Genomic DNA, 465,009 nt, shown 5'->3' with positions numbered 1-465,009 from the left:
GTCCCAGCACTGTGTTTGACACTTTAAATATCCAAAGTATCCTAAGCATCATAGTCACCTGTGAGACAAATCGAACTATTCCATGTCATGTAGAAAACTAGGCCTCAGAGGGGTCAGGTGGCTTCTCGCAGCCGTGCCACTGGGGTCAGACCAAGATTCACAGCCAGGCTGCCTGATTCCAAAATCCAAGTTCTTTTCAGGGAAGATATTTTATTCCTTTCAACAAGCCACACTAACTGGAAAACAGCACTTCATTCTTTTCACAAATGCTTGTGGAGCACCTCCCGTGTGGATTTGTCAGTGAAAAAAAGAGGAAAATATCCCTATGGTCATAGCGTTTATATTCTAACAAAACACAATGAATGATGAATGTAATAAGTGATCAAATTAAATGGTATATTCAAGGGTAATAAGGACAAAGGGGACTAGGGTAAGGGGATAGGGTCACAGTATTCAAAGCAGGGTGGTCACACAGGGTGGGCCTGTGAGAAACCCTCAGGAGGCACAGAAGATGAGCTCAATGAATATTTGTTGCATTGAATTCGTGCTCATCTCTTTCCTTCTGAAGATGGGGAAGCAGCAGTCCAGAGGAGGCTGGGGATCGTCCCAGGCACCACAGCAACCAGGCAGGAGATTCTGATGAAAATCCAGGCTGCATACTCCTCTGCAGTGTGGCATGACTGTCTGTTCTCCAGAAGGAGAGACACACCTTGCAGGTTCTTCCTCACTGAGCCTGCTATGACCTGTATGCTCTCAAAACAGCTGGCTACACAGCCCAGTCCTTCCCCATTCTCAGCTTGCCCCACCCAAGCTGGTCTTCCCACCATGCCTTGCCTAAGCCCAGAAAATCCGAGAGCTCCTTGTGGGCTGTCCTCATCGGTCTCCTTCTAAGATTCTCACTTCTCTTTTCATTTAAAAATCAGTGTTGAGCACCTCCCCACTTATGCTCAGCACTACGTGAGTGAAACAACCACACTCCCTGCCTCCATGCAGCCTCTGTGCCCCAGAGAGGTCAGTGACAAACACATGATCAGACAAGCAAATGTGTGATTACAAACTGAGGGCTGTGCTTTGAAAGCAAATATAAAAAGCTATGAAGACATCTAAAGGGGATCTGAGGGGGAAGACTCTCTGAGGAACAGGCATTTGAACCAAGATCCAAAGAGCAAGTAGGAGTTAACCAGGTGAAGGAAGCAGGAGAGGCAGAAGGCAAAAGGCAGGTATCTCTATAGTCCTGTGGCTGTCACGCTGTGCACAGAGAAAGCCAGAGGCATAGGTGCAAAAGATGCATCGTGGAAGATGAGGTTTCAGGAGTCAGCAGGAACCCAGCCATGCAGATCTTCCTGGTCCAGAATAAAAATTTTGCTTTTTTTCTTCAATTCAATGGAAAGCTACTGAGAAGTTTTCAGCAGGAGAGCATTGTGATCACATCTGTTTTTTTAAGCCATCTTTTTTGTTGCATTTGGATTTTGGCTGGGAGGTGCAAAGTGGGAAGAGGCCTTTGAGGAGGCTACTGTAGGAATCCAGGTGAAAGGTGATAGAGCCTGGCTAAGTGTGGTGTCGTGGAGACAGAGCTATGGTTCTAAGAGATATTTAGAAAGTAAAATTCATGGGGCTTAGGGTCCCAGAGAGTTCTCTATGTCCCCACCCTTGTTCCTGAGCAGCCCTCAACTCCTATAGTGGATTTTTCCTGGATGTGGGCATCAGTTTTAATTAAGGCAGGCTAGTTAGGGATATGGGAGACTGGATTCAGGGGCCCATTAACTCCTGGAGCACTAGGTTAGGGTGGGGAAGGAATCAGGAAAGTTCCCTCAAGGTGACTGCAGCTAGAAATGAAGACCAGTGGTAAGGCCAAGGGGAGGCTTGTGGATGGACACAAGGGATGACAGTGTGGGGAGCAGAGGTGAGGATGGAGGTAGACCCTTGCCTTGAAGGCTTGGCGTCCTGGAGCCCAGCTGAGAGTTGCCAAGGGTTTTCAGCCCCAGATGGCATCATCAACAGTGCTCTTTAGAAAGCCTGCTTCCTCACTAGAGATGCATGTGTCCCCGGCCACCTGTGCCCCCCAGCCTCAGTGGGGTACCCTTGAATATACCATTTAATTTGATCATTTATTACATTCATCATTCATTGTGTTTTGTTAGAATATAAACGCTATGACCATAGGGATATTTTCCTCTTTTTTTCACTGACAAATCCACACGGGAGGTGCTCCACAAGCATTTGTGAAAAGAATGAAGTGCTGTTTTCCAGTTAGTGTGGCTTGTTGAAAGGAATAAGATATCTTCGCTGAAAAGAACTTGGATTTTGGAATCAGGCAGCCTGGCTGTGAATCTTGGTCTGACCCCAGTGGCATGGCTGCGAGAAGCCACCTGACCCCTCTGAGGCCTAGTTTTCTACATGACATGCTGCCCAGGTTTGGGCTGGCAGGACATATAAGCAACCAGCAGAGGGCTCACTCCCCTCATCCTCCTCCCTCCCTAGGGAACTCCCAGAGGAATTACAATCTCTGTAAAGGAAGTAGAAAAAGGCTTTCTTGAGAATTGTTTCAATCCCACCAGGATGTAACATGGATTTCAACATTTTACAGGAAAATAAAACCACACACATGCAGTCAAAATAAGCAGCTCCGACTGGGCGCAGTACCTCACGCCTATAATCCCAGCACTTTGGGAGGCCGGGGTGGGTGGATCATTTGAGGTCAGGAGTTCGAGACCAGTCTGGCCAACATGGTGAAACCCCATCTCTACTAAAAATACAAAAATTAGCTGGGCATGGTGGCGCATGCCTGTAATCCCAGCTACTCAGGAGGGTGAGGCAGGAGAATCGCTTGAACCCAAGAGGCAGAGGTTGCAGTGAGCTCAGATAGCACCACTGCACTCCAACCTGGGCAACAGAACGAGACTCTGTCAAGAAAAAAAAAAAAAAAACAGCTCCCACATTTGCCTAGCACATTTGCCCAGCACATTTGCAATTACAGGTTAAGAAATTGTTTCTCAGAGTAGTGAAATGACTTCCCCCAAGTTCACTCAGCCTCCAAGTGTCAAAGCTGGGTTCTCTGACTCCTTGAGTCACAATGCCTTGAGGAACATCCTTCTGCACAATTATTCTTTCATTCACTCTTCCAATTAGGACACTCGGAGCACCTGCCATTTACTGGTTCCCTCATAACACTTTACAGTTTGCAAAGCCAACGTGTTTATAACAATTTCTTTACAGTCACCATCTTTTTAGTGAGAGCTGAGCTCAAATCCCATGTTTTCCAATTACTGAATCATCTTGGTCTAATTGCTTAATTCTTCTGAGCATCCATTAAAATGATCATGAAGTGTACCTACCCTGATGAGAATCTGCGATAGTTTAAAAGAGAAAACCGACAGCATCTTGCCTGGAGAAAATGCTGTCAACACAGGTTTCTCTCACTAAAAATTGAAAGGCAAACTAAACATTTGGGTAAAAATCCTCAAGTCAACCAGCAGATGGCAGCCTCCACCTGGCTTCGGGAGGGCACTAACCGGGCACTCCTGGTAGATGTGTTGAAGTGGATGGGGCTGATGTCTACTGGACTTCTTAGGCTCATAGACATCTTTAGGTAAACAACTTTGCCTTCATGCTAATCCTTCTCTCAATAAGAGGCTAGAACCCTTCCCAGAAGTGGGAAAGAACTTGGCAGGCCTCCCTTTATGTTCTTGACTCCCCATCTGCTACACAAAAACGAGCACCCTCACCCTACCACCTCACTGATCACCTCTTGCAGGTGTACACTGGGGTGGGGAGACAGTAACATGAGACACAGGGAGTTTCTGGCCTTCGTCCAGTCTCCATTCAGGTTTGGCAAGGACCACCAACCGTTGTCTAACATGTTTAATGCCTCCATTGTATCCATGTCCCATCACTCATTCACCTGATTTGACAGCCCCATATTGTTGGTTATGAAGGCCCAACATGCACATTTTTTGTTGTTCTGTGCTTGTCCCTTTGGCTTGTTTCTGGCCCCTTAGCAAGAAGGCTTTGATCCTCCTTCCCTGACACTTAACTCACTAGCACAGGGTGAGGCACATCTAAAAATGTGGACTTGTTCCTGTTGTTGTTGCTGTTGTTTTCCTTTACATCTCTGAAGCCTGGTTTAGGTGATGATCCCTGTGGATTATTCTAAGCAGCTTGGGCAATGTTGAGAATAAAGTCAAGGGCCTTGTGTCCCCAGCACTTGCCTCCTAGAGCCAGTCTATGACCCCAAAGAGCTGTAGAGCGATCCTGTAGGAACACTGAGCTGTGGTCTACTACTCTGCTGCTGAACCCCTCCAATGCCGGCCTTATGGCTCAGAGGAAAGTAGCCTGAGACATCACAGTAGCCTTCAAGGCCTATATTCCCTGACCTCAACCCCTCTCCCATGATACTCTAGACACGCTGCCTCCCTGCTGTTTCAAATCCAGCAAGCACACTCCCACAGCAAACCCTTCTCCTGGAATGCTCTTTCCTCTAACACATGCATGGCTCACTCATTTCTTTCAGGCATCTCCAATGTCATCTTCTCAGCGAGACCATCCTCATCATCCTACATAAACACACACACATCACACCTATATGTGCAAAATCACACATGCACACACAAACAACCCTCCCCATTCCCAGTACTCATAGTGCGTTTTCCACCTGACACACTACTGGCTTACCTATGTATGTGCATGCTTTCTAGGAGTCAAGCTCCATGACAGCAGGCACTTTGTATGTTTCCCCCTGTCGTGGCCCTAGCACCCAGAACAGAGCCTGTTCTATTATTTCTCAATCATTACGTGTTGACTGAATATATGACCTAAGAGGAGAATGCAGCCATCTGTAGCCTCACTTATTGTCTATTCAATTTGTTGAGTGCCAACTATATTCCCAGATCATCGTTTTAAAGCTGACACAAACTCAGAAAGGAAGTGATTTTCCTGAAGCCACCAGGTAATCATTGTAGATTTGAATTCAGTTCTCACTCACCCCACACCATGACCTCAACAGATAGGAACCTAAGAATGTAATTTAAAGAAACAGCAAAGGAATAGTTCTACTAAGAACTAACAGAGGCAGCCTCTCCTAAGGAAGGGCGAGTTAATGGGCAGAGATTGTTTGACAATTGAGAGATCCAGCAGGATATTTAGAGAAAAAAAAAAAAAACCATAAATATCGGTCATTTCAAAAACAGAACCTGTTATATTTCCAACCAGAATAACTTCTCCAGAGACTTCATACGTGGTCTCTTGGAGAGCATTCTCTCAATTTAGGACAGAGGTCCTACCAGCCAGCTACACTGAGAATCACCATTTCTCATGGATCAGTGGGAAAGGGGGCAAAATTAATTGACCTTTCAAGCCTTTGATTTACCATCTTTAACTAAAATAGATTACTCAGATGATGGGGGCAGAGAGCAAGGGGGAATTTCCCAGGTATGGTAGGAGCGTAGCTACACTGGATTCACTTGATTGTGTTCTCAACAGCTTCTCCAATAAAGGCCTCTGTTTCCCAGTGTAAAATGAAGCTTTGATTATCCCCAGAGGCATCGGCTTTTCATGTATTTTTCTGCCACCAGGGCTTTCTGAGTAGCCAGCAAAGAACAAGGCAGAGCAGATCTTCTGGGTGTGAAAGTGGTTTGCGAAAGAGACACGGTAGACCCAGCTCAGCAGGAGCTGAGGATCACTCTCCACCTGGACACCCTTCAGGTGAGCATCAGAGTCAGATTTGAAAATGTGTCTCCACCAAAAAGCCACATTCAAAGGTATCAAAGAGCCTTCAGCTCAGTGCTCATCTTTCTTTTGCAAGTCTCGGTTAGCTCCAGAGCAGGCTGCGGTGTTCAGCACTCCATCTCCAATGCATAGCACTTGAACATAGTAGTTGCACAATTAAGATCTCTTTATTAAGAAATAAATTTATAATAGCTGCCTGGAAGTTATTGGAAAGGATTCAGAGGTCACAACCAGGCTACCAGGAAAGAAGTTTCCATTCAATTAATAGATGTGTCTTACTAATATATTTATCATCCTTAGAATGGAACATATTTAGACCACCAGGATAGTGAGACAACCAGAAACTCCACCTCTTTAGAAAAAAAATGGAATAATAAGCAGGGACATAGTCTCTGTCTTAAAATCTCTGCACATCTGTCATGGAGAGGAGAGAACAGACATACTCTATTGTGTGACAGAGAAGAACTAGAATCTGACGGTGAAATCTGTAAGGGAACAAACTGCACTCCAAGAAGAAAAGAACTTTGAATAACCAAAGCCATCCAAAGAACAAACAAGCTGTTATAGAAGTGATACTGGAAGATACTGGAAGAACTCTGGGTCTTGGGGGTGGTTCAGACATTCAATAAAGTGGTATTGTAATGTTCCCTCCAGCCCTAAAGTGTGCTTACCTCTAGTCGAGTTAGTTGTTGCATGCAAGCTGTCAAAAAACGTTTCTATTCCAGGTTTTCAGTCTCCAGCCTGAGTTTCAAATGCAACAAAAGGAAGGACAATCATGAAAGAGTCAAGACATCACAAAACACAGATGTTATTCTTAAGAAGATGACTCCTGGGGGAGACAGAAAGGAGAACAAACACAGAAGTGCTGACTGTTCCCCTGCACAGGCAGAGTCCTTCCCTCAGCGAACATGCTGGGAAGGATCCATAATTGCAAGTTGACAAAACCCTAAGCCTTCTAAAAATTCCGGGTTTAATTAGTTTCTCCAAAGCAAGCTCCTTACTGGAAAAGAAATCTGCAGCCTTGGCCATGTTACATTGCAGGAGAATCTCACTGCCTCCTGGATCAGGATAATTTCTGCAAGAGATTGCTCCAGGCAAAACTTCACTTTTAGGTGAGACTGTCTAAACTTTACTCAGAAAGTTACAAGAGTCTTGCTCAAAGACTTCATCCCTGTAAAGGAGACCTTTAGTGTAAAAAGAGATATGATGTTTTAATAGCATTCAGCCTCCAGCCTCAGTCACCACTGAATCCTTTTCTTTTTTCCCACATAATTCCCAAGGGCATTCAATTGACATTTAAATAGCTGGATGTATATCATGTAACACATGTCTTCAAAACCAAGGCTTGAGATTGGGTTATACCTAAGACTTCCGGGCATGGAGTCAGGAAATTGCCTCTTTGACCAGATTGAGGGTGTGTTGGAGGCAGGAATCATTCCTTAGCATTTTTTGTATCAGCAGTACATGGCAAAGATGATAGCAATATGCAAAATCAATGAATGAATCAATTGATGGGTGGTTTGAAGTCGTCCCAGTCTGTGTCTGGCATATAATTGGTGCCCAGTAAATGGTATCTCCCTTGACTCTCTACAAACATCCTTCACACAAAGTAAATGATCAATAACCATTTGACTGGCTGCTTAACAAGTGGAACTAATACGAATGCTCTCAGTTAATTTAGGAGGAAGAGCAGACAGATAGATCAAGTGCCTTGGGTCATGCAGTTGCTTTATGGAGGAGTTTGAGGACAGAGGGAAGGAAGCAAATGTAAGACTTAAGTACATCCCTGCTAAGTATGAGATAGCACTCTGCAGCCAACACTTGTATTTGTCTTTCATTTATACCATGATTTCTACTTTGGTTATTTGCATTCCATAAGGTAAAGTCCTTGATCTTCCAGAGGTTCACATCTTTAACAGCTATTCATAGTAAAGCTAAACAAGCAGATACAATAAAATGTATTCAAAGTCATTTATACTTAAAGGAACCACGTGGTAGATTCCTACAGCATCTGCCCCACCAAGCCCCAAAAGAATTTATTTCTGAAAATGAATGTATTTGATGCTGTAATCAGGAAATGAAATATGTGTCAACCAGCTTCCTTAGCTGCAGGGAAAGTAAGGATGAACTCATTGGGCACTTATTCCAATCATCACATTTATGTCTATGGCATAATTTGTTCTAGTTTCTTCCACTGGTTTCTGTTCTCTTTTTCTTCCCAATGATTGAATACTGCTTTCTCTTTAATCCATAAACCATTGCAAATCCTTCTGCAAAAATGTACTATAGAAGAATATTAAAAACATGAAATTGCTTACAGATTACCACTTTTAAAAAGATATGTGACTTCTTTTCCTCAGATTCACCGTCTTTAAATGCATGCTGATGCTAAAAATAATAACATCAAACACTTATCACAGTTTCTGGCATATGCCAGCACTTTTATAAGTGTTTCTCATGTAAAAACTCACTTAATCCTCACAAAAATCATATCAGGCAAGTAGTATTATAATCTCCATTATACAAAGAAGGAAACTGTGACACAGAGAGGTTAGTTAATTTTATAACTACATCATTGAGGACGTGCACCACTTAATACAATTAGGATTAAAATGGAGCACTTTCATTTAGAACCCCATCATCTTGGAGCTGTGAAGATGGCTATGAGCATAATCAATACACTGTTAATGGTGCAAAAAGTCAGCCCACACAGTCTGGATGCCTATAGTAATGATAAGGAGTAAATCCCATTTTCCTTCTATCATGGAAATTCCACCATCGGAAACTGCCGAACCTGACCGCAGCAAGAAAAAAAGCTGAGAAGAGAGATCATTTCATGTTGCAATTCTGCTTGAAGGAGAAACAAACCTACAGGATGAAAGGACAAGCAACCTAATGTCTTCTCTGCCTACAAGCCAGGCACATCATTCTGCAGACTTCTCCTGAAGAATGGAGATTTTTTTTGTTTTCTGCAGCATGGGGGAATTGAGACAGGGATTATGAGGTCACTGTAAAGGGAAACCTGCAGCCTCAGCTCCTGACCACAGTCTGGAGAGTGACTCACACTGTATTCAGCCGAGTAGGTCTTGCTGAGCTGGCCTGTTGGAGAAAAGGCTCTCTCACTAGCAGCTTGGAAACTAGTCCACAGAAGGCATACCCTGCTGTTCTCCAGTCTGGAGTCTCCCGAATCCCAGGGGCCACTGAAAGCTGCATACGAAGTGTCTACAGAAGCCATTTTTCTTTGCCGCAAGACTCAGAAGGGCCTATTTCCAGGTCCGAGAATCTTGCTGCCTTCAGAGTTTGGAAACAAACTGCAACCAAATGGACATATATCTTCATTGAGGTGTGTAAGGAAGTGGTCACTTCTCCCATCCTTCCATGGTCACACTGAGGGAGCAAAACCCCATACAGAGAAGCGCTGTTACATAGGCCTAAACCAGGACCAGAAGATGCATCTTTTCCATTCCCAAGAGAGCTTCCTATCAGCCCAACATTGTCTGCAAATAACACTGAGCTGTCTGGTAGTCTCATGATTTGCTCCCCTCACCTCTTGACATCTTCTACTCTAACATCTGATAATCAACCAAAGCTTTAGCACTCCTTTTACACCTGCTAACTGGACTGGCATTGGCATCTTATACCTCTTTTTTCTTTTTCTTTTTTTTTTTTTTTTTTTTTTTTTTGAGATGGAGTTTCGCTCTGTCACCCAGGCTGGAGTGCAATGGTGCAATCTCGGCTCACTGCAACCTCCGCCTCCCAGGTTCAAGCAATTCTCCTGCCTCAGCCTCCAGAGTAGCTGGGATTACAGGGGCCCACCACCACATCTGGCTAATATTTTTTGGATTTTTAGTAGAGACAGGGTTTCACCATGTTGGCCAGGCTAGTCTTGAACTCCTGACCTCAGGTGATCCACCCACCTTGGCCTCCCAAAGTGCTGGGATTACAAGAATGAGCCACCGCACCCGGTTCCTCTTTTTACATAATGACCCCAGCCCAAGTCTGGTGTGTGTCTTGTTTAAACCTATCCCAAGACCTAGATACACATGTGGGCTGGTAGATTTTAAGCATCACTAGCTAGGATGCTAGAAAAGGGTCACAGGAATGAAATTGCTTGGGATGGAGTAACCACAGGTAGGCACCTTCAAATAGGAGGTCAAGAAAGACCTCTCTGAAAAGGCAACAGGAACCTAGACCTTCAATGTGGTCCGTGGCATAGTTCATGCACAAAGCCTGGGGAGGAAGCAGCTTGCTGAGTAAAATGGCTTCTGCTGACATTTTTGTGTTCATATCATCTCTGGTTTCAGAGCTGATGCAGTGGTCAGGTTCTCCTGCAAGCATGTGCCTCTAAGACTCTCCACTTCTCTGCCTTAGGGCTTTCTCAAGAGTATGGGAAGCCCACTCAGATCTGAGCCAGAAATATTTTCAAAGTGGAACGTCAGCTAGTGAGGGAGAAGACCAGTGGATAAACGTCCCAGGCTCCTACAGGACAATTTAGAAGGGACCTCATGGGGATCCACGGTTGCCCAGAGCAGGAACTAATTAAGTATAGCACATATTGGCTTTTCCTCCCTCCCTGTCTTACCCTCACTCCTGGTCCCTGACCCCTATATCCTGGGGGCACCTCCCAAGCCCTTGTCTCAGGCTCTTCTTTAGGCCTGACGAGCTGAGGCAGAAGCTTACTGTGGTTACACAGTGAGAACCAGGAAATCCATAGGAGACCAAATCAGTTAGGTCTATGTGGGCCAAACAGTGAACAGCCTCAGGAAAAGCTTTACATTTCAGTCCTCAGTACCCAGGCAGTCAGAGTGATGGAGCCTACCATGGGAAGCCAGCAGACGGGGTTGGGGAGTGCTGGAGGCGGGCATAGGTTCTGGCCTCACCAGGGCTACATAGTCTTTAGACCTCAACTAAGATGACTAAGGCTCAGGGCAGGAATTGGGACTGGCAGGAAAGGGACACTGAGCCAGAAGGCTGCTCATAGAAACAGGGCCAACAGGGAAGCCACAAGATGCAGGTCTGACTCAACCATTATGCAAGCACCCAGAACTCATCTCTAGCACATTGGATATGGCATGAAAATAACCGCAACTTTCCTGAATGCTGTCTATTTACAGTCAGTCTGCTAAGCAGTTTTCATAATGAGCTCACTTAGACTTCAAAACTACCTTATAAGTTATTCTCCCCATTTATAGATGAGGAAAGTGAGGCCACTAAACACTAGAATGAAGGTTTAATCCAGAGTTACTGGATTCCAAATTCCATGCTCAAGACAACCAACTACCCTGCCAGGGTCTGATGGTGCTGCAGCCAAGGTTCAAGGTCAATAACTGACCCCCAAGATATAAGCTTGATGGCTGAAGGTGGGAGGGCCTGGGAAAGGTAGGAACTGACCCTCAGTGTCAAAGTGCACACACAACATGGGTCCACCGGCACCGCCTGAAAGGAGATATTTCCTGTGCCACAGACTAAGTCCTGACAGGACACATTACAGCTGTCTTCCCATTTATGAGGAATGTTTCTCAAATTTGTCTTCTACTTTCAAAGCTGTAAGGGAAAGGACCCCAGGTAGGGGCAAGCAGGATGCTTGGCTACATGTCAAGTAAAAAAGAAACCACAGCCATCCTTATATTTGCACAGTATGCACCCATTTACAAAAACAATTCTAGCACCTGAACTCACAACCCTAGGGGTGGGCAGAGCAGGCTATATAATTCCCACTTCAGAGAGGAGCAACCTGAGGAGCAGAGATGTTGAAAGGCAGGACGGTGTGGTAGAAATACCAGTCACTGGACATGAAACCAGGAATGCCTGCTCTAGTCTAAGCTCTGCCCCAGACTCACCTGGACTAACCATGGGCTTCCTATACCCGCTGGTGCTGACTTTATGTACTGGGTGTTGGAGAGGGAAGAGTCCAAAGATGGAAAGAGCATTCCTGAACAACTGCATAGAGCAGAGATCAAACACAACAGAAGCAATGAGCAAACAATACATTTTTATAGTGATACGCCATTGAGCTTATGGAGCTGTTTGCTACAGCAGTAAGCCTACCCTGACTAATATATTCCTTCTGCAGTCAAGCCTGCTTTCTCCTCTGACTTTAGTCCAGCAAATTCAGAATCTCCTTTGGAGATTATATCCAATGCTTTCCAAGCTGGATTTCACTGATAGAATGTTCCTTGGTTCCCGGGCCCTGATCCTTGTTCAGTCTCTTCTCTATTACTCTGAATATCAGTGAGAAGGCAAACCCATACATTACCTAGTTCTCCTCCCTGTCGGAGGAGAGCCACTTCCATCAGATAATCTAAAAGACTGATCACAGGGCACCAGACCCAGTCCCAGGAGACCCGCGGCTGACTCGGCTTCTAATGCAATTTGTCTCCTTATCTATGTGCCATCCACTCCATCTCTAAAATGAAGAGGTTGGCCTCACTTATACCAAAGCATCCTGCTAACATTTTAGGATTCTAACACATAGATTCAAAGCACAAGAGAGAAGGATGTGAGTTAATTAGTCAAAGCTGTGGGATAATTAATGAAGGTAATTTCCCCAGACTCTGAGGGGAAAAAAATTATATCGAAGGGGAGAGAATTGTTCAAGCTGACGTCATGTTTATGAAGGCAAAAGATCAGAATGTTTCCACAGCACAAGTCCGATGGTTTGAGAGGGAGCAAATGAGAATGGAGAGGCCATAGGTGCTGGATTTGGGCAGGTCTGGGTTCATTTCTCACCCTTACTCCTTACTGGCCGTGTCTTACTCTGTCACCTAGGCTGGAGTGCAGTGGCATGATCTTGGCTCACTGCAACCTCCGCCTCCTGGGTTCAAGTGATTCCCCTGGCTCAGCCTCCTGAGTAGCTGGAACTATAGGCGCACACCACCATGCCCGCTTAATTTTTTTTTTTTTTTTTTTTTTTTTTTTTTTTGTATTTTTAGTAGAGACAACGTTTCACCATGTTGGCCAGGCTGGTCTCGACCTCCTGACCTCGAGTGATCTGTCTGCCTCAGCTTCCCAAATGTTTCACCTTTCTAAGCCTCAGTTTCATCACTTGTAAAGTGGTACATCTCAGAAACTTGTGGTCTTTAATTGCAATCCTGTGAGTAATGCACATGGTAAGTTGCAGAAGGGAATTCCCTTTACTCTCATCATGTCAGGGTGAGGATGAATCTATTTTGTGAAACAGAGGGAGGGATGCAGGCATCTCATTTTTGCTTGTATTTATTCATTTACTTCAAAATCATATGTCAGACACTGGTAATACAGAGATCAATAAAACATGGCCCCTGATCTCAAGGAACTCAGTGTCTAGGTGGACAGACAGGGGCACACACAAATTATTGAGCTCCTAGTGTGATAACTACCTCATACGAGTATGAGAAAGCCAGGCTTTCCCATTCCAGAAGCATACCAAAGGTAGACACATACAGATGTTCATAGAAACATATACAGAGATGTCCACAAGAATTCCAGCTATAAATTACAAGCAATTGAAAAAAATCAAATGTCCATCAAAAGGAGAGCAAATAAAATGTAGCAGATGAATAACTAGAATCATTAACATGTAGTCTTTAAAGCTAAGATTAAGTGAAAATGCAGTGATCAAATTACATACAGTTGGATACCATTTAATTAAATTTGAAACACACAAAATGTTTTGTATTTTTCATAGATGCATGCATTATTGTGATTTGTGTGCATAAAACTATATATTTTTAATGGACTAGAATCCACATCAAATTATGAACCTGGTTGTTTCTGGGAAAGGTAAAAGGAAAATGAGTCCAGGGATCATAGTCAAAGGAAACAGTATTTTCATCTGCAATGTTTTCCTGATGTTTTTAAACATCAGAAGAAAATACAATAAGGCTAGAAGGAAATATGATAAGATCCTAGCATTTGTTAGTTTGGATAGTGGCAATATGTGTGATTGATCGTATTATGAATGCTTTTCCGTATTTTTTATAAGTTTCTCAAAATAAAAGTTAGAAAGTATAGCAGTGGGTCATACAAAGAAGTGAAAGTGTCCTTCATCTGTTAGCCTAAGTTGACCTTAAGGAAACCTCAGAAGGCCCTGGCTAGAGAACAGGATCGAGGCAGGTTAGCCAGTGGTGATGAGGGCTCTTGGGGACTGTCAGTTCACCGCAATGACACTGTACAGGAGACAGCACAAAGAGTTTGAAGTTACACAGACCTGATTTTCAAACTTCTGTATTTACCACTTACCACTGCGACAAGTTCACAAATGTACCCACACTTCAACTCTGAGATATATTGCTTTGTCTAATGAATCTAAGTCTTCATTTCAGTTAGCAGATAAAGTGTAGACTTTAAATTCTATACGGTTTGGCCAGGTGCGATGGCTCACGCCTATAATCCCAGCACTTTGGGAGTCCAAGTTGGAAGGATTGTTCAAGCCCAGGAGTTTGAGAGCAGCCTGGGCAAGACCTCCTCTCTACTGAAAATAAAAAAATAAAAAATAACTGGACTTGGTGGCATGCATCTGTAGTCCCAGCTACTTGGGAGGCTGAGGTAGGAGGATCACTTGAGCCCAATAGATCAAGGCTTGTAGTGAGCTGTGATAATCCATTGCACTCCAGCCTGGGTGAAAGAGTGAGATCCTGTCTCAAAAATAAAAATAAAAATGAATTCTGTGTAGTTTATTCTTAGTTTGAGCCAATAATTTTAAATAGTCCCTTTAGGAACTTTTTAGTCTCTCTAGAAAAAAAAAAAAAAGTCCAGTCTTTATGGTTTTTCTTCCGGCCGTCACCAGCTCCTCTCCTTGGTGCCTTTTGTGTGTTGGAGCCCTGAGTCACAGAGCCTGTTGAATGCTGGTGTCAGAAGGAACACTGTTGACCTATTTGCATCTGCCCTGCTAGTGTTTGCGTGTTTGCAACCGAACTCTTTGGCAGATGAAACTTGGAGTCTGCTGTCTCTTTTTGGGCAAAGTCCAGGTGCTCCCTGGCTAACTCAGCCACACTACTTCCAGACTTTTCTGGGGACTTTCCATGAATCCATTCAGCCTCAGGTCAGATGGTTTGTTGTCTGTGCAGCCCTCACTACAGAGCCACTTTGGCCCTGCTATGGTGAGACCCTCTAATGAGCATCATACCCCCTAGAAGCTCTCAGCTGCTTCTAGGTCTTGTCCATGGCACACAGGAACCAAGAACAGTTTGAGAAAGCTAAACTTCTGAGACTTTCTTGGCCTGGCAGACACTACACCGCCATGTTCTTTGGGGGAGCTGCCTGATGTTACTGCAGCGTCCTGTGAAGTGGCTTTTCCTGGCAGCTCCCCAAGCAGAGTAGAAGCAAGAATCACCCTCTGTTCTGGATACCTGCTTCATTTACCTTAAGCACTTCTCTTTTGTTGTTCAAGTGCCCAGGCAGTTACAAACTAGAATACGGGACGGTTCCATCCTCTCTCTTTCCTCCTGCTCTGCCTTCTCCTTTCCATAAAATCCTAGGCTGCTATGATGGCTAATTTTATGTGTTAACGTAACTAGGCCACAGTACCCAGATATTTGGTCAAACATGTCTGGATGTTGCCGTGAAGCTATTTTATAGATAAGATTGACATTAAATCAGTAGATTTTTGAGTAAAGCAGATGACCCTCCATAATGTGGGTGATCCAATCAGTTGAAGGCCTTAAGAAAAAGATTGCCTTCTCTTGAGGAAGTAGGAATTCTACCAGTAAATCGCCTCCAGACTGGAGGTACACCATCAACTCTTCTCTGGTTCTCTAGTGGGCTGGCCCACCTTGCAGATTTGGGATTTGCCAGCCTTCATAATCATGCAAGCCAGTTATTAAACAGCTCCTCCACCCAACTCTCCCTCTCTCGCTCTCTCCCTCTCTCTCTGAATATTCTCTGAATATTCAATGCATTCTGTTTCATTCATATATATATCTCCCACTGGTTCTGTTTCTCTGGAGAACCCTGACTAATACCACTTGAGCCAACCTCATGCTGAGCCTTAATGGTATACAGAGGTAAATGTTGAGGAGTCTTCTGTGCTTAGTATGTGATATGATAAATGAGAGATAAATGAATTCAGCAAATTATTTTCTTCTCTATAAGAACCAGTTTGCAAGGATATGGTTTTACTAAGGAGGTCAGGTACCTGTTCTCTGGAATAATGAATTTGAAGGAGGTAGGAGGTTGCCAGGAAACTATGACTAAAAGAGAAAAATTCTAATTTATTATTACAATTTTTATCACCATTGCATTATGTTATCTTGGACACATCTTTTCATCTCTGAGCCTCTATTTGTTTCACACAGTTGTGAGAATGTGCTTATAAAAGAGGTGGCTTCCCCAAAGATCTAGAACCAGAAATACCATTTGACCCAGCAATTCCATTACTGGGTATATACCCAAAGGAATATAAATCATTATATTACAAATTACATACATATGTATGTTCATTGCAGCACTATTCACAAAAGCAAAGACATGGAATCTACCCAAATGCCCATCAGTGATAGACTAAAGAATATGTGGCACATATACACCATGGAATACTATGCAGCCATAAAAAGGAACAAGATTATGTCCTTTGCAGGGACATGGATGGAGCTGGAAGCCATTATCCTCAGCAAACTAACACAGGAACAGAAAACCAGACGCTGCATGTTCTCATTCATAAGTGGGAGCTGAACAATGAGAACACATGGGCACAGGGAGTGGAACAACATACACTGGGGCCTGTCGGGGGGTGGGGTGGGTGAGGAAGAGCATTAGGAAAAATATCTAATGCATGCTGGACTTAATACCTAGGTGATGGGTTGATAGGTGCAGCAAACCACCGTGTCACATGTTTACCTACGCAACAAACCTGCACATCCTGCACATTTACCCCAGAACTAAAAATAAAATCTTTTTAAAAAGAGGTGGCATACTGCCTGATGCACAATTAGAGGTATAATTAGTGCTCAGTTAATCAGAGGTATAATTATAACCACTAGCATTAATACTTATTTTTGGATATTTTGCCATGTGCCAGTCATGATGCTAAGTTTAATTGAGATCATGGGTCTGGGGTCTAAGGTTTGGAAGGGGTGATGTGGTCAGAGTTCAGGGGCCACAGGTAAGGTCATATGGGGTGCATATGCACAAAGATACGTTTTAGACAGCCAGATCTTGGCTGAGTTATAAGATCCAGGTAAGGGGTGAAGTAGGGATTAGCATGTAGTCAACTATGATGGGACAGGTGATTTGGGGTCACTGGAATCAGAGTTGAGAGATGGAGAGTAATGACTACTACTCCTTCCCACATCTCTTGTCTCGAATTATGTGACTCTGCTAAGCTTGTCTTTGATCCCAAAAGACATCTGTGCTGGCACCGGCTTTGCCGTCTGCACTGCTGAGTAAGGAGCGAATGTTCAAGCAGCTTCACCCATGGAGTCCAAGGAGTATGGGAAATTCCCCTGGAAGTCCAAAGTGAACCGAGGCCAAACTCTGGGCTTTTTCTGAGCAAACATTTTGAGAGAAACCAAAGTGATGATGATAGAGAAGAACAACCGGGGCTGTCCCCTTGCACCGAAGCAAGACTGATGAAAACACAGGGATTAGTACAGATGATTCATTGCCAGTCCTTTCCCTGAGAGTGTTTGCTAGTGGCGACCCAATAAATACCGGATCTCCAAAAGCGCTGACAATTTGCAGACCGGGCCTGGGAGTTATAGAAATCACTTCCGAAATTGGTGGGAGGAAAAAGCGAGGTATGGAGACACGGGGGCGTATCCCTCTTCCAGAATTCATGTTCCTTCCTTTGGTAAGATATGTTCCTCCTCTTAAGTGTGGGTGACTCTAGAATCTAGATGAATGGTGCCTGAGATCCCAAACTTACATCCCTCCTGTGTGGGTGAGAATTCATGTTTCTCTGTGAGTTCTGCCTCTGACACCGATGAGGAGGGGTGGGAAGCTGTGGAGGCAAGTGGGGGAGCTGCCTCACGTCTGATTATTAATAGTGAGGGAAAACTAAAGGTCTCTGGAGTGCTGCTTCAAACAGAACCTACAGTGAACAGAGCTTTAAAACAGGCAGTACTCTGTTCAGTATCTTGACTGTGATGGTGGATCCACAAATCTACATTTGTGATAAAATGTATAGAAGTAAACACAGAAAGAGAGAGATAGAGGAAAGAGAACGAGCTAAACAGGGGACATCTACATGAGACCAGTGGATTGCATCAATCTCAATATCCTTGTCTTAATTTCCTATTGTGCTATAGTTTGGAAAGATACTACCATTGGGGGAAACTGGGTAAGGAGTACACAGATTTTTTCTGTATTATTTCTATTTTTAAAAACAGTTTGTTTTTTTATTGATTCAAATACCATACAATTCACTCGTTCAAATTCTACAATTCAATGACTGTTAGTGTATTCACAGAGTTTTGTGTCTATCACCCCAATCAATTGTAGAGAATTTTCATTATCCCAAAAAGAAACCCCTCACTCCTTAACCATTACTTTCTGACCCCACCATTTCCCAAGCCATAGGCCACTGCTAATCTACTTTCTGTCTCTGCAGATTTGCCTATTGTGTAAATTTCATATAAGAAGAGTCATAAAATTATGTGGTCCTTTATAACTGACTTATTTTACTGAACATTTATTGTAGCATGTGTCAATATTTCATTTTTTATTACTAAATTATTATCCATTGTATTTATTTATTCCTCATTTGACAGACATTATTTGGGTTTTTCCGATTTTTGGCTACTATGGATAATGTTACTATGAATATTCATGTACAGGTGTTTGAGTGGACATATGTTTTCAGTTGTCTTGAGTACATACTTAGGAATGAAATTGCTGAATCTATGGTAACTAACTCTACAATTAACCTTTTGACAAACTATCAGACTGTTTTCCAAAACATCTGCATCATTTTACATACCCATCATTGGAATGAGGATTCCAATTTCTCCATATTCTCATCAACGGTTGTTATTATTAGTCTTTTTTTATTATAACCTCCTAATGGGTGTGAAGTGATATCTTATTGTGGTTTTAATTTGCATTTCCCTGATGGCTAATGAGGTTGAGCGTCTTTTCATGTGCTTATTGGCCATTTGTGTATTTTCTTTGGAAAAATGTCTATTCCAACTCTTTGCCCACCTTTTAATTAGGTTATTCATCTTCTTATTATTGATCTCTATTATTTCTCATAATTGCATGTGAATTTATAATTATCTCAATAAAAATTTCCATTTTAAAAAAAGGATGTTGGGGAAAAATGGAAGGGAATTCAGAGGAAAAAAGTACAGTCATGCATCACACTCAATTCTGAAAAATCCATCATTAGGCAATTTTGTTGTTGTACAAACATCATAGAGTTCACTTACACTAACCTAGATGATACAGCCTACTACAAACCTAGGCTATATGGTATAGCCTATTGCTCCTAGGCTACAAACCTGTATAGCATGTTACTGAGCTGAATACTGTAGATCATTGTAACACGACGGTAAGTACTTATGTATCTAAGCATAGAAAAAGTACAGTAAAAATAAACTATAAAAGATTTAAAAATGGTACACTTGTATAGGGTGCTTACTATGAATGGAGCTTGCAGGACTAGGAGTTGCTCTTTTGGTGAATGAGGGGTGAGCAAACATGAATGTCTAGCACATTACCGTATATTACTGCAGATTTTATAAACACTGTACACTTAGGCTATGCTAAATTTATTTTTTAAATTTTTTCTTTCTTCGGTAAGTTAACCTTAACTTACTATAACATTTTCACATTATAAACTTTGTAATTTTTTAAAACTTTTTGAGTCTTTTGTAAAATACTTAGTGTAAAACAAACACATTGTACAGTTGTACAAAAATAGTTGATTTCTCTATATCCTTATTCTGTAAGCTTTTTCTATTTTTTTTATTTTTTTACTTTTAAAACTTTTTGTTAAAAACTAAATACAAATACGCACATTAGGTTAGGCCTACACAGGGTCAGGATAATTAATATCACTGTCTTCCGCCTCCACACTTTGTCCCACTGGAAGGTCTTCAGGGGTGATAACATACCTGAAGCTGTCTCTCCTATGATAACAATGCCTCATTCTGGAATACCTCCTGAAGGACCTGCCTGAGGCTGTTTTACAGTTAATGTTTTTTAAGAGAAGAGGAGTATACTCTAAAATAATGATAAAAACGTTAGTAAATGTATCAACCAGCTACACAGTTGTTTATTATAATTATCGCATATCAAGTGTTACATATATACCTAATATTTTTATACAGTTGGCAGTGAAGTGGGTTTGTTTATACCAGCATCACCACAAACACATAAGTAATGCATTCTGCTGCAAGGTTACAATGGCTAAGACATCACTAGGGAATAGAAATTTTTCAGCTCCATTGTAATCTTGTGGGACCATCATGTATGTGGTCCGTCATTGATGGAAACATCATTAGGTGGTGCATGACTATATTTCACCAGAGAAGATAAATAGATGACAACTCAGCACATGAAAAGATGCTCAACATCATTAGCCATCAGGGAAATGTAAATTCAAACCACGGTGAGGTCTAGCAACACACCTATCAAAATGCCTAAAATAAAAAGTAGTGAAAGGAAACAAATGTTGGTGAGGTTGCAGAGGAACTGTGTCACTCATGACTGCTGGTGGAGGTGTAAAATAGTACGGCCATTCTTGAAACAGTCTGGAAGTTTCTTATAAAACAAAATATGGACTGCCATACAACCCAGTAATTGTACCCTTAGGCATTCATCCCAGAGAAATGAAAAGTTATATTCACACAAAAACCTGTCCATGATTGTTCACAGCAGCTTTATTCATGATAGCCAAAAACTAGAAACAAACCAGAAGTCCTTCAACAGGTAACTGGTTAAACAAACTGTGATTTATTCATACCAGGGAATGGTACTTAGCAAGAAAAAGGGGCAAACCTTGCATCAATCTCCAGAGAATTAAGCTGAGTGAGAAAAGGCCAATCTCAAAAGGTTACATACTGTATGATTCCATTTATGTAACACATTTGAAATGACAAAATGATAGAAATGAAGAATAGATTCATCGTTGCCAGGAGTCAGGGTGGGAGGGGTTCAGGAGACAGAGGCCAGGTGGCAAGAAAAGGGCAACATCAGATGACAGATCTAGTAAAATGTTCTGTATCTTGGTTGCATCAATACCAGTACCTGGTTATGCTATTGTACTGTATTTGTAAGATGTTACAACTTGGAGAAACTGGTAAAGCCAGTACTACACCAGCTCTCTCAGATCTCTCTGATATATTTCTTACAACGGCATGTGAATCTACAATTATCTCCGAATAAAAAGTTTAATTTTTGAAAAAGGAAGAGGCAATGCCTTCTTAGCTCCACTTACAACTCTACTAATTAGTAACTGTGTGATTTGGGGCAAGTTAGTATTGTCAATTTTTACATCTGTGAAATGTGAATAATGCCTACTCACGTAAATGTGATAAAGATCAATAAAAATATAAGTGAAAGAGCGTGTAACTAGCTGTGTACAGTGGCTCGCACCTGTAGTTCCAGTGCTTTGGGAGGCCGAGGCAGGTGGATCACTTGAGGCCAGGAGCAGGAGTTCAAGACCGGCCTGGCCAACATGGCAAAACCCTGCCTCTATTAAAAATACAAAAATTAGCCGGGTGTGGTGGCACATGCCTGTAATCCCAGCTACTCAGGAGGCTGTGGCACAAGAATCACTTGAGCCCGGAAGTCAGAGGTTGCAGTGAACTGAGGTTGTGCCACTGTGCTCTAGCCTGGGAGACAGAAGGAACCTCTCGAAAAAAAAAAAAAAAGAAAAAAAAAAAAAGGAAGAGACTGTAACTAACAAAGAAATCACTACAACTATTACTATTCTCTGTCGCAATCCCTTAGTGCAGTCCACAGTGGAGAAACGTCCATTCATCATCATTTGACTTCCCCACTTGATAATAATGTAGCCACTGTGAGAAAGGTATCCGAACACAAACACACTAAGTCACACTTGAGTGGGAGTGATAAGAGGTTGCCAACATGGGAGCATTCAGGTGCCTTGAAGGGCTCGGGATTAAAGGGAAAGGGGCCAGGCTTTGAGCACTTGTCAGCGCCTCTCAGAGAGAAGGTGCAGGAGACAGGCCACGCTGGAATTGGGTCACAAGGCTTACGGACTTTGGTACCTAGAAGTGGGCCTTCTGACCTCCCTGCCTGAGTTTAAATTTCCTCTTAACCTTGTGGCCTTGAGAAGGCCACTTCTCTCTGCCCCAGTTTTTCCTTGCCTGTTAAACAGAAATAACAATACCTCCCTTACGTGGCTGATGAGATGATCATCCCCAGGACATAATGTCCTTTCTCAGACTCCAGACATTCCTCTGCCAGTGTCATCATTCCTGCCAAATTCAATTAATGCCCAAATTGTCATTTATTATTATTTTGTATTAAGCCAATCTTTTTCTTTTTACTTAAATAACTTTTTTTGTCAAAGAAAACAGAAACAGATGTACATTTATACACATTTTAACCTCTCTGAAAACAGCATGATTCTTACAGGCAATGGTATATGATGGTTTAATTAATAGAATAATTCTTCTTTCCTAATGGAATATATAATAGTAATTTTTATAATCAGTGGCATTTTAGATTCTATTGAATATGAAGTGTCACTTCTTTAAATAAAAAATCAGCTTTGCTTATTAAAATAAACCATTTAAATAAATACATTTGTTAAATTACATTTTAATTAGATTTCCAACATGATTAAATTTCAGCTAAAGTGTGCTGCCTGAAAATAATTTAGCCTGAGGCCTGTTTCTGATCTATTAAAAAAGGGAAGTTTAGCAAGCAAAGAGAGGTAGTCATAACTTACTAATATAGAACTGATAGGATCTCCACAGTGCAAATAGAATATATTTCCATGTTACTAATAGCCACACTATGTAGCACCTGAAACTATCTCTGTTAGTAGCAAGTGGCTGTCTTTAAAGAACAGTAGGAGGAAGGAAGAAGTTCATGTAGGACATACACAGAGCAGTTCTGCATCTCTGCTTCTGATCACTGGGAGCTGGAGGCAATGTACACACCATTCCCAGGAGAAGGAAAACATGCAAGGTAGTGGCTGCACACTGGGAGATATTATGTACCAGTTAGAAATGTCAGATAAAAGTGTATCCATTGATGTGGATAGAGTCTTAAAATGTTAAGTGAAGGAATAAGAAACTGAATAAGATCCATATCACACCATCATATATGTACATTAAGACATGATACATCCACCATAAACACTGCATGTTTTAAAAAATATGCATATCCTTAGGATGGGCTCGAAGAGGGTAGGAAAGGTGATCAAGGGTATGGGGAAGAAAATAATATTAATAAAATAAAAATAAATCAAGAGATGTTATTTGTACCAATGATGATGCTGTGCCCTGACATAAAGTATGTGAGTAAACCAACTATCCATATGAAAAATATAAATACAAACGTAAAGCTCCTAACAACCACATGAGTATACAACAGATACTCAGTGAATGCTAATTACATGCCTTTAAGAAAATATACAGAGGCTGCCCGCAATGTCTTCAAGAATTCCAAGTAGTACTGAATTCTCAGTGACTGTCTCAAGAGAACGATCACATATCCCCTTGTCAGAAACCTGCATCAGTCCAATTCTCCTCTACCACTACCCACACACACATTCCAGACTCGTATAGTTCAGGCTGACCTGCCACCAACAACCACCCCTCCTCCAACACCACAGGGCATCAGAAGCCAAGCTGACTCCCCTGAAACAGACTCATAGACCCTAATAAGTTGATCCAGGTGGAAGCTGCTTACAGATTGAGTCACAGCAACCCATTATACAGATGAGAAACTGAGGCTACAGAGGGGCAGAGACTTGATGGGATCTCACAGTGAGTTAAAGCTAATTCCATAACTAGGACTAGGTTGTTTTTCTTCCACACATACATTCATCCCTCCCACTCCACGCAAGGTTTGTGGACCTACCAATAAAAAAACCAGTAGCAAAGCCATTGAAATAGAATTCCTATCCTCAATGGAGCAGATATTCATATCTAGGGTGCTGCCCACCAGCTACAGAGGGAATGGGACATAGGAAATTGCTGTCAGGGCAATAAGCACCCTAGCAGATGAGACAGAAGCGATACAGCCAAGGGAGTCATTTTCCAATGTTCTTATCACTGAAGATGATCTGTTCCCTGGCAGATACAGGATAGAAAGTCAGGCCTGTGGGCTGCCTAGCATCTTTGCCTCAGAAAAATGGTGGGTGGCAGATGTAAGAAAAACAGTGTCAGGGTCAGGGCAGAGGTATGAGCCATCCTGTTAGAATCATGTCATATTCCCAAAGTATGTCCTTTTCACAGCTCGTAAGAGACTTAGAAAGGCTAAGTAACTTGCCAACATTCACGAAGCTAGCAAGGGGTTGAAGAGGGATTTTAGCAGAGTGCATGTGTCTGTAAAGCCTTAGTCCCTTCCCTGCATGGCTTCCTGAGACCACAAAAAGAAAATCAGAAGTGCCATGGAGCTTTAGAGAAGAGAGAGCTAAGGTTTGAAAATGGGGAGGTGGGCCTGAATCCAGGAGGATTTCATGTACCTCCGTCATTGACATAGGTCTTAAATGAAGGGTACAATTTCCCCAGGTGGGTTGGGGAAGAGAGTTTCAGGTGGACAGAATGCGTTGTAAAGGCATCCGGCCAGGCAAGCACAGAGCATGCTGGTGTGACCAGCAGGTTGATTCTGTTAGAACCTGGGGCATGTGAAGTTGAACAGAAAACAAACGGCATGAAAGGCAGCTTGCTGCATATGGAGGAAAGCAGGGGCCATCAGGCCAGCAGTTGTGCACACCACAGTGGGCACTGCAGACCATGGAAGGAGTTCAAGCAGAGGTGGACATGGCCAGAGAGGTTCTCCATCCTCCCCAGAGTTCCCTGTCAGTACCTGTGACTAAGGGGGTGGGGGGTCAAGAACACAGATTTTGAGCCAAACTTACTAAAGTTTGAGTCCAAACCCTGCCATAAATTAGCTGTAATCTTGGGCAAGGGGCTTATCCTCTTCGGTAATCCTTCGAACATGCCTGACACATAGTAAGCACGGTATTTGGTATGGGTTAACAGTGGTGATGATGAAGATTATAACAGCAAAGGAAGAGGAGGGGGTAGAAAGAGGATAATGAAAAGAAAAAGGCCAGGCGCAGTGGCTCACGCCTGTAATTCCAGCATTTTGGGAGGCCGAGGCGGGCCGATCACCTGAGGTCGGGAGTTTGAGACCAGGCTGACCAACATGGAGAAACCCCATCTCTACTAAAAATACAAAATTAGCTGGGCATAGTGGCACATCCCTGTAATCCCAGCTACTCAGGAGGCTGAGGCAGGAGAATCACTTGAACCTGGGAGGCGGACGGAAGTCGCAGTGAGCCGAGATCACATCATTGCACTCCAGCCTGGGCAACAAGAGTGAAACTCCATCTCAAAAAAAAAAAAAGAGAGAAAATAAAAAAGAAGAGGCAGAGGAAGAAGAGGAGAGGAGAAGAGGAGGAAGGGGGGGAGGAGGAGGAGGAGGAGGAAGAAGAAGAAGAATGCAGCAGCAGCATTTGTTGTAATATAGAGGGAAAGGTGGCTCCAGGAGTCAAAACTTCCTGAAAAATAAGAAGTCACTAACTCCATCAGCTAGTAGGATTCTAAGAGGTCTAGAGACATGGTCAGGAGCCCCTCCACGGCCAAGACCCGCTTCTGCTTTTCTGTCTTATAATAGTGCCAGCACCCTGCTGGGCCTGCCAAAACCAACAACAATAAACATGTATTTAGAAACCACATGTGCTAATCACCATACTAGTTGCTAGAGACTTTAAAATGAATTAGACCCAGCCTCTGCTTTCAAGGATCTTACAGTCTAGTAGATGGGGGTGGGACGGGGGGACAGACTCATAGGCGACCACGGAGAAGGGAAAAGCCAACCGACCTGAGCACCAGGTTGAGCTTTGAGTGAAGAGCTGGGTGCTCAGGGGTAAAGAAGGTACTTCTGACTGGAGGCGTCTAGGAAGAGGGAACAGAGGCTTCAGCTCCTTGGATCTGAAAGAAAGCTCAAAAAAAAACAAAAACAAAAACAAACAAACAAACAAACAAAAAACACAGAGTCTGCATCTGAAAAGAACAGGAATCAAGCAGTTCCAGGGTTCTAAGAAGCAGAAAATGAAGGCATAATTCTGACCATTCCTTGAAATGAATGTACTCCCACTGTTTTGCTAGCTTTGTCTCTTCTGCTTAGGATTCAAAATCCCGAAGGTTCATTCTTTGGGTTCGAGAAGGTAAACCATCAGGAATTTCCATCTGGGAGCACGTTCATTTCCCAAAAGTAATTTCAGTCGGTGTTGCCAAGAGTAGGAAAAAGATAAAGGTGATGAAAAGGAAATAAATGTCAACTAGAGCCTTGGCAGACAGAGCTGGTTTCTACCCAGTCTCCTCTGATTTGGTTCAAAAAGGCAAAATACTCGATTTAAAATTCCTCCTACCAACCCTGCACACACACACACACACACGCACACAAAACATGCACGTGCACACGCCAACATCCTTGAAAATAGAAGTAGTTGTAAGATCCAGTTCTGCCCAGTGAGTTGTAGGTAATATTCAATGAGTAGAGGTCATGGTTAACTTCTCTGAAACGAAATGTCCCCTCTGGCTTTTGGTCCTGCCCTTCTTTGCACCGGAAAATAATTGTGATGGCTGGAGGAGCAGCACCCATCTTATGACCTGAGGCTGAAGGATATACTCTAGGGTTGGGGTTGGATGACTTTGTAAAAGGAGGGAGACTAAGTCCTCAATGACTTTGTAAAATTATTTACTTTTCAGTAGAAACACTGAAACTCAAGCAGCCTAATTCCAGAACCCACATTACAATTAGTTTGATGAGTGTTGGTAGCAGGAGGTTTGGGGGTCTCCTTCCATTGATACTCAGCTCAAATGGCCCTATGCAGGAAACCTTGCCTAATTCCCAGGATAAATCAGGATTCCTTCATTTTATAGGTTCATGGCTCACCATCATTTTCCCTCTGGCAAGTTACCACAGTTATTTGTGTCGCTATTTGTATGATGCCTGCATCTGCTACCAGACTCTAAGCCTTGCAAGATATAGATATGGATCTAAAACTAGATCCATATCTCCATCTCCATTGATCTATCTATCTATCCCTGTCTATCTACCAACCTACCTATATAAAGCCTTTGTATTCCTGATGCCCAGCACAGTGCCTTGCATAACACAGGTCCTCCAATGTTTGCCAAGAAAATGAATGAATGAATGAATGAAAGCCATGAGTTGAAACCACATCTTCAGAATCCTCCATCACCTTTATTTCTACCAAGAAAAACAAGATGTGAACAAACAAATTTAGGATTTCTCAGTTTTTTATAAGAACACAGACACCCTTGAAGATTCAAGGGCTGATTGTTCAATACGATGGCCCTTCAGGGACTTCCTCTGGGCATCGCATGGCTTCTCAGGATGCACAAAGATTACAAGGGCAGGTCTGGTTTCCTCTTTAGGAGAGATTGAGTGAAAGAAGAATCTGGTCCTACCTGAAGTCTGGGGATCATGTGTGTGTGATTATCAAGATTCATGCTCTGTGCCACTCCCCTGAGAGACCCCCAGGCTGTCCCCCCAGCACCCTAACCTCTGATCAGTCTCCAGGGTCAGTGACAGAAAGCAACAAGCCTTTCCACAGTTCTGAATTTGAGCTGCTTGTGCATTGAGCACTGTCAGAGCCACATCAAAGGCTAAGGTTGGGTTGCCAGGTCTACATTGAAAGTCCTCAGGAGCCACAGCTCAGGAGGCAGGGGCTCTGGAGGCGCCCCCAGCTCCCTGGGGGACCAGGTACTTTCCTGAAGAGAACACATCACTCAGCTCTTCCTGTGCTTTTACTGTAAACTCTTGGTTTATGATGCACCTAAGAGGAAGGACAGAGGGGAAAGAGAGAGACAGAGACAGAAAGACAGGGGAGGTTGACTTGAAAGAAGCACAGCAAACAGCAACTGATTCTTACATGTTCAGAGCTGGGAGTGGCAGGCCCCACTGAGAGGCAGAGACTGAGGCCCAGAGAGGGAAAAGTGGCTTGCTCATGCCCAGGAAGCTGAGAGAGGAGAGAGGCAAACTCAGGCCTCTTTAGCCAGTTCTCTTTCCACCACATCTACATAGTCACTCTTCCTGAGAACCCTCTAGGATCCAGAAATGAATTGAGCTCTCTTTGATAAGAGAGGACCCCAAGAAGGAGCAGGGGAATGGCAATTATAGGTACCAAGAGCCAAGTATGCTCATGGCACAATGGCGGACTCAAGTATCATCCCTTCCAGCATGTGATAGTCACTGCATCTCAGAAAATACGTAAATGAAAAAAGCCAAGGCCTCTGCCCTCACTGAACTCCCAGTCTACTGGGAGAGTCAGACATGTGCCCAGCTCCATCCAATACCTGGCAGCCTTGGAGAAGGGTTAGCAGTGCACAGAGGAAGGATTTGATGGTCAAGATGGGAGAGGTGCAATGGGAATCAGCAAAGGCGTTCTGGCCTTCGGGGTGAGTATGTGTTCATTGGTGGAAGAAAGGTCACCACAAGCAGAGGGACATGGGTAGCAAAGGCCTCAAAGTGGGGAAATACGTGGTGTAATCCTGGTGAGTCACCCTGTGGCTGAGGCTTAGCTTTTTCGTTAAGGGACAGTTGCAGAGAGCTGACTAGGAAGGTAATTTAAACCATTGATGAAAACCCCAAAGCCAGAAGCCTGGCTTTGTGAATGTCTTAGTGCCCAGTGCAGGGCTAAGCACCAGAGACCCATGCTCTGGATGAATGATAGTGGGGCCTGATCATTGCCTACCTGGGGGCGTAATGAAGTGTAAAACCATGTTCACATCTCCCACCACCTGGGAGTTTGTGCCAAAAAAAAACCCTAAAGACCACTTACAAAGCAGTACCTATCAAATACTGGATATTCTGAAGCACAGAAATCCTGTGGTAGACATGAGGATGAGTGGTCAACATAACCCCATCACCCATCTAAAAGCATTATGAAATGGCTTACAATTAATTCTTCCAGAGAATAAAGAGACAAGAGACCTGAGACACAGTGACAAGCACATGGCAAAATGGATGACATCTAAGTCTACCATCGTGCCTATGTATGTTTGGCTTTATTTATTTATTTATTTGAGACGGAGTCTCCCTCTGTTGCCCAGGCTGGAGTGCAGTGGCGTGATCTCAGCTCACTGCAACCTCCACCTCCCGGGTTCAAGTGATTCCCTTGCCTCAGACTCGGAGGAGCTGGGACTACAGGTGCCTGCACCACCTGTACCGGCTAATTTTTGTATTTTCAGTAGAGACAGGGTTTTGCCATGTTGGCCAGGCTGGTCTTGAACTCCCGACCTCAAGTGACCCACCCGCCTCAGCTTCCCAAAGTGCTGGGATTACAGGCGTGAGCCAGCACATCTGGCCTGGCTTTCTCTTTTAAAAGAAAGAATTTTCTGGGGTGCTCTGCTTTTCCTCATCCTCATCCCATCATAGGAGGGGATGCCCTTTTTTCACCTCAATCCACATTAAGGGCCCTTTAAGAGGGTACACAGAGAGTTAGACCAGAGGATCCCAGAGTGAGACAGTTTTGAACTCTGGCAAGTAAAGGGAATACTATCTACTGGACCTTTGAAACCTGGAGTCTTATTTTACTCTTTTGTACGCCCAAAACTGAACATATATTGAATATTAGTAACCCACCTGCAACATGCTCTTCTCAGTCCTTGCAATGATTTGGAGATGTACCTTCACTACTGCATATAAAGACGTACTTCATTCATCTTAACTGCTGTAAGGTGTACCCTCACATTTTACTTACCCATTCTCATGCTTAGCCTTTTTATAAATGTAAAAGAAATGCATGGTCAATACTGTGGAGTCCTAATTAGGGAAAGGAAGTCAGGCTGGTGGGACCAGGGGAAAGAAAAGAGAAGAAAGCAGATCAGCTATAAGTCTGCCTCTCTCCATGGTCCAGCACATATAGCCCTCCTGCACCTAACTTATCACCAGACACCGGCAAGTTAGCTCACTGCAACCTTGGCGTTATCAGCACTGCACAAAGCCCTCCTCAGCATACAGCATGAACACCATTTTATAAAATCTCCAGCAAGCCTTTGTTTTCTTGCAGTCGGCTCCTCTCTTACCAGCTGCCTGTTGCAAACTCGCAACTTATTTTCATATTTTCTTTAATAAATCTGCCTTTCTTCATCTACAGCTGTCTTGGTAAATTCTTTTACCCCCATGCCACCAGCCCAGATAGTCACTGCTCACCCGTGACAAATCCAGAAAACTTGGAATATACAAAAGGGGAATATTTCAAAGCCTGTTACACAGAGGGATGATTTAGACAAATCACTCTGGCTGCAGTATGGAGGTTAGGTAAGTGAAGGTGAAACAGGAGGCAAGGAGAGACACATCCTTTTCTGAGAGAACAATGGCCTGGTCCCAAGTGATGACTACAACCCAGACTTCAAAGTCCAAGTTGCTCTGGCTTCAAACCCCAACCTTTTTTTTTCCCATGATGACATATAATATATTCATAGTAGGGTGCCTGTCAAGACATCAAACAGGTTATCTGTTGAGATGAATTTAAAATTTAAGTTAGCCATTCTTCTATTTAGATATATACATATAAAAAAAAGACATCACAGAAAAAAAAACACTTCTGTGGGCTCCTCGAGTTACATAAATGTAGGTGATACTTGCAGTGGGGCAAGAGGAGCCCAAGACAGGATCATGTATTATTGCATTAGAGCTGTCACTTCGGGAGATCAGGCAGGGGTACACAAAGCAAGGGGGTATACCCAGAGAGGGACCAACTTACATAAGGAGTATGGGTAATGTTTGCTTACTTTTGTGAAATGGTATGCATGCATTCTTAAGTTAACATTGTTTTATGACATTGTGGGGAAACAAAATGTGGATAGTTGCAGAGAAAACCAACCGAAAGCATTAATCCCTGGGAAGTAATTGATATTAATGTCACTCACTTCCATGATGTTTTGTATAGTTAAGCACTTTGCATAGTCAAGCATAAATTTACTCTGCCTGGGGGGAATGAATAAGACCACTAAATATTAACATTCCTATTTCTTTTTGCCTCCTTTGTCCTCTGCCCTCTGGCCACCTGTAGTTGATATAAAGAATAGAGTAGAAAATCTACTACTTAATGTTGTGCTACTCCACTGTGGCGAATATACAAATCCCAAATGTCAGATAGGGTAAGGCAGTATGGAATTTACGCAGTTGGGTGTGAATTCTTGCTCTGCTATTGATGAGCTCTGTGACCTAGGTCACATTCATGGAGCTTGTAAATGGCTACAATCACATAGACATTACACTTGTGTTGCTCTGAGTATTAGTAAATGAGATAACATCTAGTAAATGAGATAATATTTACTAGAAAATGGTGTGCACCCAATAAATAAATAATGGATGGAAGCAGGAGATGTGCTTATCTGTCTATCTGCTGCTCCTCATTCCTTTAATTCCTTGACTCCACCCTGGAAAATTCAATTTGAGGTTTACACACTAGGCATGAAATGTTAATGAGAGATGGTGGGCAGCTGTGGCAGGCATTCCTAAACATTCCTCCTAGGTATTGCACTCAGCCCTGGGGGAACCAGGCTGTAAGCTAAGGGCCTCCAGCTAGGTCTCTGGTGCCATGCCAGGGCAGGGTGCCCCAAGATAAGGTGGAGATCCCCAAATACCTACACCTCTGCCTCAAGCACTCCATAGAGCTAAACAGCCCCAGCATTTAAATTGGATGTGGGCTGTTTATCATAGTCTATGTTAATATCAGAGAGGTGCTTGAAAAATTGAGAGGTATTCCCATAATGCCATGCATTTGAACTACTTCCTAAGCATGTATATATGGATCATCTCTTTTGGTCTTTGTAACAAACTCATGGGGTTCACTGAGCAGGTACAAGTCTCTTACCTTTGCAGGTGAAGAAACTGCAGTCAAAAGGTGATGCATTTTGCTCATGGTCACAAAATTAGCATGTGGTAGTGTCAAGGTGAAACCCAGAGGGTTCATCACTAGACTGACCTATTGTATCAAGGACATAGTCAGCTTAGACATCCATCGATGCCTGTGAGCATACAACTGCACGACTAATTTTGCTGCCTGGACATCATTTCCTGTCATATACACCTTAGCTTATCCATCCCATCTCACTGCTGAGTGTATTTCTTAGTAATCATGAGATTATTAAAGAAAACATAAGTTTAAAAGGACAGGTAATTATAATCTTTTCCATTCACACTTCAAATTAACACTTGGTACAAATGATACACTCCCAGCTCTGTAGCGGAGTTTGCTACCGGTCTCCTGAGCCATGTAGAAAAAAGGAAGATCCCAAGGACTCAGCCTTCCACATCTTTGGCACTTCCTCAAAGCCAATATACTGGACCTCCCGATATATTCCAAGATAGGATTATATTAACATATTATTTCATCTAAGATTAGAACAGTAATTATTAACAGGAAGACATGTTCATTAAGAAAAAATTTTAAATATGGAAAAATATAAAAATGAAATCACCCATAATTCCACCTTATGTGTATGTGTGTATATATCTATGTTTATATATGTATGTATGTGTGTATTTGCGTGGGTGTGTTTCTGTGCTTTTCTTCTTCCTGTGCTTATGAAGCTTGTGGTCCTAACCCTCTTCCACACATCCTCACACTCCGTGGGCAGGAGGAACACAAATCCTCATGTGGCTTCCTTTCTACTTATAGAGTGCAGTGTGGGGACACCATGCCTAGGAATCTTATGTGGCCTTAGATGCAGAAAAGTGGCTGTTTCAAAATTTCTTCCTGGTTTTTGTGGGCATCATGGGTTGAGGGCTTTATAATTGCGTCCCCTTCTTTAAAAGTGGAAAGGCTGTCGGGCGCGGTGGCTCACGCCTGCAATCCCAGCACTTTGGGAGGTGGAGGCGGGCAGATCACAAGATCAGGAGTTCAAGACCAGCCTGGCCAGCATGGTGAAACCCTGTCTCTACCAAAAATACAAAATTTACCTGGGCTTGGTGGCGGGCACCTGTAATCCCAGTTACTTGGGAGGCTGAGGCAGGAGAATTGCTTGAACCCGGGAGGCGGAGGTTGCAGTGAGCCGAGATCGTGCCATTGCACTCCAGCCTGAGTGACAAGAGCAAGACTCCATCTCAAAAAAAATAAAAAAATAAATAAATAAAGGGGAAAGGCTCTGGGGGACTGCCAACTCCCCAGATAGACCACTGTTTATCAGCAAAGACCAGTTTTTACTGACCAAATATGGGAGAGTACTGCCTTGAACAAGTTTTAGTTTGTCTTAGAAAGAGGAGGTCCAGGGTTGGGGGTCTGGATTCCAGTGTTGCAGGCAGGTTTTGTCATCTGATATCTTAGGATTGGTGGACACTGAGAGGCTAGAGGCTTGGAGGTAGTCTTCCTAAGTAAATGGATGTTTGATAAGCAAGAGGGTTTTTCCAGCTGGGCAACCTGTTGTCTTAAGAGAGATGATGTCTACCCAGAAGAGCATCCAATTGGCCTGGGCAGAATAAATGGGTTTTCATGAAGTGCCTGAGGTTAACAATGAAGTTATTTACTGGTTTACAGCTTTATCTTCCTGGGCAAGAATTTTCTGGAACAAATGGTAAAGTCATTCTGGACCTTGGTTCCTAGTCCCTGATCACCAAATTTAAACAACCACCAAACTCAGTAGCAGCGTGGAGGAGTGACTGAGCCCCAAGAAAACATTTGGCAATGTCTGGGGACATTTTTGGTTATCTTCACCGGGAAAAGGTGCTTCTGACATCTAATTCACATAGCTTAGGAGTGCTGTTCAACATCTTACATAGCACAGGACAGACCACCACCCCTGCAACATAGAATTATCCAGGCTAAAATATCAAAAAAATCAAGGTAAGAGACTCTGACCTGTAAGAAAATGAAGATTCACTCTGATGACATTTGAAGAGGGAAAGGAGAAACAGGGACCAGAGGGCAAGAAAGCAAAGTTAGGAACCATGAGGGGACCCCCTGGGAAGGGGCCAACTTAAAAAGAAGTCTGGGACCGACCATATGACTGAGTACATCATATTATTAGTGATGTTTTATGGTCAACATTGTAGTAAAGCATTTGCCTACATCATTAAATATTTTTTGAAAACATGGCTTTTAATGGTTTAATAATATCTTCATGTATGCCTGTACCATAACTTTTTAACTAAGTCCTTATTTTTGAAGGCAGAGTGTTTCTGATTTTCTGATGTTGTCAGCCATAGAGCAATGAACACTTATCAATACATCTTTGTGAACATCAGGTTGTTTCCTTAAATTCTTAAACATAAAATCGTTACATGAAAGGACATATATGTTTTCTATCTTTTGTTATATGTTGCCAAATCAGTTTTCAGAAAGACTGCCCAATATACATTTCCAACAGAATTGATAGAGGGTTCTTGGGATTTTTTTTTCAATGTTTATGCTAAGGGACCAGTCACTACCATAAAAGATTTTTCTACCTGATCCTTCCCACTCTTTCTTCCAACGAATGCATCAATTCAGAAATATTGTGCTACTATGGCTGCCTCAGGCTTCCATTCCAATTCTCCCTTTTATGGAATTATTAAGAGTAGTTGAAAGTTGAGAAAGCAATTACCTCCCTAATGATATCCTAGAAATCTGAAACTTTTAGTATAACGTCAAGTGATTCCATTTGAAAAGAGGGAAGAGGAATTGATAAGCACCTAACATACCACCCCACCTTTCAAAATGGAAAAAGTAAGATCTAAAGAGAAGATGCTGCTAGTTTCACAGAACCAGGGGAAAGTTGAACCTAAAATCCAAATTCTTTATTCTTTATCCAGTGCTGTTTCTGCTGAGTCCAGCTTCCAAAAAATACAGATAAAAAATACTTTAACATGTGACATTTTCATAGGTAAAGAAAATTGGGCTCAGAAGAGTTAGGCAGCTTACTTTTGATGACAGAGCTGGTAAGTGGCAGAGCTGGACTCCAACAGCTTCTATCCAATTTGACTAGTTGGATAGATCATCTGACTTGACTAGTTGGATCTGATGATCCAGAAAGCGAATAGTCCATAGTTAACTTATTCATAGGAAAGCCTCAGGTGAAAAGATGATGCTCTCTTTCATATTAATGAATATTATAATATGGAGTTAAATCTAAATTAATTAACTAGTGGATTCCCTTTATAATAGAAAAATTTATGGTGTACACTGTGGTGCTATCATTCTAGCCAACACAGTCTACAAATTTACTGTCTTACAGGGTGGTCACTAGACATGTGGAGTTACTGAACACTGAAAATGCAGCTAGTTCAAGTTGAGATGTGCTGTAATGTACACTACAAAATAAACTTCAAGGACTCAGTATGAAAAAATAAATGTAAAATAACTTATTAATAGTGTTTACATGATTAGATGAAATAAAATTGTTAAAATTCATTTTAGCTGCTCCTTTTTCCTTTATTTACTGTGGCTACTAGAATATTTTTTTAATTTCTGTGTGGCTTATATTATGTTTCTATTGGACAGCACTGGTCTAAACTACTTGCTAATTCTGTGATCAAGTCATCTCAACCATCACCCAGCAGAAAGGGCCCTAAAGATGGAGAGTAATTTGACATCTGATCATCAAAACTGTTGACAACACCTAGAATCTTAAACTGTTAGTTCTGGAAGGAACCTGCGGCAGAGACTTCTAATTGTTCTACAATACCCATTATCCTCTTCTCTCGGAATCATGGAACCCCAGTTTTTAGCTGGCAACGTATATCAGCTAAGAATATAGACTCTATTTCTGTATTTCCTAATCTACCTTGCAGGTTGGGTGAGCCTATGTGACAAACTTCAGGCAAAGGGAATGTGAGCTGAAGTACTATGTGCAGCTTCCAGGTTACATATTTAATCATTAGATATTTTGCTTGGCTTTGTATGTTTTCCTGCTTTAGGAAAAATATAAAGGATCCTGGACCCTGGAGGATTTCTTGGAGTAGAGACACCTATAGCCTATCTTGAGCCCTCTACATGAGGAAGAAGGATGTTTCCATCTTCCTTTAATACAACTAATTTAGTCTTAATTAATACAGATCCTGGAGGTCATTTTTGTTTAACACTCCAACATTACAGGATAATTATATATCAGAGAGGACTATAATTACCTAAATTCACACAGCAACTTAGCATGAGCTGGGTCTTGAACCTAAAGCTTCTTATTATTTATGCTTCTCAACCATGCATTGCACTCAGCTATCTTATCCAATTTACAGTCTATAAAAATACATTCCAGAAGATGTGATGCATAAATGAACTATTATCCTTTGGATATTAGAGATAAGAATTTCGGCTTGCTCATATATTTTTGTTTTGAACTGCATCCTTAAAACAATGATTTGTGTAAACTACCCATGATGCAATATTAGCTTACTTAAGCGAGAGACACACAGTCATAAAATAAACTTATTCATGACATCTCGCTGGAGGCACTAAAACAATAAAATGTAATCCTGATGTCACTTGCTACCTCCCTGCCCTTTAAAATCCAGATAAGGCTGGCTCAAACGATCAACTCCATGCTTCATGGAAGACCAAAGCCTGCAGATTTCTGGGAAAGAAAAAAGGGAGACGGGAGCATGGGGGATTTGTATTCTGATGTCTCCAAATCTAGGTTTCTGATTCTGCAAATGCTGTTTTGTCCACATGGCTACAATGCAGATGAGAAACCCCGCCCTTCTTCAATTTCTACACACCCATACACTCATTTTGCACAAAGAGCTAATAAGTATAGTGCACTTACTTGAAGATTTATTTAGTAGCTAGAAAAAGGATTATTATATCACAACAACTTCAAATTGGACATTAGGCATCCCCCTTGTGAAGCCCTCCTTTGGCCACTGTCTTAGTTTGGGCTGCCATAGCAAATTACTATAGACTGGATGGCATAAACAGCAAACACTCATTTTCTTACAGTTATGGAAGCTAGGAAGTCCAAAATCAAGGTACCAGCAAAGCTGGTATCTGATGAGGACACTCTTCCTGGTTTGCAGACAGCTACTTTCTCATTGTATCTTCACATGCAGAGACTGACAGAGATCTTGTGTTCCCCCCTTATTTTATAAGGGCACTCATCCCATCATAAGGGCCCCATCTTCATGACCTCATCTAACCTTCTCTACCCCTCAAAGGTCCCGCCACCAAATACCATCACATTGGGAATTAGTATTTCAATATGTGAATTTGAGGTGGACACAAATATTCAATCCATAACAACCACCTTATCATAAGGCAATTCCATAAGATGCTTTTCCCAGGGTCACTACTAGGCCATAGGGACACCTCCTTAAAGTGCAGACCCAGAAAATATGACTTAGGGATCAGGACCCTGGTTTAATTACAAACCCAGCCAGCTGCCTCAGCCAGCCAGTTGAGCAAAGGCAACTTGCACAACAATGCATATTGTTGTAAAGCTCTACCTCTGTTTATCCTGTGGAGTCCTCAGCCATAGACCATCTTTCTAGTCCCTCCTTTTCTCATCCCCTTATAAACCACTGATCTCTCCTATTCCCCAGTAATACAGAGATGAGATATATCTCTTAACTCCTCTTATATTCTCAGGTTGGACAGCTTAGCTATAGCTTTCCTTTTGCTTGAACTCCTGACAACCCCTTTGGGGTCTTACCTGCTACTCAGAGAGGCTTCACATATGATCTTTCAAATAAGAAGGACTCCTTCTACTACATCCTAATGTCAGTAGATGTTAGTGCCCCCTCCCCAAATTCATATGTTGAACCAAAATCTGCAGTGTGATAGTATTTGCATGTAGGGCCTTTAGAAGGTGATTATTAGATCATTAGGGTAGAACCCTCATGCATGAGAGTAGTGTCCTTATAAAAGAGACCCCAGTGAACTCCCTTGCCACATCCACCATGTGAGGATGCAGTGAGAAGACAGCAGTCCATGAATGAGGAAGCAGGCCCTCACCAGACACCAAATCTTCCAGCAACTTGATCCTGGGCTTCTTAGCCTCCAAAACTGTGAGAAATCACTGTTCGTTGTTTATGAGCTACCAGTCTGTGATATTCTGTGATAACAGCCCAGGCAGACTTAGATACCCTTCATAGATGAATTCTGGTATAAGCTGTCAAGATATTAAAAAGTTCTCTAACTTAGAAAGCAAAAATATATAGTACCTCCAGGCTCTGTCTTTCACAGAGGGAAATACACAAATATACCTCCTGAAAAGCTAAGTCTGGGACATTTCCCAGAGGGTGGGTGAGATCACAAAGTCCAGACAAATGCCCTGTTATGTGGTTGTTTCTCTTCAGCCTATACTCAACAAAGGGCTTACTGGCCTCTGTTTGATGGACAGTCATTCTCTCCCAAGGCAATTGCTGTATCGTCTATCATTGGACCTAGTTCCATCACAAGATGGATACTTTCTATAGAATATGTCCATAGCATAGGTCCAAATGTTTTAACATGGAATTCAAGACTCTTTACACTTTGGAGACCACCAAATCTCCAGCCTTGTCTGCATCTTCTGCCCTTTGTAACCTCCTTTTCATGCCTCTCACTTTTGTATACATTGCTGTTTCTGCCCTGCCTAGAATTCTTTGTCACCTTTCTAAAACTAGAAAAATTCTGTTATACCATAAAATGTACTGCAACTTCCCCAGGCAGAGTAGTTCATTTGCCCCTTTGTTTTCCTAGAGCTCCTCCTCCAAATCTTCATTATAGCCCACACTAGACCACATTGGAATGCTTCCTTAAATCCTCTGTTGCAGAAGAACTGCATCACCTATTTCTCCAGCTCTCAGAACACAGCCTAAAATACAGTGCCTAAGATACACTGGTTTGGATTGTTACACAACGGCTGTATCCCCTCTTCTCCAAGACAGTCCTCAAACACACAAAAACAATGACCTTGCCCATTTTTAGTCATCTCTTCTCTGGCCAGCCCTTAGTACCTTCCACTGGTCTTTATGTAGCATGGACTCCATCCTTGTCTTCTTTACCTGGATATGTTTCTATTTCCTAACTCACTCTGATAAGTGGGATTCAATGTCATGTTCCAGAGAGAGCTCTGCAGAGCCCCAAGGACCATACCTCAAAGAGATAAATTATTGTGCTTAATTAATTGTTCAAGATTTCATTCCCCTACTGGAGCAGAGACAGGGTAGCTCAGATCAGGACGAGCTAGACCTCTAGACCTACCTCCACAGGTGTACCCTATAGGGCCCTTGGGTACACCTGCCCTGCACCTGGCTTCCTCCAGAGTCCTCACAGCTCTGAGCTGTCCTGTACACCCTACTTTCACAACTGCCAACTTTTTTCAACTGTTTCTCAGATTTTTGAAATTGACTATTTAAAATTATTGCACAAATTAATGCACAATTATTATAGAACCTATAAAATACAAATAGAGCTTAAGAAGAAAATAAATATCATCCAAAAATCTCACCCTTAAAGATAACACTACTGGCATTTTGATATTCTTCCAGATTCATTTTCTGCATAGATAGAAAGATATTTACATTTTTAATCAAATTCTATCATCCCATATATGCCATTTTGTAAACTGTATTTTTGTGGAAAAATTATGTTGTCACAAACACCTGTCCAAGTCATTAAAAATATATCTTACATGGGTATTCTTAGCATAGTGTCCCATGGACTGGCTTCAGGAAAATTGAAGGACCTTCTGAAATTGTAAGCTGACATTTGTGTGTATGTGCATAACTTTTTCTGGGGACAAGTTCTATGGCTCTTGAAGCCTGAAAAGGTTCCATGTGGCCGGGTGCAGTGGCTCATGCCTGTAATCCCAAAACTTTGTAAGCACGAGGCAGTAGGATCACTTGAGGCCTGAAGTTTGAGACCAGCCTAGAAAGTACAGCCAGAGCTCATCTCTATGATAAAAAAAGTTTAATTAGCTGGGCATGGTGGTGTGCACCTGTAGTCCTAGCTACTGGGGAGGCTGAGGTGGGAAGATCTCTTAAGCCCAGGAATTCGAGGTTTCAGTGAGCTATGATTGCACTACTATATTCCAGCATGAGTGACAGAGCAAGACCCTGTCTCTAAAAGGGGTGGGGGGGGGGGGTGTCTATGAACCAAAAATTATTAAGAACAAATGACCCATCATCATTTTTATTGACTATATAATATTCTATTTTGTAGCTGCGTCATACTTTCTTTTTTAATTTCCTATTAGACATTTAAGGTGTTTCCACTGCATCAAACTCACAAGCAATTCTGCTATGGCTATTCCCAGAAATACATGTGCTCAGACCTATTAAGATCTCCTTCAGATTAAGCCCCAGACTAGGATTTACTTGCCTAATAGACATTAATCTTTTTAAGGTACTTCTCTGGTTCTTATTTGGTTTTATTTGGAGATTCTATTCTTTAGTTTTCTAAGTGTAACTCTGTAACCAATTATTCCAAGTAGTCCCAAAAGCCAATTTTTTCCTATCTTGCTTTCAGCCTTGAAACATATTTTGAAGCTCTTTGTTTCTCCCTTTTCCCCCGGGTACATTCGTGAACAGTACTCACTTACCTAATTCTGTTCTTGCTTAGAAATTCCACAGGCCAATTTTGAAACAAACCAGGCAGAAAGACCCAGCTATAGAATCCTCCTGCTTAAGGGGAGTTACAAACATTTAGCCCATCACTACCGGGCTGAAGTCAGGGTGACTCAAACCAGACCTCCAGATGGGCAATTACTGAAGACAGCCATTGGAACAAGACGTGCAAACCTGCACCTGCACCCTAGTGCACCACTCCCGCATGTTCCACACACATTTTCCTTCTTTTTTTTTTACTACTATACTTTAAGTTCCAGGGTACATGTGCACAATGTGCAGGTTTGTTACATATGCATACATGTGCCATGTTGGTGTGCTGCACCCATTAACTGGTCATTTAACATTAGGTATATCTCCTAATGCTCTCTCCCCCCTCCCCCCACCCCACGACAGGCCCCGGAGTGTGACGTTCCCCTTCCTGTGTCCAACTGTTCTCATTGTTCAATTCCCACCTATGAGTGAGAACATGTGGTGTTTGGTTTTTTGTCCTTGCAATAGTTTGCTGAGAATGATGGTTTACAGCTTCATCCATGGCCCTACAAAGGACATGAACTCATCATTTTTTTATGGCTGCAAAGTATTCCATGGTGTATATGTGCCACACTTTCTTAATCCAGTCTATCATTGATGGACATTTGGGTTGGCTCCAAGTCTTTGCTATCGTGAATAGTGCCACAATAAACATACGTGTGCATGTCTTTATAGCAGCATGATTTATAATCCTTTGGGTATATACCCAGTAATGGGATGGCTGAGTCAAATGGTATTTCTAGTTCTAGATCCTTGAGGAATCACCACACTGTCTTCCACAATGGTTGAACGAGTTTACAGTCCTACCAACAGTGTAGTGTTCCTATTTCTCCACATCCTCTCCAGCACCTGTTGTTTCCTGACTTTTTAATGATTGCCATTCTAACTGGTGTGAGATGGCATCTCACTGTGGTTTTGATTTGCATTTCTCTGATGGCCAGTGATGATGAGCATTTTTTCATGTGTCTGTTGGCTGCATAAATGTCTTCTTTTGAGAAGTGTCTGTTCATATCCTTCACCCAATTTTTGATGGGGTTGTTTGTTTTTTTCTTGTAAGTTTGTTGGAGTTCATTGTAGATTCTGGATATTAGCCCTTTGTCAGATGAGTAGATTGCAAAAATTTTCTCCCATTCTGTAGGTTGCCTGTTCACTCTGATGGTAGTTTCTTTTGCTGTGCAGAAGCTCGTTAGTTTAGTTAGATCCCATTTGTCAATTTTGGCTTTTGTTGCCATTGCTTTTGGTATTTTAGACATGAAGTCCTTGCCCATGCCTATGTCCTGAATGGTATTGCCTAGGTTTTCTTCTAGGGTTTTCATGGTTTTAGGTCTAATATTTAAGTCTTTAATCCATCTTGAATTAATTTTTGTATAAGGTGTAATGAAGGGATCCAGTTTCAGCTTTCTACATATGGCTAGCCAGTTTTCCCAGAACCATTTATTAAATAGGGAATCCTTTCCCCATTTCTTGTTTTTGTCAGGTTTGTCAAAGATCATATGGTTGTAGATGTGTGGTATTATTTCTGAGGGCTGTGTTCTGTTCCATTGGTCTATATCTCTGTTTTGGTACCAGTACCATGCTGTTTTGGTTACTGCAGCCTTGTAATATAGTTTGAAGTCAGGTAGCGTGATGCCTCCAGCTTTGTTCTTTTGACTTAGGATTGACTTGGCAATGCGGGCTCTTTTTTGGTTCCGTATGAACTTTAAAGTAGTTTTTTCCAATTCTGAGAAGAAAGTCATTGGTAGCTTGATGGGGATGGCATTGAATCTATAAATTACCTTGGGCAGTATGGCTGTTTTCATGATATTGATTCTTCCTATCCATGAGCATGGAATGTTCTTCCATTTGTTTGTGTCCTCGTTTATTTCATTGAGCAGTGGTTTCTAGTTCTCCTCGAAGAGTCCTTCAAGACTAAACCAGGAAGAAGTTGAATCCCTGAATAGACCAACAACAGGCTCTGAAACTGAGGCAATAATTTATAGCCTACCAACCAAAAAAAGTCCAGGACCAGACAGATTCACAGCTGAATTCTACCAGAGGTACAAGGAGGAGCTGGTATCTCTGAAAATATTCCAATCAATAGAAAAAGAGGGAATCCTCCCTAACTCATTTTATGAGGCCAGCATCATCCTGATACCAAAGCCTGGCAGAGACACAACAAGAAAAGAGAATTTTAGACCAATATCCCTGATGAACATCGATGCAAAAATCCTCAATAAAATACTGGCAAACCGAATCCAGCAGCACATCAAAAAGCTTATCCACCATGATCAAGTGGGTTTCATCCCTGGGATGCAAGGCTAGTTCAACATATGCAAATCAATAAGCATAATCCAGCATATAAACAGAATCAAAGACAAAAACCACATGATTACCTTAATAGATGCAGAAAAAGGCCTTTGACAAAATTTAACAGCCCTTCATGCTAAAAACTCTCAATAAATTAGGTATTGATGGGACATATCTCAAAATAATAAGAGCTATTTATGACAAACCCACAGCCTACATCATACTGAATGGGCAAAAACTGGAAGCATTTCCTTTGAAAACTGGCACAAGACAGGGATGCCCTCTCTCACCACTCCTATTCAACACAGTGTTGGAAGTTCTGGCCAGGGCAATCAGGCAGAAGAAAGAAATAAAGGGTATTCAATTAGGAAAAGAGGAAGTCAAATTGTCCCTGTTTGCAGATGACATGATTGTATATTTAGAAAACCCCATTGTCGCAGCCCAAAATCTCCTTAAGCTGATAAGCCACTTCAGCAAAGTCTCAGGATACAAAATCAATGTGCAAAATCACAAGCATTCTTATACACCAATAACAAACAAACAGAGAGCCAAATCATGCGTGAACTCCCATTCACAATTGCTTCAAAGAAAATAAAATACCTAGAAACACCTTTTCCTTCTTAAACCCCTTCACTCAGCCGAAAATGTTGGAATGGTCTTTCAAAGGCATGAGCCTGGCCATCCCTCAACTGCTAGCATTTGGTTAATAAAACTCCTTTCCTTTCACCACACCTCACTTCATGTCTTTGGTCTCTGACCAGCAAGCAGCCAGACTTAAGCAACAACTCTGGACCATTTGGGGCTCTGCTCAGAAGCCCCTCCTAAACTCAGCAGCGTGTCATCCCATCAAGTCTGCTTTCACCCAATCACCTTCCACTGAACACTCAAATTAACAGATTTCATAGCACGCTCCTTCTGGTTTCTTTCAGCTGTAGGCAGCTTAATTGAATGGAACTGAGACAGAGCATTGGACTTCGTCTCAAAACATTGAGACATTGTCTCAAAACAGTGAGAGGGCTTTCTCTCACTGCTGTTTCTGCTGGGTGAGGGTATAATGCAGTTGTTGTCCATCTTAGCTTGCTTCTGTGTACCAAGCCACTCATCATTAAAGCAAGCTGAGGTTTTTACTTCTTTCCTGAGCTTATCATAAGAGACTTCCTCATCACCATCCACCTGCCCTTATGCATCCATGGGTGTAAACTAAGGGAGAGATGCTAACGCAATGAAGGTACATGGCATGGGGATCTGAGTCACATGTTTGTGTAGCTTATGTGTAGGTAGACTCAGGCCTTAGTACTTATCATCCCACACTACTACTTCTGCCTTACAATGGATTGCTACTGGGTCCACACAACCTTATAACTTGATGAGTCTGACAGAAATCAGGACCTCATTTCATGATGACAGTGCTGGCCACAAGGTCACTTGACCCACGGTAAAGTGTACTATCTCTACATGGGCTTCCAAGTAGAAAAACAGGAACTGTCTTTCTAGGAGTGTAATTCTCCATTGCAAATGGCATAGTTGTGGGAGTTTATGGTCCAAGCATCAGGGCCTTTTGCACCAAAATCTAGACCTGCTGTACAGCACTTTCTAGCTGCAAGCTCCCCTCAAACCCGGAAGCCTTTTGTATCAGTCAATAGTAATATTCCCAGTGTGGAATACACTGCCTCCAAAACCCAAAGAGGGCAGATATGCTTCCTTCTTTGTGGTGGGAAGTATGAGATGCAATCATTCTAACTACATTTTGGAGGGAAAGTCTGAGCATACTCAATAAATTAGACCTCTAAGAATTTTTTTGATGGAGTAGGCCTATGAATCCTCATAGGATTTATCTCCTACTCCCTGGAGTGCATGTCTAATCAGTCCCTCTAGTGTACTTAACAGTTATTGCTTATATTGCCCAATTATCACGACATCGCAAATACACCAGTGTGATATTTTTTCTAATGTCCAGATGGTTCAGATTTCCTCAGACTTACATTATGACAGAGGTCAAAAGAGTTAACATAGCCCTGGGGCAAGACTAAACATATACTGCTGTATGTTCCAAGTGAATACAAACTGCATTTCATTCCCTTTTCTAACAGGAATGGAAAAGAACACGTTTGTCATACCAGTGGCTACACGCCATATATCAGACCTTGTTAATTTATTCTATAAAACATGCAACATCTTGTAAAACAGCTGAAATAAAGTTTCCTGCTATGCTGAGTTTGTAGTACTGTGTGTCAGTCTCCCGAAACCACCTGGATTTTATAGGGAACCACCTGATGAATTAATGCAGATATGATGGAGACCACCAAACCTGTGTCCTTTAGGTCTTTAAGGGTGACATTGATCTCTGTCACTCCCCACAACACGCAATATCAACTGAAACTAGAAAGCATTTTGAATGAAATGATAATGAAACACAACATATCAAAATTTGAGGGAAGCAGCTATCACAGTGCTTAAAGGTAGAAGCTTAATTTTTAATTCTTTTCTAATGTTAACATTTATAGATAAAATTCTAAGTTACAGTTCAAAATATTTTCTAGTTTCCTTTGTGTCATCTTTTTGGACCCATGGATTGTTTAGAAGTGTGTCATTTTTTGGACAAAAAAATGATAATTTGGGTATTATCATTTTGTTTTTCATTTCTAATTTAATTCTACTATTGATACATAATATGCTCTTACACTGCCTGATTTTAGTTCCTTTAAATTTATTGAGAATTATTTCATGATCCAATGTACAGTCTACCTTAGTAAATGTTCCATGAGCTCTTCGAAGAATGTGAATTCTACAGTTGTTGGGTGGAGAGTTCTATTATTAATGTCAATTAGATTAATTTGGTTGATATTGTTCAATTCTTCTATATTTGGTGATTTTCTGTCTTTTTTTGTCGACTACTTGAAAAGGAATGTTGGAGACTACAAAAATAATTGTGAATTTGTCTAATTCTTCTTCGAGTTGTGTTCATTTTTGTTTCATGTATTTTAAAGCTCTGTTAATTGGGTACAAATTAGGATGGTTATGTTTTCTTGATGTTCACATCATTATAAAGTATCCCTCTTTAGTCCTGATAATATTCCTTCCTTTGAATTCTACTTTATCTGATATTAATATATCCAGTCCACCTTTCTTATGATTGGTATATGCATATTGTATCTTTTTCAGTACTTTTCATTTTAACTTATCTGTATATTTATAAATAGTTTCCTTATAAGCAGCATATAGTTGGCCTTGCATTTTATCCAGTCTGAAATCTCTGCCTTTTAATGGGAGCATTTAGACTATTTATACTCAATATAATTATTGACATAATTGGGTTTAAATTTATCTTTTTGTTATGTGTTCTGAATTTATCCATATGCTCTTTCTTCCCCTTTTTCTTCTTTCCTACCTCCTTTTGGATTAATTGCGTATTTTCTATCATTCTATTTTAAATCCACTATTGACTTATAAGCTATACTTTTTTATTTCTTTGTTCACTAAGGTTCATAACATGCATCTTAATTTTATCACAGTCTACTTTCAATTAACATTATATCACTTCACATATAAGTTCAAAATCTTGCAACAGTATTCACTTCCTAATATACTTTGAGTTATTTTATTATAAAATTTATTCTTACACAACTTAAAATTCTCAATACATTGGTATGATTTTTGCTTTAAACAATCAATTATTTTTAAGAGCTACATAAATTTAACAAATAAAAAAGTATTTTATATTTACCATGTCTGGAGCTTTTTATTTTTGTGTGTAGATCCAAGTTTTCATCACTTATTTTTCTTCCATTTAAGGACTTACATTTTTAAAAAACATTTCTTGTTATGCAGGTCTCCTAGCCACAAATTTTCTGGGTTTTTTTTTCCAGAAAAAAAAATTTGTTTTCCCTTTAATTTTGAATAATGTTTTGGTCAGATATACAATTTTAAGTTTATAATTTCTTTCAGCACTTTAAAGATGTTTTTCCATTCTTCTGAAATACATAGTTTCTGACGGGAAATTAAATTTGTATATTTGTTTCTTTATACATATTTTTTCTATTTTTAAGGTTTTTCTCTTCACTTGTTTTCAGGAATTTAATTAATATGGGTTTTCTGTGTGGCTTTCTTTGTGTTATTTCAGCTTGAGGTTTATTGAGTATCTTGGATCTGTGAATTTATATTTTTTATGAAATTCATAAAATTCCTAGTCATTGTCCTACAAATATAAATGTTGATATAAGTAGTTAACATTTGATAAATGTACATTTTAAATCAGCAGCAAAAATATGCATATAAATGCTATAAATTAAGTGGTTTGGAATAATGAGCTATCTCTTTTTTCAAAAAAAAATAGATCTTTTCCTCACTTCATTCACAAAAATAAATTGGTTTTATATTAACAACCTCATGTAAAAAATGGAAATGTAACAGTTTTCAGTGAAAATAAAAGGATTAGTTTAGACACTTAGTATAAAATATTCAAGTTGTTGATCAAGCAAACCCTGTATTTATACAAAAATTAACTAGTGGCCAACTAGGTAGGCACTCCCTGATCATCACCCAAAATCAAATCTACCATACATGATTGTGAAGTTTATGGTAAGCAAGCTCAAAATATTTTTATTAGCTGTTCTTGAAAGAAAAATTATGAAATTATGAAAGTTGTGTACTCTTTTCTTTTTTTTTTTTTTTTTTTGAGACTTTTTCACTCTGTCACCCTGGCTGGCATGCAGTGGTGAAATAATAGCTCACTGCAGCCTCAACCTCTTGGGCTCAAGTGATCCGTCTGCTTCAGCCTCCCAAGTAGCTGGGTCTACAGGCATATGCAACCATGCCCAGCTAATTTTTAAATCTTTTACAGAGACAGGATTTCACTATGTTGCCCAAGTTGGCCTCAAACTCCTGGCCTCAAACAATCCTCCCAACTCTGCCTCCCAATGCTGGAATTACAGGAGTGAGCCACTGTGCCCAGCCCTCTTTTGAAAATGTTCCCATGTATTAAGTTCAGCTACAACAATTTGTAAACCAAAAATAAGAGTGTTTTAAACAAAATAGAAATATATCTGTCTCTCATGCTTATGTAAACATACACAGGTAAAAGCCTGCATAGAGGCTTGACTATTGTCAGATAACCTAGACACCATGCTTCTCAATGCACTGCAATTCTCAACATGTAACTCCATTTTATGATCCAAGTTCCAAATATCTTACCCATTTATCCATTTTATCTTAGTCAGCCAGAAAGAGACATTGGAAGGAGAAAATTATGTCCTCCCACTCTAAGATTTCCTGGAAAAAAAAAAAAAGTGAACATTAATTCTATTTCCATCCCATTGGTCAGAATTGAGCACATCTAGCTGCAGGGAAGTCTGGGAAATGTAGTTTGTTCTGGGCTTCTGTATCCAGGTGATTCTTGGTGGTGCATTATTAAGGAAGAAGTGAAGAACAAATACTGGGGGACAAGCAGCCTTTCTGCATTATTTGTTCTTTCTTTCAACAAAATTGTTTGGCTCCCTCTCTACAAGACACTAGTGATGGCCCCTAAGATGTAGGATGAACAAGCATACAGCCCACCCCCACCTGAATCTTACAGTCTAGTGAATGCATAAAACTTGAGTAACTAAGAACTCATATCTTCTGTACCATTTCTGCAGCCTATTTTCAACCAGTTCTTTGTGGACATTCTGTTTAATCCCTATAAATGAGTAACGCTATCATTAAACCTCTACCTAGAACTTCACATTACATTAGGCACTCAGTATTATCCTTGAGTCTTAAAACAAAAGAAAGCTTCAGAGATCATTTAATTGTTTGTGGTTAAGAAAACTGAGGTCCAGGGACAAAGGGATTTACCCAAGGTCCCTCCTTTAATCTCTTTGTTGTCAACGACTCAGATCTCTGTCTGCAATCACCACAGAGTGTCACGACCTTAAATTTCAAGAAGTAAAAGCTGAGCTTTCCTCAGGATTCCCCAACTGTATATGAGTCATAGGGAAAAATCCCTGGGGACAGCCATCAACCAATCTGCTGTTTCAACAATGCAGCTTGCTAAATATTCTATTATAATTTCTTATTATGCAATGGGAACAGAGCCCACCCAGACTGCTGAAATACCTCTTGAGCCAACCTCTGTGCCTGGAAAGAAACCAGTTAGTTGGACATGCTAGATTCAATTCTCTACTCTAACACTTATTAGCTGTGTGTCCTTGAGCACATTGCTTAACCCAGCCAAGTTTTAAATTTCTTATCTCTAACTTGGGGATTGTGGATGAAAAGAGTCAAACTCTGTAAAACACTTGAAGAGATTTATTCTGAGCCAAATATGAGTGACCACGGCCTATGACACAGCCCTCAGGAGGTCCTGAGAATATGTGCCCCAGGTGGGTAGGGTGCAGTTTGGTTTTATATATTTTAGGGAGGCATGAGACAGCAATCAAATACGTTTCAGAAATACATTGGTTTGGTTCAGAAAGGTGGGACAGACAAATCAAAGGACAGGGGAGGCGGGGCTTCCAGGCTACAGGTAAATTTAAACATTTTCTGATTGACAATTGGTTGAGCTTGTCTAAAGACCTGGGATCAATAGAAAGGAAATGTTCAGGTTAAGATAAAAGATTGTGGAGACCAAGGTTCTTTTGAAGTCATATAGTAGCTGCCCTTAGAGACAATAGATGACAAATGTTTTTTATTCAGACCTTTAAAAGGTGCTAGAGTCTTACTTAATCTCTTCAGGATTGGGAGGGCCTGGAAGAAAAATATCTGGCTTTGTTAATAGAGATTCTTTACAGATGCACATTTTCCCCTACAAAGGACAGCTTTGCAGGACCATTTCAAAAAACGGCAAACAAACGAAGTAAAATATGCGTACTTCCTTCTTTGTCACATAATGTTATGCCAGAGTCATATTGGAAAGTAAGTCACAATATATAGGGTTAAATAAAACCCATTTGATGAGAATTTATGGTTTGTCGGGCATGACTCCACAGACCCCTTAGATACGAATTTGGGCAAGATAAAAAAAACCAGAGCCTAGTCCTTAGGATGATTACCTCTATGCTATAGTACCAGAAGGATCAAGTAAAATATCATAAATAATAAGTTTAGTACAATAGCATACCTGTAAATGTTGTTTTCATTCACTTACATTCATGCATCATTCTTCCAGGGAAACTTCCTTCTCAAAAACTATTTTGATTTATTCAACTACTTGTAATTAATCCTTCAATGGCTCCCAATCACTTACAGGAGAAACTCCAAACCCACTGGCATAATTTTCAATTTCTTCTCTCTTTTTCTACAAAAAAAAAAAAAAAATGTTGGGCCGGGCGCAGTGGCTCACGCCTGTAATCCCAGCACTTTGAGAGGCTGAGGCAGGCAGATCATGAGGTCAAGAGATTGAAACTATCCTGGCCAACATGGTAAAACCCCGTCTCTACTAAAAATACAAAAATTAACTGGGCATGGTGGTGCGCACCTGTAGTACCAGCTACTTGGGAGGCTGAGGTAGGAGAATCACTTGAACCTGGGAGGCAGACGTTGCAGTGAGCCGAGATTGTGCTGCTGCACTCCAGCCTGGTGACAGAGGGAGACTCCATCTCAAAAAAAAAAAAAAAAGGAGATTTGGCAAATCGAAGATGGAACTAAAACATAAGTCAATTGACTCCTGTTCTACTAATCCCTGAAAAATAACTATAGTAAAATGTAGAAAGTTCTACAAGAGAGATTAATACAGAACACTGAGGTAAAAATGGGAGTGTTGTTTGTCATAAGGTTGCTTACATTTTCCTAGCCATTCAGTTTCAGAGACTGAAATACATCCTGAAAGATTTACTGTAGTTATTTCTAGGTGCAGAGTTGTAAGTGATTTTTAATAATTTTGTTGTCATTTTGAGTATTTTCCAATTTTTCTCTTTCTTTTTTTTTATTTTTTTATTTTTATAGAGATAGGGTCTTGCTATGTTGCCCAGGCTTGTCTCAAACTCCTGGCTTCAAGCAATCCTCCCACCTTGGCCTCCCAAAGTGCTATGGTTACAGGCATGAGCCATCACATTCAGCCCCAATTTTTCAACAGTAAAACACTTCTTACTCATCTAATAAAATAAAATATAATAATAGTAATAACGTGTGCTTATAACTGAAGATTATCCCCAGCAGAGGAAATAATTAAGGGTGGGGTTTGTGAATGAAGTCAGGGAGATTTAATGACAAGATAACCCTAGTGGTCCGTGGGGCCATAAGTGAGCATATATGACACAGAGACTCACCACCAGGTTATGCCGTCTCAAGTCTCAAGGTCATTTTTCTTTTCCTGAGACTCGGTGGCTACATCTTGAGGCAGGACCTGCAATTGAAAGGCAGTCATCAGCTCTGATATAATCAGTCATGCTCCAGCCAAATATGTCTCATTTAAACTGCAGTAGACCAATAATTGTTTGTTTTGTTTTGTTTTTGTCTGTTTGCTTGTTTTCTTAAGAGCTTTATGGAAACATAATTCACATACCATGCAATTCACCCATTTATCCTTACATTTCATATAAATGGATTCATACAATATGTGGTACTTTGTGACTGGCTTCTTTCACTTAGCATAATATAATGTTTTTAACATTTGTTAAACATTAACATTATGTTTGGCCATTATAGAAAATGCTGCTAGGAACATTTATGTACAATTGCTTTTGTTGGATATATGTTTTCATTTCATTAAGAATACACCTAGTTATGTATCTCCCCTCTTTTTCCTTTCCAATGGGAAGAGTTATTTTGGTTTTGTGGTCTCTGTATATTAGGTGTGTGAGAAGGGGAGCATAGAAAACCCCTCCTTTTAGTTTACAAATTACCAGAGTGAGAGAAGGCACATCCAGATCTAGTAAAGAGGCCACCTAGCATCCCTTAGTCTACTTTGGACTTTTAGCTGATTCCAGAGACTGTATGAACTGTTGTGTTTTCTCTCTGTCTTGGGGTGGCATGATTGTCTTTTGCATGTAAGAAGGTCAGTGAACTAAATATTTGCTGACCAGAATAGCAGACTTTGGTCACTATTAATCTTTTCCACCAATGATTTCCAATTCTCCTACCAGAAACATTGCACTTCCTCATCCTCTTGAAATTGAGTGTGACTATGTGACTTACTATGACTAGAAATGTGAGTGAAAGTGACCCTTCTCACTTCCGAGACAGTATACTATTTATATTTCTTTTTTCTTCTGCTGCTACATACATAAGACTTCCATGAGGAAAACTTTAAAATAATAATAGACACAGAAGAGCTGAAAAATGGAAATATTCTAAAAACTTACATAGAGGAATAAAGGTCCATGAATATTTAAGTCGACTTAAAAAAAGAGGAGTAAAGAAAGGGGATTTCCCCTACTAGATACGACATGCTATAAAGCCATAGTAATTAAAAGAAAATAGAATTGGCATGAGAACAGATAAATAGACAAATCAAACAGAATAGAGAGTTTAGAAATAGACTCTAATTTAGAGTCTACATATTAAGTCTTCAAATATACATGAAGTCTATTTAGAATCTAGTCTATATTTACAGATAGATTCTCAATAGACTTCATGTACATTTGAAGGCTTAATATATAACAAAGGTGACACCATACATCAATGGGAAAGAGTAGTTTCTAGCAGATGATGTTGGGAAATATCAGCCCACTGTGCTGACCCTGGGCCTGTTTGACCCCAAATACAGTTCTTGCCCTCCTCTGCTTTATATCACAGGCTGCAGGCTGCAGGCTACATTCCTAGTCTCTCCTGTCACCTGCCCTTCATCCAGTGAGGCCAACGGGAGGCAATGGAGAAGACTGCAGAGAAAGAGGAAGAAATAATCCAGGGTATTCTCTCCTACTTTTCATGCATTTGATGACATTTATGGCAGCAGTGGCATCCCTTTGTTCATTCCCATTCCCTCCAAAAACTCCTTCATGAATTCCAATTCTACCAAGTAGTCCCAAGTTCCAGTAACATTGGCTCCTCCTGTTCTTTACTATTAAGCCTAAGAGTGATAGTGGCTTCTTGCTGTTGCTAAGGTCTGGGTTACCTCAGCATCTCCTGGTTAACTCACCAGATCTACCATCATTCATGTAACGAAGTCCTTGCATTAAATTTCTTTTGTTGTAAACACTAAAAATGACATGCATTTTTCTGAATAGGTCTGACTGATATACTTACTATGTGGAGAAAAATACATCTGAATCCCCACCTAACATCACATGCAAAAGGTGGACTCTAAAAGAATTGAAAATCTAAATATGAAGGCTAAAACTATAGTTAGTAGGAGAAAATATGGAAAAATGTCTTTGTAACCTAGGTATGCAAAAGCTAAAATTCCAAAAGCACAAACCACAAAAAATTGACAAATTTGATTATATTGTAACTAAGGATTTTTGTTTAATGAAGAAGATAATTAAAGTTGAAGAAGACAACGTTAACAAATAGATGAGTGATTGAAAAAGTACATCTTTAAGCTCTAAAGTCAACAAGTGCTTAATATCTAAAATATATAAGAAAATTTTGCAAATCAGGAAGAAATAGATAGCTGCCCCAATATTAATAGAAATATGGTAACAGGATATAAACAGTCAATTTACAGATGAGAAAGCCTCAAAAGCTAACAAGTTTATGAAGAGATGTTCAAAATCGTTAGCAATTAGAGAAGTGCAAATGATATTTTGGACCCAGAGAAAATGACATTTGCACTAGCCAAAAATCTAAAACTGTGTGAAAAAAAACTAGATCAGCAGCAATGGGGAATATCATGGCCACCATTTCCATGGTGGACCACCCAGAAGGCAGCCATCCTAGAGGACAAACTGTTAATATTTAGCCTCATTCCATATGCACACAGCAGCAGTCTTTCTCCATGGTATATAACACAAGGAATTCTCATATAGTTTTATCAGAGGACATTCCTGGGGATGTCCATTGCTACATTTCTTTTTTTGGAGCTAGTGCTGGGGAGTCAGGGGAGAGATGGAAAATAACTTTGACAACCATGCCTGGAAGAATGAGTAGGTAAAAATCAGTAAAGCCACATCATAAAATACCATAAAATATCAGGCATGAGTTCAAAGAAATGGCTTAGATTACTTTCATAGCAACACAAATGGATCTTTAAAAAAAAAAAATTTCCCTTGGCCAGGCATGGTGGCTCATGCCTGTAATCCCAGCACTTTGGGAGGCCAAGGCAAGCAGATCAATTGAGGTCAGGAGTTCAAGACCAGCCTGGCTGACATGACAAAACCCCATCTCTTTGTATTTAACCAAAAATTTAAAAAAAATTAGCCAGGCATGGTGGCAGACACCTGTTGCAGGAAGTCAGGGACCCCGAACGGAGGGACCGGCTAGAGCCGCAGCAGAGGAACATAAATTGTGAAGATTTCATGGACATTTAGCAGTTCCTGAATAATACTTATAATTTCTTATGCCTGTCTTACTTTAATCTCTTAATCCTGTTACCTTCATAAGCTGAGGAGGTACGTCACCTCAGGACCACTATGATAATTGTGTTAACTGTACAAATTGATTGTAAAACATGTGTGTTTGAACAATATGAAATCAGTGCACCTTGAAAAAGAACAGAATAACAATGATTTTTAGGGAATAGGGGAAGACAACCATGAGGTCTGACTGACTGTGGGGTTGGGCAAAAAGAGCCGTATTTTTCTTCTTGCAGAGAGCCTGTAAACATATATGCAAGTAGGGAAGATATCGCTAAATTATTTTCCTAGCAAGGGATATTAATATTAATACTCTGGGAAAGGAATTCATTCCTGGGGGGGAGGTCTATAAACGGCCGCTCTGGGAATGTCTGTCCTATGCGGTCTAGATAAGGACTGAGATACGCCCTGGTCTCCTGCAGTACCCTCAGGCTTACTAGGATTGGGAAACTCCATCCTGGTAAACTTTTGATCAGACCGATTCTCTGCCCTCGAATCCTGTTTTCTATTAAGATGTTTATCAAGACAATATGCGCACCACTGAACCTAGACCCTTATCAGAAGTTCTGCCTTTTACCCTTTGTCCTGTTTCCTCAGAAGCATGTGATCTTTGTTCTGCTTTTTGCCCTTTGAAGCATGTGATCTACTCCCTGTTCTTACACCCCCTCCCCTTTTAAAACCCTTAATAAAAACTTGCTTGTTTAAGGCTCAGGTGGGCATCACAGTCCTACTGATATGTGATGTCACCCCCAGCGGCCCAGCTATAAAATTCCTCTCTTTGTACTCTTACTCTTTATTTCTCAGCCAGCCGACACTTATGGAAAATAGAAAGAACCTACGTTGAAATATTGAGGGTGGGTTCCCCCAATAGGCACCTGTAATCCCAGCTACTGGGGAGGCTGAGGTGGGAGAATCGCTTGAACCCGGGAGGCAGATGTTGCAGTGAACCAAGAATGTGTCACTGCACTCCAGCCTGGGTGACAAGAGTGAAACTCCATCGAAAAAAAAAAAATGCCGTTGATGAAAAAAGTTAAAAATGAGAATGGATTACATTTATGAAGATTCAAAATAGATGCATATAAAATAATATGCATTGTGACAGAACACATACAAAGAAAGAGAGGGACATAAGCAAAGCAGCATCTTTTAGGCCTCTCTCCCTCCCTCCCATACTCCCTACACATCTATACTTTCCATGCCAACAATACTGAACTGTTTGTTGTTCCACAAACTCAGCATGTCTTTTCTCCACCATCTCCCTCTGTATGCACTGTTCCTTCCTCCAACCTTCCCATCTAATTCAATGAGGGATGGGCACACTGAATCTTTCTTATTGGGGAATCATCTGAGCTCACAGCTTGTTATTTGGAACAGAATAGTTGCTCAGTAAATATTGCTGACTTTAAACTCAACTTGGACACCCTCTGCAGGCCTCTCTTGCACCACAAACCCCTTCCATTCTCCCTCAGTCTTTTTGTGAAAATAGCTACAGATTGTTAGAAGATTGTACCTTCTAAAATCTCAGCATTATGCTACTAATCTGGAAGGCACACACTTGGAGGCCAACATTCTCAGAGCTCAAGTTGGGAAGAAGACTAAAGTGTAAAGTTTCCATATGTTGACTTTCATTTAATCCCCCAACCATTTTCTATAAAGTACCCCTTCTTCCAACTGTGCCTGGTGTCCACCAGTCCAGAGCTCTTCTGATTCACTGCCTTCTGAGAGTAAACCTCCAGCTACATGCCAGGGCAAAGGAGAAGACATCACCTGATGTAGTGGGTAGGGTGGACCTAGAAGTTCTCTTGCTCTTTATACAGATTCTCAGTCACTCCTCCTTTTAGGCCCAATTTTACCTCATTCAGAAGTTTCAGAATCCAGAACTTTTCTGGGGCTCTGGTGTGCAAATCCCCTCGCTCTCCAGCTTCTGCTGCTTACAGCTCAGAATTCCCAGGTCTACAGAAGCCAGTTGGAACAGTTGCCTATCTGCTTTCTTATTTTCAATATTCTTATCATCCCTTCTACCCTTCTTTTTGTCCTTGAGGGTTTATGCTGCACACTATGCCAAAAGTTTAGTTGCTAGCATTGTGTTGTTTTTTAAGAAGGGGCAAGGATAAATGAATTTGTTTAATATATCATCTCTAACCAAAAGCTGCCTATTTTCAGACATTTAAAAATTGTTAAAAATGTCTTCCTTTGAGGGAGGGAAAATTGGCAGGTTGAAAAGATCTACCTCCTATTCTTGTTTTGACACACAGATTTATGACGTTAGAGAACACCTTGATGTCCCCCTCACACTTTGATTCCCTTTCTTCTCCAGGCTGTAGACAAGCTCCCCTCCAGTACGTATTAAAATTATTGTATTTGTAACCAATGGAAAATATACCTGGAAAACATGTGAAAAGTGGGGTTGGGATGAGGATGGAAGGTGGTGGGTGCATTGGAAGAACACAGAGAGCTCAGTTACCTTCTTCTAGGTCAGTGGTTCTCAAGGCTCACTCCCTAGATAAGCAGCATCAGCATTACCTGGGAACTTATTGAAATGAAACTTCTCAAGCTCCACCCTAGACCTGCTGGGTCAGACACACTGGTGATGGGATCCAGAACTCTATTTTAACAAGGAGATTCTGATGCACACTCCTGTTTGAGAACAACTGCCTTAGAATCAACTGTGGCCATGGGCACAAGGATAACGAGGAAATCTGGCCACTGCATTACAGGGGCCATTACATGAGAAGAAACAACTATAAACTGGAGAGCCAATGAGTTGATATGAATTACACTTCTATCCCCTAGTGATTAATGTTATTCCTATGGAAGAAACTGCTAACTTCAGAGTGGTCTTTGTTAAAAAATGATTACTTTCCATTTCTATTTTAATCTTAGGGTTTTACTTGCTGTCTACATCCTGTATATAAGGGTCTGTGCTAAGAGAGTGAAACCAGATCTAGAATATCGTCACCATTTGGTACCCTTGGTGCTACTCATAATTACAGGCTTGACAACAGCTTTGTGCTGCAGGTGTTGCTGATGGCCTTCCAAAGAGCTTTGGAAGTTAATGCTTTAGAGTTAATCTCGGGAGTTAATGCTTTAGGGTCTTTTAACCAAGAGGTAATCTACAATAAAGATAGTCAATCTCCCACCCTTGGTTTGATTTCTTCCAACCTTAGGAAATACAGAGGGGAATGCACCCCAAAGCAAAGTTTCAACATTGATACTTAAGCTACTGTGATTCAGAAAAGTTTTTGAAAAGTTTCAACAGAAGGGTTGAAAAGTCAGCAATAGTACATAACCCATTCTTTTCCACAGAGACACGTTCTCTCAACCCCATCCAACTTTCCCAGAGTGCCTCTAAGACTCTAATAAACTAAAGATCCAGTACCTTGAAATGAAAATCATGGTTTCAATTTTAGGGTCTATCGTGTGCCCAGCAACATACAAAGCTTTTACGTGTATTATCACAATTCGCCTAAACTTTATGTTTCTGTGTTTTATCCTCCTTTTAAATATGAAGTGAGGACTCAGGTTAAACAGCTTGACCAAGGCCACACAACTAGTAAATCAGGATTAAACCCATATCTATCTGCCTGTAACATCCGTGCTCTTAACTACCCACCACACTGTCTTAGCTTAGAATTGCCTCCTCTATGAAGCCTTTCCACCACCCCAAATCCAAGTCAGTCACTTATTATTCTCTGCTGCTATTTGTTTACTTGTCTGTCTCTCCTGCAAGACTATGAGCTCTGGGAAAGCAAGGTTGGCTTGATTTCTTGCCTTGCTAGCACCTAGGAAAGGGCCAAACACAAAGGATATATTGAGTAGTTGTTTATTAAATCAAACAGTAATGAAAGGGGGGCAGATAAATGAATGGATGAATAGATGGGTTTCGAAGAGAAGTTATAGCAGCAAATACATAACTCTAGTACCCATAGATCAAGTGTTAATTAGGTGAAAACCAAAAATATTTGTCTGCAAACAATGGCACCTACATCCACTGTCTCTTACCTTTGCCATGTCTTTCATATCTCTGCCAATTTTGTGTGTTTGCTACCTCCCCTTTTTTCCTTCCCTTCCTTTTCCCTCTCTCCCTTCCCTTTAAATACCTGTAATATAGAACTGAAATCATACGTGTAATATTTTCGTTTGTTGTAATTTATGATTCAGATATAAATAATGTTTCCTCATTCTTAATTTCAAAATCCAGTGCATGGAACATTTTTGTAATGTCTAAAAATAAGATCCAAAACACAAACACCCACAATTGTCTCTCTTGATTTAACAACATACAGTAAATTGATTTTTTTTCTTTTTTCTTTGGTGAGTCAGTGACCGCCAAAAGGAAAAAAAAATATTATCCAATCTTGTTCAATGATAGGAAGTAAGAAGATTTCAGCACCTACTAAGTGCCAGTTGTGTGTGTGTGTGTGTGTGTGTGTGTGTGTGTCGTCCATCTTATTTGCATTTATACGGAGACAACTAAGGCTCAGAGGTTATGTAACTGTCCCACTGTTACCCAGGAAGGAAGAGGAGAAGGTAGGATTCAAACTCAGGATCCACGATTAGTTCTCTCGCATGAAATTAAAGACATCATATGGTAGAACAAACAAAGAGAAAATTTGCCTAGTTGAAAACAAAAACCTAGGATTAAGGAACGCTTTTTCAAGGAGAGCACCAAGGTTACTAGAACACGGTTTTGTAATCATGGGTGTAGAGCTTGCATGCTGAATTTCCTATGATTCAGCTCTGCCGTCCTACTCGGCTCTTTACGAAATTAAACCACATTTTAGAAAAGGAAACAATATCAGACCGATAATAATTTCTGTTTAAAATCAGATAATTTAAAACAAAGGTGAAAACCAGTGGAATGACATAGATTTTTATCTCACCTGCTAGTCACAGAAATGTTGAGTGTGAAAAACTTTGAATTCCAAATTCCAAAAATAAAACTTTCTTTGCTGGCTCTGGAGGTTTCTCATATTGTTTCACAACCTACATGCCCACGCCCCCACTCTCATGGCGTCTGCTTCCTCTTCCTCCCCCAGCCCATGCCATGAACCCGAAGGCATGCGACAGGGAGGGGTTCTAGGGGAGAGAAGAGCCCAGGAGCCCTTCCCTGCAAGGGCACTTCTGAAAATCCCCAAACACCACTTCACCAAAAATTCTCTCAGGCTGCTCTGGGCTGAGCAAGAGTGGAAGAAACCAGGCAGGATGTCAGCCGTGCTTATGTTCTCAGAATTGCTACTTGGCCACAGTTTTCTCTGGCTTGAACCATAGCAGTGGGCAGAATGGAAAGTGTATGAAAAGAAAGTGCAACTGATGGTCTTGGAGAAGTCCTCAGAGTGAAAGCAGGAGGCGCCTGTGGGAGACTTCAGTCCTCGCTAAAGCCAAATGTGCCTAGCCAATCTGCCTGGCTCAAGGTACCAGGTCCTACCCTCCTGTCCAGATTTTAGGGCATTCTTGGAGCATCAGTATTCTCCCCTCATACCTCATTAGCTTTCGATTGCATTTTGCACCTTCATTCTTAAGAAGTCATTTGCCATCGAGACCATCCTGGCTAACACGGTGAAACCCCGTCTCTACTAAAAATACAAAAAAAAAAATTAGCCGGGCGTGGTGGCGGGCGCCTGTAGTCCCAGCTACTCGGGAGGCTGAGGCAGGAGAATGGCGTGAACCTGGGAGGCGGAGCTTGCAGTGAGCTGAGATTGCGCCACTGCACTCCAGCCTGGGCGACAGAGCCAGACTCCGTCTCAAAAAAAAAAAAAAAAAAAAGAAGTCATTTGCCTTGTTAAATGTGAGTATTCCCCAAGGCCAGTGCTAAGTCTCTGTTCTTCTGGCTGCATCTCAACAAAGTTGTAGAGTCAGAACACTATTGTGGTTGAACATGAGGCATGAGTTTAGCCAGATCTGACTTCCAGTGTGGTCCCTGCCAATTATCAGCTTTATGACCTTAAGCAAGTAATCATCTTTCTTCACGTCATTCTCTTCTTGAATTTCTCTGCAAGAACACCTCTCTAACCTGTTTTCATTTGCCACCTCTAATATAGCCAACTGCCTGCTAAACATTTCCACTTGGACGTTCCTTTATTGCCTCAAGTATGACAAATGAAAACCATTATCTATTCTCCCCCATCCCCCCAAAATCTTTCACATTCTTTCTTTCTGCTAAGACAACCATCATGTTTTGTTCTATTTTGCTTTTGAGATGGGGTTTCACTCTGCTGTCCAGGCTGGAGTGCAGTGGTGTGATCACTGCTCACTGCAGCCTCCACCTCCCCAGGCTCAAGTGACTCTGCCACCTCAGCCTCCCAAGTAGCTGGGACTACAGGCACGTGCCACCATGTCCTTAACCAGTATTTTTTGTAGAGATAGGATTTCACCATGTTGCCCAGGCTGGTCTCTAACTCCTGGGCTCAGGCAATCTGCCCACCTTGGCCTCCCAAAGAGCTGGGAATACAGGTGTCAGCCACCATGCCCGGATGGAAGCGTTTTTGAGAATCACCTTTAACCTCCTATATTAAATCAGAACCAAAGTCCTATTGATTTTTCTTCTCTAAACTCTCTGCAATCCCACTCTTCCTTTCTCAAAAGCTCTCGTCGGTTCATAGCATCTTATTTCCTACATGTATACCCTTTTCAAACTAGCCTTCATACCACAACCAGAAAAATTATTTCTGAAATTGCTTTGATCAAAATACCCTACCATCACCACCTCTCCCACCACTGAAAAAATACTAACAAGCTCCCAACCAGGAAAAAATTCACTCTCCTTGCCCTGAGTACTCAAGGCTCTTCATAAAACAGGATCAGTGTCTCCCAGCATCGTCTCCTTGGGCTCCCACCTGAGGCCTCTTCCTCAAACCATTTCACTCAATATGTAGTCCCTTATTTATCAAATATTTGTAGAATACCCACTTGGAGCCAGGTGTGACGGATACAGTGGGTGAATAAACAGACACAGCCTCTTCCTAGCAGGAAAGCAGACAGGCTTTAGATCACTAAACACATACATAGGCTGGGTGTGGTTGCTTATGCCTGTAATCCCAGCTTTCTGGGAGGCCGAGGCAGGCCAGATTACTTTAGGTCAGGAGTTCGAGACAGCCTGGCCAACATGGCAAAGTCCCGTTTCTACTAAAAATACAAAAATTATTCAGGTGTGGTGGTGGGTGCCTGTAGTCTCAGCTACTTGGGAGGTTGAGGCATGAGAACTGCTTGAACCTGGGAACTGGACGTTGCAGTGAGCCAAGATTGCACTACTGCACTCCAGCCAGGGTGACAGAGTGAGACTTCATTTCAAAAAAAAAGAAAAAACACATACATATAGACAAATTGTGAACTTTGGTTAAACACAACAGATAGGTCACAAGCAGTTATATCTTTTTCTTCTCCCAATAAAATGAACCAAAAAATTATTTTAAGGTATAAATGACAAATTTTAATCAAATTTTGAAAGACAGGGAATGAGTAATAATCAACTTTATTGAAAAGTTGAGAAAACTTCAACTTAACGAGCCTGGAGAGGAGAATGTTGAACATAATCATTCTCATGCACCCTACACATACCTGCAAAGTGTGGCTGTTAGAGACCTGATGCCCACAGAGGCAAGGAGCAAGATACGAGGCCGCACATTTGAACGCAGGAAGAGTTAAATCAGTAGATTCCCTCCTTTGGCCCCACAGAGCCTGATGGCAACCCCACAGACAGAAGATAGGAAAGCTAGCATCTGGAGAAATCTTTTGAAGAAATTCCAGACTCACGTACATCAGACACAGACTGGGACACAAGTGAGACATGAGATTGAAAATGATCACGCCAGGGTACATGATCATGCATTCCAGAACTCCAGGGATAAAGACATGTTCCTAAAACCTCTCAGACAAAGTGTTGGGGGCAAGGAGAGAAGAAGATCAAGATCATATACAAACAGGAATCAGAATGGCCATCAGTCATCTGCCAGAAATGCTAGAAGTCAGAAAATAACTGAAGAAAGCCTTCAAAATTCTGACAAAATAATTTATCTGGAATACATTACTTAGCTAAGCTATCAAAAGACATAAGAGGAACATATAGACATTTCCAGACATAGAGAGACTCAGAAAATTTACCTCCCTTTTACACCCTCTTTTTTAGGAAGTTACTTGAGAATATCCTCCAGCTAAACCAAGGAATGAAACAAGAAAGAGGAAGTGCGGAGGCCCAAAAGACAAGGGGTCTAAAACAGGAAAACAGTGGGGGAAGTTCCAGGATGCCAGCAGGGTAGGACACAAAGAGAACCACCAGTACAGACAGCAACGCAGGCAAGGGCTCTAGGACAGGGTTTTGGGAAAGTAAAGCATTACAAAACAATAATATCTGGTCTATTTTATCATTTTGATTAGGAGTTGGCAAACTGCAGTCCGTGGACCAAATCCTGCCTACCACCTGCTTTTGTAAATAAAGGTTTTGTGGAACATGGCCAGCCGCCCCCATTCATTTACATATTGTCTGCAGCTCAGTTGCATATTGCCCATGACTTTAACAGCTGAGTTGAGTAGTTGCAACAGAGGCTGTCTGGACCAAAAAGTCTAAAAATATTTACTATATGATCTTTTATAGAAAGAGTTTGCCAACGCCTGATTTAAAAGAAAAAACTAAGTAGTGATCTGATGGAATGGGTGAAAAAAAGATAAAAATAAATGTAGAACGAACACCACCAACTGGAGGTAAACAGGCAATTTCAGGAAGTATAAAGTTGGACAAGAAAATCTATGATCCTAGTATACTACTTGGACTCTGCAAATAATTTCTGTGTAATCATAAAAACATAAACACTGATTTGGATTTATCCAAAAATTTTGAAATGAATATTAAAGCAAGAGGAGAAATGAAGAGATGTATAGAAGATCTAAATTTTCCTTTTATAGCAGAAAATCAGTAGAAGTCTAATATTAATAAATCAATATATAACAATATAAGCATATTTGCTAGAAATACTGAGGCATGTATTAGAAGAGATAGCTAACACAGTTCCAAGTGATTTCTCTGGAGAGCAGGACCAAGTGAGGTAGAGATTCATAGGCAGAGCACTGCTGTTTTCATTATAAACCTTCAGCATGTTTTTTAACTTGATAAAGTGGCAGTTAATTTCCAAAAATACTCAATCTCAAAAATTATAAAATATGATAGGTACTATGAAGCCCCAAAACAAGGTACCATGAGAGAGAATAATGGAGGTAGATAAACTATAAGCTTACTTTAGTCTGCAGGGAAGGTGGTTCTAAGAAGATGACATTTAAACTGAGAACTTGAAAGCTAGCCAGTCAGCCAGTTTAGGGGAATGGGCCTCCAGGTAGAAAGACCAGCATGTGCAAAGGCTTGGGTGTGAGAGCGAGCTCCGTTGGAACTTAAAGGATCTGAAGTGGTTACAATCAGCTGAAGGGGAGAGTGTGCCTGCAGAAGCCCTCAGGAGCAAACTTGCAAAGACAGCAGGAAAGAGACCATGAAGCATTTGTACCCTATCCAAAAAGCAACGCTGAGTCACTGGATGATGCCATAAACACAAGAATGTGTCGCAAGACTGAGACCAACATTTGGCATATGTTTCTTCCATTTAAGATTTTTGCCTATAAACAGATTCCAGTCCATAACCTAACAAAAGAAGTTACCGTACTGTCAGAAAGTGGAGCCGGACTGTATGTGTTTCCTGTAGGATGACAAGTCAAGCTTAGACATAAGCCAGCAAGGGGACCTCCCCAATGTCCTTGCTGGATTTGGAAGTGGCCATGTGCTACTCAGGGATTGCCTGCTCTCATCAACTATGTGACAGCTTCTTCTTCTCAAGTAAACTCCTACTTTGCTCCTTATACATACCCACTACTTTCCCTTAATCCCTCCTGGAATTTTGGATGCAAGATTTCCTACAATCTCTCCTTGGGCTCCTATGGGCCTCTCTTTGACTAAATCCAAAGTCTTGGTCTTGGCCATCACTGCATTGGCTTCCTAAATGCCCTCTTTATCCGCTCCTCATTCTGTTTCAGATGTGTCAATACAGATGAGTCTCTCAAGGAAGGACCCAAGAGATACTCTCTCCCTACCTCCATGAGGAAAATGGAACCCAGGGAGAGCAGCAAGCTGATAGCAGAATCAGGATCACAATGCAGGTTGCATTGCTTTGCTTGTGAGGAGACCCCTTCAAGACTGCTGAAAAGAAGCCATCACATGCCCTTGGCCAGAAGCCTGGCATAGTGAAATTCCGAGAGGTGGAGTTCCTTTTTTATTTTTTTCTATTAATATATGATTTTCCTCTATTAAAGAAATAGCAATTAATATTTGAGAAAATGTGCTCTAATTACATTTTGCAATCCATGCCCTTGGGTTAAAGTGTACCCAGATGTAATTATTTTTGTGAAATAGCTCTTAACTCTCTGCATATTAAGTCTTGCTTCCTTTAAAAGCAGCAGGATGCCTTCACATCATTGCTGTTGGCATTTTCTTGTCAGAATTACTAAGGATTAATTACAAATTACTTTTATTGCACTGGGAGTAGGCAGCACGGAATCAACAATGTGTCCAAAACGTTAACGTAGTCAGTAGTTTTCAGTCATTTTGGTCTCAAAACTCCGTAGCCTTTTAAAAATTGAGGACTCCAAAAAACTTGTGTGCATACGGCTTTATCTATGAATATTATTAGAAATAAAAACTGAGAAACTTAAAAAATCTGTACTTATTAATTTATTTTAAAACAACAGCAATAATCCTGTTGCAGTGGGATTAATGGGTTATTATTTTAAAATAAATTAATAGGTAAAGAGTTACAGAAATAGTTTAACATATTTTTATGAAAAAATAACATTTAAAAAAATGCTAAGAGCAGCATTGGTTTTAGAGTTTTGTAAATCTCTTCTATCTCTGGCTTAATATGAGACAGCTGGATTCTCATACCTGCTTCTTCCTTGAGTCCGTTGCAGATATCATACATCATGCAACCTCAGAAAAGCTCCACTTACAGGAGAGAATGAGTCTGAAAAAGAACCATAACATGCTGGTATTGCGGTGAAAATAGTTTTGACCTCGTGAGCTCATTCGAAATGTTTCAAGGATACTTAAGGGTCTCTGGACCACATTTTGAGAACCACTGGCTAAGTTAAAATAATAAAGCAAAATTCATTTATGTATCCAAACATTATATTTCCATATGAGTGCTTTCATTTAGTCCTGCCAATGAACCAAGGAGGTGATATGTTATATCCAATTACATATGACAAAGTGTTCACAGTAAATTAGTGAAGCAGCTCTTAAACATCTGAATGCATAAGCCAGGATTTGGGTGTGGAACTTTTTGTGTGACATCCAGTGGCCAAAGTGATGTCACTCAAAGACGACAGATTTACCTTAGTATTTCACTCTGTCCTTGAATATTCATTTGTAGGTAATTCATTTGGATCCATCATCCAATAGCTTATCTCAATTCTATTTCATCTTCCTATAGTGTAGATGCCTATTTCATGATGCAGGATGTCTTATTTTGTTGTTTCCTATTCCTTATTTGTATGACTTTTAGGGGAGGTGATGTCCTAAACCTGCCATCTGCTGACCAAAATAATAATCATAGCAATAATCCGCTGAGCAAATACCAATTTGCACTTTGCTGAGTGTTGGAGTTGAGGAGGAAGAGGGGGACTGGAAGAAGCAATGAGTGTGGTATAAAGAGACTGGGGTTGTACAATAAAATGGAATTAGCTTCCAACTCATTTCTTCTACTCACTAACTGTATGACTTGGGCAAGTCAAGGAACTCCATGAACTTCAGTATCCTTATCAGTAAAACAAAGATAACAATGCCATTCTCCCAGGGCTGTTGGGAAGTTCCTATAAAATAATGCATGGAAGGTGCCTACCACTGTGCCTGATACATAGTGAGAGCTCTATGGACAAGTGCTGTGATCATGCAGATTATAGTAGTGATGATGAAACAATACCCCTGACATTGGCACAGTCAGGTTGATTCAAGGACCCACAGAGGGTCCAGAATCACAGCCAGAAACTACAGCCTCTCCTTTCCTTCTCTATCTGTATTCCAGCCACAAGAGCCACCTTTCAGACCCTCAATCATGCCAGGCTCCTTCCAGCCTCAGGGTTTTTCTAAATGCTATTCCCTCTGACTGAAAGCACCTAAAACCCTCCATACTCACAGTCACCCAGCTGTTTGCCCTTCAGAGCTAGTAAAAATCACCTCCTCTGAGATGCCTTCCTGGACTACCCAGATCAGTCACACTCCTGGACTACCCAGATCAGTCACACTCCTATCTCCCTCCATAGGTTTACAGAAAACCCAGTGTTTCTTCATAATATTGTCAGTTAATGAAGCAATTGTATAATTGCTTGTTAAATGTCTGCTTTCTCCTTTCTCTCTAACTTCTATATAGTTGCAAAGGAAAAGAACGTGATAACAGCCTCTGAGGCTGTCACCTCTACTTCAGGCCACACATATTTAGATTTGCTGAAAGCACAGATCCCAGGCATAAACTTCCCAAATAACTAACAGCCCAAAGCCTTTTAAGGATAATAATAGCTGCTACTTTTCGAGATGTTCCTTTGTGCTAATCATTGTATGCACATGATCTGTTTAATTTTCTCAGGACCAAAATTTGCAGATGAAATAACAGATTCAGAGAGGTGAAGAAATTTGCCTAAGGTCAAAGTTGGCAAAGAGCAAAGTTCAAATCTAGGTCAGTTGACTGACCGTTCTGGCTTGCCCAAGACTCTGAAAGTTCACAATTGCTGAAACCCCTCAGTTCTGGGCAAATCAGAATGGTTGGTCACCTTACTAACCCACTTAGCTGTCTGCCTCTAGAAAGCTACATAATCTTCCCAAGTGCAGGCTTCTTCATCTGTAAAATGACAATAACAGCCCTATCTGTAGAATGGCTTCAAGTCATGAATGGAATAATATATTTAATAATAAAGGGCCAGGCGTGGTGGCTCACGCCTGTAATCCCAGCACTTTAGGGGGCCAAGGCAGGCAGATCACCTAAGGTCAAGAGTTCAAGACCGGCCTGGTCAACATGGCAAAACCCCATCTCTACTAAAAATACAAATATTAGCCAGGCATGGTGGTGGGCGCTGGTAATCCCAGCTACTCGGAAGGCTGATGCAGGAAAATTGCTTGAACCCAGGGGCACGGAGTCAGCAATGAGCCGAGACTGTGCCACTGCTCTCCAGCCTGGGCGAGAAAGTGAGACTCTGTCTCAAAAAAATGACAATAATAAAGGCACTTAGTAAACATTCATTAAATAACAGAGTAGGCTTTCAAGAAATGTTTACTGAATGAATTGACAAAAGTAATAAATATATAGGAGATGTGTTGGTAAATTTATTAAGAAGCATTTAGAGAAGGGAGACTGTTGTGAACGGAGGGAATAAGAAATGGCTTCAAGAAGTGACTTCAGAATGATTTTGGAGTCTGGCCTTACAGAAAATATACTAAGGCCAGGCGTAGTGGCTCACACCTGTAATCCCAGCACTTTGGGACGCCAAGGCGGGCAGATCACCTGCGATCAGGAGTTCGAGACCAGCCTGGCCAACACGGTGAAACCCCATCTCTACTAAAAATACAAAAATTAGCCAGGCACGGTGAAGGGTGGCTGTAATCCCAGCTACTCGGGAGGCTGAGGCAGGAGAATCACTTGAACCCGGGAGGTGGAGGTTGCAGTAAGCTGAGATCATGCCACTGCACTCCAGCCTGGGCAATAGAGCAAGACTCTGTCTCAAAAAAAAAAGAAGAAAGAAAGAGAAAGAAAGAAAGAAAGAAAGAAAGAAAGAAAGAAAGAAAGAAAGAAAGAAAGAAAGAAAGAAAGAAAGAAAGAAAGAAAAAAAGAAAGAAAGAAAGAAAGAAAGAAAGAGAAAGAGAAAGAAAGAAAAAGAGAAAGAAAGAAATTATAGTAATTATGTATGCAGGCTTAAGATAGGAGAGTATTCTATGAAAAAGGTCCAAAATGTTCACATCACAGAACACGTAAAGTACAGATCCCATCGACAGGTTATTAACGGCAGATGTGAGCGAAGCATGGATGTATATTCTAGAGGAATCACACACAAAGCTGGGAGGGAAAGAGCCTGGAGCATCAGGTCTGATGATAACTCTATTCCCTTAACTAAAGCCAGTCACCAAACAGAACCGTCTACAGCAGAGGTGTCCAATCTTTTGGCTTCCCTGGAAGAAGAAGAATTGTCTTGGGCCACACATAAAATACACTAACTTATGATAGCTGATGAGCTTAAAAAGGAAATCACAACAAAATCTCATAAAATTTTAAGAAAGTTTACAAATTGGTGTTGGGCCACATTCAAAGCCGTCCTGGGCCATATGCAGCCTGCGGGCTGTAGGTTGGACATGCTTGCTCTACAGGCTTCTTTGACGTGTGACTAGGCATTTGTCACCACTCCAATTTGTGTGTGCCCATAAGTGCATGTGTTTTAAAGAGCATTATTGAGCACCTACACTATGCTCAGGACTATGTTACTCCCATCACTTTGATAACATCAGTTTGATAGCTGAGAAGTTCTGATGAAGAAAGTGGTGAAGGTACTGCGGCAAGGACACAGGAAGACAGAGAAGAAGCCCATCACATGTGTGCCTCAGCCAGACTCTCCAGGCTTTCCAGAGAATCCATAAACAATGGGAACGGTTCCCCTTGACATCTCTAGCCTGTCTTCTCAAAGAAATACTGTCCACCCTGAAATATTTACTTGATACCAGCTAATCAGTTTACCCAGAATATGTGCACATGAGATTCACTTTTTCCCTAGACTGCCTGCAGTTGTTTTCTTCTTCTCCACCTCACCCCTTTCTCTTCTATAAATCTTATTTGCAGCCTTTATAGTAAAAGTAATTGCTGTGGTGTTTCTTTTTTGTTGTTTTTTTTTGTTTTTTGTTTTTTGTTTTTTTGAGATGGAGTCTCACTCTGTAGCCCAGGAGGCTGGAGTGCAGTGGTGCAATCTCAGCTCACTGTAGCCTCCGCCTCCCAGGTTCAAGCAATTCTCCTGCCTCAGCCTCCCGAGTAGCTGGGACTACAGGCGTGCGGCACCATGCCCGGCTGATTTTTTTTTTTGGATTTTTTAGAGAGACGGGGCTTCACCATGTTGGCCGGGATGATCTTAATCTCCTGACCTCGTGATCCGCCTGCCTCAGCCTCCCAAAGTGCTGGGATTGCAGGCATGAGCCACACCGCGCCCAGCCTGCTGTCTTTTATCTACAACTAACCTGCTGATAATTCACCAAATTTCTCTGCGTGATCCTTTTGACATTATTCTGAAAGTGATAGGTCTGTGTAAAATTTCATATTTTGCCCAAGTCAACATTTACAGAATAGACACTCTCCTCACTTCCAAAAATAAATAAATAAATATGCTAAAAATTAGAAGACCACAACTGACTTTTGTTCTCAAGACTTCTGTTTTATTTTATTGAAGACTCCTGGCTTTGTTCATCAAAAGTCAGCATCATCACCAAAAATTAGCATGGGAAGATGACAATAAATAATAGCACATTTTAGGCCACAGCCATCATTTCAAAGATAAAACAAATCTTGTTAAATTAATGAAACCACAAAAGAGAGACCTGAACTTCCACAGTGTTTCTGATCACTGCCCCACACTTTCCTCCCTTGGATCTACCCAGCCGTGACATCATGCTAGATTATCTTTCTAACTATAGTTCTAATCTTGCCATTCTTCTAAAAAGAAAATTCAATATCCCACAATTGCCCACAGCATAAAGTCCCAACTCCTTATCCTACTATTTGTACCCTTCTGTGATCTGGTTTGACTGCACCTGCTTTACCAAATTTCTCTTTCTCTCTCTTCTTCTCTACCTCCTACCTATGAATGCCAGGTGGCCCACTGCAAGGCTGCCTTGATGAAGAAGTAATGTATTGATTTACATTCAAGCACAGGTATTTTTTATCTCAGAACAGCTATTTTGAATACCACAGCCTAATACAGTTCTATCTGTCCATTAAAGTCCAACTCAAAGTCCACCACCTCCAGAAAGTCTTCCCTATTCTTTTCAGCTCAGCTAAACACAGTGTCATTGATTATCCTGCTTATACTCCCTAACAGCATCTACGAAGCTGGGTGTGGCTGTGCTTATTCACTTGTCCAGCCTCATCCAGCACCACCTGCCCTTTGTCCCTATATATAGGTCCCTCCTCTGTATGTTCCTTGAACATACAAAGTTCTTTCCGTCCTGGGGGCCTTCATACATATTCTTCCTTTCTTCTAAAACCCACTTCCTCCCATTAATTGTCTGGTCCACAATTTCCGACATTTCAGGCTTCAACTTAAAAGCCACATCCTCAAAAATACCCTTTTGGATATACATCAGTCAGGGCCTCAGCAGGAAACAGGTGTCATATTCCAAATGGGGTAAAATGTTCACAAAGAAGCCATATACAAAGTTATGGACAGGGTTTAGGGACACCAACAAGAGATAGTGTGGTACCCTATGGCTACCATCAGCTGGGGAGGCCGGAAGCAGGAGGGAAGAGAATGTACCAGAACCTGGAGAGTGTAAGTGTAAGGGCCACCTTAAAGAATTGAGAATTGATGGCCTTCAGTGGAGAGTTTCAATCAAATAGAGATATGGCGTGGAGAGAGCCAGGAAAGTAAATAACCCAGGCTCATTCTTCACCCACCATCTCAATGGCCAATCCCCACTGGACGCAGAGGAACTCTTTAAAGCAGTCGATGCAGAAAGGCTCCCAGGAAGGGTGAGGAAGGGTGGGAAAAGGGGCTGCTGGGACAAACAGAAGCTACCAAACACACCACTCATTCTTAGGTAGACACTCTGATTATTCTGCCTCATACATACCAACCTATTGTTTTTCTTCTTAGTAGTCAATAACATTTTTAATTCTACATTTATCTTTTTGCTTATGTCTATAAGCACCTTCAGATTGTGAACTCCATGGCCATGAAACAGGAACCTTATTTAGTGAGCTCACTGAAGCATTCACAGAATGTAGCATATAACAGATGTTAAATAAATACTTGCTAAGAAATGAGTGAACACATGGATCCATCAGATATGTAGACATGTGTCAATATGTGTGTGACACATATAATTATGCACACATACATCTCAGCTTCAAAGAAACAAACCTCCTCTGCAGAATGAAGAAATGCCAGAACATTTCACATCTAAATCAATGAAATGAAAACAAAATGCTGCCTAGCATAGAGACTCAAATTCTAACTTCAAAGAGAGCTGATCATTTTCTGAGATGAGAAAGTCTTTCCCATTAACCTCCTGTGAAACACGCTGAGCCAGACTAGATAAGCTATCACTGTATTATACAAAATTGTTATCTTCCCCAATACACATTGCAGATTTAAATGAGGTTGAGTGGGAGTATTCTCCTTAAACTCTGTTCTTTAAAAATCCTCAGTAGCTCCCATACCCAACTTTTTAGCTTCAAAAGATGGAAAATACTAGCAAAATCTGAGTCCCCTTCTCTTGGAATTGGGGTTTTACACATCTTCCAAAAGCCTACATTTCTCTGAGATCTTGCAGTACCATTGCAAGGAATCCAGACACAACCTCTTTAAATCAAATTTTCCATAAGTTCATATTACATGGAAGTATAATTTATAGACCATTACATTTAACACCGAAACACAAACTTCCACATTTCCTTCTCTCCTCCCTCCCCAACACATTGTCACTTTGATGGGAAAGGAGGAAGTCTTTTTCCTTTAGCATCGCACACAGCATAATTCCAAATACTTTCCTTCAGTTCCTCAAATGTGTCATATGCCATGTTCTCTCCAACCACAGGGTCTTTGTACTTGTTCCTTTTTGGTAGGAAATGCAACTCTCTTTTCTCCAGCTAGTTTTGTCTTTAAACAACAACAACAACAACAAAACAGAAAGGGGGTAATATTAATAACTAGATTGTAGAATGACTGTAAGGCAAACTTGTCCAACTCGTGGCCCGCAGACCAGGATGGCTTTGAATGCAGCCCAACACAAATTTGTAAACTTTCTTAAAACATTACGAGGTATTTTGCAATTTTTTTAGCTCATCAGCAATCGCTAGTGTTAGCATATTTTATGTGTGGCCCAAGACAATTCTTCTTCCAGTGTGGCCCAGGGAAGCCAAAAGATTGGACACCCCTGCTGTATGAAATAATCAAGATAATACATGCAAGGCACATAAAACAGAGCCTGACACATAGTAAGGTCTCAATAAATGCCATCATCATTATCATCATCGACCACATCATCAATTACTACTCTACTTCCAAATTATCTTTCAGATCTCTAATCTAATATTACTAGCTCCAGGAAGTTTTTACATACCCCAAATTGGATTGGATGCCCCGATCGTGCCCATTCATATGACTAGTACCTTTTCTTCATAGCACTAATTATAACCCATAATTAGATATTATTCGAATAAACACAAAAATAATGTATATGTTGCCAACTAAGAGAAAAAAATCCTTGAGGATGTTTTTCTCAAACATGCAGCAAGCATGTTTATTATTGTCCACCCTTGTGTCTCTACTTCTATAATAATGTCTTGCATTTAGTGCTCAAAAAATGTGTTAAACAAATGAACAGACAACCTCTCTCCCTTTGTGCCATAGTAATCACTTTTCATAAATTTCACACCCCTCTTCATAAATTTCCTTCATCCTCCTTATTTCAAGAGCTCTAAAGGAAGGCATTTCAAGAAGCTGATGCATCAAGAAGACACATGACCAGAGATCCCAGCTCCCAGATTCACAGGTGGGCCACAACCCAAATGTGCATAGTTCCAATTGCAGAGTATCCTGGGCATAGGAAGGAAATGAAAGAAGCTATCTGTTGTGGACTGAATGCTTGTGTCCCCCCAAAATTTGTATGTTGAAGCCCTAACCTCCAATGTGATGATATTTGGAGGTAGGGCCTTTAGGGGTAATTAGATTTACATGAGGTTATAAGGGGAAGGATCTTGTGATGGCCTTAGTTCCCTTATAAGAAGAGACCAGAGAGCTTGCTCCCTGTCTTTCCACCATGTAGGATGCAGCAAGAAGGCAGCCATCTGCAAGCCATGAAGGGGGCCCTCATCAGAACTTGACCCTGCTGGCACTCTGATCTCTGACTTCCCAGCCCCCAAAACTGTGAGAAATAAATGTCTGTTGTTCAAGCCACCCAGTCTAAGGTATTTTATTATAGCAGCCCAAGAAGACTAATGCAGTCTCCTGCAATGGATGGGAGTGGGGGTGGGGGACACTTTGCTGCACTCATGGATACTTCAATCTTACTTATATAGTTTCTTACACAATTGTTAAAGCATAGTTCTGAAAAAGTGTGCAAAGAAAACGCTTTATGTCCACCACATTATTTCCTCTTCCTGGACACACAGAAGGAGCACATTTCCCTTACTTGTACTTGGATGCAGGTCACATGACTGAGTCCTGGTTAATCGAAAGCAGACAGCAGTGCTAGAGAGAGAAAGATTTTATATATATAGATATATAGATATAGATATAGATATATAGATATATATATACATATGTCATTCCCATGCTTGACCCAAAAAATATCCCATGTGCAATATTCCACAGTCTTCCCCTCCATTACCACCTTGTAGGTTAAAAGGGCTACTTGTCACCTATTATACTTCAAACAAGTGAGAAATACATTTTTATTTTATTAAATCCCCGATGTTTCAGGGCTTATTTGTCACTGCTGCATATCCTGGTATTTTCCTGACTAATGCAAAGAGGCAGAGTGGAACAGTGGAAAAAGAAAGAAAGAGATCAAGGGTTTGAGGCCTGGTTCAACCATCAGCCTGTGATGTGACACTGGAACATCATCTCCTCTGTAGCCCTGAATTTTCTCATTCATGCTACTCAAATGTGAATAGATCACCATGAACGGTCTCTGATTTTGCCCCATATCTACCTGGAAGCCAGATTCAATGCTTCATTATATCCCTCCCTCCCACACATACACACAGTCCTAAACGCAGTGATAAATCACATTGTTTTTCACTGACGAATTTCTTGGATGATAACAACAGGGATTATAGCCAGAATGACCTTATATGTCATGGTTTGGCTAGGAAAATCTCCATTTATGCCTGTTGTCTCAGTGTAATTCATTATGGTTATTAATAAAAGAGCCCCCCATTTGCCTCTTAGGCATTCTGGTTTAAACAATAAATTATGGGGTTAAGGTAGTTATATCATACACAGTTCTTACCAGACACCTCTCTGCCCATTCTATTGTTTTCCCTCCACCTTGAGGCTTCATCATCCCCAAAAGTCTTCCCTGGAGTCCTTTACTAAGTAAAGTTTACTGGATCATCTGCCTGCAGCCATCTAGCTAGCTGAGAAATTGCTCAGAGAAATATCTAACTCACAGTCATATTCCATGGCCTCAAACTGGCCACATGGCCTCACTCTAATTGCAAGGCAAACAGGTTATTGTAGACTTCCTGGTGGCCTTGTATGCTCATGAACTTAAAACAAATTGGTATATGTAAAGTTTTTGTTTTGTTGTGTTATTCTCATTATATTTTATTTTCTTGCTATAAAGACAGAGGTATATGTCAAGTTTTAATAAAATGCCTTTGCTTTCTATGTAGGAAAATGACTATGGGGTAACCTTATAGCACTATTCCCTGGAAGCTATTCCCTGATAAAGGTGGAATGGCATTGTTAATGAGGAAAATGACATCTGATTGATAAACTGATTCTACACTGGGCAAACTGTGAATGAATATGAATACCTGGAGGGAAGGCATAGATTTGAGCTTCCCACAGTGCAACACCTGGGTGCTGTTATAACAGATATTGGTTCCTATGGAGCTTTGAGTTTTTAAGCTAGGATGGTTCCCATACTTAATCTTGTAGTCTCTACAACAACAACACCACCTGTGTTTTTGGTGGGAGGAGGAGCCTGGCCCTTGGACTGCCGTGAAGACTCACACCAAAAAGATGATGTGCTTGATGCTGCCCTCTTGGCCTGCTGTGTTTCCTCTGGAACACTCTTCTGAGTGAAATTGACCACTGTGGTCATGTGACTTTGATTACTTTTCCTTGCTATTCAAAGTATTCATCTTGGAGAAGCAGTATCAGCATTTTCCCAGGACTTGTGAGAAATGCAGTCAACCTCCTCCCCTACAGACCTACTAAATTAGAATCTACAGTTTAACAAGGTCTCCCCATGACTCTTACGCACAGTTTAAAGTTTGAGAGGCAGCGGTATGAATGAACCAGGACTACGGCTAATCAAATAGCCTCCAGTCCCAACACAGCCTAGACAACAATTTCCCTCAATGTTTTAAGTGTATTAACAGTTAGGCTTTATTACCTTCCCTCAGAAATGTTTACCAAGCTCCATCACATGAAAGCAAGAGAAAAAGACAATAAGAGAAAATCCATGTAGACTACAACACAAGGCTCCCCTGGTCCCATGAAGTCCAGGAGAGCTGGGCCAGTTTCACTCAGCCTGGACCCTCCAATAAACATCTACAGGGAAATTAAAGGCAGGAGTTCATGGGAGAAGCTCAAGGCCAAGAGAGTCCTTCCTGCTTTTCCAGCCATGCATGGGTTCCAGCTCTCTGACAGCAGAGGAATTGTCTTCTATAGTGTTGCCAAATTGGCACAGTGAGGCCCTTAGACTGATACTTTATTCTCTCCCAGTTCCCATTCTGTCCAGCTGTTCATCAGCTACACTAACATCTTCTGAAGTGAAGAACAGAATGGGCTACCCCGGAAAGCAACTTTTTGGAGAACAAAGAAAAGGGCACACAGGGCTGGGTCAACTACTCTGTGGGCTGGCTTCAGAGGCAGAAATTTAATTTTATTTTTATATATTCCACATTCCCTGGAAAGAGGTAGTGAGAAGTCATGCCTGGTGTTTAGATAAGGAAATACTAGATTTTCCTATGAGAAATAGGAAACCACATGTATTAAAAATGAAAACAACCATATAACACATATTCCATATGGTCCCAAGATATTACTTACAGTCTTCTCTATGGGTAAGGATTATGAGTTGTTTCCAGTACCTTCTTTATAAAAAATAACACATAATATAATATAATGCATTGTATTATAAAAATAATACAATCATACATTTTTCATTTGAAATGAAAATACATAAAATGTGAAAACAAAAGAGATAAATACAAGAGGTCTTCAAAAAACTTTATGAAAAATGCATATTGTGAACAAACTCCATGAAGTTCAAAAATGTTTTGCACCAAAATAAACTCATACTAACTTGTTATAACATGTCTGAAACAGATTTAATTTGAGGCACTAAAAAGGAAATATAGTTTGAAAAGCTCCCATATCAGAATGAAGTGAATTCTGCTAGAATGGAAGCAAGAACAAACATCAAATTTTTGGTGAAGCTTGAGTGGAAGAATAGTGAAATCAATGACGCTTTACAAAAAGTTTATGGGGACAATGCCCGCAAAGAAATCAGCAGCTTACAAATGGATAACTGGGAGTGTGGAAGATGGGAGAAAAGTGAAAAGATTGTCTTGGGTGATTTGAAAAGAAAGAAGGGAGAGTTGTTCTCGTCTGGAGATGTAGCCCAGTGATTTATTTGGCTAGCTTGGAGTCTCACACTTCAAGTCAACATAAGAAAGGCTCACCCCTGGCCAGGTGTGGTGGCTTACATCTGTAATACTAGCACTTTGGGAGGCCAAGGCAGGAGGATTGCTTTAGCCTAGGTGTTCAAGACCAGACTGGGCAATATAGCGAGACCTCCACTCTACAAAAATTTATTTTTAATTAGCCAGGCATAGTGGCACATGCCTGCAATCCTAGCTACTTAGGGGACTGAGCTGGTATACGTAAAGTTTTTGTTTTGTTTTGTTACTATTATTATATTTTATTTTCTTGCTATAAAGACATAGGTATACGTCAAGTTTTAATAAAATGCCTTTGCTTTCTCTTTAGGAAAATGACTATGGAGTAACCTTACAGCACTATTCCCTGGAAGCTATTCCCCGATAAAGGTGGAATGGCATTGTTAATGAGGAAAATGACATCTGATTGATAAACTGAGGTGGGAGGATGGCTTGAGCCCCAGAGGTCAAGGCTGCAGTGAGCAGCATGCAGTGATCATGCCACTGTACTCCAGTCTGGGCAACAGAGCAAGACCCTACCTCAGAAAAAAAAAAAAGAAAAGAAAAATGAAAGAAAAGGCTCAGATCCTTTCAACAAATGTAAATTAAGTGCCCACTATGTATTATACAAGGAGATTTAGGTGTTTTAAATCACACAATATCCATCCTTTAACCACTCTAAAAGTGAAAATGATTATTATCACGCTATCAGTGGAAACAACTGAGACTTGGGGTGACTGAGTGGCCCCCCTAAAGGCTGCAAGCACCTACCTTATTGCAGGGCTTCATAAATGTTTGTTTTGGAGTAGAAGAAAGCGGAAGGGGAGTTGAAGCCAGATCTGCATTTCCTAGACACCTCTTTGAACTATTCTTCAAATATTCAGTCTTCTATGGCTTCACTGAGGACAGATTTCCCAGAGAAATTTGCTCCACTCAGTCTTTCCATTTTCAACACCTTTTGCATCCCCCACATTGACTATCCCCTCTCTGGCCCCTCTGCCCATAGCATCAAGCAAACACCCACCCTTGGGCAATTACTGTCTTCCAATCCTCCCTTTCTTTGCACAGCTGAAAGTTCAATGTTAAGGAGGCAAAGTAATTAAAAGTATAAAAGGAAAAAAAATCACTGAAAAATGAATTGGTGCTCTATGCTGTGGTTCACCTGTTTCTCTTTTGCTTGTCTTTTCACAACTGAATATATGCACCACTGCACAGCTAATGTACCTGTCCAATCTGATATAGCTTACTCAATTGCCCTATCCATGCAGAGATACATTGATTTTTACTTCAAAACCAACACCACCAAGCTTCCTATTTCATAGAAATTGAAAAAAAAAGAAAAAGTTAGCCCACTTTAAAGAGAAAAGGTCACTTCCTGATTTTGCTAACATCAGGAAACAAAGCTTTAGATCTTTCAGTACCTGCCTCCATCCCCAACAAAGCCCATAAATCTAGCATAACCAGAGGACAGATGCTTGATTGATTGTACATGTGAAAAGTTTGGGTAACTCGGAAATCAGCCATTCTTCTTTTCAAAAAACTTCAGATCTTGAACTTCTAAAATGTACTCAGATCCAGATCTCTCTCTTTCTCTTTCTTTCTTTCTTGAAATAGCGTTTGTTCATCCAAACTTTTTGCACACCAATTATGTTCCAGGAACCATTCCAAGAAGGCACCAGTCCCCTGAGACATCTATGTGCAACATTTTCTGTCTACTTCTGTTTCGAAAACATGTGTGAGTACATGCACTTAGAGGCAAAAGGCAGAGTGGGGAGAGACAGATATTTGGAGGATGGAAGTCAGCAAGAGGGAACCAGAGAAAAAGCCAGGCCTGAGCTGAGATCTCTTTTCTGGGATGGTCCTATGGTTTTGGATCTCTGTAAAATGAAAAAAAAAAAAAAGCCTTAAAACAAATCGTGTTTTTCCTGATATTTTGTATTTAAAAGTACTAGGTAAATGTACAGTTTAAACATTAGGAGCCTGCTAGGCATGAACATGTACAAACCACATGCTGTATTCTCAAGTTGCTTACACTGCATTTGGGGAGAGCCCTACATAGCTACCTAGAATACAGGTAATATAATTACATAGTGGTTACAGCAACTTTCTCTGGAATCAGGCAGACCTGTGCAACAATGCTTTGAGAAGAAAGAAGTGAGAGTTGTTCTTGTCTGGAGATGTAGCCCAATGATTTATTTGGCTAGCTTGGAGTCTCACACTTCAAGTCAACATAAGAAAGGCTCACCCCTGGCCAGGTGTGGTGGCTTACATCTGTAATACTAGCACTTTGGGAGGCCAAGGCAGGAGGATTGCTTTAGCCTAGGTGTTCAGGACCAGACTGGGCAATATAGCGAGACCTCCACTCTACAAAAATTTATTTTTAATTAGCCAGGCATAGTGGCACATGCCTGCAATCCTAGCTACTTAGGGGACTGAGTTGGTATATGTAAAGTTTTTGTTTTGTTTTGTTACTTTCTCCGTCAATTAGTAGCAGTAAAAACTTGGAAAAGCCATTTTGCCACTCCAAGTCTCAGTTTCTTTATCTGCCAAATGCGAATAACAGCATCAGTGGGATTATTGTAAAACTAAGTGAAATTATGAGCATCATGTGCTTAGCACATAAAATCGTAATATGAGCTCACTAAAGGTAGGCAGTTGTTGTGACGGTAAAATAATAATTAGTACTCTCGTCATTATTGATTGCAGGTAGGAGCATGATATGAAACCCTACAGAGGAAAGAAGGATTTCTTTCTTACTGGAAGTTGAGGGAGGAAGCACAGAAATGAGGCAATATATGAGCAGTAACTTTTTTTTTTTTTTTAATGAAAGATGTATGAAAGGGTATTCGACGTCACAATGAGGATGCCGCCTGCACAAAAATGGAGTCAGGCACTGGGGTTGGAATAAAGAAGTGTGCCTGGAGTCAAGGGAGTGGAATCAGAGGCTGAAAACAAAGCTAAGGGGAAGGCCAGGGAGGCCTTCCAAGGAAACATGACCAGGATTTTGCAGGCACGGGGAGATGTTGAAAGATTTTAAACTGGAAGAGGAAGGGAGTGAAATGAACTAGAAAGAGTTTGGGTTGGAGCCTTACTCGTCAAGCTAGTGTAGACGAAGAAGAGTTAACCTCAGTGAAGTCCCCTAGAGAATGACAGATCAGCTTAAGATTTCCCTACTCTGTACACGTAACACCATGAATTGTCTGTTATTAATATAAATTAGGTTATATAATAATTACTTATTTAACTTCTTGTCTTACCCACCTTACTGTAAGTTTCATGAAAGCAGAGATAATGTTTGACTTGCTCATTGTTACATGGGCAGCGCCTAGCACATATTAAGCTCTCAAATACCCAATGGATGTCTCTTCCTTTATCCATTATTAATCGATACAGAAGGACTTTCCCCAGCTTTGCAAAGAATGCAGACTCATCTCTCTTCTTTGAATGACAATGGAGTTATTAAGGACCATGTAACTAATAGAGTTTTCTAGCCATTCAGCTATACTAGAAGCCCCCAGAAGCCAGAAAAGTGATGTTCTTTTTTATTTTTTATTTCCTTGAATCTCCTACTTCCCTAGTATTAGTTTATCATTAGTTCTGCATCACTAAAAATCATAAAACTACATTAAAAAAAGTTTCAGTATTTCCACTTGGTAAAATCTGCCATTATCCTAATTCATTGCAATGGCATGCTTTAAATTCATAGATTACATTCATCTGGTATTTTGGAATATGTTGCATATCTCAAAACACTAATATAACCAGCAATATATCCATTTCTCCTTTTAAGCTCATCTGCTTTTTATGACCAAAGAGAGTTATGCAATCCAATGTATCTGCTTCTTTTCCCTGGTTACCAGGAAGCTCATAAATATACATGTTATGCTTAACTATTAAAACTGTTATCAGACAGGATTTCTTAATACATTCACTTTACTCTCTACTTTTATATCTTGACTCCTACCTTTTACCTTGTGTTAATGGCTTCAGTATATACCTGTGCATTTATTTTACATTCTCTCAAAACCTTTTTAAGGTTGACAGGAAGATGATAGATAGATAGATAGATAGATAGATAGATAGATAGATAGATAATAGATCAATAGATAAATATATGATTTAAATACACACATATATATATCACCAATACTGGAAGTATATCTATCTAACTCCCAGATGGCTTCTGTCCCACCTTTCTATCAGCTCTGTCTTCTTCAGTAATCTATTTTTGTCATCCACCAACCAGAACACATAGCTTCTCTACAATTAGTGAATTCCAAAAAGAATCTTCTCACATGAAGCATGAGTTAACAATTTAGACATTAGGGAAGATTTTATAGAGTTGTCATTTTTTTTTTGTACCAATTTATGGGCCACATGTGAAATTTTGTTACATGTGTATAATGTACAGTGATCAAATCACGGTATTTAGGGTGTCCAGCTCCTGAGTAAAGTACATTTTTGTTTAAATATAGCCATACTACTCTACTATCAATCAGTGAATTTATTTTTTCTATCCTCTGTATATTCATACCCTTTAACCCACTTCTGTTTGTCTTCCCACTCCCCCTGCACTCACCCTTCCCAGTTTATATGCTCCATCTTTCTACTCTCTACCTCCACGTGACCCAATTTTTTAGCTGCCACTTGTAAATGAGAACATGTGATATTTGTCTTTTTGTGCCTGCTTATTTCACTTAAGATAATGATCTCTAGTTTCATCCATGTTGTTGCAAATGACATGATTTTAGTCTTTGTTATGGCCAAATAGTATTTCATTGTGCATATATACCACATTTTCTGTATCCATTCATCTGTTTATGAACACTTAAGTTGATTCCACATCTTTGCTATTTTGAATAGTGCTGCAGTAAATATATGAGTGCAGGTATCTCTTTGATATACTGATTGTTTTCCTTTGGGTAGAGACCCAGTAGTGGGATTGCTGGATCAAATGGTAGTTCTATTTTCAGCTTTATGAGGACTCTTCGTATGATTTTTCATGGTGGCTGTACTGGTTTACATTCCTACCAATAGGGAATTGAGTTCCTTTTTCTCTGCATCGAAGTGTATTAGGAAATGCATTTCTGTTCTTTTTCCCAGATCTCTTTCGGTTACCCTGCCTTGGGTCTATTTTAATACTGTAAACCAAGGGTCAGCAAGCTTTCTCTGTAAAGGTCTAAATAGCAAATATTTTAGACCTGTTGAGGTCTAAAATATTGACCTCAGAGACCTGAGGTCTCTGTTGAAACCACTCAGATTTGCTGTTGTAGTGGAATTGAAGCCATAGATGTATACACAAATGGATATGATTACATTTCAATACAACTTCAATTACAAAAATAGGTGCCTGCCAGATTTGGCCTATGGTTCAGTTTGCTAGCCCTGTTCCAAATCTTCCTCCCACTGCCCCTGTCCTCACTGGGCCCTCTCAATGAAGTGTCACTGTGGCTCGACTCCAACGTCCAATCTCTTCAAGTTAGCCCCAGCAAGACAAAGAGCTCTAAAGTTAAAGGGACAGGACCCTCCCTCCTCAAAAGGCCATTTAGTTACATGTGTTATTGCTTGAATATACCCTGGGTGAGTCTGTCCTTGTCTCACATATACCCATAGTTTAAAAAAATATATTTCTACCATGTACAGTGATCATCAAAAGATAACCTTAAATGAATAAAATTATTAAGTTACTTTTAATGGCAAAAACCGCAATCACTTTTGCACCAACCTAATGATTTTAAATGGAGTAAAATGTCTCCATTCTATTCCAAATATATCTGCATTCCAGAAAGGTTCTGAAGGTATTTCTAGAGCCTGCAGCCGTAGTCAAGGTTAGAAAGAGGGCTCAATCAAGGGAGCAGAAAAACTAGTCTGTAAACCAACATGACCCAGCTACATGGCCCCAGACAATAACTTTATTATGCCTCAGTTTCCCTACCTACACAATGGAGGTGGTAGTTTACCTGTCCAAAGGCTAAATTTTGGACCAGATGATCTCTTGGAGATTGTTTCCCTAAATCAGTGTTTTTCAAATGGTCTCAGGCATCTGCATTCCCTGGGGTGCTTTGTTAAAACAGACTACCAGACCCCAGCCTGAGTTTCTGAATTAGAGTAGGTCTAGAGGGTCTTAAAGTGGCACCAAGTTCCCAGGTGCTACTGCTGCCACTGCTGGTGTGGGCTTACACCTGAAGGCCTCTAGTCTCTACAACAGAGATCTCCCAGTCCCTTATACAGGAAAGCAATGTTAGAGGAATGGCTACTGCTGGCTTCCCTTTATTTTTCAAAATGGCTTTCCTTCTTGAAGGGATGAGAGGTTAGTTCTATTTGCCCACTGAGTCTCAGGCACTGCAGCCACATCTCAGCAGCCAATTCCAGGCTGAAAGGAGGCTGGGGTGGTCACTCTCATGGGGCCATTCTCTGGAGAAAGATAGAGACACGGAGTACAGTTGAGAAGAGAGAGGCAAGAATGCCACCACACAATTCCTTTACATAAGCCACTCTTCTAGAACTTTCTCTTTCCATAAACATGAAGCATAGATTGAAGGTCAACCCTACATATATGACCAGCAGCAAGAAACGCAAGGTGGGATGCAAGGACTTAGAAGACTAGGAAAGTGCAGACCGTCCTCAGGGACTCTCATCTTATGAGCAAGGCAACATTTACATGTGTTTACACACTTGGGTTCCACATCAAGAGAAGTAGATAATTAGACAATTAGGTTATGTGGCATGAAAATAGAGGCATTCCAGAGAGGGTATTGGTGGACTTGAGAGATCTGGGCAAGCATTCCTGGAGATGGTGAGGCGGGTTGGCAAAGGCTGGAAGGGAGAGGAAGAACAGGAGCAGTGGAAAGCCAAGTAAAACGCGAGAGGAAGCCTGGATGCACCTGGAATATTAGCAGAGCCGACATGAGAATGAGCAGAGAGGGCCGGGCAAGCAGAGGGGGTTGGGTGCGGTAGCTCATGCCTGTAATCCCAGCACTTTGGGAGGCCGAGACAGGCGGATCACGAGGTCGGGAGTTCAAGACCAGCCTGGCCAATATGGTGAAACCCTATCTCTACAAAAGATTAAAAAAAAAAAAAAATTAGCCAGGCCTGGGGGTGTGTGCCTGTAATCCCAGCAACTCAGGAGGCTGAGGCAGGAGAATCACTTGAACCTAGGAGGCAGAGGTTGCAGTGAGCCGAGATTGCGCCATTACACTCCAGCCTGGGTGACAGGGCGAGACTCAGTCAAAAAAAAAGAAAAAAAAAAAAAAAAAGGAGAGAGAATGAGCAGAAGGAACTCTTACACCTGTCTCTCTCCCTGATGGTATGTACTTCCTTTAGTTGTTCCCATTTCTGTGTCCCAGTTTCCTCCTTTTGTGGAACAAAGGATTCAAGCCAAATTTTCTGAAGTTTCTAAATTTTGTTCACCTTGGAGAGACCCCATGCCAGAAAAGGGCAAATGAGCAGGTGAAGCTTAGCCCTTCTCTCTGTCCCACCTGTGCTTCAGCCAAAGCAGCCCTGTTTTCTTATGTTTTTATACTCCTTATACAGCTTTGCTTCCAGAAAGGATTTAAAACTTACTCAACAAGAAATTCTATAAAGGCTCCTTCAATCTGCATGCACATCATACGGCTTGAGTAGAAGACAGAAAGAAGCCAGTTAGCACAGGTCATGGATTTCTATGCTGGCCAGGCTAGATTCTAGAACAGCTGGAAAGCAGAGAGGGGCTTAGAGCAATGGGGGTGGGAAATAGGGAGCCACTGAAGGTTTGTGAGTAGAGGAGTGTCACAGCAAAAGAATGAATTGAGCCCACAAACTACTGTACTAGGAACTGATCTGAAAATCTCAACTGCTCAGAAAGTTGAGTAAAAACAAAGGGTGATTTTTCCCCCTTGTCAGCCTTCCCTCCCAGGACATTGTATTGTATGCAAAACGGGTAACTGTAAGACAAACATTTTTTTCCACTGCCCTTCTCAGCCCCACAGGCCTTCAGGAAGACCCGAACTTCAAGCAAAGCCTTTTTATTTTTCAACACCCACAGCTTCCATTCAACAATCAGAAGTTTTCCACTTTGATCAAAGAGGCTGAACAAGAGGGCCAAGGGAGCAGCTGGTTCTCAGCAACTCTGGGCAGACCACAGAGCCCTTGCTACCCACTCACTGTCCGTGCCCACCAGAGGACACGGCCTTCTCCCCAAATCAGTCAGGTACATGCCCCAGAAAACACTGGCTTGCCTCGTTCCCACCTTAATTACTGGACCAAACGAATGTGAACACACTGTTTTCAAAACCAAACTCAATTGGGATCACGGGGGCCTCGGTTTCCTTGATTGTAAAATGGGTATATCGCCCCCCACTCTATTTAGCCCAAGAAAACAATTTATCTCTTGATGTCTCTTTCGTCTCCAGGATCTATGCTTTTACAGACTCACTGGGAGGAAATATCCAGACCAACTCCTAAAGCCTGATCTAATTTGGGAGATGCTCAGAAGTTTTGGTTCTATGCAAGAACAGCAGTGGTAATAATCCAAGCTTGGCTTTAGACACAGGACATTTCCTTAGGGGCATCTGGGATCTCTGCTGGCTCAAAGTGATGCGCTGCAGACAAAAAGTGAGCAGAAAGGAAAGGAGGTGCTACGCGGAATGAGCTTCTTCCAGGGTGATACCAAATGGAGCTTTCAAAGGCCCACATCCGGAGGCAGCAGCTATGCAGTGATTAACATTTTAAATGGTATTTTGAAATGGAGATCATTAGTAACCACAGATGTGATCTAACTCTGTTCCCCAGGTAATCTGTCTATTGTATCTAAATTCCAGACTTGGCCCAGTAGACCGCTTGGGATGTTTAACAGGAATTGTCCAACACCATCCCCAAATCTATTTTTATTCATGGAGTACTCTGACATAATCTCGCTTGGTCTTCCTGATGACTGTAATGCAGATTGGGAACAGAGAAAGCCATAAAGACTTGTATGATGGCCCAAGGCTAAGAAGGGAAAGGGCTGAGACCACACTTCAGGTTTTAGCTTTCAGGTGCAGTGAAGATTGAATGACTTAGCACGAGCTTTCAGCCAGGCAGGCTGCAAAGTGCACCCAAGTTCTTTCCGTGATCGACACTTGCGACTTAGGTTGAGATAGTTTTCATCCTCCCTGAGCCTCAGTTTTCCCATCTGTAAAAAATAAACATTGCCTGCCTCGAAGGGTGGAGGTGGAAGTGGAGTGAAGCCACATGTAACTCCTAGCGCTGTGCCTGAGACAGTAGAGGTTCAATTATAGTAGTCATATACACACACAACACATACATACACAAGACACAACACACCACACACAACGCATACATACACACCACACACAACACATACATACACACCACACTCGGCATGCATTGCAGATCACAAATGCACACCACACACACACTGCATACATATACCATACAGAACACACAACACCTACACATACCCCCATACCACAAATACACACACACTACATAATACACCACGCAGAACACACACAGCCCCCATATTCCACACCACACCACCTCACTGCCAATTCCTTCCCCTCTTCATGAGTTTTATGGCGGGTCCAGGTTCATCTGCCAGTTTAACAGATCCCAAAACTTCTGCAGGAGTGTTTGTTCAAAAGATTGATATTTCCAGATTCCTGCTTTCTGACAGTATCTTTGAACCCCAAATTTCATACTGCCATGAGCCAGTCCCCCTTTGGAGAAATATCTCCATTTATGCTCCCTTTTTCCCCCAGGGAACCTGCAGCATGTCCCTTTTTCAGCAGTAGCCAATCAAACCGAACCCTTTGGAGTTATTCCACTGCAGTCCGAGGGATCCGGCCTCCCTGAGACCCAGCAAGGACTCATTATCTAGGGAGGTCTTCTGAGCCACAGGCCTCACTGAAAGAAGGTGCAGCTTCTTGAACAGGAAGGCGTTTTGTGGCAGAGTCTAAACGAAACAGAAGTTGCTTTGTGTGTGCGCACGCATGCACACACACACACACATACACACACAGAGTCGGGGAACCGTCATTTTCCTACGCGCCCTCTGACATCAGCCACCTTCTCTGTAGCTAGTTTCTCTGCACACAACTTAATCCCTGGCAATGAAAAATGAACCTCTCCCCCACCCTTGCTGCCGCCTCTCGCCTCACGCCCCCAGAGAAGAGTTTCTCCGCCAGGCAGCAGGTGAAGGTTTTTTTCCAAGTCACATGATTCAGGATTCAGGGGGAGAATCCTTCTTGGAACAGAGACGGGCCCAGAACTGAATCAGATGAAGAGAGATAAGGTGTGATGTGGGGAAGACTATATAAAGAATGGACCCAGGGCTGCAGCAAGCACTCAACGGAATGGCCCCTCCTGGAGACACAGCCATGCATGTGCCGGCGGGCTCCGTGGCCAGCCACCTGGGGACCACGAGCCGCAGCTATTTCTATTTGACCACAGCCACGCTGGCTCTGTGCCTTGTCTTCACGGTGGCCACTATTATGGTGTTGGTAGTTCAGAGGACGGTAAGTGGACTCCTCTTCCTCCCTTTCCTTTTCTTCTTGTTTTCCCTAGAGAAAGAGCCCTGGGAACAAATGATATTCGTTTGTTGGTTAACAGCACAAAATAAAATTAAATAAATAAACTCTCTCTGTCTCTCTCTCTATATATATATACTATAGCATATACTGTATAACGTAATACACTTATGTTACATAATATATATTATGTTATACAGTATATATTTTATTTCTATATATATATATATATATATGAGAAAGGGAGAAAAGAAAGAGGAACTTAACTCTCTAAAATAATTTGGCTTGTTGAGAAAAATATTGTTAGACCATCATCTTAAAACTTTACAGATCTGTCTGAACAAAGCAGTGGAGGGGAGCTATTAGCCTTTTAAAGTTAAGATTTAAATCTTAATGAGCCAGAGACCCATATCAAGGAAGGAAGCAATAGAGAAACCTGATAACACATTTGCACAAGTTGTTATCATGTCTTCAAGGACTTCAGACTGGATTCTGAGGTTCTATATCCTAAGTCCGAGTGTCCTGGAGGTTTCTGAGGCCTCACCCATTGCCAAGAGTTTTGTTTTTGCTTTTGTTTTATACAAGGAGCTAAGTTTCAGAGGCCAAGGTCTAGAAGGAAAGGAGGCGAAAGAGAAGACCATGGCTTCTTAGAGCTTTGGATATTTTGGTGTTAAAACCAGCAAGACAAATCGAAAGCTTCCTCTTAAGCCACAGCTTTGAAGAAGTTAGGGCGTCACAAAAAAAAAAAAAAAAAAAGAAAGAAAAGAAACAGCACATAGAAGCAGAAAGTTGAAAGGTTTTTAGCATCTGTTCTCTCTGAGGTTCCTCACAATTCTAAGCAATTGTTGGGTACACACTGTACAGGGTCAGACTGTCTTCGGAGATTTACTTTGAAGTAAATGGTAAGATTTGTTTCTGAAAACAGAAGAGGAGGAGAAAGAGGACGCTTCTTCATATTTTAGAAAATTGGTGTTTACAGAGAATCTACCAGTATATATTATATAGAAAATGCTGTAGTAATAGCATGTATTGCTCATGAATTTTTTTGATGAAGTTGTTAATGGGTAATTTAAGAACTGCACCCACCCACTTGACCTGCCAAAGTGAGAATATTTCTGTTTCTTACTTCATAGCGCCTACTTTTCGTGGTATTATAATCCTGCAGAACTTATTCTGGTTTTTCTTCAGTTTTCTTAGGCCAAATACTCTATAGCTTATCAATTGCTGGAAAGAACTAGGCTTTAAAAGGCTTTGATATCTATTTCTCAAGTGTCATCAAGCTTTGAAATTAAATGGAAGCTTTGAAGCTCATATCTCTATAAAAGTGAAAAGAAGGAGTCACAAATATTTGATTTAGATAGTGGAATTCTTAAAACTCATAATTTAATGGCTTATCTACATCTACTAAGTATAATAATCTCGAAAACACTTTAGGACATCTTTTCTTCTGTAGGGGCTCTGCAATTTCTGTAATTCTAATTTGGAGTAAACCAAGGGTATGTCATTTTATAGCAATGGCCAAAGAAAAGAAATTGAAGTATCCTTTAAGAAGTTCTTTAGTTAAAGGATCCAACTAGAACTGCTGAGAGAGAGAGAGAGAGAGATGGTGGAAAAATGGGTGGCGATGGTGATATATAAAGCTAGAGAGAGCTTCAGAGCTCATTCATATCCAACTTTTAGTTGAATTGATTTCTTCTATAAAAGAACCAGAGCAGATCTTTCTGCCTCATTTTTGTAAATGTGGAAAATGAGGAGCAGAGAGGGAGCAGGGCTTGAACTACGTCACCCTGAGAAAGTGGTAGAGCCAATACTGCTTGATTGCTTGATGCAAGCAGCATCCCCTTTGCCAATACAGACAGCCACAGAAGCACTAAGAAACATTGCACCCACTCTTCTCTTGGGAGCTTTATCTTCTTGTGCATCCACTTCCTTGACTTACCCCTCATGTTTGGATATGAAAAGATTCACTGTGCAATCTGATTGTACAGTTTGGTGTGCTGTGATTTCTTAGCCCAGGAAATATCAGTTGCTTCCTTAAAACTAAGGCTTGCCATGTTAATAGTAGCTGTGGTATATAAAGTGTCAAATGCATTGCACATATCATCTTCAATAAATTCCTCAGAACTTAACTGTTGTAAGACCTAACAAGAAAAAAAAAAGCATCATTTTCCCATTAACTTGAGTTATCAGGAAGGGTTTCCTATAGGAAGATGGAATGTAGACTGACTTGAAAACAGGAAGAACTCAGACAAGTGAAGAGACTCTAAAAGAAACTCTAGGAAAGAAATCAATGGGAGAAAGCCAAGGAGCTTAGACTCACATCGCCATTATTAAAAATGGAATGAGTTAATGGTCAATTAGCACTCTGTATGTGATGGGAACAGGGGTGGAGAACCATAAGAATGGTTTTACTGGCATAAGAAGTCACACAATTCTTACCCCAAGGCACATGTATAGACAAAATTTAAAACAGCTAAGTCATAACATATAATGAGTGATTAAAGGGATACCATGACACCACAAGTTAAGGAGAGAATATATTTTTCCAGACAGGTTTAAGAAAAACTCCTGGGGATTAGTTTCAGGTTGGCTTGAGAAATGTGAACAATTTCAAACAGGCAGGGAAGGGAAAGCAGAGGAGAGGCACTCCTAGCCAATGGAACAGCATGAGCAAAGAGACAGAGGAGAGAAGACATAGAAAGTGTACGGAAATCAACAAAGCTTGCCTTGAGGTTTGACTTGAAGATCAGATAACTCCAAGCTTAAACTCCTTGGGAGAGACAAAGGAGGAACTTAGGTTTCTATCTCAAATATTTATTAAATATCTACTGTGTGCAGGACATTGTTTTAAAGCCTTGAAAAAAAAACAACAAAATCTCTGTCTTTGAGTTACTATGGAACTTACTTCTTTCCCGTGATATTTTTAAAGTCTCAGTGATGGTTGTATTTTGTTTTATTTACATTTAAGCCAGCATATTTATAAAATAAATATTATTTTATATAATAATATTACTTTATATTATAAAATAAACATTTTATATTATAAATATTATATTATAAAATAAACATTTTATATTATAAATATATTATAAAATAAACATTTTATATTATAAATATATTATAAAATAAACATTTTATATTATAAATATATTATAAAATAAACATTTTATATTATAAATATATTATAAAATAAACATTTTATATTATAAATATATTATAAAATAAACATTTTATATTATAAATATATTATAAAATAAACATTTTATATTATAAATATATTATAAAATAAACATTTTATATTATAAATATATTATAAAATAAACATTTTATATTATAAATATATTATAAAATAAACATTTTATATTATAAATATATTATAAAATAAACATTTTATATTATAAATATTATATTATAAAATAAACATTTTATATTATAAATATTATATTATAAAATAAACATTTTATATTATAAATATTATAAAATAATATTTATTTTATGTTATTTAATATTTTATAATATATTGATATATTTTATAATATTTATATTAGGAAATACTATACTTACATGGTTTAAGAAAAGTAACTAGCAAATAAGAGAAAAGAAAGTAAAAATCTTCACACTTTCCCCACCCAACCACTAATCCCTCTTCACGGAGATAACCACCATTGACAGATTCTTGTGTGTCCTTCCAAAAATCTGTGCATCTACAAATACACAGTACACATTATAATATATAATAAACCCATGGGTCATTATAATAAACCCATAATTTTGCATCTTGCTTTATTTACTTGACAACACACTGTATATCTTAGAGATCCTTCCATGTCAGTACATAGAAGTTCATTTCATTCTTTTGAAGAGTCGCATAGTACGAAGTGTAAATGCTTCATAATTTATCTGTGCATGGTGAGAGACATCAATGTTTTCTCTAGAATTTGTGCCCTCTGTGCGTGTCTGCAAGTATATCTGGGGAATAAATTTTTAGTGATAGGAATGGAATGTGCATTTTCTTTTTTTCTTTTTTTCTTTTTTTCTTTTTTTGGAGACAGTCTCTCTCTGTCGCCCAGGCTGGAGTGCAGTGGCGCGATCTCTGCTCACTGCAAGCTCCGCCTCCCGGGTTCCCGCCATTCTCCTGCCTCAGTCTCCCGAGTAGCTGGAACTACAGGCGCCCGCCACCATGCCTGGCTAATTTTTTTGTATTTTTAGTAGAGACGGGGTTTCACCGTGTTAGCCAGGAGGAATGTGCATTTTCGCTTCAATAAGTGTCAGTCTGTCTCCGAAGAGATTGTACTAGTTTACCCCTGAGGAATTAAAAGTCCTACCAACAGACACCTCTTTACATCAATATGGAAAGAAAAAAATGATTTACTGTTGAGCAAGCACAAGTGTACATGCAAATAGGCAGCCTGCAACAGACTACAAAGTCAGGATGAAATTTCACAAAATTAATCTAGCAAAGCAAAAGAAGAAAAAATAAAACTTCTCTTATCTCCTCAAGAGACAGGGGAATACATAAAGAGATAGACAATGAGATAGACTCCTAGGTTAACACCACAGGTAGGTGTTTACGTTTCAAAAAGGCTCTGAAGCCCTCAACCTTTGAGACGTCTTTGTTTTGTAAACCAGGAGACTGGGCTTCTCTAGCCCCAGGGGAGAATGTAAAGGGTTACATTCCAAAAGGTTAGAGTATAGGGTTCACAATCGGTAGGCTTTCAAGAAAGAAGCTGCCTCTTTTCCCTTTATAAGCAAAAAAAATTCTTTTTTTAAAATAATAATAATAATACTCTTTTTAAATTATCTCCACACCAACAGTGGAGCTGAGCACCTGTTTAAGGGTAGTAATTATTGGTGGTGGTGATGGTGGTGTGGTATTTTGGGTTTATTTTTAAGCTCAGATACAAAATAGAAGTGTAGGGTAAACACACCTGATATAGCAATAACTGAAGCATACCCTTAGAATAACCACATATGGCAGACATGTCTGAATCGGTGTTCCAAGCTAGAGAGTCCAAGAGTGGTCAACCTGGAGACTCATTCCTTGTCTGTGAGGAACATCTGAGCCCCCAGCCCATCCCGTGGAACATGGGCCATACAGGAGATTGAGGCCTGAGTTTTTGGTTACATGAAGGCTGCCAGGTGGAGGCCATTAAGGGGAGGCTGTTAAGTGAGCATGCTATAGAAACTGCATGCTATTTGCAAGTGGTTGTGGTTTTCCTGCCCAGCCCACCACCACTGGACTGTATATAAGGTGAATATGTTGTCCGGCCTGCTGCCATGAGATCATTTCTGTCCGTAAAGCAGTTTTCCTGTTCAGCTCACTGCCACTGGACTCTCTCCCCTGTATGTAAGCCCCCAATAAAACCCCACATCTTGTTTGCTGACTCTACACCTCTTCTTTAGCCTCTTGAACATGGTGCCTTCCATGTTGAGGCTAATAGGAGTTCGGCACAAGAAGAAGTTATTTGGAATGCCCCATGACACTTCCCACTACCCAAGGTACTCCCTCCACCTGACATTCATTCCATTTAGCAATCCAGAAAAATCCACTGTAAATCTTCCCAGGAGCGAGCCCTGTGTGAGGTTATGTGGGGAGGTCCCAAGTGGAAGGGGCAAGACCCTGTCTTCTGGGAACTCTGTTAAATTGAGCAGATGAAGCCCAAACACCAAGTTCTTGGGTTCCGGGCAGAATGGCACAGAATGCCACAGAGCAAAGGAGAAGTCATTTCTGCTTGGGATGAAGGAGGAGTTTGTAGAAGAGCTAGAACAAAAGCCAGGCTTCCAAGAATTACAACAGTCATGGCTTATTCCCAAAGTCTTATTTTGAAAATGTTCAAACCTACAGAAAAGTGGAATGGCAAATGCTAATATAACCTTGGCACCTAGACTGCTGTGTCAATATCTTGCTGTATTTTTGCTCTCTCTATATAAGGATATGAAAGTAAGCTGTAGGCAGCATGACCTTTCACTCACATGTACTTCAGTACCCATCTCTTAACTAACTGCAATGCCATTATCATAGCCAAGAGAGTTAATATTAATTCAATAATATCATCTAATAATAATATATGGTCCATATTTTAATTTCTTTACTTGTTCAAAAATGTCTTATAGGTATGGCTGTTGTGTTTTTGTTTGTTTGAACCAATCTAGGGTCACATACTGTGTTATGATAATATCTGTTTTAATCTAGAACTTTGCTTTTTAAAGTGTGGTCCTGGGCCTTGTTAGAAATTCAAAATCTCAGGGCTCACCCCAGATCTCCTGAATCCGAATCTGCATTTTAACAAGCTCCCCAGGTGATCTGTATGCACATTAACGTTTGAGAAGCACCAAGCTAAAATCTCCTTTGCCCTTTGGTGTTTGTTTTAAATAACATTGACCTTTTTTTAAAGGGTCCAGGCCAATTCTGTTGTAGAAATCCATTCATAGCCTGGATTTGTCTTAGTATTAACTCACGGTTATACTCAGATGAAACATTTTTGGTAAGAATAGTATATAGGTAATTCTATATACGTCTTATTGTAGCAAAGCTAGAGACATATGTCAGGTTGTCCCTTTTTTTTTGACTATAGGTTTAGTCACTTGATTAAAGCGGTGACCACCAACTATCGCCTTTGTAAAACATTTTTTCTTTCTCATTAACAAGTACTCTGGCCAGGAGCAGTGGCTCATGCCTGTAATCCCAACACTTTGGGAGGCAAAGGCGGGTGGATCACTTGAGGCCAGGATTTCAAGACCAGCCTGGCCAACATGGTGAAATCCTGTCTCTACAAAGAATACTAAAATTAGCCGGATGTGGTGGCACACACCTGTAGTCCCAGCTACTGGGGAGGCTGAGGCAGGAGAATCTCTTGAACCCAGGAGGCCAAGGTTGCAGTGAACAGAGATGGCACCACTGCACTCCAGCCTGAGTGACAGAGTGAGATTTCATCTCAAAAAAGAAAGAAAGAAAAAGAAAGAAAAGTAATCTATGTATGGGATAATACTCTGAAGACATAAATACCCTTCACTTGGTGGTTTTGCCATTTCTTAATGATCCTTGTCTGAATCAGCTAATGCACTGAGGGTTGAAAAAGAGGAAATGCCTAAGTCTGTCACTCCTTCCAAATTTATTAGCTGTCATTCTTCCGTAGAGAAGAGCTCCCCATTGGAAAGATGGTGGCAGGAGGAGGAGGAGCAGGATATTCCAGGTGAGGCAAAAGAGAAAGCAGTGGCACAGCCCATAGGAAGGCAAGCCCAGGTGTGAGGAGAGGAATGGTAGGGCCAGAAGTCAGTCCAGATTGTACAGAGGAGAAGAAACGGAACTAGATGACAAAAAGATTTGATAGAAGAGACTGAGAGGACAGGGTGTCACTGCCATCTTCAAACTAGAAAGATTTCCTAAGCCCATATCTGAGCCCAAATCTATACTCAGCCTCCTACAGCCATCTCTCAAGACCTCAGGTGTTCTGATTGCCTACTGAGTAGTGTATTTAAGACTTTGCTACTCAAGGTGTGGTCCATGGCCTGGCAACATTGGCATCACCTGGACGCTCATCAAAAATGCAAAACCTAAGGGCCCCTCCCTACTGAGTCAGAATCTGCTTTTACCAAAATCCCCAGATGCTGGTCAGTCTTTTAAAGTGGGAGAAGCACTGCTTTAAGCCACTGTGGTCCACTTCTCACTTTGGCAGACCATGTGCTCCCAGTAAAAATAGTCTTCCCCTGAGGATTTTCTATGACTTCTATTCACTTTTCCATGAAATTTCAGGAGATTTTTCTGCTCAGCTTTATCCTGCCCTCATCTAGAGAGGCAATGTAGCAGGACATTGAAGAGCAGTGCCTTCAAAGTCAAACACCTAAGTTTGAATCCCTTCTGTGCTATTCGCCATCTGTGGGACCTTCTATAAACATTATCACATTACGAAATCACTTCTCTAAGTCTTGATGAATCCGTAACTCTTGGGGTCAAGTTAAAGGCCAAATGAAACAGTGCATGTAGAGTAACCCTCATTAAGTGCCCAATGAATTAGCTTGAAAATAAGAGGTATCCTTGGCAAAAGTCTCTTTGGGCCATGAGCCAGAGCCCACCTTACAAGACTATGTGAGGGCAACAAGGAAAGGAATGTGGACTTCCCCTGGCATATTCCAAACAGATCTGCCTTTGATCATTTTTGGTCCACGAGAGCATTTTGTGTCCAAAGCAAATTCAGGAGCTGATTGCATCTGCTGATCATTCCTCTGTGAAAAGAAACAAGCCTTTCAAGGTATTGAGGCAAATTAAGCACATCATTAACACCAAGGCAGTGCTCAAAATAGCTATGCTTTTCAAATACTTGCTAACACTTTATAATATCTTATGATGTCCACAATAACCCAGTGGAAAGATGGATTATTAGCCATCTAACCACTGATTAAAGGAGAAGAAAACACTCCAAGGCAAGGAAGATGGTTGGGATGGGGTCATTTTACCTGGAGACAAACAGGTTAAACATGAGCATTCCTCCCTCCATACATGAAAATAACTTTATTACTGTTGGGAATATTCATCAGACATCTACAGAGGCCAAAAACAGAGGAAGTACACTTAAGGAAGTATAACTCGTTGATAACCATGGAGACAAAGTTTCCTGAGCTACTCAGTGGAGCTGAGAATGAAAACCTGGGAGAGTCCATTTGTTTGTGCCTGCGTTCAGCCTAGGCACTACCTTACACAAAGCCAAGTCACTGAGCAAGATAGTTCACATTTCCTGAGCTAGGACCCAGATCCCCAGACAAGATTAGGGAGAGAATTCTAGGACTGGGGGACATCTTGCCAAAGAGGAGTTGGTGAACAACACTTAGTATAATACCTGTTTATGAACAGTCTTCACTGAATTTCAACAGCCATCGTCTCCTTAGACATTGCTTCTCCACCTCCAAATGCAGGGACTGCTTATGGGAGAGGGGAGGAGGGAGGAATGAGCTCTTCCACCCTTTGTTTCTGGAAACAGCATCTCTCCTAGGGCAGTGGAAAGTACACCAGAGAATTTCAGTCCAAGATCTGCCTCTGACTCATGAGTGCCTTGGTTTCCTCCTCCAAAAAATTAGTTTGATGGACTGAAAGATGTCTCAATCTCCCTCTGGCTTTGATTGTCTAATCTTGACTACCATGGGTAGCTAGGAGAAGCTGTAAAGACCTCATCCCAAGAGCTCTTCAAAATAGGAATAGTCACGCTTCTGTCATGGATTTCCTGGGCCCTGGGTGAAGGTTTAAACGACAGGTTTCTTTCCTGTTTGAGATGCTCTGCTTTTGACATCCCGTGTCTGAAATTAGGAAACCAGAAAGCATTCAAGTGACAGAGAGAAAAGAGGATTTCCTTGACCCCCATATAAATTAGGTCCTCCTCTCTGATATTACTTCTCACAGCTGTGCTATTCAAAGTGTGTTCTGTGGGCCAGGAATATCAGTATTACTTGAAAGCTGCCAGAAATACAGAATGTTGGCCAGGTGCGGTGGCTCACACTTGTAATCCCAGCACTTTGGGAGGCCCAGGCGGGCAGATCACAAGAGGTCAGGAGTTCAAGAGCAGCCTGGTCAACATGGCGAAATCCCGTCTCTACCAAAAATACAAAAATTAGCCGGGGGTGGTGGTGGGCCCCTGTAGTACCAGCTACTGGGGAGGCTGAGGTAGGGGAATTGCTCGAACCCAGGAGATGGAGGCTACAGTGAGCCGAGATTGTGCCACTGCACTCCAGCCTGGGTGACAGAGTGAGGCTCCATCTCAAAAAGAAAAAAATGCAGAACATGAAACTCCCCCCAAATCTGCAGAATCAGAATTTGCATTTTAACGAGACTCCCAGGTGATTCATATGCACATTGAAGTTCTAACGGCGCTACCTTAAAGCACTATGATTCTTTTCCTCCATAGCTCTTGCCACAACCTGCAATTCTAATTACACATTTATTTATATTTTTTAAATGGCTGCATTAATGACTAAAGCATAAAATCCATAGGATGTCTTTTAATGACTAATGTAGTTCCTACCACAGACCAGGTGCTCATTCAAGGTGTGCTGTATGAATGATTCTCTAGGACTTCCTGAACTGCTAGCAGCCTCTGCAATGATGGCTCTACCAGGTTTGCTATTCTAGCCTCTCTCACTGTCCCTATATATGTCCCTGGGCAGCTTGATGAATTTGATGATTGTGGTAAGACATTTCAATGCAGATATTTTTCTTAGTGCATTTGCACATCATGCTAATCAATGGTCACACTTGGCAGTAAGTTGTAAGTTGTTTATTAAATTTTAAAATGTTGTGTGTTGTCTCACAAGGGCAACATAAAGGGGAATTTTGTGATATCAAGTTTTCCTGCAAACTGCGTGCATAACTGAAAGACTACAAAAACTTAGCTTTGTTAGGTTAAAAGCTTTCAACTAAGGCAACAAAGTCGTAGACTATTACAGTAGGAAGGGCCTTCCAGGACAAGTTTGCCTCTCTTCCCCTGAGAAGGTAGGGCCCAAATGTTTAAGCTGACTTCCCCCATCTCCAGATTGGTGCTGTGCCAGGGCTTTGCCTTCAGGAGACCTCCTTGACTCACTACCATCCTCTTGCACTAGAGAAGAGATCCATTCATAAGAAAACAAGCTTTCAGCGGAAGGCAAAGGACAGAGCTCCCAGGGAAATGTTACAATAATAGGGGAACTCCAGATGGTCCTAGTGTTCATACAGAACACTAAGAAAATAAGCTGTGGGCGGCTGCTAATTTCTTGCTTTGGTTAGGAAGTTGGTTTTTTCGCATACACATGCTCACACCTCTCTAGGTCTTTACTAATATTTTAATTCAATGCAATACAGGAGATTCCAACCTGGGCAGGTCAAAAGATGAATAAAATACTTCATTCCTTATTGGCAGAATATTGTATAGGTGTCTCCATGGCTGGAGAGAAAGGGGAGGGACAATCAGGGTGTGAAACTTAGTGTCTGAAGAATTTATGAGGGGAAAAGAACTGTGCCTCTCTGCTTCTGTTAACTCCTTGTTGAGAGTCCTTGAACTAGAACCTCCCTTTAGTCACCTTCAATCCCCAGCCCAGGATTCCCTCCTTCAAAAGACAGTCTGTTTCTATCAACCTCTTATTTGTGTAAATATTTATGTATATATTTGTTACGGAATAAATAATATATAATACTATGCAAATGTTTAAATATATAATATGCATTTGTATGTATATTACATGTGTATACATATTTGTATATTTAAATATAAACTTGTAATAAATCCATAAGGGTGGGGACCCAATTTAATTATGTATGGTGTCCTCACAATGCTTGGCATATAAACACACAATTAATTCAGAATTTCCAACCACAGGAGAGATAGAGATGTACCTTCCCAGGTATGTTTACAACATACGTTCACAGATGAATCAAACATGGAAAAAGAAAACCACATATACTTTTATAATATACTTGATTATTCTCATGTTGACCAAAAGGAAAAAAAAAGGAAAAAAACACCCAAACATGTGGAAGGGGGAAAAGCACCAGATTGGGAGTTGAGTCCTGGCTCTAGACGAGTGCGATAGCTCACACCTGTAATCCCAGCACTTTGGGAGGCTGAGGTGGGTGGATCACAAGGTCAGGAGTTCGAGACCAACCTGGCCAATATGGTGAAACCCTGTGTCTACTAAAAATACAAAACTTAGCTGGGTGTGGTGGTGGGTGCCTGTAGTCCCAGCTACTCTGGAGACTGAGGCAGGAGAATCACCTGAACCGGGAGGCGGAGGTTGCACTGAGCCAAGATAGTGCCACTGCACTCCAGCCTGGCAACAGAGCAAGACTCCTTTTTTTAATTAGCTGAGTGTAGTGGTATGCACCTGTACTCCCAGCTACTCAGGAAGCTGAGGCAAGAGGATCGCTTGAACTCAGGAGGATGAAGATGCAGTGACCCATGATCATACCACTGCACTCCAGCATGGGTGACAGAGTAAAACTTTGTCTAAAAAAAAAAAAAAAGTCCCAGCTCTGGTCCCTGATCTTCTATAAATTAACTATGTGGCCCTAGGCAAGTCATTTTATCTCACTCAACCCCGTGTCTCTTGCCTGTGGAACGGGGACAGTAATCCTCATCTTGCATTTCTAATAGATTGTCAAACAAATGGATAGAAAGCCCATTGGAAACTACATCGGTGAATTAATTTTTAAAATTCAAGAGGCAGGTGGAGGATGAATTGTAAATTGCACAGTACTTTAAGGACAACAAAATGAAAAAGAAAAAAAAAAGTTGTTTCAACTGAATGTCACACCTCATGCTGCTTTTTTCTTTCTTCTCTTCCAGGACTCCATTCCCAACTCACCTGACAACGTCCCCCTCAAAGGAGGTAAGATCTTGGAATTAGGTGTAAATGTGTAGTAAGTCATCTAGATAAATGCCATAAAGTGTGAAACCTGATTATCAACCAGAAACAACACTATGACATGACCCAACAGTAAAGTGGGTTGGGGTGGAGGCAAGGGCTGTTCAGGACTGAGCTGATGCACCTGAATTCATCTTAGCAGCTCCTGAACTCAACCCCACAAGTCTCCCACCAGCTCTTGACACTCCCACTAATGAAAATTCTACCTCTGGCATAGGCAGGACTACAAGGCAGTGTTGTGTTAAATGCTTGAAACCTGAAATCAGATAAATGGGGGAATGAATCTTGGCTTGACTTCCCATCGAGGAGCCTCAACTCCTCATCTGTTAAATGGAAATAATAATAATACTCACCTCATCAAGGTATTGGAGAAGCCATTCAGATCTCATCTGTAAATTGCTTGGCATGGCAACCAGCACATAGTAATCATTAAATAACTAGTAATAGCTAAAATGCATAATGAAGTCAAGGACTTGCGAAAACAGACTTCCTCCTCACGCCTATATTTCCAATCATTGAAGTCACTAATTAACACGTCGTCTCTACTAGCCTCAGAGAGATGATATGCCGAGTTCAGTTAACATCGATGATGAGAAATTTTCAGATGACCTGATTAATGTTTTTATTGCTCAGAGAAGGAAAAGGAAGACCCAGACAGGGAAAGTGAAGTATCTTGTCCAAGGTCATACAAAGCCAAGCCTAGAACCCAGAAAGATGTCCTCATCTCTAATACAGTGTCTTTTCTGCCCAAGAACACCAACTCCCATCTCAGTCCTGTAACCTTTAGAACCTAGATGGCAAACACAGCTGGATAGCCAGAAAGCTCAGAGCAAAAAAGTAAGGAAGTGAGTTAATGTAGGCACCAGGCTAGGGGCACAAGAGTGTCCTTGAGACCAGAGGACACAGATGACTGGACACAGCTCCTCACACTCACAGCATCACACTTGGAGTGTCCTTCAAGTTTCCCTTGGCCATGCCTTTCCTGTGGTTTATCACCCAGAGACTTCAAAAATAGGGGCAAAAGTCTCCAAAAGACAGGGATTCTGGATCTTTCAAGGCAGACTAATAATCACAGCCTTGTCAACAATATCTCATTTTGGCTGGAATTACTTAGCATGTGACCTCAGTTCCTACCATGTCTATGTAAACAGTCACATTAATATTAAAAGGAGCATGGTAGAATGCAGGGGTAAGCAAACTATTTCTACGAAGGGCCAGATAGTAAACGTTTAGGCTTTGGGGGCCACTATGTCTCTGTTGCAATTAGTCAGCTCTGCTGTTGTAGTGCTGAGCCAGGCTGACAACACGCAAATAAGTAACCAAGGTTGCATTTCCATAAAACGTTATTTATCAAATGAGGTTGTGGGCTGGATTTGGCTTATGAATTGGAGGAGTCACTGCAGGCTTTGGAGACAGATGTTTCAGTTAAACATGTAATGCACGTTCATACGGAGCTTTGGAAAAACCAAAAGGCTCTGAGTGAATATAACTTGCCCCTCCCCACTCCCACTGTTCCACCACGACCTCCACCCAGACTTTCCAAGGAAGATGGAAACTTTTCATTTTTTGACAGGGAGAAGGGATTTTTAACATGAACACGGTCTCAGTGATGAGGATAGTTTTGATTAGGTAATAAGACCTTAGCCATTCTGGATCTCAGTTTCCTCGCCTAAAGAACACTTCAATGCAAAGTCGCCAAGCATAGGGGCTCTAACTAGTATTCTGGTACCATAATAAAGTTGATAAAGTTTTCATCAGTCCAAAGTGAAGTACAAAAAATAAGGACACTGTAGCCCCCTTTTCACAGGGCCAACTATATCTAATGTAAGAGGCACTCTTCCTCTGAGACGGTCCTTCATTTTTGTGTGTCAAAATGTCCTTTTTTTACAACATGAAGTTGATATAGACAGGAGTTAAGTTGGCTTGTTTTTTGCCACAGTTATTTTGTTTTGATTTAATCATCACAATAGGCAAAATAAAAAGCTGTCCACTTCATATTGGTCTCTGAATTTTCATTCTGGGGAGAAATTTCCTGGGTCTATAAAGTCCAAACTTTTCAGAACCATGGATGAAATCACTTATCATATTTCTTCTTATCTGGACCGTGAATGGGAATATCAGAACACAAAGTAATCAAAACCAACCTCAGTTTACAATTCAATGTTTCCACAACCAGATTTTTTTAAATGCTAGTAATATTCGGTTGGTGTAAAAGACATTGCAGCTTTTGCCATTATGTTCAATGGCAAAAACCATGATTACTTTTGCACCAACTCAATAATCCCCACTGGGACTGTGAAACTTTTGTTAAAGACCTTCCCATACCTCCTTTGGGTTCATTCTCACCTCAACCCTGTGAGCAAGCCACAGCAACATGGGGAATAGTCTTCCCATTTTGCAGATGAGGAGCTGAGGCCTAAAGAAGCCAGGTGATTTGCCCAAGGTCATGCAAGGAGTTAATGGCCAAGTGAGAATCCGGGGCTCCTCCCTCTTCTCCCTGCATGACCGGCTTCCACCATGAGATGCCAGTGACCTGCTGGAGGCAGTACCTGACTTTCTCTTGCTTTCAATGCAAGTCAACATCCCCTTAATTCAGCAATCTGCAGAGACACTGTAGTAGGGTGAGGTAGAAAAAATATTCCTGGGCTCCAGAACTGACCACATCAACAAGTCTTTTCTCCTCTCTGAGCCTCATCTGTAATATAACAGCAATGTACTAAATGCCCTGGAGGAGTCTCTCCAGCTTTGACCCTTTATGAGACTATAATTCTTTTGTACAATATGTAAAAATAGAAGAAAAAAACCTAACAAAAATCTCAAGGAAATCTGAAGTCACAGCTTCCTTCCCCAACGAACCCAGCTTAAACAGGCACAGAAGCAGTAAATTGTCCCTTTTGAAAAAAGCCATTGCAAGACATTCCAGGCAGAGGGGAACCATTTTCAGGTACTCTTGGGAGGAAGCTTCAGGGGCAGCATGTGGTTTGTCACTAGAAAGGAAAAGGGCAGAAGCCAGACACCTTCTAGGGAGCCGTTTGTCACTGGCTGTTGAAAATCTTCCACCATCAGCAGAAAATCAGCAGTGGCTCAGAGCCTGGGATATAGAGCTATGTGCACATGCTACAGAAAAAACACAGGATACACTTCGCTACAGAGGAAACACCGAAAATCAAACCCCTTTGGGTAATGAAAGGATTTCTGAGTCCTATTCCTGGCCAGGATAGCCCCCAGCCAACTGACACCTCACAGGCAGTAAGCCAGGAAGAGCGCCTGGGAGGAGAACCTTTCCCCCACACCCTTCTCCCTTCTGGGTTTTAGTTTTCTCACCCAGAAGACAGAGTTAATAATGATTTTTGCATGAAGCCACCATGAGGATGAAATGGGACAGCAAATGTGACCCTCATCTGATACCTGGTTGAACCTATGTCCTTTGGGCATAGGATCCACTGTTCTTTCATATCCAGATAAAATGTTCCCATCTCACTTCACAAATGGCATGGAACCAAGGAGAATGGTGTAAAGAGAGTGAAGCTCATCCTTCTCCTCATCACTCTTTGTTTCACTTTTCTGCTTCCACCAAATTTTGAATCTCATGTCTGCACATGGTTTCTGGCTTATTTGCCCAAATCAGAGAAGACAGCCACTTTTGCCTTGATTTCCAAGTTTGAATAGTAACCCACATTTATGAATAGCGACATCTACAGAAGGATTTGGGGTATGCAGAGAAGCTGGTAGGGCAGTGTAGCACATCCCAGTGCAGCCCAGCAGATGACACAGAATTGAATATTAGGTCCCTCTGTTCTTGCAAGGCCTCGGCTATTCCAGCCACTGGGAATTTCTCAAGGGACAGCTATCCTCCCTGGGGTTCAGCCCTCTGACACCTGAACTGACTCACTCTCCTTCCTGTCTGTTTTAATGTCCTTCTCCCATTTCCCCTCCACTTTCCACTTCCCTCATAAACTCTGCAGAAATTCAAATTGTTCTGACTTTGATTTGCAGAATGATTCTGGTCCTTTGGTCTCACCTCTGGGCCTTCTCAATATACCCTGGCCCTTGTTATAACAAATCACCCCACCAAATGATAGCTCTTACCTGCACTAGAAGAATTCTGTAGACAGTGTTCTTTCTTGTACTCCCTCATTGCATCCGTATGAGGCCACGGCAGAGTGAGAATAATGAACGTTGACAGGCATCACTATGTGCCAAGAATTGGCTGAGTACTTAGTAATTCACTCATGCAGTTCTCACAATAAGCCCCCAGGAATCATAATTAGCCCCATTTTATAGGTAAGGAAACTGGAGCACAGACAGGCTCGTTGCCTTGCCTAAAATTTCAGAGCTGGTTAGGAGGGGTGAGACCTCAAATCCAGCGTATCCACCTTGCAGCCCTTGTGCTTAGCTGGGATTGTATTGTAGACCATCTGGGAAAACTCAGTACTGCAAATCCTTCCAGTGCCCCTACCTGCTGGCCAAGTCTACATATCCCCTTCCAGGGCTCTATCAGCTCTATCACTTCTTCGGCACCTGCGGCCCCCAGCTCTTGGCTTTCATGTCTCAGAAGTGCACTCTCTGTTACCAAGCTCAGGGTCACAGAGGGCCACATGCATGGGTTTGAATGAGGTGAAGTGCTGAGGGGAAACATGGTCCATGGCGAGGGTTCTAGAGGCTGAATTTCAGCTCTGGCTTTGCAGCTGAAGGGTCATGTGCCTTGGGACAATTCCTTCCCCACTGCCTACCAGTTAAGACAGATTTGTCTTTCCTACAAATGTAATGTAGCCTCCAGCACCCAAAGGTTCCTGGAGGCCCTAAGGAAGTTGGAACAGTGGATAGACCTCATGTGGGTCCTGACAACTCCACCCTCGCCTGAATTCAGTCTCCAGCCGAAGCTGGGGTATGAAATGCAGAGGACTGGCCAGGAATTTGGAATGCTGACATTCAAGTCTTGGGACTTGAAGCAATTCACTTTCCCTCTCAGGGCCTTGGGTTTCCTGTTTTCTAAAATATCAGAAGCGAGGGGAACAAGCCAGATGTCCTAACCCTGAGATGGATTTTGCTTTGATTATAGCGTTCTATGAATCAAACAAATATCTTAGGATTCTTTGACCACTTTAACATTCTAACATTTGCAATTTTATAAGGCGTGGCAGCTACCCTCCTTGCCCCTCCACTTGCTAAAAAGAAAATGGCATTAAAGAAGACGAAGTGAGGTTGGCTCTCTAATTTTACCAAATGAACCCACCCCAAAGAAACAATAAAAGCTGCACCTTGAAGGCAGTGACATTAAGCCAAGACTAGATTCTCACTAAGACCCAACTATCCCTCATGTCCCATGGTCACAATCAGATGACAGCAGCCCTAGCGGAACACCCCACTGGAAGCAGTCAAGAGGCAACGTGCACTTTGGGAGGCCGAGGCGGGTGGATCACAAGGTCAAGAGATCGAGACCATTCTGGCCAACATGGTGAAACCCCGTCTTCAAAAAAAAAATACAAAAATTAGCTGGGCATGGTGGCACACGCCTGTAGTCCCAGCTACTCAAGAGGCTGAGGCAGGAGAATCGCTTGAACCCCAGAGGCGGAGATTGCAGTGAGCCAAGATCGCACTACTGCACTCCAGCCTGGCAACAGAGTGAGGGAGGGTAAGGGAGAGAAAGCAGGCCCATTCCTTGAAATTGTTTTGTTATGTATTTCATTCAAACTATCTAGACACAACGTGTGTTGGCTTAAGTTTCTACATTTCAAGCAGCACAAACCATGGACTAGGGCACAGGACTCAACCACTGTTTGGTATAGTTTGGGTGGTAGACACCAGGCTCATTTTTATGCATTATCTCATTTAATCCTCCCTACAACTCTCCATGATAGTTATTTTATTATTCTCACTTTTAAGAAGAAAAAAGGACAATTCAAAGAGGCTGCATGATTTTTGCAAAGCCACACAGCTAGTAATGGTAGAGGTGGAATTTGAACATAAGTCTGTCTAACTTTCTAAAATTGATTTGAACCCAAAACGAACTTTCTAAAATTGCTGCCATACTTTCGCATTTTGAACAGGTAGGGAGTGGTTTTTTTTTAAGGTTATTAAAATGTTAGCAGATTTTACCCTATGTCTCCAGACTCACCTTTCCTTTTAAATTATAGGCTTTAAAGATGCTTCTTACTTACCCACAGTAATGTCAATTCAACCTGTGTTTAGTATAAATGAATTCCAAGGAAATGCCCATAGTGTCAGACAGGTTTACTAACTGTTGCAGATACACTGCAACAAGTCAGGACTGAAAAGACCTTAATATCCCAAGGAAAGTAGGTGGGGCAGGGGGCGGGGGGAGGCAGGATTTAAATTATTTAAATGAATTCCAACTTGACCTTAATTTATAGTTACTGATCACTTCCTATGTGCTCAGTCAGCACTAAGTGTGTTCATATGGGCATTCTCCAAATCCTTTTGGAAATCAGGGTCACCTAGTGGTCATTTGTTTAACAAATGATTCATCCTGCAGTTTATCTCTCTATTACTAGTTGGCTTAGTGATATCAAGGAATTGGTCAAAAGCCTCAATTACTTTTGCACCAACCTAATAGTTGAAATGACCCTTGCTCAGGTTAAGGACTCATTTTGAATCCAAATTTTATCCAGAGGGGAGAGACTGTCCTCTAGGTGTCACTGTTGGGACTCTCCTGGATATTCTCCCTGAAGCCTGGAATGAAGAAGCCAGGGCACGGCAGATGCAGAGTCATTAGGATAATCCCTTTCCTTCTTGGAAGGATTAAAACATTTTTCAACAAATGTAAAGAGGATTCGGCACACATTCCTGGAAGCATCAGATAGCCTTAAACACTTAGGTACTTAATTAAGAAGCTCCCGTCCATCAAATAATGTCATGCGCTTCATTTTAATGAGCATTTCATCTGCCAATTCACTCTGCTAAGTGGCATTGCTAAACTGTGCCACTATAACAACAAAGAAAAGAGGAGTAAGGCAGAAAGAATCTACTTTACTGAGTGTCTCCTCTAGCCACAGGCCGCACTGATCACTTGACATCCACGGTCTCATTGCATCTTCATGACATCCATACATTTAGGTTGATTGTTTTAATTCTCACTTAATGGATGTGGCAGCTGAGGCTCAGTAAGGGGAAATGACAGATCCAGAGCTAAAAGCTCTGACCAGAATTCAGGTGCTCTTTTTGCGATGCATCTTGTCTTCCTTGTTCTTATATCAAAGGTGCTGTACATCTGGAAGGTACATGGCACTCAAACCACATACCATCTGGCCGGGATAGTTGGCTTGGTTTGTTTTGCCATGGTAGAGCTGCCTTGAGCATATTTGCATCTTTATGTGCCCATGACTTGTAACTTGGCAGTGTTCAGCACATGGGCCTGAAGTCATCTGCTGGCATTCTCCCACAAGATGGAACCCAGGAGCTCATTAGTGCTTGTTTTCCCAGCACCTCCAGCTGTCTTGTCAGTTTTCAGTTCCAGTGTCTGTAGTGGCTGCAAACCCACTTCTTCCTGCATTTAACCCTTCCTATTCCACAGGAATACTGAAAGTCAGAGAAGAGCCCTGGATTAGGAGTCAGAAGCCCTGTGTTCTGAACCCAGCTCCACCATTCACCTACTGTGGGGTCTTGGGCCAGACCCTAGTCTCTCTGGGTAGTCTCGCCACTCCTAAAACTGGGATCTCTGTTAGCATGGCATTTAATGACCCTTTCTGTCCAACACTGTGAAATCTCAAGGTGAAAGCTAGTCTTAAGGTTTCCATAATCTTGACCTTCTAGAATATGCTCCTTTCACCACCTCGAGCAACCTCTCTTTCTATCTCTCTCCTCTGTGTGAAACTGACCAGGAGGGTTTTGTTGGCACATCTTTCTCTTCAGCCTCTCAAACAAAACCACAGAAAGTCCCATGATCCTTCTAGAAGAGGCTAAAGCTTGGAAAGATGATTTACAAAGCTGATGCATCTGAAGGCTTTGGTCCTCAGGGAAGTTCAGGCAGTGCTAGCGTTGTCTGAAAGATAGACTGCCCTACAGAAAGAGTAAGGAGCCCTGGTCTCTGGTCTTGTCTCTCTCACTAACTCTCTGGATGACCTAGGACCAGCCTGCCATAGGGGCAACATTGAGGAGCACATGAGTTATGTGTTCACCAAGCCTGAACCAGGCCATCTCAGGGAACTTTCATTTCTCCAAACTATGCAAATCCTTACAGAACCAGACTATTCATAACTTAGATTGTCCTCAGAGCTAAAATGTTCTGTTCTACTACTGCAGGTGTCTGAAAACCTGAATGTGTGAAGACACAGTCTCCTACCTTGGGTAATGCAACATGCCCATAAAGATAGACAGGTGCAGCTGGGACTGACTCCCCATCCCAAACCTTCCCACCCCCACCACCAGCAGGTCTGGTAGGGGATGGCTGAGTCTATACAGCCTGCTGAAATAAGCTAGGTAGGCCCTTTTAGATAGATCATCAAATCCACACTGCTTTTCATCTATTATGTTGGTGCAGAAGTAATTGCAGTTTTTGTTATTGCTTTTAATGCCAAAACCACAATTACTTTTGCATAAACCTAATAGGGACACTAGAGCCCAGAGAGGAGAAATCCCAGGATTCTAACTCCCAGGTCATCAACTCAGCCGTGACTTGCAGACAGTTCTCATTTCCCCCACTCTGATGCTCTGTTCTTCAAACTAAACCTCTCCAGGCATCACTTTTTGCTCCCTCTGCTCCCAGCCTTCAGAATTCCAGGGACATTGCAGAATTTCAGCTGCATGTAATGCCACTATTTATAAGTCACGTTTTTCTGTCTTCATAACCAAAAAAGAAAGTTATATCATAGACTCACAGGGTGATGAGAAGACTCAGGCCACATGGCTGATGACCCATGAAATATTCATCTAGCTCTTGACAAGAGCCTCATGACCTCCAAAGCAGCCCACCTCTTTTTTGAGCAGCACTGACTGGTCAACTCTGTGAGCTGCCAGCACTGTGACTCACAGTGTGACATAGGTGTTTTTAGTGTACGTCTTTCCATGGCTGCATCTGAGAAATGGGGATTAGAGCAGTGTTAGCTCTTAGCTGAGGGCTTCATCTCCTTCCTCTTCCACTTGGAGGTTTAGTGCTTGGGCCCCACGGTGTGCCGACAGCCTCATCAAGCATTAAAGGACAGAGGCTGTGCCCTTCTCTGGGGTCTTCTCCAAGTTTAACAGCCCATTCCCTCAATAGCTCCTCTAGTGTCCTGCTTTTAGCCCCTTTCTGAACCAGCTCTGGCAACATCATTCCTAAAAGGGCTGCCTGTGTTTTTCCCTTTAGCTAGAAACCATCTCAATGATTTTTAAAGAAAAACTAAAATATACCATGCCATTTGACTTCAGGAAATGCAAATGTTTCAAAATAAGGTGTTTTTTTTTTTCCATCCTCGGGTTTCTCAGAATTACAACTGAGGTCAACCCAAAGGGGAAAAAACAACAAAAGAACCAGAACGTGTGAGAGGCAAGCCTGGGCTTGCACTTCTCCAGCCACCTGTTTACAGAGGCTCACCTGCCATAAGGGGTAAGGAGAACAGTGTGAGGGGGCTTTTGGCCAATGAGCAGAGCCTGTTCTTGATGTTTTGTGCTGGCCTCAGCCCAAGGCATGAATCTTATCTTCCCATCTAATCTAGCCTGACCTGCAAAGCCAGTGGGAGAATGAGGCCCTGTGTTATTCTAGCCCTCAGGCAAAAGGCAAGCCAAGCGTCCTGATTCACCTCACTGTTGTCCTAAGTACTTACTCTGTATCCACAGAGGGAAACAAGAAAGATGAACTAGGTGATTCAATTCAACAAATATTTACAGAGCATCTGCTAGACTGGGCAGTGGGGGTTTATAAACAGGAGTCTCTGCCCTGAGGGTTCACTGTCTGATAGAAGGGGCAAATAGGCAAAGGAAGTATCCTGGAGGAGCTGACTGCTAGGCTGTGTTTCAAACAAGGAAAAACTTGCCTGGTGAAGGAGGCAGTCCAGGTAGAGACCCCAGCAAGTGCCAAGGTGTAATGATAAATCAACATTCGTAAATGGTATGTTTAGGGGGACTGCAAAGCCCCAAACTCCAAGACAGCAGTCAGGAATCCATTCGGGCAGCGGTCAGGCAGCCTGAGTTTGGATCTCTACTCCACCCCTGACTACCTGTGTGAATGTGAACAAGTCAGTTAACCTTTAAAAGGGTCCATTTCCTTATGTACAAGATAGACTTAATTATGGTACCTCTCTCATCATGTTATTGTGAGAATTAAGTGAAATAATGCATGTAGCATACTTAGAGTACCTGGAAAATGGCTGTCACTCAACATGTATTAGTTATGATCATTCATATTATTATCACTGTTCCTCCTCATTATTATTACTATTGGAACATAAAGGGAAAGGGGAGGAGGGAAGGTGAGGGGTGAGACCAGAGAGTTCAGTAGGAGTCAGAACAATGGGGACCATGAAAGCCATGCTGAGGAGCTTGGGCCTGATCCTGCAGGCGAAAGGAGTCAGAAAGGGCTTCCATGCAAACAGCCAGCCGGGTCTGTCTCCCTGGCTTGATGTTCTGCAGCTTAGAGTAGGAGGCTAGGCCAGGAGGACTCTCTAACCATAGTCACAGTCCATTAGGAGCATAAGCAGCCATTAGTGTTGGGGTTCTGACTACAAACCCCAAGAGTGTGGGCTGTGGGCTGCAACAGGCAGGACCAGAGCACTGATCAGAGGATGCATGAGGATGAAACCAAGGGAATGACAGCTGACCCACTGGCCCTCACCACCAAGAGAGCTTTGGACCAGAAGCTCTATGTGGATGCAGCAGATAAGGAGGAAAACTGCCCCTGCTTCTGCCCGGAGTGCCTCTCGCAGTGAGCTTGTTCAGACAGCAGAGGGAACTCTTCATTTAACTTTCAACCACTCCAAAGCCCCCATGAAGCTATGAGGATGGCCAGGAGGGGCTTTCTCAGGGCTGGGCAGAGATTGCAATGGGAAAGGTTGTGAGCCCAGCAGGTACTACTCGTCAATGCAGTGAGCAAACATCCCAGGGTGTGGCTGCTCCATTGAATGGGCCTTTGGCTGCCTACTGTCTGATGGATGGACTACATGGTCATCTCTGGTGACATCTTTGAAAAGATGTCCATGTCAGGTCAAAGATTGTCCAGTTTTACACATGGGGAAACCAAGGATCAAAGAAGAGATTCGCTCTGAATAAGTTGAATTCAAGTGTCATTGCAGGAAATGTATAACTTGAATCTTTGCATACAAAATATTAAGTAGTTACTGTAATAAAAAAAAGCTAAGCCACCATCACTAGTGAATATATGAAAAATATTTTTATTTCTTAAATACCATAATAACATAATATTATGTTTGCCTCTGCCAAGGAAGCTCCAAATAGCAGGACTTCTGCTAAGATTTCCTTAACCCCGTGTCCTCTTAAAATTGAACACCAAGATGTTTTTATCTTTGTTGTCTAGCAAAATAGCCTAGAACAGGAAACCCGGCCTCTGGAATTAGCCATGGGCAATTCCAGCATTTACACAAACTTGTCTGAACTTAGGCGATGGTATTGACCACCTCTAGGCATCAGAGTTAACCCTGCAGGATTAGTCTGAGAACTAGATTAGCTGATATATTACCCAGCTGTAAAAGTACCCAGACTAGTTTCTGGTGTGTGGTAGATAAGTTGACAGTATTTACTATCAGTATTATCATTCTCACTACCACTGCCTGGGAAGGCACCACGAAACAATGTATTTCACCTGCGTGGCCCCCAGATTTTTTTCCCATCTGTAAAAGGGGCTTAATAATACCCCTCTCATAGAGTTGCTGCAAAGATTAAGGAGATGAAATATGTATAGTGCCAAAAAATGGCACCTGACACATTATAGGAATGGATGTCGTATTTGTTTCCTTCCCTGATTTCCACAGTCTTCCATAAAACTCCAAGTAGAAGCAATCAATAAAAATAAATTTAAAAAATTAAAATCCTAAAATACCTGATGGCAAAATGAGAAATAAAGAGCTTTTCTCCTTATTCTGAAAATGGAAAACAGAATGGTAATTGTCTCCATCAAAGTGTTGTAGAAAAAGATCAGGTATCTCCAGATCCCAGAACGGCAAAAGACATTTTAATGCATCATCTCCTTATTTTTAGGAAATTGCTCAGAAGACCTCTTATGTATCCTGAAAAGGGCTCCATTCAAGAAGTCATGGGCCTACCTCCAAGGTCAGTAACCAAACCCAGGAAACCTAAACATATGAAAACCGCTTCTGTGGCTTTTCAGCAACTTTTAAGCCAGAAGTCACAATTAGAGTCCCATGGCCAAATGTGACCTGCAGATGTGTACTGTTTAGTCTGCAGGATATTTTTTTGTAATTTGAATTTGAATGTCTTAGCGGGGAAAGCGTTATTCTCCAAAGCTACAAGGCTTCTCTTTCCTCAGCCCCATTCACTCCTTTATGTTGCCTACCTGGCCTCTGTGGGCATTCATGGTCCCCACCACCACTGCCACTACCAGCCCCACCCCTCACCCCTCACCCCTCCTTATTCAGCTACCTACCAGTTTCAGCAAAGTACACAGTCCTTTTCCTAATGCAAGGGAGGCAGGCACTTAATCTCTGCCTCTATGAAGTTATTCACAAGGGAACCATAAAATTGCCTTGTCCCCAGATTGACAGCTTAATGAACATGTCAGCACAGGGCCGATTTGCATATTGCAGTGTGCTTCAGGTAAGAGGCCCCTTACAAATGAAGCAACAAGAGGCACTTTAGACTGCAGAATGAGAGAGAGATGGCCAAGATTCTCTGAATAGCCATCCTGCTCATTTTAAAAATTCAATTTTGCAGTTAGATTAGTTCTCACTCTTCAGTTGAATTGCAACGAGGTTTAAAGGGAAAGCATGGAAGCAATTAAAACTAGCATGCCAGCTTCCTGGCCCTGAAAGTCACCCTTACCAGTCAGTGCTAATTTTCACGTGTTAGGACTTAGAGACTCACCTTCCAACACAAACTTGTCAGCTTAGAGGGTCTGCTAATTCTCTGCTTTTCAATAAATCCCAGATGGCAAGAGCCCCTTAATAAGCACATGGGGGACCTACACAATTATTTTTGGCTGCCCTTTGAAGGGAAAAAGTCATTCAAAAATTCAGACAATGAACTGTTAGAGGATACATCTTAATGTGAAAATTAATGGTGATTCTCCTGGACATCTTCAAACCAAAATTGGATATTAACTGAATAATATTATTGAATGTCCTACCTTGTACTTTCTGCAATGCCTATCAAACTCAATATTATTGAATTTCCTATCTCTGATACCTTTTGCAATGACCATTCATGATAAATGAACATAATAGTTCCAATCTTGTGGAGAACAGAGTCCAGGAGCTTATAGTCTGAAAAGGGAAAGATCATCATATTCCTCATAGAATAATACAATATGATAATGATTCAGTGGAAAACCATTCTATAGGAGGTAGAAGTAAAGTACCATGTGTGTTCTGAACCTCCAGCTTTGAGCATTGAAGAAAAGGAAGAGGGGTGGTTTTATACCTGTGCCTTGAGTAATAAGTAGACTCTAGAGGGAGTAACATGGAAGATATTCAGATGATTGGAACATTACAGAAAACATGGGTCTTGAGTGGGAAACTTTGAATAAAGACTTAGAATTTTGCAATGCGTACCTACAATCTTCTCAATAATTCTGTTTTCTATACTTCTCTTTCTAGTGGCAAAGCATCTAAACAAAACCAAGTTGTCTTGGAACAAAGATGGCATTCTCCATGGAGTCAGATATCAGGATGGGAATCTGGTGATCCAATTCCCTGGTTTGTACTTCATCATTTGCCAACTGCAGTTTCTCGTACAATGCCCAAATAATTCTGTCGATCTGAAGTTGGAGCTTCTCATCAACAAGCATATCAAAAAACAGGCCCTGGTGACAGTGTGTGAGTCTGGAATGCAAATGAAACACGTATACCAGAATCTCTCTCAATTCTTGCTGGATTACCTGCAGGTCAACACCACGATATCAGTCAATGTGGATACATTCCAGTACATAGATACAAGCACCTTTCCTCTTGAGAATGTGTTGTCCATCTTCTTATACAGTAATTCAGACTGAACAGTTTCTCTTGGCCTTCAGGAAGAAAGCGCCTCTCTACCATACAGTATTTCATCCCTCCAAACACTTGGGCAAAAAGAAAACTTTAGACCAAGACAAACTACACAGGGTATTAAATAGTATACTTCTCCTTCTGTCTCTTGGAAAGATACAGCTCCAGGGTTAAAAAGAGAGTTTTTAGTGAAGTATCTTTCAGATAGCAGGCAGGGAAGCAATGTAGTGTGGTGGGCAGAGCCCCACACGGGAATCAGAAGGGGTGAATGGATGTCCCAGCCCAACCACTAATTCACTGTATGGTCTTGATCTATTTCTTCTGTTTTGAGAGCCTCCAGTTAAAATGGGGCTCCAGTACCAGAGCAGCTAGCAACTCTGCCCTAATGGGAAATGAAGGGGAGCTGGGTGTGAGTGTTTACACTGTGCCCTTCACAGGATACTTCTTTTATCTGCAGATGGCCTAATGCTTAGTTGTCCAAGTCATGATCAAGGACTCTCTCACACAGGAAACTTCCCTATACTGGCAGATACACTTGTGACTGAACCATGCCCAGTTTATGCCTGTCTGACTATCACTCTGGCACTGGGAGGCTGATCTTGTGCTCCATATGACCCCACTCCTAGGAACCCCCAGGGAAAACCAGGCTGGGACAGCCCCTTGTTCCTGAGATGGAAAGCACAAATTTAATACACCACCACAATGGAAAACAAGTTCAAAGACTTTTACTTACAGATCCTGGACAGAAAGGGCATAATGAGTCTGAAGGGCAGTCCTCCTTCTCCAGGTTACAGGAGGCAGGAATGAGAAGTCAGACAGAGACAGCAAGGCAGTTAACAATGTAGGTAAATAAATAGGGTGTGGTCACTCTCAATTCACTGGCAAATGCCCGAATGGTCTGTCTGAAGGAAGCAACAGAGAAGTGGGGAATCCAGTCTGCTAGGCAGGAAAGATGCCTCTAAGTTCTTGTCTCTGGCCAGAGGTGTGGTATAGAACCGGAAACCCGTATCAAGGGTGACTAAGCCCGGCTTCTGGTATGAGAAATTAAACTTGTATACAAAATGGTTGCCAAGGCAACATAAAATTATAAGAATTCACTATACCTTCCCCTCGCTGGAACTCAGGATCCAAGTCTAGAAAATGAAAGGACTAGATTTGAATTGCTTCAAAACCTCTTCCATCTCAGAAGACCAGATTCTGGGAACTGAGATTCCAGACACAATTTTGGAAGCTCTCCAACCAAAATAAGGCCCTCCTACCCCAGTATACAATTGAAGACACTAGTAGCACCTGACTGCATCTCATCTCAGCAGAGCCAGAATATGGAGACAAGGTTCAGGGTGCCCTGCTGAATGGTGTGAACAGTAGGATCTCAAGGATGTAATGGAAAGAACTACCACACTGACCATCCAGAATCTAAGAGACCATCTGGATGTTTGGGAAACCATCTGACGAGGCCTGACTCTATTCCAGTTAGATTGACAATAATTGAGCAGCAGGCATTTTTCATTTCTGGTCAGGAAAGCATTGTGCCTTTAGCAAACAATCAGTGTGCAACAGTGATGTGGTCATCTAGCCAGAGAATGGCTGCTCCATCCCCTGCATAATATATTCCTGCTTCAAACACCTCTCAGAAAACCAGTTCCGTGAGGGTTTTTAAATCCCCACAAAGTTGTTGAGAGACAATGATGACCCTGGAAGTGGGGAGGAGGACTTCTGAGAAACAGCAACCTCTCTCCTGATTGGGGTAGCCATGAGATTTCTCTAGCTATATCCAACTTGGCATCTGTACATCATCTTTGGAGGAACATCTTATTTGTGGAAGGACCTTGACAAGCCTTTTGAGATGGAATGTAGGCCCTGATGTTATGCTTCAGTAAAAAAAAGATGGAAGCTTCCCTGCTATACCAAAACATGGAGCAAAATTTGCATTTTTCTCAAGAAGGAGAGAAAAGGAGTAGGACTCCAGCAAAGTTTGTCAGAAGAAAAGCTAGAAAAGATTTAAAAGAAAAAAAGAAAGAACAAATCAGCAGTGGTGGTATGGATGAGAGGGACTTGAGAGAACAAAAATGGCTAAGGGAAAATTTTAAGTCATCTGCTGAGCAGTGTGCTGTGTCAACCTCCTCCTAGGTCTCTTCTATGAAATATTTAGTAAAGTCTACATTTCTCTTTAACTCTTTCTGTGAGTAGATTCTTTGGGAGAAGCAGGCATTGGAAGAGGTGTTGAATTCAGCAAGCCAAGTGGTCTGTGGTAAAAAACAGACTTTGAGACTCAAGGCTAAAAAAACAGGGAAATGGCTGGCATTTGAGTCACACACTAACTGCATAGGACAAATGAATCTTGCTTAAACCAACTCATGCATTCTTGAAAAGGTATATGCAACCCAACTGTGTGTTAACTAAGCAATTTTTTTGCCATCTCACATTCTAACTCGAGAAAGATTCCATTTTCATTTTTCACCAACTATTCTCTGAGCAGAGGTACCTGACTTTTGCACTGTGAGTGGTTTCTAATCTCAGTCTCTGTCAAGCAATGCTAAGAAAGCCAACACCTAAAGACACAAGGGGTACGTCATTTAAATGAATAATGTAACCAAACAAACAAAAAAAGAGAATAATCATTAATAACTCATCTGATAGATATGTAGGGAGTAGGCAACCCAGGAAGTTTAAAACTAAATTCTGTTACTCTTGAGGGTTAACCAGCCCCTGGGAATGTTATGAGCAAATGATACTCCGTGAGTAAAATGATATCTATGCAAGTAAAATAAATAATTTATCTAACTGGGAACCCAGGCTACCTAAAACATATGCCTCTTTGGTAAAAACTCAACTTGAGCTCCTTCCCTTCCTCCTACCCTCTGAACCCTACCTCCCCACCACACACACACACACACACACACACACACACACACACACACTCAGTGTACTTGCAGAACTTGTAGAGGAAGATGGTAAGTGAGCTGATAAAAACATAACAAGTCAATGTAGAGTCATCCAAACTGGAGTGGAGTGGTGCGATCTCGGCTCACTGCAGCCTCCCCTTCCTGGGTTCAAGTGATCCTCCTACCTCAGCCTCCTGAGTAGCTGGGACTACAGGCACGCACCACCACACCCAGCTGATTTTTGCGTTTTTAGTAGAGACGGGGTTTCACCATGTTGGCCAGGCTGATCTCGAACTCCTGACCTCAAGCAATCTGCCCACCATGGCCTCTCAAAGAGCTAGGATTACAGGCGTAAGCAACCACACCTGGCCTCTAACCCTTTTCTGAATCATATATTGACCATGTACTGAGTCTATAGAGGATAGAGACCACCTGTGTCTCACATTCAAATCACCATCCCAGAGTGACCAGGGCGAGAGCAGGGAAGAGCAGAGGAAACCTCCAAATGTGGGGACTGTCCAAAGTAAGGTTGGAAAGACGTGACCTGAGGAATTGCAAAAAGGCTATAGGAGGCCCTATCAAGGCTGGTGGGAAATAATGGAGATTGGAATATGAGACTGGGCTCAAATGCCAGCTCTCTCACTAACCACACTCGAGGACTTTGCAAGGGTCTGCTCCCTGCTGGGCTTCCAACCAATGGGACTTCCATCAAGCCTGGCAGATCTCTCAGGAGTGTTCTAGAGATGATACAGGCTGACTTCTCCATCCTCTTAATTTAAGGGTTTGTCCCTTCTGCCCCAGAATAAGTGGTATTCCTGGAATTGTGGGAGGCTCCCTTGTCTGACAGATTCTGCCAGCTTCCCTCAGCACTTCCTCCTTTTAGTTCTTGTCCACATCAAAACCTCTTAGGGCACTAGGCTATTCTCTGAGCCATCCTTTATGTGACTGGAGATTCTGAGAAGGAATTAGATAGTAGAGTTATTGTAGAGTAACTACTATATATTTAATTGTTTGAATATACCATAGTTTGTCCATTCTTCTATGCAAGAACATTTAATTTGCTTTTAGGTTTTTCCTGTTACACACAAAGCTACAATAAGCACATCTTCTTCTTGCACACCTCCCACCCCTAGCTGCCATTTTTCTATACAGCAAAAATACTCTTGGAAAATTATAAATGGTGTCACAAAGACACTGAGTTAACCATGGCTAGCGAGGGTTTAGACACCTCTGTGATCAGAGCTCATGACCTGGAGCTTAGTCTCTGGAATCTGAGTGGCTCCTTCCATACTTTCTAAGTACTTCTCTGCTCTGTACATTCATTCAACACACATATCCCAAGTGCCAGTGAGTGCCAGGTCAGTTTACAATCCAACATGGTGTGTGCTACAGCTCTGCCAAGCCACTGCAAAATCAGCCCTCATTAGCATAGGTTTGAAACATGCCTTTCAATGCACTCTGGGGCTTCCTTGGATCTAGCTCTCTTCCTGGAGAGTAAACAAATACCAGAAAGCGTGAAGGACAAGCACAGCTCCAGAAGATTTCTCCCCCAAGATCAAATGTCTGTATTCCTCATGAGCTCTTCTCACAGTTCTCTCCTGAAACTCTGCAATGGAAGATTGTCACTCAATGTATAGTATAATGACTTTCCAGGTTTTTTTTCTACCATGACCCAGAAGAAGAAATGTCATGTTGCCAACGAGGACTAAGAAAAAAAAAAAAACAAAAAAAAAAACTTACTGTGACCACCTGAATTGATTTTATGATGCTCTCTTAAGTCACAACCCACATTTCCAAAATACTATTCTAGTGTGCCTTCTCCTGCTCCACATATTGGAATGCTAAAAATATACTTTCCTTATTCTTTTTCAGCTCAGGCTCTAGTATTATTTAGTCTGAAATGGACAGAATTTTGGAATGTTTGTCCATCCAGCTAGCAAGGACAGCTGTGGAGGTGTTTGGTTTTTCTGCAGCTTCGTTTGCAGAGGTTTTCATGTTCAAATACGAGCTTAGTAGTTGGGGTGAGCCTAGGTGGTGGGAGAGAAGCATCCTTTCTGCTGATGTAGTCTGTTGCAGATGTACACTGGTTCTGGAGCCCGGCAGCAGTAGCGGCTTCCTGATTGTAGTGGTTTCCTGTTCGCGGCAGCAGTTTTGTGGTTCTAGAGGGGCAGGCTTCCTGATTGCAAGATTATTCAAGAGACAGCAGCTACTATAGCAGCCCAGTTCCTAGGAGTCGCATTATAGGTTTCTCCTGAAAGCTCAACCTCGATTCTGTTTCCTCAGCCCTCCTGACAATTCTACAAGCCATTTAACACCCTGTGATAAACCCCTTCCCGCCAAACAAGCTAATGTGAAGTCTGTTCTCTGCAACTGATTCCTCATGAATATAATAACAACATGTACACACTGACCTCACCATTATGTACAAACCAACCCCACCATACTCATCCTGAACTTAACACTATTCCTACTTTCCAAATCTCAAGGACTATCTCAGTCTCTGAATATCCTTCTTCTCACTTCCTACTCAATTAACACCCAACTAATTCCTCCAGTTTCCTAGTTCCAGCCACCACTCTCAATACCTCCTAACTCACAGCACTGCCTCCAGTCTTACTCCTTATAAATCCCATCTCCAGACAGCAATAGCATCTCCCGATTGTTCTTGGAATTGATAGTGATAATAACCATTTATCAAGCTCTTACATGTTATGACTTTTCCTGCACTCACTTATTTAATCTTCAAAGCAATCCAACGAAATAGGCATCATTGAGCCGGGCACGGTGGCTCACGCCTGTAATCCCAGCACTTTGGGAGATCGAGGCGGGCGGATCATGAGGTCAGGAGTTCGAGGCCAGTCTGGCCAACATAGTGAAACCTTGTCTCTACTAAAAATACAAAAAATTAGCTGGGCATAGTGGTGTGCACCTGTAATCACAGCTACTTGGGAGGCTGAGGCAGGAGAATTGTGTGAACCCAGGAGGCAGAGGTTGCAGTGAGCTGAGATCATGTCACTGCACTCCAGCCTGGGCAACAGAACAAGACTCTTCCTCAAAAAAAAAAAAAAAAATAGGCATCATTATCCCCATTCTTCATATAAGGACATTGAGAGTCTGCGATGTTGAGGAGCATGGCCAATGTCACACAGTCAATGGACGGTAGAGTTGGGATTTAAGACCAAGTTTGCCTAACTCCACATTCCACGCTCCAGTCACTATGAACATAGCCTTCCTAAACTCTAAGCTCTTTCCACCAGGTCTCTCCCTATCTATCTCGTGAATGTCTCTCTAGTCTTGTGCTCAGCCCCACCTCCCTGTGCTCTATGATCAAATCACATTGCTCTCCTTCCAGTTCCTCCAATCTTCCATGCTCTACCTAGCCACCAGAAGCTTGCAGATAATTTTCCTTCTGCCTAGGATACTCCTGTCACACTCTTTTGCCTGATTAACTCCTATCATTGTTCTGATTTCCATTTCAATGTCACCTCCTCAGAGAAGTCTTCCTGACTCTGCTGGCTTCACTTAATGCCTTGCTGTCACCTTCCATGCTTCCCCATCGTTAATTGCATGACACTTTACCCTTCACTCCTGGTTCTCTCTATCATTCCTCTCCAACATTCAAATTCCCAGAAGGCAGGAACCCTACCAATCTTATTTAGCACTGGGTAATCACAGCCCAGCCCAATTCCTAGGACATAGTAGATGGCCATTCAGTACATATTTCTTAAATGAATAATCAAAGAAAACCACTTTAAACATAAGTCCATTTTAAGGAAAAGATATCAAATAAGCCATACCAAAACAAAAGAAAAAAAAACAGTTCTTTTCAAAATATGGAAATGTTAATTGAAAGCCTCTATTTTTCTTAGAAATAATTTTCAGGCCGGGGACAGTGGCTTATGCCTGTAATGCCAGCACTTTGGGAGGCAAGGTGGGTGGATCACTTGAGGTCAGGGGTTCGAGACCAGCCTGACCAACATGGAGAAACCCCGTCTCTACTAAAAATCAAAATTAGCCAGGCGTGGTAGCACATGCCTGTAATCCCAGCTACTCGGGAGGCTGAGGCAGGAGAATTGCTTGAACCCAGGGGGAGGAGGTTGCAGTGAGCCAAGATTGCACCACTGCAACTCCAGCCTGGGCAACAAGAGTGAAACTCAATCTCAAAAAAAAGAAAGAAAAAAAGAATTTTCAGCGCTCAGGAGATAAGAATGCCTATTAGAGAAAGGTGAAATTTTTAGAAAGCAGAATCTACCTGTGCCATCTGAGAACATGGAAGGAAAAAAAATAAATCTTTGCTTACTTTATTGAACCCCTTTTCTGAGCAACGTGTGGTATATTTGCTGTAGAATCTATCGCCCTTCCTATCTCTGAGATATCTATATGCTATTCTAGTCATTTTGTGATTAGAAATAGTGAGATTAACCTTAGAAAGTTTTTTAAGTTTTATTTTATTTTTGATTGACACAAAAATAGTGTACATATTTAGGTAGCACAATGTGATATTTCAATACATGTATACATTGTGCAATAGTGAACATATCCCTTACTTTAAACAGTTATTTCTTTGAGGTGAGAACATTCAAAATCCTCTCTTCTAGATATTTTGAAATACACTAGAAAGTTTAAATCAAACCTTGGTGTACCTTAGACTCCTGAAATCCCAGGCCACTTCCTAGAGCAATTAAATTAGAATCTCTGGATTTAGAACCCAGGCATCAGGATTATTTTAAGCTCCCAAATTTAAGCCAAGTATTAAGAGTCAGTGGTTTAAATCTTTGCTGTCTAAGTTATGTCCTGGTGCCTGGTATCACCAGAGAGCTTGTTAAAAATGCGGGCATCTCATACATACCTAAAAACTGGAACAGAATCTGCATTTTAATATGATCCAAGAGATTCAGGTGCACCTTACAATCTGAAGAACACTAGTTGGTTGACTTTTTCTGGTAAGTGGAGAAGATTGCTGGTAATCCGTTATGTTTCTCTGTTTCCCCCAAGTGGACTTTCATGAATTGGCTTTGTCTTCCTTGTCTGCTGCTTATGCAAATGTGAGGGTCTAAACACTACAAAACCATCAAGTCAACGTGTTCGTATTCATTTGTAATGATCACCACTGAATTTTTAACAACTGCTTTTGACCCAACTGTCTCCCTTGGGAATATTGGGCAAGCACTAGGAATAATCTGGACAATATGTTGAAAGCTTTGGATGCAGTTTAGAAACTTCTATGGGGGCTGTACTCTCCCTATAGCCAAGGAAAGAGAAAAAAACAAGTCTGAGGGTGGCAGATGGGAAAGAATAGTGGCCTTGGCAACTGGAAGCCAGTTTGAATCTGAGCTGAAGCAATTACTAACTCTATGACCTTGGCAAGTCACAGGGACTTTGTAAACTTAAATTTTCTCAGCTGTACAATGGGAAGCTGTTGGGAGAACAAACACATAGAATAAGCTTGAAAAGTGTACAACTCTTGGGGTATTTTATCATATTCAGTGTCTGTGAAGGAGTTAGACCTTGGGGAGAGGAGTAGGAAAAAATGAATCAATGCAAGTTTGAGAAAAGTGAAAGTTCCTCAAATCCACTGAAGCCTATTCCCATCTGCATTCAGAAAAGCCAGCCATTGGATCAACAAAGGTCTCTGTCAGGCCAACTCTCAAAGGATGGTTTCATCCTGCAGGGAAAACTGGACTAGATAACCAACTGACTGTTTGGGAGATGCAGTATCAAGGTCCTCTCCCTGTGCCTCTCTAGAAGCAGCACTGATTGCACTGGAAATGAACACTTTTCTCACTTAGAAATGAGTACTTAGAAGACAAGAAGAATCCATCTCCAAATGCCAGCACCCAAATCAGTGTCCTACACAAAGTCAGCACTCAGGAAATGTTTAGATTTCACTTGCAACAGGAAGAGGGAATTACCAGGCAGGGATATCAGCTAAACTAGTCAGGAACAAGCTGATTTGAAGGCTGATTCTCCTTCACAACCAGGAGGCTCCAAACAAAAACCAGCTGAAGTATTTCATCATTTCCTTTCCATTGCTAGGGACGCAGATGACCTAACCTCCTTGACATTCTGACTATGCCTTCCGTTCTCACAATGAGTCTCATTTTACCAGCTGGCCTGATGCAGTCAGCACATGGCACAGTACTCAAGGGAAGAAAGGTCACAATCCATCACAGGATCAATACAATGGGATGAGTAAACAGCAAGAAAACACTGAAGGAGGCTTCATTTCTACCACCAACATTACATTCATACACTCACACAGTCCTCAATTGCATCTGGTCTTTTCATCCTCCTCATTCATTACTTTGATGTGTTTACTTAAACCGCTTTATGTTACTTAAATAGATATAATTACTAACACTTACTGAACTCTTGCTTGCCAGGTTTCAGGCACTGCATGGAAGCCTTCAAATACTGTAGTCTACTGCATTTCACCCTTATGAGATAGAGATGACCATTCCCATGTTGCAGATGAGGAAACAGAGGCTCAAAGAAATGCTTAAGTATGTCTAAGTTTCAGCAGCTCATGAGCTGAAGAGCTAAGATGTAACCACTGCAGTTTGGCTCCAGAGCTATATTTCTAACCACACTACACTGCACTACCCTGAGGCTACTTGACACGGTGCCTGCTGATTCCTTTGTCCACAAGGTCCTTGCCCTTCATTCACATCTTGTTAATTTGACCTCATTCATAAAATTTCAACTCAGACATTATTGCTCAAGAACCATTCCCAGGCTAAATTAGACATCCAACCTGGACCTTGATATCCTCACTTCTGTTTAAAAACTTACTACACTGACTATGACAGCATGATTGTACATTTGCCTCCCTGCTAAACTGTGGGCTTCTGAGTAACAACAACGTCAAAATGTATCACATCTCTCCTGCCGATATCTACAAAGTAAAGTTATTCTTTCTTCCAGATTACTGTGGCATGATCCTCCACCATTCACACTCTACCCTGGACTCTGGGAAGGGACACTGCTGCCTTGAAACTCTACAACCCTGAACCTTGATGCTGGTTGCTGCAGACAAGAACTGCTTCTACCCTGGGTCACTGTCACTGCTAAGTGGAAAGTCATGAACTTGATGGTACCAGTCACTCTGGGCCTAAACCGACATAGCCAGGAAACGGTTCACCCCCCACAAACAGAATCATCTAGACCTGTCCATGATTTGGAATTGTGGCCCAACACTGCCTGGCCCCAGAGAGAGAAAAAAGTCTGACCACCCCCTACTCAAAGTGCCAACTCATTTCCTTCCCAGAATTAATCACTTCCCAAAATGTATGACTGTGTGAACATCAATTCCCTTCAGGGGAAAACCCCACTCCCACCTCTCAGGCTGTCATCTTACCCTATGACCCCAACCTGACAATCATGCAACAGCCCATTATTGGTACCTTTTCCAATGTTTAGGTGACTCATTCTTATCTACAATCACTTTGTTGTTCTAGGAAAGTTTTTGACACAGCAGGTATTTGATATATATTTCTTGATTAAATGAAAGATTAAATGAATACCATCTTAGATGTCTGCATAGTGCTTTAAAGTTTACACCACTATTCTTTCAAATAGTACAAGAGAGAACTAAGCTGTGTACTCAACTGGGAAGAAGCAGAACTGAGAGTGGGAGCACCTGGTATTCTGATTTCTTGTCTAGAACTATACTATATTCTGAGATCACTAAACTACAACCTCAGGCGACTCTGCCTACTTTTGTAAATAAAGTTTTATTGGAACACAGCCACATTCATTCATTTATGTACAGTCTATGGCTGGTTTTATGCTGTGATGGCAGAGTTGAGTAGCTGCCCCAGAGTCCAGGAGCTGTTTACAGAAAATGTCTGATGGACCTGCTATATATTGCTGGTGACTCCAGGTATGTTTAGATATACACTTACAACACACACACACACACACACACACATACATCATAAATTTTCCCACAAAGAGAACCATATGATCACTGTCTATCTGACCTTTTCAATATTGTCAGCTGTGAGAGGGGAGTACCAACTTTGTTGGAATCATGTATAGAACATGCCTCTGAGTGCTAAGGGATTCCATGGGCTAATGCATGATTTTTGACCATGGACTTGATAATATCTATCCAACAATATGAAGAAGTAGTAAACTTAAAAAAGAAAAGGCCTCAGAGGCAAATCCACCAAAAGCAGTGAGAAAGGAATAGCTTCCAAAAAGATCATGTTTTAAAATAAGGAGGTTAGAGATGTGAGGATTTTTTTCTTTCCAACCAGTAAACCAGAGACATGTGAGGATTTGAATGTCTTCATAATAATGAAAATAATTTTAATCAAAATGTCTCTAAAATATAGATTTAGAATGTACTGTTCCAAGAAAATTATTTGTTCTTAGATGTTTTTCTTCAATCAACCACTCAAGGGAGTTTAGAAGAGACCAGATGGTGCCTTAAAAGGATATGAGGCCGGGCACGGTGGCTCACATCTGTAATCCCAGCACTTTAGGAGGCCGAGGCAGGTGGATCACTTGAGGTCAGGAGTTTGAGACTAGCCTGACCAACATGGTGAAACCTCATCTCTACTAAAAAAAAAAAAAAAAATACAAAATTAGCAAAGCATGGTGGTGCATGCCTGTAATCCCAGCTACTTGGGAGGCTGAGGCAGGAGAATCACTTGAACCCAGGAGGCAGAGATTGCAGTGAAGTGAGGCGAGATTGCGCCATTGCACTCCAGCCCAGACAACAAGAGCGAAACTCCATCTAAAATAAAAAATAAAAATAAAAAAAGAAGGATATGAAAAAAGGGAACTTAAGTGGATTCTAATAAATCACAAAACCTCATATATAGCTATTCTCTAGACTGAATTACCCAGACTTCTGAAAATATACTATCAGACATAATTTTAATATTCACAGGTATCCTATGAGTTTGCTCTCTGCTCAAACACAGGGCCAAACCACAACAATGTGGGTGGATAAGTATGGGATATGCCTGATAAAGGCAAGGTATCATTATTATTCATCTAACATGGTAGATACTTATGAAATATTTACTTTTTAACAGTAGATTTCATTTATATGTTTATTTTCTCTTTTTAAAATTTTTAGTTGTTGTGGGTACATAGTAGGTGTATGTATTTATGAAGTACGTGAGAAGTTTTGATACAGGCATGCAATGTGAAATAAGCTTATCATAGGAAATGGGGTATCCATCCCCTCAAGCATATATCCTTTGAGTTACAAACAATTCAATTATACTGTTTATTTTTAAATGTACAGGTAAGTTATTACTGACTAAAGTCACCTTGTTGTACTATCAAATAGTAGTTCTTATTCATTCTTTCTATTTTTTCTTTTTTTTACTCATTAACTATTCCCCACCTCCCTTTCAGCCCCTCACTACCCTTCCCAGCAGCTGGTAACCATCCTTCTACTCTCTATGTCTGTGAATTCAATTGTCTTGAATTTTAGACCCCACAAATAAGTGATAACATGTGATGTGTGTCTTTCTGTGCCTGTCTTATTTCATTTAACATAATGATCTTCAGTTCCATCCATGTTGTTACAAATGACAGAATCTCGTTCTTTTTTATTGCTGAATAGTACTCCATTGTGTATATATACCACATTTTCTTTATCTATTCATCTGTTGATGGACACTTAGGTTGCTTTCAAATCTTAGCTATTGTAAACAGTGCTGTGTCTATGATTTCTTTCTGCAGTGTTTTGTAGTTTTCCGTGTAGAGGTCTTTCACTTCCTTGGTGACGTATATTCCTAAGTTGTTGTTTTTTTGTTTGTTTGTTTGTTTGCAGCTATTATAAAAGGTGTTGATTTCTTGATTTGATTCTCAGTTTTGTCATTGTTGGTGTATAGCAGGACTACTGATTTGTGTACATTAATTAATTTTGTATCCTGAAACTTTGCTGAATTCATTTACCAATTCTAGGAGCTTTTTGGATGAGTCTTTGTGGTTTTCTAGGTACACAACCACGTCATCAGCAAATAGCAATAGTTTGACTTCCTCTGTTAATATCTCTTTTAATAAACTTTCTACCCGTATCTCTTTCTCTAACTCCTCTTTAAGGCCAATAACTCTTAGATTTGTTCTTTTGAAGCTACTTTCTAAATCTTGTAGGCATGTGTCATTGTTTTTTATTCTTTTTTCTTTTGTCTCATCTGTGTATTATATTTTCCAATCGCCTATCTTCAAGCTTGCTAATTCTTTCTTCTTCTTGATAAGATCTGCTATTAAGGGACTCTGATGCATTCTTCAGTATGCCAATTGCATTTTTTCAGCTCCAGAATTTCTACTTGATTCTTTTTAATTATTTTAATCTTTTCGTTAAATTTATCTGATAGAATTCTGAATTCCTTCTTTGCATTATTTTGAATCTCTTTGAGTTTCCTCTACACAGCTATTTTGAATTCTCTGTCTGAAAGGTTACATATCTCTGTTTCTCCAGGATTGGTCCCTGGTGACTTATTAGTTCATTTGGTGAGGTCATGTTTTCCTGGATGGTGTTGATGCTAGCAGATATTCTGTAGTGTCTGGGCACTAAAGAATTAGGTATTTATTGTAGTCTTCACTGTCTGTGCTTATTTGTACATATCTTCTTGGGAAGGTTTTCAGATATTTGAAAGGACTTGGGTGTTATAATCTAAGCCGTATCTGCTTTAGGGGGCACCCCAAGCCCAGTAACACTGTGGTTCTTCCATACTCCTAAAGGTACTGCCTTGATGGTCTTGGACAAGATCCAGGAGAATTCTGTAGATTACCAGGCAGAGACTCTTGTTCTCTTCCTTTACTTTTTCCCAAATAAACAGGGTTTCTCTGTTCTGAGCCACCTAAAGCTGGGGCTGGAGTGACACAAGCACCCCTGAGGCCACCACCACTATGACTGCACTAGGTCAGACCTGAAGGCAGCACAGCACTGGGTCTTGCCCCAGGCCTGCTGAAACCACTCCCTGGTTACTGCCTATGTTTGCTCAAGGACTTGAAGCTCTACAAGCAGCTGGTGGCAAAGCCAGCCAGGCCTGCATCCTTCCCTTCAGGGTGGTGAGGTCCCCCAAGCCCCAGATGAGTGCAGAGGTGCCGTCCAGGAATCAGAGTCAAAAACCACAGATGTCTGTCTGGTGTTCTATTGTACTGTAGCTGAGCTGACACTCAAACCACAAGACACAGTACTTTCCATGCTTCCCTCTCCTTTCCAAAGATAGGGGAGCCCCAACCAGTAGCCACCACCACCCCAGGCCACGAGGAGTACTACCAGACTACTGCCAAAGTTTTCTTAAGTCAGCTTGTGGTGCATGCTGCCTGGCCTGGGACTCACTCATCAGGGCAGTGGGCTCTCCTCTGACCCAGGGCAGGTCCATAAACACCATCCAAGAATCAAGTCCTGGAATCGGGGACCCCAGGAGCCCACTTGGTGCTCTACCCAACTGCTGGTATCTAAGGTGCAAGACAAGTCCCCTTTACTTTTCCCTCTGCTTTTCTCAAGCAGAAGGAGTTTTGCCCCATATCCACCTCAGCTGGTAATGTGCTGAGTCTCACCTGAACCCAGCAAGTCCCAGAGGCTTACCCTAGGCCCTCAAAGTAGTACCTGGACATCACCGATGTTTATTCAGGGCTCAAGAGCTCTTCAGTTAGCAGATGATGAATTCTGCCAGGACTGTGTCCTTTCCTTCAAGGCACTGGGTTCCCTTCTGGCCCAGGGTATGCCTATAAATGTCATCTGAGAGCTAGGGCCTGGGACAAGGACCTCACAACTCTGTCTGGTGCCCTCTCCTGCTGTGGCTAAGCTGCTATCCAATATGCAAGACAAAGTCCCTCTTATTCTTTCCTCTCCTCTCATCAAGCAGAAGGAAGGGATGTCTTCTGGAGCCAGGAGGTGTGCAACCTGGGTCTAGGGGAAGGGTGATACCAGCACTCCCTTGACTGATGCAGCTGGTGTCTCTATGTCACATGCCACCCAGTCCGCTGTCTCTGGCCCCAGTTTGGCACTAGGACTCACCTAAGAGTTGCAGGCCTTATGGCCTAGACTGCCTTTCAAGTTCACTTGGAGACACAGAGCACTGTAGCCCTCAGTGGTGAGGTTTGCAGGAACTCAAGTTTGGACTGCTAGGATTCATGATTCCACTCTGGCTAGGGCTGGTTTAAATGCTTCCTCGGTGGTGGGCATCAGCTGATTTTTGTCCAGTTTTCCTTTCTGCTCTAACAAGACAGCACTGAGTTCAATTGCCTCACAACTGCTGTGCTCTCCCTCCCCCAGCACCCAGAGAAACTCTCTACACCACAGCTGCTGGAGGGTGGGGGAGGGGTGACATCAGCAATTCAGAGCTGTTTTTTCTATCTCCTGAGTGCCTCTTTCAGCAATTTGAAGTTAGAACCAGGTACTGTGAGTGCTCACCTGATTTTTGGTTCTAACAAAGGTATTTTTTGGTGTGTAGATAGTTGTTAAATTGGCGTCCTTGTGGGAAGGACAATCATTGGAGTCTCCTATTCTGCCATCTTGCTCCACATCCCTTGATTTGAATAGAAGCTGCAATTACCTTTAAAAAAATTTCTATCTGAAATTTTGTCCTCTTGGTTCAAGCTCTTTTCCAAGCAAAAATATTATACCCAAATACTCCTTAAATGAGCTACATAGGCATATATTTTTAAATAATTAACTCAAGCCCTCTTTTAAATAAAGGATTAATAAGAATTGTGTTCTATTTGAGTAAACATGTAGTATAGGGAAAAATTGTGAGACTTTGAAATTTAGTGAGAGTACTGACTAGCTCATTAATTTTGGTTATTTTATGCTTTCGTTGGCTCTGGGATTTGTTTTACAGCCCTGAAAGTTGCAGAAAATAGATAGTAATGCAAATAATTCTTGTCCGTAAATATGCAAGTTGTGTCCCATGTGATGCAACTGATTACCACTCTGTAAATATTGACCAGTTTTGCAAGTTTCTGTCTATTTGTAACCCCTATTCCACCCAGCAGCACCTATTACTATCTATAGAGAACCTTCTTTTGGTCCACACTCTGTTGTGCAGTTACTAACTCAACAATGTCATATACGCACACATATACAAGCACATACACACCAGTGATTACAAAGTCAATTTATAGTATAATAGTGGTTTGACTATTTTTAAATAGTATTTTTATTAAGTAAATACAATTGTTTTGGTATTTTTAATCTGAATATTGAAATGCAGGAGAAAACTAAATGCTGCATTTAAAATGAGGCATCATTGTTTCCATTTCATTGACGTAGGGAAACAGAATCAGAAATGAAAATCACCCACCTGATAAATAAATGCAGTAACCAGGACACTAACCCAGATTTTCAGAGACCAAATTAGTTACATTCTATTTTTTTGAGGGAAGCTTTCTTTATCTCTTTCTCCAAATACTCAAAGAAGTAAAATCTCTGTATGATAAAGATAGATCTATTATATCTAGAATATCAACACTTCAAAAAGCATCAGACTAATAGTATTTCAGAAACACAGGTAAAAAAAAACACTGAAATTTCAATATTATTGTTTTGCTGTGGCATTTCAGGTAGCAAATTCAACTAGCACAAAGGAAATGCAAGAAAAGCACAAGACCCAGATGTGTTTTTAATGAAGCTTAAAAACTAAGTTGGAAAATAAGTCACATTTTATCACAAAACATCCTGATAAAAGTATAAAATAACATATTTAAAAGCCCAATAAATGCAATAATATAAGCTAATAAGAATAGTGAACATGTGATAGGAGTTTACTGAGAGCCAGGCACTCACTGGTCTAAGTGCTTTTACATTCAAATAACTCTTTCAATATTCACGGGTATTCTATGAGATTGATCCTATGATTATTCCCAATGCAAAGATAAGATAAAGAGGACTTGAGGGGCTAATTTAATTCAAGGAATGTTATGGGAATGTCGAAGTGGTAGAACTCCTGTGGTAAGTCCAGGGAGCAATCCTGTGGGGTTTGGCTTTGGAGGGCTTCACCCTTGGCCAGCCAGGGAAGAAAGATCTACAGGAGAAATTAGCTGTGCAGATCTGATGGTGCTGAGAAAAAAGTCTAGGACTTCAAAGAGGGAAGGGTACTGTGTAGCTTTCTGTCAGGGATGAAGCTTGGCTAAGGTACAGAAGGAAGAACATGGAGAAGGAAAGGGTAATGGAAAGAGAGCTGGATAAGCAGAAGAGGAAGGAGGCTTAAATGGCCCATGAAGATCATACTTTAAAAATATATTTCTTTGACAGATGTTAAAACTTCTTTGTGACTAGTTTATTTAAAATTTGTTTTATTTTAAAATACTGAATATAATGCAACTAATAAAGGTAAAAGTATCTCTTAATACTGCTATTAAAGTTTCAGAAGTGGTGAGAGCTACCTCTTTCTGCATTCAGGCTCTTGAACAAACTGAAGAGTAAAACAAATATTAAGGCAGATAGGAAATTAAAATATCAACTTCATGACTATGAAAGGTTAAGTTGGAGGATGCAGCTTAGCTTCAGAGCCAGAAAGACCAGCTCTGCTAGCTGAATCTCAGATCTAGGTAGGCTTGCCTGTCATAGCATCACTGAATCCTGGGCAAGTACAGGAGATTCCTAAGAGAAAGATAAAGAGAGCAGTTGAAAGGAACATGCCTGCTCTTTTCCTCCCAGATTTATGAAGCAGATAAGTTATTCCACCATCCCTGTGACAAAGTGAACAAAAGCAAAGAAAGACATGGAGTTAAACTAACTGAGCTTCCTTCATGTGAAAGAAACTGCCAGAAAACAGAGGAAGTGTTTCTCATCAACAGTCATCCCTCTTTAAATATTTTATACTAAGAAACAAAAGAACCATATATGTTAAAAACTTACACTAAAATCATACTCAGTGGTGAAATATAGAAGGTTTTCCCTCTGGTTAGGAACAAGACAAAAATGTCCGTTAGCATCAATCCTATTCAACATTGAACTGGAGGTCCTAGCCAGAGAAATAAAGAAAAAGAAATAAATTATATAAAGATAAATGAAGTGACACTTGTATATTAACAGATGGTACAAATATTATAGTTAAAAAATTATAATACAAAAGATTTATAAACAAATGAATTTAGCAAAGTTGCTAGGTATGAAGTAAATATACAAAAATCAATTCTGTTTCTTTTTTCACTTTTATTTTAGTTTCAGAGGTACATGTGCAGGTTTTTTATGTAGGTAAATTGCATGTCATGAGGGTTTGGTGGAAAGATCGTTTTATCACCCAGGTACTAGGCAAAGGTAGTTTTTAGATCCTTACTCTCCTCCCACCCTCCACCTTCAAGTAGGCCCCAGTGCCCGTTGTTCCCTTTTTTTGTGTCAATGTGGACTCAATGTTTAGCTCCTACTTATAAGTGAAAATTTGTGGTATTTCGTTTTCTGTTCCTGTGTTATTTGCTTAATTCTATTTCTTATACTATCAACAAACAACTAGAAAATAAAATTTAGAAAAATAAACCATTTACAATAGCACTCAAAAATATCACATACCTAGGAATATATCTGATGAAAAATGTAAAACCCTCTACACTGGAAATTATACAATATTGCTGAGAGAAAGTAGAGACCTAGTGGAGAGAGATGGCACACACATGAGTTGGAAGATTAAATATAAAATAATGTAAATCCTCCCCAAATTGATCCATGGAATCAATGGTATCACAGTTAAAATCACTACAGGTTTTTTTGTATGGAAAATGACAAAATGTTTGTAAAATCTATTTGGAAATACAAAGAACCTAGGATAGCCAAAATAGGTTTGAAGAAAATGAGCAAATTGCAAGTCTTACTGTTATAGTAGGTAGCTCATCAGGCATAAGCAGGGTAGAAGAGGGCTCTCCCTGACTTCACACTCCCCCCCACCTCCTGCCACACACAACAGGAATGTCAGGTGACAATCAGGTAATGGTCAGTAATGGTCAGGCCGTTGTTAACTGTCTCTCTAAAATAATAATTGGTCACAGCCAGTGCCAGGGAAAGGCCATCTCCTGCTACATAGAAAACACCTGAAACTAGTGATCAGCAGCTTCCTGGAGTTGGGAAAGTGGACTCAAGCATGTGCATGCAGACAGCCCAACCCAAGGGAAGAATCAAAGGAGAAGTGACGCAAGACCCCGGAAGTATGCCAACATATAAAGTCAAAGTTAAACATAAAACCAAAGTATGCCAAAGTAAAACAACGTCAAAAAGTCAAACCGCACACTTGTCTTTCAAGTCGCCCGCTTGGTCCTCTTCCAAGTGTACTTTCTTTCCTTCCTTTCATTCCTGCTCTAAAGTTTCTTAATAAACTTTTACTCTTGCTCTAAAACTTGCCTCAGTCTCTCCTGCCTTGTGCTCCTCTGTTGAATTCTTTCTTCTGAGGAGGCAAGAATTGAGGATTCTATAGACCTACATGGGTTCACTGCCAGTAACATTACTATCAGATGTCAACTTAACTATATAGCAAAGGTAATCAAAATACTGTGGGTGTTAGCATAAGAATAGAAAATATAGTCAATGGAATAAATCAACACAGGTATTATCATCTGAATTGTGACAAAAGTCTCAGTGTAGAAAAAATGCCCTTTTTAATAAATGCTGTTGGAATAATTATATCTGTAAAACAAATCAACTTTGACTCCCCCACCTTACACCATACATAAAAATTAATTTGAGATAGATTACAGATATAAATGCAAACGGCATGACAATAAAGCTTCTGAGATAAAGTATAGGAGAGTACTTTCATAATATTGAAATAGATAAAATATTTTATACAGAATATGAAAGACACAAACCATAAAAGTAATGAAATGCTATTCACTACAATTAAGACCTTCTGCTCATCAAAGGACACCATTATGAAAGTGAGTAGAAAAGCTACAGGTTGGAAAAAACTTTGCTCTGTGACAAAGGAGTCATATTCACAATACTATGTATAAAAATTCCTATAAATCAATTAAAAAGACAAAGCAACCTAATTTTAAAATGAGCAAAACAATCGAATAGGACTTCAAAAAACACACTATCCATATGTCCAGTAGCTAATGATTCCCTGATGGTATCATTAGTCATCAGGGAAATGCAAATTAAAGCCATATAACCACCAAATTAAAACTACTACACACCCACCAAGTTACTAAAATTGAGATGACTGACAATATCAAGTGTTGGTGAGGAAGTGAAGCAACTGGAAACCTCATATATTGCTGGAGGAAGTGAAAGTGTTACAATCATTTTGGAAACCTGTTTGGCAATACCTACTAAAGCTAAACATATGCTTGCCTTATGATCCAACCATGCTATTCCGAGGCATATTTGTAGAAGTGAGGTCATATGTCAACAAAAAAGATGGGTAGAATAATATTTGTAGCTTCTGAGCAAAACAACTGTCTCTGAATATTACCTTACTTTGGAAGGTATTGGCATACATTTGAATTAAAGTCAGAATTTTTCAAAATAGCCCTAATTTAAAAGACTATTCTATATTCAAAGTAAAACAATATTAATAGAACTTTCCTTTGCAAACACAATAAAGGAAACAAGGCATTTTGTAAAATGTGGTCCTGAACAAGTCACAGTAAAAAATAAATGTATACTTAACTTCCACCTCTTCAAAACAGAGGCTACTTTCTGTTCCTCAGCCTTGGAAACAAGATGAAGAACAGCCTGTACGCAACTTCAGACAGGGGGTTACCAAAACAAAGCTGAAGCAGTTGACCATGGACACCTCAAAAGAATTTCGGAGAACCTGACCGAAGGATCCAAATTCTATGTTTTTTGTTTTTGTTTCTGTTTTTGTTTTTTTGAGACGGAGTCTCATCCTGTTGCCCAGGCTGGGGTGCAGTGGCGTGATCTGGGCTCACTGCAACCTCTGCCTCCCGGGGTTCAAGCTATTCTCCTGCCTCAGCCTCGCAAGTAGCTGGGATTACAGGCACGTGCCACCAGGCCCGGCTAATTTTGTTGTATTTTTAGTAGAGATGGGGTTTCACCATATTGGCCAGGGTGGTCTCAAACTCCTGACCTCAAGTGATCCGCCCGCCTCAGACTCCCAAAGTGCTGGGATTACACGTTTGAGCCACCGTGCCAGGCCTAAATTCTATTTTTAATAACTAATACAAAAGTGAAGTGGCTCCTCCCAAGTAGCAGTGCTGCCGGGGCCTGGCCCAGGCCTAGCCCTGAGCTCGACTCTCATGCTCCCAAGCAAACCCTGATGCTCCTGCTCCAAGGTAAACCTTTTCCCTTTAGAGGTTCAGTGTCCAGGGAGCTCTATGATTGTGTGAATGAGGTGAGCGCCAACTCCATGTGAGTATTTTAAGGCTTGGAGTCAAAGTATTTTCCTAACACTCCTAGGCAGAGTCCATGGCCCATCTCCAGTTTGTTCTAATTTCTTACCATGCATCTGCAGCTCTAGGACTACAGACCTTCATCATAATCATATGTAATGTCCATCCTAAATTTTTTTTTTTTTTTCGAGACAGAGTCTTGCTCTGTCGCCCAGGCTGGAGTGCAGTGGCACCATCTCGGCTTACTGCAAGCTCCATCTCCCAGGTTCATGCCATTCTCCTGCCTCAGCCTCCTGAGTAGCTGGTACTACAGGTGCCCGCCACCATGCCTGGCTAATTTTTTCATATTTTTAATAGAGATGAGGTTTCACCATGTTAGCCAGGATGGTCTCAATCTCCTGACTTCGTGATACGCCCGCCTCAGCCTCCCAAAGTGCTGGGATTACAGGAGTGAGCCACCGTGCCTGGCCCATCCAAACTTATGATTCATATTCTGTACCTGGAAACAGTCCCTGTATTTAACAATAGCATCTACACATGAAAACAATCCACTGTTACAGCTTATATAGTCACAAAACATTAATGATCTTCTGTAGAACAAGTAAATTTTTTTACCATAATTGTCGTGCATCAAATTCTTGGCTGTCTAGCATTTCTTGGTAAAGACATAATTCTAAAACCATTCCTCCATTGATAGACAAGCAGGCTATTCTCAATTTTTTGCTATTTCAACAGTACTACAATCAGCATTCCCCAAAATATAACTTTATGCACCTAAAATACAATGAGAATTTTTTGCAGATTAGATTTCTCAAAGTGGAATTCAGTGTCAGTGGATATGGGCATTTGAAATTGTAACAGATGTCACAAATTATTATCCACAATTTTGAAACAATTCACTACCCATCCAGTAGTATATAGTGGAATCCATTTCCCACACCTTCACCAGCAATGGATGCTACCAATCTTTATTACTTTTGCTAATCTAAAGGGAGAAATGGTGTTTTATTGACATTTTATATGGCCTTTTTAAGATAACATAATAATACATTTATGCTGATAATTGCCAACACTAATATGAACTAGACTCTACTAATAATGTCACATTAATTAAATATGTTTAAACACAAGATACTGACCATGCTATAGAGAAAAATTCTGCTTTGAAAAGGGGTTGGAATTGGTTACATTTTGCACAGGAATTCATTTGCCCTAGGAGTAGCTGCCCTGTCCACAACCCTTGCTGAGGGAAATAGTTCTGGGTAACTTCCTAAGCATAGAAAGCCACACTCTATATTCACATCATCACGGCCTGACTTTTAGAGAATTTGACCAGAAACAGATTACTCCTAACCAATCCTACAGAGTGGCCAGTTTCCCATGAGTTAGTCTAGTTTGTAAGCTTGGTTCCACAGTGAAAATATTGAGTAAGTGGACTCACATCTTCATGGTGCTTTGTAACATCCTCTAACCTAACTCTAACCTAACCCAATTCCTGCCCCACAGATCCTTTCACTGTAACCCTCTGGATGCCTGCTCTGGGATCAGCAAACACCCTAAATTTCCAACCTTTTCTTAGTAAGTTCTTTTTACATATTTTGCCTTAGTTGAAATCTGGCTGTTCTCTGAGACAGCATTTCTCCTGTAGCCCTCTCAAAAGGAAGGTGGTTTGTTATCTCATAACTCACAACCTCATAGTCTTGAGATGGGGTAGCTGTCTGTGCTCTCCATTTCTTCTTCCGTATATACTATCTCTCCCCCTTGCTCTTATAAAACACTCAAGCTCTTGCAAACTCACAGCCTCTCTTTGTTGCTATAAACTACTGACCTCCCGACCACAACCCCTAATCCTGACAACCTGAACTCTTGGCTCAGTTTTCTGTCCACCCCAACTCCTGTCATTATCATCACTGGTCTCAACATCAAGCACCCTGGTGTTGCCATTCCCATTCCACCTTTTCCTCCACTCTATCTCATCTGCCCACTCCGACAGTCACACCTTTAATCTTCTCATCAGCAGAAACAATATCACCTGTGAAATGTCAGCTTAAACATCCCACTCCCTGAACACCACCTTCCATCAGTCCAGATCACATGCTCCAGAACAGCCCCACCACTCCCACCACAAGTCTTTGACGTCATCCTCCCACCCCCACAATTTTCTCATGGCTCTCCTGACTTCCCTTCCCTCTTGTCCAACCCAGATTTCATGAATAATCATTTCAGTTACTTCCTGGCAAATCCTACCAACTCATTCACTCATATCCTCCTTCATCATACTTTCCTGCAAACACCAGACATCTTCCTCCTTGAGGCTGTCCCCAAGCAGCTGTATGTTGCTAGAGGAAACAATTGCACAATTGAGATGATGGGTTTCTTGTTAATGTGGTGATCCCAAGAATTAGTAGGGCTTTACCACTGCCCAGAGAGCTGATCTTCTTTCTCTGACAGGATCACCTTCCCACTCCCTAAGGTGAATAACTTCTCTCTCCCACACCTCCTCCTACATATATCATTTCTTTCTTCATACTTAAGAAAAAACAGAAGTCACCAGAAGCAAACTCTGAGCTTCTCACCACCCATGCTCAAGCTTACAATATCTGTACTCACCTTCTCTTCTTTTTAACCTGTTATGGTGGAGGAAGTGTCCCCAGGCCTAATGAAGGCCAACTCTCCTCTTGGGCTCTGAATTCCATCCCATGAATTCATCCCTGCCTTCTAAAAGACTGTACCTCCTTAGTTATGTTCTCTCCTGGAATAGAGTCAGTCCTTCCTTTCTCCCTACGAAACCACTCCCATCAGCAAGCAAACATGCTCTACTGCCTACCTCTTTGAAAAGGCAAATCTTCACCCCTCCAGTTTCTGTACCATCTCTCTATCCCTTACTCACAGCCAAACTCACCAAGAAATATATCTACACAATATGTGTAAATTCTCACTCCACCTTATGCCTCTTTCACTTACTAGGTTATTCTAGAAAATTAAAAAATAGAGAAGGAATTGGATATTTACCTGTGTATTTTTTGATAAATTTTAAAAAGACACACACAAAATGCACAACAGAAGTTGCCACTATGGTGGGCGCAGCAGAATAAAACTAGAAGCATAACACAGAAGAGAACTTCAGCATCATCCTTTTATTCTCAGTGATGTTCTCTGCTCTGCCTTCCACCTCCACATCCAGTGGAAACTGATCTTGTTACAATCATCCATCAACAAACCTCATGTTTTCAAATCCAATGGACATCACTTGGTCTTTGTTTTACTCAGCCTCCCAGTGTCTTTCACAGTGCCTAGCACATGCTTTTCTCTGGGCTTCCATATACCACCTCGCTGGGACATCTTTCTCAGTTACCTGGACATTTCCTCCTCATCTACCTGAACTTAGCGTTCTTGGGAGGATTTTTTCTTCCATTATCTCTTCTATGATCATGGCTTCCAGTGCCATCTATCGGCTATAACTGCTGCATTAGTCCATTATCACACTGCTAATAAAGACATATCTGTGACTGGGTAATTTATAAAGGACAGACATTTGATTGACTCGCAGTTCAGCATGGCTGGGGAGGCCTCAAGAAACTTACAACCATGGTGGAAGGGAAAGGAAACACATCTTTCTTCACATGGCGGCGGGAAGAGAAGAATGAGCAAAAGAGGGGAAAGCCCCTTATAAAACCACCACATCTGGTGAGAATTCACACACTATCATGAGAACAGCAGTGTGGGGGTAAACACCCCCATGATTCAATTAGCTCCCACCAGGTCCCTCCCGTGACATGTAGGGACTATGGGAACTACAATTCAAGATGAGATTTGGGAAGGGACACATAGCCTAACCATATCAACTGCCAAACTTACATCTCCAGTCCAGATAACTCGTCTGAGCTCCAATCTTCCTAATTCAACTATTTAACACTTTCTGGCAGGGCACAGTGGCTTGTGCCTGTAATCCCAGCACTTTGGGAGGCTGAGGTGGGAGGACCACTTGAGGTGAGGAGTTCGAGACCAGCCTAGCCAACATAGTGAAACCTCGTCTCTATTAAAAATACAAAAATTAGCCAGGTATGTTGGTGTGAACCTGTAGTCCCAGTTATTCAGGAGGCAAAGTCATGAGGATTGCTTGAACCCAGGGGGCAGAGGTTGCAGTGAGCCAAGTTTGCACCACTGCACTCCAGCCTGGGCAACAGAGCAAGACTCTGTCAAAAAAAAAAAACTAGTTAACATTTTTTTCTGATATTGCCAATTTTAAATGCCCAAAACTCATTATTTTAACATCTTCCCCCACTTACCTCGCTTCTTCTGGGTTTCTGCAGTAACTTTTATCACCATCGATTCAGTTGATCAAACCAGAAATCTCCCTTTCACTAATATCCAGCATCTAGGCAACCAGTAAGTGGCTTGTACTACCTAATATGTTGTCTCATTTTTCCTCTCTTGAATCATCTCTACTGCTAACACTGTAATCCACACCATCATTCTCACCTGCATTGCTGGAATAGGCTCCCATCTGTTCTTATCTCTTTCTTGCTGCCTCCTCCCTCACCCCTGGTGTATTTTTCACACACCAAGAAGAATCTTCTTAAAATAAAAAACTGGATTATGTTGGTTTATTGGTTGGTCTTGCTTTCTCTCCCTCTCTCTCTCTCTTCTCCTCTCTTCTCTATTCTCTCTTACATACTCTAGGACCCACAACTCTCTCACTATATCTGGAATCCCCAGAACCTAGCTCAACATTGACACTTAAGATGAGGACTTTAAATATTAGTTAAATGAATCATTGAAGTGGACAAATTAGGGTATCCTACGATCATTTAAAATCCAGAAACAAAGGGCTAACAAATCAGTAAGAGAGCCAGAAACCAATGCACATGAGTAAAGAAAGCTAAAATAACAACCAAGGAGGAGTAGACAATATGAAAAATAGAGAAAATTATTAGAATTGAAAAGTGTTTGACTTAGTATCTGAGACTTAAAGAGAAATTGTTGCTGATAGCTGAGACAGTTGCAGTACTCATGTAGTGTTCTGGAAAGGCCTTGAAGCTTCCAGTGCCCCCATATGATCCAGTCTTTTGAGGTATATTTTATTGATATTATATTCCTCCTTATTGCTATGTTTATCTTTACAGCAGGCTGAAGGATCTTCTGAGTTCCTTGGTATATCAGTTGTCTACCCAAACAACACTATAATGTTGATTATCTCCTGAGTTGACTGGGAGGGTCTCTATTCTTACAACTGGAAAAATGACAGATTAGGAGTCTGTATGATCCCTCCCAGGGCTGGTATTCTGTCTTGTTCATCATAGCTCTGTTTCTGGTGCTGGCACACAATAGGAACCTGAAAAATGTGTGTTGAAATGAATTCAACAGATCAGAACTCTCCAATGAATTGAAATTTTTCTGGACTTTTTATGGCTGTCCCCTTTCTTTTAGCAGAAAAAGAGAATCAATTCTAGTGAAGTCCATTTCACGGCTAATGAAGCTTTAGCTGCAATGTGTCCAACTGTGAAGACAGTATTAGAATATGATATGGTTTGGCGGTGTCCCCACCCAAATCTGATCTTGAATTGTCGTTCCCATCATCCCCATGTGTCATGGGAGAGACCAGAGATAATTGAATCATGGGGGCAGTTTTCCTCATCCTGATCTCATGATAGTTACTTCTCAAAAGATCTGATGGTTTTATACGGGGCTTTCCCCTTCTCTGGGCACTCACTTTTCTCTCCTGCTGCCATGTGAAGAAGGACTTGTTTGCTTCCCCTTCCACCATGATTGTAAGTTTCCTGAGGTCTCCCTAGCCTTGTAGAACTGTAAGTCAATTAAACCTCTTTCCTTTATAAATTACCCAGTCTCGGGCAGCTCTTTATAGCAGCATGAGGAATGAACTAATACAGTAAATTGGTACTGGGTAATGGTGCACTGCTGTAAAGATACCCAAAAATGCAGAAGCGGCTTTGGAACTGGGTACCAGGTAGAGAGTGGAACAGTTTGGAGGGCTCAGAAGAAGACAGGAAAATGTGAGAAAGTTTGGAACTTCCTAGAGACTTGGAGGGCTCAGAAGACAGGAAGATGTGGGAAAGTTTGGGACTCCTAGAGACTTGTTGAGTGGCTTTGACCAAAATGCTGATAACGATATATACAATGAAGTCCAGGCTGAGGTGGTCTCATAGAGAGATAAGAAACTTGTTGGGAACTGGAGTAAATGTCACTCTTGCTATACAAAGAGGCTGCTGGCATTTTGCCTCTGCCCTAAAAATCTGTGAAACTTTGATCTTGAGATAAATGACTTCAGGTATCTGGCAGAAGAAAGTTTTAAGCAGCAAAGCATTCAAGAGGAAGCAGAGAATAAAAGTTTGGAAAATTTGCAGCCTGACAATGCAATAGAAAAGTAAACCCCATTTTCTGGTGATAAATTCAAGCCTGCCGCAGAAATTTGCATAAGTAACAAGGAGACGAATGTTAATCACCAAGACAGTGGGGAAAATGTCTCCTGGCCATGTCAGAGGCCTTCACGGCAACCCCTACCATTCACAGACCCAGAGGTCTAGGAGGAAAAAATGGTTCTGTGGGCCAGGCCCAGCGCCCCACTCTTGTGTGCAGCCTAGGGACGTGGTGCCCTGTGTCCTAGACGCTACAGCCATAGTCAAAAGGAGCCACAGTACAGCTCAGACCATGGCTTCAGAGGGTGCAAGCCCCAAGCCTTGGCTGCTTCTATGTGGTGTTGATCCTGCAGGTGCACAGAAGTCAAGAATTGAGATTTTTGGAACCTCCACCTAGATTTCAGAGGATGTATGGAAGTACTTGGATGTCCAGACAGAAGTTTGATGCAGGGGCAGAGCCCTCATGGAGAACCTCTGCTAGGGCAGTGTAAAAGGGAAATATGGGGTCAGAGCCCCTACACAGAGTCCCCACTGGGGCACTGCTTGGTGGAGTTATAAGAAGGCGGCCACCATCCTCAAGACCCCAGAATGGTAGATCCACTGATAGCTTGCAACATATACCTAGAAAAGCCACAGACACTCAATGCTAGCCTATGAAAGCAGCTGAGATGGGGGCGGTACCCTGCAAAGACACAGGGGTGGAGCTGCCCAAGGCCATGGGAGCTTACCTCTTGCATCAGCGTAACCTTGATGTGAAACATGAAGTCAAAGGAGATCATTTTGGAACTTTAAGGTTTAGTGATGGCCCTATTGGATTTTGGACTTGTATAGGGCCTGTGGCTCCCTTTTTTGGCTAATTTCTCCCATTTGGAATGTGTGTATTTACTCAATGCCTGTACCCCCATAGTATCTGGGAAGTAACTAACTTGCTTTTGATTTTACAGTCTCATAGGTGGAAGGGACTTGCATTGTCTCAGATGAGACTTTGGACTTGGACTTTTGAGTTAATGCCAGAATGAGTTAAGACTTTGGGGGACTGTTTGAAGAGCATGATTGTGTTTTTAATAGTGAGGACATGGGATTTGGGAAGAGTCAGATGTAGAATGATATAGTTTGGCTGTGTCCCCACCCAAATCTCATCTTGAATTATAGTTTCCATCATCCCCACGTGTCGTGGGAGGGACCAGGTAGAAATAATTGAATCATCGGGGTTGTTTCCCCCATTCTGTTCTCATGACAGTGAGTGAGTTCTCACAAGATCTAGTAGTTTTATAAGGGGCTTCCCCCTTCACTGGGCACTCACTTTTCTATCCTGCTGCCATGTGAAGAAGGACATGTTTGCTTCCCCTTCCACCATGATTGTAAGTTTTCTGAGACCACCCCAGCCCTACAGAACTATGAGTCAATTAAACCTCTTTCCTTTATAAATTACCCTGTCTTGGGTAGTTCTTTATAGCAGCATGAGAATGAACTAATACAGAGTATTACTTGGATAAACAACCCAAATTCCAGAGATCTCTTAATGGGACATGTCCCCAGAGTGCCCTATGCACATCAGTGCAACCGTACCATGATGGGAGGAGGCCTTTTCTACCAGAAACAAGTAACAACTGTCATACACCAGGAAAGCTCACCTGTCCAAAGCACCTCTCAATGCTACTTTCCAAAAAGGGTCTTAAACAATCACCTATTGCTGTTCCCTTGTCTTATAAAGAAGGGGACTAGCATTCCTAAAACTAAACCAAGTGATGCCAATCAAATCAAGTCAAATGTAATTGTTAAGGCTTTTCCATTCTTTCATTCCTATTCTATAACCCATGGACTCTCAGTCCTATAGCTGAATATTTTATGGCACCAGTGTGATGAACTGGAAATCCCACGAGCATGAGAGCTAAAATTCTAATCACACATCTTTCATTTTTTTTAAGGTCTTGAACAAGTCACTTCACCTTGCTGTGTCTGTTTTCCCATCTGTAAAATGGGAGTAAGTAGGCAATAATGTGCAACTTTGTATTTTATTTGGAAAGATTAATGATAATAAGGGTAATCCTGCTGCTTGGCTCACAGTAGATGCTTGGTACTGAGACAGTTGGGAATCCATTTTATACTGGAGACTACTTTCCTAAACTTGGCTATAAGACCTCTGAGAATAATACACGTTTTGTTTTTCTGATTTCTTGGGTAGACTCTAGTTTACTCAGGTTTAGTATATTTATTTCTGTTATTCTGAGATACGTTCCATCAATACCTAGTTTAATAGAGAGTTTTTAGTATGAAGAGGTGTTGAATTTTGTCAAAGGCATTTTCTGCATCTATTGAGGTGATAGTGTGGTTCTTGTCATTGGTTCTGTTTATATAATGGATTATGTTTATTGATTTGCATATGTTGAACCAGTCTTGCATCCCAGGGATGAAGCTGACTTGATTGTGGTGGATAAGCTTTTTGACATGCTGCTGGATTCAGTTTGCCAGTATTTTATTGAGGATTTTTGCATCAGTGTTCATCAGGGATATTGGCCTGAAATTTTCTTTTTTTTGTTGTGTCTCTGCCAGGTTTTGGTATCAGGATGATGCTGGCCTCACAAAATGAGTTCCTTTTCTATTGTTTGGAATAGTTTCAGAAGGAATGGTACCAGCTCCTCTTTGTACCTCTGGTAGAATTCGGCTGTGAATCCATCTGGTCCTGGACTTATTTTGGTTGGTAGGCTATTAATTACAGCCTCAATTTCAGAACTTGTTATTAGTCTATTCAGGGATTCGACTTCTTCCTGGTTTAGACTTGAGTGAGTGTATGTGTCCAGGAATTTATGCATTTCTTCTAGATTTTCCAGTTAATTTGTGTAGAGGTGCTTATAGTATTCTCTGAAGGTAGTTTGTATTTCTGTGGGATCAGTGGTGATATCCCCTTTATCATTTTTCATTACATCTATTTGATTCTTCTCTCCTTTCTTCTTTATCAGTCTGGCTAGTGGTCTATTTTGTTGATCTTTTCAAAAAAACAGCTCCTGGATTCATTGATTTTTTGAAGGGTTTTTTGTGTCTCTGTCTCCTCAGTTCTGCTCTGATATTAGTTATTTCTTGTCTTCTGCTAGGTTTTGATTTTGTTTCCTCTTGTTCTCTAGTTCTTTTAATTTTGATGTTCGGGTATCAATTTTACATCTTTTCTGCTTTCTCTTGTGGGCATTTAGTGCCACAAATTTCTCTCTACACATTGCTTTAAATGTGTCCCAGAAATTCTGGTACATTGTGTCTTTGTTCTCATTGGTTTCAAAGAACAGCTATATTTCTGCCTTCATTTCGTTATTTACTCAGTAGTCATTCAGGAGCAGGTTGTTCAGTTTCCATGTAGTTGTGTGGTTTTGAGTGAGTTTCTTAATCCTCAGTTCTAATTTGATTGCACTGTGGTCTGAGAGACTGTTATGATTTTCTTTCTTTTGCATTTGCTGAGGAGTGCCTTACTTCCAATTATGTGGTCAATTTTAGTATAAGTGCAATGAGGTGCTGAGAAGAATGTATATTCTGCTGATTTGGGGTGGAGAGTTCTGTAGATATCTATTAGGTCTGCTTGGTCCACAGCTGAGTTCAAGACCTGAATATCCTTGTTAATTTTCTGTCTTGTTGATCTAATATTGACAGTGGAGTGTTAAAGTCTCCCATTATTAATGTGTGGGAGTCTAAGTCTCTTTGTAGGTCTCTAAGAACTTGTTTTATGAATCTGGGTGCTCCTGTGTTGGGTGCATATATATTTAGGATAGTTAGGTCTTCTTGTTGCATTGATCCCCTTACCATTATGTAATGGCCTTCTTTGTCTCTTTTGATCTTTGTTGGTTTAAAATCTGTTTTATCAGAAATTAGGATTGCAACTCCTGCTTTTTTTTTGCTTTCTATTTTCTTGGTAAATATTCCTCCATCCCTTTATTTTGAGCCTATGTGTGTCTTTGCATGTGAGATGGATCTCCTGAATACAGCACACTGATGGGTCTTGACTCTTTATCCAATTTGCCAGTCTGTGTCTTTTTTTTTTATATACTTTAAGTTTTAGGGTACATGTGCACAATGTGCAGGTTTGTTACATATGTATACATGTGCCATGTAGGTGTGCTGCACCCATTAACTCATCATTTAGCATTAGGTATACCTCCTAATGCTATCCCTCCCCCCTCTCCCCACCCTACAACAGTGCCCGGAGTGTGATGTTCCCCTTCCTGTGTCCAAGTGTTCTCATTGTTCAATTCCCACCTATGAGTGAGAACATGCAGTGTTTGTTTTTTGTCCTTGCGATAGTTTGCTGAGAATGATGGTTTCCAGTTTCATCCATGTCCCTACAAAGGACATGAACTCGTCATTTTTTATGGCTGCATAATATTCCATGGTGTATATGTGCCACATTTTCTTAATCCAGTCTATCATTGATGGACATTTGGGTTGGCTCCAAGTCTTTGCTATTGTGAATAGTGCCACAACAAACATACGTGTGCATGTGTTTTTATAGCAGCATGGTTTATAAGCCTTTGGATATATACCCAGTCTGTGTCTTTTAATTGGAGCATTTAGTCCATTTACATTTATGGTTAATATTCTTATGTGTGAATTTGATCCTGTCATTATGATGCTAGCTGGTTATTTTGCCCATTAGTTGATGCAGTTTCTTCATAGTGTCGATGGTCTTTACAATTTTGTATGTTTTTGCAGTGGCTAGTACCAGTTGTTCCTTTTCATGTTTAGTGCTTCCTTCAGGAGCTCTTGTAGGGCAGGCCTGGTGGTGACAAAATCTCTCAGCATTTGCTTGTCTGTAAAGGATTTTATTTCTCCTTCACTTACGAAGCTTAATTTGGCTGGATATGAAATTCTGGGTTGAAAATTCTTTTCTTTAAGAATGTTGAATATCGGCCCCCACTCTCTTCTAGCTTGTAGTTTCTGCTGAGAGATCCACTGTTTGTCTGACGGGCTTCCCTTTGTGGGTAACCTGACCTTTCTCTCTGGCTGCCCTTAACATTTTTTCCTTCATTTCAACCTTGATGAATCTGATGATTATGTGTCTTGGAGCTGTTCTTCTCGAGGAGTCTTTGTAGTGTCCTCTGTATTTCCTGAATTTGAATGTTGCCTGTCTTGCTAGGTTGGGGAAGTTCTCCTGGATAATATCCTGAAGAGTGTTTTCCGAGTTGCTTCCATTCTCCCCATCACTTTCAGGTACACCAATGAAATATAGATTTGGGCTTTTCACATAGTCCCATATTTCTTGGAGGCTTTGTTCACTCCTTTCATTCTTTTTTCTCTAATCTTGTCTTCTCGCTTTATTTCATTAAGTTGATCTTCAATCTCTGATATCCTTTCTTCCTCTTGATTGATTTGGCTATTGATACTTGCGTATGCTTCACGAAGTTCTGGTGCTGTGTTTTGCAGCTCCATCAGGTCATTTAGGTTCTTCTCTAAACTGGTTATTCTAGTTAGCAATTTGTCTAACCTTTTTTCAAGGTTCTTAGCTTCCTTGCATTGTGTTAGAACATGCTCCTTTAGCTTGGAGGAGTTTATCATCCACCTTCTGAATCCTACTTCTGTCAATTTGTCAAACTCATTCTCTGTCCAGTTTTGTTTCCTTGCTGGCGAGGAGTTGTGATCCTTTGGAGGAGAAGAGGCATTCTGGTTTTTGGAATTTTCAGCCTTTTTGTGCTGGTTTCTCCCCATCTTCATAGATTTTGGTCTTCGATGTTGGTGACCTTCGAATGGGGTCTCTGAGCGGACGTGCTTTTCCTTTCTGTTTGTTAGTTTTTCTTCTAACAGTCAGGTCCCTCTGCTGCAGGTGTGCTGGAGTTTGCTGGAGGCCCACTCCAGACCCTGTTTGCCTGGGTATCACCAGCTGAGGCTGCAGAACAGCAAAGATTGCTGCCTGTTCTTTCCTCTGGAAGCTTTGTCCCAGAGGGGCACCTGCCAGATGCCAGCCAGAGCTGTCCTCTATGAGGTGCCTGTTGGCCCCTACTGGGAGATGTCTCCCAGTCAGGATACATGGGGCTCAAGGACCCACTTGAGGAGGCAGTCTGACCCTTAGCAGAGCTCAAATGCTGTGCTGGGAGGTTGGCTGCTCTCTTCAAAGCCATCAGGAAGGGATGTTTAAGTCTGCTGAAGCTGCACCCACAGCTGCCTCTACCCCCAGGGGCTCTGTCCCAGGGAGGTGGGGGTTTTATCTATAAGTCCCACTGAGGCTGCTGCCTTTTTTTCAGAGATGCCCTGCCCAGAGAGGAGAAATCTAGAGAGGCAGTCTGGCAACAGTGGCCTTGCTGAGCTGCCGTGGGCTCCACCCAGTTCAAACTTCCTGGAGGCTTTGTTTACACTGTGAGGGTAAAACCACCTACTCAAACCTCAGCAACGGTGGATGTCCCTCCCCCAGCCAAGCTCGAGCATCCCAGGTCAATCTCAGACTGCTGCTTTCCTGGCAACAAGAATTTCAAGCCAGTGGATCTTAGTTTGCTGGGCTCCATAAGGGTAAGACCGGCCAAGCTAGATCACTTGGCTCCCTGGCTTCAGCCCCCTTTGCAGGAGAGTGAATGGTTCTGTTTTGCTGCCACTCCAGGCACCACTGAGGTATGGGGGAAAAAAAAAAAAAAAACCACAACAAAACAAAAAACTCCTGCAGCTAGTTCAGTGTCTGCCCAAACGGTTGCCCAATTTTTGTGCTTGAAACCCAGGGCCCTGGTGGCATAGGCACTAGAGGGAATCTCCTGGTGTGTGGGTTGTGAAGATAGTGGGAAAAGCACAGTATCTGGGCCAGAGTGCACAGTTCCCCAGGCTCAGTCCCTCATGGCTTCCCTTGGGCAGGGGAGAGAATTCCCCAACCTCTTGCACTTCCCGGGTGAGGCAACACCAACCCTGCTTCAGCTCGCCCTCCGTAGGTTGCACCCACTGTCCAACCAGTCCAAATGAGATGAACTGGGCACCTCAGTTGGAAATACAGAAATCACCAGCCTTCTGTGTCAATCTCACTGGGAGCTGCTGACCAGAGCTGTTCCTATTTGGCCACCTTGCCAGCAATCTCTGCACAAGTTTTTGAAATATGTTGTGTATTTGACACTTACCTCTCATCTCAATTCACACAAGCCACATTTCAAGTGCTCCACAGCCAGATGTGAATTGTGGCAACAATATTGAACGGCCCACATCAGTAGTATTTTTTCTTTGGAAAAATTATTAGGGCATTGCTAGGCCTAAGATATGATAAAGTTTTGTCCCATGAGCACTTTATCAAAAGTTTATTCTCTGTTTTTAGGGTTCAATTTATTTCTATAAAAATATCTTCTAAATTATTTTCACTTTCTCTTTATCTTGGTATCCACTGGATTTGCCAAAGTTCCAAAAAGGTATAATAAATGTTTCCACTACGATATTGATTCTGTCAAATTTTTCTTATATTTTCTGAAGATTTTACTTCTAATATTTTTGTGCTATGTTCATTGGTGCATAACTATTCATGACAGTTATATTCCATTATGAGTCACAAGCTCTATCATACAGCATTTCTTTTTGACCTATTCAACAACTTTTGCCTTGAATTTTACTTTCCTGATATTAATACTGTGATCTTTCTGTATTCTCTTGGGTTGTTTTAGCCAGTATGCCTCTGCCTCATCTTATAATTTCAACTTCCCATGTTTCTTTATTTTAAAGAATTCCATGTCTCTGAATCACTTTACTGAACTCAGTATTGAATCTGTGAGTATAAAGAATCTGACTAAAGAATATTCTCTCGGCTGGGCACTGTGGCTCACTCCTATAGGAGGCCAAGGCAAGCAAATCACCTGAGGTCAGGAGTTCAAGAACAGCCTGGCCAACATGGTGAAACCCTGTCTCTACTAAAAATACAAAAATTAGCCAGGTGTGGTGGCATGCACCTGTAATCCCACCTACTTGGGAGGCTGAGGCAGGAGAATTGCTGGAACATGGGACTTGGAGGTTGCAGTGAGCTGAGATCATGCCATTGCACTTCAGCCTGGGCTAACAACAGCGAGACTCCATCTAAAAAAAAAAAAAAAAAAAAAAAAATTCTCTCTTCAACAGTCACAATATAATTGAGTCTTAGAGAACTACAAGTTTACTTAGTGTATATTCCTTTTTAATAACATTAATTCCCTATATATTTATAGCATTCTGTAGCCTGAAAATCACTTTTTTTTTTTTTTTTGAGATGGAGTCTCGCCCTGTCACCCAGGCTGGAGTGCAATGGTGTGATCTCGGCTCACTGCAACCTCCGCCTCCTGGGTTCAAGCAATTCTCCTGCCTCCCTCCCAAGTAGCTGGGATTACAGGCATGTGCCTCCACACTCAGCTAATTTTTGTATTTTTTGTAGAGACGGGGTTTCACCATGCTGGCCAGGCTAGTCTCGATCTCCTGACCTCGTGATCCACCTGCCTTGGCCTCCCAAAGTGCTGGGATTACAGGCATGAGCCACCACGCTCAGTGAGAATCACTTTCTTACCTATTGTCTCCTTAATTTTCGCAGCCATCTTTGAAGTAGAAAGGGCAAAGATTGTCATTCATCCTGATTGTAAGCATAAGGTAGTGTAAACTGCTCAAGTATTATATTCGTGGGTATAAATTAGCTCAGGTACTTAAGTGACAAGCCAACAATTCAATGTAAAGAAGGTGGTTCAAGACAAATATGCAGTTTCGGAGAGTGGAGCAACTCCTGGAGTGCTGTAACTTTCTTCTGTTTTTCTAAGTAACGAGATTTGCCCTTTTATTTTAAAATAAAAAAGCACTCATTGATTACACTATATACTAAACTGTGTTAGCCAGTGAGAATACCAAGTTGAATAAGGCATAATCCCTGTTTCATAGCACAGAATAGTTTAATTGTTCTCAAATCTGGCTGATCATCAAAATTGACTAGATTTTTTTTAATTATGATTCCTTTTGGTCCCCTTCCAAGTACACTCAACAATCTTGGGACTAGAATGCAAAAAATTGTATATTTTATTTTATTTTTTTATTTATTTAATTTTTTTTTTATTATTATACTTTAAGTTTCAGGGTACATGTGCACATTGTGCAGGTTAGTTACATAGGTATACATGTGCCATGCTGGTGTGCTGCACCCAGTAACTTGTCATCTAGCATTAGGTATATCTCCCAATGCTATCCCTCCCCCTTCCCCCCACCCCACAACAGTCCCCAGAGTGTGATGTTCCCCTTCCTGTGTCCATGTGTTCTCATTGTTCAATTCCCACCTATGAGTGAGAATATGTGGTGTTTGGTTTTTTGTTCTTGCGATAGTTTACTGAGAATGATGGTTTCCAATTTCATCCATGTCGCTACAAAGGACACGAACTCATCATTTTTTATGGCTGCATAGTATTCCATGGTGTATATGTGCCACATTTTCTTAATCCAGTCTATCATTGTTGGACATTTGGGTTGGCTCCAAGTCTTTGCTATTGTGAATAATGCCGCAATAAACATACGTGTGCATGTGTCTTTATAGCAGCATGATTTATAGTCCTTTGGGTATATACCCAGTAATGGGATGGCTGGGTCAAATGGTATTTCTAGTTCTAGATCCCTGAGGAATCGCCACACTGACTTCCACAATGGTTGAACTAGTTTACAGTCCCACCAACAGTGTAAAAGTGTTCCTATTTCTCCACATCCTCTCCAGCACCTGTTGTTTCCTGACTTTTGAATGATTGCCATTCTAACTGGTGTGAGATGGTATCTCATTGTGGTTTTGATTTGCATTTCTCTGATGGCCAGTGATGGTGAGCATTTTTTCATGTGTTTTTTGGCTGCATAAATGTCTTCTTTTGAGAAGTGTCTGTTCATGTCCTTCGCCCACTTTTTGATGGGTAAAAAATTGTATATTTTAAAACTCCACAGGCCCAGACAGAATTGAGAGCACTGACATTCTATTATGTTGGTGAAAAATTAATTGTGGTTTTCACCACTGAAAGTAATGGTAAAACCACAATTACTTTTGTACCAGCCTAATACTAAAACAAAATTTTTAGCATATGTATCAATTTTTATAATATTTTGCTTATATCACCTTATTTAATTCTCATAGCAACACAGTGAAGCAAGATTAGATTATATTCACTTTATAAATGTGAGAATTCAAAAGCAAAGTGGTTTCCCAAATCACAACCAGTGGTTGGTAAAGTACAGCCAAGAATTGCAATTCATTTCTCCAAGTCCTATGCTCCTTCCTCTTCACCTCCACTTCATAAAATCAAAGGAAGGAAAGCAGTTCATAGATAAAGAGTAGAAGAGGAAAAAGAGAGAGTCCTATTCTTATTACTGAGAGCTTGGCCAAGAGCCTAGCACAGTGGCTGGCTTCTATAGGAGCTCAATGAATTTTTCCATTTAACTAAGCTCCTATGTGTACTGCCAATGGAAAAAGGCCAAGATAGGCTGATGTTATCACTCCTAAGTCCAGAACCCCAGCCGTGGGTTGATGTAAACGGTCAACCAGTTAAACAGTGCTCACCAAATTTCAGACACTACTAGTGTGACATCAAATGTATATATAATCACATGCACACACACACACACACACACACACAATTTAGTCCTCACAACAACTTTATGAAGTGGGAACAATTATCAACCCCAATTTATTGTCTAGGTGAGGAAGCTGAGAGACAGAAAAGTTAGTTAACTTGCTCAAAGTCACAAATATAACAAGTGTTGGAGACAGGATTTGGGCTTTTACAAGAGACCATGTTTTTAACAATTTCACCATAGAGCCACTTTGTTCCATACTGGATTTCCAGCCTTTGGCTCTGTCTAGAATTAAATTATGACACTTTGTGTCCATAATTTTTCTGCAGTTACACCATATTCTCTACAGCCCTAGAATAATTACTAAGCTGGGAAAATCATACCTTGCCACAGCCCCTGGGCATTGCCCTGATTTCAGCACATACTAGGCTGTTTCACTCATGTGGACAGGTTCTTGCCTATGTGTGTCATGATGCCTCTGCTTTTCTGCCTCAAGGATTTCTCCAAAACCATGGAAGTCTGCTAAGCCCTAATGCAAGTGCAGCCTGGCAGTTTGAAAATAGTGACATTTGCAGAGTCAAGCCTGACCCAGAGATGGATGGCAGTTGATAGATAAATGCTCCAGGCTCATCGTTCTTCAGAGAGACAGTTCTGAGGCATGGGCTACAGTTTTCTCAACCTTGGAAACATTGATATTTGGAGCTGGATAATTTTTTTGTTGTAGGGGTGGCGGCTGTCCTGTGCATCATAGGATGTTTAGCAGTATCCCTGGATGCTGTAGCATCTCCCAGTTATGATAACCAAAAATGCCCCCACGCATTGCCAATGCTGTGAGGAAAGAAAAACCACTTCCAGTTAAGAGCCACTGAACAACATGGATTGACAGAGGGTCCCCAAAGGGATTGAGCTCCGGCTTCTCGTAATAGTGATCAATTCAATGACATACTCTTAATATTGGAGGTAAGGCCCGGTGAGTGGTGTTTCTTTGAGTCATTGGGGCAGATTCCTCATGAACAGCATGGTGCCTGGTGCCATTTCCACAGAAATGAGGGAGTTCTCATTCTATTCATTCCCATGAGGTCTGATTGTTAAAAAGTCCCTCCCCTCCTCTCCCCTCCCCTTCCCTTCCCTTCCATTTGTCTCTTGCTGTATAATGCTGGCTCCACTTTCCCTTCTGCCATGAGTGACGGCTTCCTGAGGTCCTCACCAGAAGGAGATGCTGGTGCCATGCTTCTTGTACAACCATGAGCCAAACAAGCTTCTTTTCTTTATAAGTTTCCCAGCCTATGGTATTCCTTTATAGCAATGCAAAACGGAGTAAGACATCCTTTATTGGCTTTTCCCTTCCCCCTCTTCTACTCCCTGGGTTACCTCCCAAGGAAATATCTCATCTAAGTCCTTGCCTTAGGCTTTGTTTCCAGGTGACCCTAAATTCAGATAGTAGATATTAGCAAGCAGCTCTTAATCACATGCAAATATACCAATTACCATTTGATGGAAATGGATGTCATTAACCTCCTAACAGTGAAGAAAGAGCTCACTTTTGGTTCCATCTGAGGCCTTCAGGCAGATCTTCATGGCCCATTGGAGATCTATAGGCATACTTTCAGAACCGTGGGCCTGGACAACAGTTCCACGCAAGAGGAAACTTGCTTAAATCCTCTCATGCTCCAATAGGTGGGTGAATGGTGCCACACAGCACATATGGAAGCCATCTAGAATTATCTGTGCAGTTGCCTCAGGTCAAGAACAGTGATTCACAACTTGTCTCAGATTTATCTGACCCAGAATCTCTGACAGTGAGGTCTGGACCTGTATATTTTTCATAAAATATCCTTAAGAAGTCCTAATGTATGGAACTGCATATCCATTCTAACCTGCTGACTCAAAGGTCTGGGTTTGATGAGGCAAGTGACCCACTCGAGGACCCAGGGAGAATAAGAGACTGAAGAACAAGGGCCAGACCCCAAGCCCTTACTCCCAGGCCTGACATATGGCAGCTGTGTGGCAGCTCTGGACTCCTCACTGTCACTGCTCAATTCCAAGGGACCGGGGCTGGGAAGATGGAGGAATAAGGAAGAAGAGGCCCAGCTGTTGCCTGCTCTGGGAAGCTTGCCTCAGAGAAAACCCAAATGTTCTTGAACCTGAATGATTCAGGCCAAGGGTTTGCACAAAATGTTCTTGCTCAGGAAATGCAGGTCACAAAGCATAGCACTGGGGGGTGGGGGAGTATAATCCCTCATCCAGGGACCTGGATAAAGAAAATGATCTTAGAGAATATTTCACGAACCCAAGACCATACCATCCAGCAGGGAGCTGAATCAGGCATTCCCACATTCACTGCAGCATTACTCACAATAGCCAAAATACAAAAACAACCGACTGGGCACGGTGGTTCACGCCTGTAATCCCAGCACTTTGGGAGGCTGAGGCGGGTGGATCACCTGAGGTCAGGAGTCCGAGACCAGCCTGCTCAACACGGAGAAACCCCGTCGCTACTAAAAATACAAAAATTAGGTGGGCGTGGCGGCACACACCTGTAACCCCAGCTACTTGGGAGGCTGAGGCGGGAGAATCACTGGAACCCAGGAGTTGGAGGTAGAGCTTGCGGTGAGCTGACATCACGCCATTTTACTCCAACCTGGCAACAAGAGTGAAACTCATCTCAAAAAAAAAAAAAACTAAGTGTGCATCAATGAAGGAATAAAGAAATTAAGAAATTGTGATATATATATATATATATATATATATATTCACGTAATGGAATATTTTTAACCTAAAAAAAAAGAAAGAAATCCTGCCATTTGCCACAACATGAATGTACCTTGAGGATATTATAAGTGAAGTAAGCCAGACACAGAAAGACAAATGCTTCATGATCTCACTTATATGTGAAATCTAACAAAAAAAAACAAAACAGCAAACTCATAGTAACAAAGAGTAAAATGGTGGTTACTAGGGCCTGGGAGATGGGAGAAAAAGGGAAACACTGGTCAAAACATACAAACTTTCAGTTTTAAGATGAATAAATTCTGGAAACCTAATGTACAGCACGGCAACTATAGTTAATAATACTGTATTGTATACTTGAAATTTGCTACGAGATCAGATCTTAAGGGTTCTCACCATACCAAAAATAAAATGGTAACCATGTGAAATGATGTATGTTAATTGGCTTGATTATGGTAATCATTTCGCAATGTATTCATATATCAAAACATCAGCCGGGTGCAGTGGCTTATGCTTGTAATCCCAGCACTTTGGGAGGCTGAGACAGGTGGATCACCTGAGGCCAGGAGTTCAAGACCAGCCTGGCCAACATGGCGAAACCCCATCTCTACTAAAAACACAAAAAAATTAGCCAGGCACTGTGGCAGGCACCTGTAATCCCAGCTACTCGGGAGGCTGAGGCAGGAAAATTGCTTGAACCCAGGAGGCGAAGGTTGCAGTGAGCCAAGATCAAGCCATTGCCCTCTAGCCTGGGTGAAAGATGGAGACTCCATCTCAAAAAAAAAAAAAAAAAAGAAAAAGAAAAAAAGAAGGAAGGAAGGAAGGATGGATCATATAAACAACGTTTGTCTATCGTACCTCAATAAAGTTGGGAAAAAATATTTCAAATTTTAAAAAGTAAACACTTAAACACGCAAATACATAAACAAAGATCAAGCTTCAGACCCTTCCTCTTTTTCAGTATATAAGTTATGTTTTCCTGAATGCTAAGGGCTGTTTTCTAGGTCCCTGAGCAGATCCTGTTCAGTTTGGCCACATAAGTATAGTTTGTTCTTTTTCTTTTTTTTTTTTTTTTTTTTTAGCTGGAGTTCAACCATTCCCTCTTATACACTAGGTGTCCTTTGTCTAGGAAGATGCCAGAACAATGTTATGACAGAGTCTTGTATTTTTGCAATGATCTAGGTGGAAAGGGCTCAACAGACTAAAATATGCCTTTCTTGAAACAGATAGGGAAGCTGAGGCCCAGAGAGGGCAGGTGACTTGTGCATGGATCACACAGCCAGTCAGTGACAGAGGCAGCCCAAATTTCACATCTCCTAGTGCCTGGTCCAGATCGCATCAGGAAGAATAAAGAGAAAGAGACAGAGAACGCAGGCAGTAGAGCCAACTGACCTCTCAAATGTCTTCTGGCTCTGTCACCTCCCCAAAGTTGGAGTCCATGATTTCATAAATGGAAAAACACAAATACTTTCTTCAGTAAAAATTTAGCTGATGGCCAGGCGCAGTGGCTCACTCCTGTAATCCTAGCACTTTGGGAGGCTAAGGCAGGTGGATCACCTGAGGTCGGGAGTTCGAGACCAGCCTGACCAAGATGGTAAAACCTCATCTTTACTAAAAGTACAAAATTAGCCAGGTGCAGTGGCGCATGCCTGTAATCCCAGCTACTCGAGAGGCTGAGGCAAGAAAATGGCTTGAACCCCGGAGGTTGAGGTTGTGGTGATCCGAGATTGCACCATTGCACCCCAACCTGGACAATAAGAGTGAAACTCCATCTCAAAAAAAAATAATTTAGTTGATTTTACTGTGGGATCAAACAGTACATACTTTGCATTTACTCAGAAAGTTATCTGGAGCAATGAAAGCCCTGATGTGATTTTGTTTCTCTGCTTCCTCTCCAGGTTTCCAGTTCAGTGGATCCATGAGGGCTACTTCCCACTTGTCCTTTGTGGGCTATTCTTAGCCTTTGCTGTAACCTGGACACACATTTACAGCCCAAAGCAACTATGAATGTTTCCTGTTTTATTTCCAAAGCAAGTGGTTACTCTGCTGCTTCCCCCACCACTAGTAATCACAGCCCTAGTTCACAATGCTGTATTCTTGGCATCTAAAAACTAGAAAAACACCATTAACGAGGCCAGATATGATTTTCCTAGCTAAGTAATGATTCTGGGGGTATGGAGAACATAGGGCCACTAAAGGAACAATTATAGATCAAAAACTCTTATAATTTAATTTTGATTATTGAGAGTTTATCTTCATTTTTATCATTCTGTTGTTGTTAAATTAGGTCACTGCGGGTAGAGCCTAAGCAATGGTATTTTTTAAAGTTTCCCAGAGTGCAGCCTCAGGGCTGGCAATGGGTTGCAATAGTATTTCCCAACCTTGCCTGTAATTTTTAAAAAAGAAAATTACCTAGAGTACTTGATAAATATACAGAAACCCAGGCCTCTCCCCTGATCACTGTTTCTGGAATCTGGGGCCCTGGAATCTGTGTCTTTAAGAAATACTTCCAGATAATTCTTGTTATTTGGGAAAGTTGAGGATCTGGCAAGTTCGGGAAACACTGGGTGATAGCATAGACTTCCAAGCACACCCAAGAGAGCTGCTTTCCGGTAGCTTAGAAGACGTAATGAAGGTTTCATCAGCTACAGAAGAAAACTCAGCCTTAGACTAGGAGTTCCTCACCGGAATCCTCCTTCTCCATTCAGGCAGGCCCCTAGATCCCTACACAGTGAGAAAAGATCTCATTTCTACCAGCTTTCTCATCTCTTCCCACACCCAGCCTGGCCTCTTCTACTCAACTCAACTCTCTTAAACTTGTCTGTCCTTCTGAGTTTAATTCCAGTCCCAGAAACCCTTATCATACTGGCCTATGCTGATTTCTCCATCCTCTGAGCTCCTTCATCCTGAGAGCTGTGCATAGTAACCTCTGAGCTGTATTCATTCTTCTGATTTGCTTAAAGATTCCACACCAGTGTCTTGCCTCTCTAGATTCAGAACTCCTTGGGGCAATACAACCACTGAAGGGAGAGCCGCAGGAGTGAATGCCACAGCCAAGCTCCATGAGAGCAGACTTTCTTCCCATGGTACTTCCAATGCTTAGCCCAGCATCTGGTGCACAAGTGTTCAACAAATATCCATCAAGTACATGAATAAAATGTCAAGCTATATGAGCTAACAAGGTAAAATACATCTCAAGCTATAAATATTTGAGCACATATACAGAATTGAAATTATGATTTCAGAAACTAATCTAGATACAACTCATGACTTGGGTTTGTCCTAGTTTCTCTGCACATGCAGTTCTCAAACTTTTTGGCTCCTTCACACTCTTGCAAATTATTGAGCATCTTAAAGAACTTTGTTTATGGGGGTTATGTCTATCAATATTGACTATATTAAGAACTGAAAATTCCAATTTTAAATAACTATAGTAAACTCATCATACGTTGATGGATTAATGCAAACAATGTACTTTTATGAAGAATAACTATTTTTCCAAAACAAAAATAATTTAATAAGGAAAGTGGCACTGTTTTACATTTTTGCAAACCTCTTTAATGTTCGGCTTCACAGAAGTCAGCTGGATTCTTAGATCTGCTCCAGCATTTAACATGTTACTATATTATGCCTTAGGTGGCCTCTGGGAAACTCCACTGTATACTTGTGAAAGAATGAGAGTGAAAAAGCCAGATAACATCTTTGTGTCATTACGAAAGTAGTCTTGGCCACATGGACTCCCTAAATGGGTCTTAGGGATCCCCAGGGATGCACAGACACACTTTGAGAACTGTTTTTCCACACATTTCAGAATACAAGTTCTAGATGGGGTAGGTAAAATTAATCAAAGGCTTTGATTTCCTGCTTTGAAAGAGATATATAAGGGTTTATCAGACTAGGATAAATCCTTGGATGTTAGAATGTTACAGCAGAGAAATTAGAATGCACATCCTCATTAAATGACATCATAGATGCTAAAATTCACAAATCATTTATCTTCATGCAACAGAATATTTATAGTAGCAGCACAAATCCTTAAACTCTGTAATGTTCCTTCTAATTTATATGTTATCATTTTTCTGGGTTTTTGACTGTGCCTTTCAGATCAGCAGGTATTCTAGCAAAGAGACTACGAGTGGCATAAGATGGTAGAAAATGATCATTGTTCCTATCTCTTAGAGGTGTTATGAGGATTAAATAAATGCATATAAAGTGTTTAGAATAGTACCTGACACAGAGCTAGTTGTCTTGGTTATTATATGTCTTTTAAAGTTTCTTAAAAGCAACTAGAAAAGTAAATTTCTATGTTTGACTTCATTCCCCATAATTTAGCATGATTTATACAGATTTGTTTGTAGTAGTAATTTAAAGGCTGAATTCACTTAAATAGCCCTTCCACAAAAGGATCGATTAATTGAAATATCATTACAGAGGTGTCTTCTAACAAATCGAAACTAAGGTTTGAAAATCCATACTACAAACAGATGGTGGAAAACACCTCTTTCCCCCAAAGCTTTTGTGCATATAGTGGCAATCAGCCTTGCTCTAGAAACTGCTAAATGGCAATTAAATTTAAGTTGCCCCCTGGGTTAATTGTACACCAAGAGGAATTGTTAATGTCAAACATTTACTGAGCACTAATAGATTCAACAAGCACACACTGAACATTCACTACAATATGAACCCCAGGAGGGAGGAGGACACAAGCATAGACAGAAGTCCTGCCCTCAGGGCATGACAGAGAGCTCCACACATATGGAACAGTGATACAGGCAAGATGTCTCAAATACATAAACCCTAACCGGAAAAAGGTTGACTGAAGGTAAAAAGAAGGTCATTCTCACTTGGGGCATCTAGGAAGACTTTGCCAACATGGTAGCTTTTGAACTGACCGCTGAAAAATGAGTGAGATTTCACCAAGGGGACTTGGGAGGAAGGAAAATGGAACTAGCAGAAAGCAGGATTGGGCATGGTCACTTGATATAATGAAAACAAAAGGCAACAGTGAAAAGAGTAGTTTGGAAATGAATGAAATGGGCTTAATGATAGGATAAGAAGTCCAGACTTTATATAGCAAGAGGGCAGCCTGAGCAACAATGGGTACAAAGCTGTGTCATCTACATCTTGGTGTTTTGGTAACATTAACATCACCTAGGGTCTGCAGGAAGAATGAAAAGGAAGGCGCTAAGGTGAGAAAACCAATGAGGAGGCCATGGCAACAGTCCAAAGGGAGAAACGATGGGGGCATTTGCAACGGAGATAGGAAAAAGAATGAGACATTTATTTTAAAAGAATAATCCAGAACCCCGTCTCCACTAAAAATACTAAAAATTAGCCGGGCGTGGTGGCGGGCGCCTGTAGTCCCAGCTACTCGGGAGGCTGAGGCAGGAGAATGGCGTGAACCCAGGAGGCGGAGCTTGCAGTGAGCCGAGATCGCGCCACTGCACTCCAGCCTGGGTGACAGAGCGAGACTCCGCCTCAAAAAAAAAAAAAAAAAAAAAAAGAATAATCCAGAAGAGTGGAGGATGACTAGTCAGTGAATAACTATTCTGTGTTGGACCAAGGCTGTGCGTGTTTTTAAAGAAAGTTTTTGAGACATGTCCAAGAAGGTAAATTTGGAAGGTAGGTGTGAGAAAAATAGAGAACCCAGGATTACCGTATTCAGAGTAAAGGAACGAAGAAAGAAAAAATAATCCCACTAGAAAAATAATAAGGGCTCTTGCAAACCAATAAGAAAAATGAGCATACCAATTGACAAGTAAGCCATGGACATGAGCTGCCAACTCATAAAAGAAGAACTAGAAATGGCCAAGCAACATGGGAGAAAATGCCCAGCTGAATAAAAAAGCAAAGAAACAAATAAAAATATATGATCTCACTTTTGCCTGTAAGATTGGCAAAAAATAGATAAAGATTGGTGAGGCAGACAATGTCAATTGCCTACCCATCAGTGTCCTTCCTTGCCAACAAAGCCCTAAATTTGGTTATCCAGGCTTTTTCAGTTTGCTTTGTTTTTCTAGGTACCAGCCTAGCCCCAGCCCAGTAGGGAAGAATCTTGATTAGTCTGAACCAAAGTTGGTGATTCTATTCTGCTTATCAGTGATTGACTTGAGAAAGCGCATATGTTCCAATTCTGGCTAAGATATGTAAGAGAATGCCTCCATGGAGAAAGATGAAGAAAGTTTGAAGAACAGTTCTTAGATTTTATAAGAAGAACTCTAGGTATTGCAATACCCACTTTATTTGACCCTAGATATTGATGCATGAGGGTGCAAGGCCTGGAGCTGCTGCAGCTCTATTGAGAACATGAGGATACCCAACTGCTGAAAATGACAGAAAAGAAAAGTAGAAAGAATCTGGTATTTTATATGATTCACTAGCTGAATTAACCTATTCTGGAATCTCCCTATCTTGGGATAACTTGTTATATAAGGATTTTTTAAAGTCTTATTATTTAAGCTACTTTTTTATTTCGGTTCTTAGTTCTTTTCTTATTATTTTAGGATCAGGGAGTATATGCATGGGTTTGTTACATGGGTAAACTGCATGTTGCTGAGGTTTGGTGTACAAATGATTTCATCACCCAGGTGGTGAGCATAGTACCTGACAGGAGGTATCTCCCCTAAAGTAGGCCCCAGTGTCTGTTGTTCCCTTCTTTGTGTCCACGTATATTCAATGCTTAGCTCCCACTTATAAATGACAACATGCAGTATTTGGTTTTCTGGTTCCGTATTAATTCGCTTAGGATATTAGCCTTGAACTGCATCCATGTTGCTGCAAAAAACATGATTTTGTTTATTTTTATGGCTGCGTAGTATTCCATGGTATGTATGTACTACATTTTCTTTGTCCAGTCTGCCACTGATAGGCATCTAGATTGAGTCCACATCTTTGCTATTGTGAAAAGTGCTGCAATGAACATATGGGTGCATATGTCTTTTTAGTAGAACTATTTATATTTCTTCGGGTATATACCCAGTAATGGGTTTGCTGTGTCAAATGGTAGTTTTGTTTTAAGTTCTTTGAGAAATCTCCAAACTGCTTCCCTGAACTAACTTACATTCCTACCAGCAGTGTATAAGTGTTCCCTTTTCTCCGCAACCTTGCCAGCACCTGCTATTTTTTGACTTTTTAATAATAGCCATTCTGACCAGTTTAAATTGGTGTCTCATTGTGGTTTTGGTTTGCATTTCTCCAGTGATTAGTGATGCGGAGCATGTGGACTAGTTGTGAGAACAATTTCTATCTACACAGAACTGCTCAATAAATATTTGTTGAATTAATGAATAAATTTAAATTGAAGAATGAATAGCTGAGGCCTAAGAGGACGACAATGCCTAGAAGGATTATAGACTTTGGGTTGGAAAGGATCTTGGGGATACTACAGAGTTGGAGTATATTCAAGTTTACCAAAGGAAACAATGAGAAAATGGAAACTTGAGCAGATTTTGGACTTCCCCGGACTGGTCTCCACAAACTCCCCACCCTACTTTCCTCCAAGTTAGTTGCTCCAGAGGTCCTAGTTTTTTGGCACCAGTTGAGCTACACAAAGTTGCAGAGTCATGATCTTTCCCCATGGGTCCCAAGATTGGCGACTTGCCTCAAAGACACTGAAGAGCAAATGGACCTCCACCCAAGAAAATTGAGCAGGTCCTCAAGAGAATCTCCTGCTTTGTTCTTCCCTGATTGTTGCAGCAGAATCAGGTGAGAGAAATCCAGCTGGGGGTGTCTGGTGGAAGTGGCCCTGAGGGTTTCTTCTTTCGTTGTATAAGTTATTTGTTCAAACCGATTTGTTAAAACTTGTGGATTCCACTGGTGAGATCATGAGCACATTCATTTTCTCCTCCCAGAAGCAATTTTTTCTTGTGTCATCCTCAGCATTCTCTCCAGATGAAGCATCTTTTCTGTTTTTATTACTGCATAATTACTCCTCTTGGATTCTGCAACTTGACATGAAATATTATCTGTCTTACTGCCAAATTTAAAATTCATGTGTTAGCTAACTACTGAGAAAAAAAAGGATCTTAACCTTGTGTCATAAGTCAATATAAATCCTATGAGATTAGAAAGTATGGGTTAAAAAATAAGCCACAAAAGCAGTAAGAAACATATAAATGAATATTCATAGCACCTTATAGTAGTGCTATAACTTCTAAATATGGCACTAAAGGTAGAAGCCACACAGGAAAAATAATGAATGGATTCAGCTATAAAAAAAAAAATTAAACTTCTGGAGTGAAAAACTGAAGACTAGGGGTCAAAAGTGAGGAGGTGATCAACTTGTCATTATGTGCCTTTTTGTACTGCTTTTGTGCCTATGGATTTCAAATCCATAGTTTTTAAAATTTGAAATTATTTTCAAATGAAATAATCATGTAAAAAATGTAAACTTCCATAGTCAAAACAATAAAGGACAAATAATAGAGTAAAAAGGAAAATGCAACATCTTTCATAGACATAGGTTACTACATTTAATATGTGAGGAGCTAATAAATATTAATAATGCCATGTAACCTTGTGTTCAGAAATGGTCTTGGCAGACAGACAAATCGAGTCAGCCCCAGTGCTCCTTCTTGCCAACTGTATGACTTGGGCCACGTTCTTTCCTTGCCTTCTTCCTTCTCTGCAAAATGAGGAAAATGCCCTCTATGGTATAAGAAAAATAACTGGTCTTTGTCTCATTTCCTGGCACAGAGATCCTTAGAATCCTGGGAATTTTCTTAGTGATGGGTGGTAGGAGCAGTTTCTGTTCTATAAGGTGACCCTTGGTGGGCTCCTAGATAGCTTCAGGATGGGGGATGTTCACCAGGGAGACCCTTCCTTGATTAAAAGCTTGAAATTTTCAACCCAACCTCCAGGGAGGGGAGAGGAGCTGGAGATGGAATCAACTGCCAATGCGTAATGATTTAATCAATCATGCCTACATAATAAAAACCTCCATAAAAACTCCTAAACAGTGGGGTTCTGAGAGCTTCCGAATTGGTGAACACATCCACATTTCAGGGAAGTGGCACCCCGCAACTCACATGGGCAGAGGCTCCTGCCATCTGGACCCTTCCAGACCTCATTCTATAAAGGTTTGGCTGTTGATTTGTATCCTTTAAAATAAACCAGTAACAGGCCGGGCACGGTGGCTCATGCCTCTAATCCTAGCACTTTGGGAGGCCAAGGCAGGTGGATCGCTTGAGCTCAGGAGTTGGACACCAGCCTGGACAACATGGCAAAGCCCCATCTCTACAAAAAATTAGCTGGGCATAGTGGTATGCACCGATAGTTCCAGCTACCTGGGGAGCTGAAATGGGAGGATCACTTGATCCTCCTTGAGCCCAGGAGGTTGAGGCTGCAGTGAGCCGTGATTACGTCACTGCACTCCAGCCTGGGTGACAAAGTGAGACCCTGTCTCAAAAAAAAAAAAAATTAAAATTAAATAAACCAGTAACAGTAAATAATGTGTTTTCTTAGGGGGAATAGAGAAGAAAGAAAAAAGCTACGATACACTATTACAAAAGTACAGGAGAGCAAAAAAAAAAAAAGTTTAAAAATAATAAAGTGCTTTCCTAAGTTCTGTCAGTCATTCTAGCAGATAATCAAACCTGAGGAGAGGGGTCATGGGAACCCCAGTTTATAGCCATTGGTCAGAAGTACAGATGACCCAGTACTTACAACTGCCATCTAAAATGGAGGCAGTCTTATGGGACTGAGCCCTTAAACCTTAGAGTCTGACACTAACTTCAGGTAGTTAGTGTCAGAATTGAATAGAATTATAGGACTCCCAGGTGGTGTCAGAGAGTAGAAGTGGCGTTGGAAAAGACACCACATACATGGTGTCAGGAAGAAGTAAGACCTCCTACTTTTTCACACAGTTACTATAAGGATAAGATGACAGAATTTAGCAAACAGTGAGCCACAGTATTAGTATTATCATTGCTACTAGAAAAAAAAATAACCCACCAATTGGAACATGAACAAAGATAATTAATAGGTAATTCACAAAAGAAGAAAAGCAAATGATCAAACAGCAGACAGGATGTTCAATGTCATCAATCATTAAAGAACTGCATCTTAAAATTAGATACCAGTTTCTACTCGTCTAATAATTGCCAAATATTAAAAATAATGGCAATGCCAGGTGTCGACAAGGAGTCACTTCAATGGGAGTGTAAATGGTATAGTTTCCTTAATGGCAAGGAGGCCGCTTGTGTCAAAAGTCGTGAAAATTATATGTATGTCCTTTGACCTCACTATTTTATTTCTTCTCCAAAAAAGGAGAAGAAAAACATAAATTTGCACAAATATTAGCTGCAAAGATGCTCCTTATGGCGTTACTCATAACAACAAAAAGAAAAAAAATGGAAGCCATCTAAAAACCCTATATCCAGGGAAATCATTAAATAAATTATGTCTTTAGTTGAATATCATGCAGCTATGAAAACAAAAACATTTAATGACAGGAAAGATTTTCATGATATAATAGGTGATTAAGGGGGGTTATAAAATAGTTTATACAATATTTGAAATTGCATATATTCATATTTGTTTGATGAAATGTAAGCATATATGTCAAAACATTCAGTGTAGGTTGTCTCTAGGTGCAAAACTACAGGAGACTGTACTTTGCTCCTTACTTATCTGTAAATTCTAAAGTATCTACAGTAAACATTCATTACATGTGACATGATTGTTTAAACAATAAACTTTTTAATGCAATTTTTATTACCCTATTATGAAGATTGAAAATCTATCAAGAAAATTTTCTCTAAAGTGTTCTAAGAAACTAAAAAAAAAAATTATTCTAGTGGGTCTTCTCAGCCTACTCTCAGTTATTTTATTCACTAATTCATTTATTTATTCTTCCAATCTCTACACAACCATAGTGACTGGATTACAGACACAAGTCCAGTGGGATTTCTGTCCCAATGAGCTCCCAGGTTAATGCTAATCTGAGAACTCAGGACAATAGAGGAAGAATCGAAGAAAGTCATCTGCTGCGAGGGAAAAGGTGAACATATGGGGAAGATCACAGAGAAAAGGCCAGCCTGAGACTATTACAAGGAGCAGCCAGTGTAGGAGTCAGCCTGGTGGAGAAGAGCAAGTAGCAGAGGGCAGTCCAGGCAGAGGGCCCAGCCTGGGCAAAAGCAAGAAGACATGAAAGTACAGGCACATGTTAATTGACATGGCCAGGACGTGGGGTGACTTTAAGGGAATAGCTAAAGAAAGCTGGTTTTGTCAAGATTTGGTTTGGCATTTTTCTTAATTTGTAAAAAGAAGTAAGGAAGCCATGCAGCATTCTTGCCACCCCATTCATGTTTGATGATAGGGTGACCCTGATAGTTCTTTTTGGTTTTTTTTGTTTGTTTGTTTTGTTTTTTGTTTTTTGTTTTTGAGACAGAGTCTCGCTCGTTGCCCAGGCTGGAGTGCAGTGGCACAATCTCGGCTCACTGCAAGCTCCGCCTCCTGGGTTCATGCCATTCTCCTGCCTCAGCCTCCCAAGTAGCTGGGACTACAGGCATCCGCCACCACGCCCAGCTAATTTTTTGTATTTTTAGTAGAGACGGGGTTTCACCGTATTAGCCAGGTTGGTCTCGACCTCCTGACCTGGTGATCTGCCTGCCTCGGTCTCCCAAAGTGCTGGGATTACAGGCGTGAGCCACCGCACCCAGCGTGATAGTTCTAAATATAGTAGACTGGCCCCTCTGCCCTGAGCTGATGGCCACAATGACTTTCAGAAAAGAGCCAAGGAACCCTAAGAGGTCTGAGCTTCAGTAGAAACTGGATGGGCCGGTTGCCCCTGGGGGTTCCTTCTTTCTTGTAAAGGTTAAAGGCATAAAACTTTCTCTCTTGTTAAACATTGTACACACCCCAGTGTCAGCCACTCAGCTGAAAAGATAAATACCACAAATAGAATTTTTGGCAGAGCAGTACTGCATTGAAGGAAGAACTGTTGCACAACACTCCTTCCTTACCCTCCTTCCTTACACAACATACACATTTTTACTTTGAGTGGGGAGAAGGTTGGGGGGAGGGGGGAGATTAAAATTGGAACAAGAAATGAAAGCGGGCTGCAAGAAGAAATGTCTGAAATTTCTCAATCAAGAGGGAGAAGCATCTCCCAATAAGGACCAAATATCTGCAGAGCCTTCCCGTCTATTTCTTTTGAGGTTCATCCCTGTGGTCAGAACCCAAAGAATAACCTCCCTTGCCCTTCTGCATCTATCCTTTGACTGTCAAAGATGTGCCAGGCACTGTGTCCAGCCAAGGATCTCTCCAGTAAGGACTCTGGGAAAATTCAGAGAAGAATTTCCAAAACCTCCAGCTGCAAACAGTGGTTAGGTTACTAACCAGCACATTAACAATTCAAAAGTGATGAATGATAATCAAATCTACCCTTTACTCAGCTCTTACTATATACCAAGCACGGTGCTGGGTGGTCTACAAGTTTATCTCATTTAATCCTCAAAACAATGCATGCATCAGGGTCTATTATTATTGTCCCCACTTTAAGATTTAAAAAAACTTGAGGCTGGGAAATGTTAACCCCAGTTTATTCAAGGCTAGTGAGTGGCAGAGCTAGGATAGTTATCGCCTCCCCACCTCTGCTGCCTCCCCTCTCCTCCTCCGTTCCAACCTGTTTTCTGGTCTGACTGAGCAATTTGTATTTTCCTGAAGGGACCAGGCATCCACTTCCTCTGCGCCTTTGTTCAAGATATGGTTCTCACTCAGAGAGCCCTGCCCTTCTTCCCCTTGATTAGCTGGCGGTCTCCACAATCTCTTACCCATCAGCTCAACTGTAACTTCCTCCAGGAAACCCTCCTAGACCTCGAAGGCTTCAGATCACATTACATTCAACACAGGGATCCCCTTGTCCTTCTGTGAATGTAACACAACCATGCTTATCTCTAGGCTTTTTGGACATGGTTCCCCTTCCACTTAAAATGGTCTTCATTCACATGTACACACATGTACACACATATATACATGCTTGTTCACATGCATGCACATAAACACCTCTTTCCTCTGATCCCACTCATCCTTCAGGTAGCATAGAAGTCAACAACTCTGAGAATCCTGGTCTGAACCATTCCCACAGCCCACCCCCTCAAGAGGGAGGTGCCTCTGCTCCTCAGCCCTGCAAGACACAATGCTTCCTGCGAATCATACTCTTCACACTGTTTTGTCATTGTTTCCACATCACAATTAAACTTCTTCAGGGGAGCAAATGCCTCTTGCCTCAGAGCCAAGCACATAATAAGTACTCAGTAACTATTTTTTGAATAAATGAATACTTACCCTGCCTACTTCCTTCTTGTCTGTGCCACTCAAATGTGGAAATAATTATGTGCCCCAAAGTCTTGACTAGGCTTTTGTTGATATTTTCATTGTAACCAGAGATCCCATGCTTCTATGACAAGAAATGAAGAATCCTGGAAGAATAAAAACAAATCCTTGCCGTAAGTGTTTTTGAGAACAAACCGCATTGGGGTACATAATATCATTTTTCCAAAGGTAAGAAGTAACTTGGGGTTGAGGAGGGGAAGCATTAGTTAAGAGGAGGAAAGATTTTACTGAAAGTCAAGGCTCTGGTCGTATATCCAAACATTATGAAAATGAGTCATTTATTTGTAAGGAACTCTCACATTAGATACTTTCTTTTTTAAAAGTGACTTTTATTTATTTAATTTAAAAGGTCTATACTCAGATAGGTCATTCCTACCTCTATTCTTACCTACTCCATTCCTTTCCCAAAGCCTCATATTGGTAAAAACTTATATAACTTCCTTTAGCGTCTGTACAGTGTTTCTTTAATGTAAATATAAGCATAAATTTATTTGTTGGTCCCCACCCAAACCTTTTTTGTTTATTTTCTCAACTTTTATTTTAGGTTCAGGGGCTACATGTACAGATGTATTATGGGTAAATTGTGTGTCACTGGGGTTTGGTATACAAATGATTTCATCACCCACGTAGTACGCATGGTACCCAATAGGTAGTGTCCCTCCTCAAGTAGGTCCCTGTGTCTATTGTGCCCTTCTTTTTTTTTCTTTGTTCACAAAAGACTTTATTATCTAGTGGTACATACTGAGAACATACAGAAATCTGCATGGCCCACTTCACATGCAGTAGAACAATCTTCACTTTACAACGACTGTCAACTGTTTTATGCAATAGACAACACTTTAAAGTCACATTCTTAAAGAAAAGCTTTATTTACAAAAGAAATAAAAAGTAAAGCAGCAATTACTACTTTTAAAAAGCAGCTGCTTTGTTCAAGAGCAGAAGGTTTATGCCTGTATTGAAAGACAACATGATCACAGATGATGAAAACAATGAGCAAATGAAAACACTTTTACCATAAAGCAGTACACTTTCAAAATGACATACACATACTTAAAAATATCATTACCCTGTCTGTCTAACCTTTAAATATGAGGACTTTCAGAATTAGGCCTCAACATTTGTAATTAGTAAATGAAAACTATGCAGTGTTGCTATGTCACTAGGAACTGTATTTAACAAAATGTATATACAGTCTATAGCAAGTTGATTTTTTAAAAGTAAAGTTAATAAGAAACAGTACACTGAAGGCACTCTATCCATCAAGTGTGTTCTCTTCCAATTTTAAATGTGACGAATAGAACAGAAACTGTAACTATGCCACAGTTGCAATGCCAAAAAAGAAAAACAAGATCAATTATCACACATGCTAGGAATTCTGCCACAAAACTAACATTCCTCATTTGTCAGTTGTTCCAATAAAATGACATCTTAAAACACCAGAGATGTTGATGGTTTAGCTTACCTTCAGTGTAGTGAATGCTGTACACAACCTGCTTTTTTTTTTTAATTTTATTTTACTTCAAGTCTGGGATATATGTGCAGAACGTGCAGGTTTGTTACATAGGTATACATGTGCCACGGTGGTTTGCTGCACCTATCAACCTATCATCTAGGTTTTAAGCCCCACATGCATTAGGTATTTGTCCTAGTGCTCTCCCTCCCCTTGCCCCCCACCCCCCGATAGGCCCCGGTCTGTAATGTTCCCCTCCCTGTGTCCATGTGTTCTCATTGTTTAACTCCCACTTATGAGTGAGAACATGCAGTGTTTGGTTTTCTGTTCCTGTGTTATTTTGCTGAGAATGATGGCTTCCAGCTTCATCCATGTCCCTGCAAAGGACAAGAACTCATTCTTTTTTATGGCTGCATAGTATTCTATGGTGTATATGTGCCACATTTTCTGTAAGGAGATCATCCCTGCAGGCAGGCTCAAGAAGAAACAGACCCCTCTTGGCACAGACTACATCAACGGCATGCTGCTGTGGCCTGCACACACACACGTAGGAAAACGGGAATATAAACAGCATTTATGATGGCCATTTTATCTGAAGACCAAAATGAAGCCAAGTCTGCTAAAAACAAATCAACCACTTAATATTACTACTCATTTTATAACAGATGCTTTTGTCTTTAATGTGAACTGCAACCATATACATTAGCACTGTAATTTTGTGCAGTCTTGGCAATTTAAAACAGTTCTATGGTGAAATTTCACACAAGACACGAAACAGATTAACATTTCTAAAAGAAATTCAAATATATCATGCTTCCTCAAATTTGCTGGAGAAATATTTATAAGTTTACATTCATTAATAAAGTGCTGTGAAATTTCTTCAGTCTCTGTATTTACTCAAACCCTTAGAGTTTCTTCATCTTGCTTAAATTTTTTCCTGGATGAAGGCATGCTGCAGGGCCTGGTTGATGCTAATTCATTTAGCTAGACCCAACATTAGAATCTGGTCCAACAAGTCCTTTAGCTAGCATACTTTTTTACGTTGGTCTTCAGGAAGTGTCTGGCACCCAATCAAGTTGGCCAATAGGTCCTTAGTTGGATTAATTGTGCTCATAACAGTAACTATCTCCCTGTCTGTTACTTTATCAACTTCTATGTACATGAAGTTGAGATTTTGATCAAAATGCTGATCTTTGAATACACCTTTTGAATCATCTCATTTGGCATCTGTCCTTTGAGATTCATCACAAGCTTCAACATATGGTTATTGGTTTTGCCAGGAAATAAAATTTTTCCAGTATAGAGTTTAAGGTGCAACCTACTGACCACATATCTATACCATAGTCACAGCATTTACCTATAATGATTTCAAGAGCACGATAAACTGTACTGACAAGATAAGGTGTAATGTCATTATCCGCAACATGTGAAGCCAACCCAAAATTGCAAAGCTTTAAAATAGTTTTTGATGATTAACCAGGATGTTGTCTGGCTTGTTGTCTGCATGTAGGATATCACATGTTTTAAGGAGTTTCAATGCCAGGATAAACTGCTGACTATGGGATCTTACAGCTTTAATATGAAAACCAATATATTTATCATATTTTTTTAACATGTCTCATAAGTTCATACTGAGAGGCTCAAATATGAGACACAGATGCTGTTTGTGATAGAAGCGCCTGAAGAGTCGCAGACAATGAAGTTTGTCATCAGGATCAGCATCAAATTCTTTCAAGAAATCTAGTTCTTTTAAACCAGTCTTTTGCATGAGCTCATTGTTTCTGATGACCTTTACAGCCACTTCTTGGTTGGCTCTTGCATTATCTCTGGCTCATAAAACATTACTGAATACACCTTGCCCAGTGTAGCCATACACATTGTAACATTTATCTAGGACTTCACCTATGTTCACATGATAATAGCCTTCTGCATCAGTCCAGTTATCTCTGAGGTTGGGATTCTCTTTGAATCTTACCCATTGCCAGCAACCCAAAGGCAAGCACTATCAAAATAGTCAGCAAACATCATCAGATTCTGTAAAACTTATCAAGTGCCAACAACTTCTTCTGCGATGAACTATTATTCTGTTCAACTGTCATTAGATTATGCTTGGCTTTCACTGAGGCCTGAAATGTATCAACATTTTCCCGTTCATACTCTTTAACATCAGCAGCTACTCATTCCAGAATGTCATCTGGAGAAGGTGATCATGTTTTCATACTGCTCTGGGGGATGCTTGGTTCAGATGACATGGACGTATTGCTATCTTCAGCAAGATATTTATATTTCTGAACAATTGCCTGCCTTTGGATTCTTCTCTGTTCTATTAGGGCTTCTTCATCTTCTTCCTCCACATCAAAATCTTCAAGCTTATCATCAGACGAAGATTCCTGCTCAACTTTCATTCCTTCAGAAACACTTCCTTTAAATTTATCTTCCTTTACTTTGCTTCTGCTCCTTCATATACGACCACCCCATGATCGAGGCCACCTTCTCAAGCATGATCTGCTCCTCCAACCTCTGTCCCTTTTCTGAGGAGACCTGCTTCTTCTTGGAGACCTGATTTTTGTGCTACGCCTGAGTGGGGAATGAGACCTCCTTTTAATGGGAGATCTACTACTTCTTCGGGTTGGAGACCACCTATTAATGGGGCTGGCATCTTTTAATCTTTCACATCTATTGAGGATATCATCTTGAGGTTGTGTTCTTGAAGAAGAAAGTCGTCTTCTCTCTGGTTCTCTTCGTTTTCCTTCTAAGGATTGGCTCAGCTCTTCTACCAGGAAACAGTGTTTGAGAGGGAGATTTGCTCTGCTTAGATCTTCTATCATTTAAAAGTGGAGACCTACTTCTTGATTTACCATGTGGTTTTGAAGACAAACTTCTTTTAGGACTACAACCAGGTCTTCCACTGGGTGACCTATTTTCTTTCCCAGATGAAGTATCTTTAGAGGGAGATCTAATTGGGTTCTTTTCTTTATCAGCTTCAGACTGTGTTGATTTTCTCTTTTTGGACTGTGAACTTCTGTCTTTGGATTTACCTCTTAAAACAACAGGGGATCTGGATTTTTTTACCTTGATCGTGACTTCTACCTTCATTTATAATTCGGGATTTGTCTTGTTTTTTGATTTACTTTTATCTTCAGTTTTAACCTTATCATCAGTAGGAGATCTGGCCTTACTAATTTTCTCTTAAGATCACCTTCTAAGGGTAGGGGATTTTAATTCTCTTGCTTGATCTTGAAACTTACTTCTTTTGATGGCCTTTTAGACTTTTTCGTCTCCTTTGACTTGCTCCTAGTTGTTTTCTCTTTAACAATTTCAATACCCCCCTTACTTTTCTTCTTATCAGACCTATGTCTACTCCGTTCTTTGGATCTGCTTTTACATCGTTTTTTGTAGTATTTTTATTGTCCACAAGTTCAAGTTTCCCCTTTGTACGTGAAGATCTAGTACTAGATCTATTTCCATTTCTTAAATTTCATAAATCTCCCCTTCTTCTTCAGAGCCAGACTCATAATCTTGTAAAATGAACCCCGTACCAGAATGGACCTTTCCTTCCATTAACTCATTATCAAGTTCAGCCTTAATCAAGGCTCTCTGTTTTTGCAAGTGTTCCAGCAAAGCTAAATCAAGTTTAGTTCTTTTTGCTGGAGACATTCCCTCTTTATCAGAAGCATCCATAACCTCTTTTCTTTTGTGTTTCTTATGTTTATGCTTATGTTTATGTTTTTTATCCTTGTCTTCTGAGGAATGTTTATGTTTCTTATGTTTACTTCTGTGTTTATACTTTTTTTTAACTTATTTTGTTCTTATTTTGAAATTGGTCTTCTGATACTTCTCCATTTTCTTCATGTATACTCTTTTCAGAATTATCAGCATCTTCCATCTCTGGCTGTTCCCGCAGCAACTGGGTCTCGGTGGCGGCCATCTTGAACTTCCTGACTCCGCTGCCGCTGTGGTGGTGGCTCCCTGGACCGTGGAAGGCAGTGGTAGTGGAAGAAGAAGGAAAAGAGCTGCCGTACATGTGCCTATTGTTCCCTCCTTTGTGTTCATGTGTACTCAATGTTTAGCTCCTACTTACGAATGAGAACAGGCAGTATTTGGTTTTCTGTTGTGCATTAATTCACTTAGGATCATAGCTTCCAGCTGCATCCATGTTGCTGCAAAGACCATGATTTTGTTTTTTCTGGCTTCATAGTGTTCCATGGTGTATATGTACTACATTTTCTTTATCCAATCTAGGTTGAGTCCATATCTTTGCTATTGTAAATAGTATTGCAATAAATATATGGGTGCATGTGTCTTTTTGGTAGAATGATTTATTTTCCTTTGGGTATATACCCAGTAATAGGATTGCCGGGTCAAACGGTAGTTCTTAGTTCTTTGAGACTTCTCCAAACTGCTTTCCACAGTGGCTAAATTAATTTACATTCCCACCAGCAGTGTATAATTGTTCCCTTTTCTCTGCAACCTTGCTAACATCTGTTGTTTCTTGACTTTTTAATACTCGTCATTCTGACTGGTGTGAGACGGTATCTCGTTGTGGTTTTGATTTGCATTTCTCTAATGATCAATGTTGTTGAGCATTTTTTCATATACTTGTTGCCACATGTATGTCTTCTTTTGAAAAGTGTATGTTCATGTCCTTTGCCCATTTTTTTAAAGAGGTTGCTTGTTCTTCACTTGTTGATTTAAGTTCCTTATAGATTCTGGATATTAGACCTTTGTCAAATGCATACTTTGTGAATGTTTTCTCCCATTCTGTAGGTTGACTGTTTATTCTGTTGATAGTTTCTTTTGCTGTGCAGAAGCTCTTTAGTTTAATTTGATCTCACTTGTCTGTATTTGTATTTGTTGCAATTGCCTTTGGAGGCTTCATCATGAAATCTTTGTCAAGGCCTATGTCCAGAATGGTAATTTTTAGGTTTTCTTTTACGATCTTTATAATTTTTGATCTTACATTTAAGTCTCTAATCTATTTTGAGTTGATTTATATATACATATATGGTAAAAGGAAGGGGCTTAGTTTCAATCTTCTGCATATGGCTAGCCAGTTATCACAGAACCATTTAATCAATAGAGAGTTCTATACCCATTGCTTGTTATTGTCAGCTTTGTCAAAGATCAGATGGTTGTAGATGTGTGGCTTTATTTCTGGGTTCTCTAACCTGTTTTATTCGTCTATGTGTCTGTTTTTGTACCAGTTCTATGCTGTTTTGCTTACTGTAACCTTGTAGTATAAAGTCGGGTAGTGTGATGCCTCCAGCTTTGTTTTTTTGTTGTTGTTGTTGTTGTTGTTTTTTTTTTTTTTTTTTTTTTGCTTAGGATTGCATTGACTATTCAGGCTTTTTTTTTAATCCATATAAATCTTAGAATCGCTTTTTCTAATTCTGTGAAAAATGATTTGGTAGTTTGACACAAATAGCATTAAATCTGTACATTGCTTTAGGATGTATGGCCAATTTTTTTTTTTTTTTTTTTTTTGAGACAGAGTCTCGCTCTACCACCCAGGCTGGAGTGCAGAGGCACAACCTCGGCTCACTGCAACCTCCGCCTCCTGAGTTCAAGAGATTCTTCTGCCTCAGCCTCTCAAGTAGCTGGGATTACAGGCATGTGCTACCACCCCCAGCTAACTTTTTGTATTTTTAGTAGCGAGGGGGTTTCACCATGTTAGCCAGGATGGTCTCGATCTCCTGACCTCATGATCTGCCCACCTCTGCCTCCCAAAGTGCTGGGATTACAGGCGTGTGCCACCCCGCCCAGCCAGCTATTTTAACAATATTGATTCTTCCTATCTATGAGCACAAACCATTTCTTCATTTGTTTGTGTCATCTCTGATTTCTTTCAGCGGTGTTATGTAATTCTTGTTGTAGGATATTTCACCTCCTTCTTTTAGCTGTATTCCTAGCTATTTTATTCTTTTGTGGCTATTGTGAATGGGACTGCATTTTTGATATGACTCTCAGGTTGGACATTATTTGTGTATAGAAATGCTACTAATTTTTGTGCATTGATTTTGTATCCTGAAACTTCAGTGAAGTTGTTTATCCGTTCCAAGAGGCTTTGGGCAGAGGCTATAGGGTTTTATAGGTATAATGGCGGTCTGTGAAGAGAAATAGTTTGACTTCCTCTCTTCCTATTTGGATGACTTTTATTTCTTTCTCTTGCCTGATATCTCTGGCTGGGACTTCTAGTACTATGTAAATAGGAATGGTGAAAGTGGGCATCCTTGTCTTGTTCTAGTTCTCAAGGAGAATGCTGCCAGTTTTTGCCGATTCAGTAGGATGTTGGCTGTGGGTTTGTCATAGATGGCTTTTATTCTTTTGAGGTATGTTTCTTCCATTTTTAGTTTGTTGAGGAATTTTAGTATGAAGAGATGTTGAATTTTATCAAAAGCCTTTTTATTTTTAGCCTTGTTTATATAATGAATCACATTTAGTGATTTGCATATGTTAAACCAACCTTGCATCCCAGGAATAAAGCCTACTTGTTTGTGGCGGATTAGCTTTTTGATGTGCTTGTAGATTTGGTTTGCTAGTATTTTGTTGAGGATTGCTGCATCTATGATCATCAGGAATACTGGCCTGAAGGTTTCTTTTTTTGTCTTGTCTCTGCCAGGTTTTGGTATCAGAATGATGCTGGCCTCAGAGAATGAGTTATGGAGGAGTCCCTCCACTTCAACTTTTTTGGAATAATTTCAGTAGGGTTTACAACAGTTCTCTGTACATCTGGTATTTGGCTGTGAATCCATCTAGTCCAAGGCTTTTTCTGGCTGATAGGATTTTTTTTAAATTACTCATTCCATTTCAGAACTCATTATTGGTCTGTTCAGGATTTCAATTTCCTCCTGGTTCTATCTTGGGAGGCTGTGTGTTTCCAGGAATTCACCCATTTCTTCTAGATTTTCTGGTGTGTGTACATAGTAGTGTTCCTAGTCTCTGAAGGATTTGTTTTTTTTATGTATTTCTGTGGGGTCAATGGTAATATCACATTTGTCATTTCTGATTGTGTTTATTTGAATCTTCTCTTATTCTTTATTAATCTAATTAGCTATCTATCAATCTTATTTATTCTTTTGAAGAATTTTGGTTTCATTGATCTTTTGTATGGATTTCACATCTCAATTTCATTCAGTTTATTTCTGATTTTGTTTATTTCATTTCTTCTGCTAGCTTTGGGGTTGGTTTGTTTTTGTTTTTCTAGTTCCTCTAGTTGTAATGTTAGGTTGTTAATTTGACATCTTTCTAACTAATTGATGTAGGCATTTAGTGCTATAAACTTTCCACTTAACTCTGCTTTAGCTATGTCCCAGAAATTCTGGTATGTTGTGTCTTTGTTTTCATTAGTTTCAAATAACTTTTTTATTTTTGCCTTAATTTCATTCTTTGCCCAAAAGTCATTCAGGAGCAGATTATTTAATTTCCATGTAATTATGTGGTCTTGAGAGATCTTCTTGGTACTGATTTCTATTTTTATTGCATTGTGGTCCAAGAGTATGGTTGGTATAATTTTGGTTGTTTTGAATTTGTTGAGAATTGCTTTATGGCCGAGTATATGGTCATTTGTAGAGTATGTGCCATGAGCAGATGAGAAGAGTTTATACTCTATTGTTGTTAGGTGGCGTATTCTGTAGATGTCTGTTAGGTCCATTTGGTCAATTGTCAAATTTAGGTCCCAAATATGTTTGTTAATTTTCTGTCTCAATGATCTGCCTAACACTGTCAGTGGGATATTGAAGTCTTCCTCTTTTATTTTATGCTTAAGTCTCTTCGTAGGCCTCTAAAAACTGGTTTGATGAAGAACTGGGTGCTCCATTTTGGGGCACATATATATTTAGGATAGTTAGGTCTTCTTGTTAAATTGAACCCTTTGTCATTATATAATGCCCTTATTTGTCCTTTTGGATCCTTGTTGGTTTAAAATCTGTTTTATCTGAAATAAGATTAGTACCCCCTGCTCCTTTCTGTTTTCCTTTTGCTTGATAGATCTTTCTCCATCCCTTTACTTTGAGCCTATGGGTGTCATTGCATGTGAGATGGGTCTCTTGAAGACAGTGTTCAGTTGGGTGTTGGTTCTTTACCCAACTTGTTACTCTGGGGGACATTTAGCCCATTTACTTTCAAGGTTAATATTGATATGTGATAATTTGATCTTGTCATCATATTGTTAGCGGCTTGTTGTATAGACTTGATTGTGTAATTAAGTTGTAGTGTCAGTGGGCTATGTACTTAAGTATGTTATTATAGTGGCAGATAATGGTCTTTTGTTCATGTTTAGCACTCTCTTAAGGACCTCTTATCAGGCAGGCCTGATGGTAATAAATTCCTTTAGCATTTGCTTGTCTGAAAGGATTTTATTTCTCCTTCACTTGTGAAGCTTAGTTTGGCTAGGTATGAAATCTTTGGTTGGAATGTCTTTTCCTTAAGGATGCTAAATAGTCTCCCAATCTATTCTGACTTGTGAGGTTTCTGCTGAAAGGTCTGCTGTTAGCCTGATGGGGTTTCCTTTGTATGTGATCTGCCCCCTCTCCAGCTGCCTTTAAGGTTTTTTTCTTTCACATTGACCTTACAGAATCTGATAACTATGTGTCTTGGGGATGATTGTCTTGCATAGTATCTTGCAGGCATTCTGTGAATTTCCTGAGGTGTGTTGACCTCTCTAGCAACTTTGGGGACATTTTCATGGACAATATTCTCAAATGTACTTTCTAAGTTGCTTGTTCTCTCTCCATCTCTTTCAGGAATGTCAATGAGTTGTAGATTTGCTCTTTCCATAATCCCATATTTCTCAGAGGTTTTGATCTTTTTTTTAATCTTTTTTCTTTATTTTTGTCTGCCTGCATTGATTCAAAGGAACAGTCTTTGAGCTCTGAGGTTATTTCCTCAGCTTGCTCTATTCTGTTATTAATGCTTCCAATTGCATTATGAAATTCCTGTAATGAATTTTTAATTTTCAGAAATTCAATTTGGTTCTTTCTTCAAGTGGCTATGTCATGTTTCAACTGTTGGATTGTTTTACTTGGATTCGGTTTCAACCTTCTCCCCTATCTCATTGAGCTTCCTTGTTATCCAGATTCTGAATTATATATCTGTCATTTAGCCATTCCACTTTGGTTAAGAACCATTGATGGGGAGCCAGTGCAGTCATCTGGAGGTAAGAAGACACTGGCTTTTAGAATTTCCATAATTCTTGCACTAGTTCTTTCTCATCTGTATGGGCTGATGTTCCTTTAATCTTTGAAGTTGTTGAATGGGTCTTTTTGCTTATATATTCTTTGATGTCCTTAAGGGTTTCATTGTGGCATAAGTTGGGTCTAAACAATTGGCTTCATTTCTGGATCCTTTCAGGAGGCCAAGGCTCTGCTCAACACTCCTGAGCTTCATGCTCTAATCCTGAGGAGCTGGCACCAAGCCTACAGCTTTGCTCTCTGGCCCCTCTAGGTCAAGCACCTATTGCATTGGAGAAACTGAGGCGTTCCCAGGGTGCTAGTGACAACATTCAGATGGGGGCTGCCAACAAAAGTGCTGTGACAGGGTGGTGGTGGGTACACAAGACAGTACACTGTGGCAGGGGAGCCATGGGTGACAGGGGAGCCATGAGCAGCAGGGCAGCAGGGAGCTGCCAGCGAGTGCACACCAACAGGGCACACCAACAGGGTAGCAGGAGGCCATGGGTGAGTGCACACCAACAGTGCAGCAGGGGGACTACATATGTGTGCATGCTGGCTGGGCAGCAGTAGGGCTGTGGCAACATGGCTGGGAAGAGTCTACAGGCAGGTGTGTACTAGTGGGAGTCTCTGCAAAAGTACTCCAGTGGGAAGGTGGGGGCTGCCAGTGAACGAGTGAAGTGGTGGCTGCTGGCAAGCATTTCAGTGGGGCAGCTAAAGCTGTGCTGCAAGTGGGTGTGGCCAGGCAGGGACCCTGGGAGAGGCTGGCAGATGGGACATTCATTTGAGACTGGCCCCATCCCACAGGAAAGATAACCCTGCTCTCTCCAGATCCAGCAGCTAGCAAAGGCTAAAGCCACCTAGAGGAGTATGGGTGCCCATGGGATGGGTGCCCATGGCTTGGGATGGGTGCTCATGGCTATGTGCTCCACTGCAGCCATTCCCATGCCAAACCCTCTGGCCTCCACACAGACAGGAGTTCTGTCTCTGCTAACTCTCTGGACAGTTCTCCCTGCCAACTCAAATGTCTATAAGAGTTGTGGGGTCCCTTGTAGCTAAGATCCCGAGGTCTGTGGCAAGAGTGGGCCTCTTCATGCCTATTTCATTTACTGTTTCCCTAGGAGCCCCTCAGGGCCAAGAACAAGTTCTAGTGCTCAGCAACCCTGTGCAGGTTTCCCAGCTTCCTCCCCTTTCAGCCCCAGGGCTTGCATCTTCCTTGTATTCACTCTCAATTCCTTCTTTTCAAAGATCTGTTTGGAGTATGCCAGTCTGCTTGATGGTCTGGTTGCTCTTGGTGGGAGAAGCTCTTCCTGGCTGTGTCTAGCTGGCCATCTTGGCTCTTCTCCCTGAAATACTCTTTCAACACTAATGGTTCATATTTGATATAATCTTTACCTTGAAATGAAGATGTTGTGTTTGCATTGGGAAATTGTATTTACTGCCTGCTGTGGTTTGAATGGGCTCTCCAAAGTTCATGTGTGGGAAACTTTGTTCCTAAATCAATCTTATTAAGAGGTGGGACATTTAAGAGGTGATTAGGTCATGAGGGCTCTGCCTTATTAATGGATTAGGGCTGTTATCATGGGAGTGATTCCTTATAAAAAGATGTGTTCAGCCCCCTTCCCTCTCTCTCGTCTTCCATCACATGATGCTACAAGAAGGCCCTTACCAGATGCCAGCTCCTTGATCTTAGACCTTCCAGCCTCAAGAAATGTGAGGAAATAAATTTCTTTCCTTGAAAAATTACTCAGTTTTGAGTATTCTACACATAATAGCAGCATAAAACGGACTAAGAACTCACCTTATATTTGTTATGAGAAATTAAACTTATTTATCATGCTTATAATAGTTAACCCATTGACTTAAAATCTCATACATCTTCGTGCATTTAATCCAAGTAACAACTAAAATGGTACAGGGTCCCTTGGGATTAGGAGAATATATTTGTAAGTTTATCCTCCATTATATAGTTTATACAATTAAAAATAGAGTTTTATATAAGATTCATTTTAAAATCCAATGCAAGTGAAAATCAACAATGATAAGTCATGTTAATAGCATGTACCCTTGACATGATATGCTAAAAAGGAACCTCTGCAGTCTTAACCCCCAAATCTAATAACTCCAGTCTAATAATGAGAAAAACATCAAACTCCAATTTAGGGAATTTTACAAATTACCTGAATACTATGCCTCAAAATTGTCAAAGTCATCAGAAAAAAAAAAAAAAGTCTGAGAAACAGTCACAACCAAGAGGAGCCTACAGGACATGACAACTAAGTGTAATGTGATATCCTGGATGAGATCCTGGAACAGAAAAAGGGTATTAGGTTAAAACTATGGGAATCTGAATATAATTTAGGTCTTCCCCACCATCCTAGTTGAACCAGCCTAGTTCAACCAATAGTCAGCCTACTCCTAGATACGTGACAAAGTTTATCCAAGATGAACATAGCTACCTGACTCATAGCTGTCCACAAACACATGAGCGAACCCAGCCAAGACTAAGTCCAGTCCAGATCATCCGAATCCCACTGAATCCTAAGTTAAATAAATATTTTTACACAGTACTTGTTACACAGTATTTTTGTGGCAATCTACAGTGTGTACAATACCCAACTAGAACATAATTATTGGTACATCCTAACAGGAAAAAGATATTTTGGTGAAGAAGAAAGATGAGGGGGAAAATTCCAGGAGATATGGAGGTTTATGTACTCCAAAAATCTAGTATACTCACTAAACCCTAGTATAGTGATTAAGCACGTTGAGCTCTGGCATAAGACTACTTGGGTTCAACTCACTATCAACTACTTGGTTCTGTGACCTTGAGCAAGTGACCTAAACAACTCCTTTATATGTAAAATGGTGATAACAATAGTACATATCTCCTATGTACAGAATTGTAAAGTTCAAAAGAGTTGTAAGTATAAATTTATTACAACAGCATCTGGTACATATAGTACATACTCATTAATGTTATCTAGCAGTAGTGATACTAGTAGTAGTAATAAAGTAGTAGTGGTATTCTCAAGCAAATCTCTCTACCCAGAATGTCCTTCCCACACTTCCTTACCTGAATAATTTCTAATCCTTATTTAAGACTCTTGTTATCTCCCCCAAGGAGACTTTCCTTTATATCTTTCCTTTGGATTTGCATAGAACCCAGTACTTTTCCCTTTCCCTGTAGCTTGGGACATAATTTTGAAATTTTCTTTCTATGTAGTTGCCTTTCCCTCTAGACTTTAAGTTTCTTGAGGGTACATTCTATACCTTGTTGTTCTCTTTGTAACCCAAATATGAGTTTCATGCTACAAGCATATGTCCCTTAAGATCGAGACAAGATAAAAAATGAACAGCTAAATAAAATGTGATCAAGGGGCCCAGATGGCCAATTAGAAGCAGCTGCAGTACATGGCACTAACGGAGAGGAATAAAGCAGCAAGTGAATTCAGCATAGCCAATTGAGATATCCAGGTTCTTGTACTGGGACTGACTAAGCAGACAACTCAACCCACAGAGAATGAAGAAAACCAGGGTGGGGCAATGGCTCACTCAGGAGCTGCATGGAGCCAAAGGAAACCCCACCCCCATCCAAGAGAAGCAGTGAGTAATTTTGTGACCCTGCCTGGTAAACCACGATTCTCACACAGAACTTTGCAATCCATGAATCAGGAGATTCCCTCATGAGCCCATGCCACCAGGGCCTTTGGTCTGATACACAGAGTTGTGAGAAGTCTCGGCAAAGCAGCTGCTCAGGCATGCACAGAGACCTAGGAGTTTTACATACTCCAGCCCTGGGATCCCCAGCAAGGCAGGATACCTGTTTGTACCCCTAGGAAGGGGGCTGAATCCAGGGAGCCAACCAGCATCATTCTGCAGGTCCCACTTCCACGGCACCTCATACTGGCTTGGAATTCCAGCCAGCCAACAGCAACAGGCTGGAGTCTGCCTGAGACAGGACCAAGTTCCTGGGGAATGGTCAGCCCTTCTCTGTGGTTTAGTGCAATCAAATTAGATCTTAAGAAATTCACTCAAAACCACACAATTACAGGGAAATTGAACAACCTGCTTCTGAATGACTCTTGAGTAAATAACGAAATTAAGACAGAAATCAAGAAGTTATTTGAAACTAATGAGAACAGAAAGGTAATGTATCAGAATCTCTGGGATGCAGCTAAAGCAGTGTTAGGAGGGAAATTTATAGCACTGAATGCCCACATCAAAAAGCTAGAAAGATCTTAGGTTAACAACCTAACATCACAACTAAAAGAACAAGAGAACTAAGAGCAACTAAAAGAACAAGAGAACCAAGAGCAAATAAATCCCAAAGCTAGCAGAAGACAATAACCAAGAGCAGAGGGAAACTAAAGGAGACAGAGATACGAAAAACTCTTAAACAAAATTAATGAACACAGGAGCTGGGTTTCTTTTAATTAATAAAATAGATGGACCGCTATCTAGACTAATAAAGGTGAAAAGAGAGAAGAATCAAATAAACACAATCAAAAATGATAAGGGAATATTACCATTGACCCCACAGAAATACAAACAACTGTTGGTGAATTGTATAAATACCTCTATGCATATAAACTAGAAAATCTAAAAGAACTGAATAAACTCCTGGACACGTTTACCTTCCCAAGACTGAACCAGGAAGAAAATTGAATCCTTGAATAGACCAATAACAAGTTCTGAAATTGAGGCAGTGATAAATAACACACAAACCCCCCACCCCCCCAAAAAAAAACAACCCAGGATCAGAGAGATTCACAGCTGAACTCTACCAGAGGTACAAAGAAGAACTGGTACCATTTCTACTGAAACTATTCTAAAAAATTAAAGAGAAGGGACTCCTCCCTAACTCATTCTATGAGACCAACATCATCCTGATACCCAATCCTGATAGAGATACAACAAAAAAGAAAACTTCAGGCCAATATCCCTGATGAACATCGATGCAAAAATCCTCAGTAAAATGCTGGCAAACCAAATCCAGCAGCACCTCAAAAAGCTTATTCACCACAATCAAGTTGGCTTCATCCCCAGGATGCAAGGTTAGTTCAACATATGCCAGTCAATAAATGTGATTCATCACATAAACAGAACTAAAGACAAAAACCACATGATTATCTCAATAGATGCAGAAAAGGCCTTCAGTAAATTCGACATCCTTTCATGTTAAAAACTCCCAATAGGTATTTAAGGAACATACCTCAAAATAATAAGGGTCATATATGACAAACCCACAGCCAATATCATACTGAATGGGCAAAAGCTTGAAGCATTCCCCTTGAAAGCCAGCACAAGACAAGGATGCCCTCTCTCATCACTCCTTTTCAACATAGTATTGGAAGTTCTGGCCAGAGCAATTAGGCAAGAGAAAGAAAGAAAGTGTATTCAAATAGGAATAGAGGAAGTCAAATTATCTTTGCTCGCAAATGATATAATCCTACATCTAGAAAACCCCATCATCTCAGCCCAAAAGTTTCTTAAGCTGATATGCAACTTCAGCAAAGTCTCAGGATACAAAGTCAATGTGCAAAAATTGCTAGCATTCCTATACACCAAGCAACAGGCAAGCAGAGAGCCAAATAATGAATGAACTCCCATTCACAATTGCTACAAAGAGAATAAAATACCTAGGAATACAGCTAACATGGGAAGTAAAAGACATCCTCAAGGAGAACTACAAACCACTGCTCAAAGAAATCAGAGAGGACACAAACAAATGGAAAAAAAAATTCATGCTCATGGATAGGAAGAATCAATATTGTGACAATGGCCATACTCCCCAAAGTAATTTATAGATTCAATGCTATTCCCATTAAACTACCATGGATATTCTTCACAGAATTAGAAGAAAGTGTTTTAAAATTCATGTGGAACCAAAAAACAGCCCAAATAACCAAGACAATCCTAAGCAAAAAGAACACTGCTGGAGGCATCATGCTACCTGACTTCAAACTATACTGCAAGGCTACAGTAACCAAAACAGCATGGTACTGGTATACAAACAGACACACAGACAAATGGAACAAAATAGAGAACTCAGAAGTAAGGCTGCACACTTACAACCATCTGATGTTTGACAAATCTGACAAGATAAGCAATGGGAAAATGATTCCCTATTTAATTAATAGTGCTGGGAGAACTGCCTAGCCATATGCAGAAAATTGAAACTTGACCCCTTCCTTTCTTCATATACAAAAATTAACTCAAGATGGTTTAAAGACTTAAATGTAAAACCCAAAAGGATAAAAACCCTACAAGAAAATCTAGGCAATACCATTCAGGACATAAACATAGGTAGAGATTTCATGACAAAAATGCATAAAGCAATTGCAACAAAAGCAAAAATTGACAAATAGGATCTAATTAAACTAAAGAACTTCTGTACAGCAAAAGACACTATCATCAGACAACCTACAGAATGGGAGAAAAAATGTTGCAATCTATCCATCTGACAAAGGTTTAATATCCAGAATCTACCAGGAACTTCAACAAGTCTACAAGGAAAAAACAAACAACCCCATTAAAAAAATGGGCAAAAGACATGAACAGACGCCCCTCAAAAGAAGACATAAATGTGGCCAACAAGCATATGAAAAAAAGCTGAACATCACTGATCATTACAGAAATGCACATCAAAACCACAATGAGACACCATCTCACGCCAGTCAGAGGCTACTACGAAAAAGTCAAAAAACAACAGATGCTGGTGAGGTTGCAGAGAAAAAGGAATACTTTTACAATGGTGGTGGGAGTGTAAATTAGTTCAACCATTGTGGAAGACAGTGTGGAAATTCCTCAAAGACCTAGAGGCAGAAATACCATTTGACCCAGCAATCCTATTACTGGTATATACCCAAAGGAATGTAAATCATTCTATTATAAAGATATTTAATACATGCACATGTATGTTCATTGCAGCACTATTCACAATAGCAAAGACATGGAATCAGCCCAAATGCCCATTAATGATAGAATGGATAAAGAAAATGTGATACATACACACCATGAAATACTATGCAGCCACAAAAAGGAGATCATGTTCCTTTGCAGAGACATGGATGGAGCTGGAAGCCATTATTCTCAGCAAACTAATGTAGGAACAGAAAACCAAATTCTGCATGTTCTCACTTATAAGTGGGAGCTGAATGTTGAGAACACATGTACACATGGTTGGGAACAACACACCCTGCGGCCTGTCAGAGGTGAGGAATGTGGGGAGGCAGACTATCAGGAAGAATAGCTAATGAATGCTGGGCTTAATACCTAGGTGATAGGATGATCTGTGCAGCTAACCACCATGGCACACATTTACCTGTGTAACAAACCTGTACATCCTGCACATGTATCCCTGAACTTAAAATAAAAGTTGAAGGAAAAATCAATATAAAAAATATGAGGTATATATATACAATGTAATACTCTTCAGCCATAAAAAATCCTGCCATTTGCAACAACATGCATGAATCTTGAGGGCATTATAAGTGAAATGAATCAGGCACAAAGAGACAAATACTGCATGATCTCACTCACAGGTAGAATCTTTAAAAGTTGACCACATAGAAATAGAGTAGAATGGTGGTTACCAGAGGATGCAGTGGCTAGAGGGGGACAGGAATTTGAGGAGATGTTGGTCAAATGACACATAATTACAGTTAGACAGGAGGAATAAATTTCAAGAGATTTATCATACAGCAAGGTAACCATAGTTAATGTTGCTATATTGTAATCTTCAGAAATGGAGAGTGGATGACATGTGCTCTTTCCACAAAAATGATAACTATGTGAGGTAATGCATTTGTTAATTAGCCAGATTTAACATTTCTACTATATATATATACCACAAAACATCACGTTGTACTTGATAAAAACATACAATATTAGCTGTTAATTTTTAAAAAATCGTTTCAAAAAGTATTTATTCAGCATCTAAAAACAAAAAGATCTACAAATAGATGAGATTCTCTTGAATCTCCGTCACTCATCTTGGGAAGATGACATTTCCCAGGGAACTGACATTGTCGTGATACCCTCTGACTCCAAGTTCCTACCAAGTGAATCAGTTCACTTTATACCTTGTCCTTCTTTACAGTATACACTGTTTATTTTTCTTAAAAGTTGATGCAGATCTGGAATTTGATTCAATGCCTTACTTGCAGTACATGAGCTCATAGGACCTTGATACATACAGCAGAATTTACAAAAAGTTTAGGGAGGTGGTAGGAATAAAGGTGACATTACATTATAACAGCCCAAGCAAGTGAAAATTTTATGGTAGACAACTCTGGACTTCAAAAATTCCTCAGCTACTGCTTTGCTACTGATATGCAGTTCTTATCCCTCTCTTGTCTTCCTACCCCTCCACACCCAAATTCCTGATGATTTCTTATACAGAAGCCTCTAGCTACCTCGTTGTCCTCATCTCTCACCAGGCCCCTTAAGGGGGGCTCACTCACAATGCCGATGATACGAGTACCTTCCCTAAGAGGAATTCTTGGAATGGTTTCTAATTATTTTATTCCATCACCCAGCATAGTGCCCAGTTCATGATATGTACTTACAATAATTGATTTAAGTCAATTTTTTCAAGAGATATCTGGACAGACTCAGGTAAGAGAGGACTCAGAGAAGAGATATGAGAGAACCAATAAAGGCCAAACAAAAGACTGAGTTTGTTCATGATTCTTATAAACCTTAGTGTTATAAAACCTGTCATCATCAAAAAGGAATAACTGGAATTCATACCAACCAATAGGCAATATAAGTTAAAAGCAAGGTCTTTGGAGTCTAAATGACCTGGGATCAAATTCTTGTTCTGCAACTATCATCATCACCAAATTATTTAAATTATCTGAGCCCCCGTCTCCTTTGCCACAAAATTCAAATAACAGTACACAGGTCATGAACTTATTGGAAAGATAACATGAGTTGCATGTTAAAAGTCTCAACAGTCCTCGCCCATACTAAGTACTGCATCAGTGGTATCTCTCATCTAATAAGATGGGATCTTCATATATAGGAATCCTGGGAAAGAATGAAAGCCCAAGAGATAGACTAGAGGGGCCCTAAGGTATCCATTAAACATTATTCATTAACTTCATTAACTTCTCTTCTCTGCATCCACAATGGTCCTAGTTATGTACCACCTGTAGGGGAAATGACAAAATAATCACTCAAATTATTTTCTGTGTCCTGTGGCTCAGATGAGGCTCCAAGCTGAAAAAGACTGGAATAGATTGAGGCAGGTCTGAGGACGTGGAGTCTGGGTTCTTAGAAATATGATATGAGAAGGAGGGTTTCTTGGCTATTTCAGGCCTGGGAGGAAAAGAATGACCCACAACTTTAAATATCAGAAGACTTTTTTGATCTCCTTACCTGGCCTTCTCCTATGGTTTCTCTTTTCTCAGAAAACCACATCAAGGTCCCAACAAGAGGGGCCTCATGTCCATGGAAGACTCAACATTTAGATGTTTTTACCTTAATTCTAATTATGGTTATACATCACAGTCTTGTGATGTCAGGACTGAAAGAAGCATTCATCATACACCTTTAAGCTTGTGTCCATAACCAAATCACATCTCCTAGAAAGCCCAATGAATGATACGTATGCCCAAATGTAAGCCAACCCTATATGTAGGAAGAAGTCCCATTTTTCCTATCAGAATACCAATTTTAAGAAAAATTATTGGCCAAGCCAAATATTAAAGCTTTTAGGAGTACACAAAAACTAGTCATATTTTTATTCATAATATTTAATATGGCCATTAATTTATATAAACACATCTAAAATAACCTAATATAAAAACTATATTATACAGAAATACTTCTTTTTCCCATTCTCATGTATATTGCAATAAGTTTATTCAAAATCTTTATTGTGTATCTTCAACATCTTTATAATCATTAAATCAGTTTTCCAGAGTGTATCATCTATACTTCTGTGTAAGTTAACCCATGAATTGTACTGATACTGCACATGTAATCTCAAGCAACAGGTGCCCATTTTTACACAAAGATTTTGTTTTCATTTGTCTTCTGGTGTATATTTGTGATCTTCAAAGAGTAACCACTTAAATTTATCATTTTATAAAGCCGTCTGTTAAAAACTTATTTACACTCCCACCTACCACTTATATTTGGGAAGCTGTGCCTACCCCAAGAAAAAGATTGAATCTGGGTTAAAGACCTTTGCTGCATTCTGACTATATCATGTTATTTCTGTAAGCATCTAAAACTAGTATTGCTTGAGATCATTTCAGGCTAATTGTCTTCCTCCAACATTATACTGATGATAAAAAACAGTTATTAGATAGCACATAATCTGAGACATTCCACAAGGATTTGAGTACAAAGAAACTCCCTCTTCTCTTAGAAGTAATAGCAAAGTGAATTGAGTGAAGAACTTGCCTTATATTTGGACATGGAGAATAATACTTTTTATTATGTTTCAGCCTATGAATATCACAAATATACTGCAATATATTTTTAGTGTTAAAAGTTTTAAATTGTTTTTCATTTAAAATAATACATATAAATGCTATATTTTATTTTGTTGATTTTTACATAAAATGTAAGGCTCTCGAAATATACATGAAGCCTGCTTACATTAGTTCCTCTCTCCATATATAGAGATCTCCATCCTTCTTGTCTTGCCTTTTAGCTTTCTCATTCACCATCCTGAAATACATTTATTTACTCAAGGAACACTTTGTAAGCCACTGCAATCATCAGGTTCTATTAGTTCCTGAACATCAAAGGACACAGAATGATCTCAAGTTGTCAAAAGCCAATGGTGTAGAACACAAATTCATTTCAAAATATTTGTTATTTTCCTTAAATTTACATTTTTTGTTTTAATTTAAGAAGAGTTGAGTAGTTTCTTTGCTTTCTTAACTGAGTTTAATTTAAGTTCCTTTATTAGTCTCTTGACTTTTCAAATAGCTCTCACCATGACCAAAAATATGAAGGCTTGAAAGAATCAAATATTGAAGGGGATTCCAGGAGTCTGACCTGGCCTGAGCAGCAAGTTCATTCTAGAAAATGGTGAGAAAGAATGTGCAACAGGAGAACTTGACCAGGTATTTCCTTTTAGACAATGGAGAGTCACTGAATATTTTTTAGCTAACGGCTGATGCTATGGTTTGAATGTTTGTGTCTCTTCCAAAATTCATGTTGAAACTGAATCCCCAATATATCAGTATTAAGAGGTGAGGCCTTTAGAAGGTGATTATGCCCTGAGGGCTCCACCCTTCTTGATGGAATTAGTGCCTTACAAGAGAATTTGAGAGGGCTTGAGAGGGTGACTTCAGAACTTCTCTTTTTCCATGTGAAGACACAGTACAAAGGCACCAACTATGAATCAGAGAGTAACCCCTTATGAAACATCTAATTTGCTAGCACCTTGATCTCAAACTTACCAGCCTCTAGAACTGTGAGAAATGAATTTCTTTTGTTTATAACTTTATGCTATTTTGATGCACTTTAAGGAACTAGAAAAATAAGAAACAAAGCCCCAAATTGGCAGGAGGAAGGAAATAATAAAGCTCAGAGCAAAAGTAAACAAAATAGAGATTTTTTAAAAATCCAAAAGATCAATAAATTGAAAGTTGTTTTTTTGAAAAGATAAACAAAACAAACCTTTAGACAGACTAAGAAAAAAGGAGAGAAGATTCAAATAAAATCACAGATGAAAAAGATGTAACAACACAGAAATACAAAGAATCCTAAGAGACTATTATGAAAACTATATGCCCACAAGTTTAATAACATGGAAGAAGTGGATAAATTTCTGAAGACATATAGCCTACATTAACTTATGAAGAAATAGAAAATCTAAGCAGATTGATAGCAAAGGAGAAAATTGAATCAATAATTTAAAAGTCTTCCATCAAAGAAAAGCTCAGAACATGATGGTTTCACTGCTGAATTCTACCAAACATAAAGAATTGATACCAATTCTCAGCAAACTATTCCAGAAAATTGGAGAGGGGGGAATTCTTTCAAACTCATTTGATTAATGTGACATTACTCTAATCCCCAAACCAGAAAAGGACTCACCAATAAAGGAAACTACAGACCAGTGTTCCTGATGAACATAGGTACAAAAATTATCAAAAAGATACTAACAGACTGAATCCAACCACATGTTAAAAAATCATCCCAGGGATGCAAAGTGGGATTCATCCCAGGGATGCAAGATAGTTTAGCATAGACAAAACAATAAATGTGATACACCACATTAACAGAAAGAAAGACTAAAATTATATGATCATTTTAATATACACATAAAAAGCATTTGACAAAATTCAACATCCCTTCATGATAAAAACTCTCCACAAATTGGATCGAGAACATATGTACCTCAACATCATAAACCCGTATTTGAAAAGCCCACAGCTAATATACTGAATGAAGAAAAACTGAAAGTTTTTCTGTAAGATCAGAAACAAGACAAGGATGTTCACCTTCACCACTTATATTCCACCTTATATCAGAAGTCTTAACCAGAGAAATTAGGCAAGAGAATGAACGTAAAGGCATCCAAATTGAAAAGGAGAAAGTCATATTGTCCTTGTTTGCAGATGACATAATCTTATGAATAGAAAACTCTAAAGGCTCCACCAAAAAACTGTTAGAACTAACTTAAAAATTCAATAAAGTTGCAGGATACAAAATCAATATATAAAAATCCATAACATGTCTATATGCTAATAGTGAAATGTCTGAAAAATAAATCAACAAATCCGTCCCATAGTATAATAATTTAAAAAATAAAAATAAAATATCTAGGAATAAACTAAACTAAGAAGGTGAAATATCTCTACACTGACAACTATAAACTTGGAAAAAAATTGAAGAGGACACAAATAGAAATATATCCTATGTTTATGAATTGGAAGAGTTAATATTGTTAAAATGGCCATAATACCCAAAGTGATCTGCAGAATTAATATTATCCCTATCAAAATAACAATGGCATTCTTCACAGAAATAGAAAAAAATATGTAAAATTTATAAGGAACCACAAAAGACCCCAAATAGCTAAAGCAATACCGAACAACAACAGCAAAGCAGGAGGCATCACATGACCTGACTTTAAAATATACTACAAAGCTACAGTAACCAAAACAGCATGACGCTAGCATAAAAACTGACACACAGACCAATGAAACAGAATTAAAAGCCCAGAAATAAATTCACACACTCATAGCCAACTGATTTGACAAAGATGTCAAGAACACACATTGGGGGAAAAATAATCTCTTTAATAAATGGTTCTGGGCATGAGCATAAGGAAGTGAACAATAGACACTGGGGACTACAAGTCGGGGAGTGAGTTGGGGGAGCAAGAACTGAAAAACTACCTATTGGGTACTATGCTCACTATTCGGGTGATGGGTTCGATTGTACTCCAAACTTCAGCACCACACAATAAATGCTTATAACAAACCTAAACATGTACACCCTGAATCTAAAATAAAAGTCGAAAGTAGAAATAAATAAATAGTAAATGGTGCTGGAAAAATTGGGTATGCACATTCAGAAGAATGAGGCTAGACCCTTACCTCTCACCGTATATAGAAATCAACTCAAAATGGATTAAAAACTTAAATGGAAAACCTAAAACCAAACTACTAAAGGAAAACATGAGGGAAACACTTTATGACATTGGGTTGGGCAAGGATTTTTTTATGTAAGACGTCAAAAGCACAGGTAACAACAACAACAAAATACACAAACGGAATTACATTAAACTAAAAGGCCTCTTTGCAGCAAAGGAAACTGTTAATAGAGGGAAGAGACAACCTACAGAATAGGAGAAAATATTTGCAAAATATACATCTGGCAAGTGGTCAGTATTTGGAATACATAAGGAACTTAAATAATTCAACAGCAATACATAAATAAAATTAAATAACCCAATTAAAAAATAGGTGAAAGGCCCAAATAGACATTCCTCAAAAGAATACATACAAAAAGCCAAAAAGTCTTTGAAAAAATGCTCAAAATCATTAATCATCAGGGAAATACAAATCAAAATCACAATGAGATACAACTCCACTCCAGTTACAATTACTATTATCCGGAAAAAAAAGAAAAGAAAAGGAAGAAAACAAATGTTGGCAAGGAAAGTGGAGAAAAGGGAACAGTTACACACTGTTAGTGGGATTGTAAACTAGCACAGCCATTATGGAAAACAGTATGGAGATTCTTCAAAAATTAAAAATAGAACAACCATACAACCCAGCAATCCCACTACCGAGTATATATCAAAAAAATAAAATAAAATCATTATGTCAAAGAGTTATCTTCACTCCCATGTTTACTGCAGCACTATATACAATACCTAAGATATGGAATCAACCTAAATGTCTAGCAGTGGATGAATGGATAAAGAATATGTAGTATATAAACACAATGGAATACTCTTTAGCCATAAAAAAAAAGAATGAAATGCTATCATTTGCAACAACATGGATGAACCTGGAGAACATCATGTTAAGTGAAATAAGCCAGACACAGAAAGATAAATGACATGTGATTGCACTGATATGTGGAATCTAAATATATATATATTGGTATCATAGAATCACACAGTAGAACAATGGTTACCAGAGAATGGGGATGAAAAGGAGGATGAGACAATGGGGAGAAGTTTGTCAATGGGTACAAAGTTACAATTAGATAGGAGGGATAAATTCTGGTGTTCTATTGCACAGCTATGGGAGACTATGGTTAACAGTAAAATATTGTATAATATGAAATAGCTAAAAGAAAAGCTTTTCAATATCCTCACCACAAATGATAAATGCATGAGGAGATGGATACACTAACTACTCTGATTGGATCATTATACAACATAGATATGTGTCAAAGCATCAAATGGCATTTCTATAAATGTGTTCAATTACAATGTGTCAAATAAATAAGTAAATATGCTGAGTTTTGTTGGGCAGTAGAATTGTATAATATTAATAGTAAAACTCTCTCTGATGGAGAAGAGTTGGGATCTGCTTGTGGAAGCCAAGGGAAGAGGGATTTCCAAAGTTGTGGATGCAGTCAAGAGCAACAAAAAGGTTAAGAAGTCTGCAGAACACAAGCACTGCCACTCTCTGCATGTAGTTCTAGCTTGAGGAAACAGCTTAATTGGCCTAGATTACTAAAACAGGACCTCTTTTAGGGGCTCTTATCAGGGAGGATCTAGCCATGTCCCTAATGGAAGGGAGAAGGCAGACTGAGGAGGAAAACCAGGTTGGCTCAGATCACATCTGCTTCTGCAGCCCTTCCCTGCCAGGTGGGGACTCTCCATACTCACACCTCAGCAGCTCTGCAGGGTGCTTTCCTTTGTTTCATTTCTAGATTCCCAGCCTGGCATTTTCTAGTGCCAATGTGTCATTCTCTCGCCATCCCACTGGAATGAACGCCATCTTCTGGGCATACTTTTCAAGTACAATCAATACCTACCTCCCTTACAAACATCAAGAGCAAGAAAGAAGGCAGACATGGAAAGCCCAAATCTTCCGATAACTGAAAAACATCCATATTTGAATAAGCTTATGGTCAGACACATTCAACAATCAGGTTTCCCAAGGGACTTTCCTCTGTAGGCTTCCAGCCTTTTCAAGAGGTTTCTACTACCATCACAATATGGGGAATAACTCCAGCTAGCCTCAGGAAATCAATCTTACATAGATTGAAATAACTGCACCCCTTCCATCTGCCAAAAGAGTTCTACTGTCTGTTTCCCAGGCAAAATATAGGCTTCAGGAAATACTGCCATTAGGCAATCTGAGTGTGGCTGCAATGAAGCATTCTAGAATGGCCTGAGATTGCCCTTAAAAAAAAAAAAAAAAAAAAAAACTACTACTAGCTTTGCTTCCCCTCCCCGGAGACGAGGATGAAACAATAAACCAGACACCCCCACCCCTCTAACATCAAAATATATTTCACAGAGTATGGAATGAACCCACCTGCATGGATTGGATGGTCTGTGGCAGAGATGATTGCCAAAATTAGGGATTTAAACCACAAACCCAAACAGAAAACCACAAATTGAGAAAAGCATGTGCGTACCCCTCTCCCAATCCTCTTGCCCAGAGGAGGAAACAATCTGTGGACAGTGTCCAGCACCACTTTTCCTTCTCTGCAGAAGTAACAACTTTGACAACTGATAATCACTCTTGTTTGAAAGAGGGGAGCATAAGGGAGTTTTGCTAACCCCAGAGGCAGAGTTTGCCAGGCCCAGACAAGGTCTGCTGACAGCAGAACACATGATTCTTACCCAGTTTGCTGGGTATTCCAGTCATTCTAGAATACTTTACTGCAACCACACTCAGATTGTCTAACGGCAATATTTCCCAAAGCACATATATTGCCTGGGAAACAGACAATAGAACTCTTTTGGCAGATGGAAGGGGTGCAATTATTTTTACCTATGTAAGGTTGCTTTTCTTAGGCTAGCCAGAGTTATTCCCCACACAGTGATGGTAGTAGATTAATTTTAACAAAAGACGTCTGGTATATCAGCAACGAAAGCACTTCTGGAGAAGGTAACAAATGTGCAGAGTTGGTCTATAGAGTTCTGATGACTTCCTTTTGCATCAGCATTTCAGAAAGAGCACTGATTTTGGATCAGACAGATCTGGCCTCAAAGCCTGACTGGTAAATTTGTTCTGGTAAACATTCTGGTAAATCCCACATTCCAGTAAATTCAGGCAACTCATTCCACCTCTCAGAGCTTCAGATTTCCACCTGTAAAATGGGAACAATAATGTCTTATATGGTTTGTGTGAGACTTTAACAGACAGCGTAAGTAAGATGCCTAATACATCACCTGGTCCATAATGGTCTTAAGTGTCCTATGTCATTGCTGGTACTTTCATCACTACCAAGGTGGAGGAAGAGAGGACAAGTAGTGAGTTACCTCCTGATTTCTATTATCTCCATTCTCTAAACACCATTCTGCCTTCTGCCCAAGTTCATGCTGGCACGAAGGAGAACCAGCCTTGGCATTCAGGAGTCTAGAGGCCCAATTACCATAAACCTTGATGTATCTTAGCCCGTGGTTGGCTGGTAAATGTTTAATGAAGGAGAAAGAGGACCTTGATCTGTAACTTTTGCTGATTTCCATGGTGTAAATATTCTCTCTGTGGCAAATTTCAAGCTGCCAATATGATGTCACTAAACACAGAGTGGGAAAGAGATGAGCAACAGCAGAGCAACATGGCATTTTCCTCTTTCGGATACAATACATGGGAATAACTTCAAGAGTACATTAATTACAGTAATAGTAAAGTCTAGCAAAATGAGAAGTAATGAGTTTTGAATATCCCTTACCTTTGTTTTCAATATAATTCACTTGATTATAAGCTTAAATAATTTTCAGTAATGGTTGTGTTTAACAGCCAGCTCAAAAAATTCCTGAAAATTTAACCAGCAAGCCAGTATATGTGGGCTCCAGCTCGCTGCTGATTCTAGCCTGCTGATTTGTACCCACAGTATCAGTATCATCAGAATGGAGTTTGAACATAGGCAACGGGCTTGGGCATTAAAAGATTCCAATGACTTAGGATGGGACTTCCCCAGAATTCAAGACAACGTTCAGGGAGACAAATCCTCTTTTGACTCTAAAAATCCCTCCTAGAGAAAGTAGCCACCTTGGGGTCCTTAAAGGAGGGGATCACTTGATTTTCAACATTCAGGGCAAATCTAGTGCAAGTCAGCACACTGGAATGCCAGGGACTTAATCTGTAAAGTTGGAGAGGTGAATGGAGAAAAAACCTTGGGCCATCATTGTGCCTCTGCCCCCACATGGCTATGTGACTTTAGGCCAGTGACTTCATCTCCCTTAGGCTCGTTTTCATCATCTGCAGAATGGGGACAGCACCTACCTACAAGTGAGGTTATGAGGTTGATGAGCTAATGTATTCCAGCTGGCATTGTGAACTGCCAACCATTATAAAAATGTAAGGCATGGCTTCCATGGGGAGAATGAGACAGAAACCTGGAGTGAGGAAGATCTAAGTGGGGAAGGAAGGAGGAAGGAGGTAGTCAGTTTAGATAAAGGACAATGGAAGAAACTGGGAAGAAGAGGTTTGGAGTAGGAGGAGGATAAGGGAAGTAGAGGTAACAGAGGGTAGTACACAGCCCATTGCATTTAAAGTCATTGCCTCAATGTTTTTCCAACCCTCTGGTCACACTCACTGCAGCAGTTTCTTCCTTATTTCTTAACAGCTCCCATGTACATCCTAGTGACTGTGATCATACATTCTAATGATCATGAGTTTATGCTTGTATTCATGCTTTGACATCATCCCCACCGCCAAGAATAGATTCCAGTTTTCTCAGACTCCACCTTGTGCCCCTCCTCCCCACTATGGGCTCCTCCATGAATGGAGCTATCTCACTGTACTGTTGGCATTGGATTTACCTGGCTACCAGAGCTCCATTTTGACAAAAATCCTTCTTGAGCTCTACCACGTTTCTGTCTCTGTTTGACATGCAGCTTGAAATACTATTGGGCCTCAAATGAGAAACACTGAAAATCAGTTTCAATCAACGTGATGGCTTGCCTTTTTCATGCCTTCATTTACTGGGTATTTTTGTGCAAGGATTCTTAACACAATCTCTTTCAAAGACAGTCTATCCTCTGGCCAAGGCAGAGTAAAAATGGGACGAATGTGTTGATATGCAACTTGAAACTTCTCAGCAGTGGAACATGCTATCCAGGAGGCAAAAGTGTTCTCATTACAGAAGAGATCCAAAAAGAGACTGGACAATCTCTTGGTGAGCAGGTCGTAGAGGTGCTGAGAGCACCCAACAAGTTGGCTTCTAAAGCTCTTCCAACTCTTGCCACCATTCAAATATACCCAGCCTTAGAACCCATCATTCAAGGTCCATAGCATTTTCTTCACCATTTAGGAGGACTATTATAAATATTGAAACACTCACTGCACCCTCCCCCCATGAAATACATCTAGCCAATAAAACAATAGGGAATCTACAAAATCTTATTCCAGGAGTCCACTCATTTCCCAGGGCATCCCAAATCCTAGTTGTAGTTACACTCTATTCTAGTCTTTGAAGCCATCATAGAAACTTTGGTCCTGAAATATTCAACTACAGATGGGGAATCTGAGGCCTTGATGGATCATATCTCTTAATGTTAGTTTCATCTATTCCTCCACCCCATCTATCTGGCCCCTGTCTTAAGCATCTCTCACCTGGACAAAGGCAACTTCCTTCCATGGAGGGCCTTGACTCCAGCCTCTCTTATCGCCAACTCACCCTTCACACAGCTGCCAGAATGATTATTCTAACATGCAGACGTGATCAAGTCTCTCTTCTGCCTACAATCTACAATCACAGGTACAAAGTCCCAGTAAGCCTGCTTTACCGGGTCTTCATTATCTTTGTGCCCTCCTTTCCTCCCGTGTTTCTTCTCCAGGCAGCCTGTACTCTAGCTGTGCCGAGTGGGTTACTACACAGGTGCTTACTCCTCTTGAATGCTTTAGCCCTTTTCATCCTCTGCTTGGTTCCACTCTTGCCAGTCACTGAGGAGCAAGAGAATTGGGCTCGATTCAGTTCTGACTGGCCACACCAAGTCAGCCTTTGTCAACCAATCACCATGGTGATACCAGGTTATAGATAATACTATATACCAGGTAACCTAAAATACCTGCTGCCAAGTCTCTGTGTGAAACTGGGGAGTCCTTTCCCTTCCTTGGGCCTCAGTTTCTCTTTCTGAGGCTAGATGGGTATCAGTCCAAGTGAGTTTTATGCACTCTAATAGGCTAAATATTTCTGGACCCATATTCATTTTTCCAGTAGTTATATGCTGAACACTGGATATCACCTGTCACCATGTCAAGTGATGAGGACACAGCTGTGACTGAGACAAATACAATCCCTACCTTCACAAACTGATTCTCATGCATTTCTCCTTGAAGCACAATAGAGTTCTTTTTCTCCCAAAGGTTGTTTATTCTATCCAAGAAGAGCAACTTACGGTTCTGCTATGATTTAGTAACCGTCCGCTTAGACCAAACTCAGCAATGCTACATGCTTTCATAGGTAAGACATCCTTAAATCTTCACAACAATCACATTACTGTCCCCCATTTACCAATAAGGAAACTGAGGCTAAGAGAGGTTCAGAATAATATCTTGGTATAACCTAAGATCAAAGAACTAATAAGTGCTGAGATTCACACCCAGGTCTGTCTGCCTCCATAGCCCCTGCTTTTATGCCATAGGCAGTTTTCTGTTTTGTTTCGTTTTGTTTTGTTTTTTTAACCAGGCATTTATCAGGGCCTACAGCTTGGGGCACTATATTGGGCTCTTATCGAGACAAAGAAAATGAGCTTTCAGTCTGATAACTTTGGTCTGAAATATGTGACTCTGACTTCACCCAGCTTTCCCATATTTGCAGACATAGCTTCAGAGAGAAGAAATATTTGAATCAGATGGAGACAGGGCTGGACCGGATTTGGAAATGCCAAGCAGAGGAGCAGGGGCCTGCCTGGCTAAAGGCTTCAGAGGGTCCAGGAAGCTGTGAGTCACAGGGGGCTTGAAGAGGAGAGGGTATGCTGAAAAATGAGATTGGCTAGGTGTTTTAGGGCCAGACCATGAACAACTTTAATTAGATCTCACTCCAGTTCAGCTGAAGATTAGTCAGTCTGAAGTCCCTGAGGAGGTATTGGGTACACTGGAAGAGGGATGGAAACAAGTCTAAATTAGAAATTCACTAGGAATAAGCAAGAAATGACTCCAGCATCCTCAAGGCTTAATAGAACTCAGATGGTTCTCAAGGTACCAGCCTCCTGAACAGGAAAAGATCTACTACTTAAAATGAGAACTGGGTTTATTTTAGTTTGTAAAGGTGCAAAGCATGCTAATGGGATAACTTAGGGCAGCTGAGATTTTCTGAAGGTTTGAGTAGTTAGAGGAGGTGAGCATGGCCCAGGGCCAAGAGTGTAGCTTTGGAGTTAGCCAGGTGTGAATGCAAAAATCCTCAGTCTACCATCTCCTCCCTGTTTGAACTTGCGCAGTTTCCTTCCAGCTCTCTGTGCGTCCATATCTTCAGTGAGAATATGGAGTAAATAATACGAACTTCATGTTATTTTTGTGAAATTATAAATGTAAGCTCCTTAGCAATGTGCCTGCACCAAGCTAGCAGTTGTTAAATCATAACTGACAATTAGCTAACTTTAACAACTTCTACTAAAGAGAGGAAGACTAGGTATCTATTAAACAGACACTTGGTGCCACGTGCTGTGAAGGCATTACTTTATTTAATCCTCAGAGCAGTTTTTCTAAGGAGGTATTATCCTCCCAACTTAGCCTTCTAAGTAACTGAAGTTCGAGAAAGCTATGCTATACCTAATCATTTTTTAAAATCTGATTTTAATCATTTATAATCCTGAGCCAGATTGTCTTGGGTTCAACTCCTGGCTCTGACACTTTTAACTTTGTTCCTTAATGTAGTAACTTTGTGTCTTAAACTATCTGCCACTTTGTATTCTCTTTTATAAACTGTAAACCCTTCTTCTCACAGTCCTTGTAAAGTATATTAAAGTAATATATAATTTAACCAGCCCACAGTGACCATTCAAAAACATGGTGTTACCCTTGTGGTAAATTCACATAGCTGTGAGATGATGGAGCTGGAATCTGAACCCATGTCCAAAGCCCAGGCTCTTCCCTCCAAATCACATGATGGGAAATAACCCCAGTGTGTAACCCTACAATGGTAGACTAGATGGCTTCCAAGAATGGGGGAGTTTCCCAAAAGGGCCTAGCTGCTCCAAAAGTCTTTCTAAACCTAGCTAAGTCCCTCAAAGTCTTACCATTAGTTTTGCTTCATTGGATTAAAGCTCAATTAAAAACCAAATGTTGCACTAGGGATGTAAAGTAAGCCCATTATTTCTTGCTGAAGTGTTACAGTCCTACTTTCATGTAAGATGGCTATCACCAAGCAGAAAGCAAGATGCAAGTAGTGTAAAACTAAAGACATGTGAGTTTCAATGAAATGAAAAGTCTACAATTAAGAGTTCCACCAAGATATGGGAGTGGGCTCCCACAGTTAGGTAGCACAGAGTAAGAGAAAGAATACCACGCTATGAATTTTAAAACTTGGACAAATAAGGGGACTTACTCTAGCTCACTATATGACCTCAGCCAAATCTCTTCCCTCCTCTGAGCCTCAGTTTACCCTTCTGTAGCAAAGGGCTGATATCGAATGTTTCTAAGCACATTTCAGCCCTGACAGCCTGAGCTGTTAGGAAAAAAAGGGAAGCCCAGAAATGAATGGGTGAGACAGAGTCCTCCCTGGGACATCTGGAAAAGCCCAAGGAAGAGAGCAGAGCTAGCCTGTGGAGACAAACCATCTGGAGCCAGCAGGGGCCTGAATCTTATCATCTGACTGTGGTTGCCAGGCCACCAATTCCCATCCTGAGGTCTGAGCTCACCCATCCCCCAGATCACCTAAGACCAAAGCTGAGCTCAGAAGTATCAACAATATTCTGGACTTGCATTATTCTATTACCTGAGATGAGAAGGCTGCTATCCAGCAGGTCAAGCTGTTTATCCAGAGTCAAACAGCCTGACCTTGAATTCAGATAGAACTTAAAGAAAACATCTTCACTAAATGGCAGAGTTGGCAATGGACTTCAAACTCAACTCTCATCCAGTGCTTCTTTGGTTCCATTAGATGGGCTCCAATTCCTCCAGGACAGTAATTCTTAACCAGGGCTGACTTTGTCCCCACAGGGCAATGTCTGAAGGCATTTTCAGTTGTCACAATAGGAGCGGAGGGAGTTCTACTGACATCTAATGGGTAGAAGCCAGGGATGATGCTATGCATCCTACAATGCACAAGAACAAGTCCCCACAACGAAGAATTATCTGGTCCAAAATGTCAATGGTGTCAAGGGTGGGAAATCCTGCTCTAAGCATACCAAAAGCTCATCCGGTTTTTCAAGTTACCTCAACAGATAGTCTTGTTAATAAATTATTTAACATCCCAGCTAAGAATGAATCACAGGTCCTATAGCTCCTGGTTCTTGAACCTCCCCATCTGACATTTAGATCACACAAAAGGAGCACAGCTTTCTTGTCAGGTGCAAAGACGTTTTGGTTTTGGTTTCTATTTTCCTTTTTCAACTTTTATTTTAGAATCAGAGGGTACCTGTGCAGGTTTGTTACAAAGGTATACTGCATGATGCTAAGGTGTGAGGTACAACTAAACCCATCACCTAGGAAGTGAACATAGTACCTAATAAGTGGTTTTTCAGCCCTTGCTTCCCTTCTCTCTCCCCTTTAGCAGTCCCCATTGTCTACTGTTCTCATCTTTCTGTCCATGTGTACCCAATGTTTAGCTCCCACTTGTAAGTGAGAACATGTGATGTTTGATTTTCTGTTTCTGCATTAGTTTTTTTTTATTTCTCTTAATGTCAAAGATAAAGTTGCCTTGAGTCACATTTCCACAAATAGGATAATTTACCAGTTGAATTCCTGGAGATTTCAAAATGGGATGAGGGGATGCTGAGCCAGTTTCAAAACTGGTCATGACTGCTTGTTTGTCAGAGTCCATAGCTCCCTGCCTTCATTTCTTCCCACCTCCTTATGCTACTCTTTAAGTCATGCAACACCACCTATCATTCATTTGTGCTACCAACAATGATCATAGCAATGCCTGTTCTGGGGTCTAGGGTTATAGAAAAAGACATACTTGCTTCTCTCAAAAAAAAAAAATTCTCAGTCTGGTGGGGGAGACAGACATGTCAATGGATGGTTATGGCATACAAGAGTAACTACCTTAGTGGGGAAGCCCTAAGTAGATACAGTCACATGCCACATAAGGACATTTTGGTTAATGACAGACCACATGTATGATGGTGGCCCCACAAGATTATAATGGAGCTGAAAAATTTCGATTATAATGGAGCTGAAAAATTTCTATCACCTAGTGACATCATAGCCATCATAACGTTGTAGCACAATGCATTACTCCCATGTTTATGATGATGCTGGTGTAAACGAACCTACTGTGCTGGTAGTCATATAGCACATGCAGTTATGTGCAGTACATAATACTTGATAATGATAAGAAATGACTATGTTATTAGACTATGTGTTTACTATATTATACTTTTTATCATTATTTTCACACGTACTCCCTCTACTGAATTTAAATTAACTGCAAAACAGCCTCAGGAGGTTTTCCAGAAGAAAGCATTAGTATCATAGGAGATGACAGCTCCATGCATGGTATTGTCCCCATAGACCTTCCAATGGGACAGCATGTGAAAATGAAAAACAGTGATATTAATGATTCTGACCCTGTGTAGGCCTAGGCTAATGTGTGTATTTGTGTCTTTAAACAAAAATGTTTTAAAAATAAGAAATTTTAAAAATATTTTAAAATAGAAAAAAGCTTATAGATCAACGATAGAAAGAAATAAAATATTTTTATACAGCTGTACAATGTGTTTGTGTTTTAAGCTAGGTGTTACAAGAGTCAAAAATTTTAAAAATAAAGTTAATAAGTTAACTTTGTAACTCAGTTAAAAAGTTAAAGTTCATAAAGTTAAAAAGTTACTGTTCACTAAGGTTATTATTGAAGAAAGAAAATGTTTATGTCAATTTAGTGTAGCCTAAATGTAGAGTGTTTATAAAGTACAGTAGTGTACAGTAATGTCCTAGGCCTTCACATTCACTCACCACTCACACATTGACTCACTCGGAGCAACTTCCACTTCTGCAAACTCCATTCATAGTAAGTGTCCTATACAGCTTTTCCATTTTTAAAATCTTTTATACCATATTTTTACTGGACATTTTCTATGTTTAGATAGACAAAACTTACCACTGCGTTACAACTGCCTAAGTATTCAGTACAGTAGCATGCTGTACAGTGATGTAGCCTAGGAGCAGTAGGCTCTACCATATAGCCTGGGTGTGCCGTAGCTGTGCCATCTGGGTTTGTGTTAAGTACACTCTATGATGTTCACACAACAACGAAATTGCCTAACAACACATTTCTCAGAATGTATTTCCGTCATTAAGGATGCATGACTGTACTTGACCCATGTTGAGGGATCAGAGAAGGCTCCCAAGAGGAGGTGAACTCTAAGCTGAAGCTTAAAAGAGTCATCTAGGCCAAAGCAAAAGTGACAGAGAAGAGCTCTAGGCTGGACAAAAGTATATTCCGATGGCTGAAGAGAAGAGAGAGCATGGTGCCTTCGAGAAACTGAATGGTCCCCTAGGACTGAAACTGAGAAAATTAAGGTGAGAGAGGCCGAAGAGGAGGGTGAAGAGAAGACAGAGCCAGAATGAGAGGGGTTTTATGTGCCAGTTAAGGAGCTAGGCTTTATCTCAGGACAAGGAGCCAGAGACCTGCTCTGATTTCCAGAGGAGAAGGATTGTTCTGGAGGCACGGTCAGGATAGATGGTGAGGGCACTGTCAGGATAGATGGTGAGGGCAAGAGGGGAGGCAGGGAGCCTAGTTAGAAGGCGTTTTCAGCAGTCCAGCTGAGGGGTATGGCAGCCTGGCCCAGGGAAAAGGCAGCAGGGATGAGACATGCAAACAAATGCCAGTGGGGCTGAGTAAGTATGGCGGACGGTGCCTGGCTACTGCTTGGCTGTGGAAGTGAGGTGCTGGGAGAAGTCAAGTATGACTCCCAGAGTCCTGCCTTGGGACCACTCTGGTGGTCACTGAGATAGGAGACACAGGGAAGTTGCAGATTGGGGCAACGTGCCTATTTCTGTTCTGGTTATATTGAGTATGAATTTTCCAGCAGCCCACTGTCTATACTGGTATGGGGCTCGGAAGAAAGGCCTCAACACCCAAGGGACAGTGGTACCAAAATGGGGGTAAAACACTGTGTCGTGAGGTCTTCATCTACCCCAGGAGAGCTGACACCAAATGGGGGATGGTGGGGAAGGAACAAAAGCAACGTTCACAGAGCTCTCCATTGTCGTTAAGCATATGGTTTAGCGGGAAAAGGACCTGATATGTCCGGTGTCCTGCAGCCTTATTCTATCCTCCAACAGTCTGCATGGCTGGAGTTACTCCCAATTTAACAATGGCAGAAGTGGGGGTCAGCATGGAGACAGTGATAAGCTCATCAGCATGGAGTTGAGATTCCAAGTCAGGTCCACCTGGTCCCAAATCCTGTGCTTTTACTACTTCAACCATTTTGCCTTGGTCTTCAAAAGACCACCCCTGTATTTCAAAATTTTCACAGTGGTGAAGCTTACAGGCTCTGAAGTCAGGAAAACACGGGTACAAATCCCAGCTTCGTGATTTATCAGCAGCTCAACACCCTCGTTTGCAAAGCGAAAGATAATTACTGACTTCACAAGGATGTCGTGAGGATTGATTAAGATTAGGACATGGAAATCTCTTAGCACAGTAGCTGGAATAAAGAAGCACTCAATAAAGGTGTTCAGCATTGCTATGTTTAAGTACTCTTAAATCATAGTTTTCAACCAGGGCCATTTTGCCCCCAGGGGATATTTGGCAATCTCTTGCCAAATTTGTGGTTGTCACAACTCAGGAGAAGGTTGCTACTGGCTTCTAGTAGGCAGAGGCAGGGATGCTGCTAAACGTCCTACAGTGCACAGATCAACAAAGAATTACTTGGTCTAAAATGCCAGTAGTGCCAAGATTAGATGAGAGGCACACATTTTTTTTTCCCTTTATTGACACAGGGCCTCACTATGTTGCCTGGCCTGGTCTCAAACCCCTGGGCTCAAGCAATCCTCCTGCCTCAGCCTCCCAAGTAGCTGGGATTACAGGCACATGCCACTGCACCCAGATAGATTAGGAACGATCTAATCTAATTTATTCATTTTACAGAGGAGAAAATGGAAACCCAGAAAGGAAAAGAGGCTTGTGTCTCGAGGAACATTTGGATGGAGAGGAAGAAGACCCTGCAAATTGCAAGCTGGCTGTCTGGAACCTTAACAGTAAAGATGTTTCTGTATCCTTCTTGCTCTTTGTTCAGGGAGAGTTGCTGGGGCAACTATTTTCTAACCTCTTTCAAGGGGAAAGAGGCCAGTCAGTGGTGCCCTGGGTGAGGGCATCCTGGCCCAGTCCTCCTGGTGGTCATACCCCAACCCAGCCACATCTGACCCAATGAAGGGCAGTAATCAAGAACGTGAATTACAGAATGTGCCCAGGACTTTATGAGCATCATGTCACTTATTCTTCATAACAAGTAGTTCTGTCATCCTGTTGTAGTCCATGAGGACTCTGAGGCCTAAGGAGGCTCCATGATTTGCCTGGGGTTACACAACAGAGGGACACGTGGAAACTAACATGCTCCAGAGTTCACATTCACTCCCACCTCTCAAGACTGTCCAGTGAGACCCCAGCCTGGGCCTCCAAAACCCTCATTTCTTCTACGCTTATAGGAGAAATCTGAGCAGGCTTCATCTGAGCACAGGGTTTGAGTCACTAAAGTCCCACTTAGCCATGATCATCAAAACGCACATTTCACTGGAATAGCCCACTCCCCAGATACACAAAAACCATGGATCTGGGTGGATTCTCAGCCCTCTTGTTTTCCTCGAGACCAGAGACAGGGGTGTGAACAGCCTGAAGTCACATAGCAAGTTCATGATGGGTCTCCTGACTCCTTGTCTGTTTCATATTTGGAAATAGAAAAGCAAAACTAAAAATGCCAACTCTGAATTATGCCTCTTCAGGAGTGGAGAGGGGGCTGACCTTCAGACAGTTTCTTTCTGATACAAAGACATTTGCATGAAGTGATTCCCCAAAAGATCTTGGAGAAAAGACCTTGGTTTCTTGTCTCCTCCCTTGCTCAGCTAAAGCAAATGAGACTCTGGATTGTTAAAATAGCAACTTAACATGGGTAAGTAAAACTACAGAATGCAAAAAGAAAAGCTGTTTGAAGATCCCAACCCCAAAATGTTTCAATTCTGTAAATCTTTAAGCCAGGACTCAAAGCTCCACTTTCCTTTTTAAAAAAGGAAAGAGGCACAAAGTGGTTCCCTGATTTCTCTTTCACAGCAGCCATGTGCCAGCAAGAATGTTTTTGCTTCATTCATTAGTTTATAGCTTATCTCATCCCAAAGGTATTTTGACAGTAGTGGGTAGCAGGCAGGAGAAGAAATCAGAGTAATGGGGAAATGAATGTCAGATAATACGAAAAGCCAGGAAACAGTAAACAGCAAGAAACAGTTGTTATAATGAGCTGCCTAGTAGCCAAATCAGTGAGGAAAATCAATCCATTACCAGGCTTACACTGCCCATAAGAGAAAAAATATATATCTGATGATCAGAAGAAAAACAGATTTTCTTTGACATGATGTGAAAAATAAACCTTTATTGTTTAAGACACTGAGTGAGATTTGGGGGGCTTGTCTATTGCAGCAACCAGCACTAATTACCCTGACCAATCCCCACTGCTTTACCTCCCCCAGCCTTCCACAGATACCCAGTGTCTGTTGAATGAAGAACTGAGCACCAACTCCACATCAGGCTCTCTGATTGCCAGGTGACGTCCTATAATCTTGCTATGAGATTGGGATGTTGTGCCTTTTATTCCCTAGACAAGGGAATAAATGCCTTGGTCATGTAGATATTTTACAGTAGATAACTCATTGTCGTGGGGGGACTGTCCCCTGCATTGTAGATTGTTTCACGGCAATCCTGCCTTCAGCCCACTAGTTGTCAATATCACCACCACCTTTAGTTGTGACAACCAAAAACGCCCTCTGCTATTAACAAAAGTTCCTGCGGCCAAAAGTGCCCCCAGTTGAGAGTCACTGCCCTAGGCCTATGATCTGTAAGGACATTTTCTACATCCTTCTCTGCCAACAACCCCTACACCCTACTACACACACTACATATCCAAGATACAAAGATGGAACAGGACGGGACAGCCACAATAAACACACCTGCTGGAAAGAATGGGACACACACAGGAGTCACAGATCCAGAGCTGCTCTGAAATCCTGCCGGGCAGATGTCCTGAAGGCTCCAGCTCTAGGTGAGGGGCTGTGAATCTTCTCTCAGGGAAGCTCAGCCTTGTCCGTTGTTCTCATGACCACTGGCTCCACTCTTTGGTTGGGGGTTGGGGGGGTTTCTCTTCCCACAACACTCCTTGGAGTTTAAATAGTTTCCTTAATCCACTTTCTGTTCATGGGAGGCTGGCATCCCAGGGATTGCTTTAAATCTCAAAGATTGTCCAGCCCAGACTTGAGGCTTCTTTGGTGTTGCATTTCACTCAATAACTTAATAGGCTTCTGATGTATTTGCCAGTGAACACAGGCAAAGTTCTTTTTAAGATACACTTCCTAAATCTGCCTTTTCCTTTTCTTTTTCATCACCTTGTTTCTCTCTCTCTTCACCTAATAGCAGCTACCTTGAGGCTACATGGAAAAATCAATGAGAAGACCACACTTCTAATTTGATCTTTGACCTGAGTCATTTCCCAAACAGGAGATTTTACTGGGCCCTTGCCACATAAATCCCTTTTAAATTCCATCTCATATTGTGTGGAACCTAGAAATAGTCTGCTGTTTCAACTCCAAGGCCCCATCTTTCTGGGCTCTATTATTCTGAATTTCTGCTTGCAACTCATCTAACAATTTCTTGAGCTTGTGTAATACTCCTAATACCTTGCCAAATACAGCTATGCTACCATAACACTATTTTCCTACTTCTTGCTCTGAAATGATGAGTTCAATGAGCACTGTTTGCCCGTCTAGTCATCACGGGTGACAACTTTCCAAAACTTTGCCCCTGCATAACCTGATCTCCATCTTTCCAGTCTACAGTTCAGTTTCCAATCAACTGTCTCTTGACCACTAAGCTAAAATCATTTCTATTATCCTTTTTTTTAATGAAGCACCCTCACTACCAGTATCAATTTCTGCATTAGACTAATTGGCACTAGCTGCTAAAACAGACAAATCCTGAAAATTTCAGTGGATTAATACAATAAAAGTTTATTACTCACTCATTCAAAATCCAATGAAGGTAGGGAAGACCTTTTTCATCTTGGAGCTACAGAAAAGAAAATTGCTTCTAGAACTTAAGCAATAAAGGATGAGATTGTTTAAAAGGCTTCGAGGGATAAAGGCCCACTTAACCTGGGTAGAGAGATCAGATTAAAGGTGTGCTTCTTCTCTCTTCATGGCATTGGCAAACTCGGTGGACACGTATTGTATATGGTGCAGCTCTAAGACAGAGGAGGACCATTCATGAGTATGGTCACCTGGTGCCCCATGAGCATCACCTCCCTCCAAGTGGCTTGTTCTGTACTGGCTCCCAAATATCAAGAGAAACATCAATAAGCTTGGGAGCCTCCATGAACAGGGGATCAGTTTCTATAGAGAGCTAGAAACTGTGGGATGGGAGAAGCCAATTGTAGTAGACTATTATTGTTCACAAATATTTGCTGTCTTTCCTAAGAGCAAATTTCCCTTCCCCACCTCATTGGCATGGCCAATGTCACATGAGTGAAGGTGATATGTTTCAGTTCTGGTAGAAACTTTCAGAAACAGGGTATGAAGACTCGTGTTCTCTTTTTCTTCAATCACCATGATCAGCAATGTTTTAGATAGAGTCTACTTGATCAACATGAGTCCTGGGGTGAATATGGGTTAGAGCAGAGTAAAGCTGTTTTAGCCTGTGATGAATACATAGTGTGAGCAGGAAATTAACCTTTGCTCCTGAGAGCTCCTGAGATCTTGGAGTTGTTTGTTTCTACAGCAGAACCTAGCTTGTCCTGACTAATAACACCAGTGAAGGAAATGCAGGAGATTGACCCAAAGAAGAAAGAACATAGTTGGGAACAAGGTTGTTGTTGTCATCAACAACCTGAAAAGCCAAGAGAAAAACCAACACTAGATTTGCACATGTGTTGCTCCCAAACTGTGGAAATCACAGGGAGGTAGCTCAGTTTAAGGAATGATGTTCTGGAAGAGTAATGAGCAACTGGTGATTGGAGTTAATTGCAGAGGAGCAAGCAGCAGTCTGAGATAAGAGAATGGGAGATGGCTCCAAGGCCTCTCTCTTCCAGTGCTAAGATGCTGTCATTACATGTAAAATCTGTATTAAAGGTAGCCTTTGGCCCAGGAGTTTCCACATGTCAGGGAGTGCTATGGTCTGAAGGTCTGTGGCCCCCACCAAAAAAAAAAAAAAAATGATATCTTGAGGCTTAATCCCAAATGCAGTAGTATTAAAAGGTGGGGCCTTCTAGAGGTGATTAGGTCATGAGGGCAGAACCTTTGGGATTAGTGTTTTTATAAAAGAGTCCTGAGGGAGCTGGTTTGTCCCTTCCCCCGTGTAAGGATGCAACAAGAAGTCACCATCTTTGAAACAGAGAGTGAGCCTTCACCAGACACTGAATCTGCTGGTGCCTTGATCTTGGACTTCCCAGCCTCCAGAACTAAGACCAATAAATTTCTATTATTTATAAATTACCCAGTTTAAGGTATTTTGCTATAGCAACCGTAACAGACTAAGACAGTGAGGAAGGCACAGAGACTTAGGACCATTCAGTATCTCAGCTAAGCCAAAAGACCCATCCTCCTGGGGAGGCCCCAAGGCCCAGGATGCAGTCCTTCTCAGGAAGTTTCACTGTGTTTTCTCCATTAAACACAGCTATGCATTGGGCATTTGTGTCATTAGACCCCTTCCTCTTTCTATCTCTGTCCTTTTCTCCCTGTCTCTGATTCTGTCTATCCCAGTTTCCTTTTGTCCCTGGACCTCTGGCTTGTTATCCTCCTCTGTGTCTCTGGGTTACTGTATTTGTATTTCTTTTGCCTTTGTATATTCCTGCCTCCATCTCAGTCTGTCTTTCTGTTTCTGTGTGTCTTTTCACCTCTTTCGCAACCCTCCCTCTCTCCCTTATACATGTTGCCTCCATCAATAAATCAGTCAGACACTTTTTTATGAAAAATGCACCCTTAGGAAACTGGTCCTTGAGCGTTTCTCTCTCACCGTAGCTGGTACTAAAACCATTTACTTGTTCAACTGCATCTTCAGTTTCCAACTTTTTGCCGTTTTATTTTTAAAATCACTTTCTTTTCATCCCTCTAATGAAGTTTCTCCCCTAACTAGGCAGGCATTACTCATCTCCAGCCCCAGTGACTGAAGCCTTGTGCTCAACCTCTCCACTCTCACTTCCAAAATTGTTGTCTCTGGCCCTGATTCCAGAGCAGCACTTTTCCTTCCATTGACCCTGAACTCTGTGTCCAGTTCCAGAAACATTCTGCAGCAAGGCCATGCCAAGGGTGTGAGCTTCCTTGGATATGAAGGAAGAGAATGTTCCTGAACACAGATGCCTGAATAGGGTGCTTTATCCACTCCAGCCCTAAACACCCTGCTAGCCCTCTTCTAAAGCCATATCTCCTGCTCTTCCCCCACATTTGCCCCTGGACCTATCTCATGGCTCCTGCTCAAGACCCGGTAGGCATCTTGGCTCTGACCCCTGCTGTCTACACCTTCCAGAGAGAACAGAGCACAGTCCCAGCAACTAGGAACCTGGGCTCAACTTCAGCACCAGCCCTGCCACTTGTGTCACCCTTCTGGGTCTGTTTCAAAATTGAAGGTAATAGTGCCCACCTGTCAAGGTTGTATGAGAATCAGCAAAGGTCATATACATAAAGGTCCTGATACAGAGCTGGAATAAAGGTGGTGATGCTGAAACGTTTATTCCCCTTCTACCACAGCACCATCATGGCCCCACGCCCCTCATTATCTTCAGGGCTGACCTGCAGCTAGGAGGCACAGGAGTGGCAATGCTGACTATTTACAGCCAGAATCCACTCTGGTGGGTCAGCAGGGATGCAGTTCTGGTTATTACTTTGAATATCCCCATACCACCACCAGCAATACCAAAACTCCCTCATCACCGCCTTCACTCTCCCTATCATCTCCATCCATAAAATTCACTCAAAGCCCAAGCCAAACCACCCCCTCCTCCTCTCTAAATTCCCCTTGGATCCCTCCTAACCAGTGATCATCTGTCCACACCTTGAATTTCACTCACCAGGCATCAGCCACAAAGTGCAATATATGGTGTCCCCTCAAACACTTATTTAGCACCTACACTGCACCCTGGACTTGGGAGACTTGGCAATGAAAAAGACATAGTCTCTACCCTTGAGATGTTCACAAGCTAGTCGGTGGCAGCCACGGGTAAATAAATCATAACAACGCAATGTGATAAGAATACAGTAATGGAGATGTGAGCTGGACACACACTCAAAAGAGGGAGCTCTAACTTTGCCTGGGGCTGCCGCTGTAAACACAGTCTATAGCTAATCCCTTTGCTCCTTAATAGCAAGATCCACTAACTCAGCTCAGCACTGAAAGCTAGTACTTTCTTCCTGAGAAGTATGGCTACAACCATGGAAAAATAATAACAATCTCCAACTTCAGATCTGGGTTGCCTCTGTATCTCCAGGTTCTGATAGACTCTGGGCCACAGAGTCGGTATCCAAGGAATGAGAGATTGTCCACATCTTCAGCCAGGCCTCACAATTTAGCAGCATTCTTAGTTAAAACTGAGTAATCTCAAAGCTAGAGAAGGGATAAAGGGTCCAACGAAATTGTCTGGTTGGCCAAGACTCCCTGGGCTCCACCCGGCTGGCTCAGAATTGCAGACGCTCTGTCACTACCAGGTGCATCTCTCTACCTCGGTGCTGGCTGTTCTCTATTTCTGAACCTCTGCCAATCCTCTCTCCACATGGGCCCTACTCTCTCAACCAGAGCTTGTCACCTACCCAGAGACAGGTCTACTCCTATACTCTAACTGGAACCAAATGGCCATCAAATACAAAGTCGTAACTCCAGGCTTTTTCAAGGAAGTACTTATTAGCTTTAAGAGTGGGACCAGGTTCTGCAAGATCTCATGTGTCTGGCAACATCACCTGCCTGGACCAGTGCCAAGAACTATGAAAAAAATTTTTAAAATGTTTTTCTGTGAAGCCAAAATAGACACTGTGAAATCTGTGCACTAATGCTCATCCCATGATTCATGGAAAGTTTACTAGGACCTCATACAGTGCCCACTGACTCCCATTTCTTTTCTGTTTTTGGATCTCAGATACACAGAATTGGAATAATCATCATCCTCAGATTATGTCACATTGTCATCAAGGTTCGTGCCTGGACTTCTTTTATTAAGTCAGTTAGTTAATTGGTTGCAATGTTATAAGTACCTAGTAACCCATGACATAAAATGAAAGCTAGGGCCTGGATGCGGCATCGAATGACACCATATGAAACCCCTTGCCAATCCACCCTCTGATCCCCCTGCTCAGGGTATCCATCACCCAGAGTCCTGTATTCATCATTGCTTTGCTCTCCATTTCAATGAGTGGTATGTATATATGTCCATATGTGTGTGCGTACCACAAATGCACACATGTTATTTTTAACTTTATGTAAGCTTTGTTGTATAAAATCTTTGGAAATTTGCATCTTCACTTAATATTATTGTGTTAAGATTCATCCGCATTGAGGCATGTTGCTGTTGATCCTTTATCTGGATGGCTGAACAATGCCCTATTGTGTGGCTCACCACAGTTTATTTGCTGCCTGCCTGATGACAGGCATCTGGTGTGCATCCAGGTTTGTGCCACTGTGATGACGGTGCTACGGTTAAGCTCCTTGTTCCTCATACATACCTCCTGTTGAACATATGTGAGGGTTTCTTTTGGGTATATGCCTGTAAGTGAAATAGTTGGCTCTCACCCTCTTGAGAATTTTTATTAATCCAAAGGGAAGCTAGATTTAAGCAAAGCAGGAAGAAAGAAAATGATTAAGAAGAAAGGAAAAGAAGAAAGATTTCTCAAAGCCTGATTTTCAGGGCATATTCCGCATAGGAATAACATTGCTCTTTGTGATTCAATAAGTGCAGAAGACTCAATTGCCTTCCATTTCTTTAGTTTTCTAAAGTTAAAATGTTACTTTTATAATCATAAAAAAACTGTTTTAAAAGTTTAAACTGTATTTTAGAAAAGTCTCTATTCAAAATGTTTGCACTTTTTCTGTTGCCACTTAGAAGACAGTGAGTTAGCCACTGAAAATTTCTATTTCATCAAATAGCTCTTTTCCCAAGAGAACCAGACGGGGGGAGGTCTTGCCAACCATCGATGCCAGTCCAGGAAAGTAGGGCTATGCGCAAATAAGCACCCTTGCAGAAAGGCTGTGGATATTGCTCAAGTCCAAAACCTATCTAGAAGTAATTGCTGAAAAATGAGCTTTTTTTACTAACTCAAGCAACAGAGAAAACATCTGCTGACCCAACTCAGCTTCCCATGCTAATCCCTCATTTGCACATCATGAGGAAATTGCTATGGGACATTCTGAAAAACGTATTTCTTAGCAAACAAGGATGTAAGCAAAGATGTGCAGAGATGGGTGGAAGGAACAACCAACAAGCAAAGAGAAGACACAGGGAATCACGAGACCCTGAAAACGTTAATGGTAGAAGCATCCTTAGCAATCACAAAGCTCCCTGTCCCCATTTAACACATGGAGAGAAGAAGGCCTGAAAAGCAGAAAAAATTTAGAGTCATCTTGTCTCAGTAAGAGCAAAAGCTGTAAAACACATCAACTCCAATCATTTCTCCAATAATCAAATTTCCTCTAAAATATTCTCAATAAGTGGCCATTCAGGTCCTGTCCTTATCGTTGAAACAGAGAGCTCCCACCTCTGGAAGCAACATGACTTATCTTTGGACAGTATTGACAAAGTCTTCAAATTGAGCCAAAGTTTGCCTTTCAGTAACTTCTACTTATTGCCTAGTTCAACGCCCTGAATGCCATACAGAATGGTAACAATAATAACAGCAACAGTGATAATAATACCAGTCCATAAACAAAATCCAAAAATATCTAAAAACTGAAAGCATTTGGCAGCAAAAGCTGACCTGAAAGGGCATGTGTTGTTGGGAATTGTTACCTATCACATTCAGTATGAGCATGTTGGGCTGCAGAATTCTTTCTGTATTTGATTATTAGGTGTTGTTTCAGACCCCACCAAAAGTGTTATGAAATATAAGGTATGTGTAATAGGTTACTCAGGACAACCATATAAAACTATTATTATTGCAGGTCAAAAATGACCAGATATATGCAATTTCAGATGGTTCAACTTAATGCTTTTTGAAACCTGGCTCCAAGGACTTGAGATACAGGATTTGAGGGCCTGTAACCTTATGGAGACCCTCCACTTTGACTATTAACTGTGTGGTAGGTGCTGTGTCAAGCATGACTCTCAAATTAGTATCTCCATGCAAGCCTCTGCCTGGAAGCCCCAAATAACCATCCATCTACCTATTAATTGCCTCCGCTTGGTCATCTAAAAGTCCCCTTACTTTGTTTATCTCAATCTCTGCTCTCAAGTATCTAGCCAAAGCCTGCCCTGCCTCCATTAAAGATGTCTTTACGCACCCCACGCTCAAACCAAAAGCCCTTGACTCAGACTTTTCTCTTCTCTTTCTCTCTCACTCCACATCTAGCATAATAAGAAATTATGTCTGCTCTAGTTTAAAATATTAATATATCCAGGATCCACTATTTCTTGTGACCCTCATTGTCATCACCTCATCCAAGCCACCATCCAGCCTCTCCTGGATGATTGCAGTGGTCTCCAAATGGGTCTCCCAGACTCCACACTTCCTGCTTCAGGCTGTTCTCAACACAGCAAACAGGATGATCTTTTCAAAGTAAAATCAGAGCCTGCCACCTCTCCACCCATCACCTTCCAAAGAACCCCTACTCCACTCACCACCACCCCTCTTCCCATCAAACTCAGTGAAGAAGAAGCCAAGTCCTACCTGGACCCAGGAGGACACACACGGTCAGCCTCCTCCATCACTCTGACCTTGTGGCCCCCCCACTCCCCCTCACCCACTTCCCCAGCTGACCTGGCCACCTTGCTGCTCTGTAAATACACCATGTACACTGGCTTCAATGCCAGGCTCTCTTCCTCCAGACACCTCCACGTCCTCCCCCACCCTCTTCAAGTCTTCATTCATATGTCTCCTCTCAGTGAGGTCTAGTCTGACAACTCTATTTTCAATTGCAATTAAGATCATTTTCTATCTCTTTTTTTTTCTAAATCACTTAAGGCCATCTAATGTACTATAAATTAACTTATTTGTTTTAATTACTGGCCGTCTCCCCCCACCAGAATATAAGCTTCATGAAAGCAGGAGGTTTTGTCTGTTCTCTTCACTGTTTTATCCCCAGTACCTAGAACACTATCTTGCACATACTCAAGTGCGATAACTCATCATTCATCTGTAAGTGATTTACCTTTTGCCTTTGAATCCACTAAGATTCAAGAAGGAAAAAGAAGTACCTCCTGGCAGCCAAAATAGATCTCTGTATTATCAAAGAAGTTATACAGATGGCAAATAAGTATGTGAAAAGATGTTCAACATGATTAGCCATTAGGGGAATGCAAATTAAAACCACAGTGAGATACGACCACACACTTATCAGAACGGCGAAAGCAAAATATAGTAAAGGCACCAAATGCTGGAGGGAGGATACAGAGAGGATGCTGGACCTTTCACATATTACTTGTGGGAAGCAAAATGATACAACCACTCTGGTTGTAGGTAACTGCCATACAGTTACCTACAGAATTAATTGTAGATAACTGCCATATTTAGGCAACTGCTTAAATTTTATAGGTAACTGCCATGGTAAAAACATACCATGGTAAAAAACATGGTATGTTTTTACCATGGCAGTTAATTTTACCATGGGAAATTAAACATTTGTTTACCATACAGCCAACAATTTCACTTTGGGCATTTATACCAGAAAAAGTGAAAACATGTTCACACAAAATAATCTGTACACAAATATTCACAACAGCATTATTCATAATAACTCAAAACTGGAAATAACCCAAATGTCCTTCAGTGGGCAAATGATTAGACAAACTGTTGTATATCCGTACCATAGAATGCTACTCAGTCATCAAAAGAAAGGTTAAGTTACAATAGCAAAGATTTAGGTTAATCTCAAAGATATTTCTTAATAGATTTGTTCAACCCAGAATGAGTAACCATGGGACATGAAAATCATCCTTTGCTAGAATTCTTTGAAAATACGTTAGATGCTTATTTTAGTAGATGGTAATGAGTCTATTGAATAACAGTTAGGAGCAATAGTCATGGGGAAGGGTTATGACTTAGTACCTGCTCTCCCAGACCTGATGGTCTAATTGGGGAGACAGAAGGAATGGTCAAACATAGTCTAGTAGGAGGTATTCAATGATAGGGAAGAAAGGGAAGCTATAGGAACATAGAATATGATCATCTTACCCAATCTTGGAGGCAGGCGGATACAAAAATGGTTTCTACACACAATTAAGGAATAGGAGCACAGAAAAGAAAGGTTAAGTTACAATAGCAGAGATTTAGGTTAGTCTCAAAGACATTTTTTAATAGATTTGTTAAACCAAGAATGAGTAGCCATGGGACATGAAAATCATCCTTTGCTAGAATGAGCATAGGAGCATAGTGATATGAAGGAAGAGGACTGGACACTTCCATTTTGCAACAGTACAGCTAGTCAATAGTGTATCCAGGGAACTGCAGCTTGGGAAAGTAGTAAAAGTTGAGGCTGGACACTGGGGACGGGTGACAGTGAGCAGGGACTAAGCTATGAAAGGCCTTTCCAAGTAGCCTGAAGAGTCCAGGCTGTGACATAACCAGAAGTAGCAACTGGATGGAGGCGCTAGTAAAACTGGTTTCTGCCATACATCACAGGCCATTCCTTAAACTTTCCTATTTCTAGAACCCATCTTTTCCCAGGGTCCTTTACTTTCCTCTGAGATCAACCCTCCCTGAGCCCTAAGGCCGAGTTCCAACACCACCTCTTTCTCCAGGAAGCCCCCTCAACCCCCTCACTGCAGGGTCTTACCCCCTCCTGGGTAAAGACAGTGCAGGTATTTATGAACATGCATGATCCAGCAGTACCTACGGTGAAGTGTGATGGTGAAGAAGCCAGCAGCCAGCCTGCCTGAGTCCCAATCCTGGCTCTACCACTTGCCCTCTGTGCTTTATTTTCTTATGTGTAAAATGAGAATGATAGCTTTATTGTCACAAAACTTATCTCAGGATTGAATAATTTTATTGATATATGTAACTTAGAGCAGTGATTGGCACAAAGTAAGCACTTAATAAATATAATCTTTTATTACATGTTGTGGCCCCTACACCCAACTGCAGGCAAAGCACATCACATGATCAATTAACTTTAGACTAATCAGGGAGTAGTGGTTAATGTTCTACCCTCACAGACAGTCACCTCGATCTGTGACCTCGTACTCTGATTAAACAATGGTCAATGCAGGCTGGAAATACACTTTCCTTTCATGGGCAGTCATGTGCTACAGGTTACAACTCCAAGCCGTGATTTAGAACTAGGTCATCTTCCTAGCTCCTCTGTCTTCATCCTTGGATGACCTAGGACAAGTGCCTTCACCTTTTAGAACTTTGCTATTCCCATCTGTACACTGAGAATGAATTTCTATGAGGTTCAAAATGACAGAGGGCTAGGCAGCACTTTGCAAAGGGCTGATGCAAATGTGATTTCCGTTTCCCAACCTGCAAACCACACACCTCTCATCCCTCACTTTCACTTCCAGAAGCACACTCCCCAGACTGGCACAGCTGGTAAGCCTCCAGTGCAGGGAACAGGTATATTTTAATTTGCCCCACCCACTGACTTGATGAATTCTTTCTCTCCTCCTTCAGGGACTTTCCTAACTTCCTTCTGTAAACGAAGGAAGGAGCACATGAGCATACTGTATATAAATATGCTTGGGAAAGCTTTCTTCTTCTCCTTCTTCTTCTTTTTTTTTTTTTTTTTTTTTTTTTCTCTCAAACCAAACTTGGTTTCTGTTGTAGGCGGTGCATTCTCTAGCAGGGTAGGGCCACAGTGTGTTCTTGAAGAGGGGAGGGGAGAGGAAAAGGGAAGGAGGAGACTGAGTGATTAAGTCACCCACTGTGAGAGCTGCTCTTCTATTTAATGGGGGCTCTCTCTGCCCAGGAGTCAGAGGTGCCTCCAGGAGCAGCAGGAGCATGGCCGAGGATCTGGGACTGAGCTTTGGGGAAACAGCCAGTGTGGAAATGCTGCCAGAGCACGGCAGCTGCAGGCCCAAGGCCAGGAGCAGCAGCGCACGCTGGGCCCTCACCTGCTGCCTGGTGTTGCTCCCCTTCCTTGCAGGACTCACCACATACCTGCTTGTCAGCCAGCTCCGGGCCCAGGGAGAGGCCTGTGTGCAGTTCCAGGTAAGCCACATGCCACTCTGACCTTGGGGAGGATCAGTGGGCTCTCTGCAGTGAGTGGCAACTATTTCAGCTCTGGACAGAGGACAGAGTTTCTTGATGTATCACATTTCTTGTTTCTACATGCAGAGGAAATGTAGAGTGGGAGGGGTGGAGAGGTTCAATTTGGTGTTTAGTCTCAATATTTCTAGGGAATGAACAGTCCCTTCTTTTACTATGGGAATAACCTTCAGCCTCATATTTTTTAGATAATTATAATCATAGTATACTGGTAACTTGGGAACATTCTTTTTATTTAAGAAAAAACTTAAAATTACATAACTAACACGGTCATTGAAAAAAGTTAGAAAATACATATAAGGAGAGGAAGAAAGTCATCATTACCCATAACTCTTATAGCTGACCACTGTTAACAGTTTGGGATATATAATTCTGTACAGAATTATATGGCAGATATAAAATGGATTTTTTAATGAGACGAGATTATTCTGAGTCTGCTAATATATTATGATTTTATTTATATGCTAATGAATTCACAACAACATGATGCTATAGATACACATTCCTATATGTGGATGCTATAATTTCTTTACCCACTCTTTTTCTTGGGTTTAGAACTTTTTCTCTTTTTAGAGCTTAAGAAAGAACCTCCTGCCTGGTTGTCTATCTCTAAGGTCTTGCTGAGGCCTGGGAGAAGCCTAGTCAGAAAAAGAATATGAAGTCTAGGGAGAACAATGGTAGGGGCAGCGATAGGTGTCAAGAAGAAAACATAATTCTTGGCTGGGAACAACAAAGATGTACCTCAAAACCTAAGGAATGTGTCTTTCCAGTAATATCCTTTTTAAAAATGTCCCTTCATAATCTATGGTGACTGATTTCATTTCAGTTCAAAGTATTAAATTGCAAAGGGAAAAAAATGGGTTTTCAATGGGTTTAACTGGAAACCTGGCCTCTAAGCAATCCTGGCCAGTTTCAAAGCATCGACACCACAAGTAAGCCATGGAAAATCTGTAATTCTCGCTGCCCCATCAGGGTCAACAAACAGACTGTGATTCAGGCAGCAGCGTTCATGGCCAGATGCCATTGCTCATAAAATGTAGAAATATGCAGACAAACCGGAAATGCTGTTTATGTTGAAGGAGAACCGCAGGTCATGGGAAGTCAGACTTTGACCCTTTGACCACCAAGGGGCCAGTTTCTGCTGGAAGTCAAACTGCAGCGCCCAGTTGGTGCTCTGGGACTCTGTCCCTCTTTAGCCAGAAGGAGATAGCTGTCCTTGAATGAGACACTGAGTGGCCTTCAGAAACCTGCACTGGGGTCTGAAGGAAGCCCAGAGGCATGACAGGTTCCCACGATCAAGATGATGTCTGAGAGCCCTTGGTCAGCAGAAGGCAAGGAATGCCTTTGTCTATCTAGAAGACCAGCAAGCAGAACGTTACAGTCCAGGGAGGATCCATGACTTGCCCAGCCAGAAGGTGAGATGGAGACATGCACTGTCACTAGACAGGAAGCTCGGTGAAGGAAGGCACGGGGTCTTTTTTACTCACTGCTACTCCCCCTACCTGAATCTATCACTGTGCCTATCCAATTGCAGATGCTCAAGAAATGAATAAGGCTGACACCATCCATTCCATTATCATTAAACTCATCTTCCTGGAGAGCAGATGTGTGGGGATGATTGCAGCTCTGGTTTGCCCAGGCTCTGTAACTTCTTAGTGTGTCAGAAGAAAAGGAGAGGGAAATGGGGGTGAGGCTGGGCTCATGTAGCAATCAGGGTCCTGAAAAGAAACAGCTGGCTCACTCAAGAAAGTGCGTTTGTAGAAGAATATTTAAAGAGTTTGAAGGGATTTAAAGGGCCTCTTTGCTGAGATGCAGACGGATTGAAGGGAACTGAAAGGGCTGGAGCATCCAGGACTAGCAACAGTGGGAAACCAGCAACTATGCCTTGGTGTGAAGGGCACATGGAGGGAGAAGTGTTAGAGAAACCCAGAGAGAACTAAAGCCTAGGAGAGGGCCTGCCTGGAAGACCTAAGGGCTCTGGGGAGAAAGGCAGTCACTGCCAAAACAGCAGCAAGAGCGCAGAAGGAAGGAGGGAATGCTGACTGCTCCCCTATCCCCCACCCTGCCTCCAATCCAATCCCATTGACCAGGCTCAGGAGGAAGCCAGAGCTCAAAGGTACAGGGGCAACTGAGCCAGGAGTCAGCTTCACAGGACAGAGCAGGGTGAGGAAGGGCTGAGAGAGGATCTGGAGGGACTGATGGAGAAGAAATGGCTCAGAGGAGATGGGAAAAGACTGGATTCAAGGAGGGAAAACCAGAGCACCAAGGAGAACTTGGGTAAACATACAGTGAAATGTGGCTCACTTCCAGCTATGAAAATAGGCATGTGGCTTCATTTCTTTGAGCCTTTTTCCTTTTCTCTGAAGGGGGTATTAATATCAATACTCTGACAGCACCAATAAGGCGTGTGCAGAAGGAGCATTGTGTATGTTAGAAATGTGGGGTGAGCCGCATGCACATGGTGGCTGTGACGTGATCATCACTCTACCCCAAGCACCAGGCAACTACAGAGAAAATTTGATGTTGGCCTCAGGAAATAGGCTATTTCAACAGAGAGGTGCTATGGAATTCCAGATGCTCTCCTGGCCCAGCCACAGAGACAGGGGTGGTTCAGGAAAACCTTTCTGGAGGAGGGAAGGAAGGCACCTGGGCTAGAAGCTGTGGCTGAGGTCCAGATCACAGATGCCATTATGGATAAAAACCAGTCAGATGATCGCAGGTCATTGGAGATAACAAGGCCTTTGAAGGTCAGCTAGCCTAAAGTGCCTAATTTTGCAGATAGGGACACTGAGGCCCAGGGGATTGAAGAGGTTTGCCCAATCCCATACCTCTAGTCGGTGACAGAGCCACAATTTGAAACTGGACCACCTGGCCTCCTTCCCTGTGCATTCAGGCAGCCATATTTGTGCTGTTCCAAGTGCCAGGTGGCCACACCATGGATCAAAGGAAGAAGGAGATCAGTAATACCATGGAGAAAACTATTACCACAACTATACCAGTTACTGAGCCTCACCCCTCTCCCAGTGAGGAACTTCACATGGCGAATCTTATGCCACCCACAGAGTCACCCATCTAGAACTACTGGCCCAGCAGAGAGTAAGGCTAGCTGTATTTTTCCAAAGAGAATTAAGAATCAGAGAGCTAGCACAGCATGCTTACGTTACAGAAATACAATTAAAAACAAAATCTGGCCGGGCACAGTGGCTTATGCCTGTAATCCCAGCACTTTGGGAAGCTGAGGCAGGCGGATCACGAGGTCAGGAGATCGAGACCACCCTGGCTAACATGGTGAAACCCTCTCTCTACTAAAAATACAAAAATCAGCTGGGCGTGGTGGCACGCGCCTGTAGTCCCAGCTACTCAGGAGGCTGAGTCAGGATAATCACTTGAACCCGGGAGGCGGAGGTTGCAGTGAGCTGAGATCGCGCCAGCTCACTCCAGCCTGGGTGACAGAGCAAGACTCCGTCTCAAAAACAAAAACAAAAACAAAAAAAACAAAGTCTTCTCCCAACCTAGAAATCCTCTCCACAAAGGTAGTAGAGAAAGAAAACAGTTTTATTGTTGAATAAGCATTAAACCAGAATGTGATGCACATCACAGGCAATCTACCAAGAGATGGCAAAGATAAATATCTCACCCTCTTATGCAGCCAAGCAAATACAACTCATTGCACACAAGTTAACTGAAAAAAAAGCCAAGTGCATTAACAGCATATATAATATGGTACATTCATTTTATGAAAATATTTATCTATATGAACATATTTGGAAATGCATGTTATATCTCAGGAAGAGCACAAAAGAAAGTAGTAATTCTGCTAGCATCCTGGTAGAAAACTGGGTGGCTTGTCAGCAAGGGAAGGAGGGACTCATTTATAAACCTAGCCTCTTCCATACAAAATGTGTATGCTACCTATACAAAAAAGTATAGAAATAATAAAACTGTTAGGTCCTTTAGATTTCTGCAGAATATTAGACAGACGTATCTTGGAAGAGTTTAGGGTTGAAAGTTAAAATCCAGCTTGAATTCTGGCCTAGACACTTCTTAACCATGTTACCTAACCCTTTCGGGCCTCGGCTTCTTTATGTATAAAATGGGAATAATTAGAAATAAAGTATTTGAAGCGTCTGTCAAGGAGTGAGGGATTAGTAAATGTTAACAATTATTATTATTATGACCAGGGAATTTCCCCGCTCAGGGAAATTACATCATAGAAGACAACTTCTTCACCTGCCCTGGAATTTGCCATCTCCTGGCCAGAGAGTAGGTGTTGATACTAGAGGGATTTTCTTGGTCCATGTTTATGAGCTCTCTCTGTGTTTCATTCCCCACCCAGGTCTTGCCTCCCAACCCCCACTAATTCCTCAATCCATTTTTTACCCAGCTGCACTTGACAGCCCTGTAGGCTGGGCATTCTTTGGGCCCTACAGTATCTTCCACTGCCCTCAGATTGGGTCCACAGGCCTTACTCTGGGCCCAGGTGCCCTGAGACCAGGCCTCCATCCTCTCTGGGCACAGCTCTGGCACACAAAGTCTGTGCAGGCAAAGCAGAATGCACCAAGGTGACTCAGCCCAAGCCCAGCAGTGGCACTCAGTACCTCACAACGAATCCTCAGGGATGCCATAGGAGGCATTCCTGCCCAGGGTTTAACCACTGCCCAACCTGCCCTTCCCTTTTCAGTCCTACTTCCAGCATCATCTGCACACTGTCCCCACATTCTCCTTGGTTCCCTCCAACCTCACTTCACGCCTCCCTGAAAATCTCTACAATGCTCCTGGCTTTTATTCCTGAACCATTCTTCCCCGCTGAGGCCTCCTGGTCTCCAGTCAGACCAATAGGGTCTTGTAGTGATGGCTTGGGCTTCAGAGTCACACAGACTTGAGGAAAAGCCATGGCTCCACCGCATCACAGCTGCGACCTCTTAATAACTTATTATATAGCAGAAACCACACTAAATATTTTCATATTAAAGGTTTTGAGACAAGTACATGAGATCACACCTATAAAGCATCTAGCATGGTATCTGGTAGGTAAACATGTGCAATACTTGTTTGCTATCATTACTACATGCATCATCTCAGTTAATAATGGAAATCACACAGTGAGGAAACTACTATTATTATCCACATTTTAGAGATGATGAAGCTGAGGTTTGGAAAGGCTAAACAATGTGCCCAGTCACACAGTTAAAGAATGTGACACGGATTTAAATCCACTGTATATATTTCTCCTAATCACTATGTTGTCTGCCTTTGGGAATAAGTCCAACAAAGTATTCACCTCCTGGGATAGGCAGGAGGATTTAACTATGAAAAGCTCCTACCCCATAGTAAGTGCTCAATAAATGCCAGTCCTCTTCCTCCCCTGAGGGCACCTATCTGTACCTGGCACACAGAAGGCACTCACTAAGTGTTTTCTGGATGGAGGGAGGGTTGGAGGGGCGGGAAATGTACTAGATCTCCCTGGGCCATAGACTCACTGTCTATAAAATGAGGAGATTAATACACTTTCTATATAGCACTATGGTGAGAATTCTGCAAAATGTCCAGAAAGCTGCTGCCATAGAATAGATGCTCAGCAGACATGATTCCCTCCCCCTCCCCCTCCCCACTCCACCTGGGATGAGCCCTCTTATCTCACTCAAGTTGTTTCCTCTTTCGGAAGGATTAGGGATCATGATAATCTCTTTCAGTGCTATCTAGAGAAAACAAACAGATAGTTGAGATAAAAGTACTTTGTAAATTGCAGACCCCTTATCCCTCAGTGAAGATGCCCTTGCTATAACCTCAGGAAGCACCAGCATACCTGGAAGATATTCACTCCAAAGATCAGGTTGTGGGCAAAGGGAAGTGAAACCAGAGGCAGTGAAGGTGCACTGAGGAAGTGCAGAGGCAGGAAGGGCAAGCAAGCCTGGCTGTGAATCTCAGACATTCAGGCAGCTTGCAGCTTGTAACGGCAGAATCCACTCAACCGCCAGGTAAAGTGAACATATCGCTGAGTGCCAGGCCAGCTTGCAGAGCTCCTGCATCCGCACCCAATGGAGCATACACTGCAGACCACACACTGGCTACAAGAGGTCATCTCCCAGCCTGACCCCTCCTTGTTGCTGACAGCAGCAACAAGCTGGGGATGTGAAGTGGGTGGGGCATAAATTCCATTCCCTCAACCTGTTTGCACTCTGAAAGGGCAGAAGTTCAAAAGCCTGAGGAAGTCTAGTGAATGTCTGTCCTTGGGGAAAAGCAGATGCCTCCCAGAGCTCCTAAAGTATCCAAATCTACTCCTTGTGATAAAGAGATACAAGGGTGGCTTCTGTGTACAACTGAAGTCCTAAGACCAAAAAGAGAATGTGCAGAACCAACAATACAGCCTACAATCATATATTGAGCCCAAAGAAATGACGAAAATGAACATTTCTGAGCCTTTCTGAGCCATCACAATAGACCTGGGAGGTAAGAATTATTGTCTGCTTTTATTGACGAGGAAACAGTTCCATTGAGGTCAAGTGACATGCCACAATCAGAGCACCAGGAAATAATGGAGCTGGGATTTCCAAATTTGCTCACCTGCAAACACCAGCATCTTTGCTTTGTACTGTGCTGAATGTTGCACATAAAGCCCTATCCAGGGCACCTTGGAGGATGATGAAATGAAATGACCTCAGAATAAAACATTTCCAGGTTGGCGTTATCCTTGGGCAAGTATAAACAGGCAGAAGCAGAAGGAAGAGACAAAGAGGCAAACGTCTGCATATTTCTCCTGGAAGTGCTGGGAGGATGTTTTGGATCATAAAACATTTATGCCTTTGCAATTACAGCATTTATGACAGCAAGAGATGAATATCTCTCCGTGTTTATGAATACAGATAGAGAGTGACTATAGTACATGAGAGGAAAGGCTACGTGGATCATTAATTAAAATATACTTAGGGGATTTTTATGGGGAAATGCCAGGAAATCTCAAAGATTATCTTGCTTCAGGCTTGTTCATCTATTGTACACTCAGCTGATGTTTATGAAGCTCCTAATATGTGCCAGGGTCTGTACTTGGTCTAAAGGTTCAGATCCCAAGCTCTCCGTGCACTCTTTGACCTTGGACAGTTGCTTGACCTCTTTTCGTGCCATTCTAAGCCATGAAAAGGTGATGCTGACCCCTCCTTTAAAAGTAGCTGGAGTATTAGATGAGGCAGACACATAAATGCCCAATACAGGACCTGGCACCTGGGGAGCATTCAACTAAACTTCAATCTCCTCTTTATGCTTTCTTCTGCCCAATTTAAATAATTAAAGTAATTCCAAAAATACCTATAGTAACAGACCATGGTTAGTTTGAGTCAGGGATTACCAGTCAACATACAAAAAAAAAAAAAAAAAATCAAATGAGAGGAAAAATTCCCTGACCTACAAGAACTAAGGAGGGTAGGGGAAGGGAAGCACCAGCTGTTTTTTGCTAGGGCTAACATATGCTGGTGGGAGCAAGCATCCCATCTCCCTCTAAGATGCATGCTTATGGACATACACATTTGGTTTTCTGACTCTGGCTCCTGGCTAAGCCTTGCCACTTACAACAAATCTTTCTAGAGCCACAGCTATGCTCCACACAGAGCCTGATGAAGACCTTTAGAGGCCCTAGTACTAAATGACAAACATTTTTAATAGGAACAAAAAGTTGTCTTTCCTAGATTTTTGGATTATAAAACTCTGGCTGAAGTCACTGCATCCTCATCCCCTCTCTGACTCTCTTTGTCTGCCTCTGTCTTCCTGATGCCTGAGAATCTGTGCATTTTGCCAGTTGGATAATCTGGCAAAAGTGCCAGGCACTGACTGAGGCACTAGGAATATAGGTCCCCACCTGTAGGCAGGTTGAATTTTCAGAGCGAGAAAAGTCATAAGCACACAAATAAATAATAAAATTCGATCCTGGATTTCAGCCAGTGGTTTGAAAAGATATGTATGGAGGAATAATCTCATTATCAGACACCATGTCTATTCAATTGGAGGCTAATGTTGCCATGACCAGCACCTCTTAGGAGCCAACACCTCTTTGGTGCCCCCAGAATAACAAGAAGTGATGGAGATGAGTCAGGGCTGGAACACAGAAGACATTGCATTGGCCTGGTGTTCCCAGGAACCATCCTGAGAGCAGGCACTGGGACAGCTGTAATGCATAAACCTTTTCTCAAATAAGCTATTATTCCATCCTCTCAAATTTCTTCCTCATTCATTACTGCTTCCTATCACAATAATTTTCCTCCTGTGATAGACAGAGTTGTTATTAAGAGAAGCAGCAATGGAAGGTTTAGATGTTGTTCTTGGAGAAAGAGTCTCAAATGACGTCCTTCTTGTGGACTCTTGGAATGTTGTAGTCTTCAATATCTGCCAACAGGCTTGGTCACCACCTCCAGATGTTCAGTGGCACACTGGACCATACTTGTCCATCCATATATGAAAATAAAATGTGTGCCCAAGTTACAGAAGTCCAGCAGAGCAAACAGGGACATGTGTCCACAGCTCAGATACATGCTAATGACAATGGGATTCTGAGTCAAAAAGGAATGTTGTAAACTCTTAGCCGAGTGTCATCTTAGCCAAAGACAAGCAGGATGTTCAAAATTTCTCAGCAGATAATTAAATAAATGAAAAGAGGCCAACCAGGGCAGGTACCTTTCCTACACCAGAGGATGCAATCAAGATCTCTCTGATTCTCTTTGAGAACTCCAGCTTCAGTTTTCTGCCTTGCCAAAGGATCAATTCCTTCAGCTCTGTCAATATCAAGGAAGGCAATAGACTACAGAATAAGTTCATTTCTGGGCTGCTTCTTCACTCCCTCAAGACCATCCAAGTTATTGATTCTGGATAAGTGATCACAGAAATTGGGTTTAGGTTTTCAAAAACTGCTGTACTCATGACTCTGTGCCAAATGCACATAATGTATTCATTTCCCAGCAGAAAGCCTTGATGTTTTCCAACTACTCCCATGTCCTGTTGAGCCTCCTTACATGTCGTATCCATACATACGACATCACATCACAGATGCAGGGTATTGAGGTATTTGCTGTTGTGCAAGCTGTTGGCCTTGTCTGGAATAGTCATTACCTCTTTTATCACCTGGCTAGTACCTGCAGGACCTGTAAGACTCTGTTCAGGAGCAATTTCTTCTGATTCTCCCATTTCTGGGCCAGGTCTCTGTGTCCCTACTAATTCAATAAAGTAACTACACTTAACTCTGTTTCTTCAGATACCTTGAATCAATTCACAGTGGTTGCCTCTCATGGCTGGGAACACAGAGGGCTTAGAGAGAAGTAAATAATGGATAGCAAGACTGGGATAAGTTAGGACTTTGAATGCCAAGACAAAATGAGATTGGACTGGGTCTTAAGAGCCATGAGGAGTCATTGAAGGTTAATAAGCAGTGTAGTATCTAGATAAAGTGATCCTTTAGAAAAAGCCCTCTGAAGGCAGGCGAGGAAATAGATCAAGGAAAAGGAGAAAACTGAAGTACAAAGACCCTGCCAGGGGCTGATAAAAGAATCCAGGAGAGCAGCATGCCAAGGCCTGGAATTGAAACACCATGAGAAAAGTTGCAAAATAGAAATGACAGCCCTTGGTTTTGCAGAAGAAGAAAAAAAGAAAATTTCAGGTCTGGTAATCGAGAGAAAGCAGTAATAGTGGCTTTAACAGAATTGAGAAGTGGACGGAAGGGGGCTGGACAGACTGTAAAGTCAGTTAGTCATTCAAAGACAAGATTTCTGCCCTCAAGGGGCTTCTAGTAGAGGTTAGGTAGCATGACCTGGGAGTGAAAAAAAGGCTGGATGTCCCGGCTCTTACCAAATCACTGACATCACACACCTGCTCACAGACCTAGACTCAGCAACGACACAATTACATCCACATGACTACGCAGGCAGATGGCAAGACATCCATACATATGACGCCACATCACAGACACGTGTACAGATGCTAAAACACGTCAATTTAGTCTCCCCACTGATGGAGCTGTATTCTCTTACACTCACACAGACACACAATTCCTCATTCATGAGACAGTCCTCCCTCGGTATCCACAGGGATTGATTTCAAGACCACCATGGACACCAAAATCTGCAGATGCTGAATTCCTTGATATAAAATGGCATAGTATTTGCACATAACCTAGTCACATCCTCCTATATACTTTAAATCATGCATAGATTGCTTATGATACCTAATACAGTGTAAATGCTAATACATGTAAGTGCTTATGATACCTAATACAGTGTAAATTGTTGCTGTGCTATATTGTTTGTTATTTGCATTATTTTCATGGTTGTAATTTTCTTCAAATATTTTTGATCCACAGTTGGTTGAATCTGCAGATATGGAAATCATAGAACCTGACTATACACTCACAACACACACATTTTGTGATGTAAAATAGATCAAGTGTTCATATAATAAGAGGATCACTCTATTAGTGGAGACTGTGTAGCAACAAGAACCAAATCAGAAGATTGGGTTCAGTCGAAATCATATTAGAGAAGGCTTTTTTTAATATCATAAATTTTGTTTTATTTTTATTTTTTATTGATACATAATATTTTATATATGTGTGGGGTACATGTGATATTTTGCTACATACATAAAATGTGTAATGATCAAGTCAGGGTATTTGGGGTATCCATCACTTTGAGTATTTATCATTTCTATGTGTTGGGAACATTTCAAGTTTTCTCTTCTAGCTACTTTGTACAGTATAATATATAGTTCCTAAATATAGTCACCATACTCTGCTATCAAACATTAGAACTTAAACTTTCTATCCAACTGTACGTTTGTACCCATTGTCTAACCTCACTACATCCCCGTCCTCTCCCACTCACACACTTTTCCCAGCCCCTAGTGTCTGTCATTCTACTCTTTACTCGCATGAGACCAACTCTTTTAGCTCCCACATATCAATGAGAACATGCAAAGTGTGTCTTTCTGTGTCTGGTTTATTTCACTTAACATAATGACCTCCAGTTCTATCCATGTTGCTGCAAATAACATGATTTCATTTTTTATGCCAAATAGTATTCCATTGTTTATATGTACCACATTTTCTTTATCCTTCCATCTATATCTTGATAGAGATATGGATCAGATTGATTCCATATCTCTACTATTGTGAATAGTCTTGCAATAAGCGTGTGAGCGCAAGTATCCCTTTGATACATTCATTTCTTTTCTTTTGAATATGTACCCAGTAGCGAGATTGCTAGACTGTATGGTAGTTCTATTTTTAGTTTTTTGAGAAATATCCATGCTATTTTCCATAGTGGCTGTACTAATTTATATTCCCACCAACCATGTATAATTGTCCAATGCATTATATTATTTGTAAGCTAAGAGCATACTTTTGCTATTAAGCTTTATGCTCAGGTATGTGAGTGGTGGTTCCTTCATTTTCCATGCATTCTTTGCACTAACTCATAGATTTTCTGATTTGCTCTTCACCTCAATCCTATGAGTAATTTAGGGCTAAGTATGTTATTATTCCCACTTTAGAAATAAAGACACCAAAGCTCAGAGGGAAAAAGTCTTGCTCAAGGTCATATTGTTAATAAATGGTGGAACAAGGATTTAAATTCAGATCTGTCTGCCTCTAAGGCAGTTACTCTTCCACCATCATGTGGTATCTGAAATAGCTCACAAACTAGGGTTGCAATCATTTAAAAAGTCTTTATGTATTGCACAGAAACAAGGAAGAATTGTTGAGGCTGATGAAAAGGAGAACATAGCCACTATTTTCTTTTCTGTATCATTTTTAAGAAGAGTCCCAATTTTTAAATTATGGTAGAGAAAAGAAAATAAAGCAAGTGCCATTATTTGTTCAAATAACAAAAGCATAGACAAGATGCTGAGTTCCCCTAGAATAGAATGAGAAAAGCTCTCAAAAAAAGAACCTTAAAGTTGAGCTTCAGAGACAAGCCTAAGAAAGAGGAAGGTCATTGGAAGTGTCAGGGGAGGAAAGTGGAGAGCTGAGATGCAAGATTCCCATCAACAAAAATATTTTCATTCTCATTTCCCTCATCACAGAGTACCCAGGCTGGGCAGCAGAAGCTTTGTAATCATACCTGTGCTATGGGAAGCTGTAAGTGTTGGGATCAAAAGGACCACAGTTGGTCTAAACTATACTTTCTTTCCCAATAGGCTCTAAAAGGACAGGAGTTTGCACCTTCACATCAGCAAGTTTGTAAGTATGCTCATCTTCAACGCCTTTCCTCGTGGGGAATAAGAACATTTCTAGTAGTTCTGTATGCAGGAAGTTCAGAGATGAGTCTTTAAGTACAAGTTGCTAAGCTGAGGGATGCAAATCCAGAGGAGAAGTGAGGCTCTGCTGCAGGCACTAAGAAGGCAAAATGGCACCATGTCAAAGTGCATGGCCTGTGGAGCTGATGGCCTGAACTCAAACCCCAACTCTGGAATCTACTAGCAGTGTGACCTTTGGGCAAGTAATCTCACCTGTCTGTGCCTGCATTTACTCACCTGTAAAAATGGTTATAGTAGATCCTACTCAAAAGGGTTAATGTGAATTAAATCAGTTAATTCCTATAAAGGGGTTAGAACAATGTCTAGCACATCAAAAGTATGCAATTGATTTTTGCTTTTTATTATCATCAACACCACCATATTTATAACTGCAATTAGACCATGCCTAATCCAACATAATATTTCTGAGAACCAAAGGGAAATTCTAAGGTCTTCTCAAGAACTAATAGACAAACAGAGGCCCAGAGAGGGAAAAGGATTCACCAAGGTCATATAGCTAAAGAAAAGTTCCCATCCACTCTTCATCCCATTTCTTTTGGGCCATCTATTCAGTGAATATAGTTAAAGGGACCATGGAAGAAGGCAAAAAGCCAATTCACTCCTGTGAAAGAATTTTGAGGGAAAGAGCAGTGAGTTGTGCTTTATTCAGCATTGGCCATGTGCAAAATTCATGCTAAGCACCTCCATCTATACTGTGCCCATCTTAGATGAGATGAGAAAACAGGGTCTCAGGCAGGCTACATAAACTTGCCCAAAGCCATGGGGCCAAGATTCATTTGTGTTCAAGACTCTTTCTTCAGAGTCACCCTGTCCTTGGTGGTGCTTGCTGCAGGTGCCACATTCCAGTCCAAAATCCTGCAAGAAGTGGCACTGGACCAAGCTGGAGGAGATCAAGGTTTCTCTCCTATCATAGGCACCATGCAACTCACAAAGGGCCGTCTTCATTTCAGTCACCCTTTGTCTCATACAAAGCACATTTCTCCTTTTGTTACAGATGCACCTCTTAGAGCAGATGGAGATAAGCCAAGGGCACACCTGACAGGTAAGCCTCCCTGCTGTGTTTTACCGGAGACCATGGGCCAGAATCCTGAGATTTCTTTCAGCACTTTACCAAAATTCATTCTAGTGGCTTAAAATGAAAACTACATTCCTTGGTAAGAGACTCCTCCCCTCAATATTCCAGTGTGTGTGTGTGTGTGTGTGTGTATGTGTGTACACACATATGTATATACACACACACACACGTTTTCCTTATCCATTCATCTGTTGATGAACACTTAAGTTGATTCCATATTTTTGCGATTGTGAATAGTGCTGCAATAAGCATGTGAGTGCAGGTATCTCAGTGGAGGGTTTTTTGGATGTCTTCTTCCCTGTGGGGGGGTTCCAAAGGCCCATGTCTCTTGGGCATTTTCTTTCAGATTCTATCGGCCCTCTCTCTTTCTCTCCTGTCCCTCTCTTTCATTCATACACTGAGTCACTCAGAAATGGCCTCTCTCCAACTCGGAGCTGCAAGTAATTCTGGATCTGGTCACAAACAAAAAGTCCCCAGAGTTGCCAATTTATCTAGTTCATCTGTGCCCTATTCAAGATGATGTAACTAAACATTTACCTTCAGGGAGGTGTTTCCAAAGAATTTTCATCGATGTATAAAAAATCAAGAGAAATCCCATACTATCACCAAATCAAGAGAAATTCCATACTATCACCAGTTGGCCAACTTTCCTGTCTAGTGTAGAAATCCAAGGCACCTCACACCTAGAGTTCCTATGCCTCTGAGACTCCAGAGGAAAGAGCAAGACAGTGCAGAAGGATATGTTAGAACCCATTGAAAACCTAGAAGGTTAAAAAGGAAGCATACCCTCCTGACCTATAAGAAAATTTTCAATCTGCAGGGGGATATCCTTGTGGCCCAAGACATTGGTGTTATCATTTGACTAAGAGGAAATTATTTGTGGTGAGCTCTGAGTGAGGATTAGGACCGGGGAGATGTCAAGTTTCTATCACTTACCTCATGCCTGTAAGACAAGTGTTTTGTTCCAATTGATGAATGGGGATAAAACAGTTCAGCCAATCACTTATGGGGCAAAGAATGGGAATTTGAAGGGTCTGGTGCCTGGACTTGTCATACGTAAACAAGAGAGGCATCGATGAGTTTTATCTGAGTCATTTGGGAAAGGATAATTCTTGCAGCAAGCCATTTTCCTAAACACAGAAGAATAGGGGGATTCCTTAACTTCATTGTTCTCCAGGATCATAGGTCTCAGGTAAAATTAAAAATTTTCAGGTCAGACCACTCAGTCTCAGAAAGGCAAAGTAATTTGCCCCAGGTCACTAGTCCAAGATGCTATTCTCTTTGAACAAATGTGTATGTCCAGTCACATATTCTTCATTCATTCCTCCCCAAAGCAGTTTTTAGCTGTTAGGTATATTCGATCACTTTAGTCTATTTTGAAAATGATATGAGACCCTTTTTAACCAAAGTCTAAAGTTTCCAAATGAGAAAATTAATCCTCTCTCTTGTCTTTCCAGTTGTGAGACAAACTCCCACACAGCACTTAAAAAATCAGTTCCCAGCTCTGCACTGGGAACATGAACTAGGCCTGGCCTTCACCAAGAACCGAATGAACTATACCAACAAATTCCTGCTGATCCCAGAGTCGGGAGACTACTTCATTTACTCCCAGGTCACATTCCGTGGGATGACCTCTGAGTGCAGTGAAATCAGACAAGCAGGCCGACCAAACAAGCCAGACTCCATCACTGTGGTCATCACCAAGGTAACAGACAGCTACCCTGAGCCAACCCAGCTCCTCATGGGGACCAAGTCTGTGTGCGAAGTAGGTAGCAACTGGTTCCAGCCCATCTACCTCGGAGCCATGTTCTCCTTGCAAGAAGGGGACAAGCTAATGGTGAACGTCAGTGACATCTCTTTGGTGGATTACACAAAAGAAGATAAAACCTTCTTTGGAGCCTTCTTACTATAGGAGGAGAGCAAATATCATTATGTGAAAGTCCTCTGCCACCGAGTTCCTAATTTTCTTTGTTCAAATGTAATTATAACCAGGGGTTTTCTTGGGGCCGGGAGTAGGGGGCATTCCACAGGGACAACGGTTTAGCTATGAAATTTGGGGCCCAAAATTTCACACTTCATGTGCCTTACTGATGAGAGTACTAACTGGAAAAAGGCTGAAGAGAGCAAATATATTATTAAGATGGGTTGGAGGATTGGCAAGTTTCTAAATATTAAGACACTGATCACTAAATGAATGGATGATCTACTCAGGTCAGGATTGAAAGAGAAATATTTCAACACCTTCCTGCTATACAATGGTCACCAGTGGTCCAGTTATTATTCAATTTGATCGTAAATTTGCTTCAGTTCAGGAGCTTTGAAGGAGTCCAAGGAAAGCTCTAGAAAACAGTATAAACTTTCAGAGGCAAAATCCTTCACCAATTTTTCCACATACTTTCATGCCTTGTCTAAAAAAATGAAAAGAGAGTTGGTATGTCTCATGAATGTTCTCACAGAAGGAGTTGGTTTTCATGTCATCTACAGCATATGAGAAAAGCTACCTTTCTTTTGATTATGTACACAGATATCTAAATAAGGAAGTATAAGTTTCACATGTATATCAAAAATACAACAGTTGCTTGTATTCAGTAGAGTTTTCTTGCCCACCTATTTTGTGCTGGGTGCTACCTTAACCCAGAAGACACTATGAAAAACAAGACAGACTCCACTGAAAACTTATATGAACACCACTAGATGCTTCCTGATCAAACATCAGTCAACATACTCTAAAGAATAACTCCAAGTCTTGGCCAGGCGCGGTGGCTCACACCTGTAATCGCAACACTTTGGGAGGCCGAGGTGGGTGGATCATCTAAGGCCGGGAGTTCGAGACCAGCCTGACCAACGTGGAGAAACCCCATCTCTACTAAAAATACAAAATTAGCCGGGCGTGGTAGCACATGCCTGTAATCCTGGCTACTCAGGAGGCCGAGGCAGAAGAATTGCTTGAACTGGGGAGGCAGAGGTTGCGGTGAGCCCAGATCGCGCCATTGCACTCCAGCCTGGGTAACAAGAGCAAAACTCTGTCCAAAAAAAAATAAAATAAAATAATAACTCCAAGTCTTTAAAAAATATCATCTGAAACTGTTACATCAGATTTCTGGCACTCTACTGACTGTGGAAGATAGCCAGCTGACTGGAAGATAGCCAGCTGATTAGTTCCCTGAAGAAACCTGAAGACAGATACCTAGTTAACTAGATCAACTACACTGCCAACTTGTTTGATGCTGAGAGACAATGGACTTATTCCATGGGGGAAGGGAAAAAAGAAGTCAATCACCAAATCTGAAGAAGTTAACCTAGATCTTTGAGGTTTGATTTGCAACTTTATATGCAGAGTATTATGTGGGTATTTTCCCTTAAAATATTCAAAGGGATTTACATATGGGATTAGCTAATGAGCCTAGCCAAGACCTTCCCTGGAGGACAGGCTGGACATTGCGGAGGTCCCTTCTGTGCTTCAGTGGGTTCATATCCTCTAGTCTGTATGATTTTCCTACGCTAATATGTCAAGGGCAGGAGAGGCAGCTCTGTTCTCTTAGCCTTTGTTGACTTGTCTGCAAAGCAGGAATCTGCCCATTTGTTTCCAAGGAGCAAATGAGCTCATGAGAATGAAAGATGTTAACTTCATGCATTCTGTGCCATCTGAGCATTTCGGTATTATATGACTGGTGACCCTTGGCCCGTATTATAAATGCTTCCTATCCTGGGAGACCTCATGGATGAGTCTGAGAGGAAATTTGGCACCAGAATCACTCTCACTCTGGTTTCCAGTAGACTATAGAGGCAGAGAGGCATTTGAGAGGCTCCTGAGCAAAGTGTCCAGTGTAGCAGGAGCACTTCATTAATATTTATTGAGTTATAATTAAATAAAAATTAATTTCTGATTTCTCATTTTGGAGGTTAAGGCTCTAAATATATTTTCTAACCTCTGCTAGGCTAACTTAAACCAGGCCTTTTTCTTGCCTTCCGTTTCTCAAAACAGTCAGCACAGACTCAGTGGGAGCACAGAGGAGTGTGGTCACCTCCACCTGGCTCACCAGAGTCTTCATAGAGGAAGTGAAGCCTGGAAGAAACTGGGCGGGCCCCAGATGACCACAGGGAAAGGGCATCTCAGATGGAGGAATTACCCTTGACTTAAAGCAGAAAAGAAAGATTTCTCAGTAACTCCAAAACTTGCTTGATAGGAGAATATTCCCTCAACCAATTCCTAGGACAATATTTATTGGTAGATCAAGAATGTTTCCTCAATAACTCTAGTCTAGCTCCATGATCAGAACAAACACCCATTAAAAACATAAAATGTTCTTTCTGAACCGGTCTTCATGGTGCATGAGAGCACCAAGCAGCTTTGGTATGCAGGTGGAGATTTGCACAGAAGAGTGGCCTGCTCAAACCTGCCCACTGTTCTGTAGGTGATCTGGTGGATCTGGAAATTTATCCCAAGATAGGAATTTCCTAATATTCGAAGACATTTGAGGCTTTGGGAAATTCTCTGCTGTGCATTTATTTGGCTCCTGTCATAAGCTTGTTTTATAAAGAATGTATCATAGCTCAAGTTTTTACTGCTGATTTTGTTAAATTCTGTACAGTATAGTATATTTTTTATGGAAAGTCACAGTCAGACATTCCTAATAGGGCTCATGTCAGAACTTCTGTTCCCAAGGCATTATCTGCATAGCAAAAATTAGTGCACTGTTTTCAAAAGTGAGGTGGGAAAATGCTTTTAAGATCATGTGATGTTCCCCTAAAAGGGGTTAATGGGGTGTATTCAGGGTTTGGGAGGGAGGAAGAAGCATGCTTTAGAAAACAGTAAATTTAGGGAGAAAATGCTTTGCTGGTTAAATGTCACTCAAAAGGCTGAATTCAAATCAATTCCACAAACATTTACTGAGTACTTACTGCCCCTGGGGACACAGAGATAAATTATTTAGTCTCAGACACACTCATTCTAACTTCCCAGCACCTCTACTGTCTGCAGATTCTTTAATTTATTTTGGTTGTATTAGCTAATTAATTCGTTAACTTTAGGCACATGGATCTATTCTCATTATGAAAATGGATGCCATTTGATTAAGGCTGATGACTAACAAAATGATTTGTGTTTACTCGAAGTGGTTTTTTAAAAATAGCTACTCAAGGATAGTTTTCCATAAATCAAGAAGGTAAAAAAGTTCCCATTTTTTATTGTAGAATCCATTATTTAAGCTATATGTAGAGAAAGGTTATTATTTGCTATATTCAAGTTTGATCATCAACACCCTTAAAAATATTAGAACTTTATGGATGACCCAGAAATGCTTTGAAAATCTGTGTTCCTCAGCAAATACAGAGACCATGATCAAAATGCACAGAATCACTAACATTTTGATGCTAGCATGGTTTCAGTCTATTTGGCAGAACAGAATTGCTTATGCTACTAAAATTTCTTTTTTTTCTTTTTTTTTTGAGACAGAGTCTTGCTCTGTCACCCAGGCTGAAGTGCAGTGGCATGATCTCAGTTCACTGCAACCTCCGCCTCCCAGGTTCACACCATTCTCCTGCTTCAGCCTCCCGAGTAGCTGGGACTACAGGCTCCCACCACCACGCCCGGCTAATTTTTTGTATTTTTAGTAGAGACGGGGTTTCACCGTGTTAGCCAGGATGGTCTCGATCTCCTGACCTCATGATCCACCCGCCTCAGCCTTCCAAAGTGCTGGGATTACAGGCGTGAGCCACTGTGCCCGGCCTCTGATTTTTTTTACTAAGGTACGGTAAGAAAAGGGAAAAGTGTACGTTTTCACTTCCTGAAATATGTCAGGTTGAATCAATAATAGAGCACACCAGAACTCTTGGCTCCATTTCAATCTAAACTATTCAGTTCTCATCACCCCAGAGGAAATTCCACCTCTGTGCTGGTCAGTAATCCCCCTGGATTATAAAAGTTTAACTAACTCACTGTGCACAAGGCACGGCCATTGCCAACATTCTCTTGCAAGGTATTTTCCCAAGCCCTTACCCAATTCTGTTTCCATGATTGTGACATTGGGGATTAACTCTGCAAGACAGAACTGTTTATATTCTGTACCTTAAAAACACATGCAAACATCTCTTGCCTTAAGATTTCTGGCTTTCCTATGGCCCAGAGTCCTAGAAGTGTTTTGATATTTGTAGCAGAATTTTCAAGTGTACACCCTTATCCTGGATATTAACATTTTTGCATCATATTGGCAGCTGGACCTACAGAGAATTTAGTAGACTGTTAACCTAATAAGCCTTGAATCCTTTTGCACCAGTGGTGAGAGAATGTGGATCAGAGCCATCACATCCATGCCCCGTCACCCTCTAACAACCACATTTACAACTTCCCCAGCTCTGAGACACACTTGCCTCCACCTCTTCCATCACCCCATTTTAAGATGAAAATACCACACCAGCCTGGATGGAAGAAGTTACTTGCCCAGGGCCACATAGTGAGTTAAGGGCTGATCTAGAGCTAGGAAGCTGTCTTCCTGAACCATAATCCTGGACTCTTCTAACCTCTCTACTCTTCGCAAATAGAGTTCATTTTAGTGATTTGAAGGAAGATGGGACAAGTATTCTCAAACACCTGTAGGACAACATGGAAGTGGGAGGAGACTTCTACTGTAGCTCCCCAGAGAAGAGAGCTAGGGCTACAGAGTTGCAGTTACAAGGTTGCCCTCTCTGGCTTGATCCCCAAAGGAACTTTCTACTCCAAAATAGAATTTTTCTAGGATGCTATTTCTCAGTCCCTGGAGATACTCAAACAAAGGGCTTTCACAAGGGTTTTTGTAGAAGCTATTCTTCACAGAGGTTGTGGGAGAGATTAAGCCAAAGGATCTCTGAGGTCTTTTTCAAATCTATGATTATGTGGCCTTTTGTTCATTGACTTCCATGTGTTCTAGTTGATCATTACAAACCTGGCAGGCCTTCTCAAGAGTTCAGTAATTAGCTGTCATTTCCCATTTGTCCAGAGAGTGTCCAACACAAAATACCCCTAAGATCTTGGCCAATAGAGAAATGTCATGGAATTTTAGAAATGACAGTATCTGCGGAGTTTATTCCAAGTTATATCATTTCAAGGATGAAGAAACCCAGGCTCAGAGGGAGCCATCACATCCACACCCTGTCACCCTTCTTGGCCAGTGCCAGACAGTAGCTAGTTGGATGCTAAAAGTAGAATTTAGATATCTTAACAATAAGCCCAGCAGTCTTTCAACTTCATTCATAAATCATTTTTGTTTTGAGCATCTGTCACATGGCAGCACTTACCTGGATACTGGAGAGCTGAGAAGGAATGCGACAGGCAAGTCCTACTCTCACAGTGTATACATTCAGGAGGAACAAGACACACAGTGCCAAGTAAATAAAGTAGCTGAACTTCATCAAATGATTTTATTCTTAAAGTCATTAAAGCATGTAATGTTCCCCTTTTTTTGTTTCAGGGGTGTACAGATTGAAGAAGTGTAGGTGTTTATGTGGTTTTAGTGACAAACCCCATGTGCTTTCATTGATTTTATGTTTTATGTTAAAACATCAACCGCAAGGTAAAATGCATATTGTATGTTGTTGGATACGTACTTAACTGGTATGCATCCCATGTCTTTGGGTACTAGTGTATGAATTCTAATCTCTGTAAATGAAATGTTGTATGTGTTAATATATTTAATAGATGTAACTTAATAAACTGGCATTGAAGACTGAAGAATTTTCACACTGTCAGTTCTTTTGTTAATGTGTTCCTTTGTTTTTCTTTCTAGATTAAGTCTAAGGGTAACCTCTTGGGATTTTTTTTTTTTAAATGCATCTAATTCTCCATGTACTTGGCTGCAAAATGGCAACTGGCTTTCACAGTTATAATAAACCTTAAAACCTTAAGATTATAATAAACCTTAAACTGAACACCACAGATGGTGTCATTCTGGTCAGATGAGGGAAAGGGAGGGAAGGAGAGAATCTACAGGGTTCCTTTTATGAATTAGAAGACTTTGTAGTTGAGTAGCCTAATCTCACATTGAACATCCCTGAAAAAGAAAGAGAGGCCATAAAGACCCATGCTAGTACATGGAGGAGCCCGAATTTGGATCCAGGTCACTCTCTGACACTACACCGTCTGCCTCGCATCAAAACAGCAATCCTCAGGAATCAAAAGGATTCAACACATCCATCACTTTCTGTTTTCCAGCACAGTAGCTGGGATCCCTGTTGGTGCTCAGTCAATAATATTAGATTGAACCATACTAAATTGCCATTTCTGAAGGTCAAAAGGGGTCACATGCCAGAAATTTCTTTTGTTTCCACCTGATAGTTGTATGTAGAATCAAACTTCAAGGGAGAGGGAGTAAGGCTTTCCTCTAAAACATCAGACTCAAAAATTTCCCTCCCAGCGGGGAATCAGAATGGATGTATTGATGGCCTTCTGAAATTCAGTTCTCACTCTATTCCTGGGGGTGATAAGAACAAAATATTTTTACACTTGGGGAGAGAAGTGAATTATTTGCCCTGAATTTATTAAAAACCAAGTATCTGCAAAAGTCATAGTGCCAGTTCTCTAGAGGAAAAACATTGATAGTTATTTAATCTAAGTCACCAAAGACAACTTTTTCAACTAATTCTCAAATGGACCCTCCGTGCCTAAGAACTTCGGAGCAAAGAGAAAAACTATCCATTGGTCTCTCCTGATGTTTGTCCAGTTGTCCACAGGGGATATCTAGTGTCCAACCAGACCCCAGCTAACATTCAGTTAGGATGCACACAGGTGGCGTCTGTTCCGATTTGTTAGATGTGATTCTGATTAATGGATGCTCATACCACACTGGTTGTTAGACGTTCTGACTACTATTCCTGTTTGCGTTGCTTCCACTCCCCCTCCACAACATGCACACATCATCATCACCTTCATCATAAGCCATAATAAGAATGCCCAAGATGGAACTGGAGAAGATGCAATGGATCAGGAGTCCGCTGTCCTGGGCTCCAGGCCCGGGTCTGCCAAACTGGCAAATTCTAAGGCCTTGAACAACCATTTCAACAGGTCTCAGTTTCTTTCTCTGAGAATCTGGAGGAGAAGTGGATGAAGTGAGCTAAATTCCCTTCCATTTGCAGGTCTCAATAATTCTGTGCTTGTAGTGTTTGAGTTTCAAATAAGCTCCCTTTTTTCAGGTATGTGGTAGAAGCCAAGAGGGTTTCTCCAAGAGAAAGCAAAATTCCCCCATGTACCTTAGACTGCAAAGCTCTCCAGCTGATATATGGGGACTTTTTACTTCTTCAGTGCAGAAAATAGAAAGGTAACTGGAACTGAGCTGTGAACTCCCAGGTTCACCAGTGCTGTCCCATTTTGACAGCACTTCATTCCTCCTCTCCCCACCTGGTCTCTCTAACCTTCAGTGGGGCTTGGTGGCCCACTCTCCATTCTGCATAGCCAAGGATGCCATCCTCACAGGTTCATTTTGGACCTTAATACCAGTCCTTACACCAGCTAGTGTTTCCTGTGTTCTTAGGCCATATCAGGCATTGAGTTCAACTCATCACATAACTCATCTTATTTCACAATTCAATGAGATTAGCATTATCCTCTTGTTTTACAGATGAGGGAAATGAGGTCTGAGGGATTAAGTCCACTTGCCCAGGATGAATCAGTTAAACCAAGTTTCCAAGTCAGTCAGGATAAAAGCGTCCCCCTTGCTGAATTCATTATCAATAGTGAATAAGAGCAGCAAACATCTGGGAGCATTTACAGCGTTGAACACTTCACCTGCATCATCTCATTTAATCCTCAATCGAGGGCAGAGTGTGGTGGCGCACACCTGTAATTCCAGCACTTTGGGGGGCCAAGGCAGGCAGGTCACTTGAGGTCAGGTGTTCAAGACCTGCCTGGCCAACATGACGAAACCCCATCTCTACTAAAAATACAAAAATTAGCCAGGTGTTGTGGCAGTGCCTATAATCCCAGCTACTCAGGAAGCTGAGGCAAGAGAATCACTTGAATCCAGAAGCAGAAGTTGTAGTGAGCCAAGATCGCACCACTGCACTCCAGCTGGGCTACAGAGTAACACTCTGTATCCAAAAAAAAAGCAATCCTTAATCAAAGGTGGATTTCCTGGCTCCAAGTCAATAAGCCACATCTACTCTTACAGAGGTGGCATTCCCAGGAATGAGCCATCAAATCTGCAAAGGATGACTGGGTCTTCTATTCAAAAGAGTAACCATTGATCAGGCATACTGACCCCAAAGGGATCCAAGGATGTCCTCTTGCTAGAATGCAGGTCCTGCTTGATCCCCCATTCCTGGTTCCTGGAACAGAAATATTGGTACCACCACTATCATGTCAGCTATTCTTGCCCAACCTGGGGAGCCCCAGCTCTGGCCACATGCAGACCAGCTCCAGCTACCAACCTTGGGATCATGGGGTTCCCTTCTCCACTGGCTTCAGGATCCTCTGCAATGTTACCCTCCACCCAACTTGGCCTCTGGTGCCCATTTTGCCTTTGTCTGTATTCTCCATTCTGCTTTTGTCAACCACAGAAAGATCTGAGCACCTACCCCAGGCCAAGCACTGTGGTAAGCGCTTAGCAAATACATTTTCCTCTCCTCATCACAGAACCCTGGAGAGCAGGTACTATTATCATCACGGTGATTTTGCAGATAAGAAATCTGAACCTCAATGAGGCACAGTGACTTTCCCAAAGCCACACAGCCAGAATGATAAATGTGGATTTGAACCCATCGGTCAGTGTTACTCCTGCCTCTCATCAACTGTCTTGTTCTGCTTCTCAGGTTTGCCCACATCTCTGCCTCTTAACCATTGTGTGGTCTTGAGTAAGTCATCTAACTTCTTTGGGCCTCAGTAAGGAATGCCACTTTCACACTCAGCCCAAAATTTCTAGGATTCCAGCTAAACAGTAACCAGCTGAGCATTCCCAGGTAAGTCAGGTCTCAATTTTTAAGGGGCATCTTACCCAAAGCCCCTCCTCTTGAGCCTGTGCATCTACCCCAGGGAACCATGAAGCACCATCACCAAAGCTTTTCCCAGTAAGCTCTGCTGTGGCTGCTCCGGAGGAAACATACTTGATGAACTCCTTGTGTATCTCATTACCTTTCAGCCCAATAGTCCCCAATTTTGACTGCACATTGATGGGAACAGGGATTAGGATAAAATAAAAAGCCCAGTATCTAGGTCATGCCCCAGGCTAACTAAAGCAGAATCGTTAATGATGGAAGACAGACAATGGTTTTTTGAGAGATAAGGTCTCACTCCTCTCTCTGTTGCCCAGGCTGGAGTACGGTGGTGCAATCATTGCAACTTCCAACTACTAGGCTCAAGCAATCCTCCCACCTCAGCCTCCTAAGCAGCTGGGACTACCCAGCATCCACCACCATGCCTGGATGATTTTTTAATTCCTTATAAAGACAGGGTCTCTCTATGTTGCTCACGCTGGTCTCAAACTCCTGGCCTCCAGCAATCCTCCCACCACAGCCTCCCAAAGTGCTGGGATTACAAGCATGAGCCACCATGCATGGCAGACAATGATATATTTTCTTTAACCTCTCAGGTAATTCCGGTGTGCAGCCAGAATTGAGAATCGCAGTTTTCAAAGCACTGCCACATGAGAGAAAAAGCACGGCCCTGAAGCTAGATAGATGCGCATTATGTTTTCAGTTCTGCCACTTTTTACCTATGAGATTTCAGAGAGCTGAGTTGATCTACCTGAGACTCAATTTCTTCATCTGCAAAATGGGAATGAAAGTAGCACATGTTGCGAGTCACATACCTGGCCAGTGACCATGTCAAGATGAGAACTCTAGTACCAATACAATATTTTTTGATATCTCTTAAAAGTTCTCAGTGGACTTGATCCCTTTGTTGTTGATTTTTCCCCAATACACAGTTATACCCATTGAGTTTGACACTCTAGTTATGTTAATTATATAAACCACAATTCATCCATTGCATGAGAGCAGAATAAAGCTATTCCTACATGCCAAGGTTTAAGAATGCTTTAGACAATGCAATGTATTGTGTTTTGGAAATAAAGACATTAAAATGTTTATATACTGTAAACTAAAAGCTCATGGGTACCAGAAGGAAAGCTTCTCAAAAAATATGAAATACTTGAAAAAAATTTTTAAAAAAGTAGTACATGCCTCACCACGCCCTTGTGAGGATAAAATGAGATGAAACCCACAAAGGTACCTGGTCCCTCATCAGTGCTCAATATAGAGCAGTTGTTCTATCAGAAAATTACCTGAAAATTCTGCTGTCTCTATTTCTTCTCTTCTATATTTAAAGAAGCAACACCAAATTATAGAAATTATAAGATCATAATAGAATGGCACATGAAGGGCTGGAGACTTGGTTATTCATTCATCTAACTGTTACTTAACGAGTACCCTCAATGCCAAGGGCTACACATGAAATAAACATAGCTACTAAACTCATAAAACTTCCATGCTATTGGGTTGAAGTTGGAGGGGAATGGGGAGGTTTACAATAAAGGAATTACTGTGCAATAACTTATTGTGATAAGTGATCTAAAGGAGAAAAACAGGCTGTAAAGATAAAGAACAAAAATAGGACCCAATTTCCAAGTCAGTGATTCAGTGAAGGCCTCTCTAAGGCCACTCTGCACAGTGTGTTTGATTTAGTTAACATTTAGACTCATGACTCCATAGCACAATTACTGGCTGATAGCAACTGTAATTCATTCGGTGAATATTGCTAATTACTAGAGCCTTCATGGGCAAAGGACAAGGTGGCTGGGCACTGGCCAACTGCCAGCTGCTTCTGGGCCAAAGCAAACAAGTTGTGCCTTAGAATGCACTGGTATGGCTGGTGACAACCCCACCAATCCCTAGAGCTCCACTCCAGCCTCTCAATGGAAAACTTTTCTCCTGCAGCCACTACAGGAAGATCCAACGTTGTCCTTGGCACTCCCTACTGTTTTTCAAGAATGACGCCCAAATAGACTTTGCTTTCCTGTGTGCCAGGACGTTTTCTTGGTTTTTGCCCTTGTGCTAACAAACATGATCTGACATCATAAGGATAAGGAAAATTACCAGCATGTGTCCCTTCTTTCAAGAGCTCCATGGGGAGGAAAGTATGGTCTGGATGAGAATACCCATTTTACAAAAAGATAAATCAAGGCTCAGAAAGGAAGCCATCATATTCATAGGAATAAAGGGACTGAGCCAGATCTGACCAAATCCAGTACCATGCTTCTAGTCCCATGATGCTGCCTCAGGCGTTCAGTCCATGAGCAAAAGGGTCAGAGAGACCCCGCTCTGCAAGTCTAGCAAAAATAAATCCCTGTGTTTACGAGTCTGATAAAGGCAGGAATTGAGGAGTGAGGTCTGAATGCTTTGGGATCTGCCCTCCCCTTCTCTCCAGGACACTGTCACACTCTGTCCATCTGCCCATGGGCACTTGTACTTCTGAGGCATCACCATCTTTCACCAAGTGTCCCAAGACAGAACCCTGGGTCATCTTAGGCTGGCCACTCTCCCCACCCCTCACATTTAATCACTCACTAAGGCCAACTCCTGAGTCTCAAATTAGACCCCTTCTTTCCTTCTTTATGTCAATAGCCTCATCACTGGTCTCCCTGCACCAAGTGAAGCCCACTGAAGTCCATCTGCTCTACAGCAACTACAGTGGTCTTGCTATTACAAAAACAGTTCATAGAACTCTCCTTCTTCGAAAGGCCAGGGTAGCTTCCTATCATCTTTAGAGGGAAATCCAAGCTCCTGGATTTGGCATTCAAAGCCCTTCCTGATCCAGTCCCTACCAACCTCTCTGCTTCATTTGGTTTCCCATGTCCCCTCTGCCTATGTTATAGAGGCAGTGATGAGCTAATAAATGTTGAACATCCGGCTCTCCAAAATAAAGCCCTGATTTGCACCATTTGTTGCTATCTGTGTTGTAAATATTTCCACCATGACCAATTGCAGCAACCAATGTGTTGCCAGTGAGTTCAGAGAGGATGTATTTCAGCCATATGGATACAATAGATATTTACAACCACAAGAGGATAATCGTATAATGTAGTAATAACTAAGAAGTGACAAGTTTGGAGTATTTATTACCTTTGTTGTAATATAATTTATATAAATGTAGGTTTATGTAATTTAATTTTATCATGGCTGTGTTTAATGACCAGCTCACAAAACTCCTGGTAATTTAATATTCCCTTCTTGTAAATTGGTACACATTTGCCCTAGCACCCCTGATTAAAGCGCCCTGGGTAGAATGCCTGCCCTCCCCTACCCCGTGGTGAGTGAACTGCTAGTCATTTCTCAAGACTCTGCTCAGCTGTCCTTTCATCTGCGGAGCCAACCCTGAATGCCTCATGCAGGGACTCTCACAGGAACCCTCCCCATCCCCTGTCTCGGACTTGTTGTCTGATCGTCTGTCTTTCCCCCATCTGATGGTGTCTTACTCACTTTAGGAACTGGCATCAGCTGAACTCTAATAAATGTTTGTGGGACAAACTATTCAACATAGTTTCATATCTGGATTCCTTCCCTATATACATTTGTCTTCCAATTTCCAGTTGTTATTCAATCCTTCCTATTCCCAAGGATGTCACCCAGAGCAAAAACAGGCTTTATATGGGAAGTGGAAGCAGGTTGGGGAAAATGGAAGGGGAAGTTCCAACCCAAATCTGCAAAATGCATTTTAATCATTTATGGTTTTGAATAAATATAAATCCAGTTTCCACTCACATCTTCACCCCAGACAAACTTTCCCTAGTGAGGAGAAAGGAGAGGGACTCAGAATGGGAGGACCTAGACCTATCAAGTAGCTGATCATAGGATGACAACTGGGATTGACCCACAGCTAAACTAGAAGAGAGAACTCCTGGGCACCTGCTATGGAACAGGTTTAGGTGGCCACTTCTCATTTACTCAGTTTTTATTCAAGTCTCACAATAATTTTATCAATCAGAAATCATTACCTCCATTTTACAGCTAAATAGACTGAGGGTTGAAGATATGCTGTGACTCTTCCAAAGTCCCAAAGATAATGAGCTGTGGAGCTAAGATTTAAACCAAGGTCTGGCTGATTGCAAAAACCATGTTGTTAAACACTATAATAAAACATACTATTCCTCTCTTCCCTGACCTCTTTAAGAGAACAAAGAGAAAAAGAGAGAGTGAGAGAGAAAGGAAGAAGGAAAGGAAAGACAGAAAGAAAGAGAGAGAGGGAGAGAGAAAGAAAAAAGAAAGAAAGAGACAGAAAGAGAAGAAGAGGAGGAAAAAAGAAGGGAAGGAAAAGAAAAGAAAGGAATATTCACAAGATTATTGAGAACCTCCTTTGAGGCAAGTACAGCACTAGGTGCTTTACCCTTGTTAACTCATTTAATTATTAATATGGTTTGGGTCTCTGTCCCCACCCAAATCTCATGTCAAATTGTAATTCCCAATGTTGGGGGAGGGACCTAGTGGGAAGTGATTGGATCATGGGAGTGAATTTCTCTCTTGCTGTTCTCATGACAGTGAGTGAGTTCTCACGAGATCTGGTTGTTTGAAAGTGTGTAGCACCTCCCCCTTCGCTCTCGGTCTCTCCTTCTCCACCATATGAAGATGTGTCAGCTTCCCCTTCGCCTTCCACCATGGTTGTAATTTTCCTGAGGTCTCCCTAGCCATGCTCCCTGTACAGCTTGTGGAACCATGAGCCAATTAAACCTCTTTTCTTTATAAATTACCCAGTCTCTGATAGTTCTTTATAGCAGTGTGAGAAAAGACTAATACTACTTTATATAGAAGATAAGTATTATTATTCCCATTTTACACCTAAAGAAACTGAGATTCAGAGAGCTTGAGAAAATTGGCCAGTGTTGCACATCTCATCCACAATAGAACTTAGCTTTCAAAAGCCTTCTTCCTTCTAGGGTCCACATTTCTGACCAACACAAGCTTCTAACCCCACTTCCCTCTGCAGCCACTTAAACTGTACCCCACTTCCCCCTGCAGCCACTTAATTTATATTTAACTCACTTAAGAAAGTAAGTTAAATAAAAATCAATATTTCAGCATCAACTTGAAAGAATGTAGGCCAATAAACAGTTGCCCCAAGAGGACCTGGCTAATCAACAGAATTATTCAAGAAACCAGGAAAGTAGCTCCGCATTTTATCAGACAAATGATCTAAGCCATGTTCTGTGGCTTTGTTAAATGAAGAAGGAAGCTAAGAAGATAGTACTGAAAAAATTCCAGACATTTCTGTGTGCTTCCCCGACAGTCCCCCAAAGTGCAAAGTGAATCCCAAAAGGTTAAATGTGGTTTCATCACAAGCATGGGTGTCAATTTTATAAAGGAGGGAAAAAAAGTCATTCATGGGGCACTTAAGGCTTTTATCCACAAAGGTACATGTTGAGTGAACTGTGATCCCCAATTCAGAACCACAGAGAAGAAAATGAAGCCCTGTGTGATACAGCATAGAATAGCCCACACCAAGAGACCAGAGACCAAGGGTCTACTACATTTTGCTTTGCCATGTGCCCTTATCCAGGTCAACATAACAAAATTATTGTGTATTCATTCAACTAACCCCAAGCACCTAGTTCTAGGAACTACTCTAAGTTCTGAGAAAAAAAAAAAAAAGATGAAGAAAACATTGGAACTCCCAGTTCTAGCCAAGACAGAGCAATGGCTACAGGACTTGCCTGCTTATTATAACAACTATAAAATTGGACATTAGACAACAGATAACATAGGGCTACAATCTTTGACAGAAGGAAAATATGTGAGATGTACTCCATATTTACCTCAGTTTTCTGCCTGTAAAATTGCCAGTGACACAGGAAAGTAAGCCCAAACAGACAGCATCAATCTTACAAGGTTGGGGAAATATACAACAGGTTTTGGTGTTATTGCAATAGCTAGAATTTGTGGCAAAGAATAAAGGAAAGAAGGATGCTATGCAGAGAAGCTGCAGAAATCTTCATTTAGGTCCCTTTGGTTGAATGTTAAACTGTGCAAATGCAGAAGCCTCACAGAAAACAGCTGCAGGGGCCCAAGAACTGAATGGGGATTACAGAGATCTCACACTATTAGGATAAGATGGAATTATGACAAGCCAGGGTAGAAAAAGATTACTGTAACCACAGGCATTCATTGAGACTCTAGAAAGGCCATGATTAGGAGTAGGCTGTGCTACACTACCTTAGTCCCATTTCAACAAGTCCTTAAACCAAGGACCAACCCCCACCAAGGGGAGGGGTGGGGGGAAACTCAACACTTTCCAAAGAAATGGAATGATGTTAATTACAAAGATTTTCATTGTACTCCTAGAAGTTGTTATGTCTCTCCAACCGAAGTAGTTGAGCATCTGGGGTCCAGAATAATCCCCCAGATAGATTAGGGTCTCTTCCTAACTCTACAGCTAATAAACCACTAGTAGAAGACTTTTCAGATCCTGAGATTCAGAATCAGTATGCTCTGGAACGAGGTACTCTGGATTCCTTACAGTCTGACCATCGTGGTATTTAGGTACCAATGACTCTTCAGAAGCTACTGCAGCAGGCCCTTTTGACCACGATTTCCAGCAGCAGCTCTTTCAGGGGACGAATGAACTAAAAATTCAGCAGTTAGCACAGCTCAACAGCAACAATACATATTAGTTCCAGCTCAGCAGCCACATATACAAACTTCTAAGACTGAATGAAAGGAAATGAAACTAGAGTCCATATTGCCATAAGCAATCTGAAATGAGTCTGCTGTTGTCTCAGATCGTTTGTTGAGACTGTCCTTCTCATCCATGCTTTCACCAATAGTTATTCAAAGTCAGCCAATTCATTGATGACCTCGTTAGTGTGACTTTCCAAGATCACTCTACGTAGAGCTCTGCATCTCTTTTGTTTCCTTCATAGACTCTTGCATTATTTTTTATTTCTTTTAATGTGTTTTAAGGTAGTAGTAACACATCTGCCTTCTCACTGCTGACTCCCAGCACCTGGCCCAGTGCCTTGCATATATCAGGTTGGTATACAAGTAATTGTAGTTTTGCCATTTTTTTAAGTAATGGCAAAAACTGCAATTACTTTTGCACCAACCTAATAGTGGGCACATAATGAAAATGTGCTGAATGAAGGAAGACTTAATTGAGAAATAGCCTACTGAAAGAAGAAATTTAGATACTATACATCTTGAACTGTTTACATTGAATTGCTTTACAATTTTTAATTACAGTGAGTCTTTTAAAAATGTTAAGACTTTCAATTTGAAGTCAAAATTGAAGCATATAAACAACACCATTCTACAAAACATGTAAATTATATTCCGGAGACCTATTAAAGCTATGAAATATATTAAAAATACTGCAGCTTAAACCACACTACAAAAATATCTTTAAAGCCAGAATATATCTACAGTTTTTCCTCCTTAATAGAGTTTCTCTGATGCTGCCTTTTCAGCACGCATGAATTTTTCATTGTGGCAACCTTAAGCATTTTAATTTTTATCTAACTCATTAACTCTAATTGTGTGATAGTTTAATGAGTTAGACTGAGAGCATAGGGATATAATGGTTTTAGAGTGAAAGTAAACCTTAGTTTTAGTAACGTCTTGGTGAAAATGGAGAGAACCTGAAAGGGTATAACAGAAAGATACCAAAAAATGCAGTTGATGTTTTTATTTCATCAAAATAAAATTGTGAAAATTTGTTTTCTGTCTTGTTATATGAGAGTCTACCCAATATCTTCTATTTTGCCTCTTCGCCACAAAGCTTAAATACTTACTATCTAGATCTTTACCAAAAAATTGTTTGCCAACCCCTGCTCTACACTGAAAATTACTGAACAATGTTTGGAGAACTTAAGACCTTAAAAAGTGCAGACATTGGCCGGGAGCGGTGGCTCATGCCTGTAATCCCAGCACTTGGGAGGCTGAGGTGGGTGGATCACGAGGTCAGGAGATCGAGACCATCCTGGCTAACACGGTGAAACCCGGTCTCTACTAAAAGTACAAAAAATCACCTGGGTGTGGTGGCACTTGCCTGTAGTCTCAGCTACTCGGGAGGCTGAGGCAGGAGAATTGCTTGAACCTGGGAGGCGGAGGTTGCAGCGAGCCGAGATGGCGTCACTGCACTCCAGCCTGGGCAACAGAGTGAGACTCCGTCTCAAAAGAAAAAAAAAAAAAAGTGCAGACATTTACCACTTTTTGGATTGCTAAACTCAATATTGCTAAGATGTCATTTCTGTCTGTTATTGATTAATAAATAATTCATTACCATCTAAATCAAAACCCCAGTAGACTTTTTTTAATAGAAATTGATAGGTTGGCTCTAAACTGCATAAGAAATTGCAAAGGATTTAAAATAACCAACACAATCTTGTGAAAGAAAAATATAGTTGGAAGATTTACTCTGCCTGCCTTCAAGACTTATGGTAAAGCTATAGTAATCAAGGCAGTTTCGTACTGACACAAGGATAGATAAATATTTCAGTGGAATAAAATAAAGAGTCCAAGAATGCTCCTATATTTATACCTTTTATTGATTTTTTATAAAGGGCCAAATAATTCAAAGGGGAAAGTCTTTTGCATAATTGATGCAGGAACAACTAGATATGTATTAGAAAAATATTAACTCACATCATGAATCAAAAAAATTATTTGAAATGGATTATAGACGTCAAAACAAAAGCTAAAAGCAAAGGAGTATGTCTTCTTAACCTTGAGATAGACAGAGATCCTTTAGACAGGCCACAGGAAACACTAACTATAAAAGAAAAAATAATAAGTTAGACATCAGAATGCATAAAAAGAATGCCTATAACTCAATCTTTAGAAGTCATACAGTCCTTGGCCAGGTGCAGTGGCTCACACCTGTAATCCCAGCACTTCGGGAGGCCAAGGCGGGTGGATCACCTGAGGTCAGAAGTTCGAGAACAACCTTGCCTCGAACTCTGGTGAAATCCCTTCTCTATTAAAAAATACAAAAATTAGCCAGGCGTGGTGGCTCACCCCTGTAGTCGCAGCTACTCGAGAGGCTGAGACAAGGGAATCACTTGAACTCGGGAGGTGAAGGTTGCAGTGAGCTGAGATCACACCACTGCACTCCAGCCTGGGTAAGAGAGTGAGACTCGGTCTCAAAAAAAATACATAAATAAAAATTAAAAAATTATATAATCCAAAGCAAAAACGGACAAAGACTTAAACGTATACATCACCAAGGATGATATGTAAATGGCACACGAAAAATTGCTTAAGATTGTTAGTCATTAGGATAATACAAATAAAACCACAATGAGAAACCACAGCACACCCACTAGAATGGCTAGTATTTAAAACACTGACAAGAGCAAATATTGTCCAAGACACTGAGCATTTGGAACTCTCACACGTTGCTGGAGGGAATGTAAAATGGTACAGCCACACCGGAGAACTGTTGGCAGCTTCTTGTACAGTTTCCTTATATAACCACCCAGACCAAACAATTTTAATCCTAGATATTACTCAAGAGAAATTAAAATATATATCCCCAAAAGGGATATTTGGAGAAGAATCATTCATAATAGCCAAAATCTGGAACTAACCCAAATGTCCATCAACAAGAGTATGGATAAACACACTGCAGTATTTTATACAGTAGGTTACTACTCACCATGCAACCACATGTATGAATCTCAAAAACATCATGTTAAATGAAAAAGCAACACACAAAAGAATGCATATATATTATTCATATGAAGTTGTAGAATAGGCCAAACTAATCTACTGTGATAAAAATCAGAATAGAAATCAGAACAATGTTATCCTCTGAGCTGGGACTGGCAGGGAAGGCACACTAGGGAAATTTATGGAATGAAGAAAATAGTCTATATCTCAATAGTGATATGGGTTACATCAATATATGTATTTATCAAAACTCATTAGACCCTGCACTTAAAATCTGTGCATTTTACTCCATGTAAATTGCACACCAATTTTTAAAAAGAAGAAAACCTTGACATTGTCATCAAGAGGCTCACACTCTAATCTGCAGATTTCTTCAAGACATGGATGGAACCCTGCCTTATCATTTCTTTGTTCCATCCATTTCAACAGCAATTTCATTTCCTCCATACTAGTTGCAGTCCTACCACTGCAATGGCTTCCTAGGCAGACTGCCAGCCTGTAGTCTGACCTCTCCAGTGAGGCCCTCACATGGCAGTCAATGATTGGTTTGAAAGAGAAATATTTCAGTGTCACTCTCCATTGCCCTTAGGATAAATTCCATCTCCTCTCAGGAATGGGCCTGCATGATCCAGTTCATGTATACCTCTGCCTCACCTCCCACCACTCTCCCTTTGCAAACTGTATTGCAGTCCGCTTGAGTTACTTAGCTCTGATTTTGCACATTGCTTCCCATTTTTAATGTTCAAACACACACACCCCTCTTCACTTAGCCAACTTCTCTTAATTCAGGTCTCAGATGAGATGTCATTTATAGCATTTCCTGACATCCTCCTTCCCCTCCTCTGCCATCAACAGGTTGGAGGCCTTCTCTGAGCTTGTACAAGTACCTCCCTATCATTTTATGTAGCCATACTGTAGTCAAATTTTTAGTGTCTGCATCTGTCACCCCCACTACACTGTGAGTCCCATAAAGGCAGGGAACATGTCATATTCTTTTTGTGTCTAGCTCAGCAGTGGCACATAGTGGGTGTTCAGTAAATCAGAAGATGGAATGGGCCGGAAACTCAAGAATGGCCTGCATTCTGACAACTAGGATCCAAGAGCTCAGCCTCCCAACAAGGCCCAGATACAAGGAGCACCAAGGCAAAGTGGGAGTTGGTGAATGACCTAACCAGTGAAGACCAATTGATCTTTCTCTTGAAGTAGGAGCCGGAACTCATGCACCTCGGATTTCCTGAGAATGCCAGAATCTACCAGCTCCAACACAGAAACCATTCCAGGCACTTGATTTCACAGACCTTTCCACAACCAAAGTCTCAGAAAAATGCAGATCCTTGAGGATTTTTCTCTGAAGATAAATATTCACCCCAGTCCATTAAAAAACAAGCAGTGAGCTTCTTTCCAAATGGATCCCCACAGTGATTGCAAACCTTAGAGAAAGTTCAACAGTGGATACACCTTGGGAGGTCGAGGACTGGAGTCAAACTACTGCGGTTCTGCTCTTCACTCCTCTCCTTATCTGCTGAGTATCTCTGGGCAAGCAACTGATGATCTCTTAAGTTCCACCAGCTGCAGGACCATGGGCAATCTCTCAGAGCCTCAGCCTCTTCATTAGTAAAATGAGAATGAGGATAATTATACCTCCTCATTCAATTATTGTGTGCATTAAATGAGACCCCACGTGTAAACAGCTTAGCTCACTCTAAGCTCTCTGTGAATGTTATCTATTATTATTATCTTTATCCCAGAATTCTATTACCATGGGCTGAACACTATCTAATGTTTGCATGCCCTTCTCCATTTGTGCAAAAGTATTCAAGAAGGAAAGTAAAAGTTCTCTTAGGATGTATCAGCTTACAAATGATTTGAGTCAGCTTTTGTGGGCGAGCCTGTATTTTTTTTTCTTTTCTGCTAATGTGAGCATATTTCTATCTTGCGTAGCCTGCCATGTGGACTCAAGGCCATCAAAGCAAGTTAATTTAAATTTTACTACAAGGGTGAAACAAGAATTATAGGGAGAGTGAGAAAAGCTGCCAGGTGCTTCTCTAGCCAAAGATGCTGGTTTTGTGAAATCACTATTAACTCTCTGGCTCCTGGAACAAAGTGGGACCTCAGAAGCGGTATTGTTTCATTGTGTTGGCTCCCAGCCCTCCTCTTGTCTCATTCCAACTGCACACCACACACATGCACATTTGCTCCCCCCATGCACACATAGACATACACATATCACACCTAGGCACACACAGACATATATACATTTACCTCATGAACACACACACATAATCACTCTAAACACACATTCACCTTTGTGCACACAGACACACACACACATTCACCCTTCATGCACACACCCACACACATTTCCCATTTACCTCCATACACAGACACACGCACATTCACACACACTCTCATGCACACAGACACATTCACCTTCGATGCATGCACATACACACGTTCACCCCCATGTCACACAATCACTCTAAACACACACATTCACACAACACACATTCGCCCTTCATGAACACACATGCATATTCACCCCTTGGGTTAGGCTGTTTGGGCCACTGTAGCAAATTACATATGGAACGCAAAGCTAGGAGAAGGGGAATGACTTGCCCAATTTACCCAGAGAGAAAGTGGAAGGAACAGACTTTGAGGCCAGATCTGTCTGACCCAAAATCAGTGCTTTTTCTGAAATGCTGGTGGGAAGGGAAGTCATCAGAACTCTCTGGATCACCTTGTACATCTATTCTTCTCTCCAGAGGCACTTTTATTGCTGTGAATCAATGATATGCCAAGTGTCTTAATTCCACAAAGAAACCAAATTTGAGGCATCTACTCATTTATTCAAACAACTTTCTGGGTGCATATTGTGTGCCAGACACTATATTAGGTACTTGGGACCCAGCACTGGACAAGACAGATGTGATCCCTGCTCTCTATAAGCTTATGGACATAAGCTTATATGGACATGTCATATTCTTTTTGTGTCTAGCTCAGCAGTGGCACATAGTGGGTGTTCAGTAAATCAGAAGATGGAATGGGCCAGAAACTCAAGAAGTCTCAGTCCATTTGGGATGCTATCAAGGGGAACACCATTGGTTGGTTGGCTTATAAACAACAGAAATTTATTTTTCACAGTTCTGGAGTCTAGGAAGTCCAAGATCAAGGTTCTGGCAGATTTGGTTTCTAGCAAGGGCCCACTACCTTCCAGGTTCACTGGTGATCATATTTGTGTTGTGACCTCACATGGTAAAAGGGACAAGGTAGATGTCTGAGGTCTCTTTTATAAGGACAGTAATTCCAATCATGAGGGCTACATTCCATGACCTAATTTCCTCCTAATACCATCCTATTGGGGGTTAAGATTTCAACCTGTGAATCTACCAAGAACACAAACATTCAGTCTACAGCACACTCCATGCAGGCACACATGTTGACATACACATTCAGTGCCCCCAGGCATGCACACAAACACACACACACACATATCTACCCCCACACACATACATACACACATATTCAACCCCATGCATGCACACACATTCACACACACATCCATTCATTCACCCTCCCATGCAAACACACATATTCAACACCCGTGCATCCATACACATTCACACAATCTACCCCCCCACACACACACACACATTCCACCCCCATTCATGCACACACGTATATATCTGCACACTCACTACTCCCAATGTATGCACACTCACCCAAAGAAACTAAGACTCCCTTTGTTCTACCTTTCAGGGGACCAGTCCCACATACAACTGGACTCACATTTAGAGAGGGAGCAGAATGATCCTACTTCGCTAGTCCTCTAACTTTTGCCCTTGCTTTGGGGGTTCAAAGAATGGTATGGCATGATGTCAATTGAGTAGAGGAGTAAAACTAACTTGGAAACTTGATCTAGGAATCTTTGTCTTCAACCATATCAATTCTGATACAATAAAACCAGGAGCCCCTCTTCCCACAGAGCCCTTTGTACTCAGTTCCTAGAATATCTGGCACTCTCAGCCACCTGAAGCTCTCTCAAATGCTCTTGGACAATTTAACGTCTTTACATGAAATATTCCAAAAATCTGGACAGCTCCTTCTCACCTTCAGTCCCCTCTCCTCCCTCAACCTTCTCTGGTTCACTCCTATTCATTGTTTAGGACTCAGGTGAAACGCCCCTTCTTCCAAGAGGTCTTCTCTGACCAGACGTCCCAGCTGGGTTAGCCTCTCCCTCTTTGCTCCCTGGCAGGCCTTAGCTCACCTGCTTATCCACTCTGCCACTGTCATGTGCACTGGCCTCTTCCATGGGACTGTGAGCTACCTGAGCCAGAGGCTATGCTTTCTTCATCTCTGTGTCCCCATGTTTCTCATGTAGCAGGAACCCACTGCACATTTGTGGAATGTGCATCTTCTGTTACTCACATAGGTGAACAAGAAGTGGGGAGCTACTGATGCAGAACCACTTTTTGCAAGTTATTTTCTGATATGTTTGGACAAAAACATGAGAAGCTCAAGGCTAGAGACCCAGAGACATTAAGGGCCATTGCCTAAAGGCAACCCTTTTGGTTAAAGCTTACATAATTGAACCCCTTTATGAAGCCTAGTACCTATAATGTATTCAATAAATAGTTATTTAAAGAGTAGAGGAATGAAAGAAGTGGATAACACTGTCAGGAAGTAAGAAGTTCTATAGAAAGCCCTGACCTATAGAAATAAGGAAACAGGCTGAGCGTGGTGGCTTACACCTGTAATCCCGGCACTTTGGGAAGCAGAGGCGGGTGGATCATGAGGTAAGGAGTTCGAGTAAAACCCCATCTCTACTAAGGATACAAAAAATTAGCCAGGCATGGTGTTGTGCACCTGTAATCCCAGGTACTAGGGAGGATGAGGCAGAGAATTGCTTGAACCCGAGAGGCGGAGGTTGCAGTGAGCTGAGATCATGCCATTGCACTCCCGCCTGGGCAACAGGGCGAAACTCCATCAAAAAGAAGGGAGGAAGAAAGGAAGGAAGGAAAGAAGGAAGGAAGAGAGGGAAGGAGAGAGGGAGGGAGGGAGGGAGGAAGGAAGGAAGGAAGGAAGGAAGGAAGGAAGGAAGGAAGGGAGGAAGGGAAAGAAGGAAAGAAAGGAGGGAGGGAGGGAGGGAAGGAGGAAGCAAGGAAGACAGGGCTCCACCAGTCTTCTTTGCGCCACAGATTCACTGAACCCGGGCATGCCCTGTCCCCTGTCAGAGTCTTAGCCTTCCTAGCTTTGCAATTAGAGCAGCAGTTCTCAAATGGAGGTCCACGGAGCCATGAGTGGCCACAGAGTATTTTCTTGGCATCTAGAGGCAGGAGGGGTTACTGCCTTCACTGTACATGGCATGCCCTGACACTGCCTCAGTAGAGACACCTCATTTTGATTTGCTTTATATTTTGACATTCTGTCTAATATTTGGTACAGGACATGATTACACTCCTGGGGAGATGGGGAGTCCTAAAACAATTAGATTCATTCATTCAGCAAATGCTTATTGAGCATTGTGCCTGTTCCAGGCACTAGGGATATTAGCAGCACACAAGAGAGGCAAAATCCTGGTCCTCGTAGTGCTTAAGTCCTTGTTCAAGAAAATAAACAACTGAGAAATAAATCAAAATAATTTCAGATAATGATACATCCATGAAGGAAAAAAGTTACAGTGATGTGATAAAGGATTCTTGGGGAGCGACATGATTTGGATCCAGTGGTCAGGGAAGGTATTTCTGAGAAGGTGACCTGATGAAAGGAAGGAGCCAGCCATGAAAAGATCAGGGGGAAGAGCACTCCAAGGAGAGGGAATAAGAAGTGCAAATGCTCTGCAAGGGAAAGAAGCTTAACATGTTCCAGGTACAGCAGAGAGGTCAGTACGGCTGGATATGGGAGCGGGAGGGGAGTGAAGAGGGGAGAACAGTGGAGGAGTAGGGAGATGAGCAGGGGCCCTCATAGGCCATGACAAGGACTTCGGAGTATGAGCCTGCAAGTCCCCATCTTTGGAGATAACCTACAAGGAGCAAGAAGCCCAGCCTGGCAGGATAGGTCTAGAATTTTTCACATAAACTGGAACAAAACTGAGACTCTAAAAGAGGCAATATTTCAGTCCTTACAGGAGATGAAATCTACAAGGTCTAGGGCTTGGAAATTCTAAAACCATACACTGATATAAATTCAGACCATCTGAAAAATGAGAGGGGCTGTTTTCTAATTGATTATGGCTAGGGATGTATGAGTTTATCTCAAATCCAAGACACAATGTGAAAATGATGGGTCTGTCTGTGTACAAGAGGAAGGAATCAACCAGTCCTGTCTGATGCCCTATTTCTACAACAATTATCTTCTCATCTTAAGGCCCAGCCATACACTTTCTGGTCATATGACCTTAGACTTTGTCTGTAGTCCGAATGGGATAATATACCTACCTTCCATGCTTCTTATAAGTATAAATATGATCAGATACACAAAGCTCTAGTCCAATGCCTAAGATATATAGTTGGTTCTCAACAAAGAAATAGTACAGTAGTAGCATCCCATTTCTGGCATAATTTCCTAATTTAATCATTCTGTTGCATTTATTTAATTGCAAGCTTCATTCCCATCTAAGTAGGAATGTACATAACTAATAATGTATGGGCTTCATTTTCCAACTTGTAAACACCTACTGCAAAATAAGATCTAATTCAGTGGCACTCTATCATGGCTGAACACCGGAAATACCCAGAAAGGGGCCAACATACCAATTTTCTACAGCCTGATAAATCAGAATCTCTAGGGTCAGGCTTGGATCTAGGTATTACTTTAATCCTTTCTCTGTGATATAATTTAGAATGTCTGATTTAGTCCTTCTGCAGGGGAATTAGTTGATCCAGCAAGCAGAAAATGATTATATATGAGTGATCCCATTCTCTTGCTTAAAACCTTCCAATGGCTTCCCATTGCAATTAGAATCAAATCCCCACTATGGGGATTTGCTGACTGTTGTCTGCCAGACTCTCACCTGCCTTTGGCCACTATGCCAACCCTCCTTCTCCAGGAATTCTTGGGGACTTTGCATTTGCTGTCTTCCTGCTTATGACGGCCCTTCCAGAATGTTGCATAGCTCACTCCTTCCCCTTAGTTGGTCTCAGTTGAAATTGTAACCAAGCCTGTGTTATAAAAATCTTTGTTCTTTTCTTCCTCCATGCGTGCTTGCTTGCACTTAGTCATTTTGGTAGACAGTAGTCACTAACAATTCATAAACCTCATATATTGATCCCGGGGGCTGCCCACAAGATTAATGAACTTGGTTTTCTTTCAAAGAACAATGATGCTTAGCTCATGCAGATCTCCTTGATGGCATCCAGAAGTTTGATCAGCCGAGGGATGCAAGCAGCTTTGATCATTGGGGATCTCGCCTTCCACATACCTACCTTACTCACAAAAACCCCCAGTTATGTTCAAAGACCAGTCAGATTTGAGAGTTTTCCTCTCCCATCCTCACACTTTGGCCAAATCAAATAAAGCTTTCTCTGCTCCTAAGCACTGATGTATCAGTGTTTGGCTTACTACGCATCAGGTACTTGAACTTAGCTTTTAGGGTTCTACGGTTCTACATCAAAATGTCCCCTTATTGGAGAGGTCTTTCTCAACCCTAGCAAGCCTGATCCCCATCCTTTGTTCCTAGCACTTCCCAACTGCTACTTTGCCCGTACACAGCATGTACCACTCTCCAAAATCATGCTGGGTTTTTTTTTATTATATATATATCTCCAGCCCCATTCCACTGGAATAATCTTGAGAAGGGAGACCTACCTATGTTGTTAATAGTATAGCCAATGCATACTGAATACTGTCTAGCACAAAATAAGCACTCCATAAATATTGACTGAATGAATAAACTGAATACAGTAACCTCATAAAATGACATCAAGCCTATAGGTCCTTTCTGTTGATCTGTTGCCACAGGAAAACTCCCCTCCTGAAATGCACTAGGGTATTTTAACAAGGGATTGAAAATCCTAATTACTCAGTTCCCACACACTTAATGAAGCTTCTTTAAGTTTACTCAATTAAGAAACTTTTTCTCTCAACCTTGCTGATATAATAGCCTTAAGCTCCAAGAAGTTAGGATCTTTTTTAAAGCATTTTGATAGCATTCTTTTTAGCCAAAACAGTTTGATTTAATTCTGGGGATCCATATTTCTAATGATGTGTCACCAACTTTTGTATTTATGGCACAAGGTGATAAATTCCCTGCTCCTAGAACTTCGAAGCAATAATTAAACTGTGAGCCTCAGACTTTCTCCAAGACATATTGCACACGAATATTGCATAATGCAAATTCAGCAATTTGCTGAAGCACAGAAGACAGTGAGGTATAGAGCTGTGATTTCAACATTTTAAAATGTTCAAATTTAAGTGAATGTGAGATGTTTACATGAATGTGAGATGTTTACGTAAATGTGAGATGCTTTGAAAATGCACCAGTCAGTGGGCAAGATCTCAACCAACATGGCACGCAAAAAGAGAGAACACAAAATCAACAAGCCAGATCTCATGGGCGTCTGCTTATCGTTCCACCAGGGCAACAGGTGTGACACTACTGGACACTTGGAAGGTCTCACCCCATGCTTCTTTTAAGAATGTGAGCTGAAGCAGATTCTGTTATTTAAAGGTATAGGTTTGTGTTGTTTATACAGTATTCCCAGTAAACAGAGGTCAAAGTTGCTCAACTAAAGAAATAGCAGGCCAGGGGCAATGCCCCACATTTAATCCCAGCTCTTTGGAGGGCCAAGGCAGGGGGATTGCTTGAGGTCATGAGTTCAAGACCAGCCTTGGCAACATACTGAGACTACCATCTTAAAAAAAAAAAAAATCAGAAAGAAAGAAACAGCAGCCCCACCAGATATAAAACTGGCTGTGCTGCCCATGGGTCTGCTGTTCAAAGCTAAGCCTTTCAAAGGGGTTTTCATGGGCTGCCTTTAAAAGCTCACCCTGGAGCCGAGATCATGCCACTGCACTCCAGCCTGGGCGACAGAGTGAGACTTCGTCTCAAAAAATAAATAAATAAATAAAAGCTCACCCTGGTTAGATGGGATTCTACCATATTAAAAAAAATAAAGAAGGGCCGAGCGCGGTGGCTCACGCCTGTAATCCCTGCACTTTGGAAGGCCAAGGCGGGTGGATCACGAGATTAAATCAGGAGATTGAGACCATCCTGGCCAACATAGTGAAACCCCGTCTCTACTAAAATACAAAAAAAAAAAATTAGCCAGGTGTGGTGGTGTGCACCTGTAGTCCCAGGAGGCTGAGGCAGGGGAATCGAACCCTGGAGGCGGAGGTGGCGGTGAGCTGAGATCATGCCACTGCACTCCAACCTGGTGACAGAGTGAGACTCCCTCTCAGAAAAGAAAAAGAAAGAGAGAGAGAAAGAAAAAGAAATAAAGAGAGAGAGAAAGAAAGAAAGAAAGAAAGAAAGAAAGAAAGAAAGAAAGAAAGAAAGAAAGAAAGAAAGAGGGAAAGAGAGGGAGGGAGGGAGGGAGAGAGAGAAGAGAGGAGAGGAGAGGAGAGAAAAGAAAAGGAGAGAAGGCCCTCTCTGGTGCAGAGATGTGGGATAAACTCTAAGAATCTCCCTCACCCAATGCAGCCTCTTTTGACTTTCTTTACCTGTCTAGAGACCAAGTTCAGGACCATCTGTAAAATGAGCATAAGGTATGGTACCTGCCCTTCCTGCCACTAAGAGGCCTGCCTGAGCTCACATGACTGAAAAGCCCTCACTTGACAAAAAAGCTCAATAAAGATGTGCAAACCTGTTGAGGTGGGGCATGAGATGAATTTTGAAGCCTATGTTGAGTCAAAAAAGAATAGGCACTTCAGTTGTGGAAACAGTGTGAAAAATATAGGAACACAGGGAGAGGAGTTGGCTATTTAGGAAAGAAGACGAGTTTACTGGGGAGAGAGACTGGCATAGAACAGCAATAGACAGTGAGACCACAGTGGTAGGTGGAGCTGAGCTGTGGACCTCCTGAGGCTTTGTTGTGAGGGCTGTAAGAGTCACTGTATATTGTTAGGCAAAATGGTGCTTCTAGGATATCACTTTGCTCTAGTGTGCTTCCTCCCTGGTGACTCGCTTGTGTTTCTCATTTATTGTAGCATTTTACTTACCTCTGTCTCAAAGAGGACAAAAAAGATGAGGAGATTAAAAAGAAGAGTTATTTCAATGAGTATTCGTTCAGTACCTGTTGCATGCCAGACATTATTTTGGAAGTGCTGGAGACATCATAGCAAGGAAGACAGACAAGGTCTTTGGTCTCACGAAGATAATATTCTACTGGGGGAAGCTAGTAACAAACCAAGTGCTACATGGAAAACAAAAATTCAGTGATGGCATAGCTAGATAGAATTATATAACAATAGATAGCTAGAGAGATACCAACATGGATAGACCTCAAAAATATGTTTATTTTGTTGTTTTTAAAGCAAATTATAGAACAATATGTATAGGATAATAACACTACATTTTTTTCAAATACACAAAAATAACATATATCATTTATGGGTAGTTACATATGTAGTAGAAGTATAAAAATAGACATAAAATTTGTGAATGTTATTACCTTTGGAAAGGAAAGAAGGGAAAAGGCTATAAAATTTTACTTCTTTAAAAAAACAGCATGAAGTAAATATGACAAAGTGTTATTTATTAATTTTGGAGAGTGTGTAAAACGCTGTGGAAAATAAAGCTGAGGGGAGGAAGTAAAAAAAATTCAGTGATGGAATCAGGAGTGATGGGGTGGGCAGAAAAGAACAATTGTTGTTGATGATAAAAAGAGAGAGACAATTCCAGGCACAAAGATCAAGTAGCACAGTGGCTTTAAAGTACAAATGAGCTTGAAGAGTTCAAGGAACAAACAGAAAGCTGGTGTGATCCAAGAAGAATGTATGGGAGGGAATGCAGTAGGAGATGAGGTCGGAGAAGAAGACAGAGGCCAGGTCATGGAGGGCTCTGGATAAAGAGAAAGAGTTGAGTTTAAGCCAGTTAGAATCCACTAAACGTAAGCAAGGTAGTGACAAAATCTGAGCTATATTTTCAAAGATCAATCTACCTGGAGTTTAGAGAACAGATTGGAAAGGCACAAGAGAGGAGAGAAGGACACCAGTTGAAAGATTGTTTGGATGAACCAAGGCAAGAGAAAGTGGGGCTGTGATCTTTATATGTAGATTCAAGAGAAATTGATTATTTTAAACTATGTTTTTCAAGTGTATTCCACATGATTTAACACTGGATTGATTGTGGGGATCGAGGAAAAGAGATGAAGGTAACACGTTTGGGGGACTTTAGCATTTGGGTAGCTGTTGTTGTCATTTACCAAGGTGAGGTCAACAGATAGAGGTCTTGGGTATAGGGAGAATCCAGAGCTATGCTTTCACTATGTACATTTGGAGATGCCTATGCAATAACCAGGTGGATGTGTCAGGCAGACAATGGGATCTATAAGTCTACAGTTCCAGGGAAAAGTCAACACCAGCCAATATGCTTGGGAGCCATCAACACAAAGATATTTGTAAAGCAATGGGACTGATGAGGCCACCTAAGAGACTGTACAGATATAAATGGAGAAAGAGATTCTTGACTACTCTGAGGCATTCCAAGACTTAGAGGTTGAATAAAAGAGAAAGCAAAGAAAACTGAAAAGTGGCAGCCAATAAAGCAGGGAAAAATCCAGGAGCGTGGGAAGTCGAAAAGCCAAGGAAAAGGGAGTGTTTCAAAACGTGATGCTGTTGGGAGGCCACACAAGGTGAGAGCCAAGAAGTGACCACCAGATTTGATAAAAAGAAGATCATTGGCAGACGAACTTCAATGTGGTGCTCACTGCGTAACAAATCAACAAATGGTTAAGGCTTAAAAGAACAATTTATTATCTCTCACGATTCTGTGGGATGACAGATTGTTCCTCTGTTCCATCCAGTGTCATATGGTGTGCTGGAATAGTTACAGTCATCTGGAATTGATCGGATTGGAATATCCAACAGGGCTCACTCAATGGCTGGAATTTGATGCTGGCTGTTGGATGGGAACTCAGCTTGGGCTATGGACCAGATGACCAGATTGTTTATACTTGGGCTCTCCATGTGGCCTGGGATTCTTGTAGCATCTCAGTTCTAAAAGGCAGTGTCCTAAGAGGGACCATTCCATGACACCTAGGCAGAAGCTACAGGGATTCTTATGAGCTAGCCTCAGAAGTCATGAAGCACTGTTTCTACTAGGTTCTATAATCAAAGTAAGCCCAGAATCAAGGGGAGGGGAAACAGACTTCACCTTTCAATAAGAGATTGGCAAAGAATTTTCAGCCATCTTTAATATTTTTCAGAACCATAGCCCGATGGAAGTGGGTTGAGAGGAGAACTTGTGGTAAATGAGAAAGGGGAGAGAAAAACTTCAGACAACTCATAACTGCATGCACTCAAAGTCATGAACATGGCTCAAACACACACGTGCGCGTGCACACACACACACACAACACGGCCCTCATTCTGCTAAGCTTAACTTCCAATTTACTAACCTATCGAAACTGAGAAATAAGATATTAGACAGTCATAAAAAATAAAACAGTAAAAGTACTAGAAGAAAATATGGATAAACTATTGCACATACAAAGGTGGAGATCTATGAGTGTACAAAGGCATACAGAGTAGTATAATGAACATTGGAGACTCAGAAATGGGGGTAGGAGGAGAGGGGTTAGGGATTAGAAACTATATTTTAGGTACACTGTACGCTACTTGGGTGACAGGTACACTAAAATCTCAGACTTCACCGCTATACAATTCATTCATGTAACCAAAAACCACTTATACTACAAAGACTATTAAAACAAAAATATTTTAATTAAAAAAATTTTTAAACTATCCCCAAAGAAGACTATTAAATGATAAAAAATAAAATAAAATAAAGGTGGAGCTCTTCCTAAAAACTCTGACAGTAGAGTCATAAAGTGAAAGGTATTTTGACTAGATGAATATTTTGAAATCCCACAAGTCAAAAATGAAGATAAAAAATCAAAAACTAGGGAAATTGTCGGTAAAATTACTATTTAAAGAATTCTTTCAGATCAAGAAAAAAAAAACACCCCAGTGGAAAATGGGCAAAGGATATATAGACAAAAGAAGAAAACAAAATAGCCAATAAGCAGATAATAAAACTTTAAATTTCACTGGCAATCAAAGAATCCAATTCAAATGCTGAGACTCCATTTTCCAGAAATTTAAGTGGCAGTTTTTTGTTGTTGTTGTTTGTTTGTTTGTTTGTTTTTGAGACAGGTCTCACTCTGTCACCCACGCTGGAATGCAGTAGCAGAATCTGGCACACTGCAACGTCTGCCTCCCCAGTTCAAGCGAATCTCCTGCCTCAGCCAACCAAGTAACTGGGACTACAGGCAGGTGCCACCACACCCAGCTAATTTTCGTATTTTTAGTAGATACGGGGATTCACCATTGTTGGTCAGGCTGGTGTCGAATTTCTGGCCTCAAGTGATCCATCCATCTTGGCTTCTCACAGTTTAGGGATTACAGGCATGAGCCACCGCACCTGGCCGGTAATTGTTTTTAACTGAACACCCAAGGTGGGCTAGGCTCAGAGAAAATATATGGCACTCCCATATATTGCCAAATAAAGTCTAAAATGAAACTTGCCTGTCAGAAGGAACTTTCAGCAATAGTTATTAAAATTCCAGCTGTATAAACTGTATGTTGTTCTATAAACACAGCTTATTGTCATTTTCATGCCTTTACATGTTCCCTTCACTCTCTCTGGGGGTCCTTACCACCCCCTTGGTGGGAAATTCCTATTTGTCACCCAAAACCCAACTCAGCTGTTAACTACTCCAGAAGACCCTCCTTAAACCCACTGCCCTCCCAGATAGGAGCAATCCCACCCTCCGTTTTCCTATTTTTGTGCTTTCTGAAGTCTGTGTGGCTGTCACGCTGTGATATAATTTTCCACCTTTTAGCTGGGCAATCTCTAGCAAGTCACTTAAATGACTTTCAATTTCATCTGGAAATGAAGATAATAATACCGATTTTGCAGGACTGTTGGAAGGATTCAGAAATTCTCAGCTTGGTATATAAACCACAAATGACTATTTTTCAAATTCTTGGCAAATTCATGCTCAATCCAACCTTCTCTTGCTTCTGGGTAATGGGCTCCCTTAAATATGATTCTGTCCATTTTTGCTACTTCTCAGTCAGCTTAAATATAAAACAGTCTCATTTCTATTATTATAGCTTAGTCCAATCTATTTTTGAATTCTCATCTCATAAAAGTTCTCCTCTCCCTGACCCCTCTGCCCAGGTTGTGCTTGGGTCTCAGCTGCTTAGGGCAGAGGGCACTTCATGTGGTACACTCTTGGCCCATTGGCTCATTGTTCTTCCCTGGCCACCCTCCTCTGGTGTTGGAATGGGAAGGAAGGAGAAGGAAATTGGTGTTTGTCTTCACCTGACTGTTGCTGGAGGATGTGGCTGTTCTCTTCATTGCTCATAACTCCTGTTCCCTTATGTGAGCAAACCCACAGGGGTCTGCTGGGGTGATGTTGAGTTCCCTTCTTGTGGGATGTCTCTGCTTCTTAGTCTCCCTCTTGAAGGGACTGGCTGTTTCACTCTAGGGCCTGGTGCTCAGATGCAGGTCCTTTTGTAGAGGCAGTTTATGGTTCTCTGAAGTGCTCTCTGGGAATTGCCCTCTACCCAGTCCCCTGGTGTGGCAGATCCAGCTGAGGCTTGACCTCTTCCTCTTCTCTCAACCCTCCCCTCCATGGGTGGTCCATCATATAGCCTCTGCCTGCAAAAGCCCCTTCTTCCAGTTGGTGGTCCACTTAGAGGAACCAGCAAGAAAGTTTAAGCCTAGACACCTTCCTGGGGCCCACTGTACCTACGGGAGATTCCCTATCAGTTCCCTGAGAGCCCAGCCTGCCCACACTTCCTCTCTCATTTCCACCTGCTCTCACCTACCCTTTCCCACAACCAGCAACTCCAGCTTCAGGGTCTCTGGTTCTCCCCAGGTCATGGGATTCAAAAGGCTTCAGAAGTGAGATAATTGGCCCAATTCAATGTGTTGAAGAGGGTGAGGGAACAGGAGTTCGACTTTGGCAATTTTTTAGGAAGGAGAAGGACAAGTCAAACACCCTCCTCAGAGGAGGGGAAGAGAAAGGAGAGTTGACAGTCCACAAACACAGTGTCCCCTCCAAAAATTCCCCCTGCTGACTCCTGTGGCCCTCTTCTTCCCTTCTGATAAGACCAACAACCTTGTTCGGCCTCTGGATCCTGGGGACCCGTGGAAGTCATTCACACAGAACTAGACCTTCTTTGAACGAGACTTAGAAGAATTTAGTAGCAATAGGGTGCTATCTCTGCTACAATCCCAGTACTACCTGGTAGCTTCCAGTGACATGAAAACAGGCTGTTTGAGACCACTCTGTTTGATTCAGAAAGAGAGAGCAGGTACCTAGCATAGTGTTAGTGTTTGCGAAGTTAATAATCATAGTTACTGACCTTGTCTCGGCTGGGAAGCCTTTCAGGAAAGGGACTCTATACGGTTAAATCACTTCAATTAAATCCAACAATTATAAGCTAAAGACCTTATGTGCCCTAGATCTATGGACAGTACTAGCCTTAAGGAGCTTGTGCCTAGTATGGGAAACAGACAAAGAACCAGATGATTACAGGCAAGGAAGGAGGTGAAGGGGTATCCCAAGGAAAGTTTGTCCCAAGGCAAGAAGGAACAACTGAGCTACTCCTCCAAGACTGAATAAGAGTTAGCCTAGCAAAAAAAGAGCCTGTTTTAAGCAAGGAGAAGGCCCAGGTAAAGGTCTGGAGGTACAAGACAGGATGGGATGTTTGGGAAACTGGAGGGGCTTCAGTACAACTGAGAGAAGAGCACTGGGGGTGAGAGGGGAAGATGAAGGGCACAAAGAGAGAGAGGACATTGGAGCAGTAGAGGGTGCCAGGGAACAAGGTGAACCGTAGGCCACGTTAATGATTCCAGACCTTCTCTAGAGGGTCATGGGGAGTCGTGCACATGCTTGAAACGGGAAGAATTGATAGGATTTCTAGTTCAGGAAGGCTATTCTGTCTACACTCAGGAGAAGAAATTGGTCGAGAGAGATGCTGGGGTTAGGAAGGCCTGTTGGAGGCTGTTGCTGTCATCCAGAGAAGAGGTAACAGTGGCCTGGACTAAAGTGTGGGCAGAGGGATGGAGAGGCGAATGAGGGCCAGAGATCTTAAGGAGCTATATACAGCAGCCCTTGGCAATTGATAGAATGTAGGAGTTGAAAGAAGAAAGTGCAAGTATGATGTCCAGATTTCTGGCCTGAGTAATTGAGTGCATCGTCATGCTGCTCTCAAAGCTAAATGACCCTAGGGGAAAATCAAGTCTGGTTCAGGAGATAGGACAGTGGTGCATTTAATATCATATGTTATTTACATGCTGCTTGCAACAAGCCTTGTGAAATAGATAGCACTCCTCCCATCACTTAAATGGAGACACTAACAGTCTGTGAGGTGAAGAGTCATAAAGTCAAGAAGTAGAGCTAGGAGAGGACTCCTCCTGACTATACATCTCCTAAAAACAAGGGAACACCAGGAGGCCAAATTCCCAAAACCAACACGGGTCTGATCATCAATAATATCACCCTGGAAGCCCCAACTTCCTGTTTAGGAGAACAAAGGAAGAAAATCCAAGCGATATCACCCATAGTCATTTCTGTTCATCTCAAATTCCCCATCAGAGTTGGAGTCTGGACTTCCTTTATCTTCACCGCACAAATTGCCAGCCCTTCACCCGTGGTTAAAATGGTTCCTGTATGGAGGGAGGTCAAATCTGACAAAAGGTAGCATTTCCTCTTATGGCAGAATTGTCCCCACCTACTCCCTGGCCTCACCTCACACACCCATAGCTCCTCAGCTGCTGTGGTCTTGGTGTCACAGCAGGGCCCACTGCTCTTGCTTCTTCAAGCAATCATGCAAAAGGGAAGTAACATATCACCATAATTATTCTGCCTAGAATAAACCACTTCTCCCTGCTCAGAGCTGAGCCTAGTGTATGCTATCTGATGTCTGTTGCTTCTGGACTTTTGGAGCCTGCAGGTTTCAACCTTCTCCCCATCTCAGCAAATGCAATCAACTACCAGATTTGTATCAAACACCTGCACTATGTCCATCATCAGATCTTGCTCAGTGGAAAGCTCAGCGATGAAGTCACATTATAAGCTGAGGCCATTTTGCATATAAGGCCCAAATTAAAGGCACAAATTCAAAAGGTAGGGAAACAAAACATTTTCAGGCACCTACTATATGCTAGGCACTGTATGAGTGTTTTCTATATGGCATCTCATTCAATTCTCACAATAAATCATGAGATGGAATTTAGTCCCTACATTTTGTATACAGTGGGAGAAGAAACTCCATACAACAACGATTAGCAAGCTCTGAACAAACTCATGTTCTCTTTTTACTGTTCATACATGTAGACTACATTTCCCAGACTTCCTGGCAGTTAGTCCTGCCCAATAGAAGTTACATGTGCTACTTCCAGACCTGGCCCATTAAAAACTCTGTATAGGCCAGGCATGGTGACTTACACCTGTAATCCCAGCACTTTGGGAGGCCAAGCCTGGTGGGTCACTGGAGATCAGGAGTTCAAGACCAGCCTGGCCAATATGGTGAAACCCCATCTCTACTAAAAATACAAAAATTAGCCAGGCATGGTGGCACACACCTGCAATCCCAGCTACTAGGGAGGCTGAGGCAGGAGAATTACTTGAACCCTGGAGGCGGAGGTTGCAGTGAGCTGAGATAGCTCTACTGCACTCCAGCCTGGGTGACAGAGCAAGACTCCATCACAAAAACAAAAAACAACTAAAAAAACCTCTGTATAATCCTTTACTCTCCCTTCTTCTCTATGTCATACCCCAGAGAACCCTGGAAGCCACATGCTGAAGATGACAGAGACTCTTTCAGTCGGATTCCCTGAATCACTGCATGGAGCAGAGTGCCCCTGGCCCCTGCTGTTGGAGTTTAGGTGAGTGAGAAATAAAATTCTATTATGATCGTGATTAGTGACCTTAGAAGTAGAGAAAAAAAATCTATTGTAATAAGCCACCAAAAGTTTATCTCTTACTGTAGCAAACATTCTTTAATGAATACAACAGGCTTCAAAAACATCAAATTACCTGCACAAAGTCAATCCCCTAGTGTCAGAAAACAGATTTTTTTATTATACTTTAAGTTCTAGGGTACATGTGCACAATGTGCAGGTTTGTTACATATGTATACATGTGCCATGTTGGAGTGCTGCGGCCATTAACTTGTCATTTACATTAGGTATTTCTCCTAATGCTATCCCTCTCCCCTCCCCCGACCCCAGGACAGGCCCCAGTGTGTGATGTTCCCCACCCTGTGTCCAAGTGTTCTCATTGTTCAGTTCCCACCTGAGTGAGAACATGCGGTGTTTGGTTTTCTGTCCTTGCGATAGTTTGCTCAGAATGATGGCTTCCAGCTTCATCCATGTGCCTAAAAACCCTAGAAGAAAACCTAGGCAATACCATTCAGGCCATAGTCACAGGCAAGGACTTCATGATTAAAACACCAAAAGCAGTGGCAACAAAAGCCAAAATTGACAAATGGGATCTAATTAAACTAAAGAGCTTCTGCACAGCTAAAGAAACTACCATCAGAGTGAACAGGCAACCTACAGATTTAAATTTAGTCTTGCTTTATTCAAAGCCCCAGTAGATAAAAATTTTATTTTATTTTATTTTATTTTTACACTTTGCTTATAGATTTGGGTGGTCTGGAGAGGCTTTCTGGAGGAAGTGTAACTTCATTATTACTATAGCAAATAAGATTTTAGAAGACAGAAAGAAGGGTGGCGGTGAAAGGAGTTAGAGGAAGGAGGATACAAAGTGTTCTGAAGGAAACTGAATAGAGCAATGCTTCTGTGCTAGAGAATTACGAAGCAGCAAATTGGTACTGTAGATCAGGCTGTATCTGTCAGGATAAATTAGGTTACATTGCATTAACAAAAAGAATAAAAATCTCAATGGCTTAACACAACCAGAGTTTATTTCTGGCTCACACTATAAGTTCAGTGTGAGTCCCCAGGAATTTGACACACATCACTCTGGTCATTTCTTTGGGCAATGAAAATAATATAACTATACTAAATTCAGAGATGGTAGAAGTACAATTCTACCATATACCCAGAAAGCAAAGATCTGGGAATATTTGATAAGCCGCAGTAATGGCTACTATAGAGTCAAAATGGTAGAGATGTCAAAGTAAAGAAATACATGTACCTTCGGGAAAGTTTTTATTAAGGCTTAATCATATAACTTTTATCAAAAGCCAGAATTGTTATTTTATATAGAGAGCAGAATTATAGATAGAAAGACTATGTACAGCTTTTGAAAAGGCAGTTTGGGAATAAACATAGGAAATTTTGAGAAAGTTCATACCGGAAACTTCTCAAATTCCTCTCATATACAAAATTCCATAGTATTAAGCTCTTTGATTCTAGAGGCAGACATATCTGAACTCAAATCCAGACTCTGCCATCCACCAAATATGTGGTAATAGACAGGTTATCTAGCCTATCTTAGCCTAGCTTTCTCATCTGTTAAATGAGAACAATGGTAGCAGCTATTTTATAGATTTGTTGTGAGAGTTAAATAATTTAACACATGTAAAAGCACTTAGTATAGTGACCATTGCTTAGTAAATGCTTTAAAAATTTTCACTGCTCTAAACAGTTGAGAATTCACAAAGATACGCACATTATCTGTGGTACTGTTTGTAACAGTAAAAAAAAAAAAAAATGTAAAATTGGGCCGGGTGTGATGGCTCACGCCCGTAATCCCAGCGCTTTGGGAGGCCAAGGTGGGCAGATCACCTGAGGTCAGGAGTTCGAGACCAACCTGGCCAACATGGTGAAACCCCAACTCTACTAAAAATACAAAAGTTAGCTGGGCATGGTGGTAGACGCCTGTAATCCCAGCTACTCGGTAGGCTGAGGCAGGAGAATCACTTGAACCCAGGAGGTCGAGCTTGCATTGAGCTGAGATCATGCCATTGCACTCTAGCCTGGGGGACAAGAGTGAGACTTCATCTCAAAAAAAAAAAAAAAAAGTAAAACTCTCTATGTTTCATCAATGGAAAAATTGCTACATGTGTGGAGGGAGAGAATAAAAGAGAGTGAGAGAAGATCAAATGTTGCTTTTAAAAATAAAATAGAATCATATATATAGATCTGGAAAGACATGTATACTATATTGTGTAACTTGGAAAAGCAAGTTGCAGAACACAATGCATAGCTTAATGTCAAGAGTTTGTATATCATGCATATACATATTTATATTGAAAACTTAAGGACCCCTTAATTTGTCAAGAATTCCCTATGAAAAAAAAATGTGCTAAGTTCTGGGGCAGTGCAGAAGACTGGAGAGCAAAGATCAATAAAGGGCAGAGCAAAAGTTCTCACAACAACATAGTGTGTGGGAGTCCTACTGGAGGGAAGGAGGCTGGCTCAAACACAGGGCATCAAGACACCTGCCAGTTTTTGAAGTTATGGACAATGTGAGGCCCAAGAACTAAGCCCCAAACAAACAAACGACATAACTGAAAGTACCACAATCTTGCAAGCACAAAGAGATAGAGAGTGAACAGGCTTTCAATCACAAACAAACAAACAAACAAAAAGGCCATGACTTAAGCACAAGAATGAAACAGAGATTGACTGAGTTTTACTAAAATTGCAACCCCACGCCAACCCCACTCAGTCACAGATGAGGTTGAAATATCAGCCTTTCCCATTGTGGAAGACAGTGTGGCAACTCCTCAAGGATCTAGAACCAGAAACACCATTTGACCCAGCAATCCCATTACTGGATATATACCCAAAGGATTATAAATCATTCTACTATAAAGACACATGCACACATATGTTTATTGCAGTACTATTTACAATAGCAAAGACTTGGAACCAACCCAAACGCTCATCAATAATAGACTGGATAAAGAAAATGTGGCACATATATACCATGGAATACTATGCAGCCATTGAAAAGAATGAGTTTATGTCTTTTGCAGGGACATGGATGAAGCTGGAAACCATCATTCTCAGAAAACTAACACAGGAACAGAAAACCAAACACCGCATGTCCTCACTCATAAATGGGAGTTGAACAATGAGAACACATGGACACAGGGAGGGGAACATCACACACCGGGACCTGTTGAGGGGTGGGGGGCAAGGAAAGTGATAGCATAGGAAAAATACCTAACGCAGATGACAGGTTGATGGGTGCAGCAAACCACCATGGCACGTGTTATATCTGTGTAACAAACCTGCACGTTCTGCACATATATCCCAGAACTTAAAGTATAATTAAAAAAAAAAAAAAGAAAGAGGTATCAGCCCTTCATCCAATAGAGCAAAGGGGGAGCCCCTATAGTATGTCTCTATGGCACACAATTAAAATAAAGATTTTCTTTCTTCTAAAAAAAAAAAAAAAAAGCAGGGTCTCTCTCACCCAGACTGGAGTGGAGTGGCACGATCACAGCTCACTGTAGCCCTGATCTCCTGGGCTCAGGTGAAGCTTTTGCCTCAGCCTCCCAAGCAGACGGGACCACAGGCACATTTATGTGGCCTAACAGGCCACCATGTCCTGTTAATTTTTTTTTTGGTAGACATGAGGTCTCACTATGTTGCCCACGTTGGTCTTGAACTCCTGAGCTCAAGTGATCCTCCCTCCTCAGCCTCTCAAAGTACTGGGATTACAGGCATGAGGAACCATACCCAGCCATAAGATTTTCAAAATGCAACAAAATATAACTAATGATCAAGACAAAAAAACAATAGAGGCAGATATTGGTGTTACCAGGTAGGGACTTTTAAATGGTTATAAGCAATAGATTAAGAAAACAAAGGAAGAGGTAGACAAAGCAATTAAAAAGATGAAGGATTTCAACACAGAACTGAATCTACAGATAAGAATCAAATGGACATTCTATAACTAAAAAGTATTCGAAAATTAAAAATATATAGAATAGGTAAAGAGCAAACTAGACACAGAAAAACCAGGAGTAGTGAAATAGAAGCCCAGCCATAGAAAATATGTGAACTGAAGCAACAAGAATAAAAAAAAGAACAAAAGAAAAGTGGAATAAAATGTAAGATAAAGATGTATGTTGGATTCAGTCAACATGTATAAAATATGCATAACCATAACCAGAGTCAGAGAGAAGAGAAAGAGACAAAAATACATCAGGAATATTTCAAGAGATATCAAGAGATAATGGCTAAGAATTTTACAAAACTGTGATAGTTACCAACATACAGATTTAAGAAACTCAGTTAATTTCAGTCATTTTCTTTAATAGTCAAAATGCTAAAGATCAAAATCAAAATGAAAATCTTGAAAGCTAATTGAAGGAAAAAGACAAGCAACCAATAGTAAGGCTGACAATTGACTTTTCAATAGAATCTGTGTAAAGCAGAAAACAGTAGAATAACACCAGGACAACACACACACACACAACACACACACACACACTCCACCAATCTAGAATTCTAGACCCAGTGAAAATATTCTTCAAAAATGAAGGCAATGGGTTGGGTGTAGTGGCTCACACCTGTAATCCCAGCACTTTGGGAGGCCAAGGTGAGTGGATCACTTGAGGTCAGGAGTTTGAGACCAGCCTGGCCAACATGATGAAACCCCATCTCTACTAGAAACACAAAAATTAGCCAGGCCTGGTGATGCATGTTTATAGTCCCAGCTACTCAGGAGGCTGAGGCAGGAGAATAGCTTGAACCCGGGAGATGGAGGTTACAGTGAGCAGAGATTATGCCACTGCACTCCAGCCTGAGAGACAGAGTGAGACTCCATCTCAAAAAAAAATAAAAATAAAAATAAAAAGGCTATGACTTTCAGTTCCAGTCATGATAGAATAGTTTATGACAGATTATTCTCCCGCTGGAAGTAACTATTAAAGCTAAAGTATATATAATTATATATATTATTTCAAAGCATTGGTGTACAACCAACAAAGACAGGAATTAAGGAGTCTTTGAAAGAGAGAATGCAATTGATGCAAACTTTACATTCTCCCTAGTGTATTTTATGAGGGCATTTTCCAAATCACTGTGTAGAAGACTAGAACCCAGACAGAAAGCAGCAGTCTCAGTGGGCCAAAGGGGTAGATGTTGGAATTCAGGGCTGCTGAAATGGTGAGAACTTGAGGGAGACAGGAAAATACAGAGAAAGACTCCTAAATTCTGCATATAATCCACACATGGCCAACTCCCAAAATGCTTAATCACAGGCCAAGACTCCAAGAAACCCAGCAGAAAAAGCAGCTTAAAAGCTAAAGGGACAAGAACAACCTTCAGCAACTCCAAGGTGCTGGGAGACTAAGGTTGAAATTCAAGCCCCGCCAAGGTGAAAGACCTTGGTAAATACCCTAGATTTTCAATTGAGTCTCCCAAAACACCATCCATTAGAATAAATGACCATGCACTAACAGTAAAGGCTGTACGCTAGGGGTAAGAGAAACCTTGAAATAGACTGACTCTAATAAAGATTAAAATCAGGCTTTTGACAGTTTCAAGGTGATCTGCCAGTGCTTTATCTGCCTTTCAGAAGAAAACGTAACGATCTTTGGAAGAAGATAACATCACGCAGAACCTCTACAGTTTTTCATCCACTATATCTAGCATCTGTTCCAAAATTATGAGGTATGATGAAAATTTAAAATAGACAACCGAAACAGACTCAAAGATGATGCAGATAATCTCAGATTTATTAGATGGAGACTCTAAAATGACTATTTTAATATAGTCAAGAAAATAGAAGTTAGAATAGTGGGAAAAAAAGGAATTTCAAGAGAGTCAGAATTTATGAAAAAGAATCAAGTAGACTTTCTAGAACTGAAAAATATATTTGAATTAAAACCATGGATACATTAACAGCAGACTAGACATAGGAGAAGACAAGTTAGTAGAAAATATGCAAAGAGAAGCATGGAAAGTAACAAGAATGGATGAAAAAAATTGGACCAGTGTCTAAGAGACAAGTGGAGCTCAGTCAATAAGCTAAGGCTTAAAGAGGATTAGTTTCCCAGAGGTCACAAAGCTAGCAAATGTCAGTCTCGGATTTGACATCAGGCACTCTGACTCCAGAGTTCACCCTTTTAGCTGTTGTACTATACCACCTCCTGATATTTAAACAGAAAAAAACAAACAAAGAAAACAATCCCAAACAATGGACGCCAAAGGCTGTCAAAAGCAGTTTGAATAGATTTCCCTTTGCTGAATTCAAAATCAACACTTGTGAATTATTAGAACTATGGCAAATAAAGAAAAGCACAGAAAAAGCCTTTTTAAAAGCTGAGCTGGCATCTAGATGCTCCTAGAGACACAAAGCCTGCATCCTCCCCTCTCTCTTGCAATCACCATCACTGTCCCACGACATCTGTTTGTATTCATTGCTAGCCATGGGAACATTTGTTTTATAGCAGGAGAAGGAGGAGTTTGGATAAAGGTCTGGAGAACAATTTTTTAAAACCAGATGGAATGGGATTGCATTGCCTTTCTTCCCCCAGTCTGGCCTCCTGAAGTGGGTTATTGTCTCTGTGGTTCATTCATTGAAACATTTATTGGATGCCCTCTCTGTGCCAAGCACAGTTCTAATGTCTGGGGATTCACCAGTAAAGAAAACAGAGAGGGAAACTTCAATTTGCCAATTAACAGTTATCTCAGTAATTTCCATGTGCAATAGTCTCTTTCATCTCAGGTTCTTTTGGGTAAAGCCTCACCTTTTCTTTTTCTCTGTTCTGGGTGAGTAAGGAGGCTGGTGTGGTGTCTCTATGATATTAAAAGATGGGGCCTCTGATCTATGCTCTGGCCTCTGGGTCCTCACGCATGACTGACAGATGCCAGGCCTGATATGGACCTGTGTTGTCCTCCGTGGGTGACTCAGCCCCACCTCAGCTCTGGCTAGCCCTGCAGGTTCTGCTGGGCCTCAGTCACATACTCCACTGGGCCTATGAGAAGGGTACCCATGCTAAGCCTCTGCCACAATCTCCTCCCCAGGAAGAGTGCCCCCAGGATGGATGCAGGAATTGTCTGGATGCTTCTCACTCCATGGGGGAGCAGCCAGGACCAAGACTGCTCCCCGCCCAACAAGTGGTACCACATCTGGCTCTGTAGCTCTGCCTCTGTGCCTCTCAAAACGCTGCCTCTTCTCTGCACCACCCTCCTCTCCCTAATTGACATGAGTGACCCAGCAAAGAAGCATCCTCCAGCGACCCAGCACAAACCTCCTCTGCTTGGGTGCTCCCTTCATCTTGAGGAAGGCCTCCCCTTCCAGATATTAGTACAGACAAGCAGGGTCAGAATGGGACACACACATCTGAGTCTTTGCATCCTCTGACCCTCACCCTAACAAGGTTTTCCCCTTCCTCTCCCAGCCCAATCAGAACATCTCTAACGTGACATCCGCCTTGCTCCTCATGGTCTTGTTGTCTCAGTAGAGGAGAATCCTCTTTACATGGCACAGGAGGCTCTGTGGTCTAAGTTGGCTGAATTTGACTATTTACATAGGAGCTACTGGACCACTAGGAAGCGAGAGTAATCACTGACAAAAATACATGGTTTAGTCACCAAAAAATAACATTCCTCTACTCCACCCATCTCCAAAAAACATAATTGTACACAGTTCAAATGGCTTAGATCCAAAGGTCAGGCAATAACAAATGTTGGCAAGGACGTGGAGAAAAGGGAACCCTTGTACACTGTTAGTGGGAATGTAAATTAGTACAACCACTATGGAGAACAGTTCAGAGGTTCCTCAAAAAAACTAAAAATAGAGCTACTGTATGTTCCAGCTGTCTCACTGCTGGGTATATACCCAAAAGAAAGGAAATCAGGATATCGAAGTGATATTTGCCCTCCCATGTTTGTTACAGCACCATTCACAATAGCCAAGATTTGGAAGCAAGCCAAGAGTCCATCAACAGATGAATGGATAAAGACAATGTGGCACATATACACAATGAAGTATATTCAGCCATTAAAAAAGAATGAGATTCTGTCATTTGCAACAACATGGATGGAATTGGAGGTCATTATGTTAAGTGAAATAAGCCAGCAGGGAAAGATAAATGTCACATGTTCTCACTTACTTGTGGGATCTAAAATCAAAACAATTGAATTCATGGACATAGAGAGTAGAAGGATGGTTACCAGAGGCTGGGAAGGGTAGTGGGGGTTGGGGGGAAGGTGTGGATAATTAATGGGTACAAAAAAATACAGAATAAATAAGACCTACTGTTTGATAGTACAACAGGGTGACTATAGTCAATGATAACTTAACTGTACATTTTAAAATAACTAAAAGGGTATAATTGGATTGTTTGTAACACAAAGGATAAATGCTTGAGGGGATGGATACTCTATTCTCCAAGATGTGATTATTATGTATTGCATGCCTATATCAAAACATTTCATGTACCTCATAAATCTATATACCTAGTATGAATCCACAAAATTTAAAATTTAAAAAAGATAATTTTTATAGTGATTCATTCCATAAAAATATCTTAAAGGTTGTGTCATAGAGAGGGATTGGTTGGAGATGAAGTGCTATTTTAATTTAGTGATCTGAAATGACATCTCATTATCCTAGGCAAACTAACACAGAAGCAGAAAACCAAATGCCACATATTCTCACTTGTAAGTGGGAGCTAGACATTGGGTACACATGGATACAAAGATGGGAAAGATAGACAGTGGAGACCATAAGAGGGAGGAGGAATAAAAGGAAGCAAAGGCTGAGAAACTACCTCTCGGGTACTATGCTTATACCTGGGTGACAGGATCAATCTACCCCAAACCTCAGCAACGCACAATATACCCATGTAACAAACCTGCACATGTACCCCTGAAACCAAAATAAAAGTTGAAGGCCAGGAAGAGTGGCTCACACCTGTAATCCCAGCACTTTGGGAAGCCAAGGCGGGCAGATCACTTGGGGCCAGGATTTAGAGACCAGCCATGACCAACATGGTGAGACCCTATCTCTACCAAAAATACAAAAAAAAAAAAAAATTAGCCTGGCGTGGTGGTGCTCACCAGTAATCCCAACTACTCTGGAGGCTGAGGCACAAGAATTGCTTGAACCCAGGAGACGTAAGTTGCAGTGAGCCAAGATTGCACCACTACACTCCAGCCTGGGCGATAGAGTGAGACTGTCTCAAAAATAAAATAAAATAATAATAATAATAAATAAAATAAAGGTTGAAGAAAAAAGAAAAAAAAGAAATGGCCTCTCATGCTAAAAAGTAAGAAAATGCTCAAAAGACAAAATGATGGGATTATTTCCAAGGGACCCAGTAGCCAATTAAAAGATCATCCAATGGCCAAAGCTGGAACCATTTGAGCGACCAAATCAATAAGATAGTATTGGATTATGGCCCAAAGTATAAAATAAATATCCATGAGTCTGTGTTGATATAAACAAAAAAGAGTGACTAAGTTAACAAAAGGAGGAGAAGAGACAAATCTGCTATACCAAAAAAAATACCAAATAGTTTATGCAGATACCATACCCCCTCCAGGAGCTGGAGTGCAGTGGCACAATCATAGCTCACCACAGCCTTGACTTGCCAGGCTCAAGCAATTCTACCTCAGCCCCACAGGCAGCTGGGACCACACGCATGCACTGCCATGCCTGGCTAATTTTTTTAAAAATTTCTTGTAGAGACAGTGTCTCACTATGTTGCCCAGGCTGGTCTTGAACTTCTGAGCTCAAGCGATCCTCCCGCCTCAGCCTCCCAAAACGCTGGGATTTACAGGCATAAGCCACTGCTCCCCACCTAGTATTAATAATTGTAATGATAATCCAAAGAAATATTTTAATACTTTTAAAATCTTAAAGCCACATGAAGTTAAAATTTATATTTCTATATATATTGTTGTGGCGGAAAGGTATAAGGTGGTCAATTCAAAAAACTTTCAAGCAGAAAAATATATACTATATTAGGAAAAAGTCTGTAGAAGAAGTAGAATGAGAAAAAAGAAAAATAGAGATTTGCCAACAGTTTGAGTTATTTTTTAGGTGGAGGATGGTGGCTATTACATCACAATGGTATTTACATTCCATTGGGTGTATTTTAAGAGATGATGCAACAGCTTTATTTTTTATGTCGATATTTACAATGGGCCAGAAATTGTATTCTTCATATTCATGTACACCTGTGATTTTTAAAAAAAATCAGGAACAATTTAAAGAAGTACAAAATGGTAGATAATTTTTCAAAATACTTTTTTTTTTTTTTTTTTTTGAGACAGTCTTGCTCTGTCGCCCAGGCTGGAGTGCACTGACTTGATATGGGCTCACTGCAACCTCTGCCTCCTGGGTTCAAGCAACTATCATGCCTCAGCCTCCATAGTAGCTGGGACTACAGGTGCATGCCACCATGCCTGGCTAATTTTTGTATCTTTAGTAGAGACAGGGTTTCACCATGTTGGCCAGGCTGGTCTCAAAGTCCTGACCCCGGCCTCCCAAAGTGCTGGGATTACAGTCACGAGCCACCACGACCAGACTCAAAATTCTTTTCAGGAACATGTGAGCAAGGTTTTTTGAAGACCATAGGCCTATCCAATGCCCATTCTCTCTCATTTCTTTCTATTCCTTATGCCAAAGCTGTAGGCAATGTGTCCAGCTAAAGCTCTACCTTTCCAAGTCTCTTTGCAGATACATATTATCAAGGTCTGGCAATAAGCTGTGGACGCTGCCATTCCTCTCTTCCATATTGAATGTGAACACAATAGCTGGAGCTCTAGCAGACAGCTTGAACTTGCACGAAGAATAGCAATGGTGAAAATACAGAAGGAACCTGAGTTCTAAATAACTTTGTGACCCAAACTACCTACCTCCAGATTTTGTTTAGGTAGAAAAAGGCAAATCCATTTATGTTTAAGTTACTGTTATTTAGGATTTTCTGTTACACATGGCCAAATCTAATCCTGACCAATAGAGTGGCTGTAGCATACATTATATAATCAATCAGATGTTGAACATTTAGATTATTGCCAGATTTTGCTGTTTATTATACATCACACTGTGATCCTTATTTGATGTATCTTCATACACATTCAGAGTTATTTTTCCAGGAGATAATCTAAGAAGTAAATTCTGGGTCAAGAATGTTTTCATACATATTGCAAATTTTTTCCTTCACAAAAGCTAATTTATATTTATGTCGATAGTGTATGAGACGGTGGAATTCCACATTCTTTCATCGTCATTGGGCAATCTTTTTTTTCTAAATATTTGCAATTTGATAAGGAAAAAAGGTTTGTTTGTACTTTTTGATAACTAATATAGTTAAACTTTTTTCTATTTATCTGCCATTGGATAAAATTGTCATTTTATCTTTATTATTTAAAAAAATTAAGAAAAAGAGCCAAAAGTGTTTTTTACTTTAAATTTTATTTTTTTATTTCATTTTTCAATAAGTTATTGGGGTACAGGTGGTATTTGGTTACAAGAGTAAGTTCTTTCATGGTGATTTGTGAGATTTTGGTGCACCCATCCGCCAGGCAGTATACACTGCACCCTATTTGTAGTCTTTTATCCCTCACCCCCTTCCCACTCTTCCCCCTAAGTCCTCAGAGTCCATTGTATCATTCTTATGCCTTTGTGTCCTCATAGCTTAGCTCCCACATATCAGTAAGAACATACGATGTTTGGTTTTCCATTCCTGAGTTACTTCACTTGGAATAATAGTCTCCAGTCTCATCCAGGTCACTGCAAATGCAGTGGCCTTTTTTCATTTCTTTTTATGACTGAGTAGTATTCCATCATCTATATATACCACAGTTTCTTTATCAACTTGTTGATTGATGGGCATTTGAGTTGGTTCCACGACTTTGCAATTGTGAATTGTGCTGCTATAAACATGCATGTGCAAGTATCTTTTCCAAATAATGACTTCTTTTCCTCTGGGTCGATACCCAGTAGTGGGATTGCTGGATCAAATGGTAGTTCCACTTTCAGTTCTTCAAGGAATCTCCACAGTGTTTTCCATAGAGGCTGTACTAGCTTACATTCCCATCAGCAGCGCACAAGTGTCCCCTGATCACCGCATCCATGCCAACATCTACTGTTTTTTGATTTTTTGATTATGGCCATTCTTGCAGGAGTAAGGTGGTATCGCATTGTGGTTTTGATTTGCATTTCTCTGATCATTAGTGATGTTGTGCATTTTTTCATATGTTCGTTGGCCATTTGTATATCTTGACAGTTGTCTATTCATGTCCTTAGCCCACTTTTTGATGGGATTGTCTGTTTTTTTCTTACTGATTTGAGTTTGTTGTAGATTCGGGATATTAGTCGTTTGTCAGATGTATAGATTGTGAAGATTTTCTCCCATTCTGTGGGTTGTCTGTTTAGTCTGCTGACTGTTCCTTTTGCCTCGCAAAAGCACTTTAGTTTAATTAGGTCCCAGCTATTTATCTTTGTTTTTATTGCATTTGCTTGCAGGTTCTTGGTCACAAAATCCTTGCCTAAGCCAGTGTCTAGGAGAGTTTTTCCAATGTTATCTTCTAGAATTTTTATAGTTCCAGGTCTTAGGTTTAAATCCTTAATCCATCTTGAGTTGATTTTTGTATAAGTTGAGGATCCAATTTCATTCTCCTACATGTGGCTAGCCAAGAGCGAAAAGTATTTTTGTTTCAGATTATTTGAAGGTTGGAGAACTACAAGTGAAGCTACCTCTAGGATCTCTGTTTATATAAAGCTTCATGGCAACAGAGAAGTTGTCTATCTTACACTGTGTCCATTGCCTGGCAAGTAGTAGGCAACTCATTGAACATTTGTTGAATGCATGAAAGCCATTATCTTATTACAGTATATGACTTTGAGCAAGTAGTTTTCTAATCAGTTTCCCAGTTCATAAACTAACAAGATTGAATAAATCTATGTCATGGTCTCTTCAAGTCCAACAATTTTTTATTCAAAGAGAGATCCAAGTAATGCCCACAAAGCATCAGATGGGAAAGACTCCCTTCCTTTGCAGCTATTTCTACTGATCAGAAGAACCAGTGGCAAAAAATAATAATAGAAAATTAGAATTTAACATTCCTTTTGTGCTCCTCTTCTTCCAAATTACTAGACAATAAAAGAGTTACAAAGGCAGTAAGAAACACAGAGAAAGTCCCTCCTCCCTTGAATTTGCCCTTTGGGGACTAGTGGTGGTTCCTAGTTTCAGCCCAAAGTCCATATTCTCTTGTTCTGTTGGAGCCCAGATTTTGAAGTCAGAGAGAGCTGGGTTTCATTGAGCAAGTCATCAAACTCCCCAAGCCTGCATTCCTTATATATAAATTAGGGATAACAATACCCATCCCATAGGATTAAATAAGATACATGCCCAGCACAAAGCCCACTGTATAGGAGATGCTCAGTCAATATTAGTTTCCATGATGTGCCCAATTCCAAACATCTGAGGGGGCAAGCAGACGTAGCAGTGGGTTTTTTTCTAGAAAAGCCCCCACATTGGAATTAGTCATGGTTTCTGGCTACATAATTTCAGATTCTCACTTTCTGCCTCTCCTGGAGATTCTGAGAGTTTCCTAATACCCTTTCAAAAATTCCTTTGCTACTTAAATGAGCCAGAGTGGATTCCACTGTCTGCAACATAGAGTCAAGACCATTATAGTCCCTATGGAAGTTCACATTTAACAGATCATTTGGTCCAAATCCCAGAAGAAGAGCTTCATTGGAAAGAAGTGTTTGTCTATCCATGCAGTGTAGCTCCTAGCCCTGACTCTAATACGGCTTCGTATTTTGCCTTAATCAACTCATGTGTAAATTGTCTTATTAGTTCAGCAGGAGCCCCTTAGAAACAGAGGCAGCCTCTTGAGATCCACTGGAAAAGGCCCAGAGGGACAAGTCACAGATGGAGAGGTAAGGTCTTGAGCCTACCACTGGAAACCCACCTAGTCCAAGGTAAGTCCTTTCAATTCCTTAAGTCTTGGTTCCCTGTGAAATAAGAAGCTGGCATGTGGCCCAGGGAACTGACATGAAATCAAAGAGAAAATGGACGTGAAGAGCCCTGGTCAATCGCAGATCCAAGAAGCAACTTAAATAGTGTCCACTTCCACCTCTCTTCCCTAGAAGCAGGGATTGAGTCATGGCTTCCTCTTCTAAGGCACTTAACCCAGTGATTAGGTCTCTTGGACCGGGGCAGGACCAACACGTGGGGCATATCGCCCTCTGGTGGGCTTAAATGGAAAGGGTATGGTTTTCAAACGGGCTGCAAGGCTACAAAAACAGAACTCACAGAATCGTGGAATTTCAGAAGTGAAAGAGATCTTTGACACCATTTAGTCTAACATCCTCATTTACCGATGGGACAATGAAAGACCCAAGAGTGAGAGTGACTTGCCTAAGGTCACACCAAGGACAACTGTCAGAGCCAAGGCCAGACCTCAAACACTCGACCCCCATCCAGGGCCAAGGTCCTTCTCTCTGCCATGAAACACCTAACCTTCATGTTTGTGCTTCATATCCCTACATCCCTGAGCCCTTGACCCAGCTCAGCCATGCTGTCAGCAGCAGCAGGTTAGCTGGATTCTGCCCAAGATTGGGTAATTTCCCCTCCCAGTTATATTGTCAAAAAGTTATGTTATTCTCTTTAAAATGTGCCATGTTAATGTTTTGCTTTTGGTACAAATAACCCAAGCTATAACTATGGCAACTTCTTGGAAACATGGAAAGAAAACACTTCTCGGCCGGGCGTGGTGGCTCACGCCTGTAATCCTAACACTTTGGGAGGCTGAGGGGGGTGGATGACGAAGTCAAGAGATCGAGACAATCCTGGTCAACATGGTGAAACCCCGTCTCTACTAAAAATACAAAACTTAGCTGGGTGTGGTGGTGGTGTGCCTGTAGTCCCAGCTACTTGGGAGGCTGAGGCAGAAGAATGGCTTGAACCTGGAAGGCGGAGGTTGCAGTGAGCTGAGATCACACCACTGCACTCCAGCCTGGGTGACAGAGTGAGTGAGACTCCGTCTCCATTTAAAAAAAAAAAGAAAAAGAAAACACTAGTAAGCATAACTGGATAATTCTAAGAGAAAAGAACAACAGAATACCTGATTTCTACACAAGTTAGAGAAAGACCCTTTATTTTAAAGACCAATCTCTGCCACAGGTGTTTACCTATGAAGCTAGAACAATTCAGAGGGCTTCAAAGCAAACCCTCCTCATGCCAACACAGCTGCCAGCCCACGCATGATTTCCATAAGAACCCACACTCAAGCAGTTCCAATTTGCCATTTTAATAAATGCCAAAAGAAGCGGTCATGTTGGGTCTTTGCAATGGAGAGGAAATGTCCTTTTTAATGGGATTTTTGGAAGTCTTTATTTTCTAAGTCCCTTTGGAAACTAAACACACATAAACACACACACACACCCACACACACACAGGGAAAACTTCAACCAAAGTAGGATTCAAATAAGCCACCTGAGTTCTGTCCCCAGAAAGAGCAGGTGGGGGAAAAAGTGGTAAGTAGGTGAGGTGATGGATATGTTAATTAGTTTGATTTAATATTTTATGACATGTGTATATATAACCATCACATTATACCTCTTAAACAGATACAATTATTATTCGTCAAATGAAAAAAAGAAAAGAAAGGAAGGAAGGATAGAAAAGAAAGAAAGCAAAGAAGGAAGGAAGGAAGGGAGGGAGGGAGGGAGAAGGGGGGAGGGAGAGGCAGAAGGGGAGGGGAGGGGAGGGAAAGGGAGGGGAGAGGAAGGAAGGGAGGGGAGGGGAGGGAAGGCAGAAAGGAAGGAAGGGAGAGAAAGAAAAAGCAAGAGAAACCTTGAGTGAGTCACTTGTCCTCCCCCTCTCTGCATGGCCTAGCTTTCTCGTTGATAGTAGAGGGCCATCAGGTAGGCCCTGCTAGCTTTGCAGGGCTACTGAGAGAATGTAGTGCAGGAGTCCCCAGCCTCCAGGCAGTGGACTGGTACTGTCTGTGGCCTGTTAGGAACCAGGTCACACAGCAGGAGGTGGGCGAGCATTACCACCTGAGCTCCCGCTCCTGTCAGATCAGCAGCAGCGTTAGAGCACAAACCTTACTATGAGCTGCGCATGAGAGGGATCTAGGTTGTGTACTCTTTATGAGAATCTAATGCCTGATAATCTCAGATGGAGCAGTTTCATCCCGAAACCATCCCCTCAACCTTGTCAGTGGAAAAAAATGTCTGCCACAAAACCGGTCCCTGGTGCCAAAAAGGTTGGGGACCACTGATCTAGTGGACTTTGTCCAAAGATCACAAAGCAACACAAATGTACAGATTTTTAATCACCCACAGTGGAATAACCTGGCCATTCTTCTCATTTCTTGACGAATCCCTGAAGCTTAGCCTGATTCACTGCTCTGTCTCTTTACTATTATCACTCAATACTAACAATAGCTGATAGTAGCATTATTTTATGAGGTTTGCATGAGTTAAATCAATCATCACAAAAACTCTATAAAGATGTCACTGTTAATTATTACCACTCCAAAGATGGAAAAACTTAGGCTCAGAGAGGTTAAGTAACTTATCCAAGATCGCACAACTCAGAAGTGGAAGAGCCAGGGTTGAACTCAAGTCCACCCAACTTCAGAGTCTATGCTTTTAAACCCAACCCCACTCTGAAGATCATCAATTACCTGTGTGTATGCAGACCAACTTCCTTTTCATCCTGGTTAAATCCCAGCAGGGACTAGGACTTCAGGTATCAAAAGTCAAAAATCACTCAAAAGGTTCTGTTTTGGGTTTGAGCCCTGGGTGGTATCCCCCCAGAGGCACATCTAAATTAAGTTTTCATAATCGTTCTAAACATTTTTGTGTCACTCTGCCTCCTTCTAGCAACATAGACACAGATACTTAATCAGAGCCTGATGGGAAGTAATACCACATTGGAAGCACATTTGCCTTTTTCTCCTTCTGAAAGCAATATGATATTTTTAGAAAGAATAAAGGCTTGGGAGTAAGACAGACCTGGATTAGAGACCCAAATCTGCTGTCTCTTCTACCTGTGCGATCTTGAATGTTATTCATTCTGGGCCTCATTCCCCTAAACTTGAGAAATGTAGAGAATAACATCAGTATCATATTGTTGTCATGAGGATTAACTCAGCCTCAGCTAGAGTTTTTAGCACTGTGTCTGGGAAGCACATAGCAGGCATTTAAGAAATGGCAGCAATTAGTAGACAACCAGCCTGCCAAATACAGAGGCTTCCTTTTCTCTTGTGCCAACCCCAGTAGCAAGAGGTGAGAGCAGACACTGGGGGTGAAGGAGACAAACATCTGTGACCCACAGCATCCCGTAGCAAGACATGCATGGGTTTTGGACTGATTCCCAGCTCTGTTTTGTGACTTGGGCAAATTACTCAATTTCACTGAGTCTCAATTTCCTTCCCCGTAGATGGAGGCAATATATCTTCATTATATACCTTCACATTGTTTACCACCTAGTCAAGAAATCAGGATATAGGCGTGAAAATAAAAGGAAGATTACAGCATCTCACATATGAGCTTTTAAAGATACTTCAGTGAAAGCTACTGAGTTAAAGATTCTGAACTACCTTTATTTATAGTAAGAAATGAGATAAGCTACAGGAGCTGCTAATGATACAATAAAAGATCAGTTTCTGGAATGTCCTATGACTAGATTGTTTCAAACAAAACAACATTTATTTGTTTAATTTTACTCAAATAGAGAATTATTTTCAAGCATATTTTACATTTGTACATATCCTTCAAACTTTTTAAATTATAAAAGCATTGTAGGTACATAACTAAGAGAAGCTATTGTAATATACAATAGGAGACATGCACAAGAATGTCAAAAACAACATTCTTGGCAAGGAACCCAACTATCTACCAACAGATAATAAATAAATTATGGTTTTGGTTTTGGTTTTGGTTTTTGAGACAGAGTCTCACTCTGTCGCCCAGGCTGGAGTGCAGTGGCACGATCTCAGCTTACTGCAACCTCCACCTCCCGGGTTCAAGCAATTCTCCTGCCTCAGCCTCCCAAATAGCTGAGACTACAGGTGCACACCACCACACCCAGCTAATTTTTGTATTTTTAGTAGAGACGGGGTTTCGCCATGTTGGCCAGGATGGTCTCAATCTCTTGACCTCATGATCCACCCCCCTTGGCCTCCCAAAGTGCTGAGATTACAGACGTGAGCCACCGCACCTGGCTCTAAATTATGTATTCATGCAATGGAATGCTGTACAGTGAAGACAATGAAATCATAGCTCCAAGCAGCATGGATAAATCCTAGAAGCATAATATTGAATGAAAAGAAGTAACTCATGGAGTACTACATGTAAGCGTGATACCACTTTTAGAAAGTTAAAACACAAACAATCCTAAATTAGATCATGTTTAGGGGGTACATAGAGAAGTACTGAAGCCCTATTTTTAAAAAAAAAACAAAGAAGGCCAGGCGTGGTGGCTCACACCTGTAATCCCAGCACTATGGGGGGCCAAGGTGGGCGGATCACCTGAGGTCAGGAGTTTGAGACCAGCCTGGCCAACATGGCAAAACCCCGTCTCTACTAAAAATACAAAAATTAGCCGGGCGTGGTGGCACGCCTCTAGTCCCAGCTACTTGGGAGGATGAGACAGGAGAATCACTTGAACCCAGGAAGTGGAGGTTGCAGTGAGCCAAGATCACGTCACTGCACTCCAGCCTGGACAACAAGAGCGAAACTGTCTCAAAAAAAAAAAAAAACAGAAAGAAAGAAAGAAATGATGTTTTTTAATTTCAGGGTAGTACTTACTGCTGAAAGACGGGTGAAGGAATGGGATTAGGAGCAGCACGTAGATCAATTCAATAGTATTAGAAAAGTTCCCTGTGAGTGGTAGGTTTATCCATTTAAATGTGATTCTTCATAATTTAAAGTAGTCCTAGGGGATACATTCCAAGAATCCCAGTGGATGCCCAAAGCTACAGACAGTACCAAACCCTATATGTACTATGGTATGGCTTTTTCAAGACATACATCCCTAGGATGTTTAATTTATAAATTAGGCACAGTCAGAGATTAACAACTAATAATGAAATAGAACAATTATAACAATATGCCAGCATCGCTACTCTTGCATTTTGAAAATGAGGGTCACTTGAATACCCACACTGTAATACCAAGACAGGTTTTCAGATAACTGAAACAGCTACTAAATGACTAACGGCCAGGGAGCGTATACAGGGTGGATATGGTGGGATGAATCATGTCCTAGGTGGAACAGAGAAGGATGGCACAAGATTTCATCACTCAGAATGACGCACGGTTTAAAACTTAGGAATTGTTTATTTCTGGAATTTTCCATTCAACATTTTCAGACTGCAGTAGACTGCAGGTAACTGAACTTTTTATTTTATTTTATTTTATTTTATTTTATTTTATTTTATTTTATTTTATTTTATTTTTTGAGACAGAGTCTCGCTGTGTCGCCCAGGCTGGAGCGCAGTGGCGTGATCTTGGCTCACTGTAAGCTCTGCCTTCCGGGTTCACGCCATTCTCCTGCCTCAGCCTCCCGAGTAGCTGGGACTACCTGAGTAGCTGGCGCCCACCACCACGCACAGCTAATTTTTTTGTGTGTTTGTTTTAGTAGAGACGGGATTTCACCGTGTTAGCCAGGAGGGTCTCGATCTCCTGACCTCGTGATCCACCCACCTAGGACTCCCAAAGTGCTGGGATTACAGGCGTGAGCCACCGTGCCCGGCAGGTAACTGAACTTTTGAAAAGCAAGACTGAGGACAAGGAGGAACCACAGTACTATATATCTACACATATAGATATGCACATGCATACATATACATAAACTATAATTCCATAATATATGTAATAATGTCACAGTGATAATGTAGCTATCATTATGTAACATTATCTTATATATAAAAATATTACATAACATTTTTAAAATCCAAGCTATTCAATGTTGAACTAGGAATTTCGTTTCCTTGCTCCTGACCCTGTACTGTTATTGTCTTAAGAATTTATTTTCCCCTGCTTTTCTTGAGCTGTATGTATGGAATTTTTTTCTTATGTCTATTAGTTACTTATTTACTAATTTAAAAAGAAACACATTAACGACCTAAGATTAAAGGCTATAAACTTAATTACAGGAATAAAGCAATCCACAAAGGCTACTCTGTGCTCATTCTTCAAAAGTCACATGACAGAGGGTGGAGAATATAATAGCTCTGGACACCAGGGATGATGCATCAATACTCAGAAGGTGTGGCTTGAGCTAACATCCATGCCAAGGCTATTATGACTAGTATATTTCCACAGGCCAAGACTGAACAGGATTGAATTCCCAAAGAGTTCAATGCATTCTCCTGTGTTATAAGCAGATCAAAGAATAAAATCACTGTTTTGCTGCTCAGGCTGCTGTAACAAAGTGCCACAGACTGGGTGGATTAAACAACAGAAATTTATTTTCTGACAGTTTTGGAGACTGGAAGTCCAAGAACAAGGTGTCAGAAGGCCTCTCTCCTTGACTTGCAGATGATCAGTTTCTCACTGTGTCTTCACATGGTCTATGTGAGTCTAAACCCTAATTTCCTCTTCTTAGAAGGACGACAATTATATTGGACTACAGCCCATCCCAATGACCTTATTTAATCTTAATTACCTCTTTAAAGACTTTATCTCTAAATATAGTTACATTCTGAAGTACTGGGGGTTAGGATTTCAACATGAATTTTGGAGGTACACAATTCAACCCCTAACAGTCACCAAGGAAGCCCTCCCTGGAAAATGATAGGCCTGCTTATATTTCAAATTAGACCAGCATTGTCTAGAACATTTTGCATAATAATGAAATTGTTTTATATCTACACCATCCAATTGGGAGATGTTGGATATGTCTATGACCTTGATTGTGGTGATGACAGCACAGGTGTGTGCCTTTTGCCCGAACGCAACAAATTGTGCACATCCGTATGTGCAGGTCTTATATGCCAATTACATCTCAACAATGTTATCTTTAAAAAAAGAAAGACAAATGTTTCCTGACTGCACTTACATGAAGTATCTAAAATAGTCAACTCCTAGAATCAGAGTGGAATGGTGGTTTCCAAGGGGCTGAGGGAAGGGAGAAATTGCCCCCATGTCTTCCTTCAAAATGCCAGCTCCTTCCCACTCAAGGCCTTTACACTTGCTATTTCTTCTGCTTGGAGGCATCTCCCCCAAGATCTTTGAATGATGGTTTCCTTCTTGCCATCCAGGCCTCATATCAAGCACCACCTCCTCAAAAAGCCTTCCTTCATTTTCCTGTACAAACTAGTGGAAATATACTAGTCTTGATGGCCTTGGCATGGATGTTAGCTCAAACCACGCCTTGTGAATATTGACACATCATTGCTGGTGTCTGTGGCTATTAGTCTTTACCCTCTGTCATGTGACTTTTGAAGAATGAACACAAAGTAGCCTTGTGGATTACTTTCTACCTATATTAAGTTTATAGCCTTTATCCTTAGGTCCTTAAGGTACTTCTTTTTAAATCAGAATAGACAGGCTTCCCCTAATCCTATCACTTCATTTTTTTTCTTTTTCTTTCTTTTTTTTTTTTTTAAACAGGGTCTCACTCTGTAGCCTGGGCTGGAGTGCAGTGGCGCGATCTTAGCCCACTGCAACCTCTGCCTCCCAGGATCAAGCAATCCTCCCTCCTCAGCCCCAGCAAGTAACTGGGACTACAGGAACATGCTACCATGCCTGGCTAATTTTTTGTACTTTTTTTATAGAAACAGGGTTTCTCCATGTTGCCCAGGCTGGCCTCAAACTCGTGGGCTCAAGCAATCTGCCCGCCTTGGCCTTCCAAAGTGCTGGGATTACAGGCATGAGCCACCACACCCCACTTCATTTTATTTTTATTGTATTTAATCCTATCTGACATCATCTTGTTTATCTGTTATTTATTGTCTGCCTCACCTTCCCCATGCCCACTGTATCACAGGCTCCATGAGAGCAAGGACTTTGTCTGTCTTGCCTGCTGCATTCTTCCTGGTTCCTGGATAGGGGATAGGATCTCAACAAATATCCCATGAAGGAAGGATGGCTAGGTGAATAACTGGCTGGATGGATAGGTGGGTGGATAGGTGGATGGATAGATCGGGGTAGGGGGGGGGTGGGTGGGTGGGTGGATGGATGGATGGGTGGATGGATAGATGTGTGGATCGATGGATGGTAGAAGGGTGAATGGATGATGGATGGATGGATGGATGGATGGATGGATGGATGGATGGGCGGGTGAACAGATGGAAGCATGGATGGATGGTGAGTAGATGGATACCCCCTAGAAAGCCAGCCAACAGCCTGGGCCTCAGCCAGTCAACAGAATTGAGGAGACCACATTGCACCCAGAAATCCAAGCAGACATTCACAGGGTAACTGTTTATTTATGTGGAGTCCCACAGCTTGCTCACTTTCACAGCCTCATCTGAACAAGGCAGCATCTTACACAAATCCCCCTCCCTGGAGTGAGGAGAGAGTGATCAGGTGTCGTTGGTGCTCACAAACTTAACAGTTCTGGGGAACTAACCTGGCACCAGACACACAATCTATAAAACTGCTCCTGCCCAATGTAAAATAATTTAGTTCTGAGGAGTGTACCCAAGGAAATAATCCCAAAGGAAGGAGGGACTAGTGAGGAGTAACTTTATATCTTTATATGATAGAGTAGTGTTTTTAAAAAATCGCAAGCACACGGCAACAAGAGAACAGATAAGCAGCTTGTGTGGCACATTATATAGGTACACAATTTTTTATCTAAAACCTTTAGGGCCTAATGTATTTTGGAAATCAAAATGTTCCCAATTTTAGAAAATCTATTTGTTGCTTATATTCTACTGCATATCATACCCAGCAGAGTCTAGGGCGATACATCAAAGACACTAGCAGCAGCAGCAAAATGGATACACAGTCATCATAAGTGGGATCAATAAAGAATACACATAGCCTCATATCTGTTCAGGTGAGGTTAGGAAAAAGAACTGTCTCAGCAGAAGAACTGGTTTATGAAGCTTCACAGATTTCAGAAGTGCAGATAAGAGATGTGGACTTAACTAATTTATTTATATTTTACTTTAAGTTCTGGGCTACATGTGTAGAACGTGCAGGTTTGTTACATAGATAGACATGCGTCATGGTGGTTTGCTGCACCTATTAAACCGTCACCTAGGTTTTAAGCCCAGCATGCATTAGGTATTTGTCCTAATGCTTTCCCTCCCCTTGCCCCCCACCCCATGACTGGCCCCAGTGTGTGATGTTCCCCTCCCTGTGTCCATGTGTTCTCATTGTTCATTGACAAGGGCACAATGCAGACTTTTAGGCTGATGAGAAGATTGGCTTTCATTATGTGGTAATACTGAAGAACTTATTTGAAAAAAAAAAAAAGAAAGAGAAATAGCACTGTCGATAGAATATGCTCCATTGACATGTAAAATAGATACTAACAAGGACTGGGAGAGGACCTGGGCCATGGATTCTGAGTCTATGAGGCTGGACGTACGTGGATGAAAGGAAAAGTGAGGACACAGGTAGGTGTGGGAGGTTGACGGGTTGCAGAGTAAGACAGAGCAGGAAACAGGACATCAAAACTGCCACCTTCTTCTTGATATTCCTCCCCACTCAGAGCCTCCCAGAGAATGGGGAAGCCAGCACAGAAAACCAGGACTCTGTTCAGCAATAGAAAAGGGGTTGCAGGGCACCATTCTATGACATGCACTATAAATCACATGCAAAGATTTTTAGTGGGGTCCCTTGCTGGGGGCACCAAAGGAATGTTCTTACCAGGGCCCAAATCCATTCTCAGTGGTTCCATCTCTATTGCAGTGAAGACCTCAGGGAACTCTGTCCACAGGAAACAATGTCAGAGGTCCTGTTGAGTAAGTAGCTGACCTGATTTTTCCTGGTGCAGACAGAGTTGGTGGAAGCAGGTGATGCCAAGGAAGTTGCTCTGATCTAAAATTTGGAAGGCAAGAGCATTCATCCTGGGTCAGCTTTCAAAACATCCTTTTGAAATATATGGTCTCCCTCTTCAGTCTCTCCTTATCCCAAGTAAATAAAACTCCAGGTGCCATTTTTAAATTTCATTATTTTAATTGATGTATAATAATTGTACCTATTTACAAGGTACATAGTAATGTTTTGATACATATAATGTATAATGAACAGATTAGGGTAATTAGCATATGCATCGACTCAAACATTCATCATTTCTTTGTGTTGGGAACATTCAATATCTTCCTCCTAGTGATTTGAAACTATATGATATGGTTTGCCTCTGTCCCTACCCAAATCTCATCTTAAATTATAGCTCCCATAATTCCCACGTGTTGTGGGAGAGACCCAGTGGGAGATAATTGAATCACGGAGGCAGTTTCACCCATTGTGTTCTGTTGATAGTGGATAAGTCTCGTGAGATCTGATGACTTTATAAGGGGTTTCCCTTTCACTTGGTTCTCTTTCTCTCTTGTCTGCTGCCATGTAAGACGTGCCTTTCACCTTCCACCATGATTTTGAGGCCTCCCCAGCCATGATGAACTGTAAGTCCATTAAATCTCTTTCTTTATAAATTACCCAGTCTTGGGTATGTCTTTATCAGCAGCATGAAAACAGAATAATACACTATATAATATATTATTGTTAACTATTGTCACCCTACAGTGTTATAGGATGCAGAACTTACTCCTTCTATCTCACTGTAATTGTATATCCTTTAACACAAGCTCTTTCTTTTAGAAATCATCCTGCCAGGTGCTGGAGAGGATGTGGAGAAATAGGAACACTTTTACACTGTTGGTAGGACTGTAAACTTGTTCAACCATTGTGGAAGTCAGTGTGGCGATTCCTCAGGGATCTAGAACCAGAAATACCATTTAACCCAGCCATCCCATTACTGGGTATATACCCAAAGGATTATAAATCATGCTGCTATAAAGACACATGCACATATATGTTTATCGCGGCACTATTCACAATAGCAAAGACTTGGAACCAACCCAAATGTCCAACAATGATAGACTGGATTAAGAAAATGTGGCACATATACACCATGGAATACTATGCAGCCATAAAAAATGATGAGTTCATGTCCTTTGTAGGGACATGGATGAAGCTGGAAACTATCATTCTCAGCAAACTATCGCAAGGACAAAAAACCAAATACCGCATGTTCTCACTCATAGGTGGGAATTGAACAATGAGAACACATGGACACAGGAAGGGGAACATCACACACTGGGGACTGTTGTGAGGTGGGGGGAGGGGGGAGGGATAGCATTAGGAGATATACCTAATGCTAAATGACAAGTTAATGGGTGCAGCTCACCAACATGGTACATGTATATATATGTAACAAACCTGCATGTTGTGCACAAGTACCCTAAAACTTAAAGAATAATAATAATAAAATTAAAAAAAGAAAGAAAGAAATCATCCTGCCAACAGTCAGAAAGTAAACAAGAAAGTGACCCCTGTCAAGGAAAGGAAATTTGAGGCCTGGCTGACATCATCTGGGTTGTACTGTCTGCTATGTCTTTCCCTAGTGTTCCTTCATAAACCATGAAGATATTCTGAAGATTTCTGGATTGAGATGATAAGATTCTGGGGTTCATCAGCTAAGGACATCTTACTGATCTGCAAATACCTCCTTGGACACAAAAGCAGAAAAGAATGACAGCCTTGAGGTTACACACACAAGGGCCCTGGAGCCAGCAGGCCTGAGTGCAAATTCTGGCTGCTCTCCAGTGGCTGTGTGACCTTCGGTGAGTTGCTTCACCCATCTGTGCCTTAGTTTCCCTATCAGTTGAAATGAGGATAATGATAGCACCTACATTAAAGAGTTATATGAGAATTTAAAAAGAAAATCCACAAACTGCAATGAATACAATGCTTAGCATGTGTATGAGCCCGAGAGAAGCCAGTTTTCACTGGTAACATGCCAGTGTGTGAAGGCTGAGGCTGGCTCTGTTGCCATTGGAAGTTTTTTGTTTTTTTTTTTTTTTTTTTTTTGAGACAGAGTCTTACTCTGTCACCCAGGCTGGAGTGCAGTGGTGCAACCTCAGCTCACTGCAACCTTCATCTCCTGGGTTCAAGTGATTCTCCTGCCTCAGCCTCCAGAGTAGCTGGGATTACAGGCATGCGCCACCACACCCAGATAATTTTTATATTTTTAGTAGAGACGGGGTTTCACCATGTTGGCCAGGCTGGTCTCGAACTCCTGACCTCAAGTGATCCACCCGCCTTGGCCTCCCAGAGTGTTGGGTTTACAGGCATGAGCCATCCCACCCGGCCACTGCCATTTGAACTTTTGCTCATGCCCAGGTACTACCTGCTGGGCCCCTTTCTTTGACTCCAAGATTCCCAAACACAGGGAACCTCTTGTCTCACAACAACCGTTCAATTTGGGGATCCTTATCCTAATTTATATAGAAGGAAACTGATAATCATGCAAGAGAAATGACTGGCCCAAAATCATACAGGTTCTCAGATAAAGCGGGTATTTTAACCAGGCTTTCTGACTCCAACATGCAGAGTTTTTTCACAGCATGATTGTCCCAAGGAAAAATTTTTAGTGGGCAATCTACACCCTTGGAAAGAAAAGTTTGATTTTCACAGACAAAAGACACTGGAATACACAACTGGTGAGTGAGGTAGATTAGTGAGTAGATCGTAGAGAGATTTCACCTTGAAATAGAAAACAGACTTCAGGATCATGGACAAATCTTGTTGCTAAACTGGGCCTCAGTTTTCTCATCTGTAAAACGAGTTTGTTGGACAGCATGACCTTGAAGGGACCTTCAGAAAAGGTTTGAACAATAGTGACCCCAGGGATATTATGCTTGCTGCTGGATATGTAAAATATGGCTATATTTTGTTAAAACGATTGGTAACTTCATTGCATAGGCACTCAGGAAACAACAAGGGTAATCATTTTGTTTTATAGGAAAAAAGAACAGGACCCAGAAAGGTATTAAATCTTACTGAGGAAAAACAACTCCCCACCGCCTCCTGCCTCATCCCCAGAGACACTCTCAGAATTTGTTTGTTCAAGCGACATAATCAGTAACATCTAAAATTAGCAACCGAGCTTCCTCTGTCTCCCACTTCATCATTTCTGAGAGTTTCTATAGATTGGAGAATTGCTTATAATGATGATGGAATAACTCATTTTAAAAATCGCAAACTGAGAAAACAAGTTTACTGCCTTATTTTTGAATAGTTTGGGCCTGAAAGGAAAATTCTGTCTTTCACCAAACAAAAGGAAAAAAGGCAATTATCTGAGATGAAAACCCCCAGCCCATCACTATGCCTCTGGAAAATGAAATTCATTGATCAGAGTTAAAGTTCCAGGCCTGGGTGGAAAAAAATAAGGTCCCTGCATCATTAATTTCAATAGAATCTAAAATAATGGGATGCAGCCAGGCAAAAACACAATGAAATCAAATGTTCCCTGTTCCCTAAGTCACCTGCTCCCAGAATGCAGTGAGGTAGAAGACACAGGCACACTTTCAGCTGTCCAGAGACAGGGCTTTCCAAGCTGCTGGGCTTTCTTCTAATTATGATATATTTCAAACATTCAGAAAAATGCAGAGAATCATACAATAAATACTCCCACACTAACCCAGATTTAATCAATGTTGACATTGCCATTTTGACAAAATGCCCTCAAAAGCATTCTAAAGCAATAAAATGTCACAGGTATAGTATGCTGGAAATTCCTTCACTGCTCATCCATCCTCCCAGCCCCTTTTCTCCTTCCCCAGAGATAACTAATATTCTGCTGTATAACAATAATCTGATATAGGTATATGCAGTTCCTCCCTGTGGGTTTTTATACACACTATATATGTGTTGTCCTGCTTATCTTTCCCTACTGTGGTAAAACACACATAACATGATAAAATTTAACATTATAGGGTCTCTGTCTGTTACCCAGGCTAGAGTGCAGTGGTATGATCTCAGCTTACTGCAGCCTCAACCTCCAGGGCTCAGGTGATCCTCCCACCTCAGCCTCCTAAGTAGCTGGGACTACATGCCCATGCCACCATGCTCAGCTAGTTTTTGTAATTTTTGTAGATATGGAGTTTCACCATGTTGCCAAGGCTGGTCTCAAATTCTTGGACTCAAGTGATCCGCCCGCCTCCCAAAGTGATGGGATTTCAGGTGCGAGCCACCACATCCAGCTTTAACCACTCTGAAGTGTGTAATTCAGTGACATTTAGTACATACATAGTATTGTGCAACTATCACCACTATCTAGATCTAGAATATTTTTATCAGCTCAGAAGGAAACCTCATGCCATTTAAGCAATCATTCCTGATTCTCCCCTCCCCCTAGCCCCTGGCAGCCACTAATATAACTTTTGTCCCCATAGATTGGCCTATAATGGACTTTTTTGTTTTTCAGGCAAGGTCTTGCTCTGCTGCCCAGGCTGGAGTACAGTGGAATGATTACAGCTCAGTGCAGCCTCAACCTCCTGGGTTCAAGTAATCCTCCCACCTTAGCCTCCCAAGTAGCTGGGACCACAGGCATATGCCACTATGTCCAGTTAATTTTTTTTATTTTTTATAGATACAGGAAGTCACTTAGTTGCCCAGGCTGGTCTTGAACTCCTGGACTCAAGCAATTCTCCTGACTTGGCCTCCCAAACTGCAACAGGCATGAGCCACTGCACACAGCTGATGAGCTTTTTATACAAGCAGAATCATGAAATATGAGATTTTTGTGACTGACTTTTTTCATGTAGCATAATGCTTTCAAGGTTCATCCATGTTATGGCATGTATCAGCACTTCATTCCTTTTTATGGCCAAATAATATTCCATTTGGTGGCTATACTACTTTTTCCAGTCATCGGTTGATGGACATTTAGGTTGCTTCTACTTTTCAGCTATTATGAATAATGCTGCTATGAATATTCATGTGCAAGTTTTTATACAGACAGACATTTTCAGTTCTCTTGGTTACATACCTAGGAGTAGAATCACTTGGTGATATAGTAACTTATGTTTATTTTAACATTTTAAGGAACTGCCAGATGGTTTCCAACACTTTGCATATTTTCACATGGTATCATCCCACATCTGCTTTTTCCACTCAACTATTTATGTTTTGGAGATTCCTCCAATTTAATACTTTGCTGTCGTTTATTTATTTTGATGGTAGTACAGAGTACCATCATGTGAACAAACCACCATTTATTCCCTTTCCCCTACTGCTGGATATTTAGATTCTTCCCAGTTTTCCATTACCATAAATAACACTGCCACAAACGGAGTTTCAAAGCTTTCCACCTATGGACCAAATCTGCAGAGCAGGAGAGCCTCACAGACCACAGAGTAGCTACTGCTAGATGACAACCCTCTCAAAACTCTTGGGATGATGGTTCTAACTTGTGGGTAGAGAGTTGGAGTGCGTGAACTAGAGGGATGCATCAGAAGATGCCCGAAACATAACTAAAGCTCTGAGACCACAGCATGGTTGTGTATAATTATTCCCAGTCATTTGCTGCACTCCCTGGAAGAGATCACCATGGCTGCCCTGCTTGGCTTGGCTGTGATTGGTGTGGCCTCAGGATATAAGCAGTAGTGATGTATGCAACACGGGAGCAGGAGTCTTGGAGCCAACCCTGTCACTCCCCTCTGCCATGCAACAGGAGCAGCACAGCCCAGATGAGAGCTGCATCCTCAGCCTGGATCTCAGAATAAAAAGCCCATGGAGCAGAGCCACAGTTGGCCCACAGGGACCTACAAAGTGAGCCAAACACACTCTCAGTGTTGTAAGTCTCTGAGATACTGGTGTTGCAGCACAACTGAACAAAAGCTCATGGGAGAAGTCTCTTCTTTATCATCATCCCAACTGAACTCTCTTCAGTTTTGACCTAGGCATCCACCTGCCTAATTTTTAAACCCTTTTAGGCATCATTCAAACTAACGTGCATTTGCCATAGACTCTGTGTATGACCCAGTCCAGAACTTGGGGTTGAAAAGCACAAGGAATACAATAATAGCTAGTGATCCTGAGAGCCTGCTCTGGGCCAGCTGCTGCAACAGGCACTTGTGCAGATAGAGTGTCGGTTGTCCTTGTGATACCCGAAGGAGGCAGGCATTACAACTCTCCCCAATTCATTGATGAGGAAATTGATGTGCCAAGGTGTTTAATAACAAGACTAAGGTAATACTTGATCTAGCAAGAGGCATTTGGAGGAACTGTACCCAAGCACGCTGACTCCTATATCCTATAAGTCACACCGCTTTCATCCAGTGAGCTTGCAGACGTGCAGTGAGAAAATGTTCTTCCATCATGCCACCACTGTTTGGGGGGCATAGAGCACATGCCAGCCTCTGTGCCAGGACTGGGCAAAGGTAAGCCAGACAGACACAAATCCTACAATTCTTACCCTGAGGGAGACGAAAAGAGAGGAAGAAAATATTTTCCTCCACTGGTTTTTGTTTCTTATAGTTTCAGGGGGCACATGTGCAGGTTACATGGATATATTGTGTAATGGTGAGGTTGGGCTTCTGGTGAATCCATCACCCAAATAGTAAACATTGCATCTAATAGGTAATTTTTCAACCCTCACCCTCCTCCCACCCTTCTGGATTTTGGAGTCACCAGTGTCTATTATTTCTCTCTTTATGTCCATGAGTAACTATTGTTTAGCTCCCACTTATAAGTGAGAGCACACGGTATTTGATTTTCTGTTTCTGAGTCATTTCACTTAGGATAATGGCCTCCAGCTCCATCCATGTTGCTGCAGAAGATGTGATTTCATTCTTTTTTATGGCTGTGGGGGGGAAAAATTTTTAACTAATTACATCTTATTTATAAGAAATATCTAGAATAGGCAAATCATAGAGACAGAAAGATGAGTGTTTCCCGGGGTGTGGAGGATGGGGAGTGACCGTTTAAAGTGTATGGGGTTTCCCTTTGAGATGATGAAAATTTCTGGAACTAGATAGCAGTGATGGTTGAGCAACACTGTGAATGTACCGAACGTCACAAATAGCAAATTTTATGCACGTTTCAGCACAATGAAAATAAAACTAATTGTATAAATGTGTATCGTTGCAATAAGTGCTGTAGGGAAAGTACAGGGAGCTGTCAAGCCACATGACAGGGAGGCCTGCACTCATCTGGGGTATCAGGGATGCTTCTCTGAGGAAGCAACGCCAGCTCCTACCCCACAGGGTTGTGTGTGCCTCCATGCAAGACCCAGCAGAGGTCAGCCCCAGTGTGTTGTGCCCTCGTGCACACTGTAAACTCCCTTCACAGCAGTTACCTCAATGCATCATTGTTTGTTTTTTGTGTAATCCTTTGACAAAGAGTCATTCACCTACTAGAAAGCAGAGTCCTTCATTCATTCAATCACCAGGTGGTTTTCAAGCTCAGAGTCCATGTAGACATCACAGTAAATACGACTACAGAGTTGCTGCCCTTGCGAGGCTTTAAGCTTAGTGGGGGCATGGATAACAAGCAAGCAAACCTGTGTGAGCAGATTGTGACTGACAGGGCAGTGAGCAGGGGAAACAGAACAACAGCCATTGCAGGGAGGCAGGTGTGGACAGGCTCCCCAGGAGGAGCCAGCACACAGAGCAGGGAGAAGGCGGCTCCAGGGGAGGAAACAGCAGGACAAAAACCTGGAGGCTGAAAAGAACTGAGCACACTGGGGTGATTAACAGGAGGCTTCCAAGGAGGCACTGGCATGCGAGGAAAGAAACCCATCAAGGCAGAGGGTGAGTGTCTGTCTTTTCCCTGCTGGAAACCGGGCATCTGGCACGGTGTTTGAAGGAAGGGAGGGATGGGGGACCGAGAAGATCTTCTTGGGAGACCTGAGATCTGGATTCCAGTCCAACCCTTTTCATTTGCATCATGACCTCAAGCTAATCCAAGCAGACACTCGCTGCAGATTCAATTGTTAACAAGAGGGTCACACTCCTGCCCTCAGCAAACTTACATTCTAATGGGAGGAGGAGGGGAGAGAACAAGGAGAGAATCTTCTAGTTACCAAAATCCACCCACAAAAGGGATAGATGAGCCATCTAAGTGGACCGGGAGAATGTGCGAGTGTAGAGCCTGGTTTCCAAAACCCCATGGGGGACAATCAAGAGTCATTGGATTAGATTCTGTTAGAAAAGATAATAAACCAACTAGATTAGATCTGGTGTCCGGGAAAGGGAAGGACAAGGAGATGTTGCTGAGCCAAGATTGCCCAGAAGTGTCTCCATCTCCTGACCTCTTGGTACAGTGAGCCCCTCCACGGACGTGAGTGGCCTCCTCACCCAGCCTGGCATGGGAACCTGATGCCCTTGTCCTCCTAAATGGCCTTAGGAGGGACTCTGCCATTTGCATCTTCTGTGTTTCCTGGATGAGGAAACAGAGGAACAATGAGATTAAGCAGCTTGTCCATGTTCACATGGCCAGCAAGTGTCAGAGCTGAGACGCAGGCTGGCTCCACCAGGTGTGTCCTCCTGACCACTGTGCCTTGAAAGAAGAAAACTCACTCTCATCACTCCAATTCCAGGGTCACCAAGCAACCCTGTGACAAGTTGGCTACAGGGAGCAAAACATCCTCCCAAAGCTCTGGAGCATTCCAGATTACATGGGAGTACATTCCTCGCTGGAAATGGATCCCTTGGCATCGGGTTTATAAATATAGATGCCATGTCTCTGAGTTGCTTGGTGTGACGCCAAGTCCTGGAGCCAGACAGAACTGGGTTCATGTTCTGCCTCTAGTCCCTGTAAGCTGTGTTGCCCTGGGCAAGTCAGGGAAGCTCCCTGAACCTCCATGTCCCCATCCGTACAGTAAGGTGATGACAGCTCCCACCCACAGACTCTTTGACATCACTGAGCATGTGCTTGGCACAGAGGCAGGACCCAGTCAAGTGCAGCTGGGTTGCTCTCATTCTCAGTGGGCTGGTTCTGAACTCACAGAGCTGGGGGCCGCCAGCCCTTACCATGGCAACAACCCCAACCCTGGCAGCCTCACCAGGGTAATTGTCACTTGGTGGGCACCAGTCTGATTGTCAGCAGGTCATTCTCAGACAACCTCATGGGGCCCATTCCTCTCTCCCTCCTGCCTTGGGCTCCCCTAGGGATCAGAAGCCCATTACCATAATGGCTGTGAGAACCTAATGAGATCAGATATATCATTTGCTAGGGCTGCCATAAAAAAGTACCACAGACTGAGTGGCTTAAACAGAAATGCATTTCCCCACAGTTCTGGAGGCTAGAAGTTCCAGATCAAGGTATCAGTAGAGTTGGTTTCTTCCATGGCCTCTCTCTTTGGCTTATAGATGATCACCTTCTCTTCATGTCTGCACATGATCTCCCCTCAGTATGTGTCTGTGTCCAGATTTTCTTTTAAGGTCCCTAGTCACATTGGATTAGGACCCACCATGGTGACTTTAACTTGATTACCTCTCTAAAGACTCTATCTCCAAACATAGTCACATTCTGAAATACTGGAGAGTAGGACTTCAGCAGATGAATTTGCATCATTATATGCATCAACACATGGATCAAGTATATAATGCATCAGACACAGTGCTTGGCATATGGTAAGCACTCAATAAATAGTGCCAAACATGACGGTGATGACGGAGATGATGACTCTCCAGGCTGGAAGCCACTTCAACAAGATGACAAGCCACGGCTCAATACCCATCAGGAAGTCCCTCTGGGTTAATGGGAAGCCCTGGGATTTGGGAGGCCATGCACCTAGTGAATTCATGCGTACACTGGCTTTGGAGTCAGATCCACGTGGGTTCAGAGCCTCAGGGCAGCACTCACCCACTGGAGATCCTAAGCAAATCATCCCACTTAGCTGAGCCTCAACTTTCCTCACGTATTGAGAGAGCCAATGTCAAGGGCCTAGCAGTGAGAGGTGCCCAGGGAATTCCTCTGTCTGTGAGCAGGATAACCAGATTTGAGTCCCAGTTTGGCCACCTTCTAGCGCTGACCTTGGGCAAGTCATTCTCAGTCCCTTCAGCTCTTGATGCAGAACAATAATCCTGCCTCATGGAGTTGTCGTAGGGTAGAAATGAGTCAAGGTATGTGAAAGTGCTTTGTAAACTGCAAAGCGCTCTGCACAGGTCAGCTGTTGCCCTCCTTTGAGGATGCAACCCTGCAGAGGTCTTCGTGAGAGGGCGCTCACACCCACACACCCGATTCCAAGAAAAACACAAGAGGTGGGGCCCCTGTGGTTTCATGACTCACAGAGGCCACTCCTGCTGGTGCTTTTTGACTATGCAACCAGGTTTGCTAACCACTCCCTAAGGCTGCAACTCACACCCCCTCTTCCCTGGTCCAGAAAGGAGGCATGGCAGACCAAAGATGACTTGGAAATTTATTAGAAGGCAGGGGGAGTGGGGTGTCAAGGATGTAAACAAGGAAGTCAGGAGGGCCATGAATTTTCTGGTTGGGGAGAGTGGAGAGGACACCATCTTTGATGAAAGGAAACCCAGGTAGAAAACTTCAGGAGGTGGCTGGAAATGCCAGATAGGAGTCAGGAGAGAAGTAATGAAGATATTACCTACAGTGAGGCTAGAACTGAAGATGTGAAAGCCAGAGTATAGAAAAGAGAAGAAAGAGGGAAGAGTGGGAACAGGAAAGGGAAGAAGGAAGGGCATGGTGTAAGGGGCAAAACCTTGAAGAATGCCAACATTTAGGATTTTAGGGAGAAAAAGGAGACAGAGGATTAGACAGGTAAAGCAGTCTGAGATAAGGGGAAGAGCAGATCTATCAGGATTGAGAGATGTATTCTTCAGCTCAGGCTGTCATAACAAAATACCATGGGCGGGGTGACCTAAACAACAGACATTTGTTTTCTCACAGCTCTGCAAACTAGAAGTCTGAGGCCAGGGTTTCAGCATGGTCGGGTCCTGATGAGGGCTCCCTTCCTGGCTTGCAGATGGCCACCTTCTTGCTGTGTCTTCATATGGTGAGGGGAGAGAGAGAGAAGAGAGAGAGAAGAGGAGAGGAAGAGAGAGAGAGAAGAGAGAGAGGAAAGAGAGGGAGAGAGAGAGAGAAAGCTCTCTAGTATCTCTTAAGCACCCTAAAATCCTTTTGGATCAGGGCTCTGCCCTTATGACGTCATTTAGCCTTAATTACTTCTGTAAAGGGCTTGTCTCCAAATACAGTCACCTTGGGGGTTAGGGTTACAACTTTTGAATTGGGGAGGGACACAACTCAGTCCACAGCAGGAGGGCAGAGGTAGGATGAAGATGGGAAAATGGTAGCCCAGGAAGCACACACTGCCAGAACAGCACCTATTGGTAGCAAGAGCCTCTGCCAGCACTGGAGGAACTTTAAGCCCTTCCCCTATCTCTGTCTCTATTTCGCTGGTACACAATGTAGGAGTAGTCCTGTTCTCAAATATCCCCAGGATACAACCAAGCTCTCTTCCAAGGGCAAATGTCCCAGGGGCTCAAAAAAAGAGCCAGATAGTCTTTCAAACAAGCCCATTCAAGGCTAAAAGAAGGGAGGGGAGGTAATGCTAAGTTTAGAGACTCTAAATCCTCCCTTGGGAGTGAGTGAGCCTGTCTCAGGCAGCCCAGGAGCAAGAGAAGAAGACACCTCCTGTCGCTCTGAGCTGTAAGAGAAGAGGGAGGGGGCTGCATGCCTCACCCACCCAAGTCCACCTCACTCCTAAATACAAACTTGTGTAGTGTTTAACTCTAGATGTAATTAGGAGAGCCACTACCTTCTCGAAAAAGTTTTGGTCATCAAAGCGAAGGCTGACTTCCATTTCTTTCCATGTTTAATTAGGAAAAGCCTGTTTGCATGATGTGAGTCTGTGAGTCTCACCCACTGAGTCAGATTATCATCCATCCTGCAGAGTTTGACTGGAGCCCAACGACTCCCCTGCCGGGCCATAAAAGGGTTCCCAGCAACAAGAACAATGGAGAGGGGAGGGCTGAGGCTGGGACATCATAAAGAGTAGGAGGAGCCAAGAGGAGGACCTCTAGTTGAGACTAGAGTCAGGTAGGGTGGGAGAAGCCTGGGTGGGTGGGGGGGCTCCACGGAGGAGGTGCTATCTGAGATAAACTGAAAGAGTAAGAGGAGTTCACCAGGGGAGCATTTGGGAAGTAGGACAGTGTTCCAATCAAAAGTACAGAAGGGGCCAGGTGTGATGGCACATGTCTATAGTCCAAGCCACACAGGAAGCCAAGGAGGAAGGATTGCTTGAACCCAGAAGGTCAAGGCTACAGTGAGCCATGATCATGCCACTGCACTCAGCCTGGGCAACAGAGCAAGACCCTGTTTCAGAAAACAAAACGAAAGTGCAGAAGGGAGATAAAAGCTGTTTCAGGTTGAAGGGGTCTATGGTAAAGAGTGGGCTCTTTCCAGAGGGCAATAGGTAGCAACTGGAAAGTTTGAGCAGGAGAGTGGCTTGATGCAACTTGTTTTGTTTGCTCCTTTATGTGTTTTGACGGGGTGGGAATTGGACAGAAAATACACTCATGGTGTTATTCATCTACTTTTGTGCGTGCCTCCCTCCCCTTCTCTTTTCCCGGTTTGATTTACTTTTTGTTTGAGGTAAAAGAGTTTTACTGTTCAGTTTCAGCAAGCCTCCAAGACACACATAAAATGAAATTACAATAGTTGTTTTGCAGAATAGAACAAAGAGCAAAAATTACCTATCTCATTTTAAAGCTATTATAACCTTGATGCTTAAACCTGACAGGGATGGCATCATAAAATAAAATGTGAGACAAATTTCAATGTGGCCATAGCTTATTTTTATCTTATACAAAATGCTAGCAATTTGAATTCGGCAATGCATAAAATACCTCATGATAGTAGTACCACAAGAATATTTCAATATAAGATACCTGTTCTGAGCTGAATTATGTCCCCCCAGAATTCATATGTTGAGGTCCTAACACCCAGTACCTCAGAATATGACTGTATTTGGAGATAGAGTCTTTAAAGTGGTAATTAAGTTAAAGTGAGGTTATTAGGGTGGGCCCTAATCTAACTGGTGTCCTTGTAAGAAGAGGAAATTTGGGCAGAGACATAGATATCTGCAGAGGAAACACCGTGTGAGGACACAGGGAGAAGACAATCATCTACAAGCCAAAGAGAGAGGCCTCAGAAGAAACCCATCCTGCTGACACCTTGATCTCAGACGTCCAGCCACCAGAACCATGAGGAAATAAATGTCTGTTCTTTAAGCCACTCAGTCTGTAGAACTTTGGTAGGGCAGCCCCAGCAAAGTACTAGAGTAAAAGACCAAAGTAGAAAACCTATATAAACATATCAGTAAATGCAGAGAAAGCAGTGGCTACAATTCAATTCTTTTTAAGGCTTTCAATGAAGGATAACATACCTACAAAAAAAGTCTACAAATCCTCACTGTACAGTGAATTTTCACCAGCTAAACACACCTGTGTAATGAGCACTTGGATCAAGAAACAGAATGCAAGAAGCATCCCAGAGCCCTCCCCATGTCCTCTTCAACACCAGTCGGGCTGTGTGGGCTGAATTGTGTCCTTGTAAAGTTCATTTGTTGAATCCCTAATCATCAAAGTGACTGTATTTGGAGACAGAGCCTCTAAAGAGGGTAATTAATATTAAAGTTATAAAGTGGGGTCCTGATCCAAAAGGACTGGTGTCCTTATAAGAAAAAGAAGACAGCAGCAAGACACAAGAGAAAATGCCATGTGAGGACACAGGGAGAAGGTGGCCATCTACCTACAAGCCAAGGACAGAGGTCTCAGGAGAAACCAACCCTGCTGACAGTTTGATCTTGGAATTCCAGCCTCCAGAACCATGAGAAAATAAATGTCTGGTTTAAGACATCCAGCCTATGGTATCTTGTGATGGCAGCCCAAGCAGACTAATGAATGCTTCTCTCCTGTTTTAATTAATTTTTATTACACACACACAAACACACTATATATATATATTATATATGATATATATATGATATATATATATCTATCATATATATATACTTATTAATCTAGTTTCTTGTGGGGGCATGAAGAGGTGAGTAATGAAAATAGTCCCTGGCATACAGTTATGTCTAAGTGTTCACCGATAGCATAGTACTGAGTAAACAAGGCATAGAAGGAATTTAGGTAAATTTACAACACACAGGCCAGGCACAGTGGCTCACGCCTGTAATCCCAGCACTTTGGGAGGCCAAGGCAGGTGGATCACGAGGTCAGGAGATCGAGACCATCCTGGCTAACACAGTAAAACCCCGTCTCTACTAAGAATACAAAAACAAAATTAGCCAGGCATGGTGGCGGGCGCCTGTAGTCCCAGCTACTCAGGAGACTGAGGCAGGAGAATGGTGTGAACCTGGGAGGCAGAGCTTGCAGTGAGCCGAGATCACGCCACTGCACTCCAGCCTAGGCAACAGAGTGAGACTGCCCTCCAAAAAAAAAAAACACAGGTGCATGTTCTAGCAAAAGCATATAGACATGTATTTTAAATTTATCTAACTGGCATGTGCAAAGGTATTATTCAAAGTTAACTTGTGTGCCAGCTATGATTCTAATTGATTTCATTTAATTCTTAAAATTGTTTAAGGCCTATCCATGTTGGTGCATGTATATCAAGTGGATGGATTCTGACTGTTGCATAGTATTTTAGTATATGCCTACACCATATTTTACTTTTCCATTCCCCTAGTGGAGGACCCTAGGGAACTCCAATGTCCTGCCACCAAAAACAATGCCACAATGAACATGCTTGATGATGTCCCCTTTTGGAGCTATGTAGCAGGGCTGGGGATGCTCATCAGTGAGATTGCTGGATCCTTCGTATGGACACGATATCTTGAATAAATTCTCCCTGATGGCTCTTCAAAACTCCTGCATTGGTCTACATCCCCAACAGTGGTATACAGGGGCTCCCAGTTCCTTTCCATCCCTGCCAACATTTGGCATTATCCAACTTTCTCATTTTTGCCAGGCTAGTGAATGTAAAGTAATAATTCACTATTGTGTTTATGTGTATCTAATTATTGAGTTTGAGCATCTCTTCATATACTTATGAGCTATTTGTGTTTCCCCTTCTGTGAATTGCTTATTTGTGTACTTTGACTACTTTTCTTTCAGGTTCCCTGCCTTTTTCTGGACAATTTATAGGACTGCTTTGTGTAGTCTAGGATTAGGTTACATGTGGATTTTAAACGTGGAGTCTGTATATGGCATCCATCTATAGCATGGTTTCTCAATCTCAACATTATTAATATTTGGCCAGATAATTACTAGTTGTGAGGTATCCTGCACATTGGAGAATGTTTAGCAGCATTTCTGGCCTCTACCTGACAGATTTTCCAGTAGCACCTCCCACCCAGTTGTGACAACCAAAAATGTCTCCAGACATTGCCAAACATCCTGAGGGGTGGGGGGCAAAATTGATCCCAGGTGAGAACCACTGGTCTATAACCAGTGGTTATTCATCCTATTGGGTTATAATTATTAATTCTGTTGATGAGAAATCCATAACTTTTAATAAAATCCACTTTTATGTCGTGTTTGTGTTTGGGAGGTATTATTTGAGAAGACTTTATCATTCCTCGGTTATAAAAATATTTCCCTATAATGTCTGGTCTCAAACTCCTGACCTCAAGTGATCTGCCCGCCTCGGCCCCCCAAAGTGCTGGGAATATAGACATGAGCCACCACACCAGGCCCTATAGTGTTTCTTATCAGATTTATTGTTTAACCTTTGACATTTAAGTCTTTAATTTATGCTCTACTTTTATATTCTGGATAAAGTAGGTTTCTAGGTATAATTTGATAGACATAGTCACCCGGTTTTTCAAAGCCATCTACAAGTCAGTGAGACCTTTCCCATTAATGCGTGATACCATATTTATCATATGTCAAGTTTCCATGTATGTGTGGTCTGTCTCTGAGCTATCTTATCTATTCATCTATTTTCCTGTCCTTCCATCAGAACCACACAATTCTTCTATTACTGTGACCCTGTAATATATCTTAATATCTAGAAGACAAGTCCCTCCTCTTTTTAAAAGCTGGCTCAGCTATTTGCGGACCTTTATATTTATTAATTTTAGAATATTTGTCAAGTTTATCAACATAGCCATCTGGAACTCTAATTCAATTATATCAAATTTATAGATTACTTTGAAGAAAATTGACATTTTTACAGGGTTCTGTTATTCTATCACAAACATGAAATATCTCTTCACTTACTCAAAACTTCCTTTTATGTCCTTTGATTGAATTTAAATTTTTCTTCCATAGAGAACTTCTTCACTCCTTGATAAATTAATGGCTAGGTATATTTAGTTTCTCTTGCTACTGTGAATGGCATTTTATTTTCTTAGGTTTGATGGTTGGTTCTGTATTTTCTGGTATGGACACATGCTATTAGTTTGTAGTAGTTGATCTTGTATCTGGAAATCTTGTTGAATCCTCTTATCAGTTCTAAACAGAGTCTGCTGATTCAGTTGGCTTTCTATGCAGATTATTATAGCACTTACAAATAATGATAGTTTTGCCTCTTCCTTTTTTGAGACTGAGTTTCTCTCTGTCACCCAGGCTGCAGTGCAATGGCGCAATCTCAGCTCACTGCAACCTCCTCTTCCCAGGTTCAAGTGATTCTCTGCCTCAGCCTCCCGAGTAGCTGGGACTACAGTCGTGTGCCACCACGCCTGGCTAGTTTTTGTATTTTTTGTAGAGACAGGTTTTTGCCATGTTGGCCAGGCTAGTCTCAAACTCCTGGCCTCTAGTAATCCACCTACCTAGGCCTCCCAAAGTGCTGGGATTATGGCCAGGCGCGGTGGCTCACGCCTGTAATCCCAGCACTTTGGGAGGCCGAGGCAGGCAGATCACAAAGTCAAGAGATCCAGACCATCCCGGCCAACATGGTGAAACCCCATCTCTACTAAAAATACAAAAATTAGTTGGGCGTGGTGGCGCACGCCTGTAGTCCCAGCTACTCGGGAGGCTGAGGCAGGAGAATCGTGTGAACCTGGGAGGCAGAGGTGGCAGTGAGCCGAGATCGTGCCACTGCACTCCAGTCTGGTAACAGAGCGAGACTCTGTCTCAAAAAAAAAAAAAAAGTGCTGGGATTACAGGCGTGAGCCACTACACCCAGCCTGCCTCTCCCTTTTAATCCTCACACACTTTTATACTAATTTCCTAGGGTGCCATTAAAAAAGAAACACACACACACCAGACTGGATGTCTTAAAGAATAAAAATTTATTTTTTCACAATTCTGAAGGCTCAGATGTTTGTAAAATCAGAGTCATCCAACAACAGTAGAAATTTATTTTCTCACAATTCTTGTGATCTTTTTGGCTTGTGGATGGCTACACTCCCCCTGTGTCTTTACAATGTCTTGTCTCTAGGACCTATATGTGTCCTAATCTCCTCTTCTTATACAGATAACAGTCACATTATATTAGGGACCAACTTAATGACCTTATTTAATTTAATTACCTGTGTAAAGACCTTGTCTCCAAATACAGTCCCATTCTGAGGTTCTGGCGGTTAGGATGTCAACATGCAAACTGGGGATACAATGCACCCATAACAATCTCACATTGCTTGTTCTTGGTTTCAACTGTAGTGACAATCCAAAGTGCTCACATACTTTTCCATGTCACAGTTATGCCAGGCAGGCACTGATGCCCTGAAGCAATGCATGGGATAGAGGAAAGAGTAGGAGTCATGCCTGTCCCCTGGTGAGGCTCCCCATCCATCCCCATCTGTCTCTGGCTCACATTTCCTTCTGAGTTAAGATTCCTTCCCCTGCAGTACCCCAGAGTTTTCCTACAGGTTTTGTGCTATTTCTTCAGCATCTCCATGCTTCCCTCTCCTTCCATGTGCCTCCAGAATTCAAGTTTTTGTGGTGGGGGCGGGAAGAGGGGTAGGGAGAATGAAGAAAACTATCTAGCCAGAAATCCCCATGATCTGATTGCACTTTAGAAAGGTCTCTTCGGCTGGAGTGTAGAAACTGAATCAGACATGGGCAATATTAGAGGCAGAGAAACCAGATAAGGGACTATGGCAGCAGATGACCTGTTGACATCCTACACAGAGGTCCTGGCACTGGGAATAGAGAAACAGATGGTATTGACAGGACTCGGTGCTTTTTTACATGTAGGATAGAAGGCAAGGAAAAGGTCAAGAATGATTCCCAGGTTTTTGGCTTGGGCCACTGGGCAAATGGTGGGGACTTTCACTGTGATACAGGATGTAGCAGAAAGGGGAGGTTTGGGGGTTGAGGGAGGTGGATGGGGAGTGCCCATAAGACATCCCAATTGAGGTGTTTAGCAGACAGTTGGAGCTCTAGGCCTTACACCCAGGGGAGAAATGTGGACTTGATGACTTTGGAAGTCAGCAGCATATGAATGGTAATAGAAGCCACTGGAATGGATGAGCTAAAGTGAGCTTCCTGGGATGGTGTGAGGAGGAGAATAGAGGGCCCAGGATATAAACCCTGAAAACCACAACATTTAAGGGCTGATCTGAAAAAGAAGAGACAGGAAAGGAGGCTCAGAAGGAGCTGCCAGTGAGATGGCAAGAAACCCAGGAGTGTCAAAAGAGCCAAGAGAAGAGCAGGTGTTAAGAAATATGACCAAGATGGGTGCAGTGGCTCATGCCTGTAATCCCAGCACTTCGGGAGGCCAAAGAGGGAGGATCACTTGAGCCCAAGAGTTCAAGACCAGCCCCGGGCAACATGATGAAACCCCGTCTCTTCAAAAATATACATATATACAAATATTAGCCAGGTGTGGGGACACATGCCTGTAGTCCCAGCTACTTGGGAGGCTGGGACAGAAGGATCACCTGAGTCTGGGGAAATTGAGACTGCAGTGAGCTGTGATCACATCACTGCACTCCAACCTGGGCAACAGAGCAAAACCCTATCTCAAAAAAAATAAGTGTGACCAGAGGACTGAAAGGTGTTCCCTGGATTTAGGGACATGGAAGTCATCAGCAACCTCTGCTCCCAATAGGGGAGGTTGTCATTTTCACGGCTGTGACAATAACAATGGTCACAATGGTATCACCTTAGAATTATGTGACATTTATACTTTTGTAAGCAGTTTATGTTCCACAACCTTCTTCTGTTTTATGGAAATTGTAGATCATAAAGTCACATATTAAGGAACTAGGGAAATTTGTTCCATAAACAAATTGGGGGATATTCTGAACATGCTGAGCGTCTTCAAATTCCCAAAAGGCTGTGCAGTCTTCCAAGCAGAGCTTCAGAGGGCTGTGGACATCAGGGCCTGACTCAGATGTTTGTAAAATCAGAGTTGTCCAATAACAGGATGTGCTACCTCCAAAGATAATGACAGCCTCACCCTCACTCTACCCACTCCACCTTCTCAAGCACTTTCAAGTTCATTGTCTCATTTCACCTTCAAAACAGTTCTGTGGGGAGAGAGAGGTGGTTTTCCCTGAACTTAACAGATGGAGAACCTGAAGGTCCACTTCTTGTTCCAAGAGCAGTGTTTTGGCCATGCCTACCATTGGAGACATCTGGGCTGAGCAGTCACCTGTCAGGGAAACCCAGCAAGAATTACTGCCCAGGGGGTAGGGCGTGGTGGTTCACGCCTGTAATCCCAGCACTTTGGGAGGCCGAAGCGGGCAGATCACGAGGTCAGGAGATCAAGACCATCCTGATAACATGGTGAAACCCCATCTCTACTAAAAAATACAAAAAAATTATCTAGGTATGGTGGCAGGCGCCTGCAGTCCCAGCTGCTCGGGAGGCTGAGGCAGGAGAATGGCATGAACCCAGGAGGCAGAGCTTGCAGTGAGCCGAGATTGCACCACTGCACTCCAGCCTGTGCAACAGAACGAGACTCCATCTCAAATTAAAAAAAAAGAATTACTGCCCAGGGGAAGGAGGGAGCGCATGTAGGGGCTGGCAGCGCATGTGCTAGCTGAGATTACTTCTAGCTAAATAATCAGTAACAATGGTTTTCTTCATCACATAGGGTAACACTCTTTACAGATGAGGAAACTAAAGTACAGAGGAAATGTTATTGAAAAATAAAGGTCCTCCTAGGTTGCAGTGAGCCGAGATTGGGCCATTGTACTCCAGCCTGGGCGACAAGAGTGAAACTCCATCTCAAAAATAAATAAATATATATATAAATAAAATAAAGCTCCTCCCACAGACCCACCAAAGGCAGTGCTTCTACAGACCTCAGCAACAGCATTCTAATCTCACAGGGTTCAAACAATTATTGATCGGTTATTGATGGGTTTGCCTAGAGAAGTGTTCTCCACGCTGATGGGGCACTGGTCAGGGAATCTCTGTCCCTGTGCCCTGCTGCAACAACCCCTTAATGACTGTGCCCTGCATGGGATCAGCAGTGCCCCACACTCAGACTCTGGGTTACTGCTCTTTTGTTCATACTCAGAAAACTCAGCTCTTCTTCTAAGAGTATCACCATGTCAGGGAATAAGGACACAAAGGACTGTGTAGAACAAATTATGAGCAGTGACACAACGCTACTATCCAGAAGCAAGGGCAGCCATGGACTGTTTCAACTCTTGAGCAGAACTGATCTCTTCAACCTAAGAAAGTCACTGAGACTCCCGGACATCTTGGTGGAGGGTGGGGGGAGGGGGGAAGTGGGAAGGTGGATCCTCATGGATGCAATGGAAACTTCCTGCTAATTGGGACAGGGAATGCTTCTGCAATTAATTTGAAAGAAATGATAAGCAATGCAATTAATTTGAAAGAAATGATAAGCAAACCAAGTATCTGTCAACAAGAGAATGAATTAATAAATTAAGGTATTTTCACATAGTGAAATACTATATGGCATAAAAAAAGGATGAAAAAGGATATTCACATGTAAAATATCACAGTAGATTTTAAAAAGGCAAATTGCATAAAAATCATGTCATATATGCAGTATGACATAATTTAATGTAGTTCAAAAGCCTGCAAAACAATGCTTTACATGGCTTAAGGACACACATGTGCCAGTGCAGTAAAAGTATAAGTAAAATGACCAGGAATGATAAAAAGCTCATTCAGCGAATTGGCTACTTTCTCAACAAGTAGCCAGAGGAGGCACAGAGGAGGATGTGGTAGGAAAGGGATGCACAGGAGGTTCTACCATATTGGAAATGCTTTGTTTCTTAGAATTGGTTGGGTATACCCACCTTACATTATTCTTTATGCCTTATTTCTTTCAAAATATGTTTCCTAATAAGTTTTTGTGACCATTCTTATCCCCAAAGCTAGTAAGACAAGTCACAGATATCACGTTTATTAACAAATCTGTCTCCTCTGCTGAAGTGTGAGGATATTCTTTCTTGAGGCCAGAACGACCCAGCAATAACCTGGTCCCAGATTCCTGGTCCTCAGAAACTGTGTAAAATACTAAATGTTTATTGTTATATCAAGCTGCTAGGTTTGGGAATAATTTGTTCCACAAGAATAGAAAACTATTACGAGGAACAACTGAGTATTTTTGAGAAAGCAAGGACACAATGAAAGTGGTATTTTTCCAGACTATCTTGTAACCTCCTAAGGACCAAATAACCAAATTTATTTTTGATCTGCAAAGCCCCAGGGGTTAGCACAAATCAGGAAGAGCTGGTGGCCCCAGGCTTGGTGGGAGACAGACAGCATGTTAGTAATTTCAGTGCAGCCTCGGCAGACCATTCTTGGTCAACTTTGCCTTTTTTCAATGAAATCTACTTGCCTCAAGGGGACACCTTCCCAAGGACAAAAAGTAGACCTTCAGGCTTCTCTGCAAACCTCCAAAGCTCAGGCAGGCATAGGGGAGGGGCAGCTGATTAATGATGTTTCAGAGGAGATGAGGAAAACATCCTCATCCTGGCCAGGAGATACTGTGCAGCCATAAAGGACAAGATGGCCAGGAATGGACTCAAAGACCTCTGACCTTCCAGCTCTCCTTGCAGCCTGGAAGGACATGATTCCTGGTTTGATGTCTCATTTACCATCTTAGGCCAATGCTTCCAGTTAGCACAAAGGTGAGGGTAGGGTAGTGATGGGTACAGGGATGCCTGTGAAAAAAATATGCAAAGGGAAAAAGAAAAACAATTTGGTAAAGCAAAGGGAGCAATCTGTTTGCCTGGGCTGCAGCATCCAAAGCTGATTCAAAAAGAAAGCTCTGCTGTCAAGTGGAAAATGGGTTTTTCCCTAAAGCAAGCTCTCGAAATTGTCCAAGAATTGAGTGCTCTGTCAGAGGGGGAGGGATGAGATTGATCACAGAAATAGATACAGTCCCCTGAGTGGAAAACGTGTGTTATCTTCATTCTGATGTACTGTTAGGAGCTCAGCTCATGGGCATGGTAGGGAAATATTGTACTGGGTTAGGAGTAATCGCTCTAAAGCTAAATTCATCTTCCCCATTTCTTGGGGGTGGAGTAGAGAATAATCAATTATATTTGGGTGCAGTTCACACTATAACAAGGAAATATGCCCTCTGCCAAAAAAGGTTTGAGAGAGAAGGAGTTGTTGTTTGTTTTGGGTGTTTTTATGAAACTAGTCTTTTAACAGAGCAAAATGTAAAAGACTAAGTAAGATCTTAGAATTTTACACAGAAGCCAAAGAGGCCTCAGCCTGTTCCCTTAGAAGCTCTCCAAGGATCCTGTCCATCTGCGAATGGGAAAGCTGAGGTCCAGAAAAGGGAAGCTGCAGAGCCAAGGTCCTACAAAGATAGTTGGCAGAGCTTACACCAGAACCCAGGAACCCACCTGGAAGAGGGCAACAGCTATGAAGTGTTTGAGCCTTTGCAGTCCAGATGGAGGATGAATGTGAGTATGAAGCACTGCTCATTTTTTAGCCATTACTAACACTAGTCTTCTTGGAGAAAGCCTACTCTGGTCATACAAGATGCTGGTAAGGGAAAGAGAACTAGAAAGCAGGAGCTCGCTGACCCAAGCAGAGCTTATAACCAAGAGCAGCATCTTAGCCTCTGAGAATTGAGTTTTCTTGTGCCTGGGCCCAGCATGGACTTCCTCAGAGCTGGGTTTGGGGAAAAGTCAGCTTAGAAATATGGCAGCAGGGGCTACTTAAAAGAAAAGTAGCCATATGCTGAATGAAAAGGCAGACAAAGATAGCAGGTGGAGTGTCTCAGTACCAAAGAGACCTGGGTGTAAATCCTAGTTCTGCGCCTTCCAGCCATGCGAGCTTGGCCAAGTCACTGTATATCTCTAGCCTCCATTTCCTCTGCTTTAAAATGGAGATAATAAATATGTATCTTGCAGTAAGCTTCAGGGTATATAGGAGGTGCTTAATAAATGTTTTTAACTTCTTCATGCTGAGCTTAAGAAAAAAAAAAGCATGGGGAACAAGACACTGATGCATGCACAAACACATCACCTGCCCAGATTGACCCTACTTGCCTGCTGTTTGTAGACCATCCTTTTAGCTACCTTAATACATACTAATTTCCTAATGACAGAGATCTAAATACACACTGTGTGTGTCTTGATCACCAAACTTGATGTACGTCTTCCACCAGACTCACTCCTTGGCCACATACAATTCCAATGGATTGGGCCATGTGTGGTGGCTCATGCCTGTAATCCCAGCTACAAAAATTAGCTGGATGTGATGGCATGTGCCTGTAATCCCAGCTACTTAGGAGGCTGAGCAGGAGAATCGCTTGAACCCGGGAAGCGGAGATTGCAGGAGCCGAGATCATGCCACTGCACTCCAGCCTGGTGACAGAGCAAGACCCCATCTCAAAAAAAAAAAAAAAAAAAAAGAAAAAATTCCAATGAATTTAGAAGCCAAGATACCCTATGCTCTCCCCTCCCCATCACCTAAATTTTCCCTGGCGGTTCCAGTGTCAGGATAGACAACAGTGGGCAAGCATGTAGGTCCCAGAGCAGGCAGAGCTGGGCTCAGATCCTGCCTCCAACTGGCTGAGTGAACTTGGGCAAAGTGTGGGCCCATGTAAATCTTAGTTTCCTCATCTGTGAGACTGCAGTGACAATCAATACCTATTTTGCTGGTTTTTATGATGTTTAAAAAAGAAGCAATTAAACATAGAGTCAGCCAATGTTTGTGGTGGTTGCCACTGTTAATATCATATACCATGAAATCAGGGTAGGTTGCCCTCCCCAGAAGGACAGCTAGATGTGGCCAGTCTTGGGAATCCAGCCTCTGCTGGGGAGTCGTTACGTGGTTCTAAGTGAGTCATTTAACCTCCCTGAGCCCCTATTCCTTCTTATGGGCAATAGATTTTTTTTCCCCCGGAGTTTTGCTTTTGTCACCCAGGCTGGAGGGCAATGGCATGATCTCGGCTCATTGCAACCTCCGCCTCCCAGGTTCAAGCAATTCTCCTGCCTCAGCATCCTGAGTAACTGGGACTACAGGTGCGTACCACCACTCCTGGCTAATTTTTGTATTTTTTTTTTAATACAGATGGGGTTTCACCATGTTGACAAAACTGGTCTCAAACTCCTGACCTCAGGTGATCCGCCTGCCTTGGCCTCCCAAAGTGCTGGGAATACAGGCATGAGCCACCACGCCTGGCGTGGAAAATAGATTTTAATACTATCCAGATCTCAGAATGTTTCTGTAATATTCAACTAAGACAATAGAAATAATAGTGGTTAGAAAACTCTGTAGCATGACTCCATAAAAGGAAAATTATGATTTAGATGTGACTGGACAACAGTAATTCTAAAATGCTTTCATTCCACAGTTACTCAGGATGCAGGCAGAGAAGAGATGAAAATTAGCAGTGGGAGACGTAAGATAAAATCAAAATATTTGGGGCCTGGAGCAGTAGCTTATGCCTGTAAACCTAGCACTTTGGGAGGCTGATACGGGAGGATTGCTTAAGGCCAGTAGTTCGAGACTAGCCCCATCAACATAGTGAGACCCCATCTATGTTGGAAACCTCTAATAGCACAAAATCTACCCAAAGCAGAACATTTGGATCCCATCTTAAACCCTATTTCGTTATTTCTACTATTATTTCATTTTGGATTACAATCTTTTTTGTCTGCTTACTTCCCAAGAACAGTTGTCTTTTTTCTGTTCTCTGGTGTTACTAAACAATAGAAATACTCCAGTTCAGAGCTTTCATAGCAACAATCCTCCACGTGGCTAGTCAGGAGCCAAGGTAAAATTCTATGGGACAGCAGACACAAAGCACCTCTAAAGCAATACTGGTCTTTCCCACAAAGGGAATGAGGAAGCCAGCTGAGCAAACGCAGGAATCCTTATGGTGGCCTAAAAACATCAGTTCCAGCCATGCATCATCTTTCCAGGTCTTGGAAAGTGGACAAGACCGAGAGATCACACCATGCCCGATTGAATCCAAATGCTGCCCTTTCAAAAGTTACCTTATGCATTAAAATGGTCTCCTCACCCAAAAACAGGGATAACAACATGTATCTAGAGGATTGTTGTGAGGGTTACATGAATAAACTATGTAAAAGGTTTATCCAAGGGCCTAGTGCCTAATTCCTAATTAAGTGCTCAATAAACAGTAGGGTTTTTTTTTTTTAAATCTCCAGCTGGAACTTTGAGGCTTTCTGCTCTTTGCTGTTTGTATCTGATTTTCCACATAGTATCCTCTTTTGCTTTCCCAATAACCCAACCAGATGTCTATAGATAGGACTCATTAGCACCACTTGACTGTTGGAGAAATGAAGTGACTTGGCCTAGGTCACACCGGGGATGACTAGAGGGGAAGACTCAGTGCCTTCCAAGGCCTGCAGTAAAAGGCTGGCCTCACAGGCTCCAAGGAGAAGCCCTGGAATCACCAGAGGAACAGAGCAAAAGCCAAGGATGCCAAATCCCATACAAAGCCCCCTACATAGGGTGAAATTCCAGACTCAGTACTCTTATGGAAGAGCAAATGTGACTCAGTTTCCCCACCCCCATCTGAGCCAGGGCCTGGTGCCAGTGCTGCCCAGCTGACTGCCGTCGGAGCCACCAGCACCTGACCACAGACAGGCACCCATCAGCTTCCCACAAAACTTGTCCTGTCGGCTTCGGATGAGCAGCCCCCTCTGTGACCGGAAAACCAGACGTTCTGCACCACAGTTTCCAGACTCTGACGTGGGCGCCCGCTGCTCAGCTGCTGTGGGAAATCTCTTTCCACACACCATATCAGCAGGTTTACCATAAAGTTACCATCTCACAGCTTCCAGCCCGAGTCCCTAGTTAGTCATGCTCCTTCTGGTTTCCCGTTAGATACGGGAACAGAGAGACCCCAGAGATGTGGGAAATTGCTCCCATGATTTTACCTCTCATGAGCCCCACAAGGCCCTGAACTTGAACAGCACACCCTGAATTGTCTAGGCTACCAGGGCCCTAGACTTGTAGACTCTTGACAGTTGGAAAAACCCTCAGAGAACACCTAATCCAGGCATGGGCCAAATTTTTCTCTAATGGGCCAAATTATAAACATATAAGTTTTGGTGGGTCACACCCAGTTTCTGTTGAATATTCTTCTATTTTTATTATGCCCTTTAAAAAAAAAAAAACCACTCTTAGCTCAAGAGCATACACAAACAGGCCTGGGGCAGAATTTGGCCTGAAGACCAATGGTTGGTGGATCCCAGCTTCACCCAACCCTCTCACCACACTGAAGGAAAACCCAAGATCCAAAGAGGTTAAGTATGCTTGCCCAAGGTCACCCAGTGATTAAGACAGGCATTTTTCAGATCTGACTCCTGGGCCACTCTGCCTCCAGGATTAAGACTTCTTTACTGTATTTCATTTTTTTAAAAATCTGCCAACCTCTGGTTCTTAACCAATATGCTTGATTAACCGCTTTTTCAATGTTCATAGTGCAATGTTCATAAATGTGAGAAGAAAAAAACATGTTATTTAAAATAAAAACTAGCTGTCATTGCTGCCTTTCAAAGATGATGTTGTTTGTATCAGAAGGAAGATAAATCTGTGTGGTGTCCTGTTGTCTGGCAGAGCTGGTAGGGAGAGAGAAAGGAATAGACTGACATTTCAGAGTCTTTCCCAGGTTCTCTGGCACCAGTGAAAGTAGTGGGAGGTGGGGAGGCATTGAAGAAGACTGCCCATGGCTTTAAAGAGTCTTTGAGCATGCAAAGGGAGGCCCCATGCCACATGATCTGTGGTATCAGCCTAAATTACTTAATAAAAACAGGGAAATCAGGAGGCCTGATGGGTGAAGATCCTAATAATAGGTAAGTAGAGAGTGAGAGGAGAAACAGCCACATGACAGAGTGGTACAGACAGAATGTAAAGATCAGGAATGTCTGATGTTAGCATGAAGGGATTTCTGTTAACATGATCTAAGCCTCCTTTATGTCCCCCGAACCTCTAATAAAGGGCACTGCACACAAAAACCTTTGGTGAGCATTTTTAATTTTGCTTTTTTTTGTTGTTTTTTGAGGAAATCGAAGACAGCTTGTTGGGGAAAGTGAGGTGGAATAGATCAGCACCTATAGGAATAGTCCATGTGGTGAACAAATCCAGCAGAGTGGGGCATCTCAGAGTAGGGGTGGCCAGGAAAATATAAACCTCTCCCAGTGCAGCGTCTCCTGCCCAATATCCTTCTCTCTTCCTTCTGGCTATCCACACCCCAATTCTTTTAGTGTCTCAAAATTTCCAGCCCTATTCAAGATTCTCATTTTCCCAGTTTTCCTCGCAGCTCAGAAGGGCTACTTGACATGGTTCTGGTTGATAAGATACTGACAGAAGTCTTGTAGGAATTCTAAAATAGTGTTTCTTTTTTAATAAAAAGGAACAAACATGGCTAACAGCATCAGCTTCTTCCTTTCTTCTTTGAACAGATACACGACACCTCCAGCAGGAGCCTTCTTGCTGACACTCACCAGAACTTCCCCCCATGATGGAAATGTTCTACATTTGCACTGACCCAGCACAGTAGCCACTGGCCACTTGTAATGTTGCTAGTGGGAAGGAGGAACTGGATTCTTTTCCATTTTTCTTTAATTTTAATTCATCTCAATTTAAATAGCCACCTGTGGCTAGTGACGACCTTATTAGACAGCTAAAGTGAGACATTCCTAGAATCTCTACTCAGTGTTGAACCACATGTCTTCAGACTCCATGTTATATAAGAGAAATAAATGCCTAATTTTTAAATCACTGTAAATCAATACATTTACCTGCAGTTATATGTATTCTAGCAGATCCTACTGAAATGGGACAATTCCCTTGACCCCTTCATGGGACCCCTCGTGAAGGGGGTGGCTTGTTTACTCGGCTACCATGCTCCACCCCTTACAGGAGGGAGCACATGAGCAGATGGGTGCAGGAACCAAAGCAAAAAAGGCTGGAACCCCCAGCCATTCTTTCCAGCAGGAGCAGGCCCTGTACAGGCCTCATGGCTGCATCAAAGCATATTACAATGCTCTTTTAGCTCTGCCATCCAGGATGGGGTGCCTGCAACCCCTGAGCCCCAGAGGGCATGTTACCAGCTCAGTGGCCCTTTTGCCTCATCATATAGAGCAGCTGCCCCCTGCCAACAAAAGGGCAAAGGGCCAGTGTGACAGCCCTTTGAGGTTCCCACACCCAGTGGGTCCCAAATTCTTGTCCAGTGTTCAGGAAGAATCAGGTCACATGAATGGTTTGAAAGGTGATGAATGCAGAGTTTTTATTGAGTGACAGGGGTGGCTTTCAGTGGCATAGGGAGCTGGAAAGGGGATGCAATGGGAAGATAATCTTCCCCTGGAGTTCAGCCGTCCCAGGATGAACTCCTCTCTGACTGTCCATAGCCAGACTCCTCACCACGTTCAGATGCTTCTTCTCTTCTCTGCTGCGCCACTCTGCTGCTCTGCTGCTCATGGAGCCTGGGATTTGGGGTTCTTACGGGCATAGGATAAGGGGTGGAGTGGGCCAGACTGGTCTTGGAAAGGCAACATTCAGGCACAAAAATAGGAATACCTGTTCTCATTTAGGGCCATAGGTCCAGGCTTGAGGGTGGAGCCCTCACCAGGGACCCTGTCCTCCTGCCTGTGTCACTACCAGAGAGAGAGAGAGCTTAGGAGATCCCCAGGGCTTCCACTGCCCATGAGATAACATTCAAGTCAATCAATCCCATTTTATTTGCATCACAAAGGATGGTTACTATCAGCTAACAATGAGTTAGGAGACTATCCCAAACAGAAAGGAAGGGGTAGAACAGAGTTCTCTTCTCTCACTCAGATCCTCTTTTTGACCAAAGTCACAAACTTCTGTAACACCCAAGGTTGGGGGAAGCTGGCTGTCTAGAGTCAAAGTGAAGAGTAGAATGAGATGTGCCAGGTCTGTCATGTCCCGGCTCCGGTTCTTTTCCTGCCACACCCACCTTGGGCAAGTCACTTCTCTCTGAAGTTCACATCCCTCATGTGTAAGGTGGAGGATAATCAAGTTTTTCCTGCGTAGCTCAAGGAGTCATCATAGGCTCAACTCAGAATGGATGGAAGTACATTGTGTAAATAGTAAAGCACTAGCGAGGAAATTTCTAGAGAATATCATTCCAGGCAACACTGAAGGCCTCAGCAAATCTCACCACCTGCTCTGAAAAGTAGAGACACCTAACATTCTGCACTGGTTGGTTGTTCACCTCTAGCTGTACTCTTCACTTTGACTCTAGATGGCCAGCTTCCCCCAAAGTTGGCTGTTGTAGAAGTTTGTGACCTTGGTCAAAGAGAGGATCTGAGTGAGGGAGGACTCTGTTCTACCCCTTCCTTTTGGTTTGGGATATTCTTCTAACCCAGTGTTAGCTGATTGTAACTGTCCTTTGTGATGCAAATAAAATGGGATTGATTAACTTGAGTGTTATCCCATGGACAGTGGAAATCTGGGCTCTTTAGGCCCATATTTCGTTTCCAAGTAGTAGAGGATTCCACCACCTTGCCAGGTGTTGGGAGAGTCCCACTCTCATAAATGAAGATGGAGTAGGCACAGGCACCCGTTAATACCTGGAATGACTGCAGGTCAGTAACCTCAGACACGTGCAACATAGCTGAACCCTTATCACTGCCCCACGGTAGGTATTTATTCCCCCCAAATGATGATAAGTCAAATCTGAACACAGATGTAGGTAGTAGGCTAGCAAAGCTTCTAGGGTAGCTTGGAAGTAGGGAGCTGGGGAGAATGGATTCCCCTCCAGGAAACGCAGAGAGAGAAGCCCGGGATCCCAAAGCAATGGTAGCGCACAGGATAAGCAGAAGCCATAGGAAGACTGCCGGGAGGGAGGGTGTCATGAAAAATGGTTTGGGCCAGAAAAGCAGCCTCCAGGCTGAAATACATAGGAAGGTTTATGTTAATATACCCCACCATCATCCTTTACCCACCAAAAATGCCAAATAGAATTGGATTATACTTACCTATATACCGTTAAAGGATAATTGCTAGAAGAGCACATAGTCATAACACTCATTGAAATATCAAAGAATTGCATATCAAAGATTTAGCTCATTAATTTGTGAGAGAACTAGTAGGACGTCACATCTAGTTGCAAGGATAATTCCAAGAACCACATACACACAAGCAAGAAATACTGAAATGAATAAAGATGCAAAACTGGTTTATTCCACAGGAGATGTGGTAAGACAATTGTATTACCACCAGAAAATGTATTTGCATATCTACGGACAAGAATCATTTGCAGCACTCTCAGTCATCTACAACTTACAGTTCTGAAGCAGTTCAAAGGCAACAAAAGGCCCAGAGGCCCCATAGAAACACCTAGTTTTCTGATGAAGACACCCAGTCATCTTTTCGGTCCATTTCAAAGTCATTCACCATTTTTCCTACAATATCAAGCTCTTATCCCAGTCACCTTATGTCCTCACTCTGAGTTGTCCATGGGAGCATGGGAATGGACAGAACTTTCCAGGAAGTGATATGGCCCATTCTGGAGCTAGGGAAAATGAAAGTGGGCAGTAAGAAGTGGGCATGAAATATAGAATCCTTGAGCACAAAAAGACCTCATACCAAAGACTTTATTTTACAGAGGCAGAAATAGACCAGAGAGGAAAGGGGATTTTCCTAAAGACACAGAGCAGAGTGGACATGACACCTCCCCTTCTATAGCACACACTTTTTAAGGCAGAGGGGCTGAAAAATGGAGGGTGCCAAGGGATTATTTATTCTCTCTGGTCTAGGGAGAGTGACTACCAGAAACCTCTCCCCTAAGATGTGTTCTTTACCTTCCTTGAGCCACATCCACAAAACAGGGGTGGTACTCACACCTCCCTCACTGTGCATTGTCAGGTTTAAATGGGACAGGTTTAGATAGAATGCCTATCCCATAGCAGGTGCTTCATAGACATCATTTTCTCTCACCCTCCTGAGTAGCTGTGTGACCCCAAAGAAGAGACAGGGGTCATTCTGCTTTCACTTGGCCGGGGGTTACAATCATACAAAAAAGACTGCGGCTTCTTACCCATGATGAGTCATATGCTGCTTTCCATCTCAGTTTCAATTCATCTGGATACAATTCTGATGATTTCAGACCTCGGGCTCTTTCAGCCCCAAGGCCTCAGGCCACTACCACATTTCCTATGCCAAGCTGCCCCCTTATAACAAATTTGAAGAAAACACAGAAAAAGAGGAGAAGACAAAAAAAAATTAAGTATAAAAGTTTCCCCCCCATTCTCCAGGAGTCAGGTGGTGGGTAGGTGGGTGGAGAGATGGCCAGGCCATGGTGGGAAGAGCCCCAGTGAATTATACTCTTGGTGCAGGGAACCCACAAACAGAGACACTGGCCTTGTTTCCCATCACTGCGAAGCCATCATGACCTTCAAACAGCTTGCAGGGCAGGGCCCTTCACATCTTCTGAGTCCTGATATGACTGAGCATCCATTATATAACCATGTTGTGAATAACTTGGTCTCAGTCCTCGACCACAATCTCAATTTCGGGGCATCCCTGATCTCTCTCTGCAGAGAGATTCAGAAGAGGCCCCAGAGATAGTAAAAGTTGGGGGATGGTGGGAGTTGTTTTTTGCTGTTGTTTTTTTCCGATTCACACCACCATGTGATAATGGGACCTTTCGCTTTCTCTGGGAGTGAACCTTGCAAAACCACCCAAAGTCAGAGCAGGAAGGGACCCCCCAAAGCTCCTGGGATTTAGTTCTCCACCTTCTACCAGGTGAAATGGCAAACCTAATAAGGACAAAATCCTGGCTCTTCCAGAACTGATAAAAATGTAGACCCTGCCAGGCACAGTGGCTCACACCTATAATCCCAACACTTTGGGAGGCCGACATGGGTGGATCATCTGAGGTCAGGAGTTCGAGACCAGCCTCACCAACATGGTGAAACACTGTCTCTACTAAAAATACCAAATTTAGCCAGGTGTGGTGGTACACACCTGTAATCCCAACTACTCAGGAGGCTGAGGCAGGAGAATGGCATGAACCCGGGAAGTGGAGCTTGCAGTGAGCCGAGATTGCACCACTGCACTCCAGCCTGAGTGACAGAGCGAGACTCCATCTCTAAATAAATAATAAATAAATAAATAAATAAATAAATAAATAAATAAATAAAATCTTCAATGGAACCTTTGTGAAGCTCAACAAATCTTCAATTAACATGCTGAGGATTGTAGAACCATATATTGCATGTGGGTAGCCAAATCTGAAGTCAGTAAATGAACTAATCTGTAAGCGTGGTTATGGCAAAATCAATAAGAAGAGAATTGCTTTGACAGATAACACTTTGATTGCTCAATCTCTTGGTAAATATGGTATCATCTGCACGGAAGATCTGATTCATGAGATCTATACTGCTGGAAAATGCTTCAAATAAGCAAGTAACTTCCTGTGGCCTTCCAAACCATCCTCTCCAGAAGGTGGAATGAAGAAAAAGACCACCCATTTTGTAGAAGGTGGAAATGCTGACAACAGGGGGGACCAGATCAACAGCCTTCTTAGAAGAATAAATGAAGATGTCTACCATGATTATTTTTCTAATCTGCTCAGTTAATAAACAGTACCTGCTCTTGAATTGAAAAAAAAAAAAAAAGGAAAACTCAATTATCAACCTTAGTTTTATCTCCTTTAAAATTTGTATCTTATTTAAAAAATGTATTATCAGAAGCTCAAAGAACCATGAAGCCTGAGTTAAAATGCAGTGAGCCGAGATCGTGCCACTGCACTCCAGAGCCTGGGCAACAGAGCGAGACTCTGTCTCAAAAAAAAAAAAAAAAAAAAAAAAATGAATTCTTAAAACTTTTTCTGGCTGAGCACAGTGGCTAACACCTGTAATCCCAGCACTTTGGGAGGCTGAGGTTGGTGGATCACTTGAGGTTAGGAGTTCAAGACCAGCCTGATCAACATGGTAAAACCCCGTCTCTATTAAAAACACACAAAAAAAAAAAAATTAGCCAGGCATGGTGGTGGGTGACTGTAATCCCAGCTACTCGGGAGGCTGAGGCAGGAGGATGGCTTGAGCCTGGGAGGCAGAGGTTGCAGTGAGCCGAGCTCATGCCACTGCACTTCAGACTGGGTGACAGAGCAAGACTTTGTCTCAAAAAAAAACAAACAACAGCAACAAAAAAAAACTTTTTCCTTAGCCTTCTCTCTTGCTGACAAGTTCTATAGTACTTAGAAATTGCCCAAGAGAGATTCCTACTTCTGATGTGTTTTGTTCTTGGTTTGCTTTTGTTTTTTTCCTGAGTTGGCAGAGGTGGGACTGAAACACATGTCCCTTGCTTCTCAGTTCAGTTCTCAGGCCACAGCACAACTGTTTTCATGTTGTAAGCTCAGGACCTCTGAAAAGGCTTCTCATCTCCAAAATAGACTCTTCCCAACCTGAAAGTGAAGCTTAAGAAGCCTTTCGCAATGACTCACTCAGAAGCAAAGGTTCCCCAACAGAGAAGCAAGTCATGAAATAAACACCCCACAAGCTCCAAGCACCCCCGTGTGCCATGGGCAGTCTCCAAGCCAGGAGGGTCTCAGAGAACAGTAGAGCCATGGGAAACTGCTCTCTAGTGCTTACTTTCCCCTTGTATTGGACACGGTCAAGAGAACTTCCTCCCCTGTCTGCCTTTTTTTGCTGCCTTTCCATCCATCCCTCCATTCATTCAGTCATCCATCAACAATAGATTGGATCCATTAAGGCCCCAACTTTCCTTCTACCCTACAGCCATGACATAGATATCAAAGTGAGGTGTCCTCCTACTCTGTCTCTGGGCCCTAGCCATGCGTCTTGTTTTAGCCAGCAGAAAATCAGAGAACATGACACAAGCAGAGGCAAGAAAAATTACTAGCATGTTCCTATTTATCCCTAGTAGCCTCTTCTATGGGCATAAGCCAGCCTGCTGGAAGATGAGAGACATGAACCAGGGTCAAGTCACCCAGTTGTCCCAGCCATGCCCATTATAGACCATCCAGTAGCCAGCCAACTGCCCTGATGTATGACCAACCCCAACCAATTTCAGCAGAACTGGCCGGCCATCCCGGGCACAAGAGCAAGAAACAGGCATTGCCATAAGCCACTGAGGTTTTGTATTTATCACTAAGCATTATTGTGGCAATAAATCACCTCTACATTCCAGCTAGCAGGAAGGAGGAAGGACAAAAGAATGTTTCCAGAAGTCACATAGGATGCTATCAGTTATTTGTCATTGGCAAGAACTCAGTCTCACAGCGGCCTCCACTGCAGAGAAGAATGGAAAATAATGGTATTTATTCCAGACAGTTATATTTCCAGCCACAAATTGCAAGTTCTATTATTAAGGGAGAAGTGGAGAAAGGAAACTGGGAAACAATTAGAAGTCTTGCTGCAAGTGCAGACAGGTTTGGGATCAAACAGACGTAGGTCCATATCGCAGCTCAACCAGGGACTCAACTTGTGACCGTGGGCAAAATGTTTCCTTCTGGGGGACCTCAGTGTTCCTATCTATACAGTGGGAGCAAGGGAGAGTTAGTCTGCATGGGCTCTTAAGCTCCTCCTGGCTCTTTCCTTGCTAGAAATCAAAGTGAAGATTTTGAAGGGGTTGGCCTTCCGTCAGATGCTAGCAAAGATGAACCTATTTACACACCTAGGTGACATTGCCCCTTCAGTCTGAAGCTATTTAGTGAACAAAAAGGCCAACACCTAGCAGAAACTTGTGTTGGAAAAAGATCTGCCTGGGCTGGCTCTTGCTGCTTTTCAAGTTACATAGAAGCAGCTGTCTGGTGCAGGCATCTAGTCCATTAAGGCCTCTAGCTATAACCCTCAAGCACCCAGTAGAGGTCACAGAACAAAGATCCAATTATGTTGCTCAACTCCTGCCTGGGACTCCATCTAAAGAAGCAGAGACCCAAAAAGATACGGAAAGGGAGTGGTCAGATAGTCAAAATCCAGCCAGGCAACATTTATATGGTCCTGTTTGGAGTAGGAATAGAGAAAACTACATTTTAATTTACCATCATCAAATTACATAGCCCATATGTGTACTTTATAAAGAGGAAAGAAACCTTTACTCAGAGTGTAATTACAGCTTTCTAAAAGTCCTATAAATCTTTATAGTTCTGCAATGAAAGAAACTTCCCACTTTATATTTGATAAATCAGACTTATGTAATTTACAACTCAAGAATCCTCTTACTTTTACTCTAAACCTCAAGTGTACTTATCTCTCCCCTTGAGGAAAAAAAAATTCAAAATAGCACTGAAGCCCAGGGCCCTCAGAATGCTCTATCTGCCACAAAATTCACGACTGTCCTGAATTTTGTAAGAAATGCATGAATTATAACAACAAAACAGCAACATTAGGTATTGAGTGTTTACTCTGTGCCTAAAACTTTGAGTTCAATGTTTCAATGCATCCTCAAAAAGCCATTAGGCATTACCATGCCACTTACAGGCATGGACACTGAAGCTCAGAGAAGCCACATAAGTCATCTAAGGTCCCACAGCTAACATACGGTGAGCTGGGATTTCACCTTAGATAGTTGTCTCCACAGCAAAGCACTTGGCACAGTGTCTTACACATAGTTAACGTCACAAATGTTACTATTATGCTTACTTTCCTTAAAATGATTTCTGCCAGTCAGGCACAGTGGCTAACGCCTGTAATCCCAGCAGTTTGGGAGGCCGAACTGGGCGGATCTCTTGAGGTCAGGAGTTTGAGACCAGCCTGACCAACATGGTGAAACCCTGTCTCTACTAAAAATACAAAAAGTAGCCAGACGTGGTGGCAGGCACCTGTAATCCCAGCTACTCAGGAGGCTGAGGCAGTAGAATCACTTGAACCCCAAGGGTGGAGGTTGCAGTGAGCCAAGATAACGTCATTGAGCTCCAGTCTGGGCGACAGGAGACTCAGGCTCAAAAATCAATCAATCAATCAATAAAATGATTCCTGCATATATTTGGGCAAGGTGGTCCCACAGATTCCTTAACCCACAGTGTCTAGATGATTTTCATTGGCAAATCCATAATTTTTCCTGTAAGTTTCCCACATCCCTGCCAAAGCCAGAAGATTTGTCTTATTTTATTGGTTTCTGAGAATGTTGATTTCACTTTTTAGGGTTTCATCAGAACAATCTTAAGAAATAATCTCCTCTGGCCAGGCGCAGCAGCTCAAGCCTATAATCCCAGTACTTTGGGAGGCTGAGGTGGGAGAATTGCTTGAGTCCCAGAGTTAGAGACCAGCCTAGGCACCATAGTGAGACTCCACCTCTACAAAAAATAGAAAAAAAATTAGCCCAGTGTGCTGGTGCATGCCTTTAGTTCCAGGTACCCAGGAGGCTGAGGTGGGAGGACCACTTGAGCCAGGGAAGATGAGACTGCAGTGAGCCATAATAGTGCCACTACACTTCAGCCTAGGCAACTGAGCAATACCCTGTCTCAAAACAAACAAAAGAAAAAAAAAATCTTCCATATCTCTGAAAATTAGCACACTGTCTTGAAATCAGTTATAAGTCTCAGTATAGAATCATCATGAAGAAGCTTCTGAGCTTCATGAGCACAAAAGCATAGAGAGGTGGGTGGCTACCGAAAGACAGCACAGTGTGTCATCGGGGAAGGCCCAGAAGTCTTTCCAAGATACAGCACACCATGCAGTTCAAAATGTAACTTCATACATGCCAGCTCTTTTTGCCCTGAGCAAGGTGGGAATTGTGGGTGCCATTTTAAAGATGAGCAAATGAGACTCAGAGAAGGAAAGTGATTTGCCCTGCACGGGAAAGGCAGAAGTCTGAATCCAACTAGGGGTGGGTAGTATGTTTGGCCATGGACATTCCAGATGACTTGGTGACAAGAAGAAAGCATGTGTGGAAGGAAAGGGAAGCCATATTGACTCTGAATCACATGCTGCCCTACACTGTGGCGGCTCCTTCCTCCTTCTCTTCCAAAAGGGAAGCACAAAACACAGCACCAAGAGGAATGCCCACCAGGTGCTCCTGAGAGATGACCTGCACTGTAACACTGTTCCTTGGGCCATCTATTGGGGGAGAGAGCCTTAGAAAGGGACGGGCAGCACCTCTTCAGAACCTAAGCCCTTTCCAATGCTGCCCAAGAAGCCTCAGAGTGATGCTCTCTAGCTTCGCTCCACAGCAAATAATGGCACTGTGAAGTTTCACTGTAATAAAGAGATGATTCAGTGATTACTCAGAGAAACCATAGAATTTCAGAGATGCGCTCCCTAACCACAAACGTGTACAGCGATGCCAGCTTCATCTCCCTGCTGCAGCCTTCGCATTTGGGGTCAGATCTGAGTAATAAATGACATCTTAAATGACTGGTGACAGTGTTCACTCTTCCTTCCTCCCCAGCCCCACCACACTCAGAACTCAGCCACTGTGGCAAAATTTTAATACAAAGCCTTCAACAAGAGCAGTGAAACTTGTCTTCTCTCCATTTTCTCACAAGCCTCAAACTGATACTGGAAATTTTTTTCTCTGTCTCCAGTGTAATCGAAAAATATATTTTTATTAAGCAGAAATCCAAAAGTCAAGCCTATTTTTAGAATGGGAAATTACATTACAGAGGATGATTTTTTTTCCAAAAGGTTTATAAGTATCAATTATGTATGAGCCACAGAAGGGTTTTGTTCATGACAATCACCTTGGGGCTTTGAAGAGAGCTTAGGTGCTAGGATTCTTGGAAATCAAGAATCTGAAGTAGTTTGAAAGAATAAACCAAATTTCCAGCTCAGAAACCATGGACAAGTGACGAGTTTACATCCACAATGATGCCCTCCCACAGCTTCTTAGGAGGGAAACAAAAAACCATCCCATAACATTTAGCATATAGGTCATGGATACAATGGCTGTGATAGTTAATTGTATAAGTCAACTTGACAGGATCATGAAATGTTCAGCTATCTGGTTAAACATTATTTCTGGGTATGTCTGGAACAGATCAGCCTTTGAATCAGTGGACTAAGTAAACTGGTTTGCCCTCCTCCATGGGGGTGGGCAGCATCCAATCTGTTGGAGGCCTGAACAGAACAAAAAAGGCAGAGGAAGGGAGGAGTCAACTTCTCCCTGCCTGACTGCCTTAACTTGGACATCCACCTTCACCCGCCCTCAGCACTTACAGTCCTCAGGCCTTCAGACTCAACGCGGGATTGTACACCATTGGCTTTCCAGTTTGTAGATGATAAGACATACATATAGATGGAGAGAGAAAGAGAGAGAGGTCGAGAGAGAGAGACTGAAAGAGGGAGGGAGGGGAGGGAGGGGGAGGCAGAGGGAGGGAGAGAGACGGAGAGAGACAGAGAGAGACAGACAGAGAGAAAGAGAAACAGAGAGACAGAGAGAGACAGAGAGACAGAGACAGACAGAGACAGACAGACAGAGAGACACTGAGAGAAAGAGACAGAGAGAGAGAGACACCAAGAGAGAGAGAGAGACACCAAGAGAGAGACACCAAGAGAGACATGGAGAGAGAGAGAAAGAGAGAGGAAAGCAGGATCCTAGTGGTTCTGTTTTTTGGAGAACCCTAACACAAGGATGTACCTCAAAAGAGTGTTTTCTAAACCCCATTTATTCACATATCACTGTGACTCTATTACCTCTACTCTTATTTCCTTAATATTTTTCTTTAAACCATATTATTCTTTTACATTAAAACAAAGGTACATACCACTACCATAAATAGAAAAGATCAACACAAAAATAAACATAACAAAAACAGAACAATGAGCTTAAATTCTAGCCTGATGCCATCACCTGCCAAAGACTCAGAGCCTGCCTGCTGTTCTCTTTTTATTGTGAGGGAGGTCAGCAACTGTTTGGAGGCATTACTGAGTGGGTAGCATCCAGCTAAATTTAGGTAATTGAAAGGACTAAAAAGGGAGTCATTCCTTCATGATGTGAACCAGTGCTATAGAATGTCATGTCCATGTTTGGCCTTAAATTTCCCCACTTCTCATCAGGGGACTGGGCCCCACACTGCAGGAAAATATTTCACTAATGTCTTCACCTAGCAAATGTCCCAAGATCTCTGACTGATTAGAGCTCTTGTTCAAAAACAAAGGTGGAATGAAATAAATTTGTTCAACCATCATGGAAAAGTGTGGTGATTCCTCAAAGAACTAAAAACAGAACTACCATTCAACCCAGCAATCCCATCACTGGGTATATACCCAAAGGAACATAAATCATTCTATCATAAAGACACATGCACATCTATGTTCATTGCAGCACTATTTGCAATAGCAAAAACATGAATCAACCTAAATGTCCATCAGTGGTAGCCTGGATAAAGAAAATGTGGTACATATGCATGATGAAATACTATGCAACCATAAAAAAGAATGTGATCATGTCCTTTGCAGGAATATGGATGGAGCTGGAGATCATTATCCTTAACAAATGAATGCAGCAACAGAAAACCAAATACTGCATGCTCTCACTTGTAAGTGGGAGCTAAATAATGAGTATACATGGACATAAAGAAGGGAACAATAGACACTGGGGCCTACTTGAGAGTGGAGGGTGGGGAGAAGGAGAGGATCAGAAAAAATACCTATCAGGTATTATGCTTAGCACCTGGGTGATGAAATAATCTGTCCACCAAACCCCCAAGGTGTGAGTTTACCTGTATGACAAACCTGCACATGTACCCCTGAACCTAAAAGTTTTTTTAAAAAGAAGAAAGGGGAGTGAGTGATCTGTCCTCCCTCTCATATGGACAGTACTTCATAGATATAAAGAGATCTTGTGCCCTGTATCTCACTTAAACACTCTGTGTAACAAACCACCCAAAAATTCAGTGACAACACTCAGTTTTCATCACTTTCTTATCTGTGAATAGCATGGGGGTCAATGCTGGGCCTAGCTGGGTGCTTGCCTGGAATGACTGATCTATGTTTCTCGTCCTCCAGGGACTAATAGGTTAGGGAGGGCATACTTTTTCTTGACACTGGCAGAAGAGCAAGATCATAATTGGCAGCATAGGGGAACTTTAAGGCATAAGCTCAGAACCCTAATACTATTCTTCTGCCCACGAGCCATTGGCCAAAGCAAGTTACTTAGTCAAATCCAAAATCAAAAGCATGGAAACACATACTGTCCACGATGAGGCCATGGCAAAGGTATAACCATAGGCAGGGATAAAGAATTGGGGACAACAGTTCAATCTATCACACTCAATATCTCCTTTGATCTTTCTGGAAACCTCCATTTGAGTATCCTTTAGAGCCAAATGCAACATGCTCAGAACTAAATTTAAATTCTTACCTTTATGATCAGTTGATTTTCAACAAGAGTACAATGACCATTTAATGGGGGAAAGAATTGTCTTTTCAACAAATGGTGCTGGGACAACTAGTTAGCTCCATGCAAAGCAATGAAGTTGGACCCCACCTCACACCATATACAAAAATTAAATGGATGATCCACCTACGTGTAAGAGCTAAAGCTATACAACTCTTAGAATAAGACATAGGAGTAAATTAGGCCAGGTGTGGTGGCTCACGCCTGTAATCCCAGCACTTTGGGAGGCCAAGGCAGGTAGATAACCTGAGGTCGGGAGTTCAAGAAGAGCCTGACCAACATGGTGAAACCTTGTCTCTAATAAAAATACACAAAATTAGCCAGGCATGGTGGTGTGCCCCTGTAATCCCAGCTACTTGGGAGGCTAAGGTGGAAGAATCGCTTGAACCCAGAAGGTGGAGGTTGCAGTGAGCCAAGATCGCGCCACTGCACTCCAGCCTGGGCAACAAAGTGAGACTCCATCTCAAAAAAAAAAGAAGACAGGAGTAAATAAATCTTTATGACCTTGGGTTAGACAATTGGTTTGTTAGATGTAACACCAAAAGCACAATCATCAAAAGAAAAAAAAAGATAAATCTAACATCAAAATTTAAAATTTTTTGCTTCAAAGGACACTATAACTATTAAGCAAATGAAAAGATAACCCACAAAATGCAAGACATATTTGCAATCCATAGATCTGACAAAGGTCTAGTATACAGAATATATTTTTAAAACTCTTAAAACTCAACACTAGAAAGACAAATAACTCAATTTCTTAAAGGGCAAAGGATTTGAATAAACATTTCTCTTAACAGGATATGAAAATGGCCAATACATACATAAAATGATGCTCAACATCATTAGTCATTAAGAAAATACAAATCAAAACCACAATGAGATAATACTTAAAACACACTAGGCTGAAATTTAAAAGACAGACAGTATAAAGTGTCATCAAGGATGTGAAAAGACTGGAACCTTCAAACATTGCTGGCAGCATTGCAGAATGGTGCAGCACCTTTGGAAAAAGTTTGGCAATTCCTCAAAATGTTAAACATAGAATTATCATATGACTTAGCAATTTCACTTCTAGGTATATAGTCAAGAGAAACAAAAATATCCGTCCACACAAAAACTTGCACACAAATATTCATAGCAGCATTATTCATAGAGCCAAAATGTGAAAACAACCTAAACATTTGTCAACAGATGAATGAATAAACAAAATGTGATATATCCATACAGTGAATTTTTTTTCTTTCTTTTTTTTTTTTTTTTTTTTTTTTTGAGACCGTGTCTTGCTCTGTCACCCACACTGGAGTACAGTGGTACAATCATGGCTCAATGCAGGCTCAACCTCCTGGGCTCAAGATATAAGAATGACAAAAGTAAAAAATAATGAAAAAAAAAAAAAAAAAACCCTGGAGAGGATTCAGAGAAATGTGATTACTCATATATTGTTTATGGAAATGTAAAATGGTACAGTCACTCTGGAAAATAACATGGCAGTTTCTTTTAAAACTAAGAATGGATTGACCATACAATCCAGCAGTTGTATAGTAAATTGGGCATTTATCATACAGAAATGAAAACATTTTCACCAGAAACTAGTACACAAATGTTCTCAGTAGCTTTATCTGTAATAGCCAAAAACTGCAAACCATCCGAATATCTTTCGATGGGCGAATGGTCAAAAAATCTTTGGTACATGCATTACTATGGATTACTACTCAGCAATAAAAAGGAGCTAACTACTGATACATGTTCCTCATGTATATGAGGAACAAGGAAGTTGTGCTGAGAAAAGCCAACCTCAGAAATATACATATATACTGTATGTGTCCATTTATGTAATATTCATGAAATGACAATTATAGAATGTAGAACAGGTTAGTGGTTTCCAGGGGTTAGAGATGTTGGGGAGAGGGGGTGGGTGTGGCTATAAAGAGGAAGCAGAAAGGAACCTTGTGGTGATAGCAGAGTTAAGTACCCTGATTGTGGTGGTAGTTACACGAAGCTACACATGTAATAAAATTTCATGCAGCTATACACATACACACACGAATGAGTACTTGAATAACGACTGAACTTTGACTAAGCTCTGTAGATTGGGCCAATGTTAATTTCCGATTTTGATCTTGTAATATAGTAAGGCAAGATGTTAACATTGGAGGAGGCTGGGGGATGGGTTCATGGGAACTGTCTGCAGAGAGAAAGTTACAAAGTTACCTCTTTGTTTCTCTCTGAAGAGAGACAGTTACAAAGTTACCTCTGTAACTTTCTGTGCATTTGTAATTATTTCAAAATAAAGTTTTGGGCCAGACACAGTGGCTCAGCCTGTAATCCCACCACTTTGGGAGGCAGAGGTGGGAAGATTGCTTGAGCACAGGAGTTTGAGACTAGCCTAGGCAACATGGCAAGACCCCCTCTCCACAAAATTTAAAAATTAGCCTGGCGTGGTGGTGTGTGCGTGTGGTTCCAGCTACTCGGGAGGCTGAGGTGGGAGGATGGCTTGAGCCCAAGAGGTCAAGACTGCAGTGAGCCGAGTTCATGTCACTGCACTCTAGCCTGGGCAACAGACTGAGACTTTATTAAAAAACAAGGCTGGGCGCGGTGGCTCACGCCTGTAATCCCAGCACTTTGGGAGGCCGAGGCGGGCGGATCGCGAGGTCAGGAGTTCGCGACCATCCTGGCTAACACGGTGAAACCCCGTCTTTACTAAAAAAATAAAAAATAAAAAAAGAAAGAAAGAAAGAAAGAAATTAGCTGGGCGTGATGGCGGGCGCCTGTAGTCCCAGCCACTCGGGAGGCTGAGGCAGGAGAACAGCTTTAACCCAGGAGGCAGAGCTTGCAGTGAGCGGAGATAGAGTCACTGCACTCCAGCCTGGGCGACTGAGCGGGAATCTGTCTCAAATAAATAAATAATAAAAATAAAAATAAACAAGATAAAACTTGTGAAAACCTAAATTGAATTCCCTAATTTCACATCCACAGGTGTGAAAGCTAATCCTTCACTCTCAACACCAGATAATAATAAGGAAAATTTATTGAGTGCTGCCGCTCTAGCAGGCACTACATTTACAGCTTTCCATGGCTGGTCTAATTTACTCCTCACACCAACTCTATTATTATTTCTATTTTAAAGTTAAGGAAACTGAGAATTAGAGGGGTTAATGGCTATGGGCAAGGTCATGCATTAAGTTAGGAAGGCAAGCGTCCCACCCAGGTACTCGGACCTCAGAACTTACGCACCGTGAAATCACCAGAGTAAAAATCCACCCACTTGTCTTAGCCCAGTGCATCAGGTCAAGATTTCATTATTCCCTACCTGAACCAGAAATTAATACAGAAGCCTGTTGGCCCATCTCCCCTCCCAGACCCAAGGAGAAGAAAGTAATCACACCATACATGCTTGAATGGTAAACCACCCCAAACAGAAGGCAGTTTCTTTATGCAAAGATTTTAAGTATTTTCTCCAATTTGAATATATACACATTTAGTGCTATGGGTGAAATAATCAAGCATCAACTTATAAGTAGTCAGTACCTGATATGTGTTTGCCAGAGCATATTATATAAAATACATTAATTTGGAAATACCTGTGTTGCTATCCATATTAGTCTGTTTTTACACTGCTATAAAGAAATACCCACGACCAGGTAATTTATAAAGAAAAGAGGTTTAATTGACTCACAGTTCTGCATGACTTGGGAGGCCTCAGGAAACTTACAATCATGGCAGAAGGGGAAGCAGGCTCATCTTACATGGCAGCGGGTGAAAGAGAAGAGAGCGGGAGCAACTGCCACGTATAAAACCATCAGATCTCGTGAGAACTCACTCACTATCAGGAGAACAGAATGGGGGAAACCACCCCCATGAGTCAATGACCTCCCACCAGGTCCCTTCCCCGATGTGGGGACTACAATTTTGATTACAATTCCAGAGGAGATTTGGGTAGTGACACAGCCAAACTATATCACTATCCTCAATCTTTCATTTTCTGAAACAATTTCATTCAAATGCTTCATACACATCTTTAACCTCATCTAGCACAGGTTTTCAGAATATATTATCTTCATTTCTAAGTTATTTTTTAAATAATGCTTTTGAATCTGTATATAAATAATGCTGTTCCTGAAAAGCTCATCCCAAGCTAAAAAGCATCCATTTGTATCACATCAATGAAATTTATGATTTAAAAAAAAACCTCTATAAATCAGTAGTTCTTAATGCTGGCTGCAAATTAAAATCAACTGGGGAGCTGTAAAATCTATCGACACCTGGGCCCTTGCCCCCAAAATAGTGATTTTACTGACCGGGAGCAGGTGCTAGGAGTGGCATTTTCTAAAGCTCCTCCCATGATTCTAATATACAGCCTGATCTGAGAACCACCGCTTACCTGTATATAATGACCTGCACGATGGAATTCAGCAGTTCTTGATTATACTCAAGAATCACCTGGAAATTTTTGTAAACATACTGCTACCCAGTTTCCACACCCTACCAAAATTATAATTTATCTGGGGTTAGGCCCCAGGTATTCTTTGTTTTAAAAACACTTCAAGTGAATCTCACTTGCAGCCAAAATGGAGAACCTTCAATTACCATTTAAGAGTGTGGCTTTAATCGTTCTGAGCAAACTATCGCAGGGACAGAAAACCAAACACCGCATGTTCTCACTCGTAGGTGAGAATTGAACAATGAGAACACTGGGACACAGGGCGGGGAACATCGGACACGGGGCGGGGAACATCACACACCGGGGCCTGTCGTGGGGTGGGGGGAGAGGGGAGGGATAGCATTAGGAGATATAACAAATGTAAATGATGAATTAATGGGTGCAGCACACCTACATGGCACATATATACATACGTAACAAACCCGCACATTGTGCACATGTACCCTAGAACTTAAAGTATAATTTAAAAAAAAAAGAATGTGGCGTTACCTGTGAGCTTTCAAAGGCTGTTTAACTCACCATCAAATATTTATTAAAGGAATTCAGCACAGCTGTGGAGTCACATCACCCGCCCCAGCCACATGAATGACCCCACAGCTGTGCTGAATTCCTTTGCTTTCTTGTTTCTATTGTATCCAGTGACCTCTCTATGCATCAAATGATAGCACTGATTGAGAACATGTTAATCCAATGTGGCTTCCCCATATATGAATCGTACTTGGTTGTCCTAAATAAAGGAATGGAAAGAGTGCCCCATAAGCTGAGAGATTTTGTCAGGACTCCAATACAAAGTGATTCCCTCTTTTCTGAAAAATAAATAGGGAAGAAAATGTCACTTTATTTTTGCATATGTTATTAATAACTACCCTTTCTTAAAGTGCTTACTACATCTAGATACCATGTTAAATGTTTACCTGATTTCATTTAATACTTAAAAATGCAAACAGGACATATAATTATTATTATTCCTGGCCAGGCGAAGGCCACACCTATAATCCCAGCACTTTGGGAGGCCAAGGTGGTGGGGTGGGGGGGGGTCACTTGAAGTCAGGAGTTCGAGACCAGCATGGCCAACATGGTGAAACCCTGTCTCTACTAAAAATACAAAAATTAGCCGGACGTGATGGTGCATGCCTGTAGCCCCAGCTATTTGGGAGGCTGAGGCATGAGAATCGCTTGAACCTGGGAAGCGGAGGCCGCAGTGAGCCAAGATTGCACCACTGTGCTCCAGCCTGGGTGACAGAGTGAGATTCTGTCTCAAAAAAGAAAAAAAATATTATTATTCCCATATTGCAGAGGGAGAACCTGAGCGTGAAGTCCCTTTGCCTAAGGTTACTACCCAGTGGGCGGACAGAGACAGAATGGCACCCAGATCTACAGCGTCCAGTGTTGTACTGCCCCCTTCTGGCCATCCTCTAGGTGCTTCCCGAGGCCCCAGGACTTGTGCCCCAGTAAACAGTCTGGTGGACAGCATGGCATCGTGCTCAGCAGAACTTCTCCCTCCTCCTCGCTGTTGTGGTCCAGTCCAAACACCCCAGCCCCAACATTCCCTGGTTCCCCAGCTCTGTGACATCACAGACAGCCTTCTGTCTACTCTGCCAGCTGCAGGTGAGTGGGGCTCACAGTTTAAACCAAAGGGCGGGAGGTGATAGTTTTTCTGTACTAAAAGGCACAATGTCCCCACCACTCCTGGACGCCTATTCATTTTGCTCCAAGAAGCAATCCCCATCCTTCATTTGCTCTAACCTCACTGTTTCTCTCTCTCTCTGGGTCCCAGTCTCCACCTGTGCTGAATGACCTCCCCCACCCCCGCCCGCAGCGCCAGAAGCCTTCCTGTTTGACCTCATTCATCTTTCTTCTGATCAAAATGCAATGGGGTCACTAGAGACCTGAAGTTCACACCCACTGGGGACAACCCAAGGGCCCTCTTCTTTGGTTTCTGCTTCCCTCTAGAGGGGGTCACTGGTAGTGCAAGAAGTGCCACACATCCCCTAGGCATCTCCCTACATATTCATCAGCATCAGAACCTTCATCTGTATTTATTAAGCCTTTACGACACACCAGAAAGCTGTGCTAAGCACTTTCCATCATTATTTAATCCTCAGAACTACCTTCTATTGTAGATACTATTATTCTCATCCCCATTTTACAGGTCAGAAAACAGAGATTCAAAGAGGTCATAGATTCTAAATTTCCTAGCTAACAGTAGATCTCCAAGAATTATACCCCCAGAGAATGTGCTTGTAACTGATACACTGCTCTCCCTAAGAGCCTTTTCATTTCTGAAGAGGGTTCAAAACTCAAAGCTCTCTGCTGTCAACGCTTAGAGGAAAAAGTGGTTCTACTACCCACTTTCTTGCAAAATTTTCTAGTAAAGATGTGGAGAGAGCACCAGCACAGGGTGTCAACAAACCTACGCTTCAGATCTCTGCTGATAATACGGACGATCTCCACGGTTTATTTTTAATTGAAAAAAATCAAGGTGCAAAACGTGGTGTATAGTAAGCTATCATTTGCATTAAAAAGAGAGAAAAAGAGAATTTGAATAACTACATTTTCTTGTATATCCATAAGCTGCTTTGGTGGAAGATGCCTGCATTCACTACATGAAACAAAAACTGAATTTATTTCTGGTTAAACAAGGGAGAACTGTGCTTGTATGGCAAAGTCTCTGAACAAAGCTCATGGCTGATGCATAAGGGGCTTTGGGAGGTGTTGAGTTCATGGACTGGTGGTGTTTCAGAGGCAGCAGTGTTTAGGAATGGTAGACCTTTAGCTATGAAATGTACCTACTGGCATGTGTCTGTTAGAATGGTTACCAAGGGAGTTTCATTAATAGATTAAATGGGTGTCACACAGGTTCTGGGGATTCGTTGTTACCGTAGTTACAGGGCAATCCATCGTCACCTAGGAATGTGGGAGCTTCTCTTTTTAATTCTCATTATCTGCCTTCTGGTCTCCCTCAACTAAAGGTGCAGGAAAGACCCTCCAAGATTGTCCAGATCTTCACCACTGTCATTGGCTTTTCTTGAAAACACAGTTCCATTTTTCCATGTACAGAGATCTGGTTTTCATTTTGAGTATCAGTCTGCCTCATTTCTTCTCATTTTTTCTTTGAATCATTTGTTTCACCATTTGTCAAACCAGAGGCTACATAAAAGCATTCAGCTCTCTGGACAACAGAACCTGAATGATGCAAGACAATGATAATTAAGGCCAGGCACAGTGGCTCACGCCTGTAATCCCAGCACGTTGGGAGGCCAAGGCTGGCAGATCACCTGAGGTCAGGAGTTCGAGACCAGCCTGACCCAACATGGAGAAACCCCATCTCTACTAAAAACTAAAATTAGCCGTGCGTGGTGGTGCATGCCTGTAATCCCAGCTACTCGGGAGGCTGAGGCAGGAGAATCGCTTGAACCCAGGAGGCGGAGGTTGCAGTGACCCGAGATCACATCATTGCACTCCAACCCTGGCAACAAGAGCAAAACTCCATCTCAAAAAAAAAAAAAAAAGGACAATGATAATTAAAAGTATTTTCAAAAAGATCTGAAAGTGTCTCTGGAGTCATGCCCCATGATTTCCCTGGCATGACCATCTACCTTAGATAGCCAGGCTGCTTTTTCTTTGGGCTTAGCTGTAGATTAACCTCACCTGTAATATTAATCCAGGCACAACAGGGAGTGTTAGCAATGGTGCAGACTCCCCTAATTAGCTAAAATAAAACCCAAAGGTTTCTGTGATCCATAATTACTCAAACTAAGGATTTTAAATTGGTCAGGTGTACCCTAGGATATGGGCTACATGATTTGCTGTGTCAGTCAAGGTGAGGGAAAAAAAGGCACTTTAAATTGTTCAACTCAGAATCCTCAGAAGTCTGTTTCATCTACTAGTAGTTAAACCCCCGAGAAGGGTTTCATCCCTTCAGACTCTGTGTAAGAAGACATAGTCCACCGTGGGTGCTGGCGAATCATGCACTGGAATGGTCTAAGTATTCATCATGCAGAACAATTAGTCTTAATTATAGTTGGAATACAAGAGTCTGATCTCCACATAAGAAACAAACCATATCAACAAGCAAGCAGTATTGCTGTTCATTTATATTTATAGACAATGCCCTTTGGGAGTTTAGAGGCAAAATAGGAAAGTGTTAATTGCAAAGTTCTCCTCAGAAAGACTCAGCAGACAGATATGGACAGCTGTCCTTCTGACATGGAACATTAGTTCTTCTAATGGCCTTTCTGCACACAGTAAGTGCAAGTGTTCTCCACAGACTCCAAATTCTTAAAAAACAGAGGAGATTTGGGTCCTGTCTTTATTTCAGGGGCCAGTTGTTTTATCTAGTGGGCCATAAGATTATCTCGATTTCTAGTTAACATTTTAGGACTCTCGGAAAATGATCAAGATATCTACACTAATGGAATTTCCCATTCCAATTGATTTTTTCTAAATCCTCTATTTTAGATACGAGCTTTTGCATAAAGAAAGGGCTCCTTTTACTTACACTTTTTGTTTGCCCCAGAATGTCCTTTGAAAGTGTCCTGAAGTCTATTAAGTCACCTATTGATTCATCATTTTGTTTGTTATTCTTGAATCTTTGCCCTATCCACCCTTAAGAGAAAATCTTTTAAAATAGTTTCATGTGGCATACTTCCTATTTTTCTTACCCTCTCAAGTCCATGTTTAAAAATATTATGCATAGATAGGTTATTTGAATCTTCTGACCTTTTTCATCCTGCTACTCTTAAACATTTTCCCCATTGTTGAAGGTCAACAATTTTTTTTTTTTTTTTTTTTTTTTTTTTTTTTTTGAGTCAGGATCTCCTGTTGCCTGGGCTGGAGTGCAGTGGCATGATTATAGCTCACGGAAGTCTTGATTTCTCAAATTCAAGCAATACTCTCTCCTCAGCCTCTGAGTAACTGGAAGTGCAGGTGCACACCACCATGCCCAGCTAAATTTTAATTTTTAGTAGAGATGAGGTATGTTGTCCAGGCTGGTCTCAAACTCCAAAACTCAAGCAATCTTCCTGTCTCAGCCTCCTGAAGTGCTGGGATTACAGGCGTGAGCCACTGTGCCTGACCTAAAGGTCAACAATGAAATGAACTAATTGGTACAAATATGATAGTCCAAGACAATAAGTAATGAACACAATCCTGAATTACACAGGATATACAAAACAAACTTTCTTTTGTTCTGAAATTTGGGAAGATTCTACTTTTACCCAACTCAACTCTTACTCAGAGTTTAAATTCGGCCTCTCTTGATCTACCTTCAGTGCAGAAGTTTTAGGTGGGTATTGTGCAATGTGATTGTTCTTCTCTAGAAAAATGCTCCCTGAAAAGGTTTATTTGGGCAGCCAGGGGAAGGAATAAGAGGAGTATACGTGGGTAGTAAAGATCAAGTTGGGTGGAGAGAGAAAGACAGAAGCAAAGAAAACAGGTGTCAGAAGGTTTGAGTAAGAGTAAGGTCTTTTTTATCTTTTTGTTCCTGAGGCCAGAGCATTCCAGACAAAGAAGCCTTCTATTTATGTTTGACATTTTTGTCTTCTCTCTTCTCTAGAGCTCCTCTTAAATCTGATTTTTGACATCAAAACTTTGTCATCATGGCTACAGTAATCCTAAGTCATCTAGTGAACTTTTGCCATTTATTAAGACAAATACATGAGAGTACCTATAGTGAGAGTATATATACGGAGTTTTTCCAGGAAGAGGCAACAACCTTAATGCAGATGAGACCACGACAAGCAGGAAAGAGTATGCTACAATTGATAAACAGTTTCTACTTGTGCAGTGTCTTGAATTTCTTGGCCAAGCAGAGCCTAAAAGAGGCCATATGATCAAAAACCTGAAAATTACTGACTCCCGAATATAAGCTAAAAAAAAAAAAAGTGACCTTCTTTTATGATTTACCAAGACAGAACACATGCTGACAAAGGTTTAGAGGGACCCAAGTCCAGGTTTTAGCAATTTCTTCTAGACAAATCAATTACCACTCCAATAAAACTCCAAACACTCAGGGCTGACTCATGGTGGGGGCTTGTCAGAGCTATGCTTCCATTCCTTTCTTATGAAGTGCTTCCTTCTACATTCAACATACACAAGGCAGTCTGGAACAAAGCCAAACCCCGTGAGGCAAGCATTTTTATAAGTGGATGAAGACAACTGAAACTAAAGCAAGTAGCAGAATACGAAGCAGATTAATGGCAAGGATATTTGCTAAATGGTGTATCTCCAAAACAAAAGATCTAACTGCCTGTATAAATTTCTATTTCTTTATAAATTATAGAAAAATGAAATAAATCCACTAAAGAGAACTCAATGAAATACATCAGAGCTCAAATCATGTTAAAAAAAAAAAATCCCATGACAGTGACACTAGGTCTAGGGAAAAACAAAAAAACAAACAACAACAAAAAAAAAAACACCTCACCTGGCAGCAGATCCAAAAGACTATTGGAGATTGGAGCTAAATGGACCTAGTGAGTGCCCCCACTTTGACCAAAAAATCCACACAATGGTGACATCTGTATGTGTCTAGCCTGCATCGTATCTAACCACAAGGAACAGCTTATGTGCAGAAAGTTAAAAATCAGTTAGTGGAAGGGAGAAAGGAGATCTGTTTGGCATAGTTTTTTTCCAACAGTCAGAGAAGGTTCATGTGTTTATTCAACAGATATGTATAAAGTACCTATTCTGTGCCCATCCCTGGGCTGAGTGCTGAGGATACAAAAGTGAATAAAGGCCAGGCGTGGTGGCTCACGCCTGGAATTCCAGCACTTTGGGAGGCCAAGACGGGCAGATCACTAACTAGGTCAGGAGATCGAGACCATCCTGGCTAGTGAAACCCCGTCTCTACTAAAAATACAAAACATTAGCCAGGCATGGTGGCAGGCACCTGTAGTCCCAGCTACTCGGGAGGCTGAGGCAGGAGAATGGCGTGAACCTGGGAGGCGGAGCTTGCAGTGAGACAAGATTGCGCCACTGTACTCCAGCCTGGGCAACAGAGCGAGACTCCATCTCAAAAAAAAAAAAAAAGTGAATAAAATACTGTCCCTGCTTCCATGGATATTTGTCTACCCTGTGTCTTGTTCACTGCTATATCTCCAGCACCTAACAGTACCTGGAACATGGCAGGTTTTCAGTAAATACATGTGAAATAAATGAAGGAAAATAAAAGAAAAAAGCTTGGCTGGGCTCAGTGTCTCAAGCCTATAACCCAGCACATTTGGAGGCTGAAGCAGGAGATCTCTTGAGCTGAGGAATTTGAGATGAGCCTGGGCAATACGGCAAAATCCCATCTCTACCAAAACAAAAACAAAAGCAAAAAAACTATAACCGGGCATGGTAGTGCGAGCCTGTAGTCCAAGCTACTTAGGAGGCTGAGGCAGGGAAATCGCTTGCACCTGGGAGGTTGAGGCTGGAGTGAGCCCTGATGGTGCCACTACAGTCCAGCACGGGTGTCAGAGTGAGACCCTGTCTCAAAAAATAAAAAAAAAAAAGAAAAAGGAAAAAGCTCATGAACTAGTATCCAGACTGTCAACAAGAGGCAGTTACAAGACAACGTTTCAACAAGTATTTATTAAGCATTTACCATGAGTTAGGCAGTCACTGTACAATAACAGGCTGTGTACAGGAAAACATGGTGGGCCAGCAGGGGAGTGCTGTGGGAGCACAAGGGAGGGACTCCTAACTTATCCCATGCCTTCCTGTAGCCCCTGAGCTGAATCCTGGAGTTTGATGACTCAAGGATTGAGGTGAGAACATCCCAGGTAGAGGGAACAGGATGTGAACAGGGTCCATTCAGTAGAAGGTGATTGGGGAAGCTGCCTATACAGCATCTCTTATGGCTGTAGGGCGGTGAGTGCAACCCAGAGAAGATGAGGATGAAGAGAATAACAGTGGTGATCACAAAAGGAGTTGGATCTGCAGACTTGGGGACCCCCTTGGTGGGGCAGAGGGTTGTTGGGGCAGAAGAGAGATAGGATTTACATGTCTACCAGATAACTCTAGCTTTAGGTGGAGGCAAACAAACTAATGAGAAAGTTTAAGCAGTGGTCCAGGTGAGAAGTGATGGTGGCTTACACTACGGTGAAGGAAATGGCAAAGGAATGGCTGGGCAGACAGACTGAAGAGATATTTGGAAAGTAAAGTTCAAAGACTGATGAACACGAGCAGATGGCAGGAGGCTGGCAGGCTTCTGACTCTAGAGACAGAGTGAATAATAGGATCATCTCACAAAATAGGGAACATGGGAAGAAGATAGATACGCTTTGCAGTGGACGGGGAAGAAAAATAGTCCCAACCGGTAAACAGAGAGCAGAACTAAAATTGACTCATGAAACCATCAGAGTAAGCTTAGCATGTGAATGAGGTAAGCTGTGTCCTACAGCTTGTGATGTTCCTGGCACAAAAACTACCACCCACCTCTCTACTGCCCCCAGGGCCTGCAAGTGCTTTTACTCAAGACAAGAATAAATGCTAGTTTATTCTACAAACACCCTCAATTTTTATTCTACAAACAATTATTGACTTCCCACACTGCACTAGGTACTGCTCTAGACACTGAGAATAGAGCAGTAAACCAAACAGCTAAAATCCACGACCTCATGTGACTTCTAATTTAGTGGGAAGAAGCAGACCTTCAACACAGCAATTTAGCAAATTATGTAGAGTGTTAGGAAATGAAGCTGGGCATGGTGACTCACACCTGTAATCCCAGCACTTTGGGAGGCAAACATGGGAGGATCACTTGATTTCAAGACCAGCCTGAGCAATACAGTGAGACCCCTTCTCTTAAAAAAAAAAATAAGAAGAAGAATTTGCTGGGCATGGTGGCATACACCCGTAGTCCCAGCTACTCAGGAGGCTGAGGCAGGAGGAGCCCAGAAGTTCAAGGCTGCAGTGAACCATGATTGTGCCACTGCACTCCAGCCTGAGCATAGAGCTAGACCCTGTCAAGAAAGAGAGTGAGAGCAAGAGAGAAGGAAAGAAAGAAGGAAAGAAGGAAGGAAGGAAGGAAGGAAGGAAGGAAGGAAGGAAGGAAGGAAGGAGAAAAGAGAGAAAAAAAGAAAGAAAACAAAGAAAGAAGAGAAAGAAAGAAAGAAAGAGAGGAAAGAAAGCAAGAAGAAAGAAAGAAAGAGAAAATGTTTGAAAAGTAAGCAAGGGAGAGATTAGGAAGCGCTGGGGTGCTGGGCGAGGGGGTTATAATGTTAAATACAACAGAGAAAGTCTCACTAGAAAAGGTGAAGCAAAGACTTGAAGGTAATGACAGAATGTTGTTATCTAAGAGAACTGAATTCCAGGCAGAGAGTAAAACAAGCACAAATTGTTGAGTTGAGAGCTTGCTGTGTTTTAAAACTCAGCAGGGGGGGCAAATGGAATTGGGGAATTGGAGGAATTGAAGACAGAGTTGGTGATGAGGGTTGCGGGTGGACAGGAGGGAAGAAGGATGATTAGATTACAGAGTATCTTAAGACCCAGGTGAGAAGTTTGGTTTTCCTTCTGAGGAATATGCAAAACCACTGAATTTTGGAGAAAAGAAAGACTAAGAGAAAAAATCTTTCTGGCCAGGCGCGGTGACTCACTGCTGTAATCCCAGCACCTTTTGAGGCCAATGTGGGAGGATCACTTGAGCCCAGGAGTTCAAGACCAGCCTGGGCTACATAGGGAAACCCCGTCTCTACAAAAAATACAAAAGTTAGCCAGGTGTGGTGGTGCACACCTGTAGTCCCAGCTACTGGGGAGGCTGAAGCAGGAGGATCACTTGAGCCCAGGAGTTTGAGGCTGCAGTGAGCTGTGATCACGCCACCGTACTCGAGCCTGGGTGACAGAGTAAAACTCCGTCTCAAAAAAAAAAAAAAGTTTGCATTTAACCCCACATATTTGCTATTTCTTATCCTATTTATCCCTTTCTGTAAATGTGAATTTCTATCTGGTATCATTTTCCTTCGATCTTAGCATTTTTTACAGCCTGGGTCTTTGAAAGACAAATTCTCTCTATTTTTGTTTATCTTATAATGTCTTCATTTTGCCTTAATTATTGAAGGATATTTTCATGGAATATGAAGTGAAAGATTTACAGTTTCTTTTTTTCATGTTTATTTATTCCAGTTGTTTTAAGGGCCTGTTCTTTAGTTTACTTTTTAGCCATTTGACTAAAATGTGCCTAGGTGTGATTTTCTTTTCTTTTTTTTTTTTTTTTTTTTTGAGACAGAGTTTTATTCTTCTTGCCCAGGCTGGAGTGCAATGGCGTGATCTGGGCTCACCGCAACCTCCGCCTCCAGGGTTCAAGCGATTCTCCTGCCTCAGCCTCCCGAGTAGCTGGGATTACAGGCAGGTGCCACCACACCCAGCTAGTTTTGTATTTTTAGCAGAGACGGGGTTTCTCCATGTTGGTCAGGCTGGTCTTGAACTCCTGACCTCAGGTGATCTGCCAGCCTCAGCCTCCCAAAGTGCTGGGATTACAGGCATGAGCCACCGCACCCAGTCGTTGTGATTTTCTTTTTGTTTTTCATGTTTGGTGCTCACTGAGTACTTATGTTGATGCTTTCCATCAAATTTAGTAACTTTTCAGCCACTATTGCTTCAAATAGTTTTTCTGTCCTTCGTCCTTCTGAGAGTCCAGTAACGCGCGTCTGTTACACAGCTTGGTAGCATCCCGCAAGGTCAGTGGGGTACTCTTCATCCTTTTAAAATCTTTTTTGCTTTCTCTGTTTCAGTTTGGATAATTTCTATTGACCTTTTCACAAGTTTACTGATCATTGCTTTTGCTTTGTCCAATCTGTTGTTAACCCTACCCAATACATATTTTCTTCAGATACTGGTTTTTATAGAACTAGAATTTCTATTTGAGTTTCCATTTCTTCCCTCCATATTATATCGCTCCATCTACTATACCCATTTTTTCCTATCCTTGGAAGTTTTGAGCTGAAGAGTGACATGATATATTTTAACAGAACTACCCCAACTTTTGTATTAATTATGGAGGAAGTTCAGGGTAAGAGAAATAAGGAGACCAGTTAGGAAGCTATTGCAGTAATTCAGGCAAGAGATGATGGTGGCTTAGGCCAGGGTATGGCAGTAGAGAAAATAGGACTCAAGTGCCTATAATGAAGGCAAAACTCACAAAGTGAAGTGAATTAGGTATTGTGAGGGACGCCTAAACAATACCATGATAAGAATTTCCTTTTAAAGGGGGTTTTGCCACAAGAAGGGGAGTGAGAACAGAATGTACCCAGAGATCTGAAAAACTTGATACACAAATAAAGGGATCTGGGACTAAAGCAAGGCCTTATAATCCTGGACCTTCAAAACTAGAAAGATCCTTGAGGAGATCATCCAGCCTAACTTCTTACTACTGACAAGGAGCCTGAGACACAGAAAAAAGCATGGACCTACCCAAAGCCCTCCAGCAAATTAGTGGCAAAACCAGAATTTAAACCTACAAGTCCATATGCTTCCTTTCCATAGGACCTGGACCAGCTGGGATCATTTGAAGCCAGTGAGCTACATAAAGAGAAGGGAGGAAAATGGAATGACCATTGATTGAGCACTTACTATATACCTAGCTTCACAGGAGCTACTTTTCATATGTATGATTCTTTACTCCTGCAAAGTAGGCACTGCTATTCTCATTTTTCAAGTGATAAAAGTGAAGTTCAAAAAGGGTAAAGAATCCACCTAAGAACATGCACCTGTTCATGGGGTAGGACACAGAGCTATCTGAAACCTGAGCATGTTTATGTGCATGTCTGCATGAGGTGGGATTTTGCTGTCATTAGATCCTATCTGGAGTGTGAACACAGGTGAAGGACTAGCATTTTTCAGCCACAGTCTTATGTTTACTTAGGAAACAGCCCAGCCCAGTGAATTGGGCTCAAACTCAAGATTGGCTGATTCAACAAGGCACCCCTGCAGACAAAGCTGGCAGAGTAGAAGTTTCAACTCCTTTCCATGGGTAAGAAAACTTTGTACAGAATAGGAAAAAATGGCCTAGGCAGAAGGATCTGCTGGCCATGGGAAACTACAGAAGATTTGGGAGAGGGGAGGAGTATTATATTAATACCTTGGGAGAGGCTGACCCAATGATACCCCCACCACAGTCAATTTCCAATAGGCATCTGGAATTCAGATTCCAGAACCCATGCCCCTCATTCCTTTGCCTCCAACAGCAGCCCACCAAAACCTGATCTCGAAGATCTTCTGTTTATGCTGCAGGGACTGTCAGGAGCCCTATGCCATCAATGACTCCAAGGTTCCCAGTCAAACCCAAGAGCACAAGCCATCGACCCAAAGTAGGTATCAGATAAGGACACTCTGCACGGCCTCTCTTAACCTCACTTTGCTCACTCTCTGCCTGCTGGGATACCCCCAAACTGCCTTCATCACTATCACTGAGTGATAATTCCAATTTAAAATGAGGTGGGTGTTGGATGGCTAAGTACTCAAACCAATAAACAACAGAGCTTAAACCCTTGTGCTTAAAGTGTAGTCTACGGACCAGCAATATTGGCATCACTTGGGAGCTTGTTAGAAATGCATTTTCAGACCCCGCTCCGGAACTACTGAATCAGAACTGGCACTTTAACAGGATCTCCAGGTAAATGTGAATGTACATGATAGTTTGAGAAGCACTGGATTAAAGACTATAAAAACAGTGGTTAAGATCCCTGTTTTGGGGGCAATACATGCTAGTTCAAATCTCAGCTCTGCCACAGAAATTGGGCAAGTCTCGACCTCCCTGAGTCTCACTGTCCTTGCCTCTAAAACAGGGATATTCACAATACATTATTACTGTAAGGCAATACAAATAAGCATCTAGCTCAGGGTCTGGCACAGAGTAGGCACTCAACATGCAGAAAAAATATATAGGTATTGATCAGGATAGAGTATGTTCTGCCGCTGAAACAAATAAGCCTTGAAATCTCAATGGTTTACAAAATAAAAATGTATTTCTTGCTTGCATAAAGTCTAGTACAAACCAGCCACCCCCCTTTAAATCTTTAGCCAGGGCCTCTGGAATATGAGACTTCCTAGGCTACCATGTCAAGGGAAGAGAGAGAGACAGAGAAGTCACCCGGGCCTTCAGTTTGTAATCAAAACCTTCTTGAAGATCCATGAAAAGAGATCAAGCAGAGAAGATCAGGGATCAAAATCAACAATTTCAGACAGAAAAAAAAAGAAGCACTATTGTCAAAATCAGCCAAAGTTAGGACTCACACAGGTGGGAGGGGGTGAGCACAGATGGCCAGGAACGTGGCAGAGTCCCACTGAGAGACAGGACAATACAATGATGTATTTTGACAGAAATCCACACGTGAGGGTCTTTAAAATACTTTCCCTGGAAGTAGAGTCACAATAAAAATCAGGAACCTTAAAAATATCAATGCCTTTTCCCAAGGTGAGAATGATGATAATTACTGAAACTCTATAACATGCAAAGCACTGTCTAGACACTGGGGACCCAGCTGTGATCAGATAACTCCCTTACTGTTTCAGAGTGTATATTTCATATTTAACAGTAAAATGATATTATTTAATCCCCATGATAACTCTAAGAAGTAGACATTAGTATTCAAATTGAGCATACCATTTTGCAGATATGAATGAAGAGGCAGGTGGGGCTTAAGCAATTAGTTAAGGCATGCAGCTAATAAATGACAGAGCTGCCTATCACAGAACACAGCTCAGACTATTGACAAAATTCTTTGTTGTTCTTCTAGAAACCTAGAAGTGTATAAAGACAAAGTCTCATATGCAACAATGTTCATCACAACAGTATTTATGGTAGCAAAATCTGGGCCGGGCACAGTGGCTCACACCTATAATCCCAGCACTTTGGGAGGCAGGAGGATAACTTGAGCCCAGGAGTTCAAGACCAGCCTGGGCAACATGGGAAGATCCCACCTCTACAAATAATAAAAAATTAGCCAGACTGGGCATGGTGGTTCATGTCTGTAATCCCAGCACTTTGGGAGGCCAAGGCAGGTGGATCACCTGAGGTTGGGAGTTTGAGACCAGCCTGACCAACATGGAGAAACCCCGTCTCTATTAAAAATACAAAACTAGCCAGGCATGGTGGCACATGTCTGTAATCCCAGCTATTCGGGAGGCTGAGGCAGGAGAATCGCTTGAACCCGGGAGGTGGAGGTTGCGGTGAGCCGAGATCGTGCCATCGCACTCCAGCCTGGGCAACAAGAGCGAAACTCCATCTCAAAAAAAAAAAAAATTAGCCAGGTATGGTGGTGCACACCTGTAATTTCAGCTACTAAGGAGGCTGAGGTGGGATGATCACTTGAGCCCAGGAGGTCGAGGCTGCAGTAAGTCATGATTGCACCGCTGCACTCCAGGCTAGGTACCAGAGTGAGATTCTCTCAAAAAAATAAATAAATAAATAAATAATCCAACATTGGAACTTTGGTTAAATAAATCTTACATTATTCAAAAACTAGAATATTGTACAACCATTTTTTAAATTTAGTGACATGAGAAAAATATTTATGCCATAATGTATATGAATAAAGTCAAATGCAGGGCTGGGTGAGATGGCTCACAACTGTGATCCTAGCACTTCGGGAGGCTGAGGCTAAAGGATTACTTGAGGCCAGGAGTTCAAGACCAGCCTGGCAACATAGTGAGACTCCCGCTCTCTACAAAAAAAAATTTTTTAATTAGCTGGGCGCAGTGACACATGCCTGTAGTCCTAGCTACTCGGGGGGCTGAGGCAGGAGGATTGCTTGAGCCTAGGAATTTGAGGTTACAGTGAGCTATGATCACACCACTGCACTCCAGCCTGGGCAACAGAGCAGATCCCTGTCTCAAAAAATAAATAGATAAGTAAAATTCATCCATAATACATAGGATATGATGGACTATGTAAAATATGCATAGGAAAAGACTGGAACTGCGATAATAACTTAGGGAAGAGATGTTTGGGGCACTTTTTCCTCCCTTATACTATTCAATATTTCCTAACTTTTCTATAAAGCGTATGCATTACATTTATAAATGGAAAAAAGTTAATGTTTTAAAAAGAATACATACTTTGCCCTGAATTGATCATTACGCATTCTATGCATGTAACAAAATTTCATATGTAGCCCATAAATACGTACAAATACAATGTATTATTTTAAAATACACACTTTGAATCCAGCACCTGCTTGTGAGGGGAAGCCCTCAGAGGACAGGAGGTGGTAGTTTCAGGTACACCCCCACCCCATAATAACCCCCACTTGCCTGTGTGCGCTGCTTCAGAGCTTGCAAAACATCTTCACTTCCGTGATCTCACCTAAGCCTCCCCCACATGACCCTGTGGAATTCTCATTGCCAGATTTTCAGCTTCAGAAGGATGAATTTGACAGACAAAATCCCAAGCGCATTAACGCAGTCTCCCATTTGCCTTCGAGAACACCCCTGAACCAGACAAAAAAGAGCACTTCCTCCGGCAGCAGTGAGTTTGAGGGTGAGTCCCAAATTGGGGTCCTAACACTGACCAGAAACTCCCAGACAGGGAGCCTGGTCCTAATAACCAGACCCCACTGATACTTCAGCTAAGCGAGATGGGGAGATGGAATTGCTCCCATCAAGCAGCCCCAGTCATATTCCAGAGCACACTGGGGAGACCCTAGAGGCTAAGACCTGACTCCACTATCTTCCAAGCTAGGAAGTGCATGAGAAGGAGCAGGTCTGGGGGGAAGGGCATACATCCATGCTTTCCTTTCAAAGCTTTGTGGCATCATCTTTTTTTTTTTTTTTTTTTTTTTTTTTTTTTTGAGATGGAGTCTCCCTCTGTTGTCTAGGCTTGAGTGCAGTGGTGCAATCTCCAATCTCAGCTTACTGCAACTTCCACCTCCCAGGTTCAAGTGATTCTCCTGTCTCAGCTTCCTGAGTAGCTGAGATTACAGGCGCCCACCAACATGCCTGGCTAATTTTTGTATTCGTAGTAGAGAAAGGGTTTCGCCATGTTGGCCAGGCTGGTTGCGAACTCCTGACCTCAAGTGATCCACCTACCTTGGCCTCCCAAAGTGCTGGGATTACAGGTGTAACCACCGCACCTGGCGGCATCATCTTACACGTGTATTTTTCATATGCTTACTTGATGTCTACTTTGGCCACTAGACAGTAAGTGCCAGGAGGGCAGGGGCCCACATCAGTTTTGTTCCCTGTTATGCCCCCAGATCCAGCCAGGTGCATGGCAAGTAAACAATGCCAGAAAACACTTGTGGATTGAGTGTAGTTCAACTGGGGGTGAAATGCCTCTGGGTCACAGAAGAACAGATGCCCAATCCCGGGACAGTGGCACAGCCCAGGAAGAAGAAATGCAGCCACATTGCTGGGCACCAGTTCTATGCCCAGGTGGTCTCACATAACTCACAACCACCCCAGGAGTCCTGTTGAGAACTAAGGATTATCCAACCCAGTCATTTTGAATTCTCCTAACAACTAAACCCCCTTGAAAACAACATTTCACAGAGTCCAATTTCTATAAAAGATCAAAGACGAACAGCTCTGCTTGAATCAAGCTTGAGAAGGTAGGAACCCCACTAGCTCGCCCACTCCTTCCTTCTGCCCTTCCCACGCCCCATAGGGGTGAGGCTCACAGAGGGAAAGGGACTTCCCACGAGTGCACTAGGGAATGATGTAAGTGTCAGAGCCAGGATGGGCCCAAGTCTCCTACCTTCCATATCACTGTGCTTTGCAAGACAGCCTACTGTCACTGAAGCCACCAACGTAGCACGATGCAAAATACACTGCAAGAAACTCCTCCTATCACAAAAGACTTCCAAGTCCTAGACTAGGGTCTGCCTTGGGTCCTTTGAGATTCAAGAATCTGAGGAATGATCAGCAATGGATACAAACAACCAAAACAGTTCATCAAAGCCCAATTCAAAGGCCTTCACCCAGCATAATTTTTTCCTTTCTTCTTTCAGATCTGAACGCATATGCTTCCCAAAGAAATTTTTACAAGAGAAACTTAAACCGCTACTGCCAGGAGCGCTGGCCATTCCAGCCATGCCTCACTGGGAGGCCCTGAGCATTCTAGCCGGCGGCTGCACAGCTGCTGGGGCATCTCCATGAGGAAGAGGGCAGTGGACAGGAGTCATGAAGACTAATTCGGAAACTCCCCTGAAGGAGGAGAAGACGTCTGAGCCATCCTTGTGCCACCAAGCAAGAGTCACTCCAGCTCCTAAAAAGCCACCATGGGAAGAGCTGCCTCCAATTAAAGTTCTTGATTGCACCAGAGGATGTGTCCTTCTCTTTTCCTTTCCCCCTTACCAACTAATGTCTTATTATTTTTAAATATATTGTCACATCTAACTAAGCTTGAAAAATTTAGCCTATTGGCTGGGCGCAGTGGCTCACGCCTGTAATCCCAACACTTTGGGAGACCGAGGCAGGTGGATCACATGAGGTCATAAGTTCAAGACCAGCCTGGCCAATGCGGTGAAACCCCATCTGTACTAAAAATTAAAAAATCAGCCAGGTGTGGTGGTGTGCTCCCGTAATCTCAGCTACTAGGGAGGCTGAGGCAGGAGAATCACTTGAACCCAGGAGGCAGAGGTTGCAATGAGCTGAGATCTCGCCACTGCACTCCAGGCTGGGTAACAGAGCGAGACTCCATGAAAGAAAGAAAGGAAGGGAAGGGGGAAGGGGGAAGGGAAGAAAGAAAAAAGAGAGAGAGAGAGGAAGGAGAAAACAGCTTTTTGGATACCTTCTGAAATAATTCCAAATTTACAGAAATGTCACAAGAATAATACAGAGAACTCCCATTTACCTTTTACCCAGAGTCACCAATTGTTTAATCTACATTTTCCCCATTTGCACCATTTCAGCTCACTGCAACCTCCGCCTCCTGAGTTCAAGTGATTGAACTCAGTTCAATCCTGTCTCAGCCTCCCGAGTAGCTGGGATTACAAGTGCCTGCCACCAGGCCTGGCTAACTTTTGTATTTTTAGTAGACATGGGGTTTCACCATGTTGGCCAGGCTGGTCTCGAACTCCTGACCTCAGGTGATCCACCCTCCTCGACCTCCCAAAGTGCGGGATTACAGGCGTGAACCACTGTGCCAGGCCAAAGTATATCTTTATTAACAGCACGAGAACGGATTAATATGGTGTATCTTTAGGGTTAATTTTTCAGCATGGACTTTTGAGCCAAATGGAAAAGATATATACAGTTTTGTTAGATGCTGCCAAGTTCTCTTCTGTAAGACTATATGATATCTGAGATACCTGTTTCCTCATGCCCTGAACAACTGTTTAGGCTCTCCCAATCCTACAGGTGAGAAACGGTATCTCATTTTGGTTTTAACCTGCATTTCCCTTACCATGAGTGAAGACTAACATCTATTCATATGTTTAAGGGTCATTTTTATGTTTTTATTAATGATCTGTTTATGTCTTCCACTCTTTTTACTTTTCCCTGTTTCCTGTTAATTTTTGAGTGCTCTTTATATACTAGAAATACTAGCTCCTCAAAGTCAAGTTTATTAATGTTTCATTGAATCTGGACTTTGGGTTGTCGTTCGTTAGCCTTTCCCTACATCCAGTTTATAGAGGAATTCACCCACACTTCTTCGTTTGCTTGTATAGCATTATACATCAGAAATATAACCTGTTCCATTTGGCATTTATTATTATGTATTTAGGAAGTATGGATCTAACTTTACACTTTCTCCAAATGATTATATAGTCATTTCAGCATATTTATTAAGGAGAATATCTTTGGTCCAATCATCCATCTGAGATGACACCTTTATCATCATATACTAAATTTTCATATATATTTGTGTCTCTTTCTGAACTTTCTATTCTACTCCACTGGGGAGTCTGCCTGTGTTTTGTTTTGTTTTGTTTTGTTTTGTTTTGTTTTGTTTTGTTTTGTTTGAGATGGAGTCTCACTGTCGCCCAACGCCTGTTTTATTCTTGCTTGTTTTTTCATGTAAATGTTAGGATCAATTTGTCTAGCTTCAGAAAAAATCTTGATGTTATTTTCATCATGATTGTGCTAAATTTACAAATTAGGGAAAATTATAAATCAGGAAGAACTGACACATCTATAACATTGATTCTTCCTAACCACCAACCAATGGCTTTTCATTTGTTCAAACCTACTTTGTTGGCTTTCAGGACTATTTTCAAGAGTTCTTTATATTAATTTTGCAAATTTCTTATTAACTTTATTCCTAGGTATTTTATCTTTTGTTGCTATTGTAAATGAAGTTTTCTCTCTCACTATTGTTGTAGTTAGTTATTGCTTGCGTATAATAACACTATTGAGTTCGGTATGCTAATTGTATGCCTTGCTTCCCTTCTGAATTCTTTCATTGTTTGAGTAGTTTTGTTTTTGCTTTCCGATGGTTTACCAGTAATACTATTATGTAATCTGCAAGTAGAAATACTTTAACTTCTTCTTCTTCTAATTTTTATGTCTCCGATTTACCTCTTCTGATTGCAATGGTTAATGCCACCGCTACAATGTTAAAGTCAGTAGATATCTGTGCTTCGTTCCTGATTTTAAATAGCTCCAGTATTTGCAAATTAAGGAAGAGGTTGGGTTTAGGACAAAGGCATAAAGGTAGAGATAAAGAGAGAGAGAGAGAGACTGCCATTTTATCATATTAATATAATATCCATCAATTCCCTCTTTTTTCTTTTTTCAGCATCTATAAGAAAAAAATCACAATTTCTTTACTCATATCAAATCAAACTTCCATTCCACAAATAAATTTCACCTGATCATGATTTATTATCTTCATACTGTGAGGTTGGATTCTGTTTACTAATATTTTATTAAGAATTTTTGTATCAGTATTGGTAGGTGACATTGCCTTGTAATTTTCTTTTTGATTATCCCTATCACATGTGGTTATCAATATACACTTGCTTCACAAAAAGAATTTGGAAGTTTTATTTTATATGCTCTAGAACAATTTATGTAGTACTGTAACTGGTCTTTAAAAGCTTGGTGAAACTCTCCTTGTGCAACCTTCTGGACCTGTTGCCTATTTGGGGGAGGGTAGTTGCTTAATAAATTTCTTCTACAGAAATTGATAGTTTCTATCTTTAATGCAGTCAATTTAATAAACTATTTTCCCAGAAAACTATCTACTTCATAGTTTTTCAAACATTTTACATAAAAGTATATTATGGACTCTAAAGAATTTTAAAATTTCTTTTGTTTCAACAATTATTTCCCCCTTATTCTTTCTAATTTTATATATTTGTGCTTTCTCCTTTTTTTCCTGATTAAGCTACATAGTATTTCTATTTTGTTAATTTTTTTCAAAAAAAGATTTTGATTAATTAGGTCTGCTTTTTAATACTCTAGTAAATTCTGCTTTTAATCTTATACTTTCTTTTCGTTACTTTGTTGCTCTTTTTCCAGCTTTTAGAATTGGGAAATTATTTCATTCTTTTATTTTCTTGATACAAGTGTTTAAACACAGTGGTAGACAGAATAATGACCCCACTGCAAAAGATTAAAGTTGAAGATACAATTAAGGTTGCTAATCAGTGACCTTGAGATAATTCACAATTACCTGGGTGGGCCCCATCTAATCACATTGGGAGAATCTGCAGCCCACTCTGGGGCAGGTTTCTGCCACAACAGCACAGAGGCCAGGACAGGAGAGGAGGTGGCAGCAGTCGGGAATTCACCAACATCCCCTTCCTGGGGAGAAGGAACTAAATTGTCATATGACTTGCTTGGCCAATGAAAACATAACAGATAGGACACTAACAGGGGCTTAGAAATGTGTTTTCACAGTGGGGCTTGCTGCGTCTTCCTCTAGCAGCCCCAGAAGAAGAACACACCTGGCTAGCCTACTAATCCAAAAGGGGTAAGAGACATGTGAGACAGAACCACTCCAGCCGACCTGATAGGCACAGTGGACATTACAGCATGGTGGACAAAGGAATGGACTGCTGGAGAGGGGCTCAGCATATGTCCTCCCTCCTCTCTGCCTTTGTGGTTCAGTCCAAACCCCACTGTCCCCAACATTCCCCGGTTCCCCCGCTCTGTGACATCACAGACAGCCTCCTGTCCACTCTGCCAGCTGCAGGTGAATGAGACTCATAGGTTAGACCTAAGGGTAAGAGGGGGTAATTTTTCTGTACTAAAACAGAAAATGTCCCCGCCACTGCTGGACACCTATTCACTTTGCTACAAGAAGCACCCCTTATTTGCCTTGACCCCACTGTTTCTCTGTCTCTGGGTCTCAGTCTCCCCCGCTGTGCTGAAAGACTCCTGAGGGCTCCCCTAGCTCCAGACGACTTCCTGTTTGACTTCATTGACCTTTCTTATTCTGATCAAGGTGCTGTGGGGTCCCTAGAGACCTGAAACTCACAGCCCACTGGGGACAGCCCAAGGGCCCTTTTCTTTGGCTCCTGCTTCCCTCTAGAGGCGGGCACTAGTAATGCAAGAAACACCACACCCGCCCCTACTCTGTCCCAGCCAGCATCTCAGTGATATTAAACGCCTACAGTGTACCGCATACCCTGCAAAGCACTTGACATCTTTATGTCACCAAATCCTTACAACGGCATTCTGCGGGTAGGTTTCACCATACCATTGCACAGACTGGAAAACTGAGGTTCAAGGAAGCTAAACGGCGCGAAATTACACAGCAAGGTGCAACAGGAATTAGGAACTGAAGTACATCTAAGTAAAAAAGGAGTGTGCTCTTAACTGTTATGCTGTTCTGCCAGGCTTCAGATGGAGCCTTTCCATTTAAAAACCACTTACCATCAACTGTTGGAGGTCAAGGTGGTTCTGAACATCTCATTCTGGAATTGTATAGACAAAATAAAATCTGGCTTCAGATAAAACTACATTAAAATTCCAGCTGTTCCTCTTGGCTGCCACACCTGAGCAAGTCACCTTTCTTAGGCTCAATTCCCTCCATCTGGAAAATCAGACAAAGTCCTGCTTTGCAAGGTGGAGAGGAAAATGAAATGAGCTCAGCAATGTCAAAGGACCTGCCCAAATGCTCAATGAATGTCAGTGTTCTGTTTCTATTCCCATAACTTTCTGAGATTAAAGAAAAAAATAAGCCTGTTCATGGAAGGGAGAACGGGGTGAAGGATTGAGTGTACCATTGTCCAACAGTCAGACAATGTTCCTGTATTTATTCAATCAGTATGGAGAGCATACGCGTTCTGCACACAGCCCCGTGTTGCATCCTGGGACCCGAAGGTGGGCTGGACCCAACTCTGCCTCCTCGAGAGTGAGGCTCTGTTGCTCTTGTCCACAGCAGTATCCCCAGCACTGCAGTCAGTGCTTGGCACCAGTAGGTCCTCAAAAAGTATATGCTGAACAAATTTTTTTAATCACTGATTTTTTGTAGGCAAATAAACAGGCAGTGAAAATACAGTCCATTCAACAAATATTACTGAGCATCCACTGTGGTTTAGGCAGACACTGGAATGACAGTCAGGTCCAGGACACAGGGAAGCCCAGGGGACAAGGGAACCATAAAGGAAATGCCTCAATTCATCCCAGGTTTAAGAGATGGCTTCCTGGCTGGGTATGGTGGCTCACACCTGTAATCCCAGCAACTTGGGAGACAGAGGCGGGCAGATCACTTGAGATCAGGAATTCAAGACCAGCCTGACCAACATGGCGCAACTCTGTCTCCACTAAAAATACAAAAATTAGCTAGGTGTGATGGTGTGCACCTATAATCCCAGCTACTCAGGAGGCTAAGGCAAAAGAATCGCTTAAGCCCAAAGGGTGGAGGATGGTTGCAGTGAGCCAAGATCGCACCACTGCACTCCAGCCTGGGTGATACAGTGAGACTCTCTCTCAAAAAAAAAAAAAAAGTAATGGCTTCTTGAAGGAAGTGACACCTGAGCTGTCTTCAAGTGTGATGAGGAGAGGACAGGGAGATGCAGGTTTCAGCTTATGCAGAGGCACAGGGATGGAACAGTAAGAAAAAGTCTGGAGCACAGCCAGCAGCTCCTATGGCCGAAGAGTAGTGACTGAGTTGGAATGAACGGAGCTGGCAAAGTCGACAGGGGCGGATCCTCAGACAAGTTCGAGCAGCAGAACAGGGGAGCCACTGAGGGGTTAAGGCAGAGGAGGAGTGACCTAACAGGATTTGCACCAGGGGCAGATCTTCTGGTTGCAGATGAGCCACCAGAGAGGCTAGTGGGAAAGCAGTGGTCAGGATCCAAAGGCAGGAGGCGCTAGTGGTGAGGGCAATGGCAATGGAGGGTGGCCGACAATGGAGATATTTATGGGATAGATTCAAAAGGCCTTGATGAATGTCAGCGGAGGGGAGGTAAGGGGTGCCCCATTTCTAGCTGCAGACACAAAATGAATAGTGGTACCTGTCCCCAAAATAGGAAACATGAGAGGAGGAAAAGCAAGTTTGGGATGGAGAGGGTGGAGAAGAGAGGTGGTCCCATCAGAAGGAAGCCAAAAGCAACCCTATAAGTCATCCATAAAGCCATCCATCAGCTTGGCAGGTGGATGAGGCAGGTGGTGTCTTACTGGTTGTGACATTCCTTGCTGCTCCCTGGTGACAGCACCTGCTTGGACCCTGGACCAAAGTGAGATACATACAGGTTCATCCAACCATGCCATAAATGCTGTTGACCACCTGCCCTACACCCTGCACTGGGGACCCAGCAGTGAACACAGGAGACTCCCTGCCTTCCTGGGTTTCCTAATGGGAAAGTGAGTACGTGCTCATAAATAAATTCTAGGCTACTTCTGAACATGACAAGGGCTGCAGAGAAGCATGAGGTGGGGAAGGGAAATAGAGAGTGCTGGGAGCGGGGAGGAGGTTTAAACAGAGGGAATAAACAGAGAGAATTAAATAGAGTAAATAGGCCAGAGAAGGCCTCACTAGAAAAAGTGTTCACGGCCAGGCATGGGGGCTCATGCCTGTAATCCTTGCAACTTGGGAGGCCGAGGCAGGCAGATTTCCTGAGGTCAGGAGTTTGAGACCAGCCTGGCCAACATGGTGAAACCCCGTCTCTACTAAAAACACAAAAATTAGCCTGGCATGGTGGTGTGCACCTGTAATCCCAGCTACTCAGGAGGCTAAGGAATAAGAATCGCCTGAACCCCAAAGGCAGAGGTTAGTGAGCTGAGATCGCCCCACTGCCCTCCAGCCTGGGCAATAGAGTGATACTCCATTCAAAAAAAAAAAAAAAAAGATAAAGTGTTCTTCAAGCAAAGGCTTGAAACAAGTGAGAGAATGAGTCTTGTGGATCTCTAGGGGAAGAGCATTCCAGCAGAAATGCAAACAGTGGTGTGTTTGGTGTGGCGGGAAAGGGGTGAAGGGTAAAGTAGCAGGAGGCAGTGAGGGACAAGTGGATAAATGGTTAGGTTATGAGTTTTTTCAAGACAGGCCCAGGGAAAGACTTTTCTTTTATTCAACATGATACTGGAAGCCACTGGGAGGTTCTGGGCAGAGGTGTGACATGATCTAATGTCTGTAGGAGGAGGATTCATCTGCGTTGGTGCTTGATGCTGATGCTTAGGAGCTGTTGCAATAATCCAAGTAGGAGATGCTGGTGACTGAGGCTGGAGAGGAGCACTGGACGGGTGGGAAGTCACTACCCAAGGATGAGGCCATGGAGTGAACCCAGTGTGCTGTGATCGACACACGACCACCGATGATGGAAATTTCCAGAGTGGGGCTTTGGCCACAGAGAAAGGGGAGCAACAGCAGATGGCCAGAGCCTGGAAAAGAGAAAGGAGGTTGGGAATAAGATAGACTTACAACCTTCGGTCATCAGAGCTGGGAGAATCCTTGGAAAGATAGATGACGCAGCCCACTGACTTCCTGTTGCAGATGCGGGGGGCCTCAGTATGGGCTAGCCCAAAGCCACACAGCAAGTTAGTGGCAGTGCCAGGACTGGGACCAGCAAAGCTGGGCTTCATCATCACGCTCCTGTGGGACCTGGGCCCAGCTGGAATAATGGAGCCAACAAACCATATGGGAAGACAATGAGCACAGAAAGTACTTTGGGGCACCTCCCATCACAGCGGCCAGTTTACAGACAATTAAACACTCATTATTCCAAGGTGGTATTAGTGTTCCCATTTTCCAGATAAGAAAGGGAGGCCAGTGGCTGGGCAAAATGACTCATGCCTGTAATTCCAGCACTTTGGGAGGCTGAGGCAGAAGGATCTCTTGAGGCCAAGAGTTTAAGACCAGCCTGGGCAGAATAGCAAGATCCGGTCTCTACAAAAAGTTAAAAAAAAAAAATTAGCCAGATACGGTGTCACACACCTGTAGTCCCAGCTACTCAGGAAGCTGAGGCAGGAGGATCACTTGAGCCTAGGAGTTCGAGGCTGCAGTGAGCTATGATTATGCCACTTCACTCCTGCCTGGGCTACAAAGCAAGACCCTGTCTCAAAAAATAAATAAATAAAATAAAATAAAGTGAGGCACAAAGAGATTACAGAACCAACCCAAGAGCACACATACACCTAGAGAGAAGGCAAATCTGACCCTTAAACACAAGCTTGTCTGTGTGGGCTGCCGCATCTCCTGGGGTTCTGCTGCCATAGGACCTGGCAAAGAAGAGATTCACGTTTTCCAGCTACAGTCTTAAGTTCATCTAGAAAACAACCCTGTGCAGAGAACTGTGCTGGACCTCCAACATCTGTGGTTCAAGAAGGCAACGCTACAGGTAAAGACTGGCAGAGTGGAGGCTCCATGTCCTTTCCACAAGTAGGAGAAATGTGCACAGTTGAGGAAAGACTGACCCTCAGAGTGGTGGGCCCAGGCAGGTGGGCCTGGAACTGCTGGCCACAGGGAGCTACAGCAGGTCAGAGAGAGGGGAAGGGCCCACTATGACCCAGCGCTTAAATAACAATGGGTTTCTGGGATTGGAGCTGCAGAGCCAGGAGCCCCAGTGCCCTTTCCTCCTCCCACCGCCCACCAAAACATGGGGTCCAAGATCTTCTGTTGTTGCCGCAAGACCAGCGAGGGGTCTTCCACCACTGTTGGCTTCCACAATCCAAGAATGTTTGAACAGCATCATCCACGGTCCTTCAGTAGGTTCCAGACGTGGGTGTGTGATAGTGTCAGGAACACCTGAATGATTCTCTGTGCCTCGGCTTCCCCGGCCACCTCCTGCTGGGACATAGTCAGACTTCTTTCAGCCTTCTGGGAGTGTGGAAAGGCCGTAGTTACTCAAGCCTGGAACAACACAGCCTAAAGACTCTATCAGTTATTAGAGATTAGTTATTAGGTGGTAGATATTCGTTGAAATCACTGGCTTTAGTCCTCCATGGCCGTTTGTTGATTTATTTAATTTCTCACTGAGTTTGTGGTACTTTATTAGATGGTAGTTTAAACTCTGCCTCGGCTGCTTACTGAGTTTGGGCATGTCGCCGACCCTCCCTCTCTAAGCCTCAGCATCCTTCTCTCCAAAATGAGGATAACGATAATATATTGCCCACTGTGCAGGCTGTTAGGAGGATGAAGGCAGGCACCGTGTGTAAGTGAATGCATATGGCCCCACACAAAGAAGACATTCAATAAGGCTGGGCGCGGTGGCTCACGCCTGTAATCCCAGCACTTTGGGAGACTGAGGCGGGCAGATCACGAGGTCAGGAGATCGAGACCATCCCGGCTAACACGGTGAAACCCCGTCTCTACTAAAAATACAAAAAATTAGCGGGGCATGGTGGTGGGCACCTGTAGTCCCAGCTACTCAGGAGGCTGAGGCAGGAGAATGGAGTGAACCGAGGAGGCAGAGCTTGCAGTGAGCCGAGATCGCGCCACTGCACTCCAGCCTGAGTGACAGAGCGAGACTCCATCTCAAAACAAAAAAAAGACATTCAACAAATGATATCTGTGGATGTGTATTAGGATCAGCTGGGCCACGCTGAGGTAATGAGTAAACTCTAAAATCTCCACTGCTTCACCCAGCTCGAGATCATTCTTAGCTCATACAAGCAAACTTTTATTTTTAAAGCGATGAATGATTTGAGGAGTCTCTGAGTGGAGTATGGCCAAGATAGGTTATTCGCACATCACTCAAAGCCTTTACCCAGGATAAATTTATTCCTCTGTTCTTTCAGATCTGAACACAAATTCTCTCCACAGTGCTGTACCAAAAAGACATCCACGCCTCCCCTATGACAACCGCATTATGCTCAAGGCGTGCACCCTTAGGAGGCCATGAGCATTCTAGCCGGCGGCACCCACGTGGTCCCTGCGGCTGCACAGCTGCTGGGCTTCCATGAGGAAGAGGGCAGTGGACAGGAGTCATGAAGACTGATTCAGAAACTCCCCTGCAGGAGGAGAAGACGTCTGAGCCATCCCTGTGCCACCACCAAGAGTCACTCCAGCTTCTGAAAAAGCCACCGTGGGGGGGAGCCACCTCCAATTAAAGTCCTTGGTCACATCAGAGGAAGTGTCTCTCCTCCTTCCCCCTTTGCCACCCTACCTCTGAGATCCCCAAAAACATGGAGCAATTAGACCCTGGCACCTCTTGGAAAGAAATGTGGTTTTGTCATTTTAACGCATTAACACATTTGTTTCAGTCACTCCTAACCAACCTAACAGGGAAGTGCTATATTAGGAGAGGCCAGTTTGTATAACAGGCCACTGTCATAAACGTCCAGAGCTTCAGGGCACAATTCTGCTCACCTACTGTGCGACTCCATTTGACGCTCAGGGCCATAGGGAACAGCAGGGCATGTTGTGAAAAACTCTACAAACAGCAGCCCTAGAGTTATGCAAAGCGTAGCCAGTGCAGATACGCAGCACCGCTTGTGCTGAAACACGGAGTATGCAACTGTGAGTAATATGCAGAAGACCCCACATGGTTTCCACATTAGCCAGGGAGCCAGGCACGGAAGTGTATCACTCTGACATAATAGGGCAAAAACTTGGAAAGCAAAATGACAAAGAAGCATTTTGCAACTGACTCGGGGATTCATGGAAGGCTTCCTGGAGGCGATGGTGCTTGAGTTTTCTGAAGGTTGAAGGGGAGTTAGCTAAAAGGAGAAGGGATGATATTCCAGAAGGAGGGAATACAATCAGCAAAGCTGGAAAATAGGGACACGACCTGGGAGGGCGTGAGGGTAGCAAAGTACCAAGTCTGGAATGACTCAAGTGAAAACCTGAGCCAGGGTTTGGTGGGAGGTGAAGTGGGCAGAGCATCAGGAGCTTTGTATCCAGGGAAAGGGAGCTGAACTCTATCTTGAAAATAATGGGAAGCCACAGGTGAGTTTTAAGCAACAAACTGACACAGCCTGATTTCCAACTTTTGTACTATGAACAGTGCCTTAGTCTGTTCAGACTACTAAAATAAGATACCATAACCGGGTGACTTACAAACAACAGAAGTTTATTTCTCACAGTTTTGGAGGCTGGGAAGTCCAAGATCAAGGCTCCAGCAGCATCAGTGTCTGGTGAGGGCCTGTTCCTCATAGAGGGCGCTTCTTGCTGTGTTCTCACATAGCAGAAGGGGCAAGGGGTCTCTCTCAGGCTCTTTCATAAGGGCACTAATCTCAATCGTGAGAGCTCTGCTCTCATGACCTAATCCTCCTAAACCTCCCAAAGACCACAATTCTTATACCATCACCTTGGGAGTTAAGATTTCAACACATGAATTTGGGGGAACATTAACATTCAAACCATAACAAACAAGGCGAGTTGGAAGACAACACTTTTTTTGTTTGTTTGTCTGTTTGTCTGAGACGGAGTCTTGCTCTGTCACCCAGCCTGGACGGCAGTGGCATGATCTTGGCTGGCTGCAACCTCCATCTCCCAGGTTCAAGGAGTCTCCTGCCTCAGCCTCCCAAGTAGCTACAGGAACGTGCCACCACACCCAGCTAATTTTTTTTTTTTAATTTTTTTTTTGAGATGGAGTTTCTCTTTCGTTGCCCAGGCTGGAGTAAAATGGCACGCTTTCGGCTCACAGCAACCTCTGCCTCCCGGGTTCAAGCAATTCTCCTGCCTCAGCCTCCTGAGCAGCTGGGATTACAGGCACCCTCCACCATGCCTGGCTAATTTTGTATTTTTAGTAGAGACAGGGTTTCTCCATGTTGATCAGGCTGGTCTCGAATTCCTGACCTCAGGTGATCCGCCCGCCTCAGCCTCCCAAAGCGCTGGGATTACAGGCGTGAGCCACCGCGCCCGGCCTAATTTTTGTATTTTCAGTAGAGACAGGGTTTTGCCATTTTGTTCAGGCTGGACTTAAACTCCTGACCTCAGGTGATCCGCCCATCTCGACCTCCCAAAGTCCTGGGATTACAGGCGTGAGCCACTGCACCCGGCCAGAAGACAACTTATTAATTAGCACTCCTTATGCCTTCCCCACCTCAGAAAAGAGAAGAATAAAGGAATATGATGTCTATGCCATGGCACTGCGGAGTAAAATTCATACCTTCAATGAAAAGCCCATCCTGGCTATAATGTGAAGGATGGATTTTGTTTTGTTTTGTTTTTTGAGACGGAGTCTCGCTCTTGTCATCCAGGCTGGAGTGCAGTGGTGCAATCTCAGCTCACTGCAACCTCCACCTCTCGGGTTCAAGCGATTCTCCTGCCTCAGCCTCCCAAGTAGCTAGGACTACAGGCGCATGCCACCACGATTTGAGTGTAATAGTAATCACAATAGACAGCCTGGTTCCTTGCTTACTCTGTGCCAGATCCTCTTCCAAGTGCTTCATAAATATCAACCCAATCAGCACAATAACCCAACAAGGTTAGAACTGTTACTACCTGATTTTACAGATTAGGGAACTGAGACACAGGTTAAATAAATCTTTTAAGGTTTACACTAATTCACATTAAGTGCCAGAGCTAAGACTTTAACTCAAGAAACCCAACTGCAGAGTCCACACTCTTAACAACTTGGTTATGCGGCCCCTCGATAATGGTAGAATGACATTCAGTTATTACTCTGGACCCCAAATTGACTGTTCATCGCCTGCTCTTCAAAAATGGAGCTGGCCCTTTAAATATTTTTCTTTTGGTAGTTGGTGCAATGCTAGGCTCTGTCAGGAGGGGGAGCTAGAGACATTGGAGGAGGAAGAGGCCTGCCTTCCTGGTTGTGCTGGGCTCATCTTAACAGCACACAGTTCACAGCTTCTCCAACATCACCCTCCCGCAGTGCAGGCAACTTTTCCAGAACAGGAATCCTGCAGAGGATGGTGGTCAGTAGCACTTTGCAACTAGCAGCTTCTCCTAGTGTCCCCCACAAATAGGTGTGCCTCTAATCAGACACTGTTCCATGACAGCTTTCCCTGGCACCCAAGGGCAGACTTCTAGAACATTCTCCCAGACTTCTCTGCCATTGTGAGCCACAGCCATGCCCTTCCCAGCAACATCTGGATCTCAGCCGGGGATAGAGCCTGGGGGTGTTCTTTCTTAGTTCTAGGGGTGCTGGCTGCTCCTTATGTCCATTATTCCTATATTCTTTAAAGCTCTCCTGACTTCTTACCACTCCTTCATTACTCCAATCCCCTGTTCTAGTTAGTACTTATATTAATCTTATCATATTCAAATTGTTGTGTGGTTTCTGTCTCCCAAGTGGATCATGACTAATGCAGAAATCAAATTAAGAGGCTGGGCTTATGTCTGTGGCCCCAGAAATACAGGAGGCAGAGGCAGGAGGATCACTTGAGGCCAGGAGTTTGAGATCAGCCTGGGCAACACAGCAAGACCCCATCTCTACCAAAACAAAACAAAACAAATTAAGCGACTGCGTAGGCAATCAGGACAGACAGTGATACAGGCCTAAAGTAGGGCAGCAGCAGTCAGGATGAAGAAGAGGAACTTGAGTCATATTTATCAGGCAAAGCTGGCCAATTCTAACTCAGAACCATATAGGAAAGAAGATTCTAGGGAATGAGGTCCTTGTGGTATTGAGGCCAAGTTGACAACAACAGCAGATCACTTAATTTTGGGCTATTCCAAGCTGGAGGGGCCTATGGGACATCCAGATGACCATATTAAGAAGGTTGGCAATATTTAGCAGGAAAAGGTAAAAGAACTATAGCTGGAAGGAAGCAGAGAGGCCTACCACATGTGTGTGGAGTTGTCAGCTCACTGCATCGTGGCACCTCTTCCCCATGGGATGAGACCCCACTGGCATCTGTTGGGTGAAGACACAGTTCACTTTCCCAGACCTCATGTCCAGAGTCCTCTTCCACTGCCCATTCTCATACTGTATCCCCTGGACCCACCCTCTTACCCAGATTCCCCTTGGCCTATGCATTCCTCACCTCCTCCCATGCGAAGGTCCCACTTTCCTTCCCCAGCAAACCCCATATTCCTTATTTCTTGGACTGCTTTCTGCAACAACTGTAGCAGGTGCTTTACACAAAAAAGATGCTCCTTAAATGTCACTTCCTGCTTTGATAATTTAGAAACTCCTTCACAGAAGGGATGCAAAGAAGCCTCCATCCTGTGACTTTTTTAAAGGGCTCTCAGCCACAGGGTGACATCTTTCTTTGAAGGATTTTCAAATAGTAACAATAAAAATAATCATGGAAACCACAGCTGGATTTACTTCTGATCATGGTAAACTAGCTTGTATCAGACCAACCCTCCTGCTGACAGCAGTTTAAAAGCAATTGTTCTTTTTTCTTAAATGTGTTTGAATGCATCAGAGAGATATCAACATAGTCAAGACATGAGGGGCCAAGATGCTGAAGAGAAAAGTAGAGAGAGGAGATGAGCACCAAAGCCTTCTTATCCCCTTGAGGCACCTGCCGAGTCCTAAGCAGAGTCCAAGTAGCTGAAAAGTTGAGTAGAGCTTTCAGAAGTCTCACAGCGGCCAGGCGCGGGGGCTCACGCCTGTAATCCCAGCACTTTGGGAGGCCGAGACAGGTGGATCACGAGGTCAGGAGATTAAGACCATCCTGGCTAACACAGTGAAACCCCGTCTCTACTAAAAATACAAAAAATTAGCGGGGCATGGTGGTGGGCACCTGTAGTCCCAGCTACTGGGGAGGCTGAGGCAGGAGAATGGCATGGACCTGGGAGGCGGAGCTTGCAGTGAGCCAAGATCGTGCCACTGCACTCCAGCCTGGGAGACAGAGCGAGTCTGTCTCAAAAAAAAAAAAAAAAAAAAGTCTCACAGCTTGGGGTAACAAAAATTGGAGGTTTAGGACTCACCATGAAAGAGGAGTCCTGGTTTTATATACACTCACACAGACACACACACACACACACACACACACACACACAGGTTTTCAGCTAAAACCCCTGTAGGGCTACAACCTGAGAGTAAGGTTTAATCACAACTAGACTAGCTCTCACAAAGCCCAGGGTCAAGTTTATCTCAAGCCTACTTTTCCCAGAAGCAAAAGTAAATCCTGCCTGAGGGAAGATCCAGAGCCTTGTATATCTCTTCAATATTTCATTTTTCAAAATGTCTAGCATTTAATGAAAAATTACCATGAATATCAAAAAATAAGACCAACTGACTGAAAAGCAAAAGGAAAAAAAAAGAACCAGATATTAGAGTTTGCAGACATGAACTTTAAAAGCAGTACAATTAAATATTGAGGAGAACAGATGACAAGATTGGTAATTTCATTTGAGAACTGGAAACTATTTTTTAAAAAAACAAAATTATAGAACTGAACATTATGATGGATGAAATTAAAAACTCAGGCTGGGCATGGTGGCTCACATCTGTAATCCCAGTGCTTCAGGAGGCAGAGGCAGGAGGATTACTTGAGGCCAGAAGTTCAAGACCAGCCTGGGCAACACAGCAAAACCCCGTCTCTACAAAACATTTAAAAATTGGCCAGGCATGGTGGCACCTGCCTATAGTCCTAGCTACTTGGGAGTCTTAGGTCCCAGGAGTTTAAGGTTGCAGTGAGCTGTGATTGTGCTACTGCACTCCAGCCTGGGCAACAGAGCAAGACCCTGCCTCTTAAAAAAAAAGATAAAAAAATTAGAAACTGGATTGATTTTTAAATGAAACATAGGGTTAACAAAAAAACTCCATTGATAGGATTAAACACAAATGAGAGCAAGATTAATGGAGAAGACGAGTCAGTAGAAAATATCCAGGCTGAATCACAAAGAGCCAAAAGAATGGAAAAATACCAAGAAGGGTCTTAGAGATATAGTGAAAAGGTCTAACACTTATCATTAGAGTCCTGAACAAGATGAGAGAGAAGAGCGTGAATGCTGTGATGAAAGGTATCATGTCACAGTTTCAAGATGTGCTATGAACAAGCACAAGCAGGAAAAATACTTTAAAAGCTACAGCTAGGCACATCAGAATATAACTGCTAAAACTCAATGCAAAGAGAAAATGTTGAGAGCAGCAATGGGGCTGACAGATGACTTCTCAACAGAAGCAACAGAAACCAATGACATCTTCAAAAGGTTGAAAGAAAATAACTGCACTAACCTAGAATTCCTTACTTACCAAAAATATCTTTCAAAAATAAAAACAAAATACAGACTTCTCAGCAAACAAAAATTGAATTTGTCACCATAAGATCTGTACTGAAAGGAAAATACTAAAGGTATTTCTAAATATGCTATACTAAATATGATACTATATTGAAGAAAAATTCTAAAGTTAGTTCCAGAAGCAGGATCCAAAATAGATGTATGGAAATACAGAAAGGAACAAAGGGCAATAAAATTGAAGTAACAAAGAGCAATGAAAAGTAACATGTGAATAAATCTAAATGAATATTGACTATAGAAAGCATTAATAAGAATGTCTGTTGTGGCTTAAAATACATAGAAAATTGAAATCCATGACAAGACTACCGTAACAGGTAGAAAGGTGAAAGAATTGTATAGTTGTTGGGGCCAGGCATGGTGGCTCTCACCTGTAATCCCAGCACTTTGCGAGGCTGAGGCAGGTGGATCACTTGAGGTCAGGAGATCGAGACGAGCCTGGACAACATAGTGAAACTCTGTCTCTACTAAAAATACAAAAATCATCAGGGTGTGGTGGTGCACACTTGTAATTCCAGCTACTCGGGAGGCTGAGGTGGGAGAATCACTTGAACCTGGGAGGCGGAGGTTGCAGTGAGCCAAGATCGTACCACTGCACTCTAGCCCGGGCCACAGAGGGAGACTCTGTCTCCAAAAAAAAAGAATTGTATAGTCGCTGGGTTATCCAGGAAATGATAGAAGTGATCATGTATAATATACTTCAATAAGTCAAGGATGCTTGTTAAATCTAGGGCAAGAACTGAAAGAAAAGTATACTTCATATGCTAATAAAGGAGAAATTACCCAAAACAAACAACCTTAATCCAAAAGAAGGAAAAAAGACAGAAAAAAGAAAAGAACACAGTAAGAGAAAAACCGATGGAAAGAATTATTAGTAAGATGGTACATTCAAACCCAAGTCTATCAATAAACACATTAGATATAGTGTAATAAATACTGTGAATTAGAAAAAAACTTAATTTCAAAAAAGCAAATCTTACATGCCTACAAGGGTGAAACCTTAAATATAAGAATGTGAAGAGGTCAAAAGTAAAAGGATGAACAAAGATATACTACGCAATAACTAATCAAAAGAAAGCTAATTTCCTCTCAGTAAGCAAGGAATAGAGAAGAAACTTTCTCAACTTGTTAAAGAATATATCATCTAGGCATGGTGGCTCAGGCCTGAAATCTCAACACTCAGGAAGGCTGAGGTGGGAGGATCAACTCCAGGAGTTCAAGATCAGCCTGGGCAACATAATGAGACCCGATCTCTACAAAAAACTAAAAAATTAGGGCTGGATGTGGTGGCCCAGGCCAGGCACAGTGGCTCACGCCTGTAATCTCAGCACTTTGGGAAGCCAAGGTGGGTGGATCACCTGAACTCAGGAGTTCAAGACCAAACTGAGCAACATCAACATGACAGAACCCTGTCTCTACCTTTTGGTAGCCAAGCATGGTGGTGCATGCCTGTGGTCCCAGCTACTCAGGAGGCTGAGGTGAGAGGATCACTTGAGCCTGGGAGGCAGAGGTTGCAGTGAGCCAAGATCCCACTACTCCACTCCAACCTGGGTGACAGAGTGAGATCCCATTTCAAAAAAAATAAATAAATGGCATATAGACCCAGCTACTCAGAAGGATTGCTTGAGCTCAGGAGATCAAGGCTGCAGTAAGCTGTGATTGTGCCACTGCACTCCAGCCTCCAGCCTGGATAACAGAGTGAGACCCTGTCTCAAAACAAAACAAAAAACCTACTAGGGCCGGGCACGGTGGCTCACACCTGTAATCCCTAGCACTCTGGGAGGCTGAGGTGGGTGGATCACAAGGTCAAGTGATCAAGACCATCCTGGCCAACATGGTGAAACCCGATCTCTACTAAAAACACAAAAAAATTAGCTGGGCGTGGTGGCCTGTAGTCCTAGCTACTCGGGAGGCTGAGGCAGGAGAATTGCTTGAACTCAGGAAGTAGAGGTTGCAGTGAGGTGAGATCGGGCCACTGCACTCCAGCCTGGTGATGGAGCAAGACACTGTCTCAAAACAAAACAAAACAAAACAAAAAAAAACCTACCAGAAAGTCCGGAGCTAACATTATATTTAATAGTGAATGCCAGGCATGGTGGCTCACGCCTGTAATCCCAGCACTTTGGGAGGCCAAGGAGGGCAGATCACCTAAGGTCAGGAGTTTGAGACCAGGCTGGCCAACATGGAGAAACCCCATCTCTACTAAAAAAAAATAAAAATAAAAAAATAAAAAAAAGAACATATAAAAATTAGTCGGGTATGGTGGTGCAGGCCTGTAATCCCAGCTATTCAGGAGGCTGAGGTAGGAAAATTGCTTGAACCCAGGAGGTGGAGGTTCCAGTGAGCTGAGATTGTACCACTATACTCCAGCCTGGGCAACAGAGCAAGACTGTCTCAAACAAACAAACAAAAAATACTGAGACACTAGAAACTCCCACTACAATCATAAACAAGGCAAGAATGTTCCCTCTTACCACTACTCTTCAACATCATACTGGAAGTCCAAGCCAATGAAATAGGACAAGAAAAGGAAATAAAAAGTATACAGATATACAGATGAGGAAGGAAGAAATAAAACTGTCTTTGTTTACAGGTGAGATGATTATCTCATCAACAAAAGAATCAACAAAGAAACTCCTAAAACTAATAAGAGATTATAGCAAGGTTGCAGGATACAATGTGAGTAGATAAAATTCAATCACTTTCCCATATATTAGCAATGAACAAATGAAATTTGAAACTAAATACACAATACTATTTTTATTAGCACCCCCAAAAATAAGATATTTAGGTATAAATCTTATAAATCTAACAAAATATGTACAAGATCTATAAGAAAAATTACCAAAAAAAAAACTGTAGGAAAAGGGAAAAACCCCTACAAAACAGATAAAAGAAATCAAAGAACAACTAAATAAATGAAGACAGATTCTGTTTGTGGATAGAAATCAATATTGTGAAAATGTAAGTTCTTGCAACTTGATCTATGGATTTGATGCAATCCCAATGAAAATAAACAGTGAGTTAGTTTGTGGATATTGACAAACTGATTCTAAAGTTTACATGGAAAGGCATAAGACACACAATAGCAAAATCAACATTGGGAGAGAAGAACAAAGTTGGAGGATTCACACTACCCAATTTCAAGACTTACTATAAAGCTACAGTAATCAAGACAGTGTGTTATTGGGAAAGAACAGACACATAGATCAATGGAACAAATAGAGAGCCCAGAAATAGACCCACATAAGTATAGTCAACTGATCCTTGAAAAAAAAAAAAAAAAAAAGCAAAGGCAATACAATGGAGCAAAGAGAGTCTTTCAACAGATGGTGCTGGAACAATATGCAAAAAATTAATCCGGATGGAGACCTTACAACCTTCAGAAAAACTAACTCGAAATGAATCACAGACCTAAGTTTAAAAATACTCAACTATAAGATAACATAGGATAACATAAACTAGGAGCCAACAGCAGCCAGCAGCTGCAGAAGAAACGCCCCCACTGACTGAGCCCTTACTGTGGACCAGGCTTTGCGCTTCACATCAATCACTCCCGTTAATCCCCCTTATTATCACATTCCCCCCTTAATACATGAGGAAATTAGGTACAGGAAGTATAGAAAGAGTGAGTATCTGGCCCAAAGTCACCAGCTTGCTCTTTATCTCCTTGCTATATTATCTCTGGACGCTGAATTCCAGAGATTTGACTAAAATCTTTATTGACATAAATATACCCCATGGCCCTGAAATAGCTGAGGTCTGAGGCAGACTGAATAACCTTAACGGTTAATGACCTGCTAGATCAACAAAAATATACATCAGGTATCTACAATATACGAGACAAAAAACTTTTTAAGTAACAATTTATTGAGCTTTCACTCAAGTTTGGTATTCAAAGTTGCAAGCACTTGACATTTTTTTACATCATTTAATCCTTACAACAACCTGCCAGGTACATGCTCTTATTCCCATCCTATACACGAGGAATGAGACTCAATGAGAGGAAGAACATTGTTTTTAAGTGGAAGAACTTGGATTAGAATAAACAGAACTCTAGAATCCATGCAATGAGTTACCACCTTCACTCTCACTCAAAGACATCGCACTGCCTCCACCATGGCCACATCTATCACTAATACAGAGCCTTAAGACTTACGAGCTGGCTGGGCATGGTAGTTCACACCTGTAATCCCAGCAGCATGGGAGGCCAAGGCAGGAGGATCACTTGAGGCCAGGAGTTCAAGACGAGGCTGGGTAACATAGCAAGACCTTATCTCTCTGAAAAAATTACATTTAAAAAAAATAAATACAAATTAAATAAAATTTAAAAACTGAGCATTCCTGTGTGTAGTATGCGATCTTCACAGCAACCCTGTAAAGTAGGTGAGACAGAGATCATAGGGATTCTATAAATGAGGAAACTGAGGCACAGATGCCGAGAAATGTACATTGTGGGCATACCCTGAAAGCCCCACCCACCAGGTGAGACCATCAAAAATTCTAAAGAAAGGAAAAGTCAGGAAAAGAAACACACATCAAAGGCTCTCAAGCAGACCTTAAAATTGAAAAACTGCTGCTTTGTCATTTAACAAACACATTTTTATTCTCTGTTAATTACTTACCGGGGTTCTAGGACTGACTGAGAAATATGGGCTTCTTTCTATTGGTCACATTCACAGCCAACATTTCCTCTGTGCCAGGTCAGAAAGACAGTGGTCACCTTCGTGAATAATTTCCTTGAGCAAAGCTGCTCTCAACCTTGACCAAAGCAGCCTTTCCAGGGGCTGGTCTATACCCATGATCTCTCTTCTCTGGCACACAGAAAGTGAATGGTCGACTCATCTCTTGAATGGCAAGCCACGTGTTTATTACATTTCTTGTTCACCAGATCCACTTTATTAAAAAGCGAAATGACAATCAGAAAGGTTAAGTGACTTAGCCAGGTCATACAACTTGGAAGCAGCTGATCAGGAAGAAAAATCCAGGTCTGCTAGGTAGGCCAGTCTTCTGTCCAAGGGTGTCCTAGGACCAGGTCATCTCAGCCATGTGGGGTTGCCAGATGTTTCTGCATGTGGATAAAGATAGATAGGCCAAGGGCTACAAGGGGGCAGAATAAGCTAGAAATTCCCAGAACTTTGGTCCTAGAAGGGCCCTTAAGAATCATCCAAGCCGGTTGTGGTGCCTCACGTCTGTAATCCCAGCACTTTGGGAGCCCGAGGCGGGTGGATCACCTGAGGTCAGGAGTTCAAGACCAGCTTGGCCAACACGGCGAAACCCCATCTCTACTAAAAACACAAAAAATTATCCAGGAGTAGTGGTGCATACCTGTAGTCCCAGCTACTTGGGAGGCTGAGGCATGAGAATCACTTGAACCTAGGCGGCGGGGTTGCAGTGAGCCAAGATCGCGCCACTGCACTCCAGCCTGGGTGACAGTGCAAGACTCCATCTCAATTAAAAAAAAAAAAAAAATCATCCAATCCACCCATTATATTGATGGGCAAACTGAGGACGAGGCAAAGAAAGCAACTTGCCAAAAATTACACAGCTTGAAGTGGCAGATCAGTTCCAGAACCCAGGTCCATAGCAATGTCATCATTCAAGTGAGTTTGGACAGCAATTTGCAAAAGCTGCTGTGGGGATGGCAAAGCAATCAATCCACAGGATTTTTTTTTTTCCTTAGCAGGTCCAGGTCATGCACAAAAAGTACAAGGTGTAGTCTCTGTCCTTAAGGAGTTTACAGTCTAGCTAGAAAAACTGGCATATACACAGGAAAACAGAATCAATACCATAAAACATCAGAACAAGCAGCAGCTCTATCAAGAATTTAAAGGAGGCAGAGAGCAGCAGGGTTGGCTGTGTGGGAAGGCTTCCTAAAGAAGGGCTTAAGAAAGCTGGACTTTGAAGCATGAATAGGAGTCCAACGAATGGAAAGGAATAGGTATGTCAGTCCAGGAAAAAGCGTCAACTCATAAAGGGGTTTCGTGGGAGATGAAGCCAAAATTGCAGACGAAGGCTAGGTCTTGGGGGCTGGGGATCCTTCAGATGCCAGGTCAGGGAGTTTGGACTTGGGTCTATGAAACAATAAGTCTTCAAACTTGTTCAGTAGCAGATCACTTGGAAGCCTCTGAGCTCTTCACAGAATTCCACAAGTGGCTGATCACACTTCATTCCAGGACAATGTTCATGTCAGGAAACATAACCCTTGTTCTACATCTGTAATATAAAACCACAACCACAAGCGTGCATGCCTGTGAACAAAATAAGTCCTCAAGTCAAACAGGATCAATCTTTCTCAAATATTCCTATCAACAGTTATCTGCCCTTGATCTCTTTCTTCTGTCTCTGTCTTCTGCAGCCTGTGTACTGGTAGACAACATGTACACATACCACTGCTTTTCACAAAATATGGGGGAGAAAAACTTAAAAATTGAGAGAATTCTGAAAACTTACTTTTTTTCTTTATATCGGAAAAAGGCAGTCTGATAATTTTAGGGGTTCAAGGCAATGCCACATAGAGCAGTATCCTCTCTGAGCCTCAGTTTCCCCATCTGGCATGAAGGGGTTGGAAATGGAAACATCATCTGAGGCCAAGTTTTGGACACATAATTTGCCCAGTCTGGTCATCTTCATGTCTCCTGGGCTCTCTGAACAATGAAAGCAATGGGGGTCCAGTCTTTCCATACATGTCCACAGTTCTAAGCAGCAGAGAGAGTAGCTTTGGTGGGACTAGCTCTGTAACCATCAGCTTCTGCAAAGGCCAGGGGGTCAGCATGAGATGTCAAACAAGGATTTTTGTGCTGGGCCCTGAAGTGAGCACAACACCCCAGTGGCTGACATCACAGGCCCCTTTTGGAGTGCCCCCAGATGCTTCTCTCCTCACCTGGGGCTCCCCATTGGCCATGTTGGGCTCCTGAAGCCTTCCTCACTGCTCAGTCTTGAAGGAAGATGAGTACCTTCATCCCTAGGTCACCTCGCCAGGAACGGGCAGCACCCTGTGCCTAGGATGTAGGCTTCTATGAGCTGGCAGGGGCATGGAATTCTCGGAGAGTTCGTGTGTCGTGTCCCCATTGCCTGAGGGAGCTGGGAGGTCACTAGAAGCCGGATGTAGTAGCCGCCAAACACTGCCAGCAGCTGGCGGGCCATTTCCTAGAAGAGGCAGGGAAGCAGATTGAATACCACAGGGCAGCCCCTTGAGGAAAAAGGGCTTAGGCACCAGGGGAAGGCCATGCTGCTTTCTTGCCCCTGGACCCAGCAGTGATGCTCACTAGGAAGAACCAGGCCAGGTCAGCACCTGGGACTCTCAGAAGATGCCAGCCTGGTCCAGAAGCCCAGTTCTGCAACTCATGGCCTGTGGGGCTCCTGCAGCCTCAGTGTCCTCGTTGCCAAGGTGAGTAACTAACTGCTGAATGGCAATAATAATACGCACAAAAAAAATATGCAACCTCGAAGCCCTAGAGAAATTACCTAATTTCTAATTATCTAATTTTTTAAGCCTAGCTGGCCAGGCATGGTTGTTCAAACCTGTAATCCCAGCACTTTGGGAGGCCGAGGTAGGAAGATCACTTGAGTTCAGGAGTTTGAGACCAGCCTGGGCAACAGAGCGAGACTCTGTCTCTACAAAAATAAAATAAAATTAAAAATATATTTTAAAAATATAAAAAGAAAGTAAACCTAGCCAGCCACAAATACATTTTTTCCACTTTCAAATGTCTATGAGTCTGTAAAGTACATGAGATCAAAGTGACTCACTTGAAGAAAATTACTAGTTAAATGTGGAGGCGGGGAGAGGAATATTCCCATTATAGCAGAATTATTTAATTCATACAAGGTACCTGGTAGATTTCTTTACACACGTACTCCTAACATATTAAAAGAAACTGCTTACATTTAAATATGATCACTGACAGTAAAAAAAAGAAAGAAAAACATAAAAAAGGGAAAAAAAGAGATTGCTTATAAAAATTAGGTTTATCACAAAAGGACATGTACTGTATGATTCCACTAATACGAGGCACCTAGAGTAATCAGTTCACAGGGAGAGAAAGTAAAATGGTGGTTTCTAGGGGTTGAGGGGAGGGAGGAAGGAGGGAAGGGGAAGTTAGTGTTTAATGAGCACAGAGCTTCAATTTGGGAAGAGGAAAACATTCTGCAGATGGCTGATGGTGGTGGTTGCATAACGATGTGAATGTACCTCATGCTGCTGAACTATATACTTAAAATGGTTAAGATGGTACATTTTATATTATGTATATTTGCCACAATAAAAAAATTTTAAGTAAAGAAGGATTTAAAAATTGAATGTAATGTACTTTTTTTTTTCTTTTTTAAAGACACAGTACAGCCGGGTACAGTGGCTCATGCCTGTAATCCCAGCACTTTGAGAGGCCAAGGCAGGAGAGATTACTTGAGGTCAGGAGTTCAAGACCAGCCTGTCAACATGGTGAAACCCCGTCTCTACTAAAAACACAAAAAAAATTTAGCCAGGCGTGGTGGCACATGCCTGTAATCCCAGCTACTTGGGAGGTTGAGGCAGGAGAATCACTTGAACCCGGAGGCAGAGGTTGCAGTGAGCCAAGATGGCGCCATTGCACTCCAGCCTGGGCAAAAAGAGCAAAACTCCGTTTCAAAAAAAAAAAAAGAGACATGGGATCTTACTATGTTGCTCAGGCTGGTCTTGAACTCCTGGGCTCCTGCCTTGGCCTCCCTACAGTGTTGGGATTACAGGCGTGAGCCACGGCGCTAGGCCTTAATGCACATTCTTATTAACACAGTTGGTCTGTAAAGATCCATTCACTGGTCTAGAAGATGGGATCTCAGGGGAAATGCTTAACTTCCTTAAGCATGGGGTTGAAGCTCTTTCGCAATACTTGTGTCCACTCTGAATGTAATGAAATGAAGTCTGGGTTACACTAGGTATGTCTGTAGAGTTAGTAATTAAGGATAGGCTTTAAAGTCAAAAAGGCCAAGAGGGAGTTTCAACTCAGCCACTCTATGACTAACCCAGAGCAGTCACTTCACATTACTGAGCCCATTTCTTCATTGGTAGAATAAGGAAAATAGTGGCACTGACCCCTCTAAGTTAGAGTGAGGATTAAAGAGACTAATAGAGGCCGGGCGCAGTGGCTCACACCTGTAATCCTAGCACTTTGGGAGGCCGAGGCAGGTGGATCATCTGAGGTCAAGAGTTCAAGACCAGCCTGGCCAACATGATGAAAGCCCATCTCTACTAAAAATACAAAAATTAGCCAGCCATCATGGCGGACGCCTGTAATCCTAGCTACTTGGGAGGCTGAGGCAGGAGGATTGCTTGAACCTGGGGGATGGAGTTTGCAGTGAGCCGAGATCACACCACTTCACTCTAGCCTGGGCAATAGAGCAAAACTCCCTCTCGAAAAAAAAGAGAGAGAGAGAGAGACTAATAGACAGAAAGCATTGAGCCCAGTGCCTAGTGCTCCACAAATGGCATCAATATCTTTCCATCATGATCACTCAAAAAAGCAGAAACCCCACATGGTTCATAAGATTAGCTTTTGTTTCAAGTTATCCTTTGTGCTAGAAAATATAAAACACTTCAAATAGTTTACCACTCACTAACTCAGATTGGTCTTCTCGCCAGTTTACTCTAAAATCAATAATGTAAGAAGCAAGGAACTGTAGCAAGAACACTGGCCTACTTAGAATCAGCAGGGCTGGCTTCTGCCATGGGCTTACTGCACTCTCCCTTTCTGGCAACCTTAGGCCAGTTAGCTGACCTCTTGGAACCTTATTTCACCCACCAAGGAAAAAGGGAAAATAATTCATACCTCGAAGAGTATGCTAATGAATTTTATGCATGAGAAAAATCTGTAAAAATGTAAGAGGTCATTATCACTATCTTTCCATCTTTTACAGACACTAGGTTCCTACTGAAATGTGACCATCTGGCCCAGGTTGAGACTTGGGCATTGATTATATTTTCATTAACTAAATTATAAGGGCAGCTACTTTAAAAACATGTGCACACACTTGATACTCATGATAGGAAATTATATTACTATTGGTTTGAGTGAATCTAAAAATAATCATTTAAAAGACCCATATTTAATGGGCTATTGCACAAAAACCCACACACGCATGTCACAAGAAAGTACACAACCTTATCAATCTCCTCTTTAAAAAAAAAAAAAGTCAATAGGATAAAGTGAAGAGGTTAATACAGTTATCATTTCTCTTTTTTTTTTTTAAATATTTTGGCAGGGCACGGTGGCTCACACCTGTGATCCTAACACTTTGGGAGGCCGAAGCGGGTGGATCGCTTGAGCTCAGGAGTTCAAGACAAGCCTTGGCAACACGGTAAAACCCCGTCTCTAAATAAAAATTTAAAAATTAATATAAAAAGATAAAAGATTTTAATAGAGGCCGGGCATGGTGGCTCATGCCCGTAATCCTAGAACTTTGGGAGGCTGAGGCGGAAGGATCAACTTGAACTCCTGGACTCAAATGATCCTCGCGCCTCAGCCTCCCAAAGTGCTGGGATTACAGGCATGAGCCACCGCACCGTCCTGTCATTTTCTCTTTTAAATAGTACTACTTGCAGGCTTCCTACTCCCCACCAGCACAAAAGAGTAAGCCTGGACTGGTTTGGACCTTGAATCCCCAAATCTCTTGGCTGAAAAGATATAAGTGCTCTTCTGAAGTTTCAAACATCACCTGAAGTCACCATCACTGCTTGTCTCCCTGACAGTGAATCTGTCCTCATCATGAGAAGGTAAGCACAAGCTGCACATTTTCAGATTTCTGGTCTGCCAGTGCTTAGCCATAGCCAAGAGACAGTGTGGATAGCAGGACCCAACAGAACTCTGGGGCTGCAGGAACTGAAATTCAACAGAAATGCAAAGAAGTGCGAGGTTGAGGTGGGTAGATCTCTTGAGCCCAGGAGTTGGAGACCAGCCTGGGCAACATGGCAAAACCCTGCCTCTAATAAAAATACAAAAAATTAGCCAGGTGTGGTGGCACATGCCTACAGTCCCAACTACTCAGGAGACTGAGGTGGGAGGATTGCTTGAACCTGGGAAGTTGAGGCCATAATGAGCAGTGATCACACCACTGCACCCCAGCCTGGGTGACGGGAGTGAGACCCTGTTTCAAAACAAAAAACAAAAACAAAAAAAAATTCAAAGAAGAGTCAACTGTCTAACTGCAATTAAAGTAGATGGATGAATGGTTGGATAGATGAATAAATAATTGATTAATTGACTGAGACCCAAATATTCATCAATATGTTCATGGTTAAGTAAGCTATAATCTATCAACATGAAACTACCCATCCAATGCAACCATCAAAAAGAATATCCAAGATATTAAATAATGCAACAAAAAGTCCCAATAAATATAAAATGCTTCCTGTTAACTATCTTTTTAAGTGCTAGGGTGAAGAATGAAAAGATTGAAAACTCGTGAGCTAGATTTGTATGGTGTCTACTAACTGAGAGAAGCATGTCTCGGGGAATCTAAGAAGCCCCCACATAGGCTTTCTCTATGCAAATTCCCCCAAGGGAAGATGGCCCCAACAAGCCCCAGTGCCTGTTACCTCCGGCTCAGCCTCAGGAACAAGCTGATGAAGCTCAGTCTGCATGAGTGGCCTCTCGTTAGGACAAGAATTGCCGGGCAGGAGAGGAGCATCCTCCAAGTTCTCAGGCCCCTCCGCTGTTGCAGGGCTCACCCCAGTCTCCATGACAACACACAACTGGCTCAATCTGCTTCTCAGCAAGGACTGCAAAGGAAACAGAGAAGGGGCTCAGGAGTGCCTAAATCAGGTGGTATCTGCGAGGCTGAGTCCCTCCCCAAGCTGCAGACTGAGCAGAAGATGAGGTCTCAGACTCGCATGATGACCTCAGAAAAAGCTGGTCGCATTCGGGATATTACATAATTCCCTACAGATGGTCACTAATAGCTCTAAATATTTTTCCTTTTATAACCAGGCATGGTGGCTCATGCCTGTAATCCCAGCACTTTGGGAGGCCAAGGCAGAGGGATCACTTGAGGCTAGGAGTTCAAGACCGGCCTGGCCAACATGGTGAAACCCAGTCTCCACTAAAAATACAAAAATTAGCCTGGTGTGGTGGCACGCACCTGTAGTCCCAGCTACTCAGGAGGCTGAGGCATGAGAATCGCTTGAACCTGGGAGGCAGAGGTTGCAGTGTGTCAAGATGGCGCCACTGCACTCCAGCCTGGGTGACACAGCAAGACTCTGCCTCAAAACAAACAAACAAATATTTTTCCTCTCATGCTCTCACTTGCTCAAAGCAGCCTGGGATGTGGGTATCTTTATCCATATGTTGCAAATGAATAAACTGAGACTCAAACGCCCTGCCTGAGGCCACACAGGAACTAATGAGCCAAATTCAGGGCTAAGTCACAACTCTGACTTCAAGACTCACTGCAGCCGGGGCTCAGAAAAGGCTGATCCTAGAGAAGGAGCCCAGGGCTCGGAGACAGGAGGCCTGGCCTCCAAACCTGGGCATCACCAGCCAGCTCCATGACCACAGGCCGGTAACAGGTCATCCCGGAGCCTGTTTCCTCCTCTGTAGAAGCAGAGCAAGAGCCCTCTGATTTTCTTAATAAACAGTAGAAAGGCACTGTGAACAAGTAAAAGTTGCCTCAATGCATGATACTTTGGAATCCACCAAAATTTATTAATATTATAATTATAAAGAAATATATGGCCGGGTGTGGTGGCTCACACCTGTAATCCCAGCACTTTGGGAGGCCAAGGCAGACGGATCACCTGAGGTCAGGAGTTTAAGACCAGCCTGGCCAACATGGTGAAACCCCGTCTCTACTAAAAATACAAGAAATTAGCCAGGTGTGATGGCAGGCACCTGTAATTCCAGCTACTCAGGAGGCTGAGGCAGGAGAATCGCTTGAACCCAGGAAACAAAGGTTGCAGTGAGCAGAGATCACTCTACTGCACTCCAGCCTGGGCAACTGAGTGAAACTCTGTCTCAGGAAAAAAAAAAAAAAAGAAGAAATATATGCTCACCATAGGAAATGTAGAAGAAGCGAGGCATTAAAAAGAAGCAGAAAAGCAGCCATAATTCCCTAGGCAAAACAACCACTGATTGCTCATAGGTATTCTTCCAAGTAACTTTTTCTCAGACATTTTCCCACCCTTAAGATAATGCAATCGATATAACTTGGCCTCCTGGTTTTTGTTTTGTTTTTTCTCTGAAGATATCTTACCTCTTGGCTAGTCTTCATTTCTTGAACATGATCAGACAAAAACTGCACACAGTTCTCCAGGTCGAAGTAGACAAACCAAAGCTGTGGGGAGAAGCAGCAGTGACCACCACGGCTCAAAGCCAGCCCAACCCTGAACTCTTCCTCCCTGAGACAGTCCTATTTAGCCTGCTGTCTGGCAGGAAGGTGCCATTTGGCACCATGACAACGTCTCATTTGTATGGTTGGTAGAAAAATGGCTTTGTGTGCAAGTTTAGAAAAGGTCAAACCCTAGGCCAGATGCAGTGGCTCACACCTGTAATCCCAGCACTGTGGGAGGCCGAGGCAGGCAGATCACTTGAGGCCAGGAGTTCAAAACCAGCCTGGCCAACATGGTGAAACCCCTGTCTCTACAAAAAAATAAAAAAAATTAGCTGGGTGTGGTGGTGGACGCCTGTAATCCCAGCTACTCAGGCGCCTGAGGCACAAGAATCACTTGAACCTGGGAGGTGAAGGTTGCAGTAAGCCAAGATCACACCACTGCACTCCAGCCTGGGTGACAGAGAAAGACTCTGTCTGAAAAGAAAAGAAAAAGTTAAACCCTGTTCAAAATGGCTGCGGCCCCATTTCCCACAAGCTGCTGAGCATCCCAGACAGACTCCGAACCCTCCTGGACATCACCTGTCCACCTGAGGCCACCTTCATCCTCAATGGGCGGGGCGTGAACATGCAAATGAGTGAAACCCTTCAGAGCTGACACTTGTGGCCCACAACCAGGTCTGAGGTAATCAACCTGGGTGCCTGTGGGGACAGAAGCAGGGCGAGAAGTCCGTACCCCACCTGTGCCTCCCCTTCCACCCCAGGGGCCGGCCAAGCTAAATTTAACCAGGCTGAAATCTTCCACATTCACATTACGACAACCTGTCAAGACCACAGCTGCCACACATCCTAATTGAAGTTCTTGGAGAAACTGGTGGCCCTTGCCCCAAACTCCCATCCACTGGCCACCTCCTCTGGTTCCCAGACCTCCTTCCTCCCACTGACTGACCCATGAGACCCAAAGTCACAGCCTTCTTGCCAACTAGTCTCCCAATGTCATACCCACAAGGGAGGATTTCTCAAATGGTTCCTTTAAAGCTTTTTACTATGAAAATTTCCAAGCATATACAGAAGTAGATGACAGCAACCCATCCTCCTGCTGCAACTGTTAGGTCACCTCATGGCCACTCTTGGTTCATCTCCATCCTCACTTGGTACCCGTCCCCAACACCCCAACCTCCACTGCACCCCCCAGTGAATCTGAAGGACATGCCAGATAGTGTATCACCTCATCCCAAGATACTATTTAGAAACTGAAAGACTCAAGTTGTCTAAAAAGATGTGTCCATTCTTTTTTTTTTTTTTTTTTTTTTTTTGAGACAGGGTCTCACTCTGGCACCCAGGCTGGAGCACAGTGGCACGATCACAGCTCACTGCAGCCTTGACATCCCGCGCTCAGGTGATCCTCCCACCTCAGCCTTCCAAGTAGCTGGGACTACAGGCATGCGACACCATGCCCAGCTAGTTTTTGTACTCTTTGTAGAAACAGAGTTTGCCATGTTGCCCAGGCTGCTGGTGTTGAACTCTTAGATTCAAGCAATCCACCTGCCTCAGCCTCCCAAAGTGCTAGGATTATAGGTGTGAGCCACTGAGCCCACCTGATGTGTCTCTTTTTTGTTTTGTTTTGTTTTTATTTTTTTTTGAGATGGAGTCTCGCTCTGTTGCCCAGGCTGGAGTGTGGAGTGCAATGGCACAATCTCAGCTCACTGCAACCTCTGCCTCCCGGGTTCAAGTGATTCTCCTGCCTCAGCCTCCCAAGTAGCTGGGACTACAGGCACACACTGCCACGCCCTGCTAATTGTTTTATATTTTTAGTAGAGACGGGGTTTCACCACGTTGCCCAGGCTGGTTTCGAACTCCTGAGCTCAGGCAATCCATCCGCCTCAGCCTCCCAAAGTGCTGGGATTACAGACGTGAGTCACCATGCCCAGCCCATTCTTTAGTCATCTATCCATCCGTGCATTCATCTAACACATGCCAAGCCACTCCTACGTGCCAATGGATAAAGGAGATTCAAAGATAAACGAGGCTAAAAAGGACCCCCACATTCCAGGAGCTCCCAGTCTACAATGTCACACTTGAACTGCCGAGAATCTTGTGATGTCATCTGCTTCACTCCAATGATAGGCAAGATCATCTTATACCTACACCATCTCGGGTGTGATAGGCTCCACAAACATAGGGACCTGCATGTGTTCTCTGCTGCAGCCTCAATCCCTGGGACAGTGCCTGGTACACAATAGGCTCTCAATAAACATTCGTGGAGGAACTGAAGCAGGTGCATGAGGAGCCTCTTCCCAGGTCCCCCGTGCACACCTACCTCTGGGCTCCCACCAGGCAAGGGGCCATGACTGGTGAGAATGCAGATGTGGTGCCAAGGAGGTTTTGCAATTCCACTGGGCAGATCAGGCATGGATGGAGGAACAGGAGAGTTCAGCCAGGATCAGGAGATCTGGCCTAACTGTGTTCTGACCCACCCTGCCACGCCACACTAGTCACTTTCAGATCTCCCCCCAACCTTTGGGGCAAAGAGAATGACCAAGCCAGGCAAACAAGGCCTTCAGCATCTGACCTGCCTCTCCGGCCTCATCTCTCCCCGCTGTGTCACTCTGGTGTAGCCCCAGCCATGGTGAGCTCCATGCAGCCCTTCAAAGGGACCCTGTGTACCTTGCCTCTCAGCCTTGTTGGGGGCTGTCCCTTTGCTATAAGGCCAGAGAGGCTACTGTTGACTGTCTCACTGTATGCCTGTCATCCTCTGCCAGGACAGGGACCTTGCATGGGCCCCTCAATGTCGCCAGTGTCCAACCGAGGGCACAGCACAGAGGAGGCTCCATCTGCTGAATAAATGCCAGGTGAGCAACAAGATGTGGACATTATCTGTGCTTCCCTTCCAGCCCTGCCATGTGGAGGTTCCAGGCCACTGGTTACTGCACAGAAAAGGTGTCTTGAGGAAGAAACACCACGGCAGGGAGGAAGGAAAGGGCTGCCAACAGCCATCTCATTGGCAGACTACTGCAAACACTGTGTAGGCTGGGAGAACATGAGGCCACTGCTCTCCATTAGCCCAACATAAAACTGGGCCATCAGGAAGAGGTCACTATGAGACATAGCACCTGAATCACACTCTGGCATCCTTCCACTGTGTCTGTCACCCCCAGCAGCACCCGGTGTCTCAGGAGGGCTCCATTGGCAGCTGCCAGCCTCAGGTCCGTGTTGGTGTTGGCCTGTAAGACAAACGCCAGGCCCATCACCAGACCTCCATGCTACTGGGGAGCTCCCAGGCTCTGGGCAGTAGAAACACACCATCCCACCCCCAGATGCCAAGGGACAATCCCCACCCTCAGGACTGTCCCATTTCCTCCCCTATTAAATGGTCACGGGTGGAGGCAGGCGCAGTGACTCATGCCTGTAATCCCAGTGTTTTGAGAGACTAAGGCAGGAGAATTTCTTGAAGCCAGGGGTTTGAGGCCAGCCTGGACAATGTAGCGAGGTGCCGTCTCTATAAAAAATTGTTTAAAAATTAACTAGGTGGGGCCAGGCGCGGTGGTTCACGCCTGTAATCCCAGCACTTTGGGAGGCCGAGGCAGGTGGATCACAAGGTCAGGAGTTCAAGACCAGCCTGGCCAACATGGTGAAACCCCTTCTCTACTAATAATACAAAAATTAGCTGGGCGTGGTGACACACGCCTGTAGTCCCAGCTACTCGGGAGGCTGAGGCAGGAGAATTGCTTGAACCCAGGAGGCGGAGGTTGCAGTGCACAGAGATCACGCCACTGCACTCCAGCCTGGGCAACAGAGTGAGACTCCGTCTCAAAAAAAAAAAAAAATTAGCTAGGCATGTTAGCGCCCACCTGTAGTCCCAACTACTTGGGAGGGTGAAGCGAGAGGATCACTTGAGCTCAGGAGTGTGAGGTTATAGTAAGCTATGATTGTGCCACTGCACTCCAGCCTAGGTGACAGAGTGAGACTCTATCTCTTAAAAATAAGGGAAGAAAAATAAAATGAGATGGGGGATAGTTGGAACAGTAAATTCAATAGTGTCAGACAACCCTGGGATAAAGCCCAGCTCTGCTGCTTCCTAGCTATATGGCCCTGGACAAGGTATGTCCCTTCTCTGAACCTTATTTTCTTCAGTTGTAGAATAAAAGAATGTCTCTGCCTCCTGGGAATGGAGTGAGATTTCACTGAGATTGTGTGTAAAGTACTTAACCCAGGGCCTGGGACTCTGTCAAGGTTCATAAGATATTTGCGGAAGATGGGAGATCAAATGGGTTTGATCTGTTTGAGCTGACACATCAAATCTGTTGTGTAAGTGAAGCACTCACTCCATCTAGAAAGCACCTACTTTAAAGTACCTAACACAGCGCCTGGCCCTCAGGAGGGGCTCTGGGAATCAGCCTCCTGCTCTCCTACCCAAACCAATGGACGCCACGCATTCAGCTGGGAAAGTGGATGCTAAACAGGTGGGGGAGAAGAGGAGGGACAAGGGGACCCCAAATGCTGGTTTGGGGGAAGTGAGCACAAGAGGACTTTCAGACTCAGTTAGAAGAGAGCAGCCTGATCAAGAATAATAGTTCTCAAAAGGGGCAGCACCCTGTAAGGGAGATTTTGGAAATGCAAGGAGGACCCTTTGGTTGTCACAGGGATGGGATGGACAGTGCTGGCACTTAGTGGATGAGGGCCAGGGGTTCTGAACCCATGCTTTCCACTGAAAGACATATCCTATTAGAAACCATTCTGCATGTTCAAGACTGTCCCCTGGGCTGCCTGGATTCCAAATGTCCCACTGAGCATACATGTAGATAAAAAAAAATCTACTTAGAATTCTCTGGTCAGCCAACCTAACTCCAGTTTACATTTATACCTAAAGTGATTTTTTTTTTTTTTTTTTTTTTTTTGGAGACCTAGTCTCGCTCTGTCACCCAGGTTGGAATGCAGTGGTACGATCACAGCTCACTGCAGGCTTGACCTCCTGAGCTCAGATCTTCCTGCCTCAGCCTCCCAAGCAGCTGGGACCACACATGCATGCCACCACACTCAGCTAACTTTTAAATTTTTTGTAGAGATCGAGTCTCACTATGTTGCCCAGGCTGGTCTCAAACTCCCAGGTTCAAGCAATTCTCCCACCTCAGCCTCCCAAAGTGCTGGGATTACAGACATGAGCCACCACGCCCAGCCACTTAAAGTGATTGTTTGCATGAGTTTAACGTACACTGAGTTTTCCAGGAATGCCTCTACTATGAAAATTGAGGAATAATTATATTTTGTTTTGCCTAGATCTGTAGTAAGAAGATTTGGATGTGGATTTGGATTTGATGTGGATTTCTTCCTTCTAGAAATCCATATCACCAATAGTTCAATTCCTAACATATCTCTCACTGCCCATATAACCTTGGGCAAATTACTAAACATCTCTCTGCCTCCATCTCCTTACCCCCAAATGGAGATAATAATGCCCCTACCTCAGAGGGGTATAACAAGGATGAAATGAGTTAATCCATGTAGAATAATTGAAAGAATTGAACACTTAACACATGTCAGCTGATAATATCACAGTGAGGATGACAGTGAACTTAAATCATTGTGTTTTCACTGTGCCATATTAGCCACAAACAAATATTTGTAGGAACTTGGAACTTCTCATGTGTCCTAGCAATGTGCCAGGACTTGCCTGCCTTTACAAACCAGCCAATCTTTTTTTTTTTTTTTTTTTCGAGGCAGGCTGGAGTATAATGTTGCCATCACAGCTCACTGCAGCCTTGAACTCCTAGGCTCAAGCAATCCTCCCACCTCAGCCTCCCAGGACTATGGGCATGTGCCACCACACCCCGCTGATTTTATTTTTTGTAGAGACAGAGTCTCACAATGTTGCCTAGCCTGGTCTCAAACTCCTGGGCCCAAGTGATCCTCCCACCTGAGCCTCCCAAAGTACTGGGATTATAAGTGTGAGCCACCATGCCCGCCCCAAATCTTCCAATCCTGAGAAAGGCTAACAGTGCGCCAAAGCGAAAACAAGACAGTTATGCCAGACATTGATCCTCTCAAGGACATCAAGTAACAACACAGAGAGGATGCTAACAGTAAGAGTGACAATGGTCAGGAAGAGGGGATCTGCATAGTCCTGAGTGACAAGGGATCCAGGGAGGAGGAGGTCCTGGAGCTGAGACCCAAAAGAAGACCTGAGAAGGGCTGTGTGGCCATGGACTGGTTACTTAACCTCTCTGAACTTCCGTTTCCTCACTGGCAAACAGAGTTAAAAACAGTTAATACTTACAAAGCATTTACTTTACACCAGGTACTATTATAAACACTTTGTGTGTCTAAGTCATTTAATTCTCACAATAACCCTATGAGGGAGGTACAATTATTATCTCATGTTTTAGATGAGGAAACTGAGGACCTGATAGATTAAGTAACTCAACCCAAGTTGCAGAGTTAGCAAATGGCGGCGGTATCCTGCCTCCTTATAAGGTTGTTGTTGGGCATAGACGTGAAGCCCCAAGCATACAGCACACAATAGGTGCTCATGAAATGATGGACATTATTAGGAAGAAAATAAGAAGTCTCCTAAATGAGCAGACAGTGATGATGGCATTGCCAGGATGCACCTGGGACCTCCATGCTGCACACAAGCCTTGCGCATTTTCTGGGATCTGTGCCTGACACAGAGTAAGACCTGTCTTGGATGGATGGATGGATGGATGGATGGATGGATGGATGGATGGATGGATGGGTGGATATATACTGTTGGAACAGTAAATTCAATAGTGTCAGTCCTGGGCCAAAGCCCAGCTCTGCTGTTTCCTGGTTGTGCGGCCCTGACAAGGTATGTCCTGGTACTATCAAGGGCTTCATAAATACCAGCTGAATAAAAGGAGGAAAGAAGAGACAGAAGCAGAGAGCCAAAGCAGGTATTCCCTCCACCATGTGAATTACATCCACATCCTCGAAGCACCTGTCAGGTGCCAATCTTTTTTGCTTGCTCCTGCTAACTAAAACAAAACACTTTGCTTCTTCCCCTCCCCAAGACAAAGTTCTTGCTGCAGGAGTAGCCAGCTCGATTTATGTTTTATAGGCCAAACACAAGGGCCATGAAAGCTTCAACAGACCCCAAGGGCAGCATTATTTTGTCAGTCTTGTGGCAAAGCCCAACAAAGATCCTTACAGAATGAGTACACCATATAGTTCCCATTTGTCTCATGAACACACGCACTAAGTGGAATTCACACCCCAAATGCTGATTTACATTTCCCAACATCCTGCCCCTGCTTTCTGAGTCAGGCAAGATCAGAGTCCAGCACTGTGCCAGGGATCGGGGGATGGAGGAACAAGAGCTTCCCAAGTAGGTGGAAAGACAACATAGGTGTGGTAGCAGAGAAATGGTCCCCAAAGATGTCTAAATCCTATTCCCCAAAACCAGTGCACATGTTGTTACACAGCAAAGGGGAGTTAAAGCCACCGATGAAATTTATGTTGTTAATCAGCTGACCTTAAAATTAGGAGATTATCTCAGATTATCCAGCTGGCCCAATGTAATCACAAGGGTCCTTAAAAGTAGAAGAGGGAGGCAAAAGAGCCAGAGAAGGAGATGTGAAAAAGATTGGATCTGCCATTACTGGCTTTGAAGATGAAGAAAAGGATCACGAGCCAAGGAATGCAGAGGACCACTAGGAGCTAAACAGGCAAGAAAATAGATTCTCCCCCAGAGCCTTCAGAAGGAAGCAGCCCTGCCTGTACCTAGATTTTAGTCCAGTGAGACCTATGTCAAATATCTAACCTACAGAACTGGAAGATAATAAATTCGTGTTTTAATCCAATAAGTTCATGGTAATTTGTTACAGCAGCTTTGGAAAACCAACAGTTTTCTCTAGCGTTGTGGCTAAGAACATGGCTTGGAATCTGAGGCTCTGGCCTTGATTTCCAACTCTGGCATTTATTAGTAGCATGGCCAGGGCTACTCTATGAGCCCGAGTCTAGGGTTCCTCGACTGCAAAGTAAGTGTAACAGCCTCTACCCAGATTTAATGTCGAAGGATTTAATGAGTTAATGTGGTAAGCATTTAACAGGGGACCTACTACATATGATGTGCTCAGTACATATCAAAAGACAGACACTGAAGAGACAGAATACAATTAAAATCATACATCAAGCTGGGAGGTATCCACCTCCTTTCTGAACATGATCAGGAACCAGAGGGCTCAGGGTTTGAACCCTGGCTCTGTCACTAACAGTGGGATCCAGGACAAGTTACCTAAACTCTCGGACCACCCACCTTGCCTCAAAGGTCATTGCTGGGATTAGAGACATGACTGTCAATAGAGCACCAGGTCGGCATCTGCCCGTCACAGGAGGGAATAATGTAAATTACCTCTCCCCAGACGTCAACTTTAGGCACCCTGTGCTGCAGGGTGGGTTCAGTAACCCTCCCTTGTTCACAGGGCTGTTGTGAGCACCCAGGGAGAGGAAGTGCATGAGAGGGCTCAGTTAACTAAAGTACTGTCAGGATACGGGCAATTACTGCTCTCCTCTCACATTCCCAAAACACAGCTTGCTTCCAGAAAAACAATCCACAGGGATTAGACAGGAAAAGCAGAGAGAACAATCACATACACAGTTTGATTTCTTTTAGTCACTGGGCTTATGGGCTAGTGTGAATTTTCATGGCCAGGGAAATTCTTTGAGGGAGACAAAAGGGAAAAATCTGATTCTCATGCCTGCACCGCTCTTCTGGAGAGAGTGTGGCAGGGATCTCTAGACATCTCACCTTCTTCTGGTGTCTTTCAAAGACCAGCACAAGAGTCAAGGTCAGGCTCACTGCGGCCAGGGTCACGAGCAGCATGCCAGCCCAGTGGTTCCCCAAGGCAAACATCTGACTGGTAGAGTAGATATTGGCCCACACCACCACGTAGAAAACCTGCAAGATGCCAGACAGAGAGCATGGTCAGGAACTTCAGTCCTCGCATAAAGCAGCTCCATTCAAAGGGACACCTTTCAGACACTACTGATACCCTCCTTGGATTCAGACAGCTCACAGCACCAGTAAGAGATTGATGCAGACACCTGGATCTGTGAGAATGAGCTAATGTTCCTTGTTTATAAGCAAAAGTAGACAAAAAGGGTTAGTAGCTACTCCTAATCCTTGTTTACCTTAATTTTAAATAAAACAGAAAAAGGCAGGTGGATCTGAAGTGAGACAAATATCAGTTCAAAGACCACAATGATCCTTCAAGCACTATATGGCTTTGGACAATTTATAATTCCTCTAAGTCTCAGTTTCCTCATCTGTAAAATGGGGATAATAACACCTATTTCACGGCATTGTAATAAGGGTTAACAAGGTAACATAAGTAACAGCCCAGCACTCACCAGGGAATGAATCAATGCTGGTTCCCACCCTTTTCCCTTCTCCCTAGAAGTGGGACCTGGGAGTCAGGTGTGCTATTTGACCATTTATACATACAAAACAGCAGCAAATCACAGTGGTTCCAAGCACAGACGCTGAAACCAGACTGCCTGGGTTCAAATCCTGGCTCTGTCATTTATGTATGTAAGTGTTTATATGTATCAATATGAAGATGTATACATATATTATATATATATATATATATGTATGTGTATACACACATATATATGTACATGTATATATGACTAGAGCTGAAATAACCCATCTGTTGAGCAGATGGGGAAACCAAGTTCCAGAGAGGAGGAAAGTCTTGGCCAAGGCCAGATATTGAGCCCAGAGCCTGGGTGGATCTGCAGACTCCCAATCCCAAGCTCTGCCCACAGTAAACCCTGACTCCCATCCTTTACGCAACGACCTGGTTACAACTCTCTCCCATAAATTTCCTCTGATCCCAAATCAATGTCCATATGTACTGCTCATTTCCAGGCACCTGGGCCAACAGCCCCCAAGCCCCTGTCCCACACCAACAGGCTCCAAGACACGGTGCTGAATTTGGTGGTGCCACAAGCTGTCAGGGCAGGGTCAGTGTGCGGGCCACCTCCCCCTTACCACAGCAAAGGCCAGCCGCATAGGCCTCGAGTTGTAGATGATATATCTTCTCACTTGGGGCTCCAAGAGGGCACTCTCAGCCAAGCTCCTGTACTGGTCGGCCGGGACCTGCTTGGAACCCAGGGAAAGAGATCAATCAGCCGCAGGACAGCCAGTTTCCAGTGCATGTGACTATCATGTGGAAGGGGGATTAGGCACATTCTGGGCTGTCCCAAAGGCAGAATGAGGAGCTTGGAGCACTGGGTGGAAGTCACATGGTGCAGCCCTCAGCTCAGGGAAGAACAGGCATCATGACATCTGGAGAAGGATCCACACAGCCTCAGACTCAGTACCTTGCAGCAGACACAGGGCAGCCTGATGGTTAACGCATAGGCCCTGGAGTCAGACAGCCCTGGGCCCAAACTCTGGCCCTGCCACTCATGTGCTGTGTGACCTGGAGCAAGTAACCCCACTCCTCTGAGCCTGTTTTTTCCTCTGCAAAATAAGGATAATAAAAGTACCCACTTTGTAGAACTAAGGTACATATTAAACAATACATGTACAGTGCTGAGCAAAGGGTCAGTCCCTCAGTGAACACTCAATATAGAGTTGCCACTATCAATACTGCAATATCAATATCTATTAATGCTGTCCAAAAGACTGAACACTCACATCTTCCTGCCCAAACAAAAGTGTCTATAGAATATAAAGGCCCCATGAGAGTAGAACTAAGTAAACAGAACTTAACCATTAAAATGATATTTAGGCCAGGTGCAGTGTCTCACACCTGTAATGCCAGCACTTTGGGAGACCAAGGCAGGTGGACTGCTTGAGCCTAGGAGTTCAAGACCAGCCTGGGCAACATAGCAAGACCCTGTCTCTTTTTATAAAAATAAAAAAGAATGCCAGGCACGGTGGCTCACACCTGTAATCCCAGCACTTTGGGAGGTCAAGGCGGGCGGATCACGAGATCAGGAGTTCAAGACCAGCCTGGCCAACATGGTGAAACCCTGTTCCTGCTAAAAATACAAAAATTAGCTGGGCATGGTGGCACGTGCCTGTAATCCCAGCTACTCGGGAGGCTGAGGCAGGAGAATTGCTTGAAGCCGGGAGGCGGAGGTTGCAGTGAGCCGAGATCACACCACTGTACTCCAGCCTGGGCCACAGAGCAAGACTCTGTCTCAAAAAATAAATTAATTAATTAATTGAATTGAATTGAAAAAAATTATATTTAGGAACACGGTAGAACAATATGTAAACTGTTCACCCATAAGAAAACCCAATCTGCCAGGCGTGGTGGCTCATACCTATAATCCCAGCACTTTGGGAGGCCGAGGCGGGTGGATCACTTGAAGTCAGGAGTTCGAGACCAGCCTGGCCAACATGGTGAAACCCCGGTCTCTACTAAAAAATACAAAAATTAGCCAGCCGTGGTGCATGCTTGTAGTTCCAGCTACTTGGGAGGCTGAGGCATCAGAATCACTTGAACCCAGGAAGCAGAGGTTGCAGTGAGCCCAGATTGCGCCACTGCACTCCAGCCTGGGCAACAGAGCAACACTCTATCTTGAAAAAAAAAAAAAAAAGAAGTAAATTCTAAAATCTTCAGGCTAAAATTAGCAGTATATCTTCCCTATTCATAATTAATCCTTAATCCTCCTTGGCCTTGGCTAGCACAGGAAAGGCCTGATCATGTTGGGGGCTCTGGGAAGAGAGTAAAACCCATACATATAGGTACTTCATAACAATAATAGCTACAATGTATTGAGCATTTACTATATACTAGAGACAATGCCAGGGTTCCTCAAGCATTACTGCATTTAATCTTAACAAAAACCCCTTGTAATAGGGATCAATATTATCCACATTTACAGATGATAAAACTGAGGCTCAGAAAGGTTAAATCACCTTCCTAAAGTCACATAGGTAGTGAGCATCGGAGCTAGATCCGCATCCAGTTCCACAGGTCTGTGAAGCCTGGCCTCAAATCACCATGCTTGAAGGTACTGCATCATTATCTAATGAATTCATAGGCACTTTCCCTTGTATATGCAGTTCGCTCTCCTAAAATGCCCTTCCTCCTCTCCACCCAGCATATTCCTATTTATTCAAGATCCCAGATCAAGCATCTGCTCCTCTGCAAAGCTTTCACAACCACTGCCCTCTTCCCCCAGGCAAGTTTCTCATTTTCTCCTGTGAATGTCTTCACTGCCTGTGCATTCCTCTTCTGTGGCATTTATATGATACTGTCCCAATTTCTCCCACACACGTCCATCTTCCCCGCTGGGATCTGTGGACATAGGTACTGTGTCCTGTCCACCCCTATTATGTTTAGCCAGTTAAGTGCCTGGCACAGAGTGGGCACCCAAAAAAATACACATTTGTTAAGTGAGTTAACTGGGAAGAGAGGAAAGAGAGGGCACTTCTAATATACCCTCCTTATATACCCTACGACAGCTGGTACAGACTGTTTCATAAAGATTTTGTGAAAAACTGGATGAAAAGCTAGAGGGACGAATGGATGAAGGAGAAAATGGTAGGGATTCAAGGAAATCAGCACTCACCTGGATGCCCCAAGTTTGCAGTTGCTCTTCTGCGGCTCCCAGGTCGAAGGAGATGGGTGCACAGGTATTGTCAATCCGGAGAACAGTGAGGACCTGGCCATTGTGGAGCTCTGGAAGCAGACCAGAAGCTTCATCTGGCTGAGTGATAACCATACCAGGCTTGTGGGGTGAGCCCAAAGCCTGGCGGCATCACACCTCTGGCCATGAGAACCTCCTCGCAACAAGGAGGGACACGGTGGCCATCCTCAAATCCTCTTGGGAGAAGGACTGGATTTGACTGGGAAGCCCCCAGGAGGCAGGATTAAGGCCAGAGGGAGGAAGCTCCTAGGACCACAATGTGAGACCGAATAAGGAAGAACTTTCCAAGAGCAAAAGCTGTCCCCATAAAAAATAGGCATTTTTTGTCCCCACAAAAAAATGTTCCCCAACACAAGGAATATTTAAACAGAGACTGAAAAACTACATTGAGGGGGGTGATGCAGTGGACCTTTATTTAAGCATTGCAAAGAATGCTCAGCTGAATAAGTTAAATTCCCAGTAGGCTCAGAGAGTCTAAGTAAGAAATAACTGGTCTCAGTAGGCAGAACAATGGCCCCAAAGATGTCCACACCCTAATCCCCAGAGCCTGCAAATATACTGCCTTCCATGGCAAAGGGTGGAAGTAAGGGGGCTCATTAGCTGGCCTTTAATAGGAAGACTATCCTGAATCATCCGGGTGGGCCCCATGAAATCACAAGGAACCTTAAACGTGGAAAAGCGGGACAGAAGTAGAGTCAGAGGGAGATTTGACTATGGATGAAAGGCAAGGAGGGATGTGGCATCGATCGCTTTGACCATGGAGGGAGAGGGCCATGAGCCAGGGAACGTGGGTGGCCCCAAGGGGCTGGACAAGGAAAGGAAATGGATTCTCCCCAGAGCCTCCAGAAAGAAAAACAGTCCTGCCACCAAGGGGATTTCGGCTCAGTGAGATCAGTGTCAGACTTCTAACTTACAGAACTATGAAATAACAAACCCAGCTGGGTGCAATGGCTCACGCCTATAATCCCAGCACTTTAGGAGGCCGAGGCAGATGGATCACCTGAGGTCAGGAGTTCGAGACCAGCCTGGCCAACATGGTGAAACCCTGTCTCTACTAAAAACACAAAAATTAGCCGGGCGTGGTGGCACATGCCTGTAATCCCAGCTACTGGGGAGGCTGAGGCAGGAGAATTGCTTGAACCTGGGAGGTGGAGGTTGCAGTGAACCGAGATCACGCCATTACACTCCAGCCTGGGCAACAAGAATGAAACTCCATCTCAAAAAAAATAAATAAATAAATAACAAATCTGTGGTTGGTTTGGTTTGTTGTTGTTGTTGTTGTTGTTGTTTGGAGACACAGTCTCTCTCTGTCACTCAGGCTGGAGTGCAGTGGCACGATCTCAGCTTACTACAATCTCCACCTCCCAGGTTCAAGTGATTCTTGTGCCTCAGCCTTTCAAGTAGCTGGGATTACAGGCATGCACCGCCACGCCTGGCTAATTTTTGTATTTCGGTAGAGACACAGTTTCGCCATGTTGGCCAGGCTGGTCTCAAACTCCCAGCTTCATGTTATCTGCCCGCCTCGGCCTCCCAAAGTACTGGGATTACAGGCATGAGCCACTGCACCTGGCCCAAATCCATGGTTTTAAGCCAGTATGTTAGTAGTAACTTGTTATAGCAGCAATAGAAAACTAATACACTGATTTACTGTAATCCCTCCTACGTATGGCTGCAACACACTCAGCATTTCAAAAGCATAAAACACGTGTTTATTCCCTCAAAAAACACACATCAACCCAGGCTGCTCACAACTGCTACCAAAGCCCCCGCCCTCCAAGGGTAGGATGAAGCCAGACCATGAGACCAGCTGGAGAGAAAAGTCTGGACTGAAATCCCCTCAAGGCCAGGGAGGAATGGCAGCAGCACGAAGCCAAACCTACCTGCCTGCAGTTCCAAGTAGAGAAACTGGACAAAAGGATCCAGATCTCCTTGCACCACAGTACAAGGCCCTGTGAGCCACTGGTCAGCAGCCAGGAGGTCTCGGGGGTGGGAGAGATTCCAGCCCTGGGATTCTAGGATCCCAGGTTTCAGCCATGCACTGCTGAGGACTGGATATTTTGGCATATTCTCTATGGCGGCTGCTTAGACAATGAGGCAGGACAGAAGAGATTAAAGCATAAGTGTGTTGTCTGCTGATCCAAAACTCCTGTCACCCCAGTGTAGCTCTGAACAGTACTTGAGTCTTCAAAGCCAAATGACTCACTCCACTTTCCAGGAAATTCCTGGCCTATCCAAACCCTCTCTCTCCCCGCTCCCCCAATGCATCACCAAGCCCTGCCAACTGGGCAAACAAAACATCTGTCCACTCTGTGCCCTCCTGGCATCCTCACCTCTCCCTTGGCCCTCTGCAGTAGCCTCCTAAGTGGCTTCTGCTGCAAACCTACCTTTACTTCTACAATGCATCTTCCACACAGTGGCCAGGGTGCAGATCAGATGATACCAATGCCTTGAGGAAAATTTTCAATCGCTTCCTGGTGCTTTGCAAAAGCCAACCTTGTTACCATGTTCTTCCAGCCCTTAGGAAAACTAGCCTCCTGCCAGACTCAGCTTGAGCCCCTCAGCCTCGTTCTATGTCTCACCACACCAGCCTCCTTCAGTCCCTGAACACAGTGTTCTCCCCCACCCCAGGGCCTTAGCATATACTGTTCCTCTCTCTAGGACACGTCTACCTAGCTTCACCCAGTTACAGCCCATGCATCATTTGTATCCCAGCTCATGATTCACTTTCCCCAGAGAGACCTCCTTGACACTCTAAACTCCTAACTGATCAAATCCTCTGCTAAACCTACCATAACTGATGCTCTTCTCCTTAATACTCACCAAAGCTAAATACCTATGTATGCAATTATTTTATTACATATGCATGAAATTACTTGAATAAAATCTATCTTTTCCACCAGACTATACACTCTCACACTGGTTTGTTCATCACTGAATCCCCTGATCTGATACAAACAGGAGGCACATTAAATACACGTTTGGTGTATAAACAAATTAATAAGATAGGAAAAGGTTCTTTTTTTTTTTTTTTTTTTGAGACAGCGTCTCACTCTGTCACCCAGGCTGGAGTGCAGTGACACTAACATGGCTCACTGCAACCTCCACCTCCCAAGGCTCAAGCAATCCTCCCACATCAGCCTCCCAAGTAACTGGGATCATAGGCATGCACCACCACATTCAGCTAATTTTTTTTTTAATGTTTTATTTTGTAGAGATGAGGTCACTATGTTGCCCAGCCTGGTCTCAAATTCCTGGGCTCAAGGAATCCTTCCATGTCAGCCTCCCAAAGTGCTGGGATTACAGGCCTGAGCCACTGCACCCAGAGAGGAAAAGGTTCTTTTTTCATACCCTGGGATATCATCTCTGATCTCAAGGGTTCCACAGAATTCTAAATTCTACCTCCTGCCAAAAAGAAATTTATTTTGCTTTTTTTCTCTCTCTCCTGTTTTTTTTTGGAAGTGGTGGGGGACAAGGAGGCGAGGTGGTGAGTGGTGAAAACACAAGCTAGATAGCTTTGGAGTTCAAATTGGAGCTCGGCCTCTCACTAACACGGTAAAGTTGAGGAAGCAACTTAAACACATGGGCCTGTTTCCTTGCTTAAAGGATGCACACATCCACTGCAAAGGACTTTACAAATAATTAACATGATAAAAATAAAGTGCTCAGCACAAGATGGGTACAAAATAACTGGCTGCTATTTTCATAATTTAAAAGCAAGCTTGTCACAACTCAAAAGTTACAATCAAGCAACATCGATTTATCTGTGTTTTTACCCTCCCACACATTGTTTCATATTTTATTTCATAAAAATAAAATATGAAAAGATAAAACTGGCCAGGCATGGTGGCTCACGCCTGTAGTCCCAGCACATTGGGAGGCTGAGGCAAGTGGATTACTTGAGCCCAGGAGTTGGAGATCAACCTGGGCAACATGGTGAAAAACCCCGTCTCTACAAAAAAATACAAAAAATCAGCCAGACGTGGTCGCACGTGCCTGTCGTCCCAGCTACTCGGGAGACTAGGGTAGGAGGATCACCTGAGCCTGGGAGGTCAAGGCTGCAGTGAGCCAAAATCACGCCACTGTATTCCAGCCTGGGCAACAGAGTGAGATCCTGTCTCAAAAAAAATAAGTAAGTAACTAAAACTATAAAAATTTTTTTTTTTTTTGAGATGGAGTTTCGCTCTTGTCACCAAGGCTGGAGTGCAATGGTGCAATCTCAGCTCACAGCAACCTCCACTTCCCAGGTTCAAGCAATTCTCCTGCCTCAGCCTCCCGGCTAGCTAGGATTACAGGTGTGCGCCACCACACCCGGCTAATTTTTTGTATTTTTCATAGAGATGGGGTTTCACCATGTTGGCCGGGATGGTCTCAAACTCCTGACCTCAGGTGATCCGATCCACCCACCTAGGCCTCCCAAAGTGCTGGGATTACAGGCATGAGCCACCATGCCCAGCCTAAAAATAAATTTTAAAATAAGCAAATGAGGAAAGCCAGACCAAAAAAAAAAAAAAAAGGCAGACAATAAGAACAGGTTCTGGATATGGAGCCATTTACTAAGCACCAGGCACTACGCTTGGGCTTCATTCATGATTTCATTTCATCCTCCAAGAGCCCCCGAAGCTTGGTACCATCAGCATGGAAAAGAAAACTGAGTCTTTGAAAAGTGAAGAAACTCCCTTGTAAACAGGGAAAATGAAAGTGAGAACAAGAAGCGAGAAGGGAAGGTAGTGCAAAAATGCAGGCAGTCAAGCAGATCCGGTCTCAGACCAGCTCTCCAGTCCACAGCAAGAATGAAAACTCCACGTTGACTTGGACTCCACGCATGGAGACTCAGAACCATTCCCAGGTCTAGGTCGTTGTACACTGAATTACGTGTTTGCCCAAGCAATGCAAAGATCTTTCAGGATGTCTTTGTTTGCCTTTCGAACCAAGAGTTCCTGGATTCTTGGCAATACCAGCTCTCATCTGTTCCTTAAAGTGAGAACAGCAAGTCCTCCGCTTAAAAATACTTGTTTTTACACCTAGGCTAAGTAAAGCTACCAAAGAAAAATGTGTGTGTCTGTGTGTGTGTGTGTGTGTGTGCACGCGTGAACGCACACGCAAAGGGGGAAGCAGTTTCCTACAAAGGAACAAGAACTGACGTGCCAAAAATCAGTGAAGCAATGTCTTCAAAGTTCTGATAGAAAAATTATTTCCATCTTGTTCTACTTTTGTGTGTCTGTACACACTGCTTTCCTTACATATATACACACACATTGCTTTCCTAACAACACTAGTAACAAAAGAAGCCTTTGTTTTTAAGCAGTCAAATTTCAAAGCCTCTAAAAAACCCTCCACATTCCCGTGGACCCCCACAATTCTGGATGCTGTTTCCCCTTGCCCATATCCAGCTACTCATTAATTCTTTCATTCAACAAAATATTGATTGAGCATCTACTATGGGCCAAGGTCTGTGCTAGGTACTGTAGATACAGGGATGAAAAAGACAGGAGCCCCTTCCTTCAGGGAGCTTACACTCTAGTGAAGAAGCCAGACTTCAACACTTTATACATAATTATTTACAGACTATGATAAATGCTAGAGGGAGAAACAGGAATATATCAGAGGGTCCTGACTTAGGCTGAGCCACCAGGAAGATTCTTCAAGGAAGGGATATTGAACTAAGTTCTGAAGAATGAATGGAAATTCTTTTTCTTTCTTTTTTTTTTTAGATGGAGTCTCACTCTGTCGCCCAAACTGGAGTCCAGTGGTGTGATCTCGGCTCACTGCAACCTCTGCCTCCCCGGTTCAAGTGATTATCCTGCCTCAGCCTCCCTAGTAGCTGGCATTACAGGCACCCGCCACCACATCCAGCTGATTTTTAGTAGAGAAAGGGTTTTACCATGTTGGCCAGGTAAACATGTACTCAAGTACTGTTTGAACTCCTGACCTCAAGTGATCTGCCCGCCTTGGCCTCCCAAAGTGCTGGGATTACAGGCGTGAGCCACCATGTCTGATGGATGAATCGAAATTCATCAGGAGAAAGCAGGCAAGGGAAAAGCACAACAGGCAGAAGGGAACGCAGGTGCAAAGGTCCTGAGGCAAAACAGCACAGCAAAGAATATGAAGGCAGGCCTTGCAAGCCGATACCGACAGGTCTTCACACTAAGCCCCATGGAAAACACTGAGCAGAAACTGACATGGTTGGACTAAATGTGTATTTTAAAAAGATATCTGGGGCCAGGTGTGGTGGCTCACGCCCGTAATCCCAGCACTTTGGGAGCCCGAGGTGGGCAGATCACCTGAGGTCAAAAATTCGAGACCAGCCTGGCCAAGATGGTGAAACCCCATCTCTACTAAAAATACGAAAATTAGCTGGGTGTGGTGGTGGGTACCTGTAATCCCAGCTACTCGGGAAGCTGAGGCAGGAGAACTGCTTGAACTTGGGAGGTGAAGACTGCAGTGAACCGAGATCATGCCACTGCATTCCAACCTGGGCAACAGAGTGGGACTCCATCTCAAAAAATAAAAAAAATAAAAATTAAAAAACCTCTGGGCCCCATTCCTGTAACCCCAGCATTTTGGGAAGGCAAAGCCAGAGGACTGCTTGAGGCCAGGAGTCTGAGATCGGCCTGGGCAACAAAGTAAGGCCCCAACTCTACAAAAAAACATTTTTAATTAGCAGGATGTAGTGGTGGATGCCTGTAATCCCAGCTGTTCAGGGGGCTGAGGTAGGAGGATTGCTTGAGCCCAGGAGTTCCAGGCTCCAGTGAGCTACAATCACACCACTGCACTCCAGCCAGGATAACAGAGCAAGACCCTGTCTCTAAATAAGTAAAAATAAATTAGAAATATAAATAAATAGTAAAGAGCTCTCTGGCTGCCATGTAAAGAATAGATGGAAAAGAGAAAACCAACTAGCAAGCTACAGCAGGGGCTCAGCAGAGAGTGATGGTGGCTTGGTCTAAGGCCAAGAGATAGAACTGGTAAAAATGACAGAATGTGGCCTCAAAGACACCTCCCCCTGAGCTTATCTAAAGGAACTTCTGCGCCCTGTGAGTCCAGTTCAGCATGAGGTAGAAAGGGGGTGGAAAATGAAAGGTCATGATCTTACCTTGCCCCCAGCCGGGAGGGCTCCCTCCAGGCAGGGCACTCCAGCCAGGGGAGGAGGGGGGCAATGGGCCAGCGGCCCCGGGGTCCACCTGTGGTTCACAGGCCATGGCAGGGTGCCAGCTGTTTCTACTTCCCCTTCTCAGAGCTGTGGTTCATTCTGGAGCAGCCAGCTCAGCATCATATGCCTTCAGAAAACAGCACAAAAAAGAACTTCAGGCCTGAGCCTGGGCAAGCCGGGGTTCCTAGGGGCTGTCTCCAGGGCCAAAGTCACCAAAGGCCAGGGAGAGTTACCCGGAGTCTTTTTGCCGACTTTGGCCTTTTTGAACATGCTGAGAAAAATTCCCAGGAGGAGAAGGACGAGGAAGAGAAACCAAAACCTTCCAAGGCCCAAACTGAGAACTTCCCTTCTGGTCTTGGGTCTTCTCCAGCTCAGGCACAGCCAGGGGCCCACAGGGAACTCAAGAGCTGACCAGGCCCCACTGCCAGGCAGTTGGGATTTCTGTTCCCTTACGGAGGATGCCCCAGGCAACCAGGCACAGGACAGGTATATTCATTACAGGGAGTCTTGTTTACACACAGGATTTCAAGTAGCTTCCTGTAAGACACTGCAAAATACACATTAAAAAAAAAAAATCAGCCAGGCAAGGTGGCTCACGCCTGTAATCCCAGCACTTTGGGAGGCTGAGGTGGGTGGATCACCTGAGGTCAGGAGTTTGAGACCAGCCTGGCCAACATGGCAAAACCCCGTCTCTCCTAAAAAATACAAAAATTAGGCCAGGCATGGTGGTGGGCACCTGTAATCCCAGCTGCTTGGGAGGCTGAGACAGGAGAATCACTTGAACCTGGGAGGCGGAGGTTGCAGTGAGCTGAGATCGTGCCACTACACTCCAGCCTGAGAGAGCAAGACACTGTCTCAAAAAAAAGAAAAAAGTAGCAGCCACAGAGAACAAAAATACCCAGATATTCAAGCAATCAGGCTCCCTAGCAGGGACAGTAGTGGTTTGTTTTCAAGAACATGGTCTCCAAAGTCAGACTAAACAGTTTAAACGCCAGTTCTAGGCTGGTCTGAAAGTAGTGCATTATCTCAATTGCATGTTCACAGTCAGTTACAGACCAAACTCCTTGTTCTACTCTTTTCTCCCCTTCTCACTACTGCACTTGACTAGCCTCAAAAAAGAAATTTTTTTAAGCCAGCTCTACCACCTCTTAGTTATGTCAACTTGGGCAAGTGGTTTAATCTCAGACAGCTTCAGCTCTCCAAATCTGGGTACCCTCCCCACAGGGTTGCTGCAAAGGATCAATGGATGACACATATAAAGGACATACAACAGCATCTGAACAAAGGACACACTCCAAAGTCCCCACAGCCAGGTCACGGAGAGGCATAGCAGGAATCACTCAGTCACGTTCATCAGCAAAAGCAGTGACACCACCCAGCACGGTGGCTCACGCCTGTAATCCCAGCACTTTGGGAGGCTGAGGCGGGCAGATCACCTGAGGTCAGGAGTTTGAGACCAGCCTGGCAAACATAGTGAAACCCCGTCTCTACTAAAAATACAAAAATTAGCCGGGCATGGTGGCAGGCGCCTGTAATCCCAGCTACTCAGGAGGCTGAGGCAGGAGAATCACTTGAACCCGGGAGGCAGAGATTGCAGTGAGCCGAGATCACGCCACTGACCTCCAGCCTGGGCGACAGAGAGAGACTCCATCTTAAAAAAAAAAAAAAGAAAAAAAAAAAGGCAGTGACACCTGTCATGGGTGTTTCCTTAATGAGAAACTGAGTTTCCAGTGCCACTCCCTCCAGCAGCAACCTGCACATTTACCTCTGTTATGTGTCCTCCAGCAGGCCTGAAAATCACCCCTCACCAAGGAAAATCAGGCCTAAGTCCCCTGGGATGACACACCAGCCCTGCTAACTAACCACCTTGATGAAAGGTCTACTAGAATCGTCTTTTGCTGCCATGGTTCTAGACGTTCGTGAAGATATGAAGTGGCCAGTCAGCACACATCTTCATGATTCCAAGCTGGCCCAAGGGCTGATGGCCACTGATCAGGCCCCCTAGAGGGGGAACAGGGCTCTTATGCCCTCACCATTTTTCACTTCTCTCAATACTTTAAACAGCAGCAGCTACAGAATGGGCCCAATGCGAAATGAAAATGTGAGGCCTCTTCTACAAAAATAATGAAGACTTTCAAGATGGCGACAGCACAGCATTAAACCAAATGGGAGGGGCTTCCTAAGTGGGGGACCCTGTGTGACTGCACAGGTTGCATGCACCTGAAGCTGGCCCCGATTTTCAGCTCTGGAAGATCACTTAGGAGCCCCCTCTCCCAACCAAGAATATGTAAAAGACAAGCCTTTAACAATTATCATGTATCTGCCCTGCACTGGGCTCTAAGGCTACAAAGCAGCAAACTATGAAAACATTGAAGACTTCAGAGCCAGAAAACCTGGACTTAAATTCCCACTCTACCACATACATGCTCTTTGACATTAGCTGTCAAGGTACTTAACAACCCGAACCTTGCTATTCTCATCTGTAAAATGGGGATAGAGAGGTCTACCTCCTATAGCTGCTGTGGGGATGTAACAGAAGGAAATGCAAGCATAATATCCAGTACTCTGCTCACCAGACAGGCCCCTTTCCTCAACATGATTTTCCTATTTTACAGGAGAAAAAACCGCAGGTCAAAGATGTAAAGTGACTTGCCCAAGGTTGGGAGGCTATGCTACCAGCCATGGAGCCAGGAGGTAAACCCAAGCCATCTGGCTCCAGGGTCCAAGCCCATAATTTCCACGCCCTTGCCCCTCTGCACTCTAGTGTGACTGTCTCTGAGAATGTTCATGAAATCACCCTTACAAAACAAAACAAAACAAAACAAAAAAGAGTGAGTCAAGGGAGACTGCGTTTCTCAGGCAAGATCAAGCAACAAATGCAAGTCAGCCTTGAGATGCTACACTGGGGATGGCAGGGGCCTTCTCCTCCTCACCTGGCCCACAGCAGGAGACTCTCCTAAATATGCTAAGTGTTTCTCACTCTCATCATGCCTTACTTTCTTCCTGTACCAACAAAAATAGCCACAAGGATCTCTGCCCTGCACTTGATAATCACTGAAGCCCTTCCCTCCTTCATTTGATCATCTCTTAGGCCCCTGAGGCAGATATAATTCTGAGATCCATGTTCCAGACAAGAAACGAAGGGACATCGTAGCTAGGGGCCTACAGCCCAGAGATGCTGTACTAGAGTCTCAAAAAGGCCTGGGGGACCGAGCAGCCACGAGGGACCATGCCCAGGCTGGAGTTGCACAGGTAGCCTTCCAGACTGTGTGGAAGGTTCCATTTGTTGCAAAATCCCACCATGAGGCATTGTCTTTCAGAAGAAACCACAGCACTCTACTTGGCCCCATCAGCCTCTCACAAAATACTAATCAGCAGGCTTTATCCCATTCACCTGGAGGCTGTTTCCTGTAATAGCTAAAAGTAACCAGCCCTGTCCTGCCGCTTCCCACCTGTGTAACCTTGAGTAAGTTACTTCTCTCTGCCTCAGTTTCCTTACATGTAAGTGGGGATAACGACAGTAACTTCAGGTGGTTGTGAGGTTTAAAGAGTTCACACATGTAAATCACTCAAAATAGCACTGGGCAAATAGGAATCATTGAAGAAATATAGCTGCCATCATTTTTACTCCACAGACATTTCCTAAGCACCTTCTCAGGCCAGGCCCTGTGCTATCTTGAGCACGAAACTGGAAATAAAATCTGAAGTTCCTACTCAGCCCTCCCTGCTAGGGATCACCATCTGGTAGGAAAGACAAACTCAGGGAAAGACAATTACAAAACAAACAATTGCAACAAGGCAGTGAGAGGGAGCACCTTGGTTGGGGTGGGGGAAGGGTTCTCCGGAAGGCTTCCTGGAGGAGGCTCCTGGGCTTGGCAAAGGTGGAGGTGAGAGCCAAGAGAGGCCAGTGCCAAGCAGAAAGGGATATGGACCAGAGGCCAGGACAGGCCCATCAGGGCAGCCTGTGTGGTCACCTTGCAGCCCCTCATTCAACCAGGAAGCTGCAGAGGGCAGGAGGGCTGCTGGCAAGACCTCAAGGGCAGATGCCTATCATATGTCCTGAACCCCATTTCCCCATCCAGCTCAGCCCTGCACCAGCCCTAGGATAACACAGAAGGTCAGACAGACAGCAGGGTGGAGGCAGAGCAGGGGGAGTGAGCATAGCCTTGAGGCCCCTGCAACTAAGCAGGAAAACTAGAGCTTCTCTGGGTCTCTTTTGCTGATTCTGCATTTTAACCAGAACTTCCAGATATCCATCTTGCACAAGGTCAACTCCCCTCTTTTTCAGCCCGTAGAGAGCATCTGCAAAGGAACATACTCTTAAGTCCTATTGCGCAAAGGCCCCCAGCTCTGCAGACACCGAGTGCCCAGCCTCCCCGGGAACTATGTGCAGCACTGAGATTCGTCAGTTTCCTAAGTCAGGTTTTGTTCTGTTTGTGAAAAACCCAACACGAGACCCTAAGAGGGCCTGTTACAGAAGTTTCGGGGCGGAAAAACCTTGAGACACAATGAGTCCGAGCTCTCCATTTTACAGGTGAGGACGTTAAGACCCAGAAAAGAAAGTGTACCATCCAAGGTCAAGGAGCCGGTCCTGGACTGGGCCAGAATTGAAACCCAGGCTCCTTCACGCCAGCTGGAGCTGTCTCGCCATACACGGCCTTGGCCTTGGGCAGCTGTCTCGTCCCAGTCTCAGTCTCCGCCCTCTGGAACTGTCCAGGTCGGCTGAGGATGGGGGATCTCCTTCTCCCCAGAAATCAGTCTGGCCCTCCCCAACCGCGGGCCCCCAGGAGGCTTGTCAGAGCCGCTCCCGCGGCCGGCACGCGGGGGAGGGGCCCCAGGGCGCACGAAGGACTCCCCGCAGGCTGCCCGCCGCGCCGACCCCAGGCCGTCGGGCCCGAACGCAGGCCAAGGCGGAGGCGCCCAGGCTGCTTCCCGGCCCCGGAGCCCCACAGCACCAAGCCCGGATCGCAGGACACGGGCGCGCGCCCGGGCCCGCGCATACTCACCGCCCGCGCCGCCGCCGCCGCCGCCGCCGCCGCCGCCACCCCGGGACGCGGAAGGTCGGGGGCGCCAAGCCCCTAGTGCCGCAGCCTCTGGGCACCGCAGCCCCGCGCCCCGCCCGCCTCCCGCGCCGCGCGGCGCCGCCTTCACGGGCCCGCCCCCCGCCCGGCCGGCCCCGCTCGGTCGCCCAACCCCGAGGAGCCGCCCGCCGGACTCGCTTTGGGGCCAAGAGGGAACGCGCCTCCCGGGCCCGCGGCGGAGCGGAGCTGGAGGCCGCGTTTCATCAGCCGAGCGCCCCCCCGGGACGCCGGAAGGAGCCTCCGCGCGGAGCCGACCACGTGCACGGCATCTTGGGGCACGGGTTCCCGCCGTCTCCCCACTGTAAAGGAGCGGCTTACTCCAGAGGTCCAGCCCCCTCACACACAATCACGGAACCCGTGGATGAGGCAGTATTTGAGACCAGAAGTTTATTGGGGACTTGGGTTTGGTTTTTGTTTGGTTGGTTTTGTCGTTGTTTTTAGAGTCGGGGGTTTCGCTGTGTTGCCCAGGCTGCTATCGGACTCCTGACCTCAAGCGATCCTCTCGCCTGGGCCTCCCAAAGTGTTGGGATTACAGGCGTGAGCCACCGCACCTGGCCGGGGACTTGTTTCTAATGGAAAATTGTGTATGTGCTGTATTATTAAGAGCATTGGTTTGGGGTCAGACTATCTAGGCTGTGATTCGGGTCTCTCCACTTCTTATTATCATCTTTGGTAAATTATTTAACCTCTTTGTGCCTTCGTTTTCTGTAAAAAGCAGATAATTATAGCTACTTCATGAGGTCGTGTGAAGATTTAATGAGATAGTGTGTGTGAAATGTACACAGCTACCAGACACATACTCACTCGTGTTCCCAATTGATATACTCACAAGGGCTCACTCCCATCGCCATCATTCGTAATTTCAAAGGGTCTACGGTTAAAAGTAAGTAACCTTTCCCCTGAGGAAAACACTAACCTTGTGCTTTCCTTGTATTTTTCCTTAGAGCACATATGTACCTGTGCGTGTGTGTGTTTACACAAAGGAAGGCCTTTTCTATTCTGTTGGGCACTCTGCTTTTTCATTCGACAAAGTACCTTGGCGCTGATCGGCCAGAACGCGCCACACTGCCTCATTTCCTTTTAAGGGGCACATAAACGTCCCTATATTAATATTAGGTTTGTGCAAAAGTTATTGCGTTTTTTTGCCATTAAAAACATTACAGGCTGGGCGCGGTGGCTCACGCCTGTAATCCCAGCACTTTGGGAGGCCGAGGCGGGAGGATTACCTGAGGTCGGGAGTTCGAGACCAGCCTGATCAACATGGGGAAACCCCGTCTCTACTAAAAATACAAAATTAGCCGGGCCTGGTGGCGCATGCCTGTAATCCCAGCTACTCGGGAGACTGAGGCAGGAGAATCGCCTGAACCCGGAGGCGGAGGTTGTGGTGAGCCGAGATTGCGCCATTGCACTCCAGCCTGGGCAACAAGAGCAAAACTACATCTCAAAAAAAAAAAAAAAAAAAAAAAAAATTGCAAAAACCGCAATTATTTTTGCACCAACCTAATAGAAAGGGTCTTTGTTTTCTTTACCCTTCTTTCTTGGTGGACATGAAGGTGATTTCCAGCCTTGCTGACAGGCCTTGCCCTGATATACATAGCAGCATTGTTGCGTACATGCAAACATGCCACAGCCTGCATTTCTTTCTCTTTCTCTCTTTCTTTCTTTCTTTTTCTTTGTTTCTTTTTCTTTCCTTCTTTCTTTCTTTCTTTCTCTCTTTCTTTCTTTGTTTCTTTTTCTTTCCTTCTTTCTTTCTTTCTCTCTCTCTTTCTCTCTTTCCTTCCTTCCTTCCTTCTTTTTCTTTTTCTTTTTCTGAGACAGGGTCACTCTCTGTTGCCCAGGCTGGAGTGCAGTGGTGCAGTCACAGCTCACTGCAGCCTCGGCCTCTCCTCTCAGGCTCAAGGGATCCTCCCACCTCAGCCTCTCTGGTAGATGGGTCTAAAAGTGCATGCCACCACTCCCGGCTAATGTTTTTGTTTTTGTTTTTGTTTTGTAGATGCAGGGTCTTACTATGTTTCCCCAGCTAGTCTCAAACTCCTACACTCAAGTGATCCTCCCACTTCAGCCTCCCAAAGTGCTGGGATTACACGTGCAAGCCACCATGCCTGGCCCATTTCTATAAGTAGATGTGCTGAGTCAGAATGTACATGCTTTTTTGTTTGTTTGTTTGTTTGTTTTTGAGATGGGGTCTCGCTCTGTCACCCAGGCTGGAGTGCAGTGGTGCGATCTTGGCTCACTGCAGCCTCCACCTCCCGGGTTCAAGCGATTCTCCCACCTCAGCCTCCCGAGTAGCTGGGATTACAGGGGTGTGCCACCATGCCTGGCTAATTTTTGCATTTTTAGTAGAGACGGGGTTTCACCATGTTGCCCAGGCTGGTCTCGAACTCCCGACCTCAGGTGATCCACCCGCCTTGGCCTCCCAAAGTACTGGGATTACAGGGGTAAGCCACTGCACCTGGCCTATGCATGCATTTTTTTATTTTAACAGATATTCCAAATTGTTGGGAAACTCTCAGACCCCAGAACTTAGCTGGCTGCATGATCGGCCAGCCCTCAGAGACAGCATGATTGGAGGCAGGAGCAGGAATTGACAACCTGAGCAGTAGATACCACCCGGGCACCCTCATTCACCAGGTAAGTAAGGATCCAAGTAGTGGGCTACTAAAAATGAAGTTCATTCATTTATTTATCCACAAATGGACGTTCAGTACCTGCTAAGGGACAGGCATTGTACTGAGCAAGAGTGAACCATACACACCAGGTCCCTATTTAGTGTGCCTGATTTCCAAACAAAACAAAAACAAAAAACAATTTAGATGCGTGGGAGCAAGAGCCTCAAGAGATATTGAAGCTTTACTCACTGATGATAGGATATTAAAAGGGATCCTGCAACAGGTGTGTGGCCTGATCACCATCTATCTAAACCCTAGCTCTCCAACAAGGTCGCCCTCCTCCATGAAGCCAGATGTGGTCCCCCTGCCCTTTCTGCCAGGCTGCCTTTACTCTTCATTCTCACTGCTGGTCACTCCAGCGTGAACTTAGTGCTGACACATCAATCTCCTATACCAGGGAGGCACAGAAGACAGGGGCCTTTGGAGCTGGCCCACCAGGCTCTACCACTTACTGGCATGTGGCATTGGCAGGCAGCTCAGCTCACTCTCTGAATTTCAATACCCTCATTTATGAAAGGCAGATAACTGCTAATCCGGGAGATTGCAAGAATTAATTGAAGTGATGAAGTGCTTAGAAGAAAATGCTCAGTAAAAGTGTGGTGCATTCTTGGACAACAAGGTATCATGTGTTTGCATCTCTGAAATGTCACCAGTATTCAGTCCTGGCATAGCAAGGAGGAGTGGGTGCTCATGTAGAATGGAGAAAGGACAATAAAATCCAGTGAAAGTAGGGTGAAATCCAGTCAGGTGTGCTGGAAAGCAGACTTCAGTAGTGATCATCTTGAATCCACAAGGTCCTTGTGGTGGGCCCAAGCCTCTCCCCACCCACAGCCTACCCTGGACTAATCTTTACTCACTCTCTCCCAACACGTAAAAACCCTATGCTCCAAAAATACAGAGCATCTCTCAGTTCCTCCTATAACCCTCTCCCCCTGTTCTCTCACTTCTAGTTCTCAGTGGTTGCCATTCTCTCCCATCTGGAAAGTTGTCTCCAAACCCCAGCCCCATTGTTCCACCTGACCAACCAACTCATTCTCGGGTTTCAGCTGAAAGGGCCCTTCTTCTGGGAGCCCTGCCCTGTCCTGGGCCTAGGCCAGTTGCCCATTCTCATAGTTCATTCTCATAGTTACTCTTGTTTGTTTGTTTCTGGCTTTGTTTGTTTTTATTTTTTGAGACAGGGTCTCACTCTGTCACCCAGGCTGGAGTACAGCAGCACGATCTTGGCTCACTGCAGCCCCGACCTCCTAGGCTCAAGCGATCCTCCCACCTCAGCCTCCCAAGTATCTGGGACTACAGGCATGCACCATCATTCCTGGCTAATTTTTTATTTTTAGTAGAGACAGGGTTTTACCATGTTGCCCAAGCTGGTCTCGAACTCTTGAGCTCAAGCAATACACCTGCCTCGGCCTCCCAAAGTGCTGGGATTACAGGTGTAAGCCACTGTGTCCAGCCCTACTCTTGCTTAACCTACACTCATCCCGTACTCATCACATGGTATTGTCATTGTTCAGTGTCCCCTTTCCCAAAAAGAGAGTAAGCCTTTTGGGCATAGGGCTGTTTCTACCCATGTTCATAGCTATCCGCCTGCCCCTAACCCTGTCCTCAGTAATTGTTAAATGCATATGAAGTAGTGAATGAATAAATATGAATGAAATCATCAGGGCCTCAACTATAGATAAATCCAAATAACCACAAACCCCAGCCAAAGCCACCCTTACTCAGCAGTTGCTCCATCTGTCCTGTTGTGTCTGTAAGGGTTACAGACCCAGGGCTGAGGGCTAGCTGCCAACACTGTTTGATAACTTGGATGAAGTAAGAGAATGAACTTTTTTCCAGCCTGGCAGAACCTTAGTGTTGCAGCAGATGGTACTGGGAGAACCTCAGAACTGCTGGATGAGTAAGTGAAAAGGCAAAGATCAAAAGATCAAAACTTACATCTTGGTGTTTTTTGGTGTTTTTTTTTTTTTTTTTTGGAGCTCATGTGCCAGTTATAGATTCACTAACTTCCTAAACTTTTCATGGAGACATACTACTTGGAACATTGCCATAGCCTGAACAAATTGAACCAAAGAATGCAGTTATTAGTAATTCAGGCTGGGAACTCAGACAGACCTGGGTTTAAATCCAGACTTCACCACAAATTGGCTCTGTGGCCCTGTAGCCTCAGTTTCCTAATCTGCAAAATAGAAATAATAATACCTACCTCATAGAGATGGTAGGAAAATTAGATTATGTATATAGAGTACCTTGAATGCCACCTGGTATAAAGTTGATGTTAATAAATGTGAGCTATTTTAGAAATTATTTCCGAAAGTGTGTCCCACAGAATGTTCTGTTGCTAGTGGCTCCATTACATTGATTTCAGCTCCGGGAAGTCACATCGTCAAATGACGGACTCCGCTATGGGAGAGGTAGACTAACTGTACGTGAGAGCTTGGGACTTAATACATAGCTGTGCTTGGCAGGAGGTGTGCTGGAAGTCAGACAGATCACATGCTGTTTGTCAGGAAACCGGGCCTAAGTCAGAAGAAAAAATCCTCTGAATTCCTATCAGGAAGGCCAGCAATCCCCCCGGGGCAGATAGGGGTCAGGGATCTGTTTCTGCACTATGAACAGAAAGACAAGTGCCAGGGTCAGAAGAGTCAGAAGAGGGAGAACTCCCCTCTAGCGGCTGTGGAGAAGAGGCAAGGGCAGTTGAAGGCAATTGGGCTTTTTTAACTAGGTAACTAGACTATCGGTCTTTTCATCTTTAAAAACCACCTAAGATAATTGTAGACAACCCAGTCTTGCTCTCTGAACAAGCAGCCTTGTTTCTCTCCTAAACTTATCATCAACGGCAGCATCTAGAATGCTGCCATCCTGCTTTGTAAGTTATTTTCTTTTTCTTTTCTTTTTTGTTTTTTTGATACAGGATCTCAACTTTGTTACCCAGGCAGGAGTGCAGTGGCACAATCTCGGCTCACTGCAACCTCTGCATCCCAGGTTCAAGCGATCCTCCTGCTTTAGCCCCCACAAGTAGCTGAGACTATAGGCAGCGCCACCACCATATCCAACTAATTTTTTTCTTTTGTATTTTTTGTAGAGACAGGGTTTCCCCATGTTGCCCAGTCTGGTATCGATCACCTGAGCTCAAGCGATCCACCCATCTTGGCCTCCCAAAATGCTAGGATTATAGGTGTCAGCCACTGCACCCGGCCGTAAGTTATTTTCAAGTAGGAAAAAAAGGAGGCTGCCTGCTCCTTAACTCTTCAAGCCTACCCATCCCTATCAATCATTCCTTCAAACACAGTAAACTATGGCTTTAAATTCACAGTTGATCCAGGAGCCAGTGGCATCGGAAATTTTTTTAAAAGCCAGAGAAGATCTATGTTGACCTGATGATCTTTCACCTTCTAGATCTCCCTGAACCACTGGCCAAATATCTCAATAAAGAATGTGCTTAACCTGCCTCTTAAGACCTATGTATTTGCACAAGAAGGAAAAAAACAAAAAACAAAAAAGAAAACAGAAAAAAAAGCAAAACTAGAGCTGCCTGCCTGTGCTGAAGCTTTTTCAGTAATTTCAGAGCCACTGAAGTGATGTGAGATCAGTTGACAAGAGAAAAACACTCTGAGATCTGCCAGAATGACCCTCAAGGGGAGAAAAATAATTAAACAGGTGGAAAAACAAGGAACACGCAAGACTGATCAAAGCGTTCTTTTCTGTTGAACAGCTTTTGCTGACTTCTGGTACCATCAGTTTTCTTGAGTACAATAAAGACCAAGAAATGCAGAATGTTAGTTACGGGCCTTACTCAATCAGGCTCAAAGGCTTTATTGGGGTTATAGGAAGCCAAGTACCCAGTCCACCAATGTCCTGGGAGAAAAGCCTGAAGGCAGAGCATGGTAGGTTTTCTCTTGCAGCCTGCAGGCTGATCTGATGGGACTTCAATTCTGTCACTTCCTTGCTCTGTGACGTTGAACATTCTGTAAGCCTCTGGGCCTCAGCTTTCTCATCCATGGAAGTGGGATTACAGTGTCTAACCTGCAGGGCTGCTGCGTGTTTATATATGTGCATAGAACATAATGGGCTTCCCTTGATAGAAGCAGAGATTGGACATGTGGCCTCTGACAAGTTACTTTTTTTTTTTTTTACAAGTTTTTTTACAAGTTTCCCTCTCCTCTCCCCCATTCAGAAAGTGGAAGGGGTAATTCTTCAGGGAATTTGTGAGATGTTACCACAAGGTTACACAATGGCTTGCTGTAAACTATTTTATGTCTTCTTTTTTTTTTTGAGACGGAGTCTTGCTCTGTCACCCAGGCTGGAGTGTGCAGTGGTGCGATCTCGATCTCAGCTCACTGCAACCTCCAACTCCCAGGCTCAAGCGATTCTCATGCCTCAGCATCCTGAGTAGCTGGGACTACAGGTGCACACCACCACGCCCCAGTAAATTTTTTGTATTTTTAGTAGAGACAGGGTTTCGCTATGTTGGCCAGGCTCGTCTCGAACTCCTGGCCTCAAATGATCCACCGACCTCTGCCTCCCAAAGTGCTGGGATTACAGGTGTGAGCCATATTTTATGCCTTTTATCAGGGCATCCTCTGTAGGTTTACATGACATAAAATTGCCCAGAGGGCAACTGAAGAGCATCACTCTACAATTTGGGAGAGGTAAAGGGAAAAGAATCAGATGGGTAAGATACATAAAAGGTATATAGCTATGAAGTTGTTCAATACTCAGTACACACCGTGGTTAAACACAGATGCAAAAGCTGGATTGCAAGTTTGAATCTTGGCTCCATCACTGCACATCCTTGGGCTGGTTCCTTAACCTCTCTCAGTCTCATATCCCATAAAAAAAAAGAATTAAATTAGTCAATATAAATGTAAAAGTTCTTACAACTAGCTGGCACATAGAAAGCTGTTAGCAGGCTAGGCATGGTGGCTCACATCCATAATCCCAGCACTTTGGGAGGCCAAGGCAGGCAGATCACTTGAGGTCAGCAGTTCGAGACCAGCCTGGCCAACATGGTGAAACCCCATCTCTACTAAAAATACAAAAATTAGCCAGGCGTGGTGGTGGGTGCCTGTAGTCCCAGCTACTCAGGCGGCTGAGGTGGGAGAATCACTTAAACCTGGGAGGTGGAGGTTGCAGTGAGCGGAAATCATGCCACTGCACCCCAGCCTGGGCAACAGAGTAAGGCTCTGTCTCAAAAAAAAAAAAAAAAAAAAAGCTGTTAGCAGTTGTAGCAGAAACATGGTTTTACCCATGGAATATCCATGGGCTCCCCCTTATTTCTTAGCCTCCCTTGTGTTGGGTCGGGACACGTGACCTACACCAATGAGCTGAGAACAAGTGTCATTTGAGGACTGAAGCAGGTGAGAGCTGATGCATGCTTGCCAACTTTTTCTTCCCATCACTGAAATTTCATGGAAGCCATGTGGTGAGATGGTAGAGACACAAACTGGAAGTAATCCAAATCACTGAGCGGCCACATGGAGAACAGTCACCCTGAAGTCACCCAACTTGTATCAGATTTTGTAAGAAATAAACCTTTGTTACATTAAGCCACAGAGATTTCAGAACCTGTCCTGTCCTGACCGATGCAGCTATTATTAAACTTGTAATCAAGAATGATTAGTCTGAGAAAAGGACAGCAAATTTTAGAAAATTAGGAAACATTTGCTGAGTACCTAGAATGTTCCAGACATCTTGTATAGTGCCTTATCTTCTCTAATCTGGGGGTGGTTTTTGGCACCCAGGGGACATTTGACAATATCTGGAGACATTTTTTGTTTCACAACTGAAGGGGTTCTGCTGGCATCTAGTGGGTAGAGGTCAGGGACATTGCTACAAAGCCCTATAATGTATTAAGTGTACAAAAGGAAACCCTCCTGGCCAGGCATGGTGGTTCATACCTGTAATCTCTGCACTCCGGAGTCTGAGGCAGGCAGATGGCTTGAGCCCAAGAGGTTGAAGCTGCAGTGAGCCCTGATCGTCATGCCACTGCACTCCAGCCTGGGTGAAAGAGCGTCTCAAAAAAATAAAACCTCTCTGCTGTTGGTTTCTGTGACTGGCAACATTGGGTTGTTTGGCTCAGTATTAACAGTCAAGCAGTTAAGTAAATAAGCACAACTCCATTAATCCAGAATAAAAATACTGTTGGCAACCCATTTAAACATTGAGTCTAAGCACTTGAACATGAGTGTTGCTTCATGTTTCTCCAGTTTGGGAAATCTGTATTTGCAGTTGGCAGAGATTAGGAGTTGCTACACTTAGCAATAAGGAGAGTAAAGCCTTAACAAAACTGGATACAGTTTGGGACATGTTAAGATGGAGATGTTTACCAGACATCCAAGTCAAAATATCAAATAAGCAATTTAATGACTACAGCTCAAGAGAAATGGGTTTGAGATAGAAATTTGGGTCTTCAGTATAGGTAATAAAGCCTGGAAATGAATGTGGTCTCACCAATAGAATGTTAGAGAAGTCCAAGAACAAAACCTTGGTGATATGGTTTGGCTGTGTCCCCACCCAAGTCTCAACTTCAATTGCATCTCCCAGAATTCCCACGTGTTGTGGGAGGGACCAAGGGGGAGGTAATTGAATCATGGTGGTCAGTCTTTCCTGTGCTGTTCTCATGATAGTGAATAAGTCTCACGAGATCTGATAGGTTTATCAGGCTGCTTTTGCTTCTTCCTCATTTTCTCTTGCCTCCACCATGTAAGAAGTGCCTTTCACCTCCCGCCATGATTCTGAGGCCTCCTCAGCCATGTGGAACTGTTAAGTCCAATTAAACCTCTTTTTCTTCCCAGTCTCAGTTATGTCTTTATCAGCCACATGAAAACGGACTGATACAGTATATTGGTACCAGGAGTGGGGTGCTGCTAAAAAGATAACCAAAAATGTGGAAGCAACTTTGGAACTGGGTAACAGGTAGAGGTTGGAACAGTTTGGAGGGCTCAGAGGAAGACAGGAAAATGTGGGGAAGTTTGGAATTTCCCAGACACTTGTTGAATGGCTTTGCCCAAAATGCTGATACCAATATGAACAATAAGGCCCAGGCTGAGGTGGTCTCAGATGGAGATGAGGAACTTGTTGGGAACCGGAGCAAAGGTGACTCTTGCTATGTTTTAGCAAAGAGACTGGCAGCATTTTACCCCTGCCCTAGTGACTTATGGAACTTTGAACTTGAGAGAAATGATTTAGGGTATCTGGTAGAAATTTCTAAGCAGCAAAACATTCAAGAGGTGACTTGGGTGCTGTTAAAGGCATTCAGTTTTATAAGGGAAGCAGAGCATAAAAGTTTGGAAAATTTGCAGCCTATGTGATAGAAAATTAAAACGCATTTTCTGGGGAGAAATTCAAGCTGGCTGCAGAAATTTGCATAAGTAGCAAGGAGGCTAATGTTAATCCTCAAGACCATAGGGAAAATGTCTCCAGGCCATGTCAGAGACCTTCATGGTCTGGACATGGAATATCTATGTCAGAGCCCATGGATATTCCATGGGTAAAACCATGTTTCTGCTACAACTGCTAACAGCTTTTTTTTCTTTTTTGAGACAGAGCATTACTCTGTTGCCCAGGCTGGGGTGTAGTGGTGTGATCTCAGCTCACTGCAACCTCTGCCTCCCAGGTTCAAGTGATTCTCCCATCTCAGCCCCCTGAGTAGTTGAGACTACGGGCACACACCACCACGCCTGGCTAATTTTTGTATTTTTATTAGAGAGCCCTTCCCATCACAGGCCTGGAGGCTCAGGAAGAAAAAGTGGCTTCGTGAGCCAGGCCCAGGGTCCCTGTGCTGTGTGCAGCCTAGGGACTTGGCACCATGTCCCAGCCCCTCCGGCCATGGCTGGCTGAAAGGGGCCAATGTACAGCTTGGTCTGTGGCTTCAAAGGGTGGAAGCCCCAAGCTTTGGCAGCTTCCATGTGGTGTTGAGCCTGCAGGTGCACAGAAGTCAAGAATTGAGGTTTGGGAACCTCCGCCTAGATTTCAGAAGATGTATGGAAACGCCTAGATACCCAGGCAAAAGTTTGCTGCAGGGGTGGGGCCCTCATGAAGAACCTCTGCTAGGGCAGTGTGGAAGGGAAATGTGGGGTCAGAGCCCCACAGAGAGTCCCTACTGGGGCACTGCCTAGTGGAGCTGTGGGGAGACAGCCACCATCCTCCAGACCCCAGAATGGGATCCACTGATAGCTTGCACCATGCACCTGGAAAAGCCACAGACACTCAACACCAGCCCATGAAAACAGCCAGGAAGGAGACTGTACCCTGCAAAGCCACAGGGACAGAGCTGCCCAAGACCACTGCAGGCTGTACCCTGCAAAGCCACAGGGGCAGAACCCACCTCTTGCATCAGTGTGACCTGGATGTGAGACCTGAAGTCAAAGATCACTTCGGAGCTTTACAATTTGACTGCCCTGCTGGATTTCAGACTTGCATGGGCCCTGTAACCACTTTGTTTTGGCCAATTTCTCCCATTTGGAACAGCTGTATTTACCCAATATCTGTACCCCCATTGTATCTAGGAAGTAACTAGCTTGCTTTTGATTTTATAGGCTCATAGGCGAAGGGACTTGCCTTGTCTCAGATGAGACTTTGTACTGTGGACTTTTGGGTTAATACTGAAGTCTTTGGTGGACTGTTGAGATGGTATGATTGGTTTTGAAATGTGAGGACATGAGATTTGGAGGGGCCAGGGGCAGAATGATATGGTTTGGCTGCATCCCTACCCAAATCTCAACTTGAATTGTATCTCCCAGAATTCCCACGGGTTGTGGGAGGGACCCAGGGGGAGGTAATTAAATCATGGGGGTGTCTTTCTGTGCTATTCTCTAAGTCTCATGAGCTCTGATGGGTTTATGAGGGGTTTCCTCATTTTCTCTTGCCACCACCATGTAAGAAGTGTCTTTTGCCTCCCGCCATGATTCTCAGGCCTCCCTAGCCATGTGGAACTTTAAGTCCAATCAAACCTTTCTCTTCCCTGTCTCGGGTATATCTTTATCAGCAGCGTGAAAAGACTAATAAATTAAGCTGAAGGAGGCCGGATGCAGTGGCTCACACCTGTAATCCCAGCACTTTGGGAGGCCGAGGTGGGCAGATCATGAGGTCGAGATTGAGACCATCCTGGCCAACATGGTGAAACCCTGTCTCTACTAAAAACACAAAAATTAGCTGGCCATGGTGTGGCACACCTGTAGTCCCAGCTACTAGGGAGGCTGAGGCAGGAGAATCACCTGAACCCTGGGAGGCAGAGGTTGCAGTGAGCCGAGATCATGCCACCACACTCCAGCCTGGGCAACAGAACAAAACTCCATCTCAAAAAAAAAAAAAAAAAAAATTGAAGGAAGAATGAGGGAGAGAATGAGAAGCAAGGAAGCAAAATACTGCACGATGGAAGCTAAGTAAAGTGGGCTGGGTGCAGTGGCTCACACCTGTAATCCCAGCACTTTGGAAAGCCAAGGCAGGAGAATCGCTTGAGCCCAGAAGTTTGAGACCAGCCCAGGGAACATGGAGAAACCCTGTCTCTACTAAAAACAGAAAAAGTAGCCAGGTGTGGTGGTGTGTGCCTGTAGTCCTAGGTACTTGGGAGGCTGAGGTGGGCCGACTGAACACAGGACACGGAGGTTGCAGTGAGCTGAGATCACACCAGGCCACTGCACTCCAACCTGGGCCACAGAATGAGACCCTGTCTCAAAAAAAGTGCTTCAAGGAAGGAATGGTCAACCCTGTCAGAGTACTGAAGGTCAAGGAGGAAGAGGATGAGCTTTCTCAACCTGGACCGCATTGCTGATCTTGACATACAGCTTCAGTGGCACAGCAAGCCTTGAGGGTTTTAACAGTAAAAAAAAAAAAAAAAAAAAAAAAACAGGAAAAGCTCATCCAGTCACTCTTTTGAGGAATTCTATTAAAAAGGAACAGAGAAATGAAACAGTAACTAGAGACAGTAGTGGTCTGAAAAATAAAATCCTGAGTCATATTAAATATGAGGGTTTTTAAGGTCATCTAGTTGTATTGTATCAGAACAAGCAAGGAAATCCCATAATGTTCTTTCAACTGTTTTTACCTATAAGAAATTACTTTTGCAACCAAAGACTTTCGGCTAAGATGGCCACAGGACATTTAACTTGTAAGGGCTAGTATGAAGGTACTGCAGGTATAATGCACATCATCTAGCCCACCAGGAAGGAAATATGCTTAATAACTTGCCCCAGGCTGTCCCAGGACAAGGATCTCTAGAGAAAAGACAACCTACAGACTAGTTGCTTGCTGTTTTCCAAAACATTTGTTGGATGAAATCACATGACACACGTATCAGGAACATTTTCTAATTATGTATATAAATGGGTATGTGATATGTGTGCTATTTGTGTGCTAATGTCCTAAGTGAAGTTCTGCAGACCATCTGGGTCAAAGTGCATTTCACATGATCAAAAATGAAGAACCACTGGTTGTCACGGAGACAGGGAAAAAAAAAAGAATGGGGAAAAATGCATGACAGAGTCTTTACTTTTAAATGATTGTCGATACACCAAGTAATACATGTAACAAGTTCTTGAATTCTATCATCTAGTAATTTTGATTAAGAGAAACTAAAAGCAGCCCAAACAATTCCACTAGTATTCACTGTTCTAACCATTAGCAAGAATGGACTGCTTTAAGGCTGGCTGCTGCTTCACACAGGTTACAAAGAACTATTTACTACTTTTTCATAGATAAAGCCCCTGACCTTCAAGAAAGTGTTAGGGAAAAAAATTATTTAATCCCTTCCTTTCTTCAAAGAATTGTTATGTGGTTTTTTTTTTTTTTTTTAACTAGATCTAAGAAAGAAAAAGTCAACACTGATATACATGTTGCTTGAGCCAAAAGACAGGAAAAAAAGACAACATATAACCATTAAATTCCTAAGAAATATGAGGTAAAAAGATGAAATCTTTAGGTAACTTCTAAGTCTGTACAAAAAAGCTAGATTTGCTACTCTCCAAAAAGTGGAAGGACCTATTATATAATATATGGAAATAATTTAATGCCATTTCATAAGAATGTAACTAGAGCTGTGCTAAGCTTCATATTCGTGAGGGCATCTAAAATGCCACTCCACAGAACAGGTGCTTCTCTCTTCTATCCATTTATGCGGTAGTTTTCATGGATTTCTGGCCGAATGTCACAGACAAAAGCCAAGAGGTTGTCCAAGACTTCATCCCTGTTCTGCCGGAAGTATGTCTGGAGGATGGTCATCTTCTCCTGGGTCTCCTTCTCCACTTCAGTGCTGCAACTGCCACGGGATCCCAGTGCCTGGAGATGGGGAGTGATGTCACGGAGGGATTATCAGAACAATGCTCTGGTTGGTCAGGTACATTTTGTAAGCTACTTGTTGACTTTTGGAGAAACCCAGGCTCACCAATCAGTATACTCAGAAGCTGGCAATATGACCTCATGGCTGGAGCACATGTGAGGTATTCTCAGAGTTAACGGGAGCCACATCTACCAAAAGTAAACTACACAGCATTTCCACTGCTAGGAAATTATTCCAAAGACATGTATTCACATCTCTCCTCTAAGAATCTGCTATATAGCCTTAACCAAAGATAGGAATCAACCTAAAAACTCAACTTGCTTCTGTGCAAGAGAACTATTCAGGAATTGCAGTGAACTGTAAAATACAGTTTAAGGAGGGGAAAAAGCAAGATATACAACAGTATCAATGTGGTTAGTATGTTTTTGTACCTGTGGTTTTAAATGTGGGGAGATACAAGGTTTTTAAAAACTCCTAAATAATAATAAACACAAGCCAGTCGTGGTGGTGCATGCCTGTAGTCTCAGCTATTCGAGACTGAAGCAGGAGGATCATGACTTGGAGCCCTACCTGAGCAAAACTGCAAGAAGACCCCATCTCCAAACAAGAATAACAAACACAAGGAAGATACAATTTAGGAGGAATATACAAGGAGTTTCACCATTATTGGTTAGTGTTTTAGTTCTTAAGTTCAACAGTGGATTCACCAGTGTGTCACATCTATTCTTGCAAATATAAATATTCTAGAAGAATAAAAAAAGAAACCTGTTAATAGTGACTGGCTCTGAGGAGGACTGCAGGTCTGAGAGAGAGGAAAACTAATTTCTCATTGCTGCCCCCACACTTTTTTTTTTTTTGAGTTGGAGTCTCGCTCTGTCGCCCAGGCTGGAGTGCAGTGGCGCGATCTCTGCAAGCTCTGCAGAGGCGTTCACTGCAAGCTCCGCCTCCCGGGTTCACGCCATTCTCCTGCCTCAGCCTCCCGAGTAGCTGGGACTACAGGCACCAGCCACCACGCCCGGCTAATTTTTTTTTCTGTATTTTTAGTAGAGACAGGGTTTCACCATATTAGCCAGGATGGTCTCGATCTCCTGACCTCATGATCCATCTGCCTCGGCCTGCCCCTTTTTATTACCTGAATTTTTAGTGTAAACATTTTACCTCTTCAGTTTCTCTTAGCAATTTCACACACACGGACGTGAATTTTCTTTTACTTTCTATGGTCTTCACAATACAGCCAGCTTTTTGTTAACTGCTGTGCCTTCTTTATTAGAACTTAACCTATAACGTTCTGGAAGACGTAACTTTTTTGTCTGACCCTTTTAATTCACCTAACCTGTTCCTGCCTCACTATATATACATATATATATGCTAATAACATCCCTTCATATTTGTATAATATATTAATTTGCAAAGGAGTCTCTCCATTACCTATTCCTCACAACGACCTATAAGGAGGCTATCACTCCATTTTTTTTTCCCAAAGAGATGGGATCTCACTATGTTGCCCAGGATGGCCTCAGACTCCAAGCTCAAGAGATCCCCCTGCAGAGCTGGGACCACAGGTGTGCACCACTGTGCCTGACTTTATCACTCCATTTTCTCTTTTTAAGAGATGGAGTCTCACTCTGTTGCCTAGGCTGGAGTGCAGTGGTACGATCTCGGCTCACTGCAATCTCCACCTCCTGGGCTCAAGCCATCCTCCAACCTGAGCCTCCCGAGTAGCTGGAACTACACGTATACACCACCATGCCCGGCTAATTTCTGTATTTTTTTTGTAGAGTCAGGGTTTCACGATGTTGCCCAGGCAGGTCTTGAACTCCTGGGCTCAAATGATCCACCCACCTTGGCCTCCCAAAATGCTAGCATTACAGGCATGAGCCACTGTGCCCTTAGGGCTCTTCATACTATACTATAACTGTTCATATTACAGGAATCTCCTGGGGCATTTCATTAACAGCTCAGTTGCTAACTCATTCTTTTATGTTCAGAACCCCATTACCTGTTTCTTGAATATAAACCATACGCCAAGCTCCGCTAAGTTGTCTCAAAAACTAAAGAGGTTACAATGGAACACTGCTAGAAAGATTCAGAGCTTGGCTGAGCATGGTAGCTCACACCTCTAATCCCTGCACTTTGGGAGGCTGAGGCAGGTGGATCACCTGAGGTCAGGAGTTCAAGACCAGCCTGGCCAACATGGTGAAACCCTGTCTCTACTAAAAAGACAAAAAAACAAAAAACTGCCGGGCGTGGTGGTGGGCACCTGTAATCCCAGCTACTTGGGAGGCTGAGGCAGGAGAATCACTTGAACCTGGGAGGTGGGGGTTGCAGTGAGCCAAGATCGCGCCATTGCACTCCAGCCTGGGCAACAAGAGTGAAACTGTCTCAAAAAAAAAAAAAAAAAAAGAAAAGAAAGAAAAAAGGAATCAGAGCTTGTGCTTTACAGTGCAATACCAGTACCATCTCTATAATCAACTACAGCCCAGAATGTAAGAATATGAGGGCACATGTCATTGGGACCTCCTAGGCCTGTGCCACGAAAAAGAAAAAAGAATGTAAAAATATGAAGACGGGCCAGGCGTGGTGGCTCACGCCTGTAATCCCAGCATTTTGGGAGGCCAAGGTAGGCGGATCACAAGGTCAGGAGTTCAAGACCAGCCTGGCCAACACAGTGAAACCCCTGTCTCTTCTAAAAATACAAAAATTAGCTGGGCATGGTGGCACACGCCTGTAGTCTCAGCTACTTGGGAGGCTGAGGCAGGAGAATCATTTGAACCTGGGAGGTGGAGGTCGTAGTGAACCGAGATGACGCCACTGTGCTCCAGCCTGGGTGACAGACCAAGACTACATCTTGGACAGGAAAAAAAAAAAAAAGGGGGGCGGGGGGGGGCTGGGCGCAGTGGCTCACACCTGTCATCCTAGCACTCTGGGAGGCCGGGGCAGGCAGATCACCTGCGGTCGGGAGTTCAAGACAAGCCTGACCAACAAGGAGAAACTCCATCTCTACTAAAAATACAAATTTAGCCGGATGTGATGGCGCATGCCTGCAATTTCAGCTACTCGGGAGGTTGAGGTGGAAGAATCGCTGGAACCTGGGAGGCAGAGGTTGCGGTGAGCCGAGATCGTGCCATTGCACTCCAGCCTGGGCAACAAGAGCAAAACTCCCCATCTCAGAAAAAAAAAAAAAAAAAAAAATGAAGATGATGGCTGCCCTGACACAAGGGTATTTCTACATTGTTTTATGAGCAGTCTGACAACTTACAGCACCTATCAGCCCCAGTTCAAGAATCAAAGAAACATGTTAAGTTTTATTTGTATTTGTCTCATTTTTTTGTAGAGACGGGTCTTGGTTTATTGCCCAGGCTGGTTTTGAACTTGCGGCTTCAAGCAGTCCTCCCACCTCAGCCTCCCAAAGTATTGGGATTACAGGTGTGAGTCACTATGCCCAGCCAAGTTTTAATGGCACTGTAATTGCCAAGAACAAAGATGATCCAGCACTTTGGGAGGTTGAGATGTGAGGATCACTTGAGGCCAGGAGTTCGAGACCAGCCAAGGCAACACAGCAAGACCCTATCTCTATAAAAACAAAAAAAAAAATTAGCTGAGCATGATGGATCATGCCTACAGTCCTAGCTACTCAGAAGGCTGGGCAGGGGAGGATTGCTTAAGCCTAGAAGCTCCAGGTTACCGTGAGCTATGATCACACTACTGCACTACAGCCTGAATGACAGAGTGTGACTCTGTCTCTTAAAAAGAAAAAATAAAAAATTGATCAAAATTTTTGCTACTTAATGCAAGGAGGGAGGTATGTGCCTTTACTCACTGGATTTTGGCCTGGAAGTGTGTATGCTGGAACTGCTAGAGGCCACAGTGTAGAATAGAACTTGAGAATGATACAAAGCCAAACACAGAGGTGAGAGAAAGTCCTGAGCATATTATTTAAGCTCTTGGGTTTTTAATTATATAGGCCAATACATCCCATTTAGAATCAGTTTTAATTATATTTTGTTACCTGCACCCAAGAGTCCCGATAGTTTCTTTTCTCTGTGAGGCCCTTATCCATCCTTTCCCCTTTCCACAATTGTCCCTGCCTCCTCTATGCTCTCTGTGATCTGTTTTTGTACTATTATTGTATGCACCATAGTATAGCCTACATCACTGGTAAATGTCTGTACTATATACACTATACTAAAGTGGGGCTCCATGTGATTTATGTTTATGACCCTCACAGCATTTTTCAGTAGTAGCTCTGCATGATTTGCACTGTATTACTGAGTCTCCCTGACCACTGGATGGTAAGCTAGACTCCATGAGGGAAGGGACTATGTCTATTCCTGGTCACAACTGATCCCTAGCATCTAGCACAGTACCTGGCACATGTTAACTGCTTAACAGATACGTGTTAAATGAGTGAATAAATGAAAATTAGGAATCAATATGAATGGAAAAACTGATCATCCTAAAAGACAGATGCCTGAGCAGCCAATAAAACACACAACTACCACATTTTCAAACTTCGACCAGGATCTCTGAGCTATGCTGGATATTCTGAAAGCCTTGGCGGGACAGGGGATCAGAAACTAAAGCAGTAACAAAAACAAATGGTGCCCCACCGCAGCTTCCTTGGCCTTGAATTCTTTCTCCCTCTGCAGGCGGTACTGTTCAATTTCAGCCTGAGCTTCTTCTTTGGCCTGCTTCAGCCTCCGGTTCTTTCCTGTTTTCAAAGGAGAGAGCTATATCAGGAAGTGGTTAAAAGTAGAAAAGCAAGCAGAGACAAGATGGTATATTATAACAATAAGCCAAGAATAAATTATGACACAGTCCGAAAAGATGTGCATGGGAAAGAGGGAATTCAGAGCTAACAAACAGTACAGGTTCCTCCCTCCTATAGGCTGTACTTAACTAGGAAGTGACAAGACAAAAATGAATACCTTCTATAACTACAGCCCATTAAAAAGATGGAAAAAAATTGTAGAATGTGTCAGAATATTCTCTCAATCTCAACTATTAAGAACTAACATAAAATGAGTAACATTAACCATCTAGGGAACTCTTCTCCAGAAGTAAACACCTTAAGTATGCTGCTGATTAAAGCTGCAACCCTACATAGATGCTTAGCAAGAAGGCTAATAAGCTCCCAAGGGACAGCAACATATAATGTAACTAATGAACCAACTATATAATGTAACACTGGAAACTAAAAGCAGTCCCTGTCACAAGGAAGTAAGGACAGTGGTGACTGAGAAGGAATGCTGAATGAGGAGCACTGGACAGTAAGACTGCACAAGTGGCTGAGAGAAGAGGAGACACAGGTATTTTGGTTTCTAGAAGTGAGTGGCTTAACATACAGCTGGAAAAAATCTCTAGGTTTGGTCAGAGTCTACATGAAAACAGACCACAAGGACTGCCAACATATAATCTCTGCTTTGAGTCTCCGCTCACCAATAAAAAAAAAAAGAGAGGGGTTCTAGACCATCAACCTATTTATTTGAGAGCAAAAGACATCCTGCATCTAAAATTAAGCTTTGTTATACAACACTGTACATCACTGTATCCCAACTGTCTAGAGCCCATGCGAATGAGCGAAAATGAACTTAACCTTCCACCTCCTGATTCAGAACAGAACTTTGGACCTGTAATGAAATGACCCCATGACATCAACATTCCCTGACGCTAGTCTGAAACAATTAACAGGTCTCTCTCTAAGCACTCCAAGAACTATTTCTGCAAGTCCACATTCACTCCAGTATTATTTCTGGCCTACTACTGTCTGCTTCGGCCACCTGTACCCGAATCCTTCACATGCTATCTTCCCATCAGCTATAATGGGCTGTATTTCAAAGCTAAAGATACTTTCGAAACCAACAATCTATAAATAACACTCATGGCCTGAACATTATGCAGTAGCTCCGCATGATTTCACAAGACATCACTCCCAACTCCCATGGCTCCCTGCATTTATAACTCAAGATAATACCATTTACTGCCTTTGGCAAACATCTTCAACATTCAATTTTGACAGGGGCCTCTAAAAATCAAAAATATTTAAATAGAAAATCGTATTTCTCTTAAATCTTGTTTTTCTTGGGCCTTACATATGGGAGCCAGTGTTTTGTTTCACGCCAATGAAATATGCCATTAACACAAACTTTTTAAAAATTTTAAGGTCCACGCCGGGCGCGCTGGCTCACGCCTGTAATCCCAGCACTTTGAGAGGCCAAGGTGAGCGGATCACAAGGTCAGGAGTTCGAGACCAACCTGGCCACTATGGTGAAACCCCGTCTCTACTAAAAACACAAAAACTAGCCGGGCATGGTGGCAGGCACCTGTAGTCCCAGCTACTCGGGCGGCTGAGGCAGAAGAATCGCTTGAACCTGGGAGGCAGAGGTTGTAGGGAGCCGAGATCACGCCACTGTCCTCCAGCCCGGGGGCGACAGAGCGAGAATCCATCTCAAAAAAATAAATAAATAAAATATATAAAATAAAATAAAAAATAATAAAAAAATTTAAGGTCCGACTCAATGATTTCATTAAAAAAACTGGATGGGATCATTTTATATACTGCCTCTTCCCAACTCTTAACTGGGCAAATCAACCATAATTATAAATCAAGAAAGGCAAATTTTCAAACTGCAGTTCTTCTGAATACCTCTGTTCCTAACTATTAACAATTCTGAGACAGGCAAGGCGCAGTGGCTCATATCTGTAATCCCAGCACTTTGGGAGGCCGAGAGTCTGAGAAGAACCTGGCCAACATAGTAAAACCCTGTCTCTACTAAAAATACAAAAATTTATTTTTTTATTTATGTATTAATTTATATGTTTTTGTATTTTTAGTAGAGATGGGCATGGTGGTAGACACCTGTAATCCCAGCTACTTGGGAGCCTGAGGCACAAAATCTCGAACTCTGGAGGTGGAGGATGCAGTGAGCCAAGATGGTGCCACTGCACTCTAGCCTGAGTGACAGAATGAGACTCTGTCTCAAAAAAAAAAAAAAAAAAAAAAAAAAAATCTGAGAAGTATGTAAGCCATAAACTAATACTTTGGCTTTTTTTTTTTTTTTTTTTTTTTGAGACGGCGTCTCCCTCTGTCCCCAAGGCTGGAGTGCTGTGGGACAGATCTCCGCTCACTGCAACCTCTGCCTCCTGGGTTCAAGCGTTTCTCCTGTCTCAGCCTCCCAAGTAGCTGGGACTACATGCGCACACCACCACGCCCAGCTAACTTTTGTATTTTTAGTAGACACGGAGTTTCTCCATACTGCCCAGGCTGGTCTCAAACTCTTGATCTCAGGTGATCCACCCACCTCAGCCTCCCAAAGTGCTGGGATTACAGGCGTGAGCCACCACGCCCAGCCAAATTAATACTTTTTAAAACCAATTCACAGCTACCTGACATATACAAAACCCTGCACCAGGCTTGACAGGATAAAGGTATAAAACATAAATCCTACCTGGCTAGGGCACTCAGAATTATTCTTACCATATTCCAAGCATTTTTTCCTGCACTTCCCCAATCTATTCTCCTATCCCTCCCGACAGATACAACTTCTGTTACTGATGAGCCATCAGAACACAAACTGTGAGAAGTCATTCTGGAAATACTCTATCAAGGGCATGACTGGAAATATTCTGGGAAGAACAAAGAACTTTCCAGTCACCGGAGCAAGAACAAAAGGCTTTTTCTCATTCCCAACACCCTCAAAGAAAGCTTTCCAAGTACCACACAACCCCTAACTGCACAAGTAGAGGAGACATGCTTGAAATCTAGTTGGATGTCAGATAGAATAACTCCTATACTAGGAGAAACACCAAGGAATTACTAAGATCAGTATCTTCGCCTTGCATGGAAAAAGAGGCTTCTGAGTCCCAACTATGTTGCTTCCCAGGGTATGGATAAATCATTTCTCTCTGAGCCTCATTTTTACTATCTGTAAAATAGGGATAGAAGCATCTTTCTCACCAGACGGGAAACTGGATACATAAAGTTAAATGAGACATAGTTTCTGTTCTCCAGAAGCTTAGTCTAGTGACTGAGCCATATAAACAAACAGGTTATTGCACGGCAGTGGCAGAAATCAGCACTTGGGAGGGACTCCAAGCCTAGTCCGGGGGACAAGCATGAGTCAGGAAAGGCTTCCCGGGAAGAAGTGTTTCCTAAATTTTGAGGTCTGATGGAAGACTAAGGGTCAGAGAACAAAGGGGAGGAGAATTGGAAAAGGCTTCTCACGTCAGAAGAAACAGCGTGTGCAAAAACCTGCAGGTGAAAGAAATCATGGTGCTTCTGAGGGACCACAACGATTCAGTATAGCTGGAGGAAAGCACCAGGCCTGACCCACAAGAGCCTCCCCAACTTCATTAAGGAATCTGAGCTTTCTTCTGCAGGCACTAAACGTTTGACTACAAAGGCGGTAGGGAAATCACATCTGCACTTATTTATTTATGTTGTTCCTTACCAGCAGGAAGTCACATATTTGCATTTTAGAAGGATGACTGATTGCAGAGAGGAGAATGGATTGACTGGAGGGGACCAGAACGGGTTCTTCCACTCCCCAGTCTAGATTAAACTCACCTGTTAAATTCTTTAGCAACCTTACATTTCTCCCCTCCAGGCTTCATCTCTCCTGCAATTAATTAACTGACCCAATACCTGCTTCCTTCACTGCGACACTGAATGCCACGTTAGGGGAGACAACTGATGCACTGGGCACTGCGCTTGCCACATATTAGACAGAAACACACACACACACACACACACTGCGCTTGCCACATATTAAACACACACACACGCACACACACGCCAACGATTTAGACAACTACCGTACCTTTAGAGAAACTGGTGTCCTGGACTAAGACGCTGGTAGTAGACATGGGGGAAAAAGTGAAAGATACGCAAGCCTTGGCGACTGAGACTAAACGAGGGAGGGAGAAGAGGCAAGCAGGACTCCAGGTTTCTAGACCAAGCAACTGTGTGGATGCTGGCTCCCTTCACCGAGACTGACCACCCCAGAGCAGTTAAGTGGGAGAGGGGAAGAACAAAGAGCTCTGTTTGGAGAGCCCATTTCACAAGCCTCCAGGCCCCAAGGACGGTAACCCATTATTGTTTCCACGCCCAATTTACCATCTCACATCGTGGCTTCCAGGCGATCCGCAAGCCTTCCAGAGCCTCAGCTCCTCAAAACTTCGAAACACACAACCTTCCGCGACTATACCCACGCCCGCACCCCGCAGTTTTTCGGGCCTAATCTACCCACCACCTGCGGCCCAGCGGTCTTTCTTCGACTCGCGCCACGCCGGGCAGCCCCACCCTGAAACTCACTTTTGCGGGCCTCGGACACCTTCTCGGCTGCCCGCTTCTCGGCCTGCAGCAGCTGCTGAATCCCCTGCGACTGACTAGCCATGGCGGCAGCGATTCTGAGAGCAAGGCAAGCGACCTAAGGCACCTCGAAGGCCCCTTGGGTCAGCTGACACAGCCGCCCACAATCTGCGCTTGCTCCTTGCGCCTGCGCTTCGCCCCGTTGTCACGTGACCGCGCAGCGTAGCATCAGCTGACCGCTCTTGAACTTCTGTGATTCGGCAGAGATGGGGCGGGGCGGGGCTGAGGAGAAAGGAGCGGAGCTCCTCGACTGCGCCTGTGCAGTCTACTGCGCAGTACTCCACTCTACTCTGTCCGCTCCCTGGCCTCTTTTAATGGCTACGCTGTCGCAGGTTCACTCCGTAGCCGCCCTGCCACATATAGTCTCTGTTTGCAGTATGCTCACATTAACGTCAAGAGAGGAGGGGCCAAGTCAAATCACTTTCCTCCTACTCTCCACACTGCTCTACTCCCTCCCTTTCTGGGACTTTCTTTGGCACTCAAAATTTTATCAGGGGGTAGTTTAGGAAGATTCTTGCCAGTTCCGGGGATAGAGTCTTGGGGTGCCAGTTAGGAGACTCGGGATCAAGTCTGCCGCTAACCTGTGTGATTTTGGGCAGGTCGCTATCCTTTTCTGAACCCGAGTTCAGGAATGGACTGGACTGTTTCCCATAAATATTTGATGAAAGCCTGCTGTGATCCTAGTCCACTGTTGATACCGAGGACATAGCAGAGAGCAGGGCAAACAAAGTCCCGGCGGAGCTCACAGTTTATGGACACAGACAGGTTAATTAAAATAAATAGACAATTACGAACTGTGATAAAGTCATGAAGGAAAAATGCAGGGTGCCGTAAGAAGGAACCTTTAGTAAGGGGAGAGGAATATGGAGGTGTCTCTGAATGCTGTACCAAGGAAGTGGTGTTTAAGATCTGAAGGCCAGGCGCAGTGGCTCACGAGCCTGTAATCCCAGCACTTTGAGAGGCCGAGGCGGGTGGATCACTTCAGGTGAGGAGTTCGAGACCAGCCTGGCCGACGTGGTGAAACCCCGTCTTTACTAAAAATACAAAAATTAGCCGGGCGTGGTGGCGCGCGCCTGTAATCGCAGCTACTCAGTAGGCTGAGAATCGCTTGAACCCGGGAGGCGGAGGCTGCAGTGAGCCGAGATCGTGACGCTGCACTGCAGCCAGGGCGACAGAGCAAGACTGTCTCAAAAAAATTAAAATTAAAAAATTAAAATAGGCCAGTCGCGGTGGCTCACGCCTATAATCCCAGCACTTTGGGAGGCTGAGGCCGGCGGATCACGAGATCAGGAATTTGAGACCAGCCTGACCAATGTGGTGAAACCTGGTCTCTACTAAAAATACAAAAATCCGGGCATGGTGGCGCGCGCCTGTAATCCCAGCTACTCAGGAGGCTGAGGTAGGAGAATCGCCTGAACCCGGGAGCTGAGGTTGCAGTGAGCCGGGATCGCGTCACTACACTCCAGCCTGGGTGACAGAGCAGACTCCATCTCAAAAATAAAGAAGTAAATAAATAATAAAAATTCTCAAAAAATAAAATAAGATCTGAAGAATAAGAAGTTATCCAGGAAAGGATAGTGGGGGATGGAGGCGGTGGGAGATGATTAGGGGAAAAGGACCAGCGTGTGCGGAGTTGGGGAGGGGGTCAACTTGGCACGGAGACATCTCCCCATCCACCGTGAATAGGGAAATAGGAAGCCATGGTTTGAGTTTACAGTATGACGGGCCTTTGTCATCGCTTCACTCACTCCTCACATTAACTTTGATACTGTTACTAATTCCATTTTATATTGACCAAACTGAAGCTCAGAGAGTCGCAAAGTCTCTGAGCCAAAAGTCATGCCCCTATTAACACACAGACAGGGTATTTGAATCCAGTCAGGGCTGCAGAGTAAAACCTCTGAGCTACTGCTCTTCTGCCGGAATCTTGTGGGCTGAGGAAAGGACCAGGTGACCTCTTAGAGTCCACCGAGTGCTGAGAACATAAAATAATGCCAGAATTTTTCTTGATACAAAGATTCTGCACTCCAGGAGCTGGATTCATGGCTCAGGACATTTTCATTTGATTGACGTAGTGGTGGGGTTGGAAAGAACAGAATTTCTATCTTTTTCTGATGTGAGAAACAGGACTGGAAAGAGGTTTTGAAGATAAAACAGAATAGAGCACATGGGCCCACATGTCTCCTGCCTGAGTTAATATATTCCTTAAAGGATAAATTACACTAATCCTTGCCTCTTTTACACATAAGATAACATCTGACAGAGTTAGTGATTATACTTCTGCAAATGTACCTTATTTCTTTTTCTTTTTCTTTTTTCTTTTCTTTTTTTCTTTAGATACTCTGTAGCCCAGGCTGGAGTGCAGTGGTGCGATTTCGGCTCACTGCAACCTCCGCCTCCCGGGTTCAAGCGATTCTCCTGCCTCAGCCTCCCGAGTACCTGGGATTACAGGTACCTACCACTGTGCCTGGCTAATTTTTTTTGTAATTTTAGTAGAGATGGGGTTTCCCCATCTTGGCCAAGCTGGTCTTAAACTCCTGACCTCGTGATCCACCAGCTTCGGCCTTCCAAAGTGCTGGGATTACAGGTGTGAGCCACCCCGACCAGCCAGTTAAAGTACATTTTAATAAAGAAATAAAGGCTGGGCGTGGTGGCTCACACCTGTAATCCTAGCACTTTGGGAGGCTGAGGCGGGTGGATCACAAAGTAAGGAGTTCAAGACCAGCCTGGCCAACATGGTGAAACCCCGTCTCTACTAGAAATACAAAAATTAGCTGGGCATGGTGGCACATGCCTGTAGACCCAGCTACTCGGGAGGCTGAAGCAGAAGGATCCCTTGAGGCCAGGAATTAGAGGCTGTAGTGCACTGTGATTGCCCCTGTAAATGGCCACTGCACTCCAGCATGGGCAATGCAGGGAGGCCCCATCTGTATAAACAAAAGGAGATCAAAAGAAAGAAAACACAGTTCACTCAGTCAATCAATGGAAGACAGCAATACACACTTCTAGAGGTGGCATGAAGATTAAAAGAGATGATGGTACCCCAAAACTGGAAACAACCCAAATGTCCATCTACTGATGAGTAGATAAAATGTAGCATATTCATACAATAGAATAGTATTTGGTTATAAAAAGGAAATAAAGCTACAACGTGGATGAAACTTGGTAATATGCTAAATGAAAAAAGCCAGGCACAAAAGACTACATATTGTACAGTTCCGTTTATATGAACAATCCAGAATAGGCAAATAGACACAGAAAGTAGATTAGTGGTTAACCAGGGGCTGAGGGGAGAGGAATGGGGGAGTGACTGCTAACTGGCATGAGGTTTCTTTTTCGGGTGATGGAAACATTCTGGAATTAGTGGTGACAGTTTCATACCCTTGTGAATATACAGAAAACAAAAACAAAAACAAAAACAAACCCGGCCAGGCATGGTGGCTCACACCTGTAATCCCAGCACCTTGGGAGTCTGAGTCGGGTGGATCACCTGAGGTCAGGAGTTTGAGATCAGCCTGACCAACATGGAGAAACCCCATCTCTACTAAAAATACAAAATTAGGCGGGCGTGGTGGTGCATACCTGTAATCCCAGCTACTTGGGAGGCTGAGGCAAGAGAATGGCTTTAACCTGGGAGGTGGAGGTTGCAGTGAGCCGAGATCACACCATTGCACTCTAGCCTGGGCAACAAGAGCGAAACTCCGTCTCCAGAGAAAAAAAGAAAAAAACAACAACACTGAATTGCATACTTTAAAAGTACAGTATGTGAATTATACCTCTATAAAGGTGTTATTAGAGAGAGATGATGACAGATGTAAAGCCCTTACAATTTCTAGTCTGCAGTAAGAGCCAGGAAATGGAAGCTGTTATTTTTATCTGGCTAGGGGGTGATTGTTTGAATTACAAATCTGGTGCTCCACTTAACAAAAGCCTTCACATTAGGGTTCCTCTAACAGTCCAGTCCCTCAAACCATCTAAATATCTACAAATTCCAGAATTCTTTTTGCTTGTAGCATTTCAAAAGTTTATTGTGTAAAGAGAAAAAAAATCAGACAATCCCGCCTCTGAAATTTTTAGACTGGTTTGGATTTTCCGATGATCTGAGTGGGTGTTTGTTGTCAGAACTCGTGTACCCTGGGGAGGTGTCCCACAATAACTAGGAAATAAGGGTGAAGCCATTGCCCTCTGAGAGAAAGTTTTGAGCCAGTAGGGTAGATTCAGACAGTCGTCTGAAGGAAGCAAGAGTGGATCTCAGGCCTTGCTGCCCTGACCAAGGAATGTATTAGCATATCAAAGAAAGGAGTGTTTCCATTCTGAGAAGTAGTTATTCATACACAAGCTGGAAACAAGGAGAAGCAGCAAGGGTGTTCTTCACACACCCCAGCTCAGCTAGAACTAAGGTAGGTGGAGCCTCTCACTGCCTTGGCTAAGAAAGCCAGGTGACCCGGGTTCAAATCCCCAGCCCTGTAATTTAGCAAATGGAACCACTCTGTGGGTTCAACTCCTCGTATGTTAAAAATGAAGTTAGCCGGCCAAGGTGGGTGGATAGCTTGAGCCCAGAAGTTTAAGACCAGCCTGGGCAACATAGTGAGACCTCTTCTCTACAAAAAATTCAAAAAATTAGCCAGGCATGGTGGCACATGCCTGTGGTCCCAGGTACTCTAAAGGCTGAGGCAGAAGGATTGCTTGAGCCTAGGAGTTGAAGGCTGCAGTGAGCTGTGATCACGCCATTGTACTCTAGCCTGGGTGACAAAGTGAGACCCTGTCTCAAAAAAAAAAAAAAAAATGAAGTTAATACTAGTATAATAATGTTATTGTGAGGATTAAATCAGTTAACACACGTAACTAGCTTACAATGTACTCACTGCTCACAAGAATTTAGATATCTGGACCCCATGTTGACACAAGAATAATACAGGGCAGTGGCAGGAGAATAGAAGATTCCAGGCAGGCTGGGTGCGGTGGTTCATGCCTGTAATCCCAGCACTTTGGGAGGGCGAGGAGGGTGGATAAACTGAGGTCAGGTATTCGAGGCCAGCCTGGCCAACGTGGCGAAACCTCGTCTCTACTAAAAATACAAAAATTAGCCGGGCATGGTGGCATGTGCCCGTAATCCCAGCTACTAGTGGGGCGAGGCAGGAGAATCACTTGAATCTGGGAGACGGAGGTTGCAGTGAGCCAAGATCATGCCAGTGCACTCTAGCCTGGGCAAAAGACTGAGACTCAGTCTCAGAAAAAAAAAAAAAAAAAAAGGAAAATTCTAGGCAGCAGATTCATATGACTAATAAAAGGCAACTTTTGAAATGGATGCATAAGCTAGTGGTTGCTAAAACCCTGAAAAATCAGGGTATAGGCCAAGCTGGCTAAGATCGACTGGACCCAACCTGGGGCTGAATTTGACCTAGGTTTCTCCTAGGACCTCATTATACGCTCATTAACATACTAAATCATACACCCACCAGCACCTGGACAGTCCCAGGAACACCCATATTTGGTGTAAAAATGGGCGGCAACAAGGCTGGGCGCGGTGGCTCATGCCTGTAATCCCAGCACTTTGGGAGGCCGAGGTGGGAGGATCACAAGGTCAGGAGATCGAGACCATCCTGTGAATGGTGAAACCCCATCTCTACTAAAAATACAAAACATTAGCCGGGCGTGGTGGCGGGCGCCTGTAGTCCCAGCTACTCCGGAGGCTGAGGCAGGAGAATGGCGTGAACCCGGGAGGCGGAGCTTGCAGTGAGACGAGATCGCGCCACTACACTCCAGCCTGGGTGACAGAGCGAGACTCCGTCTCAAAAAAAAAAAAAAAAAAAAAAAATGGGCAGCAACAGTTCTGAGAAATCTTCACCTTTTTCCAGGAATCTTCATGAATATTCTGCCCCTTGGCTAAGGAAACCCATAAAGATAGAAACCCCAAACCCGATGGCATAGCTCTCTGTCTTGAGAACACCTGCACCTCCCTTTCTTGAGTGTGTACTTTGCACTTTGCAATAAATCTCGGTACTTTCACTATTTTTCTACTAGTCCTTGAATTCCTTCTCATGACAGTGACAAAACCTGGACACCAGCAGGGGTCGAGGTCCCACTGGCTTTTGGGGACTTCACCACAGAAAATAAGAAATGACCTAGTATATCTGGTCAATGAAAGGTCACCTTAGACAAGGGGACTCCTTCCAGAGACTCTGCAGGGCCACTGCAAATGGTGGGATAGGCTGTTTACTGCATAAGGAGGCAAGACTGGGCTAAATTCCAGCCCATACCCGGACCATTTGACCCAGAAGGAGCATCTTTTTAATTTTATTTTTTAAATTAATTTATTTATTTTTTAATTTTTAAGACAGAGTCTTGCTCTGTCACCCAGGCTGGAGTGCCGTGGCGTGATCTCTGCTCACTGCAACCTCCACCTCACAGATTCAAGCGATTCTCATGCCTTAGCCTCCCAAGTAGCTGGGATTACAGGTGTAAAGCATCACATTTGGCTAATTTTTGTATTTTTAGTAGAGACGGATTTTGCCATATTGGCCAGGCTGGTTTGAACTCCTGGGCTCAAGCGATCCTCTCGCCTTGGCCTCCCAAAGAGCTGGGATTGAAGTGGTGAGCCACCATGACTGGCTCGTCTATAATTTTTACTTAACAGTAATTATCTTCCATATAAATCAAGGTAGAGGAAGGGTTAACTATGTATTAATTCTCAACATCCATTAATTCTCAACATCCTGTCCACCTAAAGAAAGAAACTACGGCAAAATTAATACAGAGAATTTATTTGGGCAGAGTTTGAGGACTCCAGCCCAGGACACACTTCCAAGTTGACTGGGAGAGTGCTTTGTTTGGCCTTTGTTATTAAACAGGGTTTTAAAAGCAAGAAGTGGGCTGATGCAAAGTTGTTTGACAGGAATTCTCACTGGTTTACAGAGATGACATTGGTTAGCAACTGGCTATGTTAGTAGCGGTGAATCAGTGAATCTGTAGGGTTCTGCAGCAACCTCAATTCTTGCCTCATCAGAAGAAAGAATTTGACCCAGGGGCATAAGGCAAAGTGAGAGACTGAGGCAAGTTTTAGAGCAGGAGTGAAAGTTTATTAAAAAGCTTTAGAGTGGGAATGAAAGGAAGGAAAGTTCACTTGGAAGAGGGCCAAGTGGGTGACTTGAGAGATCAAATGTGTAGTTTGACCTTTGACTTGAGGTTTTATATGTTGGCATTTTTCGGGGTCTTGCGTTACTTCTCTCCTGATTCTTCCCTTGGGGTGGGCTGTCCGCATGTACAGTGGTCTGCCAGCATTTCAGAGGGGCTGCGTGCGCAGCGTGTTTACAGGAGTTATATGCATGCTCACTTGAGGCATTCTTCCCTTAGTCAAATACTCCTAGAAGGTCATATACCAGTTAAACTCTGCCATTTTGCCTCTTAGTGTGAATGTCTGAGCCCACTCACCCAACTTTGAAGGCTATTCATCACTAGTGTCTGGTTTTTCTATCTACTGGGAGACTGCCTTTCCCTGGCACTGGGTGTGACCAGTGGCATGATCTTGGCTCACTGCAGCTTTGACCACCTGGGCTTAAGCCATCTTCCCACCTTAACTTCCTGAGTAGCTGGAACTACAGGTGTGCACCACCACACCCAGCTAATTTTTGTATTTTTTGTACAGACGTACTTTTGTCATATTGCCCAGGCTGGTCTCAAACTCCTGGACACAAGGGATCTACCTGCCTCAGCCTCCCAAAGTGCTGGGATACAGGCATGAGCCACCATGCCCAGCCAAGTGATTGGTTAACATCAGGTTACCTCAGTTTACTTTTTTGTTAAGGATTAAAGCAGAGAGAACTTCATTATCATGCCAATTGAAACTGGCCTGTTCAGGAAGTTAGGCTGTTATCTCTCTCTTGATTTATGGGAAGGTCAGATAACAAATTAGTTTTGGTTTGGTGGCATGGAAACCTCAGCATGGGTGATTCCATTTTGATTTTTAGTCTGGTTTGCTGGGGCCTAGTACAGAAGCTTAGACCAAAAGAATGGCTATGTATATATATAGTTTACCATATGATCGAGCCACTGCAGTCTAGTCTTCTCATGTGTGCCTGACTAGCTACTATAACAGCTAGACATCATTGAGCTATAGGGTATGGGATATTGCACCCAGCATATGGCATTTGGTGACTACTTGGCATCAGTTGATCTAGAGACTATGTAGCAAGTGGCTTCAAGAGGTAATTGTGGCTGGGTGTGGGGGCTCACACTTGCAATCCCAGCACTTTGGGAGGATGAGGCAAGAGGATCGCTTGAGCTCAGGAATTTGAGACCAGCCTGGCCAACATGGCAAAACACGTCTCTACTAAAAATACAAAAATTAGCCAGGTGTGGTGGTGCACACCTGCAATCCCAGCTACTTGGGAGGCTGAGGCACGAGAATCGCTTCAATCTGGGAGGCGGAGGTTGCGGTGAGTGGAAATAATGACACTGTGCCCCAGCCTGGGTGACAGAGCAAGATTCTGTCTCAAAAATTTTTTTAAATTAAAAAATTAAAACGGATCACAAGGTCAGGAGATTGAGACCATGCTAGCTAACACGGTGAAATCCTGTCTCTACTAAAAATAGAAAAAATTAGCCGGACGTGGTGGCAGGCACCTGTAGTCCCAGCTACTCGGGAGGCTGAGGCAGGAGAATGGCGTGAACCTGGGAGGCGGAGCTTGCAGTGAGCCGAGATCGTGCCACTGCACTCCAGCCTGGGCGACAGAGCAAGACTCCGTCTCAAAAAAAAAAAAAAAAAAAAAAATTAAAAAGATGCACCTTCTGGGCCAAATGGTCACAGTATGGGCTGGATTTTAGCCCAGTCTTGCCTCCAGTCTTGCACTCTAGCCTGAGCAACAGAGCAAAACTCTGTCTCTCTAAAAAAATAAAATAAAAAGTAGAAGTCTAAAAATTGCTTTTAAATTAAAAAAAAACAGGAAAAGGAAATTTAAAAAACAATCACTTATTTCTCTACAGTTCTGTTTCCTTGTGCCTGCCTTGCAGAGGAGAACTTTGAAATGACCAATCCGCCAGGCGCAGTGGCTCACACTTGTAATCCCAGCACTTTGGAAGGCCGAGGTGGGTGGATCACGAGGTCAGGAGACTCTGCTCGGCTCATTGGAACACTTATTCTATTTTATGGAATGAAGTGTTTAATTTATTTAGGATATTTAAAGATATTTAAATTTAAGATATTTAAACTCTTAGGCTGGGTGCAGTGACTCATGCCTGTAAACCCAGCACTTTGGGAGGCCAAAGCAGGCGGATCACCTGAGGTCAGGCATTTGAGACCAGCCTGGCCAACATGGCAAAACCCCATCTCTACTGAAAATATAAAAAAATTAGCCGGGCATGGTGGTGTGCGCCTGTAATCCTAGCTACTCAGGAGGCTGAGGCAAGAGAATCACTTGAACCCGGGAGGCAGAGGTTACAGTGAGCTGAGATGGTGCCACTGCACTCCAGCCTGGGTGACAGAGCAGGACTCCGTCTCAAAAAAAAAAAATTATTACAGATATTGTTTAATATTATATTTATATTATGTAAATAATATATTTAACATTTAAACACAATATATGTATATAATAATATTTATTATATTTCAAGTGCTCAATAGCTACATATATATACATATACACATACAATAGAACATTATGCTAAGTGAAATGAGCCAGTCACAAAAGGACAAATACTGTATTAATCCATTTATAAGCGGTTCCTAGCATTGTGAAACTTATAGAGACAGAAAGTAGAATGGTGGTTGCCAGGAGCAAGGCGGGTGATGGGGGAGTAGGGAAGAAAAGAATCAGGGGTTGTTTAATATGTAGAGAGTTTCTGTTCTGTAAGACGAAAATGTTCTGGAGTTTAATCCCACAACTATATGAATGCACTTAATGTTACTGAACTGTATGCTTAAAAATGGTCAGGATGATAACTTTTATATTATATTTTACTACAATTAAAAATAAAACATTGTTAAAACAAAAAAAAAATCTATTTTACTTTTTCTCTTTACTTTTAAAAATGTGCCCAACAGGAAAATTTATTACTACTCATGTGGTATGCATTATATTTCTGTTGATGCTACTCTAGAAAACAGAATTTTGATATCCAAGGGTTTTTTAACAAAGTAACTTGATCATGAGAAATAAAAATAAAATCCTAAACCTCCCAGCCAACTGAATGGGCCCCCTCTTGGCCAACCGGATCCTAGAAAATCTTTAAATGCTGAGCTCCCAGTCATGTTGGGACAGGAGGTCAGACACACCTCAGGAGGCCCCTTCCTTACTAACCTCAACCAGAATTCTTTCCTAAGTAATAAGCAGAGAGCAGCTCTAGAAAACAAGAAACAGATGAGGCATGGTGGCTCACACCTGTAATCTCAGCACTTTCGGAGGCTTAGCTGGGAGGATTGCTTGAGCTCAGGAGTTCATGACCAGCCTGGGCAACATAGTGAGATCCCGTCTCTACAGAAAAAATTAAAAAATAATATTAATACAGAAAAAAAGGAAACAAGAAACAAAGAATTCATTCCTTTATCACCTCTAGTCAATCAACCTGAGGCCGTGACCAGACTCCCCCTCTCTTTTGCAGTTTCCACACAGCAACTGACCAGCACTCCTTCCTGTTAAGAGGTCACCAACCATAGAGCAGTTCTGGGCAGGGTATAGAGGCTGCACAGTGAGGGACAGTGAGCTCTGTGTTCTCTGCTTCACCTTTTGATATCAGAGGGCTGAAAACACCTCCCTCAGATCATGCTAATGTCGCAGTTTTTGGAACATGCAACCCATGAAGAGGCATGAAGTTCAATTGTACATGTGCATGTTTCTTGTTTCATAAATATTCATGACTCCTTCTATAGCTTACTGCGTATGTATACTCAGCCAACCAGCTCAGCATAAATTTCTGTTTTACACTTCCCATTCTTTTTTTTTTTGAAGACAGAGTCACGCTCTGTCACCAGGCTGGCATGCAATGGTATGATCTCAGCTCACTGCAACCTCTGCCTCCTGGATTCAAGCGATTCTCCTGCCTCAGCCTCTTGAGTAGCTGGGACTACAGGCATGCACCACCACGCCCAGCTAATTTTTGTATTTTTAAATAGAGACTGCGTTTCACCATGTTGGCCAGGAGGGTCTCGATCTCTTGACCCCGTGATCCACCCGCCTCAGCCTCCCAAAGTGCTGGGATTACAGGCGTGAGCCACTGCACCAGCCTCTACACTTCCCATTCTTGAAGCTTCTGTTCCCCATCTTCTGTCACAGGCTATGCTTCCCAACCTGTCAGAATGGCCACCTGTGGATCACCTGAGGTTAGGAGTTCGAGACCAGCCTGGCCAACATGGTGAAACTTCGTCTCTACTAAAAATACAAAAATTAGCCAGGCGTGGTGGCGGATGCCTGTAATCCCAGCTACTGGGGAGGCTGAGGCAGGAGAATCGCTTGAACCTGGGAGGCACAGGTTGCAGTGAGCTGAGATTGCCCCATTGCCCCACTGCACTCCAGCCTGGGCAACAAGCACGAAACTCCGTCACAAAAAGAAAAAAAAAGAATGGCCCAACTTGCAGGCTGCAACCCTTTATGAGAAATAGAACCCTGCCTTCGAAATTTGTGACCCTCATCACTCTTCAGGTGACAATATAGACTGAAGAATGGGGAAGAGGTAACTAACCAAGCTTGAGGTGTCCACATTGGGGTAGGGTTTGAGGTTAGGAGGGTTGGAGAGCTTTTGAGGCAGAAAGAACAACTTGAGCAAAAGCCCTGAGGCAAAAGAGAGAATGGAGTGTTCCGGAAAGAGCAGTGAAACTGGAGTGCACAGACAGAGGGGAATAAGTCTCTGAGGTGAGGCCGGAGAAGTAGGCAGGGGACAGCTCAGTGGGGCCTGGAGGCCTTGCTAAGGACTTTGGCCTTTATCTCAAAGCAATGGGGGCCAGGTGCAGTGGCTCACACCGGTAATCACAGCACTTTGGGAGGCTGAGGTGGGCAGATCCCTGAAGTCAGGAGGTGAGACCAGCCTGGCCAATATGATGAAATCCTGTCTCTACTAAAAATATAAAAATGATCTGGGTATGGTGGCAGGCACCTGTAATCCCAGCTGCTTAGGAAGCCAAGGCAGGAGAATTGCTTGAACCCGAGAGGTGGAGGTTGCAGTGAGCCAAGATAGTGCCACGCACTCCAGACTGGGCAACAGAGTGAGGCTCCATCATAAACAAATAAATAAATAAAGTAAATAAATCAAGCAAGCAAGCAAGCAATGGGAGGGCAGCAGGAGAATGGCAGGAATGCCTTTTAAGAGATTGCTCTTTCTGGCATCTCCGATGCAGGGAGCCAGAGCCTATGTGTGTGTGCCCCTTTTTGTTTAATTTTCACACTTTTTTCATGAGATTAACAACGTTGAACTTTACCTAAGCCCTATGCTCCTGGAAAACGGCAATAGTTAAGACATCTCCCAACCTTTTGTTTTTCACACTCCCCTCATCCTTCTGTGTTCCTGGAAATTGCTTACCTGTAAGAACCACTGGCTCCTCCCATTAATTAATTAATTAATTAATTAATTCTTTTTCTTCTATGTTTGTTTTTTGTTCTTGTTTTTGTTTTGAGACAGGGTCTCATTTTGTTGCCCAGGCTGGAGTGCAGTGGTGCATTCATAGCTCACTGTAGGCTCTACCTCCCAGGATCAAGTAATCCTCCCATCTCTGCCCCCAAGTAGCTGGGACACCTGGCTAACTTTTTAATTTTTTGTAGAGATGGAGGTCTCTCTCTTTTTTTTTTTTTTTTTTTTTTTTTTTGAGATGGAGTTTCAGTCTTGTCACCCAGCCTGGAGTGCAGTGGAGCGATCTCGGCTGGCTGCAACCTGCAACCTCTGCTTCCTGGGTTCAAGCGATTCTCCTGCCTCAGCCTTCTGAATAGCTGGGATTACAGGTGTGTGCCACCATGCCCAGCTAATTTTTATATTTTTAGTAGAGATGTGGTTTCACCATGCTGGCCAAGCTGGTCTCAAACTCCTGACCTCAGGTGATTTGCCCACCTTGGAACTACCAAAGTGCTGGGATTACAGGTGTGAGCCACTGCTCCAGGCTCCACTAATTTAGATAAGACTCCCTTCTATAGGATTCACAGATGACTTCCAGGTATTCGTGACAAGGTCAAATGCAGACCCTTCAACTTCGAGTTCCTTTTTTCATGAGCAATTAAGATTAGAATTGCCTGTCCCCCTGAAACTAGAGACAAAAGTAAACATTTTCTGTTCAGCTGGCAGAGACCTCCCCTGATTGCAAAACCATTCTAACTGTTCCTCATGCACCTGTGACTTGCCCATTCCTAACTATAAAGGTCTAAGGCAAAGCTACTTTGCCAGAATACTTTGATCTTCACATCTAGATGGCTCTCCCTATTGCAATAGCCTTAATAAAATCTTATCCTTAATTTTCCTATGCATTTTGTCACTTTTTATTTTATTTTTTTTTTTGAGGCAGTCTCTCTCTGTCACCCAGGCTGGAGTGCAGTGGAGCAATCTTGGCTCGCTGCAACCTCTGCTTGCCAGATTCAAACAATTCTCCTGCCTCAGCCTCCCGAGTAGCTGGGATTACAAGTGCCCACCACCATGCCCACCTAATTTTTATATTTTTAGTAGAGATGGGGTTTCACCCATGTTGGTCAGGCTGGTCTCGATCTCTTGACTTCGTGATTCGCCCGCCTCGGCCTCCCAAAGTGCTGGGGTTACAGGCATGAGCCACCATGTCTGGCCCTCATAAGTCTATTTTTAAAAATTTATCCTTTACTTCATCACTTCCCCCCTTCAAATATCACAGGTTTTCTTTTAATTTTTTTCTCAAAGTATAAACAGTATGAAATATAAACAAGCTTTTGCATTGCACATGTAGACGTGTGTGCAATTCAAGCATCATGGAACTATCTACACACCAAAAAAAAAAAAACCCATCAAATCTTAAACAATTCCTTAAAAATATCAAGGCTCAGAAAGAACTAAAACCCACTTTTTTTTTGTTACACATAAAATTCAAATATTCTGTCTGCAGAAATACACTTAATCATTTTTGCTGTCTTCTACATCTGCATGGTGGTACACTTACAAAAATACGCCTGTATGATCATGTTTAATCTTACTGTTTCCAGCCAGTTTTTTGTTTTTTTTCTTGAGACGGAGTCTCACTCATTGCTCAGGCTGGAGTGCAGTGGCATGATCTCGGCTCATCGCAACCTCTGTCTCCCAGGTTCAAGCAATTCTCCTGCCTCAGCCTCAAGAGTAGCTGGGATTACAGGTGTGCGCCATCACGCCTAGCTAATTTTTGTATTTTTAGTAGAGATGAGGTTTCGCCATGTTGGCCAGGTCTCGAACTCCTGACCTCAGGTGATACACCTGCCTCAGCCTCCCAAAGTGCTGGGATTACAGGCCTGAGCCACTGCACCCAGCCTCCAGCCAGGTATAAAACCTCAAAACCAGCCATCCAGAAAAAACAGGTAATCAGAAAGCTGATCTCTTCCCCACCTCTCTAACCCCAATAACTATGAGGTCAGTTTTATGACAGGACTCCAAACACTGGATTGTGATGAGAAATGCTAGGTCCAGTTTCTTCATAATCCTTTTTGGCATGGCGTACTCATAGACGCCGGCATGTATCCTCCAAATCAGACTGTATTGCTACATGTGTTGTGTAGTGATTTGTGTATCAATAGGTTTTGGCCTCAATCTACTGCTACTCAATTCCTCACTTAATTCCTGGCATCTTAGAGTTCAAATCTCTCATAAGCAATATTAAAAGTACCTGAACATAGTTGAACCACCAGAGAGGACAATATTCTTGCAGGGAAGATGTCTGACATTCACAGGACAATGCTGAATTGCTTCATCTACAACTTCTGGGGTAGGTTGTGTGAAGTCTGGATTAGCAAACTCTGGATTTAAAAAAAAAAAGATCTCAGGTCCCAAGAATCTCTCATACTAAACATCAATGAAAAGGTCCTTATTTGAAATGGCATCAGGCCGGGCACGGAGGCTCACACCTGTAATCCCAGCACTTTGGGAGGCCGAGGCATATCACGAGGTCAGGAGTTCAAGACCAGCCTGGCCAATATGGTGACACTCCATCTCTACTAAAAATGTAAAAATTAGCCAGGCATGGTGGTGCACACCTGTAGTCCCAGCTACTCGGGAGGCTGAGGCTAAAGAATCAATCGTTTGAACCCAAGAGGCAGAGGTTGCAGTGAGCTGAGATCACGCCACTGCACTCCAGCCTGGGCGACAGAGCAAGACTCCATCTCAAAATAATAATAATAATAATAATAAATGATAAATAAAAAACAAAAGGTTCAGAGAGCTTCCAAGTTGGTGAAGTTGGTGAAACGTTGTAGCCACGTCGGACAGAGGAGTGAGTAACTTGGGAACTCACTACTTTCAACTGATATCTGAAGTAGGGGACAGTCTGCTGGGACTGAGACCTTAACCTGTGGTTAAAGTCTGACTCTAGGTGGATAGCGTCATAACTGTATTGTAAGACACCCAGTTGGTGGCCAGAGAGCTGTTAAATTGTTTAATGTGAAGGAAAACCCCACACACATTTGGTGTCAGAAGTAAAAAATGATGTGAGCAGAGTTTTTTTTCTTCTTTTACTATAAGAAGTGTGAAAGTTAGGTCGGGCACGGTGGCTCACACCTCTAATCCCAGCACTTTCAGAGGCCGAGGCGGGCAGATCGCCTGAGATCGGGAGTTTGACCAGCCTGGCCAGCATAGTGAAACCTTGATTCTACTAAAAATACAAAATTTAGCCGGGTGTGGTGGCAGGCGCTTGTAATCCCAGCTACTCGGGAAGCTGAGGCAGGAGAATCGCTTGAACCTGGGGGGCAGAGGTTGCAATGAGCCAAGATCGTGGTATTGCACTCCAGCCTGGGCAATGGAGCGAGACTCCATCTCAAAACAAAAAGAAGTGTGAAAGTTTTCAGAATCCAAATGGAGTTACTTGTGTCAAACCCAAACATATGGCTGGGGAAGGCCATGAAGGGAGAGTTCTCATCATGCATGTATGTAGCTTTGAATGTGGCCCACCACAAATTCGTGAACTTTCTTAAAACATTGCAAGATTTTTTTGCAATTTTTTTTTTTTAGCTTATCAGCTATTGTTAGTGTTAGTGTATTTCATGTGTGGCCCAAGACAATTCTTCTTCTTCCGATGTGGCCCAGGGAAGAGAAAAAGATTGGACACCGCTGACTTAGAAGTGAGACCTACGTCAAGATCACCTTGAGTAATGTAATCTTGGCTCACTGCAACTGCTGCCTCTTGGGCTCAAGCCATCCTCCCTCTTCAGTCTCCCAGGTAGCTAGGACTACAGGTGTATACCGCCACAACTGGCTAATTTTTGTATTTTTTGTAGAGACAGGGTTTCTCTATGTTTTCACAGGGCTCAAGTGATCCACCCACCTCACCCTCCCAAAGTGCTGGGATTACAGGCATGAGCCACCATGCCCAGCCTCTGGTGAGTCTTCTCTCAGGCTGAACCTCCCTCTTTTTTTGTAGAAGCTCTTTGACTTTATTTGGGGTCTGGTCTGGTAATAAGGCCTTTTTTTTTTTTTTGAGATGGACTTTCACTCTTGTTCCCCAGGCTGAAGTGCAATGGCACGATCTCAGCTTACTGCAACCTCTACCTCCCAGGCTCAAGCGATTTTCCTGCCTCAGCCGACCAAGTAGCTGGCATTACAGGCATGCACCACCATTCCTGGCTAATTTTGTATTTTTAGTAGAGATGGGGTTTCACCATGTTTGTCAGACTGGTCTCGAACTCCTGACCTCAAGGGATCCACCCGCCTCAGCCTCCCAAAGTACTGGGATTATAGGCATGAGCCACTGCGCCCGGCCAAGACCTCCTTAATAAATGACCTTGCATCCTTCTTGGGACTATAAAAGGCTTTTGTCTTTTCTGGCAAGCACGTCCTATGAGGATAGCATCATCACAGAGCAAAGTCTAGTTTGTACAGAATTTATGTTCTCTCTGTGAGGCACCCCTTTTCCGGTGAATTCTTTTGTTTTTTTCTGCATGCCTGATATAATATTTCCTGTGGTCCGCACACCTGGCTTAAAATTTTTGAGGCTGTCTTACTTTGGTTTCATTTTGGATTGGTTACGTGTATCTGCAAATGATTTGGGGTTCTTTTATTTTTCCCTGCTTGTTTCTGAACATTTTCTGAGGGCAAAAAATAAACATTCTAAGTGGTGGGCACAGGTGGGCCAATGAAAAGCCACTAGGGGCTGGGCGTGGTGACTCATGCCTGTAATCCCAGCGCTTTGGGAGGCCGAGGCGGGCAGATCACCTGATTAGGAGTTCAAGACCAGCCTGGCCAACATGGCAAAACCCCGTCTCTACTAAAAATATGAAATTAGCCAGGTGTGGTGGTGCATGCCTGTAATCCCAGCTACTCGGGAGGCTGAGACAGGAGAATCGCTTGAACCCAGGAAATGAAGGTTGCAGTGAGCAGAGATCGTGCCATTGCACTTCAGCCTGGGCAACATGAGCAAAACTCCGTCTCAAAATAATAAAAAATAAAAGCCACTAGGGTAGTTGCCACCATCTATGAGGGACTCTTGTCCCTGAAGAAAAAGTCTCCCATGTAAAGATAAACAGGTGTGATTACTACTGGGGTGCCTGCCAGTCTCAAGAAAATTGCCATGTGCCTAGGAAAAACTTGGTCACAGGTTGGACAACTTCGGATAAAGGCCATCTGCTAGGTATAAAAAAAGTATTCTGCGCCAGGTACACTGTAAAAAAAAAACACGGGTCCAAGCCCCTGACATTCCCAGCAGGGCTTATAGGGGTTTCTTCTGCTCTCAAAAGATTAATAAAAAATTGGACAGGATTCTCAAAATTCTAGGCATGCCAGACTTTCTGGGATGGGACTCCAGCTGGAAAGATATTCAAAATTGATGGCCTAATCTCATGCACATTTTTAAACTGATGGGCAATCTATACCAAGGATAATTTATGGCCATTATGGGAATTATTTGAATTTTCTAAACTTGTTTTTCTCAGAAAACCTCAACTACAGAGTTAAGCAGTCTAAACATTGGATGCATAAAGAGGCTTCTAATCGCTCCATGTACTTTTGTTGTTCTTGTTTATTCTGAATCTGCTAATTTTTTCACTTGTATTAAGATAAATCTTTTTTTTTTTTTTTTTTTTTTGAGACGGAGTCTGGCTCTGTCGCCCAGGCTGGAGTGCAGTGGCGCAATCTCGGCTCACTGCAAGCTCCGCCTCCCGGGTCCACGCCATTCTCCCGCCTCAGCCTCCCGAGTAGCTGGGACTACAGGCGCCCGCCACCACCCTCGGCTAATGTTTTGTATTTTTAATAGAGACGGGGTTTCACCATTCACAGGATGGTCTTGATCTCCTGACCTTGTGATCCGTCTGCCTCTGCCTCCTAAAGTGCTGGGATTACAGGCGTGAGCCACCGTGCCCAGCCAAGATAAATCTTTTACTAAAGGCTACTTGGAGCTTTTCATTTTTCCTCCAACCCCTAAATGAAATATAAACATCCAAGAGTTCACTAAAACAACTCATTTGAAACTGAAAAAATGTGGGGAGAAGGTTAAAAAAAAAAGCCTTTTTAAAACCAAAGTGCTATGGAAACTGCCCAAAATTTGGTTCACAGCCTTCATAATATTACATCTCAGGACAAATAAAAATTTTCAAGTTTAGCCATATGAACATGACCCTAACTTGTCCCATTTTGTTAGGGATATAATTTGGATCCAACTGTATTTTTATAAGCTGACAAGTTTATTACTCTGTTTTACTGCGTTATGATTAGAATTTTAAAGTAAAAACTATAATTTTTTTGTTTTTCTTCATCTATATGTTTTTACGTTTTTGTGTCTACATATTTTATGTATATTATTTTAAATCTACAGAGATCTCTATTTAATTGGCTTGAAGGAAAATAATTAAGTGCTTAAAAAGTAATTTATTAGAAATACAGTAATTAACACAAATGCTTTTAAGTTCACATGAACATAAATCTATACTTTTTTTTTTTTTTTGAGATGGAGTCTTGCTCTGTCACCCAGGCTGGAGTGCAATGGCACAATCTTTGCTCACCACAACCTCCATCTCCTGGGTTCAAGTGATTCTCCTGCCTCAGCCTCCCGAGTAGCTGGGATTACAGGCATGTGCCACCACTCCTGGCTTATTTTTTGTATTTTTAGTAGAGACAGGGTTTCACCATGTTGGCCAAGCTGGTCTCGAACTCCTGACCTCGTGATCCGCCTGCTTCAGCCTCCCAAAGTGCTGAGATTACAGGTGTGAGCCACCACGCCTGGTGGGTAAATCTTTTGTAAGTAAACTAATCTTAAAATTGTTGGTAAAATAGGCTGGACATGGTGGCTCACACCTGTAATCCCAGCACTATGGGAGGCCGAGGTGGGCAGATCACCTGAGGTCAGGAGTTTGAGACCAGCCTGGTCAACATAGTGAAACCCAACTCTACTAAAAATACAAAAATTAGCTGGGCATGGTGGCACACACCTGTGATCCCAGCTACTCAGGTGGCTGAGGCAGGAGAATCACTTGAACCTGGGAGGTGAAGGTTGCGGTGAGCTGAGATCGTGCCATTGTGCTCAAGCCTTGGTGACAGAGTGAAACTCCACCTCAAAAAAAAAAAGAAAAAAAAATTGTTGGTAAAATAAAAATGTCTTCAGAATTCTTAGCATAAATTTTTGCCTGAGTTTACTGGTCAGAAAGTTCTATATTTGTCTCCACTAGATGTTCTAAGGTCATAGACCCACAAATCCAGCCTTAAAAGCAAAATTATCTTTGTGTAATTCTTTGATGAATAAGGCTACTTTAATATTGTTTAAATTTTTTTTTTGTAGTGATGGAGTCTTGCTATGTTACTCAGGCTAGTCTCAAACTCCTGAGCTCAAGCAGTTCTCCTGCCTCAGCCTCCCAAAGTGTTGGGATTATAGATGTGAGCCGCTGCACCTAGCCCAGTAAAAAATTATTTTAAAAAAGAACATGAATATATGTTTTTAATTTAAAAATAATAATTATATCTAATTCAGACATTATTTAAAGGTGGTTTCAAAATATAGATTTAAGAAGAAAATAAAAACAAGGCAAAGAAATCAATAAGTAGGAAGAGACATGCAAAGAAAATTATAAATATAAGAAGGTATCTTTGGTAAGAAAGATGAAAAAGATACATAACTTTGTATGAGAAAGAATCTTGTGTGGTAAAAATGATAAAGAAAAAGAAAAGTACATTTTTGTCCTAAGGTAGAATAAATATTTGTTCCAATATTAAAAAAGAAAGTCTAAAACAAAATTAGGCCTAAGCAAGCCATAAGAGGTTTGAGCAACTTGCAAAAGGTTTGTGAAAGATGAATCTTATGAAATAAATTTTGTATGTAATCAAGATGGCTAAATTTAGAAGGAAATTGTTTATAAATTGTTCTGAAAATTGAATATACTGACACAAAACCCAAAACTAGTTCTCTATGTTTAAAGCTGCAAGGGTTTCCTGGAGTATCATTGCTCTTAGTTAAAAAAAAAATTACCACAGGTTTTGATTTTTAATTCTGAAATCTGGCTGGATGTGGTGACTCACACCTGTAATCCTGGTGCTTTGGGAGGCCGAGGCAGGAGGATTGCTTGAGGCCATGAGTTTGAGACCAGCTTAGACAATATCATGAGACCCCAGTCTCTACCAAAAAAAATTAAAAATTAGCCAGGTATGATGGTGCACACTTTTAGTTCCTCCCCCACCCCCCAACCTTCTCAGGAGGCTGAGGTGGGAGGATCAGTTGAGCTCAGGAGTTTGAGTCTGCAGTGAGCTATGATGGTACCACTGTACTCCAGCCTGGGCAACATAATAAGACCCTATCTCTAAAAAAACAAACAAACAAAAACCCTGAAATCTGATTCTTTAAATTTTTTACCATCTTCTGAACTATAACCTCTTCCTGTTTTATGGTTTCTGTTTAATTTCCCTAATTCTAGGTTTAGAATGCTATCTTTTAAATTAGTAATTTACTTTCTCAAAATAGAGTCTTTCTCTTGAAGATTTTCAGATTTATGTCTCAGAAGCTCAACTTCTGCTGCACCTCATTGCACATGATTTGCAGGTCATACACCATTGCCTTCTGCTCTTCCTCCTTCTCCCCTTAAGAAGGCACACTTTTTTTTTTTTTTTTTTTTTTTTTGAGACGGATTCTCACTCCGTCACCCAGGCTGAAGTGTAATGGCATGGTCTTGGCTCACTGCAACCTCCGCCTCCTGGGTTCAAGCCTCAGCCTCCCGAGTAGCTGGGACTACAGGTGCATGCCACCACACCCGGCTAATTTTTGTATTTTTAACAGAGACGGGGTTTCACTGCGTTGGCCAGGCTGGTCTCGAACTCCTGACCTCGTGATCCGCCTGCCTCGGTCTCCCAAAGTGCTGGAATTACAGGCATGAACCACCGTGCCCGGCCACACTTTTTTTTTTTCTTAATTAACTTAATGACTCACTCCCTTGACATTTTGGTAAGCTTCTGCATTTATTTTCTCTGGTTCTAACTCTGCTGTTGAGGCCTAATGCTGATATGTTTGTCTTAAAGGTCTAGAAAAGCAATGTTTTCCTCCAAGAATAACTTGATTCTGTGCTGTTGGCTTTTCTTGAAATGTCTAAATTATTCCATGTAACAAGGAAACTTAATGTGCTTTTACTTTTTCTAAGAGCCATATGTTTCCCTGCTCAAGGTACTTATTTTTTTTGTTTACTTCTTCTATAATATAGTGTATACTCATGTAACCTTGGACACACACTCATCCAGTGTCAAATTGAATTCAAGTACCTTTTCGTTAGGTTAGATTTTCAGATTATCTAAAAGGACTTCCTATAAGAAGCAATTACACTGCAGGAGTATTTTCTTTATTTTTTGGTAATTGGCCTAGGAAACAAAGATTCTGTGTTTTATCAAGGTAATTTCCTGTGCTTCATGCTGTCTTTATTGGTTTTTTGTTGTTGTCGTTGTTGTTTTTGAGACGGAGTCTAGCTCTGTTGCCAGGCTGGGGTGCAGTGGCGTGATCTTGGCTCACTGCAACCTCCACCTACCGGGTTCAAGCGATTCTCCTGCGTCAGCCTCCCGAGTAGCTGGGACTACAGGTGTGTGCCACCACACCTGGCTAATTTTTGTATTTTTAGTAGAGACGGGGTTTCACCATGTTGGCCAGGATGGTCTTGATCTCTTGACCTCGTGATCCACCCACCTCAGCCTCCCAAAGTGCTGGGATTACAGGCATGAGCTGCTGCACCCGGCCAGATTTTTGATTACTTAGGAAAAATGAGTCTTTTGCCTTTTTTTTTTTTTAAATAAAACATACATGCAACTTTCTGCATTTGCCTTTGGAATTTTTATTCTTTAAGATAGGGTCTCACTATGTTGTCCAGTCTGGCCTGAGACTTCTACACTTAAGAGATCCTCCCACCTCATTCTTCCGAGTTGCTGGGACTACAGGTGCACACCATCATGCTCAGCTTACTTTTAAAATCTTCAGTCACGATCCTTTTGTAGTTCATAAGGATGATGACTGAGTGTTCACACTCGTGTGTGAGATGTGCCACCCTCAGACCTTGAAATCTGCAGTCACTCTTGTTAAGTGAACAACTATTATTTCACTATGATCTGCAATTCTGTTTCAATTAAATGTTTTATACTTTTTGACATATTTGGCCAGCTTTCTCAATATCAGAGTTCTAAATGAAGTCTTTTCAACCTAGAATTATCTTTGAGATTTTCTAGTTGGGCTCCTGGAGAGCCTCAAACGATGTATTTTTCAGCTTGTAGAGCTGTTAAACTAATTAGGCTTGTTTGATGTATTGAGTTGTATGAGAAGCGTTGGAGGCACAGATGGGATCAAATAACAAAGTGACACTAAATCTTCTCTAAGTTATATTTATATGGCTGTGTTATTGATGTGAAAGATCTAAAAATTATGTAAAATTTATAAATGTTTGATGGTCCTAATGTGATACTGTTAGTCATTTTTCTGGCTGTTGTCTTAAAATGCTGTATGCAATAAACATAACTGAGTTTCCTTGTCAATTGCTGAACTCTCATCAGATTTTTAACCATGGCTGTTTTAAGCCTCTGTCTTCCACAGTTTTAATTCTTCTTTAAACGCATCTGCAATCAGATTCATGGAAAAGACTCTGGCAAGTACTCCTGAATATAGGTTTCTGATAAGTTTAAGATCAATGGACTAAATAAGATATTCAGGACCGCCATGAAGAAACTGATAAATTCATGAAACTGACAACTAAGATTAAACAGAACAAAAATTAATTACATGAGATTAAATATCTAATGAAGACAGATATTTGAAACATTGTTGGTTTTTTACTTACATGTTTTGTTTTCCAGATTTAAGGAGACTTTCTCTCTCAAGCTATCTATAGTTTACAACAATTTGGTAAAGTATACTTTTGTGAACAAAACTGGCAACATTTACTTTTTCTCTGTCCCTCCAAAATTTGGAAACTATTTGTAAGTATGCTTAATTTTTATGGCAATGAAGTTGTCTGCGTAAGTTTAATTAGAAGCTGCTTTTTAAATAACAAGGTACAATTGGAAACATTGGTTACGTTACCAGGCTTTTAAATGGAATGTCATATTTTAAGTTATTTATAGGTATAGCAGAAAAAGTCTGAAGTCTGCCTTAGATTAGCTTTCTAGCCTTGAGAAGTTTTTAAAAGTCAAATCTGAGATTCCTATGTGGTCAATTACTATTTGTGCTGTGCTTGTGTGAATTTATCAGGCCAAATTTGATAAAACACAAATAACAACAAATTAGTCTTACTCGGATTATCTTTGGTAGAAATCAGAATGACTGTAGAAAGAAAAATCATGTTTCTATGTTTCTGAAGGAAAACTAGAATATACCTGTTATTAGATTGTAACCCTGTGTGGGGTATTTTTGTTTGTTTGTTTGAGTTTTTATTATTTACCTGTGGATTGAACTGGATCTTAAATTCTTCTAGGTTCCTCCAATCCACTTTTCTCCCATGGAATTACTAAGAATGGGAACTGCTCTTTCCTAAAGCCCTGTAAGCTGAAGTTAGATAACTTGATGTAAATTTCAAGGGTCAAGCCTCACGCCTGATGTGTGGGCCACACCAAAAGTTCACCAAACCACCCAATGCCATAACCAGAGACATTTAAACTACAAACCAGAATGAGCAGTTGACATCTTCATGCTGTGGGCATGCTGTTCCTAAAATGATGGAATAAGATTTCCCATCATAATGAGACTCTTGCCCCTCTGAATTTTTCCTTGCTTATGCCTAACTTTTTCACTTGGCATAATAATGATGTAATTAAAATTTCACATTCAGCAGCTTCTGCAGGGAACTTGACCAAATGTTGTATCTGTCATGCCAATCCTAAGTATTTACATAGCCTAAAAAAAAAAAAAATCCTTTAGTGCATCCAGTAGGTAACTTTAACAAAATCCCTAATACAACTGTCACTCTTTGCTTTAACTCAACCCAGTCATGAGATAATAGATGATAGAATTGCTCTTGATTATCCAGCTGAAAAAGGCAGTGTCTGTGCTATTGCTAATACTACATGCTGTACTCAGATAAATTCCTCTGGGGAAGTCGAGACCCAAATACACAAAATAAGAAAACAGGCCACATGGAAGCAATAGGTCTCACCTAATTCGACATAGTCATTTGATTTATTAGTTGGTTGCCTTTAAACCTTCGTTCATGGTTCAAAACTATTAGGAAAGCTGAAATTATCATATTAGTATCAATGATATTTTGTGTTTTCCTTTTTAAACTTTGTATCTGTTGTCTGTTAAATTTCTGCAGCAGTAGGACTTCTAACAATAATGCTGTCCCAGGGCTTTGAATGCTAGCCAATGCCTACGGAACAGACAAAATTAGACAGACAATGGACTCTAGATAGACTTAGCCTGACAGGCACCCCCTCCAAACCTCCCTTGTTACTCAAATGTGGCTAAAAGGGTTTTGACACTTACTCCTAGTTGCCAGTTAATTCCTTCTGATGTGGGACCAGACTAAAAACTCAGGACAGGTTACCTCCACACCAACAGTCAAAAGCTAACCAAAAGATAATTAATCAAAGATGCTTTCAAAGAAAGATCTTGATCAAAAAAGAAAAGTACAAAAGTTATCATTATCAAAATGGAGTCACTTGTGTCAAACCAAATTGACAAATGAAGCCATGAAGGGGGGATCTCATGCACATGCACCTGGTAACAAGAACGGTCACAAGGGACTACAAAAACAACCTTGCACAAAAGTTGCTACAATAGCCCACAAAAAATAACTTCTGTGGGCTGGGCACAGTGGCTCACACCTGTAATCCCAGCACTTTGGGAGGCCGAGGCAGGTGAATCACCTGAGGTCAGGAGTTCGAGACCAGCCTGGCCAACACGGCAAAACCCCATCTCTACTAAAAATAAAAATCAAAAATTAGCCGGGTGTGGTGGCACACGCCTGTAATTCCAGGTACTCAGGAGGCTGAGGCAGGAGAATCACTTGAACCCAGGAGGCGGAGGTTGCAGTGAGCCAAGATCGCACCATTGTACTCCAGCCTGGGCAGCAAGAGTGAAACTCTGTCTCAAAAACAAAACAAAACAAAACAAAACAATCATTGTCTTCCTTTACTTCCCCGAATATACCCACCTGTACTCCCATTGCAATGCTCATTCCTCAATAACAAACATCATTTTCTCTTGGAGAGCTTCTCTCTCTGTTATTTGGGTTGACCGAAGAATCGAGACCACACTCAGTGTCTGCCACTCCCTCAGTTCATTTATGAGCCAAGTGGTCAGAGGCAGCAGATCCTTGCACAGGGGTTGCCATGCTTTTACTCATGTGACCTGTAGCCCTGAAGTAGCAGAGCTGTCATTGCTCCACTTATTTCCCTGTGACCTTTTAGTGGGCTCCAGCCCATTCCCAACTTCTGGTATTTACATCTCTTAGCCCAGAGGCTTTTTTATTTTCCGCAGAACTGAGAAAGGTGGCTCTTCCCAGACACAGGGGAGGGTGAAAGTGTCTGGGAATTAGCATCCTCAGAGAGCAGCCTTCAAACAGTAACAGTAGGAAGTTGGTATATAAATACGTCTATTCCCTCCTCCTTTTGGTGGGATAATTCTGAAGCATATGTTTCATGGTGGGTTTCCCCCCAGGGAATTAAACTCTAGTTGCCCACTATGGTAGCTTGCTTAATAACGCACTTTCCCTTCTTGTGTCACTTCTTTTTTTGGTGGGGGGATGGAGTCTCGCTCTGTCGCCCAGGTTGGAGTGCAGTGACACCATCTTGGCTCACTGCAACCTCCGCTTCCCGGGTTCAAGAGATTCTCCTGCCTCAGCCTCCCGAGTAGCTGGGATTACAGGTGCCCACCACCAAACCCGGCTAATTTTTTGTATTTTTAGTAGAGACAGGTTTTCGCCATGTTGGCCAGGCTGGTCTCGACCTCCTGACCTCAGGTGATCTGCCTGCCTTGGCCTCCCAAAGTGCTGGGATTACAGGCATGAGCCACTGTGCCTGGCAGTCTTTGTGTCACTTCCACACTCACCTACCAGTCTGCCCTGAACCTTCCAAAGACAAACTTGTATTCAAATCCTTTCTTCTGAGAGAACCCATACTAATCACCAGACTCAACTGATTAGACAAGGAATGAGCCTTGACCCAAGACAGCCATTGTGGTTAGCCACAACGCTGCCCTGTACGTGGTTATGGTTAGGAAAGCAACCCAACTTTTTCTCAGGGAGCACAGAAGGAAGAAACTAAAGTGGGAAAAAGGAAGAGTAACAAATGTGCTGGCTTTTGGGAATGGTGGCATCCTGGGGGAGGATAGTGTCCTCCTGAGTCCTGACTATACTGTCCCACTGATGCGCTTCCCTGAGGGTGCCAATATGCCTGTGCACTTTTTTTTTTTTTTTTGGAGATGGAGTCTCACTCTATTGCCCAGGCTGGAGTGCAGTGGCACAATCTCAGCTCACTGCAAGCTCCGCCTCCCAGGTTCAAGAGATTCTCCTGCCTCAGCCTCCTGAGTAGCTGGGATTACAGACATGCGCCACCACTCCCAGCTAATTTTTATATTTTTAGTAGAGACAGGGTTTCTCCACGTTGGTCAAGCTGGTCTTGAACTCCTGACCTTCTGATCCACCTGCCTCGGCCTCCCAAAGTGCTGGGATTACAGGCGTGGGCCACCGCGCCTGGCCATCTGTGCACTTTTAAAACAATTTCCACCATCTGCCTCCACCTGAGCACAGCTTCTCTCACAATCTTAAAAGGCCCAACTCATGGAGACTTTAGAGTCAGACAGACCTCAGTTCAGATCAGTCTTGTGTGGTCTTCAATGAATGGCTTTCAGCCTCTGAGCCTCAGTTTCCTCAGTTCTGAATGGGACAACACTATCTCACATGTGTTTTTAAGGATTGAATAAAGCAATGGGTGCTAAGCAACCCGATGCATAGTTTGTTGTCAGTAAATGTAGCTCTGTCCCTTACCTGAGCTCTTCTACAGATACTGGCATCTACAAATAGTTCCTGTCTTTTGGTCGCCATGGTGACCCTAGGCAAGCTATAAATTTCCCCTAATGAAGCTGGGATGTTTTCTCTTTTCGTGCTGTGCCTGTGTCTAGGATAGATTAAAAACTCTCAAAGGAGTCACATTTTAGAATGTGTAGTCTGACCATTTACAATCCACACCACCCACTTTGATACAGGCAAAAACAATCAAAGAGGGAAAACAGGTTCAACTCAGTCTTCCCTGAGCACAAAGGTGCTCTGTATTTTTGGTGGTTTAGGAAACAACTGGAGGGTGGGACTGACAACAATGGGAATTGTTGATTGGCTTTGGAAGGAAGACTTTGACCAGTTGGTGTCATTCAAGAGGCCATTGATCAGGCACAGCGGCTCATGCCTGTAATCCCAACACTTTGGGAGGCTGAGGTGGGAGGATTGCTTGAGTCCAGGAGTTCAAGACCAGCTTGGACAACATAGGGAGAATCTTGTCTCTACAAAGTAAAAAGAAATAAATTAAAACCTAGCCGGTTGTGGTGGTGTGTGCCTGTGGTTCCAGGTACTTGGGAGGCTGAGATAGGAGGATCGCTTGGACTCAGGAGGTTGAGGCTGCAGTGAGCCATGGTCATGCCACTGCACTCCAGCCTGGGCGACAAAGTGAAACCCTCACTAAGAAAAAAAAAAAAGAGCCCATGAAGCAAGCTCTTCTTGGGTGCCCTTCATTTATTTTCCCTTTGGGTAATTCATTTCGATTCAAAACAGCACACACACCTGAGTGCCTGATTGTACCAGGTCTAGAGCTAGGCATGAGGGTCTCAGATGTGAATCTAGCACAGGATCTGCCTCAGGGAGCTCATGGTCAGCAACATCGCTTTCCTTCTTTGTAAGATGAAGATGTCAGAGTACACGATTTTTAAATTCCTTCTCACCTTGAGTTTCTACCACTTGTATGAATCTGAGGTCAATTCTCAGAAGAAGCCCATGAAGAAAGGTTTTACTTCGCCAGGCGTGGTGGCTCATGCCTGTAATCCCAGCACTTTGGGAGGCCAAGACAGGCAGATCACAAGGTCAGGAGTTTAAGACCAGCCTGGCCAATATGGTGAAACCCGCGTCTCTACTAAAATACAAAAATTAGCTGGGCATGGTGGTGGGTGCCTGTAGTCCCAGCTACCTGGGAGGCTGAGGCAGGAGAATCGCTTGAACCTGGGAGGCGGAGGTTGCAGTGAGCCAAGATCGTGCCACTGCGCTCTAGCCTGGGCAACAGAGCAAGACTCCGTCTCAAAATAAATAAATAAAGGATTTACTTAAAGATAAAGATAAGGGTGAGAGACGATTGAGATGTCATGGATTTTTGCCAAGTACCAAAACGCTCACCTAGCGTCTCTCTTTCCATAAGTTAAAAAAAAAACTGTCACGTTAACAGGGACCCCGGCATGTAAATAATTTGTGTCCACCACTGAGGTTCAAAATGTCTGGACCAGACATCTATAGTCTGTTCTGCTTTAGCATTTGTTTTGAAAATGCAAATTTGTTCCAATGCAATTGATATATTGAAGAACAATTTGAGCATAATGCAAATTTTGCATTTGTTTACGTGTGATTTCATCCACAGGACACTAGGTGAAAACAGAAAACTGCTTCCAGCTGAACTGAGCCATACAGTGTCAAGTGAAAAACAAATCTAGACCAAGGTAAGAAAACTTTTATTTAAAGATTTTTCACAAAGGTCAGTGGACTATTGCAAAAGAAAGAACACTTTAACCACGAGATTTGTAAGCATCTCCAGGGTTAGGCAAAACCAGTTTTTCTTTTATGGAGAGAAGTAAACAAGGCTAGAAAGAACCAGTGTGAACACTAAGATAAAAGGCCATGTGTGATCAAATAGAGCAGATCAGAGAATGTCAGCCTGCTCCCAGGAGGATCTCTCATAGGGAGGGGCTGTCTGCTGGCTGAGGTTGAGGGTGTGCCAAGGCTCAGGAGCCTCAGGGAAGGAGAGGAGCTTAACCTGAGTTTAGTTAACAACGATTTTGTTTCTGATTGGTCAGTGGGGCAAAACAGTTCAGCTAAGCATTTTGCAAGGCTTATGAGAACAGCAGTTTGGAGGATCTGTGTCTGGCCTTGTCATAGGTTAACAAGGGGGCTTCCATGAGGCTTATCTAAGTCACATGTGAAGTGTCGCTCTTTGTAGTAAGCTGTTTCCAGAATACAGAAGGGTGGCAGGATTTCTTTACCTATTGCTGTCTTCTGGGATAAGAGGACTCCAATAAAATTCAACAGCATCGATAGGAATGCTGAATAGGAATTCAACAAAACATACAAATACATACACTTCAAACACCTACCAGCTGTCTCAGTTCTCCAGGTGTGTTATAAGCCATACCTCCCTACAAATGGTGTTACAGCTGATGTTCCGATTTCAGATGACCCTCCTTCTGTCAGAGGCATTTGAACCAGAGTGACTCCATCTTGAATATGGGGCTGGGTAAAATGAGGCTGAGACCTACTGGGCTGCATTTCCAGGAGGTTAGGCATTCTTAGTCACAGGATGACATAGGAAGTTGCCACAGGTTGCCACTTGCTTGAAAACAGCATGTGGTAGAGAAGCTAGCCAAATCCCACCAAAACCAAAATGACCATGAAAGTGACCTC

The 465,009-nt window shown here is 42.5% G+C and overlaps 6 protein-coding genes, 3 long non-coding RNA genes, 1 other non-coding gene and 1 pseudogene across 26 annotated transcripts; 7 read left to right on the top strand and 4 right to left on the bottom strand.

Annotated features, from left to right (window-relative positions):
- Positions 1–6,395: 6,395 nt before the first annotated feature.
- LOC129524563 (uncharacterized) lies at positions 6,396–339,296 on the bottom strand. Its single transcript, XR_008668378.2, has 6 exons — positions 339,159–339,296; positions 167,731–167,864; positions 50,910–50,986; positions 49,763–49,939; positions 47,857–47,934; positions 6,396–6,465 (listed from the first exon to the last, which is right to left on the bottom strand). It is a non-coding gene; the product is annotated as an uncharacterized lncRNA (long non-coding RNA).
- Positions 52,437–72,827, top strand: LOC129524564 (uncharacterized). The gene is made up of 3 exons (XR_008668379.2): positions 52,437–52,490; positions 56,351–56,434; positions 72,783–72,827. It is a non-coding gene; the product is annotated as an uncharacterized lncRNA (long non-coding RNA).
- Positions 86,715–124,333, top strand: TNFSF8 (TNF superfamily member 8). 2 transcript variants are annotated; one of them, XM_031014658.3, is made up of 5 exons: positions 86,715–87,201; positions 99,516–99,558; positions 111,742–111,813; positions 113,316–113,414; positions 123,512–124,333. In XM_031014658.3, exons 1-5 carry the CDS (start codon positions 87,007–87,009, stop codon positions 123,595–123,597), a joined length of 495 nt encoding a protein of 164 aa, XP_030870518.3. In that variant the 5' UTR covers positions 86,715–87,006; the 3' UTR covers positions 123,598–124,333. The 2 variants fall into 2 exon arrangements, with proteins under 2 accessions (XP_030870518.3, XP_030870517.1); XM_031014657.3 differs by lacking the exon at positions 123,512–124,333 and having other exon boundaries at positions 86,719–87,201; positions 113,316–116,493.
- On the bottom strand, positions 170,052–173,156 carry LOC101145113 (serine/threonine-protein kinase PRP4 homolog; annotated as a pseudogene).
- On the top strand, positions 218,391–239,856 carry TNFSF15 (TNF superfamily member 15). Its single transcript, XM_004048504.5, has 4 exons — positions 218,391–218,714; positions 230,940–230,982; positions 232,054–232,101; positions 233,592–239,856. Exons 1-4 carry the CDS (start codon positions 218,505–218,507, stop codon positions 234,044–234,046), a joined length of 756 nt encoding a protein of 251 aa, XP_004048552.2. The 5' UTR covers positions 218,391–218,504; the 3' UTR covers positions 234,047–239,856.
- A 2,076-nt stretch (positions 339,297–341,372) lies between the features above and the next one.
- On the top strand, positions 341,373–357,164 carry TEX48 (testis expressed 48). Its single transcript, XM_004048503.5, has 5 exons — positions 341,373–341,531; positions 351,769–351,876; positions 352,091–352,213; positions 355,252–355,383; positions 356,852–357,164. The coding sequence occupies exons 2-5, from the start codon at positions 351,873–351,875 to the stop codon at positions 356,953–356,955; spliced, it is 363 nt and encodes a 120-aa protein (XP_004048551.1). The 5' UTR covers positions 341,373–341,531; positions 351,769–351,872; the 3' UTR covers positions 356,956–357,164.
- Positions 357,165–365,780: 8,616 nt separating this feature from the next.
- TEX53 (testis expressed 53) lies at positions 365,781–367,300 on the top strand. The gene is made up of 2 exons (XM_031014732.2): positions 365,781–365,939; positions 366,972–367,300. The coding sequence occupies exons 1-2, from the start codon at positions 365,831–365,833 to the stop codon at positions 367,073–367,075; spliced, it is 213 nt and encodes a 70-aa protein (XP_030870592.1). The 5' UTR covers positions 365,781–365,830; the 3' UTR covers positions 367,076–367,300.
- Positions 367,301–377,187: 9,887 nt separating this feature from the next.
- On the bottom strand, positions 377,188–411,701 carry TMEM268 (transmembrane protein 268). Of its 16 annotated transcripts, none has more exons than XR_010130330.1 (11): positions 411,421–411,659; positions 406,358–406,541; positions 401,145–401,342; positions 399,187–399,296; positions 396,647–396,757; positions 395,399–395,548; positions 389,748–389,858; positions 386,560–386,640; positions 384,908–385,090; positions 380,219–380,484; positions 377,188–379,551 (listed from the first exon to the last, which is right to left on the bottom strand). XR_010130330.1 is itself a non-coding variant. In XM_063696718.1 (11 exons), exons 2-10 carry the CDS (start codon positions 406,461–406,463, stop codon positions 380,305–380,307), a joined length of 1,230 nt encoding a protein of 409 aa, XP_063552788.1. In that variant the 5' UTR covers positions 406,464–406,541; positions 411,421–411,661; the 3' UTR covers positions 377,188–379,551; positions 380,292–380,304. The 16 variants fall into 16 exon arrangements, 12 of the variants coding, with proteins under 12 accessions (XP_063552788.1, XP_063552790.1, XP_063552786.1 ...); XR_010130331.1 differs by having other exon boundaries at positions 396,647–396,754; positions 411,421–411,657; XM_063696718.1 differs by having other exon boundaries at positions 380,292–380,484; positions 411,421–411,661.
- Positions 411,702–411,778: 77 nt separating this feature from the next.
- Positions 411,779–418,377, top strand: LOC129524561 (uncharacterized). The gene is made up of 4 exons (XR_008668375.2): positions 411,779–412,378; positions 413,981–414,126; positions 417,247–417,361; positions 417,478–418,377. It is a non-coding gene; the product is annotated as an uncharacterized lncRNA (long non-coding RNA).
- Positions 418,378–424,634: 6,257 nt separating this feature from the next.
- ATP6V1G1 (ATPase H+ transporting V1 subunit G1) lies at positions 424,635–434,974 on the bottom strand. The gene is made up of 3 exons (XM_004048501.5): positions 434,753–434,974; positions 430,050–430,150; positions 424,635–425,438 (listed from the first exon to the last, which is right to left on the bottom strand). Exons 1-3 carry the CDS (start codon positions 434,832–434,834, stop codon positions 425,265–425,267), a joined length of 357 nt encoding a protein of 118 aa, XP_004048549.1. The 5' UTR covers positions 434,835–434,974; the 3' UTR covers positions 424,635–425,264.
- A 22,383-nt stretch (positions 434,975–457,357) lies between these two features.
- Positions 457,358–457,460, top strand: LOC115935924 (small nucleolar RNA U13). The gene has a single exon (XR_004071514.1). It is a non-coding gene; the product is annotated as a small nucleolar RNA U13 (small nucleolar RNA).
- Positions 457,461–465,009: the final 7,549 nt, after the last annotated feature.

The sequence above is a fragment of the Gorilla gorilla genome, chromosome 13 (assembly GCF_029281585.2).
Source record: "Gorilla gorilla gorilla isolate KB3781 chromosome 13, NHGRI_mGorGor1-v2.1_pri, whole genome shotgun sequence".
Taxonomy (NCBI): Eukaryota; Metazoa; Chordata; class Mammalia; order Primates; family Hominidae; genus Gorilla; species Gorilla gorilla.
The sequence above is the reverse complement of the archived record's forward strand: the minus strand, read 5'-3'. Positions and strand labels throughout refer to the sequence as shown.

Coding starts and splice junctions, on each gene's coding strand:
- TNFSF15 (XM_004048504.5), top strand. CDS start 218,505: ATGGCCGAGGATCTGGGACTGAGCTTTGGGGAAACAGCCAGTGTGGAA. Junction 218,715..230,939: donor AGGCCTGTGTGCAGTTCCAG/GTAAGCCACATG, acceptor CTTTCCCAATAG/GCTCTAAAAGGACAGGAGTT. Junction 230,983..232,053: donor ACCTTCACATCAGCAAGTTT/GTAAGTATGCTC, acceptor CTTTTGTTACAG/ATGCACCTCTTAGAGCAGAT.
- TMEM268 (XM_063696718.1), bottom strand. CDS start 406,463: ATGGCCTGTGAACCACAGGTGGACCCCGGGGCCGCTGGCCCATTGCCC. Junction 399,297..401,144: donor CTACTTGGAACTGCAGGCAG/GTAGGTTTGGCT, acceptor GTCTGCTTCCAG/AGCTCCACAATGGCCAGGTC. Junction 380,485..384,907: donor TTCCTGAGGCTGAGCCGGAG/GTAACAGGCACT, acceptor TGCCTCTTCTAG/GAAATGGCCCGCCAGCTGCT.
- TEX53 (XM_031014732.2), top strand. CDS start 365,831: ATGGGGTCCAAGATCTTCTGTTGTTGCCGCAAGACCAGCGAGGGGTCT. Junction 365,940..366,971: donor GCATCATCCACGGTCCTTCA/GTAGGTTCCAGA, acceptor CTGTTCTTTCAG/ATCTGAACACAAATTCTCTC.
- TNFSF8 (XM_031014657.3), top strand. CDS start 87,007: ATGGACCCAGGGCTGCAGCAAGCACTCAACGGAATGGCCCCTCCTGGA. Junction 87,202..99,515: donor TGTTGGTAGTTCAGAGGACG/GTAAGTGGACTC, acceptor CTTCTCTTCCAG/GACTCCATTCCCAACTCACC. Junction 111,814..113,315: donor GTCATGGGCCTACCTCCAAG/GTCAGTAACCAA, acceptor TTCTCTTTCTAG/TGGCAAAGCATCTAAACAAA.
- ATP6V1G1 (XM_004048501.5), bottom strand. CDS start 434,834: ATGGCTAGTCAGTCGCAGGGGATTCAGCAGCTGCTGCAGGCCGAGAAG. Junction 430,151..434,752: donor GGTGTCCGAGGCCCGCAAAA/GTGAGTTTCAGG, acceptor CTTTGAAAACAG/GAAAGAACCGGAGGCTGAAG. Junction 425,439..430,049: donor TCAAGGCCAAGGAAGCTGCG/GTGGGGCACCAT, acceptor CCCCATCTCCAG/GCACTGGGATCCCGTGGCAG.
- TEX48 (XM_004048503.5), top strand. Junction 352,214..355,251: donor GCACAAGCCATCGACCCAAA/GTAGGTATCAGA, acceptor TCTCATTGCCAG/ATTTTCAGCTTCAGAAGGAT. Junction 355,384..356,851: donor CGGCAGCAGTGAGTTTGAGG/GTGAGTCCCAAA, acceptor TTCTTCTTTCAG/ATCTGAACGCATATGCTTCC.